Below are 576,716 nucleotides of genomic sequence, written 5' to 3'. Positions count from 1 at the left end.
ACTCCTCCAGGAGATGACGTGTGCAAGTGGGAGTCTTATGAATGGCTGGTGGGCGTCTGCATACACAAAGTGATCGCTTGGCAAGACATAGTGGGCGTGCTAATGCCTTGCCGTGTGATAGCCTGCCTTGCTGGGTGTGTGCCAGATTTGCATACGCTGGGAGCGAGCAATCGCATCTAGCGAGCGTGTCTGAATCAGGCCCTAAGTTGGGAGGTTAGGCACTAAGAACAGAGGGTTAGGGTTAGGCATTAAGATGGGAGGTTAGGGTTAGGCACTAAGAATGTAGAGTTCGGGTTAGGCACTATTGAGGGGGAGGTTAGGGTTAGGCACTAAGGGGGGAGGTTAGGCCTTAAAAATGGAGGGTTAGGGTTAGGCATTAAGATGGGAGGTTAGGGTTAGGCACTAAGTTGGGAGGTTAGGCACTAAGTACATAATTCAGATCCGCTCGCTAGCGCTTTGCTGGGTGAGCGAGCCGATGATTTGCATGCACACGCTTTGTTCTGCACATGCGCGAACTAGTCTGTGCAATCGCAGCCCGCTCACCCAGAAAAGACAGCCTAGTGTAATGAGTGACAGGAGAGGCCATTTGTGGGTGGTAACAGGGGCAGGCCACTAATAACGGGGGTGTGGAGGTGCAAATGCAGGCGTGCATCGGTGTTTCAACGCAGTTTTTAAGGCATGCATAATTAATAGGCAGCGTCATAGTACACGTCACATGCCTGTTTTTTACACTGTAGTCTCCGCAGTGCTTGGGGTAGCGTATGGCAACCACAAGTGCTGCGTTTGCTACCGATGGTGCTCGATGTACCAATGTTTTTAATACACTTCCTGGAGATGATGTGCGCTAGTGGGTGTCTCTACATACACTAATGGGTGTCTGCATACACAGAGCGATCGCTCGCACAGCCAAACTGGGTGTGCTTATGCCTTGGCGACCGATCGCTTCCCATGGCGTCACATGGCATCACATCTAGCGAGCAGGTCTGAATCAGGTCCTAAGAACGGAGGGTTAGGCATTAAGATGGGAGGTTAGGGTTTGGCGCTAAAAACGTAGGGTTAGGCACTAGTGAGGGGAGGTTAGGGTTAGGCATTAGTGAGGGGAAGGTTAGCGTTAGGCACCGGGGAGGGAGGGGTAGGAGTAAGGGTTAGACTTACCTTAGTTACTGAAGGGTATCGGGATTCTGACTCTTGGAATGCTGCTGTCGGTATTCTGACCAGCGGCATCCCGGCAATCGTGATCTCATACCCAACCCCTATTTAGCAATAATCGCTATATTGGCTTAAATATATTCTACCAACATTGTCGTGATTATTTGCAGTTTTACCTAACTTCTCCCCATTATGCAGCAAAAAACTTGTCAGGGACAGCAGTTTTGTTAACAATCTGTCCCTGCAAAGTCCCCGCTTGACCCCTATTTCTTGTATAGTGCACGCGCACACCTGATGGCTCTTCAGTAGAGTCGCATTAACGCATGCGGCACTGAGGAGACCACAAGAGCCAGTACATTAATAGAAACAGCCCATATACCACTCTCCTGCCCTCATGTGCCTAACATCTCTATCATATTAAAGTCTTTATGTATATAATTAATGTGTGTGCATGTATGTGATGTGTGTGTATATATGTGTGCTGGTATGAGATATTGGGGCAGATGTATGAAGCTCTGGGAAGTGATAAAGTGCAGAGTGATAAACGACCAACCAATCAGCTCGCAATTGTCATGTTACAGGCTGTGTTTGAAAACTTACAGTTGGGAGCTGATTGGTTGGTCGTTTATCTCTCTCTACTTTATCACTTCCCACAGCTTCATACATCTGCCCCAGTATTTCATACCAGCACTACACTTCGGCACCCGGTGCTGGGACTGTCACTGTCCCAGCACCTGTCAACAAGTGGCTGTCAGTATAACTTGGCTCCAGCCGTGAACAACTTCAAGGCTTGCGAACAAGGCGGCCAATCAGTGGTGACTGGCAGCATATATAATATGGCAAGGGCCACTAGCCAATCAGGGACAGCCGCATGGCCATCCCTAGTTGGCTGCCGGTCCGCGAGCTGTCATTGCAGCCAAGCAGTGAAGGGAAGGGAACAGCGCCGGTCAGCGGAGCGTGGCATGGTGTGTGCTAGGAGGTGTGTTGTGAGGTGGGAGGTGTGCTGTAAGGGGAGTAGGTATGGGTATGGAAATATTACTGGGGCTCAGGATTTGGGCCTGTCTAAGTAAAGACTGATATACACACGCCTTGACGTGTGTTTTTATGCACAAAGCTACTCAAGGTGTGGATATAACTATCAGAGCGCGGCCGCACACTGAAGAGTGATATACAGTATCCATCCTATAAAATGGCCCTCTGTTGTGAAACAGATAGAGAATAGGAATAAAAAATTGATCAGAATAGGCTGTTCAATTTGAATTATTTTTAATGAATAAGCATGCAACTGGACAAAAGTGTAAGTGAATAAAATTGTTGAAATTTTTCTGTTAGACGTGTATTTCTGTAAGTGAGGCAGAGATGTCTATTTCTGTATAGCGACCATGTTTCTCCATTACTGAGGAATCAGAGGTTTTTTTTTTAGGAACATCATGAGCAGATTACGATTGCATTCCATAATTTGTTACTTATAAGTTATAAATTGCTATTGTTTGCATGATGTGATGCATGTTGTGTTTACATGTGTGTCTTTTTCTTGGTTACTGAGCTTTGGCCCTCATTCAGAGCCACTCGCTATTTGCGGTCGTTCGTTCTAAAACAAGGGGTGGCTATTCAAATGAACCGTTCGCTGTTTGCGGTCTGTTCACGCCTCTAGGTCTGAACGAGCGAACAAAACTTGCGTTTGTTTTATGGAAAAATACGCCCCCTGGCCGCTCGCATCCTACGTCATGTCCGCTATTTATTAGATTAATCGAGTACATCGAACAGGGTATGAGCTGCTCGCTATTCTTGTGGTTGGTTTTTGCTACCACAATTTTGCGAGCAGTTCTGGCTTTAAATTAACCCAGTGACGTGGTCAATGACGCTGCTGTTTTAAATATGCACACCCATAAAACGCCCGTTTTGACCTTTAAGCACGCCTGCGATCGGATCTCCACTCCCCGTTTTCAAGCACCTTCCCCTGTTTCCACCCACATACGCCTCATTCTGTCACTCAAAATAGCAGGCATTCGCTATTTTGCGAGCACACGATTTTCGGCCGCACTGAGTGGTTCGCGCATGCGTATTTCGATCCGTATGCATGCGCAGTTGGGCAAACATCGCTCGGAGCGAACGAGCAGCCACTTGCGTCCGGCTCTGAATCAGGGCCTTTGTCTTAATAAGTATACAAATAAAATTTTGCATGTCACTCTACTGCACCACTCTGTCAATCTGTGCTGCAGTTTAAAAAAAAAAAAAAATTCAAAGATGAATGGGAAAGTAGTGAATAGCATTTTGATACTTTTTTGGGGAAAAATAAGTAGTCCCATCAAATTTGGGGTACACGAAAATGGGTACTAGCATATGTTAAACTTACTAATGTGAAGTTTTAAAAATCATGCAAAATCCACCTGCGGCAACCACCTGCAAACTAAAAAACAACTGTGGCATACTTGGGGACCCCCTTGAGTCTATTTCGCTGGTTTAGAAGTTTGTCCCCAACTTTGTTTTTTCGCCCCCAAAACGAAAGTACTTTTTTGGGGTGTCCTAAGGTACTTTTTAAAAAATTTGACACAGACTACCTTTAGGGGCCTGTCCAAGGGGTGCAGGGTAGTTTTTGGAAGTTTGCACCCCAATTCTGCTCTTTTTCTCGCCACCTATTCATAGGTGATACTTTTTCACAAGGTCTGATGCATTGACTTTTTGCTCCGGTGAAAAGTCAGACAAATTGAATATGGGGATAACTCAAATCGGTGAAAATGACGACATTGGAAAAAGTTTCGCCGAGAATGGCTTTTCGCTCCAAATTGAATATGGCCCATAGACTTAGAAGTTGGATGAGTCAGGAATGGTCAGGGGATGAGTCTATGCCGGGAGCCAGATGATGACGGTAAGGTGGGCCTGTGTGTTTTAAATGCCAGGGCCTATTTTTAGTCCCAGTCCGGCCCTGAGAGTGAGTATTAGGCCGGTTGTAGTAAGGTAATGCACTGTGGGCCTGATTCAGAGCTGGACACTCTGACCAGAGCGCTCGCTCTGAATCAGGGCCCTCCTCCCTGAAAATGGAGCGGCCTCATGGACGCTCGCATAGCTGTGGCTTACCACCCACAGCTACAAGGGAGAGTCCATGATGATGGTCGCGATGGTCAAGACCATCGCAACCATCGGGCTTGCGACGAGACCCTGCGGTAGGGTCTCGGTGACCGCAAGCCCTGGAGTGATTTTGGCTCTATCAGAGCCAAAATCACTCCCACTGACATTACTACTGATGTCAGTGGGGCCGTCCTCAGACGGTAGGCGTTTCCATGGGAACGCCTCCGTCTGGCAGCCACGCCCCCGGCACGCCCACCAAAGGGGGCGTGCTGTCACTCACCATCGACAGCACGCACTCTTTGGTGCGAGACCCATAACGACGGCTTGCCCATCGTTATTAGGGTTTCGCGCATGCGCATGACGGAGCTCCCTCGACACGCTTGCGAGCATCCTGCGCTCGCGAGCGGGTCTGAATCAGCCCCAGTGTTATACAGCCTACACATTATGATGGATAATGAGTATTAGGGCAGTTTTTGTAATGTAATGCACTGTGTTATACCACCTATACACTATGATGCAGAGTGAGTATTAGGCAGGTTGGTGTAAGATAATGCACTGTGTTATACAGCCTATACACTATGATGCAGAGACAGTATTAGGCAAGTTGTGTAAGATAATTCCCTGTGTTATACAGCCTATACATTATGATGCAGAGTGAGTATTAGGCCGGTTGGTGTAAGGTACTGTACTGTGTTATACAGCTTATACACTATGATGTAGAGTGAGAATTAGGCCAGTTGGTGTAAGGTAAGGCACTGTGTTACACATCCTATACACTATGATGCAGAGTGAGTATTAGGTCGGTTAGTATAAGATACTGCACTGTGTTATACAACCTATACACTATGATGCCGAGTGAGTATTGAGGCGGTTGGTGTAAGGTAATGTAGTATGATATACAGGATATACACTATGATACCAAGTGAGTATTAGGGTGGTTGGTGTAGGATAATGCACTGTGTTATACAGCCTATATACTATGATGTAGAGTGAGCACTAGGCCGGTTGGTGTAAGATAATGCACAGTGTCATACAGCCTATACACTATGATGCAGAGTGAGTACTAGGCTGGTTGGTATAAGGTAATGCACTGTGTTATACAGCCTACAAACTATGATGCAGAGTGAGTATTAGGCAGGTTGGTGTAAGATAATGCACTGTGTTATACAGCCTATACACTATAATGCAGAGTGAGTATTAGGGCTAAGGATTCTGGGACTCACTGTGTTATACAGCCTATACACTATGATGCAGAGTGAGTACTAGGCTGGTTGGCAAAAGGTAATGCACTGTGTTATACAGCCTACAAACTATGATGCAGAGTGAGTATTAGGCAGGTTGGTGTAAGATAATGCAATATGTTATACAGCCTATACACTATAATGCAGACTGAGTATTAGGGCGGTTGGTGTAAGGTAATGTACTGTGTTATACAGCCTATACACTATGATGGATAGTGAGTATTAGGGCAGTTTTTGTAAGGTAATGCACTGTGTTATATCACCTATACACTATGATGCAGAGTGAGTATTAGGCCGGTTGGTGTAAGATAATTCCCTGTGTTATACAGCCTATACACTATGATGCAGAGTGAGTATTAGGCCGGTTGGTGTAAGGTACTGTACTGTGTTATACAGCTTATACACTATGATGTAGAGTGAGTATTAGGCCAGTTGGTGTAAGGTAATGCACTGTGTTACACATCCTATACACTATGATGCAGAGTGAGCATTAGGGCGGTTGGTGTAAGGTAATGCACTGTGTTATGCAGCCTATACACTATGATGCAGAGTGAGTATTAGGTCAGTTGGTATAAGATAATGCACTCTGTTATACAGCCTACAAACTACAATGCAGAGTGAGTACTAGGCCGGTTGGTGTAAGGTAATGCAGTGTGATATACAGCCTATACACTATGATGCCGAGTGAGTATTAGGGTGGTTGGTGTAGGATAATGCACTGTGCTTAACAGCCTATACACTATGATGAAGAGTTAGTACTAGGCCGGTTGGTGTAAGATAATGCACTATATCATACAGCCTATACACTAAGATGCAGAGTGAGTACTAGGCAGGTTGGTGTAAGATAATGGAATATGTTATACAGCCTATACACTATAATGCAGAGTGAGTATTAGGGCGGTTGGTGTAAGGTAATGTACTGTGTTATACAGCCTATACACTATGATGGATAGTGAGTATTAGGGCAGTTTTTATAAGGTAATGCACTGTGTTATACCACCTATACACAATGATGCAGAGTGAGTATAAGGCCGGTTGGTGTAAGGTAATGCACTGTGTTATACAGCCTATACACTATGATGCAGAGTGAGTAGTAGGCCGGTTGGTATAAGGTAATGCACTGTGTTATACAGCCTATATACTAAGATGCAGAGTGAGTAATAGGCCGGTTGGTATAAGGTAATGCACTGTGTTACACAGCCTACAAACTATGATGCAGAGTGAGTATTAGGCCAGTTGGTGTAAGATAATGCACTGTGTTATACAGCCTGTACACTATGATGCAGAGTGAGTTGTAGGCCGGTTGCTGTGAGGTAATGCACTGTGTTATACAGCCTATAAACTATGATGCCGTGTGAGTATTAGGCTGGTTAGTGTAAGGTAATGCACTGTGTTATATAGCCTATACACTATAATGCAGAGTGAGTATTAGGCCGGATGGTGTAAGATAATGCCCTGTGTTATACAGCCTCTACACTACAATGCAAAGTGAGTTTTAGGTCGGTTGGTGTGATTTAATGCACTGTGTTATACAACCTATACACTATGATGGAGAGTGAGTATTAGGGCGGTTGGTGTAATGTAATGCAGTGTGTTATACCGCCTATACACTATCATGCAAAGAAAGTACTAGACCGGTTTGTGTAAGGTAATGCACTGTGTTATACAGGCTATACGCTATGATGGATAGTGAGTATTAGGGCAGTTTTTGTAAGGTAATGCACTGTGTTATAACGCCTATACACTATGATGCAGAGTGAGTATTAGGCCGGTTGGTGTAAGATAATACACTGTGCTATACAGCCTATACACTATGATGCAGAGTGAGTAATAGGGAGGTTGGTGTATGATAACGCAGTGTTTTATACAGCCTGTACGCTATGTTGCAGAGTGAGTACTAGGCCGGTTGGTTTAAGGTAATGCACTGTGTTATACAGCCTATACACGTTGATGGAGATTGAGTATTTGGCCGGTTGTAGTAAGGTAATGCACTGTGTTATACAGAATATACACTATAAGGCAGAGTGAATAATAGGGAGGTTGGTGTATGATAACGCAGTGTGTTATACAGCCTGTACACTATGTTGCAGAGTGAGTAGTATGCCGGTTGGTGTAAGGTAATGCACTGTGTTATACAGCCTATACACTATGATGCAGATTGAGTATTTGGCCGGTTGGTATAAGGTAATGCACTGTGTTATACAGCCTATACACTATGATGCAGACAGAATATTAGTCCAGTTGTGTAAGATAATTGCCTGTGTTATACAGCCTATACACTATGATGCAGAGTGAGTATTAGGCCGGTTGGTGTAAGGTAATGTACTGTGTTATACAGCTTATACACAATGATGTAGAGTGAGTATTAGGCCAGTTGGTGTAAGGTAATGCACTGTGTTACACATCCTATACACTATGATGCAGAGTGAGTATTAGGGCGGTTGGTGTAAGGTAATGCACTGTGTTATGCAGCCTATACACTATGATGCAGTGTGAGTATTAGGCCGGTTGGTGTAAGGTAATGCACTGTGTTTTAAAACCTATACACTATGATGCAGAGAGAATATTAGTCCAGTTGTGTAAGATAATTCCCTGTGTTATACAGCCTATACACTATGATGCAGAGTGAGTATTAGGCCAGTTGGTGTAAGGTAATGCACTGTGTTATGCAGCCTATACACTATGATGCAGAGTGAGTATTAGGCCGGTTGGTGTAAGGTAATGCACTGTGTTATGCAGCCTATACACTATGATGCAGAGTGAGTATTAGGCCGGTTGGTGTAAGGTAATGCACTGTGTTTTAAAACCTATACACTATGATGCAGAGTGAGTATTAGGCCGGTTGGTGTAAGATAATGCACTGTGTTACACAGCCTATACACTATGATGCAGAGTGAGTATTAGGCCGGTTGGTGTGAGGTAATGCACTGTGTTATATAGCCTGTGCAGTATGATGCAGAGTGAGTACTAGGCCGGTTGGGGTGAGGTAATGCATTGTGTTATACAGCCTATACACTATGGCCCTGATTCAGAGCCGCTCGTAAGCGGCCGCTCGTTCGTTCAGACCGATGTTCGCACATCTGCGCATGCGTACGGATTTTAATACGCATGCGCGAACCAGTCAGTGTGGCCGAAAATCGTTTGTTCGCTATATAGCGAATGCCTGCTATTTAGAGTGACAGAAGGAGGCGTATGTGGGTGGTATCAGGGGACGGTGCTTGAAAACGGGGGTGTGGAATTCGAACGCAGGCGTGCTTAAAGGTCAAAACGGGCGTTTTAAGGGAGTGCATAATTAATACAGCAGCTTCATTGGCCACGTCACTTGGTTTTTTTTTACTCAGAACTGCTCGCAAAATAGCGTTTGAAAAAACCAGCCACAAGAATAACGAGCAGTTCATACGCTGTTCGATGTACTCGATTAATCTAATAAATAGCGGACATGACATATGGTGCGAGCGGCAAGGGGGCATATTTTTCAAAATTACAACCGCAAGGTTTGCTCTCTCGTTCAGACTTAGAGGCGTGAACAGACCGCAATTAGCGAACGGTTCATTTGAATAGCCACCCCTTGTTTTAGAACGAACGACCGCAAATAGCGAGCGGCTCTGAATGAGGGCCTATGATGCCTAGTGAGTATTATGGCGGTTGGTGTAAGGTAATGCTGTGTGTTATACAGCTTATACACTATGATGCAAAGTAAGTACTAGACCGTTTGGTGTAGGGTAATGCACTGTGTTATACAACCTATACACTATGATGCATCGTGAGTATTAGGCCGGTTGGTGTAAAGTAATGCACTGTGGGGCCTATTCATCAACACTAAAATAACGTTTTTAAGGACATTTTCCTTAAATAACGTTATTTTGGTATTCATGAACAGACTTAACACAGCTAAGTTCCCCTGCGTTAATTTCCACACTCCCCATACATTAGTATGGGGATGTGGAAATTATGGTATTCATCAAATTCCGAAAATTATAAATCTTCGGAATTTGATGCAGTTACTATTCGCCACTGTGAGGTGGCGAATAGCAGAATCCACTTACCTGTATCAGCATGTGCAGGTCCCCCGACGAGTCCCTCCGGCGCTCTGCTCCGTCCTCAGGCTCCGGAGGCTGGTCTGTCATGTGTGCTCCCCAGCAGAGCACAAGAAAGTTTAGAAAAAGAAAAAAAAAAATTTTTTTTTTTCTAATCTGTCATGTGGTCTGCTGGGAAACCACATGACAGACCAGCAGGACAGAGCCGGAGGCTGCTGCGCAGACAGGTAAGTCGGGGGGGGGGGAGGTGAGCGGAGGGGGGTGGGGGGGGGATCGGCGAGGGTACGAAACTTAATGCATCTGTAGGCAGTGCTGCGCATGCGCTGGTTTTACAGATGTAACAGCGCATGCGCTGCACTGTTTCTAGATGCGATAAGGTAGTGTAGGCAGGGAAAAGTATCTATTTCCCGAAAAGCTGTCATCGCAAAAATGACAGCTTTTCGGAATAGATACTTATGGAGAGGTGGAATGATGAATTCCACCTATAATTAGCTAGAACTCCATGAGAGTTCTAAAGCTAATTATCTCCAGAGAATTTTAATGTTTAATGAATAGGCCCCTGTGTTATACATCCTATACACTATGACACAGAGTGAATTTTAGTGTGGTTGGTGTAAGGTAATGCACTGTGTTATACAGCATATACATTGTGATGCAGAGAGAGTACTAGGCCCATTGGTGTGATGTAATGCACTGTGTTACACAGCCTATACACTATGATGCAGAGTGAGTATTAGGCCGGTTGGTGTAAGGTAATGCACTGTGTCATACAGCCTATACACTATGATGCAGTGTGAATATTAGAGCGGTTAGTGTAAGATAATGCACTGTGTTATACAGCCTATACACTGTGATGCAGAGTGAGTATTAGGGGAGTTGATGTAAGGTAATTCAGTGTGTTATACAGCCTATACACTATGATGCAGAGTGATTAATAGGCCGGTTGGTGTAAGGTAATGCAGTGTGTTATACAGCCTATACACTATGATGAAGAGTGAGTACTAGGCCCATTGGTGTAAGGTAATGCACTGTGTTGTACAGCCTATACACTTTGATACAGAGTTAGTATTAGGCCAGTTGTTGCAAGGTAATGCACTGTGTTATACAGCCTATACACTATGATGCAGAATGAGTACTAGGCCCGTTGGTGTAAGGTAATGCACTGTGTTATACAGCCTATACACTATGATGCAGAGTGAGTGTTAGGCCGGTTGTTGTAAGGTAATGCACTGTTTTATACAGCCTATACACTATGATACAGAGTGAGTACTTGGCCTGTTGGTGTAAGGTAATGCACTGTGTCAATATCTTCTTGCGTGTAATGTACAACTCTCATTCTTGCATTATTATATCATCCTCTTTTCTCATTATCATTTATGTTGTTTTTATGTTATAAACAATTGTTGATGACTGAATATTTTATTGGATTACATTGTGAATTACATAATTCTGAAAGAAATTGTTACAGGATATTGCACATACCTTATTGTTTCATAATAATTTTGCCTGTCGGAAAAAGTTTCATTTAGTTGTATAGTGTCTCTATAAAAATTGTCAATAAACTCAGAATAAGAGAAAATAATCTTTATTATATTAGAAACCAAAGAGTAAAATAAGCAATTGTCTATTGCAGGACCAGCTGTGGTCAGTTAGACTCAGAAACAGTAGAGAACTGTATTCTCATAAAGTACTTCGTATAGTACAATAATAATAACTTTACAAACCTAGAACTACATTTGCTATGTCACATAATACTGTCTGAATTAATATAAAATGTGGGCTATATCTATTGTTTTATTATATTTAAGTCATTTCCTTCCTTGTGTGTGGCTGTAATATTTTTACATCTTGTACTTCTTAAATCAAATCACTGTGCTGTTCATGTTTTGTATAGAGATTCTTTATTTGTTTTCGTTTATAAGTCCTTGGCATACTATCTCTATCGAAATTTGACAGAGAACATCAATATGGCTGCCTAGGTAACATATGAGCCTGGGAAGGTTCTGTCTGGGCAGCGCAAACTCTCTCTTGCTAATATATAAGTATTTTCCGGTGTACTACAATGCTTACTGGTCTTATTGTCATTCATTAATAAATCTCCACATTAATCTCCAATGCTTTACAATGAGGGAGAAATAACAAACTGTGGGCCTGATTCAGAATGGATTGCGATCGCAGCCGCATAAACACACGCAATGAAACTGCGAAAATATGCTAATGCCTGCCGTAGCTCAGCCAGCATAGAGACGCCCACTGCTGCTTTCTCACATATGTAACACCTCGCAGTCCTGCGTATACACCAGTAACATCAAAGCACATCGGCCCCTCACACATAATTACAGCAGCTCTGACCAGCCGCAGAAATTGCAAGTCTCGTCACATGCAGTGAGTACTCAAACTGCGCATTTATGCACGCCTATGCAACGGAGTTCAGATGGACAGACATGTCTGCGTTTCTGCAACCCCGTCACTACCCCCAAACGCTCACGGTCTGTCACTCCCTCAGCGATGGATTCCTGTCTGTGTGCGTAATTGCATACGCATGCACAGTACTGAACAATTGGCCGTTCTGAGTGCGGTTGCAATTGCATATGCTGCTAAATCAGACCCTGTAAACATAAATATGAGTAAAGGTAGGATGATCTACAGTGTAAAGTTTATCATATTAGAAAAAAAGTTGTACTCAGTGGGTTAAAAAACAGGGCCCATTTTATAGTTAAAGTGTAGAGATAACATTAAAAAAATATATATATCTATATATATATATATTAGAGGTGAGCGTGTCCGGTTCCCCAGGGATCCGAGTTCGGCACGGGTTTTCCAGCCTAACTCGGATCCCAAAACTAGGCAAGACGTCATCATCCCGCTGTCGGATTTTTGCGGGTCTTGTATTGAATAAAGATTCTGGTGATCAGCGCGATTTTCACTCTGGCTGCGGAGAGTGTACAGACCAGATGTGCTCTGTGCTGCTCTGTCTGTGCACGTGTTCTCTGTTTCTCTTAATGTTGTTCAAGGGTGCAGTGTTGTCGGGCTGGGGCTGTAGTACATAAAGGGAGGCTGCAGTGCATAAAGGGGTGCTGCTGTATCACTGTTGTCTTTTCAATCAAGGGGCTGGGGTTGCAGTACCATCGAGGGGCTGGGGTTGCAGTACCATCGAGGGGCTGGGGCAGTGTTGTACATAAAGGGGCTGGGGCTGCAGTACATAAAGGGGGGCTGCAGTACATAAATGGCTGCTGCTGTGTTGTCCTGTCCATCAAGGGGCTGGGGCTGCAGTACCATCAAGGGGCTGGGGCTGCAGTATATAATGGGGTGGTGCTGTGTTGTCCATAAATGGGCTGGGGCTACAGTACATAAAGGGGGGCTGCAGTACATAAAGGGGTGCTGCTGTGTTGCCCTGTCCATCAAGGGGCTAGGGCTGCAGTGCATAAAGGGGTGCTGTGTCATCTAGGTGTGCTCTGTCAATCCAGGGGTGCTCTTCCCCAGTATAAAAAAATAAAAGGTAAATAAAATTATCATTCCACAAAAAAGAATAAAATATATATTTATTTATGTTTTTTTTGTGTGTGTTAGCTATGCTATTATTGTTTGATGACACTGCCGGCCAGACTGCAGTGTAAGTTTGTTGATATGGAGGACGATCAAATGAGAGGAGAGCAGGAACCACATACTAGTGCTGCAGCTGCTGCCATCAGTTATGATGATGATACAAGGCCGTCAACATCATCTACAAAGGTCGATGGGTTTAAGTCAGGGAATCTAAAATCAAAGAAGCAATCTTTTCCAGTGTTAAAGAAAAAAACATCAAAGGGAAAGTTAGCTGCAGAAAGACATAAAATTGGCAATATTCTTTTTACCATACAAAGTAGCAAGGAAAGGCCTTGGCCTTTATTTATGACTGGTGATTCTGCCTATTATGACAATGTAAGCCCTTCTACCTTTAGACAGTTCAAAAATATGAGAATAGTTAAGGTACAGGAACCAACTGTGTGCTCAGAAATGCCTGAGGAGAGTCTAAGTGTGTTGGCGGGTGCCATGTGTGCCTGACTTTTCCAAAACTGTACTCAAAGAGGAGTCTCCTTCAACAACTTGTGTGTCCTCTGCAAATGTGTGGATGACCAGCACAAGTCGACATGCTGACATAGAAATCGAGGATGCTTCTGTGGAAGTGCACCAGGATGTGGAGGATATTTGTGTAGCTGGCGCTAATAAGGATGTTAATGATGAGGATGTTGATAATGAGAATGTTGTTGATGAGGATGTTGTTTGCGTAAACCAGGCACCAGTGGAAACAGTTGTTGCCCACGATAAGGGAAAGCCCATTGTCATCCCTGGGCACAAGACAAAAAAAAATCCACTGCTTATGTGTGGAATAATTTCTACCCAAATCCTGACAATTGTCAATTTTCAAGCCATCTGTACCCATTGTAAAGCCAGCGTAAGTAGAGGTAGTGACCTTAACAATCTAGGAACATCCTCCCTGATACGTCATCTACAATGCATCCATCAAAAGTGTTTGCAAAATTCAGAAACTTTGGTGAAAAAAGTTACAGATATTTGTGTAGCTGATGCTAATAAGAATGTTGATGATGTTGTTGATAAGGATGTTCTTGATGAGAATGTTGTTTGTGTAAATTAGGCACCAGTAGAAACAGTTGTTGCCCATGATAAGGGAAAGCCCATTGTAATACCTGGGCATCAGACAAAAACATCCACTTCTTATGTGTGGAATCATTTTTACCCAAATCCGGACGACAATTGTCACACCATCTATATCCATTGCAAAAGCCAGAGTAAGTAGAAGTAGGGACCTTAACCATCTAGGAACCTCCTCCCTCTTATGTCATGTACAGTGAATCCATCAAAAGTGTTTTCAAAATTAAGAAACTTTGGTGAAAAAAGTAATAAGCAGTCCAGTGTCAGCTAGATCCCTTCTCTCTGCTAGATGCAAGCACCTGCCATATTCACCACCAACACCTTCATCAACAATATCCTCAATCATGATCGGAAGTAGTCCTGCATGCCATTTGTTAAGGCTAAATCAGTCCTCCTCTATCCTGGATTCCTCAGAAGAATCCTTGAGCGCTATGCCTGCTGCTGCTGCTTCTGGGAGTGGATCTTGATCCCAGAAGGGGACCTGAAAGACTACTAGTAGTAGTTAATAAAAACAATTGACTGTTAAATAATCCTTTGCAAGGGGGAACAAGTATGACAGCAGTCACCCAGTTGCACAGCAGATCACTGATGCCATAACATCCACATAACCATATGTCCGTGGTTAAGTGGACATTGGGTACAACCGCATTTTTTAGGACACTGAGGACACTTTTTGTGACATCTCTGTACATTCTCGGTATCGCCTGCCTAGTGAAGTGGAATCTAGACAGGATTTGGTACCGGGGACACACTACCTCCATTAATTGTCTAAATCCCACTGCACTGATTTGCAACAGGATGACTGCTTTCATACTTCATCCTCCTCGCTAAGGACTGTTGGAGGATCAATTGTTTAGTAGAAGAAGTAGTGGTGTTCCAACTTCCTCTCTGGGATGATGAACGACTCCCAGCCAGCAACAGCAGCAGTGGCAGCAGTAGGTGTAACAATCCAGGTTTCTCCGGAGGAATCCCGGATAGGAGAGGAGTCAGTCATGCCAGTGACATCGCCTGCAGGACTACTTCCAATCCTGACTGAGTAGGAAATTGACGAGGAAGGAGTTGACGGTGTGGTTTGCAGGCGCTTGGATACAACAGGACAAAGGGATTTAGGTGTCCCTGGACTGCTTATGGTCTTAGCCACAGTTTCTGAACTTGGCAGTAACTTTATATGAACGCGCTGCAGGTGACGTATAAGGGAGGATGTTCCTAGGTGGTTAACATCCTTACCCCTACTTATTACACCTTTACATACTCAACATATGGCAAGACAGTAGTTGTCCGGATTTGGACTGAAATTTTCAGACCAAAGAGGTGGAATGTTTGGTCTTCTGCCCAGGCATGACCGTGATTGGCTTTTTCATCTGACGGACAACAACTGTCTCCCCTGGTGCCTGATTTAAACAAACCACATCACCATCAGAATCATCCTCGTCAACTTCTTTCTCAGCGCCAGCTACACCAATATCCTCATCCTGTTGTACTGGACTGTGGGTGCTCCTTCCAGCACTTACAGAGGGTGTGCAAATGGTGGAAGGAGCCACTTCTTCCTGTCCAGTGTTGGGAAGGTCAGGCAGCGCAACTGCCGCCATACTTGGACTCTCCTTGGGGATTTGTGATATCTTCTTAGAACGCACAGTTCTTTGCTGTGCTTTTGCCAGCTTAACTCATTTCATTTTTCTAGTGGTAGCTTCCCATCATCATGGGAAGCTGAATCACTAGTCATGAACATAGGGAAGGACCTTAGCCATTCCTCGCCATTCCATGTCGTAAATGGCATATTGGCAAGTTTACGTTTCTCCTCAGACGATTTAAATGTATTTAAGGTCATTTTATTGAACTTTGGCTTTTTGGATTTTACATCCCCTCTACTATGACATTGGGCATCAGCCTTGGCAGACGAGGTTGATGGCATTTCATCATCATGACTAGTGGCAGCAGCTTCAGCACTAGGAGGAAGTGGTTCTTGATCATCCCCTATTTTATCCTCCATTATTTTTATAGAGGGAATAACCCCTGTAAAAGGTTTTTTTTCTTGAAGGGCAGCGTACCCCTACACCACACATGACAGCACCTGCAAAAATTTAAGAAGGGCAGTGACCTACACCACAACACACAGGACAGCACCTGTAAAAAAAAATTTTTTTTGGAAGGGCAGCGTACCCCTGCACCACACAAGACAGCACCTGTAAAAATTTAAGAAGGGCAGCGGCCTACACCACAAAACACAGGACAGCCCCTGTAAAAATTATTTGTATTTTTGGGCAGCAGCCACTTGATAGGAGCACAGCACCCCTGCGCACCTACCTACGCCGATGACAGGTGTGGCTGGCTAACATGGCAAGCACAGAGAAAATATATATATTTTTTTAACACTGGTAGTGGTAGGTGAAGAGAGCACCCCCAAAGGACGAGCACCCCCTGAACACAGCAGTTAGTGTTAGTGTACTACTAAGTTTATTATTTTTATTTATTTATTATCACAACAACAGTACAGTAGCCAACAGCTCCCAGCTCCCTCCCTCTGCCAGCTCCTATGGACAGGACAACAGCCAGACCCTATATGGACAACAGTAGCCAGCCAGCCCCTATGTATGGACAACAGTAGCCAGCCTCTTCACAGTAGCCAGCCAGCCCAGTATGTAATATATCACAAGTTCAGAACACTAGCAAACAGCTCCCAGCTCCCTCCCTCTGCACACACGCTCCACAGCCAGAATGAAAAATGGCGGCGATTGCGGGACCTTTATAGATTTCAAAACCCACGAGAATCCGACAGAGGGATGATGACATTTTTCTTTGATTTCAGTTCCGAGCCAGGTGGGAAAACCACAGCCTGACTCAGTTCCTGGCTCGGATTGGGGGGGCTTGGAAATCTGAACCTGCTCATCCCTAATATATATATATATATATATATAAATAAACAGTCTCTGGTGTCCACACTCACTTAAAAAAAAAAAAGTAGGTAAGTATGGGCTAAATAGAGTGTCCGAAATCAATTAAGTAATTTTTCCAATTTCAACTGGGAATTTGCTGGTTTTCTTTTTTAAAAGTAACCAATTTTCTGTACTTAACACTGCATAAATCTATGATTTCATTGATTTTCCAGTGTTTGGGAGCCTTGCAAAATGAGTGACTATCTTCTGGGGTTATTTTGGAACTTTTTGGCTGGCAACATACTTTGTTTGTTTTTCTTAGAACACATGCACTTGTGTTGGGGCACACAAGTGTTTGTCTGTTTCTAAATTGTTTGGCTTCCACAGTGAAGAATGGTTTGTAAATGAGGCGTTATAAGGACCATTTCTCTAAAACTTTTTAAAAGAGTTAGGGAGAAATGCAAGCTGCCCCTAGAGTCAGTGTGTGAAAATGAACAAAACGTATATTCCACTGATTAGCCAAAAGTGTATTATTTTGGAGTGACTTATTAGTACACATTCCAGTATAGAAATTCCTGTTCTCTGTTAGCCTGTAGTTGGGAAATGGCTCTTCTTATTGCAAAGTTGGACCCACTAGCTACCACAAAAGTCCAGTGTTCCAGCACAAAGTTATAGATTATGTTACAGATGAATACTTACTTTCATATTGTATTCTTGTTGCTATTGGATTCTTGCTGGACTATATGGTACTATATTGTGATAATTTCATGTTTTTATAATCTTTTTGTGTAGTTGCCAATGTTTTGAAAACAGTTGCAAAGGACTTTTTTTTCTGGGCATCTATATTTAAACATCTCTCTCCCTGGTCTCCTAAAGGTTATAGCTCATTGAGGGATATATTTTTCAAAGTATTTCAACAGAAAATATATTTTCTAATTAAAGGTTGCCACTGGCAGTGGCAATCATCCAGTATCAACAGTGGTATTGATGGGGCTCCCCATTTAATCAGTTTGTAGTTCCACTGGAAACAAGATTCTCCTAATACAGCATGCAGGAGCCTAACAAATTCTGAGCATATATTCTCTTCCTCAGAGACAATCATTGCCTATGAGTAAAAGCAAATATGCACGAAACGCGTTAGCAGCTGCATGCTGTATTAGAAAACCCTGCTTCCAGTGGAACTACAAACTGTGAGTCACACAGGGGAATTCCATGGCCCCTGTTTGCTCCAGAATGCTATTTGTACCCCTCCAATCTGGGATTGGTTGATCAATTGCTTTAGATTTATACCTAAGATAATTTTATCTTATGTGTGCTTTATATAAGAGCTGATTTATCACAATTATTTGTTTTTAGAGCAAATCTTCTTTAAATTGTTATAGCTTACAATGTTTTACCTTAAGTTTTTGCACTATCTGTGTATATTTCTTTATCTTTCTTTTTATATATCATCGAACGTGTGTTATATCCAGCTGGATACAAGTACAGCATCATTTCTGTTTTCACTTGTGTGTTCACAAACTAGAGCCCAAAGGGCTTCACTTTGCTATTTTGTTAAACAATGGAAAATAATATATGTGTAAGAAACTCCTGTGTACCTGGACCTGTATCAGCTATTCTTAAAGTGCACTCATTTAATATTTTTGGATTCATTTCACTATATGTGATGCTTGTTACCAGTGGCGGCTCCAGAGGTGGGGCTGCAGCACAGTCCAAAATCCAAATAGGGGAACCACACCAACTGCCATTTCAAACGCTTGCAAACATAGATAGCTGGGACTTACTGGCAGTTGCTGTGGCTCCCCTATTTGAATTTTGGACTGTGCTGTAGCCAGGCCTCTGGAGCCACCACTTTTTGTTACTTATTCCAGAAGTCCACAGCAATCCACATTTTTTCTCTTTCGGGCTCGCATTTGCTCTCTAGTGTCAGTGGTGCCAATATGGATATATAAATCTGGGATTTAGACAAATTTTAATTAGTGTTAAAAATTATTTGGCTGAATTCTGATCCAAATTTACTTTATAGTAAAGTACTACCAACCTAAATGGTAAAACTAGATTTCTATTTTTGGGATTAGGAAGTGATAACTCCCTGTCCTCTAAAGCTGCTCATAACAATTTTGGGGCCCCTAACAAATTTTGATCCTGGGCCCGCTTCCATTGGAAAAGAGTGAAACATTTTATATCTCAACTTCTTCTTTAATTATTAAAATCACAGCAATAATTTTGTTGCAGTGGATAAAGAAAGTAAATGCTACAAAAACATAACGTCTTAAACTGTGGCGCTTTACTAACAGGTGGGTGGTAAGCTACTGTACTGCAGGTCCGAAAATTAGCTATAGACTGTAGATGGTTCCACAATTTTACTGTACTCCAAAAAAAAAAAACTTATAGGTACAATATTAAATAGCAGAACTGTGTATCGGTGGCTGGGTGATTCAGCTATCTTCACACTTGAATGATAGCACTGCATGGCACACTGGTAGTCATACAGTTTATACCTCACATTACCGGCACTATGACAACACAGTCGTGATGCATGGGGGTTTCTGCAGCAGAATGATAGAATGTGAATAGTGTATTTGAATTCTTCTGAGCCTCAGAAGATGGCAGTAATTGCCAAAAGGTCCTGTTATGGGCATTCTGGCTTAATGCAGTCCCTGACGTGTCTCTCTATGTTCGTCCCAGGTCCTGTGCAAGGAATCAGAAAAAAGCCTTACTATTAATTTGGCTATCAATCGAAATCTTCTTGTTGCTGAAAAATCCTTCAGATTTGGCCTAAGCATTCATCACTTCTAGATTTTTTTTTAACACAAATTTGGATTTGAATAGATATTTTGTTATACTGTACTGCTCACAGAAAAACACTATGTAGCAAACATAAGACATAAAACATAAGACATACAATGGTTTTACATCAATTTAGCTGTTGTGAATGCCCAGCAGTACTGCCTCCCCAGAATATAGCTCTAACTTCCTACCACTTTAAAATCACCTTATTCATTACCTTAAATTAGTTTCTGTTACTGTTGTGAAATACTGCTCAATATACAGATATGCCCAGCTACATCTTTGTCGCTTGCGCTACAAATCATGCCACGCATGGTGCGAGTAGTGCATCCACGGTTATGTGTGCCGCGTTCACATCCGCGAACCCATAGGATTGCATGGTGTGATCACAGTGCATGCCATAGCACAAAGTAGCGTTTGCAGCAGCAGGTAATTGCATGGTGTGATGCGTGTGTACGATTGTAGCGTGATCAGCAATTATGTAACTGGACACATCTGTACCTTACTCAATTTCTTCAATTATTCATGAGACATAGTATATATCAGGGCTGCTTTTAGTACAAATGTCACTTTTTATGTGTCCTAAGCTTTCTTATAATTGGACAACTGTGTCAATGAACGCCCTTCCCTGAGGAAGTGCAATAGTAAGAAACAATATGCATCATATAGGATGAAACCCAATGCCTGCCGCTCAGAGAATGTGCAAAAATACTTTGGCAGAGTGGAAGTGGTCATACAGCCTTCAGCAAATAAGGAGTGCCTCTCTGCGCTGGAAGAAATGCCAGTGGAAATGCACCCTCTCTACCTTTGTATTAAAGTCTCATGCCCTGAACAATAAGGCATCTAGCCCGTACTCTCACCTTGCACAGACACTCCCAAATGTCTGTTCTTCTACAAATCCAAATCTTGCTCTGATGGACTATTTAACCAGTGTGCTTTGACAGAAATCCTGATGCACGTCTGGAATTCAGGACCCACTGCACCACCAAAGAGAATTGTGACCTAACCTCAGCCATTCCTAGCTTTGGAAATGAGTCCCTGTGTGCTTCTCAAAGGCGTATTACAATCATTTGTGTTCCTTTTTCATTATCAGTTAATAACAGTAATACTCTCATATTTCAGATGTCTTGTACTGATGTATTTCATTCAGGCTCAAGAAACAAAACTAAATGATGAAAACCAGTAGGAGATCATGATTTCCTGATGATACTGAGTGGATAGAAGAGCGGCAGTAATCAGTTCCATGGGGCAAATGACATTAGGTCTGCACTATCTTCCATTTGTTTTCTTTTTATGCTTTTGTGACACACAGTACCTCTATGACTCCAGGCAGTAGTTTGTAGATGGTAGCCAAAATCTCATTATTAGTCTAATTGGATAACTAATCTCTTTGCTGTCATTATATTTAATCTAATATTCATGCTAAACTCTCTGCAACTGCTCTATCAAGCACCACTCATAAGGTTAATAGTAACATCAGCCAAGTCCAGGCTTTTTTATATAAATGTCAGAGCCACAGTATAGCATATAACCATTACTTATATATTTACATCATTTGTATTTAGCAAAGCACAAGATGATCATAGTGTTTGTGAATTTATTTGCAATCACAATAAGTTCAAGAAAATAAATTCTAGATACATTAAGCTCTTTTCATTTTTAGGAATGGTTGAAGAATCAAAATTTGCAGTTTCTCAAAGTCTGTATTTTAGTCTGTATTCTGTATCTGTATATCTGATTTCTCTTTATCCATCTACCAGACATCTGTCTTCAGTGGTGACACTAGGGGGGGGGGTTTGGGCCGCACTGGGTGACATCATCTGTGGGGGAGACACCAAATTAGCAGAGCAGCTCTGCTATTGTGGTGTAACCCACTCAGATGGTGTAACCTGGCAGCGCTGCAGCAGCAGTGATGGAAAACGCACGTATGTGCACGTCATCAACACCGTCCTGTGTCCAGAGAGGCTGGGAGCGTGACACACGGTCACATCCCACAAATGGCACACATCAGTTGGCATGGCCTCATAGACACAAGGCCACGCCCCCTTTCACACATGCGCACACCTTCAGCTGACTCAGTACCGCATCAGGTGTCACTACCCGTAGTGACACCACTGTCTGTCCATTATTTCAACCTCTTTTCACCTGGGTAGCCTATTTGTGTTGTAACATATTTGTACCTCCAACTTTTGCAAAAGCAATAATTATGTAATGAATCTAATTGTTATTACATGTTTTGACGTCACTATATATATTTTTTGACGCAAGAACAGAATAAATGTTATTTTGCCTTCATCCACTAGGGGACACTGGAGGCATCAAGACAGTGGGGTATAGACGGTGCTAAGTGGGAGTTGGCACTTTACATTTTTTGAAGTGTGACTAGCTCCTCCCCCTCTATAACCCCCTATAAGCCCAGTCTTAGTTTGTGCCCGAGGGGAGCTGGTTATGTTTCACACTCCTCCTCAGGGTTTAGTATTTCAGTAAGAGCGCTGCTGCGCTGAAGAAAGAAGATTCATTGAGGACAGACAGGCAGTAGCTGCACTGCCTGTCTGCATCGTGGGAGCTGCTGGGGGGACCGACTCACAAGTGCACGCACTTTGCCTGGGGTCCTGACTGCAGAGACCTCAGCCTCCACATAGGGGGTTCCGCTTGCCGCTGCTTGCAGCGTGCATAGCAGTCCCCCAGCAGTAATTACCGCCGGCGGCAGTGGGCAGCTCCGTGAGTAATACCTAGCTCCCCGACTAGCAGGGTAGCCAGATTAACATTACAATAGGTGGTATTTAATGCAGCAGCTACCACGATTAGCAGGGCAGCCAAGTGAATAAGTGCACTTATGTTCAAAATTAAGTGCCATAGCAGAGGGGGCGGAGCATAGCTCTGGAGCCCTGCTCCTTCCTCCCAGCAGCCCCAGCGCTTCTATGAAGTGTGCTGGCGGCCATTACAGGGAGGAACAGTGGGCCTGATTCAGAGCCGCTCGTAAGTGGCCCTCGTTCGCTCCGAGCGATGTTCGCACATCTGCGCATGCGTATGGGTTTTAGTACGCATGCGCGAACCAGTCAGTGCGGTCGAAAATCGTGTGCTCGCAAAATAGCAAATGCCTGCTAATTTGAGTGACAGGATGAGGCGTTTGTGGGTGGTAACAGGGGAAGGTGCTTGAAAACGGGGAGTGGAGATCCGAACGCAGGCGTGCCAAACGGTCAAAACGGGCGTTTTAAGGGTGTGCATAATTAATAAAGCAGCGTCATCGACCACGTCACTTGGTTGTTTCTTAGCCTGAACTGTTCGCATGATTGCGGTAGGAAAATCCAACCACAAGCACTGCGAGCAGTTCAGACGCCTTTCGATGTACTCAATTAATCTAATAAATAGCGGAGATGACGTATGATGCAAGCGGCCAGGGGGCGTTTTTTACAAAAAAAACGTCCACATGTTTCGTTCGCTCGTTCAGACATAGATGCGTCAACAGACCGCAAAGAGCGAATGGTCAATTTAAATAGCCAGCCCCTTTTTCTGGACGAGCGAGCGCAAATAGCGTCCGGCTCTGAATCAGACCCAGTGTCTGCTGCATATACAAAATCATTGCTGCATGAAATTAGTAGCCTAACCTGGACTGTAAGTAAACAGTGGGGTCAGGAGAGCATTTAAGGCAGGTTAGTAACTACTTAATTATCAGTGGTTATTCCTTCTATGCCTAGCATTTTCTGGCACTGCTAGGAGCGCTATTAGGGCAAGTGTGGCATCTATGTATCCCAATTTCTTCTTTTGACCTTTTTCACTGCACTTTTATGTTGTTTGTATAGGATCTTTATGTAGCATGACTGGCAGATATAAAGCATCTCAAAAGTTATTTACCTGCAAAAAGTGTGCAGATACGTTTACACAGGGGCAGTCATCTAACTCCTGATTGTGTGACAATTGCAATACTGAGCAACAATCTGCAGGGATGTCAGTACCACCGCCTTGGATGGCACAAGTTACATCCCTTATGTAATCTCTCTCTGCTGAGCTGGAGGCTTCTTGGAAAGAAAGAGAGGCTTCAGATCAGTGGCTCTAAAGGAGCCAGCATGGGCGAGGTCCTTAGCAAAATCCATGGAGGGGATTTCAAAAGCCATGACTCTTTCCCGTACCACAATGGGATCCTCTCCTCAGGTCTCAAAAAAGAAACTGTTACTCTCAGTCCTCCAATCGGACGACTCGTAGGAGGAGGATATGCCAGTTTTAGAAGGTGAATATGCTCCAGATTCGCCTAAAGAACTCCAGGAGGCGTCTGAGCTGGTGTCCGAGGAGATAGAGGCTTTAATTTCTGCAATCCGCCAGGTATTGCAGATACAGGAGGAGGACACAGGTCCTGCTTGACATGCTATTGCTTTTCCGGTCTCAGAAGAGCTGAATTCTCTTCTGATGTCTGCTTGTGAACATCTGGATAAAAAATGTCAGATGTCCAGGTGGTTATTATCCTTTTATCCTTTTCTGGCAGATAGCAGAAAATCTTGAGAGACTCCCCCTACATCCATCGGTATCGTGGCTGTCTAAAAAGACTACGCTACCAGTTTCTGTGGCCACATCTTTGAAAGACACATCTGACTGGAGATTGGAAAACACTCTCAAGTCCATTTACACAGCTGCAGGGGTGACACTTTGTCCTGCATTTGTAAACTGCTGGACTAACAAAGCTATTGAGCTTTGGGCAAAACAACTGGCTGATGGAATAAGAGATCATTTGCTGGTGGGAGAACTTATTCCACTAGCAGAGCATATAGGTAAAGCTGCAACTTACCTGGGAGAGGCATCCAAAAATGTTTGCAATATCGCATCCAAGACTTCAGCTCTGGCGATTTCGGCACATAGGGCGCTGTGGCTTAAACAATGGCAGATGGATGCATAATCCAAGAAAGCTGTGGTAGCACTTCCTTTCATGGGGTGTATTATTTGGAGCGGAACTAGATGAGTAGATTTCTCAAGCTACAGGAGGTAAATCCAATTATCTTCCTTCGATGGCTCCTCCCCCTAAAAGATCTTACTCTAGATCCTCGTTTCGGTACTTTCGTGCACCGGGACTTTCACGTGGTCAGTTCAGAGGAGGACCATCAACTTCCCGTCATTCCAGAGGTCGGGGCAGAGCAGCAACAACCTCTACTCAACAGGAGGTTAAGTCCACTACCAAACCTAGTGCATGATGGGCTTCCCTCTCACCTGGGGGACCCCAGAGTGGAAGCGCATCTTTGGGACTTCAGAGAAGTATAGACGGAATCTTGTACGGACGCCTGGGTCCGAGATCTCATCACTCGGTTTTTTACCACAGGTTTGCCAGTTTCCAATGACAGGAGTGTTGTTTTACAGCAAGCTATAGACAAGCTTCTGTCCACCAGAGTGGTGGTCCATGTTCCCGGACATCAGAATTTACAAGGTTTTTACTCTAGACTCCTTGAGGTTCCGAAGCCAAATGGTTCGGTCAGACCTATTCTTAACTTGAAGGATCTCAATCCCTACCTAAGGATTTTCAAGTTCAAGATGGAGTCCCTTTTGTCGGTGATTGTGGGCCTAGAGGAAGGTGAATTTATGGTATCTCTAGATATCAAGGATGCCTACCTTCACATCTCTATCTGGCCGCCTCACCAGGCGTTTCTCAGATTCGCAGTTCGGAACTCACATTTCCAGTTTCAGGCCTTACCCTTTGGCTTATCATCAGCCCCCAGGGTATTTACAAAGGTCTGTGATGATGAGTATCCTTCAGAAACAAGGGATCACTATTATTCCTTACCTGGACGATCTTCTGCTGAACGCCCATTCCAGGGACCAATTACTGCAGAACATCACAGTGACTCACAGCCTTCTCATTCATCATGGGTGGATCCTGAATTTTCCCAAGTCTCATCTGCAACCTATGCAGAGTCTACAGTTTCAGGAGATGGTGAGGATGGTCCTTTGACATCGTTTGGTATTGGTGCATGTTTGCATTTCACTCCAGGACGTTTCAGCTAGACCTCCTCTCTCAGTGGACAGGATTTCATCTTTTCCTTCACCAACGAGTAAGGTTAAGTCCCAGAACTCAGATATCCCTTCTCTGGTGGTTGAACTCAGTACACCTACTGAAAGAGATTTGAAGTGTGGGATTGGACTCTTCTCACCGCAGATGCGAGTCTGAGAGGATGGGAGGCTGTGATTCAGGAACATCACTTCCAAGGCCGCTGGACAGCACAGAAAGCAAGTCTGTCGATAAACATTGGAATTGCGGGCTGTGTTCTACGCGATTCAGACAGCAGATCACTTGTTGCGGGGCCAAGCAGTCAGGGTCCAGTCGGACAATGCCACAACAATGGCATACATAAACAGACAAGGCAGCACAAGAAGTCGATCGGCTATAAAAGAAGTAAGCCGGATACTATACTGGGTGAAAAGGTTTGTGATGGCAATCTCAGCAATCTTCATTCCATGCATAGAAAATTGGGAGGCAGACTACCTCAGCTGGCAGGATGTGCATCCAGGGGAATGGGCACTACATCCACAGGTTTTTCAACAGCTGGTCCATCGGTGGGGTCTTCTACAGGTAAACCTCATGGCATCCAGACAAAATCATCAACTGCCTTTCTACTGCTCTCAGATGAGGGACCCGGAGGCAGTGGCAGTGGACGCACTGTCAACTCCATGGCAATCCCAATTCATCTATCTGTTCCCTCCATTTCTTATTCTCCCTCGGATTCTACAATGCATCAAAAGGGAGAAGGCCAAGGTTTTATTGGTAGCTCCGGGTTGGCCTCGCAGAGCTTGGTATTCCAACCTTCAACTTCGGCAGATCGACGATCCGTGGCCCATTCATCTAAGAGTAGATCTCTTACTACAAGGTCCATTAGTCTGTTACGTTAGGCAGTTTAAAGGGCCATCATGAGACATAAAGGGATCCCATCCAGAGTAATCCCTACTATGCTTAGAGCTCGGAAGGAAGTTACTTCTAAACATTACCATCGTATTTGGAAGACTTATGTTTCATGGTGTGAACTTAGAGGGGCTCCTCCTACAGAATTCAACCTAGCCAGACTTCTGCTTTTTCTACAAGCAGATTTCTCAGCCGGTCTGCGGTAGAGTTCTGTGAAAGTTCAATTTTCAGCTCTGACGGTTTTCTTTCAGCAGAAGCTGGCCTTGATACCGGAGGTACAGACTATTCTACAAGGTGTGATTTGGTTACAACCTCCCTTTGTTCCTCCTATGGCTCCATGGGATTTGGATCTTGTACTTTCCCTTTTACAGTCTCCTCTGTTCGAACCTTTGGAGTTGGTGGACTAGAAGCTCTATCCTGTCGTCCTCTATACTTGGTATTACACGAGGATATACGAGGATAGAGCGGAACTCCTTACAAGAATGGACTTTCTTCCAAAGGTGGTTTTCGGCTTTCCACATCAACCAACCTATTGTGGTTCCGATTCTTCCACAGGATTCACCTTCTTCAAGATCCTTGGATATTGTCAGGGCTCTTTGTATTTATGTGGAGAGGACTGCAGCCATATGTAAAACAGACACTCTATTTGTTTTGTATGAAGCTGCTTGTCCTGGTTGGCGAGCTTCCAAACAGTCGCTGGCCCGCTGGATTCATCTGAGCATCAGGCTGGCATATATGGCCTCATGTAAGGAGCCTCCGCCTTCTATTATAGTGCATTCCACTTGCTCTGTGGGTTTCTCATGGGCGGCTGCTCGCATGGTTTCCGTGGAGTCACTTTGCTGAGCGGCTACTTGGTTTGGCTGGCATACCTTGGTTTTTAGAGATTTTACACGTTTGTGGCCTCTGCTGCACAGTTTGGCCAGCCTGTTTTGCAGGGTTCTCAGCACTCTCCTGCCTGTGTTGGGAGCTCTGGGACATCCCCACTGTCTTGAAGCCTCCAGTGTCCCCTAGTGGATGAAGGAGAAAACATGATTTTGGTATTTACCGATGAATCCCTTTCTCCGATTCCATAGGGGACACTGGATGCCCTCCCTGCATTGTTCCTGCCAGGGTTGTGGTCATGTTATGTTATGACTGTTAGAGAACTGTTTGATGTCTCTGGTTGTGTTACTGTTATTTCAACCTTTTCCTATGATCTGTGCACTTGCTTCTCCTCCTCCTCTTCCGTTTGTCTTCTTTCAGCTCCGCTCGGGCAAAGTTTCCTAAGACTGGGCTTGTAGGGGGGTGTAGAGGGGGATAAGCTAGTCACACTTCAAAAAAAATAAAAAATTTAAGTGCCAGCTCCCACTTAGCAATATCTATACCCCACTGTCTTGAAGCCTCCAGTGTCCCCTATGGAATCAGAGCAAGGGATTTATCGGTAAGTACCAAAATCCTGTTATTTATATTTTTCACATATTACAATTTAAGAAAAAGTTAAAAGTGGCAATAAAACTATAGTCCATGGGCTAAATGTACCAAGCAGTGGGTTAATTTTCTGACAGTTTTTTGGCGGTTTTGCAACTTGCTAATTTATTTACAGTACTAAGGCCAAAACCACCACAAAACTGCAGAGACACTACACTTAGGAATAAATTAGAATATCACTTCACCATGTTTTAGGCCATTCAAAGAATATAATAGCCCCTGATTTATTAAGCAGGGGTTTTAAAAAACATTTTAATACCGCCGGTAAACCTACAGGAAAGGCGAATCCCCCCGCCCCTCAACACTGGGTGGCCAGTAGTCACTTTAGGTCTAAAGTTGCAGTTCCACTGACACAGCTGTGCATCTGCAGATGGAGAATCTGGGTAGGTGCTATCATCGATGGTGCGGCCGATGGTGTGTCTTAATATGCACAGCGACAGATTAGCACCGCAGCTGGTGGATGTCTCAGTAGGAAGACCATCGACCATGGCATAAGCATAAAGACGGAGTTGCGGCTGCGGCAAAGACATAGTTGTAGACAAAAGACGCAACTGCATCAACCTCTGAAACAGGCCCATAGTGTTTCATGAGGCAGCTTCAACTAAAGACAAGCTGAATATTGCAACACCACAAAAACTTGTGATGTTAGCTGGAAGTGTGTTAGAGATTGAGACCACAGACACAAGTCGTCAACCACAGAGCAGGAGCTCTATAAGGAGCAACAAAGGAAAACTGCCTAAAAGATACAGCGAAGAATCTGCTGTATCTGCTGTGAACCTCAAACTATACAAGAAGCAAAGTTAAGCAGCAACTGGGAAACATGGAAATCAGTTATAAATAACATGCTTACAGCTTCAAACAACAAGATAAGTTGACCATTGTGGACAGGCTGAGTAACCGCAAGTCAAAAACAAGGTCTTCTGCAAGAAGCTAAACACCTATGAGAGTCTTGGTTGCTACAAATCACAACTTGTTGCAAAGGGTTACACCCAAAAATCAAGTGTTGACTACGGGGAAATCTTCTCACCTCTTGCAAAGTACAGCATATTACGTATGGTCATAGCTATAACTACTGTGTTTAATTTGCTGCTGTACCTACTGAAGTTTGAATCAGCCTTCTTGAGTGGTGATCTAATAGAAGAAATTTATAGAGAGCCACCTGAACACTACAATGTTTATACGTTCCCAGAGGAAACTCATTGTATGGACTAAAACAAAGTGGCCACTGCTGGTACAACAAACTAGACAGTGTATTACTAGAAAATTACTTTGTTCATTTTAAAACTGCTCACTTTTTATACTACAAGTTATATACTGTATAGCCACATACTCTATCTCTAGTTCTCCTATTCTGACTCAAGCAGTGCATAGAGTCCCCATTTCTGTCTTAGGAAGTGCACCTTTCGATGGGCCCAGGCTACCAGCGTGCTGTGGCAGTCCATTTTTATGGCTGATAGCTTGACATTCTACCCCTATTTTCATATTGGCTCACAACGGACTTGAACCAAGATCTGTAATTATATAGGACTTTTCACAAGATTTGGAAATAGGAAATAGGCAGGCACTACTAAAGGGTGTATATCTAAGATTGTACCATTCTCTTTATTATGTTATTGCTGATACTATTAATGTTGTAGTTTTTATATACCAACATTTTGAGCAAGTTAAAAAGTTCTTATAGCTGGGTACACACTTACCGATCTGTGTAACCAGCAATGCGACGCCCGTCAGGTTGACATATTGGGCTGCCGGTACACATTACCGATTCTTGCCCGACCACCCAATATGTGAGGCACCGGCTCCATTTACCTGCCTGGTGTCGGCAGCTGGGTTGTTCAATCAGCCCTACATGCAGCCCGATGGAACAACCCCGTTGGAAGACCTGTAGGAGTAAGAATGGTCATCCATAGTGGGTACACATTTGCCGATGTGGACAATATGTCGACCCAATCCGTCAGTTTGGGCACATTTCGTCTAAGCTTAAGTCTGTTATTATTGTATACTTATCTGGAGAAGTTGGGCAGTCTTTCTTAAATAATGCATTTAAACATATTATGATTGAACAATACAAAAAATGAAGATATTTTGTATAAATATTGTAATTTATTTTATTATTACCATTATTAATATACAGCATTTTCTTTTTGATCTTTCTCTGTCTTTACTGCACAATTCTCCTATGTCTAAATCTCTGCTCAGATCTGCACATGTCAGTATTACAGTATTTCTGTCTTTATATATTATGCCCCTGTAAAGTTTATAAGTCACCAAGGAGTTTTCCTCCCGAAACCTTTATATGTGGCAGCTAGCTGTAGTGTGTATCTGCTGCATGTGGGAAGCAGATAAATCATCAATGTTGGAGTCAGCTGTGTCTGGCACATACTGTAGGTAAAGCCAAGCAATATTGTGGTGTTGTCTTTACAGATGACACATTTCATAAACAAGCTCTATGGGCCTGATACAGCAAGGAACGCAGTTGCTTATACGCACGTAATGGGCCGAATTTTTGAGTTCTGCGCATGCGTAACCATCGCAGTGTGCGTGCACAAACTAGCCACTGCAATCGGGACTGCGATCGCAGTGGCTACACAGACCCATGGCAGAGTGATTGACAGGAACTGCCGTTTGTGCGTGGTGACGGGGGTGGTCGGGTGAACGCAGGCATGCCAGTGCCAGTTGGGTCGGTGTTGCATGGGCGTGCATAAATTAGCTGCTGTGATACCATATGCAGCCTGAGGCCTCATCGCTTCCGTTGAAGTAAGCAATTCCTGAGTGAGGTCTGACCTGTATTAACTGTGCGTATGGGTCCGATGTTACTCGATGTTACCGATTGTTTCACTATGTTGGCCAAGTATACGGATGTGAGTAAGGGGAAGTGGGCGTCCTTATGTCAGGCTGCGATCGCAATGTGAATGCAAACATTTACATATCCTCACTGATATTAGCAACTGCGATGCGTGCGTATAAGCAAAATAGCGATTATTGCTGAATCAGGCCCTATGTTTTTTGTTGGGGTCACATTCTTGCAAACAGTCTTACGGTATTTTAGTTATTACATACAAAACAATGGTGTGGATTGGGGTATTACTATTGCAAACCCTTGTGCGATGCAATTCCTAATATGTACGCTAGTACTGATTGTTTTATGACTTTTAGATATTAAATATTGGATTATATTTCATTTTATTTTATTTCTTACTTGAGAGTTCTGTGCTTGCAATTTTGTATGTATACGTCTTGATGAGGATTGAGGGCCTGATTCAGACCCGCTCGCAAGCGCTATGCGCTCGCGAGCGGGTCGATGGTGGCCCAGGGCGCAAACCGTCACTCCGGGTCTCGTACCAAAGGGGGCGTGCTGTCGATGTTGAGTGACAGCACGCCCCCTTTGGTGGGCGGGCCAGGGGCGTGGCTGCCCAGACGGAGGCGTTCCCATGGGAACGCCTACCGTCTGGGGCCGGCCCCACTGACATCACAAGTGACGTCAGTGGGAGTGCTTTCGGCTCTGTTAGAGCCGAAAGCACTCTGGGGCTTGCGGCAACGAGACCCTACCACAAGGGTCTGGTCTTGACTATCGCGACCATCTTCCTGGCCGCTCGCTATAGCTGTGATTGGTCACCCACAGCTATGCGAGCGGCCAGGAGGCCGCTCTAAAAAAACAGAAGGCCGGCCCTGATTCAGAGTGAGCGCTCTGTCAGGTCCTGACTCTCCTCTTTTATACAGCTGCTCATGTAATTTTCTATCAGCACCTCAGGGCAGGTCCCATTATTTGTAATTGTATCAATTACTTCCTTTTCCTTATTTTAGTTATTTATAATAATAATTGTTTTGCAAACCCAAAAATCCAAAAAAAATTCCAATATTATAATGTTGATCAAAGTGAGCATATTACAGGATGGACAGCACATAATAGGAAAATAGAGGGCCTGATTCAGAGCCGCTCGTAAGCGGCCGCTCGTTCGCTCCGAGCGATGTTCGCACATCTGCGCATGCGTATGGGTTGACTCGTAATGCCCATGCGCCAACCAGTCATTGCGGTCGGAAATTGTGCGCTCGCAGAATAGCGAGTGCCTGCTAATTTGAGTGACAGGATGAGGCGTTTGTGGGTGGTAACAGGGGAAGGTGCTTGAAAACGGGGAGTGGAGATCCGAACACAGGCGTGCCAAACGGTCAAAACGGGCATTTTAAGGGTGTGCATAATTAACAAAGCAGCGTCATCGACCACGTCATTTGGTTGTTTCTTAGCCTGAACTGTTCACATGATTGCGGTAGGATAAACCTACCACAAGCACTGCGAGCAGTTCAGATGCCTTTCGATGTACTCGATTAATCAAATAAATAGCGGAGATGACGTAGGATGCGAGCGGCCAGGGGGCGTCTTTACAAAATAGCAAGCGCATGTTTCGTTCGCTCACTCAGGCATAGAGGCGTCAACAGACCACAAAGAGCGAGCGCTCAATTTAAATAGCCAGCCCCTTTTCTGAACGAGCAAGCGCAAATAGCGTCCGGCTCTGAATCAGGCCCAGAGTGTGCAATTTGCTAAATTATGAGTTTAGCTCCTATTGCTAATAATGAGTGATTGAGAGCAGTGCTAGATTAACAATGAGACTACAGCATCGGACCGCCACATACAAATAGGCGCATCAGCATGACAGCGTGATGATGACCAGCCACTCAGCTCGCCACAAAGTCGTCCATAAATCATAGTATTTCTATTTTTATCACAAAATGATGCTATCTTTCACTTTTGTGTGTTTAGGGAAATATTTGGGCTGAAGGTGTATGAGGTATACACACCCACAATGCACTGCTCACAGCTGTCTTACTTCTCACAATGGGCCCTTTTTTAGAGCCAGGTCCATGTGGCCCATAATTTCGACATGTAATGAGGGTGAGGCTGGATGCAAGAAATGTTTGAATGATTCCACCATTACCCAAACTGCTCTTTGTGGAGGCATAATTACAGCATAACTATGGGGGAAGAAAAAAAAAAAAAAAAAGCTTGGTGCAACAGTACTAACCTCTTAAAATATGTAGTACTTGTGGCGAATTATATCTCAGTCCATTGACTGTAATAGCCAGCAATATAATTTGCATATTAGCATGCTATTAACTAGGTTTCCACTGGCTAATTTGTCATCTGTCCCTTATGGCTAGAACACAGGAGCCTATTCATCAACTGTCATTTTTCAAACAGATGACAGTTAGGAGCTGATTGGCTTGAGCACCATTATCATATGCAACGAGTTTTATCACTTGTTGCGTATGATAAAACTCATTGGGGCAGATGTATGAAGCTCTGGAAAGTGATAAAGTGCAGAGTGATAAACGACCAACCACTCAGCGCCCAACTGTCATGTTACAGGCTGTTTTTGGAAAATGACAGTTGGGAGTTGATTGGTTGGTCGTTTATCACTCTCCACATCCCAGAGCTTCATACATCTGCCCCATTGATAAATAGGCCCCACAGGCTGTTAAGTGCAGCTGTTTTAGCAAGATTATTTTAATTACACTTTTCAAACTTTAATAATTCGTTCAACTTATTTTTTCTCAGCAGACTTCAAGGTCTTTGGGTCATTGTGATAATCACTTCTTCATGGAGTCACAAACCTTAATGGATAAGTTATCAGAACCGATCTAGACAAGTGCTTCACCTATAGCAACCACCATTCTCATGGAACGCTATATGTTCACCAGTAATTAGTTGCCTCCAGGACTTAACCAGCTGCCTGATGTGGTCACATCAGATGTGACCAAACCAAGCTGAGTTTCCCTGACACGGTTGTATATGATGTGACTGTGTCAGAAATGCATGCCGGTAACTGCTTGAAGGTGATTTTTCGGCAACTGCTGGCTCAGCACATATGGCCGGCCCCTTTGTTGCCACAGCAAACCGCCCTATCCCCAAGTCTCTCCTCCTGGCCGTGCTACAGAAGGCTGATCCTAAAAGCATTGCTCATCCCCGGCTGCAGGAAGACAGTAATCCTGCAGTCCGAGCTCAGAAGGCTCTGGTACGCTGCAGCTTTCCTTCTTTCCCCCGGCCACAGTCACTGCTGGGAACGGCTGTAAGCAGCAATGCTGATAAGATCACCTACAAGTCTGGGCGGGCTCATTGCTCTGCAGCTCTGCCTCCCCCTGCTCCTCCCTCTTGCTATCTCCCCCTTTCCCAGCCAGCAGTGATGGGTGATTCTCAGGTACGCCCACTCCCTGCTGCTGGCTGCTCTTCTTGCAGGACTGCAAAGTCCTGCAAGAAGTGTATTGTAAGTAGGGATGTGCAGGCTCGGATAGGTTCGAGTTTGCACGCCGAGTTCGGATTTTTCCCTCCAAAAAAACGGAACTCAGAAAGAGGCTAAACGTCATCTTGCATGGACAAACATCATCATTCCTGGACTTTTGTCCAGGAATGATGATGTTTGCCCATGCAAGATGACGTTTAGCCTCTTTCTGAGTTCCGTTTTTTTGGAGGGAAAAATCCGAACTCGGCGTGCAAACTCGAACCTATCTGAGCCTGCACATCCCTAATTGTAAGTAAAATGATCTTTCATATATAGTTTAATAAAAATAAATAATTGATGGTGTCTATGTGTGAGTGTACTCTCAAGTCGATTTATCAGTTTAAAATGCTTCGGTGTCTTCCAGTGGCAGATAGTCAAATACACAATAGCAGACAAATGGCGGAACTCTGAGACTTGTAGCTGGGGTTTAAATACATATCAATCTCTTTAATCCGTCGTTTCGGGAATAACCTGTCTTCAGGGACAGAGAATAAGCATAAAAATTAACACCTAATTGCACTTACCTACAAGCGCCACTGTCATCTTTGGAGTTGCGCGCCAGAAACTATCGCAAGCTCTCTGACGTCATCCTGCAGCGCCTGCTAGGAACTTGAAAGGCAGTTGTCTGACTAATTGTCTGGATGTCTAGGTAACAAGTACAGGTAGAAGATGCTGAACAGGATATCTCCAAAGAAAGATTGCAATAAATACATGGATAATAACATTAAAAGCATACCAACATACAGTTACACAGTGAATGTACATAAAAACACATCAATATACATAATCAAATTTCAACCATAATATATCCTATACAGTATAATTCAATGGTATAAAAATGACACCATTACTAGATTATATTTATGATTAGACAGTCAAATAGCATTGTACTACAAATAACTTCAAACAGTTGTCCCAGGGTTTCATTAAGTCCCCTAGGGACCAGTGTGTCTAACCCAAAAATCAACCTGATATCTAGAGTTAATAATTTTTTTGCACAATTTCCTCCCTCTAATACTCACAGGTACAAGGTCTACCTATAATCCTATAACACATAGATGCTACCACTAGTGGCTCCAGGCACGGGCAAGCCGGTCAGTTGCCCGGAGTGCCATGGGATCCGGAGGGTGCAGGAAAAGCCCTCTCTCCCACCCGATGCTATTTTGATGATATACGCACAAGGGGAGGGAGTGGAGGAGGGAAGGGGCGGCAACACAGGATGGCGCTGGGCGCAACAAAGCCTTGCGCCGGCCCGGGATGCTACTCCCGTTGGCGTAACTACCATAGGTTCAAGGGGTGCAGCTGCTATGGAACCCAGAGCTTATGTGTTATATAAATTTTTCACCATTGGGTGGTACATAGAGACCCTTACAAACTTTTGCAATGGGGCCTTCAAATGCCTAGTTACGTGCCTGGCTACTCTGTGTTGAGCTTGTGTAAAATGTCATGCCACAGGCTGATTAATTTTGCCTGTTTGTATTGCAAGCCTTATGGGCGACATGTGTAAGGCCATAATTTGTTTAAATTGCCACTCTATCTTGCCCACATAGTGTAAACCACATGGGCAAGACAGGAGGTAGATAACACACCAATACTACAGTTAAAAAGACAATGGAGAGAATTTCTATTTCTTCCCTGTATATGAGTTTAAAAAAGTATCTCTGGTTATTGAATACCTACAGTTAAGGCATCCCCGACACCTAAAGCATCTTGGTTTGTGTTAAAAAAAATCGACAGTTTTCTTTTCCTTCATATTAGTGATGTCCATGTACAGTATATGATCTTTTATATTTTTTCTTCTAGTGTAGGTGGGCATCAACTTAGTACTGAGTAATGTGGGCATCTGTGTCACTATTTACAATAGGCCAAAGACCTTTAGCGGCCGAGTTGGGTAATTTACTGCTAGTGGTATGGTATATTGATTTACTGTACCCTATTTCTAATCTAATTCTTTTGATGTGTCTTGAATTTGTTCTACCATATCAGTATACTTTATTTTATATAAGCACATTTCCACTAGTGATTAACTTTTAGAAGCTACTGAGTACCCTGTGAAGGTGCGATGAGTGACCGCTGCAGAAGAGCCAGCTGAGACTGAGAGCAGGAGACAATGAACCTGATTCTGAGTAGGGAATAAAGCCAGAAAGAGTGAGTAACTGTGCGCCTTGGTAACACCATGCTGCAGTGCAGGTGGGACAGATGTAATATGTGCAGAGAGATTGGATTTGGATGGGGTGTGTCCAAACTGAAATCTAAATTGCAGTGCAAAAATAAAGCTACCCAGCATTTGTGAGCTACATGCAACTGCAGCCATGATTTACCCTGTATGCAAAAAAAATTATGTATTTGCATTGCTACATGGTTTGTCCCGGACACAGTTACTTGCTCTTTCTTGCTTTATTCCCAACTCAGATTCAGGCCCAGTGAGTAAGTGCTGGGTGTGGCAGTTGAGATCCATGGAGGCTGTGAGTGAGTAAAAGGGCTGTAAAAGGAAGACATCCCTACTGAGCTGCAGTGCTACTGAGAATTGTTTAGGAGCTATTGAGAATTGTTTGAAAGCCAATGAGAACTGTTACATAGTTATTGTGAGAGTGTATGAGAGATTCTGAGAATTATTGACAGATACTGACAATTGCTGGGAGATACTGAGATTTGCTATATTTCCAGTACTGTGTAGTCCTAACTTGTGCAAGAGACTGAACTGTTTGAGTAAACAGTGTGATACAGTATTCTTATGTTTGAGCTACTAGAGAAACAGTGCCTGAGTTTACCAGGTCAGTGATCACCCACCAAAAGAGTACTCCAATGACAGAACTTTGTGTGCACTTTAGAGTTAATACTGAATAGTTTTGAGGTTTTTGCTAATTCTCCTATTACTGTATATCCATGTTAATTGTGTGTTACTTTAAAGTATAGCATATTGAGACAACTGCATTTTCACTAGTTATTGTCAAAGAGGTGCTGTAGCAGCAAAGATAAATACACCAGTTTAACTATTGGAAAGAGTTACTGCCCATTGTATAATCACTACAATACAGTATTAGCCTACTGTATTGCTAACTACTGTGTTGAAATTGCTAAATCCCTTTTGTGCTGTAATCTCCTGTCATTTGTATGGTAATACTTATTTTCATGTAGTTACCGGCCCTGGACCTATATGCTCCTACCCCCCCTTCCCTTTAATAAATTATTATTCTATTTACTAAGGCTGTCACAGTATGTCACATTACTACCTGTATGGGGCTTGCCTCTCTGCTACAGCCTGAGGTAGATGGAGCTCGTGGAGTCATTGCCAAAGGAGAAGGTAGATCACTGGAGCTGCAATCTCAGCTGTAAGGTACCATCTACACCTAACTTATCTGTGCCCACTACAACACCAGGGGTACCACATACTAGGCTAGTACACAACACCCATGGTGTATTTATCAGTGTTGTTATGCTAGGGTCAGTTATTGTTCTAGGGCTCTTTTGATTAATGTTAAGTTGTTAAGCTGGAGTGGATGGCACATTACAGGAGGCTAGTATGTTAAACATAGATAGTGGGTGGGGGGGCTGTGTGTGCTTTTGTAGAGGCCTGTTAAAGGATAATAGAGTGACCTGGGTAGGTAAAGTCAATGTTTTGTTCATTTGCCTAGGCTGGTTTGTCCATTGCATGTTGGTGCTAGGGCAGACTTTTGGTGTTACCTCTTTACCTCCCCTATGGGCAAAGTCTTTCTGACATGAATGCTACAGTAGGACAGACTGAGAGCATTCCCAGAAACTTATTGGGTTGCATGGTAGTCACCAGTGGTGAGCTGGGCTGGGGGGCAGGGTGTCATGTGCCCCCCGTGCCGCAACGTTCGGTCAGCGCTACACAAGTGACAAACACACAGCCGCCGGCTCCAGCAGCTGTGTGTTTGTTTTGATCAGCAGCCAATGAGAGTCTGTCAGACTCTCATTAGCTGCTGCTGTGCCCACTGCAGGAGCCACTCCATCTTCTGGCTCCTGCAGTGGGCAATGGGAGAGGCGTCATGATATCATGACGTCTCTCCCATACTGCAGAGTGGCCCGGCCCGGGAAGGACAGGCGGAAGAGTGGATGGCAACGGCGGATGGCGATTCAGGTAAGTATTTTTTTTTGTTACGTGTGTCTACTGGGGGAGGGGCGGGCACTATAAGGGGGGGGACTACTACTACTGGGGGCACTGCAAGGGGGGGACTACTACTACTGGGGGCAATACAAGGGGGGGACTACTACTACTGGGGGCAATACAAGGGGGGACTACTATTACTGAGGGCACTACAAGGGGGGGACTACTACTACTGGGGGCACTACAAGGGGGGAACCACTACTGGAGGCACTGCAAGGGGGGGACTACTGCAACTGTAGCAATACAAGGGGGGGACTACTACTACTGGGAGCACTTCAAGGGGGGGACTACTACTACTGGGGGCACTACAAGGGGGAACCACTACTGGGGGCACTACAAGAGAGAGGGACTACTACTGGGGGCACTACAAGGGGGGAACCACTACTAGAGGCACTGCAAGGGGGGGACTACTGCAACTGGAGCAATACAAGGGGGGGACTACTACTACTGGGAGCACTTCAAGGGGGGACTACTACTACTGGGGGCACTACAAGGGGGAACCACTACTGGGGGCACTACAAGAGGGAGGGACTACTACTGGGGGCACTACAAGAGGGAGACCACTACTGGGGGCACTACAAGAGGGAGACCACCACTGGGGGCACTACTGGGGGGGGCACTACAAGGGGGGACCACTACTGGCGGCACTGCAAGGTGGAGACCACTATTGAGGATTGTTACTGGGGGCACTACAAGGGGGGGACTACTACTACAAGGGGGGACTACTACTGGGGCACTACAAGGGGAGGACTACTACTACTAGGGGCACTACAAATGGGGACTACTACTACTAGGGGCACTACAAGGGGAGGGGACAACTACTAAGGGCACTGCATAGGGGGGAGGGGACTACTACTAGGGGCACTACATAGGGGGGAGGGGACTACCACTGGGGGCACTGCATCGAGGGACCACTGCTGGGGGCTCTATAAAAAGGGCAATACTGGGGGTACTGCATAGGGGGAGACTACAACTGGGGCCACTATTTAAGGGGCACTGCATAAGGATTACCACTATTGGGGGCACTGCATGGGGAGTGGACTGCTACTGGGGGCACTGCATAGGGGGTACCACTACTGGGGGCACTATATAAGGGGCTTACTACTGGGGGCACAAGGGGCACTGCACAGGGGGGACCACTACTGGGGGCACTGTATAAGGGGCACAGCATAGGGGGGATCACTATGGGGGGCACTACTGGAGGCCTGCATAAGGGGTCCTCTCCTGGGGCACAGGGGGGCACTGCATATGGGCACCACGACGGGGCTGCCTCTAATCTTTATTTTTACTTTAAATTAATCCCATATGGACCCGCCTCCTCCCTGGAACACTTGAGTGGGGGGTTGGGGGGGCGCCGTAGCACGCACGTTCTTCGGGCACCCTGGCTACACACTACTCCTCTGCTCCTCTGCCAGGGCCGTCTGCATGCATTTTTCCCCCAGGGTAAAAGTTGCCAGCCAGCCCCTGGTAGGCACTACTGCCACGGTTTCACCTTAATGTGCGATTACACACAGGTAAAAATTGGGTGTCTGAGGCCATTGTGCCAGTGATGACCTTAATTGGTCCTGCAACTGAGGTACCCTCTTCATTGTTGTCTTATGTGTTGTCTATCTCACATATTATAGTTTCCCTGCAGAGAAATCAGGACACACCAGTCTCATTCCAGAGAGAAGTCGTCCAGCCTGCATTCCAAGAGGAACATCTCAGCTGCCTGAAGGAGAGAATGTGTCCAGCCCAGGAAAGCGCCAGATTGCACTGTGTATAATTATGATGTCTTGTGGAATGTGCAAACTTTGGTTGCTTTAATCATGCCGAAACGTAAACTGAATAAATAGGTCCATTTGACTTATATAGATATAGCCCAAATCTAAATATTACGCTAATTTTTAAATCTCCAGGATACATGTTTGTACAGCCTACCATTAACCTATTACAGGGCTATTAAGACATTAGCAATCAGCTGGATCCTGCTGCAATCACATCATATATTTAATAAATTACAACTCATCTCTGAAAACTATGCCTCATGAACTCTATACTTACAGCTTGATTATTTATTTTCCAGTTAGTGCAGTACACCCTGCTGCTTCATGATAGATCTATTATGAGTGCTCTACTATTCCTCACCATTACCTGAAAACGACATTACTTAGTAGTCAGTGTACTCTGCTAGACAATTTTTATAGCCAAAACATTCCTTCTGTTCTGCCATAAAAATCGTTATATATAATATTTCTGTCACCCTCTTCTCAACTTATAGATTTCCAGTAATAAATCTATCTCCCTCTATACTATAATCTATGCATGTATTTGTCAGTGTCACCTAACCCCATATGTATGGCACAGTGATATGGTAATGTATCTTTCCCCTGCAGTTCCTCAATATTCTATTGCTAGTAACAATGCTTAGCATATACATTCACATCAGCAATACACCCCGGCTTGGCCTGGTAGAACTGATTACTGTGTGCAGGAATATCTAGCACCTATACTGTAGTCAGGAACTTTAACATACAAAATAATAAATGACTCCATCTGTTACAAGAAATTAACTATTGTGCACAACATCAAATTACAGATTATCACTATGGCAACAATTTTAGAACACAGTTCAATTAGTCAGATTTTATCTTTTCTTTCTAATATCTAATTATCACATCATTGTGACCTTTGTTCATTGAGTGTTTGGCCAGTATTGGTTGATTAAAATGTACCCATTTGTAATGGCTGCTGTATAAGTGACTACCCTTTCACAAGGCAGCATGACAATGTAAGGCTTGGGTACTAATATATCCCTTTTGTATGATTTAGTGACAAGCAGATATCAATGTACGCCGTCCATTGCCAAAGTGCAACAAAGGGTTAATCTGAAACGCAAGATTATTTTCAGTCACATCTTTTTGCCACAGCGCTATATTTTCATCAAGTTATTTTTCATTTCTAGGGTACAGAACCTGCTCAGATCAGCAGTTTCTTTAGTAACTGGATTACTGCTGTCTCTCCCATGAGAGAACACACTGCTTGTTCTGTATTGACCAGGGAATATTACTGCAGGCTCATTTCACAAACATTGTTTTCTGCTAATACCATTTAAAACGAGATTCATCAATATGTTTAAAAATATATATGTCTTTTTTTTATATATACACAGACAAAACAGAGTTTTTAGCACACTTAGAATTATATTGTCCTTGAGGGGAATTGAGTTTTAAGGATGCATTTTCTGTGAAAACTCACAATGGAAGTTACATTTAATGGAAATCCAAACATGGAACCCTAAAATGGAAATTACTGTATTACTAATTTATCAATCATTTGGCCAATAGCTTTCTCTTTTATCAATAATTTATTATAAAGCTCATGGAAATGCAGATAAAACCATGAGTTTCATGCTGCTCTATTTCTGCCTTGCCCCTCTATCAATCCGTTAACTCCTGTCTATTATCAGTTGATCGTTCCGATTTGTATGTAATGTGTACAGTAGGCATGATGGATTTGCAGAAATGCAGAGAAATCAGGACAGAAACGATTGGCTCCTGTTAAACTGATCTATGTCGGCCATGATGTAAAGATATGGTGTAGTGTGGGGGTATTCCTGATAATCTGACTCTAATTCCTCCAATATTTTTTGTTTATGTCATCAATTTGTTGGCGTACATATGCAAAATCACCGTGAAAATCATCAGGCTTTCACACAAAAATTGCTTAGTGTGTAGCACTAATATCGGGAGCTTTCACTGGTAGTTTATCGTATCGCTAGGGAAATCGCTCTAGTGTGTAGCTTTAAAATGTGTCAGTCAGTAATGAATACACCTGTGCTCCAGCAAGGAGATATAGAGAACATACACTTTTTATGGTTAACTGAGGACGAGAATTGGGAAACATTGCATTAACTATTTCCCTATATACTACAGAATCCAATTTAAACTCCTAATCTTCACCTATAAAGCTCTTGCCCTCTCCTACCCTATCTATAACTCCAACTTCATCTCCCTTTCACCCTCACCCACCATTCAGTAATCGTTGCCTCTACTCCCCACTGATTACCATTCTCTCCCTTAGCCTTAAGTCCCTCAAACTTCCCTTTAAATCTCACTCAAGTTTTAAAGGGAATTTTGAATTCTGCCTAAACCCCACACCATCTGCATAACCACTTTGTTGCCTCTTGTACCCCACCTCTCCACTTTAGAATGTACGGTCTCAGGAGCAGAGCCCTCCTTTTTTGTTTCCTCTGTCCCATATTATCCCCCTGGATTCCCACCCTACGTGGTTTTCTACCTTCTATAAGCTCCATTGAAAAAATGCAATGCAGCTTATACATGTTTTAATTACATTATAGCATACCATTAAGAATGCATTGCAAACCCCAGTGTCCATGTACTGTTGTGGGGGCCAATGTGTTTAATTTGTTTTTACTATGGGGGTCAATATGTGATTTCGGCAGGACAGTCCCCATGCCCCTTGCTGCAAGGTCACGCCCCCTTTTTGCACACCACTGCGCTTTTTTTGCACTCATGTCTGTGTCACGATCAAATGGAAATACTCATTAGAGCACAAAAGATTTTTAGCTTTAAAGGTAGGTCACCGACTCCAAAAGTCTGCCCACCGCTGTTTTAAAGTCTCTATATTTTCAAATGCACTGTCTCCCAAAATGCGCTAATTGATAAAGTTCTGGATATTATATTATAAAACAAAATATAAAGGAGAATTACAGCAATGTCTATAATTATAGTGCCAATATTTGTAAAGGCTATAAATTATAGAAGGTATTATATAATGGCCAATGCCAATGTGTAGATACACTCGTATAATCCAGCAATTGGGTACAAAAGAAAAGAAACATTCTCACCATAAATTAGTAGTCAGTTTCCATGATGGTGTCTGTATCTCTATAAAGTGGAGCAGAGGTTCTCAAACTCAGTCCTCAGGACCCCAAACAGTGCATGTTTTCCAGGTCTCCTCACAGAATCACAAGTGACATAATTAGCTCCACCTGTGGATCTTTTAAAATGTGTAAGTGAGTAATGAACACACCTGTTCTTCTGCTAGGTGACCTGGAAAATGTGAACTGTGTTTGGTCCTGAGGACTGAGTTTGAGAACCACTGAAGTAGAGTATATGTTTCCCAAATTTTCAAATAGACTGCATACAGTATGTTACTCAAATATCCACTGGTTAATGTAATGCCACTACTGCAGTGGTGTCCAGAATAGAGGACATACTTTATTGACAGGTGCTCACTATGGTCCATAGCTGTGTGATATGTACAGTAGTAGTCAGCAATTAAGTATCAAAGTGTATCACTGTCTTTATAATGCCTGTATGATGCTACCCTTCTTATTACTTCTAGTTATCCTCGTAATTGTCTTTATAATTCTACTTGTGTTGTGTTATTCTTTAGTATTCCAGCAGAGGAAGTTGTGTCTGCAAAGATTCAAGTTTGTCCAATTAGAGGCCAGAGTGGTGAGTCAGTTGGAGCTCACCTCTGTGCTTTAAATTTGGCACCCGTGTTGAACCAATCCCAGCTAGTTGCAAACAGGCAATGGGAATTCCTACCAGTCAAGAAATAAACTTTCCTCATGAAGTACACACCTGACAAAAATGTAAAGGCTGGGAAGTTTTAGTGGAATCCCTTGAACTTTGAAATCATCATGACCCATAATTTGCCATTATCCAGGAAGGACAAGTGGTGACGCAGATGTGGAAGACTGCAATCTGAATTTCCTTCATTTCAATGGAGTCTTTCATGAAAGATAGTATAAAGGAGGCAGAAACAGTGATTCTTCAACAAGATTCCAAAAAAGCCTTAGACCATGACTTTACAGGTGTTCCTGTGGAAGAAACAGAAGGCTTTCTCCAGTCACAGAGATGATTTAGGACATATGAAGACATTCAGTAAGGACATTTAAAATTAGATACATAAAGGGATATACCACTCATCCAGTACATTTATCTCCAGATTCCCACAAAGTTATATCAGGAAGTGAAGACCATGCTGTGCCAGATGCCGGCTAATCATGTGTTGCAAGAGAGTAATAGTCCTAGGTGGCTTTAGCTACTGGTGGTTGAACAGCGGTACCCTGCAAAATGTTTATCCATTAGCTAACAGTCGCTCACTAATCTTGGGCCAAGTTGACATTCTTCACTCTGGATCTATCCAGTGGAAATTGGCAAGTGGCCATTGCAAAGAAGCATCACAAGAAGATCTCCTGTCTAAACCCCATAGGTCTGATCAATTTTTGATGCATTCTCATTTGTCTGACAAATGCCCCAAACACCTTCAACACTTGATGAAGAGATGTTTGGGTGATCTGATCCTTGAGACCCTCTTAATTATTTGCATAAATGTTGGCATATTTTGTCTGGAGATGTGGTGAGACCAACCCAGACAATATAGTCCAGTAATGGAAATTGTCCATCAATGTGACCGATCACGGGAAGGCCTTCAGAATCAGAGAGGAATTCTGACAATTACATTTCCTTCAAACTGGAACTGCTCACTGTCTTCTGAGCAGTGACTGAGAAGTTCTCCGGCCAAGCGTTTTTCCAGATGCCCCAAACAATCTGAAAGGGGATTCATCAGAGAAAATAACTTTACCCCAGTTCTCATCAGTTTCTCCCTGATTTTTTTCCTGGAGTGAATTGGCTTCTTTGCTGCCCTTCTTGACACCAGGCCATCCTCCAAAATTCTTCGCCTCACTGTGTGTGAAGATGCATTCACACCTGCCTGCTGCCATTGCTGAACAAGCTCTGCACTGGTGGTGCCTCGATCCCGAAGCTGAATCAACTTTAGGAGATGGTCCTGGCACTTGCTCGATGTTCTTGGGTGACCTGAAGGCTTCTTCACAACTATTGAACCTCTCTCCTTGAAGTTCTTGATGATGTGATAAATGGTTGATTTAAGTGCAATCTTACTAGCAGCAATATCCTTGCCGGTGAAGCCCTTTTTGTGCGAAGCAATGATGTCTGCATGTGTTTCCTTGCAGGTAACTACGGTTAACAGAGGAAGAACAATTATTTCATGCCCCACCTTCCTTTTAAAGCTTCCAGTCTGTTATTGTAACTCAATCAGCATCACCGAGTAATCTCCAGCCTTGTCCTCATCAACACTCTCACCTATGTTAACGAGAGAATCGCTGACATGATGTCAGCTGGTCCTTTTGTGGCAGGGCTGAAGTGCAGGGGAATGTTGTTTTGGGGATTAAGTTCATTGTCATGACAAAGAGGGACTTTGCAATTAATTGCAATTCATCTGATCACTCTTCATGATATTCTGGAGTATATGCAAATTTCCATCATAAAAACTGAAGCAGCAGACTTTGTAAAAACCAATACTTGTGTCATTCTCAAAACTTTTGGCCATGGATGTATACTTCAATAAACCTCTCACCTGGTTAAGTATTTGCCTGTTTGGCGCATCTGGACTTGCAATTGTAACACACCTACAAGAAGCAGGTCACTTGTCATATAATGCAATATTTGTCAACATTCAATTTATTTTAAATTTAAAACAAGTTAAATAAATAAAACAAAGGCAAACAGAAAAATCACACTTGCTGAAAATGTAATAGTTATAGAAGTTAGTGATTGGATAAAGCCCTGCTCAGCTAGTGAATCTGGTATGTAGCATACACTGAAAGTTACAGATTCTCTGGGCTTTATTCATAGTCCATAATCAAGGGAAAGGGAAAAAGGGAAAGAAATATATCTGCACTCTATCAATAAATTGATTTGAAACCCCTATATAATATTGATTCAGTGTTACATATGTTCGTGGGGGTGCAGCCCTGATCAACTAAGTTTAAGCTAATACTTGGGAAAGAGAAAAAGAGTTGATGGTAATGGGCGCACAAATAAAGTAGTTAAGAATTTAAAATGTAACTTTTATTGGTTACTGCATAAAATAATTGTCCCCAATTTAAGAGGAATAGACAGTGAAATATAAGGTTAAAAGATTGATATCAAACAAAACATACATATATAATAAAATGGCAGATCCACTAACGTGTTGTTGTGTAAAATATAATTGTATTTAAATTGTTATCAAGATAGGAATATTGATGGTAATATTTAATTCCTACTCCTTTGGATACTATGATGTCTGAGCAATCAGATACCCTCTCCCTGTTGGTGGGGTATCAATAATCAGATTGACATATGTTGATTATAATATCTCACAGATAATGTTCTTATTATTACAATATAAAAAGATTATAGCTTTAATGATGTTAATCCTACCCAATATATGAGTTCTCCAAATCTATTGATATGTTGCTGCTTACACCTCTCAACTGGAAATATCACATCACTACACAAATGTGATTGGCTTAGATCCTACGCCAAATTGCCAATGTGTCTTTACACTTGGTTAATGTTAAATGAGTATAAATAATCTCATTGGTAAGGAACTAGTCACATCCATAGTTATGCAAATAATTCTATCTTATATATTAAGGATATCTTAAATTAATAAATTATCCTTAGATCAAAATATTAGATTAGTGGTTCTATATTACTGATTATTAATCAATCCACGATGGTGCAAGTAATTCACTGCTGCTGATTGAGTTTATAAGTGGATAGGAAGCATTCTCAACGCTACTGTGTGCATAAGTCACTGTTGTTGGTTGTGCTATAATTAAATGGAAAGCACTCTCAGCACTATTTGTCATACATTAGTTCAGTGTATTGTCAGTACCACAGTATCGATTGGTAGATTCTCATAACTGGGGAGACAGTGATAATCTGTCTTGCAACATTCTAACTTATTCAGCATATATCAACTTATTAGAATGTCACATAGCTTTTGCTGCATGTGTCATAGATGTTGGGCTGTGAAGAATTCAATTGAGTGTCCAGGGCATGCAACAAATTTCCCTGTAATAATATTAGCTTAATATTTCTAATAGATACAGTTAATTAAATACTGTTTGATAATACTATGTATTATCATAGCTCAGCCTTGAGAAAGCTGCTCACAGTGAAACGCGCGCGTCGGCGTCACTGGCAGCTCCATGTTATGTGTTTGTTGTGTTTAGCTAAAACTATGATTATCTGAATTCTGATATCAGATGCTATGAAACGGTCTGCACAATGTCAATGACTGTTGAAATATGTCTCCGGTGCCAAACGGGATTCAACTAATGTCAGAGATTGATTCTGACGAGTTACATAGTATTATCAAACAGTATTTAATTAACTGTATCTATTAGAAATATTAAGCTAATATTATTACAGGGAAATTTGTTGCATGCCCTGGACACTCAATTGAATTCTTCACAGCCCAACATCTATGACACATGCAGCAAAAGCTATGTGACATTCTAATAAGTTGATATATGCTGAATAAGTTAGAATGTTGCAAGACAGATTATCACTGTCTCCCCAGTTATGAGAATCTACCAATCGATACTGTGGTACTGACAATACACTGAACTAATGTATGACAAATAGTGCTGAGAGTGCTTTCCATTTAATTATAGCACAACCAACAACAGTGACTTATGTACACAGTAGCGTTGAGAATGCTTCCTATCCACTTATAAACTCAATCAGCAGCAGTGAATTACTTGCACCATCGTGGATTGATTAATAATCAGTAATATAGAACCACTAATCTAATATTTTGATCTAAGGATAATTTAATAATTTAAGATATCCTTAATATATAAGATAGAATTATTTGCATAACTATGGATGTGACTAGTTCCTTACCAATGAGATTATTTATACTCATTTAACATTAACCAAATGTAAAGACACATTGGCAATTTGGCGTAGGATCTAAGCCAATCACATTTGTGTAGTGGTGTGATATTTCCAGTTGAGAGGTGTAAGCAGCAACATATCAATAGATTTGGAGAACTCATATATTGGGTAGGATTAACATCATTAAAGCTATAATCTTTTTATATTGTAATAATAAGAACATTATCTGTGAGATATTATAATCAACATATGTCAATCTGATTATTGATACCCCACCAACAGGGAGAGGGTATCTGATTGCTCAGACATCATAGTATTCAAAAGGAGTAGGAATTAAATATTACCATCAATATTCCTATCTTGATAACAATTTAAATACAATTATATTTTACACAACAACACATTAGTGGATCTGCCATTTTATTATATATGTATGTTTTGTTTGATATCAATCTTTTAACCTTATATTTCACTGTATATTCCTCTTAAATTGGGGACAATTATTTTAGGTAGTAACCAATAAAAGTAAAATTTTAATTTCTTAACTACTTTATGTGTGCGCCCATTACCATCAACTCTTTTTCTCTTTCCCAAGTATTAGCTTTATTCATAGTCACATGATAAGTTGCAGTGATATAGATGATAAGTTGCAGTGATATAGATGATAAGTTGCAGTGATATAGATGATAAGTTGCAATGATATAGATTTTTCACACTGTGCTCACATCTCAGTCGCCTGCAGCATACACAACAAGTCTTTGCTCACCTGCGACCCTATTCAGAGAGCTGCACAAAACTTGGCCAGAGCTGTCCTGATGACCAAATAGACAGCAACAGGGCATTTGCACATACAGTATGAGGTTAAGGAGGGTGTGTAAGCCGAGTTGGGGCATAATTCTTTGTTGTGCATAAGCAAAGATCTGTTTATTTCAGTTGGAGCTCTTGCACCTAGCATAGGTTGGTGTAAGCCTGCGCTGGTTATGATGGGCGCTCTTGGTGGCAGGTGTTTGGGTTTGGAGCGTTTGTTTGCTACTTCCAACACAGAATAGCTGTGGATGTCTATTGCAAATTAAAACATGTGATGCAATCACATTATGTATGACTGAGAAGCAGGCCCTCTGTGTTTTAAATTGAGTAGTCAGAGGAGTGATCAGTGCCCACCTTATAGACCTCAAAAAGATAACATTTCCAGCCATATATTATATTAGTGAACTTAAAGGTGCATATAAATATTCCAGAATAAACAGGTGTATTTAACATCTTTCTACCTCTAAATGAGATTACTGTGCAACTTACATTGTGGTCTTGAATGAATGGTTGTTGTAGCCTTGTGATATTTAATTCCTAATTGTAGGTTGTAGGTTACCCTTTAACGTTTTGATGTTGTACCCAATGTGCAGAGTTCTGGTGGCTCCCCAATGTGTTGTAATCATACCCCATAGTAGATTGCATGGTCACCGTGCCCTACTAAATGGAGATGTGTTTAAGGCAATATAGTGCAGTCTCCTCCATCTCCTTCATACAGAAGGGATAAGTTATTTGCACTTGTGTATACCGGCATTCATATCAGCAGCTCATGTCAAGTGTGTGGCTTGTAGTCCCGATCCAACCATGGTATTTTGTTTCATTCAGTTCCTCAGGATGGTACCAAGAAGTACCAGGTAAAAGCTATGCCACTTATTACATTTCTGTTCAGGGTGGGTACATTTATGACCTTTCAATGTACATATTTCTATGCCTGCCTACTACTCATTCAACTCCAAAAGGGGACAGTATTAGTTGTAACATAAAAGATGTACTATTTATTGTTCTATTTATTGTTGATGTGGTTAAATGTTTTCAATATCATATGATGCATTCGTTGAGTTTTCTATTAATCAGAGATCATTAAATCAAGATCCAAAGATTTGTTTAAAACTAGCTGGATACCCGGCAATGCCCAGTCTGAAGAATGGACCTTAAAGTACTTGTGCAGCCTTCATTTTTTACATTGTCCTCATCTAAAACCCCATTCCATTGATCCACTGACATCTGCTTGTGCTTCCTCGAAGGTCTCCTCTTGTCTTGCCTCTCTTTTACTTCTAGAAGCTAAGGAGGTGTGACCCAGACTGGGCAATTTTTTGGTGGCATGGCTATTTTGATATTTTAGTCTTTGGTTAGTCTTTGTGCTTTAACAGTAAATGGTCTTGAAAAGGATCACACTTTTGAAGGCTGAGATGTGAGAAGAACTAAACTAAGTTTGAATGCGGTATACCAAAGAGGGAAAGCTTTGACAAGGAACACAGAAAACAATCACACCTGGATAAAAATGCAATTTAGGAGTATTTGACAGTGACAGTGCAGACAGGCATATTCTCTGACTGTTTGGAATAGGATTTATCAGAGCAAAGTGAATTACAGAACAGAAATCAGTATAGCTTCCCAAATCTCTGCGGTTTCAGAAATCACTGCAGAACAGAAATCATTGCCGAGCAGAAATCTCTGCAGACCAACATTGGAGACCATGGCACATGAAAATGTGCTCGGAGGAAATTAGTAACTGTCAGTGCAGGTGCAGTGTGACAGTTCATCCTCCGAAACTCACTGCTCTTCTGTTGGAGCTCTGCCTGGTCCCCACTGGTACATATCAGTCTGGGCCTCAGACCAGTGCAGTTTTAGGCACTGGAGACACCACACCCTACTTGGTGGGCACCATGTAGACCTCCATGGCCCTGACAAACTTCAAACATAGCCAAAAACCTAATCTTGATCAAACTACAACACCATTCCATATTTGGTGGAGCTAGGTACAAAACTCTGGCCATGCATAAAGGACAAACTTACAGACACACACACACACTTTCTCGCTTATTATGTAGACTAGCGACCCACCCCGTATGCGCACGGGAGCAATTTTGAACTCATGGCGATAGTCTTTTTTAACAGAGGCCTTATAAGAGTTCCTTGTAGATGACACGAAAAGATTTAGTTTTGACTTGACACGCAAAAGGGCCACATAAAGTTGTCCATGAAAAAAACAGTCTCCACTTAGGTCAATGTCAGCCACGTGTCTGTCCCTGTGCTTTATTTATTGTCACGCCAAAGCAGACTCATTCCAGGAACTGGACTTGTTTAAAACTAATTTTTGGGGAAACCAGATAATACAGTATGTATCAATCTCTACATGGTATAAAATAAAGTCCATTGTTGTGATATAGGTTTAACGGTTTAGGCAGCATAATCCAAGAAAGTTCTCACACTGCCATTTTTTCATTGACTTGCTTCACTAAAATCATCATTGCTCGGCTCCCTTTTGTCATACATTGATGTTTCATACACCTAAACCTTCCTTGACAAATGCTCTATAGAATAGTGAAAACTGCATCAAAATCTGTCCAGTGGTTCCTGAGATTAGCCTCACCAAATAGACACACGAATACCAGGCACTTTACTTTATAGGGTTGGGTATGGGTTGGCGGCACTCAGGATCCCAGCGGTCAGGATTCTGACGCAGAAATCCCGACTAGGTGAGAATGACAACACCTGGGGGTAAGTATCCTAACACTAACCCTACCCCTGAACCTAACCCTCCTTCCCCACAGCCTAAACCTAACCCTAACCCTATAGTGCCTAACCCCTATCCCTCCCCCTAACCCTAATGCCTACCATCGGGATGTCAGTGGTTGGGATGCTGGCACCGGGATTCTGACTTGTGTCGGGATTCTGGCGCCGGCATTCTGATCACTGGCATCCCGGTCGCCGGGATGCCAACAACATCCCTATTTTATCTACGTATAGATGTGGTGGTGACAGGTCTATCAAGTCAGTTTTCAGTATGCAGGGGATACTGAAACGAATGAAAGTGAATGAAAATACAGTAATTTGCTGGCTCTTGCCATTTTTAGCATACCCCCAGCTTTTCTTAACAAGAACCCTGTCGTATTCGGTTATCTGCATCTCAGGATTGCAAAATAGTAGAAAATGAATTTAAGAAATGCTTATTTTTTTAAACAGAGCATTTTGATGGTTAATAGTTTTAAATATTTTTTTTTCATATTATTTAAAAAATATATTTAAAATCTTGTGGATGTGTGAGCTGGCTATCCGGCACATGCATTCACGTTCTACAAAGACTATACCACATGATGATTGGTGCCCACAGTATTTAAAAACAACTGTCCTTCTGAACTACAAATTCAGCTACTACCATTCCACTGTCTTATGCCCCCAACTAGCCATACGCAGCCAATATATTTAATCACCAGTTCAGCACATACTTTGTAAGCTGGTCACCAACAACTGGACTGGCTACATTAATTGGCAGAACTGGTACTATATATTACAGTATAACACCTTTTTACTTACAGTAAGCAGTGCCTGAGCCTGAGCCTGCAGTTAAGGAACTTTGTTTACATGTAACAAAATGTGACTTACGCCTAGGGGTAATATTTACTAAAGTGCGGGTTTTTAGAAGTGGGGATATTGCCCACAGCAACTAATCAGATTCTAGCTATTATCTTCTAGAAGGTGCTAGATACATGTCAAGTAGAATCTGATTGGCTGCTATGGGCAACATCTCCACTTCTAAAAACCCGCACTTTAGGAAAATATACCCCCTATAGTACATTGGGGTGCAAAGGACATGTGACTCATCTAGGACTCCCCTCTCCTCTAAAATCTGGGCCCTTCTATGCAAATCACAGGTAGCAAGGTGGATGAGCAAAAGATTCTAAAGCTGCGTGTTTCCAGTGCGTGTTCATTTGGGTACTAATATAAGAATTTTAAAGGAGAGTTTTCAAGAGGTGACATTTTTTCATTTACCCTGATCATCATCAACCCTAGTTATACCTCTACTAGTCTTAGATACAGTAACATGTTGTATTCTTTTACCAGGCCATGTCTATGTGTTACTCTAAAGGGTAATGTAAGAAACTGCAACCTCTTTCTATTGTCAGTTGTTACAACAAGACCCATCTGGGCATGCGTGACATGTAGGAGTGAAAGGCTTATTCAAAAGAAAAGAACACCTGCATTCTTTAAAAATGACTAAAATTCCCCCAAAATGTATCACACTCCCTAATAACACCGAGAAGGGGGGGGCGGTACTACTTACCCGTGCCAGCAACCACCTCCAATGCTCTGCCCATTACTAGTGGCCATGCCTGTATAGCAGCTCAGCAGCAGTGGCACATTGGGCAGCGAGAGAGCCTGATATACACCAGTGAAGGAATGTGCTAAATGCTTAAAGTAGGAACAGGCAAAACAACATCTCATAGGCAAGCATTTGTCTATGAAATATTCACCTTGCAAAAGAAAAACTAAATGAAAAGAAGGGCAACAGGTGGGAAACTAATTCCAATAAATCTTACTGTAGCTTCTCCAAAGGATCTAAACCGATCCAAAGTGCCAGCAAACTACTGATATGTCACACTCAACAATTCTGCAGTAATTGCATCATTGACATTCATCAATAGCCATGCATGATGCACTTTACTGATTTGATTCCAGCTTGCATCTTCTTTCCTTTGGTATGTGTACGTAGGCAGTACTTACAAAAGTTTTTCGATGCTTTACACTTGGTTTTCTTTTTGACCACTGCTCAGTAGGTGTTTCATTCTTTAGTGCACAGGTTCTCAAACTCGGTCCTCAGGACCCCAAACAGTGCATGTTTTCCATGTCTCCTCACAGAATCACAAGTGAAATAATTAGTTCCACCTGTGGATCTTTGAAAATGTGTCAGTGAGTAATGAATGCACCTGTGCACCTGCTGGGTGACCTGGAAAACGTGACCTGTGTGGGGTCCCGAGGACGGAGTTTGAGAAGCACTGCTTTAGTACAGCTGTGGAAAAATGGTTTTTCAGGTAAACTGCTGTGTGCACACCGCTTCCGCAAAAAACTGCTTGTCTAGGTCTGCATCCTTCAGCATAAATCTTGCTTTCTAATCTAGTATACAATTTGCTTGCTTATTTACAACATTTGTTCAGAAGTATAGGCAATGGTCAATTGATTCTCAACTCAATATTTCTTCAATAACAATAATTCCACCTCTCTGTTTAGATATTCTCCACCATTGTCAGATGAGATGAGTTTTGAGTCTGTGACCGGTTTGTTTCTTTACAAGTCTCTTGTAGTCTGCAATCTTCTTCAGATTTCTCTCTAGTGCAGTACACGTGTGTCATTCTTGTGAAGTCATCTATGAATGTCATGAAGTATCATTATTCACTTATTAAATTTACTTCCATTGGACCACACATCTGTATGTACTAACTAAGTGGTGCTTCCGTTTTGTTTGCTAACTTGGGAAATGGCTGATGGCTTACAGTAGCTCTCACATATGGGTTTCTCTTTGTCAGTCACTGACATTCCTGTGACCATCCCGTTCAATAGCTTTTGAACACTGTTGTATACAAGGTGACCAACTCTTCTGTGCCAGAGTTCCAGTGACTGTGACTCAGTGGTCATCATTGCATAACAGTGCTGTGCATCAAGGACATACAATTGCTAACATGGGTACCTGTAGCTATCATGGTCCCTTTTCTATTCTGCACAATGCACTTTTCTTTAGAAAAATAAACTATGTGGCCTCTTTGTTCTAAAACACTGACATTTTTAAGATTTGTTCCCATCTCTGGTACATAAAGCACATCTTGGATTTGTGTGGTTTTTGTTCTAGTCCCAAACAAGTGGGCTTTAATTGTTCCAACTTTTGTAGCTGAATGCAATTGTTTCCCAATTCCCTTGATTGTGATAGGGTCATATTTGATTAATGTGGTGAACTACTCCTCATTGCAGCAGAAATACCTTGTTATGCCTGAATTAATATATCAACAATATTTTATTCAACTATCTGTGACACTCAGGGCAGATTCATCTCTGCCATTGGATTTCTTACTCTGCATAGCTTTTACATTCTTTTGCTTGCACTCAAAAGCTTTGTAGACCTTTTTTTGACATATGTAGCACATGGACTTCAATGTCCTGAGTTTTTCACTCTTTGGAATAGATGTGCTAAACCTTGAAGAGAGATACAGGGTAGAGAGATAAAGTACCAACCAATCAGTTTGTCAGTTTTCAAACATAGCCTGTAAAATGAAAGTTAGGAGCTGATTGGTTGGTACTTTATATATTGCCACTTTATCTCTATCCAAGGCTTAGTACATCTACCTGTTTGTGTGTAATGAAGTACTCTTAGCATTTGACTCACAGGGTATACGTTCTTAGAACTGTAGTAAGTTCTCTGACTGTGTCTGTGGTTAATTTGGCTGTGTTTACTTCCAACAAAACAAATAAATATCAAATTCAGGCATCAAGTTTTCTAGCATCGCAGTAACAATCTCTTCATTGTCTACTTGCACTCCTACAGACAATAGTTGCTGAGAAATGGACATCAGTTTGTCAATATAGTCACTCATACTGCTGCATTCACATAACATGGTATTTTATAATACACGTCTAAGATTGATTCTTCTCATGAGGCCTCCATCTTGATATGATGCCTGCAGTGCTGTCTACATGTCCTTTGCTGACATCTTCCCATGTATGATAGAGTACACATGTTTTAAATATACAAAAAGAAATAGAGTACTCAGTTTTTGAGGGCACGCTTGGGTAAGATTGATGAATAAAGTAAAATATAATTATTATTTACATCAGGTTAAAAATCTACATTCTCCTGATAAATGTTCTCAAAGGAACTAAAGAAAAAAAATATATAATATGTATTGACAAATGTGTATACATAAATAATTTCACAAAAATGAAACATTGGCAAAATATAAAACAAAAAGTTAACAAGTAATAGTGAACTGTACACTCATTAAAATTTGGTCACACCACAGGATAATATTATTGCAATATTTGGACTTAATTGTCACAAAGTAATAGAGCCAATGTTCAGATGTTTGCCAAGTGGTTATGGAGAATGATCAGAACAGTACTGGTGTTAATGAATCTTGAAATGGAAAGAGGTATCCAGAGAACAATAGAAGAATGAAAGGGATTGTATTAACATCTACTATTACCTGTTCATCTGTTCATCTCAAGGCCATTGAACAGGGGATAAAAGAGTCATATAGCAATCCCTAAGACAAAGGTAGTGAAGGTAGCAGATTATACAAATAGACTTCTGATTTCCGCTGTTTGCCAGGTGCAGTGGACAGTGGATGAGAGAGTCGCCTGTGTATTTTTACTATCTTGTGGAAAGTAATAGGGATAGATAGAGGGGTATTCAATTAGGTGCGAATTGCAAGTACGCTTCGACAAATTATTGTACTCGCCATGTTCGCCTCCTAAAAATGCGAATTTTATTTTTTTAATTCGCCTAATTCAATTTCCCATAAATTCACCTATGTCGAATGCGAAATCAATGTTTGGCGAGGGCGGGAATTGTATCATTTCTCTCCACAGGGAGAATTTGGCGCTCTCTTCACCAGTATTTAAGCGAATTCGAGGTGCGTCAGTCTCTGCAGTAGGAGATGGCAACTCAGCAGCAATCCAGCTCTCCGTCATCAGATGAAGATGAGGATTACCATCCTCCTCCTCCTGACCAAGAGAAGAGGAAGAAGCAGCGGTTTCTAGGTACAGGTGAGTGGATTGTTCCATATTTTAATTGCTGGTGTAATGGGCAGGAAACAGGCTCATGGGAAATGCCACATATGGTCAGATGGTTGATCCTAGTGCTTTATTAGCAGTGTTCTCCCCAGAAAATTTTGCCAGCCGTGCGGTATCAAGAAGTAGCCAGGTGGGGCCTTCACAAAATGTTTTAAACCCTGACCTTAGAAGTGCCCATTATGCAGTGTCCCCTGTAGTTATCCCCATATGCAGTGCCCCCTGTATTTCTGTCCTTTATACAGTGCCCCCAGTAGTTTTCCCTCTTTTGCATTGCCTCATGTAGTTTTGTTTTCCCCTTATGCAGTCCCCCCAGACTGGCTCTATTATGCAGTGTCCCCAGACTGGCCCCATTATGCAGTGTCCCCAGACTGGCCCCTTATGCAGTGTCCCCAGACTGGCCTGATTATGCAGTGTCCCTAGACTGGCCCCATTATGCAGTGCCTAAAGGCTGGCCCCTTATGCAGTGCCTTATGCAGTGCCTCCAGACCTAAACGGGGGCACTATTGTGGGGGCTACTCCAGGAGGCAATGCATAGGAGGGACTCCTACTGTTGGCACTGCATAGTGGGGACCTCTACTGGGGACTACTACTTGGGACAATGCATAGGCAGACTACAACTGTGGGCACTGCATATGGGGGAACTATATAAACAGCGCAGCTTTAAGAATGCTAAAGGATTTTGAAAGGAAGTTTCCTCACGCAATATTGAAGCGTCTAGAATGATTTATAAGTTTGTGTGGGCATTTTTTACGGTTCAAATGCCTTTTGCACGAGGTAGAGGTGGCTTTGGGGCTGGGTAAATATATATTATTCCCCTTGTATGTTAACAAAAACCGAAATTTACATGATTGATTTTGTCTATGGAATTTTTTTAATAAATAAATTTACAAAAATACTTTTGCTTTGTGTTTTTAAAATGTGTATTAAAAATATGAAATTTTTTGTTTGAATATATATATATATATTTTTTTTATATGGATATATATTAATATGCCCATGATTGTCATCAATATAAGTGAACAAGGTGTCATCAAATTAAGTAGTGTCAGACTAATCTAAAAAAATTAAAATATTTTCTAGCAACCATTTTCAATCCTGGTGTTTACAGACACACACATACAGCAGCCAGAGTAGAAGCTTTGTTGAGGAATAGATGATATATATATATATATATATATTAGGGGTGAGCGGGTTCGGATTTCTGAAATCCGAACCCCCCCGAGCCCCCCCGATCCGAGTCCGATCCGAGTCAGGCTCGACTTTTCCCGCCTGACTCGGATCTGACATCGAGGCAAAACGTCATCATCCCGCCTTCCGAGTCTCGCGGGTTTTGGATCCTATATAAGGTACCCGCGTCGGCGCCATTTTCTCACTCGGCTGTGGACAGTGAAGAGGGAGGGTGGGAGTTAGTGCTGTGTAGTGTAGTGTAGTGTAGTGCTGCTGTTGTCCACTACTTCAAAGTCCATAGGGGCTGGCTGTGTTGTGCTGTGCTGCTGTTGTTAATAGGGGCTGTGTCCACTACTTCAAAGTCCATAGGGGCTGGCTGGACTGTGTTGTGCAGTCAGTTCCAAAGTCCTGTGCAGTGTCCCAGTCCTAAAGGGGTGCTGTAGTGTTGTCCAGGGGGTGCTCTGTCCATCAGGGGTGCTCCCCCCAAGTGCTAAAAAAATAATATATTTTCTGTGTTTGTGAATTGTGTGCGCAGTAGCCGCACGTGCATCAACAAAGTAGTGCCAAGCGTGCGCCTGTGTCATAAGTAAAGGGCCGGCTGGCTTGACCGTTAAGGGTGCTGTAACCCCCGAAAGTACACTCCAGTCCAAACCAAAAAAAAAATTATTTTCTGTGTTTGTGAATTGTGTGCGCAGTAGCCGCACGTGCATCAACAAAGTAGTGCCAAGCGTGCGCCTGTGTCATAAGTAAAGGGCCGGCTGGCTTGACCGTTAAGGGTGCTGTAACCCCCGAAAGTACACTCCAGTCCAAACCTAAAAAAAAATTATTTTCTGTGTTTGTGAATTGTGTGCGCAGTAGCCGCACGTGCATCAACAAAGTAGTGCCAAGCGTGCGCCTGTGTCATAAGTAAAGGGCCGGCTGGCTTGACCGTTAAAGGGTGCTGTAACCCCCGAAAGTACACTCCAGTCCAAACCAAAAAAAAATTATTTTCTGTGTTTGTTAATTGTGTGCGCAGTAGCCGCACGTGCATCAACAAAGTAGTGCCAAGCGTGCGCCTGTGTCATAAGTAAAGGGCCGGCTGGCTTGACCGTTAAGGGTGCTGTAACCCCCGAAAGTACACTCCAGTCCAAACCTAAAAAAAAATTATTTTCTGTGTTTGTGAATTGTGTGCGCAGTAGCCGCACGTGCATCAACAAAGTAGTGCCAAGAGTGCCCCTGTGTCATAAGTAAAGGGCCGGCTGGCTTGACCGTTAAAGGGTGCTGTAACCCCCGAAAGTACACTCCAGTCCAAACCAAAAAAAAATTATTTTCTGTGTTTGTGAATTGTGTGCGCAGTAGCCGCACGTGCATCAACAAAGTAGTGCCAAGAGTGCGCCTGTGTCATAAGTAAAGGGCCGGCTGGCTTGACCGTTAAAGGGTGCTGTAACCCACAAAGTACACTCCAGTCCGAACCAAAAAAAAATTTATTTTCTGTGTTTAGCCGCACGTATATATCAAATCGATATAACATAAATGGAGGACCAAACTTTCTCCGATAAAAATAAAATAGAGAAAGATCAAGAACCACTTCCTCCTAGTGCTGAAGCTGCTGCCACTAGTCATGACATAGACGATAACATGCCATCAACGTCGTCTGCCAAGGCCGATGCCCAATGTCATAGTAGAGGGCACATACAATCCCAAATGGCAAAGTTCAGGAAAATGACCTTGAAAAAGACATTTAAATCAGCTGAAGAGAAACGTAAACTTGCCAATATGCCATTTACGACACGGAGTGGCAAGGAACGGCTAAGGTCGATCCCTAGTATGTTCATGACTAGTGGTTCAGCTTCACATGACGATGGAAGCACTCCTCCCACTAAAAAAATCAAAAGAGTTAAGCTGGCAAAAGCACAGCGAAGAACTGTGCTTTCTAAGAAGATATCACAAATCCCCAAAGAGAGTCCAAGTGTGGTGGTGGTTGCGATGCCTGACCTTCCCAGCACTGGACGGGAAGAGGTGGCTCTTTCCACCATTTGCACGCCCCCTGCAAGTGCTGAAAGGAGCACCCACAGTCCACTTGCTGATATGCAAATTGAAGATGTCACTGTTGAAGTACAACAGGATGAGGATACTGGTGTAGCTGGCGCTGAGGAGGAAGTTGGCGAGGAGGATTCTGATGGTGATGTGGTTTGTTTAAATCAGGCTCCGGGGGAGACAGTTGTTGTCCGTGGGATGAAAAAGCCCATCACGGTCATGCCTGGGCAGAAGACCAAACATTCCACCTCTTTGGTCTGGCAATATTTCTATCCAAATCCGGACAACAACTGTCTTGCCATATGTACCATATGTAAAGGTGAAATAAGTAGGGGTAGGGACGTCAACCACCTAGGAACATCCTCCCTTATACGGCACCTGCAGCGCGTTCATAAAAAGTTACTGTCAAGTTCAGAAACTTTGGCTCAGACCGTAAGCAGTCCAGGGACACCTAAATCCCGTTGTCCTGTTGTATCCAAGCGCCTGCAAACCACACCATCAACTCCCTCCTCGTCAATTTCCTCCTTAGTCAGGATCGGAAGTAGTCCTGCAGGCCATATCACTGGCATGACTGACTCTCCTATCCGGGATTCCTCCGGAGGATCCTGCATTGCTACGCCTACTGCTGCCGCTGCTGCTGTTGCTGCTGCTACTGGGAGTCGTTCATCATCCCAGAGAGGAAGTAGGAACACCACTACTTTTACTAAACAATTGACCCTCCAACAGTCCTTAGCGAGGAGGATGAAGTACGACAGCAGTCATCCTGAAGCAAAACGTATAACTGAGGCCTTGACTGCTATGTTGGTGTTAGACGTGCGTCCGGTATCCGCCATTAGTGCAGTGGGATTTAGACAATTGATGGAGGTAGTGTGTCCCCGGTTCCAAATCCCGTCTAGATTCCACTTCACTAGGCAGGCGATACCGAGACTGTACAGAAACGTCAGAAAAAGTGTCCTCAGTGTCCTGAAAAATGCCGTTGTACACAATGTCCACTTAACCACGGACATGTGGACAAGTGGAACAGGGCAGACTAAGGACTATATGACTGTGACAGCCCACTGGGTAGATGTATCACCTTACGCAGCAACAGCAGCAGCGTCACCAGTAGCAGCATCTCAGAAACGCCAGCTCGTTACAAGGCAGGCTACGCTGTGTATCACCGGTTTCAGTAAGAGGCACACCGCCGACAACCTCTTAGAGAAACTGAGGGAAATCATCGCCCAGTGGCTTACCCCACTTAGACTCTCCTGGGGATTTGTGATATCTGACAACGCCACCAATATTGTGCGGGCATTACATCTGGGCAAATTCCAGCACGTCCCATGTTTTGCTCACACAATAAACTTGGTGGTGCAGAATTTTCTGAAAAGCGACAGGGGCGTGCAGGAGACGCTTTGGGTGGCCCGAAAAATTTCTGGCCACTTTCGCCATTCAGCGACTGCGTGCCGAAGACTGGAGTGCCAGCAAACACTCTTGAACCTGCCCCGCCATCACCTGAAGCAAGAGGTTGTGACGCGGTGGAACTCAACCCTCTATATGCTTCAGAGGATGGAGGAGCAGCAAAAGGCCATACAAGCCTATACATCCACCTATGACATAGGCAAAGGAGGGGGTATGCACCTGACTCAAGCGCAGTGGAGAATGATTTCCGTGTTGTGCAAGGTTCTTCAGCCCTTCGAACTTGCCACACGTGAAGTCAGTTCAGACACTGCCAGCTTGAGTCAGGTCATTCCCCTCATCAGGCTTTTGCAGAAGCAGCTGGAGAAAGTGAAGGAGGAGCTAAGACGGAGCGATTCCGCTCGGCATGTGGGACTTGTGGATGAAGCCCTTCATTCGCTTTGCCAGGATTCCAGGGTGGTCAATCTGTTGAAATCAGACCACTACATTTTGGCCACCGTGCTCGATCCTAGGTTTAAAGCCTATGTGGTGTCTCTCTTTCCGGCCGACACAAGCCTGCAGAGGTGCAAAGACCTGCTGGTGAACACACTGTCAGCTGAAGCGGAACGTGACACGTCAACGGCTCCTTCTTCATTTTCTCCCGCAACTGGGGCTGCCAGGAAAAAACTTAGGTATCCTAAGCAACCCGCTGGCGGTGATGCAGGGCAGGCAGGACCAAGTTTGGACATCTGGTCCGGACTGAAGGACCTGGCAACAATTTCTGACATGTCTACTGTCACTGCATATGATACTGTCACCATTGACAGAATGGTGGAGGATTACATCGGTGACAGCATCCAAGTAGGCATGTCAGACAGTCCATACCTGTACTGGCAGGAAAAAGAGGCAATTTGGAGGCCCCTGTACAAACTGGCTCTATTTTACCTGAGTTGCCCCCCCTCCAGTGTGTACTCCGAAAGAGTGTTTAGTGCAGCCGGGAACCTTGTCAGCGAAAGGCGTAGGAGGTTGCTTCCACAGAATGTGGAGAAGATGATGTTCATCAAAATGAATTATCAGCTCTTCCAGGGAGACCAGCCTCCAGAAGGTACAGAGGGACCTGTGGTGGTGGATTCAAGTGGGGACGAGTTAATACTTTGTGAGGATGAGGATGTACACACTGAAGAGGGTGAGGAATCGGTGGATGAGGAGGATGAGGATGACATCTTGCCTCCGTAGAGCCAGTTTGTGCAGGGACACATTAATTGCCAGCTTGTTTTGTGGGGGCCCAAACGAACCAATCATTTCAGCCACAGTTGTGTGGCAGACCCTGGCGCTGAAATGATTGATTTGTTAAAGTGTGCATGTCCTGTTTATACAACATAAGGGTGGGTGGGAGGGCCCAAGGACAATTCCATCTTGCACCTCTTTTTTTCTTTGCATTATGTACAGTTTGGGGCCTAGTTTTTCTAACTGCCATCCTGCCTGCCACTGCAGTGTCACTCCTAGATGGGTCACGTGTTTGTGCCGCCCACTCGTGTCGCTTAGCATAGTCATCCAGCTACCTCGGTGCAACCTTTTGGACATAAAAACACTATTGTGAGGTGTGAGGTGTTCAGAATAGACTGGAAATGAGTGGAAATTAAGGTTATTGAGGTTAATAATAGCATAGGAGCAGAAAAACCTACAAATTCTGTGATTTTAGCTGTTTTTATGCTTTTTTTCAAAAAAATACAGATCCAAAACACAAAACCCAGAACCCAAAACACGGAAGGGTGGTTTTGGCAAAACCAATCCAGATCCAAAACACGAAGAAAGATCCAGATCCAAAACCAAAACACAAAACACGAAAAGTGGCCGGTGCACACCCCTAATATATATATATATATATATATATATGTGTGTGTGTATTTTACACTTAATATATATATTATATATATGTAATATATGTTGGATATATATATATATACATATGCAGCTGCCAGGCTGGTGTGACATCAAGTGGCCTGTCAAGGGGCTGGTGGTGGAGCCGTCAGTGGTGGCTGATGGCTTCGGTCTCCACAAAGGATTGGGGCAGTTTCCCCCATCGGCCATTTTAGTTAAATTCAGACACACTACTGTGCTATGTACAATATAACCCTCTTTTTCAAGCCTCCAGCATTGCCACAAAGACAGATCTGTCTTTGTGGCTATGCCGGAAGCTTGAAAAAGAGGGTTACACCTCGAAACGTCGCCCTGTGGCATCATTGAATATATCTCTTTCTAAGATTCTGTGAGTGCTGTCCAGTTATTTTTTTGGAATATATAAACATATATATATATATATATATATATATATATTAGGGGTGTGCACCGGCCACTTTTCGTGTTTTGTGTTTTGGTTTTGGATCTGGATCTTTCTTCGTGTTTTGGATCTGGATTGGTTTTGCCAAAACCACCCTTCCGTGTTTTGGGTTCTGGGTTTTGTGTTTTGGATCTGTATTTTTTTTTTAAAAAGCATAAAAACAGCTAAAATCACAGAATTTGTTGGTTTCTCTGCTCCTATGCTATTATTAACCTCAATAACCTTAATTTCCACTCATTTCCAGTCTATTCTGAACACCTCACACCTCACAATAGTGTTTTCATGTCCAAAAGGTTGCACCGAGGTAGCTGGATGACTATGCTAAGCGACACGAGTGGGCGGCACAAACACGTGACCCATCTAGGAGTGACACTGCAGTGGCAGACAGGATGGCAGTTAGAAAAACTAGGCCCCAAACTGTACATAATGCAAAGAAAAAAAAGAGGTGCAAGATGGAATTGTCCTTGGGCCCTCCCACCCACCCTTATGTTGTATAAACAGGACATGCACACTTTAACAAATCAATCATTTCAGCGCCAGGGTCTGCCACACAACTGTGGCTGAAATGATTGGTTCGTTTGGGCCCCCACAAAACAAGCTGGCAATTAATGTGTCCCTGCACAAACTGGCTCTACGGAGGCAAGATGTCATCCTCATCCTCCTCATCCACCGATTCCTCACCCTCTTCAGTGTGTACATCCTCATCCTCACAAAGTATTAACTCGTCCCCACTTGAATCCACCACCACAGGTCCCTCTGTACCTTCTGGAGGCTGGTCTCCCTGGAAGAGCTGATAATTCATTTTGATGAACATCATCTTCTCCACATTCTGTGGAAGCAACCTCCTACGCCTTTCGCTGACAAGGTTCCCGGCTGCACTAAACACTCTTTCGGAGTACACACTGGAGGGGGGGCAACTCAGGTAAAATAGAGCCAGCTTGTACAGGGGCCTCCAAATTGCCTCTTTTTCCTGCCAGTACAGGTATGGACTGTCTGACATGCCTACTTGGATGCTGTCACCGATGTAATCCTCCACCATTCTGTCAATGGTGACAGTATCATATGCAGTGACAGTAGACATGTCAGAAATTGTTGCCAGGTCCTTCAGTCCGGACCAGATGTCCAAACTTGGTCCTGCCTGCCCTGCATCACCGCCAGTGGGTTGCTTAGGATACCTAAGTTTTTTCCTGGCAGCCCCAGTTGCGGGAGAAAATGAAGAAGGAGCCGTTGACGTGTCACGTTCCGCTTCAGCTGACAGTGTGTTCACCAGCAGGTCTTTGCACCTCTGCAGGCTTGTGTCGGCCGGAAAGAGAGACACCACATAGGCTTTAAACCTAGGATCAAGCACGGTGGCCAAAATGTAGTGGTCTGATTTCAACAGATTGACCACCCTGGAATCCTGGCAAAGCGAATGAAGGGCTTCATCCACAAGTCCCACATGCCGAGCGGAATCGCTCCGTCTTAGCTCCTCCTTCACTTTCTCCAGCTGCTTCTGCAAAAGCCTGATGAGGGGAATGACCTGACTCAAGCTGGCTGTGTCTGAACTGACTTCACGTGTGGCAAGTTCGAAGGGCTGGAGAACCTTGCACAACACGGAAATCATTCTCCACTGCGCTTGAGTCAGGTGCATACCCCCTCCTTTGCCTATGTCATAGGTGGATGTATAGGCTTGTATGGCCTTTTGCTGCTCCTCCATCCTCTGAAGCATATAGAGGGTTGAGTTCCACCGCGTCACAACCTCTTGCTTCAGGTGATGGCGGGGCAGGTTCAAGAGTGTTTGCTGGCGCTCCAGTCTTCGGCACGCAGTCGCTGAATGGCGAAAGTGGCCAGAAATTTTTCGGGCCACCCAAAGCGTCTCCTGCACGCCCCTGTCGCTTTTCAGAAAATTCTGCACCACCAAGTTTATTGTGTGAGCAAAACATGGGACGTGCTGGAATTTGCCCAGATGTAATGCCCGCACAATATTGGTGGCGTTGTCAGATATCACAAATCCCCAGGAGAGTCTAAGTGGGGTAAGCCACTGGGCGATGATTTCCCTCAGTTTCTCTAAGAGGTTGTCGGCGGTGTGCCTCTTACTGAAACCGGTGATACACAGCGTAGCCTGCCTTGTAACGAGCTGGCGTTTCTGAGATGCTGCTACTGGTGACGCTGCTGCTGTTGCTGCGTAAGGTGATACATCTACCCAGTGGGCTGTCACAGTCATATAGTCCTTAGTCTGCCCTGTTCCACTTGTCCACATGTCCGTGGTTAAGTGGACATTGTGTACAACGGCATTTTTCAGGACACTGAGGACACTTTTTCTGACGTTTCTGTACAGTCTCGGTATCGCCTGCCTAGTGAAGTGGAATCTAGACGGGATTTGGAACCGGGGACACACTACCTCCATCAATTGTCTAAATCCCACTGCACTAATGGCGGATACCGGACGCACGTCTAACACCAACATAGCAGTCAAGGCCTCAGTTATACGTTTTGCTTCAGGATGACTGCTGTCGTACTTCATCCTCCTCGCTAAGGACTGTTGGAGGGTCAATTGTTTAGTAAAAGTAGTGGTGTTCATACTTCCTCTCTGGGATGATGAACGACTCCCAGCAGCAGCAACAGCAGCAGCGGCAGCAGTAGGCGTAGCAATGCAGGATCCTCCAGAGGAATCCCGGATAGGAGAGTCAGTCATGCCAGTGACATGGCCTGCAGGACTACTTCCGATCCTGACTAAGGAGGAAATTGACGAGGAGGGAGTTGACGGTGTGGTTTGCAGGTGTTTGGATACAACAGGACAACGGGATTTAGGTGTCCCTGGACTGCTTACGGTCTTAGCCAAAGTTTCTGAACTTGACAGTAACTTTTTATGAACGCGCTGCAGGTGCCGTATAAGGGAGGATGTTCCTAGGTGGTTGACGTCCCTACCCCTACTTATTTCACCTTTACATATGGTACATATGGCAAGACAGTTGTTGTCCGGATTTGGATAGAAATATTGCCAGACCAAAGAGGTGGAATGTTTGGTCTTCTGCCCAGGCATGACCGTGATGGGCTTTTTCATCCCACGGACAACAACTGTCTCCCCCGAAGCCTGATTTAAACAAACCACATCACCATCAGAATCCTCCTGGCCAACTTCCTCCTCAGCGCCAGCTACACCAGTATCCTCATCCTGTTGTACTTCAACAGTGACATCTTCAATTTGCATATCAGCAAGTGGACTGTGGGTGCTCCTTTCAGCACTTGCAGGGGGCGTGCAAATGGTGGAAAGAGCCACCTCTTCCCGTCCAGTGCTGGGAAGGTCAGGCATCGCAACCACCACCACACTTGGACTCTCCTTGGGGATTTGTGATATCTTCTTAGAAAGCACAGTTCTTCGCTGTGCTTTTGCCAGCTTAACTCTTTTGATTTTTTTAGTGGGAGGAGGGCTTCCATCGTCATGTGAAGCTGAACCACTAGTCATGAACATACTAGGGATCGACCTTAGCCGTTCCTTGCCACTCCGTGTCGTAAATGGCATATTGGCAAGTTTACGTTTCTCTTCAGCTGATTTAAATGTCTTTTTCAAGGTCATTTTCCTGAACTTTGCCATTTGGGATTGTATGTGCCCTCTACTATGACATTGGGCATCGGCCTTGGCAGACGACGTTGATGGCATGTTATCGTCTATGTCATGACTAGTGGCAGCAGCTTCAGCACTAGGAGGAAGTGGTTCTTGATCTTTCTCTATTTTATTTTTATCGGAGAAAGTTTGGTCCTCCATTTATGTTATATCGATTTGATATATACGTGCGGCTAAACACAGAAAATAATTTTTTTTTTGGTTTGGACTGGAGTGTACTTTGGGGGTTACAGCACCCTTTAACGGTCAAGCCAGCCGGCCCTTTACTTATGACACAGGCGCACGCTTGGCACTACTTTGTTGATGCACGTGCGGCTACTGCGCACACAATTCACAAACACAGAAAATAATTTTTTTTTGGTTTGGACTGGAGTGTACTTTCGGGGGTTACAGCACCCTTTAACGGTCAAGCCAGCCGGCCCTTTACTTATGACACAGGCGCACGCTTGGCACTACTTTGTTGATGCACGTGCGGCTACTGCGCACACAATTCACAAACACAGAAAATAATTTTTTTTTTGGTTTGGACTGGAGTGTACTCTCGGGGGTTACAGCACCCTTAACGGTCAAGCCAGCCGGCCCTTTACTTATGACACAGGCGCACGCTTGGCACTACTTTGTTGATGCACGTGCGGCTACTGCGCACACAATTCACAAACACAGAAAATAATTTTTTTTTGGTTTGGACTGGAGTGTACTTTCGGGGGTTACAGCACCCTTTAACGGTCAAGCCAGCCGGCCCTTTACTTATGACACAGGCGCACGCTTGGCACTACTTTGTTGATGCACGTGCGGCTACTGCGCACACAATTCACAAACACAGAAAATAATTTTTTTTTTGGTTTGGACTGGAGTGTACTTTCGGGGGTTACAGCACCCTTAACGGTCAAGCCAGCCGGCCCTTTACTTATGACACAGGCGCACGCTTGGCACTACTTTGTTGATGCACGTGCGGCTACTGCGCACACAATTCACAAACACAGAAAATAATTTTTTTTTGGTTTGGACTGGAGTGTACTTTCGGGGGTTACAGCACCCTTTAACGGTCAAGCCAGCCGGCCCTTTACTTATGACACAGGCGCACGCTTGGCACTACTTTGTTGATGCACGTGCGGCTACTGCGCACACAATTCACAAACACAGAAAATAATTTTTTTTTTGGTTTGGACTGGAGTGTACTTTGGGGGTTACAGCACCCTTTAACGGTCAAGCCAGCCGGCCCTTTACTTATGACACAGGCGCACGCTTGGCACTACTTTGTTGATGCACGTGCGGCTACTGCGCACACAATTCACAAACACAGAAAATAATTTTTTTTTTGGTTTGGACTGGAGTGTACTTTCGGGGGTTACAGCTCCCTTAACGGTCAAGCCAGCCGGCCCTTTACTTATGACACAGGTGCACGCTTGGCACTACTTTGTTGATGCACGTGCGGCTACTGCGCACACAATTCACAAACACAGAAAATTATTTTTTTTTTGGTTTGGACTGGAGTGTACTTTCGGGGGTTACAGCACCCTTAACGGTCAAGCCAGCCGGCCCTTTACTTATGACACAGGCGCACGCTTGGCACTACTTTGTTGATGCACGTGCGGCTACTGCGCACACAATTCACAAACACAGAAAATATTTTTTTTTTTGGTTTGGACTGGAGTGTACTTTCGGGGGTTACAGCACCCTTAACGGTCAAGCCAGCCGGCCCTTTACTTATGACACAGGCGCACGCTTGGCACTACTTTGTTGATGCACGTGCGGCTACTGCGCACACAATTCACAAACACAGAAAATAATTTTTTTTTGGTTTGGACTGGAGTGTACTTTCGGGGGTTACAGCACCCTTTAACGGTCAAGCCAGCCGGCCCTTTACTTATGACACAGGCGCACGCTTGGCACTACTTTGTTGATGCACGTGCGGCTACTGTGCACACAATTCACAAACACAGAAAATATATTATTTTTTTAGCACTTGAGGGGAGCACCCCTGATGGACAGAGCACCCCCTGGACAACACTACAGCACCCCTTTAGGACTGGGACACTGCACAGGACTTTGGAGTGGACACAGCCCCTATGGAGAACTGACTGCACAACACAGTCCAGCCAGCCCCTATGGACTTTGAAGTAGTGGACACAGCCCCTATTAACAACAGCAGCACAGCACAACACAGCCAGCCCCTATGGACTTTGAAGTAGTGGACAACAGCAGCACTACACTACACTACACTACACTACACTACACAGCCCTAACTCCCACCCTCCCTCTTCACTGTCCACAGCCGAGTGAGAAAATGGAGCCGACGCGGGTACCTTATATAGGATCCAAAACCCGCGAGACTCGGAAGGCGGGATGATGACGTTTTGCCTCGATTTCAGATCCGAGTCAGGCGGGAAAAGTCGAGCCTGACTCGGATCGGACTCGGATCGGGGGGGCTCGGGGGGGTTCGGATTTCAGAAATCCGAACCCGCTCACCCCTAATATATATATATATATATATATATATATAGACGTGTTTAGAAAATATGGCACTTACCAGCTGTGTCTCCTGGGTTCAGGGTTCACCCACGAAGATACGTGTTTAGAAAAGATGGCATTCACCAGTAGAATTGCAGCTTATTTTATTCCATTAGACAGACAGTATGCTAACATACAGGCGGCGACATTTGGGTTCCCAAACTGACCTTTTTCAAGCAGTCAAGCCTTAAGTTTCAGAGTGATAACCAGATACAGTTCCCCGTGGGAACTTCATTCATTTTTTTTTTATTTTATCTTTTTTTAAAGGTTCCAGACAAAAGAAAACCAAAATACAAGAAGACAAAGATGATGATGGCAATTGTTCGGATGGAGAAGATGGGTCTCTTCCTAGGAATATCCAGTTCAGTTTTAAAGAGAGTGATTTACTGGTTACGATGGTACTAGAATCATACCACAGTCTCTTTGGTAAAAGAGCACAAAGTACCCCAGGAAGACGTAAAACTGCAATATGGCAAAATATAGCAGACCAAATTAGTTCTATCACTGTGCAACCACGCACGATAAAGCATTGTTAAAAGCGATTTCATGACTGCAAATGTAGTGCAAAGAAAAAAATGGCAAAATTTCAAATCACCAACGTGGAACTGGTGGTGGGCCACCATTAAATTTAATCTTTAATGTTTGGGAAGAGAAATTAAGGAAACATCTTTCTCCAGTCCTGGTTGAGGGAGTACTTGGAAGTATTGATACGACAAACCAATCCTCCATTCCATTGTTAGGTATTGAAGCTTGTGTATATATATTTATATCAGTTTATTTTTTGAAGATATGTATGTAAATGTACTTTTATTTTTTTTTGTGGGGCAGTTGTCCAAACATTGCGTAAACAAACACAGATCCAGATGCAAGATGATTCACAACGAGCCACCACATCTACAGGGATTGTTTCTGGAGGTCCTAAAAGAGTCATAGCAGGTATGTTTATGGGACAGTATAATTAAAATGTGTTTTGGCCATGAACAGATTTAAATTTTTATTTTAATTTGTAAAAAGGTAAAAAAACTAATTTTCAATCCTCCCAAAAAGAAACAACTCCAGCTGGAAAAACTTAATCTGACAAAGGATTGTAAAGGGTTTTAAACGATAATCCTGTAGTGACACTAACAAATTAATCTTTGCCCCAAACGGCTATTTCATCTTTACCCACGCCTGAAGTCATACAATCTGGAAAAAATATAAATTCCTCCACTGAATCAAATAATTCAAAAAGACAACGTATGTATAAAATTGTAATGGGTTTGCTTTTGTAAGGTATACTTTATTTTGAACCAAATCAATTAATCTTCATAGGTCAGGAATTGCAAATTGAAGTTGACTCCCCGGAAAATCTTTTTGAGCGTTTTCCAATATCGTCACCATGTAAGTGTATTCATTTTTTTTGTTAAAATATATATTTGCTACAATTTCAAGATTTTTCATAATAAAATTTAAACATTATAGATCTGGAGAATATTGATTCTGAGATATTCGAGGCCAATCCTAGAGCACCAGAAAGTATGTTTATTTAAGTTTTTTTTTTTTTCAATTTTATTTCCTTTAAATGTTGTTAATGTTAAAACTTTTTAATTTCAACAGTTTAAAAAAATATGATTATGCAAAGGGATGAACAAAGACCTATAACTCCAGTTATTCCTGATGTTGGAGATGTTGGAGATATTTCACCTGGTATGTGAAGGTTGAATGTTGAAAAATGCACTATGCTAATAAATGCGTTTTACAATAAAAAAATGTATTTATATTTCTATAAAGATTCGGAAATTGAAGTGGGATCCTTGACTTTTTCACCAGCTTCTGTTACTCCAGGTAGTTAGTTATTTATGTATGTTAGGTAAATTTGGAAAATGTAGAGAATTTTTCATTTAATATAGTTTACTTTTTCTAGGATCTATTCTTGCTTTTAAAATTCTGGCAAAAGCTTTTAGAAATCTAATGGTAAGGTCTACCACTGCAGATAGACCACAAGCATCGGGTGAAAAAACACAGGTTGAGACTCCATTTGATGCAATCACAGATTTTGCCAAGTCTATGAATGATCAACAAGAAGATCATCGTCTCTGAGTTGAGGGTGATTTACAAGTTATAACTGAAGCATTAATCCAGGTTAAAGATGCTTTGAAAAGCATTAGTTGAGTACATTATGAAGAAATCCATGCTTCACGTACACAAATAGATCAGCATCATAGAGAATCCCTCCAAGTAGCAAGTGCAATGAATAGTGAACTTTCAAAAATGTCAAAGACCTTTGAGAAAATTTCAGAACAACAAGAGGTTCTGTCTTCTGCTTTATTAGTTACGTCATCTGGAATAAAATTCTTAATGGAGGAGCAGATTGTCCGTCGAAACACACCAATAAGTAGTTATGTTCCTGATTTTTCAAGCTCATTATTGAGAACACCAGTCATGAGGCAGGATTATTTTTCGCAAACTCAATCTGAATTATTTCTATCCAACAGATTTAACCATGTTGTTGGTCCACCGAATATTCTAAACCCAGTTCAAAGCCTAACCAATCTTCCAACTCAAATTCAAACAGGTTCATTGTTGAAAACTCCTGCGCTGGATGACTCAACTTCCATAACACGGAGACGTCTTCTCCCAGAAAATGAATCGATTGTTGAATCCGAAGTAATCCCTGCTACGTTGCCTTTTGCCTAATTTGGATTTAAGGTATATATTTAAAAATTAGTTTATTTGCGTTATTTATACAGTTAAAAATCCATGTTTAAAAAAGAAATTACTGTTTTCATGTATATTTATTTAAGTAACAGTTTATCTTAATTATTGGACAAATGAGACATAGAAAATATGGAAATGCAGTAGGGTAGCCAACAGAGGGAATCCCAAACACCGCCTTCCCGACTGTCTAATCCCGGCAAGGCAGTGTTCTCCTTGGGTTGTCTTCTGCAGATGCCTTGTCTGGCAGAAACAGCCTACCACCTGCCACTTTCCCCCGCCGACCACCGCTGTAGAAGCTTGGGCTCTGAAGTGACCAGAGGCTAAAGAAGCCTCTGATCGTTTCAGAGGCAAGCATTCCCAGTGACGCACTGCCCGGGGGACATCACCCGTGACATCAGGAGCCTGCCCCGCACGCTTGCTGGACCTAGTTAGATCCAGTCAGAGCAAGGCAGTGGCAGTGGGAGCGCAAGTGTCGATCAAGTAAAGGTAAGTGTTGGGCTGGGGGAACTGTCTAAGGAGCACTATTAAAGCCTGGGGGCACTGCATAAGGGGCCAGCCTGGGGGCACTACATAGGGACACTAATTCAGCCAGGGGGCACAGCATAATGGAGATGTTTGACATGAGAGCCAAGTGGGGGATCAGCCCGAGACCTGTGAGGCTGGATTTGTTCTTGGCGCACGCATAATTGGTAAGGACCCCACTCCGCAACTTTCGTTCAGATGATTGGCAACCATGTATATATGATATTTTCTTAACATTTAATATGCAAGTTAATTATAATCATTTACTACTTTAACAGTGAAATAATCTTAATAGGAGTTAAATTAGGGTTAATGAGGTTGGCAAAATGATTTGTTTTAAACTTAAAAATGTTTCCATTGTCTTATAGGTTTCAAATGTTCCAGTTAAAAAGAAGATGGCAAAGTTGTTTTTTGGAATGCAAAAAAAAATCAACGTAAAAAGTTTGACATGTTTAAAAATAAAAAATTTAACTAAAAAACAATTATTATATAAATGGGCAAGAAATTATTGTTAAAAAAAACATTTCCGGTATAAAAGATTTCTGTTAAAAACCGATTGTTGAAAAAAATTAATAATAATGTTCTTACATTGGTTTTATTTTAAATCATTTCAAATTTGATTACTTACAATATACTCAGGAGGGGAGGGAAAGGTTTGTTGATACTTACATGGTTTTTTGGGGATGGCTAGCACATCATCGCCCCGCTGCTCAGCTGTCCATTGGAGATCCAGGAGGATGGGGCTGATCTGCATCCTGGGTGTCCAAAAAAGGTCCGGTCCACTTCCCTAAGAGGGAAAGAAGAAGAAAGGTGATTAGCATGTGCAGGTTTTCAAGCTGTCAGCTCTGCTCCAGGGAAAAGTTTAGAATCAGGAGGGGAGGGAAAGACACAGGTTACATGACACCAGCAATGAGGTTTGTTGATACTTACATGGTTTTCTGGGGATGGCTAGCACATCGCCCTGCTGCTCAGCTGTCCATTGGAGATCCAGAAGGTTGAGGGATTTGATTATGCAGGAAAAACGACTAATGTTTACACTGAAAAATAAAAACTAGACAACTAATACTATAAAAAACAAACATATAAACAATGAAAAACTGATCCAACTTGACCAAAACACTTGTAACACATGTAACACTTATCTAAAACGGTGTTTAAACTTCAGGAATACTTAAACTGGTCCAGTAGAGGCCAAAACTTCAATGATTGGTGATTCAAGGTTGATGTTCTACTGAAAGGAAAATAAAAAAAACATGAAAAACAAATCTGGGAAATGGGTTTAACATCGATTAATAATTGTTCTAAAAACTTACATTGAAAAAATTATGCTATCAGATCACGGCGAGTGCTTTGCCCAAGGCCAGCATCATCAACCACTGCAGGAGACAGGTCAGAATCGAGACTGATCAATAGATCAATCTCGGCCTCCAAACGGTTTGCAATACAAATATTCTGTAAAATTGTACAAGCAATAATTATATTGCAAACCTTTGTTGGTCGAATACAGCAACACACCCCTGACCTGTCAAGACAACAAAAGCGGGTTTTAAGCAGACCAAAGGAGCGTTCTATCACTCCTCTAGTCCTAATGTGAGCTACCTGAAACCTGTGTTCTGCAGGGGTGTCAGGATTAGCCAGTGGAGTTAGCAGCCAGGGAAAACTTCCATATCCTTGATCGCCTAAAATAAAAAATATATATATTTTAAACTTTGAAAAGAACATTAAAAAATATTAATAGTTAAATAAATTATTTACTTATCAATCAGCCATCCATGAGGCATCTGTTGTTGTTGAAACATCTCAAAGAGGCTAGATTGCTGCAAAATAAAGGAATCATTGGAAGCCCCTGGCATGCCAGTAAACACCTGCATGAAACACATTTTTGAATCACAAATCATTTGTACATTTAGAGAATGGAAAGATTTTCGATTCCAAAAAATCTCTTGCATTTGGCGGGGGGCCATGAGAGCAATATGGGTGCAATCTATTGCACCCAAAACATTGGGGATTCGTCCCACAGCAAAAAAACCCGCCTTCACAGCATTCCATTCATGTTCTGTCTGAGGAAAATGTACAAACTCAGAAACATGTTTCCGCATTGCCAGAAGGACCTGTGACAAACAGCGAGAAAAAGTGGCTTGTGAAAAGCCAGCAATTATTGCCAGGGTCGGTTGGAATGTTCCCGACGCCAAAAAATGGAGTGTGGCTAGCAGTTTTGCCAAGCCTGGAACTGCTCTGTTCGTAGGAACACGCGGTTCAAGATCCTTCTCCAGCAGATCATACAGCTTGTAAATGGCAGCAGAGGAGAGGCGATAGCATTTTATCTCCTCATCCTCATGAATCCCATCCAACAACCGTCTTTGTCTATATAGACGTGGCCTTGGGATTCTCGCAACACCCGAGGAAGATGGAGTACTTTCAGGTGCACCTGCAGAAATACCCACATTCACAGCTGATTCATCAGGAGTGGCTGCAATACTCATCTGCACCCTAAACTGCAGCCTACTCGCTTGAACACATGCTGCAAACATGCATTCCCACACTTGATCCGGAAAGCGCTCCATTTTAAAAAACGGAAATTTCTATATGATAATAATCAATCAAATTATAAGGATACTATTATCTGTGTCAGGTGTCTTCTTCCTTCTTCTCCAGATTCAGGTGCGTAGTTCCTTGACAGGTAATAATATTCTCTCTCCTGCTCCTCCACCTGCTGCTGCTGATGCTGCTGCTGGAAAGAGTGATTAAAAAATACCTGGTCTATTTCTAACTTTGGAATGAACCAACTGTAATGGACTGAACCATTATTGTAACAAGCCAATAGATCATTTTAAAAATATATAATCAACACCATTTAAAACAAATAATGCTTGGGAAAGCATATTTGCTGTAACACACTTATTTTACCTGAAAAATATGTAATTTTAAACCATTTGAATTAAAACTCTCACCCCCAAGAGGTTCGTACAGTTTTTTGATATGCGCATATTTGTAATTGAATAGCAATGTTCAACTTTCACAATTCAAAAGTGGATAGATTAGTATTTTCACAACATTCACGAGTTAAATTGAATTTGGCGAAACGTTATTCGCTGGCGAAAATTTAGACAAAATCACATTCGACAGTCATTCGCACCTAATTGAATACCCCTCATAGTGTCTATATGGAGATAGTCCTCACCTTCTGCTTTTCATCATTTGCAGATGTATTGAATGATGAATGAGAGAGGCATGGGCATATGGGGCATTAGATACATGAGAGTTGGGAATATAGATATGAAGTAGGACTGCAATATAGATAAAAAATGTGAATAAAGACATCAAAATACCATCATTATATAGGTGACAGATTGTATTTTACTTCATGAAATAATGTAGTTAGTTGTATCTTCATGAAATTATCTGATTTGTTGACAATTCTCATACACAGGATGCTGAATAAAGTTTGGTTTAAGTGTCTATATTGGTGTCATATTGTGTTATTTATTTTTTATTTTATATTTATAAACTTAACTTATACAAGTACATTAGGTCACTAATGAAATCTATAATATTTTTATTTTAATTCTCCATAGTTCATACTATCATACTAGAAAACCAATAGTAGTAGGGGTAATATGTAACTCTCAGATGTCACCTGTAGTATATATGGTATTACATTTCAATTCTCCAGGGTACTTGTAGTCAGATAGGATGGTCCGTAGTGGTCATGTATCCAATTCTATCTTCTGCATATTACATAAAGTAATGCCTTTTCAATGGAAGCTATCAGTGATGCTTTTTTAGGTAATGGGTATTTACCAAAAATATGGTTAGATACATAAATAAATATGGAAAATCTGTATACAAAATATAATATATAAGTAACATGCTACTAAATTATAGTATTCCTAAAGGTAAATTAGATTAATTACCAAGTAGTATATAAATAATATCAGCTAAGGATAGCAAATAATATCACAAGTAGAATTTAAAAGAGTACGTAACACCTGAGTCTAGGCTATGTTTGGTCCTGTGGTGTCCCGGGCTCCCATTGTGTGCACAGTGGAAGAGCCCACGTGTCCCGATACGTGTTTCACCAGTTGACTAGGTCTACTTGTATTTGCTTTGCTAAGCTGATATTATCTATATCATACCTGGTATGATAGGACAGAGCATACAAGCTGTAATGCTCGATAAACCATGGTGCAATTGTGTTGTACTAGGGTCAAACTAATCAAGATATATGGCGGGTTCTTTTTAGAGGCTCAAAATGACATTTAGTATTTTTGGTTTAGAAACCTCCATCAATCCGTGTGATACTTATCAGTGTGCAACCCCCTGCTAATGTATGAACAAAACCAAAATCCAAATATGTGTTTAGAACCAAATCAAAACCAAAACACGGTGGTCCTCGCACTACTTTTTCTAAATGTATACTAATTTAAAACATAACCAGCTTATAGCCGTAAGAGCTCAAAATAATACCAGTGGACAGGCTAATTCTTATTTATCACAATACAGTACTTCAAGCAGAGGAAAATGTTTAATATGGTAAAACACAAGGTACTGTTAATGCTAATACCCCATTCAGCGAATAAAAAGGTGCTTTTCTTGCATAACTCATCTTTACATAGTTTAAATAAAGTCCCTGGTAGATGTCTGTCTGTCTGTTCGGGCTAATCTTGAGAACCACTGGATAATTTTATGCAGTTTTCACTATTCTATACTGTGGAGGAAGGTTTTGGTGTAAGAAACATTAATGTATGACAAAAGGGAGCCGAGCAGTGATGACTTTAGTGATGCAAAAACGGCTCTCTGGGCGCTTTCTTGGCTTATGTTGCCTAAGCTGTTAAAGATATGTCACAACAATGGACTTTATTTTATACACTGTAGAGAATGATACGTATTATCCGGTTTCTCCAGAAAATTTTATGTAAGCGCTGTTTACTGAGACAAAATGTAGGTTTTCCTTTTTGATACAGTTCCTATTTCATTTATGTGAAAAAAAGATTCTTTAATTTCAAACAAATCCAATTCCCGGTAAGAGTCTGCTTTGGCATGATAATAAATAAAGCACAGGGACAGACACTTAATTATTATCATTTATTTATATGGCGCCACAAGTGTTCCGCAGCGCCTTACAAAGTACATAAACAAATTGTAGACAAGCGACTTACAGAACAATACAATACAGGACCAGGACATGGATAATATATATTGCTACATTAGTGATCATAACACCCAGATAAGCAACAGAGCATAAGCAGCCAAGTGTTAGGTGCCCTAGTGGTGAGTAAGAAGTAGATGAAACTAAAGTAGGGAGAAGCACAAGAGGGTAGAGGGCCCTGCTCGTAAGAGCTTACATAACTTAATGTGGCTGGAGTTGACCTAAGTGGAGACTGTTTTTCTCATAGACAACTTTTCGTGGCGCTTTTGCGTGTCACGTCAAAACGAAATCTTTTCGTGTTGACGCTAGGAGGATAAACGACTAATGTCATCTACACGGAAATCTTATAAGACCTCGGTTAAAAAGACTATCAACATAAATTCAAAATTGCTCCCGTGCGAAGCCAGGATGGCTCTCTAGTTCATATATTTCTTTTAAAAGTTGTTACTGTTTTAGAATAGAGTAAATTGAGTATATTGTAGCTGTTGCAGCATTGAATACAAGTTGCACGTAATTGTCCTTGCGCTGCGGACACGGAACTAACTGCACATTTTTCCCCCGTAAGCAGAGTTGTGCGCATCACTAAGGACGGACCCCCCATTTCATACACTTAGCTTCATAGCTGTCATAGTTATCAGAGCACACTTGCATCAGCCTTTACAGTACTATATGCAAAAGATGCACCTGGAAACATGTATTTACAATTATGGCCAACTCTGCATAGACCACAGATGTGCCCACATGCCCTCTTTTATCTTTGCCTATGTGAGAATGCCCCGTTACAGCCCAGTTAGAAGTCACAAGTGTAGATGTGACTGAAAATGCACACTGGAACTTGCGCAGTGCAAAACCACACAAGATACACTAGGAAAACATGCGTATTAGTCACATTCTTAATGAAATATATAGCAATTGTACAGTGTATATGATTCATTTTTAAACATGAATAGTAATAACTATATTAGTTGGCAATACACTATGGGTGTGGAAGGAAAGAATGATTGATCTTCCCGGATGGCACAGTGACTCTTGATTTGGGTCTGGGCACGTAGATTAAATAAACCAGCTATATAGCAACACCCCTTGCTGGAGATCACCCATTGATCACTGTCTCTGTGGTTATCTGTTTTCTTTTCCTGTTTCTATGTGACTTTTCTGAATCATTTAAGTAAGTGATAATAGCATGTGTCTTGTGAATAAAAGCATTGGCATTTAATACAGCAAATCCACAGAAATCACATAATGATCACTAAAAATGGGAGTGAGATCAATATGCACAGGAAGACCAGGGGCTGTGTACACCGTGAACTACAATGCGAATGAGGTAGTTGATAAATAATTGAATTACATCCCCCTGCAACCTTATTAGACAAAATTATGTTAAGAGTTGAAGAAGTGGGTTTTAGAGAGGGATGGATGCAAATGTACACCCACCTCCCTTTTCTGTCACCCCCTCCTTAAATAAGCCTTGTTAAGCACAGACTCAGACTGGGACCTGTTACTCGCAGAAGTCAGCAGGACAGGACAGAGACCCTACTAGAACAGAATGGGGTGGAGGTTTTCTGCATTTTTAAAGCAGATAAAGAAGCATCCCGGAGTAAGTCCAACTATTTGTATCATCTTCTTCACAGACTGTCTAGTACTTTTCCTATGTACTGTATGACAACTTTTAAATTAGTAACTATTGTCATATTTAATGTAACATACTGCAAAAGTTTAAGTACTTCCAGATAAGAAATAAGATATAAAATAGTCAAGGTTTATTGATTTAAAGTATCTTAGTTTAATTGAAGCTGTTTCTTCCAGACCAGCTAAATGCATTGTATAATGGTATACTGTAAGGTTTCCGAATGTCTGAGTGGAGCATTTTGTAATTCTAATTATTTCAAAGGATTTAATTGCAGCCTCAAATTGCTGTTCTTTATGTCAGCATTTCTGAATGGAGTATCTCAGGTTAACCTTTATTTTACCCAGACAGAGAAATCACACCTCCTAATAATTGTGTAACTCATAATGTATTTAATTACAAGACACATTGAAAGATTAAATCATTGCAGCTAATAATCACGGTTTCATCACTTGTGCAGAAAGGGATATCATATGTTTGATAGGAGTGACTGTGTAGAAGACACATTCATATTACAGTATATTGCATTGAAGAGTAATAATAATAGATGTTGTTTTGATGGATATGTTATGCTGTAATTATTACCACGTGATCCTCGCCTTTCAGTCTTTACAGTGCTACCCTCCAGCTGTTGCTAAACCTCTCTCACAATTCAGTTTGTATCGTATTCTCACTGATTGTTGTGCCACCATTGCGGAGCAGTTAGACTGACAGTCAGCTGAGTTTACAGCACACTGAAAGAATTTACATATTAAAGGTCGTCAGAATACTGTGATGTCACTAAACAATTCTTCTGGTCAAGAGATGCTACCTGCCTGCTTTTCTGTGGTCTAATGACTGGCATTATCATCAAATACTTACAACACAGGTTGTTCCAAGCTTGCAATTGCAGTACCACACTTAACTCTCGGAATGCTGTGCTACCAAGAAAACATTAAATAAAAACAGAAACTGGTATTAATTATTCTCTGTATGGGGCTGATTCTGAATTGGGAGCAAAGCATACAAAAGCAAGTACCTTTGCAACTTGGCAAACCATGTTGCACTGCAGGTAGTGCGAAGAGCTTTACATTTGGGAAATCCGGTCATTTGGACAACATTAAAAAGGTTGACATTCTGAAGGACAACACATGGTCATGAGGTCGACCACCAATGTGTAGACATGTATTTAGGTCGACATACAGTAGTTAAATGGTCAAGACATTGAAAAAGACAACATTTAGCATGTCGACGCAAAAATGTCGACATTCTGTCTGGCGACTTTCAGAACCTTTCGACCATCTGAATGTCAACCTATAGACTGTCAACCAGTCATACCACATCCAGATTTGGGAGGGGTGTGTCGCAACTGAAATCACAATTGGAGTATAAAAATAAAGCTGCCCAGTATTTGTGGGTTACTGTACATGCCAAAGCAGCCAGTATTTACCCTGAATGTAAAACAAAATAGATGTATTAGCACCCCTTGCACTGCAGCATGGTTAGACCAGGTGCACAGTTACAGTACATGCTCATTTTTTTCTTCACTCCTAACTCAGAATCAGGCGCTATAGTCTATTTTCTTATGTTAACCCTGTGCATGTTCTTATTGGGCTGGTGCAACTGTCACGGCATCCTAAGCAAAAAAAATGTCCTACCACCTCTCGAATACTGAACCCTCACAAGAGATATATATATATATCTTAATTTGAATAACTAACAATGGAGGAAGATAATTCTAATTTTGCATAAGGATGATATATTTTAAAAAAGAATGTTTCGCATACTGTACATATAAACAATGATAAGGTGAATGCAAGACAGTGTCATGAAAACCTCCACCACTTAACACTTTTTAAAACTATTGATATTGTATTAACAAATATTTTAGTAAAACACACATTTTTCTTTTGTAAGACACACACCTGAAGAAGTCATTCTAGAACGAAACGTGTTGGGTGTATATGAAGGACGGACTGCGATTGGGACTTACTGCTGTCAGGAGTTCATACTCTAAGGGTGAGACAGCAAATTGATATCATCTTATCCCTTAAGGTCCGTATCTACTACAAGACGGAGAAACAATAGCACGATTATGACATTGTAATTGTGCTGTCGTTTCTCCGTCTGTAATGTTCCTACACTGAACGTCAGTCATTCAGTGTAGGGACATCCATCATCCCCTTACATGCTGAACCTGACATGATCGTCAGGTAGACCAGCATACACGGGCGATGATAGATGTCAGAAACTGCCAGCGGGCACGCGCATAGCTGGTTGTTTCCGACTTAAATGTGCCCAATACATGCGCGATTTGCAAGCAATTGCACGATAATGATGTCATTATCGTGCAATCACCTGTTAAAATCGCTATGTGGATATGCAGCTTTAGTGACCTAAAACAGCATGAACTGTATGTCAAGAAAGATTATTTTATGCAGATAGACATCAGTAGATTGGTAGCTGGTCCTGGGGAGAGGAGCAGCCAACTTGCAGAGAGGGAAGGGGGTGGGCACTGATGTTGTAGCTCAGAGCCGTAAGTAGGGCTCTGAGCGCCCTGTGCTGACCTTGCCCCCTTTGCGTGTGACGTCATGACATTGATCAGAAGGGGGCGGCGCTGCCAGCACCTGAAGCTGCAGCAGTGCCCGGAGCATCTTCATGATGCTCTGGACAGCTGTAATTATGGCAGAGTGCCTGCCTGTAGCGTCCAATGGAAGCTACAGGCAGCACTACCGAAGTGATGCTGGCTTCAGGGTGCCATTCCAAGCATCCTGCAGCCAGTCCCTTTGAGAGACATCCATATTTTTATGCCATCTGTCAGCAGCCTCAGTGCTGCTCTCTCAGGTGCCAGCGCCATTTGGCAGCTGCCTAATGCTGCCTAATGGTACCACCAGCCCTGCATGTTGTGAGGATGCATCACAATTAGGAAGGATAGTACTATTAGTTCAGAGGCTTATGAAATGCAATCTGTACAGCAGGGAATGGGTATGTAATGTCGCCTGTCGGGATGCCTCCTGTCAGAATACCGACAGCAGCATCCCGATGGTTGGCATCCCAACAGGGGCCGGGTAAGTATATTTACCCTCCCCCTTTCCTCCCTAACCCTAACCCTCCCTACCCCGCACCCTAACCCCCCTGTTCGTGCCTAATCCTAACCCTCCCACCTTAGTGCCTAATTCTAACCCCCTCCTCCAAAACCTAACCCTAACCCGACTACGCTCCTTAAACCTAACCATCCCACCCCCACGGCTAACGCTAAGGGCGCCCTGGACTTACCTCGTTCAGTCTGGTGTCTTTCGGCATTCCAGCATCAGGATTAAGATAGACATCAATATTTCAATGCCCATCTTAAGTCCCTTGTCAGGATTTCAGTGTAGGTATTGAGACCGGTGGCATCGCGGCCGCCAGTCTCATAACTACATCCCTACAGCAGCCTTCAGACAATTAAGCAGGAAATATTCAGTAACAGTAAAGACATCTTGAAATATTTATAAATAAAATTGTCTTTGAAGCAACAATATTATAATGTGAAACCATTTTTTAAGTATTTAAATGTTTAACTGTTAATTGATAATCTCAGTGTCTATTGAAACATGTAGTGAATCAAATTTCCATATATTCTCTTCTATAAAATATTCATTCTGGTTTTTGTTTTTTTGTTTCTATATTTAATACTTTTTGCTATACTCTTCATATTCTATTATCTGTATACATCAATGCTGGTGTGAAAAATCTTTGTTTATTTTTATGTACATGAAAAGCCAACGTTTATCTGTGCAGTCGTGCTTGGGAATGCTTATGCTCAACACCACAGGGGGAAAAAGGTCTTTAATTTGGAGGATATCCAAAAAAAAAGTACACTTCCCAGGACCTCTCTCCCCCTGGATGCATCCCTGAGTAGATAATTATGTTTGGGTTTCCCACCAATCTCATCAACAAGTCCCTCTGCGCAATAACAACCTCTTGTGTTTCTTTATATTTTAATTGTTACAATCTCAGGATCTTAGAAACGTAAACGATAAATAAAAGTGTGCAAGGATTCTATTCAACTGTGGTCTTAGGCTTTTTACTTCGTTATATAATAGTCACAACATTGGATGAGTTGATATCTGATGAAACTACACCACTACTTTGAAATATTTTCCAATCATGGAATATTGTACATTAACCCAAGTAGTTATTAGTTAAAATGCTTTTAAGAATGTAGGCAGAAATATGTATTCAGGAGACAGGCACTAACAAAACCAGGATCTACAGTAATCCCAGAGTACATTGTGGTGGTGGTGGCTGGCTATGGCTTTATTAAATGTCCTTCAAATAACTATAAATGTGTTTGATACAGAATCACATAAAAATGTAACTTTAATAATTTTACCAAATGTCAGCCCAAGAGCATACCAGTAGGCAGAGCCGTAACGAGACCTTTTGGTGCCCTGTGCCAGAGAGAGCATTCCCCACTCCCCCATTGTTTAAATAAGGACATAAGATAGTGCACCTGAATAAGGGCCATGGCTTCATGGGAAAGGGCCAGGGAAGAGATAGAGGAGGCCAGGTGATGTTGGGCATAAAAGAAGAGGAAGCTACAAGTGAGAATGATAATAAACAGGAAAATTGACAGGCCCAAACAGCACCCCCTGCCCTGCGGTGCCCTGTGCTATGGCACTGGTCGCACTACCCTAGTTACGGCCCTGCCAGTAGGCATATAAAAGAAAAAGTTACAGCAATTAAGTTTTCAGGTATTGTGGAAATGTTCACCAAGATACCTAGTAGAGTGCAAAATACAAAAAAAGCAAGAACAGGGAGGAGAAACAGCTGCTCTATTACTCTACACTGGCTGCTCTGTAACTAGCCTCACTGCTCTGTAACTAGCCTCGCTGCTCTGTAACTAGCCTGGCTGCTCTGTAACTAGCCTCGCTGCTCTGTAACTAGCCTCGCTGCTCTGTAACTAGCCTCACTGCTCTGTAACTAGCCTCACTGCTCTGTAACTAGCCTGGCTGCTCTGTAACTAGCCTCACTGCTCTGTAACTAGCCTCACTGCTCTGTAACTAGCCTGGCTGCTCTGTAACTAGCCTGGCTGCTCTGTAACTAGCCTGGCTGCTCTGTAACTAGCCTCACTGCTCTGTAACTAGCCTGGCTGCTCTGTAACTAGCCTCACTGCTCTGTAACTAGCCTCCGCTGCTGCATCTCACAGTTACTTCTATTAGTTAGATTTTGATCCGCTTTGATCCTGATACAGACATACTGTATATGGGCAGATTACTCATTTGGATCCCACAAGTGCCTGCCGGTGTGCATGTGTAGTGTCTGCTTTGTTTACTTTTTGCAATTTTTTTGTATAATACACAGGGTGTATTATGTATTTTTTTTATACTAACTTAAAACCAAATATCTACAAGTTAGTGTGCAAATGTGTCTACAAATACAGGCTGAGTCTCCCATATCCAAATAGTCTGAAATACAGAATATTCCGAAATATGGAAGTTTTTTTAGCATGACTGAGATAGTGACACCTTTGCTTTTTGACAGTTCAATGTACACAAACTTTATTTAAGGCACAAAATTACTACAATGATTATATAAATTTACCTTCAGGCTGTGTGTATAAGGTGTATATGAAACATAAATGAATTCAATGTATGTATACAAACTTTGTTTGAGCCACAAAATTATTGAAAATATAATGTATAAAATTACCTGCAGGCTGTGTGTATAAGATGTATATGATACATAAATGTATTCTGTGTTTAGATTTGGGTCTTATTCCCAAGATATTTCATTATAGTATGCAAACATTCCAAAATACGGAATATTCCGATATCCAAAATTCCCATGGTCCCAAGCATTTTGGATATGGGAGACTCAACTAGTAACAAGCAAGGCACTTTCCTTGGTAAGACTCTCTTCATTTGAAATGGACAACAAAGGATCTGACATTTCATCAGCACATAAAATGTATGTTTGCTAAGTAGACATATTGGGAGGTATTCAATTGTTATAGCGCGAACGATCTCCTGTCTAAAGTGACTGGTGATTGCGGGGCGCTATTCAATTGTTGCAGATTTTTACGCTGATCGCACCCATAGTGGTCGAGTTTAGCTGCGTAAAACGGCTACCCCGACCAAAGTGCTGGGCGCGATCACATTAAGGAGAAGATTTAATAAAGCGTGGAGAGAGTTAAAGTTGGAGATAAATAGCACCAACCAATCAGCTCCTAACTGTCACTTTACAAGTTTACAGGCTGTGTTTGAAAATGACAGTTATTAGCTGATTGGATGGTGCTATTTATCTCCAATTTTGTCTCTCTCCAAGCTTTATTAAATCTCCCCCCAAACAGGTAACTTTTCACCCATTTCAGTTCGCACCCTCTGAGCAACAATTTAATAGCTCCTCTCGGGTGCTATGGGGGGTGAAACAATTGAATACCACCCATAAAGTCTCCTTATATTAAAACCATGGATGCATCTGACCTGACATCTGCTGAACACAAAATCCATTGTATGATTCCTTTTTGGTGCCAATTAAGAGAAAGCTATATGAACCTGTATCTTCATGGGCAGCATGTATGGTGTAATGCAAGGGCAGAACTATGGGAGACAATGGAGGCGTCTGCCGCCGGGCTCCAGCACTGAAGGGGCACCTCCTCCATTGCTCTCAATATATTCACCCAACTTAGGGCTGTAACGATGTATCTGGAGTGTACCGTTACGGCCGCCCAATACATGGCACCCCTTCCCAGCACCTGAGAAGCCATTATACACTAGTGGAGAGCTCCGTGTCAGACCATCAGCTGCCACCTCCATCTATCTATAGCCTATATCTATACTCATTGGTGTTGCTGCTCCTAACTCAGCAGCTTCTTTTGTCAGTGTGACACGTCAGACACCCCCCCAAACACAACTCTCTGTCTCACTCCTCCATGGCATGCAAGTGAATCTATAAGGGGTGCAGTGTGTGCGGGGCACACAGGCCCCCAGGTCCAGGGGGGCCCCGCACCGCACACCCTGCACCCTATTATTTTAAACTTACCTGTCCGTGGTCCCGCGGTGGGTGTCAGCGCTGCTCAGAATACTGGAAAATGACCACCGCAGCCATTTTCCGGCGTTCTGCGTATGCGCAGTAGACTCCGGGCATACTCTAGTGCCCCAGTCTACTAATGCTTGTGTGGGTTTCCTGCCACATTAAAAAAATATACTGGTAGTGTGTTCATGTGGCAGCGAATATAGGGGCTAATTCAGCATTTATTGCGAAACTGTGAGTGTGTGTCTCCTACGTGATCGCATGCAGCCTCCTCTAAGGGGCGGATCCGGGGACGGGGAAGGCCGGAAATGTGTCAGCCCTATTTTCTAGGAGAGGCAAGGCCAGGGGATGCTCAAGGCCCAGAGCCATACATCTTGGTCGCAGTGCTGGGCTCGCAAATGCAGCAGGGAGTTTCAGGCACCTCCTGCTGCATTTGCATTGTAGCAAAACCGGAATTGCAAAGCTGCTTGCAGCTTTGCAATACTGTCCTAAGCTGAATCACCCCCATAGATTGTAAACTCCACTGGGGCAGGGAATGTGAATAGACAATGCAGTGAATGCAGACTATGGGCCTGATTCAGAGCCGAACGCTCTGACCAGAGCGCTCGCTCTGAATCAGTGCCCTCCTCCATGAAAATGGAGCGGCCTCATGGCCGCTCGCATAGCTGTGGGTGACCACCCACAACATATGCGAGCGTCCATGATGATGGTCGCGATGGTCTTGACCATCGCGACCATCGGGCTTGCGACGGAGACCCTGCGGTAGGGTCTAGCTGCCGCAAGCCCTGGAGTGATTTTGGCTCTATCAGAGCCAAAATCACTCTCACTGACATCACTAGTGATGTCAGTGGGGCCGGCTTCAGACGGTAGGCATTCCCATGGGAACGCCTCCGTCTGGCAGGCATGCCCCTGCACGCCCACCAAAGGGGGCGTGCTGTCAATCAACATCGACAGCACGCCCCCTTTGGTGCGAGACCCGGAGCGATCGTGAGCCCGTCGCTCGCCGGGTCTCGCGCATGCGCACGATGGAGCTCCCTCCGTCGTGCGCATGCGCAGTGGGGGAACATCGACTTGCTTGCGAGCGTCCTGCGCTCGCGAGCGGGTCTGAATGACCCCCTACGTGTGTGCTATATAAATAACTGGTACTAAAATAAATAAATCTACTTATATTGTTCATTTTGAGCAAAAACTGTCTGAATTATTGGTAAATAAGCAGAGTGAGTAGAATAGATCACCCATCCATTCTAAATGACCCATTCTTAATCAAACATTCCCTATGTTTACAAATTATACTGTAATCTCCAGTTGACTGTTTGCACCACAAATCTCGGCAATGGAAGACTCAGGGCCTGATTCAGACCCAGTCGCAAGCGCTGAGCGTTCGCAACCTGGTCGATGGTGGCCCAGAGCGCATGCGCACGACGGAGCCGGCTCCGTCGTGCACATGCGCGAGACCCAGATAGCGATGGGCAACCCGTCGCTCTGGGTCTCGCACCAAAGGGGGCGTGCTGTCAATGTTGAGTGACAGCACGCCCCCTTTGGTGGGCGGGCCGGGGGGTCGGCTCATTCCCTGTTTGAGCCGAAAGCTCTCTGGGGCTTGCAGCAACGAGACCCTACCACAAGGGTCTCGTCACAAGCCTGATGGTCACGATGGTCTTGACCATTGCGACCATCTTCCTGGCCGCTCGCTATAGCTGTGGGTGGTCACCCACAGCTATGCGAGTGGCCAGGAGGCCGTTCTAAAAAAAAAAAAAGACCGGCCCTGATTCAGAGCGAGCGCTCTGTCACAGCTTCCGGCTCTGAATCAGGGCCTCAGTCCATCCATAGTGTTACAGTAGAGTTCTGTGGAAGCCTGTCCACATTAAGGCGTCCATAACTTTATTGCAATTAAAACACAATATACAATAGCTTACACTAACTTATACTAAAAATAAAGACACAGACACGGACTACTTTGGTTAAATGGTCATAACTCACTTTTATTAAAGGTATGACCCTGAATTTTATGTTAATTATTGAATTTAATTTATTGGGAGGCAAAGAAGGATGCTACAAATAATCAGCTCCAGCCATATGATCTTAGGGAGCGACTGATACGCCCCTCCTGTGGCCATTATGACCAATATTAGGGAGCGACTGAAACGCCCCCCCCCTGTGGTCATTGTAGCTAAGCTGCGAAGACTCACAACCCCTATACTATTGCATAGTACGAGCATGTCCGCAGAGACAGACGCCCAAAGTCCTCCCGCAGAAGTAGACCATACTACGACCATTCAAAGGATATGTGCTCCACAACGATAATCTTACACTTTACGTGGCCGCTGGATTGTAGCACCTTCTCACCGAACACGACAATATCAAGTGTTAGTAAAACATATACAACAAAATGCACAGTAAAGAGATAGGGAAGGGAGGGACAAACACCGTCCAGAAAAGGAAGTTGCTGGGCATGCACCATCCTTATAAAGCCCACCAAGTCACTCCCACGAGCTCCCACATGGTCAGCAACCAACCAACCATGATAACTCCCCCAAACTACGCTACCTAGCAACTGCTTACCAAATTCCAACCAATTACAAAAAACTAAGGACTCTTATATAGATTTAAACTTAATCAGTTCTCATCTCTTCTTAAATCAGAATCGCTTCCATATCCTACTTTTGGTCTGAGAGAGATGTTCTACAGTCCTACTATAGAGCAGGGTACAGCTTGTAGTGCTCTTGTTTTCCCTGCAGCACAGATGAGGTACAGTAGCTCCCAGAGATAAGTTACGGTCTAGGCGTTCCTAGATTTACTGTTTGCTATATGCTGGTTGTCCTAATGTGGACAACCCCTATGAAAAAAAGTGGAAAAAAAAAAGCGATTTTTCTTTCCTCCCGCTATACCCTTTTAGATACCAAAAGCAGTCAAACTTGTATGTATCACTTTATTCATTAGCATTATGAGGAAAACAAATGAGCAGTCAAAATGGGACTGAGACACATGGGATATATACATTTATGCCATGTTGCGAAGTAGGTGCAAACATATAGTCTTCAATAAGATTACTTAGCTGGCAACTGTACCTGTCCTTAATCGCTCACTACCCTCCCCATGTTATGTTATTATTTCTAGGGTGCGTATGTGAGTGCTATTCTGTGTGCAATTGGTCCATTTTAAATGAGGCAATCAACAGCAGTACATAGCCTGGCAAGGGACTCTATCTTACTTAAGGTCAAGTGTTTGTGTATAGCATCCGATTGAGGGCAAAGCTTTCTTTCCCCTGGGACAAACACAGGCAAAGTAGACCGAGAGACAGAAACAAAAGCCATTATTCTGAGAAATGGAGAAACAAAACTCTTATTAGCAAGCTAAGGAGGCTGAGATTTGACTCATAGAGTGCTGGACAGGCTGTAGATGTGCCCAGATGTTGTATACTGCTGCTCAGATTAGTATACGATTTTGTGTCTGCTTTCATGTGACATGCAATTAATCTTAGGAAAAGCTCTGTTTGTAAAAAAAAAAAAAAATTTACAGGTTATTTTATTTTTACATTTGTAGTGTAAATATAATAATAGTCTTATAGCTGAACATTGTATAAATATGTATGTTTGTCTTTGCTGTAGATGTTTTAAATACTTTATTGCAGATCAATTATTTGAAATTATTTGATATAACTCTAAATATTAGCATATTGTGCCTGTATTCTTAGAATGATTTACCTGAGTCTGACTAGCATATAGTAGAAGCAGTCATTTGGTTTTAATTAGACCTGACAAAGACAATATGGTACAGACAACTATTCTGTGGGCTGATCCAGTATACAGCCTATCAATTTGCTAAGAGCCAAGGCTCTTACTAGTGCACTGTCTGACTAAAGTTCCTGAGGTCTTAGAACAGGTGCACAGGCACATTAGTAAAGGGGATGGGGCCAAGCCCTGCACACCTTGCACCCAGAATAGATTTACCAGGTAGCTGGTAGGACTATCTTTTCAGCGATGTGGCTATGGAAAGATGGCTCCAGCACAGCAGAAAGCAAATATTCTGGTGCTGTTCCAGAGTCTTTGCTATCTTCATGTGCTATTTCTTGAAATATATTGCCAGAAAGAGGGAGTTGCCAGCAGTCAGGTGTGTTGGTAAGGGGGTTTTGGGTGCTGCACATGGGCCCTCTTAGACTATGATGTCTCTGGTCTAACCATAGCAGGATCATTCATTATGCAACCTAGGCTTCAGCTTAGGATCCAGTGAGCACAGAGGGGTCCAGATTACCCTAAACAATTTTAAGTTTTCTTCTTTTTGACAAATGGAGGGAGTAAGGTGGCCCAAACCAGTATGTTGCCTAGAGCCCCAATGGGCCTTAATCTGCCTGTGCTCCTAACTCACATTTCTAAATATTACATCCACAAACTAAACTAATGACCCCACTGTGTGTTTGTGACAGGTCCACTTTGAAAATAAATATCAGTAGAACAATTGTAGTATTTAGTATTGAACATTTCTGTAAGTACAGACACAGAAGATTATGCTGGACCTTCTAAATAAACACCTTCAGGGCTCGTACCTTTTCTGTGTAAAATATGCACTTTTCTTTTGTGCATGCACACCAAAAATATTTTGCATATACCTGGCTCTCCTTCTACCTTGATAATTGAGTGGGTGAGGGGTGTACAAGATTAGAGTGCAGCAAAGGCATGTTCATGTAATTGCTAAATAGCTAGCAGTAGACACAGCCACAGATAGGTCTGTCAGCAAATGTATCTATATTACTGGTGCTTTACCCCTGGTGCAATACAAAGATGCTGTTGATAATGAAGATTTTTATCAGTATGGACCATTGCAGTATAAAAAAGGAAAATAAATTATGCCCTGCCCTTAAAGGAAATTCAAGCACCATAGCTTGGGCTGGTTGTTTCACAGCTACGATCCCTCACAAAAGTTGTAACCAGCAGATGCTGTGACTGGCTGGGCTGGTCATACTATAACAGGCCAAATAGCACAGTGGGGCTCCAGGGTGAACTTCCTTAGGGAATCAGGCCCCAAAAGAACTGCAAGCTTCAGCATGACCTGTAATGACACTTAAAAATAATATTGTAAAATAAAACACATACAAGGTGAAAAACATCCTTTATTTGTCCTTTATTTATCTAAAGATTGCCCAAATCCCTCATTCCATTATTCATCTAATTACAGTAGACAGGAAACCTCTTCTTTGTTCCAGCAAGTGAAGGAGAGACTACTATGGAGGGCATTACAGACACCTGACAGTAACTAACAATGAAGCTTCACTCTGACTAGTTAGTTGTGACTATTCCCCTCAGTATCAAAGAGTCCATTGATACTTTGTATGTCCACTCCACTCTATCACAATTGATGTTCTATCACAGTTAATGTTCATTCTATGCTGTTATTGGCACTGTTTTTGGGAGTGACATCATTAGGGGGATGTGGGGGGTGCCGGCTGCATCAGGTAACACAAACCAAGTTGGTGACACCAAAATAGCAAAGCATCTCTGCTATTTTGGTGTCGCCCTCTCAGATGGTGTCACTGAGAAAGCCTGCAGCAATGATGGATGACACACACATGCATGCACCATCCGCACTGCGCTGGGAGAGCTTCGGGGTAGCTGGGAAAACCTCCAGTTTTCATGAGACTGGGGTGTAATGGCTCACGTCAGCAAGGCCATGCTCCCTTTTATGCACACGTGCAAGGATTATCTAGGAGCCGCATTGGGTGTCACCACCCAAAGTGATACCACTGGTTTGGGATAAGACAAAAAGCAGAATTTACTGACTGGAAACTGAGGCTGATTCAGCGTTGTATGCAATAAGTTTTGAAAATATCCGCATTTATTTCCATAAAGGGAATGCCACATCTGTGGCTGACTTGTGTGCAACTGTAAAGGGGGAAATTTACTAAGCATTGGAGAGAGATAAAGTAGAGAGAGATAAAGTACCAACCAATCAGCTCCTAACTTTAATTTTTCAAACACAGCCTGTAACATAGCAGTTAAGAGCTGGTTGACAGTGGCGTAACTAGTGTATTTGGAGCCCAGCGCAAGATGAAAAATAGAGCCTCCCCCAACTATGTGCGCGCAGAAAAAATTGGCGTGGAAACATGCTACAAGAGGCATGGCTACTGAAAAATGAGGTCAACTTGATACACTACCAATTCTCGTTACTCTGGGAACTTTCCATTCCACATGCACTTTAATGACCCCAGCAGTAGTGCCCTTTATGCAATGTTCCTAGTAGTAGTGCTCCTTATGCAATGCCCCCTGTTATAGTGCACATTATGCAGTGCCCCTAGTAGTGCCTCTTAACCAGTGCCCATTTAAAAGTGCCCCCAGTAGTTCCCCTTATACAGTGCCCCTTATTCAGTCCCCCCAGTAGAAGTGCCCCGTACACATAAGACACACTAGACACACATAATTATACTTACTTGAATCCTCTCTCTTTCGCCCGTTGCCATCTGCTCCTACGGTCCCGCTCGGCACTATGGGAGAGATGTCATGACATCTCTCCCTTCACCCACTGCGGGAGCCGGAAAGCGGAGCTCATGAGTGAGCTCTAGGCTGGCTAGGCCTTGGGTGCGGCAGCCAATAGGAGCCTGTCTGACTTTTATTGGCTGCAGTGCTAAAACAAACACACCACCGCCGCCAGCTGTGTGTCTGTCTTAGTGTGCAGTGCCGTTGACTGCACTGCCCTGGACGGTGGCCAGCAGCACTCCCTGTGCCGCCTGGTCCTACAGCGCCATGGGCACATGCCCCGCTAGACTCTCCCCAGATACGCCACTGCTAGTAGGTTGGTACTTTATCTCTCTCCACTTTATTGCTCTCCAAGGTTTCATACAGCTCTACCTGTATCGGCACTAACATAAATGCTCAGCAACATTAAACACACATAAAAAAAGGGCACACGGGTTCAATGTACATACTGTATGTGGAAAAAATTAGATGGAAAAAAGAAATTGAAAAATAAAATTGAGCATATATTTATTGTTATACCTTCCTACCATGCAAAAGGTACAGTAGGGTGGAGGGAGTTTGAGGGAAGTTTAGTGGAAACTATGACTAATGAGCCCAGATTAGTCATTTACACTGATATAGACCCAATTGTAAAGCACAACGGAATATGCTGGCACTATATAAGCAACTGTTAATGAAATAAATAAATTTACATCCACTCTTCCACAATGTCCCAGAGACTCACAAATATTGAGGAGGGAGACTCCCAGGCTCCTACAGAGCGTGCCAGCACCTAGATATCATACACTTCCCCAGTGAAGTGGGTGGTTTGTGGGCTTAATAACACAATTCACTTTAAATTGTGTAATCTTATTACTGGTATTGGAACTGTACAGAAGACACAGGAAACTGTGATCATGGCATTACACCCCCCATACCAACCACCTGGATGCCTACTTACCTAATTCTCCCTGTGTACAATGCCCCTAAACTTTTTTATCTTTTTTTAAAGAGGCATGGCCATGCCTACTGCCAATAGGCTACATCCTCCAAAACGAACCATGGCCCGGCATGCCTTCGCTACAGCCCTGCCCAAATTTGGCAAGTATGCTGTAGACCAGAAACAGCTAGAGGCTCAGCTTCAATCCAGAAAATCCAGTAAAGTGTTGTAACACTTATAGGTACTTTTTATCCCCTTTAGTATCATTAAATACTGAATAAACAGGAATTAGACTCCTAATTAGAGATCCAAGCAAACTACAGCACAGACAATGCCGTACAACATACATAAGGATATAGGCAAAGCATGTGTGCAGTGTTCTCAAATACAATCTGAATCTCTAGAGAAGGCCTTCAAGCTTTTATTTGTATGTAGTGCAATTGGCATGACTGTACAAGAGAGGACATTTGCCTCTACAAGCAAACTTTGAGTATTGATCTGATGCCAAAGTCTGGTTTGATGTCTGTGTCATCACCAAAATGGTACAAAATCTGTCAGAACTTTGCTAATTCCTAGTTATGTTTAGTGAGGATCAGACTACCTAATGCCAGTCCTCCAACATCCAGTTCATGTTTTGAGGATTTCCTTAATCATGAATATGTGAATTCATTTATTATGACTAGTCCTTAATTATATCTAATTTTGCCACAGAGAAAAACCTTCAAAACATGACCCGTTTGAGGTATATTGGAACACAGTTATAAAAATCATATCTGGAATCTGGATACTGATAGACAACCTAGAAAAGTCTTACTGCATGCTTTTTTTTAAATGTATATATGTAGGAAATGGAATATTATTTGTTTTGTGTTTATCTATGAAGATGAGTTAGAGCAGCTGCCGCTCCCCTCTCTCCTTGGAGATTGCTCATCTTTTGGGGTCTCTGTGTTGTTTTTGCTTTCTTTCTGTACTACATCGTATATATCTTTCGTTAGGTATTGGATTCCAATATATCTATCTGAGTTGTTTGTTATAGAGCTTTAATATACTATTGTTTGACTGTATATTAGACTTCTGTTCATCAAAAGTAGCTGACAGTATTGCTTTTTAATCTTTCTAGTTTGTTTTTATAATATATCTGCTAAATTATAATTTTGTCTCATATCGTGGATATATCTTTGTATGGATTTTAAGGTTGCAGTGTTGTAGATCATACTTAAGCCTCCAGCAAGAGACAAATTGAAATATGCGAGAGAGAGAGAGACCATCCTGTTAATGAGCAATCTGGAAATTGAAGAGTTGGTATCTTAAAGGATAGACCATATTGTAGTACAAGGGGTTCCCTATTCACTGCCCCCAATGGCTCTGAAATAGCTCAATCCTCTCAGTCTCCAAGGCACCCTAACGGTCCAGGTTTTAAGGATATCCGTGGTTGAACACAGATAGTTAAATGAAAACACTGAGGTACTAATTAAGTCACCTGTGCCTAAGAATGGTTAGCCTAAAAATCCAAGTAATTATCATTCAAAAGTTAGGGCATTTATGTTAATATTATTATGAATAATTCTTGTGTTTGAGATTCGGATTCCAATTGAGTTGTTAACGGGGCAGACTATAGGCCACAGCCTATGGGAATGTACAGGACAGGAGTAACTTAGCCTTGAACTTCCTGATTTATGATTGCATCCATTTCTTGCCAGCTCTACTCTTTTAGCCTATAAATATTGTTTGTTTTTTTTATTATTGCTTGATAACTTTGACAATAAACCAATTTGATCTTTAACTTCTGTTATGTTGGTGTGTGTTGAGTAGACATTTTCCACAAGGTCCCGTCTTAAAATTTGAAACCCATCTTGGCTGTTTGAGCGGATCCATCCCCTACACACATTGATTGGAGGCAACCAATTTGTAGACTAAGCCAATGTTCATGCTCCTGTTTCTGTGAATGTCACTAGTATATAGCTGAATGTGTTCAGCTCCTAAAATTGCTGTCCACCATGGCTGATTGAGCAGACCTATCCACTACAGACAGTGGAAGCAACCAATTTGTGAGTATATGTTCAACTTAAAAAATGGCAATCCAATCTGTGTATGATTAGCAAGTCAACATTAAGGGCCAGATTCAGTGCACTGCTGAACACAGATTCACGATTATTGGGAATCTGCATGTGCGCAGGACCCATTCTGCGAGTGTGCAGATGGGTCCTGCTAACACACATGCAAGCCCTTGAATGCCTCTGCCTGATTGACAGGGGCAGCCGGCATGTCCGCCCCTTTTTCCAGGAGTAACAAGCCCAGAGACTGTGTGGACGTACGCAGTCTGCTGGGCTCGCAAGCCGGCCAGCCTAAATAAGCTGAGGCTTACTCAGCTGGCCGCCCACCCTGCGCCATCCTTCATTGGCCACCGAAGGTCGCGATGGTGATCCTAGTCTGTGACTGCAGTCGCAGTGCTGGGATCGCAAATGCAGTAGGGGGTGTCATACACCTCCTGCTGCATTTGCATTATTGCAAGGATCGCAATTGCAAAGATGCCTGCGTGCAGCTTTGCAATTGCGATCCTTGTTGAATCAGGCCCTAAGGCCATACTATTAAGTTTTGTACAACCTGAAGTTCTAATTTTACATTTATCTACATTCTTTTCAGTTGATGCCGCTAATCGGATTCACAGGGCTCGGAATTACCAATGTGACTATTTACCTGATAAAGTCTTTGTTCTTCAACCCAGAACTAAGGTAAGAAAAAACTCATACCACAAAGAGAAACAACAAATGCTAAAGCATATTCGTATAACTGATTCTAATATTCCACTCCACTGCAACTGCCCCCCAGGTCACCAATGATATCCTCATCATCTAATCCAAGTGTCAGTTCTATCTACTCATAATATAATGTACCTATATGCTTAATTTGACCAACATAAGGTCCCCCCAATTCTCCAATATCCAGCACCGGGCTGAACCAGCTGGGAGGCTTATGTTATAGCAGGGAGACCTATAGCGTAGGTTCCCCCTACCATAGTGTAAGCAAGCCCCAAACTAGTCAGCCCAGGACTGAAATTCCTCAAGAAGTCAGGACCGGCCCCCCCACATCACCACTAATCATCTATTGAAACCTCTCACTACGTGGCATTATTCTTCCCCCTATGCAACTAGATTTGGTGACTCCATATCCCCCTCAAAATCCAGTTTAAACATGACGCTCAGATATAAAGCCCTAAACCACTGCACTCCCTCCACATCTCTAACCTCTTCTCTGTCCACACTCCACCCCACCCACTTTGATCTTCCTTTAACCAATACTTCACCTCCATCCTAGTCATTACTTCTCCTGCTTGCTTCCATAATTTTAACCATTGTACCTCCCTCCTCTGGAACTCATTCCCTGTCATTGTGAGACAGTTTGCCTAGCTTTAAACGAGCCCTGAAGATACAGCGCAGATGGTGTAATGGTTAGCATTAGTGCCTCACAGCATGGAGGTCGTGGATTTGATTCCTACTACGGCCCTAACTGTGTGAAGTTTGTATATTCTCCCTGTTGGTGCTCAGGTTGCCTCCAACACTCCAAAAATATACTGGAAGGTTAATTAGCCCCCAACAAAAATTGACCATGTGACACCCCTAAAGTGATAACTATGCAGTTCATATATGTACACTATATAGAGTTAATTCCTCATGTATAAATAGACAAAAAGTTAATATATTTACACTGTATCATTGTACTCTGTCACGTTGCAAATAGTAAATGGGACGCTAATATGTGTATTTATTGTGCACCCTGTTTGGACTGTGAAAACTGCCCACTTATGAGTGCCCACCCCCCCTCACAGAGGGCAAATTGGAGTAGCCTGCTCTTTAGGTTATGCAGGCAGGTGGGCACGCGGCCAGGAGCGGGACATTGGAGCTGCAACAGAGGGGACACTCAATCCCTCTGGATCATTATAGGTGGCCAGTGCTTAGAGCAGCACGTGCGGTCAGCGGGAAAGTGACCAGCTCGCGACCGCTGATATAAAAGGAGCTTCCGCAGGTGCTGCTGGGAGAAGCCATCTGAGGACAGGAGAACCGGACTCACCGTGCATCGCGGTGAGGGTCCAGCGTTGCCAGTGGTGGGAGCCCTCACTGCGATTGCTGCCCGGAAGCTGTCGGAGCTTTGTTGGAGGAAGCAGCATCAGCGGGGCCGCCTCCGGACCATCCCCTTCTGTGGGAGTAACAGCCGGAGTCTTTCGGAGGCTGAGGCGGAATTTCCCTCAGGATTGGACAGGCAAGCTGATGACAAAAAGGGGGAAGTGAGTACTCCAATCCACCCTAATTACAAACCCTGTCAGCATTGTTACACTGTGACACTTGCCATAGTTAGTTCCGTGCAGCTGGAGGGAGAAAGTTTAGCTAACACTGAGCAGCCGGATCATTAGGGACTGTATAGTAAATACACGCAGAAGTGCAGCAAGAACTCCCACAGACAGCACTGTATCCTTCAGGAAAAGTGCAGCACATAAACCGAATTACTCAGCCGACAGCAATAGGAACTGCATACGTCAGTGAACAGTCATTCTCTCAGGCAGAATGCAGGAAATATAGCCAGGATATCTTGCAAATAAACTGCAACAACTCCCTTAATTGAGTTTTGTCCAATCTACTACAGCAGATACAGTTTTGTGACAGCTACTACTAAGCAGATATTGCTGCATACAGTTCTATACTCCGACAGTATCCAGTATTATCCAATAAAGGGAATCTAGGTGACTACCCAAAGTACTTTATTATCTGCCGCAGGAGCGTTACCCTGTTTAGGAAACATCAGTGCAGGACTTTGTCTAACGATAAGAGAATTTCTTCTTCCTCTACAACCTTAATTCTTCAACCCGGGCAACGTTAAGGCCAATATTGACTACTAAATACAGTAGGGGTATACGTGCATGCCATAAGTGGGGTAAATTATATGGTATACCGTTGGTTTGGTGCATCAAAAAACTGGGGAATATAGTTTATCCATTCATGCTAGTTACATTTGGATGTGAAGTGATATATTCTGGCTGTTAACCCATTTGTGTCCCCAGCTCAGACGGAAAATCCAGAGTTCCAGTCTAATAAATTGCATGGATCCAAGTGTTCATTTATTCTGTTAAAAAAGTGTCCATTTTATTGCAATGTAGTTGTTTGCTGTAAATGTCTCTGTGAAAGATTGCCTTTTAGGGTATAAAAGAAATTGTAATTAAATAAACCTAGTGAGTGTTTTTCTCTTGCCTGAAACTACTGAGTGTCATCTGAAGGGGTTCAGGACTATTCAGAGCCGGGAAACTGGTAAGAAGTTGTTACGCTTCACCCCACTCCTAAAAGACTCTCGTATTGACTTTAGGGTGGGTGTTACAACCATAGTGTGTTTGTGTGTGAGCAAGTGGTAGGGAATATAGGCCCTCATTCAGAGCTGTACGCTCTGAGCAGAGCGCACGTTCTGCATGAGGGCCGGGCTCCTTTTTCATGGAGCGTCCTCCTGGACGCTCGTATAGCTGTGGGTCACCACCCACAGGCTATACGAGCGTGCATTTTGATGGCCGCGATGGTCGTGACCATCGCGACCATCGAAATTGCGAGCCGGAGCCTGCGGTTGAGGTTTTCAACCGCAAGCTCCGGAGTGATTTTGGCTCTATCAGAGCCAAAATCACTCCCACTGACATCACTAGTGATGTCAGTGGGCCGGCTTCTGACGGGAGGCGTTCCCTTGGGAACGCCCCCGTCAGGGAGGCACGCCCCCGGCACGCCCACCAAAGGGGGCGTGCTGTCAATCAACATTGACAGCACGCCCCCTTTGATCGGACACAACGAGCGAAGGAAAGTCCTTCGCTCGTCGTGTCTGGCGCATGCGCACGACGGAGCTCCCTCCGTCGTGCGCATGCTCAGTGCAGACCATCGACCCACTTGCGAGCGTACAGCCGCTCGCGAGTGGGTCTGAATCAGGCCCATAGATTGTAAGCTCCACTGGATCAGGGAATGATGCGAATGGACAAATATTCTCTGTAAAGTGCTGGTAATAAATAAGACACACCATTTTATTAAAACTTACTTAACCCTCCTCATAACTTACCAATCCAGTTCACTCTCCAACTGTTTCACCCCTGCTGCCTTGTATTTAAGTTATCAATGGGCAGGGCTATCCATCTTGTTCTCCACCTAGCACTGTTTCCCTTTCAGAAACTCTGACACTGTTTGCTCGTTCGGTACAGGACCATCAAGAGCAGTACTTAAAAACCACCTTTCCCTCTGACTCACCCTTAGATGCTCCTTCTAGCAACAGCCTACCTTGCCCCTATTATTTGTACTACCAGTTTGTGTTATAGTAAAGTTTTGTACTTATGGCATGGTTAGCTGTTGTATATTGTACTTATGCTCTTATAATGTGTTATTTTGCAATGTTTTTAGGTCTACCTCCTTGTACGCCTCTGTGGACATTTTGTGTGGCCTTATAAGTAAAGGAGAATAATAACAATAATAATACTGCGTGACAGTTAACACGCGACTACAAGGCAATCACAAAAGTACTTGTTCCAAGAGGGACTCTTGTCTATTACTATGATACAAACATTTGGCTAATAGTTGGCAGCTGCTTGGCAATATGCAGTCTCCCCGTAGTTTCAATTCCTTGACTGGGATTTCTGATAGTTTGTATCACGGTCACAATGACTCCATCTGCTGTGAGAGCTGGTGTGTAATACTGATTGAGCTTGATTCTATCAGTTACAAAGAACTGGCATGAAAAAGAACTTCTCAGGCAATCTTAACGCAATCAGTGTTTCAAATCTCACAGGATCAGTCCATTAAAGCTCCATATCTGTTCTATTACTGGAAAGAAAAATAATAATTTCATTTCACTTATATATTTTGTTCCTGCTCTTTTTTTCAGTTGGGTAAAGAAGGACGAACCAGAGCCATGGTATAAATGAAGTCCAGACCTCCAGAGGAAAGGTGAAGACCTAAAGATGTTTTAATAATGAAAACAGGTAGAATGGATTGAAAGCTAAATTACTATACTTGTACATACTGTAGTGTTAGATTAGTCAGCAGATCAGTTGGAGATGCAGTCTGCACAGCCCTGTCTTAAAAACATGTAATTCCCTCACCTCATTCCCTTATTTATCCTGCTGAAATCATCCTACTACAATGTGGTAATAACTAAGCAGACCTGTTCCTGTCATCCCTTCCTTGATTCCTCTAAAATGACCGTTTTCGATTTAGCCAAAATCTCCTGTTTTAAACTATGGATAAATAAAACTGATATTGTGCTCAGTGACATACTGTATAACAATTCCTCTGTGAACAGCAGAGCATTATAGTGGAGGAAACTGGGGTGCCTGCCAGGGGCCCCCATATAACATAGGCCCTCACACATTAATGGCAACCCTTGCACGTGTGACCCGATGGCTGTGCATTCCCAGTTCAAACACCTACTTCACCACTGCAATAAGGAAGCACTGACAGAGCTTAAATAATAGGAGAGTCATCGCCAGGACAGCCTGCAAGTGCCATTTTTAAAACAAAAAACTATTTATTGGTTTATTGATTTGGACATTGGACATTGTATTCTTCTCAATCTTGTCCAAACAAAAAAAAGGAAATGAGTAAAACTAGGGGGGAAACACACAATTAACAAAGTTATATAGCATTGAGCAAACAATATCGACTAGAGATCAAAAGACATGCTAAACATTTGTTCCATCACAAGGCAAGATGTCTTCTGATTTGATGAGTTTTTTCTACAATAAGATGTCATTGAATGAAGTTGGAAGGGGTTGGGTACGGGATCCCAGCGGTCGGTATACCGGTGGTCAGAATACATCCCCTCCAAACATGCGTATACTGTGGAGATGGCTCTCAAGTTCAGTCTAGCTCTGCAACAGTAGCATATACTGTAGGCTACAGTATCGCCGGAGAGCTTAAGATTTTTAGGGGCCTGGGACACTAAAAATAGGGGAGCTATAGAATTTCAATCTCTCTCTTTCTCCCCACCACCCGGCCGTGAATGTCTTGCCATATGGCCATTTCCAATGAGTCCATCGTAGTAGTGGGAGGGGAAGGGATCACTGTATGTGTGCCTCCTGGCTCTCAATGTACATGACGCAGACGGGATAGCTACTCCCGATGATTGATTGATAGATATTGTATAAAAAAATATATTAAAAAAATGTAATTATATTTTAAAAACCTTTACAGATTAAAAGAATAAAACATTTTTTTCCCCAAAATGATTTGTTTTTCAGGTATTGCGGTGGTACAAATATTACTGTGATAACAATGGTAAAGGTTTATGACTGGTGATAGTAGTGTTATTTGCAGTCCTGCAACAAGGCAAACATTAAGAACAGACCCATCGCACGGCATCAGAGGCACACTACATCAGAGGGGAAGTGTGAGCTAGCAATCACAAACGGTGGGCAGTATATAATACAGAGCTCTTTATTCAGTATTAGATTTGCCAAAACAGTAGCACAGACTGAGGATCTATTTAGCCAGTGGACAGCGCATCAACAATAAGCTTGGGACCCCATTATAGGTTATGATTTATGTGCTTCTATTCCACAATGAAATCTACTGTAAGTGCCTCAGATCCAACCAGCTGCTCTTGACACCTGTGGAGAGAACCAGTTACTATAGCCCCATTTCACTCACTTTTCAGGTAATTGTCCAGAATCACTTACAACATTATTTGCTCCCTCCTATGTACTCTAGAATGGCTAGCACACACATAGTATGCAGCGCTTTGCAGAGAATATGTCAGTCATTCACATCAGTCCCTGCCCCAGTGGAGCTTACAAGCTACATATACATTATCACAGGGACACACATACACACTAGGGTTCTTTTTTTTTTTTTTTTTTGGCAGAAGCCAATTAACTGACCTGTTATATTCTTGGAATGTGGTAGGAACCCTGAGCACCTGAACTAAACACATGTCCTCAATGCTGTGAGGCCATGGAAGCCTACCACTACGCCAACCGTGCAACCCCAGATCAGTTTCACCTATACATTAGTAGCCTGGAAAAAGTTTGCACTTAAGTGATCTAACTATGATATAAGCCTCACTAACTCCCTTTACCCAGACTGCAGGAGACAGGAAATAAGCCGCCTAAGTCCAAACAGCCCATCATAATTTTGAAATATCTGTTTTACCGCTTCAACCTTTTTACTGGAACTCCTAACACCGGACCTGCTATTGTCCTTCTTATCCTCTCGTCACCAGACTCCAGTATAGGTTGAGATTTTGTTTGGGCCAGTGGCTGATAATCGCTCTGCATATGTTTCTCTGATGACTAGTCCTTAATGTCCTGGAAATAATCCAATTTTGACAGTTTCTGAACTTCCTCATGGGCAAAAATACAAAGGATGTGAGGCAAGTGAGGGAGCCCTCATTGTGTACAGATATGAAACACATTCTTAATAATGATTAATCCCAGGATAGGTTACCCCCATCCCACCGTGAAACAACTGTAAGCCAGAACCTCCATCACATTAAGGGTCTGATTCTACATAGGACACATTTGGAATTGTGGATGGATCACATGGATATCTGCAATCTGCGTGTGCACTGTAGAAAGAAATTGCAAACCGCGCATACACCGTACTATGCATACGCACACAGACAGAGATCACAAGTGCAGACAGATTAGTTCACCAGACTGAACCACTCTGACTTATGGGAATGTCATGGGAGTCTTGTGGGCGTGAATCAATATCTCTGCGTGATTCCTAATCGTGCGTACGGGGGAGGGAAGTCTCTCTGATTGATCTCTTTTACCTAGAATGGGGTTGGTGCAAGTGCAGATCGTAAAGATGACAGTTGCATGTACCGGCGTAATATCAATGGGCACCACGGGTTTCTACTTGCACACGCACGATCCCCTGCTCACTCACATTAGAATAAGGTAGTAAAACAGCCACTTTGTGTGCGACTCAGAATCATCCCGTGAGCATGCTGGCGCCCTATCTTCCATAAAACCAAAGGGTCTAATTAACTCTGAATAAAGGTCTCACGCTTTACATTCCCTCCATTCTGACCTGGCCTTTATCCAGGAGGCTCCACCTCTTTTCCAATAAACTAGGCATTTCTTCTATAGTGTTTGTCCAGATGGGAAAACTGAAAGTTGCTGTTCTCCATCCTGGATGCCTTTTCTACATAATTCACTCAGGGAAGGGGGTTGCAGCATCTGTATGAGGTGGCCAGCATTATAAACAGGACACGCTTCCCTTTTTCCCTGAAGTGAAGGTGTTGTAGTCTTGGGAGGTTATCTTAAAAGGAGAAATTAACTTGTGGTGGATGCCTCCAGGCACACCCAATGTGATTATCATAAGATTTCCAGGTGGCTTACTATACTTTCTTTTCCCATCCTCATTTGGTTGTCTAATTATTATCTAATTATTATTCATAGGCATTTATATCTTATGGCAAAAGTGAGTATAGGATAGGTGAGTTGGTCAGACCATGACCCAGTCTACCAACCATAAGCCTAAAACTGTAGATATTGAACAAATGAATGCTACAAGACCCCTATTGTAATTCCCAACTGGAGGGTGCTTTTAGATAGTTTATTGATCACAAGATACCTTATAAGTGATTAATCGGGAAGCTTATGAGAGGTAAACTTATTCAATCAATTGAGGACTTTCCTTAAGCAACAAAATGTATTGAATTTTAAACCTGCCACTAATCCTCCGTGGCCAAAAAGATACTAGTGAATTAACACATTTGAGAGCAGACATTAATAAGCTTTCAAATGATAGGATGAAGCTGTTCTCAAGAAACTGGTAACTAGACCTTGCCAGCATTTTTTTTTCATAGTCACCATGAATCAATTTTCAAATATTGTCCCGTTAAATGTTTGAAATAGTCTCTAGGTCCAGTTCAGGAAATTACCAAGTAATACTGACTATACAGAATGTACATTCAAGGGGGTAAATTTACTAACAATCATGTTTGGTCGAGTTTTGCCATTTTTAAACTCAATTTGACTCGCTGAAACTCAGATGATTTAGGCTTCTGAAACACTCAGATTTACCAAGAAGTATGTTTTCGGATGGTTTATCTAATCGAGATTTCTCACTCGAGTTTTCAGTGTCTGACTTCAGCCAAACTCTCCTGAACAAGCAGCCTGCACATATCAGTGAGATATGTGAAGGCTGCATGTGTGTAAAAAATAAGGGTTAATAAAAAAAAAAGGGTTAAATTAAGAAAAAAAAAAAAAGATGTGGGGCCCCCTCCCCAAAAAAGCAATGAAATCAGTCCTTCTGCTGAGTCCTGGTTCTTAAAAACACAGGGGTAAAAACGAGTATTTTAGAAACCACAACTGGGCTCTGAGTTGTATACTTTCCAGTAAAAGTACTTTCGAGTTCGGCCAATGGTGTATTTAATCGTGTTTGCAATCTCAATTGTTCAGTGTACATACAGAAATCTCTCCCAAACTCACCAGAGTTTGTCTTTAGTAAATTTGCGAGTTGAAAAACATGCCTAAACACACCGAAGATTGCAATCGCAACCAAACACGAGTCTTTACCCCAAGGACTGTGATACAGTCTACGTGGTGTCAGGGACAGAAAATTCACCTGCACAGCCTTTGGCTCTACAAAGGAAAGGGAAGGAATAGATCTAGCTGGAATTATTTTGTTTTCTCTTGATGACACTGTTTGAAGTTTAAATGCAAAAGCACAATTGTTTATTGATCTCTGAAAAAAACTGTGTTTCTCCTCATACTCTCTGTATTGTCACTTAGGGCACTCTCAGGTTGTCCTGTCTTACTATTACTGACTATTGTGCTAACTGCACCATTGGCCAGGTGAGGAACGCAGGGTCATAACAGAGAGAAACGAAGTGTCATTACAAGTAACAGAGAGGAAGACAGTGTCATAACAGGTAACAGAGAGGAACGCAGGGCCCTCACAGGTGACAGAGAGGAACGCAGGGCCCTCACAGGTGACAGAGAGGAACGCAGGGCCATAACAGGTGACAGAGAGGAACGCAGTGTCATAACAGGTGACAGAGGGACGCAGGGCCCTCACGGGTGACAGAGAGGAACGCAGGGCCCTCACGGGTGACAGAGAGGAACGCAGGGCCCTCACGGGTGACAGAGAGGAACGCAGGGCCCTCACGGGTGACAGAGAGGAACGCAGGGCCCTCACGGGTGACAGAGAGGAACGCAGGGCCCTCACGGGTGACAGAGAGGAACGCAGGGCCCTCACGGGTGACAGAGAGGAACGCAGGGCCCTCACGGGTGACAGAGAGGAACGCAGGGCCCTCACGGGTGACAGAGAGGAACGCAGGGCCCTCACGGGTGACAGAGAGGAACGCAGAGCCCTCACAGGTGACAGAGAGGAACGCAGGGCCCTCACAGGTGACAGAGAGGAACGCAGAGCCCTCACAGGTGACAGAGAGGAACGCAGGGCCCTCACAGGTGACAGAGAGGAACGCAGGGCCCTCACAGGTGACAGAGAGGAACGCAGAGCCCTCACAGGTGACAGAGAGGAACGCAGGGCCCTCACAGGTGACAGAGAGGAACGCAGGGCCCTCACAGGTGACAGAGAGGAACGCAGGGCCCTCACAGGTGACAGAGAGGAACGCAGGGCCCTCACAGGTGACAGAGAGGAACGCAGGGCCCTCACAGGTGACAGAGAGGAACGCAGGGCCCTCACAGGTGACAGAGAGGAACGCAGGGCCCTCACAGGTGACAGAGAGGAACGCAGGGTCATTACAGGTGACAGAGAGGAACGCAGGGCCCTCACAGGTGACAGAGAGGAACGCAGGGCCCTCACAGGTGACAGGGGAACGCAGGGCCATAACAGGTAACAGAGAGGAACACAGGGTCATTACAGGTGACAGAGAGGAACGCAGGGCCATAACAGGTGACAGGGGAACGCAGGGCCATAACAGGTGACAGAGGAACGCAGGCTCATAGCAGGTGACAAAGGAACGCAGGCACATAACAGGTAACAGAGAGGAACACAGGCACATAACAGGTAACAGAGAGGAACACAGGCACATAACAGGTATCAGAGAGGAACACAGGCACATAACAGGTAACAGAGAGGACACAGGCACATAACAGGTAACAGAGAGGAACACAGGCACATAACAGGTAACAGAGAGGAACACAGGCACATAACAGGTATCAGAGAGGAACACAGGGCCATAACAGGTGACAGAGGAATGCAGGGCCATAACAGGTGACAGAGGAACGCAGGGTCATAACAGGTGACAGAGGAACGCAGGGTCATAATAGGTGAAGCATCAGGATTAGAGAAAATAGAATGAATGCTGTGATAACTCATTGAGAATACTCATCCCTTACGCATAAGGTTATAACAGCTGTGTAAAGTCATGAAATCTACTGACATAAATATCAAAGCAGAGAATGGGTTCAGTAGGCTTCTCACGTCTTATCTTTTTATTCATCAATACACAAGAGTAAGGTTAATTTACGGTGTGTAATGTGTATAATCCTTTCGACAAATACAAATTAATTGCTACACGCCTGTCACTAAACAGGTCTTGACACCTGTGTAATACCCAATCCATTACATATGACATCTCTGCCTATTGTAATCTATATAATTCCAGGTTACCATTTCATACACTGTATAGTTGTCATGTGAAACACACTGCAAATCTACATAGATTATAATGGGCAGGGAATGTCAGAGATTAAACATTGCACTTTTGTTAGTTATAAAGTCACCCTTAGGAACACTGGGGAAGAGAGAAGCTCTGCATCAGAGCAAAGCCAGAATGGACTGCTGGCAGTGCACCATCTCTCCTCTCAGTAGCACTAACTCAGAATAGAAATGAGTCCTTCTGAAAAATAAAATATTCTTCATGGGAAAAAGGGAATACAATTATGAATTCTGAAACCATTGTGGTGGTATATTTAACTAATATGTTCTGGAATGACCTGGATGACTAAATAAATGGTTCTGGGCAGGGCCGAATTTCTATTAACCCATGGCCGGGCCCCTAGGCTTTCAGGTATTTTGGGCCTCCTCCGGCACTTAGGCCCTGATTCAGAGCCGGACGTTCTGACCAGAGCGCTCGCTCTGAATCAGGGCCCACCTCCATAAATATGGAGCGTCCTCCTGGACGCTCGTATAGCTGTGAGTCACCACCCACAGCCTATACGAGCGTGCAGGATGATGGTCGCGATGGTCTTGACCATCGCCACTGCGTGCAGAAGCCTGCGGTTGAGATTCTCAACCGCAAGGGCCTGCGGTTGAGATTCTATCAGAGCCAAAATCACTCCCACTGACATCACTAGTGATGTCAGTGGGCCGGCTTCTGACGGTAGGCGTTCCCTTGGGAACGCCCCTGTCAGGGAGGCACGCCCCCGGCACGCCCACGAAAGGGGGCGTGCTGTCAATCAACATCGACAGCACGCCCCCTTTGATCAGACACAACGAGCGAAGGAAAGTCCTTCGCTCGTCGCGTCTCGCGCATGCGCACGACGGAGCTCCCTCCGTCGTGCGCATGCGCAGTGCACATCATCAACCCACTTGCGAGCGGACAGCCGCTCGCGAGTGGGTCTGAATGAGGCCCTTAATCTTTCAACCCACTAAAGACAGCCTGGCCCTGGTACAGTAAGTACTAGACCGCAGTATGCAGCCCTATATCCATTTTGAGGGTCTCCTGAAGAATTCTATTCACAATTGTTTTTATATTTTTATTGCGCAAGTAGAACTTTTCAGGACAGCACATTTTGGGGGTATAATTGTTCAATACTGTAATATTGTTAAGTGAATAACATTTTTAGAATTTATAAATAATTGTTTTACTATAAGATTTTTTTTCACTGCAAGGAAGCAGTTAAGTATCTTATATTAATATAGGTTATGTAAGAGAATCAATTAATTGTACTTTATGTGGGGTTGTTAATACGAAAAAAGAAAAGAAAATATGAGGTAAAACAAAATTCTTACATATTTGTTCTGTTAGGACATGGAATGGGATGTGTAAGATGACCCTTGCTGGATGGGGGGTCTCTTCCTGTATGGTGTGCACACCATATATCTTCCTCACCCTGAAGGCAGTTCTCAGGTTTTTGGATGACCTTGTGTGTGTCACAGCAGCATCCTGCACTATACAATTACCAGTAGGCTGCAGGGTCTGTCCTGGTGTGTGCGCTCTGGATCTTCAAACCAGTTGGCTCCACCACTATACTGGGGTACCCTTGTTCTGCACTCGATGGTAGATCTCTAGTAGGCGGCTGGAGTCCCCCACAAGTCCTGTGGAATCTCCTGGCCCTGTGTGTGCTGAGGTCTGGAGGAGAGAGGACTTCCCCTAGGTGGCAGCTGTGACAACAGGTATGACAGCAGTAGTCTTGTGTCCTCTCATAAAGGTGTAACAACCATGACGCTAGTGCACTATTGGTCCACTGTCTCCCTTCCTATATTGTCTCAAAACAAACCTCAGCTGGCTATGAGTGTGCCTTGCACCTTCTCCCTGTGGTGCCCCTAGGTCTGTAGAGCCCCTAGGCTTCATCCTAGTCAGTCTTATGAATAATACAGCCCTGGTTCTGGGCCGGATTCAGAGGTGCATGCAAATTCCATTGCAGCTGCGATCCCGTACACAGCTGATGTGCGAATATGCAAATGTTGTAGCCCATAGGCAAACAGAGGGGGTTCCGGTTGCCCGGGAAACCAATCTCCCCAGTCCACACCATGACCACAATAGAAATAGTAACATAATAGATTACTACTAATGTTGCATGTTCTTCTAAGTATCACAAATTAAATAATTAGCACCACCTATGGGTGTTTTAACATGTGTCAGCCAGTAATAGATACACATGTGCATCAATTAGGAGATCTGGAAAACAAGCACTGTTAGGGATGTAACCCTATAGACCATCAATAGGGTTAATTATTGATACCATATAATAATACACTATCCAGTGCATAATGAGACCAATATGTACATATATGTCCAGGGTAGTGCTAGGTTCTTCTGCTGCTCCCGTACTTGCTCCCATACTCTGGAATGGTGCCCACATCTGAAACAAAAACATTCAGCTCCGCTACTGCTGCATCTAATGGCTTAGTGTGATCTCTGAACTTTTGAGTGTCATAATTCCAGCATATACAGGACCAAACACTTTGCATGATGCATATTAAAGCTGGATAAGTTGATTATGCCCTCTTCATGGACTGGCCACACTCGTATCACCATGCATTTGGAAACTCCCCTTTAGAAATCCTGCATTTGCTACTGTAGCTTCTGGGATTTGTATTGAGACGTCCATTAGCGACGTCTCAAATACACCACTTGCATACAAAGATGCACCATTGGTCACACCAACAAATTTCCCAGCAACCTTATGGTCATTCAGAATGTCCGTCAGAAGTGAGCCTTACCCACCGCACATGCATTTGTAGTTGCAAACACAGACACACCCTTAAAACAATGCAACATGAATGTCCCCCCTCCCCATTACCTCCCACAAAAATTCCCTGACACTCACACTGATTCCAAGTCCTCACTGCGACCACTATCTGTAATGTAACTTGTATCATGCGCAGGGGCCCTGAAAAGGGGGGGGGGACATGTACAAATTACCCGGGTCTGGGCTTGGAGGGGCCCGGCGCCGCTCCCCCCCCTTTTACATCACAGCAGCCCAGCAGATGCTGCTGTGTGCTGGGCTGCTCTGGTAGACTGATCGCGGCCACAGCAGTCTCCTAAGGCTGTGGCGGGGAGGGATGAAGCTGATCGCCCCCCCCCCACTGGCTATGCACCGGGCTGAGGGGGCTCACTGCGCCCCCCCCTCGCAGACGCGCAGCACCGCTTCGCTGCAAACGGTTTTTATTTTTTTTACCTAAGGGGGCGTGGCCATGCCTCCCGCGATTAGGCCAAGCCCTCTTTTTTACCGGGGCCCACCGCGGCTCTTGACGGGCCTGATCATGCGCAGTAAAAAAAAATTGCTTAGATCCGCAAACAGTGGCTGTGTGTGCACCTCTGCATCCGGCCTCTGTATTTAATTCTGTAACTATGAGGAGTTTTCTGCAAAAAGTTCCACCTGCTGTACATATATCATGGGAACGTTATATACATTGTAACCCTTTATTCCTTCTTTTATTCAGATCCTAAACCATAACTCCTGCAGAAAACGATGAACCACTGCTGTCACTGCAAAGGAGGATAGGATTTCCATCTCCCAGGCCAATCACCTACATACTACATGAAATCACTTCTCTCTATCTGTGCTGGGGGAATTATAATGTCGTTGTGTACGGTCCAGCAGTAGAACCTCTAATTATTAGTCACTTGTTATATATAGAGCAGCGCTCTCTCTACGCAGTCACACACAGCCTTCAGCAGCTGAAGGGACGTCATTAGGCATGTTATTTTTAGGATATTACATGTTGAACAGCATCATTTTGAATTAGACAATTGTACTTTTCATTTTATTTTACACTGTATTGATTTCTAGGAGATTGTTTTGCACTAGAATATGCAGCTCTGTTTCAGGAAAATATGTCAAGGACCAGTACAGCCCTGAAGGGGCTCTTGCCAAGATTACTAACACAATGGGCCTGATTCTAGGAGACACACATCTGTGGCTACTTTTCCATCTGGTTGTGGCAGCATGCTTGCTATCTTATGCGAATGAGTATCCACCCATCTTTGAGAGTATCTGACCATCTCCACGCGAATGGACAGCCTGCCCACTGCTTTACCATCATTATTATAATGGGAACTCACACCCGCCCCATGTTCTGTGCAAAAGAATCACCAAAAACCATCTGTGTCCGCACAGAGTCTGGCTACACGACCACAATACTCCCACATGATGGATTATCACGACCATCGTGGCTTGCGACGAGACCCTAAGGTTGGGTCTCGGCAACCGCAAGCCCCAGGGAGCTTCCTGCTCTGATCGAGCAGGAAGCTCCCCACTGACATCACTGCTGTCAGTGCGGCCGCCCACAAAACGGGGCGAGCGGTCGATCAACATTGACAGCCGCCATTTTTGTAGTGCGCTCCGGAGCGAGAGAATTTCTCTCTCGCTCCGGGGCTTGCGCACGCGCAGTACGGCCGCTGCGCGTGCCCAGGGTCTTAACATCGTCACACTGTGTGTGTATGTATGATGGTGCTGCACATAGCAGTCTGAGTGCTTTCTACAACGTATGCACAGTTGCAAAGTGTACGTGTGCCTTCTCGCTAGTTTAGCTGTGGCAAGTAACAGTACGCTATACAAAAGATTGCTCACCTGTGCCAACATCCAATTAAATTATTAAATGCTATGATGGCACTAGGTGCAGCTAATATCAATATCAGACATTCACGGATATTATCACCAGGGTTGTTTGTTATTACACTTAAAAATACAGATTCACAAAAATAAAGGCTACAAATTTGGTATATTAATGACCAAAGAGGGATGTTGACTGGGGAATAGATTAAGCATTGAGCACAGTAGGATTAGTCTGAGATGGTAAAACCCCTGCACATTGCGTACGTAAAAGATGTATTTCTCGTCAGCAAAGCAAAATAAAGGTGAGCCGATATGATAGCCACATATGGTTGGCCCTTTCAGTTGGCTGAACCTAGAGAATGTTCTGTGTAAATGAAGTGTAGGAAGTTGATAGAGTGGGAGTTATAGTTCTGAGCATCATCAACCTATAGGGTCCCCCCTCTATACATGAAGTGTCAGGGCTTCTACTGTGCCTGCATGCTACATCTTGATACCAAGTCTTGATGTAGTCACATTTGTATTGATAAGCCGTTTAGACACCAAGTGATTCGCTTGCATTGTGAACAAATGTTTAACATTGGGGTGATCTGTCCTTCTGTGCCACCGATGATGGCAGTTGTCATTCCCCTCCCCTTTACACTCCATTCATTGACGATACTCTTTCTATTGCTTGCCACTACTCCTCTCCCATAATCAACACTGTGGTGCCAATCCACTAAAGGAGAGCAGATTACACATCTCCCTGTGCATCACACAGTAAAGTGCAATGAAATCTGCTATAACTATATAAATTGTATTATTAATAATCATAATTACAAAAATAACAATAATAATAATAATAATCTATAAGTTAATGCAAAGCCTGGCTGGTGATCAGAGTGTCGGATGAGGAGATTAAGCCAGTAGGAGATGAGGAAGTGTGGTGAGAATCTTGTCTCCGTCGCCCCTAAGATGACGTAGCCGGAGACTAGGTCCTGCCTAGGGTTGTCCATTGAAGGAGTAACAATTGATAGTCAAACCATTAATGGCTTGCTTGTGCGTATACCAATTGCAACTATCTGTCCCCTGCCACTGATAGCAATCCATCGAGCATCACCTCGAACCATCACTGCTTGCCAAACATCAGCCATCGATGTACAACTCCAGTTATCACCTTACCAGGGCTGAAACTAAGATTTTTGTCACCCAGGGCAAAGCCATCATTTGGCGCCCCCCCCCCCCCCCAAAACAAAATACAACGAAAAGGGTGTGTGGTTTTGTGACACAGTAATGCCCCTTTTAACACCTTATGCTAGACATTACCCTTATAACACATTATGCCACAGTAATACCCCTTACAGCACATTATGCCACACAGTAATGCCCCTTATAACACATCATGCCAGAGTAATGTCCCCTACAACACATCATGCCAGAGTAATGTCCCCTACAACACATCATGCCAGAGTAATGTCCCCTACAACACATTATGCCACAGTAATGCCCCATATACATGATGCCACAGTAATGCCCCTTACACATTATGCCACAGTAAGGCCCCCTTTACATTATGCCACAGTAATGCTCCTTACACATTATGTCACAGTAAGGCCTTTTTTACATTAAGCCACAGTAAGGCCCCATCTCCCTTCTCTTACCTGCCAAGGCTGTGCGTGGGTGAGCTCGGGGTGGCACGGGATGGGGCTGCCACATGCTGGGGAACTGTCAGTACTGCCATCATTGTAATGTGATGCCATTCGTGAACCAATTGGAGCTCACAGACCGGCAGCCTCTGCTGATTGGCTGCCGAGCCCACAAGCACTGATTGGCTTGCGTCCGGCACCGCATTAGACTGATAGTGTCTCTGTGCAGCAACCTAGCCTCCCGGCAGTCTCTCCCCAGCACCTCCTCAAGTCCGGCACCCTGGTCACATGCCCCCTTAGCGCCCCCCCTAGTTGCGGCCCTGACCTTACTTGTCCTCATAGAGAAAGGCTTTGATTAAACAGTATATATGTATATACAATAACCTTTCTTTATAATTCTCTGAGTTACTAAACTAGGAATTTGTGATTAAATCAGAGTGGGCCTGATTGTGATTCGCACACAATGCTAATGTAGTTGAGGGATTTTTGGCAACTGCGAAAATTTCTAAATACCACTATGGTGCATGAGTTACACAGAGTTTACACACAGAGGCGCTGTTGCTATCGGATTAGATGTTATCAGAAATGTGGTGGAAAAGTGATAGACGTTCCTGGGCGGTGACTGGGAGGTGGTTAGCAGTGCAAACAAAAAATGGTCCATTTAGTGGGCGTGTTATGGGGGTTTCGGGGGCGTGTCAATGCAAGCGGCTACGTTCCCAGACACACAGCTGCAGGTATAGGAGGCCATGGTCAGACAGAGAAAACTGCAGCTGTCATAGGGCTAGTGCATGTTTCAGTGGTGTGAATGATGGTGGGCTAAGGATGCACTGATCAATATTACAGCATGTACCAATGCTAAAAGTGGGCGTCACAGTCATTGCACATTAGGCAGAACTGATGTACACAAGGGAAGGAGTTTGTAGCGGCATTTGCATTATGTCGCAGATGGGCGACCACCAATAAACGTTGCTGCGTGTGCTTTTGCGCATGACTCTAGAATCTACTTCACTATCTCAAAGTTGTTTCAATGAGGGCTGTTGAACAAAGCTGCCAATGCTTGGACATGACTTTCCAATCAGTACAAGAAATACGTAGGGGTTGAGCTCACAAGGGGATCACAATCCTAACCAATTTTGTTGAAAAATACAGTTGGAAAATAGATACAAGTTGTAGCCATGCACAAAACGGTCTACTAATTTAAAACATGACTATTACTGAGCCATTCAATCATATATGACACTACTACTAGACACCATATAAGATTAATATGGGCTGCATAAGGTAAAAGGTAATTTACAATGAGAATTTTGTCATTTAGTTTAGTTGCACAAACATTGCAAATTGATTATACGGACTTGAAGATATTTGTGTATAGCTATAAATCCTACAACTTTTCAACTGAGTGCCTTTGTGTGAGTAGGGGATATCTCGTTAGGAGACGCTGCATTAATTTGTGGAAATAAGGAAACTATCCATTCCCTGATTGATAACACAGTGGATCACTCTCCTACTTTCTTTGTTGTGTTGAAATATTTCCTATAATTAGGATGTACTGTATCCTTTGGAATTTTGATGTAAAGTGTGGGGCTAAAAAACTCTGTTTCCACTGTAGTATCTGCCATGTTAGTATGAAACGGGTAAACAATGGACTTGGGGCCTGATTCAGCACGTACAGTATGTGCAATGCTGATCGCAGATTTCCGATTATCGGGAATCTGCGCGTGTGCAGGACTCATTCTGCGAGTGGAGGCATACTCAGCTGGCTGGTGGCCAGACGCTGTCCACCATCGCGACCATCGATGGTCGCAATGCTGATCCCAGCCTGCGACTTCCGTCACAGTGCTGGGGCCGCAAATACAGCAGGGGGGGTCATACACCTTCTGTTGCATTTGCATTATAGCAAGAACAGAATCGCATAGCTGCCTGCGTGCTCGCTATCCAGGCTGAATCACCCCCTTGATTCACTAACTCTGAACACTCCAAATACTACAACATATCTGTTTTTTGTTTTACAATTACATTGGACTCTGGAGGTTTAATCCAAATAGGTGTGAATTGCGGGGTGCTGTTTTCTCTGAGAATACACATAGCGACCTAATTTTGCAATCCAATTAGCACTGAACCAGTCAGAGTAAACTCGCGTTTTTCCATTCGCACCTACCTGAGGGTGAGAGATGGAAGGGAAAATCTTTATTTTAAGCTTAAAATGTCAGGACACTGTGCTGAACCCCTTGGACCCCCCCCCCCCAATGACTAATTAGGCAATAGCAAGATTCCAATTAGCATATTTAGTCCAATAATTACATGTCATTTTTTCCCTACTTTTTTCACATTTTTCGTTTAATTCATTTGAGATTAAATGAAAACAAGTGTTCTTTTTATAATTTGTTTTGCATTTAAAAAAAAACAAAACACACAAATCAGCCATTTGATACCATTTAAAAACCTTCAATACTTTCCTAATGCCCAGAAACAGCCTTCTATATGGTCCTTCTAACAAAATTAGACATTTTGGGGGGTCCCGGATGGTCTCCCCACTTTTTCATGTACTTCTTTCACATCGCATTTGGCAGTCAATTCGCAATTGGATTGGAGAATTCTCAGGTGTGTGCATTCGTACGAAGTCTGCGAGTTTCATGAAAAACTCACTACTCGCAATTCGCACCTAATTGAATTGACCTCTAGGTTTGTGTATGACACAAACTGCTTCATTCAATGGCTTATCAGCTGATAAAGGCTTTGGATTATTCCTGTTTCTGTACAGCTATATGAGAGTGTCCATACTGTTACTTTTATATTTTGTTTATTATGGTATGGTGTAGTGGCACTGTTTATATAGCATGCAATCACTGGACCACTGAAGGAAGTGTTCTTTTTTTAATTGATTATATGACAAGACTGTGTTAAAAACAATTGTATTTTGATTGATCATCGTGGTCCATTAATGTAAAATATAAAGACTGCTATTCCTATGGGACATATCTGTTATTCTACTATTTTAACTGCATTTGTTACTACTAATAGTTTATCAAAACTAAATATACAATGTGAAAAGTGCTGGCAGCCAAGATCTTAAAAGACAAAATAATAAAATGTATTTTAAAATATCACACTTTTCTTTTTCTTTGGTGTTAACAAACTGGATCCTTAGGAATTATTTAATTTAATCAGGATCTTTGATGTAATGGAAATTATTCATATATCTGTTATGCTGCATACATATGGTACAACCTGCACAACCAAAGATATCACCGATGGATTTCCCTCCAACTTTCTTTAGTGCAGGGAAAATGATTTTGGGTGTATACACTGATAGATATCTATGATATATATTTCAGTGAAGTCATGTCTTTACAGGCAAATCTTGACAAAATCGTCCAAGTTGGCCTGCATGTACGGTCGACCATAGATATCGTTCATGCGGGAACGCGCACCGTTGGTCATTGGTCGATCGTTCACTGCACAAAAACGATTTATTGTTGAGCGATATCGTTATCTTTCATATCGTCCAAGAAAATTGTCCCGTGTGTATGCAGCGTTAGTGTGAGAGGTCACTTTTTCCTGTTCTCCATGACTAAACAGCATTTCTAGTGTGATGCTGAGTGTCCCTAACTGTATAATATACACTGCTGTGCTGGATGCAAACAAATGTAGAATCTCACAAATGTAAATCTCACAATAATTCCACAGATTTAACAAGAGTGAATTTGGGCCAAAGTCACAAGTATGGCACTGTGCTGCAGGTGGCATTTGTGAAGCAAAAAGAAAAAAAAAATCCCTAAAACAACTTAAATGGTTTCCCCTTAATTGATTGGACTATAGTCTTAAAATATGTTGAGGATTATGATGGGCTTGAGGATGTGCAAGCAAACTTGATAATGCTAAGTAGTGGATGATGAGGATAGCAATCAACCCTCAATGGTTTGCCACCCACAGCTGTTATGCCATGCAGTCCAGCACCCCCTTCACTGATTTCCCTACTGCCCATAATAGGGATGCCCATCGACCGTTGAAACCATCAATGGTTTCCAGTCGATGATTTCAAACCATCAATGCAAAGCACCGTAGGCACCATGGATTGTGACCCCTTCGATGGACATCCCTGGTGATGATGACAGTGCTAACGACTCGGATTCACTATCCAACTCTGTAGGTGTAAACCCCAGCTCTTTTACACTGCCCAAACTATAGCACAGAGACAACAAAACAGAATAATATGTCCTGAAGTGTGGGCTCCACAGTGTGGGCGGTCACAGCATTAGCTACAGGGAAGAGTACCTCTTCACAGCAGCAGTTAAAGAGAATACAGCAGTATCTAAAGGATCTACCCTGTCACAGAGCTGTAACTAGACATTTTGGTGCCCTGTGCCAGAAATAGCATTGGTGCCCCCCCCCCCCCTCCAGTTTAATTAAAGGCGTGCACCAAAAATAGGGGCGTGGCCTCTCAGGAAAAAAAGTGTGGCCACACAATAGTACCAATTCACATTATGCCACACGGTATAGCCCCTTATAGACCACACAGTATAATCCCTAATTGCACATTATGCCATACATTATGCCACACATTATAGTCCCTTATTGCACATTATGCCACCCAGTATAGTCCCTTATTACACATTATGTCACACAGTATAGTCCCTTATTACACATTATGTCACACAGTATAGTCCCTTTTTGCACATTTTGCCACACATTATAGTACCTTATTGCACATTATGCCACCCAGTATAGTCCCTTATTGCACATTATGTCACACAGTATAGTCCCTTTTTGCACAATTTGCCACACAGCATAGTACCTTATTGCACATTATGCCACACAGTATAGTCCCTTATTGCACATTATGCTACACACTATAGTCCCTAATTGCACATTTTGCCACACAGAATAGTCCCTTATTGCACATATTGCCACACATTATAGTCCCTTATTGCGCATTTTGTCACACAGTATAATCACTTATTGCACATTATGTCACACAGTATAGTCCCTTATTGCACATATTGCCACACATTATAGTCCCTTATTGCACATTATGCCACACAGTATAGTCCATCATTGCACATTATGTCACACAGAATAGTCCCTTATTGCGCATTTTGCCACACAGTATAATCCATCATTGCACATTATGCCACACAGAATAGTCCCTTATTGCACATTTTGCCACACAGTATAATCCATCATTGCACATTATGCCACACAGTATAGCCACTTATTGCACATGTCACACAGTATAGTCCCTTATTGCACATTTTCCACACAGTATAGTCCTTTATTGCACATTATGCCACACAGAATAGTCCCTAATTGCACATTTTGCCACACAGAATAGTCCCTTATAGACCACACAGTACAGTGCTTCACACTAGCTGCATCACTCTCCAGTCCTCATCTTCTGTCTTCTGTTGCTGGTCAAGAATGGATATCCTTAAAACCTAGACTGTTAGGGTGCCTTGAGGACAGAGTGGTCGATTCAGACCCGGACGCTAAGCTGCGATCTCTCGCTGTCAAAATCTGCGATCGCACTGTCTAGTGTAAGGACGCCCTCTATGTTTTAGAGAGCGACGGCAGAGTGAGCGCACGCCGGTATAAAGACGCCCACTTTTCTTTCTTAACACACGTCATTTCCAGGAAGTGTATGATTAATCGGAACAATCGAGAGCCATCGGAGCTGCGCGCAGTGCTTGAGGTAGACTCTACTCCACCGCACGCACTGATCACTGCAGGCTGGAATACAACCAAGTGACGTGTACAATGACGCTTCAATGCTAATTATGCACCCCCATAAAACTCTGTTTTGATGCCCCGACACGCCTGCGTTCGCACCACCACTCCCCCGTTCACAAGCACCTTCCCTGTTACCACTCACAAACAGCACAGTCACTCAAAGTAGCGCTCAGTCTTTGTGTTAAGAGCGCATGATTCTCGATCACGACTGGTTCGCACGCGCTGCGATGCATGCGCAGACGGACGACAATCACCCATAGCTTTCTTCCGCGGCTTAGCGTCCAGGTCTGAATCGGCCCCAGAGTTTGGGAACCTCTGCTGTAATTTATTACAGAGATTAGTAGTCAACTCGGAGATTTGTGACCTGTATAAAGTCCTTAGCCTGCAGCTATGTGCCTTATATGGTTACCTAAATTCTCAATTATCTAGAATATCCTTGTTAACATTACAATCTTCATTATCCAATACGTTAATGCCAGTATTTCTTGTAGTCGTGGAGAGGTTACTTTTTTAACATTCTGTTGGAACCCAAGTGGAAAATAGCATAACTAATCCTCTAGAAACTATACAAAAACATTTCCATGGTATAAAATTCTGTAACTCATTTAACCCAGCATTGTCTTGTTGAAGGAATAAAAGAGGTTACCTGTGCCTCTGGAAATGGTTCAAGATAAAATAAAACCTATTATGCACAAGAAAAATAAATAAAATAGCACTAGATTGAATTCTGTGAAGAGCCAGACCTGATCAGTTATCCACAGACTACTGGCTAGGCTGTAATTTCTTATGTAACAAATCTCATAAGAAAGGCAGAGATGTAAGCTTGAAGAAAGATAAAGTGGAGAGAGATAAAGTACCAACCTCATAACTGTTATTTTTCAAGCCTGTACAATGGCAGTCAGGATCTGGTTGGTTGGTTTATCTTTGTATACTTTCTCTCCAAGCTTTGATACATCTCTGCCAAAGTATGACTTTAGTCACCTAGGTAGTGGTGTAATGAAGCGCTCTTGTTGGTAATACTCCCAGAAATAGAGTTCCCTTAAGATTCTGATGTTCGGGAATTAAGAGGTGAAAGTAAATTTAGTTTTGGACAGGTTCAGTGTCAGACTGGGGAATGAAGGGCCCACCAGTGGAATGCAGTAGTAAGGGTCATGCTTAAGGGGTGTGGCCAGCCACCACAGACCTTTTGTGAGCGTGACGAAACGCGTTAAGGGCTCCACTACCTAATTACCCCACATGTCGGAAAACCAGATTGTCTTTTTTTCCTGACTCCCCAAGTTCTTTGCAGCCGACAGCGGGAGAACCGCTCAGCACAGATTCTGAGGAAACTCAGACGGAGTGGTTATTCACCTGTGCTTACCTCTCAGGCCCTTCTTCTTGCTATAGCAAGTGCCAGGCTGCTCGCTGCTATTACCAGGACTCCGGGATCATACGGAGGAACTACCAACCGCTACTTGTCATTTACGGGGCTTAGATCTCCCCACTGCTATAGACCAACGATTAAATACCTCCTAATCTAAGTACGGAATTATATATCTATAACATTGTCTTGGATGGTGTCATGATACTTCATTAACAATTGGTTCAGGGGTGTTTGAACACTGGAATAAGGGATATCCTTGTTTTAACAGATTGCTGCATTTTTTGGAACTTTGTTTTTGATTCCTCTATGGTGGATTATCTATTTAAAGACTCATACTGGACATTTCCTTCCCTTTTTCTTAAAGCCCAATGGAATAGACTATTCCTGATCTAAATGTACATTACCTTTATGTCTTTTCATAATTAGATACTTTTTAGATACAGTGTTTATCTTAGATAGTGTGGTATTGTAACAGTGTATATTCTTTTTAGAACTGTTATTTATATGCGAGACACCCTTGTATTATGTTCAATTCCACTGCGCAGGTCCTTTATTTTTTTTCACTGTTCATATGTTCTTGTTAGAATATTCACAGTTGTTTCTCATGGATCTGCAGCAAATGGAATTTTGACTTTATTTATTGGGCTATATTATTTTATATAGGTTTGAAAGTGCCTTGTTTATTGGTATTGTGTTTTTTCCAGCCACCACAGATGCTTGGCTAACCAATAGGCAAACTTTGTTGTGGTTTTTATAGAAAGGAACCAAGCACCCATGATCAGTGGTACTACTCCACCAGGTAACTGACCATCTAATAGAGAAAGTGTATATAATTTGAGGTCTGGAACTTGACACCTAGAGAAGAAAGGTGGCCCCCAGGTAGTGGGGTTCCACTGGGGATTTCCCCTGTACTCCTGTGAGCCAGTCACCCTGGACAGGTTCCTGGTTTCTAGTGGGTTTATTTACTAAGTGTCGAGTTTGAAAACCTGGCGCTTCTGATCATGTTTATCCCTGAAATTTAAAAAGAAAACACTTTTTCTAGCTGTGTATTGCTAGTAAAATCATTGCCCTTTTAAATTTTGGGTACAGACACGATTGGAAGTGCCAGATTTTAGAACCCAATGCTTAGTAAATAAACCCCCAAGTATGAAATTCTCTGGGGTGAATCTGTATAATTGGATCTTAGATGTGTAGAAAATGTATTTCACTAAAATGTGTGTGTGTATTGCTAGTTGTTAAAATAAATTGCGTTATCTGTAAAGAGAAACTAAGAATTATGGGAAGTGGAAATATGGATCTGTATACATTGTCTATGATCGCACCCTTATCAACTAAATACACACTAATCTATAACATTGGTATATTCGTGTTTATTTTTTTTTTTTTTATAGTAAGGTGCAATAAAGTAATTCTTCCCGTTTGTATGCAGTAGAATACCATTGTTTTTGTCTTCATCCCACAATAACGCTCCCTATCTCTGCAGTAAGGCTTATTTTTAACCTAGCAGAGTTATCATGTCATTAAGTTGTGGTCAAGCCTGGTCAAACTGAGACAGGGACACAAGCCAAAACTTGCTATTAGCTGGTACAGAAAAACATACAACTTTCTAAACTAGAAAACTAACAAATCAAATCAAATATTTGAGGTTATAGCGCCTTTAATTAAATATCCAGATGCTAAGATGCTTTAACGTTTTTGTCCATTCCTATAGCAACATATAATCTGTGAGGGAGAAAACACTACATATTTCTATCTGTATTTCTAACAGGTAGCTCTGAGCAAGCTGTGTTGGGAGCATGGTCTGTTGGCATTATTAATAGATACGAGGAAAGTGGCTTTGTACTGTCCTTTAATCCAGCACTTCTCAAACTGTATGTAGCCACACGTTAGTGTGTCACGGGTTAGTGTGTCACGTGGAATGCGAGCGCCCAGTGGGCAACTTTTGGTTAGCAGAACTTGCGCTGCGGGATGAACCCACAGCGCAAGTTCTGCTTACCAATAACAGTGGGGTGACAAAAAAAAAAGGGCAGGATGCGCTCCGGCCAATTAGAGCAAGAAAAGGAGAATCTGCTTTTCTGCTTTCCCCCTGCCCCACTGGATACTGTGTGGGCTTGTAAAAACAAAGTCCCATCCACCACCATCAGAGAGGAGCAGGTAGCAGGCTGGCAGCCACAGCATCATAATGTTGGTCACAGAGAGGAGCCTAAGGCAGTCAGCCGCAGACTAGGATTAGAGATTTATACCCCTCTTATACTGATGCGATAACCCGGGTTATTGCTGGGTCTACCCGAGTCGCAGCTCAGTGTAAAAGGGTCCTTGAAAAATAATCCAAGTCAAGTGACCCGGCAATCCAACCCAGGTAGCTACTAGGGTTGAACTGAGGACGGACCTGTGTAATGGTGCAATGTAAACTGCGCAACTCGGGTTATCCGACTTGGGTCATGCCTAAAATTAGCTGATTGGTGGTTGTGGAGCAGTCCCCTCCCACTTTTTATGACCTCACATGTTTACCAGGGCAGACCCAGGTTCAGTGTGAATGGGGCTGACCTGAGAGTAACCCAGATCGATGGTGCTGTGAAAACGGTGCCTGACCTGGGTTGGAACCATGTCTGAAAGCTCAGGTCGGACCTGGATTTTGGTGGAAAAGAGGTATACGAGGAAACAAAAAAGGAAAGGAGACCTAAGGTAAGTAAACTACAATGCTTAAAGAGAACAAGGATGGGGGGGGGGGGGGGGGAGGAGTGTTTGGTATGTATAGAACCGCCGGAAGTATGCGATTTGGGTATAAGGTTAATTTACATTTATATTTAAAATGTTGCATCACGTACAGTATGTGGATGTCACTCTTCAGTGTGTAATACTTGGGGTAAGACAATGGTTCTCAAACTTTTTCCATCAGCTCAGTAACTGCCTCTTAGTGATACTGCTATCCATCAGTGGCGTAACTAGGAAGGGGGGGGGGGGGGGGGGGAGGTCAGCCAGGGCTCGTTCCCTCGGCACGGGGGGCACCATTTCAGTGCAGCCCGCAGTGAGGGCCTTATTCAGCTGTGGGAATAGAGTAAGGTAGAGCAAGCAACTTTCCCCCTTAGTAATACCATATTGCACAGCAGTTGGGCAGATTTAAAATATGCAGAGAGCTTTATTTTTGGGATGGGTGTGTTCAAAAGGAAATGTACATTGCAGTGTAAAAATAAAGGTGTCCAGCATTTGTGGTCTACATGCAAAAGCAACCAGTATTTACCCTGCATGCCACAAAAAAATTTATGTATTTGCACCCCTTGCATTGCAACATGGTTTGTCCAGGTTCATGGTTATTTGCTATATCTTACTCTATTCCCAAAGGTGAATCAGGCCCTGAGTGCAGTCCGCACTACACCGTAAAACAAACCCACCGGTGCCGGCTAGTACACTTGTACTACGCGGCGGCTGTGTGTTTTAGCAGCCAATGAGAGTCAGACAGACTCTCAGTGGCTTCGGCACCTATTACCAGAGCTCACTCATGAGCTCTGCCTTCCGCAGTGGGTAAAGAGATGTCATGACGTCTCAACCATAGTGCCAAGTGGGAAGATGGAGGAGAAAACAGCGGCGTGCGCAGAATCGGGGATTCAGGTAAGTATTGTGGTTTGTTTTCTGTGTCTCTTTGTGATATATGTAAGGGGCACTATATAGAGGGGACCACTGCTGGGGCACTGTATAAGGGGCACTACATAGAGGGGACCACTGCTGGGGCACTGTATAAGGGGCACTACATAGAAGAGACCACTACTGGGGCACTGTATAGGACAACTACTACTGGGGGCACTGTATAAGGGGCACTACTACAGTGGGCATTGCAAGAGGGGGAACTACTACTGAGGGCATTAAGGTGCATATGGAATGGAAAGAAATGTTCCCAGAGTGGCGAGAAACGGTGGTGTGGCATGTGGCCACGCCCACTTTTTCTGATGCGGGCACATATGGGGGGGGGGGGCTCCATTTTTCCTCAAGTGCTGGGCTCCAAATACCCTAGTTACGCCACTGCTCTCCATGCAGTGTTCCCAGATGTACTCAAAACCACGATACACAGCAAAATCTTTGACAATTGTTTCAGCTCTGTTCAAAGACTATAAATTGCAAATGTAGTGACAGTGCAAATAATCATTCTGTGACAAGAAACATCATCATTATATCATTACTGCCAAAACTTTGCACCTCAACAAAGGCATTGTCCGAGAATTTCATTGCAGTGCTGCGTGTAAAGTGCAAAATACATTTAATCACGGTCGTAACTAGGATAGTGCGACCTGTGCCATAGCACAGGGCATTGCAGGACAGGTCGCGCTGTTTGGGCCTGTCAGTTTTCCTGTTTATAATCACTCTCACTTGTAGCTTCCTCTTCTTTTATCACCAGTCCCAGGAGTACACCCATCTCTTCCCTAGCCCTTCCCCTTTTTCAGGAGCACTATCTTATGTCCCTATTTAAAAAATGGGGGGGTGCCAATCAGTGGCGTAAGTTCATCCCAGACGCCCGCCCCCCCCACTAGTCACAGCCGCTGACACTGTAATGTAGCAGTTTGCATGCTGACAAGCTATAGATAGACGAAGTCAGCAGCTGATGGTCTGACATGGAGCTCTCCACTAGTGTATGGTGGCTTCTCAGGTGCCGGGAAGGGGTGCCATGTATTGGGCGGCCATGACGGTACACTCCGGGTACATAGTTACAGCCCTCAGTGGGGTGAATATGTTGTTGACAATGGAGGAGGTGCCCCTTCAGTGCTGGAGCCCGGCGGCAGGCGCCTCCATTGTCTCCCATAGTTCTGCCCCTGGTGCCAATGCATCTCTGGCACCAGAAAGTCTAGTTACGGCTCTGCATTTAATAATCCCCCACTGTAAATACTACTGGTAGGTACCAAGTGACAGGGGATGCATTTAAGTGATGTTATTGCACCGGGCGTTCTGTCGTCACAAAAAGAGCAGGGATACACTACAGAAAATAGGACTCCCCTATCTTCCGTATGCTGACACCTTCATACTTACTTGGTGACACTATTGTTTCAAAGACGGGACTACCCTCTTTCAAACTATGTGCCTGATTCAGAGATGGGCTGTATTGCACAGCCACAATGAAGCGGAAGTCCAACACTATACAACTCAAATGCAGCAAGAGGTGTCTGTAGGAAATAGACACTTCCTTGCTGCATCTGCGATCCGAGTGCAACGTCCGTAGATGCTGGCTTGAACCACCATTGCTCCTTTGGCCAGGCTGCATAAGCAGAGACTTACTCAGCCTGGCCGATACCTGGCAGCCTGCTAAAGCTAGGAAATCTGCATCCACCAATGCAGACCCTGGCATTGTCCCTCACGGAAAACAGGTACAATGCCCTATATTCCGGGAACACCGTCCAGCCACGCCCACCAAACACCACAGCATGTCAATCATGGTGCGACTTGAAGGATCTGCAACAGAGATCGCTGGACCTGTTCTGTACATGTGCAGACCCCAAAATATCGGAGATGTACACAAACCATGGGGTCTTCGACATTTTGGGTCTTCGTATACCGTAAGGCTAGTTTCACACATGGTTTTGTCGAGACAGAAAAGTTTTTTTTTACTATCGATCAGTCCCTTTCACAAGCAACAGTTTTGTGCCATGCGTCATGTTATTGCCATGTGTTTGAATCTCTTTTCAATCTGTCAAACTGAAGACCGTGGACGGCAGCCGTCCTAGTCAGTGGTTATCACGGCTGTAACACAGCGACCGTGCAGTGTTCGTGCAGTGTGAAAGCCCTAATGTATTTGTCACTTCCACTGAAATTAAACAATGGAAAAATTGTCTTTTTTTGCTGGCCGGACAAATCCGTTGTGTGAGAAACTAGCCTAAACAGTATATTCTGCCCAGTGGAAGCCTCTCTGACAATGGAAAATAGAATCTAACAGATATTGTGGATTTTTCGAAACTCTTCACTTTCTAATATAAATATTAACTATTTATTGGCATTGCAAAGTTTATATAAGGTTACAGGAGTTGTTTTAACCTAAATAAATATTATGGAAGTGATTTATATGGTTGTACATTAGAGTTTACTGCCTTCTTTTCCCATTTATTTGTTCTACCAGTGAGAGCATTGTATGTGCTGATGCAATTTAATCTGGTAGGTAAGTACCACCGGATCGTAAGGTTGTACGGTTCTGAGGAAAAAGGGACAAACCAAGAGATTTGGATTACTTTACTAGAGGCATAGTAGTTGGTACTAGATGCGCTGGACTGAGCGTATCAGAAACAGTAACATTGCTGGGGTATTCACATACTATAGTGCCACGCTATATCTGCAAATATCTATCAACCCAATAACATCCAGCCAACGTTGAACCTATGGGCTAACAACAGACCATTCATGAAAGAGCCTGAGCAGTGTGTAATGCATTGGGATCCATGATATAATATTGACAACAGCATTTCTGTACTTTCTATACCTTGTTGTCAATGCAGATTGAGGGTAAATTCACCCAATATCTAATAAAGTGCCCCACTGTATAGTTTTAGGCTAACACATTCAAAGCTGAGCACTAGAATTCCATGACTACTAGAAGTTGAGGCACACCATGAAGATCAGTGGCAGAAAGGAGACCAGTCTATAGTATGCATCTCGGTAATACAAAGACAATGATCCATGTAATTGGTGTGTCATTCAAGTGTTCCGCACATATGTTGCCTTTTGTATGTTCATACAGAGTAGTATTTGAATTTTCACTCTTTTAAAAAAAAAGTCTAGAACCATCACTGATACAAAGACATGATGTGGCCCTCCATCACTTAACATTCTCTATTATATAGATGACTGAAGATGATCAATTTGGTGAGTTATCTATGATTCAAGACTATAAAAAGGGGACAGGAGGATAATTATTCTTAAAGGGTATCTATTGGTGTCTCCCAAATATGATTGTATATTCATTAACAGTAACATGTTGTAATTGAACTCAAGCAAAAATTAGTATTGCATTTCCAATGGGGATATACAAAGCAATTTGCATTCCCAGTGTACATCAGCATCTAGCAATACGAAAAAGTGAGCAAGGTTAGCCAATTGTGTACCACATACAGCAGAGCCATATAAATGTGCAAGCATAAGTGACTCACAGCCTGAGACAGGCCCAGCAAGCCCAAGGCAACAAATGGCAGCACTAGATCAGCAGCAATGTATTCATTGTACATTATCTGCCACGAAGCAGAAGACATTCAATTCCAGATCATAGCATATTAGGAGCACAAATAGGATGCCCCTGGAGAGATCAAAACAATTTGTGACTGATCACAATAACATACTGCTTTTATTTCATTAAAAGCAAAGTAAATATGAAGCTCTAGAACCAGGCTATGTACTCTTGTCATGTACAACTGGTTATTAATTGGGTTTTATATAGGGTGGTTGATCAACAAATGTTCTGATATAAAATATGTGAATACAATCTGTACTAACAGATATACTGATTATTAAAACCAGTCTTGTCTGATATGGAGAGGGTTAAAGGAAGACTGTAAAATGTCTCTGGAATTTCAGGGACCTTCTAGACTTCTGAGCAGCTGTCCATGTCTGGAGCACAAAGCTCAGGCCAGGAGGAGAGCTAAATACACTCGCAGCACAGTAGAGGCTTGTGACACTGAGCAGATGGTGAAGATCCTTGAAACGTGCCTCCTTGCATGCTACTGCTGACGAGGGAGCGTGCTCTTCTCTGGCTGTTCGGCAGCAATAGAGCCAAAAGTTCTTGGATCGTGCTACATAAACATAGTGTTGTGTGTAAAGATAACATCCAAACTCTTCTAAGCAGCACAAGCTCTCATCTACATTACATGCTTACCTCAGCACCACCTACTGTGGTGAGAGCAGGGAATTGAAAATAGAGGTTAAGCCCATTAGGTATGCCTTCACATTATAATTTGGTATGCCGATGATGTTAATGCTACTTTTACGTTGCTCCTAACTGTTGCCTAACAGGTCCTCTAAAGGAGCTACCATCACTGGCAGAGGCACCCAACACCTGAGGCATTGCCATGTCCTGCTGGCAGTGCCAGTAAGTCCCTATTATGATAGTAGAGTAGCAGAACATGGGACTCGATGATTATAGCTCGTTACAATGGGCTGTTTGGTTGTTGCTTTGTGCAGTGAACCTCCTGGTGTTTATTTTGGGTTTGTGCAAATTGACAAACTGCAGCTTTACCTCCCAGCAGTTTGCCTAAATTCTGAAACCACGAAAGTATCGGGTAAACTCCGGTAATAAATAAGGGTGAGTGTGGATGGATCAGCTGAGTGGCAGAAGAGCTTCACATTACATGGATTCACTTCACTGTCGCATAGCGTAGATCTCACCATCTTGGCAAAATTGACAACTCATTAGTGCAATTACTAAAATATAAATGCTCTGTAATGGATTGGAATAGGTTACCTATGATATGTCAACATCATCATGTAGACAATGATAAACTGTTGACATGCTAGAATGTCTACATATCGTGCCTAGTGGCCCAGCGGTGACATACCTGTTCCTCACGGCTCCAGTGGCATCTTCCGAGTCCAGGTGGTCATGTGATTGTGACTTCTGGGTCAGACATTCTGACAATATCGACATTTCTCCAGTTGACATTTTAACAATTTCAACATCATAACTGTCAACATTGTGGTGTTAATATTATGAATGTCGACATTGTCTTTGCAGACATTTTGACTACATCCCGATTGAAATAGTTTGTACATTATATGGCTTTAATAAGCCACAAGACCTGTGTAATATACTGTATACTACTTGTCAAATGTTTTAAAACACCCCTATTTTTCCAGTTAAAGCCATTCTAGTCCAGCAAATAACCTGAAATGGTAAAGTAAGCTTAGATTAGCAACAACTGAAAAATAATGTAGTTTTGAGTTATAAAAAAAAGTAAAGTGTTAAAATCTAACATAGGTAGATTTTAGATTTTCATTATTAATTCAACATATTTATATGTAGGATACTGGTGTAAGATATTGTTATGATTATGTATATGTAATATATTCAGTTTTTAGATTTATAAAATTATTTTCTATATAAAAGGAAAGCATCTAGTTATCATTTCTGCCATATCAAGTAATTTTTTAATTAATCTAATAAGTATTATAGTAATCACTTTAGCGCTACATCCATCTAGTTCACTTTCTGGATCCCGAGAAGAGCAAGGGCTCATCCTACACCAAGATGATGACCCAAAACATGCCACTAGAGTAAGTCAAAACAATCTTTGAGGAAATAAACAAAAAAGTTGAGATATGGTATGAACTTACCAGTTATCTCTTTTTCTACAAGGTTCATAGGGTCCACAGGAAATCTTGGAGAATAGGTGATGACGAAGACATCCGGGGCACCATACAGTTAAATTTTTTATCCCAGGATGCAACGGGGTCTCCCTCTATACCCTGCCCGCAGGCTGGAGGCTCCTCAGTTACATAGCAAGCCAAAGGCTGGAGGAAGATAAAAGAGAAGAAAGTCTGGAACACACTAGAATCACATTCTCACACCAAAAGGAGACTGAAAACCAGTGACCAGAGTGAAGCCCATCTGAAGCACTGGTGTGTCAGGGCGGGCGCCCTGTGGACCCTATGGACCTCGTAGTGAGGGATAACAAGGGTAAGTTCTTACCATCTCTCTACTCTTCTACGTTAAGGTCCATAGAAACCTTGGGGATTCCCAAAGCAGTACCCTCAAGGGCAGGGATGCTCCTGTGCAAAAAGGAGAATCCGCCGCCCGAAAGAAGTATCCTGAGTGGCAACGGTATCAAAGGCATAGTACCTCAAAAAGGTCTGGATAGAAGACCATGTGGCCACCTTAAAAAGCTGTACAGCCGAGGCACCACAGCTAGCTGCCCATGAAGGGCCTACAGACAGAGTAGAATGAGCAGTAACAGAGGGCGGGACTGGAAGGCCCTCATGAATGTAAGCCTCATAGATAGTCATGCGAAGCCATCTAGCCAAAGTTTGTTTATTGGCTGGCCATCCTCTCTTGTGGAAACCATAAAGAACAAACAAGGAGTCAGATTTCCGAAAAGAACTGGTATGATCCACATAAATCCTGAGGGCATGTGCCACATCCAATGAGGCCGCCCCTGCCGAGAGGTCTGAGGAATTAAAGGCCAGCACAATCATTTCTTCATTAATGTGGAAAGTAAAGACCACCTTAGGAAGGATCCCAGGGTGAGTTCGAAGCACTGCCCTGTCCCTATGAAAAACTAGAAATGTTGAACGACAAGAGAGCCCCTAAATCAGAAAATGTCAGTAAGCAATTTGAGATACACTGAGCCCAGTGGGTTCAAATGGAGGGCTCTGGAGAGCCTTAAGGACAATCCCAGTAACTGCATTGCTGAGTGGACTGACACTCGGTGATTGTGAAGGCATCTGCGTACACGCGTCTGCAAAGTGGAGATCTTTTCTGCTGCCAGAAAAATCCTTTGCTGCTGTGAATCCAACTGGGCTCCCAGATGGAGCATCCTTTGAGATGGAATCGGTGAGGACTTTTTCCAATTTATCAACCACCCGTGTACCTGGAGCACAAATATCGTTAGCTACAGGTGGTGGTGAAGTACCTCTGAGGACCCTGCTAGTAGCAAGAGGTCATCCAGGTATGGTAACAGGCGGATCCCCTTCAGACGCAGATGGGCTGCCATTACCACCATGACCTTTGTAAACACCTGAGGTGCAGTTGCATGGCAAAACGTTTGGCTTCAGGACTATAAAAAGACTAGAATACTACCCTGTTCTTCTTTGCGACAATGGGACCGTTACAGTGAACCCTGCCTGCAGCATGGTTTGTACCGCCTCTTGAATAGCCACAGACTTGTCCCAGTTTTTCGGAAGTCCTGTGCAAAAGAATTGATGGGGAGGGCGTACCCCAGAGAGACCACTTCCTTCACCCAGGAATCCATGGTAGTTTGACACCAATACTGGGCGAACTGAAGAAGCTTGCCTCCCACCCTGGGGTCCAGGTCAAGTGGAGGGCTTGTCATCAGGCTTGGCAGCCGGACGTCTGGTACTCCAGGGCTGCTTCTTAGGCCTGGTAGATTTCTTGGCGGTGGATGGCTTGGGAAAGGACTGAGTTCTAGCCTTACCTGGGGCCCGATAGGTCCAAAAGGACAGGGTCCGAGCCCCTGAAGAAGCTGTAGCAGAAGGCAGACAAGCAGACTTTGCTGCTGCTAAGGTATTCACAATCTTGTCAAAATTAGGGCCAAACAAGACTTTACAGTCATAAGGCAAACATTCCAACCCCTGCTTGGATTCCTCATCAGCTCTCCAAGAATGGAGCCACAGAGAGTGGATGGCTGCAATGGCCGCCGAAGACACCCTGGCATTTAGTAGGCCAATATCCAAAGCTGCCTCATTTATATAGGTAGCTGAATCTCTGAGATTTCCCACCAGATTCAGCTGTTCCCAGGTAGCATTAGAGGCTAAGGATGTTTCATGGCTATTAGCCCAACATTACATGGCCCGAGCCACCCAGCAAATGGCCATAGCTGGTCTGCATGCACCCCCCGAAAGGGAATAAACAGATTTATGGCACACCTTTACCTTCCGATCTGTAACATCCTTCAGGGATGACATAGAAGGCATAGGAAGCGTTGTGCTTCTTACCAAGCGCATGACATGAGAAACCACCACCGGTGGAGTCTAACATTTGGAAAAATAATTCTTAGCAAAAGGGTAAGCAGAGACTAGATGCTTCTGTGGTTGATACAGCTTTCCAGGTGTTTTCCAAGCTACCTCCAAGTGATTCACCAATTGGTCAGACAATGGGAATGTGGCCTCAGTCACCTTTTCTTCCATGAAATATGCATGCCTAGATTTAGGTGCAGGAGGCTCATCCTCAATGATCAGAGCTGCTTTTACAGCTTGTATTAGCCCTGGAATATATATTTTAGACTTGACCCCCGCCTCCAGAGAAGGTAGCTCAGAGTCAGACTCATCCAGAAGCAGTCCATCATCAGATGACACATCACCATCATCCCATACAGTAGATTGCAACGATAGCAAGACCCTTTTAGCTGGTCTGCTGACGTATCTCAGTTGCACCCTGCAATATAGCAGGAACTGTATTAACCCACTGAGGGGGCAACACCTGTGAAGGTGTAGGAGGTTGCAGCAGGTTTTGCGCTGGCAAAAGGTGCTGTTGTTAAAAACTGAACTGTGGACACATAGGAGGGCCTGATAAACGCCCTGCAATGGTTGTTAGTGCTTTTGCAAAGCACTCCCATGGCGGCTCCTGCTGAACGGCACAAGCCTCAGAAGGACCTGGGGCAGTGTAACACCGGAAACATAACTCCTCAGAGGCTATGTCCCCTGCCCCCAACACTGCTGTACATTTTTTACAGGGCAGTTTAATAGGGGTTAACTTAGTCATATCACTCTCACTGCCAGACATAGTAAAGAGGATCACTTAATAGACACGGAGACTCAGCAGCGACTTGTGCCACACCCACGCTTATGGCCCAGAATAGCAGAATATAGTAGGTACAGGGATGGCAACAAAAGAATTATAGTTTTTAGCAAAGAAAACAGACAGTGCTAGCATACAGTTGCAACAAATGCAGAAAACTAGAATACCTGCACTTAATGGTACTTCCTTAAGTCAACTACAGAGATTTAGCATCTAGTAGGACAAAAGTGCTATATAAACTGACCACCGACCAGAGGAGAGGTATGTAGGGGGACCCGTACTCCGCACTGCCTGTGGAGATCAGCGACACAGCCAGGAGAATGACCGAAGAACTCATGGGTAGGCGGAGCCAGAAACAGGAAGCTGTCACAGACCAAGCCAGGCCACAGTGGAAAGGAGTGTTTAGCAGCGGGGAGGAGCCAGCTGTTAGACAGGGAAGGTTGCCTCCCCAGGCCAGCGTTTAACCCCTGGGATGCTGGAGTGTTCCGCAGGACTCCAGTCCCAAGTGGCTTAGTGTGGACGCAGGACTCGGTGTCTGACCACACTTGCTGTCATCCCCAGGGTGTCCCCCTGCGGTACGCGACGCTTACCTGCACCCCGTAGCATCCAGCCGCAGTCTAGGAATCCTCCAGGGTCCCTGCTAGCCAAGACCCCTGAGGCACGGATCAGTACCGGCATCTCAGCACCAGTGGGGTGATGATGCGGCCGTGCGAAGTTACACTGGACTGTTCACGCTGACCACACTTAGCCCTGAAAATTTAAAGTTTTGTCTGTTAGTAACAGCCCCACTGCAATACAATGACCAGACTCCGGCCGGGCACCAAACGAAACTGAGGAGTCTCCGGACCAGGGGCAGGGTGTAGAGGGAGGCCCCGTTGCATCCTGAGAGAAAGAAAATGTAACTGCATGTTGCCCGGATGTCTTCATCATCACCTATACACCAAGGCTTCCTGTGGACCATCTATGGACCCTGAAGTAGAAACTGATAGACTTCCATTCATGGAATGGCCAACACAGACTCCAGACATGAATCTCCATAGCTTAGTTCATAGACCCCTTAAACCCCATCATGCTGGTTTAAAAGGAACTGGACAGAAGGGTGAAAGCAAAGCAAACCTACAGGAACACCACATTTGTGGGAACTTCTGCAACAGTGTAGGGAAGAACTTCCAGAGCAATATTTTATTTCCATTATAGAAAGAATGCCACAAGTGTGTTCAGTGGTTATATCAGCAAAGGGAGGTTTCTTTGAGGAATAAAAAAAAAAAAAAAAAAATTTAGATTAAGGGGGAATTCAATTAGCCATGGTAAATTACCGCAAGCTAATTGATCCCCCAGGGCCATTCAATTAGGCCTGAAAGAGGATTTATTTTCATATCTGATCAGACACAAAAAGAAATCCCAGTTAAAGAGCGTGTTAACGGGTGCCACAGCCCTGTTAATGCATAGGTACATAAACTTATCATGGATTCTATGTGTTAACACCCACTAACACAAATTTAACAGGCGTTAAAAAGGGGCTTGTGTGCAAAAGGGGCTGGAATTGAATAGCCCCAGGTGTTAAAGACCAAGGCTACCACCCTTTTTTTTTTTTAACCCTATATAAAAATAATGGGCCCCAACTTTTGATAAAAATAAATCGTAGTCTCATTTTGTTTATCTCCAATGGTTTATTTGTTCTATACTTTCATCTCAGTTTACATTGAGATATTAAACTGTGTAAATGTCAATGAACACTGGAAAAATTAAGGTGTTTTAAAACCTTTGGATCAGTAGTTTGCAGTAATCCAAAGTATGTGAGCACATTTAGCCATCAGATAAAGATGCAGAAAGCGTGGTCTCTGAGGTATTGTCCTACAGGCTTCTCATGGGACCCGTGGAACCATAATAGCTGGACTTAGCCTACATCTTCAGATGAGCATCCAAATCTCACTACCAGATTCTTGAAACCCAGCATACACATACAAGGGACACAAAGCTGAACTCTGGTCCGCTATCACCACATGCGGCCTTTTCTTCCACCGATGACTACTAGCTCCTCTTAAACCCACCATCCTGTTAATTTGGCATCAATCCATGGACATAAACCAGGGGTGAACAATAAGCAGCCCTCCAACTGTTGTTGAACTACATATCCCAGCATGCATTGCAAGTTTTAGCACAGTTAAATAGCAAAACTGTTACAGGGCATGCTGGGATGTGTAGGTCTAGAACAGCTGGGGGACCGCTTATTGTCCACCCCTGACAAACTCTTTGCCTCACCATCATTTCTTTAACGGACCATATTACTAAATCTTGATCCACATCACCATCAGCTGATACTTCAGTTACCTTTTCTATGTTATTCATCTAAATTTTAAACCAGGTTTATATTCTCCCTGCATGTTGCATCTCCCACCCATTGTAACTTATGCAGCGTGCCCAGGATATCTTCTTCACTTGGTACTTTGTGGACAGGATAAAAAAAAAAAATCTGTGATTCAAATGACAATGGGCAACCTTAATTTCATGTTATATTTTGAATCTTGTAGAATGCATTTTAGGTTTTCTAATTACCCACTGTAACCCATTGTTGTGCGCCCAAGATGGCTGCTACCTCTGTAAATGTCTTCTTTCCTGCAAATGTAGATGAGCTTTGAGTCCTTTGATAAAATCACTATTTAAAATAAAATAATTAGGGACAGCATGTGAGAACTGGATACCTGTATGGCATCCCACCCACAGCAGATTATAGCTACTAATACCACACATGCCTTTGCTGCTTTCTCAAGATGATGAATCAGTCAATGCTTGGAGGCACGGCTACTGTATGATGGGAAGCTGTCAGAGGGCCATGGTAGAGATAGTACACTACAGTCCAGGCACATTTAGCGGCACCACTGGCATACAGACTTAAGTGACAGCTCACTTATTTACTGCAGACGCTCTGGCATCGTGAGTGCCTACTCACATGTCAGCAAATTGTTGCTCAGTAGAATCTTAACCAAACAACTTCCACCTTGTCTTAAGCATTTAGCAGGGAAAGTGGATTTAAACCACCCAGGCATCTTTAGATATGATTAAACTGTGTTACTGTAGTTAATACAAACAGTAGATTTTTTTTTCTCTTTTTCATGTAGTAGCGTTGCCTGTGTTGCACTAGTTTTAGTAGTTTGTGATTTACAAAAATAAAAATAAATAGCGTAAAGCAGATGCTGCCAAACGCGGTGCTCACGGAACCCCAGCAGTTCAGATTTCAGTGAAATCCATGGTTGAGCACAGATGGGGAAATCAAATTGACTGAGGTACTAATTAAGTCACCTGTGGTCAAGCATGGATATCCTTAAAACCTGGCCTGTAAAGCTGGCCACACATCTTAAGATGATCTGTCCAACCAGCCAACTAGTTGATTGACTGGAATGAAAATCTGGGGAGGTATGAAAGCAAATGACAATCAGCAATTTGCTTCCAAACGCCGAAAAAAGGACAAAAACGGTTTGTTAAATGTTTAATCTATACAAGTTGTTCAAACTTGTCCGACAATCATTTTAATCTGTTTTCTAGCATTTAGGCGCAAATTGCTGATCATTTACTCCCATACGTTACCAGATTTTCATTCCAACCAATCAACTAGTTGGATGGTTGGACAGAAAATCTTTAGATGTGTGGCAAGCTTAAGGGTGCCTTCAGGTTTAAAAATACACCCCATGATTCAGAGGCTTGGAGAAACAACTTTAACAACAATAACTTAAAGTAACCAAGTTAATCAGTTTCTTTATATTTGAGAAATTCAGGCCCATCCCTCATTGATGTGCGAGGGCATTTGTTTATAGACAGATGTCAAGGTCCCACCCCAGCATCTCATTGGAGTCTAGACTGTAATTTTGAAATTCCAAAGCATTGAAATTTTTCTTTTGTAGTTACAGATTTGTTGGGGTGCTCAGGTTCATTGTTAAAGGACATAAAATCACTACAGCTGGATAGAGTAGTATTATTATAAAGATAATTTTCTTTTAGATCATACTCACAGGTTCTCAAACTCGGTCCTCAGGACCCCAAACAGTGCATGCTTCCAGGTATCCTCACAGAATCACAAGTTAAATAATTGGATCAGTCCTTTCAGTGAAATAGGGCAGTTTGGGGCAAGTATTGGGCAGTGACAGTGCGATCGCACATAACCACCCTGACTTGTGGGAGTGTCATGAGCGTATAACTAAAGCTCCATGTGATTCTAAGTGCAGAGAAGGGAAGCATGTTTCTGACAGATCTCTTTAGGTGCATACACACGGGACGATGTGCGCCCTGAACGAACATCGTCCCGTGTCTCCCCGGCAGGGGTGTGCTCAGTGTCGTTAACACTGAGCGCACACACTGAACGAAATCAAGAATGATTTCGTTCAGTGCCGGGCTCCCTCCCTCATCCCCGAACATGTCCAACCTTACAATATCATCATCAGGTTGGACATGAGGTTTCGGGCGATGAATGAAAACTGCAAACGGTAGCGCGCATTTGAAGTTTTCGTTCATCGTTTTGGGACAAATAGTGAACGATTTTTGGAACGATTTGCAGTTAACTTCAAATCGTTAAAAAAAATCGTCCCACGTGTACGCACCATTACACTTAAGCATGGGGCTGGTGCAGATCGTAATGACCACGGTTACAGCAGCCAGCATCAAATCTATGGGTGGCACAGGAATGGCGTTGCACAACCCCCCCAGCATTTGATGAATGTATACTTGCATTAGCATCTGGTAGTAAACGAGGATTCCACATATGCCCACTTCTACAGCCACTTTGCATGCAACTCAGAAGTATCCAGTGCAGAGTTTTCTCTAACTTGTATTAAATAACGCAGCGGATGAGACATCTTTAATTAATAGCCACTTGCAGCAGTTACTGAGAACTTTGTTATCAGTACAGCAATGCTACATCATACAGTACAGCATTATTCCACTGTTCACAAAAGTTCTATAACTGATAATTAATATTGACTTAACATTAAGAATTTTTTTTAGGTTTAGAAACCCTGTCAGTGTCTCAACTTCCCTATGGATTTAGGGCGCCTTAGATTAAAAGTAAACCCAGGAAGAAGGTGCATATAGCTGTGCAGTATTGGTGTGCTACACACAAACAGGCAGATTCCCCTACATGCCAAAATTGCATTGTAACATGGTCCTTCCAGGATCTAATTTACACCCTTTAACTGGAATACTCCCAAACCATAAACTGCCCTTAATGTACTTTATAGGCGCTTTAAGAGAAACAAGCCACCAAAGGCTTCCTTTTATTAAGATGGAGGGCAATAGCCTGTACCCCTCTACTCACACCCTGACAGCCAGATCCCACACATCTATTTCCATGAACAAGCTCCTTATTCCAAGTATTCTTGCATCTGACTGTATCCTGTGATGTCACCAGTCTGTAAAGAGCAAGTACTTCATACAAGAACACACCAGTCAGAATGATCACTGCCTCCACTAGAGTCTAGTCTGCGACTACAGTAGTTTATTATTTTATTCACATGCTACACAACAATATGCAACATAAGGCAAGGAGATTATTCATTCATTTCCTGCATTTCTATTATAGTTTTAAGAGGTAAAATATATCTTAAGGGGTCCATACATTAGCAATAAATTGGGGCAATTCTGTGTTTTGCAGATTGTGGGAAAAAAAAAAATATATCAATGTATGGAGTTCACGAATCCGACCAAAAAGTCATAATCGGTAAATCAGGTTATCCAACACGTTGGATTTAGCCAACCAATGGTAGATTGCAAGTGTATGGTACCAATCAGCAGTTTTGCAGAATGATGTTCTTGGTGAAAATGATCTGCAAATCACACTTGTACATATCAGCAATGTATGGACGCATATTGGTGGATTGGAGATTCATTATAATCGGGGGAGGCAGAATTGGTGAATCACTTGTGATTGCTGATGTATAGGCCCCATTACTTGATACAAAAAGATCTATAAATTAGCGACATTAGTATTAACGATGTTCGGGTTAGGTTGAGCTTTAGAATGCATTTTAAAAGAAAAATGCAAAAAGCTCCAGCTAATATCTGAACTATATCAGGAAGACTTCACACTTAGAATTAACTAAGAGACTCAGCATGTTATTAAGAAATTATACTCTCAGACACAACATGACAGGAAGAAAAACAAAGCCTTGGACTAAATTAAGAAAAATAAAGCATAAGCTAACAGTTTGTTTTCCAAAGCAGGAAGGTACCACAAGTAAACCGTACAATATGGTGTGACACAATAGGCTGGGACAGACAATATTCTGCTGTCCTCCTTCAGCAAAAGGGGTTAATAAACACAGAATTGTGTATGTCCCCCCAAGCGGTGAGCAGATGGGAATATTACGCCAATACCCAGTCTCATTTCATTACATTTACTCCGTTTGTTTGTTAATCGATTCTAATTTGACCGCCGGGATCGTTTAAAAAGCAAAAATGCGAGGAGTCTAGTTCCCAAGCTGTTGCCTGCTCCTTCCACGGACGAAACACAGCCACTGCCTTGGGGCAAATACAATTTCATCTAACAAATTGAATTTGCTTTGTGATAATAGTTCTCTGGCTGTGATGAGAAGTTATGGCTGTGAGCCGTGTGTATATGTGAAAGAGAAAGAGATACGTCACCACCAGCTATGACACCAACGAGATCCACCACCTACAAAAGCAGCCATAAAGGCTGCCATAAATAGGAGGTACTATATGAAGCACAACGTGGCAAAATCGCAGCACAAATCTTTTGTGGTGGCAAAGCACATGGGTGTGTACAGACCAATGGGTATCGCCACCAAGTTTTGGCTAGAGGCTCTGATGCACAGAGTATGAGAGCGCAGTGGAAAGACAACATACAGAATATTGCATAGATTATTGAATTGAGACAGGTGCAGAGAGTGCAAAGATGACTTCATTTCACACAAGCGCTGAGCTGGTAAAGATTGTGTCTCTCTGAATAGGACACATGCGGTACTATGCTGCTGAGGCATTCCCCATGAGCACAGAGCAGGCGTGCATCTTCAACGTGCTGGAGGAATATCACCCTGAATAAGCAGCAATGCATGCACAGTGTGCTTTGTAAATGAGGTGGACAAGGTTTTAAGAATATTGATTCTTAATTTGCTGAAGATTTGTACAGACTGCCAGTGCAATTGGAAACCTGTAAGTTTTGTATAATACTGTATATGTAAAACATACAGTATTTAGGAGGTAAGTAAACTTTGCATACAGATGTGTCCTCATACACTATAGCCGCAGTCGCACCAAACCACCATTTTCGGCGCTCCAGGTTACGTGCAACTAGGCTTGCCCCGAACATATTTTTCACTCGAATACGCATCTTACTCACAATCTGATGTGACAAAACCACTTTACAAGACTGCAGATTCATTTGATATGTGACACTTATGAGTGTGAATCTGTAATAGCAGTGCTACAAATACAGCAGCTGCAGCTTTTTTCCCCACCAAGTTCTGTTGTGCGTTATCTGCAACTCTGTAACCATTTCAAACTAATTCCTGTGAGGTTAAAGTCACAGTCAGGCGTCTCTGGTACAGACTGAATGGTGTTTTGCTGCGTCTATGGTCGCTACACTACACCATGGCTCATTCACGGGAGGTGTCTCGCGCTGCATGGAGTATTGAGGAGGCTAGGTATATGAGAACACATCTGTAGGATCTAGCATGAAGCATATTTACCCAACTTCCTTAATAAACATTAACATTTTTACATCATCTTCAAAGTTGATTACATAACTACAGGTAATGGATCCTCCAGCTGGAGAGCTGCTACCCAAAAAATAATAAAATGTAACATTTTCTACAGTTTGGAGATTATGTAAAACACAGACATGATCATCAAGTGTCGTCAACAACAGGTCATGGTGAGGAGCAATGCTAATACACAAGGTAATGAGGGAGGGTCATGGTGAGGAGCAATGCTAATACACAAGGTAATGAGGGAGGGTCATGGTGAGGAGCAATGCTACTACACAAGGTAATGAGGAAGGGTAATGCTGGGAGCAATGCTACTACACAAGGTAAGGCAGGAGGGTGATGCTGGGAGCAATGTGTGGAGCACTGCTAATACACAAGGATATGAGGGAGGGTAATGCTTTGAGCACTGCTAATACACAAGGATATGAGGGAGGGTAATGCTGGGAGCAATGTGTGGGAGCACTGCTAATACACAAGGATATGAGGGAGGGTAATGCTGGGAGCAATGTGTGGGAGCACTGCTACTACACAAGGTAATGAGGGAGGGTAATGCTGGGAGCAATGTGTGGAGCACTGCTACTACACAAGGTAATGAGGAAGGGTAATGCTGGGAGCAATGTGTGGAGCACTGCTAATACACAAGGTAATGAGGGAGGGTGATGCTGGGAGCACTGCTACTACACAAAGGTAATGAGGAAGGGTAATGCTGGGAGCAATGTGTGGAGCACTGCTAATACACAAGGTAATGAGGGAGGGTGATGCTGGGAGCACTGCTACTACACAAAGGTAATGAGGAAGGGTAATGCTGGAAGCAATATGTGGAGCACTGCTAATACACAAGGTAATGAGGAAGGGTAATGCTGGGAGCAATATGTGGAGCACTGCTAATACACAAGGTAATGAGGAAGGGTAATGCTGGGAGCAATGTGTGGAGCACTACTAATACACAAGGTAATGAGGGAGGGTAATGCTGGGAGCACTGCTAATACACAAGGATATGAGGGAGGGTAATGCTGGGAGCAATGTGTGGAGCACTACTAATACACAAGGTAATGAGGAAGGGTAATGCTGGGAGCAATGTGTGGAGCACTACTAATACACAAGGTAATGAGGGAGGGTAATGCTGGGAGCACTGCTAATACACAAGGATATGAGGGAGGGTAATGCTGGGAGCAATGTGTGGGAGCACTGCTAATACACAAGGTAATGAGGGAGGGTAATGCTGGGAGCACTGCTACTACACAAGGTAATGAGGAAGGGTAATGCTGGAAGCAATATGTGGAGCACTGCTAATACACAAGGTAATGAGGAAGGGTAATGCTGGAAGCAATATGTGGAGCACTGCTAATACACAAGGTAATGAGGAAGGGTAATGCTGGGAGCAATATGTGGAGCACTGCTAATACACAAGGTAATGAGGGAGGGTGATGCTGGGAGCACTGCTACTACACAAGGTAATGAGGAAGGGTAATGCTGGAAGCAATATGTGGAGCACTGCTAATACACAAGGTAATGAGGAAGGGTAATGCTGGGAGCAATATGTGGAGCACTGCTAATACACAAGGTAATGAGGAAGGGTAATGCTGGGAGCAATGTGTGGAGCACTACTAATACACAAGGTAATGAGGGAGGGTAATGCTGGGAGCACTGCTACTACACAAGGTAATGAGGAAGGGTAATGCTGGAAGCAATATGTGGAGCACTGCTAATACACAAGGTAATGAGGAAGGGTAATGCTGGAAGCAATATGTGGAGCACTGCTAATACACAAGGTAATGAGGAAGGGTAATGCTGGGAGCAATGTGTGGAGCACTACTAATACACAAGGTAATGAGGGAGGGTAATGCTGGGAGCACTGCTAATACACAAGGATATGAGGGAGGGTAATGCTGGGAGCAATGTGTGGGAGCACTGCTAATACACAAGGTAATGAGGGAGGGTAATGCTGGGAGCACTGCTACTACACAAGGTAATGAGGAAGGGTAATGCTGGAAGCAATATGTGGAGCACTGCTAATACACAAGGTAATGAGGAAGGGTAATGCTGGAAGCAATATGTGGAGCACTGCTAATACACAAGGTAATGAGGAAGGGTAATGCTGGGAGCAATATGTGGAGCACTGCTAATACACAAGGTAATGAGGAAGGGTAATGCTGGGAGCAATGTGTGGAGCACTACTAATACACAAGGTAATGAGGGAGGGTAATGCTGGGAGCACTGCTAATACACAAGGATATGAGGGAGGGTAATGCTGGGAGCAATGTGTGGGAGCACTGCTAATACACAAGGTAATGAGGGAGGGTAATGCTGGGAGCACTGCTAATACACAAGGTAATGAGGGAGGGTAATGCTGGGAGCAATGTGTGGAGCACTGCTAATACACAAGGTAATGAGGGAGGGTGATGCTGGGAGCACTGCTACTACACAAGGTAATGAGGGAGGGTAATGCTGGGAGCACTGCTAATACACAAGGTAATGAGGAAGGTAATGTGTGGAGCACTGCTAATACACAAAGTAATGAGGAGGGTAAAGCTGGTAGCAATGTGAGGAGCACTGCTAATACACAAGGTAATGAGGGAGGGTGATGCTGGGAGCAATGTGTGGAGCACTGCTAATACACAAGGTAATGAGGAAGGGTAATGCTGGAAGCAATGTGTGGAGCACTGCTAATACACAAGGTAATGAGGAAGGGTAATGCTGGGAGCAATGTGTGGAGCACTGCTAATACACAAGGTAATGAGGAAGGGTAATGCTGGAAGCAATATGTGGAGCACTGCTAATACACAAGGTAATGAGGAAGGGTAATGCTGGGAGCAATATGTGGAGCACTGCTAATACACAAAGTAATGAGGAGGGTAAAGCTGGTAGCAATGTGAGGAGCACTGCTAATACACAAGGTAATGAGGGAGGGTGATGCTGGGAGCACTGCTAATACACAAGGATATGAGGGAGGGTGATGCTGGGAGCAATGTGTGGAGCACTGCTAATACACAAGGTAATGAGGGAGGGTGATGCTGGGAGCAATGTGTGGAGCACTGCTAATACACAAGGTAATGAGGAAGGGTAATGCTGGAAGCAATGTGTGGAGCACTGCTAATACACAAGGTAATGAGGAAGGGTAATGCTGGGAGCAATGTGTGGAGCACTGCTAATACAAAAGATAGTAGGGAAGGGTAATGAGTCATTTCATGTCAAGTGTAGCGTGGACCCCACCTGTCCATCTCCAATTTTGACAGTTGTACCCAATCCAACATTTAGAGCCATAGATTTGCTACTATTGCTTATTGTGCCCTAAAATTTTCCAGAAAGTTAGTCTGACACACATACCAACCTTCATGTAAAATGTTATCAAATTGGTCAGGTGGGGACGATTTTCAAAATCTACTATGAGGTTAAAGAAAACCTTGATCAGCACAAACCTGAAACAGTATATCTAACAAATACAACAGTGTGTGTGTTCAATAAAGTAAAATGTCCTTGAATAGTGAATATGAAAATATAAAAAATAATCCAAAATGACCCCTCACACCAAGAAAAAAAGGGGGAGGTAGTAAATGTTCTGGTTGTTACCATGTTATAATTCAACAGCAAAATGGAAAGAGGGAATCCGGCAACACAATGGATGTTATTGCTTTTATTGACAGTCACTAGACAGAGTCTGCATGTCACTGAATGAAACATTCACTCTTGTTGCCATCTGTACTGTCTGTATATTCCTTATCCTGGCTCTCATATGGCAAAGTGAGAGTCTGACATGGTGGAAGTGGGCTGCACCATGGAGAATAGAGGAGAGGAAAGACGTAAGTAGAACGAGAAACTTTTTGTAAGCAGAGAGAAAGGACAGGAGATGACAGTGAGCAATATGGGAGCAGCCTTCTTTGCGGGGGCAGTCAGATGCCTAGCGTTCCTCAAACCCTGGCATAGGGAATACACGGGCAAATTTCTCTACACGCTGACGGAGATCTGCAACCCGCTGCACTGTCTCCTGGTCTTCAAGAAGAAAATTCTTGAAGTCTTGGAGCTTGGCTGAAAAAAAAAAAAAAAACATCCAACATTTATTTAATTACAAAAAGGTCATAACTAGAGAATTACACATTGTATTTCCTAAATGACATGTATTTTCAGAGCTAGAGAATAATTACAAGTGCAACCACAATATTAGGTTGGCCTTAAAAAAAATTGAAAATTAAGTATTAAAACCATAATCTTCCGATCTCCCATGAAACTTGATTCTGACTCTGCGTCAAGTGAGTGTCTTTTCCCACAGAAAAGTTTGTTATTTTATGTGATGAGGAAGCAGCTTCCAGTGAACTGGGGAAACACTGAGAACAGAGGCTGGACAGAGTTGTTTTGTTTGTAAGTAATGATCCTTCATTTTCTTTATTATTAAAAAGTACATTCTCACACAAGAACCCCAGAACATATACTAATAAGGATGAGAGCAAACAAGCTTACTTATCTTTATCATAATTTGCTTTAAAAATATGCTGAAGAGAGATTTTGTTAAGAAACTAGCAAGCATGGCCAGTAAGAAAAACAGGGATCTTCAGGTGTAGAGGCCTCGGCCAGCAGAGAATATTTCCGATTAATCGGAACCACGGAGAAGACAGTATGGGGTAAAAGTACTAAGCCTTAGAGGGATATAAAGTGGAAAGAGATAAAGTACCAACCAATTAGGTCCCATCATTTTTCAAACACAGCCTGTAACATGACCATAAGGGGCTGATTGGTTGGTACTTTCTCTCCAAGGCTTAGTACATAGACCCCTTGGAGAGAAAGTGGGGGAGAGAAAGTGGATGAAGATAAAGTACCAGCCAATCAGCTGTCATTTTTCAAACAGTCTGTATAGTGACAGGAGCCGATTGGTTGGTACTTTATCTCCATCCACATTATCTCACTCCAAAGCTTAATACATAGACCCCCAAGGCTTAGTACATCTACAGTGCATCCGGAAAGTATTCACAGCACTTCACTTTTTCCACATTTTGATGTTACACAGCCTTATTTCAAAATGGAATAAATTTATTTTTGTCCTCAAAATTCTACACAAAATACCCCATAATGACGTTGTGTAAAAAGTTTTGAGATTTTTGAAAATGTAATAAAAAATAAAAAATAAAAAAAAATCGCACATACATAAGTATTCACAGCCTTTGCTCAATACTTTGTTGATGCTCCTTTGGCAGCAATTAAAGCCTCAAATCTCTTTGAATATGATGCCACAAGCTTGGCAAACCTATCTTTGGCCAGTTTCGCCCATTCCTCTTTGCAGCACCTCTCAAGCTCCATCAGGTTGGATGGGAAGTGTCGATACACAGTTTTCAGATCTCTCCAGAAATGTTCAGTCGGATTCAAGTCTGGGCCACTCAAGGACATTCACAGAGTTGTCCTGAAGACACTCCTTTGATAGCTTGGATGTGTTCTTAGGGTCGTTGTCCTGCTGAAAGATGAACCGTCACCCCAGTCTGAGGTCAAGAGCGCTCTGGAGCAGGTTTTCATTCAGGATGTGTCTGTACATTGCTGCATCCAGCTTTCCCTCTAGTCTGACAAGTCTCCCAGTTCCTGCCGCTGAAAAACATTCCCACAGCATGATGCTACCACCACCATCTTCACTGTAGGGATGGTATTGGCATGGTGATGAGCGGTGCCTGGTTTCCTCCAAACATAACGACTGGCATTCACGCCAAAAAAAAAAAAAAAAAGAGTTCAATCTTTGTCTCATCAGACCAAAGAATTTTGATTCTCATGGTCTGAGTCCTTCAGGCGGGCTGCCATGTGCTTTTTACCAAGGAGAGGCTTCCGTCTGGCCACTTTACCATACAGGCCTGATTGGTGGATTGCTGCAGAGATGGTTGTCCTTCTGGAAGGTTCTCCTCTCCACAGAGAAATGCTGTAGTTCTGACAGAGTGACCATCGGTCTCGTGGTCATCTCCCTGACTAGGGCCCTTTTCCCCCGATCGCTCAGTTTAGACGGCCGGCCAACTTAGGAAGAGTCCTGGTCGTTCCAAACTTCTTCCATTTACGTGTGATGGAGGCCACTGTGCTCATTAGGACCTTCAAAGCAGCAGATATTTTTCTGTACCCTTCCCCAGATTTGTGCCTCGAGGCAATCCTGTCTCAGAGGTCTACAGACAATTCCTTGGACTTCATGCTTGGTTTGTGCTCTGTCATGCACTGTCAAGTGTGGGACCTTATACAGACAGGTGTATGCCTTTCAAAATCATGTCCAAACAACTGAATTTACCACAGGTAGACTCCAATTAAGCTGTAGGAACATCTCAAGGATGATCAGTGGAAACAGGATGCACCTGAGCTAAATTTTGAGCTTCATGGCACATTTGATTTCTTAGTTTTTTTATTTTTAATTCAATTTCCAAATATCTCAAAAACATTTTTACATGTCGTCATTATGGGTATTGTGTGTAGAATTTTGAGGACAAAAATGAATTTATTCCATTTTGGAATAAGGCTGTAACATAACAAAATGTGAAAAAAGTGAAGCGCTGTGAATACTTTATGGATGCACCCATAGCTGAGAAAGCGGAATGAACAAATTGACATACCAAGATCTAGTAATTGTGCAGCAATTTAGAATCCGCAAACATAGCCCTACCAAGCACTTCTGTCCTTTCTATTTTGCCAACTCCTTTCATGGAATTCTATTTTACCTTATTGTGGCGACAAAGGGAATACCCACCTACAGAATAATTTATATTAGCTTTTACATGCCCTCCTGAAACATTGAATTAACAGTTTTTTTTCTGATGTGTGCGCTACTTATGGGTGTATTTCCATCACATAGTAGAGAGATATTTTGGGGAGAAGATGACTATATAAAGGTGGATCTCTGCATATGAACAGCTTGGCAGAGCCAATAGTTTCATCTAGATGACCTTGACACTCCTGCAGTACACTGCCTATGTCCGAACACCTTACTGCATCCAGTTAAGCCTCTTCAGCTGCAAGTGGACTGAGCTGCGTAAAACACCAAAATCGCCTGAATATGGTACAGAGCATGCGTAGTGCTAAACATTGCAAGATGTCACCAAAATGTGTTCAACTCTATAGGTAGCCGATGAAATTGTACCAGACTATCCAGTGATGTAAATCTGGCAGATTTGTATCATTGCTTTTAATCCAGTTCTCTGAAGGCATTGCAGGACACCGAACCTTAAGGTATACAGGCTCCTTTAGTAACTGACACTTCAAAATATTCAAAGAAAGAAGTGGCTCATCCCCTTTCTGAATCCTCATCCTCACAGGACAGAGTCACATAGAAACAAGACAAATATCACCTTCCACACAACAGAAATTAACCTGGTTAAACTTTTAAAAGGAGTCTACAGTGTCATTTGGGTGGGCGCTCAGTTTAGCATCAGCAGTCACCAGAAGCACTAGGACCTCTCCGAAGACGTGCAGTAACATGGTTACCGGAGGAAGATACAGCCAACAAAAATTTCATGGAACTATCATGGCATCTACAATGAAAACCTGTTGGTCCCTGGTCCATGAACAAAAACTTTACACTTTTCCCATCCTTCATCCTCCTTGAAGAGGTTTGGATTGAGAGAACACGCCCCTGAATGCCGGATGTTTCTGACTAGATACGCTGCTTCCCAATTTTCTACCCATCGTATAAGTACTGCCAATATGGCTGAGACAATCGTCTCTGCTCAACGCATATTCCTGCTGGTTCCCCCTTATGGCAAGAGAACATTGTGCCTCCCACCAGATAGCTTAAGTACGCCCTCATTTTCAGACTGAATCCTTATGGTCTTTCCCTCAAACAGAAGGTGCCCCAGGACCAGGCCATTTTTTGACTGGTTTAGCTCTAGAACAATGATCAGAAGCTTGACTTCCATTGGTGAGCAGAGTCTATAAAATCGGCTGCCACCAGCACCGTAGGCTGGTGTCCTTTCACAACTGTCCAAATCCACGTGATATGCGCCCGATGATGCAGGTGGAGCATGGGGCCCACTTCCACTACCTGTGTCGGTAGACAGTCCATGGGGGTAGTGCTTGGGCGATTGTGACACTACAAATCTCTCCTCAACCCAGTCCTAGTCTCAGCATGTTTAGGCTCAACGATCAAAGCCACATCCGCAGGTGTACACGAAGATGCTAAAAATTAAGACTATTTAACAAACTGTCAACAGCACAAAAAGCCAGTTTATTTATGGAAACCAACTCCCCCCCCCCCCCCCCCCCCCAATAAAAAAACAAAACAGTAAGGTCTAAAAGGAGTCCCTCCACACGACGAAAAATACGCTGCAGGTTTTCTAATCGGATAAATAATACTTTAAGAACCTAAAAGATGCTCAATCAACTAGTTTCATAAGATGCAAAATAAATACAGCAAAAGCACCTCCATTTCCTTATCTGCAGGTTGGGGTGGTATGTATCTGAGACTTGGTGAGCAGTGATCTATAGGGGTGTGTGCGTAATAAAATTGTGTGTGTGTGTGTGTGTGTGTGTGTGTGTGTGTGTGTCACAGATCTTGAATCTGCACTCACATGTCTTGCTCTTCACATCAAGTCCGATCTGGATGCCTTCATCAATAAAATCAACCACTTTTTCAAAGTCAGCCTCTCTGAAGTTCCGGGATGTAAGAGCAGGGGCACCTTCAAAAAAGAAGAAATAAATACTGACATGAGTAGAGAAGCAATGTTTTACAGTTATGCGAACTCTGTTGTACACAGCATTTGCTAAATTTGTACATATACAGCAATGACCTTTTTACTTTTATGTGGTTATTGCTCTAATTTGTGTTCAAACTGGTGAGTGACTATCTAATCTCTTTAGTCTATTAAGAATGAATACATGAGAATAAAATCAAAGTAGCTGGAGAGGTGCGGCCTGCCTTCCTCACTCATACCGGGCTCTGAAGGATACGGCTGGGACATTACACTAATTCGCTGCAGGACTATTTTTCTCATTGTGTATTGATTTAACAAGGCCCTTGTGGGTGCTTCCTGCATCTACATAACCTAATGCTAGATCAATTCTTCTACTGACCTGACCTTCACTAATATTTTCAAGGTAACTTTACAAGATTTGTTTTTTTTTTCCTTCATTTTATAAATATAGTACTTTTGGAGGAATCAATGTCCTAGTATTACAGATCATCATTGATACTGCAATGATTAATTTGATACGCAACAGTTGTACATCTGCTTGTGATCAAGTCTGTACAGTGGCCGCGGCTTTTTTCCACACCACACAGGCTGCATCTGTATATGTCAATGGGTACACAATTCTGTGAATTTGCAGCTCCACCATTTTGTGAGTGACAGCAATCTCACTCTGTGAGTGCTGAATCTGCAGTTAACCACATGGTGTCATGGCATACCATATCTGTATTACGTAAGGAACACGTCCATTAAGGCGTTAGCCTTAATGATCGTAATTTCATTGCTTTTTTAAGTTTGAGTGGCATCAAGTGTAAGAAGCCGTAATGGGACATGTGAAACCGTAAGGTTTTTTGTCTATGGATCACTATATATATATATATATATATATATATATATCACTATATATTTGTATAAACAGGACATGCACACTTTAGCAAACCAATCATTTCAGCGCCAGGGTCTGCCATACGACTATGGCTGAAATGATTGGTTCGTTTGGGCCCCCACAAAACAAGCTGGCAATTAATCTGTCCCTGCACAAACTGGCTCTACGGAGGCAAGATGCCGTCCTCATCCTCACCCTCTTCAGTGTTGTGTACATCCTCATCCTCACAGAGTATTAATGCGTCCCCGCTGGAATCCACCACCACAGGTCCCTCTGTACGTTCTGGAGGCTGGTCTCCCTGGAAGAGTTGATAATTCATTTTTATGAACATCATCTTCTCCACATTTTGTGGAAGCAACCTCCTACGCCTTTCGCTGACAAAGTTCCCGGCTGCACTAAACACTCTTTCGGAGTACACACAGGTAAAATAGAGCCAGTTTGTACAGGGGCCTCCAAATTGCCTCTTTTTCTAGCCAGTACAGGTACGGACTGTCTGACATGCCTACTTGGATGCTGTGACCGATGTAATCCTTTAACAGACAGACGCACACTTGTCGCTGCTGTTTTGAGGATGCAGGTGCGGCTACAGCCCATTCAATTCACAAAGACAGAAAAAAAAAAAAAGAATTTTTAATTTTTTGTGGAGCGCACTTTGAGGGTTACACCACCCTTTAACGGACAAGCCATCCGGCCCTTTACTTATGACACAGGCGCAAGCTTGGCGCTGCTCCTTTGTTGATGCACGTGCAGCCACAGTGCACACAATTCACAAACAGAAAATAATTCCTCCACCATTCTGTCAGTGGTGACAATATCATATGCAGTGACAGTAGACATGTCAGAAATTGACATTGTTAGCACGTCCTTCAGTCCGGACCAGATGTCCAAACCGGACCTTGACTTATGACACAGACGCACGCTTGGCGCTGCTGCTGTGTTGATGCACGTGCGGCTACTGCGCATACATTTCGCACACAAACAGAAAAAAAAAAAAGAATTGTTTATTTCTTCGGGGTCCATGGGGTCCACAGCCATTACGTTGGGGTATAAATCCCGGTCACCAAACAGTTTACACAAACGAGCTCTCTGCTCCCAGAATGCACCGGGGTTCCTCCTCATATACCCCACCCCCTGCCTCAGGTAGCCAGTTCTTCCCGTTTGGTGTGTTCACCACATAGACAGTGGGACTGCTGAAACAGTCCTGCAGACGAGTAACAAAAAAAAAAATTTAAAAAAATAATGAGTTTTACTTTCTATCTCAGCGGGTGGTCTGAGCTGTCCTGGAAGCAGCCTCGCGCCTGATTAGAGGCGCACCGGCCATGCGCTGCAACTACCTCCTCTGGCGCCGCACCGCTAGCCTCGGCAGGTCCTTGGCAGGGGATTCGGCAGGGGCTTTCTGGCCCTGGACCGCAACCGGATCAAGGGGATGGCAGGTAAGCAGGTGGTCGCGGCGGCCGCTGACGCCGGGACCACGTGGCGGTCCGGCCTCCGGCGGTGAGACTGGCTGGAGGCGCGCTGCAGTCAGGAGGCATACAGCTTGTTCTCCTAGCCTAGACCGCTGGGATTTGATGTTCCTGACCAGCCGGGGCTTGTGGTGGCGGCCAGGTCAGTTTACCGGGCAGGTCCAAGCAGCATAGGGGAGGTACGCTTCCCCGGCAGCCCCTCCCCCAATCCACACGCTAGTTCAGTCCTCTGGCACAGCTGATTGTGGATTGCTCTTCCCAGCCTCCATATAGGGCAGCCAGAGTGTATGTCAGTTGCTCTCTGAACGCTGCTCCTACAAGACAGGACGTTGGGCAGTCTCCCTGTATACCTTGCCTACTGCAGGTCTATGCTTTTACAGGGCTCTATCCTACCTAAGCTCAGGCTGATTGTGGTAGTGAGAGCTTATATGCATATGACTCGCAGAGTGTTTATGCATGACATGTGATTGTTGTTTTGTGGATACTGTTTCTTAAGTAAAAAGAACTGCGACTCCTGTAAATTATCACTGTCTTTTCCCTTAAACCCTTTCCTACGGGTGTGTGGGTAATTAGGGTGAAACAAAATCACGTGTGAGACATAATAATGACAAGTTCTGAGTACAGAGTCTGAAGGACAGGCGGCTAAGGTCCCTGTGCTGGGGGGTTTTCCCCACAGGATTTCATACAATCTGAATTATGTGGTTACTGTGTTAAGTAGACAAACCTCCCAGCTTCTGGATAGGAAGTCCCTTGGGTTTCCTTTTCCCAGATTATGGACCAACATACCTTGCTTAGGGCAGGTTGAACAGGCTCAAATATCCTATTAAGCTGCTGTGCTTTTTGATTAAGAGCCTATGGCAAACGTACTGCTTAAATGCATTAAGTTTTGCTGAGTTATGCTGTCTTTGTTCCTGAAAAGACTATGGCCCTCATTCAGAGCCGTACGCTCTGAGCAGAGCCGCACGCTCTGAATGAGGGCCGGGCTCCATGAAAATGGAGCGTCCTCCTGGACGCTCGTATAGCTGTGGGTCACCACCCACAGGCTATACGAGCGTGCATTGTGATGGCCGCGATGGTCGTGACCATCGCGACCATCGAAATTGCGAGCCGGAGCCTGCGGTTGAGGTTTTCAACCGCAAGCTCCGGAGTGATTTTGGCTCTATCAGAGCCAAAATCACTCCCACTGACATCACTAGTGATGTCAGTGGGCCGGCTTTTGACGGGAGGCGTTCCCGTGGGAACGCCCCCGTCAGGGAGGCACGCCCCTGGCACGCCTACCAAAGGGGGCGTGCTGTCAATCAACATTGACAGCACGCCCCCTTTGATCGGACACAACGAGCGAAGGACTTTCCTTCGCTCGTCACGTCTGGCGCATGCGCACGACGGAGCTCCCTCCGTCGTGCGCATGCTCAGTCCAGAACATCGACCCACTTGCGAGCGGACAGCCGCTCGCGAGTGGGTCTGAATCAGGCCCTATGTGTGAAGATGAACACATCACATTGGCCCCAGCTGTAGGCTATATGGGCTATATTGTAATTCACATATACTGGTAGGGCTGGGTTGCCCATCCCCCCCTCTCTCCTAATTAGGAAGACTCAGCTGAGTTCAGTAATGATTTGGGGGGTGGGTAGTTGGCTATCCCTGAGTATGCCGTTCCCAGGAAAGTGCATAACTTTGGAATCCTACCAACTTTTGTTGCTTGGATTCAGTATCGATTGATACAAATCTACAGGTAGATTTTGCAAAACTGGTCAGTTAGGCATGAATGTGCTACTGTTCAAAATTTTTTTTTCCTGAAACCCCTAAACTGTGGTTAGGGGTTAGAGAGTGCTTCACACGTATGTTTTCTGTAAACAGACACTTGTAGTAGGTTACTTGCAAGTGTTCTCAGGAGATTTGGTTCATCTTCCTGGGTGCCTCTCTGTGGATGGCCAGGCTATACAAAGCTTGAGGTCCTACTTAATCTTGTCGGCTGTTTGTAGTTGACTAAAAATTTTGTTGTATATGTATGTATATATGTCTCCACTCCGGTGATCAGGTCATACAGAGCTCTAGGTCCTACCTGGTGTTTGGTAGTTGGCCAGAGAGCTTAGTGTGTATGAACAGTGAATATGCGTGCGAGCATGCATGCATGCATGCTTATGTATGTATGGTTATGTATCATGTGCATTACATGTGACTTATGGAATTTGCTGTATTATGCTGCCTTGTCAGCATAAGTCTATCACTGCTGTTTCTCCTCATGTAACCCGCTACAAAGATACGTGGGTACATTGGATGTAAAATGATGGTCACATTAATACTAGACATTGGATAAACCTTGTATGTCCAATGAAAAGGTAAGACAGATGGCTGGGGCCCCTGAGTTGGTGGCATGTGTGACCTGTAGCAGCAGCCCCTATGGTTATGCCCTCTATTTCCATCATGAATTGACATTTCACCTACAGCCATACCACACTGGACATGCCCAATCTCATCTGACTTTGGAAGCTATGCCGTGTTGGTCCTGGTTAGTACTTTGATGGGAGACCACCTGGGAATACCAGGTGCTGTAGGCAGTGGTTGAGGCAGGCATCATTTTTAGTAGCCGTTCAACAATTACTATAGGCTGCTAGGTCTTTGCAGCCAAAGACCAGATGGCGTCGGCCCCTTACGCGGGCCAGGCCACAGAGAGGGGCGATGGGGGTGACCTCACTGGACTTAATATAAATAAGTTGTGGTGGTCACCACAGTAGTCAAATCTACCAGATCATAGCGCAGGTTGTGGACAGGTTGGCGACTCCTGTATTAAACCTGATATTAAGGTATCTTCAGCAGCTGCAACCTACCATGTTTAGTCTTCCTGGGCATCTGTCCTGGAGGGACATGTGTGCTGACTCGGATCAAAAGGTGACTTCGTCCTTAGCAGCCTTCCAGCAGTTATGGCAAGCAGTTAGGCTAGTACAGCCAAAAGAATCAGAAGGCGGTCGGTCTCGCGCTCCGTCCAGCCCTCAGATTCTGGTACATCTTCTGGTGTTTAGGCACGGGTCTCCTCCCAGGAGTCAATCTCAAGAGAAGAAGACAGTCTTCCAACAGTACGTCTCCTCCCTGATCAGAGGGGTCAAAGCTATGCTTGTGGAGCCGGTATAAGGAGAGGATCCAGTGTTCTAATGCCAGAAAGTTGTGAAAGCCTCCCAAATCTGACTACAGCCAGACCATACTGGACATGCCCAAGACTGTTTGATCTTGATGGCTAGGCAGCATTGAGCCCAGTTAGTACTTGGATGGGAGACCACCTGAGATACCAGGAGTTGTAGGGAACGTAGTACGGAGTTTCTCCGGGCAGAAAAATCCATATTACCAGAAAGGTTGAGGACTTATATCCCTTTCCAGTACCATTGGCATTCGCCTTTAAATGTTCCACTGATAGGAGATTGGAAGCCGGTTTTCAGGGCAGTCTCTCTCCGTCAGGAGCTGTTATTTGCCCGGCCAGGGTACGTCCGGGGTTCCAAATAAAAGCACAGACGATCTGTCTCTCGCCAGAAGAGCGACTATCCGTTAAAGACGTTTGTCGCAACAAGGGTCGCCCGTTCTGGACCTGGATGATACCAGCCTCCGCGGGTGGGGAGCAGTGACAGGTCGACACTCGTTTCAAGGAAAAATGAGGGACAACGAAAGCAGTCTCTCCGTAAAACGCCCTGGAACTAAGGGCAGTATTCAGGAGCGCTTTTCAAGCTCAGGAAATACTAAAGGGGCAGGCCGGTCTAGGTGCAATCTATCAACACCACCGAAGTAGACTGCCTCATCCATCAGGGGGCAGAATGTCATTATCCACAGAGATCGGTTGTGTTCATACCAGGAGTCCTTAATTTGGAAGTGGACTTCCTAGGCCAGCAGGATATACGCGCCAGAGAGTGTGGGCTCTTCATCCACAGGTATTTCAGAGCCTTGTGGATGGATGGGTCTTCCATGGGTAGACCTCATGGCCTTGAGTCACAAGCACAGGGTCCCCAGGTACGGGTACAGTGTTTGTGGATGCTCTGGCAGTAGAGTAGAACTTCAAACTAGCGTATTTGCTTCACCCGCTATCCCTCCCTCTAAGGGTTAACGGGAATATGCAACAGTAATACTGATGGCCCCTGCTTGACCCAGACGCTGCTGGTTCGCCAACCTGCAGAGTCACTCCATAGACACTCTGTGGCCTCTTCTGCTAAGGTCGGACCTGTTAATACAGGATCCCTTCCTGTATCTAGACCTGACTCGTCCATCTTGGATGGCATGGTTCTTCAGACCTCCGCCTTGAAGAAAGGATGTTCTGTAGTTCAGAGGATAAGAAACTTACTTCTGGCTGCAGTTATTAAAACTTTGTATGTTCTCCGGGGTGAACTGAGAAAATGTGGCCCTAGGGGGTTAGATTTCTCGAGTATGTTCTTCTCGTCAGACTGGAGAGTCTCTGATCTAGCAGCACTTTCTTCCTGCTTTCCCATTTTACTAAGTCATCAGGAGAGAGCGGTACTTCATACTAGGGCGGAATACCTTCCAAGAGTGATATTCTGGTTCTATATGAATATAGAGATTGTGGTCCCAGCTTTCAGACTACAAGCCTCTCGGTAGGTGAGGCTTTCCTTGGATGTTGGTCGTGCGCTACAGAATTATGTGGATCGCGCCAACAGCATGAGGAAGTAGGTTCCTTTTTGTACTGTATGACAGTCATAAGGCTGGCCAACCGATAAGCGGACGCTGGTCAGATAGATTAATATGACGATTCCTCAGGTCAGACTAGTCTGGTGGTGCCAGACTCAGTAAAAGGTACATCCACACGGTCAGTGGGGCCTTCGTGGGCGGCCTGCTGGGGTGCCTCTGCTGAATAGTTCTGCAGGGCAGCCACATGGTCTTCCGTCCACACCTTTGTCAATTGTTATGCCTTTGACACTTTTGCCTCTCAGGATGCCTCCTTCGGGCGTAGGGTTCTCCTCTTCCGAGAGTCAGAAGAGTCCCCGCCCGTAGGTTTAGTGCTTTGGTATATCCCCAACGTGATGGCTGTGGACCCCATGGACCCCGAAGAAGAAAATAAGAGTTAAGGTATAATATACCTTTGTTAATTTTCTTCGAGGTCCATGGGGTCCACAGGACACCAACCCAGACGCACCTGTAGTTCTGGGGGAGGTTTCCGTAGTTTCTCCACTTGAGAGTCTGGACTCATGAGTTTTGGGGTTTCTTCTTGCTTACTCTTTGTTTGTCTCCATCTGCTTAAGCTTGGTAACGAACTGGCTACCTGAGGCAGGGGGTGGGGTATATGAGGAGGAACCCCGATGCATCCTGGGAGCAGAGAGCTCGTTTGTGTTAACTGTTTGGTGACCGGGATTCATACCCCAACTTAATGGCTGTGGACCCCATGGACCTCGAAGAAAAAGAGTTAACAAAAGGTATGTTATACCATAACTCTTATTTTTTTGTGGAGCACACTTTGGGGGTTACACCACCCTTTAACAGACTTATGGGACACAGGCGCAAGCTTGGCGATGCTCCTTTGTTGATGCACATGCAGCCACAGTGCACACAATTCATAAACACAGAAAATAATTTTTTATTTTGTTTGGAGTGCACTTTAGGGGTTACAGCACCCTTTAACGGTCAAGCCAGCCGGCCCTTTACTTATGACACAGGCGCACGCTTGACGCTACTTTGTTGATGCACGTGCGGCTACTGTGCACACAATTCACAAACAGAAAAAAAAAATATTTTTTTTTGGAGTGCACTTTGGGGGAGCACCCCTGATACACAGATCACCCCCTGGACAACACTACAGCACCCCTCTTGGACTACAGCCTTTATGGGACACTACACAGCACAGTCCAGCCAGCCCCTATAGACTTTGGAGTGGATACAGCCCCTATGACTGCAACTGACTGCACAACACAGCCCAGCCAGCCCCTATAACAGCAGCACAACACAGCCTAGCCAGCCCCTGTGGCAACAGCAGCACAACACAGCCCAGTCAGCCCCTATGGACTGAGTGGTCACAGCCCCTATGGACAACAGCAGAACACCACAGCCCAGCCAGCCCTAGCTCCCACCCTCCCTCTTCACTGTCCACAGCAGGAGTGAGAAATGGCGCCAACGTGGGGACCTTTTATAGAATCCAAAACCCGCGAGATCCGGAAGGCGGGATGATGACGTTTTGCCTCGATTTCAGATCAGAGTCAGGCGGGAACCCGCTCAGCCCTTATATTCAAATTCATTCAAGTACCCTGCAACTATGAGTAAATATATGCCAAGCCATACTATATTTAAGAGTTTTACAATTACAATAGTGTGGGCTGGATGCACTATTGCGGTCAAACCTCCGAAAACGTAATTTTGGCCGCTCACCGTATTGGATGCAGATGGGCAAAGCCATCTTTGGCCTATGGGTTTCTATTCGCGACTCCCGTATGGGAGGGATCCAATGGGATGCCTCCTAGGACCCCCTGCGGCACGTGCCTCAGTCAACGCATGCGCAGAAAGACTTCTGGGTCTTAGACCCGGTACTCCTATCGCAAATGACAGCTCTAACCGTGAGAGCTGTCCTTTGTGATTTTATTCACCACACCGGTATGCATGCAGTGAGGGGCAGGATGCATTGTATGCAAATTGCAATGCTCGATGCATTCCGCGATGTATGTTTTATTATTTGTTCATACATTTGATTACATATTGTAGTTCTATTTGAGGAAGCCCTAGGGAAACACTTAATACAGATTGATAGGGATATAATGAGCGGCATGTCTAAGCCACCGATCGGCAGCTTTGACCAATCATTTTAAAACTGAGAGAAATAGAATGCTAAAGCAAGTTTGTTCAGCATTTATTTTTGTTACCGTTTTGAAACTATCGGTAAAATGATGTGCTGCTTTGACAAACCGCTAGTCATTAAATATACCATCTAGTGTCTAGATAAATTCACTGAATTAGATTAGTGAAGACACAAATTACACAAATTCCGCTATGCAAGAGACTCCACTCACTTTAGGAACTCTATAGGCAAAAAAATACAGTGATTTTCTTGTTGGGGTACACAGAGAATAAGAAAAGGTAGACAGCCAGCAAAGGGTCACTTAATATAACTATCGCAAAGCAATACATTACTAAACATTCTCAGATATTTCTGCAATGTATGTCAAGGCCAGCTGGACCAAGTACGTTTGGGAGATACTCCCTCTAGGAGCCACCGACACCCAAGTGTAACCTACCAGGCCCCCACTACCGTTAAATGTTTATCTGTTCATTAACTAGAGCAAGGTGTCTCAATTATGGAATAAAATTAAACTTATACCACAATCACTGTAGACTGTCAAATATTACACAACCATAAACACAAACCCACACAAAGTACACTGCAACACATTCTCATATACAATAAACACACCACCCGCAACCAGCACACAAGACTTAAACAAAACTGTACCCATCATTCTGACACACCCATACAAAACTCTTCAATACCCTGCAATCACTAACACTCACGCAAACACAAGACAACTGGCTGCAGCGCTTTAATCAAACCCCCACATATCCAACCTACCCAAGGAGGATGGACACCTGGATTAGAGCTACTCCCTAACCCAGTGCAAATATCCCAGAGCGCTGGGCCCACACCCCTCTAACCATAAGAAATAAAAGTACAATATGTAAAGCAAAATGTTCTTTTAGTGGGTATTTACTGCTTTACTTTAGGAGTTGCTAAATAAGCCTCTACTGACCAGTTTTATACTCAGGGAAACCAAATGTTCAGACTTGGAACATTGCTATATAATATTTAAATCTTAAATTTTATAAAAGTGCTATATTAATTTTTTTAAAACCTCTAATAAAAAGTAGCTAATTAGATCTAAAAATAAAAATTTTTTTGTTTTTTTTTGTTTTAAATGTCACCTCTCTTGTATATTTTGCTTACTGGAGACATTAAGATTTTTAATAAAATTAATGTAACTAGTGTAACTTTAAAGAATATATAATAATGTCCCAAATCTGAAAATGTGGCTGCCTTGAGTATAAAACTGGTCAGAAGAGACTTATTTAATTTTTCAAGTCTTATTAAAACAAGAATAATTGGATTTTTCTTTATCTTATTGTGTTGTACATTATTCTGAGGTGCACCTCCCTTGTGTATCAATTATGGTACAGGTTGAGTCTCCCATATCCAAAATGCTTGGGACCAGGGGTATTTTGGATATTGGAATATTCTGTATTTTGGAATATTTGCATAACATTATGAAATATCTTGGGAAAGAGACCCAAATCTAAACACAAAATGCATTTGATTCATATACACCTTCTACACAGCCTGAAGGTAATTTTACACAATATTTTTTTATAATTTTGGGCCTTAAATAAAGTTCATCTACAGTGACCCATCAAAAAGCAAAAAGGTGTCACTATCTCAGTCATGCTAAAAAACAAAATCTGTATTTCAAAATATTTGGATATGGAAGACTATCTATAATATCAATAAGGGAATGGATACTACTATGCAATAACCCTGTGCGGGTGTGCAACTTACCCATTTTCTTGTCCACGTAATAAAAGTAGTTGGACAGTAACACTTTAAAGAAGGGATACATCCAAATATTTTTTTAATTTATAAAATAACCTGCAATTAACTAACATTTAAAAATGCCAACCAGTGGGAAAAAAAACAAGCATACAAGTTGCATATTACTAGTGAGCATAATATTTTCGCTTTTTTCAGTGTCAAAATAATGTTGCTTATTAAAGTTAATACTTTGTGCTGCAAAGAATTGGAATTGTTTAAATGTTTTCCCAAATACAACACCACCTTTAAAAAATTAACAATGCTCAACAATATCAACCGGGGACTGCTGATGTGGTGGACTCCTCATTTAGTCTATTAGTTCATTTTTATCATTGGCTACACAAAAATAGTCACAAAATACCTACAGGATATATGGTCTTCCAGTTTTAAAAAGGAAACCTTTAGTGCCAGGCTTATGTTATTACTGGTTAATTTTTCGGCAGAAATGTAGAACCAGCTTACAGTGCCTGCTAAACTCAGCTGTCACTTTTTCCTATAGAGAGTACCTACATCAATTTTTACAAGAGCGAGTTGTGTTACATTTATCTTGTGGCTCTTTGGAATTCACCAAGGACACAAAGATCGACAAATCACATACCCAGCCGCAGGCCTCCAGGAGTGAGAGCACTCTTATCTCCAGGACATGTGTTCTTGTTGGCAGTTATAGACACCAGTTCTAGCACCCGCTCTGCTCGTGCTCCATCCATATTCTTGGGTCTCAAATCCACTAAAACAAGGTGATTATCAGTTCCTCCTAAAGAAAAGAAAAAAAAAAAAAAGTGGCAGCCAAGACTGCTTCATGAAAAAAATGTGAACACTGGAAACAGTGTTGTCTAAACATATTCATTATATAAAACAAAAAGCTTTTTAATGTAGGTGCTGAAAGTTTTTTTTGTTATTGTACAAAACAAAGTTGAGCAAAACATTTCAGCAATCAAAAAAAAAAAAACTTCATAAAAGATTTACAAATCAGTCAAAACTCAATTATATTGGTCTCATATTCCAAATTGTCGATTTAGGACCCAACATTTCTCAAGATATTGGAAGAAAAAAAAACAAAAAAAAAAACTAGGGGATGTGCGCCGGACCATTTTTGCCGGATTTGGATCTAATTCGTCGTCCGGCTTTGGATTTGGATTTGCCAAACTGCGGTGACTGGCTTTGGATTTGGATTTTTTTTACAAAAATTGACAAAAAAAGCTAAAATCACATAAATTGGTCTTTTTTTTCTTCCTAGAGTATTATTAACCTCAATAACATTAATTTCCAGTCAATTTAGACCACATCACAGCTTATAATATTGTTTTCAACATTATTGGCCAAAGGTTGCAGTGAGCTGACTGGTTACTAAGCGACAAAGCAGCGGCACAACGACACAGACACCACAGTATAAAGCACATCTATGACACATTGCCACACAGCAGTGGCAGAAATGAAAAGTAGTGCACCCACCCAGTGGGGTACGGCCAGCAGAATCACAGTACTTGTTTACATAGTGGGCTACGGCCCAAGGAGTCACAGTGCACAATCTTATTCACATTACACCGCACATAGGGCCTGATTCACATTACACCATAAAGTAGTGTCTCTTATTTATGGTAGGACACACAGTAGTGCCCCTTTTACACAATGCCCACAGTAGTGCCCCTTTTACACAATGCCCACAGTAGCGGTGTCCCTTACACAATGCCCCCAGCAGTGGTGCCCCCTATGCAGTCCCCTTAGTAGTAGGGTCCCCTATGCAGTGCCCCCATTAGCAGCCCCCCTCAGTAGTATGGCCCCCCTCAGTAGTAGGCTGCCCCAGTAGCAGGCCCCCCTCAGTAGCAGAGCCCCCCCCAGTAGCAGAGCCCCCCCCCCCAGCAGCAGAGCCCCCCCCCCAGCAGCAGAGCCCCCCCCCCAGCAGCAGAGCCCCCCCCCCGTGTAGCAGAGCCCCCCCCCCGTGTAGCAGAGCCCCCCCCCCGTGTAGCAGAGCCCCCCCCCGTGTAGCAGAGCCCCCCCCCCCGTGTAGCAGAGCCCCCCCCCGTGTAGCAGAGCTCCCCCCCCCGTGTAGCAGAGCCCCCCCCCCCGTGTAGCAGAGCCCCCGGCCCTTGCACAACTTTCACAAGTTAAAAAAAAAAAAAAAACCCCACACTTACCCGACTCCTCGCTCCCGCGCCGTCCGCTCTGCTGAGCCTGTCACACACTCACTCATGTGTGAGCTCCAGCCGGCTCCCTCCGTGCAGCAGCCAATGAGAGTCTGTGTGACTCTCATTGGCTGCTGTGACAAACACACAGCTGCCGCTGGTGGCTGTGTGTTTGTGTCTGTGTAGGGCAGAGCGCTATCACAGCGCTCTGCCCTACACAATAGGAGCCCTGATGTCGGATTCTCTAGTGAGAATCCGACATCAGGCGACCGCCGTTCGGCCCCGAACGGGGATCCGAGTCAGGTGGTGAACACCCGAACAGGGTTCGGGTGGACTCGGATCCCCAATGTTCGGAGCGGTTCGGATTCCACAGAATCCGAACCGCTCATCTCTTAAAAAAAAGAAAAATCCCCACCTCATAAATAACAGGTAAAGTTGAGTTGTTACAGTTCAAGAGGCTTAGCTTAAAAACCATTTAACATGAGGCAATTAGCACATTGTTAAAATTTTAGACAAGGCACTTTTAGAATATTAGATCTACAAAGATGTTCTACAAGTACATTTAGCGCTTTAGTAATTTAGGAGTCTCTTTATTAAATGCACATAACCGCCAGCCTTTTTCCTGCAGAAAATCGAAACATTTAGCAACTTTTAAAAAGCGGATAAATCGCGCACAGCGGCATTGATCTTTCTTCGCATTTGGGCTCAGTCCTCATAACGCACAATGAGGGGCATTTACGCCTTAACATAAAACACTATCTATGCATAGCATTATGCCAATGTATAAGCCGACTGAGATGAGAAACAGCAGTGAAGTGTGATCTAACTGCTTTCTATCTGCACACCCTTCCCTCAGTCTGCAGTCCAACTGGTTAGTGGGAACACCTTAGTGTATCTGAAATAAAAAGAGGACTGCGGGTTCCAAGGAACTGACGAGCCAGTAATAGAGAGGCAAGTGTTAGAGGTACTCCCTTAGATTGGGCCGTAGAAATAAGGGCATGGATCATATCGCAGGGTTTTTCACAAGAGCTGTCAGGGCGGGTGATATTGGGGGAATATCGGCGATCTTGGGGAGTGAAAAATGCAGATAATTGTTGGAAGAAAACCATGTATTATAATAAATTAGACCCAACAATACAATTTAGCATATAATCCCACTAGTGCATGGTGAAACTTATCTACACGATCACAATACCTGATACTAGTGTGTAACCCTTCTTGAGTAGGGAGGCTGCCATAGACTTGGCGTTTTTAAGGACCTGCACGGCATATTCACGGAACATTGAAGTACTGGCCTGCGGATTCAGAAATTTGTTTTTTTAGTGCATCGATTATTTTTATTTAACTTTGTTTTTTAGTAAATTTTAGGCATGTAACCACCAGATCAAAGCAATTTAATAAAGAATATATCCATCACAGTTTCAGACTAGACAAGAAAGATAACAGTGAAAATTGGGACAGCAGCAAGGATGTACCAGTGCAAATAATATAGGTGGGAGTAGGGTAGGCTGTAGTAACAAGGCAGGATTTAAGCAAGCATTTGACGATTTGAAGGCTGGGGCAGTACGATTAGATAAAGAATTGCACAGGTAGGTAGGAACATAGGAGAAATTTTGTAGGAGGGAACTAGAGGTGATGAAGAAAGAAGAAATGTTGTTGAGAACGAGTTATTTGATTTTTGTAGAGTGGTGTGGTGGATGTAAAGTGGTGAGATTCTTTGTGCATGATAGTTTTGTACAGATGTGTCCTCATACACCATGTTGTGTGAGATGCCTGGCGTGAGTGAGCCGCCAGGTCCTGTGCGACTGCTTGGGACGAGCGTCTTTTTTTATGTATTTTTCAGCCGAAAAAGGAGAGTTATGGTAAAACCCTTGTTAACGCTCTTTCCCCGAAGTCCATAGGGGAGACAAAAGGGGTGTAGGTGGGACTTGGAGGACCGGACACCAACAGAAAAACTTTTCAATCCCAGGATGCTCTTGTCCTTCCCCCTATACCCCGCCCACAGCCTGAGGGAAACTCAGTTTTGTTAACAAGCTCAAGGCAGGAGCAGGATAGGAGAGAAGGAAGACTGGTACACTGAAGAATCACACTCGCACACAGAGAAGGAAACAAGTGACCAAAAGAAGAAACCCGCCCTAAAGCCAGGTGCGTCAGGGCGGGTGCCCTGTGAACTTCGAAGTCAGACTTAAGGAGAGTTATGGTAAAAACTAACCCTTGTTTTCTTCTTCAGGGTCCATAGGGCTCCACAGGCTATGGGGATATCCCAAAGCAGTTCAAGGATGGGGACGCTACTGAGCCGAGAGGAGAACCCGATGCCCAGAGGAAGCATCCTGAGGAGGTAAATGTATCAAAGGCATAGAACCTAAGAAAGGTGTGGACAGAAGACCATGTGGTCCGCTTTGCATAGCTGTTCAGCAGAGGCGCCATGCCGGGTTGCCCACGAGGGACACACAGAGCGAGTAAAATGAGCGGATACTGTAGACAGCACAGGAAGGCCCATCTGAGAATAAGCCTGTGAGATAGTAATTCAAAGCCATCAGGTTAGAGTCTGTTAGCTGGCCATCCCTTCTTATGAAATCCATATAAGATGAAGAGGGAGTCTGATTTCCTGATGACACTAGTAGGGTCCACGTAGATCTTCAGAGCAAGGACCACATCCAAAGAAGCCTCACCAGCCGAGAGGTCTTGTGATTGAAAGGCAGGGACCACAATTTCCTCATTAAAGTGGAAACGAGAAACCACCTTGGGAAGGAAGTTTGGGCTCATTCTAAGAACAGCCCTGTCCTGATGAAAGATTAAAAAGGGGGAGTGACATGAAAGCGCTCCTAAATCCAAAACCCTACGGGCAGATGCTATAGCCAGAAGAAACAGTCTTCGCAGTGAGCCATTTGACATCCACTGATTCCAGGGATTCGAATGGAGGTTCCTGAAATGCGTGGAGAACCACTGACTAATCCCACGGAGCCACAGGAGGGATCAAGGTGAGGTTGTATACGGAGAACACCTTGTAGGAAGGAACATCAGGTAGAGGAGCAATTCTGCGCTGGAACCAGATGGACAGAGCGGAGACGTCCATTTTCAGAGATGCCAGGTGTAGTCAACGATCCAATCCAACCTGAAGAAAGGCAAGTATTCTAGAAACCTTAAAAACTTGAGGGTCATAGTATCTAGGAGCACACCACTGGAAATATGTATGCCACAGTCGGTGATCAATTCTGTCCGAGGCCGGTTTACAGAGGGAGGAGCAGCAAGAGCGCAGTGGAATGGAACCTTGAGCTGGGGGAGGGGCTGCAGGGAGAGCACCTTCTCCCCTATGCTGACATTAACCACGGGGTCCCCTGGCCTTAAATCATGCCCTGCGCCAGTGTTTGCATTGCCCTCGTGGTATAGTGGCGTCCACACGAACAGGTGTCCACATCAGAGATTCCGGTCCGTCTCCCAAGACCAGAGGCAAGACTGTGCATTAGACGCTGGGCCCGCAAGCGGGGATCCGCCTTACCTGTCCCCTCGAGTCCCGGCTGCAGTCTGGGGTCCGGGAAGCCTTGCTAGCTAGGTCCCCCTCAGAGCCCCGCCGGGAGTATATAGCCGAGGGTTGGTGTCACTGCGCTGCGGAGGGTTGATGGAGCAGCAGTGCAGATGTCCAAAGAACTGTCTTGTGCTGCTGCTCAGCAGTAAAATTATAAAAATAAGTTTAATAGCATCCCCTCTGTGAAAACGGTGAACCAGCTCCTACCGTATACCAACGAAACAGAGTTGCCCTCAGGCTGAGGGTGGGGTATAGGTGGAAGGACAGGAGCATCCTGGGATTGAAAAGCTTTGCTGTTAGTGTCCAGTCCTCCAAGTCCCACCTACACCCCATTGTCTCCCCTGTGGAGCCCTATGGACCCTTAAGAAGAAATTAGTCTTAGCCGCAATGCGATGTGACTAAGATGCAAAACAAGAGACTGCACTGATTTCATATGGAACACTCGTATATCTGTGTTCGACAGACTAAACGAAGCACAACAGAACTTGGCATGGAAAAAAGCAGTGGCCGCTGCTACAAAGCACTTCATATACAGATTCAGACTCAGTCGCACACAGATCTACAAGTGTCGCATATCAAATCAATCAGCAGTCTTCTGATGCGTCCTTGTCGCATTGCATAAACATGAATCCCTGCATCCATGCTTTGTGTCCACAGTTACTGGTGTAATTGTGTGGGAATGTTTTCTTGGCATACACTAAGCCCCTTAATAGAAACTGAGAATCAGTTAAATGTCAAAACCTGTCTGAGTATTGTTGCTGAAAATGTGAATCCCTTTATGGCCACAGGCAACCCAAACTTAATGGCTACATCCAGCAAGTTAACACGCCATGTTACAAAGTATGCATCATCTAAAGCTGCTCCCACTAAAATGTCAAGGAGTGCAGCGTACTAAAATGGCTAGAGTCACTAGACCTCAATCTAATACATGAAACAAAAGATTTGCTGTATGACAGTGTAGCCGACTAATCTGCAGCTACCGTGTGATGTCATTTTGTCAACATGGACCAGAATCTCTACGGTATGCTTGCAGCACCTTGTTGAATCCATGCAACACAGAATTAAAGCTGTTCTGTGGGCAAAGGGGGTTCCCACAAAGTACTAACAAGGCACTAAAAAGGCATACCTAATAAACTGACCACTGAGTATATAAATAAGCATACACACCTAATATATATTGTATAGATTTTTATAAATCTTAAATGTGGTCAAAACTGTGTGTACATCCAACATTACATCCATATATGCTTGTTGAGCATAATAACCTAAAACCACAGGCATGAATATGCCTTTGGTGTCTCTGCTTTGCTGCTAGAACAGCCTCCACTCTTCTGGGAAAGCTTTCCACTACATTTTAGAACATGGCTATGGGGATTTGCATCCACCCAGCCATAAGGCGTTAAAGAGATCAGCCACTTATGCTCGTAGTCCATGTTTCAAAAGGTGTTAAGATAGGGAAAAGGTCAGGGTTCTGTACATGTACATGTGATTTATTATGCACTCGGAGATCCTGTTTCAGGAGCTTGTGTGTGGCCTACTGCCTCGCAGTGGAGCGGTTGTTACTCCTAGATATTGCTGTTTCACAATACCATCGCTTATAGTTACTCAGGGAAGCTCTAGCAGAACAGAAATTTGATGAACTGACTTGATGGAAATGTTGCATTCTAGGACCGTACAAGCTCTTCAATACGACTCATTCTACAGGGGATGTAGTTTATATCCCTGCGTGCAGGATGCCGGTGCTCAGAATGCCGGTATCGGAATCCCAACACCAGTCAGAATCCCGATGCCGGCATCCCGATAGCAAGTAGTGGGATTAGGTAGGAACAGGAAATAGAAACTTTATACCTCGGGAGTAAAGTCAAGAAATACTATAAATATCCATTTCACTAACTGAAGATATTAATTGTCTTAACAAAATGGCTTAAGATAAGTCACTTGATTTTATGGCAACTGGGGTTGTCTACTAAAGGATTCTACTTAATTTGCAGTATGTAGTCTTCCAGAATCAGGGTTTATAAAAATACGAACCTTTTCGAGTTGGTGGCTAATAATAAAAGCAGGTCCCTATTAAGAAAACTAGTGCAACAAAGGGTTTCCTGCTGCTATAGCACTCTCACTATTTCAAAGCATGGAATCTTAGAAGGACTGTCACTACAGGTTGGCCAGTTTGCACAGGCAACCCCTTCGTGGGTTACATCAATAAAGACAGCATCATTTTCTCAATTTGTATCTTTACAATGAAAAAAAAAAAAAAACCTAAAATGATTTTAAAAAGTACTGTAAAGTTTTGGAAGAGTTGTATGAGAGAAAGAGAATAGTGAATGTTGGTGAAAAGCAGGAGAGTGGGGCAATCATGCTGAACATAAAGTCTAACAGATCTACAACATTCAGACTTGCAGGGATTACCTGTTTTAATGCAACTGCCACAGCTGCAATTGCATGATTGTGAGGTCCTCCCTGGATGGAGGGGAAAACGGAAAAATTGATTTTATCTTCAAGGTTGTAAGGGATTTCTCTTCCAGTTTTCTTATCCACAGATCTTGTGCCTTTTCGGTAAAATATAAGTCCTGACCTGTTTAGGGGCACAAAAAAAATTAAAATTAAGACCAAAATCTAAAATTGAAGTTCAAAATATATCACCTGTATATAAAAAATACTAGTCATCAGAAGAAACAACTTAAAATAAAAAAATATATATGCCGTTCTATACTCCTCCTACATCTGGGAAAGAAGGTCGCTTATTAGCAACGTGCTGCATGTAAATGACAATTTGCCTTTCTAGTCAGGTCACATACAATGTGGTTCTCAGTCTCTGCAGTATGCTGGGCAGGAACAAGTATAAAAGCATGTGGTTCTACTCTGCTGCCAGCCCAGGCCATCTACCATGCACGCCAATATGCTATGGACAGTAGTGAAGCTATGAATTGCACTACATTACCTAGTGCCAAGCCCTCTATAGAAGCTGGTCATGCATTTTCTGAAAGCTTTAGAAAACAGCGGATATTGTACATAACATTAAATGCCTTTCTCCAAGGCTGTAGTGGGAGAGAGGATGTAGGGGTAGGTTTCACACCTAGGACACAGAACACCGGAAGAGAAACTACGACTCCACAGACCCCTCTGCTCCTCCTAAACATATACAGTAAGAAGCTCACTAAGATTACATTAAAAAGGAGCAGAGTAGAAAGGGCACCATACATTCCCGGATGGGTGGGTTGGTCTGTCACCACCAGGCTCCTTCACTGGAACCATTTCCGCTTCTTTGGAAATATGTATATGCTGCATACACTAGTTATTCTGAATGAATCCTTTCTGACTGCTTACAATGCAGCAGGACTTCTGGGGGATGGATTAAAATACACACTTTATTCTGTTGGTTACAGGTACAGTAGTAATGTTTACTCGCTCATGCAACGCTTAGAGAGTTGTTCCTCTAAAGACAAGTAGGACATACAGCTTTACACAAGCTCCAAACCCTTCTTTTATTCATTTTCTTTGCAAGAGGGTCAGCTTGGCCATTTTATTTTCATTAATCCTTTACTTATGTGACAGACTGTTACCTTGAAGCAATGTTTCTGGATTATCAGAATACATCTGGCACTACCACGTTCATGTTCCCATCCTTGGAGAGCAGGGGGGTGTAAGGCCTAATACTGGTCCCTACCTTGTTGTCATCCTTAACTACATCCAGTCTCCCAGTCACATCACTTCCAGTCTAAAAAGGGCCAGAATAGGCTGTCCAATTCCTCCAGAATCCAGTCAGAAATACTCCTGATCATATACAAAGCGGATTACAACATGACCCATTCATACATTTCACCCCTCATTTCAAGATTTAGCTCCTTCACATACTCTAAGCTCTACCCACTAACTTGCACCTCCCCACCCAACCCCTCTCACTCCAGTCTACAAGACTTCTCCTGTGCAGCTACCAACTTATGGAAATCTGTACCATGTCTGATCAGACTCTACACCAAGTATTTAACTTATTTTGCTAAAGACTACCCTGCTCCCAGTTACACTACCAGCACTAGTACAACACTAATAACTTGTGCTAGACTTGCTCCTTTTGTTTCAGCTGTGCCCTTTTCTCAATAAACTGTAAATTCTTATGAGCACAGTACTCCCCTTACCAAGTTTTCACATCTGTATTTATTTTGCCTATCTTGTAAGACTCGATCGCATTTACGTAATGTTCTTCCCAGTGTAAGGTGCTGGAGTAGTCAGTTCTGGTTTATGAGAATGACCACCTAGGGTTAAATCTATTCCACCATGTGTGTGCCCCTATTGCCAATCAAGAAAGCTCAAGTGCAGTGTAAAGTTAATTAACTGTAAAATAATGCAGGCTCTTATCTATGCCTTATGCATTACTGTCAATTAGAGGTTTGGTGAAGGCAGAAGTCCTTGTGATACTGACATGTGATCATTCAGAGCCAATGTCCTGAAAGCTGTCAGCTTGCTGATGTCACAGGATCGCTCTCTCTAAAGTATGCTCAGTAGGCAAAGTGAATATCAAAGCTATATATGTAGCTGTAACACACAATCACTGTGACAAGTTTAGTTTGTTATGTATTGATGCATGTAGGCATCAGGGCCACTTCATTGGAAGCTATACAATGTGCAGTACGTACAGAGCCTGTAAATAGATCAGCGACAGAACTGTGCACTAAGCAGTAGGTCTTTTTTGCTGTGACATACAGAAAAAAAAAAAAGTTTTTAAGAGTAGTGGTTTTCATCTTGCAGCTCTAAGGAGCAGGGAAAGGGTGAATGAAGCCCAGCGTGAGGACTGAGGAGCCCTGCTGCGCAGTTTCACAGTTTCTTACTTCACGCTCCACTCCAGGGTGTGAAACCGACGGAAGCAAGAGAGGCGCAAAAAAAAAACTCCAGAGATCAGGAAAAAACCGTGGAGGCGAGGGCAGAAGCATAGGTGTGCTGAGACCCATTTACTAATTGTCTTGATTGCAAGGTGAAGAGGAATTGCTGGCAGAGTTCTCACCACTCTGTGAGGATAACAATAGAAACTACAGAGCAGCAGTCACAGCTAAAAGCAATATACTGCTACGTTTTATTATTAGACCCTACTGTACAGCCAGAATAAACCAGCAGATAGAGAAAATATGTTCTTACAGTTTATGTTTGCAAAAAAATATCTGGCCAGATTACAGGGAATTGTTTAAGGCACCAATTGGGCTTGTGTACTATGTGTATACTGAATATTAGTAAAGATTTTAGTTTACTATTAAATATGTAAGGTCCAAAAAATGAGTTTGCTACAAGTAACACCTCCAGCAGCATAACTATTTGCTCTGTGTCCCATGACCTAGTTATTCAGTACAAATTAATCTAGGACATAGTTATTATTTTGGCAAGATGTTAAGCTTGATCTATAGCTATCCAGGAATGTTTGAGACGTTAAGGGTTTTTCTGAAGTGTTTTCCCATAATTAGGAAGGCCAGGCCTTAAATACTCTACATACCGTAGCTGTCATTTGGTTAACAACTCGGTTTAAACCTCCAAACTTGGAGTATTCCAAATCAACCAAAACTGAATTAAAAAAAAAAAAAGAAGGAAGAAGAAAGGACATATGCAACAATGCTCAATCAAACACAATGCAACACTCTTCCCTCTATCCACCTCTTGGCACTGCACCTCACAGGCAAATCAGGAACCAGTTAAAGTAGGCCAATCATTTTGGTACAGGATTTGGCTAAAATTATTTTGAGCGCATTTGGTATTGAGCCAAATGTAAATGCCCACTCCTGATTCTTCTACTTACACACCGTTTATTTTGGATAAACTCTGGTGCTATGTTGGAATAGAACTAGTAGAAATGAGCAAAATTCTGTAATAACTGACGGCTTCCTCTGCTCAGCTAAACAATTAAATGTAAAACAAATCATTAAAAAGATAATTGCAATCAAAACCAAAATACCCCATGTCCAAGCAGGCAGAGCCAATTCCAACAGCCAGCGAGTTGGGACGAGTGGCAAGATTTCTGCAATTTAGCTGAAAGGTTCAAAGTGGCATTTTTTTTTTTTTTCTTAAGACAAAACCAGGTTGTTCAGGGAATAAAGAAAACATTTGACTTTAAATCCAGCAGCTAAATTGACAAAATCTTGCTACAGCAGGGGTCTATTTACTAAGTAGTGTGATGCTGGGTATACACACCGACAGATATATCGGCCAATATATCAACTGCCCGTCAGCCAGTGTTTACCCGCGATATGTTGGTGAACGTCGTCATTCACAGACATATCGCATTGGCTGTGCTGCACAGCCGATGGACAGATATGTCTGCAGACATACATGTCCATCGGCAGGTGTGTACGGGCGGTCTGCAGACCGCCCGTACACACACAGCGGCAGCCGTGGGGAGGGGGTCGGGACACTCCACAGACATGACTCCTGGCCGCCGGGACCCACCACAGCCAGACAAAGATAATGGCCATTCAGTGTGTATGAACGACCATCATCTGCAGATATATCTGTATAGTGTGTACCCACCTTTAGGAGACAAAGTGAAAGGCGATAAGGCGCCAGCCAATCAGATCCCAACTGTAATTTTTCAAACACAGCCTGTGACATGGCAGTTAGGAGCTGATTGGCTGGTGCCTTATCTCATTTCACTTTGTCTCCTAACACTGCTTAGTAAATAGACCCCTCAGGCTATTACCAAAAGTTTTTCAGACAGGATATAGATGAGCACCAAACAAACTTTTGGGAGACTATGCCAAAAAAAAAAAGTTTAAAGGGGGGTATCCACTAGACGATAAAGTTGAACGATTGAACGAGAATGATAAAATCGTTCGATAATCGTTTGAACATAGTTTGCAAATCGTGCAGTAATTGTTTCTAACGGTGTACGATGCGCGCTCCCGCTGGTCGTTTGATCGTCTCCTCCATCGCCTGAACATGCAGGTCAATTTCACTTGATTGCTTACACATCGTTTACACATCGTTCACGCTGAACGATCAAACGATGAACCACTGTCTGCCCACTATAGCTGAAAGCTCTCAATCACAGATTAAAACAACATAGTTTATGGTTAGATCTTTTGCAAATCTTTTGCAAATTGTTCAGAGTGGAAGATCATATTTCAAGGGAAACTTCAAGGGAAAATCGTTAAGAGGTTGGACAGGGATAAAATCGTCTAGTGGATGCCCCCCATAAGCTTGGGTGAAATTTCATTTAAAAAAAACAAAATCTACAACGGAGAAGTGGTGATTCCACCATCATTTGCAGTTAATACAAAGTCAATTTCTTGGCAGTTAAATACATTTTTGTGTTTGTACTTCATTAGTGGACTTAACCATTATTCTACTTTAAAAGAAGGCACAGGAAAAACTATTGCATGCCAAGAGGTCAACTGCAGACCACAAGTGTTTATGTCTCTGAGAAAAATATTCAATTAAAAATATCTATTTAAAAAGTAGAAGAGATCTCAGGTGATTCAACAACAGGAGGAGGCATAACAACATTAAAATCTATTATCAGTACACAACAGTCACAAAAGAAACAGCTAACTCCTGGTTATTCTAAGAACCTGAAAACCAAACACTACAAATGGCTACAAAAGTAGTGAAACTAATTTTAAGCAAGAACCAAAAGAAATCACCATCCATCGACTAGTGCTGTCTGTTTCCCCAAATCATGCCACAAGAGAAAAAGCTAAAATATATTTGGAATAAAGACAAAATGTTAACTTGCACAACTATAAACGCATAACATTCACGTCGCACTGCAGAACATAAACGTTGTATCTGTATGTAGTGCTGGTTCTAAGAGCATGAAAAATGCCCATGTCTTCAATGGAATGAAATAAAAACCCTGATATATTCAAGAGACAAGCATACTGCAGCAGTATTGTGATTTTACACGTAAAAACACATTATAGATACTTGACACCACAACGCATTTACCTGGCTCCTCGTAGAGTCTTGTGAGTTGTGGTGGTGACTACATCAGAATGATCAAAAGGAGATGGGATAACACCCGCTGCTACTAGGCCACTGATATGAGCCATATCTGCCAGGAGGTAGGCCTTCACCTCATCACACACCTGCAGGAGAGGAAGGCCACATCAAACATTCAGTCTAAATGCTTATCTGAGCTCACTTTGGTGACTGCCAAAATAAGGTCAATGTACAGAGTAAAATGATGCCTCTTTTTAACACAGAGCTGAATTGACAAAGCTAAAAGACAAACATGTGGCTCCAATCATACATTAATTAAATAAAAAAAAAAGAAAGACAATCAAATCAAAATAAGAAAGAATGGTTGGCATTAAATCTAATTTAAAAAAAAGGGAAGATCTTATGGAAAATAATTGAGTATGGGCAAATCGACGGTTTCTCAAACCCATGAAAATTTGTGCAAAGAGAATGTATTCCTTAAGACAGGATATAACTAAAGTAATGGAAGCGATTGTGAAGTGCAGGAAAAGCAGATGTGTCCTGTTATCTGTCCTCATTCTAAAGGGGCCTGTCCACTAGGCGACCTGAAAGACTGAACGTCTAGCGTTCAGACCTTCAGGTCGCCGAGTTGCAGTGCCCGCACTGAACGGCGTTCACTGAACGTCATTCAGTGCAGGTGCCTGACCTATTACTGAACATGCGGCAGCTGACGAGCGGTCAGGTTGACGGGCATGTTCAGGACCCAGCATGCGCGCGCATCGCTGGTCCTTGCCAGCTATCCATTACTCAACTTTGTGAACAAAACCAGGAGGTTTTGGTCACATTGTTCACAAAGTCGTGTAATGGATAGGCCCCTTCATAAAAGGACCCCCACTCCCCTTCTGCGTAGACACTCTCACGCACTTGGGCCTCCTATCAATTTACAATACATAGCGCTCCTGATGGGTGGCTGATTTACTGCTATAGCTTTGTACACTACCTCACTGTCAACATGGGGTATTGGATCATCTCCACCAAATCTAAATGCAACAGCACATAGGGAAGTTAGTGGAACGCTCATAGACCTGTAATATAAAAAGTCTGCACTATATCAGGGAGTTCAGTCTGCTTTAGTTAAAATAGTGCCAGGCTGGTAGAGAAAAACAAAAAAAATTTAAAGAAAAACACACCCCCACCATATATCACAGAGCTTTCCCACTCTGGGTGTTTGAGAAATTGAAAATGTAAAATCTTATGGGTATTCTATTTACTGTTTACTCTTGGTATAATGAGGTGCGTTTTGGACCCTCCTAGTATAGCGTATACTAGGATCACTGTAAAGCTATCACTTTAGTGGTCTAACACTAGTAAGGACCCACTGCCAACAGCTTAGGTGAGCCAAGAAGAGCTTCAACAATTTGAACTCAGGATTGGAAGCTTCTGCATTTGGGGGTATGGTTTCTGGGTTTTTTGTGCCTACCTTCGTATTGAGGTACTTCTAGTGGAAACCAGCCATAGTTGTCCAGTAACTTGGCTAGCGAAAGATTTTAGTTAATAGCGATAATGGAAAGATTGTTAAACTTAGCGCTTACCAGTGGAATTCTAAGTTAAAGCTGCAGACTGAGGTCCCACTCTCTGAGATATTAGCATTGAGATAAGGATGTTAGTGACCCACTGATGTGCTGGTAAATAACATCATAACGGGTGTTGGATACAAAAAATTGTTTGAGGAGTCAGAGTGCTCACAAATATCATTGCACCCAGTCTTTAACACAGTACATGATCTTGTTGTACATGCAGAACAGGGTGTTCTAAACAAATGCTCTGTGGAATAAATGGCTAATAATGCCCTCTAGTACAGATTGTAAATCACATGTGTAATGGTTATATGCAAACAGACATTAAAAAGCAGAATACAACTGTATAATAGCCTGTGATAGCCCATATGATGAGAAGAGTCCAGGGGTTATTGATCGATGGCACGGACGTCCACAGATACATATACTGTGTTAAACACTGGATGCAACAATAATTGTGAACACTGAATCAAATAATATTTTTTGTATCCAACACCCATTATTGTGACATACCTTATATACCAGTGCACATTGTGGGTCGCTAAGAATTCTGCATACATTATAGTGCAGACTAACATCCTTCTCTATAAAAATATCAAATCCTTATAGTTCATGCAAGTAGATATAAAAACAAATTACATGATCTTACATGGTGCAAAGAGCACCATATTATAAAATATATTATTATTATATATATATATATATATATATATATATATATATATATATATATATATACACACACACACACACACACACACACACACACATATACACACACACATACACACCCCATCTGTAGTTTGACATTAACATTGCACCAGGACAGAGAATACTAGAAAAGACATTTTTGTTTTGTTTTTTATACTGAAAGGAGGACACATAAAAATAAAGGCTTGATACAGAAAGCCAAGAAACATGCACTGCACTCCATACTTTATTAACGTAGTATCACTTGATTCTGTGATGTCACAGTACATATAGTATGGTGAGAAGAGTGTCATTTTATACATTGAGGAAACCTAAACCAGCAATTTCATATGTAGCCTATTGCAAAAGCTTCCTGGCCTATCCTTCAATGTATTGTCATTTAAAAGTTCATGAGCCTGAAATGGACTAGAGCAATCTTCAAATCCTTCCTCCTGCAGAACGCTAACAGCTCGTTATATTATCTTAATGGATAAAGTTCACCGTAAGCCTCCTAAGTGTGTGCTTTCTTTACTATACTGTGCTCACAATCCTAAGCCTCCCTCAACCCAGGCACCTCATTTCCAAATGTACCACTAATTGCTGTGAAGAGCAGTGACTGGCATTTCATGCCCGCTGGGGGCTGCACACCTTAGAAGTGATCATGACATTTCCATGCTGTGGCGGCAAAGTTAGTAATTTCCCAATAAAATATATTCAATCGACAGCACATATCTCACGTTCCTTCAGAACATAAAGCTTAGAACCTTGCTGTACATTTCTGAACGTTGCTAAGTGTTCATCGTGTAAGAGCACCTTGTTCTTTAGCACAAACAAATGTTCTCATTTACTATTTCAGAGTTCAGATCAATTCCACTTCCATATATCAGCTGTAAATTTAGTCCTTATTCAGCCTTTACAGAGATTTTAGTCTGGCAACTCTCAGGTTGCGACATAGCTGGTTTTCCTAGTAAAACTCCAGAGAATTTTGTGCTCAGACTGGCAATATTTTGCTTAAAATAGCTAAACATCCTTATTCCAGTCTATGATTTATACCCCAAGGGTCTACAGACAATGAAAAACTAACCTAGCGAAGATGCTGCACCGTCTGTTGTCTCATTCAGAGCAGAATTTCTGCATAGACAGGGCAGCAGTACACCAGCATGAGTCCGGTCCCTCAGGTACTCACGGCCGATAAACACTCTATATTAGCTGGGGTATTCTATCAGCACCGTGCCCATTTTACTGTTGTACTCAAATGTTCCACACAAGTTGAAATAAAAAGAATAAATAAGAGTTGTGAAAAATAATCAAAACCAGAGAACAGGAATAACATGTTTCAGTCTCACAGCGGAATAGCTACTGCATTCACATTTTAAAAAGAGGTAAAGGCTTAAAATAAAAGCCTACAAAAAGTAGACATTTTAACTGTGGATCTCCTCTATACTGATTTATAGTAATAAATATTTAACACAAAATGTTTAGCTGCAGGTTAGTTACATGATCCATACCATATGCGCACAATCTCCCCTCCATACTAAAGACTAATCAGGGCAGGCAGCCAATGTCCACAAATAACTTCAAAGAAAAAAGATTTAATGGAAGTATAAAAATCCCATTCTGTTTCATCCTATGATGGACATTAGACTTTGGGGAACAGCAACTTCAACCAGGAATGGCATTCCTGGCCCTAAATCATTAAAATTGTAAAATTATTTAAACGGACAGTAGGCCATGTGGCTGGCCGACTCGTTTGCTCGGTCGAAGGGTTGTTTTGTGCCACCGATGAAAATCTCACTGATCTTGTAGAATGCACCATGACATTGTACAAGGACAGATCTCCTCAATAAAAGCTTTTTCAAATGACTGAAGTGGTCACGATTGTCTGTCTTGAGTCAGGAAAACCTCTATTCTGGGCAACAGAAACAACAGAAAGATCATCTTTTTGCCTAAATGCATGTGTATTATGCCCTATGAGTATCCAGTGAGTGTAGGGATACTATCTTCCTCCGTAGATTGATTGATTCCTACACAGAGCCAGAATCCTAATGTTCCGATTTAAAATTAGTTTTAGTAACCACTTTAGGCCGAAAGGATGTTGTAAAAAAAAAAAAAAGTTATACTCATGAAAGCGAAGATAAGATCTGCAACACACACCCTCCGGACTATGGAAATAGCTTGGAGAAACATGGTTCTTTCTCCAAGTAAGGATTCCTAAACATCCTGAGAATGTCTATGTATCATGGCCATCTTGGAGAGTACGGTGCCACCAGTAGTACTCAAACTGTTTCTAGTTCTTTTGAAATGCGTGGTAGAATCACCAGTGAATGAAACCGATAAAGCAGATGAACGTCCCAAGGACCCATCATAGCATTTACTAGAGGCACCACAGATCCGTGAAACTTCAGCAGAATCTCTTCACCTTGTAATTGCCTGGCAGGGAATACATACGAATTACTGTCCGGCGGTTCAAATCCCGCCAGCAGCAGGCCGACATGGCTGAAAATCCCGATCGTCCCCAGGTAAGGATGAACTAACCTAACCCTCCTTAGGGGTGCCTAACCCTAACCTTCCCTCTAATTGCCTAAACCTAACCCCCCATTCCCCGCCGCCTAAACCTAAGTCCCCTGGGGGACTGCCTAACCCTAAGTCCCCCCAGGGAGCCCTAACCCTAAGACTCCCTCCCAGTGTCAAAACGCCTGTCCGCAGCGGCGCCCGGCATCACTTCGATCGGGATGCCGGGCGCCGCGGCGTCGGTAAATTGACAGGAGTCTAGAATTAGACGTCTGTCCTTTAACCCTGGCGGGATAAAGCAGTCGGGAAGCCGGCTATCGGGCTTACGTGCACCGGCTTCCTGATTGCATACCGCCTGGCAGACCCCATGTTTCCTAAATCCGCTGAAAATTTTACAGGACGCTTCAGATAAGTGTTTGCTTCCCAGTTGTCAACCCTTCGTATAAACACAGGTGGAACATTGAGCTATGCCCAGCAAATGATCTTGCTGGTCTTCTTTACACAAATCTGCTTAGTGTGCCATCATAATGATTGATGTATGCCACTATTGGCATTGCCCGACCAATCCTTTATGTACAAGCTTCAACAGAAGCTGTCCCTGAAAAACAGACAAGGGCTTAGTTTTAGGATTTTTTACTTCCGCCAGGACCATAGAACCTGTAACCAGCAATGAAGGGCACTACCGGTTATTTTGTGGATTTTTCTGTTTAAGAGATACACTTGATTCCTTTTTTCAAATTTTTATACGGATTTGAATAATACATTTAAAAAAAAAAAAAAAAAAATCTTAAAATACCAAGGCCACATATACCAAATGCTTTTAACAGTAATAAAAACTGATACCAAACACAGAACACAATAAGCATTTTTAAAGTTTCCTGCATGTAAAAAAAATTGCCTTTACATGCATTAAATAAAAAATGCTTCTGTAATGTGTACCAAAAGGCAAATGCCAATGCATATATGGCAGTACTACAACAGTTTATATGCATTTAAAACAAATTAACAACACATTTAAAGAGAACAGTGGGTACAAAACAAATTGAACTATTGATAGCAAACAATGCATCATTAAACAAAAATAAAACATACCCCTTCATAGAGATATACAATACACTCATCTATTTTTGTATTCTGCACAGAGAAACATTTTGGCTCAGTGTTGACCTGAGTGATAGATATCAGTGTTTGTTTTAGGTTTCAGGATATTAATAATTTCCACTACAAAAAAACTTTAATAAAATGTTAGTAGGATGGAGATATTGGAAAGGTCACACAATGCATAAAACACATACTGAGGTAGAGTCTGAGACATATGTGGGGTGAGGGTGATAAAAACAATGAGACGAGAGCTGGCGGGTTCATACAATGGTGCACATTTACAGCATAAAAATAGAATATAACACAAGGTAATATATGCAGTATAATATTAGTTAGGTCAACACCGACACGGGGAAAAAGGGACATTGTAAGATGCCAAAAATGAAAAATAGATGAGACTTTCAACCTACCTTCCTCATCTTGGAATAATCAATCAATCGTGCATAAGCACTGGTCCCGGCAATGATGAGTTTGGGACGGAAGAGACGGGCAGTCACTTCCAGCTGGTCGTAGTCTATTAACCCAGTTGCTGGCTTTAAAACAAAAAAAGGGAACAAAGAAGAAGAGGTACAGTTCACATTCTTGCTCAATATGCAGGTTTCATATACTGTACATTATAAGCTTATAACAGAACCCTAGTAGCATTTCAGAATTATAATGCATCAAAATAGCTTATTGGCAAAGTTGTCCTAAAAAAAAACAAAAAAAAAACAACACAACAGTTCTCAGACCTGCAGCCGGGATGCTAATACTGACTAACCAGTCATTATAAACCTTGTACTAGTCATGACAGTAAATACAAATAAGATCAACATTGGGCAAGACAGGAATGGCAATGGTAAAACCTTGCTGCATTATTACGTTACAAGCTAGAAGTGTGCTGGCACCCAGCGGCCCGTCTCCAGCAGCTCAACAGGGCTAATTAGCACAAGGACAGGTGCACGGTGTCAGCTACAAGCAAAATATATGGGTTTGTATTTTCGGAGACACAAATCAAGCAGCGAGACATGACTAAACATCATGGCTGGAATGCTGTAAGGCGCACATAATATCAGAAACCATTTGTGAATGACATCATGTAACTAAATTGATTTAATGGGCTTACACCTGACACTATTCTTCCCACAGGAATACAGACCTACATTTTATAATGGTTACAAAAAAAACAAACAGACAGGACAAAGTATATTCCAGGCAAGTATGCACTGAGCGCAGAATACGTGCTATATGTTTTTATGTGCTACAGGCAGTTAGGGACTCAGTTTTTAATACTGAGTGGCTCCTGTAGGAAGTGCTGTGCGCGCAGCAGCCGCCAATCACCGTCGGGAGCGTCTCCTCAACCAATCGCCGCCTGAGATCTCCTTCCCTACCTGCCCACCAGCGCGCCCTCCATGCTTTGCATCAGGCATCCTCCGTGGCTGCAGCAGCAGCATTGACAGTGGTGCCAGGCCCTTTCAGCAGCCTGCACTACAACGCCAACTCTTTCAGGCAGCTCTCTGCACGTATGAGGCCGGGAAGGTGGACATTGCCCGGGACAGGAGTAAGCTGGAGGTCTACACCTGGCTGGTGAGGGGTCAAGCTGGGACTGCATCTCCAGCTAAAGTCAGACAACAGTAACCCAGCCGGGTGCTCCCAGCAGGAGGAAGGAGGAAACTCTTGCCCCAACTGCTATCTACCCATAGCCCCTTCCTACCCCCAGTACTGCCCCAGCTGACCCCCTCGCTAACCCCAGCACTGCTCCCAGTATTGCCTGCCCCTAACCCCCTCATTGCTCCCCAGTACTGCCACAACTGCTGTCTGTACTTACCAGCAGCACTGCCTGCAGTTATCCCCCTCTACCCCAATTGCTACTTGTGACTTTCTACAGTGCAGTATGTGTAAGGCATGTGGGCTGGTCTAATGGCGCATAGGGAGCTCAAGGTATACATTTTCATGGGACACAAAGTGAGGGGTACGACTCCAATTTTTTAAACTGAGGGTTCCCTAGTAATTTTTTTTTTTTTTACTCAGTGCGATCACTGAGTATGGAACAAATGGTTAGGGTAGAAAGGTTGGAAAGTAAGACTAGTTATCAAAAACAGGTATATGTAGAAACGTAATTAAAAAAATGCACGGCTTCCACTGTTGCAGTCAAAGCACACATGAAATACAAGCAGACGCACACACACACACACGCACGCCAGTTAGAGCAATAGATGTGTTGTCGTGATACAAGACCGGCATGGATGTGATCAGCATGTAGTACAGAGAACAATATGAGGACTGTAGTGTGAGGGAGGACCAGATTCAATACAATGACAACACATGCAACAATAACATGCGTAGAACCAGACAGATCATTTCTATACAGGAGAACAGGTGGATCTATACTGCAGTCTCAGGTCACAACAAATATTACATATTTTAGTAATATGCCAACTTGTATACAGTAGACCAGGGTTAAAATGTACTGTATCTTTATCACAAAGGAAAATTAGTAGCAGAGGAAATGTTTAACTCCTAACGTCCCATTTCTATACTGGTATCATGGCGAGAGGAATTCCAGTACAATAATTGACACTCAAAATGTGTCACTTATGGTTTTAGTAGACTAAACAAACAAAACACCTGCTATGGTACATCTGGTTCCTAACCGCTTGATGACTGCGAGTTTTGTCCCTTAATGATCAGACCAAATGTAACCATTTAATATGTAATTTAAATGGAAATAAACATTTATTATTCTATTCAAAAAAGTGTTTTTTTCTCTTAAACTTTTCTTTTGGTAGCGTTAACTTTGAGAAAGCATAAATATACAATTTCCCATGTTGGTAGTTCTATTTATGTTAATAAAGCCCTTGAAATTTACGCACATATTAAAAAAAAGAGACAAATACTCCCGAACACAGCCATGCAGAATATATATGTTTTATTCACGTTCATGTCAAAAACCAAATGTACACAATTTTGTCTTAACAGTCCCCCACTCCTCCCAAATGGTATGCTGCGTGAAAATGGGTAGATATTTGTGGGATGTTTGGTGGTGAGACATTTACATTCTACGGCATAATCCCATAACCAATACATGCGTGTCATGCAGGACGGGTTAATGCAGTCTGGACTCCCACAAAAAAATAATGGAAGGATTTTTTTTTTTATTTTTTTGAAATGGTTACAAATTCTACAATTACAAAGAAGCACAGAGTAACAAGTTGTCAGTGAGTTAGCAATGTTTGCCTAGGATTGTAACAGTTTAAGAAATTAACCACTATAAATAAAATCAAATAAAGTGTTTACTGTGCTATTCTTTTAGTTGGCTATCAATAAAGAGATAGAGAAGGTTGGTAAGTAGTAAAGACAAGCTGGGTACACACTTTTTCGATTGCAGTCTGATCGGATAAAACTGTCCCGATGAGCTGTGCAGTCTGTCCCCAGTGTGACCCCGTCAGCCGTGTACACACTGTGCACGGGCTTCTATGGGATCGAACCGATAAATATTAAACAGTACAGAAGATGCGACCTCCTGAAGCCGACCGTTTATCGGCTAACGCTCCTGCATCGGGACAGCATACGCATCTATACAATCCAACGGCCGTTCTCTCGATATTGGATGAAAGGCCCGATGATTGTGTAGGTGTGTAGCCAGCTTAATAGTGGTGTATGAGAAGAGGGGGAAGTGGGAGAGAATGAGCCTGGGGGTGTTTAACAACTTAGATAAATATAATTGATCTTATTTATGTAGAACCTTGGATTGGAAGGTTATAAGAAATCTGCCATAGGTGACGCATTCTGTAAATGGTACAGCAACATCACATTTTCCTATGCACTTCTACTAAATGCAAAGAAAAATCTGCGTTCTTGGCAGTCGCAAATTTCTGTAGAAATATTAGGAGCGTCAGCACCTCATGGCCATCGCCACTAATTGAAACGCCCTCTAAAGCTGCAAACACGCACATGATTTTTTTGAACGATTATCGTTAAATGATATAGTTTTAAAAAATTGTTCACTTTCTGAGTCAAACGATGAACGATTATCGTTCATGCGCGTTCACATTTGTAGTTTAGTCAGACTTGTCAACTCAACGATTTTCATTAAATTAATATGCAAAAATTGTTTGTAGTTCAAAAAAATCGTTCATTACACTTTAAAAAATCTGACAGAAAATAGTTCATAAAATCGTTGGTAACAAAATCGTTGTGTGTGTATGCAGCTTCAGAGTTAGAATTGTAACACTGGAGATCCAGTAAGACACAGTAAGCGGACAGAACATCCAGATGTGTATGGGGATAGATGCAAATTTAGAATAAAATAACTAAAGCACACATTGGGGACCAAATACTACTTTGAGAAGATCTTTTATGAACTTTCCTTGATTGTTGGTACAAATAGTGCATTTAACTGTTTAAGTGACTATTTTGTTCTGTGGTCATCAATGGAAAAGCCTATGTCAGCCTCCCAAACAAAGGTCATGATGAGATCACCCAAAATAGGTGGAAAAAAAGCATCAAGTTCGCTGCCTCTAACACAAGTATTGGCTTGCTAACTGCTCAACTAGGATTCCCACAGTTCCAGCTTTGCTTCATCAAACAATATATTGTCTCACATCTGTCGGCTAGGAGAGACATACTGGGTGCACACTATGCGATATGTCGTTCAATCAGCCGCCGAATGATATATTGTATAGTGCATCTATCAGTGTGTACAGAAGATATGTCTGCGAACAATGTTGTTTAGTTCTATCACATCAGCCCTGCAGCACAGCCAATGCAGATCTATCTGTACCTATGGCTGTGTACGAGCGACCCGCTGACTGCCTGTACACACAGACATCTCAATTGGGCGGGTAAATTTAAATGCCAGCCCTCGTTGTGATGCCAGGCCAGACATATCGAGCTGCAGATTGGTAAGTGTGTATTGGTTTACTAATTAGCCGGACAAGTCCGCCAGGTGTGTACCCAGCATAAGACCCCAGGGTACTTCTCAGCACATGTCCTGTCCTACTGATTATGGGGACTTAGGACCATGTAAGGCATTTGTCCCATGACATGCATGCCATTCTTAAAAAAGAAAAAAAAAAAAAAAAACACACACACACACACACACACACCACCCCCCCCCCCCCCCCCATATGGGTGAATTCACTCATTAACCCATCTTTGTACGATGGTGAAACAGGTTAAGTACCACATTTGTGTTAGATATGAACTTTTAACCATCACTTTCAATGTTATGCTTAATATACAATGAGTATTTATGTTCAAATGTAAACATTCACAGTGACTGCAGACTGCTCACAATAACAGGTGTCCTAATACACCTAGGGGTAAATTTCCTAAACTGAGTTTTTAGAAGAGGGTTTTTAAAAGATGTTGCCCATAGCAACCAATTAGATCTACTTAACATTTAACTAGCACCTTCTAGAATAATAGAATAATGGCTAGAATCTGATTGGTTGCTATGGGCAATATCTCTTCTAAAACTCACTTCTAAAAACTCGCACTTTACAAAAATTACCTCCTACCCTCAATACATCATGTGGCACGAGGCTTCTGGTACGAGAGGGATGTGCTGAGCGGTGAAGCGTCTGTTTTGCTCAAATATGAGTCTTCGTCGCAACGCAATGTGACAAAACCGCTTCACAAGACTGCACGGATTAATTTTATATGCGACACTTGTAGATCTGTGTGCGACAGAGTCTCTGCTATGAACCTTAGACTGTTTGCTTATGTTCCAAAATAAGGAGTCAGATCTATTAAATTTCCTTCTTTTCAGGTGTATAAATATTGATTTCCTTTTTAATCATGTACATTTATTGAGTTCGTTTTTACAGTCTACATTGTATGTAGTTCCTCTGATTTTTATTGCAAATTAGGCAGTTTCACACAACAGTACATATGTATTTTCTTTTATAAACGGTTTCTCATCACAATGTCAATTAATACCAGAAATGTGAAATTTCATACAAGCCACTTAAAAGTATAAGACACATTTTTATCTCATCTTCGTTCAAAAAGATAAAACCACAACTCTTAAAAATTGTGCTGGCATGAAGACAAAGATAGTAAACAGCAAGGATATCAGTCATCCTTCAACCCATAACCCTGTGTGCAAGCCCACCTGCAAGCATGTATGGAGTATTTATGTAAGATCTGGTTTAGTGTGGACCATGACTCCTAATAACTTTAGCACATATAAGAGGTAAGGCATACACTTAGTAAGGGTGGGTTCCTTTTTCAAGTGTTTGTATTTGGAGACATTCAGCTGTATACAATGCAGATTTGAAAGCAATAATGGATTTTACAGAGAACATGTCAGAACAAACAAAAGGTTTTGTAAATGCAGCAAGGACCTTAGTGGTTGATTTCTGGGTGGGGAGGGGGCGGCGATAGCGTCAGTTTCCCAAAGCGGATATGTGTCGTCACCATTGGGGAGGGGGTTATGAGGCCAGGATATCAGTCGGCTGGTGCAGATTTCCTGGCCTCTATTATGCGCTTGTGACGGCCAGCTTGCATGACCCCGTGGGTCACTTAGCCGGCCGATGGGATCACAGATTATCTGATGTTGCATTCTAGAACGCAACACGGATCGGTGATGCATGCAGGAGGCATGATGACTCCTCCTCCTGGATTACAATATTAGTGCTATCGCAAATGCTTCCTCTGCTGAATTAGGCCTTAGACAGCTTGTAGCCGTACCGGAAATAAAAAGATCAGTGTGTATAGATTGCACGTTCCACATAGAGAAAAATCATCTAAATATCAGTCCTGTTGAACTGCCAGATGGTGTGTAAGAAAATCTTGTATGCATATAATAGTCATGTTATTTATGACTAGCTGGGATACCGGGCTTTACCCGGGTTGAAGACTAGACTCTTAAGTATACCTGCAGCCTTTATTTTTTTTACATTGTCCTCGCCTATAACCTGGATAACTATGCAAATTAGAAATTCATGACAGTGCAGGCAGGTGTAATCTCATACCGTTTGGATTGGGGTACAGAAGGAGCAGACTGACTTACAGAACTCCGTATAGCTTCCAAAATCGCTTAGTTGCCCATCAGACCCGCTTACCCATGCCCCATAAAAATCCCTTCAGTAAGTGCCAATGAGATCGACCCCATATCATCAGAACCAACCCCCCCCCCCAACTGGCACCCACCACAGACTTGCCAACTAAAGTGCCATTCAGGCCTACTCCATAGCCTGGAGTGTTTCCTGCAGTAGGCCCGGCATCATAACTGCCACAAAGAACAGCAGCTTTAAGTTCACCTTATACACACACACCTTAGACAGAACTTACTGAGGAGAAGCGACTGTGGCAGCTAAAAACTTAACTTGTCTTCCTACACTCAACATTACCTATATTGCCTCTGCCATGCCCAAATATACAGTCTCGTGAGTCAATAATTGCATAAGAAACATCAGGATATTTTATAGTGACATCCATATTTTCCTCTCTTTGTACTTACATTTAGCTTGTAAGGCATGGATTCAAAGTAAATGGAGGTAGCGGATATTCGTTTCACATCAGACATGTACCCATGAGTCAGGCTTTGAAATAAATAAGACATTGTGAGATTAAACAAAATGTTGTACTAGGATTTAATTTACTTCCGAAACATCTGCCTGAAAAAAATAAGAAATCGCCACCAAATATACTGGACAAATAGCAAGAGAAATATCAACGCCTCCGAGGTGCCTTTAATAAGATATTACAGGATTTAACTGAAAACCCCACACACCAACAATATTTACTGAATACATATTCGACCAAAAAAAAAAAAAAACAAAAAAAAAAAACAACCACAACAAAATATGCGAGAACCACTGGCCAAGATCTGACATAGGGCCTGATTCAGTAAGGATCGCAACTGCGAATAGGCACGCAATCGGTCGATTGTGCATTTCTGCGCATGCATCGCAGAGCGCAAATAATTCACTGCGACCAGGACTGTGACCACTCAGAGCCATCGCAGAGTGATTGACAGGGAGTACAGTTTGGGGGTGGTGACGGGGGTGAGGTCAGCGAAAAGCAGGAGTGCCAGTGCGTTTGAATGCAGTTACAGGGGCATGCACAAATTAGCCATTGCGATGCCATATGCAGCTTGGGCTTTCACAGCATGAGTTGAGGTTAGCAATTCCTGAGTAAGGTCAGAGCTCCATACCGATGGTTTCGCAGCCTTGCCAAGTATTACGGATGTGTGTAAGCTAAGGTGGGCGTCCTTAGGTTGTGCTGCAACTGCATAGCAATCGCAAAAGATTAGCATATCTTCACAGTGAGCCTGCATGAATAATCTCTATTGCAGTGGTTCTCAAACTCAGTCCTCATGACCCCACACAGGTCACGTTTTTCAGGTCACCCAGCAGGTGCACAGGTGTATTCATTACTCACTGACAGATTACAAAAGGTCCACAGGTGGAGCTAATTATTTCACTTGTGTTTCTGTGAGGAGACCAGGAAAACATGCACTGTTTGGGGTCCTGAGGACAGAGGGCCTGATTCAGAGCCGGACGCTATTTGCACTCGCTTGTTCAGAAAAAGGGGCCGGATATTTAAATCTTTGCGGTCTGTTGACGCCTCTATGTCTGAACGAGCGAACGAAACATGCGCTCGTTATTTTGTAAAAAACTCCCCCTGGCCGCTCGCATCATACGTCATCTCCGCTATTTATTAGATTAATCGAGTACATTGAAAGGCGTCTGAACTGCTCGCAGTGCTTGTGGTTGGATTTTCCTACCACAATCATGCGAGCAGTTCAGGCTAAAAGAGAACCAAGTGACGTGGTCGATGACGCCGCTTTGTTAATTATGCACACCCTTAAAACGCCTGCGTTCGGATCTCCACTCCCCATTTTCAAGCACCTTCCCCTGTTACCACCCACAAACGCCTCATTCTGTCACTCAAATTAGCAGGCATTCGCTATTTTGCGAGCACACAATTTCCGACCGCAATGACTGGTTCGCGCATGTGTATTACAACCCATACGCATGTGCAGTTGTGCGAACATCGCTCGGAGCGAACGAGCGGCCGCTTACGAGCGGCTCTGAATCAGGCCCAGAGTTTGAAAACCTGTGCGCTATTGAATTCGCAGTTGATAGTTACTGAATCAGGCCCATAGTAACATAAGAGAAAACTGTCGGGTGGAAAAACAGGATTCCACCCAGGATCTAATCTTAGTGTGCGGAATGAATGGAAACCGTAGTGATAGGATTCAACCACAAGTGATTTGGAGAAATAGCCGAGTCACATAACAGAGTCTGCTTCTACTTCAGTGATGAGATCTTTTGAACATTACAAAGTTAAGCCGCATACACACTAGACGATGTGTGTATGCAGCGACCTAGTCAGCTGCGGGCCCGGCATCGGCAAGTGCATACACACTTCCCGATGCCAACCAGCGACGAACGACGCCTTTTGGAGCGGGGCCAAGCTGCATTCAGCAGCATGGCATCGCTCATGATATCCCCAGATTGGGCTGCATGTACAGCTGACTTGGGATATCCTATACGACCATTGGGAGCGCACATCGTTGGTCAGTCGAACCATACACACTAGACGATATGAAAACTATATCGTTGAACGATATAGTTATCGTTCCGTTTTATCGTCTAGTTTGTATGCCCCTTAAGTTTCCAATGCTGCATCAGACTCCCTCAGATACAGCAGCATGCAAACAGCAGACAATGCAGAGGATCAGCGCACACACACTTCTGTCTAATCACTGAACAGATAATATACTGAGCTAGTGCGTACTTACTGTCCTCCATCCGGGAGATCAAGCCCCATAAGTCGATCGTGAGGCTGCAGCAGAGCTGTATACGCTGCAAAGTTTGCTGGAGAACCAGAATAGGGCTGCACATTTACACCCCATTTTTGTGGGTCCAGTCTGAATGCATCCAAAGCTCTCTGCTGACACAGCAACTCTATTTTATCCACCACTTCAGCCCCTCCATAATACCTAAGGAACAGAAAGAATCAGAATTAGAAACACTACCTTGTTGTTTATTAGTTGTGCTACATATTTCTTACTAGACATACATTAGAATGATAAGAGCAGTTGCACAATGGTTAGCATTGCTACCTCAAAGCACTATTAAGTGTGGAGTTTGTATACAGTGTGTAAGGTTCTGTGTTAGGGAATTTAGACTGTAAGCTCCAATGGTGCAGTGACTGATGTGAACGGCAAATATTCTATGCAGAGAGTAGTCTAAAAAAGTGGCACTATATGAATAATATATAAAAACAAATATCCTGACTCACTGACTCATTAACGCCCAGCCCAAGCCCCTGGACCTAGAAACATTAAATTATGGAAGTATATTCCTTCCATGACGTAAGCGAACCCACTAAATTCGACTCCTAAAGGGCTAAAATGTTTCCTCTCGACAGAGGTGATTGGGTGAAAAAGCAACATGGCCCAGGTGCAGCGGGAGTGTAGGCTCATTGGAGGCGATTCAATTCAAGGAGGGTGCGAGAAGAATCATTAGACGGACCAAACAGTGCGCTGAATTGAAAAGCGCCAGAAGCTCCCTCTTGGCGCTATTCTATTCCCGCTGAATTGAATCGCACCCATTGTCTGAGACGAGTGGTGGCTCCAAAGGTGGGGCTGCAGCACAGCCCAATATACAAATAGGGGAACCACACCAACTGCCAGTGATGTTTGCCAGCAGTTGGGGTGGCAGTTGGTGTGGCTCCCCTATTTGAATATTGGACTGTGCTGCAGCCCCACCTCTGGAATCGCCACTCTTAACGACTTTGACTAGGTGTTTTCTTTTCAGAAAATTCACTTGATTTGTATATTAAAAACTTCCCTTTATTTGGATTGTAATACGATACTTCACTTAATTTGCGATTTAGAATTTTGAACATGGCAATATAGTGTTTGAGTTTGTGAATAATGGGGAGATGGTGCCTCACACCATTGTCCCCATCACAGGAGACGGAGCCTGCCTGTTTCGGTCCCTCTCCCATCTCATGTATGGCACTCCGTTAATGGCTACCCAGGTGAAACCGGGCACATCAGATAGTTAACTATAAACTACTTGAGAAAAAAAATAAAACATGGTGACACCACAAGGCACACTTATGAATACTTGTGCACTGGTGAACTAGATGAAAAGGTGCGGTTACTGAAAGTAGCCAGACATTTCCATTCAGACTCTAAATTTACTAGAAAATACCTCGTGTTAGGTGTCCTGTGTTCTTATACATGCTCTACATCACGTCATAAGTACCAGAATGGTTTGCACGTCCCTGGTTTCATAAGTGAAAATAATAATCCCACACAGATGGGTCCACATACATCTAGCCTCCTTACGCGTTAAACAGCCCTTCTAGTCTCGCCATGCCGTGGCGTGACTCGGTAGCGCTGAGCGTCTTTTTGTGAGGCTTTTTACCTTCAAATGCGTCTTATTCGCACAATGATGCGACTAGATAGCACAAGCAGCTTCTGCCGATTAAAATGATATGCAGCATGCTTATGTTGTGTGTGTGACTGCGGGTGTATCTGCATGCTAAACACTACGTTATAGTGTTACAGCCAGTGACATGCAGATACACCCGCACTCGCTCAGAGGCCATAGGCATGCTGCATAACATTTTAAATTAGCAGAAACTGTTAGTGCTATCTAGTCGCATCGTTGTGCGAAGAGGATTCTTAAAAGGTAAAAAGACGCACAAAAAGACGCTCGGCGCTACAGAGTCAGAGCTCCCGCGTTGTGTGGCGCGACTTGTAGCGCACAGAGGATAGATGTATGTGGCCACATCTGTAGCTGCAGTACAATATACAGTGAGAAAGTAAAAAGGATCTCCCAAGTATGATGGAAAACCAGGGAGCTGCACACCCTACAAGTTTTAGCTATATGATATTTACATTTTAATTCTTTCTTTGATCATGTAAAGAAAGAAGAAACCGAGCTGCATGCAAAATTTACTTAGTAGTGACTAAGGGGGGAACTCAATTAGAGGGCGCATATCGTCCGATAATTTCACTCAACGCCTATATGCAACGCCTATATACGGGTGTTAACTTATCGTGCAATCAAATTCCAAAATGAGGTGATGAATGGTTTCACCCGATAAACCTTGCCGATTTTACACTCATTAAGTTTAGGTGAAAATGGGGAAATCTGCCTGTACTCCAAAAAAGAAACAAATAATGAGCAACAGTATAGAAGTCTATTAGTGGCCATAAAAGTATTTGGGGTTCTTAAATTGTGTCAAATGGCTGTTATAAGCATTTTCTCAAACAGTGAAAAAATTATTAAAACAAAGTTTTTCTGTATAATAATGCTTTACTTAAATTAAGGGTGCATAAAAATGCCTGTAAAAACACTTCACAAATAACAATAATTGCCTAATTAGTCATTAAGGAGGGTGACCCTTGGCTCTGAACCAAGTCCCCACATTTTTACTTTAAAATAGGATTTTCCCCAACTTTTCTTCACCTGCTCAGGAGGTGGTGAAATAACATTTGCGTTAAATCCTATGGACAATTATCGGGTATTAACTTGACATCGCCCATTTCAGTTGCAGGTGTTCACTTTTCGTGAAAAGTGAAGACATTTCACATGAAAACGGTTTATCTCCTCTAATTGAATTTCCCCTTTAATGGTGTCTGTGGGAGACATTCCAAATGTATTTTTTAAAAGGAGTTTAACACTAATAAATTATGATTGTCACCAAATTACCTATTTTTGAAAATAGAGGGCATCGATGGGGATATTTCCGAATAACCAGATTGTTCGCATTATTAAGTCTGGTCCTGCCACCCGCCGGATATAGTCAAAGATATTTCAGTGCTGCTCGGGACTTTACAGTGCATAGAGTTCAGTATCACCTGGTTTACTGTGTCGGATATAACCTACTACAAACATCCAAGACAGTACAGACGGTGTACAGCAGAGGTTCCAGCTAAAGACAACAAAGGGAAGCTGCAACCTCTGTTACTATTGGGAAGGCAGGAGATTAAGTATAATTCATATTTCATGTGTAAAAACAGTAAAATAATGGTAACTGTGGAGCACGGATTCTCACCTCTTCCCAGGGTAACCCTCAGAATATTTATTGTTAAGACAGGAACCAAGGGCTTCCAGAGCTGCTCGACTACAGAAATTCTATGGGGAACAAACGCTTTCATCAGTTTGCAGCAACGAAACAAATGAAAAACAGCTTTTGTACAAAAATAAAAGTGCAGTTCTGTGGCAGTGTGTCATAATGAAGCACCTGGTGCAGTGAGGCAGGGGTAAGTACAGAAATCTAACAGATCGGTGGTTAATTGATGACGCCATCTGCTCCAAGGGACTGTGCACCATCTGTAGGTAGTTTTAAATCTCATGGCGGGAAAAACCGTAAAAAAAAAACAAGTTTAATGGCTGTAATGCAAGCACGAGTGTGTTCAAAAATTAAATTATATTGAGCTAACACATTACGCAACCCAGTTCACAAAAATATCAGAAGGTTCAGAAACTAGGTCTGTGTTTTCAGTCTCTCGCACCTTCTATATGTTGCAGTCTCCTACTACATAACCACCATCAACTTGGTTCAGTTACTGGTACACACCCTTCCTTACAGGTTTGGTATTGACTGCCCCAGCTGACTGTTGCCACAGTCCTTATCGCAGAATTGAATAATGCATTAGCAGGTAGAAAATATAGGGTTGAAAAGGTTGTGGTCTATCTTTAAATTGATATTCTATGAAAACAGTGCATCTAAAAACAGATGGTCACCAAAGGCAGCCAAGTTAGAACCAGTCCAACAATAGGGTAATAATATTATTTTGGGCTGACCATCATCTTTAAAGACATTAAATGATGGGCTCCCAAAATACCTACCTCAGAGGCAATCATCTCCAGACCACGACATTGCCTGTCCTTCTCCTGCTGTACAAGATTCCACATTTCAGGGTCATTTTCTGACAGACTTTCCTGTCCATTCCACTGGTTCCCAGCCTGGGATGCTGGCTGAGTGTGCTGGGCCCGAACATGGCAGCATCTCCGTAGAGGCTAGGATAGATAATCAGTTATTTGTAAGCCTAGTACTGACCAACTGTTATGTGACTGCACTTGCATCCTAATGTCATATCAGCCTAGTCATAAGCTACCAACATAGACATGTTTTATTGAGGGTACTTTAAGCACATGCTCCAGTAAATAGTAAATAAGGAGTGTGAATTAGTGCCCTTATAAGGCACTCGTCACAAGAGCACAAGCTCGCATAAGACAATACATATACCTAAATCATATATACGCAGTAATCATAATGAGGTGTAACAGAAACTACTTACATTATTTACTATAAAAAGCGCCCACATTATGCAGTGCTTTGCAGAGACCACTAATTCATTTGCATCAGTTACTGCCCCAGTAAGTTAATTTTCATCAGAATTAATGTCAATTAACCTACCAGCATGCTCTTGGAATGTAGAAGAAAAAAAAAAAAAAACATTTTGGAGAACATGCAAACTCTACACAGACAGCCTGTGTCAGCAATTGAACTCATGACCCAAATGCTGTGTGGTAGCAATGCTAACCAATACGCCACCATGATACTCATATTTGACATGAAAAATGTAAGGGCTGTACAACACCAATAAGCAGACATCTTCACGCCATAGGATTACTGCATTTTGCAATTAGCCACACAAGTCTGATGTTAGAGCCTCTGATCAATGAAATCCCTGGATATGAATCAGTAGATTTCTCCGATAGTGCCTTCACATGTAAATGACTACTAATCCTGCATCTCCACAACTTGTACGCAGATGGAAAGTTACATAACAAAAGATTGCTCCCTTTTATGATGCCAAATCCACAAATAGTGACATTACATTTATAAGAACTAATATAGTACTAATTCCTAAAATATTTTATCTGGAAAAGCTTCTAATTTATTTAAATCTGAACAACCAAAACATTGTGTCACAGATAAAGTGAAGCTGTAGAGAAATGGTTAGAGGATCTCTACATGAGGATACAAATGTCAGCAAGTTGAGTCCTGCAATCACTACAGCCTCCTTTTCTGAGCCCAAGGAGCTTCTGAAATGATGAAATCCTCATCCTTAAGTTGCATCAGCTGCAAAAACAGCTCCCAGACCTCACCAGAGAACTCCAAAGGATACCGCTTAGTTTTGTCTTATAAAGTGTACACTATATTTAGCCCATACTGTACAATTCCCATACTTCATGCATATTGGGCAATCAGAAAAATTAGGCACCAGAAAAATACTGATAAGAAAATTGGATCAAACTTTAAATGGACTTTGCACCAAAGCATTTGATTTTTAAAGGGTAATGGTGCATACACACGATCAGATTTTTCCTTCAGATATGAACGATAACGATTTAAAAATCGTTCAGTCGTTCATATCTGAAGGAAAATCGTTCATATCTGACATGCCTGAACGATGGACGATCAACGATGCGCGTTCCCGTTTGTCAGATAACGATATCTGACATCTGATGGGTTTGCAGTCAGACTTGGACGATTCCATTCATTTTAATGCAGTCAAAAATCGTTCAAATCGTTCAAAACTTTGGTAAAATCGTTCAAATCGTTCAGATCGTTTAATCGTTCATCTGACAAGTCTGACAAATCTGACCGTGTGTACGCTCCATTACAATACTCAAAATAGAAATTGTAGTTTTAGTAATAAAGTTGCAATTTTGATCATGTTCAGTGAATGTTTAAAAATAGTTAAAGCAGAATAAAAACAAAAGATACTTTAGAGACTACTCGGATGATTCAGGGATGCGCTACAAAAAAAAAAAAGTGCCATGGGTGAAGTTTTAGGCGCACATTCATTTATTTTTGGGTTCTAGACCCAATAATTATAATTTCTTATTGCGGCAAACAGAAATGGATCGCCCAACGTATTAAAAAACACATGCAGGGACAGCCTCATCCCTATAATGTGTTACAAGTGAAGTGATGGCCCTGTGATGTGTTAGAAGTGTAGTGAGCATTAATGTGGATTACTTCACTTCTCCTTTAGGAGCCTGGCACAGTCCTGCACATGCGCAGTCCAATGCGGAACCCTCTCACGGTACCTCTTGTGGAGTGTAGTCTAGTTCAGCAATTACGCAGTTCCCATAGAAAACTATGGGGGCTGCTTTTGTAATTAAAACCGGGGGGGACAGCAGCAGATCTCATATTTGCTATGGTCCCCCGTGTAAACATTTTGGTGGTATTTAATATTTGTGGGTGACTGGTATTTTTGAGGGATATTCAGCTAATATTCCTTGATAAATAGGCCGCTTAATATTTACTTACAATTATGTTTTTTAGATTTATGTCAGACTGTACAAATTCTAAAAGCAACTAGCTGGTCTCCAGGAAGCCCATTTCATCAAACCCAAAGTACACCAAGACTTTCTGTGTAAGCCCTAGTGTTCTAAACACAGCATGATCATAACTGCATGGGGAAAAGTGTAAACTGTAGGATTACACTAGTATTCTGAGGCGTTTTATTATGTAAATATATAGCGATTTTCATTTAAGGAATTCTGGGAACTATTTTTCTGAATTTCATTTCATATAGAGGAGACTTTAGAAAGTTCTACTGCCATAGGACGTTGTCACACTGTTCCTGTGGCTTTGTACTTGCTGAAAAAGTAAGAAGAAAAACACACGCAAGTGCACATTTGCCTCTAAAAAACCATATAAATACCATCCATATGATTACGCAATATACGTGAGCAATGTCTGCGGTTGATACAAGCTGGGAGAATTTGCATGTGTTTGCACGCTGACCGCAATTGTTAAACTTTTTAAATTATAATAAATCCTCAAGAGTCTGTTCACTCATTTATTAACAAATTGTATTCTAAGGGGATTTTCTTCTGGTAATCCAAGGGGAACAAGTATTGTAATCAAAAGGAATTATAAACCACAGAAAATGTTCTTAATAGGAAACCCAAGAAGAGGCATGTTGTAATACAATAAATTTGAATACATTTAAAAAAAAACCCTCACAAATACTAGCGCTAACAGTTCCACTCAGATCACCACCATATAATGACAAAATAATTATCTGGGACTCCCATTAGCTGAAACATTGCCAAATCCAGTTCGCAGGGCAACCTAAAGTTGGCCGCACATCTAACCAAAATGGTCGCTCAGACAAGTTAAACCTGTTTAATTTAACCAGCTTGTTTAAACAACTGTTTTCCAGCATTTTGGAGCAAACGGTTGTCTGACATTTGAGCCCATACTATACATGATTTTTCATAATCTGTGGGGCCATCTTAACAGTGAAAGTAATCCCACATGTTCTTGCTGGACCACAGGTGTATTCACTAATGGCGGATGCATTTTAAAAGTTCCACAGGTCGCAAAAATTATTTCACTTGTGACTTTGAAGAAACCAGGAAAACATGCACTGTTAGGGTGCACTTAGGGCTGGCTTTGGGAAATACTGCCAAAGCCACTCACAGGTAGTTTCCCACAATCAACAAAATGTGACTGGCTGGAGGTAAATCTGCATACACACACAACGATGTTCATTCAGATTTTCCCTTGAAAAAGTGAACGAAAATAGTTTATAAAAATCGTTTGTTACTAAATTAATGAACGATTTGTGAACGATTTTCATGAACGATTAACAATTTTTTAACCATGCATACAGTGAATGGACATAGTTCATTCTGTACAACATGAAAGATTTTCTGAACGAAAATAGTTTGTTGGACAGTCAGAATGGACGATGAACTACAAACTACAAATGTGAACGCGCATGAACGATTATCGTTCATTGTTCATCTTAAAAGGATGAACGATTTTAGAAACGATGTAACGATAACGACATCGTTGTGTGTGTACGCACCTTAAGTGAGGTGTTGGAGACAGCTGCTTTGACCACATATCAAAATATTGACTATTGACGTGGGAAAACAAATTAATAAAAGGCACATTCAACTTGATGTAGTTGTACACTTCATGTAGAACGCCCATAGAAATAAATGGGTCATTGTAAATAGACAGAGCAAAAATGCACCCTGTGTTGGCCCCACCCCGAGCATGCAACGCGTCTTGCAAAGGCAGGGTGGCCGGCAACACCGGCAAGTACAGCGCTGACCAGGCATCCAGAGTCTGGTCAGCTGTACAAATTGCAGTGTTCACGTCTGGAGTGTCCACAGGACGCTCCAGCAGGCACTGCACAGGGAATCCTGGCTGCAGGGTGCCGTTCCAGGCGCCTTGCTAGCCAGAAGCAAGTGCCGAGGGTTGGCGATTGAGTCACCCACAAAGCCCTTGCGCTCTGTGCGGCGGCAGTTGTTCAACACTGGCCCATTCATGTAATGAGTTTTACATTCAGGGGGAAATGTCTCTAACCTTTGAGAGATAGAATGGATTAGTTGTCCATAGCAAACAATCAGCTTCTATGAGTAATTTTATAGACAGGTACCAAACATTTTATAGACTATGGGGGTGATTTATCAAAGCTTGGAGAGAGATAAAGTACCAACCAACCAGCTCCAGTAATTTTTCAAACACAGCCTGTAAAAGGACAGTTATGAGCTGATTGGAGAGAGAAAGTACCAACCAATCAGCTCATAACTGTCCTTTTACAGGCTGTGTTTGAAAAATGACAGGAGCTGGTTGGTTGGTACTTTATCTCTCTCCAAGCTTTGTTAACTCTTACCCAGTAAATATCCCTAGAAGCAGATTGGTTGTTATAGGTGACTTCACTTTGTCTCGGAGGTTTGATACATCTCCCCTTTATAGTGCACGGCAATTGAAATGAATGATAAAATACTGAACAACATTAGCTAAACGGCTTGTGTTAACTGTAGTGGGTATGCAGGGCCGGCCCAAGCCCAAATTTTTAGGTAAGCAAATATTTTTTGGGGCGCCCCAGGGGTACTACTACGTGCGACCGAAAAATATAAAGGAGTGTGGTCTCGTGGGAAAAGCCGTACACATACCTAAAACATGTTCACATACGTACATAAATATGCAACTACACTCTGTATCTACACAAATGCCTTGCATTGTTCTCCCCCACTCTGTCATATACTGTCCTCTCCCCTTCCATGTATTGTATTGTTCTCCCCCATGTCTCAAATGGTCTTCTCCCACACCATACCTTGTATTGTACCCCCCAAGCCTTTTATTGTTCTCTCTCCCTCTGGTTTATATTATCCTCTACCCCTCCATGCCTTGTATTGTGTCCCCCATGCCATGTATTCTTCTTGCGCACTCCCCCCTCTGTCTTATACTGTCCTTCCCCATGTCTCATTGTCCTCTGTCCCCTTCATACCTTGTATGGTCTTTCCTTCCTTATGTGTTTTCCTCTCTCCCTCACTCCTATAGGCGAAACTAGACATTTGGTAATGGGTGATCCCAGTTCCAACCCATTACCAATTCTTATGTTACCTTGGAAGTTTGGCACAGTGTTTTGTGATCATTTTTTAGGCAGCAAAGATTTGTAATGTTATTCCAATTAGTATGCATGCCAGACTGAGGGTAGGGCAGGGTGCTGAGATGCGAGCAGAGTTATTATGAGAGCGCTCCCAGAAAGGGGGCATGACCGACCAGGAGGGGTCAGTCCTCGTGACACGTCCCCAATTCGTCACTGTTGAGATGCAGAGTCCAATGCTTGAAAATGTATCAAGTTACAGATATATAGTAGAGAAAACTGCTGTAAATTCACACACCCCACCACCAACACAAAACCGGAATCCATACTAAGGGCCGTATTCTGTTAGGTGTGAAAATCTGTTTTCGGCGAAAAAGTATCGCGTGTGACGTTATTCTGTCAGGCGGAAACTTTTCACCATATTAAATTCCAAAGACTTTTCACATATGTGGAAAGTCAATACAATGTAATAGACAAAAACGTTTCGCCTCTGAATAGCAGGCGAAAAAAGTGCAGAATTGCAGTTTTGGGGTGCCAACGTCAGGAAACCACTCAGCACCCTTGGGACAGCCACCCAAAGGTAAACTGTCAAAAAATGTTTAACACAAAATGACTTTGAAAATGGGGGTGAAAAAGACCAAAGTGGGGGTACAAGTATATCAATCGGGAAACCGGCTGACTTAAGCCCGACAGCCGGCTTCCCGATGGCTTTATCCCGGCGAGGGTTAAATGACAGGCATCTAATTCTAGACGCCTGTAATTTTTCCGACCCCGGGAGAGCGGCGCCCGGCATCCCGAATCGAGGGGATGCCGCGTGGGTTAGTTTAGGGTACCCGGGTGGGACTTCGGGTTAGGCACTTAGAGGGGTGGTGGGGGAAAAGGGTTAGGTAGAGGGGGGGGAGGTTAGGGTTAGGCACAGAGGGGGAGGTTAGGTTAGTTTGTACTTAACTAGGGACGATCGGGATTTCCAGCACTGCCGGCCTGCCGCTGCCGGGATCTCTGCATCGCTATCGGACTGACGCTGCCTGGAATCGAACTGCCGGCCATGCGTCAGTAAGGGCCAGGTGTTTTTGGGTTTGCAACTGTGCGTTTTTAACCACTTTTAAAAAAACTTTACTTTACCAACTTTTAGATATGCTAGCACCCATTTTCATGAATCCCAAATTTGCTTGGACAAGTTTTTTTTTTTTTGAGAAAATAACAGCTTATTGCCATTCATCACTTATGCAAATACGCTAATAGCGACCAATTAAGAAAACTTAGGAAACCTAATTTAGCTTAATTAGGGCTACTAGTACTCATCTACAGTAATCTCCTATGTTAGTGCATCTTTTGGGAGGGTCCAGCCTGATTTCCCCATTTCTGACAGTACTTTTCGCCTGTTCTGAATTCGCAGAGTGCCATTTTCACGTCCTTTAAAATTGAATACAACAAAAAGCAGGGGCATGCCCGATACTTTTTTGCAGGCAACACTGGCGATGTCGGGGGAAAGTCCGGCATGCAAAAAATTATCACGGGTGTGAAAAGAATTGTGGCCCTAATGGGGGTATTCATTAAACCTTGGAGAGAAAATTGCGATTACCAACAAATCAGCTCTTAAGTGTAATACTTTAAACACAGCCTGTGACATGGCAGTTAGGAGCTCATTGGTTGGGACTTTATCTCTATCCAAGGTTTAGTAAATAAGCCCCTTTATCTCTAACAATTTTCTCTCTCTCTCCAAGCTTTAATGAATACCCACCCAAATACGAGTATATAGGGGAAGCCACATTCTACATATATAAGAAAAGCAGGATCCAAATTAAAATGAAAAAAAAAAAAAAATACATCCTGCTAAAATACTTTGCGTTGAATAGAATCGTGCCCAATGTAACCAAAGAAAATTGTCATTGCACAATAGGTTGTCATGAGCGCCTTTCAATAAATTGCCCAAGGTCACAATTAACAGCCACATTGCTTCTTACTTAAGGTGGGTACACACTATAGCGATATATCTGCAGATGATGGTCATTCATATACACTGAATGATCATCATCTGCATGCTGCAGCGGGTCCGGCCGGCCTGGGGGCGGGTAGGGAGCGTGTCCCGCCCCCTTCACCGCGGCTACCGCTGTGTAACAGAGGAGGTGGACCTTATTGGAGTGAAGAGGGCATATTAGATAGTCAGGTGAAGGTGCAAGGCAAGACGAAAATAGGGTTGAGTATACAGTGGAAAAGTAAATTTGGGGGCAAATTTTAGAAGATTTGGGGGTTTAAGGGTTCAGGGAGACAGAAAGGTGGAGAGGAAATATAGACACACAAATACAAAGGGGGTGCAAATAGAACCAGATGGGAAGACAGAAGGGCATATACAATATTATAGACAGAGTGGAGACAGAAAGGGTCAGACAAATACATAAACAGAAGGGGGAACAGAAATATGAGACTCCATCTAAAGTATGTTGAGTGGCTAAATTCAAACATGGTGCAATGGGCACCTTTTTCTTTTTCACTTACAATACATGCCTAGCAGTGATGTTTCTTTCAATTAGACTACAGCTCTGCCTACAGTAGGGCAAAGAGGAAAGCTGCCCAGATCAAATCGACACATGGGTAGGGGCAGAGGTACACATGGGTAGGGGCAGGACACACGGATAGAGCACAAAAGGAAAAGGCATGCATGGCTAGGGGCAGTGGCACACAGGGGCAGTGGCACACATGGCTGGGCTTAGAGCAGATGTGGATGTTTAGTCACTTACTTCTTGGCTGATGGTCACACCTCCTCCTGTACTGCGTGGTCCCCAACAGTGTAAAATGCAGGGCAGGCAGCAGCTGGAACTTGGAAGGAAGTCACATTCACTTCCGTGCATCTGATATGCAGTCCAGCCAATGGGAGAGAGTAGAGGAGGAGTCACTGGCCGGACAGCAGGGGAAATAGTGGTGAGGGCAGCCAACTGTGATTAAAGTCCGAGCGCTGCGCTGCTATCATAATATGGCCGGATGCTGCCTCATTATGGCATAAGGTAGCACGCGGCCAGCATATAGCAGCGGCTGTGGTTGGCACAATGAGCTGAATTGGGTCTGGTCCAGGGGAGGCATTTGGCACCCCGCCCCAACTCTACTACTCCTAAACAAATTCGGGCCGCGGCTCCCGTCCCAGACCCCACCGCACTCCTGCCCAAGCGCGAAATGCCTGCAACCTTACGTCACCCTATACAAGCCATCGGACGGCCGCCCATTAGAACCGCGATGATGCTGTGTCACAGTGACACATTCTGCCCGTGGTTAGCGGCCTCTCTGCTGCTGGCTATTGTTTAAGTAAACTAATAAATCATCATGGTCGCGGCCGCGGCGCCCTACGCAGCCGCGTACCATGCATAATCATAGAGCTGGCCCTATGGGTATGTACACAATGTCTTCTATAGATATCAATAGGCTGGTTATGTGTACAGCCATTGTCAAAAGTTTGTCATGAAGAATGATCAGATGAATTGCAAAGCCCCTCTTTGCCATAACAATGAACTTAATCCCAAAAACAACATTTCCACTGCATTTCAGCCCTGCCCCAAAAGAACCAGCTGGCATGTCAGTGGTTCTCTCGTTAACACAGGTGAGAGTGTTGATGAGGGCAAGGCTCGAGATCACTGTCAAGCTGATTGAGTTAAGGTGCATACACACGGTCAGATTTTTCTTCAGATCTGAACGATAACTATTTTAAAAAAATCGATCATATCTGAAAAATCAGATGCGCGTTCCAGTTTGTCAGATAACGATATCTGATGTGTTTGTAGTCAGATTTGGTCGATTTCATTCATTTTAATACAGGCTGAAATCGTCCATCTGACTGTGTTTGTACCATTAGAATAACAGACTGGAAGCTTTAAAAAGGAGGGTGGAGCTTGAAATCATTGTTCTTTCTCTGTTAACCATGGTTACCTGCAATGAAAACACATGCAGTTCTGATTGCTTTGCACAAAAAATGGCTTCACAGGCAATGATATTGCTGCTAGTAAGATTGCACCTAAATCAACCATTTACCAGATCATCAAGAGCTTCAAGGAGAGAGGTTCAATAGTTGTGAAGACGGCTTCAGGGCACCCAAGAACGTCCAGCAAGCGCCAGGACCATCTCCTAAAGTTGATTCAGCTGCGTGATCGGGGCAAAACCAGTGCAGAGCTTGCTCAGGAATGGCAGCAGGCAGGTGTGAGTGCATCTTCACTCACAGTGAGGTGAAGACTTTTGGAGGATGGCCTGGTGTCAAGAAGGGCAGCAAAGAAGCCACTTCTCTCCAGGAAAAACATCAGGGAGAAACTGATATTCTGCAAAAGGTATTGGACTGCTGAGGACTGGGGTAAAGTTATTTTCTCTGATGAATCAGCTTTCAGAGTGTTTGTGGCATCTGGAAAAACGCTTGTCCGGAGAAAGAAAGGTGAGCGCTACCATCAGTCCTGTGTCATTCCAACAGTACAGCATCCTGAGACCATTCATGTGTGGGGTTGCATCTCAGCCAAGGGAGTGGGCTCACTCACAATTTTGCCTAATAACACAGCCATGAATAAAGAATGGTACCAAAACATCCAAGAGCAACTTCTCCCAACCATCCATGAACAGTTTATTGACAAACCATGCCTTTCCCAGCATGATGGAGCACCTTGCCATAAGACAAAAGTAATAACAAAGTGGCTCGAGGAACAAAACATCCATGGCCAGGAAACTCCCCAGACCTTAATCCCATTGAGAACATGTGGTCAATCCTCACGAGGAGGGTGGACAAACAAAAACCCACAAATTCTAACAAACTCCAAGCATTGATTAGGCAAGAATGGGTGGTCAGTCAGTATGTGGCCTAGAAGTTGATTGACAGCATGCCAGGGCGAATTGCAGAGGTCTTGAAAAAGAAGGGTCAACACGGCTAATATTGACTCTTTGCATAAACTTAATGTAATTGTCAATAAAAGCCTTTGACACAAAATTATTGTAATTTTACTTCAGTATACCATAGTAACATCTGACAAAAAGGCCTAAAAACACTGAAGCAGCAAACTTTGTGAAAAACAATACTTGTGTCATTCTCAAAACTTTTGCCCATGGCTGTAGTAATATGCAAATACAGAATAAATAAAATGCACCACTAACGGGTAAGGACAGAGACTGCACTGACTGGCTACATGACAATTCTAGTCCAATTAACTTTACTGTATTTTGTTTCCTGCCCAACCAGTATTAATCACTCATACTGTACCTCAGTGAAACATATTTAAAGCATAATTCCACTTAAACAATACAGATCTACGAAAGTAAAAGGTGGATCAATCAGTACCCAACAGCAAGCCATTTTTGTAAGAAAAAAAGTGAAGGTCTAGCACTTTAAAGTAACAATAGTATGCTATATTGCAGAGAATGATGAACAGCAGTGACTTGCCTTTACTTTACAATCAGAACAGCTGAAGTTGCTCTAAGCACATTGCCATTTTTGTGTGAAAGTGTGGACCTTATCACTAGTAATATTACCAGACACTGCTTTAAAAATTACTTACAAAATATATTTCAGTTGTCACAAAAATGCTAGTTTATAAGTGTGGTTTTTTTTTTTATCATTTCACTAAAACATAAAAATAGTAAAGCCCTAGTCACAGAAGTTTAATTCTACAGTAAACCCAACTTCCATGGTTACAGCAGCAGCCGAGCTCTCCTAAAAGCTCACTATTCTTCTCATGTTTTTACTGTCTGCTAGAAACAACCATAGACCGTGCCAGGCAGTTTGAATGCCACTTCTGCCCCCTGAAGCTCCACAGCACTGACTGAAAGTCCCAGCCGATTAACTGCAACAGTTGTTATACTGTCAATCAGCAGTACAATGCTGCAGGGGAGCAGTGTTCAAATTGCCCTTTCTATCTACAATCATTACTGGAAATCAGCAACACAAAAAGAGCAGCCAGCCATTATCAGGACATAATGTCTGCCTGCTGTAACTATGGAAGAATTGAGCTATTGTTATTGAAACATACACCAATCAGCCATAACATTAAAAACACTAATAAGTGAAGTAAACAACATGATTATCTTGTTACAATGGCACCTGTCATGGAGTGGGCTCTATTATGCAGCAAGTGAACAGTCAGTTCTTGAAGTTGATGTGTTGGAAACAGGAAAACTTAGCAAGCGTAAGGATCTGAGCGACTTTGACAAGGGCCAAATTGTGAATGTTAGACGACTGGGTCAGAGCATCTCCAAATGTGGAGATCTTTTGGTGTGTTCCTGGTATGAAGTGGATAGTACCTACCAAGAGTAGGCCAAGGAAGGAAAACTGGTGAACCAGCGACAGGGTCCTGGGCGCCCAAGGTTCATTGATGCGCGTGGGGAATGAAGGCTAGGCCGATCCCATAGAAGAGCTACTGTAGCACAAATTGCTGAAAAAGGTAATGATGGCTATGATAGAAAGGTGCCAAAACACATGTGCACCGCAGATTGTTGGATATTGGGCTGCATAGCCGCAAAGCGGTCAGTGTGTCCATGGTGACCCCTGTCCACCGCCTAAAGAGTCTACAATGGTCACGAGAACGTCAGAACTGGACCATGGAGCAATGTGGCCTAGTCTGATCAATCACGTTTTCTTTTACATAATGTGGACAGCTGGGTCGTGTGCATTGTTTACCTGGGGAAGAGATGGCACCAGAATGTACTATGGGAAGAATGCAAGCCAGCAGAGGCAGTGTGATGCTATGGGCAATGTACTGCTGGGATATCTTGGGTCCTGGCATTCATGTGGATGTGACTGACACTGACCATCTAAACAATGTTGCAGACCAAGTACAGGTTGAGTCTCCGATATCCAAAATGCTTGGAACCGGGGGTATTTTGGATAACGGAATATTCCGTATTTTGGCATATTTGCATATCATAATGAAATATCTTGGGAATGGGACCCAAATATACACACAGAATGCATTTATGTGTTATATACACCTTATACACACAGCCTGCAGGTCATTTTATACAATATTTTCAATAATTTTGTGGCTCAAGCAAAATTTGTGTACAGAAATGAAATTCATTTATGTTTCAAATACACCTTATACACAAAGCCTGAAGATTATTTTATACAATAATTTCAATAATTTGTGCCATAGACAAAGTTTGTGTACATTAAACCATCAAAAATCAAAGGTTTCATTATCTCAGTCATGCCAAAATAATTCCGTATTTCGGAATATTTGGATATGGGAGACTCAACCTGTATACCATTTCAGGGTATTCCCTAATAACAGTGGTCTCTTTCAGCAGGATAATGCACCCTTGCCACACTGCAAAAATTGTTCAGGAATAGTTTGAGGAACATGACAAAGAGTTCAGAATTTGGTTTCCAAATTCCCAAGATCTCAATCATGATCAAGCATCTGTGGGATGTACTGGAAAAACAAGCCAAAGCCGTGAAGGCCCCCACCTCTTACAACTTACAGGATCTGCTAACGTCTTGGTGGCACATACCACAGGGCACCTTCAGAGGTCTTGTGGCGTTCATTCCTCGACGGGTCAGAGGTGTTTTGACGACACAATGAGGTCCTACACAATATTAGGCAGGTAGTTTTAATGCTATGGCTGATCGGTGTGATTTTTCTTTAACATTTTTGTCTACTCCCACACATTGAGAAAAGGGGTGGGAATTAGTCATTGAGGGCGGGACTGTGATAGCAAGCCAAATTAGTTGCCATGCATCTATCTTTGGAGAGAAGTGTTCGTGGAGCTCACAGTCTTGATCATTATATTGCGAAATTGCCACTAACCACTATTCTGCTCACTGCTCTAGTTCTACTCCAGACCAAGCCACAGCTTCTAGCCCAGGTAAGTATATATATTTTTAATGGATCTCCACACATTGGGCGGGATGCAGCAACGCGAGAAACAAGGTCAAACCCCTGAAAATGCGGGTTTGACCTTATTTCTCATATGACCAAGCCACAGTGGGTACCGCCATCTTCCGCATGCGCAGAATGACACCAGAGGGACTTTTGGGTCATAGACCCGGAAGTCCCTCATTCTCAAAGGACAGTTGTTACTGATAGAGCGGTCCTTTTACAATTTTGTTCAGGCGTAACCAGAGTCAGACCTAGCGGAAATGTATCAAACCTTCGAGAGAAATATAGTGGAGAAGTTGCCCATAGCAACCTATTAGCTTCTAACTTATTTTATAGGCCAGGGGTAGGCAAACCTGTGGCCCTCAAACTCCTGTGGAACTCCACATCCAAGCTTGCTTTGTCACAGACGTTCTGCTAGGACATACTAAAACAGAGGCAGGACATGCTAGGATGTGCAGGTCCAGAGCAGTTGCAGTGCAGAAACATGTGTTATGGGATTATGATGGTGTTGCTACATGGGATGGCAACAGTCCTGGTGCTGGTACATCTTACTTTGAAGCATTGCCCACACTTCTGTCTCAATAGGGACCCTTTAACAAAGCTGCTAGTGTCCACGCTAGGCTATTTTAGCAGGGCGCCGCGCATGATTTTTAAAGGGCAAAATGCACCCTGCCCTTTTAGCGGCTCCCTGCTAAAATAGCCTGGCCACTGCCGTTCTGCCGCCGTGTGAATAGTTGTGCCCTTTTAGCGGCTCCCTGCTAAAATAGCCTGGCCACTGCCGTTCTGCCGCCGTGTGAATAGTTTTGGTGCGCATGCGCACGGTATGTATTCAAATTAAGGGATAGCTTGGGGGAAGCCCAGCACCTCTGTAGGTGCTGGGCACACCCCATTAGTGACGTAACGGGCTGGGCATGGCCCCAATATTGACATTGGTGGGGCCACGCCCACTTCAACCGCACACGCTACTGCACCCTGCCCACCCGAAGTTCACTTGCAGGAACACTAGCTGCAATGACTTTTCCATTATTAAACAGAGTATTTTATATGTTTAAGCAATTAAAGTTTGTGGCCCTTTGAGTGTGACTTCCCAATGTGGCCCTCGGTCTAGAATGGTTGTGCACCTTTGCTTTAGATCACACTTTGTAGAAGTCAATGAACATATGTGAATTTTATTATATACTTTTTTTTTTTTTTCATGTGTCTCATAAGAACCGCTATAATTTTAGGGGTGCATGGTTTGCACATGGCAGTTCATACACTAGGCCAAAGTATGTGGACACCCTTCTCTTCCAGTGGTGCCAAATCCTATTGCTACAGCATACAATGAAATTTTAGAGCAGGGGTAGGCAACCTTGGAACTAGATACACAAGGTGGTGCTCAAGGATGTTTAGAGTGGCAACTACATGGTTAGTCCCTCTCCTACTACAGTATGTGTGCTGCCCCCTCCTACTCCTCTTTCCCTCACAAAAAAAAAAAAAAAAACACAACTTTCTTGGACTGCTAGGCCTTCTCCGAAACAAATAACCCCAGTGTGGCCTGCATACCCAGCAAAGCCTGTACCTCTGGTGAGTGATCCCTACCAGAGTCAGTCCTGCTCACAGTCTCTTTACTGTACAAAATCTTAGGGTAAGATTTATCAAAGCTTGGAGAGAAATAAAGTGGAGAGAGAAAGTACCAACCAATCAGCTTCTGTCATTTTTCCAGGCTGTTTTTGAGGAATGACAGTTCGGAACAGATTAGTTGGCGTTTTATCTCTCTCCAAGCTTTGATTAATCTCCACCCTTGTCTTCAACTCCAGACTAGAACTAGAAAACTAGCATCAAATAGGAAGGACAGGGAAGCCACTAACATTTTTTAGTACCCATATATTACGGTAATTTTGTAAATGTTGGAATGGTGGTGGCATACCAAAAAGTTTTCGGGCTTGTAATGTTGAACATCTGGCGCCAAAAGAGATAATCATTGTCTAGTCAGGTTCTAGATAATTTTGTTCCTCCAACTTTGTAGCAGTGGTATGGGGAAGGTACATTGCCGTTTCAGCAAGACAATGCAGCTGTGCACACAGATAGGGCCATCAAAAAATAATGTGCCAAGTATGGTAGGGAAAAACATAACTGGCCTGCAGAGAGCCCTGACCTCAATCCCATCAACCGTCAGAACGCCAACTGTGAGCTAAAACTTGCATGACATCAATGCCTGATCTCACAAGGGGGAGATATATCAGCCCTTCTACAGAGAAAGAGTAGAGAAGTTGCCCACAGCAACAAATCAGCTTCATTTACATAGCTCAGTGATGGGCAATAGGCAGCCCTCCTAGCCCTCACTTGTGGCCCCCAGCCCCATCCTGCTTTATTGTCAAATTTGTTTACTATAGTTTTTAAAGTCTGCTTTAAAAGGCCTGTTGATATGTTATTTCACAAAGGTGTCTTTCATTGATTAAATGTAACTGGCTACCAAGACTAAAGAGAATGTGCAGCCCTTTTGAGTGTTAGAGGGCTGTCCTATGGAGCCCCCGAGGAGGATCAGGTTGCATAGTGATCTAGCACCCTCTATGAAATGTCAGAACCACCTGTGTTTTGCACAGGAGCCCGCCACTGGAACTGCAAAACAAGTATAATACTGTGCATGGGACCTCTAATCACTTGGAACCAGTCACTATGGACACCAGCGATGCAGTGCCAGGGGTTGTAATTAGTAGATCACTTGGTCCAGTCATAAGATTGTGTTTATCATTGCCATAATGGCTGTAATGTGTCCATCCCTGCAGTAGAAAGTAATGGCTGACAGGACTTTGTCACATTCTAGCTCCCTGGGTAATAAAATGCAGCTATGACTTCCGAAAAACGTGTTTTCCTGGATTTATCGTTATGCCAGAGAAAAAGCATATCTGTTCTGCCAACTACAACTAATTTAAGTGTAGAGTCAAAACAATACATAGCAACAAACATATGAAAAGTGCACAATCTACCAAATGTGTGCTATGGCTTGCAGTAAGCATGTTACATGCAGTAGCATTGATGGTTATTTATTGACAGAATGGTTCTGTAAACCAGGCACATTTTTGCAATCAGCATATACTTTCACTTGATCCTTAACAGAGTTGAAGTCCAAAGAATAATGGTAAATCCCGTGTTTACTACTTTAGTTCAATGTCTACTCTGCTATTCCCCCCTCCCAAACAGATGCTATGTACTTACAATCAAGGTCCACTGCTCCCAGATAATAAGAAAAAACACTCAATCCAGTTACACTGGGGCTAGCCAGCTGTGGCTGCTATAAAATGACTTTTAGGCAGGAGATGTGCAGATACATATACACAGCTGTAAGGTACAGAACCAACAAAATTGGGCTATAAAATCAACAGAGCATGGCATGTCTCCTAAGAGATCATAATAAAGCTATTTCCAGCCACTTACCAGAACACACAACACTATACCAATGCTGTTGTGCATACCACTTGTGTATTATGAATATTATTAACCCTACGCCCAAGTGTAGAATGCATGAAGATTTATGATAGGAAATCATAACTAAAACGGCCTTAATTACATTGACTAATGATGGAAGTCTTAAAGATCAAACATATAACCCTTATTAATTCACTGAAAAGGGTATTGAGTTTACCACTTATAGGTTATATTGTACAGTCTTTTCTGAGTAATAAGGGGAAACTGTACCCACTGTAAAATCGAGACTGTTTTTTTTCCAGTATACAATTAAACAAATATGCTTGCAGACATGGGTTTTCATCTTTACTTGCACATAAAATAAGAATACATTCTCTGAAACAGATATTTTGTAAAAATGGTCAGTGCTTAATGAAGGCTGTAGGTAGTGCTTAAAGCAATGGTCTCCAACCAGTAGCTTGCGGTCTTAATTTTGGTAGGTCACCTAGCTGCAGTACTGCCGAGCAAACTAGGAGAAAGTGACTTATGTATGCTCCCCCGTGGTGTCGACGCCATGGGTGGAGCCACAGTGAAGCATGTCCGGTGATTGCAGCAGCTGTGCTTCCACTCACGGCATCTACACTATGGCAAAGCGAGCGACTCCCGCCCAGCCCTGCCTATACAGTATCTTTTGCTCTTCTACTGCACAGACCTCCTTGGAGCAGGTAATTAACAGTGAAATGTGCCTGTGCTTAAATTTTAATTACAAAAAGTACAACAGTATCACTATAATAATTAAATGTATTGTTGTTTTTCTAGGAAACATTTTTTTTTAAATTTTCCTTAAATGACCTTCAATTGTTCGGTTATTAGCCAGATTTTTTTCTCTACAATTTTAGTAGCGCTTTAGTAGCTCACGCCTCAACTAAGGTTGGCGACCACTGGCTTACAGTATTACATCTGCTCAGCTGGACATGGGGAATTTCTGATAGAGGAACTATATGAATTCCTATGTAAAACTCACTCTTAAATGACATGTAATTTCACAGTGAACCCTGGATGTACCAAAGAAACGTTGGACACTTTAGGATTTACAATGAACAAAGCTGAAGACTAAAGCTGGGTACACACTGTACGCTGTGTACCCAGCGATGCGATCAAGGATCCGACGGCCGATATATCGGACGGACCCCACAAACGGACCGATCCGATGCCCAACCGCCCGATATGCCAGCCCTCCCCCGCATAGACCAGCATGGGATCATTCGTAGATACTCCAGATCTCTTGAGCATGCAGAAAGATCTGGAGAAGCGATGGATGACCCTACAGAAGCGCGCAGCGGACGATGTCATGCCCACACACGGAACTATATAGCTGCGATATTGTTCCAATCCGTCGTATCATCAGTTATATAGCTCCATGTGTGGGGGCCATAAGCGTGTTTGTTATATACGGATCAATTAATCTTTGCAACCAATTTGCACTTAATGTGGTTCAACGCACCTTGGCCGCTTCTAAAGATGCTATGTGTAGCAGCCTTATTATCATTATTTATATGGTGCCACAAGTGTTCCACAGCGCCTTACAAAGTACACAAACAAGAAAAACAGTGACTTACAGTAAAATACAATGCAGGACAAGGACATGGTTTATACAAATTGCTGCATAAGCGATCAAACCAGTCAGGTGCCAGGCACCTGCAATGTGATGGATTCGTGAGCGGTGCGGCCGACTGTCTCTGCCTTCCCAAGTACATCCTCCTGCATCAGTACAGTCTGATGCTGAGAATGAAAAGTTAGGACGTCGTAACATCTCATACACAGGCTAGGATGGGAACAGCAACCTGCAAGAGGAGCAAACATGCTCTTCCCAGGCCAGCCTGAGCCGAGCCCCAGCAGCAATCAGACAACAAGAAAAGAAGGAGGAGAGGAAGAACAGGTAAGTGAAAAAAAAGAAGAGGACACGAGATCACTGAACGCATACACACATACCGTATAAGGGAAAAGGTGGAGGTGGTCTTGTTGGGGAAAAAAAAAAAGAAAAAAATCATAAAATACATATATATTGTAAGGAGTGTGGGGAAAGGCAGAAATGCAATAAATATGTAAGTGATGTAGTGGGGCCTGGAATACAAAATCCTAAAATATATAAAGGGTGGGGGGGGGGGGGGGGGGGGAGTTCCAGAGGAAGGGAGCAGTACTGGCAGTATCTTGGAGGCTGGAGTGGGAGGAAGTAATCAGTTGGCAGGGGAGACGGCATGCATTTGTTAAGCGAAGTGGGCGGGTGAAAGTGTGAAGGAAGATGAGGTCAGAGATGTAAGTGGGAGAAGACTGGTTGGGGCCTTTGTAAGCAAGTGTGAGAACCTTGAATTGTGTTCTGAAGGGGAATGGGAGCCAGTGTAGGGCTTGTAGGAGAGGGGAGGCAAAGTTAGGGACAGATGTACTAAGCTCTGAAAAGTGATAAATTGGAGAGTGATACACCACCAGCCAATCAGCTGCTGTCATTTTTCAAACACAGCCTGTAACATGACAGTTGGGAGCTGAGTGGCTGGCAGTTTATACCGCTCCACTTTATCACTTTTCAGCGCTTAATACATCTGCCCCTTACTTAGACTGTTTGGAGAGGAAGATGAGATGAGAAGCAGCATTGAGGACAGACTGGAGTGGAGCGAGGCAGGAGACAGGGAGGAAGTTGCAGTAGTCCAATCGGGAAATGAAGCTTTATAGAAACAAAGGTCATTTCTGCTTTTAGACAGGCTTATTTTTGCTTATTTGCAAATACATACTATTCTTAATATTGATCGTACATATTTTAATTTATTTATTTCTAGGGGGCAAAAACACAGTATTTGGATTGAAATTGATATAAGGTACTAAAAATGGGCTTAAGCGATAGTCTTAAATATTAAAATACGGCCATATATTATGTAAAGATGTTTGGCTATTGGCATTATTTACACCTATAAACACGCAAGGTGGTTAGCATTGCTGCTAAAGCCTTGATTTAGACTCCCGACCAGGGCATTAATGCACGAAAATTGTATGACCTGCTCATTCTCCAGTTTCCGCCTGCAGTCCAAAGACATACCAGCAGGTGAACTGGCTTCCTATGTAATTGGCCTTGCTGTGCGTTTGTGATAATGGAGTTTACATTACCAGCTCCTCTGATGCAGAAGCTTATCTGTAATCAGAAAAAAAGCCCTGCATAACACAGCAATGAATAAAAGGACATTCATGAAAGTAATAAACATACCCTGTAATAATGGGCCTCATATGGGAGGGGACATAAATAGGGGGTGCATGTATTATGCCATTTTAAACAGCTAATGCTGCAATTAATAATCAGACATGTGAATATAAAGTCAATTCACTACATTTCAGGGGCCATGTTTTACATGACTAAAATACTAACTCAACAATGTTCAATTAAAAAACTGCTGACACAGACATGCTTCATGTTTTAATAAAATGCATTGATGTGTATTGCTTTACATAACAGAGAAACTAGATAGACATATACCATTATAGAATACAAGGGCTCGTCAAGAAAGCAGACACTTCCCCAAGTGACAGTATGCATTTCACTGATGCTCTTGTACAAAAACTATATATGAGTTTTCCAAGAATCTGAAAATTCAGAGCATTAGGTGCAGATTAAAAATTAATGTTGCAAAGTTCTGCACGGATTGCAATGAAGGCAGGGACATCGGTGTAGTATGGAGGGTGAGATGCCTGCAGCAGGTGAACACATCTACAGATTCACATCTCAGAGCCCTGGCTACTTTCTGGCGGACAGTATACATGACAGCTGTGCTGTCCACAAGTCCCAGCAACTAGCTACTAACCCACTCTGCTACAAGCCGCCTGTGTCACTGCTGGAACGGCTGCGAGTGCACAGACACCGGGCCGACACTTACCTGGGCCAAGCGCCGTAAAGAGAAAGGCAGCATGTCCTGTGGCTGCAGCAGAGCACCTAGGATAGGGCCTCCCGCACGGTACTAGCTGTGATCGGATACAGGGAGACACGTGAAAGAGGCGTCTGCGCACTCGGGGCTGCCACGCTGCTGCCGCTGAGTCCTGGCAGCCGAGCACGCCGCGCATGCGCCTTATGCAGTGTTGTAGTGTGCGGGGCAGGAAGTTGCTGGCAGGTTGCTGTGCACTGTCTCTGCAAGGCTGTGTTACTACTCAATTACTGTCCCCAATATAACCCACACATACGCTTTCTTATTACTGTAATGAGGAAATAAGGTTTTGTTCGTCTCAGACATCGTGTATCCGTGCTGTGAGGGATGGGTACAATATATGCCCCATTTCACAGAGCTAGAGATTCCCTCATGCTGCTGATAATGGCAGAATTGAGTTTTGGACAATGGAATATGGACGGGATGTACTAAAGGGAAAATGTGGCCAAAATTGAATTGAGTCAATGGAATATGGACGGAATGTACTAAAGGGAAAATGTGGCCAAAAATCTGAAAAAATTTTTTGCCCGCATTCCCATATGCATCAAATTCTGGAATGCGTTACTTTCTGAAGCTTGGACCTGGCGGGCAACGCCATCTATAGATGCTGCCAATAGAAGCCTGTGGTCTTCTCTTCAAATTAGTCCCAGAGAGGAATCCAATCGAATCCCTCCCAGCATCCCCCTGCGGCACGCACGTCATACGACGCATGCACAGACGTACTTCTGGGGCATAGAGTCCCCTGGGGGAGATGTATGAAGCTCAGAAGCGGTATCAGCACATGTTATGTGCGCTGATGCTGCTTCTCCCCGATTTATGATCGGGGTTTGGGCGGTAAATGCCCCTGGCATTATCGGTGCTGCTATCTACAAGATAGGAGCGCCGTTAGCCTGGGCCATGTATGAACGGTCAGATCGCCTGACCATTCGGCCCGCTGTCGCAATCGACAGCTACAGCCTGGTGCTGCCCTATCCCCACAGCAGGGACAGCACTGTCCCTGCTGCGGCGGCTCCAGGCTGCACACGGGGATCTCGCGATACTTGCAAGATTCCGTGCATGCTCAGTGGAGCCGGCCGGGACTGACACACAGTGCATCAGCACTAGGCTGATGCGCTGTGATCTCTAGTGGGTAGCGCCGGTGGGGGGGAGTTAATGCTCCCGCCGATGAGATGTTCATACATCACATCGGTAGTGCTTCCACGTTAAGTGCCGCTGTAATACATCTACCCCTGTATGTGCGAAGGACACCTCTTTTAAGAATAGCTGTCCTTTGCCATTTTAGTTGTAAATTTTGGTACATATCAGCTTTATTAAAGCAGGTATGTACCCGATAAATGGCGGAATGTACCACATCCAAAATGCAATGTGTAGTAATCTCGCGCTAAGGCCCATATTCAATTAGCCGCGAAAAGTTGGAATCCGCGAAAATGTATCGCCGACTGCGACTTTTCGCCAGGCGGAAACTTATCTCTGTATTGAACACTTTCGCGTACACTAAAACGCAATGCAATGTAATAGGCAAAAAAGATTCGCCTCTGAATAGCTGAAGAAAAAAAGTGCAAAATCGCTATTTTGGGGTGCAAAGGTGGGGAAACCACTCAGCACTCTTTAGACAGACCCCAAAAGGATAACTGCGTTTAAAAAAAAGTTAAAAAAATTGAGGAACACCCCAAAAAAGCACTTTGAAAATGGGGGGCGAAAAAGTGCAAAGGGGGGGGTACAAACTTAAAAACTAGCGAAATAGACTTTTGGGGGGTTTGCAAGTATGGGTGAAGTGTTTTTTTTATTGCAGGTGTTTGCTGAAGGTGCGTTTTTAACGTTTATTATAACTTCCTCAGAAGACTGTGGGCCTGATTCCGAGCCACTCGTAAGCGGCCGCTCGTTCGTTCCGAGCGATGTTTGCCCAACTGCGCATGCGTACGGATCGTAATACGCATGTGCGAACCAGTCAGTGCGGCCGAAAATCGTTTTCGCTAAATAGCGAATGCCTGCTATTTTGAGTGACATGAGGAGGCGTATGTGGGTGGTAACATGGGAAGGTGCTTGAAAACGGGGAGTGGAGATCCGAACGCCGGCGTGCTTAAAGGTCAAAACGGGCGTTTTATGGGTGTGCATAATTAATACAGCAGTGTCATTGACCACGTCACTGGGTTATTTTCTAGTCAGAATTGCTCGCAAGATTGCGGTAGGAAAAACCAACCCCAAGAATAGCGAGTAGTTCATACGCTGGTCGATGTACTCAATTAATCTAATAAATAGCGGACATGACGTAGGATGCGAGCGGCCAGGGGGCGTAGTTTTCCAAAAAACGACCGCAAGTTTTGTTCACTCGTTCAGACCTAGAGGCGTGAACAGACCGCAAAGAGCGAACGGTTCATTTGAATAGCCAACCCTTTTTACTGAACGAACGACCGCAAATAGTGTCCGGCTCTGAATGAGGTCCAGTGTTTGGTCTGAGAAAGCCGCTGATTTTAGTGTGACAACAATAAACTAAAGGTATATCCAGCCACTACACCATCAGCCTACTTGGAGAAAAAGGCTAGAGGATATATATATTTTCTAAAGATTCATGGTAAAGCTGTGGACCAATAACCTATTGAGTCTCCTTTCCGGACTGCAGTGTGGGGATCTTGGCAGCGGATAAAGTGGAGAGTGGTGAATTAGAGTCACATAAATCCCCATTCAGAAACTACACTGAGGAGGATTTGGACAGTGAAGTAAAGAAGGGGTAATCTTACATCACAAGGACGGTCCATGAACAGTGTTCAAATGAGCATGCTTGAATATATAATGGACTGATAGCCTCTAACATACCTAAATTGGACTTATCTACTAACCTTGTTAAGTTGGACTGAGACCACTAACCTATAGAGAAGAGGCAATAACTGAGAATATTGCCACTAACAATAACTGAGAATACTAACATTAACAATAATTAGTAAGAGACTGTGGCTGGATCGCTTATTGATGGATATATAATGATCTAATAGAGATGTTAGCTATATATTTGTAACCGTTTTTATATATATATATATATGTGTTTTTATTACTAAAGTGATGCATATTTTTATGTAAATTGTCTATTTATGGGAAATACCAAGTCATATCAATAAATAAAAAAAATTCTGGTATCACAAAATTAAAAATGTGGTGAAATTTACTATTATTATTTGAGCAACGCTTCTTCATACAATTTTTTTTATCCCAGAAATGAATAGGATTGGTACTTGCAAGATCACATGATCAAACCAAGATGGCTGCGCCCATGGACAGGAGAAGCCCTCATGGATACAGCGGAGCAGCACTATAGTAGGTGAGTGAGAACCACTGGGTAGTGGGACTGGACGCTAGACTCTGTGGCAGTGTTAAACTGTTCCACGTGGCAGATGCCGCTCACAGCTGCGGAGAAAGCGGTCATGCAGGAGAGTGCTCCGGAATCTGGATAGGTGGAGCGGCGCTGACCGGGACCTTTGTTGCGGCCTGACGGTCCGGGTCCTGACACAAGGTTAATCATCATGTTTATAGTTCTTTCAGTAGCATTGTCATATGCCGGTGGCAGCATTTCAAGAAGCTTTCCAAGGTGGTCCATATAGTGCTTGTTGACATTATGACTGTTGACAAGCAAACCACATACCCCTATGTGGGGTAAAATAGTCATACAGGGGTAACCTGCACATGCAGGTGTGATAACACTGGAAATGCAGCGGTTGAAGATGTACACAACTAATTAAAAGAAGAAACACCAGGGGTGGGAGTGTAATTGCCTGCACATATGTAAAAGTTGCCACCGTATGTGTTGTATGACATGTTGGCAATTTATGTTTTTCTGCCTGAAACTTTCCCTTTATTAAATGTTTTTTTCTTTAGCAATGTAGTAGTAAACTATGGCCCTGATTCAGAGCCGGACGCTCTGACCAGAGCGCTCGCTCTGAATCAGGGCCCACCTCCATAAATATGGAGCGTCCTCCTGGACGCTCGTATAGCTGTGGGTTACCACCCACAGCCTATACGAGCGTGCAGGATGATGGTCGCGATGGTCTTGACCATCGCGACCATCGCCACCGCGAGCAGAAGCCTGCGGTTGAGTTTCTCAACCGCAAGGCCAGGAGTGATTTTGGCTCTATCAGAGCCAAAATCACTCCCACTGACATCACTAGTGATGTCAGTGGGGCCGGCTTCTGACGGTAGACGTTCCCTTGGGAACGCCTCCGTCTGGCAGGCACGCCAACCAAAGGGGGCGTGCTGTCAATCAACATCGACAGCACGCCCCCTTTGATCAGACACTGCGAGCGAAGGAAAGTCCTTCGCTCGTCGCGTCTCGCGCATGCGCATGACGGAGCTCCCTCCGTCGTGCGCATGCGCAGTGCAGACCATCGACCCACTTGCGAGCGGACAGCCGCTCGCGAGTGGGTCTGAATCAGGCCCTATGTTTTGTTATATTTTAGATGCCCTGAATGAAAGCCTCTATACCCTTGACCATCAGCTTTAGCAGTTGACATTAAAGCGGTATTGTCATGATGACTGGTGGTGGTAGCAGCTGCAGCGCTAGTGCTTAGTTACTACTCTTGCTGTTCTATTGACTGATTGTCGCATTCTATATTGACACATTAATTTTTTATCACAAAAATTTAAAAAAAAAAAAAATTGTACCCACTGACTGAAACACTGTGCAGGTAGTATAAGCAGTGGCCCTTGACCTACTAACCATTAATGACTGATATATCACGGCCTGAATTTATCACAAAAAAATAAATATTTTTTGTTTTACCAAACAAAAGTTGCCCACGACTGCAACGCACTATGCAGTGGCACTTGACCTGCTGACTGTTACATATCACAGACACAGTACCATGACCTGATTTATCACAAAAATATATTTTTTTAACCAAAAAGAAAATGTGCCCACCGCGTGGTGGTCCTTCACCTACTGATTGTTACTGACTGTTATATATCACATTATCACAGTATCACGGCCTGAATTTATCACAAAAATATATATTTTTTTTACAAAAACAAATGTGCCTACCGACTCTGAAACACTGCGCGGTGGCCCTTGATCTACTGACCACTACTGACTGTTATATCAGACACAGTATCACGGCCTGAAGTTACTGTACTTTAAGTTTTTACTTTTTAGCACCAAATTGTTTTTTTTAAGCCACACACAACAATATTAATTATATTAAATTATGTTCCTGTCCTGCACTATGAAAACAAACAAACAAACAAACAAACAAATAATGATTTGCTGGCTGCCTATTGAACAAACTAGCTTGGCCAGATTTACATAGGGGACTGTCCCTGTAGGTGACACTGCCCATCAAAAACAGTGTAATTACACCTGTCCTACTCCTGACTTTCACTGTCACTAACTGTCACTAGCTAACTAATCTACCCTCCTTCCCCTCCTATGGCCCTGTGACAAATGACGCAGAATCACCGTGGGAGGGACTTATATCAGATTTAAAATGTGTGAGATCTGACGCCGGTAAGATGATATCGTGCCTCGTTTTCTGATCCGAAAGTTATGCTGAGATCTGCAGGTAATTATCTATCTATCTATAGGGTTGGGGGAAAGGTGCTTTGGGCCCGTGTTCACTTGAATAGGTTAGACTACATGGCAGTCTGTGCACAGGGCACACAATGCCTGATTCAGCAAGGAACGCAGTTGCAAATCCGAATACAATCCTGCGATTGTTTCGTCCTGTATGCATTGTAGAGCGTGTGCGCGAACCGGCCGCTGCAATCGGGACTGCGTTCACAGTGACTACGCAGACCCAAGTGCCTTTGGTGGAAGGTGACGGGGGGTGGTCTGCGAAACGCGGGTGTCCTGGTGCGTTCGGATGCCGTTGCAGGATCATGCATAAATTAGCCACTGCGATGCCAGATGAGAACTCATAGCATGCGTGGAAGTTAGCAATTTCTGAGAAAGGTCAGAGCTTGTGCAAGTGTGCTTGAGGTTGCGATGGTACTCGATTGTACCGATGGTTTTGCAGTCTTGCTAAACATTACGGATGTGTGCTAAGTTAAGTGGGCGTCCTTGTGTAGTGTTATGACAGGATAGCGATCGCAATGAATTAGCATACTATCGGTTGGTGTGAGTGGTGGGTGAAGGCGCTGTTAACTGCGCTAGTGCATACATGCATCTATGTGAACAATTATCCAGACACTCAGATATTTTAAAAATATGATATTTAATTACAACAATGGTAATAAATATAAATAAGAAATATACAGCAATGAAAAACTTTCACAAGGTAATAAATTAGTATAAGAAAATGACATACGAGTATATCTTGTGGATGCAGAGTAATATGGCACTGCTCATATGTTAGGTACCTTGACAAAAATATTGTTGCAACAATGAAAAATGAGGGAACAATGGCAAGATGGAATATTTTGATGAGTATTGTACTTTACTATTTGAGAAAAAAAGATATAAAAATATCAGTGAGTAGCTAGGGCTTCATTCAGAGGCGGCCGTACGGTCTACGACCGCACGGCCGCCTCGTTGTTTGTCCACTGCGCATGCGCACGAGGGGCCAGCTCCTTCGTGCGCATGCGTGAGACCCGCTACGACCGACAGCGCCGGTCGTAGCGGGTCTCTTTCCAAAAGGGGCGAGTTGTCGATGTTGATTGACAGCTCCCCCCGTTTGGAAGGCGGGCCAGGGGGTGGCAGCCCAAACGGAGGCGTTCCCATGGGAAGTTTCTGAGCAACCGCTTGCATCCTCCGACCGCCTCTGAATGAGGGCCCTAGTCTCTAGTCCCATTCACCAAATAATTTCATTGTAGCTCTATATGATCCAGAAGTTTTGAGACTATATTACTTTGATACAATATAATAACCTAATTGGCAACAGTGTCTCAGTACTGCACTCTGTGTATAGCAATCAGTTTATAACTGTGATGCCCACACCATTATCTGCTAGTATAGGGCCTGGTTCATTAGCGATCGATTGTTGTGTTCTGCGCATATGTATGCATTGCAGTGCGTGTGCGCGAAGACTCCACTGTGACTGTTACTATGATCACAGTGACTACGCAGACTTATCGCAGAGTGATTGACATGAAGTGACCATTGGGGGTGGTGACGGGGGGGTGGTTGGTGAAACGCAGGCATGCTAGTGCGTTTGAACGCAAATTACAGGGGCGTGCATAAATTACCCACTGCAATCCCATATGCAGCTTGGGTTTTCAATGCGTGAGATGAGGTCAACAATTCCTGCGTAAGGTCAGACCTGTGCAAGTGTGCGTGATGCTCCGATTGTGCTTGATGTTACTAATTGTTTCGCAGACTTGCTAAGTATTACGGATATGTGTAAGGTAAAGGGGGTGTCCTTATGTTAGGATGCGACCGCATTGCGATTGCAAACACTAGCATATTTTTGCAGTGAGACTGCGTCGGGATCGCAACTGCGATCGCAAAAGTGATCCTTACTGAATCAGGCACATAATCCAGACTCAACAAGTCTTTTGTAATTAGTGGTTCAGGCAATGATATGGTGGCATCCAAATATTTGTATAGTGTTGCTGGTCATGTGGGTCACTCCCCAACATGGCTTCTATACAAACCAATACAACTAGAATACCTCAAATAAAAAATGTTGGTAGAAGTGATTTCATTGTGGGCAAAGCCACGGGCACCAACTATATATGAGTATATGCCCCCATCAGCCATGACAACATTTTTTAATTGTGTAGGTCCTAGGTCCAATTGCCGCAAAAACAGCTCTGACCTGTCGAGGCATGAATTCCATAAGACCTCTGAAGATGTCCTGAGGTATCTGGCACTAAGGTTTTAGCAGCAGATTCTTTAAGTCCTGTAAGTTGCGAGGTGGGGCCTCCATGGGTCGGACTTGTTTTTCCAGAACATTCCACAGATGCTCAATCATTGAGATCTGGGAAATTTGAAGGGCCTTGAACTTTTTGTCATGTTTTTCAAACCATTCCTGAACACTTTTTGCATGTGGCTGGGCACATTATCCTGCTGAAAGAGGCCACTGCCATCAGGGAATAAGGCTTGTACTTGGTCTGCAACAATGTTTAGGTAGGTGATACATGTCAAAGTAACATCCACATGAATGCCAGGTGTCCAAGAAAGGAGACAATATGGTGGAACAATAGATAGTTCCTAAAGCATATAGAAGAATGGTGTTAGACCTGGTTCATGGTCCTATAACTACAGGTCACCTAGGCTTCTGACATAATTTTACAGCAGTTTCCCTGTATAGAGGTCCATGAAGATGTGTCTGAATACTGTGCATCCTCCCAGGCCACATTATAGAAGTCCGCTTATCCCACTGCCTGTTTTTGAGGTCGCGTTTGAGAGATTAGCTATGGATCTGATTGGATCTCTATTAAAGTCTGCTCATGGTCACCAGTATATTTTAGTTGTAGTGGACTACTCTACCAGATACCCGGAAGTAATACATCAACTAATACAATTGCTAGGGAACTAGTACATGTCTTTAGCAGAGTGGGAATACCTAAGGAAATCCTGACAGATCAGGGTACCCCATTTATGTCAAGAATCATGAAAGAGTTGTGCTGCTTGTTTATGGTTACTCATCTAAGGACCTCCTTGTATCACCCTTAGACTGATGAGTTAGTGGAGAGGTTTGACAAAACTATAAAGAATATGCTAAAGAAATGGTATATAAAAATGGGAAAGAATGGGACTATTTATTACCATATTTATTACTGGCCATTAGAGAAGTTACACAATTCTCCACAGGGTTCTTGCCTTTTGATTTGGTGTAAGGGAGACACCCAAAGGGATTGTTGGATATTGCAAAAGAGACATGGGAGGGGCAACCCAGTGCTTATAAGATGGATATTGAGCATGTTTCTCAGATGCAGGAAAGAATAGCTGCAGTGGTGCCTATAGTGAGACAGCACTTGGAACAGGCCTAACAGGTATAACAAAGGGTATACAATTGTAATACCCAATTATGCATCTTTACTCCTGGGACAGACAGTTCAAAAGGAAAGTCAGCTTTTTCTGCACCAATACATGATTTTGACATTTGGGGTACATGGAGCATCTAACTCCTTTCAGGGGATGATGGATACAATTCTTAGGCATCATAGACATGATGCCGCTGCTTATTGGCAGTCTCACTTTTTGGACTCTATCAACATGATGGAGGATTTACAGTCAACCCCAAAAAAAGTGTTGTTTAGGGATGGAAGATGTGAAGTATCTTGGATGAATGAAAATGTATTAGACATTGAAACATTGACTGCAGTGACGCTGATTGGAAGTACTTTTCTGTATGGAATGATTATAAGTAAATGTTAATAAGTAAATAATACCACATGTGATTATAAGTAAATGTTAATAAGTAAATAATACCACATGTGATTATAAGTAAATGTTAATAAGTAAATAATAATAAATGGGTACATGCACATAGAGGTCATGACAATGTACTGTATCAATCCTGTCCAACAAAGGCTATAAACTAGTACACTTCAAATGTCGAGTACTAGAAAGAGACATTTGTTTGATCACAAAAACATTATTAGTATAAAAATAAACAGTGAAAACTTACGTATAAGATGAAAGGAACACTCACGTCTCACCACTACTGTCTTCAGCTTAGTCACTTTATTATGGCATTTTAGATAAGTACTTGGCTGCTATTTTTATGCTATTCATGTCTTCTATGGCAAAATAAATACTTCTGCTATTACTTGACATATAAAGTGTGTTGGTCTATCTAGACTTTTGTTGGATTGGAATGCAACATATGTATATATGTGTGTATCCATATATAATGGGTGTAAGTAAATCTATGTGTCATTAAAGGGCATTTTTAAAATAAAAAAACACCTGTCACTTGCACCTGCAATGTATAAAACACCTCTCCCATCCATACAGCACCCCATATACCTGTCCCACCACTTTAAACCCATTTTCCAACACTTTTAAATTTTTCACCCCAAAAATTACATGTTATTATTGGCCAAATTAAGCTAATTAAAAAATATTTTTGCCTAATTAGTCATTAAGGAGGATGTCCCAGTGGTTTTGCACCAGGTGCCGAAATTTTTGGCCAAAAATAGGAGTTTTTCACAACTTATCATCTGTTCAGAGGTGGTGAAAAGAAATTTGCATTAATTCCTATACCACTTTCACATATGAGAAAACCACGGCTAATAGGATAGCACGATAACCATTATTGGAGAAAAGTTTTCTCCGGTGAAGAGAAAAGGGTTTCCCTGGCTGTGGCATTACCAATACCGCTAGAACAAGTCCGGTGCTGGTTATGGAATTACAGGGGACCCCTACTCGTTTTGTCCCCTTGTATTTCCACAACCAGGACCAGATCAGAAAAGCCCTGTGCTGGTACCAAAAATACAGGGGCCCCCTACACATTTTGGCTCCTGTGTTTTTAGAACCAGGACATGCTTTAAATAGCCCAGTGCTGTTTTTTAAAATACAGGGCCTCCGTAGAAATTTTTTCCCCTGTATTTTAAAAATCAGCACAGGCTGTACAGAGCCCGGGGCTGGTTATACTTCTGGGGAGAGGGTGCACAATTTTTTTGTCAAGCATTTTCATATGTACACACAGAAACATGCACGTATCTCATGGATATGGATATGTTTCTGTGTTACTCTGACCTGCTCAGGATAAACTCGCTATCCCGAAGCTGGTCTATTGTTTTTGCGAGTTCTCAGGCAGTAATATGTGCAAGTGAAGCACTCTATTACATTGCCCGAGTTCTGTCTAGAGCAGGCATGTCAAACATGCGTCGCGCGGGCCACATGTGGCTCGAATAAACAATTTATGCGGCCCAAGAGTGTGGACTCACCTATATATTATATACAGCCCAAATCCCTGCCACGATTGGAGCTCAGCTCCGATCGGGCAGTGTTTACTTTACAAACTGGTAACGCTGGTTTCTGAATTGATGAGAAGCCTCTGATCGCTTCAGAGGTCAGCGTTCCCAGTGATGCAGCGCGTGGGTGACGTCATGATGTCACCCACGTCGCCTGTCATGAGCGGAGCCTGCGCCTGCCTCTCAGGATCTGATTAGATCCAGTCAGCGGCAGCGTCTACGTGGGATGGCATGGAGTGGAGTGGTGCCTAGCTGCCGTCGTGAAGAAAGGTAAGTACTGCACAGACAGGTGAGTGGGGCCTGTTCTATACTGGGAGGGTGCATTACTGGGAGCACAACATAAGGGGCTCTGCATAAGGGACATTACTGGGGGCTCTGCATAACGGGCATTACTGGGGGCACTACTAAGGTCATTACTGGGGGCTCTGCATAAAGGGGCATTACTGGGGGCTCTGCATAAGGGGCATTACTGGGGCACTGCATAAGATGAATTACTGGGGCACTGCAAAATGGGCACTACTAAAGCACTGCATAATGGGCACAAATTCAGGGGGCATTGCAAAAGGGGCTCTAATACGGGGTGGAATTGCATAAGGGGCACTACTACAGGGGGCACTGCATTGTTTTTTATTAATAATAAACCTTTCAAAATTGCATATAAGACTTTTTTTTGTTGCTGCCCACACACTCTTACACCTTAATTATTCGGCCTGGTTGATATTTTGAGTTTGACAAGCCTGCACTAGAATCTACTCTAAAGCCTGATCTAGAGAATGGGAAAACATCTGGATGCGAGATGCTTTTTTGCAAGTTATAGTAAAGCCCGAAAAATGCAAGTTTTACTATAGTCGCACCCTATTACATTTGTGAGTGAGTAAAAAATGCGAGCTTAGCGCTAAACTCGCATTTTTTACAAATTCGCAACCTATTACTTTTAGCCCCATGTTTGTGTATATAATAAAGGGCAATGTATAGCAAAGTGCTTTATCTGGTATAAATAAATACAATGTAAATAAATACAATATCAACTGCAATAAATTTAAGATAAAAGTATATAAAAGTACTTTATTTCTACATATAATAAAAAACACAGTATTACTGGTTTAACCCCTGCTGTGTGTCCACCAGACATATAAATAATGTGAAAAAAGTGCAGTGTGCAGTGCAATCTCATATGAGATCAGCCTCTATAACATAATGATAGCTCATATACTTTCTCTATACCTATATATAGCAGCATCAGCATAAATTAAATATAATAAAAAAAGTAATATGCTAATCTGACAATCAATACACTTTCTATACAAATATATATTAAAAGGTTCAATTCATAGCAGCATCAGCATACAATAAATAGGATAAAAAAGTCCAATGCTTAGCTGAGTAAAGTGCAAAAATAGTTCATGGGGCAAGAAGAACAGCTCCCAACACGTTTCATCCGTCTAGGACTTTATATATATATATAAAACAAAAAGTGGAAAAAGAGCGCCTCCTAGTGCAATCTCATATAGACCGTAGGACCCTTCACCAATCTTAATCACCTATGTGGTGGAGGGGTAACTTATGTAGTGGAATAATCCACAATTTGATCAGCATATAAGAATCTCTGGCCATTCAGCATTTTGCCTTCCTCATCAAAGCAAGGAAACCCAATCAAGTACTATATTTATATATATATCAAAATGTGCAGTAAGAGCCTCATATTTATTCCACACGTTTAATTGCTAAATTTACTAAGCATCAGTTTTCAGTTTTGATGGCTGTTTGAAACTGCTGCACATCACTGGTGGTTTTGTCCTCCAAATCGCCAGATACATTATTCATCGGTTTGGATTGTCATTCTCAAACTGCACATGATGGCCAGCAATTACAAATGGTCAAAGCAATGTTGGTTTGATGAAGATCCCTGGAAAAAACATTACAGTAAATCTTCCACATCTATCTGGCCAATCAGAAGGTGAGTGACCAGTGAACTGCATTAATAGATTAACAGACAGGAGAGGGGAGAACACTGCAGTGCTCGGCCAAACACAGGGTAAGGGAGGAACCTGGGCTGAGGTGACCCAGCATGTGTTGGCACACTTATAATGAACCCTGGCAACAGAAATCTTGGGTCCCATTACCCTGGTGTCTCTGGGGTACCTTCCCCACCACACACCACCCTCGACCCCCCACACACAGACCACCTCCATCTTTCCAATATACATGTTGTGCTATTATCAAACCCAAGCAAAGTTCTCTCTTTTTAAAATACACTTGTCACAAAAACACATTTGAGATTCAGATATTAAAAAGTCCACAAGATGAATATAGGCAGCAAAAGTCTTAACAAATGCAACTTCTGCTAATATATATTAGCAGGATTACAAATCCACCTCAATTTCTTTATTCCTCTTCACTCAATATGATGTTGCAATCTATTCCCTATTACCTCATTAATGAGGATATGGGAGCATATGGGAGAAAGTTAAAGAGCCCAGTCATGTAATAAAAAACTTTAATAATCCCAAAACAGGACACTATACAAAAAATAGCTGTAAAACCAATATAATAAAATACAGAAGCAGTGAGTTTTGTGCCTGGCAGTGTGGAGATCAGTGGTAGCACTGCGAGGCACTCTGCTATGAAGCCCGGGTAGTCAGAGAAGATATCCTGCCTGCAGCCGTCCAGTTCTCTCCCTCGCCGGAACGTAGATCTCACTCCTTCAACAGTCCTGCCAGGGCCGGCTCAAGGTGCAGCAGTGCCCTGTGCCAGTATCGGTCAGCAACCTGTACCCCCTGCGCGTCTCGAAGCCCAAAAAGGGGGTGGGGCTTCATGTAAAGGGACGTGTCCACGATTAAATAGCTCCGGAGCATAGCGTCACCCCCAGCAGTCGTCATTATGAGGGCATGCCAAGTGCTCTTCAAGATGCTGGCCAACCCCCAGGATCTCCCTAGACAAGTGAATAGATGCAGTGCGGCATCTATTCTGCCTCTTCTTGTCCGAGCAGCAATTTGTGCTACCCCCAACTTCCCTCCCACCGCGGACACAGCGGCCCATGGGTGGGACAGCGGGACAGTCCCAGAAAAACTAGACTAGGTAAGGGACATTGCCCGAAAAACTGAAATGTTCCACTGAAATCAGGACGGATGGGAGAACACCCTAGGAGCCGGCCCTGGGCCCTGCTGTATATCTACTTTTAATTGCTCTGTTAAGGGTATTGGAAGTTGCAATTTATTACCATCTTGATATTTGTATTTTCTTTGGAACTGAGTAATGCAGAATATACTGTATGGGGTATATTTACAGTACTGAAGCTTCTAAAACAGACAAGTGGTGATGTTGTCCATAGCAACCAATCAGATTCTAGTTATCATTTCTCTATTGCATTATAGAAAATGATACAGAGAATCTGATTGGTTGCTATGGGCAACATTACCACTTGTCTGTTTTAGAAGCTTTAGTAAATACACCCCTATGAGTCTTTATATATTTTTGAAAACAGTTCATTATGAACAGCTGATAACTTCCATCTGGACAAATTGACCTTATCCATTGCTTACGCAGCAGTGTATGACAGTAGTGCCATAATATGGAAATATCGCTGTACACTGTATAAATAGTACTGTTTATTTGCACTTATACTTTCCTTTCATAGTTGAGATACAGTATTGTCAAAGCATGTTTAATCCATTGCATTTGATGCCAAGTTATGAAAACAAACATGAAAATTTTATATGGCTGTTCAAAGGTGGCTCTGCTTTGTCACAATGATATATTTTTTTGTTCTATTTTTAATTTCACACATTTTATTTTCCCGGATGATTCTTGCTTTTGTTGTTGGAATAAAATGAAATACACATTTCCATAAAAGTAACAGAATCATATAAAAGAATGTGTGAATGAAATCATTCTTATACAATTAATCTTTTACATTAAATACATATAAGCAGTGTTATTATATTGTCATCTATTAAGCACAGTAACTAGTTGCAATTTAGAGGGTGATGATGTAGATAATTATATAAGAAACCCTTTTTTTGAAGAAGAGATGTGACGGGTAATTAAAGATAGCAGAATACGGAAAGCATATAGACCCTCATTCAGAGGCGCTCGCAAGAAGCGAGCGCTCTTTCTGAATGAGGGCGGCCGTTTCTATTTTTAAGTGCGGCCTCCTGGTCGCTAGCTAAGCTGTGGGTTACCACCCACAGCTTTAACGACCGACCAGGTTGATGGTCGCAATGGTCAAGACCATTGCGACCATCGGGGCTTGTGACAAGACCCTAAGGTTGGGTCTCGGCAGCCGCAAGCCCCAGGGAGCTTCCTGCTCTGATCGAGCGGGAAGCTCCCCACTGACATAACTGCTGATGTCAGTGCGGCCGCCCACAAAACGGTAGGCATTCCTTAAGCAACGCCTCCGTTTGTGAAACCACCCCCCCCACCCCGCCTACAAAACGGGCCGAGCTGTCGATCAACATCGACAGCCGGCCCTTTTGTAGTGAGCTCCGGAGTGAGGTACACACATCGTGTAATGTGTACCCGGGAATTACGTGTGTTCCCATAGCCAAATAGGTGAGTAAATGCTGGTCATCTATAGTCCACACAGTAATGACCGGACATATTCTGTATGGGTTTCACCAAGTAGATTGTTTTGGTAGGACCACTCACTTTAGAAACTACAACAACACCTTTGTACCAAATACACCCTACATGTTAAAGCCCACTCATTGTGTAAGATATAAAATACTTTTATATTATGTATTAAAAGAGGGTAATAATAACCCTTACATTTAAGTAACATTCATAACCATTCAATTATTATTATTATTATTATTATTATTATCATCCTTTATTTATATGGCGCCAGTGCATTATAAAGTAAAAAAACAGAAACAGTATTAACAAAAAACAGGAACAAAAGTGACATACAATACAGAACATTGCAGAGCATGGATATTGGGCCTGATTCAGGGTTGTACACTATTGCTGCCGCAGCTGCAATTTTTTTGGCTAGGATGTGCGAAAATATGCTAATTAAACATCCACCAGAACTTCTGTTAAGGTACCCACCGGGGCTATCGCAGCTGTACACAACTGCATACAAATACGCAGTATCAGACGTAGAACCGGCAAACATCGACTCCTTGAGTGAGTCTATGGTCACTCAGAATGGCCGACGTAACTGAGACGCTGGTGCCATGTTTCTTGCGTACGGGTTCGCAGATGCAGGATTTGATACGCTCCTGAAACGTTCGAGACACCAGCATTTTTGTCCAATACTCCTTGTTGCCTCACCTAAATGCTCCCTGCCTGTTAATCACATGAATACAAACTCACAGCGTGCCATTATGGTAATGTAGCCTGACACATACGCTGTGCGACTCAGACGCATGCCCAGTGGAAAAAAATTGCTTAATTTGCGAAAACATTGGCATTGCGTTCAACTGAGGATTAGTCCTATTGTTTATAAGCATTGCTGAATCAGCAGTCATTAAACTCAAATAGGCAGCAGGGTGGTAGAACTCAGAGGTTGGGTGCTGTTGTATACAGTGGGGAGGATAAGGTGGTAGAAGCAAGGGAAGGAAAAGCATATGAGGGAAGAGAAACCTGCTCATTACAGTCTAAATCAATAATTCAGTCAGATGTACCCAGCTTTGACATCTCATCCAGAATCTGAGCGTGAGCTCACAGTGAACACAGTGATCTCCTGGAGAGTCCTATCAGATCTGAAACCATTGTACTGAATAAATACAATGTTTATAGCAATGGGGGGTCTATTTACTAAGCAGTGTTAGGAGACAGAGTGAAAAGTGATAAGAAAGTGATAAGGTGCCATCCAATAGCTCCCAACCAGGGGCGTATCTATAATGGGTGCAGGGTGTGTGGGGAACATGGGCCCCTGGGTCCAGGGAGTCCCCACACCGCACACCCTGCACCCATAATATTACTTACCTCTCCGGAGTCCCACATCGGCGAGGGGGTCCGGCGCTGTAAAATGGCGGCAGCGGCCATTTTCCCGTCATTTGCGCATGGGAAGTACAGGGAAAATGGCCACCGTGGCCATTTTCCCGGTGACCTGTGCATTCATTATAGACTCTGGGCACACTCTAGTGCCCAGAGTCTATAACTCCGGCTCTGGCTGCACACAGCTCAGTGCGCTGCCGGCCGCCGGGCGGAGAGGAGGGGGCCCATGTCAGAGACTGCACACGGGCCCCCTCCTCTCTAGAAACGCCCCTGCCCCCAACTGTCATTTTTCAAACACAGCCTGTGAGATGACAGTTGGGAGCTGATTGGCTGGCACCTTATCACTTTTCACTCTGTCTCCTAACACTGCTTAGTAAATAGATCCCTTAATCTCTAGAGTTCTGTTGGCAATTGTTCCTGTATCACTCCATTTCCTGAGGGTGTCCATGAGAAGGGTGCTGTTGTAGCACCGGGACGGCTGTCGTCTGAAAGGATCATGCCAATTCTAAGTACTGTTTTACAATTTTTGTATACTTTTGGATATTTCAATAAATGTGTATGCATTTTTCCTAAGTGCCTTGTGCTAATTACACACTGCTGTGACTGGTAATACAATTCACAGAACAGAGGAACCTTGCAGAGGCCTGGTGGTTTACCATATACTGTATTTGCAAATGTATGCAACTGAGATCTCTGCATTACTGTTATCAGGCAAAATGTAAGTATCTTTATGCTGGCATATTTGCGTTGTGCTGGGGGATTCTTTTTGCTGTTTTTCTAGTCTAGACTAACCCCTCCCTTACATGCTCCTGTGTTGGGCTTATAAATTGATTTCAGCAACTTCCATTTTAACTTCCATTCGGTGTATTATTGTCCTGTGAGCATGGATGGGATCAGTAGTTGCAGGCCTGGCGACAGGGACCCCGAGGACCGGACGGGCACAAAACGGGGCCGCAGATGGCGGACGCTGTTCCAGCCGGTGGGTCCCATAGTGGCCGCTCATCCCTATCTCCAAGTCCCTTGCAGCCTGGCCCGGGCAGTGCTGGGCTCTTCCAGGTGGCTCAGCTGCGGCCTGAGCCTGACCATTCAGCAACGCGGCGGCACGATGTCATAGGTCACGTCGCCGCACGTCAGGCAAGCTGCGGTGTGGAGGGGATGGTAGAGGAATAGCAGCTTCGGAAGGGGAAGATGATTGGACCTGGATAAGGAAGAAGGTGAAGAGGGCATAGGAAGCTGATAGGGGCTGGGGGCAGAGGAAGGTGATGGGGGCTGGAGGTAGAGGACATAGACTGGGGCAGAGGAAGGTGATGGGGCAGAAGGTGAAATGGACTGGGGGCAGAGGAAGGTGATGGGGGCTGGAGGTAGAAGATGACATGGGCTGGAGCAGAGGAAGGTGATGGAGGCTGAGGATATAGGAAGATGAAGGGGCAGAGGAAGGTGATGGGGGCTGGAAGCAGAAGGTGACATGGACTGGGGCAGAGGAAGGTGATGGGGGCTGGAGGTAGAAGATGACATGGGCTGGAGCAGAGGAAGGTGATGGAGGCTGAGGATATAGGAAGATGAAGGGGCAGAGGAAGGTGATGGGGGCTGGAAGCAGAAGGTGACATGGACTGGGGCAGAGGAAGGTGATGGGGAAGAGGAAGGTGATGGGGCGGAAGATGACATGGGCTGGGGACAGAGGAAGGTGAAGGGGGCTGGGGGCAGAAGGTGACATGGGCTGGGGCAGAGGAAGGAGATGGGGGCTGGGGATAGAAGAAGATGAAGGGGCAGGGGAAGGTGATGGAGGCTGGGGCAGAAAGTGACATGGGCTGGGGGCATAGGAAGGTGAAGGGCTGGGGCAAAAGGTGACATGGTCTGGGGGTAGAGGAAGGTGATGGGTGCTGGGGGCAGAGAAAGGTGATGGGGGCTTCTGGGCTGAGGATGGTAATGAGAGGCTGAATTTGAAGAAGGTGATGAGGGACTGAGAATGGCTGGCTGCAGACACCATCCCTCCTACCCTGGAGTCATCCACAGCATTGTCATCAAGAAGACCTTGCAAGAGACTGTAGACAAGAACTACAGCCTGTATCAACTGTGACAGAGAGACAGTGCGGTAAGTGATAAGAGTATTTTTACTTTATTTAAAGGCTGACATATCTATCAGTTAACATTTTCATGCTTCACATATCACACATGCAGGGGATGGATGTGCGGGATCGGGGGTGGTGGTGAGAAGGTAGGGCCCCTAGAGACATCACTGTACTGGGCCCCGATATTTCTGTTGCCAGCTCTGGTAGTTGGAGGGTATGCTGATAGTGCCATATTGGAGGATCTTAGGGTGTCTCCAGGTAATTTAGCTCTCAATTTAAAAATACATAAATATATGACCCAAAATAGGTGCTATTATCATGTAGCATTAGGACCACCAGAATAGAGACTCCTTGACTAGACCTGGTGGCTTACCATATATTTGCAGATTTGTATGCAACTGAGATCACTGCATTGCTGTTATTGGGTAGAAAGTAGTCTCTTTATGCTGGTTTATTTGCAGTGTACAGGGAGAATACTTTTGCTGTTCTCTCTCTCTCTCTCTCTCTCTCTCTCTCTCTCTCTCTCTCTCTCTCTTTTTACAAACTGATTTGTTGTTGCTCTGATTAAACACCAATGAATAGATGGTTGGCTTGTTGGGACAAAAGAAAAGGCAGTCACCATTTTCAAAATATACAACTATCCAAAGGTGGTTGGTCTGCACACTCTAATTTCCAAATACATTTACAGGAGCTACATTGTTGTGACTGAAAATACAATACACAATCCAAGATGCAGGTGCACACTTTTGACTATAAGGGCCCGGATTGCAGTAATTAACCGATAAGCCTGCGGGCTGAACTTAACTCGGATTTCTGTACGAGCCTGTGGGAGGCTTTAGAGTAGACTCTAGTGCAGGCATGTCAAACTCAAAATACCAACCCGGCCGAATATGCAAGGTCTAAAGCTGGCCACACACTAGACCAACTTACATCCAACCAGCCAACTAGTTGATTGGTTGGAATGAAAACCTGGTAACGTATGGGAGTAACTGATGATCAGCAATTTGCTCCTAAATGCCAGAAAACAGATGAAAATGGTCGTTAGACAAGTTCGTTGTTTGAACAAATAGTTTAGATCAAACATTTAACAGTTTTGGTCCATTTTCCAGCGTTTGGGAGCAATTTGCTGATTTGTATTCCTTACCAGATTTTCATTCCAACCAATCAACTAGTTGGCTGGTTGGACAGATAATCTTTAGATGTGTGGCCAGCTTTAGAGTGTGTGGGCCGCAAGAAAAAAAAAGTCTTCTATGCAATTTTGAAAGGTTATTATTAATAAAAAACAATGCAGTGCCCCCTGTAGTAGTGCCCCTTATGCAATGCCCCCCTGAATTAAAGCCCCTTATGCAATGCCCCTGACGTTGTGCCCATTATGCAATGCACCCTGTATTAGAGCCCCTTATGCAGTGCTCCCAGTAGTGCCCCTTATGCAGTGTCCCCAGTAATTCCCCTAGTAGTGCCCCTTATGTGGTGCCCCTAGTAATGTCCAGTATGCAGTGCCCCCAGTAATGCCCCTAATAGTGCCCCTTATGCAGTGCCCCCAGTAATGCCCCTAGTAGTGCCCCAGTAATGCCCCTTATGCAGTGCCCCCAGTAGTGCCCCTTATGCAGTACCCCCAGTAATGCCCCTAGCTGTACCCGTTATGTTATGCCCCTAGTAGTGCCCCTTATGTTGTGCCCCCAGTAATGCCTCTAGTAGTGCCTCCAGTAGTGCCCCTTATGCAGTGCCCCCAGTAATGCCCCTAGTAGTGCCCCTTATGCTGTGCCCCCTCCCAGTGTAGAACAGGCCCCACTCCCCTGTGCAGTACTTACCTTTCTTCTTGACGGCCGCTGGGCACCACTCCAGTCCATGCCATCCCACGTAGACGCTGCCGCTGACTGGATCTTATCAGATCCAGAGCGGCAGGCACAGGCTCCACTCATCACGGGCTACGTGGGTGATGTCATGACGTCACCCGTGCGCTGCATCACTGGGAACGCTGACCTCTGAAGCGATCAGAGGCTTCTGATCAATTCAGAAACCAGCATTGCCAGTTTGTAAAGTAAACACTGCCCGCTCGGAGCTGAGCTCCAATCGTGGCAGGGGTGTGGGCCGTATATAATATATATGTGAGCCCACACTCTCGGGCCGCATAAATTGTTTATTCGGGCCACATGCGGCCGCAGGACGCATGTTTGACATGTCTGCTCTAGATAGAACTCGGGCAATGTAATAGAGTGCTTCACTCACACATATTACTGCCTGAGAACTCGCAAAAACAATAGACCAGCTTTGGGATAGCGAGTTTATCCTGAGCAGGTCAGAGTAACACAGAAACATATCCATATCTATGAGATACGTGCATGTTTCTGTGTGTACATATGAAAATACTTATAAAAAAAAACTTGTGCACCCTCTCCCCAGAAACATAACCAGCCCCGGGCTCTGTACAGCCTGTGCTGGTTTTTAAAACCTGTACAGTACTATATCTCTTCATGCTGGCCGCTGGCCACCGCTGACTGGATCTAACTAGACCCAGAAGGCGCAGGCTTTTCTCATCGCGGGTGATGTCATGAAGTCACCCGCGCACTGCATCACTGGAAACGCTGGCCACTGAAGTGATCAGAGGCTTCTTTAGTCTCTGATCACTTCTGAGACCACCGTTCTTAGTTTTAAATACAGTAAACACTGCCCGTTTGGAGCTGAGCGGGACTCCGGAGAGGTGTATTTAATAAATGGGTGCAGGGTGTGCGTTGTGGGCCCCCCCTGGACCCAGGGGCCTGTGTGCACAGCACACCCTGCACTCATTGTAAGTATACCCCCACTAAGTCATAAAAGGAATGATTCAACAATCGTAGTGGATAAAACTGTTGAAATCTCAGGAGATGTGAGATAACGCATTGGTTCTCAAACTCGGGGGGTCATTCAGACCCGCTCGCGAGTGCAGGACGCTCGCAAGTGGGTCGATTTTGCCCCAGTGCGCATGCGCGAGACCCGGATAGCAACGGGCTCTCCGTCGCTCCGGGTCTCGCACCACAGGGGGCGTGCTGTCGATGTTGATTGACAGCATGCCCCCCTTTGGTGGGCGTGCCGGGGGCGTGGCTGCCAGACGGAGGCGTCTGAAGCCGGCCCCACTGACATCACTAGTGATGTCAGTGGGAGTGATTTTGGCTCTGATAGAGCTCCAGGGCTTTCCGGCAGCGAGACCCTACCGCAGGGTCTCCGTCGCAAGCCCGATGGTCGTGATGGTCTTGACCATCGCGACCATCATCATGGACGCTCACATAAGCTGTGGGTGGTCACCCACAGCTATGCGAGCGTCCAGGAGGACGCTCCCTTTTCATGGAGGAGGGCCCTGATTCAGAGCGAGCGCTCTGGTCAGAGCGTTCGGCTCTGAATCAGGCCCTCGGTCCTCAGGACCCCACACAGTTCACGTTTCCCAGGTCACCCAGCCGGTGCACAGGTGTATTCATTACTCACTGACACATTTTAAAAGATTCACAGGTGGAGCTACAGTAATTATTTCACTTGTGATTCTGTGAGGAGACCTGGAAAACATGCATTGTTTGGGTTCCTGAGGACCGAGTTTGAGAACCTGTAAGATAACATTTATGTTTTTTACACCCATGACTTGTTGATTTTAAATGGATATGTTTTGTTATTTAAAATATTTAGAAATTTTAATTTATGTAAATGAGAGATAGTTAGGTTTGATATAGTTATTTAGTACTATTGGCATGAATATAATACTTTTTTTTGTTAACTGGGTACTACAGTGCAAGTAGGATTGAGAGATATGTTTCTCAAATAGAATCAATTAAAAGATCCCACCAAATTATGGTAAGTAAATGGATCGTGTCATACCAGCATCTTACTTTGCCAACCTGTTAGGGGGGAGGTTACAGATTGGTTTGGCTTTGTTTAAACAGCAACTAGTGACTACTCCTATTAGTGCTATTAGTGCTGCTTGCCACCAGACACTCATCAACTGTGGAAAATTCCCGGTCATGTTGCATGGCATAGCAGAACAGCAGTGATGGGAGATACCAGTTAAATGCCATGTATGCTGCTTGGACAAAGGGAAAGATATTTCAAGTCAGGAGTGAATTGCCTAAATCGGCAGTTCTGTGGTATGTTGTAAGTCCTTATTAAGTCTAATACAGTAACTCAACCCATTCCTCATAACTGGGAGGCATTATGTTCTTTATAAAGCATGATAACCCAATCTGATATTGATCTATCAGTTGGAAGGAGTGACCATGTCCTGAAGCCCTGTAAAACCTCTGCAAAGCCAAATGTGTCTCACTACTGTAGGCCTGAGTTACCAGGCTGATTTATCTGTACCGCTGACAATATAAGGCACCAGACAGTAACTTGGCTGTCTTCTCTATGACTTGACAATACCTGCTACAGAGGGCCGTAACTAGGGGTGTGTGAGACTCCGAACCCTAAGCGCGGCACCATCACTGCCCCAAGGCACCTGCATTTGGATTGCAGGGTGCCTGGATGATCCAGACACGCGCCCTGTAGCCAGGCCCACCAAGAACAGCGGCGGGCCCGGGTAATAGGGGGCATGGCCTAATCACGGGAGGCGTGGCCACGTCCCCTTCTCGAAAAAAAAAAGAAGCTTTGCAGCGACGCAAAGTGGCGCTGCGCGCTGCGGAGGGGGGGGCGCTCTAAGCCCCCTCAGCCCTACTCAAAGCCAGGGGGGTGCGATCAGTGTTCAGCTGCCACGATCAGTGCTCAGCAGCCACGAGCAGTCTCCCACTGCAGCTCAGCACAAGCCATGTGCTGGGCTGCTGGGGGGAGGCACCAGACCCGGGCCCCCGCCAGGCCCCTCAGGAAGCCCCGGTCCGGGTAAACTGTACCCGCTCCCCCCCCTCTCGGCGTCCTTGCCTGTAGCCTGTAGAGTGGCCTGAAGCTGCCTAAAGATGATTTAACCAGTACTCTGCTTCTTGGTAACATAGAGCTGCCTGGAACGTCCTAAAGATGCTCCAGCCTGTACTCTGCTTCCTGGTGCTGCAGACCTCTGGTACCACAGACTGTGGCATCACCATATTATTATTAATAATAATAATAATAATGTTCATTATTTAGCACTTTTCTCCTAATAGGACTCAAATAGGGGTATTCAATATGGGTGCGAACATAGTTTTTTGCGTATGACGTCATTATCGCAGGTTTTACTTTTACACCATATTCAATTTCAAAGACTTATCGCAGTTTTGAAAAGTCTTTGATAAAAAACAGGGATAACTTTTCACCATTGAATAGGTGTCGAAAAAAAGTGCATAATTGGGGTTTAGGGGTGCAGGCTTTAAAAAAAATAGCCTGCACCCCTGGGAATGACATTTAAAAAAGAACTGTGTCAAAAAAAGTTTGAAAAAAAATTAGGGACACCCCAAAAAATTAATTTAAAAATTGGGGTGAAAAAAAAAAATGGGAAAAAATTGTTTAACAATAGGGAAATAGGTTCAGGGCTATTGTGCATGTATGCGGCAGGTGTTTTCTAGAATAGAATTATAGCGGCAGGTGCACAAATGCAGAGTTTTTAAAAACTTACTTTAGGGACATCAAAATATGCTAGTAGCCATTTTCATGTACCCCAAATTTGATGGGACCACTTAAAAAAACAAAAAAAATAACCTAAGTGCTATTCTGCATCACTTATTCAATGTCGGGAAAAAAACACCTGCTGTGGCTATTTAAATCCCAGACTTTCAATTAAAGGCTAAAACGGGGTACCCATAGTGTTCCCCCATGTTTTTACAACTTTAGGGGGGTCTTACAATTATTTTAAGGAAAAATTCGTAACTTTACGCAAATCCAACTTCGGAGTTTCCCGTTTTCGTTAATTTTATATTGAATACGGGGAAAAGCGGGAGCGCGCACCAGACTTTAACGCAGAAAAAAACTCCGATATGAAACGTTAACTTCGACAGTGAAGTTAACGTTTCATATTGAATACCCCTCAAAGTGCTTTACATTTGCATTTAAAACACACAATATAATTAATCTTAACAGCAAAGAGAGACATTAGTGAAGGGATATTAGTGAAATTCTTGAGTAAACAGGTGAGTCTTGAGGCTGTTTTTGAAGGGTTCTAAAATGGAGGCCTCTAGAACTGTGTGGGGAAGCAAGTTCCATAGTGTCAGAGCCGCAAAGGAGATAGTATAGAACTCTGTCGAACAAATGCTGAAGAGAGATCCAGAAGGATTTAGGAGTCTATTTACTAACATGGCACTTTCGCAGAGAAAATGCCCCTCCTGCTTCACCTGCTACCGCTGCGAAGCAGGAGGCGGCTACCGCAATAGTTACTATTGCAGCTCCTGCCGAAGAGGGTGATGTGTAAAGTCATCCTCTCTGTGGTGAGAGCTAAGGCACACAGCCCATTCCTGAAGGGCTACCTGGCATGTGTGAAGAGAGATAAGAAGCCCCGATCAGCTTAGAGCCGACTGCACTGCACGGTGGAGTCACACAGTGACCACCTGATCAGCTTCAACAGAGGTTTTTAGGTTTTTTTAAACAGCAGAAAACTTTATTTACAATGAACAAAATTAACAACAGCATAGAACCGACCACGGCTCTGCAGTCTGCACTGCAGAGAGGGCAGATAACGGCAGCCCTCAGAGGCGAAGCTGATGGACATATCGTCGCCATAGCAGCCTATGGCAGTGCGATATGCATGTCAGAACTTAGTGCAGGCAGAGAAAAAGAAGTGAAAATCGTTTAGTACATGTTGAGAAGCGATATGTACATGGGTTTTCACTGTCTTTTTCGTTTTTTACCCTTTTCTCCTGTTAGTAAATAGACCCCTAAGATTGAACAGTCACCTCATATGTAGCAAGGCTGTTTCTGTGCTATGAATCCTGACTGGAATGGATCATCAATATCATGGGCTGACAGGGGGGTGTCCAGTGAGTTGCGACCACTTTCTCGATATCCTTTCCTAGATAATGAAGGTTTGATATCGATCTGTAGATGGACATGCAGTCGGGATCTAAATTAGTTTTTTAAAGGAGAGGTCTAACAATTGCTTCCTATAGTGGTGCAGGAAAAATACTTGTCTGCAAAGAGCATTGAAATATTTTTGCAAATACAGGGCCAATTATGTTCATACACCCTGGGTCCAGATCACAGGTGGTGTGATGCAACATTCGGATAATTTCGGCGATGTCTTTTCCATCCATTGGGTCAAAGCTGGTCCATGAAGACAGGTGGCTTACATTGGCAGGCTTGTAAACTTTGCACACCTTTGATGGTTCTGTGGGGATTGCAGCCCGTATTGAGGATACTTTATCTGCAAATACGTTGGCAAACTAGTTGCATCTTGACTTAGAGAGGGTTTCATCAGGCTGCAGGCATGCTGGTTTGCAAAGCATCTCCACTGTTTAGAAAAGCTGAGCTGGCCTATGTTTGCTGCTGTGGTCTCTTTTGACAGGAACGCTGTTTTTTTATGAGTGACTGTGGATTGATATTCTTCAATATGCTTAATTAGCTTTAACTTAGCCTCTGCCAGGTTAGTCTTCCTCCATTGTCTTTCAAGTTTATGACCGAGGGGCGTATTGGGCCGCCGGGACACCGGGCTGGTTCCCGCTGGGTCGGTTCCTACAGTGGCCGGCGGCCACCCAACACTTACCCACCCCTGCTGCCGCGATCGGAGCACAACTCCGATCGGGCAGCTCTACACAGCTACTGGTAGAAAAAAAAAGGCTGATGGGAGAGCCGCTGCGCAGCCGCAACAGGTCCTCCCACAAGCCATTGTGCAACCTGTCAGTCACCACTGATGGCTCCGCCTCCATCCGGCTCCTCTGCACCCGGACGTGACTCCACGCGTCCAGGACAGCAGCACAGTGCCGTGGCCAAGAGAAGCAGTGCTGTAGTGTGCAACCAACAAGAGCAGCTGCAGGTAAGTTGCGTGTGGCGGCGGCTGGGGGGGTTAAGGATCAGACAAACCAGGGGAGGGGGGAATGAATGTGGCTGACACACGGGCCCGGCTGAGACAAACAGGTGCTGGGCAGGAATGAGGCTGGCACATATTGGGGCGAGAGCACACAGGAGCTGGTACACAGGTCTGGGGCACACAGGTGCTGGGGGAATGAGACTAACACACATTTGGGATCAGTCCCACCCTGGGGCTGGGGAATGGGTTTGAGACACACACTGGGGCTGGGGGACATGGCGCTGACACACACTGGGGCTGGGGGACATGGCGCTGACACACACTGGGGCTGTGGGGAATAAGGCTGACACACACTGGGGCCAAGACACACACTGGGGTTGGGGGACACGGGGGCTGACACACACTGGGGCTGTGGGGAATAAGGCTGACACACACTGGGGCCGAGACACACACTGGGGTTGGGGGACACAGGGGCTGACACACACTGGGGCTGTGGGAAATAAGGCTGACACACACTGGGGCTGAGACACACACTGGGGCTGGTGAATGGCTGTGAGACACACACTGGGGCTAGGGGGGAATGAGGTTGACACACTGGGGCTGGGGGGAATGAGGCTGACACACACTGGGGCCGAGACACACTCTGGGGTTGGGAGGACACGGGGGCTGACACACACTGGGGCTGTGGGAAATAAGGCTGACACACACTGGGGCTGAGACACACACTGGGGCTGATGAATGGCTGTGAGACACACACTGGGGCTGGGGGGGAATGAGGTTGACACACTGGGGCTGGGGGGAATGAGGCTGACACACACTGGGGCTGAGGGGAATGAGGCAGAAACATACTTGGGCTTGGGGGAATGAGGCAGATACACACTGGGGCTGGGGAATGGGGCTGAGACACACACTGGGGCTGAGGAATGGGGCTGAGACACACACTGGGGCTGGAGGGAATGAAGCGGACAGACACTGGGGCTGAGACACACACTGGGGCTAGGGAGAATGAGGCGGACACACACTGGGGCTGAGACACACACTGGGTCTGGGGGAATGGGTCTGAGGCTGAGACACAATGGGACTGGGGGAATGAGGCTGAGAGTTACAGGTGGTCTTGGGTATGGAGATATACAGGGGGTCCTGGAAAGAGACATGGAGGCCCAGAGATGGAGATTCACAGGGAGCCTGGAGAACCACAAATGGCCTGGAGAACCACAGGGGGACCGGAGGATAGAGAGATGTAATGGGGTCTGGAGTAACATGGGGACCTGGAAAGACACAGAAATTGTTTGATCAGGGAAATTCACATTTTGCCCTGCACAAAACCTGCTGTTATTCTAAATTATCAGGTTATGATGATGATGACATTGGTTATATTTCTACATAAACAGGCATCTTCCAGACAGTGTGATCTACATGAATACTAAATACCGGCTGAAGACGCTGCCCAGTGAGGCTCAAATTCTTCAGATGCTCCCCGTTGCAGAGAACCCGCCATATAGGTAAGAAACAAGACTTCCAAACTCATGGGCCTGTACTTAGTGCAGAGGGATGGACGGTGTATCATTCACCAAGATTTCTGTTGCCGACCCTTCTCCCCTCAGTGGCTTACAAAAGCCCCTTCAGTCCCCAAGAGTAGGGAGTATCCTCCTCCACAGAACTTACCCCCACAACAGACCCACCCCATAAGGGCTGCTTCCAGAAATTTCCCAGGCTGGTTTTCCATTCCAATCCGCCCCTGCTATGACCCGTTTCTTGAGCTCAATAACACTCTTGTTAAACCAAGGAGCTTGACGGTGTGGCACGCGTGATCGTATACGCACAGGGATGATAATATCACAGTATTATTATGGTAATGAACTAGAGAACAAGATCCTTCACAGGCACCCAAAACTGCAGAGAGGTCCAGATTTGCTGCAATACCCTGGGGAGTCATACCTCTCCTTGGACGATACCTGACCAACTTCACTGGCAAAGTTTAATTTTGAGGTGTTGCGACTGAGAACCAAATTGAGTGGTGGTCTAACCACATGACTGGGTTTATTGTTAGGTCAGAGACTTCTAATCCAATCTGGAAGACAAGATCAAGGTGTGACCACATGTATAGCAGAAGGAATAATTTGTATGATTCCCATAGCATTCATTGTGCACAGAAGGTCTTGGCTAAGATGTGAGAGCTCATCTTCAGCCCATGCATTGAATTCCCCAAGGATGAGCCATCTTTGATGCTGCAGAACTAATCCAGCAACAGTATCTGCAGTTTCTTGTAGAAATATATTTCCATCTCCAGGGGGGCAGTAAATGGGAAGTACTCTGAACCCTAATCCTGTAGAACTCCGGGCTGCGATGCACTCAAATGAGCGAGTAGTTTCCATTGGAAGGAACCTAAGTTTAAGTGCTATTTTAAAGCAGATGGCCACTCTCCCTCCCCTGGAGTTCAATCTTGGGTTGTGGCTGACAAAGTAATTTATGGGGATTGCGGTTTCCAAGATAGGGTGCTGCATTTTCTTTTAGCCACATCTCTGTAATGCAGGCTAGATCTGAAGATTCAATAAGGTCAGCAATTGTAGCAATCTTGGTTCTTATAGATCTGGCATTACAAAGGACATACCTGATTGGGCATACCAAAGGGCCTGTTGTTTTTTTATGTTTAGTGCAGGGGCAGGTGTAATTTTTTTTCTTACGCTACAAGGGGTTTTCAGAAAAAAAAGACACTTACTTTCCCAGGGGTCTCCAGTGGTCTCTGTGGCTCCCAGTGCCCTCTCCGAAAACTTGTCACTGCGGGGGGGGCTGCTGAGAGGGTCTGGTGAGAGGAGCAAGGGCTGCTGGGAGATGTAGTTTTCCCAGCATCTATTACAAGGAGGGGCGAACACACACAGGGGGGGTCACAGACACCTGGGGTCACTCACACACACACACACACACACACACATACACACTCATGCACACACACACACTCACTCATACACACTGACATACTCACCCTGCTGCAGGAGACGTGGTTCGCGCTGAATGCAGAAGACGCTGCTTCAGAAGGTGAGTAATTAAGAACTAATTAAGCTAATTGGAAACTTTCAATTGCTTAATTAGTCCTCAGGGGGGTTCCGTCTGGGTCCCAGAGCAAGTCCCGCTGATTTTTCCTAAAATTAACGATTTTAGGAAAAATCAGACTTGCTCTGGAGGTGTGCAAAAAAAGATGCGCACCGTCCCATTTTCAGGCACCTTACTGAATAGCAAAACAATGCGGTTGCGGGAAAATGCCATGGGGTCTTTCAAATGTCCCGCCCGCAACTGCATATATGCCCCCTTGACATGTTAAAAAAACTCACCGGCAGCTGTGGCAAGCGAGCTGACTGTAAACCTCCCCTCCGTAGTTTTAAAGATGAGACAAATAGAAGTGCTACCCTGCAGACTGCCCAGTGCTTGGAAGAACAAAACTGTAAATGCTCGCTCTGTGACTGCCATTCCCAGAGACATAAAAAAAACTACAGGCCCTCTGGTATGCCCAATCAGGTCTGTCCTTTGTAATGCCAGATCTGGAAGAAACACTTTTTATTATTGGATACCGCGGGTATCGGCAACACGCATACCCACGGTAATCCAAAATTGGGCGTGAGGGGCATAAGGTTTTTTTTACATCGCTAAACCTCGTGCCCAATTGGTTATGCTCCAAGGGATGGAAGAATGGAAGCTTGTGCGGGTATAATAGGAACTGCAGCACATGGTGGACAGAGTGGAAGAATTAAGCTGGAGCTCATTGATGACAAATACATTGGGTATTCATTGAGAGGGAAAGTACAAACTGCATTTGATGATGATAGAAGGAGATTAAAGTTTTATTTTATTTTCAATTCTATTTGTGATCCAGAAATTATAATGGGTTCATGAACAAAGTCTAAATTATCTTGGTTATTGCTATATTTAATTGCTTCTTTCTTATTCAAAGGGTATAATTTGAACATGTAGTAATTAACTAAACTAACTTTTCCTTTCTCTTGCTGATTTAGAGTCACACAAATTATTCCAGAACAAAGCAAGCTTGTGGAAAGGTGTTAGAATCTATTCCTATTGTGTAGGTGTGAAACTCCCAGTGTGTGATCCCTTTGAAGTGGACTTTCCTTGCAAAGACTAAAGATAACATGAATCCTGTGTTTTAAAATGAACATTTCCAGAAAGTCAGAGGCTGGGGTTACTGTATATTATATTTATATGTATATTATTATTAATGCAAAAAATCAGAGTTACTTGCTGTTCAGAGAAAAGAGGTGACTGAAGTCTACGGTAGAGGTTGGATGGACACTCGATGCATACTTTACAGCCCCCCCTCACGTGGTGAAGTAGGCATGACCTAACAAAGGGGGCATGGTCTATCAGGAACTCTCGATTGCATAACACCGGGGGTGTGCCTAGCATCCCCAGAGATGCTGGGCTTCCCCTGGAGGCCAGTTCCTGTGCTGTCGGCTCCTCCTCTGTGACAGGAGGCGGGTGCTGAAGGAGAATGTGACACTGCAGCACCCGGCTACTGTCACTGAGGAGGAGCCGGCATTTTGGTGTCACCCCCTTCCAAAGTCACACTCAGGTGCTGCCCACACCCCCTTCACCTACCATTGTGACGCCAGTGGGATGGAGTCAAACATAGTTTATTTTCCACAGTACCTTTTTCTTGGATATCCAGTGCTGAGGTAAAACCAATCTGAAGGAGTCATAGTGGAAGAGACAGAGGGTTTCAATTCAATCCAATGTGAATCTCAATGCAGGAATGCAATCTGTTGATAATGGAGAGATGTCTGTGTAGGGAAGTAAAGGTAAAGTCTTTGGATATTTATGATGGTTCTAAATTCAGTTGTGTTGAATTTAAGCTGTTTTATGGAGATGTTTAAGAGCATGAAAAAGGTGTGGCAGCCATCTTGTCACACTGTGTGTACTGGTGGTACTAGAAACGCACCAAGGTAGTAATAGATACGAGTAGGGTAGGTAGGCAAGTATGGCAAGTATGAATGGTAAGCTAGTGAGCTAGACACTCTTACCATTATCTGTCTATTAATGCCCAGTTTTGTTTTATTAGTGTTTGTTACCAGCGGCTACTCCTACCTTTTTAGAGGAAGCGGGCTGCCACCACTGAGAAGATTTACCCTGAGCGGAACTCACCGCCGGCGTTGTAGCTACTGGCTGGGTCCCGGCGTCTGCAAAATCAATGTGGCAGGCACTTGGACAGGTGCATGCGCACTAGCGGCAGGGAGCCACACATGCGTATTTTCTCCGGCTTCCAACAGACTGCATCGTCTGAAGCCCTTAGGAGCCGGGTAGGGCTGGCTGCAAGACAGAGTAGCGGCTTCCTCCTGGAAGTCGCTCTCTGCAATAGCAGCCCAGACTGGCAGTCCCACGGGGAGGAGACACCTCCCCTGAAACTACCTGTTGTGTATCTGACTGGCAGATGGCGCTTCCAATAGAAAGCAACTGCCAGTCACAGTGACACGGACTGCATTGACTACACTGAAGTGGCGGATTTTACTGGGGGGCTGCAGCCTCGCAGCCTCTAGGCAAAATCCGCCACTGTTTGTTACCAGTTGTAAAGTGGAATTTCCTGGCACTATATAAGTTGTTGGTAAGAATGTTTGCTATTAACTGTGCTCCACCAAGTTTTGCTAAATATACTGCTTTAACTATCAGGCTTCCTTCTGTATTTTTTATCCATGTATTTGTATAATTAGACTAACATGTATTTATATTCATTGCCCTGGGTTATATCTAGTAGAGATGAGCAGGTTCGGTTCCCTCAGATCCATGTCGACTCAGGTTTTCCTGCCTGTCTCATATCTGAAAACGAGGCAAAACGTCATCATCCCGCTGTCGAATTCTCATGGGGTTTGGTTTCTATAAAGGTTCCACAATCACCGCCATTTTTCATTCTGGTTGTGGAGAGTGAAGAGGAAGGGAGCTGGGAGCTGTGCTGTGCTGCTGTGCATAGGTGCTGGCTAAAGTTGTGTCGCTTAATATCCATAGGGGCTGGCTGTTGTCCATATAGGGGCTGGCTGGCTGTTGTTGTGACTGAGGTTGTCCTGTCCATCCATAGGTGCTGGCTGTCTGTTGTCCATATATAGGGGCTGACTGTTGTCCTGTCCATAGGGACTGGCTGGCTGTAGTCCATGGGGGCTGGCCGGCTGTTGTCCATAGGGGCTGGCTGTTCTGCTGTGTTGTCCAGAGGGTGCTCTGTCCATACAGGGGGCTAATTCACCCCAGTGTAAAAAAATAAATAAAACATTTCTGTGTGCATGTTAGCTACATCTGTCATCAACGTAGGTGCGCAGGGTTGCTGTGCTGCTGTCTGTCAAGGGGCTGCTGCCTCTTTCAGGGGTGCTCTTCACCCCCAGTGTGAAAAAAACAAAAAACTATTCTTTTCTATGTTTGGTTGTTTGCGTTAGCCCCAACTGAGCTGCACTATAATTGCTTGGTGACACTGCTGTAAGACCGCAGTTAGTATGGAGGACAGTCACATGACAGGAGAGCAGGATCCACATACCAGTAGCTGCCAGCAGCAGTCATGATGACCATCCAAGGCCATCAACGTCATCTTTGAAGTTCGATGTACCAGGACTTAAGTCAGGCCATGTAAAAAAATCGACTATTACCCTGCTAAAGAAAAAAAATCTAAAGCTAAGTCAGCTCTAGAGAAACAATAAATTGGCAATATGCCATTCACTACACGAAGTGGCAAAGAAAGGATAGGATTTACTATTTATGACTGGTGGTTCTAGTGAAGATTTAAGTCCCTCTGCTTGTAGGAGAGGTACAAAAAAAATGTAAATTGTTAAGACGAGTAAGACACCGGAACCAACTGTGTGCTCAGAAAAATGACAAATCCCAGAGGAGATGTGTCCGCGGTTGCCATGTGTGAGCCTGACCTTTCTAATACTTGAAGAGGATCCTTCTTCCACCATTTGTGTGTCCTCTGCAAATGTGGGGATAAGCAGCACAAGTCAACATGCTGACGTAGAAGTTGAGGATGCTTCTATGCACAAGAAGGATGAGGAGGATATTTATGTATTTGGCGATAACAACAAGGATGATGAGGATGTTGGTAATGATGAGGATGTTGATGGCGAGGATATTTGTGTAAAAACTGTAAATCAGGCAACAGTTGTTGCCCATGGTGGGAAAAATCCCATTGTTGCAATGCCTGGGCAAAGGACCAAAAAATCCACTTCCATTGTGTGGAATTATTTCCACCCAAATCCAGACAACATTTGCCAAGCCATTTGTAACCACTGCCAAGTAACTGAGTAAAGGTAAGGCCCTTAACCATCTTGGATCCTCCTCCCTGTTACATCACTTGCAGTGCATTCATCAAGTTGGAAAGGTTATTTTAAATTCTAAAACTTTGGGGACAAAAAAACAAACAACAGTCAGTCCAGTGTCACCTAGCTGCTCCCTTCTATCTGGATCCAAGAACCTGCAATCTCCACCACCAATACCTGCATCATCATCAACATCCTCATTCGTGATCGGAAGTAGTCCTGCATCCAATTTCATAAGCATGACTGACTCCTCTCCTATCCGTGATTCCTCAAGGATCCTTGAGTGCTATACCTGTTGCTGCTGCTGAGGGTGGATCTTCATCCCAGAAAGGGACCAAGAAGAATACTTCTAGTAGTAATTTTAAAAAACAATTGACTATTAAACAGTCCTTTGATAAAGGAAGTAAGTATAACAGCTGTCACCCAGTTTCACAGTGGATCACTGGCACCATGATGGCTGTGCTAGTATTAGATGGTGAAATAATAAAACATGAGGATGATAGTATGGAGGAAGTGCAAAAGAAGTATGAGGGGCATATTTTTGTCCTATCTGACTCTAATGAGGATGATGAGTGTGTGGTTTGCATAAAACAGCCACCAGTAGCAGCAGTTCTTTCTCATGAAAAAAATGAAGCCAGAAAATCCACGTCTTGGGTGTGGAATTATTTTAATCTAAATTCTGACAACAGTTGTGAAGGCATCTGTTCCATTTGTAAAGTCAAAGTTAGCAGAGGAAGCGACGTTAACCCTCTAGGCACCTCCTCCCTGTTATGTAATTTGCAGTGAGTTCATGCAATTTGATAATTTGTAAATTAATAACAAGCAGTTCAGTATCAGCTACCAGCAGTTTGGACCAACACATGCAATCTCCACCACTAATTGAAGGTAGTCCTTCCAAAAAATGTTTTGTGGGGGCCCAAACAAACCAAGGAGTTCAGCCACGAAAGTGTCAGTCCTAGTCGCTAAAGTGCTTGGTTTGTTAAACTGTGCATGTCCTTTTTAATATCCCACATAAGAGTGGGTTGGAGGGACAATTCCATCTTGCACCTCTTTTCTTTACATTTTGCACAATTTGGGGCATTGCCGACTGACATTATTATAGTTTATTAAACTGCCATCCTGTCTGACACTGCTGTGTGGCAATGTTTCATAGATGTCCTATATTTTTTTACAAAATGTCGTGCGTTTGTGCCAGCCAGCTTGCTGCAGCCTTTGACCTATATTGGTGAAAAATAGTGAAATCAATATTGTGAGCTGTGAGGTGGTTAAAAATGCATTGAAATGCCTGAAAATTATTGTTATTAAGGTTAATAATACTGTAGGAACAAAAATAGGCCCAAATTATGTGATTTTAGCTGTTTATATAAATTTTTGGAAAAAATACAGATCAAAAATAAAACGAAAACCTAAAAACAAAACACCAAGGAAAAAAATCCCAAACCAGATCCAGATCAAAAACAAAAACATGGGGGTCGGCTCACATCTCTAATATCTAGAGATGTGTGCCTACCCCGTGTTTTGGTTTTCGATCTGTATCTCCCCATGTTCTGGATCTGGTTTTGGATCTTTTTCCTTGGTGTTTTGTTTTTAGGTTTTGGTTTTAAATCTATACTTTAGTGCAATCGCAATGCCAACTCACACACGCGTACTGTGGTGCATACGCATGCGGTACGCAACATTGGCCGATTTGCGTATGCTGTTGCAGCTGCGAGGCCCTGAGTGGATAACTATTTATAATGGCAATGTGCTATATCTGAAAATAGAAGTAAGAATACGGCGCTCAACCTATGAATGTTTGGTTGTAACTTATATGATGATTCTACCTGCTTGTATTACTTAAATGGTAAGTGTGTACTTATTTAACAATACAGAATTGACCATCAAATGGTCATTTGTTTATTGCTAAATAAATACACACTTACCATTTAAGAAATACAAGCAGGTAGAATCATCATATAAGTTACAACCAAACTTTCATAGGTTGAGCGCCATATTTTTACTTCTTTCCATTATAATTACTTATGATTTGTACAATCTGCAAGAGCTCATTTTAGATCAGTCTATTTAATGATACAGAATTACTTTCTTCTGTCACCATTTGAAAGTAGGCTTTGAATCTTTCTGTTTACTAATTTCACCCTAAATACATTAAACTATTTGTTCTCTTGCCTCTGCATATAGATCGCTTCAGTTCCACCGAGGTAGCCTTGAAACACAGTGACTTAATGCATCTGTAAATAAAACATTTTAAATTGGCTAGGCACTCTTCATGTCCTCATCCGTGTGACCATCTTTGACCCACTCAACGTCACAAATATCCAGAAAGCTACATTTCTACATTCCTATGCTCATGAGTTATTAAACATTATTTATTAAAGTAAGAATGCTTATATTAAACATGAACCAGCCAAATAGGTGGCCAAATATAGTACAGTAAGTGTGCGAAGAAAGTGGGGAGGGCTACTGCGCCCTTTTCATCAATGCATTGTTTGTGTGACTGTTCTTCAAAGGGGTTGATTGAATTTGCAGAATCAATTTGTCAATATTCTGCCGGTTTTAAGTCTGTAGATGGATAGGATAAGTCTCAGACATCAGATCAAAAGCCATTTGTTTTATGTGGTCAAGAGGGATGAAAAAACATTGCTTAAATGAGTGTTGTAGAACAGCTATATAAAACTAGCAGACGGCACGTGGAAGCCTGTCTCAGCAGCTTTGACTCAGACTTACCTAATCCCTTATAAATATGTTAACATAATAATTACATGGGCAGAAATTGTCTCCTTAATTTTTATACATTTTTTTTTGTTTTTGCATTATGTGAATTAGTGTTGTCTGGACTGGGGATTACATTTATTTACTCCTATAAAGTCTATAAAGGAGAAGTTCATTTCTGTTTGTTTCTCTTTTAGAATGATTCCTGTGCCCAATTAGCAGAAACACAGGGATCCCATTGCCAAGTGGTGGTAGTCCTGCAGTCTCCATGTAAAATCCGCCACTTCATTTAAGTGACACTTTAGGTGTCCGTCCTGTAACTCCACCTCCACCTGCCAACACACAGAGACCTACAGGGCCTTCAGATGTAGGCTGGGGGTTGTTAGATAGCCCCATCTCTCACCACATTCAGGGACTGTCAGCACTGGCCAGCAATAGCCGCTATACAGCTTAACTCCGCAGCTTACTAAGAATCTAGTCTTCAGTTTCTTGCCATTTCTTTTGGTTACTAAATGTTGCTGGATGGCTCTTTGCTGCTTATAGCAAGGCTGTTACAGTATATGCTTTATACATTACCCCTATGATAACTTCCAAAAAAAGAGTGATGAGTGATATTTGTAATTGCAGCTAGTTTGTAGGAGTACACCAATATATGTTCCCCGATTCAGAAGTGGACATTAATGCAGCCGGGACTGCAACTTTATATGCAGCATGACTATGACTTTATGCTAATGTCGCAGCCAATGGAATTGGTAGAGACACCCGCCGGCTGTGTCGCTAATCCATTCTTTGCATAAAAAGTTGCACCATCGGTTGCACAGTGGTCACACTATCGCCCTAAGGAAGCGCAGAATGTCCATCTGAACATGGTCGCTGGAATCAGTGCAACTGCGACATGCTCGCATCTGGCCACCCCCTGTTACCAGCAGGGAATGCATAAAATCCCACCTCTATTTGTCCAAATTCGCTCTGTGTACCCCGGTGGTTACCAACGGGACCCATGCACAGGGGATGCAATCGGGAAACCAGCTGATGTGATCCCGACAGCCGGCTTCCCGACTGCTTTATCACGGCGTGGGTTAAATGACAGGCATCTAAATCTAGACGCCTGTCATTTTCCCAACGCCGGGAGACAGGCGCCCGGCATCCCGATCGAAGGGATGCCGGGCGCCGCAAGCAGACAGCCGCGGGGGGGAAGGTTAGGTTTAGGGCACCGGGGGGGGACTTAGGGTTAGACCCCCCTGGGAGGGTAAGGGTAGGCTAGGGGGAGGGAGGGTTAGGGTTAGGCACTCCCGGGGGGGACTTAGGGTTAGGCACCTCCCCGGGGGACTTAGGTTTAGGCAGCGGGGAAGGGAGGGATTAGGGTTAGGCACTTGGGGGGGAGGTTAGGGTTAGACACCCCTAAGGAGGGTTAGGGGGTTAGGTTAGGTTAGTTATTACTTACCTGAGGATGATCGGGATTTCCATCGCTGTCTGGCTGCCGCTGCCGGGGACTGTTCATCTGTCAGGCTGCCGCTGCCGGGAATTTCATACCAATTCCCATGCACAGTGCGGCTCTGACACATGCACAGACTGACAGCATTGTTTGCTTGTGTCCAACATCGACACTGTGTCCTCCTCTGAATCAGGACCCCAGTCTAAAATGTAATTAAAAATGTCGATCCTACTTCCAAGGCCCCCACAATTCACAAGAACCCAGCGTCTTTGAACCATTTGTTTGTAGCACTGTACATGTAGATGTCGGTGGTAGCTGTCTACATTGCAATGTCACAGGTCATTTCTACCAGTTAGCTCCATATCTCAGCATGTGTGTCCTCAGAATGACTACAGCAACACCAGATAACAAGCTATTAGTATTCAGCAGTATTATTATGGAGCATGTAGGTAACATCAGTTAGTAGATGACCACTATTAACCTGTGTCTGCATTCATCTTTTCTCTGCACTAACTGTCCAATGAAGCTTCTTGGTAACATGGCCATCTGCCGATCAACCGGGTCCTTTCCAGTTTAGACTGTGATATTGCCACTCTGCTTTTAGGCAAAATGGCAGGATTGCTGTGGGTGCGACCAGTATAAGGGGTTACCTAACATTGTCTAGTTGTTTAATAAAGTTAACGTACATTACTACATTCAACGTATCTAATCTTAGTAAATTAATATTTTTCAAATACATCATCATATTATTAAACAACCCTCTTTCACTAGTGACTACTATGCCAAGAAAAAAGTACTCCATCCTCTACCTACAGAGTGTCTTGTCACACCCTGCCAGTGCTCCACATTTTACAGAAGCTTTTGTATTTTTTTAATGTATTACTTATTCTAGGTTAAAAGAAAGAAAAAAAAAACAATTGTGTTTTCTATTGTAATTGGCTAGTCATGTTAGAAATACTGGGACTGGCGGTAAGTTGCATGCAAGTCTGGGTGCCGCCGCATCTTGCAATTTTTAGCAAATCGCAGCAGGCATAGGTAAATTAGAGCATCTGTGAACAATTCTGAGTCATATGCATCTCAGGAGTTGATATATCAAAGCTTGGAAAGAGATAACGTGAAGAGAGCTAAAGTACCAACCAATCAGCTCTTAAATGTCATTTTTCATTCACAGCCTATAAAATGACAGTTAGAAGCTGATTGGTTGGTACTTTCTTTTCCACTTTATCTCTCTCCAAGGTGTGATACATCTTCCCTCAGTCATTTGTCCTCGACGACTGAATGGGCATTACTAAGTGGAACTGGTCGGCAACAAGGTGTTTGCATTTTAGTGAAGCATTAAATGGGTGATATCGTGGGTATGTAGCCAGAGTTGCACAGTGCACGCCATGTTCAGATGCATCTTGTGCACCAAGCATGGTGTAAGTGCCGTTACTAGTGATAACAGCTGCTCTAGGGCCAGAGGGCTGTGGGGGGTGCTGCAACATACTGTTGAAAAATGTGCCTCAGAATATGGGCAGATATTCGCATAGGACTTCCGATCGCTGGTGATGATTGTAATTGCGGCCGCGTTATGTGCCACTCGTAATCAGGTCCGTTGTGTTACGTGAACTGAATGTAACAGAAAACATGCACATGTACATTTAATAATAAAGCATGTCTGTACTTTTATATGTACTATAGTACTCATATATTTTCGCCTTAATTTGAAATTCTCTGTGAATAGTTTAGACTATTGAATGTATGCATAATTATATAAGTGGTACAGTTCCCCATGTAAATGCAGTATAAATTGAATCTGCAATATTAAAATATGAGCAGCTGATAACAATGTTTATGAACTAAAGATATGCAAACTCCAAGGTCAGTATGATTTATTATATTTATTATATTTGGTTTCTCATATAAAAATAGGACTGGGTGTATAACACAATCTGTACAAGGAGGAACAGATAGACTGTACGTCTTTATTGTTAATACTGATTTACCGACTCTCCAACAATAACCAAACCTGTTATCGGATTGTTTGCATGACAACAAAGCCTAACACTCCTTAAACTTTGGTGTTGATCATTATACTGAGCATGAAAAATAAAGACAGTCACATCTGAGAGAGAAAAGGGTCTAAGAGTAGTACATGGTCCGGTTTGTGCTTACAATTATACACCTCTGTTACAATTACATAATAATAGAAAAACATATCGTTTTGATAAATGATCTTTTAAGAACAGTGTATCCAGGCTGGCCATTTTAAATGACAATTACTCTTAAACCACATGCCAACATTTCTTAGAAAAGCAGAGAGAAAAATGACTTTCTCTGGTGAGATTCTGGTTTCAGGACATAGGTACATAAACCACGCTTCTTTCCATTTCCATGGTTTTGGAAGGAATACTTTCTAGATACTGTAAATCACTTTCTAGAATGCCACTGCCAATTTAAGCAAATGCTTAAAGGAAATGTTTCAACAATAATAGTTTTTGTTTTTCTTTTTAAGAATATACAGTAGTATGTTGACATAATTGTGATAATTAATTGATTAGTAAATAAATGTTTCTTATAGGTGGTTCCAGATAGCTTTTCATTTCAAATAGCATGCCACCCAAGTATTCTGACTTGGCATGGGATAGGGGCTATCCTGCTGTCCTGAGTTGCCCCCAAAAGGTCCAGGCTATCCCAAGATGTCCTGTATTTACTGCATTGTTAAGTAAAGGGGCTGAACGGTGGCAGGGCATACCAGAGGTGTTGGCACACTAGGGCATGGCAGGGTCAATCTGGAAGAGTGAAAAAGATAAATAGCGAGGTCCAGGATACGCGGCCATCTATTCTGATTTTTACATCAGTGGTGTTGGAAGGTATGAGGGTTTTTTTGTGTTGTCATTTTTGAAAATAAAAGTGTATCAATTTAAAAGTAGCAATCCAATTTTTTTTTATTTGTCTGGCACAGATCATAAAATTAAAACTATTGTCTATATGATTGCTGTGGGTTACATCTCTTTTTCCGAACACCAATTTCATAAATGTCCCTAATTAAATTTTGTGACGTAATAAAAATCTTGATCTAATATGCATGAAAACTGGAGCGCTCCTTTGGGAAAAATATTAGTCAAACATTATTTTGATTATATGAAATGTTCTCACTTTGTAACTATCTCTCCTTCACTTCTATTCATGCAATTGGAAGTCAAAGAAATGCAAAACTTTATTGAGTTTAAAAAATGTGGGTGTCAGCGAGAATAATTCAGAATAGTAATAAATACATATGCAGTATATAAGCGATATATGGTTGTAAAAACAAGGTGTGCTTAGCCAGAGATACCGTAAAGTGTTTTTTTTATTTTTATTTATTTATATAAATGTAACTCCCCTATCATAATTGTCGGCCAGAAACTATTGTCAAAGATCAAGCATTAATCTGTGGGCATCTGGTATCTGTAATCTTGTTCCATATAATGATTCATTGTCCTGCTGTGTACTCTAAACATATGAAAATAAAAATGAAATAAATGAATTAGACTTGTTATTTCATTTGACCACTGCAGAAAGTTTATTTTAGACATTCAGAGGTTTATCGTTGTGTGCTTTGTTGTGCTGTCTTTGCTAAGGTATATTCTTTTGTCACACATGTCATATTACGTTCTCATTTTTTGCAACTTTAAGAACATTTCAATAGGGCCACTTTGCCTTTAAAAGAAAGCAAAATTATTGGCAACAGGTTCTTGTATTACTGAGGTGGTCATCAGAAAGGAGAGCACTTGTATAGTCAAAATCTTTAGTTGATGACATAAGGTGACCTTGATACTCCGGTTTGTTATTTAGCAGGTCAGACAGTTCTAAGATAATCAGGGACAGCTTCATGCATTTCTTGTTATGTCACTATCATTTTGTACTTTAAAGAATTATTTTTATATTATATGTGTAGTGGAACTTCGTTCACCAGTTACTGTGTTATAGAGGAACCTAACACAGACCCTCACCCCATGAATTATTTGGTCTCCCTCCCACATAGACCGGCTTGCTGATCTCCCTGTCAGTGGAATCATCAACCAAAATATGGGTTGTCATTCTGAAAATTATAATCCGGACACACCTTCTGCACCAGCTTGTAGTCAATGCTGTAGAAGGATATGAAGATGCAAATAACCTTGAAGGGTTTAGCACAAAGCCATGCAGCATGACTCTGGGTGTGCTCCATGTAACAATTTTTGGCTGGGTCATAGAGGCAGGGTTTGTTCTTCAAGGCTTTATTGGTGTTCTCATATTCCACCCTACAGTTGAAAGTCTTAGTTTCTCTGGTATCCAAGGTAGACTGCTGAAGGAGCTCAAACTCTACTACTTTTGTAGGTGGGACAATACTGACAGACACATTGCCAAGGCTAGATGAATTGTGCCGAAAGTAGACACTGAACGTCCCATTTATGTGGTCAACAATCTTACCAGTCACCAGCAGGCTGAACTTGACAGTTTTTATGTTAAAGTAGAAATCCCCCCATCCAAAGATCTTCTTGGTTCTCCCAGTTTTTAAGGAGGGCTTGCGTTTAGCTCTTTGACCCATTCCTCCAGTGAGCAGTGTCTGATTCTTGCTCCATTCCCATGGGGTGAGAGGAGATTGCATTGGAGTTTTTGCTGCCTTAAAGGGATCAGTGGAGAAGACTCTTGATGGATGGAGAGAGTGAGGCTTATTTGTACCATATGGTCCATTCTTCACCATCCCTGTTGCTCCCAAGTCCAGGTATCCTAACGTTTTTGTCATGTGGCCTTCTAAACAGAGCACCTACAAATAGAAATTTCACATGTTAATCACACTTGCCTTTTATTTTAAATTTTTATTTTTACATATATACAGATCCTACAGATGCTACCTGTAAATAACTCTTGTCATGCCATTACATGTTAATATACTCTGCAGCTGGGAGGGCTAAAAAAAAATAGCAAGTGGGGTATATTGATCATTACTGCAAGTAATATAATTATGCTTCAGTTGCAAAAAACAATCAAGGATGGCATCATGGCCGCTTAATTTATATATTTAACAATATACAATAACACTGTAATAATCTTTATTTTTTTTAAGGTTTATCATTTGAATCTGAAAGAACAAACACTACTCATTAATTTATTTAAAAGAAAATGGATGCTTTATATTAGAGATGTGCGGTTTGGTTCCCCAGATATCCGAATCCACCCGAATTTCATGAATCCGGATAGATCTGAGTTGTGGTTCTAATCTCCTGAGGAGATCCGGATAAATCCAAGTCGCGGTTCCGATCTTCCTGCACCTCGGAATTCAGATTTTAAATCCGAATTTCGGGTTTTGGATTGCAAAGATGACATGATTTTAGCTGTTTTTAAAAACTTTTTGTCAATTTGAAACAAAAAAAAACCCAGATCCAAAAATAAAACACTTGAGGATCAGCACACATCTCTACTTTATATCAGGGGTAAGCAACCGTGGCACTAGTGCCAGAAAGTAGCACTAAAGGATGTTTTCAGTGGTACCTGCATGGTCAGTGCTGGTCCTACAAGATGTGGTGCGCTTCCCCTGCTACTCCACCTCCTTCCCAAAGAGACCTCTTTGTATGCTAGACTCTCTCCACACTGGCAGGCCAAGCATGGCCTGCATCCTTGAGAAGTCTGGGCCTCAGGTGAGTTAAATTTGCCACAGTTAGTCCTGCTCAAAGTTTAATAAGAGTACAAAATTCTGCAACATGACTTTGTCTCCAGATCACAATAATCAACCTAATTGGAGCAAACTAGCTTCAAAAAAGGATAAATGGGGAAGCTACTAACATTTTTAGTACACATCGATTACTTTTGTAAATGTTTGTATGTGTTGTAATGGTGGTGGCACTCTAGAAACTTTTTTGGATTGTAATGTTGAATGCCTGGCATGGAAAGAGAGAAAAATGTTGCCTTATATAATTACTGTGATGGTTACAGGCTAGATGGTTCTAGTCAATCATCTGTGCAGTTTGGAGACTCTTTTGTGCACCAAAACACAGGGCACTGACTGAAAGGCTTCTACCTCAGTTAATTTCCAGATCACACTACATGTAGGAACTCTGTAGATCATAAAATGGATGATTTGTTATGTGATAGCATTTAATACAATCCATTCACTTTCTTAGCACAGCGATGTACCTTCCAGTGAACATCAGACCCTACACTACAACTAGAGAGAAAAATAGTAAACCACCAATACCTACACAGGGCACAAATATACTACCTATCTTAAAATATAAATTAAAATCTGGATTGTATATACTCCATGTGCATATAGTATATTTACTAACCTTTAGCCTACCCTAGTGTAATATCCATGAGCTGTTTTTCTTGGCTTCTCCAGTTCTAGCAATAGCTCTGGCCAAAAAACTGTTGGAGGGGTGACATATGCACTGGAGGACTAAGAGATTGTGTCTTCTGTTTGGTCCTCCTGTTCACATCTCCACACTACACCCTCCACACTACACCACCACTAATGGCTTCAGATAGGGGAGGTAAGTCAAGTATATGTTGTACAGTAGGAGGTAGATTAGCTTTAAAGATAAGTAGTAAAGTCCTTGTGAAATGTTGACATACAAGATATAGTTCACGATGAAAACCTATGCAATGTTTAGAATATTGGAATAAATACATAATTTATGTGCATTATTTTTACTATGAATTTGAATATATAATGCACATAAAAGGCATAATTTGTTAACCAGCCTTAAATATTTGGCCTGGAAGACACAATTAAAATGACACAATGGCACATAGAGAAAGATATATTATGGGTGGTATGTTCCAGAGGCAGAAGCATGAGCAAGAACAAAATTAAGTGATAACTCCCAAAGGAAAGATTTATATTTATATTGGCTTCCTTGGGAAAATTGCTAGTAGCATCCATATTAAATGAGACCAGCAAATATCTTATTCCTGAGACTGAATTATTTCACAGTGAGTATGTGATTAGGATTTTTAATGCACAATATTTAAATATAGATTATATCCCTATGGGGTGGCCTAATATTACAGAAAAACCATAACCATGATATAAATGTATAGTTAATTACTTTTTTAAATATGTATGGCTTCTCCCACTACCAATCTTTGTTATGTGAATGGATGAAATTGTCTGATATTAGCAGTATCAACAAATTAGGTCTGCATGGAGCATCCATTTTGCATGATCACAGACCTAGGATACACTACAACTTGGAGAACAGAAAGTGTAGGGACCAAATCAGAAACTTAATGTGAGCATCGAACCAATATACAGTTTGTGCTAAACTTGCATATTTACCTATATTTAGCAGAATCAGTATATTTTGATTAATATTTGTCATGTAATGAACATACATAATACATACATATGAAAAACATTGGTAGTTTTATACTTGTATATCTATGCATATCTCAAAGTTTGAGCAGTGTACTGTGTGAGATATTGTGCATATTCTGGTTAAGTTTCTTAGTTATGTGCAGTAGATTTGGTTACAAACTGATAGTGGGGAATGAAGGGAGTCAATGATACATGTTGGTAACAGGCTTGAGGGGTATGTTTTAAATGATTGAGTGTAAGGTGATGAGAGGATATTCAAGATGAAGTTGCAGATATAGAGTAGTGTCTGAGTTCTTGAAATTATAGTCTTTTCAGATTGTGAACATTGTTGTTGTAGTGCTTTACTCTAACCAGAGGCGCTACTGTTTTTGTTTTTTTTAACTTCAGATATTCCACCGATGTAGCAGTTAATCATTCTAGCTCACTCCTCAATTTATAAGTTACAAGTATTGCTTGGTATTTAAGACTCTTATCTTCCCTGCAGTCAGGGCCAGATCATTGTTAAACATATGCTGTTATACAGTTGTATTTGTGGTGATATGATCCTGTTCCTATGTAACTAGTGTGCATTCCTGAGTTCCTGTGCCTCTGTTACCAGTGCAGTTCTTAACATCCTGCCACCAGTGTGTAATTCTAAATTCCTTACATCCTGCCACGATTTAAGACTCTTACTTTCCGTGCATTCAGGGCCAGATCATTGTAAACATATGCTGTTTTACATTTATATTTGTGCTGATATGTTCATATTCCTATATCCTTGCAAATAGTATGCATTCCTGATTTCCTGTGCCTCTGCTACCAGTGCAGTTCCTTGCATCCTGCCACCAGTGTGTAATCCTGAATTCCTGACATGCTGTTACCAGTGTGCAATCCTAAATTCCTAATACCCTGCTATCAGTGTGTAATCCTGAGTTCCTACCATCAGTGTGTAATCCTGAATGATGCTGGGCATACCCCGGGTAGATTAAATGCCCTTTAGACTGACAGACATTTTATGTGACAGCCTGTAACCTAAGCAGATATTGTGGCCATACACTGTGAGATATTTCACAAGATATCTGGTTTACTACCCTTGGGAGGAGACATTTCCCTGTTCCTCCCCTGTGAAGGAACAGGGCAAATGTCCATCTGTCGACTGTGTCAGTGCATACATTGCCCAATGCAGCCGACTTGCAACTCCATGAATATTGCCTAAGACAGACATGCTGGATAATGCAGCTTGTATGTACAATTGATATATTGCAATTGTTCTTACAAGTACACAATACAATTATCTGGGCGGTCCACCGAGATCAGCTGGATCGCCCAGATAAATGTATAATGTATTCCCAGCATTGCTAACACCCTGACACCAGTGTGTAAACCATATTTCCTGCCACCATTCAACCAGAGAGCATTCGTGAGTCCCTAAAATCTTACCTATAGTGTGCTATTCTGATTTCTTGCCTCATGTGCAATTCTGATATCCTGCCACCAGGGTACAATTCTTACTTCATGACATCCTGCCACAAGAGTCCAGTCCTGGTTCCTGACCCACCAGTTTGTAGTCCTGAGCCTCTGCTAGGATTACACACTGGGAAGATATATATAACCCTGGGAAGATGTAAAAAAGTAACCTTGTGCAATCTTGAGATTCTGACAACCTAACACCTATGTGCATCCTGAGTTCTTGACAATCTACCACCAAGTTCATAATTAAATACATTCTGACACCTTTTCACCAAAGTGCAATCCTGAGTTCCTGCCACCCTGCCACCAGAGTGCAATACTGAGCTCCTGCCACCAGTGTATAACTCAGAGTTCCTGACTCCCTGCCACCAGCATGCAATTCTGAGTTCCTGATACCTTGTCACCAGTGTATAATCTTGAGTTCCTGACACCAGTCTAAAATCCCGAATTCCAGTTCTTGCCTCTCTGCCACCAGTTTTTAATCCTGAGAATCTAAAACATCAGTGTACAATCTTAAACTCCGGGCCAATTAGTGTGCAGTCCTGAGCTCCTGACATCCTGGAACAAGTGTGTAATCTTGTGATCCTGCCACTGTGTGTATTTGTGAGATTCTGCCACCATACTAATAGTGAGTGATACAATTCTGAGTTCTGCACATCCTGCCACTAGTGTGCAATATTGAGTTCTTGACTTCATTTTACTGATGTGCATTAATCAGTTCCTGGCACCCCACTACTACTGTACAATCTTAAGAAGCCTCTTTCATTATTAATTATTGTATATTTTTAAGCCAATTAAATAATTCTACACCTTCAGCTACAGTATATCTGACTCTTTTTGTGACTGACTATTAGATTTAGAACTGATAGTCCAATAGGTTGTTTGGGGAAAGGAAGTTTGTGAGGTAAGTGTAGGCTGGTAATAGGATGAAGTATAGGCAGGTGACTGGGTGAGAGAGGGAAAGAAGTATTAATTAAATCTGACTGAAAAAAAAGAAGTTCAAGAAAGTGACCATCACAATGAGTAGAACAGTTGGTTCACTGGGAAAGGCTAATGAAGAATGTCAAAGAGAGTAGTTTGGTAGCAAAATGAAAATGCAGATACCCAATTATGATACTGAAATCCCCCAGATGATAGCGAGAATACCAGACAATAAGAATAAATTCTTCAATTACAGAAATGTTCAAGGAATTGGGATGATCCAGTGGGATGATAAATCCCAGTAACAAGCAGAGAGATAGAGTACAATATCTGAATAGTATGAACTTAAAAAATAGGAACATGAGTGATGGAAAAGTTGGTAGAACTGTGAATTTATTTTGAATGTTACTGGAGAAAGGTAATATGTTTGAGATTTGCTGGATTGCTTTAGTAGTAAGGGGAATTCTCTGTTTGGCAGAGTAACACTGGGTAAAGATTAAAAATGACATAGTGTGACCTGTATTAATTAATTCTGCACTGATGGAAGTGTACTCACCATCTAATGTGGGAGATGGTTTCTCTGATGGGATATTAATCAGTTTTGAAATGGCATTATTTATACCCCTTTTTCACAGCCTCAATAACCCGGTTTTTGCTGGGTCTACCCAGGACTTGACTTGATGGAAAAGAATCCATGAATAAAACTTGGTTCGAGTGACCCAGAAATCTGACCCTGGTCGCTACCAGGGTTGAACCTGGGTCATGCCTCAAACCAGCCAATTGGCTGGCTTCAGTAGTAGGTATACTCCAGAGTCTTGACTATAAAAATAATAAGAAACATTTAAAGAAAATATTATAAATATCCTTCTTTTTATTATTGTAATCATTTTTATAGTCAAAACTCTGGAGTAAAAAGTGTATGGCAGGTGAGGCACTGCCTCCCCTGTCTACCTTTTCCGCACTTCACTGATCAAAACTCACCAAATTTCCAGCACTATATACTGCTGGACCTTTGTATAATGCCCACATGAATCCTCGGGTTCATATATGTATCTGTAAATCTGGCTCTAATACTAGCTTGTGCCTCCCCAGTCATTTATGTCACCGCACGCTCCAAGCATCCGCTATAACTCTGGGGTCATGGTGGACCCGAGTCTGGTGTGTGCGGCTGGACCCAGGAAATAACCCAGGTCCAGCCACCGGTGTGTGAAAGGGGTAAAACCTGGCTCCAACCCATGCTCAGTGTCCCGGGTTGGAGCTGGGTTTTTGGTGGAAAAAGGGTACCATTGTCGTCCAGTCCAGCATTAATCGGTATAACAATTGATTTGATTGAAAAAACATTAAAAATTAGGGTGTCTCAGTCTCAGGGGCATGTTCAATTAAGTGCGAAAAGTCCCGTACTTTTCGCATACCGGACTTTTCGCCGACATCGCTGGTTTTCCATGCGAAAAAGTATTGGGATCGTCCCCGCTTATCCCTGTATTCAATTAGAAAACAGCGAAAACAGTACCTGACAAAATTGTAAAATGCGAAAAGTACTGTCAGATTTGGGAAAATCAGCCTGACACCCCCCACTGACATTTGGGTTCACTATAGTTACCCCTGAATAGGCCTGCTGTAGGTATTTGGGGTACTTTAATGATCTCAATAGGTGCTATTTAGTGTCATTGCATAAGTGGTGAAGAATAGCATTTAGCATTTTTTTGTGAAAATAAGTAGTCCCAGCAAATTTGGGGTACATGAAAATCGGTGCTAGCATATTTTAAAGTTGCTAAAGTGAACTTTTAAAAAACATAAAAAATCCCGCTGGAGTCAGTTCCGAAGATTTTTAAGTTTGTCCCCCAACTTTGGACTTTTTCGCCTCCAAAATGAAAGTACTATTTTGGGGTGATGTAAAGTATTTTTTAAACTTTTTTTGATGCAGTTTACCTTTGGGGGACTGTCCCAAGGGTGCAGGGTTTTTTCCCAAGTTTGCACCTCAAAACCCCAATTCAGCACTTTTTTTTTACACCTATTCATAGGCCAAACTTTTACGCTGGTTCCATTACATTAATTTTCCGCACCTTCGAAAAGTCTACGGAATTGAATACGGAGGAAACTTTACGCATATCGAAATGACGTCACTCGCAAAACTTTATCGCCGAAAACAGCTTTTCGTACCTAATTGAACACGGCCCTCAGTGTGCAACCAATTAAGCGTATTTAGCTCAAGAGTTAAATCTTTTCCAGTACAGAATCAGATTGGTGCATGGGTCAGTTGTCCACTTTATCAGAATATGTTGTGTTTTGCAACAGGATTAATTGACAGAGTACCTGTTGTTATGCAAAGTAAAACAGCACAGTCAAGTATAACATAGTCTTGTCTTGTTTCCAATCTCTGTGGTCCAGTGGTGAAGTTGGGTTTCTATAGTGTTATTAATTTAAATGAACTGTATGGAGACTGTGGTAGGACTGTATTTGGTCATATATCACTGACCGCTATAATTCTAAGAAATATGAGATAGAGAAGGTGGTTTTAAGATTGTTGAATAAAGGGGAGTGGATTAGCGTGATGAGGGGACGGGGAAGGATATTGTAAAGCTAGGCATGATGTCATAAAAGGATAATAAGAAAGATAGTTTGGGAAACAGGTGAATTTGATAGGGTTTGAGTGGTAATAGGCTGAAATTTGCAAATAACAGGGCAGTGAGACGGTGAATGCAATAGTGGCTATGGCTGGGGGATGTCAATTTTAGCAAAACCCCAGGGAAGGGCAGTGTTGGAGGGGATGTCAAAAACAATATAAGGCTGAAAATTGAAAATTACACAAATAAAATATATAAAGTGGTGAGGGGTGTTCAGGAAGATAGAACCAATTTAATAAAAAATAAATAAATAAAGGGGGTTGGATGTCAGTGGAACAGAATCAATAAAAATATATATATAAGGGCTGTATAGGAGATAAAATTTCCTCTCCACTCGCTCTTCACACTCCGCTGACAGGTCATAGGCTCATTGCTAGAACTCCAGCATTGTGTTAATTCTATACTCTGCATATAGTTTATGGGGTCTGAGTGCTGTCACAGATTACTCTGCTAATAGGTTATAGGCCCAGTACCTATGTGCTAAAAATTACCATCATTCCAAATACCCATGTACTAATAAATACCATCATCCCCAGACATTGATTAAACATTTCTCTAACCACTAGGCTAACACAGGTGGGATCTGTATCAAGGAAGTCACCGTGCATGAATCCAACTGCCAAAAGTCCAGATACCCTTGGTGTGGAACACGCTGATACCAATATCTACTAGTGCACTTTGTGGGTTACACCACCCTTTAAGAAATGAGGCAGCCGGCCCTTTACTTATGGGACACAGGCGCACGCTTGGCGCTGCTCCTTTGTTGATGCACGTGCAGCTACATCCCACACAATTCACAAACACAGAAAATATTTTTTTATTTTGTTTGGAGTGCCCTTTGGGGGTTACAGCACCCTTTAGTGGTCAATCCAGCCGGCCCTTTATTTATGGGACACAGGCGCACGCTTGGCACTACTTTGTTGATGCACGTGCGGCTACTGCGCACACAATTCACAAACACAAAAAAATATTTTTTTTTATTTTGTTTGGAGTGCCCTTTGGGGGTTACAGCACCCTTTAGCGGTCAATCCAGCCGGCCCTTTATTTATGGGACACAGGCGCACGCTTGGCACTACTTTGTTGATGCACGTGCGGCTACTGTGCACACAATTCACAAACACACAAAAATATATATTTTTATTTTGTTTGGAGTGCCCTTTGGGGGTTACAGCACCCTTTAGTGGTCAATCCAGCCGGCCCTTTATTTATGGTACACAGGCGCACGCTTGGCACTACTTTGTTGATGCACGTGCGGCTACTGCGCACACAATTCACAAACACAAAAAAATATATTTTTTTATTTTGTTTGGAGTGCCCTTTGGGGGTTACAGCACCCTTTAGCAATCAATCCAGCCGGCCCTTTATTTATGGGACACAGGCGCACGCTTGGCACTACTTTGTTGATGCACGTGCGGCTACTGCGCACACAATTCACAAACACAAAAAAATATATTTTTTTAATTTGTTTGGAGTGCCCTTTGGGGGTTACAGCACCCTTTAGCGGTCAATCCAGCCAGCCCTTTATTTATGGGACACAGGCGCACGCTTGGCACTACTTTGTTGATGCACGTGCGGCTACTGCGCACACAATTCACAAACACAAAAAAATATATTTTTTTATTTTGTTTGGAGTGCCCTTTGGGGGTTACAGCACCCTTTAGCGGTCAATCCAGCCGGCCCTTTATTTATGGGACACAGGCGCACGCTTGGCACTACTTTGTTGATGCACGTGCGGCTACTGCGCACACAATTCACAGACACAAAAAAATATATTTTTTTATTTTGTTTGGAGTGCCCTTTGGGGGTTACAGCACCCTTTAGCGGTCAATCCAGCCGGCCCTTTATTTATGGGACACAGGCGCACGCTTGCCACTACTTTGTTGACGCACGTGCGGTTACTGCGCACACAATTCACAAACACAAAAAAATTTATTTTTTTATTTTGTTTGGAGTGCCCTTTGGGGGTTACAGCACCCTTTAATGGACAAGCCAGCCGGCCTTTTACTTATGGGACACAGGCGCATGCTTGGTGCTGCTCCTTTGTTGATGCACGTGCAGCCACAGTGCACACAATTCACAAACACAGAAAAAAAAATATTTTTTTTGCACTTGGGGGGGAGCACCCCTGACGGACAGAGCACCCCCTGGACAACACTACAGCACCCCAAAACCCGCGAGATCCAGAAGGCGGGATGATGACGTTTTGCCTCGATTTCAGATCCGAGTCAGGCGGGAAAAGTCGAACCTGACTTGGATCGGCCTCGGATCGGGGGGGCTCGAGGGGGTTCGGATTTCCTAAGTTCGCATCCAGAGCATTGGAGATAGTGCATACTGATGTGTGTGTGGTGTGGGCCGATGGAGATTAAATCCAGGAGTGGCAGGCATGACTTTATGACATTGATCAATGATGCTACAAGGATGACACATGTTTATTGAAAGAAAAGCTAAGTAACAAGTAAGATCCCAGTGTACAAAAGTCTTGTTGAAAACAGAACGGGCCAGAAGTTGAAAGTTCTAATATCTGACAATGGTTGAGAATACGAGAATAGAGAGTGAAGTAGGTACTGGGGACCTCATTCAGAGTCGGTTGAAGCGGCCGCACGGTCGTACGTCACCGATGTTCGCTATACTGCGCATGCGTAAAGTTCGCAATGCGCGTGCGCAAACTAGCCGCTACAATCAGAAATTTCTCTCTCCTTGAACACAGCCAGGTCGGTACTTTGAGTGACAGATTGAGGCGTTTGTGGGTGGTAACAGGGGAAGGTGCCTGAAAATGGGGAAGTGGAGATCCGAACGCAGGCGTGCCTAATTATGCAAACTGTGTTTTATGGGAGTGCATACGGTTTATGCAAGTGCATAATTAACAAAGTAGCGTCATGGCACATGTGACATGGGAGGTTTTTACACTGACATGATCGTAGAGCTTAAGAGAGGGTGTGGTCAACCTTAAGCTCTACGACCAGTTCCGATGGTTCCCGATGGTCTCGATTAATCCTTATATGCCCGGAGATGACGTGCAATGCGTACGAGAAGGGGGCGTATTTTTTTTAATTCCGGCCGCTTCCTCCCCTTGGTCGGCCAGCTACCGATCCGAACTTAGGGACGCAACTTGCGAGGGAATCATTTGCATATCCCGCCCCTTTTCCCGTACGACCGTGCGGCCGCTTCGACCGACTCTGAATGAGGTCCTGTATCTTAAGGAAAATAGCATACAGCATCAGCTAACTGTATGACATATACACTAGAACAAAATGGCATAAGTGAAAGAGCAAATAAACCAATAGTAAAGAGAACTTGAGCTATGCTGAATGATCCGAATCAATTTTGGGCTGAAGCAGCAATAGCAGTTGTTTATCTCAAGAACCAATCTCCTACAATGGCAGTTGGTGAAATTACACCATAGGAAGCAAGGACTGGTAAAAAGCCAAATATCAGTAATCTATGGGCTCTATTTATTAACATTATTTTTACTAAAATAAAGTGAAAAACTGTGTTTTCACACCCTTTTCACATTATTTTAGTATCACCTACAGTTACTATAGGGCAATTGGAGTAGAATTCGTAAAATTCGTAAAATTCTACTCCAACCCCTAAGTATCACTTATTTTTAGTAATCAGATCGCATTTCCCATAATTGTAATGGGAAATGTGATCCGACCAGAGTTACTTAAAATAAATTGTAAAAAAATATCGGGGAAAGCCCTGTGATAATAACGCCACCTGGAGGTCTCCCCCGGTTACCGGACTCCTGCTCTGCTCTAACGTGGAGTCGGTCCCAGTAATCAGCTGTGTGGTCTAAACAGACCGCAAGCTGATTACTGTAAAAAAAAGAAAAAAAAATTGTCAAAAAATGTTTTTACTTACCTGTCTCCAGGGACCTCCGGTGATGTCTCCCCTCTGGTCAACTGGTCTCCCATAGTGCACTGCGGCCCGGTCATCAGGTGATCGGGTCCCAGTGCAGTATGGGATATCACCTGACCGGATGGAGGACATCACCGGAGGCCCGGAACATGCAGGTAAGTGCTATTAAGGGAGGGGGGGTCGCGAGGGGGGGAGGGGGGTCGTGGAGGTCCATGATTGCGGGGGCGGGGCTTAGTGCTGGGGGCAGGGCTTAGCACCGGGGGGTAGTAGCGGCGGCCGGCGCCTGCGCGGGCACTTTGTCACAGTATTTTTTGCGAAAATACCGTGACTACTGTACGGAGGGGATTCGCAGGGACAGAGCTTTATCGCAAGTTCTGTCCCTGCAAGGGATTTGTAGTACATCCCTGTGATATTGCCTCAGTCGATAATATCACACTACAATCTGCATTCAATATGTGGATTGTAGTAAATAGAGCCCTAAGTGTGTTTTGAAGAAGAACTTAGGCCCACATACCTAATGGGAGTAGTCACAAACTTGATTTTAAGTCCATGCAGTGTATCATGCTAGAATGCTGCAATCAGAGCAAAGGTTACCATCTATGGGAGCCTAACAACAGGAAGCTCACACTATCACGGGACGTTGTGTTTAGTGAGACTACTTCAGTTAATGTTAACAGGAGTAATGTACAGCCACAGGAAGCTGTGTCACTGAATATGCCTGCAGGTGAAAGCGTGTCAGAAAGTGAAATAACAAATGTAAACAACCATTCTGGGACAGGAGTTCAATTGACAGCACCAACAACTGCGTTGCATATTTAACAACACATATACCTTGGCCATGTATATTGTATCCTGGCATAGCAATCTTTCAAGAGGACTACTGTACCCAGCACATTCGCTCGCACTTCAAACTCTGCTGACAGGTCATAGGCCCAGTGCCCAGATCTTCTTTGTGTTAATTCTGTAGTCCGCCAATAGGTTATGGGGCCAGACTGTTGTCACAGATTACTCTGCTAGTAGTATTTTCTCTGCAAGCAACATTAACATGACTCCTAAATGTTTTAATTATGATTTAACATGTTCAGTCATTCTTAGCTGAGGCAGTCTTCAGTGTGCAAAACTGTTGCTTTAAAATAATAGAGGCCTATGAGTATAACAGGTATGTAAGAAGTAATTCATGTGGAAGAATTGTTGCCCCATAACAGGGGTGCAACACAAATGTGTAGGGTCTTAATCAAAAGGAACATGTGCCATTACCAATCAATACTCTTTCACCAAAGCTACCCCTTCTAACAATTATTCCACAACATCAACAAAAGGAAGCACCATAAATTCTCTTATAACAATACTAATGAAAATATTATTCTCATATCAACATAAATGTTGAAAAATTAAATGTGGTCTGGTAACTAATATTAAGGGGTCTATTTGTCAAAGGCAAAAAGCACTAAATCCTACCAAAACAGGACAGTGCCACAGGAGTTAGGGCATCTGCCTATTTATCAAGCCCAACACGTGGCTTGGGCCATTGTGGGTATCGTAGGAAGTAGCCATTGCAAATTTAACACAAATTAAGACAACGGCGGTATCTACACTGATGTTTGTTCTCCTATGCTTTCGACATGCCAGGAGAAAATTTTAAATTATTAAAATAAAGGCTTTTTTCTTATTATTTACTATTAAAATATTTTTTTCTAAAAAATAATACCATTTTTTTTAAATGAAATCAGCAAATCGGGTGAGGAGACCAGGCTTCCAGATGCAGAGCACATGTATAAGCCGAGGCACACATGGACAGAAAGGGCCCCCGTCTGGATGGTGGTGTGGTAAGCCTGTGTTCAATACTTTTTTTTAGGTAAATCGGCTCAAAGAATAGTTCCTAGTTCCGTAATGAGCAGTGATAGGAAATAGGTCTTTTCAGATTTATTTCATAAATAGGCCACTTAGTCACAAAGCAGTAAAATAACCAAATAAACAGATTTAAAAGGTTTAAAGAACATGTTTGTTAAATATGTACTGTGGGATGAATATTTATTTTAAATCATGGTCCACCTATCAGTAATATAGTCAGTGGCAGTAAGCCCGCTCAGAACAGACAATGGAAAATAATGTTTTTATTACCTTCAAGTTATTATTTTTTTGAAAGTGAATAATCTTAGTAGCAATACATAAAAACCATAAAAACCATAAGCATAGCAAAAATAATAAAGGCAGTATGGGTTGCTTCATACACAAAACACCCAATACATGAAGAAATCAATAATCTAACTGGGACCTCTAACACATTGGCACCTAAGGGCCTGATTCAGAGATGGTTGGTAATGCACGCTTGCATCAACTCTTGCAATAACGGTTGCGGGAATATGCAAATGCTAATATCAGCCTTCGCTCTGTGCGGGATTGTGCAATGGAGCATGAGAGCGGTGAGACTCTCACTTTCAGGTTCTGTGTTCTGTGCATTTGCGATGAAGATCGTAAACACATTGACATCGATGCAACATCGACATTTGTGGTAGCCTAGGGTCTAGCTACTCTCTTCAGATCCAACTAAACAAAGCCTCTGAAGGTTTGGATTTGCGATTGGGAACTCAGCAGCATTCCCAGACACGCCCGTCATTCCATGACCCGCCCATGAAACGGATTCTTTTTTTTGCAATCACTTTAGATCACTTCCCAGTCTCCACCCTGATACTGTACGTCCAGAGATCACAAACTCCTTAAGTACCTGTGATTTTGTATGCACGGATTGTTTGCGCATGCACAAAAGCAAACTGTCGCTCAACTGCGGGAACATCGAAACTGCGTCCATCTCTGGATCAGGCTCTAAGAGAATTAGCAATTGCTTTACCCATGTCCTGGCCCAGAGATCTAATTATCAGCCACCTCTGTTAAACCATGCAAGGAACAGGGAACACTAAATAATCAAGGCAGCCAACCCTTAATCCTCACTGTCAGCCCGATTCAGACGTGGATGCAGTTGTGACTGCGTGTTTATGGTAATGTTGCGATCCATTTTGTACACACTGAAATGCCCACTTGCAGCGGCGCTAATACATCTTTATACGCACCATCGGTGTACCATCGAACCCTGTACCAGCCCTATACAGGAGCAATTTCTCTGTCTGAACAAGGCGTCCTGTGTGAGCGCTACTGCGTTTGCCTAACCATCCCCCTGTTATCTTCCAGGAATGCTCACTGAAATCCACAGCTCATGCATCCAAATTCGTTCCAAATTTCCAGGTGGTAGCCATCGGGGCACATGCGCTGTACGACTCAGGCGCATGCGCGGACTTAAAACACCAGCATTCACACTGCGTCCACCTCTGAATCAGGTCCTCTTTTGTGTAATACACTGAGCTGTCGGGTGGCACATGCATGTCACCAGGGCCGTAAGTAGGGGTATGTGAACAGTGCAGGGCCCTCAGTGCGGCACCATCCCTGCCCCATGGCACCTGCATGTGGCTTGCAGGATGCCTGGAACGGCACCTTGTAACCAGTATTGCTACTGTAGAGCAGACGGGGTACTGTAGAGTCCAAGGGGTGTTTCAGGCAATTAACCTGCAGCCTGTGGAGCTGCCCGGAGTGTCATTAGGATGCTCTGGGCAGTGCTCTACTGCCCAGAGACAGCAACCCCACCCCCTACGCATGATGTCATGAGTTTACAGGGCGAGACTGGTGCAGGGCACCCTTGTTATGGCGCTGAGTGACACTATTTGTTAATGGTGATGCTACATGCATACCCCATGTGTTGTAGCATGACTACACCCATTCTTGTGTATGCACCCGTGTCAGACATATTAGTGTCAACCAAAAGTTGCAAGGTATGTTTAAAGGAAGAGATGATGAAGGACTTGCAAAACTTGTTAGGTACTAAACCTTCCCTTTTGTGTGTCAAACCACACTTTCTCCAATAAGACAAGCCACACTTTCTCCAATAAGACAAGCCACACTTTCTCCAGTAAGACAAGCCACACTTTCTCCAATACGACAAGCCACACTTTCTCCAATACAACAAGCCACACTTTCTCCAATAAGACAAGCCACACTTTCTCCAGTAAGACAAGCCACACTTTCTCCAATAAGACAAGCCACACTTTCTGCAATACGACAAGCCACACTTTCTCCAATAAGACAAGCCACACTTTCTCCAATAAGACAAGCCACACTTTCTCCAATAAGACAAGCCACACTTTCTCCAATAAGACAAGCCACACTTTCTCCAGTAAGACAAGCCACACTTTCTCCAATACGACAAGCCACACTTTCTCCAATAAGACAAGCCACACTTTCTGCAATACGACAAGCCACACTCTCTCCAATAAGACAAGCCACACTTTCTCCAATAAGACAAGCCACACTTTCTCCAATAAGACAAGCCGCACTTTCTCCAATAAGACAAGCCGCACTTTCTCCAGTAAGACAAGCCACACTTTATCCAATACGACAAGCCACACTTTCTCCAATAAGACAAGCCACACTTTCTGCAATACGACAAGCCACACTTTCTCCAATAAGACAAGCCACACTTTCTGCAGTTAGACAAGCCACACTCTCTCCAATAAGACAAGCCACACTCTCTCCAATAAGACAAGCCACACTCTCTCCAATAAGACAAGCCACACTTTCTCCAATAAGACAAGCCACACTTTCTGCAGTTAGACAAGCCACACTCTCTCCAATAAGACAAGCCACACTCTCTCCAATAAGACAAGCCACACTCTCTCCAATAAGACAAGCCACACTCTCTCCAATAAGACAAGCCACACTTTCTCCAATAAGACAAGCCACACTTTCTCCAATGAGACAAGCCACACTTTCTCCAATAAGACAAGCCACACTTTCTCCAATAAGACAAGCCATACTTTCTCCAATAAGATTGCTAATGGATAATGCACAGTGCTCCACACACAAATATGTCCTCCTCATACACTGTGGCTTCAGTCGTGCCAAACAGCCCCTCTCGGCTCCAGGTTCCGGCCGACTCTGCCATGCCAAGCATTTTTTTGCACAAACTGTGCGAAATATACATAAATAAAACAACCGGAAGTGACAAAACTTTTTTACTAGACTACACTGATCAATTTTATGTGTGACATTTGTACATCTGTGTGTGACTGAGGGCATGATTGATAGACGGATGCAATTTGCACCACTGCTGTGTTTTTGTACACAGCGGCTGTGTGAAAATATGTTAATGTCGCAGCCGCCGGGACTTGTATTGAGATGCCCACCTGTGGTGTCTCAGATCCGCCACTTGCTTACAAAGACACAACCATTGGTCAATCATTAAACTTCTGAGTAACCCTATGAATACTCAGAATGGCCGTTGGAACTGAAATGCCGGAGCCTTCACAACTGTGTATGGGATAGCAGTCGCAAACTGAGACGCCCCAAAAACAGTCACAGCACATTTACATTTGAGTCGCCACCTCTCTGTTACCTCCCACAACTGGTTCCTATCTGTCAATCACTTTGAAAATAAATACTGCGACCGCCATTGCAAGACCATCGCAGCCCCTGCGCAGTGCGACTTAATACATATGCGTAGTATAAAAAACATTGCCCAATAGCATAATCATTATTACTGCGTCTATCTCTGAAATAGACCCTGAGTCTGAATCGGTATACAAAGTGCTACGATAAATTTGGCTGCGGCTTTTTCTCACGCCAAGTTCCGTTCATCTGTGACTTTCTACGTGTTTAAAACGAATTCCTGTGCGTTAAAGTCACAGCTGAGCATCCCTAGTTTGAATGATGGTTTGCTGCGTCTGCAATGTGCCTAAGATGCATCTCACTGGCTCAGTTACATTGGCATCTCGCTCTGTATGGCGTATGAAGGTTAGGTGTCAGGGGCGTAACTAGGTATTTGATGGCCCCAGAGAAAAAGTTTGTAAGGGCCCCTATGTACCACCCAATGGTGAAAAAGGTACATAACACATGTAACTTTGACATGGAAAGTTGGGCCCCTTCAGCTCTGGGCCCTATAGCAGCTGCACCCCTTGCACCTATGGTAGTTTAGCCCATGTTAGGTGTATGAGGACACATTTGTATGTAAAGGCCAGCCCTGCATATATAGTTAGAGAAATATATTTCAAAAAGGTTTAGCTATTTAGGTATTCCACTTGCCTTGCAATGCACAATATTGTACACTCTGCAGAAAATATAATGACTATCTTGCAATCTTGTATAATGCAAACCTCAATATAAAGAAGTGCAGAAGACTTTATTTGTGAAGTTCTCTTACAAAGCCTAGGTATGACGCTAAGTGGAACCACACCTTTAAATATCAAATTAGTTTCTTTTTCCCCAGCTTGTGCCTCTGATCATCTTCCTCTCACACACTGCTAGCGCTGCGAAAACGAAATGACAAGGAAAGGAAATAGACGACAAAAGGGAAAAGGTTACAAGCTTGCCTGTCTAATCTGCCTGGGAGACAGCGAGATGTAACGAGGGGACCTGAACGGTGGGTCAGCCGCTCATGAATTTCATGATTCCTGCACACGGCTCATTATGAGGGATTGATCTGAAACCTCTTAAACAGTCTCCAGAGAACATTAATGGGACTTAGTTTAGGCTTTTATTATTAACCTGCTATCTGCCATTGTCTAGCAAATATATATATATATATATATATATATATATATATATATATTAATATTGCAAAACAATCTATATGTGCAAACATTATTATTATAAAGCTGATGTATTATCATGGATATCCTAACACAAATTATACTCTGAATTCCTGCAAACCTCCATCGAAAGAATATCCTCATCATTTTATTTGTTTAATAAAGCTAAACATAAAGAAATATATTAGCCAAATTACTGTTAAATGACTTGTAATTTCTTATGCAAAGATTCATATTAAATTTATTAATGCACATAATTATAATCATCTTTGAATTCTTAGCAAATTCATTGTTGTACAATTGCAGGAGAATGAATGGTATCTTGCATAACTTTAGACACCATTCAATTTAATTTTGCCAATTGTTTCAGAACAAATCATGTTGATTAACTGCTCTTCGCCCTCATTCTATTATTATAAAACTAGTGGAAGAAAAAGGACAATCGTGCCACATCTAATGACTATTTAATGTTATTTTAACCCTTATAGCGGCTGTCCTCCTTTAGATAACTTGAATTTATATTGACTGTATAAACTTTAAAATATAATACAAATGGTTTATTGATTTCTGGCTTCTTCTGTGCATCTCACTGAAGTATTTATATTACCAGGAAGATGACACAGCTCTACGGTGCTTCAATGAACCATGAGAGTGATGGTACATTGGTACTGTTCGTATCACCTTTTTACGCTCAAGAGCACCTGGAAGGTGCAAACTGAGAAGTACAATATAAAGCTCTGTATCAAGTGTTTTACCAGAGAAAAGTCACTGTTCTGGCTTCCACAGAGAAAGGATTGCCCCTCTGTGTGTGTGTATATATATATATATATATATATATATATATATATTTATATTAATAATACACTACAGTATGTATACACCAAAAAACTCTGTATTTGAAAATTTAAATAATGTACAGCTTGTATAAAATAGATGAAAATACAAAATATTCTTGAGCATTTTAAACTATTATATAAAACTGTAGTAAGGATATATTATACAGCTCCCGGAACTAATTTGGAAAGTCAATATTGAGTTAGTGCATTACATACAAGAGTTCTCATCTGGTGAGATTGATTAAATTAGGACCATACTAGACAGAAGCATCTTGTAAGTGGTGGAATATTTCTGATTTTATTATTTTCTTTAATGCAGGTTTTAATTAGATATTTTATTTTTGCTGCCCGGCAGAGCTCTATTTCTTGGTGATTTGTCCTCTCCATATTTTGTACCATTTATCTATACATGATATAAAATAAAGTCCCTGGCAAGCGTTTGTCTGTTTGTCCGGACCAATCTCGAGAACCACTGGATGGATTTTAATGCAGTTTTCACTATTCTATAGAGCATTTGTTGAGGAAAGTTTAGTGTATGAAACATTAATGTAAGTAATGTAATGTATGACAAAAAGGGAGCTGAGCAGTGACAATTTTAGTGAAGTAAGTCAATCCGAGCGCTTACTTGACTTACGCTGCCTAAAGCGTAAACCACTTAACGGGCTAATATTTTTTCAAAAAAGGTCCCCAAAATTGTTGAAATTATTTTATTAGCAAATTATATTAATAAAGCTATTTAAACCTGATTCAATATAATGTTTTTAACAAAAATGTTAAATCACGTTAAAATAGCTATTAATTACATGTGTTGATAAAAAAATGACCATTTTGGGAACATTACTTTTATAGTATAAAAATCCTGATATTATGTGTGTGTGTATGTATATATATATATATATATATATATACAGTATAACAAAAGACATCTCATATGGTGGTGCATGATAGCATCACACCGATAAGTAAAAGAAGGAGGCGTCACCAACAGCGACGAAGGTCAAAATGTGTTTAAATTAGGGGTGTGCACGGCCACTTTTCGTGTTTTGTGTTTTGGTTTTGGATCTGGATCTTTCTTCGTGTTTTGGATCTGGATTGGTTTTGCCAAAACCACCCTTCCGTGTTTTGGGTTCTGGGTTTTGTGTTTTGGATCTGTATTTTTTTTTAAAAAAGCATAAAAACAGCTAAAATCACAGAATTTGTGTGTTTTACTGCTCCTATGCTATTATTAACCTCAATAACCTTAATTTCTACTCATTTCCAGTCTATTCTGAACACCTCACACCTCACAATAGTGTTTTTATATCCAAAAGGTTGCACCGAGGTAGCTGGATGACTATGCTAAGAGATACGAGTGGGCGGCACAAACACGTGGTCCATCTAGGAGTGACACTGCAGTGGCAGACAGGATGGCATTTTGAAAAACTAGGCCCCAAACAGTACATAATTCAAAGAAAAAAAAGAGGTGCAAGATGGAATTGTCCTTGGGCCCTCCCACCCACCCTTATGTTGTATAACCAGGACATGCACACTTTAACAAACCAAACATTTCAGCGCCAGGGTCTGCCACACGACTGTGGCTGAAATGATTGGTTCGTTTGGGCCCCCACAAAACAAGCTGGCAATTAATCTGTCCCTGCACAAACTGGCTCTACGGAGGCAAGATGTCGTCCTCATCCTCCTCATCCACCGATTCCTCACCCTCTTCAGTGTTGTGTACATCCTCATCCTCACAGAGTATTAATTCGTCCGCGCTGGAATCCACAACCACAGGTCCCTCTGTACGTTCTGGAGGCTGGTCTCCCTGGAAGAGTTGATAATTCATTTTATGAACATCATCTTCTCCACATTTTGTGGAAGCAACCTCCTACGCCTTTCGCTGACAAGGTTCCCGGCTGCACTAAACACTCTTTCGGAGTACACACTGGAAGGGGGGCAACTCAGGTAAAATAGAGCCAGTTTGTACAGGGACCTCCAAATTGCTTCTTTTTGCTGCCAGTACAGGTACGGACTGTCTGACATGCCTACTTGGATGCTGTCACCGATGTAATCCTTTAACAGACAGACGCACGCTTGTCGCTGCTGCTTTAAGGATGCAGGTGCGGCCACAGCCCACACATTTCACAAAGACAGAAAAAAAAAGAAGATTTTTTTTATTGTTTGTGGAGCGCACTTTGAGGGTTACACCACCCTTTAACAGACAGACGCACGCTTGTCGCTGCTGCTTTGAGGATGCAGGTGGAATCTAGACGGGATTTGGAACCGGGGACACACTACCTTCATCAATTGTCTAAATCCCACTGCACTAATGGCGGATACCGGACGCACGTCTAACACCAACATAGCAGTCAACGCCTCAGTTATACGTTTTGCTTCAGGATGACTGCTGTCGTACTTCATCCTCATCGCTAGGGACTGTTGGAGGGTCAATTGTTTAGTAAAAGTAGTGGTGTTCCTACTTCCTCTCTGGGATGATGAACAACTCCCAGCAGCAGCAACAGCACTAGGAGGAAGTGGTTCTTGATCTTTCCCTATTTTATTTTTATCGGAGAAAGTTTGGTCCTCCATTTATGTTATATTGATATATACGTGCGGCTAAGGCGCACACAAACACAGAAAATATTTTTTTATTTTTGCTGGAGAGTAGTGCACTTTGTGGGTTACACCACCCTTTAAGAAACGAGCCAGCCGGCTCTTTACTTATGGGACACAGGCGCACGCTTGGCGCTGCAACTTTGTTGATGCACGTGCAGCCACAGTGCACAAAATTCATAAACACAGAAAATATTTTTTTATTTTGTTTGGAGTGTTCTTTGGGGGTTAGAGCACCCTTTAACGGTCAAGCCAGCTGGCCCTTTACTTATGACACAGGCGCACGCTTGGCACTACTTTGTTGATGCACGTGCGACTACTGCGTACACAATTCACAAACACAGAAAATATTTTTTTATTTGGTTTGGAGTGTACTTTGGGGGTTACAGCACCCTTTAATGGTCAAGCCAGCCGGCCCTTTACTTATGACACAGGCGCACGCTTGGCACTACTTTGTTGATGCACGTGCGGCTACTGCGCACACAATTCACAAACACAGAAAATATTTTTTTATTTGGTTTGGAGTGTACTTTGGGGGTTACAGCACCCTTTAACGGTCAAGCCAGCTGGCCCTTTACTTATGACACAGGCGCACGCTTGGCACTACTTTGTTGATGCACGTGCGGCTACTGCGCACACAATTCACAAACACAGAAAATATTTTTTTATTTGGTTTGGAGTGTACTTTGGGGGTTACAGCACCCTTTAACGGTCAAGCCAGCCGGCCCTTTACTTATGACACAGGCACACGCTTGGCACTACTTTGTTGATGCACGTGCGGCTACTGCGCACACAATTCACAAACACAGAAAATATTTTTTTATTTGGTTTGGAGTGTACTTTGGGGGTTACAGCACCCTTTAACGGTCAAGCCAGCCGCCCTTTACTTATGACACAGGCGCACGCTTGGCACTACTTTGTTGATGCACGTGCGGCTACTGCGCACACAATTCACAAACACAGAAAATATTTTTTTATTTGGTTTGGAGTGTACTTTGGGGGTTACAGCACCCTTTAATGGTCAAGCCAGCCGGCCCTTTACTTATGACACAGGCGCACGCTTGGCACTACTTTGTTGATGCACGTGCGGCTACTGCGCACACAATTCACAAACACAGAAATTTTTTTTTATTTGGTTTGGAGTGTACTTTGGGGGTTACAGCACCCTATAACGATCAAGCCAGCCGGCCCTTTACTTATGACACAGGCGCACGCTTGGCACTACTTTGTTGATGCACGTGCGGCTACTGCGCACACAATTCACAAACACAGAAAATATTTTTTTATTTGGTTTGGAGTGTACTTTGGGGGTTACAGCACCCTTTAACGGTCAAGCCAGCCGGCCCTTTACTTATGACACAGGCGCACGCTTGGCACTACTTTGTTTATGCACGTGCGGCTACTGCGCACACAATTCACAAATACAGAAAAAATATATATTTTTTTAGCACTTGGGGGGAGCACCCCTGTCGGACAGAGCACCCCCTGAACAACACTACAGCACCCCTTTAGTACTGGGACACTGCACAGGACTTTGGAGTGGACACAGCCCCTATGGACAACTGACTGCACAACACAGTCCAGCCAGCCCCTATGGACTTTGAAGTAGTGGACACAGCCCCTATGGACAACAGCAGCACAGCACAACACAGCCAGCCCCTATGGACTTTGAAGTAGTGGACACAGCCCCTATGGATAACAGCAGCGCAGCGCAGCACAGCACAGCACAGCACAGCACAACACTACTCTGCAGTACACTACACTACACAGCCCAGCCAGCCCTAGCTCCCACCCTCCCTCTTCACTCTCCACAGTGAGAAAATGGCGCCAACGCGGGTACCTTATATAGGATCCAAAACCCGCGAGACCCGGAAGGCGGGATGATGACGTTTTGCCTCGATTTCAGATCCGAGTCAGGCGGGAAAAGTCGAGCCTGACTCGGATCGGCCTCGGATCGGGGGGGCTCGGGGGGGTTCGGATTTCAGAAATCCGAACCCGCTCACCCCTAGTTTAAATATACAAAAACATGGGTACAGATAGAAGTCGATGTTTCAAGGCTCAAAGTCTTTTCATCAGGACTAAGCCTTGAAATGTCCTGATATTATGTGTGTGTATATATATAATATATACAAAAAGTACGGCACTCAGATGATTCAATATGCAAAATGGATTTTACTCCTGTGGTCAACGTTTCAATGAGTCAACATTTTCGTTGATTCATTGAAACGTTGACCACAGGAGTAAAATCCATTTTGCATATTGAATCCTCTGAGTGCCGTAGTTTTTGTATTTTTATTGTTGCGGGTCTGGACTGGACTTGTATGTGCTGGCAACGGGGCGAAGTTACAACTATACCAGTGAGTGCCGGATTTTGTTGGAGTATATATATATATATATATATATATATATATATATCAATTTGTACCGGCACTCCACGAATAAAGTTGATACTCGCCCAGGTGCCTTCCAAGGTGCTGGGACCTTAAGTGCAGGAAACAGGTAAAAGTCTTTCTTTGACAGTCCCGTGAGTGCCGCCATTTACCTGTTTCCTATATATATATATATATATATATATAACAAAAAGCCTTCTCCTGTGGTGGTGCATGATAGCATCACACTGATAAGGAAAAGAGGCGGCACTCACAGCGATAAAGGTCAAAACGTGTTTAAGTATACAAAAACATGGGTACAGATAGAAGTCGACGTTCAAGGCTCTAAAGCCTTTTCATCAGGATTGAGCCTTAAAACGTTGACTTCTGTCTGTACCCATGTTTTTGTATATTTAACCACGTTTTGACCTTTATCGCTATGAGTGCCGCCTCCTTCTTTTCCTTATCGGTGTGATGCTATCATGCATCACCATAGGAGAAGTCTTTTGTTCTAATTATTCTTAGGAAGGCACCTCCCATTTTTTTCTAGACCCAGAGTGCCGAATCTCTTTGGACATTATATATATATAGTATTATGTACACACAATGCACTGCCTGATCACTGTGTCCAGCAGTGAACAGACGCGGAGCTGAAGCCAGAAGGAGGGGGTTGGGGTGCTGCTGGCTGCCCAGGCCAGTGACACAGCTGCAGCCATGGCTACTGCTTATAATGAGCTCAGCAGCCATGCCGGAAGGGGGTCACGCAGGCTGCCCGATCACTGCTGGCTACAGTGATCAGGCCACGGTTGCTGCTGTGGCTACAAGGAGCTGCAGCTGCTTCTTCTATTGAAGACACGGGAAGTGGGCCTGCTGGGTGCCCGATCACTGTGCCCAGCAATGATCAGGACAAACTGAAGGGGCAGCCACACGTGCAGGGGGACCAGCCACTCCCACTGATATAGGTGGTTGTTGGAAGATAATCTTCTTGCAGCCGCCTAGTGGACATTTCCGACTGGTCGCATCAGGTTCGACTATGTCAAGGAAAGCCGAGTCTGGTGTTGTGGCATCTGATGGACCACGTCAGGCAAGTGGTTAAAGATATATCATAAAAATGAACTTTATTTTATACCATGTAGAGAATGATTTATATTATCCGGTTTCTCCAGTAAAATGTAAGCCCTGTTAACTGATAAAAAATAACTTTTAATAACTTTTTTTCCCTCTTATGACCGTTCCTAGTTCATTTACGTGAACGATAATTCTTTAATTTCAGAGGAGTCCGATTCCCAGTAAGAGTCTGCTTTGGCATGACAATAACTAAAGCACAGGTACAGACACTTAGCATGGCTGGAGTTGACACTTTCCTAGTTTTGTCGGTTAAAACCAAAATTGCCTGAAATATGATTCCTCTGTGAAGCTGATGAAGGCCATGTGCACCACATTCTTATGGTACCATTAGTTGTACGAGCAACCTATGTAAGAGCCAATGCTGCATACACAGCATTCAGGGTGTGTGTAGCAATAGGTACCAATGGGAAGCTGTTATTCCGGCACTCTCCCCCACCAATAATCCAGATGTGGAGAGGCTGCAGATGGGCCTGAAGCCCTGTGCACCCTTAATAATTGGCAACCCGCACCTCTAGCTGAGGCTGAACCTGGAAACTTTATACCCCCCTCTCTATGCCCCTGACCAACATACTGTAGACCAGGGCCGGATTTAGGTCTGTGGGGGCCCCTGGGCAACAAACATGTGGGGGCCCAAATAAATGTGACAAACTGGGGGTATGCGCAATGGGAACCTTATGCAGAGCCCCCAGTAGTGTCAGTGCCCCCTATGCAATACTCCCATTAGTAGTGCCCCCTGTAGTAATGCCCTCTGTATAAATGCCCAGTAGTAATACCCCTGTAGTTGTGCCCCAAATAGTAATGCCCCCCAGTAGTAATTGGGCGTATGCCCAATAGTAATGCCCTAGTAGTAATGCCCCCTATATAAATCCCCCAGTAGTAATACCCATGTAGTTGTGCCCCCAATAGTAATGCCCCCAGTAGTCATTTCCCCTTTAGTAGAGCCCTCTGTAGAAATGCCCCCCAGTAGTAATGCCCCTCTTTTAGTGCCCCAATACTAATGCCCCCTGATTAATGCCCCCAGTAGTAATGCCTCTCCCTCCGAGTAATGCCTCCCCCCCGAGTAATGCCCCCAGTAGTAATTCCCCCCCAGTAATGCCCCCAGTAGTAATGCCCCCCCAGTAGTAATGCCCCCAGTAGTAATGCCTCCCCCCTCCACGAGTAATGCCCCAGTAGTAATGCTCCCCCCTGAGCAATGCCCCCAGTAGTAATGCCCCCCGCCAGTAATGCCCCCAGTAGTAATGCCTCCCCCCTCCCCGAGTAATGCCCCAGGTGTAATGCTCCCCCCCGAGTAATGTCCCCTGTAGTAATGCTCCCCGCCAGTAATGCCCCCAGTAGTAATGCCTCGCCCCTCCCCGAGTAATGCCCCAGGTATAATGCTCCCCCCCGAGTAATGTCCCCTGTAGTAATGCTCCCCGCCAGTAATGCCCCCAGTAGGCCGCTTGCACTAAAAAAAAAAAAAGCTCATACTTACCTTAAGCTAAGCCCCGCGTCTGCTGCAGTCCGCTCAGCTGCTCCTCTGCACTATGGCAGAGACTACCATAGTGCACTGCGTGAGACGGAAGTTGGAGCTCACGTGAGCTCAAGCCTCCGACTCCGGCTGCGGGGAGGGAGCCAGGCGCTGTAAACAGCAGGCGCCTGGTAAATGGAGCCTCCCTGCGGCGCCGGGGTTAGGTTGGCCGGAGGAGGCGGAACTGGTTCCGTCTCCTCCGGTCCACTTTAACCCTGATGGGTGTGGGGGCCCTTAACATCTGGGGGCCGAGGGACGATCGCCCCTGTCGCCCCCCCGGTAATCCGGCCCTGCTGTAGACACTTCACACGTGCCAGTTCTCATGCCAGCACATGGCGTTTCCTGAAATCTGCTCTGCATGACGGACGGATGGATTGTGGACGCCAGCAGTTCAAAAGAAATGTGGTGATCAATCATCAACGCCCTACAAATCAGTAGCACTGTGTGTGCCTCACAGTGTAGCCACAGACTCAATCTGTCTGTGTAGACACACTGTCCACAGCATGCACTGTATGCAGGTTGTAGGTAGCCAGGAGCAGTGAGCCAGGGCTGTGTAAGTGTTATTAATTTAATGCGGCCGCAGCATTCGAGTGAGGAGTCTGATTGACTGGAGCCAGCCAGCACCCAGCGCTTCATTGCCTGCCTCTCACTAGACAGTGTGACCAGCAGCGTCGCCCACCACACCACACTGTGAGACTATTTGTTACATACACCTGTGTCTTGCTAGAGAGAGAGAGATCTGCCAGGGGCCTTGCTGTGTTGTTTGATATTGTCTGTATTAGATGGTGGTCACTGTGATGTCCTCTTTATTAGATGGCAGGTACTGTGATGTCTTCTGTATTTTATGGCAGGTACTGTGATGTATTCTGTATTTTATGGCAGTTGCTAGTGATCTCTGTTTTATTTGATGGTCAATAATGCTCTCTGAATTAAATGATGATCACGTATACTCTCTGAGTTATATGGCAGCCACTGATGCTCTCTCATTATTATATGGCAGTCACTGCAATACTTTTTGTATATTATGGCAGTCACTGTGATGCTCTGTGGTGGGTGAGGTAGTATAGTACAAACAGCAATACTTACTTTTGAGGGTTGAGACAGTGGAACCTGCATTTAAAAGTGAAGACACCCAAGCACCACAGAATAAATGCAGCAGGCACCTTAATGTACATTTCAGTCTTTAAAATGTTGATGGCTGTATCCATGCAAGCTAAGGGTGACTACTATAAACTATGGAGGGTGACACCTAGCTTCACCCTTGCCAGTATAAGCACACCCCTGCCAGTATATAAATACATATTGTTTGCATGTAATATAAATACATTAAATGAAAACAGGATTAAAATACTAAATTCCCTAAATAATAAACAACCATAATACAGTACATCTAATTTTACTGGCTGGACAGTATTTTACTTGGCATGTAAAAAAAGGATTTGGTGCCAATGGGGGAGATATAAAACTTATATAGGAAGATGGTGCTTTTTGCAAGAGTACCTCATGTTGTAGCCTGTGCATGCTGGCGAAACCCTTTCTTATTTCTCCAGGGGCTGAAATGATGAATAGGTACAGAAGCTCCTGTATACAGATTTTATGGTGTTTACTGAAATGACTGTTATATGTGCTTGTGTGCACTGTTTTTATGGGCAGCTTGTGTACATGTTGCTACACAGAGGAACTGTAAACTAGAAGCAGAAACCATAAACCAAAAGAACACCTTGGGGCATGATCTGGATTTCTCATTTGGAGTGGCACTATGCCAATTGTTGTTCTTCAGTGTGGTGTCTATGGCATTAAACTACATTATGGGGCCTGTTTATCATTGGTGGCAGTTGGGTCCCGAAAGTTATCATTCCTTATTGTCGCATATTTGCGCAATAAGAAATTGATTTTCAAAGCTATTTATCAATCTGCTCTTGCCGGGACAGTGGGTCTGATAAGAGCGTGTCCCAGGGAAGAATAAATATTAAAATTATAGTTTACGCTATAAATTTACAGCTTGATTGGGACACGGCCGTGCCTACTGTGCATGTGTGGTCATCAGGCGGCACAAGTGCAAGCATATGATATTGGAGAGGGAAACAAATGCAGCATTGTAGCGAATAAGCTACAATGACTAGCACCACCTCAAGGTGGCGTAAAGAAGGGGAAAGGGGTTGTCAAGCTCCTAAAAGCTACACTAAGCTTTTGGAAACATGATAAATTGGAGAAAACTGCAGCCCCATTAAAAAATAAAATAGGGACTGCGGTATCCTATGTTACTTAGATGAATGCAGGAGATATATTTGCAGAGGTATTTAAATCATGCTTAAGCTGTTGTTTCTGCATGTTGTAAGGGGCCTTAAAGGCTGATAAATACAGTAGGTCCTTGTGTGGAATCGGTATGTTTGACCGCCGGACCTAAGTATGGTGGTTGAAATCCCGACGCCGGAAGATCGGCATGACAAGATCCGACAGGTACGTATTTTTGACTATACCTAACCCTCTCCCCCCCTAACCCTGCTTTAGGGGTGCCTAACCCTAACCTACCTTACTAGTGCCTAACTCTAACCTCCCCCTGTAAGTGACTAAATCTAACCTCCCCTCCCCGCTCCCTAAACCTAACCCTCCCGGGGGTGGTGCCTGACCCTAACCTTCATCCACGGATGCCTAACCCTAACCCCCCTTCCCTAGCCTGACCCTAACCCTCCCAGGGGTGGTGCCTGACCCTAACCTTCCCCCAGGGATGCCTAACCCTAACCCCCTCTTCCCCTAGCCTGACCCTAACCCTCCTGAGGGGGTGCCTAACCTTCAGTCCCACCCGGGAGACGTAACCTAACCCTCCCCCCCGCGGCTGTCCGCTCCCGCCGGCCCGGCTTACCTTCGTTCGATATGCCGGGTGTCGGGATCCCGTCGTAGGGATAATGATAGGCGTCGGGATTTCGACGCCTATCCTTAGTCCCCTTCCCGGGATTTGACAGTCGGGAAGCCTTTAGACCGCCGGCGTCTTAACTACATCCCCCTGGGTGTGTAGTACAAGTAGAAGTTGCACTGTGATTAATGAAGTAAAGTTAGTTCTTGACAGTGAGAACCTAGAAGTGAGAAAGAAATAAAGATAAATAACATTCATACCTACTGTACATTGTCAGGCATGCTGGCACTCCAACAGCTCAGGTTTTAGAGAAATCCATTGTTGAGCCCAGGTGGTTAAATCAAATTGACTAAGGTACTGATTACTGTAAGTCACCTGTGGTCAAGCATGGATATCCTTAAAACCGGGACTGTTAAGGTGAGTTTGGGAACATCTGATCTATTCAGTTCTTTGTAGAAAGCAGCCATTGCTTAGGAGGATGGTACCTTTCTGACTTTCTGTATAATAGTGTGAAGCCGTAGCTTTTTTAATGAGCAACTTTTGAAGATAACAATATTTCTCTGTACAGAGTCAGACTGAAGATTGGTCATACATAAATGAAAGGGACACACAAATAACAGCAATTATATTTTTTTTGACGAGGTAAAGAGTTGTCACCGCTTCCTCCTATTTAACAAGATGGCTACTGCAGTCCCTCTGCAGTCCTTTTCTTTTTTCTGCAGTCTCCGCAGCCTGCTCTGGGTACTGCATAGGGGCTCAAATTAACAAATGACAGAAAGATACCCTATACCCATCAGTGGGGATTTGTAATTTCCCTTCCAGAAGAAATTGCAATGGGCATTTGCAGCTGAAGGTTGAACCTCGTCTGCAGCGTTAGGGAGAAAACTTCCGTATAACAAAAGTGTTTCAAGATTAATAAGTTGCACTTAAAATGCGTTCAATATAGCTACAATATGTGATAAATAGACCCTATAGTCTGCTTTGCATTATCACTTTATGGCCTGTAACAAATTATCCCATTACAATGCGAGATGATACTCCAATTGTCTGTAATGAAGGCTGGAGCATTTGCTCAATCCTCCAATACTACTAATAGAACTGCAATAGGCTGGGCATTAAGGTTAAGCAATGTATTATACATGCATGTTTTATATATAAATGTTTACAATTGTTGTTCTATCCCTGTTAAAATCCTCTTTATTTAAATATTTCCTTTTGCAAAATTATTTTTTTCTTCAAGATAATCAGTAAAAAAAAATCTTAAATATAGATATCAGACATAGATACCAGTCTTTTGTTTTCTATCACACACTCAACAGCTTGATTCTCTGAAAAGTACAACAGGGGATGTTGATGGATAACTGTTGTTGAGCCGTTTGGCAGACTCCCCTGTCCATTTATTTTCTGTCTACTTTTTGGATTTTGAATGCGCTGGTGCTACTGCTGCACTTGGCACTGAGGCAAACACTCAGATACTTCATCAATCAAAGATTTAGCCAGTCCTAGTTCCAACAGGAGGCTGATGTGCATATGTGGATGTTTGAAAAATCCATGACTATGGGGCACATTAATTTCCTGTTATGAGTAGCCACAAGTAATGTCAGACCTTAGCACAAATTCCAACACCATGTCTCAGTATACAGTAATTCATACTTGATACGTTGATGAGTTAAAACTTATTAAACTATGATTAAAATGGACAATCAATGAAGCATTAAGTAGAACACGTAAATAGTAGCTCCTCTAAGATCAAGTATTCTGTTATATTTTGCAAACACAGATGCCATTTTACATAATATACAAACAAGTATGACATATAAGGGTTCTGTTCTAGTTTAGTGTAAAAACTACACAGAACATTAAATATATGCCAGTGGTTACCAAACTATGTGCCATGGCACCCTGGGGTGCCTTGGGACACTTGCAGGGGTGCCTCAGGTTGGTGGTCCAGCACCAAATCAAATTATTCTTCGTCAAAGTAATGTAAATATGTGTACAAACAGAAGAGCAAACCTGTCCACCACATAACTGAACCTTAGGATGACACTAAGCACAATTTACTTCACTTTACTACATTTGTTTCTGAATTTCTCAAAAACGTGAAAACAATGCTTATACTCTAGGGCGCCGTGATTCAAAAAAGTTTGGGAACCACTGATATATGTTTTGAATGTATGAGCCAATTACCACCTTGTAGATGTGTGGAGGAGAGGGAGGGTACCATTTGTGGATCCAAATACCCTTATCTATCTTTGCCATAAAATGTTGGTTATGAAATAGAGGTCTGAGTTCCTGATTCACTATCGTACGCAACTGCGTATGCAATAGCGATTATGCACGCAGTTCAACTGCAATAGTATGCTAATTCATTGCAATCGCCCACTTTACTTACCACACATCCGTAATGTTTAGCAAGACTGCGAAACCATCGGTACAATCGAGTACCATCGCAGCCTCACACACACTTGCACAAGTCCTGACCTTACTCAGAAATTGCTAACAACCATGCACGCTATCAGGCCTCAGACTGCGTAGGCCATCGCAGTGGATAATTTATGCATGCCCCTGCAACGGCGTTCAAACGCACTGGCACGCCAGCATTTGCCCAACTACCCCCCGTCACCACCCACAAACTGCACTTCCTGTCAATCACTCTGCAATGGGTCTATGTAGTCACTGCGATCGCAATCCTGATTGCAATAGCTAGTTCACGCACTGCGATGCATACTCAAGCGCAGAAACCAGCAATTAACCAATTGCGTGTGTATTAGCAACAGTGTTCCTTGCTGAATCAGGCCCTGAGACATACTGTATATAGTGTCTGCTTATTCCCTAATAGCATTTATTACATTTCATATGGCCCTTCCTATGGAGAAATGGAGTGCAGGCTTTTAATCATACACACACTGAGGGACATTTATGAAAATGAGTGCAGGAGAAAAGTGGTGTTGTTCATAACAGCCAATGAGGGGTTTGCTTTCATTCTCTAAATGTTACTAAACAAAAATAGTGGTGTCACATGATCACTTTGAATGCTAACAATTGTTCACCCCCTGAAGAGTGTGTATTCTCCACTTCAATATGTCAGTGTACTAAGCACTATGGACACATAACACTTTTGTAGCTGAAATTTACATTCAAAACGCTTGTTTGACACCAAGGTTAGAATGTAATTAGTTGTAATGATCAGCAAGACTTTCTTCCAATGGATCACGTTTTATGAATGTTCCTAATACTTCTGGGAGGACTACTCACACATATATCCTGCATCCCCAGCACTTAATATATTCTACTACTTACTGCAATTGTCACTCTGCCCAAAACTAAAAGACATTAACCCTTTGGCTACCAGAGAAAAAATGTTTTTCCCTCTTCTTAAATTCTGGAACACCGAGCCCCCAATTCTTATGTTTTTCCGCTCTCCCCCCTTTAACTTTTGTTCTACCATCTACCACCTCCTAATCCCAGCAGAACCACACACTTCTCATTTAGCTGATTGACTTTGTTAAAAAGGAATAAAATCATTTGAGTTTGATAGTGCTCACCTTCTGATGTGGAGATTTTATATATGCATCTGTCAATTCCCCACAGCTCAGTCCCTGGCATCAGCACAGCACAAACTTCAAACTTTTCTTCCCTTTGTGCTTATAGAGCTTCCCCAACATACAGAGACTCAGCTACAAGTAGTGTCCTTGATTATGCCTTGGCCTTGCCTGTATTTTAACTTTCACAACGCCTCCTCTTCTACCATTCCAGAGCCTTAGTTTTCATTTTTCAAATAAAATGTGATCCTTGGCCAGGCATTAAAATGTATGAGGAAGGCTGCACAATCTTTTACTAGCGGAGGAGGAGGGGGTACCAGATGAGCACGCGTCAGCTTGCTGGTAAAGCCTAATTGTATTCCAATGCTGAGGAGCAGCAGATGAGAGACGAGACGAAAGCTTCCTGCAGAAGTAAGGAACAGAGAGATCGCTGTGTTCCGACAGGTTGGCCCTCATATTGTTTACAGCTTTACCCATTCATTACTGGAATCTTCTGCCAATAAATGTTCCCGATACATTATTCTCTAAGAGTTCTAGTAAGATGACTCATTCATATTAGAGAACTGCTTTAACACACAATACTTTGAAACAAATTACCAGCTGTACCTGGCCCTTATACCACATTCTAATACCACCAACAGCACAGGCAGCTGTATTTCTATATTTGGGAATGTATTACCAATACACCTATGTGACATGTAATACAATAGTACATATTGGCTCCATATTATTGTGTTTTCTGCCACTGCTGGTCCCCAGGTGTCAATCACAGTGTGGGGTTTCAGTGTTGAGCTATTGACCATCTGCATAACTGGAGAATTCCTGTGATGTCACACTGTGATGTCAGCAGGTCTTTTGATTGGAATGAATATTCCTCTCAGAACCTGTGACACTCATGACCAAGCTTATGGAGCATACACACGGTCAGATTTGTCAGATCTGTCAGATGAATGATTGAACGATTTTACCAAAGATTTGAACGATTGAACGATTTTTGACTGCATTAAAATGAATGGAATCGTCCAAGTCTGACTGCAAACACATCAGATGTCAGATATCATTATTTGACCATCGGGAACGCGCATCGTTCAAATCGTTCATCTGACAGATCTGACAGATATGTCAGTTATGTCAGATTTCCTTCAGATATGAACAATTGAACGATTTTTTCAATCGTTATCGTTCAGATCTGAAGAAAAATCTGACCGTGTGTATGCACCATTAGGATAACAATTCCATGTAACAAGGGGATATTCAGTAGCTACCTGGTCTCCTTTTCCTTACCTGACATTTCTCCTTCTATTTCCCATGTTCCTGTGTAGAGCCATAACTAGACTTTTTGGTGCCCTGGGCCAGAAAGAGCATTGCCGTCTCCCCCCCATTTTTCAAGGAACCTGATTTGTCCTGTATGATGTTGAAGGGTTACTAATCCCATTATACCACTGTTTTCCAGGTGTCACTGCCAAATACAGTGTGAATCCAATGGCTGCAGTGATGATATCCAATAATTCTGCAGTATAACTCACCAGCTCTAAATGTAGGAGAGCGCTGTTGAAGCTTTTTCTGTCAGAACAGCTGTGTACAAGCCTGGAGCCGGCAGTGTAGGTCACCGCCTGAAGTATAGAAAAAGCGCTACTCGTAGTGTATATGCGGCAAATATCAGCAGCGGGTAGATCCGTGTATGTACCCTGCGTCAGCAGCTGAACCCACCGGCAAGGCTGGGTAGGGATACTGCTGCTGTGTTCAGGGCTGCCATCAGAATTGTGGGGCAGATAAGTGGGGAGGTGGCCAGAGAAGAGATAGGGGTGGCCAGGAGATGTCAAAAGAAGAAGAGGAATCTACAAGTGAGAATGGTTATAAACAAAAATTGACAGGCACAACCAGCACCCCCTGCCCTGTGGTGCCCTGTGCCACGTCGCATGTCACACCACCCTAGTTACGGCCCTGTTCCTGTTGTTTTTATAGCTAAGCACATTTTGATCACTCTAACTTAAATCATTTACTACTGCTCCCCATGGCCCATAACAGTAAATGAAACATTAACGTTTATAAAGCCAAGTATAGGGATGGTAAAACCATATGATATTCTCACCATGTTTGTGATTTTCCCAGCTGTCTGTTTACTGTATCAGCTGATGTGCCTTCAATGCACAGAGATACCGTGGTGACCAAACTATAAACTCTGATGATTACAAAAAGGGGAATGGTGATTTCAGAATTAAACAATCCCCAGTATGTTGTAATAGGGTAATACAGCAGATATTGATGATCTCTGCTTTGGTTGCTCATAGGTTTCTATGGGGACTGCTATTTAGCTGAATGTAATAAACAGGGAAAAGCTTTGCTCTTTGGAGCATGGGCTCTGAAAGAGCCCTCGCTCTGAATCAGGGCTTTTTTTTTTTTTTTGGGAGCGGCCTCCTGGCTACTCGCATAGCTGTGGGTGACCACCCACGACTATGGCGAGCGGCCAGGATGATGGTCACGATGGTCAAGACCATCGCGACCATCTGGCTTGCGACGAGACCCTTGTGGTCTCGTCACGCCATGCCTCCAAAACGGTGCGAGCTGTCAATCAAAATCAACAGCCGCCCCCTTTTGGTGCGAGACCCGGAGTGACGGAGCGCCCGTCGCTTGCCGGGTCTCGCTCATGTGCACGTCGGAGCCGTGTGCTTGCGAGCGTGTCTGAATCAGGCCCTCTGTGTATGGGAATAAATGTGTATATTTGACTGTATGCAGATTTGCACTAATCTCAGCGGCTGGGTCACCCTCACCCAAACGTTTGGTTTCATAGCCGTCATCACTATAAATGCCCACTGGCACCAGCCCTATTCCTGGTGCAAATGATCCAATTAAAAACAGGCATATTTACACATACGCACAGCTCTGCGCAGCCTGCAACACCAACAACACGTTCCTCCTGAACTTAGAATACATGAGAACACGCTATTACGGTCCAGTCACTACTGGAGATGCAGCTGAGATCCTTACCACTCCGCATCGCCCATAGCTGTGTACGCTCGGTTCCGGAATAGGTGCAGTGTGTAAACATGTAATTGTTCTCCACTGTCAACTCTGCATCAACTCCTATATCATTACAGCACTCCATCAAATTGCAAAACTGATTAGTCAGATAAAACACATTAATAACAAGATTTTGTCTATAAATAGATACATCATACATGGAGCTTTCATATAAATCCTTTTTTTTTTTTTTTACTTTAGTTCCAATTAACACTTATGATCACATTTCATGACCGGTAGAGTAAAGTGTCCTTATTAAGGGGCACCCTCTGTTGTACTCACATATTATTGTCTTCTCTCATGAGATTGTAACGTGGCCATCGGCAACTGTGTTGCTGTCATGCAGCTTTTTTACACTACTAATTGGCAGCATGTAGAGGTGAATGGGGATTCTGCAGAAGTTATTTTTGTTAAATCAAACACCGAAATATTGTAAATGCCTGAATAAATTTGCTGGTTTAGGATAAAAATATGTTTTTTTGTGGGCATTTATAGACTGCCACATAAGTAACATAAATATATGGCATAAATACCAGATTTTGCACATGGTATATGCAGAACAAACCATTGAGCAATAGATTCACTGCTGAAATTTTAAAAAATCACATGATGACGGCAGAACATTGCAGAAAGGAGGGAAATATTGGTGATCACAGCTGTTCCTATCACCCTCATAGTTTGGATGCTACTTGTGAGATAATATTGATGGTCTCTTAGTTGCTCCCCTTTTGTTGTATTCAGATCATAATACTTAAGGTATATACACACACAATGATTTTTTTAACAATTATCGATAACGTTGAAAAAATCGTTCACTCTCTGAGTTAAAACGATGAACGATTATCGTTCATGCGCGTTCACGTTTGTAGTTAAGTCAGACTGACCAACCCAACGAATTTCAGTAAGGGAATATGCAATAATCGTTCGTAGTTCAAAAAAATTGTTCATTACATTTAGTAAATGAACCATTTTAGTAAACGATTTTCGTTCATTTTTCCCTTGAAAAAAACTAAATTGGCAGGGGTGAAGATCCCAACTGCTTCCAAAGGTATGTAACCCTAATCTCCCCCCCCCTAACCCTTAGGGGTGCCTAACCCTAACCTCCCCCCCAGTGCCTAACCTTATTCCCCCCTCTCAGTGCCTAACCCTAAACCCCCCTTCCCCTAGCCTAAACCTAACCCTTCCGGGGGGGCTGCCTAACCTAAACCCCCCGCGCGGCTGTCCACGCCCGGCATGCGGCTTACCTTCACTCGGGATGCCGGGCATCGTGCTCCCGGCATTGGTAAATGACAGGCGTTGTGTGTGTATGCACCTTTAGAGATTGTCTGGTTTCGTGTGTCAGGGAGCAGAGCTGGAGCAGCCCAATTGATTCCAACACATACGTTAATATAGTTTAGAGTTATGGTTACTTAGTTTATCAGTGTTGAGCTCTGAGGTCCATAAACCATTAATAAGGACATGTGGTATTACCATAGTACATGATGTTGCCAGGGCAGGATTAAGGGGGGGGGCGGCAGGGGCGGTCGTCCCTGGGCCCCCACACTCAGAGGGGCCCTCACACAGGGTCGATGTGACCCTGCCAAAAACAGGTGCCAGCAGCACTTGTTCCCGGGAGGAGGCTCTGCAGCCGTGGCTACATTATTCAACTACAAGCAGCAGCATCAGTTTTACACTAGAGCATGACCCCTGACACATTTATTCCCCCCTTATACTGCCCGCATTTGGGGCGGAGCCATATTGGGGAAATAAGTGTGTCGGGGGTCATGCCTGAGTTGAGGAGATGCCGGGTCCTATTATTGCATCAATAGTAAGAATTAATGTGTTTAGTGTGTGTATATCTGAATGTACGTGTGTAAGTGTTAGTGTGTATACTGTGTATGTATGTGTCAATGTGTGTATATGTGTTAGTGGGTATACTGTTTATGCGTATGTGTGAGTGTTTGCATCTGTCTTCATGTGGCCTGGGGGGGGGGGCTCGGCTCTGTGTAGCTTGGAGGGGGCCCCCTCAATTTAGTTGCCCTGGGGCCCCCACAAGCCTCAATCCGGCCCTGGATGTTGCCCTCTTATACTCCCTTTATTCCTTGCCACTCACTAATGATCCCCCTTTTCTGACATTTGTTAGCAAGTACAAGCTACAACTGTGGGAGGTGGGGACATAATATTTTTCAGGCACCCCACAAGTTGTCCATTACGAGATAAGAGCAGCTTCATGAAGTCCTGACATTGCAAAGCAATAGTTTACCCATACCTGTTATGCCCAGCTGGTGAAAAGATAACAGCCATGCAGACTTGCCTTCTATATATATATATATACTATATGTAAGCATTGTGCTAATATGTGACCCTCTCAGTGGCTCCATGCGGTCACTGGGTCTCTCTTGTTCATCACTGATTTACGTTTTTGTAGAGGGGCTGTCACCTAAAAATTTATATTTCTTAATTGTGTCTAGCACAATGGAATGCAAATGTTTACTATAGTTTTATGTTATTTCTATGTAGGCTACAAGCTAGCTCAGTTACTTTGCCGTTCACCTCTTTGCTGGCTCGGTTATATTTTCAGTCCTTTGTAGTGCTGGCCACACCTCCAGTGATATCATATATGCCTTCACTGACATCACACACATCCCTTGTCACTAGGGATATGCACTAGGGTGATTTGAAAAGTGGGCCAAGAAGGAAACATTTTCTGCATCGACTGTGAGGGTCAAAAAAAATTTGTGGGACCACTCGAGAAGATGATTGCTCTTTAGTTTTTCAAACTCTGATAATATCTTAGTCGCAGGGCCGAAACTAGGATTTTTGTCACCCGGGGCAAGACAGTAATTTGGCGCCCCCCTGGTAATTCCTCCATAGTAAAGTCCCCTTCAGCAATGCAACTATAGTAATGCCCCTGTAGTAGTGCCCATATAGTAATGCCCCCGTAGTGCTCATATGGTAATGCCCCTGTAGTGCCCTTATAGTAAAAGCCCCTGTAGTGCCCTTATAGTAATGCCCCTGTAGTGCCACTTTTTACACACACACACACACACACAAAAATTTAAAAAATAAAATACTTACCTTAAACCCTGCTCCTGTGTCCGCCGCCGTCCGGTACACCCGGCTGCTCCTCGGAACTATGGGAGTGACGTCATGACGTAAGTGCCGTATCATCTAAAATGCAGTAGTAGGCTGCAGTAGTTGCCCTCTGTCTGCAGCTCTCAGCTTCTTGCGAACAAATACATGCAACAACCCAGGACTCACCGCTATGGAAAGTAGGCCCTCTCTTATATTTAGGAGTGTAGAGCAACGCTCAATATTTCTTATAGTATGTCTGAACACGTTCGTCTATGGTTTGCAGGGTGACAGTAGGTAATGATGCTTTAGACCAGCGGTGGCCAACATGCGGCTCTTCCGTTCTTCTTATGCGGCTCTCCTGACTGACACTGACTGCCTCCACTGATAGACGCGCAGCTGTTCATAGGAGGCTCGTCCTTTGTTGCAGCATTCTGCTGCGCTGCGAAGGCATGTATGGCCGATGTTATGACATCGCGGTGCAAACTGGAGACAGAGCTCAACTTGTGACTGAACCTGCAGCCACAAAGAGATTTTTTTTTTCAATGTAGTTTTTGTGGATGTGTATTTTTTAGTGTATTATATGTGGATGTGGCTTGTTCCAGTGTATTGAAATATTGTATTCAGTGTAGATCTGCCTTTCAATGTTTTCAATATTGCTCTGGCTTTTTCTTTCCCTTTAACAGTTACCTCCACGGTGATTGTGTGCATACGCTTTTATAAGCTCCTACAAATGTCATAACAGGGGCGTAGCCTGGCTGGCCACACCAATTTTCCGCACGCACACCTTTGGCACGCGCATGATCTTGGCTCTTTGACATACCTACAGATATTTGTGGGCTCTTTGCCTCAGACTGGTTGGCCACCCCTGCTTTAGACCATACAGCTATAATTCTGTTAGCAACAGCCCTAGCGACCTCTGCAGTTGACGGGTTACGACGTATATCTAACAGAATGTCATGTCGAATTACATGGAATTGAAGATCTACTTTCTCGTAAGTCAGAAGAACAGTACCATCAAACTCCTGAGGGGTCCCAAAAGTAAAGTTAGGAGGTGAGGGGGTTGTTTTCTTTCTAGTGGAATCGGCTGGAGCCTTATCCGAATCCATCCTAATAATGGAAATTGTTCTATGGTGTTCCGATAGTTGACTCTTTATTAATTCCTCAGAGCTGCACTGGCGCTGGTTCCTTCCTGGCTGCTGTGCATTTGCATCAGAGGCATCTTGTGCTCATTGGAGGCTGTCTCTGGGAATCAGTCAGCCTCAGAGGGTATACGTTTAAGATGCCGGCGGTCACTATGCCGACCGCCAGCATCTAGACTACAGAATAACTAACCTACGCCGGGAGACCGACGCCCGGCATCCCGATCGAAGGGCCATGCGGCCAGCGGTATTTCGTACCGAATCCCCTCAGTGATACCTCCCTTCTCTAGGATGCTGCTAGGCAACCAGACACATTGCTAGCTCTGCTCGGCTCACTGATACAGTGATACCCTCTCCCCTGCAATGCTGCAGCTTCTACTAGCCCAGCCACAGCATGATGAGCAGGGAAGCAGCAGGCAATTGGCAAGTCTTCCATCCCACTGAGTCACTCAGAGACTGCTGCTGGAGACAGGCTGGACAACAACACAGTATGCCACAGTATACCTCTATCAGCACTGGCAGAGCGCTTTGCGGTGGTGTTCTGCGGGCATTCCTATAGGGCGTAAACACAACATTTTTTGGCATCAGTTGGCCGACTAAGATATTATCTGATTTGGAATAACTAAACGCCAATCATCTTCTCGAGTGGTCCCACAAATTTTTCACGACCCTAGCAATGGATGCGGAAACTTTTTTATTTCAACTCACCCTAATATGTACCTAGCTATAATATTGAGAAGGATTACCACCACTCAACAAAGCTGTCAGGAGAGCTGTGGTAGGATTACCAAACAGTGGGCCTTATTCAGAGATCGACATATTAGAATTGCTGCTGCGTCTTTGAATGCAGCAGGGATTCTAACATATGGTAATGCAGCAGGAGGCGTCTGTAGGAAAAAGATGCCTCCTGCCAGCATCTACGATCCGAGTGCTGTGTCCGAAGACACATCATCAGATCACCAAGGCCACAGTAATCGCCCGTCTGAGTAACCTTAAGCTTATTCAGAGTGAGCAATGGAACTGCTCAGCCGAGGTCAGGAAGTCTGCCTTGGTGGACACAGACTCTGGCCCCGGCATTCTTAGAAAAATTGAGGCCACACACCCCTATTTCTGGTCAATCAGGCTGCGGCTGTGGTGAACTGCAAGAGATCTTGAAGTAAAAGATTGGCACATGTGCAGTACAGATCCTGCGCATGCACCGATTTTATAACAGCGCCGATGTAAACAAACCATCGGGTATGCGTACATCTCTAAGAATTACAAAATAATACAATGAAATATAATAATAAACAGACCAAGACAATTTTAAAAAGCAGTGGATGAATTTAATTGCAAATCATTATAGAGACCTCCAGAAGACTAGTTTGCCCTATATGGATTATGAGGGATTAAAAACAATTGCACTTTTACTAACTGGTGAGATCTGCGAGCTTTACATCTATTAATCTTTTAATATAAAAAGACAATGTGGCGCTCACTTCAGATGTTGTTATCTTGTCTATAGTCCATAATACTACGTACAAGATTCAGGGGTCTATTTACTAAGCAGTGTTAGGAGAGAGAGTGAAAAGTGATAAGGTGCCAGCCAATCAGCTCCCAACTATCATCTCACAGGCTGTGTTTGAAAAATGACAGTGGGGAGCTGATTGGCTGGCACCTTATCACTTTCTTATCACTTTTCACTCTGTCTCCTAACATTGCTTAGTAAATAGACCCCTCCGAATTAATACAGTCCCCCTGTATCTTCAATCTTTGTTCTGTAGTGTAATGGTAACGTTCAGCAATGCATGAAACAATAATGGGCGAGATGCAGGAAGGGGAGAAGTGCGGTCAAACACCCAAAATACGGAATTTCTCATATGCACCAAGCCACGGAGGGTGGGTAACGCCATATTCCTGATGGCGTTACCCATAGAAATCTATAGGCTTCTCTCCGCAGAGTGCTGATAGAGGGATCCAATCGTATCCACGCTGCGAGTGCATCCTTCTGCGCGGAAGGACACTGGAGGGGCTTCTGGGTCATAGATCAGGAAGTCCCTCCTTTGCAAAGGGCCGCTAGCGGTCCTTTGCGGTGATCGTCATGCCTTACCAACGCTGGCATGCATGCGAAGAGCGGCGGAATGCATGTGCGATGCGCCGTGCATCCCGCCCAGAGGCAGATCCTTTGCTTGCAAAGTCACAAGTTCACAATACTATGGGCTGATCTTTTAGACTGTAAGCTCTTATGAGCAGCGCCCCCTACTCTCTTGAGCTTCTCCCTACTTTAGTTTCATCTACTTCTTACTCACCACTCGGGCACCTAACACTTGGCTGCTTATGCTCTGTTGCTTATCTGGGTGTTATGGTCGCTAATGTAGCAATATGTATTATCCATGTCCTGGTCCTGTGTTGTATTGTTCTGTAAGTCGCTTGTCTACAACTTGTTTATGTACTTTGTAAGGTGCTGTGGAACATTTGTGGAGCCATATAAATAAATGATAATAATAATAATAATAATAATAATAATAATAATAATCCCCACCAAAAGTCTCATTCTATACTGCGCAGAATGGGTCCACTTTAAGTCCTCTCTCATCTGGATAGCAGTGCTCACACCAATTACACAGTACCACATGAAAAATGGGATAGGAAGAGTATCAGGATCTTGAGACACTAGTATGCACAGAAATAGGGGATGTTGTCATTTACTCACCTGTCTCTAATTTTCTGTGCTGGTCTCTTCCTCCGTTTCCAGCTGTGACGTAAGTGGGAGTAAGTGGCCCAATATGTGTAATTAGTGGGAAAAAAACACACTATGTGTCCTTTTATCGTATTTAAATATATAGACATCCCATATGTAAAAATGATACGTAAAATGAGTGTCAGCGCATACCCAACGTGTTTCATCCCATCAACAGGACTTTTTCTGAAAAATGAAATGAGATGAAAAGCGCATTCATTCTGCATCTTGTACGCAATATTTTGGACTATAATAAGGGAACTCACGGACAACATAATATCTGACGTGAGCGCCTCATTGTCTTTTTATGTATAGTGTTACTTTGAAGGTGGGACTCCTCTTCTATACAATCAGCCCCTTTGGATTTTCTGCAATGTACCTGAGCGCTGATCATAGTTCTGTATATTAATCTCTTAATATTTACATTGGAAAATTACAAAGGCAAAATAAAAAATATAGGGTTAGAATCCATTTAAAATGATCTGTCTGTGTCTAGTACACAAATATAGCAACTGTAAGTGTATTATCATCCAATTAAATACTACAAAGACTCCATCTCCCCAACCTTATCCGCATCCTAATTAAGACATATGGAGATTCTAGGGAAAAGGATGATCTTTAAAAAAAAACAACATCTTTTTACCCTAAAACTTCTGAGGATTTTCAGTATCAATCGATTCTGTAAAACACTGGAAGCAACATATTTTAGTTTTATCATGATTCTCCTTTAAAGACATGTAACTTCAAAAACTGAGTTTGAAAGGGAAAATTTCTTTGCTTGTTTATATTTAACATTTGAAATCATTGTTGGGGCTACTGATCCTGAGCCTTAGCCTCAGACAAATATGTTCTGAGTCTTCTGACAATGTCATGGGACGCAGGGTCTGTTTGTTAAACAGTGGTAATGCTGTCTGGTTTGATGTATGAGCAACTCGCTGGATACTTCTACTCACAGATTCCGCCAATAAATCACACGTAATGTGTTCGCCACGCATCTCTTTTCCACTCTTTCCTTTCTCATTTTATTTGTCCTTTATTTATTTTGCATCTCACACCCTTTGTTATGCCATGGCCAGCTCTGTTTGTCTACAACTTTGTCAACCATTTCTAATTCACTTTTCTTCTTGTTATTTTATTTGTATAACAGTTTTATTTATTATACAAATATTTGTATCCTTTTATTTCGTAAACTTCTTTCTCTTTTATTCTTTGGTGTTTCAAGTCGTTTGTATTTTTCCATACCTTTGTACAGTATCTTACTTCCTATGTGTTTAGTTTCTCAGTTGCTTGTCACTTTATTCTACAGTACAGTACATAGCTTTTCATTTCCCAAACTTTTCCCCAAATCTGCTTTTTATTTCCATATACAGACGTTGGTCTGAATATTTTTATCATTATTTTTCTTTCTTTTTTAACATGTTTTAGTTTTTATTACTTGAAGGTATTTCACACTCCAACAAATCGTTCATATCAAACTTAAGATTAATATTGTGTTACCTTATTAAATGTACTGGTCATGAAGGCTACCTTTATTTCAAGTAGCACAAATTTACATTTTGCAGTTTTGTTGAGTTTAGTATACTTATTTAGGCATATTAATACGCTCCCCCTATAAATTGCACCTAAATTTAGCTAAAAGGCTTCTTATAAGTAAAGGCAAAAGTCTGATTACTGATTGCTATTACTATGGATTCCAACTAACTAAGGAACTCCTTTAAATATCCAGCTATACACCCCTTGATGTTTTGTATAGTGTCCTGCATAACAACATTTTGTTTTGTACCTTCATTTGTATGGAAGTAATGCTTTCTGCATGGAACATCCTGCTCTGCCTAGGTCAGGGGTTCCCAACCACATTCCTCAAGGCACACAAACAATCCATGTTTTAAGGATAGCCATACTTGAGCACGTGTCCTAATTAGTACCTCAGTTATTTTGATTTAACCATCTGTGCTCAAACATGGATATCATTGAAACCTGGACTGTTAGTGTGCCTTGAGGAACGAGGTTGGGAAACACTGGTCTAGGTCCTACTCATGAAAAAAAGAATACAGCTCCTGCTACGATTAACACCATATTAGCTCACTAGGGGGCACACTCATCACTTTACGTAAGTGAAAACAGTCATTTCCACTTACACCAATTAATTTTTAAAGGTATTGGAAGACATCACTAATATCTCCTGCTTACCCTTTACCTTTGATCTGGGATGCCGACTCCATACTGCAATGTAAGAACCTTCATTTATCAAACGCTGAAAACTGAGTTCTGCTCTTTCCTATGAGAATGAAATCCGGGTTGTAAAGAGAGATTCGTTAGGCGGGGGCCATTGGCACTGCGCTCTCTCCAGCAGAGTGCATGCATAGTTACTCTGACGTCTTAAGATGCATGCACGTAACGATTTTGTAACCAACGATTTTCTGTCAGATTATCTGTCAGATTTTCCCTTGAAAAAGAGAACGGTTTTTGAAGTGTAATGAACGATTTTTACAACGATGAACGAAAAATGTTCTTTCCTTTAATGAAAATCGTTATGTTGGACAGTCTGAAATGGATGATGAAGTACAAACTACAAACGGGAGTGTGCTTGAACGATTAGATGGGATAAAAGGGATAAACGGGAGCGTGCTTGAACGATTAGATGGGATAAACAGGAGCGTGCTTGAACGATTAGATGGGATAAAAGGGATAAAGAACCCAAGGCCGTAACTAGGGGTGTGTAACTGACAATGGCTCTGTGGGCGTCACCATCACCGCCCCACAGCCCTTGCTACTGGCTAGCAGGGTGCCTGGAATGGCACCCTGCCGCCAGGATACTTGTGCAGTGCCATCCAGAGTGTCCTGTGGATGGGCACACTGCAATCTGTGTAGCTGACCTCAGGACACCAGGTAAGCGTCAGGTAAGTGCGGTACCAGTGCTGCCAGCCCCATCTTGTCATGACGCCGCACACTCAGGGGGCAGGGTGGGTACAGGGCGCATTTATGCCCTGTTACAGTGCTGGTATAAACTATTAAGGACACAAGATATAAACAGCAGGGAAACTGTAACAAACCTATGTACCACGAAGTGTGTGGACTCTTTTATCCCTGTTATTGGTTCCGTTTTCTCATTGTAGTACACATTGGGACTATGAGTTGTGCACTATGCTGATGTTCTCACAACTGACTGATTATCAGCTGGCTGTGCGTACAACACAGCGCAATGTGATTGAATTGCGAATACGCTATCCCAGAGGACTTGTTAGTAAGTGATTGACAGGCAGAGGCCGTTTTGTGCGAGGTAAAGGGGAGTGGGAAGAAAAACACAGACGTGACATTTTTCATGGCGTGTAACAGTCACCGACTGTGATCCTGTGTACAGGAAACATGGCTCTGGCATCTCTGTTACGGCGAGTGACTATAGATGCACTCAGGAAGTCATTGCTTGCATACTCTGCGCCCAATGCTACGTATTGGTGTGTGCAGTTGCGGAGTGCTGTGATGGCTCAGATGGGCGTCTCAGTCCCGGACGCTGTGGCATTGGCATATATTTGCACCTCCACAGCTGCGAAAATCGCATACAACTCTGAATTAGGCCCATAGTCTCTATGACAGGAGTTAGAAGCATTGACCTTTAAGATTTAGCTATTTACACAGTATTTCATGTGCTTTAACTATTATGCTGTACAAATCATTAACCACACAGTGTAACACATGAAAGCATGACACGTTCTGTATTTATGGTATTACAGCACAATATATGCTTCAGTGCAGCGATGACTGAAGTTTAACATCCTAAAACTCCAGCAGACTTAACCACTCAGCATTTAAATCCAGTTTTCCAGTTTTGTTGTTACGCTTACAGAGACTAAGGGGGAGATGTATTAACGGCAAAATGCGTTAAAACCCCCGAAAATGCCGTTTTCGGGGGTTTTACCGCATTCCCCGTATGTATTAAGCAGCAGAATGCGCTGCATTCTGCTGCTTCGCGTCGCTAGGTAACGCCACCTTCAGGAGGCGTTACCCAATAGAAGCCTATGGGCTTCTTAGAGCGACGCTCGGGGCCGGGAGGGATCCGATCGGATCCCTCCCATGAGCCCCCGCGGCCCGCGTCCTTCTGCGCATGCGCAGAAGGACTTCTGGGTGTTCAACCCGGAAGTCCCTCTGCCCGGCCGCATCGCAAAGGACAGCTCTCATCGAGAGGGCTGTCCTTTGCGAAATCCTTGGTACATACCGCGGTAATGAACCGCGGTATGTACTCGAAGTCGGGGGGGATGTACCGCAACGGCGATGTCGCCGTTAATACATCTCCCCCTAATCTCTGTCAATTTAGTGTTAAATATTTGAATTTCCTAGAGGTTAATCAAGTCAGTTTTTAGAGGAACAAAAATAAACATATTCTCTATTAAATGCATGTCTAAAAATGACCCGGTCTAGTCAAAAGCTCATGTGCTGCAGATCTATTTTACTGTGATACCTGTCATATTTATCCTGCCCTATGTTAAACCATCTGCTCCCTAGTTTTACAAGACTCTGCATGGGTCTCTAGCTGTACACTGGTGAAGCTTGCCAGAACTTTTCACCCTTCTGCTGTTCCTACTGCCTATGATTGCCAGCAGGAGAGTCTAGGACCAGCTGTCCGTCTAAATGCTTTTTACAATCACTGACCGCTACATTCTGGGCAATGGGGCTAGCTTCAGGCAGTTTGAGCAGGTAATGAGAAAACAGTGTTTCAAAATTCAGTCTACCAGACACGCAATGCTCTTGTTGAGTATTTCAGACTTGGGGGGAGATGTATCAAGCCTCGAAGAGAGATTAAATGGAGATAGATAAAAAGTACCAACCAATCAGCTCCTAACTGTCATCTTTCAAACACAGCATGTAAAATAGCAGGTAGAAACTGATTGGTTGGTACTTTATCTCTTTCCACTTTATCTCTCTACAAAGTTTCATACATCTCCCCCTTAGGGGTCATTTTACTAAAGGTCGATTTTAATCGATTTTGATCTATTTAAAATCAATGAAAATCGATGTTGTGTTTCTGGGGCTATATCACACATTCACTAATACTTAAAAAATAAATAAAAAAAATTGTCTGTTAGTAAATGTGTGATTTTGCCCCAGGAACACAACATCGATGTTGAACGATTTTAATCGATTTTAAATCGATCAAAATCGACCTTTAGTAAATATACTCCCCCAGTGTGTATTGCGGAGTGTAACTTTTGCACAGAGGTGTAGTTTTTATATTGTATATGCCGTTTCCCTTTACTAGTAAATAAATACATAAATTGGGGAAAACAATTATTAACAGATTAATAGTGAAAATAAATTTAAAAATATGTAAATAGAACTTAAAAAGTATTGACCAGTGAAAAAATTATTTATTCAAAAGATAAAACATTGTTGCGATTGTTTAATAGACTAGGCTATAGCTGGGGAGAGCTTACTGTCAGGGTGGGTTCCTGCTAGGAAAAGAACTTCTATCACTGGCATTGACCCTTGATGAATAGTGCGATGTCTGAGATAGGGCTTTTAGCCCTCTAATAAGTAAACCCCTCACTGACTTATGCTTAAAGCACTAAGGGCCTGATTCAGAGATGGACGCTAATGCAATTTTCACGCAGATCGAGGGATTGTTTGCCATTGTGCATTGTGTGCTGTGATCGCATTGCGATTACACACGCACAGAGGAATCCATCGCTAAGTGAGTGACTGACTGCCAGCGTTTGGGGGTGGTAATGGGGAGTGGTCACAAAAATGCAGACGTACCTGTCCGTTTAAACGCCGTTACATGGGTGTGCATATGCACATATGCAGCTCTGCCGCTGATGTGCTTTGATGTTCCCGATGTTTACGTAGGTACAGGTATGCGTCGTCTTACACAGGTAAGAAGGCAGCACTGGGCGTCTTTACGCTCAGGTGATCTTTGCTAACATTAGCATCATTTTCGCAGCTGCGTTGAGTACAAAAGCACAGATGCGATCACATTAGTGTCCGTCTCTGAATCAGGCCCTAAGTGAACTGCAAATAGCACTGGTTTTAGGTGCCTTATGCTAAAATTTGCACACGTGCACCTACTGCAGATTTCTACCAAAGTACATAGGCTTAGGAAGAAACAAGATTGTGATTGCAGTTGTGCAGAGGTTTACACTAACCAATGGGAAAGTTGGATGGAGTAACAGCAATTCTTGCAAAGTATGGAATAATAGCATTGGTGCAACCAGTCTGGCGGAACAGAGCAAAAATTAAATTTCAGTGAACAAAATGAAGGAAAGTAGAAATAGAGCTGGCGAGGGCAGATTTGTAGGTGCATTACTTAGCAGAGAATGGGTCACAGCATAGTTTGTATCTCATCCTATTTTATTGGGCAGTTTACACCTTGCACCAGATCCCCTCATCTTATGATTACTTTCAGAAACAAAAGAATAATGGGGGAATTCAATTAGACTCGTTAATTTAACGGGTATGAATAAGGGTGATAGCCTAAGGCTTTATCGCCTGGGGCTATTCAATTAGTCCCTTTTTCACCAGAGACCATTTTTAACGCCTGTCATTTCAACGCGTTAAGGGGCATTAACACATGTTAAAGGACCTATTCTTTAATGGGCTTTTTTCACCCGTTAACAGACTGTTTATCTGGGATTTCTTTTTGGGTCTGATCAGACCCCCAAAAAATCCCTTTTAAATGCAGCTTGTGGGCTGCTTTCGGAGCTAATTTAACAGCCCCCCAGGGATCAATTAGCACACGGTAAAGTACTGTGGCTAATTGAATTCCCCCCTAAAGCGAGCTGTATTTAAGGAGAAACATAGAAACGTTTAATTTAATGAAAGGATGGTTCTAAAGTGCATGTAGTCAGACTTTTACACTTTTGCACAGTACACCTTTTCCTATATTTCTGCATGTACAAAAACATGTGTACAAGTGTGCACCTCAGGTTTGCGGTGCAGAAAGTAGGCAGACACTTTGACATTTACTTGGTGGAACTTCTAAGTGCACAAGTGCAAAACCAAGACTGTGCACCATGTGTGCTTAATAAATTATATCCACAGTGCTAAAACTACAAAGGTCCTAGTGTTTTATTATCCAACAAAGATTGTGCATCGATGTGAGGATAGAAAGATTGTGCATCGATGTGAGGATAGAAAGATTGTGCATCGATGTGAGGATAGAAAGATTGTGCATCGATGTGAGGATAGAAGCATTTGGAACGGCTGTCGCTAGTCGGCCAACAAACAACCTATGTTTTGGGGGTAGTTAGTAGCATAAGTTACCCAAAGCAGGTTTTGTAAGTGGCACAATGCAAAACCACAAAATCAGTATGTCTAATATGTGATACTTGTATATAAATAACATACTAGAGCAGTGCTTCGTGCAAAAAGTAATCATTTGTTTAATGTAAAAGGGATCAAATGGTTCTCATACATAAATGTGGTCACATTCTTTGCCTATCCCAGATTATCATTAAGACACAACTGGATACATTTATGAAAACTGTACTACAGGTAACTGTGTAGTAAAAGACGTGTTCCCAATAAAGATCATTCAGATTTTAACTCTCATTTTTCTAGTACAGTTTAGAAAATAATAATAAACATCTGATTGGTTGCTATGGGAGACGCCTCTATTTCTATATACTTCACTGCTGTGGAAACATTGACATAAATATTCCACAATTGCAGTAATCTCTAATGTGCATTTGGAAAAGCATTTTGGCAGAATGCTAAAACAGAAATCGTTAACACTGTAATAATACTATTTCAGCTCCCTTACATCACCAAATGCTGTAGTATGAAAATGTTAGCCGTGTTACTGTGCGATGCCAAGCTCTCGGGTATACTGGCTGGCAGAGGTAAGAGAACTCTCACCACTTAACCAGCCAGTCACGGTTCCCTCTGTCCATGCTTTAGCTACAAATTGCAGGTTCCAAATAAAAAAAAAGTATATAAATCAGTAAAAAAAGAAACGAAAGAAAAATTATATATACTCTATAAAGGAAAAAGTTCTTTATTTTAGTAATAAAGCATTTTTTTTCCTCCACCGCTGCCCGCCATTGTTATGACATAGTGATCAGAGGACAGTGGCAGTATTTGAACAGTAGGGGGTATATTTACTAAAAATCAATTTTAATCGATTTAAAATCACATTTACTAATATTTAAAAAAAAATAAAAATTGTTTGTTAGTAAATGTGTGATTTAGCACCAGAAACACAACATCAATGTTAATCAATTTTGATCGATTTTAAATCGATTAAAATCGACCTTTAGTAAATACCCCGAGGTGTACTTGTAAAATAGGTAATAACCATCTTCCCAGTGGCATCCCTCCCTCCGCTGACACACAGTGCGAGGAGAGCTGGAGTGCGACAAAAAGCGCTGTGGCCTCACTGGCAGGGGGCATGGCCTCATGGGAAGGGTGGTGGCCTCGTGGCCAAGTGCCCGTTCTTATCACTCGGGGGTGGGGGTGGTGGGGGGTGCCGGAGGTGCAGACTGTCCTGTGTGCAGTGCCGGCTCCCTGCACTTAATGCTACAGTGCAGCACCCTGGCTCCTGTCTCTGAGGGGGAGTCTTAGTGTCACCTCTTGGTGGCCCGCACTCCCCTTGAGACGCCACTACAGCTTCCCTATGCTTTGCATGCCAGAGATACTCAGTGATAGCCACCATCAGCCTTTGATAAGGCTGATGGTGCTTTTAAGAACATCATAAATAGACTCCCAAGTAAGGAACTTATTGTACATGGAGGTAGCAGACATGTTGTTAGATGGTTGCTACGTAAATGTAAACAAAAAAGAAAGTATATATGTGACATATATTTTGGTCAGTTGATAAAAGTCTTTCATATGCCAGCTGCATCTGGTGCTGCTAACACCAGGGCTCCATGTGTACTCTAGGCACAGGCACTGTGCCCTACACTCTACATGCCAATAACCAATAACTACCTCAGAAGGCAGCAGAGGAAGATCTTCTGCTCCTGTTATATGTAGTGCACTGCTGTGACCAGGGCCAGATTAACAATGGGGCGGATGGAGCTACAGCTCCAGGCCTCCACATAAAAATAGGCCCATTGTCATGACAACATGATGTTGATTGGCCATCTGCTCTCCGTACGGTCAGCCATAAATCATAAGTAGTAACATTGTATTTCTATTTACCTCACAAAATGAAGGATTTCTTTTCCTTTTACATATTTAGGGAGACATTGGAGCAGAGAGTATAGGGAGTACACACCCACATGGCACTGGCCACACCCACACAGCACTGGTCACGCCTCCTCTGCTTCTCATAATAGGCCCTTTGGTCATTTTCAGCTCCAGGCCCATGTGGCCATCAATCCGGCCCTGGCTGTGACAAAGTTGCAGTTGGCAGGTAAAAAACTGTTGGTTGCATCTATCCCATGTCAGCGGTTTATCTAATTGTAGGTCTGCCCCTGGCAAATATCTATGTACACCCAGGATCTAAATTCTGGAAAACATTGAAGTGTTCCTGTCATTAACATAGAGGTACCCATTATGTAAACTCCGAACAACAAAAAGTCAATTATATAAAATCACTACATAAACTGGTGCTTTAGGTATTATAATACTTGAAATTGATATATAATGTACAGTAATGACTGACTATAGTAATACATTCTGTACGGGAAAATATTACTTAATAGATAGTTTACTTGTAGAAAGTGAAAGGAAGTGTAGCAACAAAAGAGAACAAACAACAGATCACTGCTCTAGATAACCTAAAATGTATCTGATGTCTGCACCGTTAGGTGAAACACTGAGGCTCAGATGTGCTGAATAAAATATAAATTGAAATATAAGTTGTACTTAACATATAATATACAATACATACAACACAAGGACAATAAGAAAAAACTTAAAAAGTAGCAATAGAAATAATTATAATAGCATTCTTGCTCATAAAATCAATCATAAACTGTATCACTAGTTAAGGAAAATCTCTAGTTACAGTTAATAATAATATGAGGAGTTAATATGCCAATTGCTATTATTATAATTGAAGAGCTTAGTGGATGAAGGTATTTTCAGGGCTGCCGAGAGAGGGTGGAGCGTGTACTAGTAACCCGGGCTCAGGCTTGTTGCAGGGGCCCGGGACCAGCGACCCCCCCCCGTCTTACCTGTCAGCAGCCGCAATCTCCTCTATGCTGCTGTGCAAGGGTGTGTGGGGGGGGGGAGCGATCACACTGATGGCCCCCCACCTGGATTTGCCCTTGGCTCACAGTGCCCCCCTGTTCTAATGGGGCATGGCCACAACTCCTGTGATCAGCAAACGCCATGAAAAGTACCTGGGCCCGGCCAAGGTTTCTATGGCCCTGGGTGATCTGTTACATTTACAAGACACTGAGCTATTTACAGTTCAAGATAAATTTGACATGTGACATGATTTGGACATTGCACGTCTATCCACAAAATATATCAGTAAATGGGCTGCCAACATTTAAAATGACATTGTTACTATGATCCCTAAGCCATAGCACCTTCATCCATTAAAAGAAGTCAATGTTCAGAAAACTGTTACATAATACCTTCATCCACTCACCTCTTCAATTATTTATATTGCTACATTTTACGTTTTCAAGTTTTTTCTTACTTTCCTTGTGTTGTATGTATTGTATATTCAATATTAGTAAAATTATATTTATTAAGCACATCTGAGCCTCAGTGTTTCACCTAACAGGAACAGACTTCAAATTAATTTTAGTTTACCTAGCACAGTGGATTTAAGTTTGTTCTCTTTAGTCATATGTAAGCCAACCAATATTCAGGAAAATGCAGCACAGCTAGGAAATAAAATGGCCGCCTCCGCTCTGTGTAGGTGACAGATGCACATTAAAGATTTCACCATATGAAAGGCGTGAGGAGCAGTGCATCTTTATTTGTTCTTGCTGCATCTGCACTATAGTATGCTTCAGAGTTAACAGAGCAAGCTATAAATTTGGTTCGGAAACCTAGCCCTATGACATTGTGCAAGGAATACTTCTGTAAGAATAAGCAGCAGCCTCGGGACTTGGAAATATGTGTGGGTATTTATGATCTCATAAACTCCAATGTGTTTTCTTCTCTTCTTTAAGGATTATAGAAATAAAAATAACAACAACAGCTACCTAGAACATGATATGCTAACCAACTGCAAGCAGAGCCGAGGGGCCTCATGGGTTTAGTTATGCAGAGATATATGTACAGATGGAAGTTGTCTCCATAGGCTTAATAGAAATAGGAAAAGATGTTCTAGCATTCTACTCTGCGGTGGAGAAATCCAATCAAACATTTTATATCAGTAGCTATTCATAGCTTAGAAGCAGGACACCTATAATGTACTAGGTAGTTGTACTTCAGACTTATCGAAATTATTTTTTTTAGCACTGGCAGAACAGACCCCATCAATGTACTTTACACAGAACAGTATCTGTATATTAGCATTGTAAATTCTAGAGCTACAAAATGTGCTTAAAATCAACTTATAGTCACAACTTAATTAAGTAGCCTTCTAATTCTGTTATTTCAAACCCAGTTTGAACTTTTTTTCTATGCTCTGTGACATAGGGTTCTATTTATTAAGACCCCCTCCGAAAAGTATATTTTCTATTGCTGCCAAAATCTTTTACAGCTATGTCTCAAAAATTATCACCAGGGTAGCCGAGCGATGGCCAGCACCCAGCAAGACTGGCCGGCAGCAGGAAAAGTAGTCTTAAGCTGGGTACACACTTACCAATGTTTACCCAGCAATGCGACACCCGACGGCCCAACATATTGGACGGCCAACACACATTACACGATCCGGTGCCCGACCACCCTATTTGCCGGGCACCGGCTCCATTAAACTGCCTGCCGTTGGCAGCTGGGTCATTCTGTTGGTCCTACATGCAGGCTGACGGAACGATCCAGATGGACGACCTGGGGGAGCAACATATCGTCTAATGTGTACCCACCTTTACCACTGGCCTGGTCAATAATTGTATATCAGCTCATATGTGAGCCGTATTACCTGGACACTCGCATCCGCACTGGGACTGGAAGCTCAAATCAAACTTCCAGTTCGAGATACATTTAAAAATAAATTCAATTAAAAAAAAAAATGAAATGACATAAAAACAGAGAAAATGCTTTATTTAAAACATAATAATTTCCCTGTGGGCATACCTCTGAACCCAATCAGTACTTAGCTTTGAATGGCACAGCATTGCAGAATGCCCCAGTGAAAGCTATCGCTTAGAAATATTCTTTTAGAATGTCAGGGGGAATGTTTATCAAATGGGGTGAGATACTGACATTACAAGTATTACTAACCAACATTATTTTGGACAAATAAGTATTGGATATTATATGCTGCTGATAAAATAATATATGGATGTGCATATTTGAGGAACATATACAGTAAAGCCCCCAAAACTATTATTCCATTGCATATGGATCATTTAATATATACTTACTAGAAGTTGTGTCTCCGGCTTTTCCTGAGGGTTTTATTTTTTTATTTTCTTCTGTCTGTCCCATATCACCCACAAGAGAGACCACCCACCTCAGTGAACTTCTCAGGGGTGAACGTAATATGTTGGGTGGCCTCCCGCTTGTCATTTGTTGGATCACCACTGAACGTAAGATCCTGATCCACCTATTCCAGTGCGGTCACATCCATAAGTGTGTTTCTTCCAGCCAGGGTGACATGGAGTTTCCAAAAAACAAATAATTTCCTTCTTTGGATGAAGTTTTACTAAGTGTTAAGTGCTAATTGTTCTTTTACATTGTTCTGAGTTTTTATTGAGAATTTATATTAAATATACAGAATGTGCCATTAAGATTTGTGTGTGGCCTGCCTATTTTATTGTAGATACATTTTTCCATGTGGATGAAGGTTCTTCGTTATGGTTCACCTGAGCTGATGAGCATTGGGAGAATCAGCAAAGCTTAATTCAAATATCTACCAAAGAATGTAGTATTGATCTGCCCTTTACCATCACTGTATCTCACAGTCTCAAACTATAACCACTTCTTGTTTTGTTTTTCATATATATATATATATATATATATATATAGAGAGAGAGAGAGAGAGAGATTTCAAAATATTTTCATGAATATATTCTCATGAATCTACTAGACAATGCAGTCGAAATCACACCATGCAACCACCTAATGGCCTACATATAGGAGGAGACTCAGCTGATCCAGATTAAGAGGTTGGGGAGAAGAGGAGATAGAACCAGACCATTAAGTTACAGCTGCGGAGCTGTAAGCAGGCTGGAGAGGGAAGTAGGGGCAGGGCTCGGCAGCCACCGTGGGAGATTAGAGGGGTGAAGCTGCTGCAGCCTCAGACTCATGTCAACATAATGAATGTCGGCATTGTGTATGTCAAGAAAATATACCACATCCATGGGGTGGTTGGCAAGTGAGAAAAAGGACATTGGCTGTGCCACTCTTGTTGTAACAGATGACAGTGGGTACTGAGAATCTGTTGGCCTTCCTCCAGTATTGCAATTACTGCAGTAACCAATGCATACACATCATAAGCAGAACCAACATGCCTACCCACAGAAGCAGTCATTTTTAAACAAGGCTTCCAGAGAAATCAAGAGAAAAAATAGCTATAAATGAAATTTTGGTTACTGGAGCAAACAATTAGTGACTGATCATGTGTCATTAGCCCCTGCAGAACTTCCTATAATTACCTGTCATTATACCTGTGTGGAGGTTTTGCTTTATCTTTGACCCCAACTTATGCGTTAGTTGATGGTATGTGTAAACTATATTGGAAAAAACAGAATAAATCATTCATTAATCTTGGATTACTTGTAGTTGGCAGTATTACAGCAAAGGACCAGCAACACTGCCTAAGGGGCAGCCCCAGTGACAACGCTTTGTGCATTTACAGGCTATTATGCAAAGATTGCAGAAGTAGCAAACAGAATGAGGCCAGAGAGGCAATTGTGCAAGCCCTAGGCTATGGATGGCCCTCAATGAAAGAATTAAAAATAATCTTTCAAAAACTTGTTGTGTCCGAAGCAGCACAGACAGAAGTGATATATGAATGGAGGCAGATAAAACCAGATTTCCTTACAGCAAGATAACTACCTGTAAGCAATATAATTACAAACAGTGGTGGTTCCAGGGGTGGGGCTACAGCGCAGTCCAAAATTCAAATAGGGGAGCCACACCAATTGCCAGTGAGTCCCAGCCATCTACAGGGCTGCCAAGAGAAATCATGGGCCCCGGTACAGCAACTTCCCGGGGCCCCCCCTGGAGGGGGTGTGGCCACAGCATGTCGGGGGCATGGTTGCACCTCTTTGGGGGCATGTCTAGCATGAGAGATACACCCACCCACAGGAGCATGACATAGGTCTCAGCAGCTGGGCCGAAAGTATTCACTATCAAGGCCGGAACACACTAGACGATGTCTAGTGTGTACCGACCTAATTAGCGGCGGGACCTAGTGAGATGCCGGCATTCACAAGTGCGTACATACTTGCCGATGCCAGCAGTGTCAGCGGGGACCATGCTGCATTCGGAGCGCGCATTGCCAGCAACATAGTAGGTACACAGTGGCCGATGTGCCTGATATGTCGCTCCGATCTGCTGGATTGGGCGACATATCACTTAATGTGTACCCGTCGTTACTGTGGGTACACATCTGCACAATATCGGCACAAACCGGGCATATCGTGCAGTGCGTATACCCAATTTGCGCACTCCCTTGGTTACATGCAAAATATTCAGGTTGCCCTGCTGCACAATCAATCAGATGATATCATGTACGACGATGCCATGCTACCAATATAAATATATATAAATATATGTTACACATATATTTAAATAGATATACCTATCTATATATTATATATGATTTTTATATATATTTATCTATATAATATATACTATACATATATAGGAGATATATATATATATATATATATACACATATATTCATATATAGGAACATAGATATTATATGTGTGTGTGTATATATATTATATATATATATATATACATATATATACATACATATATATATTTTTTTGTAAACAATAAAAACTAAAACATAGTATAATATATACACTAATGGTTTCAAGTACATTATATTTTTACATTAATTATGCAGAAATAACAAAATTTACAGCTTTCAGCAGCAGCACCACAGTGTCAGAAACATCCTAGTTACTCATATAGACTCACAGTTACAGAACACAGTAGTCAGTGGCTCTTCCATGAGTCATATAGAGAGTTCTTACTGACTCACTGTACTTGCCAATGGTCACCCAGCCTGGCTTTCTGAAGTCCTTCCCAGTTCTCGTCCACCGCCCGGGGCCTGGTGAAGAGAGTCTCGCGAGATGATGTCATCATCTCGCAAGACTATTGGCTCCGCTGTGGATTGGTGCGGCACTCGGCAGCTGCAACACGCAGGATACAAACTGTATGGTCACCTCAGTGCGGTGACCACGACTCCCCCCCCCCTTCCGCCGCGGAGGTGTAGTAAACATTAATGTGATTAAAAAAAGGTGTAAAAAATAAAAAGTAGAAAATGCTAAAAAGGCTAGTGGTGTGCTGCGTCCCGGGCCCCCTGTCAAGCCCGGGCACGGGGAATCAGTACCCGCTCCCCCCCCCCCTCTCGGCGCCCCTGGCCATCTATGTTTGGCAGCATTTGAAATGGCAGTTGGTGCGGTTCCTCTACTCGAATTTTGGACTGCACTGCAGCCCCACCACTGGAGCTAACACTGATTACAAATCTAAATAAAATACAGCTTGTTGCACTATATATTTAAATTAGTTATGTGCACGGACCCCAGAGGCGGGCTGGGCCAGGGGGCAAGGTGCCATGTGCTCCCCGGGCCGCAGCTCCATGTGGGCCATGGGCAGTCTGTGTCTCTGTGACACAGCTGCACCGTGCATGTAGCGCTGACCGGACGGAGTTCGGTTAGTGCTACACAGTGACTGACAAACACACAGCTGCCGGCGCCGGTAGATGTGTGTTTGTTTTAAATAGCAGCCAATGAGAGTCTGTCAGACTCTCACTGACTGCTGCTGCGCCCACTGCAGGAGCCGCTCCATCTTCCGGCTCCTGCAGTGGGTAATGGGAGAGACGTCATTCAGGTAAGTGTTTATTTTTATTTTTTTATTACGTGTGTCTACTGGGGGGGGGAGACCACTACAAGAGGGAAGACCACTACTGGGGTCACTGTATAAGGGGCACTGCAGAAGGGGGATCACTACTGGTGGCACTACTGGAGGCATGCATAAGGGGGTCCTCTCCTGGGGCACGGGGGGCACTGCATATGGGCACCACTAAAGGGGGCTGCCCCTAATCTTTATTTTTACTTTACATTAACCCATATGGACCTGCCTCCTCCTTGGAACACTTGAGGGGGGGGCACCGTAGCACGCACGTGCTCTGGGCACCCTGGCTACACACTACTCCTCTGCCACTGCCGCCTGCATGCATTTGCCCCCCAGGCTAAAAGTTGCCAGCCAGCCCCTGATGGACCCCTATGTTTTGGTTACAATTCATTGTTGTGTTTTGGTTTTGGCTTAACCAAAACCACCCTCAAGTGTTTTGTTTTTATATCTGGATTTAAAAAAAATATATAACAGCTAAAATCATATTTGTGCCTATTTTTGTTCATACAGTATTATTAACGTCAATAGCATTAATTTCCAATAATTTCCAGTCAATTTTGACCATCTCACAACTCACAATATTGTTTTCACCCATATTGGCAAAGGCTGCAGCGAGCTGACTGGCTAAACTAAGCAGTGGCACAAACACATGGAAGTTTAAAAAAGAATATAGCACATCTAGGAAATAAAGTGGCACTACAATGGCAGGCAGGATTGCAGTATAATATAAAGTATACAATGCTACAGAATGTTTTCATTAATCAAGAACTAGATCAGAGGTCTGAGGCCAGCACAGGTAAATAGGTAGAGTATTTAGTGGAAACCAGATAAAGCATTGATTGCTTAAATAGTATTATTATAATTATAAATAAAACACATCATCGAAATTGAAAACAATGTTAAGAAACAATCATTCAAATTAGATGGCATTGTACACAATCTTGGCAAAGCCCATAATGAAAGGTGGTGCATGATGGAATTTTACTTTGGACCTCCCACCCACCCTTAGGTTGTATATTACAAAGGACATGCACAGTTTAGCGAACCAAGCAGTTCAGCGTCATGGACTGCAATTTTTGTGGCTAAAGTGCTTGGTTTGTTTGAGCCGCCACAAAACAAGCTATCAATGAGCTTAATGTAGCTAACAGTGTTGTCATTAATCATGTCTACAGTTGGAAGATGTCATTATCATCCTCACTTTCATCAGTGTAGGTAATACAGTATCATCATCACACAATATTAACTTATCCCCACTGGAATCCATTGTTACAGAAGTCTCTGTACTTTGTTGTAATTGGTGGCAAAGGCAAATTGTAGTTAATTTTTAGCAAGTAGCCTTCTATGCCGATCGATTAACAGGTTCCTGACTGTGCTAAACACTCATTCCGATTATACACTGGAGGTGGGCAGCTTAAGTACACCAAAGATAGGGCCTGATTCAGAGCTGAATGCTCTGACCAGAGCGCTCGCTCTGAATCAGGGCCCTCCTACCTTTTTTTGGAGCATCCTCATGGACGCTCGCATAGCTGTGGGTTACCACCCACAGCTATAGTGAGCGTCCATGATGATGGTCGCGATGGTCAAAGACCATCGCGACCATCGGGCTTGCGACGAGACACTGCGGTAGGGTCTTGCTGCCGCAAGCCCAGGAGTGATTTTGGCTCTATCAGAGCCAAAGTCACTCCCACTGACATCATTACTGATGTCACTGGGGCCGGACTCAGATGGTAGGCGTTCCCATGGGAACGCCTCTGTCTGGCCGGCACGCCCACCAAAGGGGGCGTGCTGTCAGTCACCATCGACAGCACACCCCCTTTGGTGCGAGACCCTGAACGACGTATTTCTCATCGCTCGCCAGGTCTCGCGCATGTGCACAACGGAGCTCCCTCCGTCGTGCGCATGCGCAGTGGGGCAACATCGACCCGCTAGCGAGCGTCCTTTGCTCACGAGTGGGTCTGAATGACCCCCATAGTTTGTACAAGGGGCTCCAAATTGCCTTTTTTTTACTCCCAGTAATCAAAAGGACTGTGTGACATGCAAATGTTTAGATTGTCATTAAAATAATTCTCTACCATTTTATTGATGTTTAGTGTATCAGATTGAATCATTATAGAGGTGTGAATAATTTTGGGCAATATGTTTAAGCCTGACCAGATGTCAAAATGGTATTTTACTTTGGTGCGCTGAGTTAACTTGTCATCGTCACCCACAGTGGGTCTCTTTGAAAAGGACAGTTTTTTCCTGACAGCAGCATTTGCCAGGAGAAACTGAAGCAAGAGACATTGTCATGTCATGTGCCATCTGAACTTACAACTTGCTGGCAAGGAGTTTTTTGCATCTCTTAAGATCTCTGTCAGTTGGAAAGAAAAACATTACATACGACCTGGGATCAAGCATGGCTGGCAAAATTATAGTGATCCAATTGCAAGATCTTGACAACCCTTTGGTCCTGGCAGAGCCGCCACTAGCCAATTTGGTGCCCTAGGAAAGATTTTAGCTGGTGCTCCCTAGCAGATAATCCCACCTCCAATCTTAAGGCCCCTACACACTAGATGATTTTGTTAATGATTTAGTAGATTCCGACGCATCAGAACGAAGAAGAAAAAAGAAGGCACTCACCAAAAAATGTAAAGAATTTTCTTTTACATTTGCCTATGCATTTATTAACATAACTTATTACCAGTGGCATATTTCGTTCAGTATGGCAGTGATACTAACTAATATATATCACTGGTCTGGCAAGGTCCAGTGATGATTTCCCTCTTCAGCTGTCTCTTCTCTTCTGTTGCTGGCAGCCTATTGCTGCCAGCGACGGGCTTCTGTGTCATGCGTATGTCATTTTAACTCCTGTGTGAAATGGCGCCCAATCACAAGGGAGGGACTTTTATATGCAATCCTAAAAATGCGAGATCCAACGTTGAAAAGATGAAGAAATCCAAATCACGCAAGATCTGGCACCAGGAAGGTCACATTTTACCTTGTTTTGGGATCTGAAGACGATGGGAAGACCTGAGCCAGGGCTCAGGTGGATTCGTAACCCCTAAATTCAGGGAATCCGAACCCGCACATCTCTAATTTAAATACTAATATGCATATAGAATTATGCATATAAAGAATACCTAAAAAAAAATAATGCAAGGCATAGATGGAACCAACCGTGGGCAGCTGGGTTTGCCAGGAGTACACTGTGTCAGATAAAATTTAAAGTCAAACTGAATTTTGATTAAAAAAAAAAAACCTTTAAAGTCCTACATATAAGCAGGGTCAATTTGCATGTCTTGAGACTTTAACCATTGCCAACAAGAGTTTGCCCAGGCCCTGGCAGAAGGGGGCATGGCTAAATGACTGGGAGTGTAGCTGCACCTTCTTGGGAGCATGGATATGCCTCCCTGGCAGGCCCAGGCACCAGATACTACCTGGTCCACTTTTTATTATCCCCCTCCCAACCACTCTGCCTTCAGGCAGACATCTCTAAGCCAAGCATCATTTTTATACAAAGCACAAAATGCTATTTCTTAACACAATTCATTTGCGTGTCAATTACCTTTACCATACCCATCAACTGTCTTTAGGCAATATAGTCCAGAATTTTGTCCCAACTGCAGGAACTGGGTTATCCTGAGGAGAGCGCAGACATTTTTGCAGGCCTTTTCAATTAGGAAATACAGCACCACGCTGATCAGCCTAGGGCTGGTTGACACAGTGGCAAGAGACTCCCACACTGATGGTTTCCCGGCAGGCATAACTTGGGGGCGGAAACCAGTGGCAAAAGCAGGTATTGAAGGGGGTTTCCAATAACAAAAATCTAACCACAATAAATATTCCCTATATGTGTATTTAATGGACAGTCCGGCATAACACAAACAATGACACAGACCCAAACCAACACAGACACGCACACACACACATACTAACGCAGACACTGACAAAGGCTACACCCACAGCTACACACTGACACAGACACACACACATTGACTGAGACCTCTTCCTATTAAAAACATGAGTGCAGGCAAATTGAATGCAGATAAATAAGTACACTATCATTTATTAAAGATCCATCACCTCGCCCGCATCCAGCACCCCCCACATGTAATAAACACAACTGCGGCTCTGGGAGAGAGCGCCGGGAATAAAATCTGTGAGTCACTGGCGGCAGCTCAGCCTCTCACAAGAATGCCCCCATGGGAACTGCCTGGAAGGGGCCGTGAGCTGCTGCTGCAGCTCCACCTACATTCAGTCTGCCCAGCCAGTGTAAGAGCAGCAGCAGACACAGTTACCTGAGCTCCAGTTGCTCCGTATTTTCACACAAAAATAAATAAATATATAGTTCAGCTCAGTGGTAGAAGTGGGAATTTAGAAGTGGTGGTATGGAATATTGACTAGAATGGCTGGGCATCTAGGCAACACTTAGTACACTAAAAGCTTTAGGGATTTTGATAATGTGAAATCAGTTTTATATAGGATAAACTAAACCATATTATATTATAGAAAGTTATCCTACCTGTGTGCATACCTTCCCTGTGTCCATCTACCTATTCCCCATATCTGTTTTATTTCCTTTTTTTTTAAACTCTCACGTGTCACCTCTGCTCCTTACTTCTTCCATCCCTTACTTAGTTACCTCTTGCACCTCTCATATACTGTCTCTCCCTCTTTAACTCTGCACTTTTCACTTCTTCCATCTCTCATTCCTGTACCTCTCCCTCCCTCCTTCTCCATCATCCCTACACCTCTCCTTCCCTCTCTCACTCTTTGCCCCTCTTACTCCCACCTTCCATCTCTGTACCTCTCACTCCCTCCTTTCCTCTTATCACCCTATGTTTTTATTTTATTTACAAAAAAAGAAAACACCAGTCATCATCATGATGACAATGATACATGACATAGGGACCATCATCAGGAGACGGGCAGGTGACAGATCATGTATGTGGAAGTGGATAAGTCCCTGCAGGAGCCACCACCACCAGCCCAGACGCTGCACCCATCACACAGTGGCCAGGTAGCACCACAGCCTCTTCTCTTCAGGAATCTGCTCTAACTACAAAAGTCACAACACTCAGACGGCAGCAGATATGTATATAGATTGCGCCTGCAGCTAACTCACCTTCCTTAGGATATTATAGACGGCTGGGGGCGGCTCCCTACGTCTGGCTGGAGTCCTGTATAAGTGACTCTTGGTGCTCGGGGAGAGCTGAGGAAGATCCCCTCCCCAGCACTGAGCATAGTCACGGCGGTCACTGACCTCCTGGAGATGCAGCGCATCCAGCAGTCACATTATCTGACAGCCGGGGCTCCAGGAGCGGGTTCCCGCACACAGCACCTGGCTGCCCTTACAGCAGTATTATGGTGGCAGCAGGCAGGCACCACGCCCCCTAGGACAACTGGGCCCAGGTAATCGGGCTCTGGCACCCAGTAATGCATCAGGACCAGGGCCGGTGCAAGGTTTCCTAGAGCCCTAGGCAGAACTTCAGCCCATTGCACCCTCCCCCCACCAAAATGTGTGTTGTGCAGCAGTAAGTGTAGACAGTGCTATAGACAGCATATTATATAGTATATATACTGTCCACAGCGTCATTACACTTACTTTCAGCCCGGGCGGCATCCATTCCCTGCTCCTCCTCTCTAAGAGGAAGAGAGGAGGAGCAATAGGGGAAGTATAGAGAGCTAGGGGGTGGACGGCATTACATCAGCGCTGATGCTGACACTGTAGGAAGGCAGTCTGAAACCACTAGATGCTGCGGGGGCTGGCAAATGAGGAGACAGTATACAGTGCTGCTGCTGCACACAGTCTCAGTCAGGCCGCCGCTCGAATGTTACACAGGTGCCATCACTATCTGTACACAGTCACTAACACAACAGGGCACCGTGCGACGCCCTCCTGTGGCCGGTGCCCCTAGGCAGCTGCCTACAGTAGCCTAATGGTGGCGCCGGCCCTGATCAGGACTCCATGATGCAGTTTCAGCAGGACAGCATAATCGGCCTGCATACTACCTGCTTTACAATTGATGCACACCCCCTTCCTCTCTATCCACCAATAAGAAGCAAGGGGAATTATCAGTATGATGTGCAGCTGGTGGTCAGTGCAGCAGCAGGAATGAAAGCACTGAGCGGAGCTGCAAAGTCAGAATCACAGCTGAGCAGGGAAAGCAGACTAGAAATTCAGTGAGGGAATAAAGTGGCAGTATGTCATACCGCTGTATACCGCCCCACTTCGAGCACTGGTTCAGTGGCGATGGAGTGACAGGTGTGCGCGTATGGAAGCCGTCTGCTTCTCCAGCGCTCCATGTGAGGACACTGCAGGGGTATTTAAAACAGTGGATGAGTGACATTGGGGAAGATATATGAAATGTTTTAAAGAGGATAGTGAGGTTGTACAAGCAACCACTCAGCTTCTAGTGATCATCTTATAGAATGCACTTAATAAATTATAGCTTGGAGCTAATTGGTTGCTATGGGCAACTTCTCCTTTGATACATCTCTCCTTATTATGCCATATATAAAAAACAATATGCATATACCTAAATAAAACTTCATGTCACCTTCTGATAACAAGTCCACTTATATATTTCAGGAGTCTAGTCATTGCATTCTTGCCTATATTCTAATTTGTATACAGCCTATGTTAATGGAGTTTGGGTACGGAATCATAATCTTTATGAACATAGCAGGTTATATACACCATAGCAAGACATCACATTCACTGCTACTGTACATAAGCTACCTCTGCAAACAATGGACATTATTTCTGCATCTGCATTTCCAGATAGCTATATCTGTAAGAGGAAAACTAACCTGGTACAGTAGTGGACAGCCATGACATTTACTGGCTGACAGACTCTGCCTTATAATAACTGACACTGGCAGAAAGAGTGAAATAAAGGAATATTGCTGTCCAATCATCCCATTCTTGGCATTTGGCCATGGCATAACGTTTTGCAGAAAGGCTAATACATTTCTCTCTTAGATCATTAACCTTTTTTTTTCTTCCAAAGCAGCCGTGCATTGTAAGCATCTGCAAAAAGCAAAGATTTCACTTATTTTGGAAGCGAAGCTGTCTGCAATTTAGCATCCTCTGGAGCGAGAACTAATAGACCTATTTATTGTTATATCCCACATCATAACGATAAGCGCGATATGAAATCATCACTAAACACAGCAAAATAAAAGTATTTATAACCTGCATTTGTCCAAAATATTTCTTTGATGCAGCTGAACCACTTTAAAATTTGGGGCAATGAAATTATGAGCCGATTCCCAAGTATTCACTAGCATTAGGGCTCTGCAACCTTTCTATACCCCTCCATTTTCTTGACCTTTATATTTAAAGCTTATCACCTTTTGTGCTTATCTAGAGCCCTGTTTATTAAGGTAAATTACCCCAAAACTCATGCAGAGATATCTCCAGCTATAGGTAAACTAACGCAGGATACCACATTCCCCATTACCATACTTGCCAACTCCCTTGTCAAGGAGACCCCCTGAAATAGTAGCAATCTCCCTGACTCCCTGAAGAGTCTAGCAATCTCCCTGATTGCACCTTACCCACCTTATTTGTAGCTGTTATATACTTGAAAAAAATAAAACAAATATATTGATTCCTATGGCATTTTTATATAAAGTTTATCCTGGCCACTTATGTGGAACCCCTGTAACATATAATACTTGAGCAAGGTCTGAAAAGTATCAGTGTGTTTTCATCAACAAATACATCTCACTAACTGCTTTGGGGTTCATTTACATTTGGATGGAGGTCCATTTTATGGCACACCTCTCACATGTAGTAGTACATGTCCACTATCACAATCTCCCTGAAATGCTTTTTCAAAAGTAGGCAAGTATGCCCCATTACACTCTGGGGTGACTGCGGTCTGCAGTAATTTACCAAGCTCTGTTTTTCAGAGCTTGGCCCCATTCCATTGCCATCTATATAGAAGGACCCTTAGATTTAGGTGTATGAACATAAGCTCAGCGTTATGGAGCAATAAGGAATGGTGGTTTTGGGGGGGATTGCGCAAAATAAAATCATAAATAAACTCCCTAATGTAATACATTATTATACCTTTTTGCCATTATTAGCATTAATTATTATTATACCTTTGCACATATACTACACATGTTTTATATTGTGTTGTATACTAAAGCAGGTCTGAGCATTTACTATCATGAAAAAATATATTATCAAATTTTGGAAGATACCATGTTTTGTATCACTAAGGGTCTAAGATTAATTAAAACACTCAAATAACTAAAGCAATCTGAAAAGGTAATGCTTATTGTTTTACAGTCAGAATGTTTTCAGTATTGTATGGTGGTCACTAGGATGCTCTTTGTATTGTATGGTGGTCAGTAGAATTTACTCTGTATTGTATGGTAGTCACTGGGATGCTCCTTCTATATGTATTTTTATTTTATACAAGTCCCTAAAATACCTGCTGTTGTTTTGACTCCATCTATCATTGCATGTTGTATTCCCACTTATGTGGCTAGAGATAACTGTGTGCTAGCGCCACCTAGTCTTGTCGTAGCACTCTAACAATGCACGTGAGGCCACTTTAAGTATTTCTTCCAGGGCCACTTTAAGTTACCTAAATTGCATCTTTCCACAATTAAATCAACAGATGCAATTATAAACAAGATCAGTAAGTATGGGAAAAAATGTATAATTTAATGTGGACTAATTTAAATATTTATTTTATTTTGAAGCACAGACTGACAGTCTAGATTGACACTCCACTGCTTCCACACCCATCATAGTAGGTTAAATGTTTATTGCAAATTTGTCCTGTATAAAACCTTTCACATTAAAGATAAAATGGTAACAGTGATTATTACAATTTTAAGTTTCAAATATTGGTTTTGCAAAAATAAAATGGACATTTGTTCATATCCCCTCTAATTAACTGGGAATTATAAATCAGTTCTACTAACTTTTAAATTATGTGCACATTCTTATATTTTTGGAATTGATCAAATAAGTTCCCCAATTTTTTTTTTTTATAAAGCCAAGGCGACAAACACCATAACACAGTTTTTCATTAATTGAGTCCTGCATGTGGCTTGGCTTATAATTTTATATCTAGACTCAAGATGCTGACAAGCTCCAGGGCTACATAAAGGTGCTATTCTTCCTTATTGTGATGATTTCACTAATATTAGAATATGGCAATACTTTGAAGTGCATGCTCCAAAATCTCAGTGTAGAGCTCAGTTTGTACATTGGGATTGGGTCTTTGGATCTTTCTCAAAAGGGTAGGTGCCCCGTTCGTCCCCATCCTCCGTAGCTATACAGCCCCTTAAGAATCTTTGGATGACTTTTGTCTTGATCCCTGGAGCCTAATGGCCCATTAGGAGTCTCCAAAGAGTCTTGTCAGACTTGCCTGCACCCAAAAATGGAGGGAACCTTTGATGTCTTGGGGAGAGGGTCACACATAAGGAAGTTTATAAAAACCCCTCAAAAATAAAAAGCTAAACACAGATTTAAAAAAAAATGTAAAAAGGAAAGATGTTGGTGCAAGTGTAAAATAAGTTACATTTAAGCCATTAAGGCCCCAGTCTATTCAAACAGGTGTATACAAATCGTCCATGACCCAGCCAAGAGATTAAGGCACAGGTAAAAAAATTTGCTAACTGGAAAAAAATTAACTGTCTAGTGCAAAAAAGCTATACTGCACATTGCACTGCCTAAAAGATGAAACACCCCTCTATCCCTGACCCCTGAACCATAAGGTCTCTGGGAAACCCCCCTTCACCACAAAGGTAAGAGGGTTCCACTTCCTTAGGATTCACTGAGGCTTTAACCAGTGATTGTGGAAACCCAGGGAGGTGGGAACCTATTGCTCACTCTGAACCCTTAGATCTTGGGGACTAGAGCCTATCAGGGTAACTAAACCCGCCATCCGTGGGAAATGAACACACAAACAAATACAAGTTTATGTAAAAGACAGTGGAGAAAATAAATGAAATAAATTGGTGTTATATGATATATGGCCCCAGCCTTTCATCTGGATATATAAACTATAATCCTTTACTTTTTCACAATGCTCCACTACTCCCCTGTTACTGAGTCCATTATGGTAGAGCAATACCCTTCTAGGACAGACACTACTGTACATGTTAGGGGAGATGTGACAAACCTGTTACTAGGACTTATGAAGAAGTTGACATATCAACCAATTAGCTTTTAGCTATAATCTTATAGAATTTACTTGCTGAATCAAAGCTATAAACTGATTGGTTGCTTTTTAGAACTTTTGATACATTTCTCCCCTAATCTTAGCCAAAAGGCATAGAAACAATATGGAAATTGACATATTAAGTGCACTTTTATTCCTTGGTGTGGTGACTTTACTAATATTAGAATTTGGCAATACTATACAGTCAGCGTTAGCAGGAAAATAGCACCCTTCAGAAGAAATGATTAAGCTTCATTTATTATGATAGGTGTTAGTGTCCAATTAATCACATTGTAAAATTGGTGCCGTCATTCTAATTATGCTCAGCACTGTCCGTCATCCGAGGAGACGTTTCCTGTGAATCTTTCAACACTATAGGTTGATGCAGTCACTTTTAGCCTTCAATGAGTTAAATGTCAGGCTCCCTTGTTTGCACAACTACAGCTCCTCAAAAATAGATGGAAAAATGAGAATGTGGTAGAGAGAACAAGAGACTGACAGAGTAATACTATGCAAAAGAGTCAGTAGGATTCACCCGTGTAAATGTCAAGCTGAAAAGGAACATATAAATGTGAGGGGGAAAAGATTGTGTGAAGAAATGCAGAGGGGAGGGAAAGATGAAAATAATCAATGAGACGGGCTTGTATCATACACAACTCAGCTCAGAAAATGAAGCTTCATCAGCAGTAGTGGGAAAGGGAATGTTCATGTTTTGTGCAAAACCTGTTCCAAATTGCTGATAAGATGTTTGGCAATGTTTACAGCTCTATTAACGTTTCTGCTGGAAAGAGAGCTGGATTACAAGTGGGGCATCTGAGACGCCAGGCCTGGGACCCCACACCACAGGGGCCCTCACAAACTGAAACATATCTTGACCCCGCCACCAAGAAATTTTTCAGAGAGGAGGGGATTTTACTGTGTGGATCACTAGCTGCAAACTCTCTGTTGTCACCTTTACTGGGCTCCACACATAGCACAGGCTTTCTAGTGGTCCACACTGTTGCACTTCTAGTGCAGGAAAAGCATTGGCACGTGGAAACCCTGGATAAAATGTGGTACAATATTTATCCAATCCAGGATGGAAAATAAGCACATATTAAAGTTTGCTTCTGACCTATCTGTTTGTGAATTCATTTTAGCTGAGCTGTATCAGTTTAATATGAAAATATAATAGTCTAAGCTCTCACACCTCTCTCCTTCCTACTCATTACCCTAGACTTTGTTGGCTGCCAGATTTACTGCTAGCTTTTTACACTGCTTCCCTGTTATCACACTAGAAAGGAGGTATTATTCAGTTACCTGTAATAATGACATCCTTTATGTAACTGTCCTTTTCTAGGGGCATACCCACTAAACAGCGTCTTTTCAAAGCCACCGTTTGTGAGCGGTCTTGCCTGCAGAATTTAAACAGCAATAATATCAAATGGAAAAAACAAGTTTGTTTTGTATTCAATATTATTATCATTTTACATTTGGCTTTGAAGAGCCAAAGTTTAGTAACTAACCCCCTAATGTTTTAGAAAAAAACTTTTTGCTAAGCTTCCTGTAAAGGAGATTTCCGAAAGTGCAAAAACATAAAGTAAATGGTCTTGTGATGTCACACAATTATTTTTGCAGAATTTCTATTGATTTAATGGTAAAGAACATGGATTTGAAGACAGATAATGGGGGTGATTCAGAGACAAGCGCCCAATGTTTTACCTCTGCGTATACGTCTGAGACGCACGCCCCCCAATGTTTACTGCCAGGAGATGCAGATTGAAAGTGTATGGAGAGCCATGCAATATCCATGGGCATTTCTGAGTGGTAACAGGAAGGGGGTGGCTAAGAGTGGTGCGTGCGTCAGTGTCAGTGATTGCTTCTAAACACGCAGTTGCACTGACACCGGTGGCCATGGTCACTCAGATATTCTGCGCCTCTCATAGGCGGTGGAATGTCTGATAGTCTGGCCGATAGGTTGCCGTATAATGCGTCTTTGTACACACATCAGCAGATTTGTGCAGTGGGCATCTCAATAGGACAGCCATCAGCCGCTGCATTAGCATACAGACTACTACTACTGCTACTGCAACTGTGTCTACCACTGAATCACACAGAGGGGGAGATGTACTAAGCCTAGAGAACCAGTATCTAACTGCCAGTTTACAGGCTGTGTTTGAAAAATGCTGATTGGTTGGTACTTTATCTCTCTCCACTTTATCTCTCTCTCCAATGCTTAGTATATCTCTCCCCCAATATCTGTTGAAGTAAACTACAAGTACAATATGTATCATTTGATGGAAGGAGTTGGTGGATCGGCACACTTGTCTCTGAGGGCACGGTGCATATCTGGGATGTAGTCGCTATGCCGGCTATCGGGATGCTGACACTCAGAATGTCGGCGTCGGAAACCTGACACCTGTAGGAATCCTGACACCAGCATCCTGATGGTAAGTAGTGGGGTTAGGGGGAGGGTTTAGGATAGTGGTTAGGTTTAGTCACTAGGGGGAGAGTTAGGATTAGCACTAGGGAGGGAGGGTTAGATTTAGACTGTGAAGGGAAGGTTAGGTTTAGGCACTAGGGGTGGAGGGTTGGTTTAGGCAGCGGGGAGGGAGAGTTAGGGTTAGCGGTTAGGTTTAGTCACTAGGGGGAGAGTTAGGATTAGCACTAGGGAGGGAGGGTTAGATTTAGACTGATGGGAAGGTTAGGTTTAGGCACTAGGGGTGGAGGGTTGGTTTAGGCAGCGGGGAGGGAGAGTTAGGGTTAGCGGTTAGGTTTAGTCACTAGGGGGAGGGTTAGGGTTAGCGGTTATGTTTAGTCACTAGGGGAGGGTTAGCACTAGGGAGGGAGGGTTAGATTTAGACTGTGAGGGGAAGGTTAGGTTTAGGCACTAGGGGTGGAGGGTTGGTTTAGGCAGCGGGGAGGGAGAGTTATGGTTAGCGGGTAGGTTTAGTCACTAGGGGGAGGGTAGGGTTAGCACTAGGGAGGGAGGGTTAGGTTTAGACTGTGAGGGCGAGGTTAGGTTTAGGCACTAGGGTTGGTTTAGGCAGTGGGGAGGGAGGGTTAGGATACTGACAGACAGGTGTTGGTATGCTAACTCTGTTGGGATGCCGGCATCGGGATTCTTTACAAATTATGACGTCATTATGACATAACAACATCAATTGAATATTTATAACAATAGAATAATTATATCAACAAAGGAAACACATGCTGTGACATTAGAATACAAAAATAGAAATAAAGTATGTACAAAGTGTGCCCAATTTCCATAAGTTCAGAATAAATATCAATTAGTTATTCAAAACCAATTTGGAGGGAGAAACAGTGTTTAAGTATATTGCAACATAGGGGCTGATTCGGAGGTGGATACAAAAGGCACAGCCGCTGTGAAAGTCGAATGTCGCTGCAGGCGTCTTAAGTAAAGAGACGACCACTGCTGGCATCTGTGATCTGCTGCGTCCAAAGATACAGCATCAGATCAACTACGGGACCATCGGGCATCTGAGCAACCCTCAGGTTACTCAGGATGTCTGGTGAAATCATGCTGCCGGTGAAGCTGCATCCAAGGACGCAACCACTGGCTTCCGCATGACCAGAAAATGGGGATGACACGCCCCCATTTACTGGAACACTGCCTGCAGCCACCCCAAAGCATCATGTCAATCATGCTGCAGTTTTGGGGGCACTGCAAGCGACATCACAGGACCAGATCTGCACATGCGCAGTGTAGCTCCTGCGCAGATCTGCAAACATCGGCAGATGGCGTGAAAATCAATTTAGCGTCCACCTGTAAATGAGCCCCATAGTTGCATCGAACATAAAGAAAAAACAGCAGCTGAAACAATGTATGAATGTATCATTGTAAAGTCATAACTAGCAGACATACCTGAGCCCAGATGGGAACTGCACTGTCTGCGATGTAAAGAATCACAGCAAGATGCAGAGAATGCAACATTTTATGGATGTTTGATACAACAACTGTGTTGCAAAATATTTAAACACTGTTTACATTGCCAGCTTGAGGCTGTTGTATCTGTCTTGAGATCTGTTCACATTTCCACTTGGGTGCAACTCAGAATCAGGCCCTATGTGCGCGTCTAATTTAATTAAATCCAAAAGGCAATTAGAGCACGTTTAGGCGGCATTACTTGTTTTGCAACAAAGCATTTTCTGTCCTATAACATTTTCTGTGTCAGACATCCTCATAGAGGTTCATGGGAGCATCCGTTAATTACATTGAGGCCTTGTAGTACAATAAAGAGACCCTACACTCTCAATGTCACCATAATCGCATGGGTTAAGACATAAATAACCACATAAATAACCAGTTGAAAAAATGGGTCTGATGTTGATGTGGTAATAGGAACATTTGCACATAATGAAATGCGCTACGCACTCCCATGTTATGCATGTAGGGTCTGATTCAGAGGTGGAAGTTATTGCAATTCGCATGCAGACTGAGCGATTGTTTGCCATTGCGCATGCATATGCATCACAGTGCGCGAAGGTAGCTGTGCGATCCCGCAGCATTCGCCGTGCAAGGCCACAGACCACGGAGGCCCGTTGCATATTGATTGAAAGGCAGTGACCATTAGGGGGCGTTGACGGAAACACAAGCGTGTCTGGATGTTTGAACGCCATTACGTGGGCGTGCATAAATTAGCCACTGCAAGTGCATACGCAGCCCTGAGTGGCAGAAGAGCTCCCTAGGCTGCTACAGGTCAGACCTGCTGCAAGGGTAATATGTGTTTCAGGGGCTAAATCACACATTTACTAGCAGATGTTTTTTTGTATCGATTTTTAAGTGTTAGGGCCGGATTCAGAGGTGGACGGCATTGCAGAGCCTCACACAAGCGGCTGTGCAATTCCATCCAACTCAAATGCAAATACAGCAGGAGGTGTCTGTAGGAAGCAGTCATCTCCTGGCTGCATCTGCGTGTTCCCAGCACTGACTCAGGTCGCAGCCTGGAATCACCATCGGTTGTGATTGCTGTCCCTCTGGCCAGGCTGTGGTAGCTGAAGCTTACTGAAGCTTGACCAGGTCCTGGCAGCTTGCGAGGCCGGGAAATCTGCATCCATGGATGCAGATCCTGGCCTCAGCACTCCTAGAAAATAGGGGCAACACACCCTGTTTCCGGGAACATAGGCCGACCCCGCACTGCCCCCCAAAATGTTTCTGCCTGTCAATCAGGCAGAGGCCTGAGTGAACCCCATGTGCTATCGCAGGACCAATTCTTCACATGCGCAGAGCGGGTCCTGCGCATCAGAGATGTGCGCTAACTATCGGGTTAGTGTATATCTGTGAATCAGGCCCTTAGTAAATGTGTAATTTAGCCCCTGAAACACAGCATCAGTGTTGATCAATTTGGATCGATTTTTAATTTATTGAATTTGACCTTTAGTAAATTTGCCCCTAGGAATGGCAGTGACTATTCTTTTTAACCATAGGAAGTGACAGGCATTTATGTATTGTGTAGTAATAATGGGCCTTATACAGATTTATATGCAAACCCAATGGTTCATGTACTAATCTGATGGTTCTGGATCTTTGCAGGCACAGGACCCATCCCGCTTGTGAGGAATGGGTCCTGTGTGATCGCTTGTAGTCCCCCCTTAACCGCAGCATGATTAATCCCATTATGTATAGGCATGCCCAGGGTCTGTGTCATTGGACACAGACTTCCCAGACCTGGCAGAGGGGTTCCGCTGGCCAGGCTGGATAAGCTACAGCCTATGGAGACTGGCCAAGGGCAGTGATGGTCGCGATGGTGAAGTAGCTTCTACAGATGCTGCACTCAGAATGTAGATGCGACAGGAGGTGTCTATTTTCAACAGATGCCCCTGCTGCATTTGCATATTAATTGTATGGTATTGCACATATTGCACTGCTTCCCTGCGGCTTTGCAATATTGTCCACATCGGAATCAGGCCCAATGTGCTTTGTTTCTGAGTGTCTGATAAAGTAACCATAAATTGAGGACATTTTTCATTTTAGTTCGCTTTTAAAAAGCATTTTCATATTTCTGACACCTAAGCACTAACTTCCATTGTGCTTGGCAATGATCTAGTTTTCTCACAGAAATGGAGATTATTAAGGTATAATGTTATTCTGTTAATATAAAATTATTCTGAATTTTTACAATCAAAATAAACAATTTCCCTTTAACTGAACTAGCTTCTTTGCACTTTGCATTGTATGAGGTTGCCCAATAATCAGTTGGCAGATAGATCTTTTTCAGGCATGCTGGTTGCTTTGGAGCATGAAAATTTATACAAATAGAAGTTTTCACAGTCCTCCCGGCTCCCATTCCATTCTGCACTGTAGTATATGCATCAAAGGAAACATTCATGTGTCAAAACATCTTCACCATGTATCATGGTAACGGACACTATTTATGCGCTAAAGTGAGATTCACCGTATTTATTCTTTTTCTGATTTCTGATTAACTTATGGTTAATTCATTGAATATAAATCTACCAAAGCACGGTTTCTAGACATACGGAGTTAGCTCCTGAACGAACCAGATGTTGGCATCAGCCAAAAAATTAGGCATAGTTCAAATTTCAACAGATTTTGGCATATTCAAATGTCTTGAAACAGCATGTGAGCTGAAGTGCAGGACTCACACTAATAAAGGACTCTTTGGTAAGTGAGGTGCAAACATTTGGAATTAAAAATGTTAGTTTTGAACAAATTATGTAACAATACTTTTTGAAGGATATATGTAACTAACCACTTATATGTAAGTACGTATGTATGTCTGTATGTATTATATGAAAATAGTCATCTTCTGGGCATGTATAAATATCAGTCTCACATACATGCAGGATGCTAAGTGGAGATCCACTGGGGAGGAGAGGGCATGAGGGCAGAGGTGTGTGCACTCAGGAGGAAGCCTTTCCTCATATGCACCCTGCCACCTGCAAATCACATAACCCCACCTACTGTAGCCACCACTTATGGGGAGAGACTTATCTCCTGAGTGCACACACTCTCACTTCCCCCCCTCCCCACTGTTCTGTGGGAGACAAACGTCCCTTTATGTGGCGATTGGTGTTCCCTGTGCGTCCACCAGTGCCCCGCTGCATGCCACTAAGACTATTTTTTTAGGGTTATTTTAAGAGAGGACATGGTCACACCTCTCCGGATTAGCCACGTCCCTCTCTGTGGCCCTGCCCACCAGAATAAAATGGTGGATATATATTTAACCCTTATCTATTGTTTGCTCCATTATATTTATAATATCTGCACCCCAGTTCCCTTATATGTGTTCTCTTTATCTCTTGTCCATTCCAATTACTCATATTGTATCCCTGGCCTCTTACCCTTTGGCTGAAACTATCTCTGCCCTCTACATGTCTCTTGTCTGCCACTAATTGGCCAGCTTGAAGCAGCAGTGACCTGAGACTTTACAGATTCAAATCTCCTATGAAGAGGCAACCAGAGCCACAATGTTCTAAATGGTTCTCCTTTGGAATGGAGATCATGCGGATTGGTTAGTGATACACTATGGACACATGTCTTACTACCATAGTTATGGCTCCAAGAATCTTCTAATCCCTCTCTGGTGTGCTTGTGCCCTTTCTCTCCCTCTTCATATACATTTTACTATGCCTGGCCTGATGGTCACACATGTGTTTGGATGTCCTTGTCCGAACCAAATACTTTGGTGATAGCCAAACCTATCACTATACAGTTTTCTGTTGTCACCTGACAGCATCTTATTAGATATGGTTTTCTAGCTGAACCTTTGTTTACAGTTATAAGGCACAGTTGGCAAAATTAGATAAAAAGGTTCTTAAATTTATTGAAAACATTTGTTTTTAGAATCAAGCCCCACAGCTAAGGATGGCCATCATTGAGTATCGCGAGTGGTGGCCGTCACTGGGGCTCTCCTGCTAAATTATCCCAATACAAAGGGGAAGCTAGTTATTGCATATTTACCAAGGACTGGGGCAAGAAGGGCCCACAACAGGAATGCGGTGGTAGGGGCCCATGCTTACAGGGTGTGGTCAGCCACCATAGGGGGTCTGGCCAGCCACCACAGATGCTTGGGAAACCATTAGGTGAATCCTGTTGTAGTTTCTATAGAAGTGCACCAAGCATCCATGTTTTTCAGTGGTAGTGTTCAACCAGGTAACTGTCCCTCTAATAGAGTAACAATATATAATTCGAGAGCACAGTCTGTAACCTGACCCCTAGAGGAAGGTGGGCTCTCAACCAGTGGGGCTCACTGGGGAGTTCCCCTGTACCCCTGTGGGCCAGTCCAAACCTGCAGAGAAGGTACATTTACTGTGACACCAGTTGTCTTCTTATGCTATCACCATCATAGGATACAAATAACAGTGGCAATACACAACAAAAGGCATAAAGGATTATTTATTTTTACAATTATATTTTTCTATAGTTTAACAGTTTTATTTTTTCCTCTATTTTTAATTTTTTTGTATTAACTGAAACTGGAAGCCCATGCCCATGCAGAGCTGTACAATCTTTCTTTTAAAGCCATAATAATAAATAGGCCTATAAACGTTCACCACTTAGTGGACGTAAATTTGCAATCATTAGGAAAGCATAGATGGGCCATGATGTTGCTCAGTAGGGTCCCTTATTCATGTATAGCTTGGCAGTAAAAGGAGTAGCAATTGTGCATGTATAGAAGCTCTGTGCTGTGTGAGTCATCATGGAAATGACTCCTGCAGACTATGGGAGGAATGTATCAAGCCTACTACAGAGTGGAGAAATTGACAAGCTATCATTTATCAAGTACATTTAATAAATTGATAGGTTGCTATTAGAGATGAGCGGGTCCGGTTCTCATACAACCGGACCCACCCGAACGTCCAGATCCGAGGTGAGAACCGAGCTAGGCTCAGGTTTTCCTGCATGACTCGGATATCAAAACGAGGCAAAACGTCATCCTCCTGCTGTCGGATTCTCGCGAGTTTTGGATTCTATAATGAACCCGGTGATCAGCGCCATTTTCACTCCGGGTGTGGAAGGTGAACTGTTGCTGTCGCTGTCTGTGTCAGTGTGTTGAGTCCTGTTGGGGTCTGGGGCTGAAGGCTGCTGTTGTGTTGTCTATAAAGGGGTTGGGGCTGCAGTATATAAAGGGGGGCTTCCGTGGGTGCTGCAGCTTCTGTGTCACTTGTTCTGTCAATCAAGGGGCTGCTGCTGTGTTATTATACATAAGGGCTGCTGTTGTTGTCCTTTCCATCAAGGGGCTAGGGCTGCAGTCCATAAAGGGGTGCTGTGTTGTCCATGGGGGGGTGCTCTTCCCAGTGTTTAAAAAAAAAGTACTTTTTTTTTGTGCGTTAGCAACTTAGCTGCACTATTATTGTTTGGTGACACTGCCGGCCAGACCGCAGTTTATCATCCACGTATTTGTGACTCTGCAGGTGGTCTGTCCGCACTCGGAGGGAGTGTTTTGTTGTCCATAAAGAAGGGGTGCTGTCTGTGTTGTTCATCACGGGGCTGCTGCCTCATTCAGGGGTGCTCTTCCCCAGTGTGGAAAAAATAAAAGTTTAATTAAATTAATAATTTCACAGTAATGGGACCACCCTGGGACCCAGAGGCCCGTGTGCAGCGCACACCCTGCACCCATTAAAGATACGCCACTGTCCCATTATGTAACTACGATGTCACCACTTTTTGCTAATGTGTGGAAATAATAGACTGTAATACAAAATTAGGAAAAGGTATGGGAAATAAATAACAAAGCAAAATGTAAAAAGTTGGTAAAAGAAAAAGAAAAAAAAATAAGCAGACATGACTGCAAAGCAAAGCTCCTGATTAATTTCCATCTCTTTCTGTTCTTTCTTCTAACCTCTGTAGCCTCCAGAGAGGTGCTAATTAACTTTCCACAGTACCTGCCCTGTTCAGCTCCCCACTGCAGCCAGTAACAGGGACCTGATGTGCCTGTGGAATGAAGCTTTCTCTATTTGACCTGGAACATTTTTAGCAGAGACAGTCCAACTACAGACTCTACTGATTCATCATTATTTCTGCTGACATTGGGCCTGATTCACTACCGTACACAACTGCAAATACGCACGCAAATAGCCGATTGTCTCACACTGCTTATGCATACGCATCGCAGTGCGCGGCAAAGTCACTGCAATGGGGACTGCAGTGACTACGGGGATCGCAGTGACTATGCAGACCCATTGCAGAGTGATTGACAGGAAGTGCCGTTTGTGGGTGGTGAGGGGGAGTGGTCGGGGAAATGCAGGCATGCCAGTGCATTCACACGCTATTGCAGGAGCGTGCATAAATTATCCACTGTGATCCCATACGCAGTGTGAGGTCTCATAGCGTGCGTGGTTGTTAGCAAATTCTGAGTAAGGTCAGAGCTTGTGCAAGTGTGTGTGAGGCTGCGATTGTACTCGATTGTACCAATGGTTTCGCTATTCTGCTAAGTATTACATATATGTGCATTGTAAGTGCAGGGCCGTAGCTAGGGAAGTGCGGCCGGTGCCATCGCACAGGGCACCACAGGGCAGGGGGCGCTGTTTGAGCCTGTTAAATTTCTGTTTATTATCATTCTCACTTGTAGCTTCCTCTTATTTTAACCCCATCATCTCCTGGCCTCCCCTACAGTATCTCTTCCCTGGCCCTTCTCTATGAGGCGATTCCCCTTTTTTGGGTGCATTATGTCCCTTTGAAAAATGAGGGGGGCGCCAATGCTCTTTCTGGCACAGGGCACCAAAAAGTCTAGTTACAGCTCTGGTAAAGTGGGCGACCTTATGTAGTGCTGAGTTTGCATTGCGATCACAATGGATTAGCATACTATCGCAGTTGAACTGCGTGCATACGCAATATTGTGTTCCGTAGTGAATCAGGCCCATTGCTGTCACTCTAATTCTTTTAAACAAGTTATTTGTGAAGGAAAACATAGTAATTAAGCTAAATTTTATGTTAAAATATTTTCCCAACAAGGCGGCTATAGCGTTTTACCTCACAAATTGTTATTCTACTGCTGCTCTCCTCTGTCAGTCCCTACATTGGTTGCCTGTTTATTACCGAAACTAAGGATGTGCGCCGACCCCCGTGTTTTGGCTTTGAATCTGTATCTTCTCGTGTTTTGGATCTGGATTTGGTTTTGCCAAAACCGCCCCTTGCGTGTTTTGGTTTTGGATCCTTTTTTTTTTTTCAAAATTGATAAAAACTGCTAAAATCACATAATTTTTTTTCGTGCCTACAGTATTATTAACCTCAATAACATTAATTTCCACTCATTTCCAGTTAATTTTGAACACCTTACAGCTCACAATATTGTTTTCATCCGGTTCAAGCCCAAAATTTGCACCAAGCTAACTGGCTGACTAAGCTAAGCGGCAGCAGTGGGTGGCACAAACATGTGGCAGTTCAACTTCCAACATGGCACATAAGGAAACATATGTTTTCATTAATCAAGAGGCCTGAGGGAGTTGGAGTATGTATGTAGTTAAAGGCAGGGACAGGAAGGGTTGATTGGAATCAAAAAATGAAATAAAATTTACTACCAAAGCAAATTTATGAGAGAGGAGGGGAGAGCATGGGTGAACAATATGTCCCATGTTTTGCCCACAAAATCAACTTAGTGGTTCAGAATATTTTTTTTAAATGAAAGGCGCATGCAGGAGATGCTGTGTGTGGCCATAAACATTTCTGGACATTTTTGGCATTCAGCAACCACATGTCAAAGATTGCAGCAGCAGTGGCAGTTCAACTTCCAACATGGCACATCAGGAAACAAATGTTTTTATTATTCAAGAGGCCTGGGGGAGTTGGAATACATATGTAGTTGAATCCAGGGAAATGAAGATTTGATTAGTAGTAAATTTCATTTCATTTATTGATTCCGAAGCAAATTTATGAGGGAGGAGGGGAGGGGAGAAGGGATGGCATTTACAAAAAAATATTTAAATCATTCACATCAGTCCTTGCCCCAGTAGAGTACTTGAGCTCTATGCCTGCTTCTGCTGCTAGGAGTGGATTTCATCCAGAAGGCAAGTTGACTACTAGAAGTACTTTTAAAAATAATTTACTTTTAAACAATCCTTTGCAAGGGAGAGCAAGTATGACAGCAGTCAACCAGTTGCATAGCAGATCACTGACACCATAAAATCTATGCTGGTATTAAATGTGCGTCCAATATCCACCAATAATGCCATGGGTTTTAGACAGTTAATTGAGGTGCTGTGTCCCTACTACCAAATCCCATCAAGATTTCACTTCACTAGAAAAGCAATTCCCAACCTGTACAGGGACATTAAAAAACTTAATTAGCATCCTCCAAAATGCCATTGTACTCACTGACAACTTAACCGCAGATATATGGACAAGCTGAACAGAGTAAACACAAGATTTAAGATATAAGGTTTAAGTCATACGTTGTGTCTTTCTTTCCAATGGACACAGATCTGAAGAGATGCAAAAAGCTGTTGGTAAGCAAATTGTCAGCTCAAGTTGCACATATTGCAGCAATGGCTTCTCCTTCAGTTTCTGCAGCAAGTGCATCTGCCGAGAAAAAACTAAACTTTCCCAAAAGACCCACTGGTGATGCAGAAGAGTCAACACAAAAGACAAACTTTTTGGATGGATGCGCTGCAGATGATGTAAAAGGGATGAGATTCAGAGATGGTTAAGGTTCCTATCTCTACTTACTCTGGCTTTACAAAGGGTACAGATGACTTGACAATTGTTGTCTGGATTTTTAGTAGAAATAATTCCACACATAAGAGGATTTTTTTGTCTTGTGCCAAGGCATGACAATGGGCTTTTCCTTATCATGGGCAATAACTGTTTCTTCCACTGGTGCCTGATTTACACAAGCAACATCCTCATCAACAACATATTAGCGACAGCTACACAAATATCCTGCTCATCCTGATGCACTTCCACAGAAGCATCCTCGATTTCTATGTCAGCATGTTCACTTCTGCTTACATCATCATAAGAGGCAGAACTACCAGTCATAAATAAAGGCCAAGGCCTTATCCTTTCCTTGCCACTTCATGTGGTGAAAGGCATATTGCCAATTTTATGTCTTTCTGCAGCTAACTTTCCCTTTGATGTTTTTTTCTTTACCACTGTAAAAGATTGGTTCTTGATTTTAGATGCCCTGACTTAAGCCCTGTATGCCCTTATGCATTGGCTTTAGTAGATGATGTAGATGGACTAGTATCGTCATGACTGGTGGCACTGGCAGCAGCTCCAGCACTAGTGTGTGGTTCCTCCTTTCCTCTCAACTGATCACTGATCATTCTCCATATCAACAAACATGAATGAAATGGGGTACAGCACACACATCAATTTGTACCACTTTTAAATATTACATGATTTTTTATGAATAAGAAAAGAATAACACACTGCGCTACCACTTACAGTGTCACAAGATTATTTATGAATAAGAATAACACACTGCGCTGCCACTTACAGTGTCACAAGATTACCTATGAATAAGAATAACACACTGCACTACCACTTACAGTGTCACAAGATTATTTATGAATAAGAATGACTCACTGCACTACCATTTACAGTGTCACAAATTTTTTTTATGAATACGAAAAGAATAACACACTGCGCTGCCACTTACATTGTCACAAGATTATTTATGAATAAGAATAACACACTGCGCTACCACTTACAGTGTCATAAGATTTTTTTTTAATAAAAAAATAATAACACACTGCGCTACCACTTACAGTTTCACAACATTATTCATAAATAAGAATAACACACTGTGCTACCACTTAGTGTCACAAGATTATTTATGAATAATAATAACTAACTGCGCTACCACTTACAGTGTCACAAGATTATTAATGAATAAGAATAACACACTGCGTTTCCACACAGTGGACCTCATTCAGAGTCAGTCGTTGCGGCCGCATGGTCGTACGCCACCAATGTTCGCTAAACTGCGCATGCATAAAGTTCGCAATGCGCGTGCGCAAACTAGCTGCTACGATCAGAAATTTCTCTCTCCTTGAACACAGCCAGGTCGGTAGTTTGAGTGACAGAATGAGGCGTTTGTGGGTGGTAACAGGGCAAGGTGCTTGAAAACGGGGGTGTGGAGATCCGAACGCAGGTGTGCCTAATTATGTGAATGGCGTTTTATGGGAGTGCATAATTAACAAAGTAGTGTCATGGCACACGTGACATGGGTGGTTTGTACACTGACCTGATAGTAGTGCTTAAGAGACGGTATGGTCAACCTCAAGCTCTACGACCAGTTCCGATGGTTACCGATGGTCTCAATTAATCCTTATATGGCCCGAGATGACGTGTAATGCGTACGAGAAGGGGGCATATTTTTTGTCTTACGGCCGCATCCTCCCCTTGGTCGGCCAGCTAACGATCTGATCTTAAGGACGCAACTTGCGAGTCCATCATTTGCATATCCGGCCCCTCTTCCCTTACGACCGCGCGGCCGCAAAGACCGACTCTGAATGAGGTCCAGTGTCACAAGATTATTTATGAAGAATAACACACTGCGCTACCTCTTACAGTATCACAAGATTTTTTATTAATAAAAGAATAACACACTGCGCTAACACTTAGGGGCATATTCAATTAGCTGCGGGGTTTACCCCACGGCTAATTGACGTGCTTGATGGGATTCAATTAGCAGGGATTCCACGCGCGGGTGTCCCTGAGACCCCGCGCGCGAGTCCCCGCTGATTGATTTTACCTCGCACCTCATGTAGGTGTGAGGTAAAATCAGCGTGAGGCCGCCCTATTCGGCCTCGCGCGAGCAATATTAACACATTGATTCCACAGTTCTCGCGGATTCAGTGTGTTCTCGCGTGGAAGTCCTGTTTTTTGGACGCGGGGCAATAGCTATTCTATTGAATAGCTTTACCCCGTGCCGCAGGACTTTCACCCATCAATTACTTGCGGGAGAGGTCCCGCGGGTAATTGAATATGCCCCTTAGTGTCACAAGATTTTTTATGAATAAGAAAATAATAACACACTGCGCTACCACTTACAGTGTGATAAGATTTTTTTATGAATCAGAAAAGAATAACACACTGCGCTACCACTTACAGGGTGGTTAACGAATACACTGCATTTTCACTAACAGTGTCACAATATTTTTTACAAATACAGTGCATTTTCCACGTACAGTGTCTCAATTTTTTAATGAATACACTGTGTTTCCAGTAATAGTGTCACAATTTTTTTGACTAATACACAGCGTTTTCCACTTACAGTGTCACAATATTTTTTATGACTACACTGCATTTTCCACTTACAGTGTCACAATATATTTAACGAATACACTGCATTTTCACTAACAGTGTCACAATATTTTTTACAAATACACTGCGTTTTCCACTTAGTGTCACAATATTTTTATCGAATACACTGCGTTTTCCTCTTACAGTGTCACAATATTTATTATACACTGTGCTACCACTTACAGTGTCACAAACAATACATGTATGAATATTACACTGCGGTCTGACAGCAGCACAACAGTAAAAAAAAATAATAATAATATAGTACAATGGGGTACAGCACAAAAAAATCTATATTATCTTTTTATTAATTATATTATTAGCTTTAATTTTTTTATAAACTCGGCACCCTTGGATGGACTGAGCACCCCTGGTTGGACACAGCAGCCCCTGCCCTGGATGGACACAGCAGCCCCTGGATGAACACAGGAGCCCCTGCCCTGGATGGACACAGCAGCCCATGGATGGACACAGCAGCCCCTGCCCTAGATGGACACAGAAACCCGTGGATGAACACAGCAGCCCCTGAATGGACACAGCAGCCACTGCCCCTGGATGGACACAGCAACCGCTGGATGGACACAGCAGCTCCTGCATGGACACAGCAGCCACTGCCCCTGGATGTACACAGCAGCCCCTGCCCTGGATGGACACAGCAACCCCTGGATGGACACAGCAACCCCTGGATGGATACAGCAGCCCTGCCCTGGATATATACAGCAGTCCTTGGATGGAAACACAACATCCGTTCACTACACTCTCCACAGCCGGAGTGACATGGTGCCGGTGACCTTTATAGTATCCAAAACCTGCGAGAATTCGACAGCGGGAGGATGACGGTTTGCCTCATTTTGGGATCCGAGTAAGGTGGGAACTCCCGAGCTGTGCTCGGATCTCAGCTTGTAACGTGAAGTTTGGGTGGGTCCGGTTCTCTGAGAACCGGACCCGCCCATCTCTAACCGAAACCTGCATAAAATACTTCTGATAACATACAGGCCTTCAACAAAATGACACCAACATACAATCCTTCCCTTGTCACAAAATGTCTTCCCTACTCCTCCTCTCTCCTTCACACTAATTACCTGCTGCGATTCCATATTACAAGACTTTTTTTTCAGGCTGCACCTACGTGACAGTATGGAATGTCTGCCCTTGCACAACAATTTCTATTCAAAGTAGAGATGTGAGCTCTGCCATTTTTGATGGTTTTGGTTCTAATTCATCGTCCGGTTTTGCTTTTGCCAAAATGCTGTAACTGGTTTTGTTTTTTTTCCAAAAATGTATAAAAACAGCTAAAATCACATATTTTTTTGTTGTTCCTAGAGTATTATTAACCTCAATAACATTAATTTCCAGTAATTTCCACTCAATTTTGACTACCTCACAGCTCACAATATTGTTCACCAGGACCTAATTCAGCAGTACTCGCTAGTGCACTGCTGAACGCAAATTCCCGTTGTTTGGGAAACTTCGCAGGCGCCAGACCCATTCTGCGCATGTGCAGAACGGGTCTGCAAGCCCACACGTAACCTGGCAGCAGCCTGTCAGTGATGCTGCCATTTGGGGGTGGTGATGCCCTCCGTTTCTCGGAATGGAAGCGTGTCACGTCATTGCAGGTGAGAGAAGAAGCTAGGATCTCCGTTGGCTTATAGTGATTTCCTGGCCTCTTCCTCTAAACTGCGGCAGCCGGCTGCGGGACCCCATGGGTCACTGCAGCCGGCCGATGGTATGCAAATTATCCGATCCTGCGTTGGATGAAGCAGCTCGGATAAGTAATGCAAAGGAGGCGTGATGCCTCCTGCTGTACTTCCATATCTGCAAGGACCGCAACTGCAAAGCTGCACGCAGGCAGAATCAGGCCCACAGTGCGGGATACAGTGTGGGTTGGATACAGTGCGGATTGGATATAGTGTGGGTCGGATACAGTGCGGGTCAGATACAGCGTGGGTCACATACAGTCCTAGCTACATACAGTACGGAATACAGTGTGGGTTGGATACAGTGCAGGATACAGTGTGGGTTGGATACAGTGCGGGATACAGTGTGGGTTGGATACAGTGTGGAGTGGATATAGTGTGGGTTGGATACAGTACAGGTCAGATACAGCGTGGGTCGCATACAGTCCTAGCTGCATACAGTACAGGATACAGTGTGGGTTGGATACAGTCCTGGCTGTATACAGTGCGGGATACAGTATGGGCTGAATACAGTGCGGTTCGGATACAGCGTGGGTCTGAAACAACGTGGGTCGGATACAGCATGGGTCGGTTACAGTGTGGGTTGGATACAGCACAGGTCTGATACAGTGCGGTCCAGATACAGTGTGGCTTGGATACAGCATGGGTTGGATAAAGTGTGCGGTGGATACAGTGTGGGTTGGATACAGTGTAGGTCAAATACAGTTTGAGTCGGATACAATGAGGGTTACAGTGCAGGACAATACAGTGCAGTTGGATACAGTGTAGGTTGGATACACCAATGGTGCACCTACTGTGACAGAGGGAGTCGGTATTGTCCTCAGTGTGGGGGTGGCGACAGTCTCGGCCATGTAGGGGTGGCGGCGGTGTCCTCAGTGCAGGAGTGCTGGCGGTGTCAGCAGTTCGGGTTGGCAGCGGTATCGGCAGTGCAGGAGTGTCGGCAGTGTTTTCAGTGCGTGGATACCAGCAGTGCAGGAGTGCCGGCGGTGTCCTCAGTGTGGGGTTGCTGGTAGTGTGGGCAGTGCTGGAGTGCAGTAGTGTCAGCACTGTGGGGGATGTTGGCGGTGTCGGTACTGCAAGTGGCGGTGTCTTTGGTGCGGTGGGGGCCACCATCTTGCATCCATTTGTCCCACTGAAATCTATGAAGAAGCGCTGGTTGGCTGAGAGCCGTGACAGACGGCTCTCTCAGCCAATCAGCAGTCAGCCCAGTGATTTCAATGGCACTTTTGAAATTGGTGCCCAAGCCAAAACTGTGAGATCCGACAGCGGGATCTGGAGGTTTTGGCTTGGGTAGGGATCCGAGGCAGACAGGGAGATCCAAGCTGTAGCTTTGATCGCCTCAAATCCCGGAATTTCGGGTGTGTTCGGGTTCCAAGGAATCTGAACCACTCATCTTTAATTTAAAGTATTATTTGTTATTTTTATTATTGACTGTCATTTGCCATACTTGCTTCTAGCGTTCAAGCCTGAAGCATTCACTTAAAACTTAGCTCTTTAAGGTTATCAAATTCCTGAACTTCTGCACATAATCTCCCTAAGCTATTTCACCCAATTACCTCCCTTCTACACAGTTCATACAAAATGTACATCTGTACTCTTTCTATAATACAACATCTCTATGATTCCTCGCCAACGTTGCTTTTTGACTGGATGATATAGCCTAGCAATTGTAAAGCACTATGGGATATGATAGCGCTATATGAATAAATGTTAATAAATAATAAATGTTATCTGCAAAATGTACGTAAAGTTCCAGCATGGGTTTATATCATTAACTCAATTAAAGGGCATTTCCGCCTCCAGTGCCACAATACATCTCACAGCATTGGAGGTCTGAAGATAAAAATAAAAAGCACAAAAATAAGAAAAAACATTATTCAATGTATTTAATAAAAGATACACAAGGGCTAATAAAATAAATTATAGTCATTTAAACATGGGAAATCCATTTAAGTCTTTTGAAGAGTATTTACAGTATAATGAAGAGATTTGATCAGGAATACACCCCAACCATCCCGATAGTGTTACAATCTGTGGTAGATTCTGATGTATTTTTGTAAAACATCATAAAATTGTGTTTTTATGTGAAAAACGCTGACCAGGTGTGTGATCACCCCCATTAAAATGCAGTTAAGCTAGTTACACACTATACAATCATTGGTCCGATTTGTCAATAATCAGGTGAGCGGCATGATTTATTGAATAGTGTGTATGAACAATCATTTTAGCGTTTCGCCAATAAAACGATAAAAATTCCATCCACAAACGCATTCTTACGATTATCCGATCGATCGGCCAAGAACAAAAATCTCAGCTTTAATTTCCTGAAATCGAGCAATGTGTGTGCATTCTCGATAATCTGCTGATGTTTCCTATGTTCTCCTATCACTATGTCATCCTCCTTGTGCATATGCAAAATGAGTGTGGCATGGTGGAAAATCGGTAGCTTAAAAAAAATTGCATAATGTGTAGCACAGATATTGGGGGTATCAATTTGCTGAAAAATCGCCTAGTTTCTCGTCCCGATCAAAAAAATCTGACAGTGTAGCTAGCTTTACCCCTTAGCCATTCCCCTGTCCCAAATTACTAGCAATGTTGGGATGCATGATATACAGGCAAAACTATAGCTGGTGCAAAGGATGCAACAGCTAATGGCCTCTGGAGGTATAAGGGGCACAGCCATGACCATTTTTCTGCTAGATTGGCACTTTTTGATCCTGGGAGAAAGCAATCAGCCCCTGCATGTGCCTGAAAGTGCAAATCCCTGGCCTATATGGGAATGCAAATACATTGATGGCCCCCTTCAAGACTTTGCTATGGAATTTGCCAATTAGATGTTTCGCCCCTGTGTTTGCTCCTATGAAGAGTGAAGACCATTTGTATCAAAGATTGTATTCTGTGCACATTGCCTTGTAAAATAGCCTTTTATCGGATCAAGAATAGTTTACACTCTATGGTCTGGATCTGCTTAAATCACTGAACTATTTGAATCAATTGGATTTGGTTCGCCGTAACGAGACTTTTTGGTGCCCTGTGCCAGAGAGAGCATTGGCGCCCCCCCCCCATTTTGTAAACAGGGACATAATTTAGTGCACCTAAAAAAGGGCCATGGCCTCATGGGGAAGGGCCAGGGAAGAGATAGGAGGCCAGAAGATGCTGGGGATAAAAGAAGAGGAAGCTGCAAATGAGAATGCTAATAAACAGGGAAACTGACAGGCCCAAACAGAGCGCCCTGCCCTGCGGTGCCCTGTTCCATGGTACTGGTCGCACCACCCTAGGTACGACCTTGTTTGGTGGAACCTGGTTTCTTTGTAAGTCAATCTGCAATAACAGTTGAAGAAAATCAAAAAGTTAAATCACAATTAAACAGAGCAAACCACGGAGAAAGTAATTACACGGCCCCTCCCCCCTTGAAATACAGGGCATGCTTGGAAAACATTATAGATCCCTGCACTGGAATCAATACAAATATAAAGTATCCATTTTTCAGAGCTGCTCTGCATTAAATAAGGTGGTGTGGTTAGTTTAATCTTGAATCTCTAGACAATGCCTGTGAAGGATAGAATGCATTTAATTTAGAAGATGTTAATGAAATTCCAAAAATCTGCATCTATTTTTGTTTCATCTGACCATGATGTTCCAACGAGACTTTCTCATACATGCTTGGATTTCTCAATGTGCTGTACCTGCCGTTATTCACAAGAGAAAAACACCGGCATTCAAAAGTAGGGAAATGACTATTGTATAAAGAACGTGTCATGGAATAATAGAACCTTTTCCAACAAATCCCTGAGAACATTCGAGCCGTTATACACTGGAACACAAATACAGGGGGTAAAACAAGCAGCTCACTGTTCTCTATATTCTCAGTTCAGTAAACAGTAAAATACAGAAAAATGCAAATGTTAATCTGTATAGATAAATGCCAATAGGTGGTGGGTTTAAACAGATTTAAAGGTCTGTGAAAACTAGTATATAAGTTGTCATATATAAAAACTAATAACATTCATAAATAAATAAACATGTCTATATCTATCTACCGATCTACCATAGTTTGACGTATTGGACATTATTTGTACATTAGCTATTTAGACATAGACAAGCTATTGTCCTCTGTGATCAGTACAATGTGCTTAAATTGAAATGCTGCAGGGAGTCTGGCCTATTTGTGACCACTCCCCCTCAGGAAAAAAAACAAATTTTGCGTGCCGAGGAGGGGCGCACTGTGAGCCCCCCAGGCCAGTGCATATCCAAGGGAGGTGCTATCAGTGAGATCGCTCCCCCCCACAGACAGGATACTGCCGCTACTCAGCAGCGGTGAACAATCTCCCACTGTGGCCCAGCACACTGCAGCCCAGCACACAGCAGCGTGTGAGGGTGAAGCGCTACTGGCTCCTCCCCTCTCGGCGCCCCTGAACATAGCACAGCCCTCCCTGACATGCTGTTGTATTGGGTTCATATATGTGTGTGTAAATCTGGCTCTGATACTAGCCTGTGCCTCCCCATCCTTTCACCTCTGCATGTCACTGATATACACACAAATGTTGTCAGACTTATGAACTAGAACTAATTAAAAAAAAACTTACTGTACACAGCTCCAAAGGGTTCCGGACTATAGATAGACAGTAATTAGTTAGACATTGTCTAGATAGACACCAGATGTTAGACAGTTAATAGTTAGACAAGATAAAAGTTCGACACAGATAAAAGTCAGACAAACTAAAGTTAGACATGTAGATTAGGGTTAGGTTTAGTGTTAGGGTTAGGCACCTACTGAAGGGTTAGGGTTAGGCACTTACCCCCATGGTTAGGGTTAGGTCGAACTTTTGACCATGTAGACCTTTTGTACCTGTCAAACTTTTTACATTTCTAACTTAGTGTGTCTGACTTTTGTCTGTGTCGAACTTTTATCCTTGTCTAACTATTAACTGTCTAACATCTGGTGTCTATAAAGACATTGTCTAATTACTGTCTATCTCTTATACCACACCCGCTCCAAATACCACAAAGTGTTCACATAGGTAATATAATAGGACACCAGGTGAATACTATAATAAATGTAAAAGTTAAACATACTTTTTAAAAATGTTTATTCACATCGGTCTATTTATCAGCTGCTTAAAGGGGCAATTTGAAATGAAGAAAGATGGAAAAAATGACAGAATTTTGTCTCAAAGAGGGTCTGTACGTCCAAAAAATGGGGCAGTTGGGAGGTATAGACTTCCAATGAAGCTTCCAGCAATAAGTTACAATGCAATGTTACAATACCCAGAAAATTATTTTTAAAGAAGACTCTAATAGTATCCCTAAGCGTTACAGCCGTCAGGATTCACAAATGACTCACCCTCCACCCACCGCTTGCCTGAAATGAAAATGTTTGCAAACCACCTGCAAATGGCCTTAATATATAAACTTTATTGTCATGCATTACACTACGGGCTACAAACATCTCATAATGTAGACAGTTACCAGAATTGCTCTTCACGGCCTCCAGAGTTTTTAGACTATTACAGTGTTGGCTAAAAGTGCTCTGTGAATATCAGGAGTGCACAGAAGAAAATAGTATTAAAAAAACAGACACAAGGTGCGTGTATACATTATGTGCCCCCTGCTGTAATTTAAAAGGATATTAGTACATAACATACCTCCTGCAGTTGATTGTTATAGAGAATTAAGTAAATTCAGAGTACCATAATCATATTAAAGGTTGCCGGTAAAGTTTTATCCCTTACCATGTTTTAATTAGGAAAATGGTAAAAAAAAATACAGTAAGGAAGCTAAAAGTTGACATGCAAATATATACAAGAGACAGACACACACTCACTACTACAAACACACACTTCTACAGACATACTCTGCAACATAAACATAATACCACATTTTATGTAGACAGGAGTTATAGGCCCTCATTCAGAGCCACTCGCTAGCGGCAGTACGCTCGTTCCGAGCGATGTTCGCACATCTGCGCATGCGTACGGTTTTTAGTACGCATGCGCGAACCAGTCAGTGCGGCCGAAAATCGTTGGTACGCAATATAGCGAGGGCCTGCTATTTTGAGTGACAGAATGAGGCATATGTGGGTGGTAACAGGGGAAGGTGCTTGAAAACGGGGAGTGGAGATCCGAACGCAGGCGTGCTTAAAGGTCAAAACGGGCGTTTTAAGGGAGTGCATAATTAATACAGCAGCGTCATTGACCACGTCACTTGTTTTTTTTTAACTCAGAACTGCTCGCAAAATAGCGGTTGAAAACACCAACCACAAGAATAGCGAGCAGTTCATACGCTGTACGATGTACTCGATTAATCTAATAAATAGCGGACATGACGTATGGTGCGTGCGGCCAGGGGGCGTTTTTATCAAAAAAACGAGCGTATGTTTTGCTCGCTCGTTCAGACTTAGAGGTGGGAACAGACTGCAATTTGCGAACGGATCATTTGAATATTTACACTTCGTGTCCCTGTGCACCAGTATTGTGCCTATTGCTATGTATTATCATATTGCATTATATGTATTTTGGAAATATTGTGCATTTACAGTTTTTTAATGTTGTCAGATGGATCCTTTTTCGTGCCAGATTCCTGATCAGATACACTAAAGGAAATATCATCAATTGTGGTGACACCCACGCACACAGCCAGCTGGGGTCACCCAAAGTAGTTGTGACAACCGCTCACCAAAAATGTGCAGGACTTGCTCCATTAGTGATCAGCCTGGCCATATGGCGCTAGAAGCGCCGATTGGTTCCGACTCCTAAGCAAACATGTTGTTTCCTGGATAAGTGTACAATGGGCAGGGGCTTATCTACCCATTGGCCAGGATGGCACTCGTCAGGGGTGCCGACCAAAGGGGGGGGCGCCGTCCGGCAGTGCCACCAGTAGCTAAGGGGTGGACAAGTCCCCCGGCCCCACAAGAGTAGGGCAGACCGCAGTGAAAGCGGTCTGCCCTACACTGTTTACAAACACACAGACGCCAGATGCAGCTGTGTGTTTGTAATAGCAGCCAGCTAATGAGAGTCAGACAGACTCTCATTTGCTGCTGCGTCGTCCGCGGAGGGAGCCGGCTGGAGCTCACGAATGAGCTCCGTGTGCCGGCTCCCCCCGCAGCATGTGATGGGAGAGTCGTCATACGTCATGACGTCTCTCCCATGCAGGAGAAGAGCGGCCGGGACTCAGCGGCGGTCGCGTCAGGAGCGGGGATCAGGTAATTTAGGTGGGTGGCCACTACTGGGGGCACTGTATAAGGGTGGCCAATGCTGGGGGCTATTTAGGGGGATGGCCACTACTGGGGGCACTATATAGGGGGGACTACTACTGGGGGCACTGTATAGGGGGGGACTACTACTGGGGTCTACTACTGGGGGGAACAATATGGGGGGACTACTACTGGGGGCACTGTATAGGGGGGCTACTACTGGGGGCACTGTATTGGGGGGCTACTACTGGTGGCAATGCAGCATAGAGGGATTACTACTGGGGGATTACTATTGGGGGCACTGCATGCAGGGGTGGGGGGCGCCAGTCCATTACATTGCTAGGGGCGCTTGGATCACTGGATACACCCCTGACAATGGGTTAACACAGGGTATGGCCTCGAGAAATGGGTTCCCCTTTGTTCTCCACTAAGTTCAGCTAGACTTTCTGGAGCTACTCACTGAAGGATACCTGCTGCATCCTTGGGACATCTGTATGCCCTCTGGTGGAATGCCAGCACCTGTATATAGCATTTTAAAGTCATCAGCAGTATAAGTGTAAACATGGTGGTAAAGCAGCATGATAACACTTATACTGGCGACACTGTTAAATACAGCATTTTTACTGTGTCAGTATACTGGTGCTAATCTCCTGCATGTTGACATTATGAATGTCTATATGCAGACTGCATAAACCCCTCTGATACGCAGGTGCAAAACCCAGTGCTGAATCCTTATGTAAAACCTGACCTGTTGAAGCCATACAGTAGTGACAATAGCAGAAGTACATTGGATCCAGTCCCTGTCTGGATGGGAGAGGTGTGAATGCTGTGGCTCAGGACTGGGACATTACGCCAATGTATAATAAGTTCTCTGGGCCTCATTCAGCAAGGAATGCAGTTGCTTATATGCACGCAATCGGCCGATTAATTTGCACTGCTCATGCGTATGCATCGCAGTGCGCAAGCCAGAGGCTGCGTTCGGGACAAAGGATACGCAGACCCAAGGCAGAGTGATTGACAGGAAGTGCCGTTTGTGGGTGGTGACGGGGGGTGGTCGGGCGAACGCAGGCGTGGTGCTGCAGTTCAACGGCGTTGCAGGGACGTGCATAAATTAGCCACTGCGATACCAGACGTAGCCTGAGGCCTCATAGCGTGTGCTAAAGTAAGCAATTCCTGAGTGAGGTCTGATCTTCCTTAACTGTGTGTATGGGTCCAATGTTACTCGATGATACAGACTGTTTCACTATGTTGCCCTAGTATATGGATATGAGAAAGGGTAAGTGGGCATCCTTATGTCAGGCTGCGATCGCAATGCGAATGCAAACATTTACATATCCCCGCTGATATTAGCAACTGAGTTGCGTGCGTATAAGCAGAATTGTGATCCGTAGTAAATTAGGCCCTCTGTGCAGTGAACCCACAGGCATTTGTTACTTTTAATTAGAGATGTGCACCGACCCCTGTGTTTTGGTTTTGGATCTGTATCTCCTTCGTGTTTTGGATCTGGATTTGGTTTTGCCAAAACCGCCCTTGCGTGTTTTGGTTTTAGATCTGAATTTTTCTTCAAAAATGTATAAATACTTCTAAAATCAAATAATATTGGTCTGTTTTTTGTTCCTACAGTATTATTAACCTCTATACAATTAATTTCCATTAGTTTCCAGTCAATTTTGACCACCTCACAGCTCACAATATTGTTTTCATCCAGTTTAGGGCAAAAAGTTGCACCAAGCTAGCTAGCTCTAAGTGGCAGCAGTGGGCAGCACAAACACGTGGCAGTTCAACTTCCAACATGGCACATCAGGAAACATATGTTTTCATTAATAAAGAGGCCTGAGGGAGATGGAGTATGTATGTACTGTAGTTGAAGGCAGGGAAAGGAAGGGTTGATTCATAGTAAATTTAATTTCATTATTTGATTCCGAAGCAAATTTATGAGGCAGGAGGGGAGAGGAGAGCATGGATGAACTATATGTCCCATGTTTTGCATACAAAATTCAAATTGGTGGTTTAGAATATTTTTTTTTTAAATGAAAGGGGCATGCAGGAGATGTTGTCTGTGGCCATAAACATTTTTGGACATTTTCGGCATTCAGCAACCGCATGTCGAAAATTTCAGCGGCTCTTTCAGTTCACCTTCCAACATGGCACATAAGGAAACTAATGTTTTTATTAATCAAGAGGCCCAAGGGATTTAGAGTATGTATGTACTTGAAGGCAGGGAAAGGAAGGGTTGATCCATATTAAATTTAATTTAAGTTTTGGATTCTGAAGCAAATGAGGGAGGAGGGGAGGCATTTACAAAATATATTTTAATCATTCACATCAGTCCTTGTCCCAGTTGAGCTCTTTGGTGGTTCCGCATTTAAAAAAAAAAAAAAATGAAAGGGGCATGCAGGAGATGCTGTCTGTGGCCATTAAAATTTCTGGAAATGTTTGGCATTCAGCAACCGCATGTCGAAGACTTGGCAGTTCAATTACCAATATGGCACATTTAGGAAAGAGAATGGCACTGCAATGGCAGACAGGATGGCAGTTTAATAAACTATAACAATAATGTTTGTCATCTACACAAAAAAAACAGTCAGCAATGCCCCAAACAGTGCATAATGCAAAGAAAAGAGGTGCAAGATGCAATTGTCCTTGGTCCCTCCCACCGACGGGAGTAATGCCGGTGTTGCACCTGCCCATTTCAATTCTTGAATGGGTGGATGAACGGAAGCTCTGAACAGGAAGGGGGCAAAGAGATTTAAAGTATGGTACTAAATATCTCTTATCTTTTTGCTTCTGGGATTATGTATGGGAAGGCTGGGAGGGGAGAAGGGAGAAGATCTCCAGATACCATTACAAAATAGCTTCTCCATTTGGTGGTTTAGTTGCATCTGACCAAACATGGCTGATATGATCAAGGAAAGGCAAGCCCACCAGGTTGGTATCTACAAATTAAGGTTAAAAAATGGTATAAGAGTATTTTGCCTAGTACCTACAGTATTTGTGATTTTAGTTGAAATAGATACAATATGAAACAAACAAAAAAATGTACGCGTCAGAGCAGCGGCACAAATGCACAGTGTATATTAGGATACACTGGGGTACTACCTGCAGAGTCACAGTGCTTATATGGATAACCTGGGGTACGGAAACATACAGTGGGGTACATCCTGCAGTGTCACAGTGCTTATACGGATACACTGGGGTATGGCCTACAGCGTCACAGTGTTTATACGGATATGCTGGGGTGCGGCCTGCAGAGACACAGTGCTTATCCGGATACACTGGGGGGTACAGTCTGTAGCGTCACAGTGCTTATCCGGATACACTGGGGGGTACAGACTGTACCCCCCAGTGTATCCGGATAAGCACTGTGTCTCTGTAGGCCGCACCCCAGCATATCCGTACTGTACCCCAGTGTATATAGCACTGTGTCTCTGCAGGCCGCACCCCAGCATATCCGTACTGTACCCCAGTGTATATAGATACACTGGAGTACAGTAACATACATTGGGGTATGGCCTGCAGCATCACAGTGCTTATACGGATACACTGGGGTATGGAAGTATAAACTGGGGTATGGCCTGCAGTGTCACAGTGCTTATACGGATACACTGGGGTATGGAAGTATACACTGGGGAACGGCCTGCAGCATCATAGTGCTTATACAGATACACTGGGATAAAGACTGGGGTATGGCCTGCAGCATCACAGTGCTTATACGGATACACTGGAGTACAGCCTGCAGCGCCACAGTGCTTACACGGATACACTGGGGTATGGCCTGCAGCGTAACAGTGCTTATATACTGTACATTGCATTTCCCAGAAGAAAACCCCACAAAGGGTTGAAACGCGTTGGCGCTATACCTATTCACACTAACCAAGAGGAGATCTGGAGACCACCACGGACATCTCACACCTTGGTGACACCAGACGGCCGCAAACACGTGACTGACCCGGAAGCGACAGGAGGATATACGCGAGAAGACTACAAGATGGTAAGGGGTGAGAGCGGAGCACTGTAGAGACGGGAGGAGGTAAGTCTCAATTTGGAGGGGGGTAATGGCGCCTAGTTCCTCGAGCCACAACCGTTTTATCCCCGCCATAGACATCAGCGGTCCTTCCAGTGCGGAGTGCTGGTTTCTGTCGGTTCATTCCAGGTGTTCACCGGCGCACTGCCACACCTAGGACACTGTGTCAAAGAGAACCAGCCCCAGTAACTCCAGTACCGTACTCCTACCCCGAGAATAATATCCTGGGCAACAACATCTGTGCACACCATTACTTAACTAACAATCATCAAATTGCGGGACGCCACATTATCACTACACTGAGCTATCCAGGACATAACCCCCCCACTCCAAGACTTTCTATTGTGGTCTCCATACCCCCTCAACTTTACACCAACCTTTCGGGTCTATTCCTTATAAGACCTAAATTCTGCACCAAGTTATTTCAGTCTCCTATTTTTTCTTCAATTACTTTTTATTTTTCTTTAACATTGTGGAGGATCTAACTTCCCTCCTCCCCCCAGACCTTATTCAGGTGTTCACCACCATCGTTACTGTTTTAGCTATCTTTGCTACTAAAGCTGGCCATACACACTACAATTATGGGGGCGATCCGCCCGATATCTGTGGATCGCCCTGATAATTGTAGCATGTGTGCGGGTGACCGAGTATTAAATATTGCTCAGTCGGGCATGCCGGATTGTCCAGCATACCCATCCGATGCGATATTTATGGGGTAAACTGTCGGCCGCATCGGGCAGTGTATGCCCAGCCGCGGCCGACAGACAAATATTTCCTGTGTTCCTTCCCATGGAAGGAACAGGGAAATGTCTCCTCCCCCGGGGGCGGAGCGCAGATGTCAGGCTAATACACTGTGAGAAATCTCACAGTGTATACCGCGGACATCTGCGGCTGACAGGGGTTTTTGAGTGCATCTATACTATCATTATTTAATTTATTATCAGAAGGTCTGACACCCTTCTTCATAGACTCAAAAATATATAAATATAGAGGCGCTGATTAAATCAGAACAATTTATTAAAAAAGAAAAAAAACATATAAAAAATGTTACATTAAATGACCATGGGCCGGCCGGCAGTTTAAAAACTATTACAAGTAGTTCTTTCCTGAGTGATATACATATAATTAACAATCTTGAAACTTTTATAAAAAAGTATTGAAATATTACCTAAATGGTTGTCCATTGTCTTCTGAGGAAGCCGCCGACAAACAAGGAGGCGGGGAAATGCGTTAAGACATTGCCGATCTTCACCACTAACCTGTGCTAGCTGAGGAGTTCCCGGCTAGGTCTGGACCCGTGCTTCACGCTTCGAATATAGCTGTTATCTGGGGAACGCTGCCAGCAGCTGGGAGGAATAAGCCGCGTTTTCTACACGGACACACAGAGACGGAGTCACTGGATATTTAAACGTCTTTTCACCCCAGGAGTTGGGAAATGAGATACAAGTGAAACAGTGAGACGGCCCGGAGAGTGGTGAGAGTAGCAAACTTGCTACATTATTTTAAAACTAACTATGATCGAATTGTTGCTACATACTACTACAAATTGAATCAATATTGCTGGTTGAAAAAGACTGCTTTGGATACCATACGGCCCTATCAAACTAAGTGATGTTTAAACAATACAGCATGCAGACATACACATGATATATAGGACCTCATTCAAAGTCGGTTGTTGCGGCCGCACGGTCGTACGCCACCGATGTTTGCTAAACTGCGCATGCATAAAATTCGCAATGCGCGTGCGCAAACTAGCTATTGTGATCAGAAATTGGTCTCTCCTTCAACTTGGCCAGGTTGTTAGTTTGAGTGACAGGATGAGGCGTTTGTGGGTGGTAACAGGGGAAGGTGCTTGTGAACGGGGGAGTGGAGATCCGAACGCAGGCGTGCCTGACTATGCAAACGGCATTTTATGGGAGTGTATAATTAACTAAGTAGTGTCATGGCACATGTGACATGGGAGGTTTTTACACTGACTTGACCGTAGTGCTTAAGAGAGGGTATGGTCAGTGGCGTAACTATGGAGGGTGCAGGGGGTGCGGTTGCTATGGGGCCCGGCTGCTTAGGGGGCCCGCCGGCCCAGCAAAGAACCCCCTGCACCCAGGGCCATATTAACAATGGGGTGAGTGGACAGCATGCTGGTCCCTGCTGCAGTGTTGCCTAAGGGGAGGGAACCTGGGGAGTAAGTACCCCCGGGCCCCCCTCTCTAAGAGTTCCCCCCCACCACAGATCGGATCTCTATTACTGATCCGTTCTGCAGTGTAGCGCACCACACTGACAGCAGTCAGTCAGTGACAGCCGTCAGCACCACGCAGAGCAGTGCGGGGTTGAACTGCTGAGCGACGGCTCAGCTGTCCAATAGGATGGGAAGCTGCAACCTGTGGCTCCCACTTGCTGGCCAGGCTGCAGGGAAGGAGGAGGCGGGAAGAAGGCAGGGCGCAGCCGCAGCCCGCCCCGGACCCACTATGAGGTTGACTTCTTCTGGGAGAGAGAGGAATGTGTAAGTGCATCCACATAGTGCTCTCTTCTTGTTCTGTGTCACAACCTGTCCATGTGTGTGTGTGTGTGTGTGTATATATATATAATGTGTGTGCACATATACATTTGTTCATGTATATGTGTTTATATATATATTATATACACATGTACTGTATGTGCATATATACTGTGTGTATATATATATATATATATGTGTGTGTGTGTGTGTATAGCGTCCTTTCGTTATTGCATGGGGTTCCTGAGTGCCATCTGATTTTGCACTATATACTGTGTGTGTATATATATATATATATATATATATATATATAAACTTGCTATATGGACTGGCACTCACCCCAAATGGTCAATGGCTACGGCCTTCGGATATAGATAATGTAGAGTAGTCAATATATTGACTATTCTATATATATATATATATATATATAGGTAATTTAACACCTTAGGACCCTCTGGTTGAGACCTGAGTTGGGGGCCCCTTAAAAATTTTGCTATGGGGCCCTCAAAGTTCTAGTTACGCCCCTGGGTATGGTCAACCTTAAGGTCTACGACCAGTTCCCGATTAATCCTTATATGCCCGGAGATGATGTGTAATGCGAACAAAAAGGGGGCATATTTTTAGTCTTACGGCCGCATCCTCCCCTCCCTCGTCCAGCTAACGATCCCATTTTAACGACGCAACTTGCGAGCGCTTCATTTGCATATCCGGCCCATTTTACCTTACGACCGTGCGGCCGCAATGACCCACTCTGAATGAGGTCCATAGTGCCTACCAAGATAGGACACCAACATTAGAAAAACCACGCCCACATGTTTTGGCCACACCCATTTTTCACTTATGGGCTTGTAAAGAGTTCTGAGAAAATGGCAGTGCCCCAATGCATAAACTGCCAGCGATGATCAGATAATAGTGGCAACAGCCACAGACATTAGTAAAATGTGTTTTTGGCACACTCTGATGTCAGAAAACACTGTTTGTACAGATATTATTTACATAAAAGTCAATGGATAATGTTCATATATAAATATACTGTATATGATTTATTTACAAATCTTTTAAATAAATAATTGACATCCAGTATAAGGGTGCATTTTCCTCTTTAGGTCAGATAGTACAGATCTATACGAGTTTTTATACGTAATACAGATGTACAAAATGAGACACAATCTGCTAAGAGGAAAGAGGGAATGCTAGTGAGGTAGGAGATAAGCATTGAAGCATATAAACCAGCTGAGCTGTTTTGTATTTTTAGATAGACCCTGTGAGATGTGATTAAGTATTGCACATTTTTTTCATTAAGGTAAGATAGGAGGGTTGTTCAATAAATAAGGTAACAATACCTCTCATTGCTTACATTTATTCAACTAGTACATATACTTATAATCAATAGTATGGCCTTGGTACAGATTATTTTTCCACATAGTCCCCATACTTGTCTAAGCATGAGTTCCAATGGTACACCAAGGCATCTATCCCGGCATAGAAGAAATCAGTGTCAAGTTCCTGAAGCCAGGACATGGCGACTTGCTGAACTTCACCGTCGTTTGCAAATCACCTTCCACCCAGGTGCTTGGAAATCACTCAGTGCCAGGTCATAGCTTTAGGGAGGATGATCCAGTACCTCCCAATGGTAGCGCCATAACAACTCACACGTGCAGTTGCTTGAGTGTGGCCTGGTGTTATCGTGCAGCAATGTGACACCTGTTTGCAGCAACACAGGTGGCTTTCGACTAATTGCCCTCCGCAACCAGCTCAATGTGTCACAATAGAAAACAGCATTCAAAGTAACTCCCTTGGTAGGGAAATCAAGAAGAAGCACACTCTTGTGGTCCCAAAACATGGTCGTCATGACCTTCTTTGCTGAAGGAGTTATTTTTAATTTTTTTGAAGGTGGGGACGATGTGTGTTTCCATGTCATGGATGCTTGCTTCATCTCCAGTGACACATGATGCACCACAGTACTCACTGAGATGTTCAGTTCATCAGCAATATCACTAACTTGAATGCTTCTGTCATCCTGATACCTTCAATACAGCATAATTTGTCATTTGTGCTGGACTTGATTGACTGGCCGGATCACTGCTCATCTTGAATGTCTGTCCAGTCATTATCAATGGCAGTGCACCAAACCCAAACCTGTGTCCGTGACGTTATCACCATATACCTCGTACACCTATACAAGTTGGTGATACATTTTAGCTGCTGATGTGCCCTTTAGATGCAGAAATCTGATCACACTGCGCACCTCAATGTTTGACCATGTGTCCGCCAGCCCCGCCATCTTAAAGCTGATGTTGGGACAGTAGGACTGATATGAGGCGCAGTTTACTGGTTGTGAGAGGAAGCAGTGATCTATCCAAGGCGGTGCATGGTTTCCTGACACCCGAGGAAAAATGTCATCTGACTGCCCCCCCCACACTATACAGTCGCAGCCAGTGTGCAGCCACATATATGCACACACAGCCACATATATGCACACAGCCACATATGTGCACATACCCCATTGTTCCAAACACTGAGTCTGAGCACGGTGTGTGCTCTCCTGTGCTACCACAGCCTGCACTCTGTCTACACCCCGGCAGTCTCCTCCATCAGTCCCCTCTTCCAGTCTCACTACTAGTTGCTCCCAGAGCTGGATTAAGGCTTTGGGAAGCCCGGGGCACTTAAGACTAGGAAACCCTAAAGAGACACCTTTTGGGACACGGGGATCATTTTCTCATGACTTATACACACATAGATAAATACAGTCACAGCCACACACTTATACACACACATGTATAAATACAGTTACAGTTATACAAACACATACATACACACAATATAGTGCCACCCTCCCCTCTCTCTCACCTTGCAGGGTACATTAGTACATTATTAGCCTACTCAGTAGCTCCTCCTTCCCCTACTCTCTTCCATGCTGCTGGGTCCAGTGGGTTGGCCTGGCAGTGATGTGTAGCCCCGCCCTTTGCCCCGACTCCATCTCCCTTGGCTTCTACAGCTCAAGAAGTGCAGTGACAGTCCTGCTGCCCTGCAGCTCAAATCAATGGCCAGGCCAGGGTGGCCTGGCCATTGATTTGAGGGGGCCCAGGGTGAGGGGGCCCAGGGTGTCGTGCCCCCTGCGACCCCCATTAATCCAGATCTGGTTGCTCCCCACTGCAGCTGGCCTTGGACCTCACCTATAGTGGAGGGGAAGGAAGGGGTTGGTTGATTCGGTATACAGGACTCGGGAGCTGGGCATCAGGGTCTGGGGTGACAGGGGGACGTGTCCCTTGACCTGTAAGGGGCGGCGATGGATGCTGCGGTGCTGCACAGGCAGCTGTGTTATACTGACACAGTCTGCCCAAGGGACCTTTATTTGCACGCCGCCTGCGACGTACAAGGATATTGTTTTACAGGCAGCTCAGTGGCACCCTCCTGTGGCCAGCGCTCTAGGCATATATAGATGCAGACACTCCACTGCAACCAGATTTGGGATGGGATATAATAAGCATCTGCCACTATTTGCAAGCATTATGGCATTTTTTAATGCTGATATGCATAAATACTTACTTGCCAGGACAGTTCTTCCAATATAGAGCTGTCCTGGCGAAGAAGTGACTTTCAGGTATATAAACCGTGAGTTCTATTGCGCATGCACAATTTGCAGTGGACCGTAGAGGCATGATCCTTCTTTGGGGAGTTTTTATGGTATGAAGCCCATAGGCAGGGGTGTAACTAGTAGTGTGCAAGCAGTGCCGCTGCACAGAGTGCAGGGCTCTGTAGGCGGTACAATCTCTGCCACCCGCGGTCCCTGCATCTGGTGCCTGGAATGGCTCCCTGTAACCTGTGTCATTGCTGCCGAGCCACAGTATTCCTTCAGATGCTCTAGACATGTACCCTGCAGCCTTTACAGCACCCCGGATAATCCAGAGGATCCTGAAGATGCTCCTGTTCTACCTGTTGCTGTGGCTCCACCCCTTCACATGATGTCATGTGACTGGGGGCGTGGCTGGCAAAGGGCAACGTAAAGCTCCGTTACAGCTCTGCCCATAGGTTTCTATAGGCAATTTATAGATGGCGTTGCCTCTCTGGCACCAGCATCGGAAAGTTACAATTTCCGGAGCTTGATGCATACAGGTACATCACAGCCCTACACAAACCTATGGGGATTGCTGTGCCATGGGTCCACAGTAGATATTGTACCTTTTTGGATATGTATTGCAGTAAACCTCCAAAAGCGGCAGTTTGGGGAATTTTCACCGTGTTTAGGATTTGATACATCCTGCCTTTGATCCCTTTTAACATGTAAAAGCAAATCAGTCTCCTACTTTCTGTGGAGACGGTCATTATGTTGGTCGTATCGATATTCATGAATGCAGATTAATAACTTTAATTTCTGTTTCAAACCAAAAATGGCTGCAATTACACCTGCACAGATGTTTCAGAGGCTTAAGGCTTTCTACAGTACAGTCTGGCAATTATATATAATTATTTAGGTCTCATTCCTGTAAACATGTTACTTTACACACTTACATTTTTAGGGTGCTTCAGACTTTTCAGGATAAGATCAAACTTTCTTTGGTTTTTCTATTTATTAAACTGCTTTTCCTGTGTTACAGTAACTCTTTGTGATATTATAAAAAAAAAAAAGACACATAAGGCTAAATTTGCTAAGGATTAATATAATGCAGTTTGGATGGTGGAAATTCCAGCCACTGGCATTGAGTGGCTGTTTAAATACCCCAAGCCACCATCAGTTTTCATCCAACTGGTTTTTAAAAATCTGTATTTATCAGTGGGGTTATTTACATAGTAGCTGTCTCAAACCACATGATTGTGACCTAATGCTGCTATCGGTTTCCCCCTTAGGGTCGTCAAGAAAAATATTGGGCCCTGGTACTTTGGGGGGTGTGCGCCATGTAGTGAATATGTAGCACAATTTTGCATCATCTGCAGTAGCAGACACATTTTGGGTCCTTGTAAAGTGCATCATACACAAATATAGGACAATTGGCTACAATGTCAGCAATCTCACCATCTCTCAGCCACCTCTTTTTTCTGACAGGATTTTTAGGCGGTGTAAGAAACCAGTTTCATAATTCTCTCATTTTCTATTGTTTACATGAAGAGGCAGCAATGCGTAATGTGACATTGTGTATAATGCTGCATTTCAAGAGGTTTTCTAGGACTACGCAAGAATACAAGGAAAATCAATGGTTTTACATAACCGCTCTTTAGTAAATGTATCCCTAAAACTCCTAACCAGCTTACAGTAGGCAGTAAGAAGGATGTCTGAACAGCTTATCAACTTAGGTCATGTGTGAGATTCAGGGGTGGAGTGGATGGCAAACAGTGGGAGAGGGAGGGGCCCAACTGTATAATTGTAGGGTAATACTAATAATCACAAACATTACTTCAATAATCCTGAACTCCTTTATGTGTGGAGACAAGAGAACTTGCTGCCTAATGCCAGATATGGGAAATGTGATATCGCAGAGTGACAAGGGGCTGCAGCGAGATGATAGTATACAGTATATAGGAAGAAGTGCTACCATAATGCAGTTATAGCCTTTATTATCTTCATACAGCCCTCAGTTTCCCTTTACTCCCGTTTACAGCCCCTCCTCTCTTGGTTATGCATGCAGCAGGGAGATAAAACAGAATTATAAAGCACTGGCAGCACTAGCAGCAAAGGAGCCATTATCGATCTTAAAAGTATATCTTTTCTCTCCTCTCCTTTTCAAGCAGATCCCATCAAGTTGAATGGTTTGAAGTACAGTAAGTGATGGAAGGAGAGAAGAAACGTTGAAAAGAGTGAAAGAGGACCAGAAGGGCACACATATATATAACAGGAGAAGGAAAGAAAAGGGCGCTGTAAAGAGATACAAGAGAGATACAAAACGGGAAAGTGTGTGGGTTGTGCTTTTACTGTAATCTGTTTGTAATCTGAGTGCAGTGACAGGATAATGATCACCAATCACACCTCTTCTGGGGTATTCTTACTTCATGTAGCTACAAGAATGATGGCATAATTAGGCCGCAAATTGCAAAAAGAGCGTAGGAAAGTACTTATGTATCAATTGGAAAATATGTGATTTAGTGAGGTCAACTAAAACTGTCAGTGGTGGAGAGAGAACTAGATCTATATGACCTGGGAATAGTGTTTAGGTACCTGCACGACATAGCAATCTGTTATATCCAGTACAATGTGATTAGAATCATTATTTGATAATAAATGGAACCGAATTGTTGACATGTACAAATTGGCAATTCATGTACGCAGTAAATCACAAATCACTGATTCTTTCACGCTGAAAGGTGAATAATGACACGTGTAAACTACTGGTGCTTTATAAATAGTGGATGATAATAACGTAGAGGGAGATATACTAATATGTTGGCCAGTATGGCATGATCTGCTTAACTGTCAGTGAATATATATACAGTCAGGTCCATAAATATTGGGACATTGACAGAATTTTCATATTTTGTCCTCTATTCACCACCACAATGGCTTTGAAATGAAACAAACAAGATGTAATTTAACTGCAGACTTTCAGATTTAATTTGAGGGTAATTACATCCAAATCAGGTGAACGGTGCAGGAATTACAACGGTTTCTATATGTGCTTCCCACTTTTTAAGGGACCAAAAGTAATGGGACAAACTAAACAATCCTAAATCTAACTTTCACTTTTTAATACTTTGTTGCAAATCCTTTGCAGGCAATTACAGCCTGAAGTCTGGAACGCATAGACTACACCAGACGCTGGGTTTCATCCCTGGTGATGCTCTGCCAGGCCTCTACTGCAAATGTCTTCAGTTCCTGCTTGCTCTTGGGGCATTTTCCCTTCAGTTTTGGCTTCATCAAGTGAAATGCATGCTCAATCGGATTCAGGTCAGGGAATTGACTTGGCCATTGCATAACATTCCACTTTTTAGCCTTAAAAAACTCTTTGGTTGCTTTTGCAGTATGCTTCGGGTCATTGTCCATCTGCACTGTGAAGCGCTTTCCAATGAGTTCTGAAGCATTTGACTGAATATGAGCATATAATATTGCCCGAAACACTTCAGAATTCATTCTGCTGCTTTTGTCAGCAGTCACATCATCAATAAATACAAGGGAACCAGTTCCATTGGCAGCCATACATGCCCACGCCATGACATTACCACCACCATGCTTCACTGATGAGATGGTATGTTTTGGATCATGAGCAGTTCCTTTCCTTCTCTTCTCTTCCCATCACTCTGGTACAAGTTGATCTTTGTCTCATCTGTCAATAGGATGTTGTTCCAGAACTGTAATGGCTTTTTTAGATGTTGTTTAGCAAACTCTAATCTGGTCTTCCTGTTTTTGTGGCTCACCAATGGTTTACATCTTGTGGTGAACCCTCTATATTCACTCTTGTGAAGTCTTCTCTTGATTGTTGACTTTGACACATTTACATCTACCTCCTGGAGAGTGTTCTTGATTTGGCCAACTGTTGTGAAGGGGTTTTTCTTCACCAGGGAAATAATTATTTTGTCATCCACCACAGTTGTTTTCCGTGGTCTTCCGGGTCTTTTGGTGTTGCTGAGCTCTCCGGTGCGTTCTTTCTTTTTAAGAATGTTCCAAACAGTTGATTTGGCCACACCTAATGTTTTTGCTATCTCTCTGATGGGTTTGTTTTGATTTTTCAGCCTAATGATGGCTTGCTTCACTGATAGTGACAGCTCTTTGAATCTCATATTGAGAGTTGACAGCAACTGATTCCAAATGCAAATGTCACACCTAGAATCAACTCCAGACCTTTTACCTGCTTAATTGATAATGAAATAATGAGGGAATAGCCCACACCTGTCCATGAAATAGCTTTTGAGTTGATAGTCCCATTACTTTTGGCCCCTTAAAAAGTGGGAGGCACATATTGAAACTGTTGTAATTCCTACACCGTTCACCCGATTTGGATGTAATTACCCTCAAATTAAATCTGAAAGTCTGCAGTTAAAGCACATCTTGTTTGTTTCATTTCAAAACCATTGTGGTGGTGAATAGAGGCCAAAATCTGAAAATTCTGTCAATGTCCCAATATTTATGGACCTGACTGTATATATATATGTATTGTAGTACTATGTGAATTATAATAGTGTGGTTGTAATGTGGCATATGCCATCAAATTATTTTTTGCTAAAAGCAGTTTTGTTTACAAACACACCTGCCGACTCTCCTGCAAAGGATGCCGGAGGTGGCGGACAGAAAGTCGGCAAGCCTATTTATAAGTAGTGTTTTTAATCTATAATACAAATTAATGCTGCTATATATTAATTCTCTTCACTTATTAGTTTTTAAGGGTTTGGTAGGGGATCCCAGTGGTGAGAATACTGACAGCAGCATCCAGACAGTCAAAATCCCAAGTAGGTACTGTATGTGTCTATATTTTTAGATTGATTGGTCAGTGCTGTAGCTATTCCTTAGAGATTCTGGTCCACGAGGAAATTATAGCTTCCCTCAGCTGCCGTAGATTTGTCGGCTGCACTTTCATGCTGCAAGTCTCCTGCACAGTCTAAGGGTGCTTTATTGGATTGAGATCTGGTGACTGTGGAAGCCATTGGAGTACACTGAACTCATTTCATGCTTGTAGAACCAGTTTAAGATAATGGGCCACATGTAATAGGGTGAGAGTTTAGAAAATGTGAGAGTTTACCAGTAAGCTCTCACACTTTTTAAACTCGACCAATGTAATAGTCCAAGAACATGCAAACTTGCATGTTTTTCAGACTCAGAAAACTTTCACGATTTAAACTCTCATCCAGATGTTTCCCATTTTTAAGATAAATGCGACCAATATGAGCGTTTACTGCTAAACTCTCACCTTTTCTAAACTCTCACCCTATTACATTTGGCCCAAAGTATGCTTTGTTACATGATGTGTTGTGACAGGGGGTGTGGCCTAATCACAGGAGGCGTGGCCACACCCACTTAGAAAAATAAATAAAATAAAATCATTTTTGCAGCGGCGCTGAGCGCTGGGGAGGCGGCACAGCTAATGGGGGGCGCGATCAGCATGATCTCTCCCCCCATAGGCATAGTAGATTGCACCGGTAGATTGCTCCGGGAGCAGTCTCCCAGTGCAGACCAGCACACAGTAGCGTGTGCTGGGCTGCTGAGATGTAACAGGGAGGCGGGAGCGGTGCCAGGCCCCTCAGCAAGCCCGGGCCCGGGTACTTAGTACCTGCTCCCCCGGGGCCGAAGCAAGGTTTCAGGGCGCCCTAGGCAAAGGTTCACAATGCCGCCCCTGTTTTCCCCCAAACTCTCCGCCCAGCTCACAGTGCCCTGATAATATTCACATGACCCGAATTAAAGGGATAATACCCCCTGCAGTGCCTCCAGTAGTAATGCCCTTGTAGTTCCCCCAGTAGTAATGCTCCCTGCAGTGCCCCAGTAGTAATGCTCCCTGCAGTGCCCCCAGTAGTAATGCTCCCTGCCGTGCCCCCAGTAATAATGCCAGTGGCATAACTATAAATTTTGCTCCCCCATTCCAAAAAAGTTTCAGGCGCCCCCCCACCCAAAGATCAAACACACCCAAAGACTACATTTAAGGTGTGTGGTTACATGATACAGCAACGTGCCTTACACATTATGACACACTAAGTAATGCCACTTATAACACAGTGTGCCACACCGGAATGCCTCTTACAACACATTATGCCACACTGGAGTGCCCCTTACAACACATTATGCCACACAGCAATGCCCCTTACACATCCCAAACAATAATGCCACATATAACACATAATGACATACAGTAAAGCGCTTATAGCAAATTTATGCCATGCTGTAATGCCCCTATTTCACATTATGCCACACTGTAATGCCACATACAACACATTATGCCACACAGTAATGCCCCTTACACATTATGCCACACAGTAATGCCCCTTACACATTATGCCACACAGTAATGCCCCTAATAGCACATTGTGCACACAGTAATGCCAAATACACATTATGCCAAACAGTAATGCCCATTACATCCCACCCTGACAGATCTACTTCACCAACCCTCCTTTCTGCTCCTGCCAGTCCGTCACCTCAGCTCAAGACAGGTTGCACAGTTTTTTTGTCCGTGTAGAACCAGATTATTGGGATCATAGTTTATAACCTGTAAACTGTGTGTATCAAATTAGTGCCCCTTATACAGTGCCCCTTGTAGTTGTGCCCCAAAATGCAATGCCCCCTATACTAGTGCCCCTTATGCAATGCCCCCTGTAGTAGTGCCCCTTATGCATTTCCCCCTATAGTAGTGCCCCTTTTGCAATGCCCCCTGTAGTAGTGCCCATTATGCAATGTCCCCTGTAGTAGTGCCCATTATGCAATGTCCCCTGTAGTAGTGCCCCTTATGCAATGTCCCCTGTAGTAGTGCCCATTATGCAGTATCCCCTGTAGTAGTGCCCATTATGCAGGGCCCCCTGTAGTAGTGCCCATTAAAGTAGTGCCCCCTGTAGTAGTGCCCATTATGCAGGGGCCCCTGTAGTGCCCCTTCTAGTAGTTAGCCCCCTGTAGTGCCCCTTCTAGTAGTTAGCCCCCTGTAGTTAGCCGCCTGTAGTTAGCCCCCTGTAGTTAGCCCCCTGTAGTTAGCCACCTGTAGTTAGCCACCTGTAGTTTCTCCCCCCCTCCGCGCGCACACAAACAAACACACACACACAAAAGAAAAAAACACAAACACTCACCTTTATCCCCGCTCCAGTGCTGCTGCCGTCCATACCCCGGCGTCCGCTCCTCGGCACTATGGGAGTGACGTCATTACATCACTCCCATAGTGCTCTGTGGGACCCGGAAGACGGAGCTCACTCCTGAGCTCCGTCCCCGGCGTCCGCTCCTCGGCACTATGGGAGTGACGTCATTACGTCACTCCCATAGTGCCCTGCGGGACCCGGAAGACGGAGGGAGCTCCGTCCTCCGGTTGCCGCCGGGAGTTTGAATAGGAGCCGGGTGCCCGGCAGATGGAGGGTGCAGGGGGGTGCGACCGCACCTCCTGCACCCTGCGTAGTTACTACTACTGCCCCCGTCGCCCCCAAGCTACCCAGCGCCTCCAAGCCACCGCGGGGGCTGCGGGGGCAGTAGTTACGCCACTGAATAATGCCTTTGTAGTGCCCCCAGTAGTAATGCTCCCTGCAGTGCCCCCAGTAGTAATGCCCTTGTAGTACCTAGTAGTAATGCTCCCTGCAGTGCCCCAGTAGTAATGCCCCTTGTAGTACCCCCAGTTGTAGTGCTCCCAATAGTGCCCCCCATATGATGCCCCCAGTAGTAAGGCCCCTGTAGTTCCCCCAATAGTATGGCCCCTGTAGTGCCCCTATATGATGCCCCCAGTAGTAAGGTCTCTGTAGAGCCCCCTGTAGTAAGCGCCCCACCCCCGTGCACACACATACATGAAAAAAAAAATAGTACTTACCTTAAACCCTGCTCCAGTGCCTGCTGCCGTCCGTCCCTGGCGCTCGCTCCTCGGAACTATGGGAGTGACATCATGACATCACTCCCATAGTGCACTGAGGGACCCGGAAGCTGGAGCTCAGGAGTGAGCTGTGGGCCTGATTCAGACCCGGTCGCAAGTGCTGAGCGCTCGCAACCGGGTCGATGGTGGCCCACAGCGAATGCGCACGATGGAGCCGGCTCCGTCATGCGTATGCGCAAGACCCGGCTAGCGACGGGCACTCCGTTGCACCGGGTCTCGCACCAAAGGGGGCGAGCTGTCGATGTTGAGTAATGTCGATGTTGAATGACAGCTCACCCCCTTTGGTGGGCGGGCCGGGGGGTGGCTGCCCAAACAAGTGATGTCAGTGGAGAGCTTATGGCTCTGTTTTAGCCGAAAGCTCTCTGGGGCTTGCGATGGGTGAAACCCTACCACAAGGGTCTCGTCACAAGCCCGATGGTCAAGACCATCTCGACCATCATCCTGCCCGCTCGCAACAGCTATGCTAAGCCCGGCCCTGATTCAGAGCGAGCGCTCTGTCAGAGCGAGCGGCTCTGAATCAGGCCCTCTGTCCTCCGGCTGGCGCTGGTGCCGGGGGGGGGGGGGGAGAGAAGCTGGATGCACGCTGATAACAGAATCTCAGCGGGCGCCCAGCAAATGGAGGGTGCACCCTCCGTAGGCGGACTCAGAAGCGCCCTCCAGTGGCCGGAGCCCCTAGGTAGCTGCCTAAGCTTGCCTAGTGGAAGTGCCGGCCCTGCGCTACCCCCCGGTAGTCATTAGAAGATGGATAGAATGGGGTTATAAAGGGATGTGCACAGTCAGCATCAATACTCAGGTATGCTGTTGCTTTTGAACGATGCTCATTTGGTATTAGGGAGCATAAGGTGTACTAAGAAGATTTCCTCCACAGTCCACACATTACACCACCACATACCTGAACTTTTGGCACAAAGCAGAATGGATCAATGGATTTGTGTTGTTTATGCCAAATTCAGACCCTAACAACTGTATAACACAGCAGACATTGGGATTTGTCAGACCACAGGCAACATTGTTACAATTTTAAGCTGTAGTCCATACATTCAAAGTTTAACATGCTCAGAGATTCAAAGATGTTCTTCTGCATAACGCTGTGTAATGCAGGGTTATTTGAGTTACTGTCACATTCCGGTCAGTGTGAACCAGTCTGGTTATCCTCCTGTGATCACTCTCTATAACAAGGTGCTCTTGTCCACAAAAGCGCCGCTTGCTGTATTTATTTGCTTTGCACGCCATTCTCTGTAATCTCCAGAGGCTTGTGTGTGATAATCCCAGGAGATAAACAGTTTCTGAAATACTGAAACCCCTCCATCAGGCACTAATAATCATTCTATGGTCAAAGTTATTAGCAGATTAATATGCTGGTGCACTCCGAGTCCATAAACTATTAGCAGTGCAATGGCAGAGTGATCAATTATAGTACCTGTGTGCTGATGTTAATATGAAGTGCAAAGTGGATTGTGCTGGGTGCAGTACCATACTTGCCTACTCTCCCGGAAGTCGTGGGAGGCTCCAGATTTTTCGGGTAACCCCGCACCCTCGGAATAGTGGGCAGATCTCCCGCATCCCGCCCACTTCCTAGTGAAGTGTGCAGGATGGGGAGATTCTCCGTCAAATTTGCGGGTCTGTAGGGAGGGGGCAGGGCTGAATGTTGGCAATAGACTGGCCCCGCCCCCCGAAGCAGAGAGAAGATGGTCCTCTCCGGCTGCTCCTGGAATGGAGTGAAAGAAAGTCGGTAAGTATGTGCAGTAGTTCTCCAGATAAGTTGGTGCAACAGGGTATAATGTATCTGGCCAGAATGTGATTGGTTTTGATTAGGTGTAAAATGCAGTAGTTGGTACTGCTGGCGGTTAGTCCACAGGTGCTATGTTCAATCAGTCTTTAGATTTATAATATCAGGTGGAACAACAGGTAGCATGACACAGGGAATATCATAGGTGTAACAGCGGTAGGTATAAGGTATAGATTGTGGCAGTCTGGAGCTCAGGGTATCGCTGGGCCTGATTCAGAGATGGACGCAGTAGCTTTGCTGTTGTATCTTTGTACGCAGCGGCTGTGCCAACATATACAAAAGCTGCAAAAGAGGCGTCTAAAGTAAAAAAACGTCCAGTGCCAGCTTCTCTGATCCCTGTGATGCTGCCCCGTCGCATGCACAGATCTAAAAACATAGGAGATGTGCATAAACATCAGGTTTGTCTTTGAATTTGACCCATAGTGCGCCAGATGTGTTTGCACTACTGGTACCGGCGGCTGGTAGCACTGGTGGTTAACTGCACATGGTATAGTGTCATTGCGGGTAGTACAGCGGCACTGTTAGACTTCAAAGTGGTGAGAGTCTCCTGAATCCTGGATATGCAGAACACCAGGGTGTAAAGACACGCGGGGACGCCGCACATGCGCAGTAGTGTATGTCAGAGGTCGGTCCTCTCTTGTTGAGCTCCGGCATGTCCTAGTGACCACTGGCTCTGTCCTGCCTGTAAGATGCTGGAGGGAGGCTGCACAGGAGCTTCAAACAAAAGTCACTGTCATCACTTTTTTCCTCATTTTATTGTTATGATCTGAATAACGACTGAACCTCTTGACCTCGCATTGAATTGCTGCTGCATTATTGGCTGATTATATATTTGCATTACTGAGCAGGTGTACCAATAAAGTGATCACTGAGTGTAAATGATTAAATTAAAGTATTTTATCAACCAATGAACAAAACGATTTTTTAACTGTTTACATGCCAAATAGTAAAATTTACGAATGTGTCATTCTGCTTCCACAATCCACACACACAAACATTATGGGACATACCGTATGTATCAATTATAGGGATTTAGGCCCTATAATTGTAATTTCTTATCATTGTTATTCGCAGCATACGTTTTGCCCGAATGTACTAATATATACATGGAGGGACAGGGGCTCTAAAAGGATCCTGCCCCTGCTATATGTAAGAAGTGAAATGATCGCTATTGCGTTTATTTCACTCCTCTTTCAGGACCCTGAAGTGCTACAGCGTAAGCACGGTTTGCTGATCACGCATTTGCGGTGGCCATGCCCTGGGAGGATTCATTCCAGTAATATGTGTAACGTGTAGCTCACAGGTCCTCTGGTTATGGCGTTAGCTGCTGGAGCCAAGCTCCTGAATGCTTGGTAAATCTGACAGCCTAGCAGCCTCATAGAACCTATGGGGATCTGCTTCAGCTGTTGGAAATGGAAGGACACCGGCATATTGGAGATAACTACTGTATACTTTCTGCGATACATGCGGGTAGCCACCCGCACCCCTGGAGGAGTAATCACTTGTCCCGCATTCTGTCCACGTCCTAGTGAAGTGGGCAGAATAGGGAGAATCTTACAGAGAATCCACGATCTTTGAGGAGGGGCTGGGGCCTAATGACACAATTCTATGATAATCCCACCATTTGGGGTCTAATTCCGCCCCCTCCCCCATCAACGCTCACCTTCATCTCCTCTCTGGGCCTTTACCGGAGAGGAAATATCTAAAGTTTGCAAGTATATCTAAAGTTTGCAAGTATCTGCTGTGGTTCCTCCGTGGTACATTTGGAGGATCCTTAATATTTAGGGGTACCCCCCTGAAAATGGCTGTTTTCGGGGTATATCTGGCAAATTTTGTTTAAAAATATGCCCTCTAAAATTGCATGTTCTCAGTCATGCTTAGAAACCATGATTATAAATGTTGATTAATTATGAGGAAATAGGATCACACTGAGCAATTAAATAAACTGGTAGCATTGCAAAAAATAAAAAATAAATGTTTCAGGACCTTTTTTTCAATAATATATGTAATCGGCACTCCTGGAAGTAAGGGACTTTCGTCTCCCCCCAGCCCCCGTGTCACTCCAGGCTTCCCAGTGCCAATCCAGCCCCTCCAGTGGCACTCCAGGCCCCCCTGTGTCACTCCAGCCCCCACCCCCGGGTTACTCTAGGCTCCCCCTGTGTCACACCAGGCTCCTAAGTGTCACTCCAGGCCCACCCAACACTATAGTTGTTTAATACCGACAAATATGACAAATAGTGACATTTCAAGAGACAATACTTTATAGCTTGGGGCTTGAAATTAGGGACATTTGGAAAATATGTCAACCACACTATATGCAAAGGCAAAGCACCTTGTATACTCCTCTCTATCCCATTTGTGTTGTGTGTCAGCAGCAGCCATGGGGAAGACACTCACAAGCGACAGATATTTTTGAGTACTCTCCAGGCCACCTCTCAGTCACCACCCAGGAATGCCCATGGTTTTCTCTCACCATTTCTGACACCATCATTCCCATACGCAGCAGCGTATTTGTGCGTACACTCAGGGTAACACATGTGTCCTAGGGGTTTTCAGAATATTTTGTGCATGCGCAATAGCAAATAATTGCTCAACTACACAAATATGTACATTGCGCCCAGTTAGCGGGCACCTCTGAAACAGGCCCATAGTCTGCTCTCGTGGGATGCCTCTGCAATCTATAAGGGCACTTAGGTGTGCAGGGAGGCAGCAAAATCTCCAGAAGCACACAGCACAAAAGTGTACATTTAACATCTTTAACATCAAAGCCAAATGTTTTAGCATTTTAGAAGCACAACAGTATATGCAAGTCTACACACATTAATTACATGAAAAAGAACCTTGTATATTTACAGCAAATGTAAATGTTCTTCTTTGGCCATTTAAAGATTATGGGAGGTACATTATGTCTTCAGTTATCTTAAAATTAGCAATAAAGGGCTAAGGAGAATCTCCGTCTCAGGTTTATCATAAAGTGTCTTTAGTACTAAGCTGGAGCAGAACCAGTGTGACAGATTTGCACTTCATAACCTCAATTAATATAAGGATCAAAGTGTTAATTAAAATTTAAAACTCCCATTCATTATGTTTTAATCAGTGAGAAGGTTATACAAAGAATATATTGCTTTAAAACAGAGCAGATATTTATGCTGGGCCGCCTTGCTAATGACATTTCCAGCACCTTCTGAGTGCCTTGGTTCTTTATGTTGCACACAATGCGTAAACTAACCATGTGCAAAACATGACAAATGTGAAAAAAAATTATATATATATTATATAATAATATTATATATATATATATATATATAATATACACATTATATATATACATATATATAGTATATATATATATATATATATCCAAAATTATATGAAGCTGTAATATATCTCATCATTTGCTAAATAGGTCTTTTGACCTTGATGATGGAGCAATAAAAGGCTCCGAAACATTGGTAATATACCCCTAAGTTGAGACGTTTTTTCTTACCCGAGTGCCGCCGATTTGGATTGTATATTGGGACCGGCTGGAGTTGGTCCAATATAGACAGCGGGGGTGCGGCACTCGTGGCATAAAATAAAACATGAAGGCAAGCTGAAATTAATCAATGTTTCAGTTATTTAAAACTGTCGTCAGGAAAAATACAGAAACAAAACCATACATACCTTTATACAGCTACACCACGTGAAGACAAGACTCCGGAAACCGGGACTGCACACCCGCCCGGCGTCCAGTAACGATGACGTCACCGCGCTAGTCGCGCTTACTGATGTCCACAGATTGTGCATCATCACCATGACTACAAAAGAATAACAACAAGAGCACTAATGAATGAAATCCGGCACATAACACACAATTTAAGCATACAGTAATGAATAATAAATTACTGAGAGAACCACCAATTAAAGTACATCAAATAAAACAGGTATAGGAAATATTTTCATTAACCCTTTTGGAAAAAGCACATCGAGCCGGGTAATCCAGCGAGCCTCGCATTGTAGCATTTTTTTGGCTCGGTCACCTCCTCTGGGTTGGGGGGGAACCGAGTCAATCATTCTGTATCACAAACTTGAAAGAGGATGATTAAATTCAAAACAGTAGCGAGCTACTGGCTGTTCGCTTGTCCCTGTTGCGAGAGCACCGTGGATAGCTGACCTGTGAGCAGTCATTCGCTCCTTAAACTTCCTCTCAGTTTTTCCAATGTAACTTAATCCACATGGGCAGATTATTTGATAAACAACATAACATGAATTACAGGTAAATTGAGATCTAATAGTAAACATTTTGCCACTATGAAAGGTGTCTCCCGGAATAAGGAATTGGCACGTAACGCACAAACATTTAATACAGCCCAATTTTTTGGGTAAAAAATAGGGGCCTTGTTGGGATTGACGTAATCGATAAATATCGGTTTTTACTAAAATGTCTTGAAGATTATGGACTCTTGAATAGCAAGGCATCAATTAAGTTTTCGAAAGATGCAAATTAGCATCTGTTTCAATGAGGGGCCAGTGACGTTTAGAAATTTTATTAATGACTGGCGAGGCAACATTATGGCCCTCATTCAGAGGCGCTCGCAAGAAGCGAGCGCTCGTTCTGAATGAGGGTGGCCGCTTCTATTTTTAAGTGCGGCCTCCTGGTCGCTAGCTAAGCTCTGGGTTTCGACCCTCAGCTTAGCAACCGACCAGGGTGGGACCATCAGGGCTTGCGACGAGACCCTAAGGTTGGGTCTCGGCAACCGCAAGCCCCAGGGAGCTTCCTGCCCTGATCGAGTAGGAAACTCCCCACTGACATCACTGCTGATGTCAGTGCGGCCGCCCACAAAACGGTAGGCGTTCCTTATGGAATGCCTCCGTTTGTGAAACCACCCCCCCACCCCGCCTACAAAACGGGCCGAGCTGTCGATCAACATCGACAGCCGGCCATTTTGTAGTGAGCTCCGGAGCGCGTGCGCAGGACGAAAACATCAACCCGGTTGCGAGCGCTCAGTGCTTGCAACCGGGTCTGAATGAGGTCCTATATCTGTTGACCCAAGGGAAATTGAAAATGATTTATTTTTTAGTGACCCATTGATTTCTTCTCAAATTATTCTTTATACTCATTATATAGACAACTTATTAGTCTTTTGGAAGGGACATGAGTTGTCATTGCGTAACATTATTGAGTCACATAATCATAGTGACAGCCCCATTAAGTTTACTTTTATAATGGATAGCAAGGAAGTGAATTTCCTTGATGTGAATATTTTCATTAAGAACGGGGGGATTGTAACCACTATGTACTCTAAGCCTACGGATAGGAACCTGCTGTTACAAGCACAAAGCTGCCACCCCAAAAGTTTAATTAGAGGTCTCCCTTTCTCCCAAATGGTTACGGTTAGAATAATTAATAGTGATGTGAATTTTGCAATGCAGGAAATGGATGAATTGATTGATCGCTTTTTAAGCAGAGGCTACAGCCGTAAACTGCTTAATGATATGAAACAGAAAGTTCTTGCAATGGAAAGGAATGACCTCCTTTCTAAAAAGAACGTCAGTAGGTCTACTGAACCCAAGTTCCCTTTGGTCAACAGATATAATGTTGCCTCGCCAGTCATTAATAAAATTTCTAAACGATACTGGCCCCTAATTTGCATCTTTCGAAAACTTAATTGATGCCTTGCTATTCAAGAGGCCATAATCTTCGAGACATTTTAGTAAAAAAAACGATATTTCTCGATTGCAACAATCCCAACAAGGTCCCTATTTTTTACCAAAAAAATTGGGCTGTATTAAATGTTTGTGCGTTACGTGCCAATTCCTTATTCCGGGAGACACCTTTCATCATCCACATAGTGGCAAAATGTTTACTATTAGATCTCAATTTACCTGTACTTCATGTTATGTTGTTTATCAAATAATCTGTTACATTGGAAAAACTGAGAGGAAGTTTAAGGAGCGAATGACTGCTCACAGGTCGGCTATCTGCGGTGCTCTCGCAACAGGGACAAGCGAACAGCCAGTAGCTCGCTACTGTTTTGAATTTAATCATCCTCTTTCAAGTTTGCGATACAGAATGATTGACTCGGTTCCCCCCCAACCCAGAGGAGGTGACCGAGCCAAAAAAATGCTACAATGCGAGGCTCGCTGGATTACCCGGCTCGATGTGCTTTTTCCAAAAGGGTTAAATGAAAATATTTCCTATACCTGTTTTATTTGATGTACTTTAATTGGTGGTTCTCTCAGTAATTTATTATTCATTACTGTATGCTGAAATTGTGTGTTATGTGCCGGATTTCATTCATTAGTGCTCTTGCTGTTATTCTTTTGTAGTCATGGTGATGATGCACAATCTGTGGACATCAGTACGCGCGACTAACGCGGTGACGTCATCGTTGCTGGACGCCGGGCGGGTGTGCAGTCCCGGTTTCCAGAGTCTTGTCTTCACGTGGTGTAGCTGTATACATGTATGTGTGGTTTTGTTTCTGTATTTTTCCTGACGACAGTTTTAAATAAAACGTTGAAACGTTGATTAACATCAGCCTGCCTTTGTGTTTTATTTTATGCCATGAGTGCCGCATCCCTGCTGTATATATATATATATATATATATATATATATAACCAAAATTATAGGAAGCTGTAATGTATCTCATCATTTGCTAAATATTTCTTTTTCAGGGTAACGCTTTTTTCAGGTAATGTTAAAAAAGATTATTAAAAGTCTGTTATATCAATGCAACTGTACATGTATAACTGTATTTAAAATTATTTCAGATCACATTCCACTTGTGACACAACACTACTAATCTTTATCTGAAACTTGGGCAAGTCAGTGACCACAGGACAGCCCAAGGATTTTTCTGGCCCTGCTGCTAATTGTTTTGTTTGTGTCTCTTGCCCTTGAGCCCTGATAAAGATAAATATGTAGCAGTATAGATAGCGACCAGTACTTTGTCAGAGGACAGTAGATACAGTAACCCATGCATTACAGGTATCTAGATTTCTTTGAACAAAGGTCAAAGTAAAATGATGCTTTTGTGAAATAAATCATTACCAGAAGGTAAATATTTCATGGTGGTCATCCACCTATTATTCCTTCACAGTCCGACATCCAAAATTCATATCCCAATTTTGCATTTTGATTTAGTTTCTTTAAGAATAACTGTATTTTGTATTATTTCTTACACTAACCAAGCAAAGTTATTTTTTGGAACCGATATGGCTTTCATTTGGCATCACAGTTTAGTATATAGCTTTGTTATTTATTGGTGAAATAAAAATAAGAATTTTTTTTTTCTTGATTCTTCTAAAGCTGAGTACACACTAAACGATGGGTGTACTCAGCGATATAGTCAGCGGCAGGACCCGCTGACGATATTGTCAGTTTTTGGCAGCATGGCATTGCTAACGATATCCCCAGATTGTACTGCACGTACAGACGACTGGGGATATCGTTAACGACCCGCGGTGAGCATGCATCGTTAATGATCTAGTGCGTACACACTAGACGATTAAACAATATTGTTGTAACGATATGTGTCGTTATCGGCAATATCGTTTCAAAAAATCACCTACTGTGTACGCACCTTTAGCTAATTTAACCCACAAAATATACATGCTTTACTAGAGGTTTAGAATGCGGTTTAGGCTCTTACAAATGTATATATAAAATGTGTTTGCTTTTCGGTTTTAGTTTCCCCATTTATTTAGTCTTTTACACATGTTCTGATACCAAGGGCACTGTCAAATAGATAACCTGGGTATTTCTGGACCCAGTGCTAGCGGAAGCAGCTTTAGGAAGCTGCCTAGGCCATGAGCACCTGGGAGACACCGCTGAGGCTGCCCTGCACAATAATAAAGGATGTCTCTGAAAGAAGTTCCTGCCCCCTCCCCACACATCCCATTCCCTCATACCCACTCGTTCTCGTGGAACAAAATCTGCCTCCAAGACAAGACAAGGAGCTGTATTCTAATGCAGCAAGGCAAATTCCATTCCACATGTTTTGGATTCTGATCTAAATAAAATAGAAAGAACAAACAATCATATAGTTATTGGATCTCTACCAGTGACAGCATACAAATACATGCTTTATGCTATTTATGAAGAACTATCACTGAATATAGCAGGCACTAGCAGCAGATGGTAATAGACTAGTGAGCTGTTATGTAGGAAAAAATGCTTTATTAATAAAGTAAAGCATTTGTTTCCTTTTTCTTTTTTTAAGGCTTCCAGTGCATCAAGACTGTGTGACCCAACAATTACATATGCACAGAATGGATCCCGACTGGCTAGTGATGTGGTAAGCCTCTTCTTACTGCTATCTCCCAGTATCACCAGGGAGTTCAGCAACAGTGGAGTCAGGACAGCACTATCAGAGGTGTATCTGGACTGCACCCTCACCAGTGAGCCAGTCAGGAGCACATTATTTTTATAGTACAAAAGTCCCGTGTTGTGGTTAGTGGGTATTTGGAGGATGATCATCTGAAGTTTTTCCTAGGCACTGAAAAAACTTACACTAGCACTGACTAGACCCAGAACTGCAGAAAACACCTCCTGTTTTCCAACTACGACATAGGTGCCATTATGATGCATGGGAACATCGATGTTTATGAGAACGCATTCCACAGAAGGATGAAATGGCTAGTCTTATGTAAGCTAGGTGCTCCTGGCTAACTTAAGTCTTGAGCTGCAGCAATAGACTACGCAGGTTCTGAGGCTGAGAGACCCAAAGTCTGGGTTTGAGGCCAAGGGACACAGGGTCTAGGGAATGAAGATGAGAGATGCATGGTATGGGAAATGAAGATGACAGACGCATGGTATGGGGAATGCAGATGAGATACGCATAGTATGGGGAATGAAGATGAGAGATGCATGGTATGGGGAATGAAGATGAGAGATGCATGGTATGGGGAATGAAGATGAGAGATGCATGGTATGGGGAATGAAGATGAGAGACGCATGGTATGGGAAATGAAGATGAGAGATGCATGGTATGGGGAATGAAGATGAGAGACGCATGGTATGGGGAATGAAGATGAGAGATGCATGGTATGGGGAATGAAGATTAGAGATGCATGGTATGGGGAATGAAGATGAGAGATGCATGGTATGGGGAATGAAGATGACAGACGCATGGTATGGGAAATGAAGATGACAGACGCATGGTATGGGGAATGAAGATGACAGACGCATGGTATGGGAAATGAAGATGACAGACGCATGGTATGGGTAATGAAGATGACAGACGCATGGTATGGGAAATGAAGATGAGAGATGCATGGTATGGGGAATGAAGATGAGAGATGCATGGTATGGGGAATGAAGATGAGAGATGCATGGTATGGGGAATGAAGATGAGAGATGCATGGTATGGGGAATGAAGATGAGAGACGCATGGTATGGGGAATGAATATGAGAGACGCATGGTATGGGGAATGAAGATGATAGACGCATGGTATGGGGAATGAAGATGAGAGACGCATGGTATGGGGAATGAAGATGAGAGACGCATGGTATGGGGAATGAAGATGAGAGATGCATGGTATGGGGAATGAAGATGAGAGACGCATGGTATGGGAAATGAAGATGACAGACGCATGGTATGGGGAATGAAGATGACAGACGCATGGTATGGGAAATGAAGATGAGAGATGCATGGTATGGGAAATGAAGATGAGAGATGCATGGTATGGGGAATGAAGATGAGAGATGCATGGTATGGGGAATGAAGATGACAGATGCATGGTATGGGAAATGAAGATGACAGACGCATTGTATGGGGAATGAAGATGACAGACGCATGGTATGGGAAATGAAGATGAGAGACGCATGGTATGGGGAATGAAGATGAGAGACGCATGGTATGGGGAATGAAGATGAGAGATGCATGGTATGGGGAATGAAGATGAGAGATGCATGGTATGGGGAATGAAGATGAGAGACGCATGGTATGGGGAATGAAGATGAGAGACGCATGGTATGGGGAATGAAGATGAGAGACGCATGGTATGGGGAATGAAGATGAGAGACGCATGGTATGGGGAATGAAGATGAGAGACGCATGGTATGGGGAATGAAGATGAGAGACGCATGGTATGGGGAATGAAGATGAGAGATGCATGGTATGGGGAATGAAGATGAGAGATGTATGGTATGGGGAATGAAGATGAGAGATGCATGGTATGGGGAATGAAGATGAGAGATGTATGGTATGGGGAATGAAGATGAGAGATGTATGGTACGGGGAATGAAGATGACAGACGCATGGTATGGGGAAAGAAGATGACAGACGCATGGTATGGGGAATGAAGATGAGAGATGAATGGTATGGGGAATGAAGATGAGAGAAGCATGGTATGGGAAATGAAGATGACAGACGCATGGTATGGGAAATAAAGATGACAGACGCATGGTATGGGGAATGAAGATGAGAGACGCATGGTATGGGGAATGAAGATGACAGACGCATGGTATGGGAAATGAAGCTGAGAGACATAGTGGAGAGGATGAGGCTGTGAGACATAGTGGAGGGGATAAAGCTGAGAGACACAGGGTGGGGAGAATCTAGCTTAAAGACTCAGGGTGGGGGATCTAGCTGGGAGACACCTGGTAGGGGGATATACCTGAGAGACACGGGTGGGGAATGAAGCTGAGGGACACAGAGGAGATGAATGGATGGCTGAGATGGAGAGACATAGAGGGAAGAGGCTGGAGACACATGGATGATGCTGGAGAGACGAGGGTTGAGACTGGTGCAACATAGGCGAGGATGAGGCTAGAGAGACATGAGGGGATAAGGTTGAAATACACAGTTGGGGATGAGGCTGGAGAGACAGCAGAGGATGAGCCAATGGCCGACCTACATGTACCTACTGGGAAGGGATAGGGGGCCCCAAAAACATGAGTTGCTGGGCCCCAAGATTTCGGTTGCTGGACCTGTGGGTGTATGCTGCAAACATGTAGTGGTGCAGAATGCTGGAACAGTTTTTTGCAGGTTTAGACTGGGGTCTCTTACGTGGAGCATGTCATTCTACAAACAGTACTAAAATGGCTTCAGTCACATGCGCAGGAGCACATCAGTTTGGAAGACAGACCTCCCTGCAGACTCTGGGTCCTAGTGCTCAGCATGTATGCACAGTGAGGAGGCTATGGGAAAGAGTGCCTAGAGTGACTGTGTGATTTACTAGATATCCTCATAGGTGTGGGAAAAAAGAAACCTTTCACTGGTAACAGGGGAAGTGTTAACTACTACACAGTCTAGCACACTGGGAGTGGTTTCCTCTCTGAGCCTCACCATTACCTGCTAGTAGCCAGTAGTGACTAACAAGAGTTAGAGCTGAGGCTTTTGGCAGCTTGAAACAAGGCCTAGGTAGGAAATTAGACTTCTTAGTAATTTGTAAAATAAATTACTTGTACATGTTTAATTAACTGTACATTGAGAAATTGGGCAAATATTTAGACAGTATAATATATTTATTTTTGAATATACAATATTTATACATTTAATCATAGAATATGCGCTATACTCTAACACAAAATTAGTTTCATTGTTATTTTCCTACAGTTTAGGCTAAAAAGGTTTTTATTTTTCTCTCGTCTTACTGTGCCCTCTATTTCTCTCCCCTGAGCTCTGTTCGTGATGCTCTGGTTGCTGTATATAATTCAGACAGACAGGATCCTGAGCTTTTGCCACTGACCTTAATCAGTTTACTCAACTCCCAAATTGTTGTGTCTACAGCAATGATCATTGAAAGAATGTGTCCACCCAGGCTGAGCGCCTCTATGAGACAGAAACAACGGTTGCCTATTGATTGCAAATATCACTTAACGTATTACTTGTTATGGCTAGTGTCACCATAGCATAATGACAATGCTAGATTATAACAAAGCTTGGCTATAGCTACTTCCTGCAGTCATGCTTTTACAAAACCACTAAAAAAACACAAATCATCAAACAGCTGGATCCTATGGAATTTTATTCCAAAACTTCTATTTACGTGAACATGGACTTTAACCTTTTTCTCCAATGTAATAGTTATGCCCAGGAGTGTAACAAGAAATGTGGGAGCCCCATATCAAGTTTGAAGGGTCACCAAGATATAATCTGCTGCATACTTACCTTCTCTCCTGGAACCTGCAGGAGGCTTCTGATTTTTCAAGTAGCCACCTGCACCCCCGTAATAGCAGGCACTTCTCCCGCATCCCGCCCATTTCCTAGTAAAGTGGTCAGGATAGGGAGAATCTTATTGGCAATCTGCAGTCTGTGAGGAGGGGTCGGGGCCTAATGACACGATTCTATGATAATTGCAACAGTTGGCTCCACCCCTATTCATAGCATTTTGATGCGATGGGGTGGGGCCTGATGACACAGATGTCCGCCCCCTTCACCATCCACCTGCATCTCCTCCCAGGAGTATAACAAGAAATGTGGGGGCCCCATATCCAGTTTGAAGAGTACCAAAGGTTTCTAGGGAGGAGCAACCTCCCATTTCCTCCCTTACTCTGATTTTCTTTCTTTGCCCTGTCACTCCACTTAGCCCTGCATTTCCTGCTCAGCAGAGCCATAACTAGACTTTTTGGTGCCCTGTGCCAGAAAGAGCATTGGCGCTCCCCTCATTTTTCAAAGGGACATGATGCACCCAAAAAAGAGGAATGGCCTCATGGGGAAGGGCCAGGGAAGAGATAGGGGAGGCCAGGAGATGCTGGGGATGAAATAAGAGGAAGCTACAAGTGAGAATGATAATAAACAGAAATTTGACAGGCCCAAACAGCACCCCTGATCTGTGGTGCCCTGTGTGATGGCACCAGCAGCACTACCCTAGCTATGGCCCTGCTGCTCAGTGAGGAAAGAAAAATCAAATCAGCAGAATTTACTTTTGAAGCCTTAAGGTGCCTACACACTTGGAGATATTTTAATCGATCTTGCCGATTCCGACGCATCGGAACGACAGATCCGGTAAAATATGCCCAAATTGTGAGTCCCCACTCACGATCACGATGTGATGCGCGTCCCTACTGGACACACATCGCATCGTCAGATCTACCGTGTTATAGGGCAGATCTGACCATCTGGAACACGATGCACTGAACAAAGTGAGGATGCACGACAGATCTTTTGTCACATTGGAACAAATCATGTGTAGGACTGCCGGGGAGCTGCCAGGGAGAGTCACAAGGGAAATCGCTCACGATGTCGGATTATGAGCGAATTGGTAAGTGTGTAGGCACCTTTAGCGAGCACACTATTCTGGGTATTCAAATGCCTTTCCAGCTTTGGCGGTCACACAGCAAGGAGCACAGTAAGTTACCTACTGACTGCACAGACTGAACTATTTTTCTTTTCTCAGTACTCAAAGGAAATGGCAGAGGGCAGCAGTGCCCAGAGTAGCATGAATGGCAGCCCTTTCAGCCATCGGGTCCAGTAGCATTTGATACCCTTGATGCTTGGTAGTTACCCCTATAGCTATATCTGCTCCTATAGTGAAAGCTACTTTGACGAATTGGCTATGTCGGTTAGTTTTTATGCTTACACTATCCAAAATTTACCAAACTAATCTAACTTTATCCAAAATAATATCAGATTTCTCTCTTTTTTACTCTTTTTCTCTCTAAGGAATAGATGTACTAAGCCTTGGAGAGAGATAAAGCGAGGAGAGATTTAGGGGTCTATGTACTAAGCCTTGGATGGAGATAAAGTATCAACCAATTAACTTCTGTCATTTTTTCAAACACAGTCTGTGACATGGTAGTTAGGAGCTGATTGGCTGGTACTTTATCTCTGTTCACTTTTTCTCCATCCAAGGCTTAGTACATAGACCCCAAAGTCCCAACCAATTACAGTAGCTCCTGTAATTTTTCAAACACACCCTGTAACGTGACAGTTAGGAGCTGATTGGTTGGTACTTTATCTCTTTCCAAGGCTTAGTACATTTCTGAAAGTGCAAAAGCGCAGTACAAATGCTGCTATATTATGTGTATGAACAAATGCCGCCGGTTTGAATCTCGATGGTGGAAGCCCGACACGGGACTTAAGTTAGGCATCGAAATACCAACGACTATCTTAATCCCGATGCCGGAATACAGACAGAGGCCAGCCCGAATTAGGTAAATCGGGGGCGCCTTAGCTGTTAGCCGTGCGGGAGGGGTTAGGTTTAGGCATTAGACACTAAGGGGGGTTAGGTTTTGGCACGCAGAAGGGAGATTTAGGTGTAGGCACTAACAGGGAGGGTTAGGGTTAGGCTGCAGGGTGGGGAGGGTTAGGGTTAGGCTACAAGAAGGGGGGGCTAGGGTTAGGGGGAGAGGGTAAGTATACTTACCCGACCCCTGTCGGGATACTGACCATCGGTATTTTGACAGGAGGCATCCCAACTGCTGGTATTACATACCCATTCCCTGCAAGAGTGCAAAATGTTGCCCTTACAATCTGAAGCAATTGGCAATGGGCAAAACCTTGGTGAATGTAGATTAGGTCCATGCTGCATCTATTTTGGCACCTACATGCAATAACAAGATTTCATTTTGCAGGAAGACATTATTTAAATGAGATAAAGGGGTGGAGCAAGAGCATTTAGTGGCAGCGGAGCTCCCTAATTTGCAGAGGGGTGAACAATCCTTTCCTGGGTGCCTAGTAAGTACATAAAAATAATTAGCAAAAATTATTATTATGAATCTGTAAACCTTATCTTTTATTTCATCTATGTAAATATTGGATTTGAAAATCTAAAATCTATAAAACCATATATAGAGAATTTGTAGTTTTACACGTCCATGTTTTAGAAACTATGAAAAGCTCTTTTAGCTGGGTTTGTGGCATGTTACAAGGTTAAGACCTTGGTGACTTTGGCTATTTTAGTGGATATATTATAACTTGAATCTCATCATGTGAAATTGTCTCACTAACAAGCAGAAATGCTTCTGCACATGCATAAGGTTCATTCATAGCTGATCTGTGTGTGCTAAAGAGCGCAAATTATTATTTTTACATCTTTTAGCTTCATATCTGCTTATGCTCCTTTCATGGTATTCTGCTGTATATATCATTGCCAAGCAACATAAGATTTTTGTGAAAGGGTAATTGATTGCTTTGTATGAGGAATGGATCATATTCATAAGCAATAAGGTATCAGTTTATGCCGCAAATTAGCAATTTGCAAAAAAATGCAACTGCAGACAAGTTATCTAAATGAACTGCAAGGGGAGGAAAACTTCAAGGGTTACATCTTGGCATCATTCAAATGAGGATATTGTAATAAAGTGTTGCAACAAATCAAAGCAAACTTACTGACTTTCTCGCTACCCCGTCCAGGAATGGGCAGCCAGATCAGTATATTGTTGGGTGTGCAGGGGGTGTGGCGTGGCATAGGGGGGCTGTTTGGGGAGCGTCGAGGGGCATGGTGTGGTATAGGGGGCAGTATGGGGTGTGTGATTGTGTGATCAAGTCATTGTAGCCACACACCCTGCTATACAATGCAGAGATTACCGCTATTGTAAAGCGGAAACATGGCTACGGTGACACAATTATTGCGAAACGCATCATTAGCTGCTCAGACTGCCCACTTTACTTGGAAAGCCTCTGGGAGACTTGAATGCTCTTCCGTGCGGCCAGGAGCAGCACCTTAGGCTGTTCTGCGAGAGTAGGCAAGTATGAATCAAAGTTGGTTGCACTCTGGGTGATGGACGTATAGAGCAATATGTAACAAAGCCACTGAAACTTTCACAGACTGCAAGAAGAGGTGTTGCTCATAGCAACCAATCAGAAGCTAACTACCATTTATCTATTACATTTTATTAAATGATAGCTCGAATGTGATTAGTTGCTTTGGGCTAAGCCATGAGTTTGATGAAACTCCCCTTTGATACCCTCACCAGCAGCTGCTATATGAGCGTGAACCACATTTTATTTCTAGGTTCAAATATAGATCGGCATTATGTCATCATTAATACATCCAAAATCAATCCCACAATGTGAGAAATATACGGTTTCTAACAAAAACATTATTTTCCTTAGCCTAATTCCAAACCTAAAGGTGCGTATCCCAATACACGACAGTGGAACGACTGTATGATTACAACATTGTAATCGTGCAGTCGTTCATCATCCTGTGCAGTGCGTAATGTGCCCACACTGAATGATATGTCATTCAGGGCAGGCACCCTCCCTCATTCCTGAACATGCACAACCTGTCGATATTGGCAGGTGATGACAAATGCCGACAATGATCAGCGGGAGCGCGCATTGCTGGTCGTTGCCGGCATAATTACTGCGAGATTAATGAACAATTGAACGATGTCGTAATCGTTCAATTGCTAATTTTTCTCATGTAGTAAATACGCGCCTTAAGGAGAAATTGTAAAAAAAAAATATTTGGAAATTACATGCATTCAGAACACACTTGGGGGCGGCATTAATATTGTTTCTCTCACCTTAACACATTTACAAACATTAAAGTTTAGTTCTAGGTACCTGTGCTTTTATTATAAATGCTGAATATCTATTACTACATGATATTGATAATGAAATTCAGTTTTTTTTCCCTAACTGTATTTTTTCAAACTAATTCAGTCGTTTCTATTTTCTCAGTTTGTTTTGCAAATTGAGGTGAAATTTTTCTATGAGGTAACTAACAGAATCTTAAACCTCTCACACCTGTTTATGTCCGCGTAGTAATTTTTACCTCAGGTTTGATATCAGAGTTTAAACCTCTACAAAGAATAAAAAAGAATAATTCAAACTAGAGTTAAGTAATAGCTGACCCCCATCCCCCCTACTCCCTAACCACCCTCACGTGCTGATTTTGTTTCCAAAACCATTGTTGTGTTCACCAAAAATTTATATTTGTTTCAGAATGATAAAAAATCCTAAAATAGTGGTATTTTTTATTAGTAGTATTATTCTTTTCTACATTGATATTTATATCATTTACATTAATTAGCTTTCATTTACAGTCTGTTTTATAATAACCATTTCAAAATTAGCAAAATTTTTAGCTGAAGCAAAGTGGATAGCTGACAATGTTACCTATACCTATTCATTTGTGTAAATGTTGGAGGAAAAATTAGCTTGTTCTCTCCATTAATACATTGACCTACATAGTATTACTTTTCTATCTTGCCTATAGACAAGCGGGGAACAAACTTTTCTTGTCCAACCCCCCTGCCCCCGGTAACATCTTCCCTCCTGCCCACTACCGCTGGCCGCCATATAGCAGTGCAGTAGAGCACCGGTATATGGCACATCAGTCAGGGAGAGGAGGAAATATAGTAGACTCATTAAAAAGAAAGGAAACCAAATGGATCTATTCCTTAAAAACTTTGCAACCTCTAGGAATAAATGTAGATATAGAACTAAATGTATTCTTGTAGAACACCTTTTACAAAATCTCTTTTTTATATATAAATTCTATGTGGGATTATTCTCTACTTTTACATTTCTGTTATTTTTATTCTTATTTATCTTTCTCTTAACATATATATTTTTTATATTTTATTTTTTCTTCCACTAAACCAAATTGTTTAAAATTGGCCCATGAGTTTACCACTCTTTTCAGCCATTTTTTATGACCACTTCCAGTGTTTTAAAAAAATTTCAATAAAGTTTTCCTTATATAAGGGAAGATCTCCTAAGATACAAACTATCCTTGACAAAGTACCTAGGCAGGTACAAAACGCGTTGGACCCATAACAAGAGTGGAGGAAGAAAGGGAGCCACCAGCGGACCAAGCCATCACGATCCCCACAGACCCTCTGACGTCACTTTTGGCCGCCACGTTCAGCCGCCGCCACTCCACTAACTTATTGTGGATTTCCCGTGCATAATAGACACAGTGAGGACGCACTGCCAGCACTGGGAACCGAAGACTCAGGTAGGGACAGTTAGGTTTCTAGCTCTGGACATAATACCATTGTACGTTGACCCAGACCTGCCTTACATGTACTTTAAAAGAGCTTAAACATTATCTATGGTTTTAGTGGCACATACGTTTTTTTCTGTTTATTCTGTTTTCATTTTAATTATTTCATTTTATTTTATTAGTTTTTTTTCTTATCTTATTACTGTTTTATTTTTATTTTTGCATATCGACTTTTCATTTTTAATCCCTAATATTAGTGCTCATTTCTTCTTCTTTAAACATCAGTCAGGGAGAGCAGAGACTGCTGCATCTCTGTGACAGCAGCCTCCCTCCCCAGCCCAGCACAGCAGCGATGGGCAGGAAGGAAGTCCTACTGGGCTAGCAGCATTGTTAAAAGGGACCCTATTAAGACAAAATTGTATGCAATGCCATAAAGCAGTATATACCACCAATGGAGGTGTGGCTTATTTATTTATTAGCACAATCTTCTTTCCTCCTGTAGCACTAGCAACACCATCACAACCCTATAGCAGCATATACACCTGCACTGCCACTGTACTAACTCAATTTGGCTCCCACTACTGGAGGGTCAGTAGCGGTGCCATCAAACAGATCATTTTGATCAACTGTGCTCCACTCCCACTAGTGCAGGACAGGCACAGCAGGGAGTAGGAGTCAGACCTGGACCATGTGTAAACCATACCTGCATGAGGAGGAGTTGGGTTCACGCATGTATCCCAGCAGCCAATAGAGGGATCCGCACAGTGGCGTAGAAAGGAGCAGGGAATGGAGTACGGACAGCATCTGAGGATGGCATTTGAAATCTCCTGTGTTACCAATTTAATGAATGAGGCAACTACTTAAATTAATATTTTAACCTACTTTTAAGGATAAAAAATAAGCCCTTAAGCAACTTATGTTAGCAACATAGAAATATAGAATTTGACGTCAGATAAGAACCACTTGGGCCATCTAGTCTGCCCTTGTTTTTACCTTTTGGTAACCTCAACCCTATTTGATCCTTAGTCCTTTGTAAGGATAGTAGGTGGACATTGGGACTGTTTATTTAACTGCTAAGTTAGACATATCGAATACATTATATAAGATACAACTTGTAAATACAGTGTATAGGATAAGTAAATGTCACGCAAAAAAGCTGCAGAAAACCCAACACTTACAATATCAAAATGAAGATATTCTGTACTGTGCAGAGCAGAGGACCCGTGCAGCTGTCTCTGTCTCCCACTGCCCTCAGACCCTTATAGGAATCATCACAATTGCATTGAACTAGTATGATTAATCCATTCGCCCTGCACAAGGAGCATCATACAAAACATTTAGGTAATGCCCTGATTCACCGATCATGAGAATCACATGTGTCTGTAAGTCTTGTTTAAATGTAGAGACCAGCCATATGGGGAAGACCATGACATGAGTTACTAGCTCTCGTATGTTTTACAGTATGTAGAAACAGCATTCACTGTTTCAACAGAGTACGCTATAGTATCAAATGGTTTTTCATATATTGCTAAACCTGAGTGCAGAACACCAATTTATTATTTGCCAGGACTCCCCTCTCACCCCAGCCGCAGACATCTGCTTTCCGTGTCTTCTGTATAGTGTACCGCTCTGGTGTTGTGGGCAGTGGGAGCCATTAGCAGGTAAGTGGACATGCCAGCGGCAGGCATCCTAGGTCCCACTTCACCTGATGGACTAGGTACTCACCACTGGTGTAACTACTGTAGGTGCAGAGGTGCAGCTGCTATGGGGTCCGGGTCACCTCCGGGGTCCGGCCGCCCCCATGCACCTATGCTGCTAGGCAAGCCGTGGTTGTGTCCTCCTTCAGAACTGTGTGCTGCGCAGGGCAGGCACAGCTCCGCCTCCTTCTCTACTCACTGACTGATACTGGGAGGAGGCGTGGCCATTATCCGGAGATGTCCCAGTAGGCTCAGCACGTCCACGCCTTCTCCCTGCATCAGTCAGTGAGGACTGAGGCGAGATGGAGCTGACTGGGGTGTATATTTACTAAAGTGAGAGTTTTTAGAAGTGGAGATATTGCCCACAGCAACCAATCAGATGCCAGCTATTATCTTCTGGAAGGTGCTAGTTAAATGTTAAGTAGAATCTGATTATTTGCTGTGGGCAACATCTCCACTTCTAAAAACTCTCACTTTAGTAAATATACCCCTGGAAGAGGAGATGAGCCTGCCCTGCGCAGCACACACTGGAGGAAGACAACCACGGAGCAGAGGTAAGTCAAGGAGGGGGAGGGGTGGAGCTGCGATGGGGGGGACCTAGGGGGGCCCATGAAAATTTTGTTATGGGGCCCCTCTAGGTCTAGTTACGCCCCTGGTACTCACCATAGCTAATCATTATATAGATATGTGATCACAACCTTATTGTACCCTAGATTTCATCCATTAGTTAGGTTATGCATAATATATTCCATGGGAGTCTCTGCAAAGTCCAACACATTGCGCAGAGAAGCGCTGCATAGCGTGATACGTTACGAGCAGAACATGATAGGGTGTAAAGTTGTATACTTGACGTCAAAGAAGAAAAAAAATTATCTCTGATTAATTGCCTGATTGCAAAAGACCTCCACTGAGGACCTTCCTTTAATACAACACCCTACCAAAGCCTGTAAATGAACTCAGCAAAAGAGGCACAGAATGAAATGTCAGAGTGAATTAACAAGGCTATAAATAGACAGAGATACATTCTACCGTGGTATGACAGATCCATCTTACAAATACAAAATAATCGCCCTTATTAGGTATGTAATTAGAAAGCTTTGTTTTCCAGAGCTTGGACCCGATAGGCAATGCCATCAATAGATGGCGTTGCCTAACAGAAGCCTTTGGGCTTCTTATTGCAGACTTCCCGAGAGGAATCCAATAGGATACCCCCCAGGGTCCACCGCGACTCGTGTATGTGCTGGCCAACGGCCGCTCATGTTCAGGGCTCCCAGGTCATAAACCTAGAAGTTTCCACATGGCATAAGACGAATCTTGTCAGGAGAGCTGTCCTTCGCTTAAATGTACATACATACGGTGTTAGTAATTGCCGCTATGCATGCGATCAGTGGCGGGATGCAACGTATTCAGAATGTGATTCTTGATGCATCCCGTCCTAAATGTGTTTTTTTTTACAGCAATTTTATAGCTTTTGTAAAAGAACTATCATATTCATGTCAATGATCTGCTTATTCCTTGATGTTATAGTTGTCAGTATTGTAATCATACAGAAAGTCTTATTTGGTAAAGAAGTGGTTAAGTTCTCCCTCTCAGTACCAGGTTCCCCTTTGTGAGAATGTTCCAGGGTAAAATAGAAAATCTGCCATTCCATAGGTACATCAGGTCCTCATTAAGAGCTGCAGAGGAAAGCCCAGCGGGGCAGGTCTGGGGAAAGTTAATTAGCACTTCTAAGAAGTGTTCCCTATCCCTCCCTTTCTCACTTCCTACATTACTGTAGCTCTCTCCACCAACCACCATTCTTTTTTCTTTCCAATTTTTCCAATATATCACAATTATTACAGTATTCTATACATTATTCTAGTATTACAGACATAATTCTATGTTAAGAATGTAAACAAGTTATTTTTGATTGCAAGAAGAAACTCAACAATGCTCACAGGTTTTTTATACAAAACAAGCAAATAACTACTAATCTGATTAGGGAGCTCAAAGCTCTGATTAGGGAGCTTAAAGCCTCTACTGAGAAGCCAACAACTGACACCTCCTGTGTCCTGTCTCACTGTACAGCCCCTGTCCCTTCTTTACTGTGCAACTGCAGCGCAGATTATAAAATCTGTGTAACTCAAAAAAACAGCCTAAAAATGTAGCCGTGTAAAGGAGCAGGCTGGATGTAGGGAGGGGGCAGCCTCTCGTCATGAGTATGTCATTGCTGGTGGTCTATAATTAAAGAATGACTCTCAGCACATGACTACACTAAGGGACATATTCAAATGGGGGCGAGAAAAGCAAAAATCCTGCACCTGCAAGGTTTTTTCTGCAGGCGTGAGTAAGTAGTGTGTGTTAGTGTTTGTATGTGTGTGTGAGTGAGCCCCGGTGTGTGTGTGTCCTCCCTGTAACAGGTGCTGGGAGAATTACATCTCCCAGCAGCCTTTGCTCCTCCCACCAGCCCCGCCCCAGTGATAAGATGGAGGGGAGGCCACCGGGAGCCGCGGAGACCCCAGGGCAGGTAAGTGTATTATTTTTTTTTTCAGAGCTGATAACCCAGCAACCACTGTTTTCAACTTGATTACCATGGATATCGGGAACGCGCATACCCGCGGTATTCCACAATTGTGCGTAAGGTTTTTTACCTTGCTAAACCTTACACCCAATTGGATATGCCCCTAAACATCCAATACATGAGCATAGCGCAGCTAGGTAAAGACTTGAACAATGCGACGGACATTCCAATTTCATCAAAGAACACATGATATCTTGTGTACACACTATGCACTAAGTGCACTTTTTTGCTGTTACACTGGTGGTATGTAATAATAAAGCACATTTCTCTATCGCTGAGCTGGTGAGTGTCCTCTAATTTTTTATTTTTTATATACATATATATATATATATATATATATATAATTATATATACGCACATATATATATATATATATATATATATACACACACACACATAGTACTGCTTGTGACTATTTTTTGTTCCTCGAGTGCCGCACCTACATGTTTACTATATAAACAGTATATATATATATTATATATATATAATGTTTATATATAATGATAAATTTAGAAAGGGTGCCTGCTTTTTCTCTATACCTCCATCCATCTTCTCTCGTCTACTATTTCATCGTCTCTCTGAGCTTGTTCCTTTATCTTATTTCTCCAATCTCTGCCAGCTTGCACTCCTATCTCTTTCCTTTGACTATTACATGCTTGCAGCTACTAGATTAGAGGTATATCTATAATGGGTGCAGGGTGCAGAGCCGTAACTACACTTTTTGGTGCCCTGTGCCGGAAAGAGCATTGGCGCCCCCTTCATTTTTCAAAGGGACATAATGCAACCCAAAAAGGGCCATGGCTTCATGGGGAAGAGCCAGGGAAGAGCTAGGAGAGGCCAGGAGATACTGGGGATGAAATAACAGGAAGCTACAAGCAAGAATGATAATAAACAGAAATTTGACAGGCCCAAACAGCGCCCCCTGACCTGTGGTGCCCTGTGTGATGGCACCAGCCGCACTACCCTAGCTACAGCCCTGTCAGGGTGTGCAGGGCACGCGGGCCCTTCAGCGAAGGGGGGGCACTGCACCGCATTCTTGCACCCAGTACAGTGTCTAACCAAGATACTGGTGATGTCTATGGAAATACGGTGCCAGCAGAGGTAATAGCAAATGCTTTGGCATCAGTGTGCAGGCGCTATCGTTTTGTACAGGAGCCAAATTGTAAGTGGGTAGCCTGCGGAAATAAAATGCACACGGCCCCACTCATTTGTAAAAATGCCCCTGCATTCGGCAATGTCACAATGTTAATGCATAGTGTCAATAATGAGTTACACTTTTGCATTGTATTGCTATACTGCAGTGAAGATTCTGGCACCATTTGCAGGTTTATTAAATTAATAGACTTCTATATAGTTACTATTACTAATAGCTGCTACTGTTTGCCAACCAAATTATCCCTTGTTGTCTCCTTGAGCCTATTTACTCTTAAGGTGCCTATCCATTAGGCGACCTGAAAGTCTGAACGTCTAGCGTTCAGACCTTCAGATCGCCGAGGGGCGGTGCCCGAATCGAACGACGTTCACTGAACGTCATTCAGTGCAGGAGCCCGATCTCCTATCTCTAAACATGCCGAACCTGACAAGCGTTGTCAGGTTGACGGGCATGTTCAGTAGATAGTTGGGGACGGCAAGGACCCAATGCGTGCCGGCTATCCATTACCTCCTGGTTTTGGTCGGATTGTTCACAAAGTCGGATAATGGATAGGCCTTTTACTGTGTGAGATAATATATTAATATTAGCCATATATTGTTCACCACCGACTTCTATAAATAAGTACAGGAAAGAGTGTGAAGTCCGTATTACAGAGAATTCTGAAGACTAGCATAATCCTTCTCGTTAGTCATTGTATCTCTGATTTAATCTGTCTTTTTCTCCTTATCTCTACATTACCAATAACCTACTCAACCCTTCATCAACAATATGTTGGTAACACATTCCTATGGTGTCCCACTGAGGACAGCATCACTCCTTTCCTTTGAAATATTAGTTGTGATGACTTAATCATTCTTAGGCATCATGTGGAGTTATTTTCTCTCATTTAATTGATGTTCAACCTTCTCACGGCTGGAGACACAGACCCCCTATACCTGATTATGGATGGAATTAGAAAGTTCATCACCGCCCCCTGCCTCTAACAGCATAAACCAGCTATGAGCTTACAATGCCTCAAGTCCTCATACTAGGAAACACTCATCTCTTTGTTTGTCTGAACATGCAGTGATGGCAGTATTCAGAATTATAAGATCATAACACTGGTGTTTTGATATGTGATCCTATCAATATACCCTGGTGTGTTGTTTTTCAGCGGAGAACACAAGTGTATAAAGTAGTTTGACACAGTCAGCCACAGAGAGCTGTGGGAAAGGTTATTTAAAGCACATGATATAATAGGATGAATCAATTTATTTGATGCTATTTTTCTAAATGACATGCATTTGAAATAAAGCACCAGGCCTGAGCTCGTATAAACCTCTGCAACTCAGAGATTTGCATTCGGAATATGAAAGTTGACAAAGAAATGTGTTTCATCTCATGCAGATGCCAACATATAGAGAAGTAAATCACTTGCCCAATATGAAGCAATATTGCAGCACCCTTGATTAACTGCACCCTTGTGCTTTATAAACTGGGAAGCTCACAACACTCATGGCATCAATGCATCCAGCATAGACTTTGTCGATGGCCCTATATTATTTTTTTTATTATTTATTAATTCATTGAAACATTTTCTTCTCTTCAGTTTTGTATTGTTTTTCAAACACATTTCATAGAAATCCAATCTAAAAAGTAAAAGTGAAGAGATGTATGTCGGTGCACTTTTGATTACGGTCTTGCATGTTAGTAGTAGTATTTTAGATTGTATTCAGTAAAATAAAGCAGCTAATGTAGGGACTGCAGGCCTGATTCAGAGTTGGGAATACAGTAAAAAAGAGCAAGTAACTGTGTATCTTGGTAAAACCATGTTGCACGGCAGGTGGGGCAGATGTGAAATGTGTGGAAAAATTTAAGGCCCCCATACACAGAGCGATATAGCGGCCAATCCGACAGAATGGAACGATATCACAGCTATATTGTTCTGTGTATGGGCATGATATCGTCTACTGTGCGCTCCCGTGGGGTCGTCCGTCGCTCCTCCAGATCTTTCTGCATGCACAAGAGATCTGGAGAAGCGATGAACAATCCAATGCAGGTCTATGGGGGTGGGGGGGGGCATGGAATATCGGTCCATGTGTGGGGACCGGCCGATATGTTGGGTGTTGGATCGTGGACCGCATCACTGGGTACACATTGTACTGTGTGTACCCAGCTTTAAATTTGGGGGGGTGTCCAGCGGCGCCGAGAGGAGGGGGAGAGCAGGTACTATTTACCTGGGCCTGGGCTTCCTGAGGGGCCCGGCGGAGGTTCAGGTCCGGCTCCCCCCCCCCCTCAATTCTCTCTCCCTCCAGAGTAGTCACCTATACCTGTCGGGGGGGGTGATCACACTGATCGCGCCCCCCCTGGTTTTACGCCGAGCTGAGGGGCTCGCAACGCCCCCTCCCCAGTTTGTAAAAGTGTGTTGTTGGGGGGGGTTTCTGCTCAAGGGGGCGTGGCCCCCCGCTATTATGTCATGTCCCCTCTTGACCTGGGCCCGGCAGGGCTCTCTATGGTCCCTGGGGGTGTCCAAACTGAAATTTAACTTGCAGTTTAAAAATAAAGCTGTCCAGCAATTGTGGGCTAATTGCAAAAGCAGCCAATATTTAGCCTGCATGCAAAAAATATAAATGTATTTGCACCCCTTACATTGAAAAATGTAACACTATTCCCAAGTCTGAATCAGACTCTGAGAGCAGAGCAGCAGTAGAATGAGGAAAAGCAGCCAATGTTTTCAATATTTACGTACTATAGTCAAGGTTGATGCAAAGTTATTTAAATGCCATAGGCAAGCAACACAGTGCCACTCCTGCGCCCTCTAGCCAACCCCTCACATACAAACTTGACATCCTAAAATATTGGTAGATTTATTTTTAGATTTATTACAACATAAATGATAAAAAATAACACTAAAACAATAATAGCAATAACATTAACAACTTTGTGACCATTACACAATACCGAGAGCATTTTCGTGACTGCCATACAATACTGAGAGTATTTTTGTGATCGACATACAATGGATACTGAGAGAATTTTTGTGACCTCCATACAAAAGATACTGAGAGCATTTTTACAACTGCCATACAATACTGAGAACATTTTTGTAACTGCCATACAATTGATACTGAGGACATTTTTGTGACTGGCATACAATGCCAAGAGCATTTTTGTGACTGCTATACAATAAACACTGTAAACATTTTTGTGACCGCCATAGAATAGATAGTGAGAGCATTTTTGTGACCGACATTCATAGGCACTGAGGGCATTTTTCCAACTGCCGTAAAGTACCCAAAGCATTTTTGGCACCGCCATACAATAGATACTGCAAACATTTTTGTGGCTGCTATGCAATTTCTAGAGTGTTATTCTGACCGCCATGCAATGCCAAGTGCATTTTTGAGACTGCCAATAAATACATGAAACCATGCCTCTTATATATATTACATTAACCCCTTCATCCTCATAATAAAACCGACATAGCTTACCCCTTATAGTTTTTAATTTCCTGAACAGTGACAATCACACAGGGGTAGTGAAGGCAGTGGCTGGTGAGATCTGCGGCAATCACCAATATCATGTATTTGAAGGATGTCATTTATGTTGTAGGCAGACCTAGTGGTGCCCCCCAGGAGCCGGCGGCCTAGGCAACTGCCTACTGTTAGTGCTGACCCTGACTGTAGTAGAAGGGAAAGTATGGTTAGGAAGAAGACCAGTAAGGAGGAAATTGCAGTAGTCAATGTGGGAATTAGTGCATGAATTAAAGTATTTGGAGAGCCTTGTGTAAATTATGTGTATACTGTATACCAGAATCGTTTTTTGGATGTATGTATAGATGTCCTTATACACCTATCCTTTTTGTTTCATATGGTGCAAGACACCTGGCGCAACTTACATGCTCCCCCATGGGTAATGATTCCTGGACTTGTATATATTTTACTAGCATCACCATATTACGCAGAGCTATATGTATAGAGAATATTTGTTCTTTGCATCAGTGACTGTACCACTGAAGTTCACAGTCTAATTCATTAGCACACACACTCATATACACACACACTCATTGGTCCATTTTAGTAAACGCCAATTCACCTGTAAGCATGTTTCTGGAGTGTGAAAGGAAACAATCATGACATCAGAAGGGGCATCGGAGAGTAAGCCCTTACCACCTCCTACTCTTCAGACATCTCTGATCTCCTCTCAAGACATTCACTATCTTCAATCTCCCTCTTACTGTTGGAAGTGCCCCTGTTGTTATGGCTGGTTTTCTTTGGGGGTGGAAGCACCCCCATTCTTGCAATTGTAATTCTGCTAGGGAATAGAGAATTGGGCTAGTTGGCACCGTGACAAATGGACCCCATGCTTCTTCCTGTTATAATATCATCTGGTCAGCACAGCATAGATGGTCAAAAAAAAGTTTAAAAAAAAATAGGGACACCCCAAAAAATGATTTTAATTTTGCGGTAAAAAAAATAAAATGGGGAACAGTGTTTAAAAATAGCAAAATAGGTTCAGGGGTATTCTGCGGCAGGTGTTTTCTAAAATAGGCTATTAGCGGCAGGTGCAGTTTGGCAGAATTTTTAAAAAATTAGTTTAGGGACTTAAAAATATGCTAGTACCCATTTTCATGTACCCCAAATTTGATGGGAACACTTTTAAAAACGAAAAAAAAAACCCAAGTGCTCTTCTGCAACACCTCTTCAATGGAAAAAAACACCTGCCGCGGCTATTTAAAAATGCAGAACACATTCTGCAGGGCTAAACGGGGGTACCCACAGTGATCCCTCATGTCTGGACATCATTAGGGGAGTCCCAGGATGAATTCCCAAAAATTCCCCTATTTTTCCCGATACTTAACTTTCCGCAGGCTCCTGTTTGTCGCCGGCTCCAAATTGAATACCGGGATAAAGCGGGCACGCACCCGATACTTTATCCCCAGAAAAGCTCAGATGTGGAGCGAAAAGTCCAGTATGGACTTTTCACTCCCTAACTGAATACGGGCCATAGAAGCACAATTCACTTCATTTAATTTTTTTTCTGAATTTCTCATTAAGAAAGTTTTGGCTCAGGGGTGCCATGGAAAAAAAATCTGATACTCCAGGGAGCCGTGAGTCAAAAAAGTTTTGGAACCACTGCCCTAATGTAATGGCGCAGCTGTGCAACATTGCATTTTTTAAAATGGTATGTTACATTCAATAGTACTAAACCAAAATCTAAATTCCTAATTCCTACCTTACATGCCCTTTATAATTACACAGGAGCAAAATCCATGCCTCACATCTCCTGTTACTAAAATGTCTACAGCTATGTTATCTTTAAATTATTCATTCACTCCATCTCCGCTAACCTCTCTCCCAGCATTACTGTGTTACAAAATATATAAAATCTTATACATCTGCAAATAATACTGTTACTTGTCTATCTCCTTGTATTGGAAATAAATTACTATTTGCTTATTATGGGAGTTTATTCCTTGATTGGACTGTAACAAAAATGCTTTTTGTATTATGTTAAAATGTAACATTTAACCCAACAAACGTTCACTGACTCACTGGTTGAGGTGGAGCAAATGCTCTGATTCACTGCTGATGAGGAACATCTAGTATAGAGGGACAGTGTTAGTGTATGAGGCTAAGCAAACTCCTGCAGTGATCTGTACTGCCATCTAACATTAGCCACAAATTCAGAAGCTCATTAGAGCTTATTAAGAAGCAAAGCACCTGATGGGGCTCATTAACTTATGGTAACCAAACTCCTGCAGGTGCCTGTATGATAGTGCAGTCATGCCTCAATGCTCATTAACGCACAGTGCATGTTCATCAGTAATAGAAGTGTTTCCTAGGGGTGAACAGTTGTTAATGCAATTAAGAACCTCACCCCGGAATATACATGTATTCTTCCTGAGGACTCCATAATGAGCACAGCAGACACTTTTTCAGTGACCAGTCCTCTACTGATCACAGTGAGAGGGGAAGGAAGGCATTGTCGGAAATCTGTGATCAATATTTGAACAAAGACACATCAGACAGTGATTTTCTGGCTCTATGCATCTGTGGCCATGATTAGTAATCTTTATGCTTGTTAATGTAGAAGGATCTCCTAAGACAACCCTGGTCACCCAGAGAGGTGATGGACCGATATTACTTGCTAGAAAGCAACAAAGCTCTGGATGTTAACTTAGGGCCTGATTCAGCCTTGCATATATGTGCAATGCTGAATGCAGATTCCTCAATTATCGCGAATCTGCGCATGGGCAGTACCCATTCTACGAATGTGCAGAACGGGTCCTGCATGATAGCATGCAGACCCTTCTATGTCTCTGCCTAACTGACAGGCAGAGGCATATAAGAGGCGGTGTGGAAGCGGGGACTGCATCTCCTGCACCCAAAAGAGTCTGGCAACCTCCCTCCAGGCCAAGCAGAGGAGCAATGGGCGAAAGCCATCATTAATGTGATTCATAACATCATGCTCCTCCTACTGCGAATAGCTACTTCACTCTTTGCCTTTGGGGTGTGATGATGTGGTTTGCATTATTGCACTATGGTGGTAAAGTGGGGTGTTACATCCCTCCTGCAGACCCCCTGTATTGTTTAACTAAGAAAAATATGTTAGTTAAAATTAATTGTCAATTAAATTAAATTTTAAAAAAGTAAATAAAAGGAACATAAAACATATTTAGGACTTAATTGTAATGATTTTGTCCAGGAGTGAGCAAAATGCAGAATGCTACCAATCTCTGCCCTTCCTGCCCCAAACATCCATTCATTGTCTGCGTACCAGAGGCAGGTGCGAGTGGCACACATTCACCGATAGCATAGGAGCCGACTATTAAAAATGATTTGGTTCCTCGTGCTACACCTCCCATCCTCCCTCTCCCAGTATGACTGGAAAATGTCATGCATACAGTAGACAGTAGCACAAATATTGGTGTTATCCAGGCTACAGAAGCACCCACAGGGCTGACTATTATGATAGTAGTTATGAAGTGAACAGGTCAAACTTCTACCCACAATCAGGATGGTGGGCACTGTCCTGCCTAACCTGGGGCAGTTAGGGGCTATGTTCTAAAGTGATGGACAATGACTCTGATGTGACACTTTGCTGTACCCATACCCATAATAATTAATGTTTCCAGGTAATGTTATTAGTTTTATGTGAAGCAATCCCCAAAATCAGAGTCCTTACAGTCCAATGGCATCATTTGCAGCTCATCAAGAAGCTGAGTCATTTGTATAAACAAATATTGGACAAGAGTATTAGATCAAGAGATATAAAGTGAACAGTAATAACACAATCATCTTTTTTTATGACTAATCTTGTTACATCTAATAGAGCAAGCACATTATACAAAGAAAACTGACCAACATATAAATGATGCCCATCAATTATCCAGAAGCACTGACATGTGCCAAGGTGGTATGAGAACACATAATTATAAACTAAATTATTTATAGGAAATCTGCAATGTACAAATTAATAATATTATAATAGGCTCACATGAAATTGAAGGACATTGTGTAGGAGATGCCACAGAATATCACAGAGTCATAAATTGTAAAGCTCCGTAACACAGTAAAAGCTATTTTGTACTCTACCTGTACCAGTATAGTGTAGAACTGAGGGCCTGATTCAACAAGGGACGCAAGGGAGAGGACGCATGCAGTTGGATGATGTTTTCGCACTGTGCATGTGTATGCATCTCACTGCACTTACACGAACTAGCCAGTGCGATCAGGTAAGGGTACGCAGACTATACGCAGTGTGTACGCAGACCCTTCCGATATTGACAGGAAGTGTCATTTGTGGGTGGTGACGCAGGCATGCTTGTGCGTTGGGACGCAGTTATAGGGGCATGCATAATTAAAGCAGTGAGGTGGCATACGCAGCCAGACGACTCGATGCACGCAGGAGTGGCCAAAATCCTATGCCAGGTCAGGTCATCCTCTGTTGTGCATCTGGGTCTGATGGTTCTCGATATTATCGATGTTTGCGCCATCTTGCGTGCAGATTGAGCATTGAGTATTGGGAGATGGGTGGCACTATGTATTGCTGGGCATCTGCATCCTCTGCTGCGGTTGCCTTGCGTATGCATTGATTAGCATATACACGCCGCGGCCGGGTGCTGAATCAGGCCCTGAGTTAGCTGCTTGTCTGTTTCTTATGAAGGGTTTTGCTGCAGATTGATTGATAGATTTTTCAAAGACTATTATTCAATTGCATGCATATTATTTCTGATTTAAATGGGATTCTATACATATCTAGTCAACACCCAGCGCATATACAGTATACCATGCTCCTATAATTATAAGTTATATGCTGTCATTTAAGACAAATGTTTGTAATACTAACTGTGATAGTAGAATTCCCAGATTTAATGGCAAAAATAATGTATGCTATCCCCATCCATATCAGGGAGTTGTCATAAGGTATATAATTTGAATAGACAGCACAGCTGACATAGTGGTTAGCATTGCTCCCTCACTTGCCTGATGTTATGACTTAAATTCCTGACCAAGGCACTATTGTGTGCAGGTTTCCTACAGGTGCTCCGCTTCCCTCCCACACTGCAAAAACATACTGGTAGGTTAATTGGCATTGGCCAAAAAAAATAATCCTGTTGTGTATGTGTGTCCATGTAATAGGCAATATAGATTGTAAGCTTCAATGAGTTAGGGACTGATGTGAATGACTGAACTATTCTCTGTAAAGAGCTGCATAATATGTGTGCACTCAATGCTGTAACAAGGTTGAGTAGCGCCCTCTGCCGGCTACGCCCCCTAGGTGCATGACGTCCTCAGTATGATCCGGGGACTTGTATATGCTGCAGTCTGCATGTCTGGAGCAACCAAAGGGCACACCAGTCAGGACTGCAGCAGTGATTCTGGCTGCAGGATGCTGTTCCAGGAACCCTGCTAGTAAGATACAGGAGCTTTGGGGCAGTGATGGTGCCGCCCACTGAGCTCTGAACTCTTTGTGACGGAACCGCTAGCACACCCCTAATTAAGGCCCTGTGCGCACTATATAAAGAGCTGTTAATAGATAAATAGACATTTGAAAGAAAAGGTTTTGGCTATTCTCATATACTGTATGTCGTGCAGTCAGCTGCACTTTTGTCTGAGTGACGATACAAACTGATGGTAAAAGATAATGTGTAATATGTGTTTTTCTTACTTTTCTGTAACTTTCACATTACTGTATGTCTGCTATACTTCGCCCCTCATTTAGACTAGAGGTCGTAATGTCACGACTCACAACTAATCTTTATTTAATAAAGTGTTTTTGAGAATGTTGAGCAATGTGCAGCAAATCATACACATTTTCATAATGACAAGCAGCACACTCTGCTGGAAATGAGACATAGCCAAAGTCTTCCATACAGTCATAAAACCAGACATCGCAGCTACTAGCAAGGTCTTATAGCAGCACATAAGTATGTTCCCATTTTGGAGTTAATAAAAATGCTTTTTCCTTTCTGGTAAAAATATAAATGATTTATAAATAATAGTTTATCAAATATCTCTAGTGAGCAGTACTGTAGTGTAGCCAAACAATAAAGACATACTAAATACCAGCCACTATCATTGTCTCCTTATAATATTCCTGTACAAAATGTAATTTTCATTTCCAATTTTCTGACAAAGAGTCGCAGGAGATCATTTGCGTTATTGCATGGGGCCAAAAATGATGTAGCGCTGTCCTTGTGCCACCACCTGATGCTTCATCTATCAAAATCAGCAATGTATCTAATTAATTATCTATTATTCTCTACTGCCTCCGCAAAGATCTAACTGTTTGCTCCTCATACATACAGTATTCTTTCATTAACCATTCACTTATGGAACAAATGGAGTTGCATGTTTTCTTCTGTCTGAAGATTTGTGCGATACATTCCGCGGATGTCAGGGTAGGAAAACATTGCTTATTTTTGCTTGAGTCCCATAGAGGTATTTTACCTACTGGAATACCTGGAAATACCCGAAGCGCACATCCGTCAGTGCCTCCAGCTAATTCATTTTAAATAGAGAGTTAACACCTACTGCATATCCACTTTAAAAGTGGACATTATAATTTTGTATTTATTTATATAAACTTTGGCCAATTTAGATGTATCCAACAAAGTTTCAGTCTGGTAGAAGATTATGATGTTTGATCAAGGTTTTGAAGAAGAGATATAAAGAGCCAACAAGTGTCCTTTCCATCTAGTTAAAGTAGCATATCAAACAAGAAATCTGGATTTACAAAATATTCTGTTGTAATAGATGAGTAATAAATTCAGATAATCAGTCAGTAGGGAATGTCTGATCATTATTGGTAAACCAACAACGAAAGTATTGGATCCAAGAACTGTGGATTATGACCTATAGGCAAGCAGTTAGCAAGCTACACTGCCAGTTTATAGATTATCCCCAACAGGAAAATGATGCTTTCAGATGAGGACAGATGCCCTCAACCACTACTGACCTCTATAGGTTGGAGGCTGGCATAGCAGGCAAGATCTGGAATTCAAGGTCCTACTATCACTACAATTGGGAATAATATGTCCAGTGGTGGGAGGTGAGCCTGAACTATCCGCTAGGAACAAAGTGGAATCAATTTATGTGTCTGTGACAACTGCATCCTGTTTTACAGTAATTGCTTTCTTTTTTTCAACATGCATGATAATTTCAAGGTGTTGGTCACTAGAAAAATGGGAGTTATAATTTGGTTATTACATAAAGTAAGACTAACGACCCCATTTATGAATGAGACATAACCACTTTGAAAGGGGTTATATCATCCTTTCAATATTTAACAAACAGCTGTAATTTAAGATTATGCCATTGCAAGAGCTATATGGTCCCCATTGCCATTAATGGAGACCTGGCAGCAGCCTTTTCAGCTTTAGCAAAGCCTTCCAGTCAATGCCGGGTCCCATCCAAGTGAAATTTTCAGGCGTATGTGCAATCCAATGGGCTGCCAGCAACAGAGAAGGAGACATCGCTGAGGAGGAGGATTGTCGTTGGAGCTCGCTGGAGAGGTGAGTATTCTGAACATCAGTGACATATTCGTTAGCATCACTGCGATACTAAATGAAATATGCCGCTGGTGATAAAGTACATTCTTAAATGGGGCCCTAAATGCTCCAACACACCACTCAACGCTAACACCTCTCTCATTACTTTTATCCTGCAGGTAATCTGCACTGCTTCTTTGTGGTGAGGATGCTATGGTTTCTAGCATTACAATTTTAACCTCTTCTGAAAATGTTGCCTAGGAAGACATGTTCATCACCATAGAAAAATGAAAGCTGTGGAATGTTTATAGAATGTTACTCTAACAATAGCTGCGCATATTACCATCTATTATGATATACAATCTTCGCAAAGTGCCTCCTGCACCCGACTGTTCTGGGGGCACTTCATGGCCATTGCGCTTAACTAAATTTCCCCTCTAAAACCAATTTTGTTAATGTCTGCCCTGTGAGAAGGAAGTTCACAGGTAATGCACTGAAAACACTGCTGCCTGTTTGAATAATGGAAAAGAAGATGCTGCAATGACCAATGGGAGACTTTCATGAGTTAGGATCAGGGCCGTAACTAGGGGTCTGCGAGCCGTGGCACAGGGGGCGGCACTGTCATCCTTAGCACACTCTGGATAATGTTGTACCTACAGGAGCTGGCGGCCAGCTACAGGAGCCAGCTAGGCGTGACATTATGATGTCTTGTGTTTAGAGGGCGGGGCGGCACAGAGCAGCATAAAGCACTGTTACGGCACTAGTTAGGATATATAATATATTATTTATTATTTAAAAAAATTTTTTATATTGTTTAATAAAATGTGAATGTTAAACTGTCCTCTCTGCAGGGAGAGTATCATTCGGACTGTAACAAGTATTGCAGTACACTGTACCCCTTTTCTTTGTCTATTCCCGTTAAAAACAATAATTAGATTCTGCAGTTCTGTAAATGAAACTGTAAATGTAATTTTCATCCGGCAAGAAAGAGGTTATCGTTTCAGACACAAAAACACAAGATCTTGCATGTAGCTTTAATCACAGAAAACAAACAACCCTTCTTCCAAATAAATACCTCTTCTCTCAGAATTAATAAATATGTAAATGTGCTCTGATTTTATTAACAACTTGGCAGCTTCTGGCTAATAAATATTTCAGCTTTTCTATATCAGCTTATTCTCTGCTCTGTGTGGAAGAGTCATCCGCTGTTAAAGTTTACGTGTTGTTGTGCAAAAATGCTTTAATTTCTAGAAAAGTTAAGTAATTGTTGAATCCGTTGAGTGTATCTGATTGTTGCTGATCATCTGTAGCTAACGAGGGGTCTAATTAAAGGTAGTGACAAGAGGGTTTAACAGAGGTGGGCTCTAGTCCGTTGGGAGCTTCTTTCTGACAGTGAGAACACAGCACAGTAACACAGGAAACAATAGTGACAAAATATATCAGAAAAGCGTGTGGCATAGTACAGTACCGTAATTGTGTAGGGCCGGCCACAGGGATATGTGGAGCTACACAAGGTGGTTAAAAAAAACTTGTATTTGACCTATTAAGGGGAATCAGGGCACAATACGGAGCAGCATAGAAAATAATTGTGTACACAAACCTCCCAACATTTTGGAATGTGGAATGCCCTCCCACGCAAAATAAGACTTTCCACTAGTTTCCAAACATTCAAGCGTTCTCTGAAAACTCTTCAGACAAGCTTATCAGATTCCAGGACCGCCCACATAACCTTTTATAACTTACCTATCTAACTTCTTTAGCAAAACTTATAGTTTTAAACCTAGTAAAACCTTCTTATAGTAAACACCTATCACATCTTCTCTTTCTTCAATTTAACATCCTCCTACCCATAGGCAACTTTCCAGTATGATTGGATTATACAGCCCACTAAGAACATCTGCAATCGGGCTGGACCAATTTGCAATATGTAGCACCTATCCTTGTGTATCAACTAGGGATGTGCGCCGGACCATTTTTGCCGGATTTGGATTTGGTTCTAATTCGTCGTCCGGCTTTGGATTTGGATTTGCAAAACTGCGGTGACTGGCTTTGGATTTGGATTTTTTTACAAAAATTGACAAAAAGCTAAACTCACATAAATTGGTCTTTTTTTTCTTCCTAGAGTATTATTAACCTCAATAACATTAATTTCCACTCAATTTAGAACACCTCACAGCTTATAATATTGTTTTCAACATTATTGGCCAAAGGTTGCAGTGAGCTGACTGGTTACTAAGCGACAAAGCAGCGGCACAATGACACAGACACCACAGTATAAAGCACATCTATGACACATTGCCACACAGCAGTGGCAGAAATGAAAAGTAGTGCACCCACCCAGTGGGGTACGGCCAGCAGAGTCACAGTACTTGTTTACAAAGTGGGCTACAGCCCTAGGAGTCACAGTGCACAATCTTATTCACATAACACTGCACATAGTGCCCCTGATTCACATTACACCATAAAGTAGTGTCTCTTATTTATGTTACGACACACAGTAGTGCCCCTTTTACACAATGCCCACAGTAGTGCCCCTTTTACACAATGCCCACAGTAGTGACCCTTTTACACAATGCCCACAATAGTGACCCTTATACACATGCCCACAGTAGTAATGCCCCTTATACAATGCCCACAGCAATAGTGTCCCTTACACAATGCCCCCAGCAGTGGTGTCCCTTGCACAATGCCCCCAGCAGTGGTGTCCCTTACACAATGCCCCCAGTAGTGGTGCCCCCTATGCAGTACCCTTAGTAGTAGGACCCCCTATGCAGTGCCCCCAGTAGTAGTATGCCCCCATTAGAAGGGCCCCAATAGTATGCCCCCCCAGTAGTATGCCCCCCATTAGCAGGCCCCCCCAGTAGTATGCCCCCCATTAGCAGGCCCCCCCTTAGCAGGCCCCCCCAGTAGTATGCCCCCCCAGTAGCAGGCCCCCTGTAGAATGCCCCTCCATTAGGAGGCCCCTCATTAGCAGGCCCCCATACACATAAAATAAAAATTTACCTGTATCCCCGCTCCAGCTGCAGTCCGCTCTGCTGCCACGCGACGAGGAGGGAGCCGGAAGATGGAGCTCATGAGTGAGCTCCAGCCGGCTCCCTCCGTGCAGCAGCCAATGAGAGTCTGTGTGGCTGTGTGTTTGTTCTGTGTAGGGTAGACCGCTATCACAGCGAAAAAATTAAAAAAACCAAAGACGCTGATGCCTACAGGAATATCAGGGGCTTGCTGTATTGCACAGTACACCCTACTGACAGCCAGCCCTGCAAATATGGGGAATCTGGATACACCCCAAACAAAGTAGCAACAAAAAAATGGTATGTAGGGCGCTAGTCAATGGATGTTAAAACATGTAATATTTAATACACATATTCAGAAGATACATGGAATATACAATAAATCTAAAATCAAAACATTTGACCTTACTACTATTATTGTCTAGGTCTTATGTTTTGATTTTAGATTTATTGTATATTCCATGTATCTTCTGAATATGTGTATTAAATATTACATGTTTTAACATCCATTGACTAGCGCCCTACATACCATTTTTTTTTTGTCGCTATCACAGCGGTCTGCCCTACACTCGAGGAGCCCTGATGTCGATCCAAGTCAGAAGGGGAACACCCGAACAGGGTTCGGGTGGACTCGGATCCCCTATGTTCGGAGCGGTTCAGATTCCACAGAATCCGAACCGCTCATCTCTAGTATCAACACCTATTTCCCTATAGATTGTAAGCTTGTGAGCAGAGCCCTCTTACCGTTATGTATGTATTTTACATATGTCTTTTATGTATGTATGTCTATTGCAACCCAGTAAAATGTTAATGTTGATTCAAATTGTAAAGTGCAACGGTATTTGCTGCGCTAGATAAGAAACTGTTAATAAATAAATACATTTTAAAATCATTCCTAGGGATACAGTAGAATACCAGACTACACTGCTATGCTGATTTAGACAGGGCAGTGCTTATTCCAGGGAACTGTCCAGGGGCGTATCTATAATGAGTGCAGGGTGTGCGGAGAACACGGACCCCCGGGTCCAGGGGGGCCCCGCACCGCACACCCTGCATCCATAATATTACTTACCTCTCCGGAGTCCCACGTCGGCGAGGGGGTCCGGCGCTGTAAAACGACTGGAAAATGGCCGCGGCGGCCATCTTCCCGTCGTTTGCGAAAGGGCAGTACAGGAAAATGGCCGCCGTGGCCATTTTCCCGGTGACCTGTGCATACACTATAGACTCTGGGCACACTCTAGTGACCAGAGTCTATAACTCCGGCGCTGGCTGCACACAGCTCAGTGCGCTGCCGGCCGCCGGGCGGAGAGGAGGAGGCCCGTGTCGGAGACTGCACATGGGCCCCCTCCTCTCTAGAAACGCCCCTGGAACTGTCCCACTATGCTGAAAGCCAAATGTTGCCCCGATTTTCTAGGAATGTTGGGTGGTGTGTCCTGATCACTGCCATACTGCAGAGCTGACAGCAGTGGGAAGGTGTCTCCAGAAGAGGGAGATTGTACTTCAGAAGGGCTAGACATGACAGTGGGGCATGGCACTTTCAGCATGATGCAGCCAGGTTCCCTGATTTGCCATGACAACTTCCTTCCAGGACGAACTACAGTACAAAGTGCAAATTAAGGCCCTCATTCAGAGCCGTACGCTCTGAGCAGAGCGCACGCTCTGAATGAGGGCCGGGCTCCATTTTCATGGAGCGTCCTCCTGGACGCTCGTATAGCTGTAGGTCACCACCCACAGGCTATACGAGCGTGCTTTGTGATGGCCGCGATGGTCGAGACCATCGCGACCATCGAAATTGCGAGCCGGAGCCTGCGGTTGAGGTTTTCAACCGCAAGCTCCGGAGTGATTTTGGCTCTATCAGAGCCAAAATCACTCCCACTGACATCACTAGTGATGTCAGTGGGCCGGCTTCTGACGGGAGGCGTTCCCGTGGGAACGCCCCCGTCAGGGAGGCACGCCCCCGGCACGCCCACCAAAGGGGGCGTGCTGTCAATCAACATTGACAGCACGCCCCCTTTGATCGGACACAACGAGCGAAGGACTTTCCTTCGCTCGTCGCGTCTGGCGCATGCGCACGACGGAGCTCCCTCCGTCGTGCGCATGCTCAGTCCATAACATCGACCCACTTGCGAGCGGACAGCCGCTCGCGAGTGGGTCTGAATCAGGCCCTAAGTGTGTTACTAATATCATTACATACTATGTTATACATATATGAGAAGAACTTCATTTTTGCCCTACTTAAATTTATTGGGGTTGATTCTGGGTTGGGAGCAAAGCAAAAAAAAGCAAATAACTTTGCACTTTTGCAAAACCATGCTGCACTGCAGGTGGGGCTGATGTTAAATGTGCAGAGAGATTTATATTTGAGTTTCCAAACTAAATTCTGAATTGCACTGAAAAAATAAAGCTGTCCAGAATGCTTGGGCAATACGCAAATGCAGCCACTATGTACCCTGCATGCAAAACATTACTGTATTTGCTCCCCTGGCATTGCAACATGGTTTGTCTAGGTGCAGAGAGTATCCGGTCGACTTGTTGGCATTCAGAAGGTCGACAGTCAGTATGTTGACACCACAATGGTGACAATTTCTGAATGTTGATAGTCAGAATGTTGACATGGTCAATAGGTTGAAAACCAATATGTTGACATGCACGAAATGTCGACTTCCAACATGCCAGTATCAAAATGTCGACATTTGTTTTTTTCATGGTTATTAGGATTAGAGTTAGGTTTATGGTTAGGATTAGGGTTAGCAGTAGGATTAGGGTTAGTGTTAGTATTAGGTTTAGGGTAGGATTAGGGGTTAATGTTAGGCTAAAATAAGCAAAAAAAAAGTCGATGTGTTGGTGTTGACATGTTAAATGTCATAATTTTGAATGTGTCAACATTTTTAACCATGTCGACTAAAATGCATGTCAACATAGTTGTTGTCGACCCTTTAAAAATGTAGAGATTCAGACAGTCAACATATTGAATGTCGAGAAATTGTTCCACACCCATGCAAAGTTACCTGTTTCTTTGCTTTGCTCCCAGCTCAGAAGTAGCCCGAGTATATAAATACATATATATATATATATATATATATTTATATTTGATCTGCCTCCATATTATTGTTTCATTTGGATGTGCTTTGATCTTTTACACTTTATAGCAGTATTGGTAATTGAGACATATATCCATTCTATTTTCATTATATTATTTAAGCTTTATATTTGTTTATTATTACATTTGTAAGTCTTATTGCTGTTTAATAAATTGTGCTTTATTGAATCTTGTTCTCTGTGTATTTTTGAGAGCCTCTAAAAATATTCACTATAACAAATTCAATGCCCACAACCAGCACTGTGTGTCCAGATTGTATGAGTGCAGCTAGGACTCCTCGTTCTTACTGTTTACTTGGAAGAAGAAACATTTGTCAGTGCCTGTATAGCAATGGCATTTGATCAATGGCGTATTAACAGTAAAAAGTTTCCATTTAACAAATGATCTTGTTCTTCATTAAACATATAATACAACATGAATGGGGAAGCACCCTAAGCAAGGTCACACAATAGTAGGAGAAAAGGACAGTGTTCTCCAAACAACTTGTGTTTAGACATTAACACCTGCATAGACCAAGACAGAGAAACTATGGTGGAACAGACAGTGGGGGATATGTATGAAGGGGTGATATGGAGGAGGAGTGGTAACAGCGCACGTTATGTGTGCTTATACCGCTTCTTCCCATGTATTATTATGGGGTCCGGTAATAAATGACAGGGGCGCTATGCACCACTATCATTATCGGCGCAGCTATCTACAAGATAACAGTGCTGATGTGCTGGGCAATGTATGAACGGTCAGTGGCACTGACTGTTCCGAAAGCTACAGCTATCGATATCGACAGCTGCAGCTGTCGTTGTCCTATCACCACAGGGACGACACTATCCCTGCTGTGGGGGCTGCCGTCACCAAAGGCATCACGCGGGAGCTCGCGATGCTTACGTGATCCTGCACATGCACAGTGGAGCCGACCGGGAGGTGAGACACAGTACATCAGCACTAGGCTGATGCGCTGTGTACTTAGGCAGGGATCGCCGGTTTTCACTCCCCCCACTCCGGCAGATGAGATATCTATACATCTCATCGGTAGTGCTTTCTGGTCACCTCAGTAAAGAAGAGAAGCAGGGAGAGTTATAGCAGCACGGTACGTGCCGCTATAATACATTTACCCCTGTGTTTGATAGTACAGTACAACATACTATATTACTATATACTATATTCAAAGAAAACAATTTATAATCAGGGAATCAGAATTTTTTTGTAGGAATATCCCTTTTATTAAGAACAAAGGATGTACTGAAACTTTCATTAAAAGTTTGAATAGAAGTTTATCCACAACTTTTACCATTTAAACCAAGTTATGATTTACACCTTTTTTTACCTTAAAAGACATCCCATATAACTTAAAAACCATGGGATGTACTATATAGAGCCATGGTTTCTGTCGAAGCTGGATAATTGGCCGAGACAAGATCAGTTTAAAATAAGATCGAAACGACGCCATCTTGCGAATGGCCGCAAGACACCATTTTGGAAATGAGATCGGCAAGACGCCATTTTGCGAATGGCCGCTCAGCACCATTTTAGCTAAACTCACACTTAAGTACATATGGCGATGCTATTATTAGCATTAGGCGATCGCATATTTTACCATACCACATACACACACTAATACACACAGTTGCGCTGTTAACATGTCGCATATCAGCGAATGCATAAGGCCCAGTATGAAAAACGCTGTTCATTAGCTTAGTGCGCGCGCATCTGCCCGAAGTTAACTAGCGTCTTTCCCATATCCCTAATACTTACATAATGCACACTCACACAAAAGGTTCCATAGCTTTAAAGTATAAGATCCAAGTTTTAGTCATTTATTACAAATGCTGTGAAATAAAGACTATTTTGGGATCTAAGGTTTAATACGTGATAAGTAAGTCGTGTTTAGTATTATACTGATCTGCACTTTCTCAACAGCTTCCCGGTATTATCGGTGTGAAGATCGCAACATGCATTCACAACTTATGGACCGTAGAGACTTAAAGCACCAAAATGTACATTGTAAAACAAACAGCCAAGATTTGCATGAGGCGGGAAAACGGAGGCAACAAGCTGTTAGAGGCTGTTCTGTGTCCATTTGAATCAACCTGTTAAATGCCCTGTAAGAGATGCACTCGCACTGGGAACCACTGGGATCAGCAACAAACCTCTCTATTGTGTTGTCTGTTTCTGTGAGGGTATAAATGTGTGTGTTGTGACCCCAGTCTGGAGTCTTCTTGCTGATTGCTGATTGACGGAGGTTTCTTGCTGATGCCGGTATCTGGTCCAGAGCGCGTGCGTATGTATAACTGTACTTGGGTCTGTATAATTCTTTGCGCTAAATTGTACTTAGATCACAGCCTGTAACTGACTGTACTTTGCTTGAATAATACTTTGTGCTTTGGAAACACATGTTCAAGGTCTAAAGTCTTTATTTTACTGTATGACTGCATACGCAAATAGCGTCAATTTTAGAGGTTTATAGGCAATTTTTAGAAGGTATAGGTAGGAGCGTATAGAGGTTCAAATCCAGTATCCTTATTTCCCATACAGTTCCTATAAGAGGCATATTTGCTGTTGTATTCTTGGCTTCGAAAGGGTTGCTGGAAGAAAGGTCTTGCACTCATTGAGACAATTGAAACCACACTACTGCACTATTTGTCTTGAGTGAAAAAAGAGGCACTTAAGCACAAAGTATATTACATCATTGAAGTCCATTATTCTATCATTTTTAAATTAAAGAGAGGTCTTTACAAAGCAACAATTTTTTGTCACAAATAAGTTTGTAAACATAACCAGAGCTACTGTAGTATTAATTTAAATGTAAAATTAGATATTAAAATAAAGATACTAATATGTTCCTATTATAAAAAGTTGTAAAATATATATATATTTTTTTAACAATGGCTATTTGTATGTGAGTAATATGAAGCTTTTTCTAAAACAAGCCTGAAGAAGCCGACAGGCACAGTGAAATGCGTAGCACATTTTAGTTACACTTTTTGCTGTGATTTTGATTTTATGCTTTATTTTTGGCATGTTATGCCATTTATTTTTTTACAATCTAATACGGTGATCTTATTTCCATTTTATTGTTTAATATTTATTTTAGAACTGTTTAGATGCAGTCTATTGTCTGAAAAAGCGAGAAAGGCGTGTATTGTAATATTTGTACACTTATCTCCATGACAATGTGCTAACTATTTAAAAAAAAGCCAGGTATAATTGCTTGACTCTAATTATAAAGTGTTCACTACATGTGAGTAAGGTATTTATCCTATTGAGTATCACAGTGTCATTATACAATTCTCATAAATGATCACATTCATAGGAACCAGAGGTATTATTTCAAATGGAATTAAAGTGTCATAGACACTATCTAAAATGGACTTTTAGATACATGTTACATGTGTTCCTATCAGCTCTGGAGAGTATTTTTCCTTTTACAGAATTATATACATTTGAACACATCACCAGCATGATCCATGACTGTCCTAACCAGCTGTGAATATTTGGAGTGTTTGATCTGCACAATCTGAGCCCAGTTCTTCCCCTAGCATATAAAGCTCTGACTTTTCTCACCCTGTTCTATGTGCAGCCACAAATTGAATGTCTCCCCCCTCACCTTCCGTTACTTTACCCTCTCTGTACTAACATCCCTATGTTCTCCCAGGGCCGTAGCTATGGTAGTGAGGCCGGTGCCATTGCACAGGGCACCATAGGTCTGGGGGCGCTATTTGGGCCTGTCAAATTTCTGTTTATTATCATTCTTGCTTGTAGCTTCCTCTTATTTCATCCCCAGCATCTCCTGGCCTCTCCTATCTCTTCCCTGGCCCTTCCCCATGAAGCCATGGCCCTTTTTTGGGTGAATTATGTCCCTTTGAAAAATGAGGGGGTGCCAATGCTCTTTCTGGCACAGGGCACCAAAAAGTCTAGTTACGGCTCTGCTTTCTCCTACCCCAGTGTTTCCCAAACTCGATCATCACAGTCCAGATACTGAGACCCATGCATGAGCACATGTGGCATCATTTTTAGCTCACCTATGCTGAAACAGGGATATCCCTAATATCTGGACTGTGAGCGGGATATGAGGACAAATTTGAGAAACACTGTCCTACTCTCTATTTCTCCTTGTGGACTCACCTCTCTTTTCCATCCTATACATGGCAGACACCATCTTTGTTTTCTCAAGTCTGAAGGATCTTACTTATAATATTCATTTGTGAAACAACATGCCAATATAGTTACTAGTTCATGTTCTGTCTGCTCTATAGTACACTGTTCCTGCACCTTCACCTATCCCCTCTTTTGCTTCCTTAGATTCTCCTGTATCCTCTGTATTCATTTTCATAATTTATTCACTTTATTCACATGAAAACTTTAGAAAACTTTCTTTAAATGTTTAAATCTTCGATGACCCCTAATCTGTAACACTCCACCCATCCTCTCTAGTCACAGTCTGATTTCCTGCAAACTAATACCAACTGATTCTGCTCAGACTCAGCATAAAACGGGACATTGTAACTTGCAAAGAAGTTTGTAAAGCATCATGTTTAAAGTATTAGAGCCGAGATGGTCACAATGCTTTATATAGCAGTGCTAGCAGGTTGGCATAACAGGTTCATACGACTGTCCCCCTTGTGATTGTCGAAATTCTTACTGTCGATAAATAAATTAAATCCCTGTTGACAAGCTAACTACATCCCTTGTAGACAAATGGGTGTCTGCCAGGTTACCTTGGTAGGAGACTCTTAGTGCTGTTGGTAAAATCACACGCTTATGGACATGTGTTGTGTACATGCAGTTCTGCTTTTACAAAGCTGCCGTCTGCATTAAAGTTTGATAGGTACCGGGCCCTTTAAAAATGAAAATATTTATTCATAGCCACATTGGTAGCAAAACTTTAAATTATGTTCTGAAAATCCAAAAAGAATTTAAAAGTTTCATATAATCTTGTATTGTGTACAATATTAAACTACAGAACAATAGCATCAATCTTAAATTCCATTATATATATTAATGACTAAATTTGAGATAGTAGCAAAAGTAATACAGTCAGTGGCGTATGAGATTCTTCTGTACACCATAATAAGATACCAAGGCATTAAGGTGAGAGCGACAGCTGGATTCAGATGTCACAAGGATAAGAGATAAAAGTGACAGATCAGATGTGTTTGTCTCATGAGTAAACAGAAGAAATAAAGATACTCAAACTCATCATCCTAACAGCGGAGATGATCATTCATAAATGTACGAAACTCTATAAGCACTGACTTACAGACATCATTTACATACAAAACATCAAAGAAGACATTTATTAATCAACCACACAGGGAGACATCAGTGAAAGCATGAAAAAACATCATAGCACTAGTTGTGTCTATGGCTCAGGTAGGGTGCGCCATGGAGAATTGATATACGGTATGTGGTACTGTGAGTAATATATAATATTAACAGGGCTGTGCCTCTAATAAGGCAAAATGAAGTAGCTGCCTCAATATTCAGTATTTGACGCCAGCAAAATATAGAGAATTATTTACAATAATGAAAATGATCTTGCTGCAAAAGTTTTATATAGTGCTAAATCTAATAATAATGAAAGTGAGACTGTTTGAGGCGATACAATACAAAACAAAACAAAGTTAATTTAAGAATGAGAGTCAATTTACATTTTTATTTTTTGCACAGAAGGTTGCAAAGTTGAATAACACACAAGTGGCATATATGTGACCACCCGATCCTACCTTATGTTCCTAATCAGGGCCAGATTATACACAAGGCAGAATAGGTGGGTCCTAGGGGCTCACCTTACACCCACTACAGGCATTCCAAACAAAACATTTTTTTAAAAATTGAGTGCTTTGTGCCTGTGTGTGTGTGTGTGTGTGGGATAGGGGTCGGGTGGGATTGTAGGGTTGTCATCGATCCAGGTTTGCTTCACACAGTCTGAGACCAGGATATCTGTCCGGAGTCCTAGGAATCCCAGACAGCCACATCACATTCATGTGAGCGTGAGTCATTCTCTGGTCCCACCACCTCCTCTGAGTAGTGCTGAGCACCACAGACTTTTCCTTCCAGTCACAGGGGCAGATGTATGAAGCCTGGAAAGTGATAAAGTGAAGAGTGATAAACGACCAGCCACTCAGCTTCTAACTGTCATGTTACAGGCTGTGTTTGAAAAATGCCAGTTGGGAGCTGATTGGGTTGGTCGTTTATCACTCTCCACTTTATCACTTCCCAGAGCTTCATACATCTGCCCCTGTGCAGTCTGCTACTTCCTGGCCGCTGCAGTCAAAGAATTTCTCAGTGCCCACAGCCACTACAGTTCTACTAGATTTGATGATACATTATGGTAAGCCAAGCCAATGGCATAAGGTGGCTCTGAATCATGTACAGGAGTATGTGGAGGAGTGGTGTTGGCATATGAAGGGGCTCTAGCATATAAAGAGGCACGTGGGTAATAGCATATAAGGGACATGAGGGGGCTCTGGTATATAAAGGGGCATATGGAAGAGCAGCGATGGCATATAAGAAGCATGATGGGCTCCGTGGTATAAAGGGCCATGTGGGAGATGGCATAGAAGAGGAATAAGGAGGTTCTTGCATAAAAAATGTACAATGTGGAAGAGAAAATATGGCATAAGAGGAGGCTCTGGCATATAGTGGGGAATGTGGAGGAGGGTACCATTGTGTATACTATCATGATGGGCTTGAGAGACATTTAAGCACAGTGGCTGCACAGGTGCACCACCCCATGGAAGGCACAGTCCAGCCATCGGGACCAATGACTGGCACTTCCCACGAGCCAAACTTATTAAACATGATTGGTGATGTGGCAGAGGTCACACAGCAGCACAGAGCACACTGAGTAGTGAACTGAAGCTGAGGACGAGGGAAGGGAGGTACAACTAGTACAGGCAGTTGGCAGTTGCCTGAATTAACTTCTGTTCCTCCTCTATGTTCTCCTCATGGAAAAATGTTTTAAGCAGTTACACAGCATCATGTGCACCTGCAACCTGCATAAGACCTCTGCCCCTGTCAACAGATCGGTCAGCTCAGCATGAAACAGCTCACGGCTGACCGGCGCCGGCCAAGTTCTCGGGGGGGCGGATCGCGTCCGAGAGCCTTCGCCCTCCCCTCTGGCCCTTAAGCCCGGGGACGGGGAGTACCCCCGCGGCGACCGCCGTTTTCCTATCTGTCTTCATATCAGGTATCACTCTTCGGAGGGGGCAATGTGTGCTTTTTATTTCCCCCTGTGGTGGCCAAAGTGAGTTTTTTGTTACTGTGGGTGGCAATGTGTGTTTGTTATTCTGGATAATAAAACTATTAAGAATGAATAAAGTTGGGGAGAAGGGCACTCCAAAAATTCTTGCAGAGGGTGCAAGTAGCCTGGGGCCGACCCAGTATACTATGGAAGCACTTATGTACTATGGGGGTACTATATACTGCGGCGTACTACGGAGGCACTGTGTACTGTATGGTAGATATATACTTTGAGAGTACAGTGTATAATGCTGGGTGCTATGGGTGCATTAGATAATGCCCATGGGTGGAGCTAAACTGACCACTTGGGTGAAGCAGGACACACCCCCTTTGCTTTTACAGTCTCCCTTGAGTGGCAGCTCCAAGCACTAACAGGTCTCTTCCTCCACCTTCTCAGCACTGTCCCCTACCATACACCACCCCGCTCTCCTATCTCTCTATGCAATAATATGTCATGCTGGTACTCACTCTCCACACTGTTTGTCTAACTCACTATAATAAGTATGAAAAGCATATAAAATGAACCTCTCCTAAATACCTAGAAATTCTGGGTCCCCCGGCCCTTCAGTTACATGTGCCATAACGCTAATTCTGAATTCCACCTTTCAGCCATGGTACAGTATGTTTATGCTTGGGACAGCTTTAAACACTGTAACTTTAACTGCAATAAACAATTTGGTTCTTTAAGTTCAATACCACAGTTACTGTTGATTCCTTATTTCTGTACTACAAGAGTATTAAAAAGTGAAAGGCTTAGTATGTAGAGCAGTGGCTGTTGAACTTTCGGGATGTATAATATCTATTAGAAAAGATAACATATCCTGTACAATTTAGATTGTAAGATTATTTAAAATTACCACAATATCAATGATCTTTGTAAAAGCATTTGGCCTGCAGCATTTTGTATTTATGAACTCTGCAGCAGCTTCTAATAGACTTGTAGTTTAGTAATATTTGCCACGTTTTATTCTCTTAATAATTTAGGGACCTATTTATCAAGTATCTATCTTACAATAGTTCAAAGCTGAAGATATTGCAAATATTTCCTGCTTTAACCAAACTGCCGCTCAGTACCACTCTCACCATAATTTTCTTATGGCAAACTGTAGTAATTTACCAAGCTCTGAAAAGATTAGCTTCTCAGAGATCCCTTCTTGGCAGCCTACAGTGTACTCATGCATGTTCTAATGGCTATGCATGCACAGCAGGAAAGCCAAGTAGCACACATAATTACAAACCCTTGTATTGTCCTTTGCAGCAATACATAAGTTAAAATAGACATTACAATACTTTAACAGCATACTGTACGATTTATCTGTCTATCTACACACATACACACAGGGGTGTAACTAGACCTAAGGGAGCCCCATAGCAAAATTTTTACAGACCCCTAGGTCCCCAGCCTCCCCCTCCACACCCTCCCTACTCCCCGCTCCTCGACTTACCTGCTCCGTGGTCACTCAGAATCAGTCAATGAGGAGAGCCAGGGGCGGAGCCGACTGGGAAGACTGACCACGGAGGTGGAGGATGCGACCACGGAAGGGGAGGATGCGACCATGGAGGCGGGCCACGACCACAGAGCAGGTAAGTCAAGAAGAGGGGAGTGAGGAGGGTGCAGGCGGGAGTGCAAGGGGGGGTGCAGGGAGAGGGCCGGGCCCCATAGCAGCCGCACGGTAGTTACGCAGCTGCACACACACACCCATAAGCCATAACATTAAAATCAACTGTAATATTATGTAGATCACCCTTGTGCCGGCAAAACAGCTTTGACCGGTCGAGGCATGGACTCCACAAGACCTCTGAAGGTGTCCTGTGGTATCTGGAATGAAGACATTAGCAGCAAATTCTTTAAGTCCTGAAATTGCGAGGTGAGGCCTCCATGGCTCGGACTTGTTTATCCAGCACATCCCACAGATGCTCAATCTGATTGAGTTCTGGGCAACTTAGGGGCCAAGTCAACACCTTGAACTTAATTTTTGCAGTGTGACAAGGTGCATTATCCTGCTAAAAGAGGCCACTGCCATCGGGGAATACCATTGCCATGAAGAGGAGTCTGCAACAATGTTTAGGTAGGTGGTACAGTAACATCCACATTATTGCCAGGACCCAAAGTTAAACAGCAGCACATTCCCCAGAGTATCACACTACCTCCACCGGCTTGCCTTTTCCCCATGAATCATGGTGCCATCTCCTTCCCCAGTAAAAGACACAGACACACCCAGCCATCCACATTATGTAAAGAAAAATGTGATTCATCAGACCAGGGGCTCTATTTACTACAATCCGCATCTGTAATGCAGATTGTAGTGTGACATTACCGACTGAATTTGCATTGTGAATTCAGGCAATATCACAGGGATTTACTACAAATCCCTTGCAGGGACAGAGGTTGCGATAAAGCTCTGTCCCTGCGAATCCCCTCCGCAGCCTTATCATGGTATTTTCACAAAAAATAATGTGACAAGTGGCGACGCATGCGCCAACCGACCATCGCTAAACCCTGCCCCCATCGCTAAGCCCTGCCCCCACGATCGCGGACCCCCCGCGACCACCTCTGCCTTAATTACACCTATCTGCAGTGTTCGGTGCTCCGGTGATGTCTTCCGTGGCTCCGGACAGCTGACATCCCATACTGCACTGGGACCTGGTCAGGTGACGACCAAGCACCAGTGCAGGCTGGGAGACCAGCTGAAGCTGACCGGAGGGAGGACATCACGGGAGACCCAATGTCCGGTCCCTGGACTCGGGTAAGATTTTATTTTTTTACAATTTTTTTTTTTTTTTTTAGCAGTGATCAGTGTGTGGTCTATTTAGACCACACAGCTGATCACTGGGGCAGGGTCCAGGCTCTGCTCTGCCCGTTACAGCAGAGCAGGAGTCCGGTAACCGGGGGAGACCCTGGATAACGCCACCTCCAGGTGGCGTTACTATCACAGGGCTTTCCCCGGTATTTTTTCACAATTTATTTTTAGTAATTGGGAAATGTGATCTGTTTACTAAAAATAAGTGCTAATTAGGGGTTGGAGTAGAATTTTACGAATACTACTCCAATTGCCCTTTAGTAACTGTAGGTGATACTAAAATAATGTGAAAAGGGTGTGAAAACACCCTTTTTCACTTTATTTTAGTAAAAATAATGTTAATAAATAGAGCCCCAAGCCACCTTTCTTCTATTGCTCCAAAGCCCAGTTCTGAAGCCCACACGCCCATTGTAGGCACCTTCGTTTGTGGACAAGGGTTAGCATGGGCACTCTGTCAGGTCTGTGGCTATGCAGCCATATATACGCAGTAAGCTGCAATGCATCATGTGTTCTGACAACTTTCTATCAAACTCAATAAAGGGGGTTTATCTTGGTGTGAATCATACAGCTAAACTCCTTTTCGGTGCACTCTTAAAGAAATATTATTAAAAATATAACATTTATTAAGTCTTCATAGAAAGGGTGTTATCATGTTCATATTGGTTTCTTCTTCACTCCCGCCCCCCCCCCCCCATTCCTGGTTCTCGTTAGGCCATCCTGTCTTAGAAACTATTTATGTTGTTATTGTTATATGGTAGTGGGCGGGTCCCATTCTTCAGGATTTATAATAAGTCATTCTTATTTCAGGTTATGTTACAGGATGTTAAACAGTTTGGGGTCTATGCTGGGTTGGTTTTAGGTTTTAGACCTCTGTTGGTTGAGTCATTTTATAGTTTTGGTTTGCCCCAAGTTTTAGTTATTAATTTTGAGGTAAGTGCAAATCCATTGATTTGATTTGGCAGGTGAAGGATGATTTAGCGTTTCTTTTCAAAAGGTTTGTAAGCTTGAAGGTGGTGTGGTCTGACATTATTCCTCATCGGTATTGGCACATGCAGTTGAAACAGGGAGTGTTGGATGAGGCTCATTCCAAGGTCAACGCAACAGTAGGAAAGGGGGAGTGGTGGTATCTCACCCTTATATCCGTATTGACCTAATACATTTATATAGGCCGGATGGCGTCATCTGTCAGCTGAAGGGATGGATTTGTTTGTAGATAACTTGTTTAGTTGGGAAATAAGAGGTCTTTTGGTGACGAGGCTTCAGTCCTTTGGGGGCTTCTTGCTTTGGCGGTAAAGCACGACTGCCAGCGGCCATACATGACGTAAAGATGTTTGGGAAAACTATCCCCATTTTATGCAGCTGTGGTTTGATATTACCCATGTGGGGAATCCCGGGCATAACCCGTGTGGGGGCCCGATACTGAGCCAAGGGAGAGGGTGGGCTCTTCTCAACACAAGTGCACTAGGGGTGCCCTCTAATTGATAAAGTAATTACAGGCTAGAGCTGATTGCTGCTTCGTGCTTTTCGAGGGCAACCATGTTATCAATAAAAACTGTAAGCTCTTTTAGCATAAACCTCATATTTTATATGGCATTATGATTGTCTAGGACAAGTAAAATGATAAAATGCTTGGACATTTATAAGTTAAATTGGCATTCTCTCCCAGAAATGACTGGGACACTCCAGAAGTTCAGTAAGATCTTAGAGACTCCCAGATACGCCCCTTCCATAGCCGGACAGTCCTGGTGCTCAATGATGCAACTTGTGCCACTTGTGGTAGATTGCCTCATGGTGCCCCCCCTCGCACAATGCAGTCTCATGCAGAGTCCTGATATTTGTAAACAGCATGCTTCCTTTTCTATGCTCTCTACTTGAGCAGATGCAGCACAAAATACAATAGACAATTAAGATGTGTTAGTAACTGTGATTACTAGTTAATTACCATTTATGAACATTACATACAGTGACTTACTAGTGTTGTACAAATTTACATAACTCATTTTCATGATTTTAATTAGATAATTTGCAGAATGCACAGATTACATAGATTAATAGTTATAGAATTCTGTCTGGTGGGTTTATTTTAAATTAATTTACAGTAAGAGTCAATATATTTAGTAACAATACTGTAGTTAACAAGAATTCTCATTGAGGGAAAGTAGGATCTTGCAGTGAATTAAACAGGAAGTTTCTGTGATCTTGTTAAGGTCAGAATCTTGTAGTAGGACATCTTCCACCCAAACAGCCTCCCACCAACTCTTTATTCAGTACATCACTTTATTATATCATCTGCTGATATATAACCCTCAGAAGCTGCGGCCAGAGAGAGTCACTTTTATGGCGCTCTGTATGGAAATGTAATTTCCAGGGAGCACAGACGTGTTTATGAAATCTTATCAGCAGGATCATGAACAGCTCACACGCCCAGTCTCAAATTCTTATTACAGGTTCCTGACTCACAAAGACTGTGACCCCAACTCGAGGATATATAAGATGCTGAGGAGATGTGACCTAAAAGAGATACAACTAGTTCCAAATTATCTATCAGCATCCCTCTATTAATGGAACATTTTCATCATTTTGCTAATAACATTTAAAACACTGTAAACACAGCAAGTGATGCTCACAAAATGGAAGCATTCAGTCCTTGCGTTGCAATGATAGTTGGGGTTTCCCCTTTTATGAACACACATTTGTTGTATATAGTTGTATAATATTGACTATTTTATATTATTTTTAAAATTAATCTATAAAATTACCCTACTACATCATGTACTGGCTCCCCTGGTGTACAGAGTCCTTACATTCATACCTTCACTGGTTTTACAATAAAGAACAGATTATGGGTGGGATGTACTAACACTAAAATGCAGTCAATCCTGCAACAGCTGCTGTTTTCTGAGTTTTTTGTCCCATTTCCCATATGTATCAAGCTCCAGAAAGTGAAACTTCCCAGAGCTTGCACCCGATAGGCCACGCCATTTAAAGATGGCACTGCCTAATAAAAGCCTATGTGATTATTTTCAGATATTTCCCAGAGAGGGATCCAATAGGATCTCTCCCAGGGTCCCCCACATCATAAAGCTGGAAGTCCTCACACTGCAAAGGACAGCTCTGATTGGAATGTATTTTAGGCATCAGTGATGTCACTAGTTCTATAGCCAACTGATAGGTTGTTTACTCATAAAGTTTGGTTCAGCTTACAAATATCTGCCTCCACTGTATCCCCATTTACTCTATTATTATTTTTTATTTTCTTAAACATGAAGCACAATGCAAATATCTAAGAGCAAGCCACTTGGTTAGATAATGTGGTTGCTTATTGCCTTCTACAATTGCGTTTGTCAAGTATGTGCTAAATACACTGAAAAAATGACATTACAGTTCTAATGCATGTAATTATTTTATTTTCACAAGCAGGCAGCCCTCCCGCATGCCGCACACTTCCCCAATGAAGAGTGTGGCGCGGTGCTTGAATCTCTCTTTCTTGAATATGAAGCACAAAGTTCGATAAAATCTGCACCCGCTGCATTGTAGCACTTCTTATAAGGATCCGGACTAAGTCACACACAGATAAATAAATGCAACATATCAAATTAATCAGTGCAGTCTCCTAAAGCTGTTTGTTGTATCCGTTTGTGACTAAGACGCATTTTCCAGCAAAGAAGATGCTCAGCACAAGCCGTGTCAGGTGGGACCTGGAAGAGCTGGAGAGAGGACAACTCTGTAGTATTACTGCAGTGTTACATTGTGCTGTCCAATGCCTCATTCAAGTACATAATTCAACAAAGGGCTCCATATTGAGCTACCCCCATACCAGGGGTGTTTCTATAATGGGTGAAGGGTATTTGGGGTGCAAGGGTGCCCACACCGCACATCCTGCACCCATATTTTTAATACTTACCACTCCACCTCCGGTATCAAACGTCGGCGCCGGTAGCAGCGCTGTCAAAATCGCCTGGAAAATGGCCCCTGTGGCCATTTTCCCGGCATTTTGCACATTCGCAGTAGGGAAAACACTGGGAGAATGCCCGCGGTGCCATTTTCCCAGTGACCTGTGCATGTGCTGTAGACTCTGGGCACACTCTAGTGCCCAGAGTCTACCAGTGCGGCTCTGCGCTCAGCACGCTGCCAGATGCAGGAGAGAGAGAGGAGGGGCCTTGAACAGAAACAGCACACGGGCCCCCTCCTCTTTTGAAATACCCCTGTCCCATACATAAGTGTTATCAAATAATTGCAGTAAACTTGGATTGACTTCACAGATACAAAATGATTTCAAATATAAGATTTACACTGGATGGTAAGTCTACACCGTCATCATAGTATCTGGACTTGCACCAGCCCCAAGCTAGGTGCAAAAGTTTTGTCCGTCTACACGCTCTGATCGTGGAAGTTGAATTACCCCCCCATGACGCTTCCACGAAATGGGGCTGTTCCTTGTGAATGCATGGTCGCCATCCAGTTAGTGCCAAGAAAAGCCCATATTGTGGCAAGGGTGTTCCATCAACAAACAGATCAATCTGTACTGGGTATCGATCTCCATCAGTTAGTGTAAGTCTTATCTGTACACATGCAGTCGCCGATCTCTTTTGCGCTTGGGTATTATGCTGAAATTCGCAAGATCCATACGAACCTGAAGATACATTCAACTGAGAATCAGGCCCAATGTGTGCAAGCGTTGTAGTTTGGAAGATGGCACATCGCTTGCTATCAATAATTGATCTTTGTCTGGTAATATAATGACCATGTGACTCTCTTCATGTTTCATGTAGCACCTGACAGTAGGGGGGCATCAGGGCTGCCTATAGTTCAAGTAACAAATATTTACATTTCCTTGTCTTAAATGTTAGTCCAACGTTTTAGGACTTTTTTGTTATACACACTAGAGGAAAAGATATGTATTCCATCTTAGGAGGTTTTGTGTATTCAGTCCTAGGCATAAGCTCGGCTCCCACATACCCAGCATTCTGTTTTATATCTACTCTACAAATGCATTGTACAATGCCCACTACTGTTCAGTCACATAGAAATAGGCTCATAGATAATAATAAATCATTATTAGGTGTGTATGCCCTGTCTCATTTTAAAATATTTTTTTTACAGGTGCAATGCAGGTCCCAGCAGGCTCCGCCTGCCATGTCATGTTGGCACTTGTGGTTATCCAAGTGCCAGTGTGCCCTGGCAGCAATTTAACATGGCTAGCTGGGACCTGTAGTGCCTCAGTAAAGAACAATATTAAAATTCTACTTATTTATTAACCCCATACCCACCACAGTGGGGTTATTAGCACGGGGATGGTTCTTCCTAGGTGTGGGCCAACACTTTTGTAGGTTTGACTTGCCTATGGATTCCAGTCCCATGATGACCAGCCTAGTGCCACCAGTGACCAGCCCTCTCTGGTAAATATTGGATATTAAGGTAGACCACACTCTTTTTGTCCCATGATTTGGTGCTGGTTATGAATTTGGGGGGAAATCATATAGAGAAGGATGTAAGGATTCACATGGGACAGTCTGTGCTGCTGCTCTATCTGTCTGGATTTCCTATGTAGAACCACATCTCTGTACAGGTCTGTTTGAATTAACTGGTCCTGACCTTGACAATTATTCCTGATTCTGCTGTTTTCCCTATGACTACTGAACCCAGCTTTGAATCCGGCAATGAACATTCTGCCTGTGTTTGGACTCATCTATCTCCCTGGGCAGTGACTAGACCCACTTTGATAACTCCACTGCAGTCCAGCTAGTCTTCTTCCTGTTGACACTGTATCTGTCATACATTAAAAATAATCTGCCACCAAATCTGTTGCATCAGCTTTGTTATACAATCCTGCAGTAGACCATTATCACATGGAAATTACTGTTTTTAATTTTATACTGTAGCTCTGGTTGAGATCTGCAGCATTTCTATTCCCGATGCTCTATGTTAATGTCAATGAACCTGCATTCAGAGCAGGCAAGTGACTGCCTCTCCTATACTCCTATGAGATCCTGGGACTCTTCCGTGCATAATGGGACTTGGCATTGCTGACTGAGGCAAGTAACAAATAAGCATGCACACGATTCTAATGTGATTACTGGATGCATAATGAATATTCTTGCACATTGTACTATTGCCTTTAAGGTGACACTTCTCTGTATTGGGGAAACATGTAGGAACTTAACAGTCCTCTGCGGTAGAGGATAAATGAACTGTTTAGGGGGTTGTTGGAATAAAATGAGCGACATATCTGATGGGATGTAGTTAAATTATTCTAATCTGTCAGTTGCTCTTTAGTGTTTTCTGCCAGATGGAGCATTTTCTTGTTTTTCTACCCCTAAAAAAATACAAAAAGTTCCCTAACTAATGTCCTTACAGTCTTGTGTGGCTCCCACAGATATATTGTGTAAGAACGGTTTGTGGCTTGCACACAGGGGCGTAGCGAGGGTGGTTCTAGTGGAGCATGAGCTCCGGGCGCCAAAATGGACAGAGGGCGCCATTCAGTTTTCCGGAATTCATGGAGCGCTGCACAGTATGGACACTTGTTAGTATTATCTTCATTTGTTTGCTCTATATCCTAAATAAGTTATGGATCTGAGATCCGTTTCTACATTTCATGCTCCTCAAGCTGCCCAGATCGTCTCCCCTCCAGCCCTCCCTCCTCTGTGATCATCTTCTGTCACCTCCCCTTTCCTGTCAGATTGATTACATTCACTTCTCACCTCTTTAATTCCCTCCTCTCTCTACCCTGTGATCAGCTCTTTGTCCCTCCCCTCTCCTTTCTTATTGGCTTCTGTCACCACCCCTCTCCTCTCCTTTCTTATTGGCTTCTGTCACCACCCCTCTCCTCTCCTTTTCTTATTGGCTTCTGTCACCACCCCTCTCCTCTCCTTTTCTTATTGGCTTCTGTCACCACCACCCTCCTCTCCTTTCTTATTGGCTTCTGTCACCACCCCTCTCCTCTCCTTTTCTTATTGGCTTCTGTCACCACCCCTCTCCTCTCCTTTTCTTATTGGCTTCTGTCACCACCCCCCTCCTCTCCTTTTCTTATTGGCTTCTGTCACCACCCCTCTCCTCTCCTTTCTTATTGGCTTCTGTCACCACCTCTCTCCTCTCCTTTTCTTATTGGCTTCTGTCACCACCCCTCTCCTCTCCTTTCTTATTGGCTTCTGTCACCACCTCTCTCCTCTCCTTTCTTATTGGCTTCTGTCACCACCCCTCTCCTCTCCTTTCTTATTGGCTTCTGTCACCACCTCTCTCCTCTCCTTTTCTTATTGGCTTCTGTCACCACCCCTCTCCTCTCCTTTCTTATTGGCTTCTGTCACCACCCCTCTCCTCTCCTTTTCTTATTGGCTTCTGTCACCACCCCTCTCCTCTCCTTTCTTATTGGCTTCTGTCACCACCCCTCTCCTCTCCTTTTCTTATTGGCAGGTATGAGTTTAAAAAAAATTGCTTTGCTATATAAAGTAATGAGGTGTTGCCAGGAATGACCACTAAGTGTTATTTGAAAGGTCTTTTAACGAATACTGTATTAGGAGACCTGACATAATGGTGGTAGACAGAACATGATTATTTTGTAATCACATTAATATAGGTGCAATGTATATTTGCAAAGTAGGAGCATAGCTGAGAAGTGAGCTTCCCATAGGTGTTCCCACTCCAGTGACAGCTGCTTGGGGCAGTAATCACAGTAATAAGCTGTGTACCCTGTGGAATCTCACTCTAGCACATGTACTCTGTCAATTTAAGTTAAATGATCAGGATATATAATACAGTCTGCTCTATTAACTGATAACAATGATTCAAATGAGATAAAAGTCAGATGCACTTTCTCCGGGCGCCATGGTTCCATCCTACTCCTCTGCTTGTACATCCCTGATTATCCCCCTCCTAGTAATAGGCAATTGAAGAACTAACACTACATTCATGCCTGTATGAACTGCACTAATTACTGGTCAGATTATTTTAGAAAAAGACGATCATCAGCAGGCAATCATCTACTTCTTTCTTGAAGGTACTTGTGATAATGGAGAACAACTATGCCTTAAATTATATTGTCAAAGAACCATTCATTTTCCTGATGTACATATTAACTCTACTTTTAACTCATGGAATACCTTATACAGTCTCTTTTGCTCTAATATGGATCATATTAACTGTTTGGGATTAAAGCTCTGGACTCTATTGTGAAGAACGTATCCTGAGGCTAAACCACCGGAAAATGGTTCTTTTAAATTTTCAAAGGGTTAAATCGATTAACCTAATTACCAGTGCTTACCGCTAACCACATAGACCTTTATGAGATGATGGAATTACTGTAATTTATCAAGTTGCAAAAAGCAAAGTCCACACTGAAAGATAAAGCTAAGATGGTGTTACCTATACTAGGCAAAGAAGACCAGCAAAGCTGGAGGGGTTTTTCTGAATGTCCTCTAGGTTAAATAACTACGCGCATGCACGGATGGCAGCTGTATACTGTATGTGCATTTCACCTGGCACCTGCACAGTGCACAATTGAGTTCCACCTAGCAGATACAGCCGGCTTCCCGATTGCATACCGCAGATACAGCCGATGGCACTTAAATAACTGCAGCATACAAATATATATGGCAGCGGGAAGAAGAAATATAAAATTAAAGGTCCTCTATCTGCTATTTTATTTCACTGTTGCTGCTCACTTACAAGCAGATACAGGATTACATGTTTATAGTATAAGCTGGACATATATTTTAGGTTAAATGGAAACATATGGACGATGCTGTTATGTCTTTTTGTAGAATCACAGGGGTGATAATATACAAGGCTAGTTTCATCCCGAATGTGCAAACCCTGAGATGCCCACTTTCGCTGGCCGTGCATTCTGTAACACTGCCAGTGGCTCCTGACATGCCACTGTTGGCACACCATCACATGCACCAAATCCACTTGCGCCTGCCATAGTCTGAACATAGTGTATGTCAAACAGCTATGAATCTGGGAGTGTAGCTGCTTTCACTGACACGCTCGCAACACTCCCATCACATGCTCAGGAGACATTTTTTTTTAGTTCACTTCAGGTCACAACCCAGGAACACCTATCGGTCCAGTACGCAGAACAGCGCCTTTGTGCGTACACGCTTGGATTGGTGTGAGGTCCTATTGCACTGTTCTCTCTCTGTAATTGTCAATATCATTCTCCTGTAACCATGTAGACCAAGGATGCATTTTCTGTGAGACCATGCAAGATTGGTAACACAACACCAGTTACAACAATTATCCAAATGTCTATAGCGACAGGTTTTGTACATAATTATTTGCCATCATTTGATTTCTTTATCCTTTTAATATATGTATGAATTATAAAAATATAATGGCGTGTGCCGAGGCTCTGTGTTTCTTCCTAACGCTAATAGCTTTTCTACCACTGATACAATAGATTATTCAAGTGTCATTTTATTGAGCCAGCTGCTGCATTTAACCGACACTGAAAGTGAAACCCATTATACATCACAACTGATCCAGAGTCACAGTCTCACCCATTCTTATAATTGTTTAGGAGAAACTGGCAATGCAAAAAGTTGCAGACATATACAGTATAATGTGACACGATTGTATTTAATCTACTAAAGCCAAATGTGGTTCCAAGGGGTTAATTCAATTAGATTTGTATGGGGAAGGTAGTAGTGCTGTGCTCGTGTGTTGTGAAGCAGCTCAAATCAATATATTATTAAGTGGTTCAAATGTTATTGAGCGCTATAGGGAGGTAGATAGGTGAAGGGTTAAAAAGAAGGTAACGGGATATTCCTTTACCTTCTTTTTAAGCCTTTACCTATCTACCTCCCTATAGCGCTCAATAACATTTGAACCACTAAATTCAATTAGATGCCAGTTTGCAAAAGCAAACTGGAATCACGAAACTCGCATACATCGTGGAAATGCGAGATTCAATTAGAAATGGTGATTTGCAGGACTCACGGTGAGGTCACATGACTTGTCTACAATAAATGACCAGGCAGAGTTGCACGAAAAAGTGGGAAAATCATCCTTGACCCCGAGATAGCAGGACAAGATAGAATCACAGAAGGCTATTAGATACAATAAGGAAAGTACTGGAAGTTCTCAAATTATTATTTTCACCTACTCAGGGGGCTGCACACAAAAAAACAGACGGTGTAATGGTTAGCATTACTGCCTCACAGCTCTGAGGTCATGGGTTCGATTCCCACCACGGCCCTACCTGTGCGGAGTTTGTATATTCTCCCTGTACTTGCGTGGGTTTCCTCCGGGTGCTCCGGTTTCCTCCCACACTACAAAAATATACTGGTAGGTTAATTGGCTCCAAACATAAAATTAACCCTAGTGTGTGTATGTATGTGCGCATGTGATAGGGAATATAGAGTGTAAGTTCCACTGGGGCAGGGACAGATGTGAATGGCCAAATATTCTCTGTAAAGCGCTGCGGAATATGTGTGCGCTATATAAATAACTGGTAATAATAATAAATAATAAAAAATGGGAATTCGCTGTGAAAATGTAATGCAAGTTTGGAGCAGAATTACAAATGCAATTTGCTGTGTGAATCATCGTGAAAACGGCTTTCAGGACCCAACTCACTCCTAAGTGAATTAGCCCCCAAGACTGGCTGTAATGTGTCTTTGTACATGCATGGGCACAACATCTGAATCTTTGCAGAATTGCACACAACTGAGTTGTACAATAATTGTACAGCATAAAACATGTTCTCTTGCTCCCCTTACTTTGTGCAATATAAAACTACAGGTCAAACAAACAACAAAATGACAGTACTATGGTAATTACAACTCATTATGGAAGGTGAGAAGAACGTTAATGGTAAGGGAAACAGAATTGTGGCCATTGCACATGATTCCATGATGACTTACCCACATCTCCAATGTTTTAGATCTGCGATCATGCTTAGAAGCCGCACTGCACATGTGCAGATCCGGGCTGTGATGACGCTCACAACGCCTCAGCATGACTATGACAGGCATCGTCCTAGAAAATGGGGCGTCTGACCCGTTTTCTGGGTGTACTAAGGCCAGTGGCTTTGTCCTTGGACGCAGTGTCACTGGTTTTAGCAGTGTGAATTTCCTGGCAAACCTGAGTAACCTGAGGGTTACTGAGATGACTAATGTTCTTGCAGATGATCCGATGCTGCATCTTCAGATGCAGTAGCGAATCAGAGAAGCCGCCAGGAGGCGTTTATTTATACAAGATGCCTCCTGTGGCATTAGCATATTATCATATAGCCACTGTGTGCAAAGACACAGTGGCTGGGTGATCTGCGTCCATCTCTGAATAAGGCCCATATTTAGTTACATTTGTCGAAAATGTGCTGACTAATGTACTGTAAGAATAAAGCCAATCACAGTGCACAGAAAAAAAGCAGCCAATCAGCAAGCAGCAACAAATGTGATGGATCTATAACCTTATATAACAAGCTGACAGCACCTCTGACACTATTTCTTCCTGGAGTGTGATGTAAAAGATTGTTCTGTAAATATCTGTGAATGCTGCTACTTGTGGTTTTGAATTGTAACGTGAACTGTGACTTATCAGTGACCTCTGACTATTCTAATCTTCACTACTGTTTTGTGTTTACTTGTACATTCCCTCTATAGCACCATATATCATTAGGAAGCTGCTGAAAGGAGACAGCCAAATAAAACACAGATACACTGTTATCAGTTGTACAGCTATTTGTTACATCACTCACTGAGTAAGCTGCAATGCTTACACAAGCACTTCAGATAAATACATTCTGGACACTTACTTGCACTAAACATTAGAACCTACTTTAGAATATATGAAGCTGCTTATTACTATTCTATTTTACCTATTCAATACTAATATCAGGGGCGCATCTATAATGGGTGCAGGTTGTGCGGTGCACACATGCCCCTGGGTCCAAAGTGGGCCCACACTGCACACCCTGCTCCCTTACATTTTTATGCTTACCTCTCCGAAGTCCAACGTTGCCTGGAGTAGCGCTACACAAAACACCTGGAATATGGCGGCCACGGACATTTTCCCAGTGGTTCGCACATGCATACTAGGGAAATCGTCGGGAAAATGGCTGCCATGCCATTTTCCCGGTGTGCTGCGTACTGTAGGCCCCGGGGCACAAACTTTTGCCCGGAGTCTACTGCTGCTGTCAGTTCGCTGGTGCCCGCCGGGGAGAGAGGAGGGGGCCCCAGACGGGGAGTGAACACGGGCCTCCTCCTCTCTTGATATGCCCCTGACTAATATGTAAAATAATTTCTTCCTGACATCTAGCTGCACTGTACATGAGTATTTAGAATTGAGAGGTTCATTCAGTATCACTTAATTTCTACAAAAGCAGGTGAAAATGTACATTTTCACCTGCTTTTGTAGAAGTTATGTTTTGGGGCCATTCATGAAAAAGGTAATGCAGGAGATATCACAGATATATCCTGATTACCCTTCTCTCCCGATGTGGCCCGCTGTCTCCATACAGCAGGGATGGGGAACCTCCTCCCCAGGGGCCTTATAAGGCCCTCGGAATCATTTGGTCTGGCCCTCTGAGCTTTTTTCTGCTAGCCTCATCTAGCTAGCAGGGTGCCTATAATGGCACACTGCAGCCAGAATCTATGCAGCAGTGCCACCTGGAGCATCCTTAGGATGCTTCAGGCAGTTACACCGCTGCCCTTACAGCTCCCTGTAGCATCCTCATGATGCTCCGGGCATTTCTGTAATCACCGGCGATTGTGGCCCCACCCCCGTCACTTCAAACGGAGGGGACGTGGCCTGCACCAGGCCCGCGAATAATGTTATTTATATCAAAATGGCCCTCGGCAGAAAAAAGGTTCCCCACCACTGCCATACAGGTATGGAGACAGAAATTCATCAAGCTCCAAGTTTAAATGCAGGGCGTTTGCAGTTCTACCAGTATGGTGCTAAGAGCACTTGGTGATGCCTAATAAACAAAATATAGTATTAATACTCATTACTGAAAGTGATACACAATAATTTTAACAGACATACTGTAACATTTTTTATATTTTGCCATTTAATAAATATTTTTCCACCTTTCTGTTAAAAATAAGAATAAAAAGTTTTGATATTTTAATTTCAAGTAATTTGAACATACGCCAGCCTCTCTTTCTTCTTGCTTGTAGGACTGAATTTGAAAGTTCAATGCTGAGTCTCTCTAGTCGATATGATTCTTTATTACAGTGGAGAGCCCCAGTAAAAGATAATACTTTGTCTTTTTCTTGTTTAAATACTTGTACACCTCCTACTTACTATAGTCAGCCACAAAGGGTCTGACCCTGAGTAGGATGCACACTGGCTGTAGTTGTGGGCAGCCGCGGAAGCCTGATTTATGACATTATGCTAATGCTAGATTTTGTTGAACTAATGTGGGGATTGTGCGTCTGCTAGCATTAATCTGTGCTACCCACTGATCTTACGCCAGTCATGGCAACTGTCATCATTAGTATCTGCCCTTGCCCCAGCCCCAAGACTCAGAACTGCACGGATCTCTAGATAGACGCCCATGACATTCCCGTTCCGCTATTATTTTTTAAACAATCCTCTACATACAAATGCACAGACCAAAAAAATCCAACATTTTTACTTGTAAGAGCCCTTCCTAGCTTTCATTCCTCAGGAGCTTAAGCACATATTTGGATTTGTGGCGAAGATTAATATTAGCTGGGTGTCAAAGCTTCATACAGCAAGGTTGCTACATTTGCTGAGGTACATCAGCTTGCACAGGCAGAAGGGAGGAGATGGATGGAGTTGGGTAGACTGTAGTTGTCCTAGCAAAGTATGGATCTGGGCATCCATACTTTGCTAGGACAACTACAGTTGTCCTAGCAAAGTATGGATGCGGGCATGCATCTTGTTTTGTCCACAAATTGTGCCTCACTTTGATTTTGTGAGATTACTCCATATTGGGGAGATACAGTGCACATCTTGATACTTGGCACGTACCAGTGTTGATGGTGCATGAGATGGTGTGCTGATGGTGGATTCTCCAGAACCAACGGTGGTGTTACAGTGTGCACGGGTACTAATAGTGGGGGTCTCGGGGCTTGCACATTATGGCACACGCTAGTACAGAAGGGGGAGGCTGAAACCAAAGGCGATTTAAGAGAAGAGGGGGCCCGTGTGCAGGCTCTGATCAGGCCCCCTCCTCTCCAGTGCCACAGTAGACTATGGTATCGTGCCAGAGTCTACTGCGCATGTGCATGTCTCTGGGAACATGGCGCCCACGCCATGTTCCCAGGACATCTCTAGTGCGCTTGTGGGAATTACCGGGGAAATGGCCGCGGTGGCCATCTTCCCGGGGATTTCTGCAGCGCTGCAGCCATTGCCGGGCTGCCGGAAATGTAAGTATATGAAATTGGGGGCAGGGTGTGCGGTGCGCGGGCCCCCCTGGACCCAGGGGCCCGTGTGCACTGCAGACCTTGCATCCATTTTAGAAAAGCCCCTGGCTAAAACTAACATTTGCATATTATCGCTCCCACGACCCTGGCAAAATACATGGCCATGACTATGTGCTTCTCTGAATGAGGCTCCCAGTGTCACCACATTGATCACATAATGAATAAAGGAGAAATGACCAGGCCTCATACAGACTACTCACCTGCACCATGGCCAATGACAGGTTGACCCACTAGACTAGATTCTTTCTGAAATTTACTTTCCCGGGTGTCACTGTAAGACACATGCATACTTGCCTACTTTGAAAACTAGTTTCAGCGAGATTCTAGTTGGTAGTAGAATGTGCCATGCGCCATTGAGGGGGCGTGTCATGCTCCACCCAAAGGGTGTGTCTAGCTTCACAACCCGGGTAGCGGCTCAGTGGAAAAGGCTCCTAGGAAGAAATCCTGGGTCGATTGACCCGGCATTTCTTCCCGGGTCTCATGCAGGGTTTTACGTGGATAAAACCCTGGTCAGGCTCAGTGGAAATGGGTAACCGGGCCTTCGGACCCGGGACCCATTTACAGCACGGTGATTGGCTGTTATTTGGAAGGTGACTGAGACAGCTGTCACTGGGGAGAGAGAGATTCCAGCCTCCCCTTATGGTCTGGACCGTTCCGGTTTTTACCCCATCCCTATTTCATGCAGGGAGGCTGTAACCTTTCCCTGCCCATTTCCCCGGGTGACAGCTGTGACATCGCAACCTCCCAAAAGGACACCCCCCTCTCCAGGAAGGACCCCCTACCCTGGTCGCCGGTCTGCTCTGGTCTGGCGTTCAGGGGAGAGCTGGAGTTTCTGGCGCTTGTTGATGTCATCTCCAAGCACCGGTACTGCACCCAGATGCAGTGTGAACGGCGCCAACCCAGGATATTCGTAGGTTGACGCCGCAGTGGAAATGGGTAAATCCCGGGTCTGAACCGGCTTGGAACCGTGTTCCAAATCCCGGGTCAGACCCTGCATTTTGGTGGAAAAGGGGTATAAAAAAACATTCTCACCGCTAGCCACAGCTCACACACACTAGCAACAGCGATGAGTTCAATAAGATAATTAAAAAAATAATGGTGGAGAAAGAGAATAAGTGCACAAAAAGTGCATGCAGTAGATAGGTGAATAACTTAAATAGGTATCCCCAAACCTATAAACATATAGAAAATAACAATAAAGTAGTAATCACATGACCTGCGCTTAACTCCCAATTACCCTGGGTATGATCCTCAGGTAGTATCGTGTCACTAGGTGGCAATCTGTATAATTCTCTGTGGGAATGTGTCCTTCAGAGGTCAGAGCATAACCTAGAAGAAATAAAATATATGTGCATATGGTGAAGCACGTTTTAATCAACATAGACACAAGACATGACAATAAAAAACATGACAAGTAGAAAAAAGCGATAAAATTCCTCCTCTTAATGAGGTAATCTGAATGGAATATGTAATATCCGGAAAACTAAGTGAGCAGCGCCCAGCGAAGAGCCCGGGACTTCCACTGAGACCTTACACGCTTCTGTCCATAGGACTATCCGGTAATTGAAAATTCTGCCCGTGTGGGATACCATTGAGAGGAATATTTGCTGCATATTCCATTCAGATTACCTCATTAAGAAGAGGAATTGTATCGCTGTTTTCTACTTGTCATGTTTTTTATTGTCATGTCTTGTGTCTATGTTGATTAAAACGTGCTTCACCATATGCACATATATTTTATTTCTTCTAGGTTACGCTCTGACCTCTGAGGGACACATTCCCACAGAGAATTATACAGATTGCCACCTAGTGACACGATACTACCTGAGGATCATACCCAGGGTAATTGGGAGTCAAGCGCAGGTCATGTGATTACTATTTTATTGTTATTTACACTAGCAACAGCAACAGATGCTGAGATAAGAAGACACTGATCACTGGGGTCAGGCAAGCTGTGTTCCATCCTGCTGGTGGTCCAACAAGTATTTGCTGGGAGTCAACAGCAGAAGCTGATGAGAATGACAAGCAGTCATAGTGACTACAGCAAATCACTCTCTTTGCCCAGAAATTCATTGTTGGTCCTCTGGCTGCAGTGAAGAATCCGAAGAATCTGGGGGATTTGATTTACAATGTAGGGGAGCAGGAGATCAAAGCTTGAAACAGGACATTTCTGCTATTTAAGATAAAGGAATTGGTAGTTCAAAATGTTTTTTGGATGGTACTATCCTTCAGGTATATGTTAAATGCTGCCTGGCTTTGCTATGGTAACAGCATTAATATGACACAGATAAATGAACTGCTTCCTAATTGTGTGAATTAGCAGTGGTTGTAATAGTAGCAGCCTACTTGTTTCTATTATTACTTTCTATGAAATGATTCTGCAGTCAGTATAAATTTGTTTCACACAAGAAAACTGGTGAAAAAAAAAATCATTATTATTATTGTTATTACATATGTACATATGTACGGCGTTGCGAACCACTTGTGGCGCCTTATAAATAAAATAAAATGTGATAATAATAAATAATATTATCATTATATATTCCATTTCTTAATTAGTCCAAGATTTAATCCGATTATTATTTTGTACTTTGTTATTAAGTCACTCAATTTTATGCACCGCCAATGTCTTTTATGTTTTATTTACTACTTCCTACATTCTACTACTTGCCTTTTGTATTTATTTACATTTTAACACTGTTACTTACATTTGATTTGCTTCATTAGGTTTGATTTAGAAAAAAAACAAACATCTTATTGAAGAAAAGTTTGGTGCATATGCTTCATTTTTAGTAGCTCAGCCACTAAAAGTGATGTATGATCCATAAAATGTACATGAAGTTCAGGAAATGATGTATATCAATTTTATTTTGCTAGTGCCCATTTGAGCCCTGTTTGTGAAGCGTGTGCATATTTTTTTGGTGTCTATTCTATACCTAGCTTTGATGCAAATTCAGCATTTGTAGGAGCGGTGTCCCTAAAATAACTTCACCCATTCAGACATGTGTAATATTTTTTCTATATATCCTTGGATTAGCATTACACAGGGCTGTGTTTGCAGGAAACTCTAAAATTACTGATAGATACCTGGAGTCATGTTCATTTTATAGGTATGGTTGTATTTAGAGTTGACAAAGCCCTGGGCATTGTGGGCCTGATTCGCAAGTGGCAGATTTTTTTTTACTACTGCGCATGTTTATAAGTCACACTGCGCATGTGCTGGATTGGTCCTGCAACAGAGGTCACAGTGAGGATTTAGTTACAAAATGATTGACAGGCAAGGACCTTTTGTGGGCGGCAAAAGGTGAAGGGGGGTGGCGACTCAGATGCAGGAGTTTTGCGACCAGTTCTGACGACAATTCTGAGTACTCATAGGGTTACTCGGAACAGTGCCGGCTCCAGGGGTTAGAATACCCTGTGCCGGCTCTTCAGAAGGCGCCCTTACATCGCATGTGGCGAATCAGGTTGTGTCCGGAAATGGGGGCGTGGCCTAATTACCATAGTCCGCACCCCCTACGTGGTGTTATTTGGAGGAGTGCCCGCATGGCACGCCTCCAAATAACGTCAGGCTGGGGGGAGCCTCACTAGCTGGGCTTCCCCCAGCCCTCTCCCATCACTGAATGGATGCCGTGCGCATGCACGCAGCATCCATTCAGACTCCGGGGTCTGGCACCGCCGCACAGCTGCTCCGATGGGGGTCCCCAATCTCCCAATTTGACCACCCGCGGGCCACTCCGGCCCACAGGTGGAACAAAGGGACAGTGTTGTCCCCCTGAAATCGGGATGTGGGGAGGAGTGTGCCCTCTATGGGTGGCACCCCTGTGCAACCGCACTGCTCGAACACCCCTAGAGTCAGCCCTGACTCAGAAGTTCGATGATTGACCAATGTGCTACCGATGGCTGCGTTTTGCACACAATAGGCGGATCTGAGATGCCACATGTGGGCGCCTCAATACAAGTCCCGGCGGCTGGGACATTTCATATTATTGTACAGCCGCTGCGTACCAGATCACATCAGAGGCGGCATCTCGTCCATGTCTGCATCAAGCCCTGTGAGTGAATGTAACCTACATTATTAAGCATATATACCATATATACCATATTTTCATTCCCTTTACCAATGGCTAGAAAATAGTGCCAATGACAATATAAAGGTTATTCTGTGCAGCAGAAATTGCTTATATAACGGTGCTTATATGGCACAGTGTCCGTATTACAGTAGTAAATTGGATCCTGATCTTTTTCAAAATCTTCAATAGATCAGTCCTTAGGCAGTGCCACTCATGCATCAGTCTTCAGAAAGGCCTGAGGAACAGAACCTCCAGAAAATAGAAACCAAAAAATATGAGATATGGTAAGAACTTACCCTTGTTATCTCTATTTCTACGAAGTCCATAGGGTTCCACAGGATACCTTGGGGTATAGGTGTGACGTCAGTCGCAGGGCACCAAAGAGTTAAGCTTTCAGCCTCCCAGGATGCACTAGGTCCCCCTCCTATACCCCGCCCCCAGGCCAAGGCACCTCAGTTAGTTACCAAGCCATAGGCCGGAGGAGGAGAAGGAAGAGAGAGAACAAAGATCTGGACACATACAAGAATCACATTCTCACCAGAGGGAGACGGAAAACCGGTGACCAGAGCAAAGCCCATCTGCAGCACAGGTGCGACAGGGCGGGAGTCCTGTGGAACCCTATGGACTTCGTAGAAATAGAGATAACAAGGGTAAGTTCTTACCATATCTCATATTTTCTACTTCAGGGTCCATAGGGTATCCACAGGATACCTTGGGGATGTCCCAAAGCAGTATCCTTTAAGGGTGGGGACGCTCCTGTGCAGAAAGGAGAATCCGCCGCCCGAAGGAAGCATCCTGAGAGGCGAAGGTGTCAAACCTGTAATACCTCACGAAGGTATGGACAGAAGACCACGTAGCAGCCTTGCAGATCTGAACTGCCGAGGCACCACGTCAAGCTGCCCACGAAGGACCCACAGACCTAGTGGAATGAGCCTTCAGAGAAGGAGGGACCGGTAGGCCTTCATGAAGATAAGCTTCAGAAATAGCCATACGGATCCAGGCTGCCAAAGTTTGCTTTGAAGCAGGCCAACCCTTTTTACAGAAGCCATAGAGGACAACAAAGCGTCCGACTTCCTAAACAAAGAAGTGCGGTCCACATAAGTCCTTAAGGCCCGCACAACATCCAAAGAGGCCTCACCCACGGAAAGACCCGGTGAGTTAAAGGCCGGAACAACTATTTCCTCGTTAACCTGAAACTGGGAAACAACTTTGGGGAGAAACTCGGGCCGAGTGCGGAGCACTGCCCTGTTCCCATGAAAAAAACAAGAAAGGGGGTCTACAAGAAAGAGCCCCTAACTCAGAAACACGTCTGGCTGAAGCAACGGCCAGAAGGAAAACAGTCTTAGCTGTTAGCCATTTAATATCCACTGAGCCCAGTGGTTAAAACGGCGGTCCTTGGAGAGTCCTCAGGACCACAGCCAAATCCCAAGGCGCCACAGGTGGAACAAAGGGCGGCTGAATACGGAGAACACCTTGCATAAAGGTGCGCACATCCGGGATTGTAGCAATCCTACGGTGAAACCAGACAGATAGGGCCGAAACCTGTACCTTCAAAGAAGCAAGGCGAAGCCCATGATCTAGTCCCGCTTGCAGGAAGGCGAGAATCCGAGACAGACGAAACTCCCGCGGTGCATAACCTCTCGGTCGACACCACTGGAAGAACGTATGCCACACGCGATGGTATATCCTCGCGGAAGACGGTTTCCGAGCTCGTAACATGGTACACAGCATAGAGCTGGCAAACCCCCAGGACCTCAGCATGGCCGTCTCAACAGCCACGCCGCCAAAGACAGCCGAGTCAGGTCCGGGTGAAGACAAGGACCCTGAGACAGAAGGTCCGGTCGTAGCGGCAACCGCAGAGGACTGTCCACGGACAGACCCTGAAGGTCTGAGAACCAGTGCCGTCTGGGCCACGCGGGAGCTATCAACAGGAGCGTCCCTCCTTCCTGTTTGAATTTCCGGATTACCCGTGGAAGAAGGGAGACCGGAGGGAACAGGTATGCGAACCTGAACGTCCACCGGACGGACAGAGCATCCACCAGAGACGCCCCTTCGTCTCTTGTGCGAGACCCGTACACCGGCAACTTGTTGTTGTGCCGGGACGCCATGAGGTCGATTTCTGGAAGACCCCACCTGTCCACCAGTAGTTGAAAAACGTCCGGGTGCAGGGACCATTCCCCTGGATGAACGTCCTGGCGACTTAGAAAGTCCGCCTCCCAATTTAGCACTCCCGGGATGAAGACCGCTGATATGGCCGGAAGATTGCGCTCCGCCCAAACCAGGATCCGAGAGACCTCTACGAGAGCCGCCCGACTGCGAGTTCCTCCTTGCCTGTTTATGTAGGCCACGGTGGTAGCATTGTCCGACTGGACCTGCACCGGGTGACCCTGGAGAAACCGCTGTGCCTGCAGGAGAGCATTGAAGACCGCACGGAGTTCCAAGATATTTATTGGAAGCTCCGCTTCTGTCGGTGTCCACCTGCCCTGGAACAAGTGTGGACCCGAAACTGCTCCCCAGCCCCGAAGACTGGCGTCCGTTGTCAACAGGACCCAATTTGGAACCCAGAACGGACGTCCCTTGTTGAGGTGGGTCATCTTTAACCACCACGCAAGGGACAGGCGAACCTCCGGGGTGAGCACAATCGTCTGGAACTTCAGAGACTGAGGCAGCCCGTTCCACTTGGACAGGATCAGGTGCTGCAGAGGTCTAGAGTGAAACTGGGCGTATTCCACCATGTCGAACACCGACACCATGGAGCCCAGTAACCTCATCGCCGAGTGTAAGGACACCCGGCGGCTGTGCAGACAACTGCGCACCCTTGACTGTAAAGCAGAGATCTTGTCCTCCGTCACGAAGATCCTTTGCTGTCCCGAGTCCAATAAGGCTCCAAGATGCAGAATCCTCCGAGACGGGATTAGAGTGGACTTCTGCCAGTTAATTAGCCAGCCGTGCCGTTGCAGCAGTGCAATGGTCAGGTCCAAGTGGTGTAACAGGAGCTCTGGAGATCCTGCCACCAATAACAGGTCGTCCAAGTACGGCAACATGCGGACTCCTTGCAGCCGCAGAGAAGCCGCCATGACCGCCATAGCGTCCTGTATGTCCAATGACACCATGTAGTCCCCAGGTTCCAGCGCCAGAATGATGGACCGTAGGGTCTCCATCCGAAACTTCGGGACCCGCAAAGACTTGTTGAGTGCTTTGAGGTTGAGAATCGGACGATATGACCCATTGGGTTTCTGTACCAAAAATAGATTTGAATAGAAACCCTGGCCCCTCTGGGAGAATGGAACAGGCACTATAACTCCAGCCTGGAGCATAGTGTGCAATACCTTCCGCAGCTCCGTAGCCTTGTTCCGGTCTGATGGTAGACCCGTGGTGAAGAATCGAGCCGGGGGTCTGTGCCGGAAGGAGAGGGCGTACCCGTGAGAGACCACCTCCAGAACCCAAGTGTCTGTCGTAGTGAACGACCAACACTGGGAGAACTGCAGCAGGCGGCCTCCCACCCTGGGATCCCCCAAGGGGAGACCCGGACCGTCAGGCCGCAGGCTTGTCATCTGGCTTGGGGGCCGGACGTCTGGTACTCCATGCCTGTTTCCGGGGCTTGCCCGATTTCTTAGGGCCAGCCTGTCGAGGAAACGACTGTGGTTTGGGCCTGCCCTGGGCCCTAGATGACCGAAAGGACGATGGTCCAGAACCAGAAGGAGCAGCGGCCGACGGGAGACAAGCAGATTTGGCTGCCGCCAGCGTGGCCACAATCTTATCCAGATCCGGACCGAAGAGAACTTCTCCGGTAAACGGCAACGCTTCCAGACCTTTCTTGGATCTGCGTCCGCCTTCCAGGATCGCAGCCACAAGGTGCGACGAGCAGCTACCGCTGCTGAAGAAAATTCTAGACACCAGAGTACTAATGTCTAGAGCCGCCTCGTTGATGTAGGTGGCCGAATCACGGAGATTGCCAATCAACTCCGCTTGTTCGGCCGGACAGTCGGATTCAAAAGAAGCCTCTAATGAATCCGCCCAGCGCTCCATCGCTCTGGCAACCCAGCAAATGGCCATAGCCGGCCGTGCTGCCCCCCCTGCAAGGGAATAAGCGGACTTCAGGCAGATTTCTACCTTGCGGTCCGTAGCATCCTTAAGGGAGGACATGGATGGCATCGGCAATCTGGCACTACGGACAAGACGGGTCACGTGAGAATCCACCTGTGGAGGGGATTCACACTTAGCAAAATAATTATCCGCGAACGGATAAGCCACCGCCAGGCGTCTCTGCGGCTGGTATCTTTTGCCAGGTTGTTTCCACGCCTCCTCTAAATGGTCCACCAACTGACCCGAAAGAGGAAAGACTGTGGCATCGCCCTTCACATCTTTGAAAAAGGCATACTTAGATTTAGCCGCTGGGGGAACTTCGTCCTCAATCACCAAGGCTGTGCGGACCGCCCGAATAAGTCCAGGAATATATACTTTGGACTTAGCATCAGCGTCCTTAGTATGGAAAGGTTCCTGATCGTAAGGATCCAGAATCTCCCCATCATCAGACGTCCCTTCGTCATCCTCATAAGGAGCGGACAGAGACGCCACCGGCCTTTTATGAGGCCGCATCACAGACTCCCCTTGCAATACATCCGACAAGTGCTGTAAAGAACTCGTCAGGGAGTTAACCCACGCTGGCTCCTGAGAACTCGGGAGCGGGGAAATAGGGAGACTGTGGGGTACCACCAATTGTCGTGGGAACCCCTGCATGGGTGACGACACCACAGACTGCTGGGACAAACCCATCGGAGTAAACGCGGGCTGCGGAGCTAACTGGCCCACTAAAGCTGTTAACGCCTGAGCGAAACAAGCCCAGGGCGGCTCCTGTACCGGTGCTGTAACCGTAATAGGCCGCGCCATGGACAACACTGCCGGCAAAGGCCCTCCGCGCTACCCTCCCCCTCCGCTAACGGTACTTTGCACGTGGTACACTGTAGCCGGAGGGGAAAATCACTTTCAGACATGATGGCACCACGTATGTGACCTCTCTCACCAATTAAGTATTAAATAGGCGAGAGACCACCCTGCAGCACCGCACCGCAAGGGCTTTAGCAGAAAGAACAGGGACAGTAATAAAGCTGACAGTTTAGTGAAGAATAGTTACAGGCAGCGCTAGCACAGTCACATACAATGCAGAGAAATAACAATTCCTGCACTAACAGCGCTGATCACTCAACTACACAGACACAGGGCCTGGTAGGACACAGCGCTGCATACACAGACCTGAGCCACAGCGGAGGAGAGGTATGCGGGGGGACCCAGACCACGATGCTTCCTTCCAGACTTCCAGCAGCGTTCACCATGCGTTGCAGAGAAGATGGCCGCCGAGGAGCAGAGAGAAGCTGGCCTGGGGGAGGAGCGCTGACACAGGACCAGTCAGCACAGTGCAGAGAGGGCTGTGTGCAGCGGGGGAGGCGCCGGCTGTGAGACAAGGAAGGCGCGCTCCCCTGGCATGCATTTAACCCCTGGGATGCTGCAGCGCTACCGCTCTGCTGCGGTCCGCTGTCCCAGGGGGTAGTGGAAGCGCAGGTTGGTCGCCTGGCTCCACGCTGCAGCCAGTCCCCAGGGAGCCCCCTGCCTGGGGACTTAGGACCATGTGATCAGCGGGGACCCACCGCGGGACCCCGCTGCTTACCTCTGTCCCCCTTGAATCCGGCCATGGTCCGGAGCATCTGGGGTCACCGCTAGCTGTGACCCCAGACGCCCACCAGCATCCCCGGATCAGTACCGGCGTTCTGGTACCGGCGGGGTGTAGGGAAGACAGCATGGACGTCAGGACTGACTGTCCATGCTGTTCATCCAGTTGTGCAGCCACAGCTGCATGAAGAATAAGCTTCAGGGGCTCTTCTAGCCCCCACTCCAACAGGTGCACCCGACTCCGGCCGGGCACCAAACTAAACTGAGGTGCCTTGGCCTGGGGGCGGGGTATAGGAGGGGGACCTAGTGCATCCTGGGAGGCTGAAAGCTTAACTCTTTGGTGCCCTGCGACTGACGTCACACCTATACCCCAAGGTATCCTGTGGATACCCTATGGACCCTGAAGTAGAAATTAGTGTAGCACGGTCACAGAATAAATGCAGAGCAGGGCTAATAATGTCATGTCTGTATCAGAAAAAGAGTTTGATGGTAAATCATGAAAGGAGTTTTTACCTAATTTGAAATACACCAGGATATAACATCAGGGAGCAGCGGCGATGTCGGACGCGGTTGAGCAATTTTTTTCTACTTTGCATGTGTCTAACTCGCACTGTGCATACGTCCAGAGTCCGTGCGCACAGAGTCACAGTTGTATTGGTGTTCCTGGGCATGACTGGGAGGTGGCTATGTGGGGGCACGGAGATGGATCGTCTTATTTAACACTTATGAGAGTGTCGCAGGCGTGTCACTGAAGTGCTTGCAAACTCAGATATTCATCGCTCACATTGGTGACAATACTCTGATGGACAATTTACATCTAGCAGAGGGCTGGTGTAAGTTTTGATGGTGGGACTGATGAATGCGTCTGCAGACACCAAGTGGTAATTGAGCATCTAAAGATGCTGAAAGTGGGCGTCTCAGCCTTTGCACATTCAGATGCTCGGCTGTACACCAGGGAAGGGCTGGTAACGGTGTTCAAAAGAACAAAACAAGGAAGCCACTGTATCTAACTCAGAATCAGGCCCATAATCCCAAACAGCTGATTGTGCCCGGCAGGAGCAACAATTGAATAGTTCCTGTTGGGAGCGTAAAGGGTCCAAACAATTGAATACCTCCCAATATTGGGTGCAGGGTTATGGGGTAAGAGCACAGTATTGGTAGCAGGGTTAGGGGATAAGGGTACATTATTGGGTTAAGTGTTGCGGGATAAGGACAAAGTATTGAGTGCAGGGTTTGAGGGATAAGGACACAATATTAGGTGCAGGGCTATGGGGTCATCAGTGATGTTTTTACTATAAAAGGATAAGAAAAAATTGAAGAAAATATTATAAATATCCTCTTTGTATTATTCTAATCATTTTTATGGTCAAAACTCTGGAGTATAAAGTGTATGGCAGGTGAGGCACTGCCTCCCCTGTCTACCTTTTCTGCACATCCCTGATCAAAACACAGCAAATTCCCAGCACTATATACTGCTGCACCTTTGTATAATGCCCACATGAACCCTTGGGTTCATATATGTATGGGTAAATCTGGCTCTGATACTTGCCAGTGCCTCCCCAGCCATTTATCTCACCACATGTCACTGGTAAGCATATAGTAGTGGGTAAAGGATTAGGGGGTAAGTGTACAGTATGGAGTGTAGTGTTGGGGACACTGTGTTACTGCACAGCTGAGGGAGGAGAATGTTAAATGTGTTACTACTGGTGAAGGAAGGAAATGTGTTACAATACGGACGAGGGAGGGGAATATGTTACTCCAGAGGTGAGGGAGGGGAATAAGTTACTACAGGTGTGAGGGAGGGTAATGTGTTACTACCAGTGATGTGCGGTCAGGTGAGGCAGGTTAGCAGAACCTTTCCTGTCATACTTAGATATACTCCAGTTTTGTAGTTTTGACTATAGAAATACAAAAAAATTAAAGAAAATACTATAAATACTAGTATGCCCGTGGTGAACATTTCGCCAAGTTGTACCCAGAATATACGTACAAAAAATACTTTGCTAGCTAATCACTAGATCATATGTTAATAGCACGGAATCGGGTAATAAAAGATGTGTTTAAAGCATAAATTCACATTTAATGTCTCAGTTTATTGAGTGAGAATAAAATTAAAAACGTATAATATCATTGACAACGTTTCCCAAGTACCTAATGAAAATGTACTAAAATTATTATCTTACAGTTTATTGAGCAAGTATATTAAATAAGAAACATATAATATTATTGCAACAGTTCTTTAAGTATATAATTTTTGGTCTAATATTCCCTTTTATAGTGGAAAACATGACACTTGTTTATTTATACTATACATGCTTTATTACATAGGTACACATATACTCATAAACATACAGTCATATACATATGAAAACATCCACATAGAGACCCCAATGTACATATCTGCACATATTTTCATACAGTATATGCAGAAATATAGGTACATACACTCAAACATAGAAATAGAAATACACACACATACACTTATATACAGAAACACATTTCCAGAAGTACGCAGCAGCATCTATTGGAGGTCACCTGTCTGCGAGTTTATGTATACTGTTTTTGATACTGCCTGCCCTGACCGCAACAGCACCATTGTGCATTTCCTCACTGTAACGCATGCGCTGATTTCAGAATTTTTTGCAATGCGCAGTTGCAAAATATCACTCAGCTATACCAACTTCGGCATTACATGTGGATTGCGTGTGACTCCGAGTCAGGCCCATTGTGTCAGATAAGCAGTTATTCGTTATTTTTAGTATATAGAATACCTTTACTTTTTTATATGCACTATTTCTGTTAAAGCGCTTTATACTATTTTTGCCACCCGTTGTCTTTTCTAACCATTGTAGATTCCATTCACTGAACAGGTGTATTCCACTGGTGGCAGCCATCTTGTATTTATCACTGATTTATTTATAGAATGTTTACACTTTTAGCACAAGAGAACCACTAAGGGGTCTATTCAAAATTAAGATCTTCACCTATTTTTGTAGGAATTAAGTGCCAGGGTAATTCATCATTAATGTAACGCAAAAGATATCACTAATATCTCCTAGTTACAATTAGAGATGTGCGCCGACCCCCGTGTTTTGGTTTTGGATCTGGATCTCCCCTGGTTTTGGATCTGGATTGGTTTTGCCAAAACCTCAAGTCCGTGTTTTGTTTTCGTGTTTTGGTTTTGAATCTGGATTTTTTCTTAAAAAATAAAAATAAACAGCTAAAATCACATAAAATGGGCCTTTTTTTGTTCCTACAGTATTAATAACCTCAATAACATCTATTTCCACTCGTTTCCAGTCAATTTTGACAACCTCACAACTCACAATATTGATTTGTTCATCTTGTTTAGGCCCAAAATTTGCACCAAGATAGCTGGCTGACTAAGCTAAGCTGCAGCAGTGAGCGGCACAAACACATGGCAGTTCAACTTCAAGCATGGCACATCAGGAAACACTTATTCAAGAGAGGCCTGAGGGAGTTAGAGTATGTATGAGTATGTTAGAGTAGAGTATGTATGTAGTTGAAGGTAGGGACAGGAAGGGCTGATTGGTAGTAAATTGAATTTTGTTTTTTGATTCAAAAGAAAATTTATGAGGGAGAAGGGGAGGGGAGGAGGCATTTACAAAAAAATGTGACACAGTACATTTACATCCACAGAAGAATCCTTGAGCATGGCTGCTGCTGCTGGGAGTTGATTTTCTCATCTCAGAAGGGGACCAGGAAGAGTGCTTTCCAAAAAAATAAACAATTGACTTAAATAATGCTTTGCAAATCTTCTATAAAGGCATTTCCCAACCTGTACAGGGACATAAAAAAACATAGTTAGTTGGTGGCCTCAAAGTGCCACATAACCAGCACAGATATGTGGAGAAGTATAAGATCTATAATTTAAGGGCAGGGGTAGCCAACCCTGGTCCTCGAGAGCTACCAACAGTGCATGTTTTCCAGGTCTCCTCACAGAATCAAAACTATAATAATTAACTCCACCTGTGGATCTTTCTAAATGTTTTGGTGAGTAATGAATACACCTGTGCACCAGCTAGGTCATCTGGAAAACGTGAGCTCTCGAGGGCCGAGGTTGGCTACCCCTGATTTTCATCCCAGAAGGGGACCATTGAAGAGTGCTTCCAAAAAACAATTGACTTAAATAATCCTTTGCAAACCTTCTGTTTTGTAATGGAATTTCCCAACCTGTACAGGGACATAAAAAAAAACAGAGTTAGTTGGTGGCCTTCAAATTGCCATTGTTCCCACTGTCCACTTCTTAGATATGTGAATATGTTAAAGACTGTAGAAGGCCAAAATATGGGTGGACCACACGTGGCTGATTGCTCAACCATTTTGGGTTGCCATCTCCTGAAGGGTGTTTACCAACAGACAGAGACTACCTACCCATAAGCTCAGGCATAGACACTTCCTGAGCAACAGAGCTCTGTTCTCTGGAGGGAAGCCAAATAGGTGGGAGCACCTGTTTATAGATTAAAAAAAATGTCATCGAGGACATCCAGCTCCTCTTTCTGTACCCTGCTCACCCTTTTTGGACAGGAAGTCCAGGATGGATGGTTTGGAAGAAAAAGGCCTAGCCTAGACAGGGATGGTCATTATCAAGACCTGGTCCCCCCAGTGGGTGTAGTATGGGAGGTAATGGTTGGCATGCAGGCAGTGGAATAACAAAGGCCTTCATGTTGTCTGTGCTTACTATTCCGTATTTCAGTTTGCGATTCAGGTAGGAATAAAGTCGGCTACAGAACACAGTGACAGAATCACTGGATGTCTTAGTGCATTCAGGCCAAATACGATCCATGAATTCCCAGACAGATTCCGGACAGATGAATCCTTTGCTTGTAATAATCTTTGGTAATTCCTGGCAAAGGTTGGTGTTATAGCCAGACACTTTGAAGGCTGTAACTTTGAACTGCTTTATAGAAAACATGTGAATGAAACCTTTCCACGCTGCAGAACATGATGGTGAAATCCCTTGAAGTTCAGCAGCTAGAGCATCTTTTTTCATGTTCTCTGAGGCCTCTCCTGACTTTTGTTTATGTTCTTGAATAGAACAGTTTTAGAATTTAGGATGTCTACTCCATGTAGGTTTGTAAATAAATATAGGCTTTAGTTTTTTAGAGCATATAACTTTATAAGCTGTTAGGATAACATTTCTGCTATGTTTACGATTAAAAAACAACAACTTTTTGTAACCCAATAACTTAAAAAAGTAAGTTTTCATTGCAATATTCATGCAGCCCCTTGACAGACAGCAGCACAGCACTCCTGCACACCTATACCGATGACAGTGACAGCCAGGTGTGGCTGACACGCACACAATAAAAATTGTTTATTTATTATTTTGGGCAGCACCCCCTCGACAGACAGGAGCACAGCACCCCTGCACACCTTTGCCGATGACAGTGACAGCCAGGTGTGGCTGACACGCACACAAAAAAATTTGACAAAAAAAGACAATATATTTTTATTTTCTTTCAGCTCCAGAACTTGGGCCCAGAGCACAGATTAATCATGACTGGAGTCGGACAGCAGCACTACTTGCGTTGCTGGCTGGATCTTGTGCGGTACTGCGGGTAAGCCTAACACGCACGCACACACACAGAAGAATCTAAAAGACAATTTGATTGTTTTTTTTTTTTTTTTAGCATGACTGGAGTCGGGCAGCAGCACTACTTGCGTTGCTGGCTGGATCTTGTGCGGTACTGCGGTTAAGCCTAACACGCACTCACACACACACAGAAAAATATAAAAGACACTTTGATTGTTTTTATTTTTTATTAGCACGACTGGAGTCGGGCAGCAGCACTAGGTTGCAACTTGCGTTGCTGGCGGGATCTTGTGCGGTTCTGCAGTTAAGCCTAACACGCACGCACACACACACACACATAAAAATATATATATATTATTTTAGTCCAGAACTTGGGCCCAGATGGACACAGCACCAGCCAAGATGTATCTGCACCAGCCCAGATGGACACAGCAGACAGCAAACTACCAGCCCAGAATGGATCAGCAGCAACAGCCCAGGACACAGCAGATAGCACAGACAGCCCAGATGGATCAGCAACAGCCCAGATGGACTCAGCAGACAGCACAGTGACAGCACCAGCCCAGAATGGATCAGCACCAGCCCAGTACACAACAGACAGCAGCAGCACCTCTCCCAGCCCTACACTACCGACCAGGGGCTGGCTGGCAACTTTCAGCCTGGGGGGCAAACCAGAGCAAGTGGCCCTGCTTTTCTACCGGCGAGTGCAATTTTAAAAACGGGCATGACAGTAATGTTGGGGGTGTGTTTTTTTAACCTATATGGTACACATCATAATTACCTTTATTTACTTCAATGACATTGAATATATTACACTATAAGGTGCTTGTTTTTCACCTTCTGACAAAATAATAAATAAATATATATATACATTGCTTGAAGTGTGCGAGTATGAAATGGTATATCATGCCGTCACTTTACTTCGGCACCCGTCCGGCACTAGGACTGTCCCAGTGCCGGTCAACAAGTGGCTGCTCTCTGCTTGTTTAAATTTATCTCCGACAACGAATCAATCATGGCTCGCGGAGCAGCAGCCAATCAGGGGAGGCCGGGGCTGGGACTATCACTGTCTCAGCACCGGTCACCAAGCAGCTGCATGTTTAAATTTGGCACCGGCCGCGAGCCAATCACGGTTAATGGACCGGCATCCAATCAGGAGCGGCCACGTCGCCGCCCAATTGGCTGACAGTCTGCGGGCTGTCATTTGCTCACAGCCGGCGCTGAATTTAAAATGCCAGTACCACCAAGAAGAAAGATTGGGAAGGGCCCAGGGCAGGAAGTGCAGCGACCGCGTTCACCAGAGCAGAGCAGGGTGAGGTGGGCAGTGTGCTGTGGTGTGAAGTATGCTATGAGCTATGGTGTATGGTGTGCTGTGACTGTGAGGGAATGGGGGCCTGATTCAGAGCCGCTCGTAAGTAGCCGCTCGTTCGCTCCGAGCGATGTTCGCACATCTGCGCATGCGTATGGGGTGTAATGCGCATGCACCAACCAGTCAGTGCAGTCGGAAATTGTGTGCAAGCAAAATAGGGAATGCCTGCTAATTTCAGTGGGTGGTAACAGGGGAAGGTGCTTGAAAACGGGGAGTGGAGATCCGAACGCAGGCGTGCCAAACGGTCAAAACGGGCGTTTAATGGGTGTGCATAATTAACAAAGCAGCGTCATCGACCACGTCACTTGGTTGTCTTTTAGCCTGAACTGCTCGCATGATTGCGGTAGGAAAATGCTACCACAAGAATAGCGAGCAGTTCATACGCCTTTTGATGTACTCGATTAATCTAATAAATAGCGGAGATGACGTATGATGCGAACGGCCAAGGGGCGTCTTTACAAAATAGCGAGCGCATGTTTCGGACGCTCGCTCAGACATAGAGGCGTCAACAGACCGCAAAGAGCGAGCGCTCAATTTAAATAGCCAGCCCCTTTTTCTGAACGAGCGAGTGCAAATAGTGACCGGCTCTGAATCAGGCCCTGTGTGCGGTGTTTAAGAGGACATGGGGGTATGGAAATATCAGGAGGCTCAGGATTTGGGCCTGCCTAAGTAAAGCCCCCCTGATATCTCCATACCCCCACTTCAAAATGTCTACTTCAACCACGCGCAGATTCTAAATATATATATATATATATATATATTAGGGGTGAGCGGGTTCGGATTTCTGAAATCCGAACCCCCCCGAACCCCCCCGATCCGAGTCTGATCCGAGTCAGGCTCGACTTTTCCCGCCTGACTCGGATCTGAAATCGAGGCAAAACGTCATCATCCCGCCTTCCGAGTCTCGCGGGTTTTGGATCCTATATAAGGTACCCGCGTCGGCGCCATTTTCTCACTCGGCTGTGGACAGTGAAGAGGGAGGGTGGGAGTTAGGGCTGTGTAGTGTAGTGTAGTGTAGTGCTGCTGTTGTCCACTACTTCAAAGTCCATAGGGGCTGGCTGTGTTGTGCTGTGCTGCTGTTGTTAATAGGGGCTGTGTCCACTACTTCAAAGTCCATAGGGGCTGGCTGGACTGTGTTGTGCAGTCAGTTCTCCATAGGGGCTGTGTCCACTCCAAAGTCCTGTGCAGTGTCCCAGTCCTAAAGGAGTGCTGTAGTGTTGTCCAGGGGGTGCTCTGTCCATCAGGGGTGCTCCCCCCAAGTGCTAAAAAAATAATATATTTTCTGTGTTTGTGAATTGTGTGCGCAGTAGCCGCACGTGCATCAACAAAGTAGTGCCAAGCGTGCGCCTGTGTCATAAGTAAAGGGCCGGCTGGCTTGACCGTTAAAGGGTGCTGTAACCCCCGAAAGTACACTCCAGTCCAAACCAAAAAAAAATTATTTTCTGTGTTTGTGAATTGTGTGCGCAGTAGCCGCACGTGCATCAACAAAGTAGTGCCAAGCGTGCGCCTGTGTCATAAGTAAAGGGCCGGCTGGCTTGACCGTTAAGGGTGCTGTAACCCCCGAAAGTACACTCCAGTCCAAACCAAAAAAAAAATTATTTTCTGTGTTTGTGAATTGTGTGCGCAGTAGCCGCACGTGCATCAACAAAGTAGTGCCAAGCGTGCGCCTGTGTCATAAGTAAAGGGCCGGCTGGCTTGACCGTTAAAGGGTGCTGTAACCCCCAAAGTACACTCCAGTCCAAACCAAAAAAAAAATTATTTTCTGTGTTTGTGAATTGTGTGCGCAGTAGCCGCACGTGCATCAACAAAGTAGTGCCAAGAGTGCGCCTGTGTCATAAGTAAAGGGCCGGCTGGCTTGACCGTTAAGGGTGCTGTAACCCCCGAAAGTACACTCCAGTCCAAACCAAAAAAAAAATTATTTTCTGTGTTTGTGAATTGTGTGCGCAGTAGCCGCACGTGCATCAACAAAGTAGTGCCAAGCGTGCGCCTGTGTCATAAGTAAAGGGCCGGCTGGCTTGACCGTTAAAGGGTGCTGTAACCCCCAAAGTACACTCCAGTCCAAACCAAAAAAAAAATTATTTTCTGTGTTTGTGAATTGTGTGCGCAGTAGCCGCACGTGCATCAACAAAGTAGTGCCAAGCGTGCGCCTGTGTCATAAGTAAAGGGCCGGCTGGCTTGACCGTTAAAGGGTGCTGTAACCCCCGAAAGTACACTCCAGTCCAAACCAAAAAAAAAATTATTTTCTGTGTTTGTGAATTGTGTGCGCAGTAGCCGCACGTGCATCAACAAAGTAGTGCCAAGAGTGCGCCTGTGTCATAAGTAAAGGGCCGGCTGGCTTGACCGTTAAAGGGTGCTGTAACCCCCAAAGTACACTCCAGTCCAAACCAAAAAAAAAATTATTTTCTGTGTTTGTGAATTGTGTGCGCAGTAGCCGCACGTGCATCAACAAAGTAGTGCCAAGCGTGCGCCTGTGTCATAAGTAAAGGGCCGGCTGGCTTGACCGTTAAAGGGTGCTGTAACCCCCGAAAGTACACTCCAGTCCAAACCAAAAAAAAAATTATTTTCTGTGTTTGTGAATTGTGTGCGCAGTAGCCGCACGTGCATCAACAAAGTAGTGCCAAGAGTGCGCCTGTGTCATAAGTAAAGGGCCGGCTGGCTTGACCGTTAAAGGGTGCTGTAACCCCCAAAGTACACTCCAGTCCAAACCAAAAAAAAAATTATTTTCTGTGTTTGTGAATTGTGTGCGCAGTAGCCGCACGTGCATCAACAAAGTAGTGCCAAGCGTGCGCCTGTGTCATAAGTAAAGGGCCGGCTGGCTTGACCGTTAAAGGGTGCTGTAACCCCTGAAAGTACACTCCAGTCCAAACCAAAAAAAAAATTATTTTCTGTGTTTAGCCGCACGTATATATCAAATCGATATAACATAAATGGAGGACCAAACTTTCTCCGATAAAAATAAAATAGAGAAAGATCAAGAACCACTTCCTCCTAGTGCTGAAGCTGCTGCCACTAGTCATGACATAGACGATAACATGCCATCAACGTCGTCTGCCAAGGCCGATGCCCAATGTCATAGTAGAGGGCACATACAATCCCAAATGGCAAAGTTCAGGAAAATGACCTTGAAAAAGACATTTAAATCAGCTGAAGAGAAACGTAAACTTGCCAATATGCCATTTACGACACGGAGTGGCAAGGAACGGTTAAGGTCGATCCCTAGTATGTTCATGACTAGTGGTTCAGCTTCACATGACGATGGAAGCCCTCCTCCCACTAAAAAAATCAAAAGAGTTAAGCTGGCAAAAGCACAGCGAAGAACTGTGCTTTCTAAGAAGATATCACAAATCCCCAAGGAGAGTCCAAGTGTGGTGGTGGTTGCGATGCCTGACCTTCCCAGCACTGGACGGGAAGAGGTGGCTCTTTCCACCATTTGCACGCCCCCTGCAAGTGCTGAAAGGAGCACCCACAGTCCACTTGCTGATATGCAAATTGAAGATGTCACTGTTGAAGTACAACAGGATGAGGATACTGGTGTAGCTGGCGCTGAGGAGGAAGTTGGCGAGGAGGATTCTGATGGTGATGTGGTTTGTTTAAATCAGGCTCCGGGGGAGACAGTTGTTGTCCGTGGGATGAAAAAGCCCATCACGGTCATGCCTGGGCAGAAGACCAAACATTCCACCTCTTTGGTCTGGCAATATTTCTATCCAAATCCGGGCAACAACTGTCTTGCCATATGTACCATATGTAAAGGTGAAATAAGTAGGGGTAGGGACGTCAACCACCTAGGAACATCCTCCCTTATACGGCACCTGCAGCGCGTTCATAAAAAGTTACTGTCAAGTTCAGAAACTTTGGCTAAGACCGTAAGCAGTCCAGGGACACCTAAATCCCGTTGTCCTGTTGTATCCAAGCGCCTGCAAACCACACCGTCAACTCCCTCCTCGTCAATTTCCTCCTTAGTCAGGATCGGAAGTAGTCCTGCAGGCCATGTCACTGGCATGACTGACTCTCCTATCCGGGATTCCTCTGGAGGATCCTGCATTGCTACGCCTACTGCTGCCACTGCTGCTGTTGCTGCTGCTGGGAGTCGTTCATCATCCCAGAGAGGAAGTAGGAACACCACTACTTTTACTAAACAATTGACCCTCCAACAGTCCTTAGCGAGGAGGATGAAGTACGACAGCAGTCATCCTGAAGCAAAACGTATAACTGAGGCCTTGACTGCTATGTTGGTGTTAGACGTGCGTCCGGTATCCGCCATTAGTGCAGTGGGATTTAGACAATTGATGGAGGTAGTGTGTCCCCGGTTCCAAATCCCGTCTAGATTCCACTTCACTAGGCAGGCGATACCGAGACTGTACAGAAACGTCAGAAAAAGTGTCCTCAGTGTCCTGAAAAATGCCGTTGTACACAATGTCCACTTAACCACGGACATGTGGACAAGTGGAACAGGGCAGACTAAGGACTATATGACTGTGACAGCCCACTGGGTAGATGTATCACCTTACGCAGCAACAGCAGCAGCGTCACCAGTAGCAGCATCTCAGAAACGCCAGCTCGTTACAAGGCAGGCTACGCTGTGTATCACCGGTTTCAGTAAGAGACACACCGCCGACAACCTCTTAGAGAAACTGAGGGAAATCATCGCCCAGTGGCTTACCCCACTTAGACTCTCCTGGGGATTTGTGATATCTGACAACGCCACCAATATTGTGCGGGCATTACATCTGGGCAAATTCCAGCACGTCCCATGTTTTGCTCACACAATAAACTTGGTGGTGCAGAATTTTCTGAAAAGCGACAGGGGCGTGCAGGAGACGCTTTGGGTGGCCCGAAAAATTTCTGGCCACTTTCGCCATTCAGCGACTGCGTGCCGAAGACTGGAGCGCCAGCAAACACTCTTGAACCTACCCCGCCATCACCTGAAGCAAGAGGTTGTGACGCGGTGGAACTCAACCCTCTATATGCTTCAGAGGATGGAGGAGCAGCAAAAGGCCATACAAGCCTATACATCCACCTATGACATAGGCAAAGGAGGGGGTATGCACCTGACTCAAGCGCAGTGGAGAATGATTTCCGTGTTGTGCAAGGTTCTCCAGCTCTTCGAACTTGCCACACGTGAAGTCAGTTCAGACACAGCCAGCTTGAGTCAGGTCATTCCCCTCATCAGGCTTTTGCAGAAGCAGCTGGAGAAAGTGAAGGAGGAGCTAAGACGGAGCGATTCCGCTCGGCATGTGGGACTTGTGGATGAAGCCCTTCATTCGCTTTGCCAGGATTCCAGGGTGGTCAATCTGTTGAAATCAGACCACTACATTTTGGCCACCGTGCTTGATCCTAGGTTTAAAGCCTATGTGGTGTCTCTCTTTCCGGCCGACACAAGCCTGCAGAGGTGCAAAGACCTGCTGGTGAACACACTGTCAGCTGAAGCGGAACGTGACACGTCAACGGCTCCTTCTTCATTTTCTCCCGCAACTGGGGCTGCCAGGAAAAAACTTAGGTATCCTAAGCAACCCGCTGGCGGTGATGCAGGGCAGGCAGGACCAAGTTTGGACATCTGGTCCGGACTGAAGGACCTGGCAACAATTTCTGACATGTCTACTGTCACTGCATATGATACTGTCACCATTGACAGAATGGTGGAGGATTACATCGGTGACAGCATCCAAGTAGGCATGTCAGACAGTCCATACCTGTACTGGCAGGAAAAAGAGGCAATTTGGAGGCCCCTGTACAAGCTGGCTCTATTTTACCTGAGTTGCCCCCCCTCCAGTGTGTACTCCGAAAGAGTGTTTAGTGCAGCCGGGAACCTTGTCAGCGAAAGGCGTAGGAGGTTGCTTCCACAGAATGTGGAGAAGATGATGTTCATCAAAATGAATTATCAGCTCTTCCAGGGAGACCAGCCTCCAGAAGGTACAGAGGGACCTGTGGTGGTGGATTCAAGTGGGGACGAGTTAATACTTTGTGAGGATGAGGATGTACACACTGAAGAGGGTGAGGAATCGGTGGATGAGGAGGATGAGGATGACATCTTGCCTCCGTAGAGCCAGTTTGTGCAGGGACACATTAATTGCCAGCTTGTTTTGTGGGGGCCCAAACGAACCAATCATTTCAGCCACAGTTGTGTGGCAGACCCTGGCGCTGAAATGATTGATTTGTTAAAGTGTGCATGTCCTGTTTATACAACATAAGGGTGGGTGGGAGGGCCCAAGGACAATTCCATCTTGCACTTCTTTTTTTTCTTTGCATTATGTACAGTTTGGGGCCTAGTTTTTCTAACTGCCATCCTGTCTGCCACTGCAGTGTCACTCCTAGATGGGTCACGTGTTTGTGCCGCCCACTCGTGTCGCTTAGCATAGTCATCCAGCTACCTCGGTGCAACCTTTTGGACATGAAAACACTATTGTGAGGTGTGAGGTGTTCAGAATAGACTGGAAATGAGTGGAAATTAAGGTTATTGAGGTTAATAATAGCATAGGAGCAGAGAAACCAACAAATTCTGTGATTTTAGCTGTTTTTATGCTTTTTTTAAAAAAAATACAGATCCAAAACACAAAACCCAGAACCCAAAACACGGAAGGGTGGTTTTGGCAAAACCAATCCAGATCCAAAACACGAAGAAAGATCCAGATCCAAAACCAAAACACAAAACACGAAAAGTGGCCGGTGCACACCCCTAATATATATACACACACACAATCGCACACACTCACTCAACACACACAGTTACACTTAGCACACACACACACAGTCACACTTAGGGGGTCATTCACTCGGCAGTCCACTCGCAAGTGGGTCGATGGTCCCCACTGCGCATGCGCACGACGGAGGGAGCTCCGTTGTGCGCATGCGTGAGACCCGACGAGCGAAGGACTTTCCTTCGCTCGGAGTGTCTCATCAAAGGGGGCGTGCTGTCGATGGTGACTGACAGCACGCCCCCTTTGGTGGGCGTGCCTGCCAGACGGAGGCGTTCCCAACGCCTACCGTCTGAAGCCGGCCCCACTGATATCACTAGTGATGTCAGTTGGAGTGATTTTGGCTCTGATCTGACTGCCGCTCGCGAGTGGGTCTGAATGACCCCCTTAGTCAGCACACACAAACATACAGTCACACTTAGGACCTCATTCAGAGCCGCTCGCAAATGCGAGTGCTCGCTTTGAATGAAGGCAGCCACATTTTTTTTTCGACGGCCTCCTGGCCGCTCGCTAAACTGTGGGTTACCACGCACAGCTTTAGCGAGTAACCAGGAGATGGTCGCGATGGTCGAGACACCCCCCCGGCCTGCCTACCAAACGGGGCGAGCTGTCGATCACCATCGACAGCTCCCCCGTTTGTAGCGAGCCCCGGAGCGAGAGAATTTCTCTCTCGCTCCGGGGCTTGCGCACGTGCAGTGCAGCCGCTGCACGTGCACAGGGCACAACATCAATCCGCTTGCAAGCGCTCAAGCGCTTGCAAGTGGGTCTGAATGAGACCCTTACTCAGCAAACATACAGTCACACTTAGTCAACACACACATACACACACAGTCACACTTAGCACACACACAGTCACACTTAGTCAGCACACACACACAGTCACACTTAGTCAGCACACACACACACACAGTCACACTTAGTCAGCATACTAACACAGTCACACTTAGTCAGCACACACACAGACACACACACACAGTCACACTTAGTCAGCACACATACACAGTCACACTTAGTCAGCACACACACATACAGTCACACTTAGTCAGCACACACACATACAATAACACTTAGTCAGCACACACACACAGTCACACTTAGTCAGCACACATACAATCACACTTAGTCAGCACACACACATACAATCACACTTAGCACACACACACAGTCACACTTAGTCAGCACACACATATTTTAAATAACAAAACAACACAAAGTTTATGCCACTGTGACACCCTTCACTTACCTGGTATGGGTGTAGAAGATAGGAAGCAGGCACTCCTCATCTCTGCCCTCTCTCCTCCATGGGTGTGATAATAAACAGCTCCTCTGTAGGCTCTTCCCACTCCCCCGATAGGCCACGCCCCCTTTATCACTCTCCAGCCTCTTGGAATTGTGGGTAGGGAAACCTGGCTCCCCATTGGTCGACAGCGGCCATCTTTTTGTAGCCTGATATGGGGGCAGCCATTTTGTGTTAGCCCGTTACTTGAATCGTCTCTCTCTCTCTGGGCAGCAGCACGTGAGTCGTAGCATCGCATCGTCTGCCTGCCGGCCCTGACACACTAGAATTGTACCGGCCTGGGGGGCAGATGGCACCCTGCCCCCCGGCCCAGCCCGCCACTGCTACCGACCCTCCCTGTTCAGTCTCCACAGCCAGAATTAAATGGCGTCCATCACGTGGTCCCTTATATACTACATTGATCATAGAGATGAAAGCTCGCGAACCGCGAGATTTCAGACTCTATAGTTTTGCCTCAGTTTGAGATCCGAGTCAGGTTGGAAAAATCGAGCCTGCATGGATCCGACTCGCATCTGCTAAATTCGGGTGGATTCGTATCTCAGAGATCCGAACCCGCTCATCTCTAGTTACAATTGTCCCCCCAATAACACAGGTCTGTGATGAAAAAGCTTTTTTAACAAATTTATGTGATACTAATAGATTTTTGGCTTCTCAACACGAAAATGACTCCCAATTTTGCATATCACATCACGTTTTTCTGAAAAACGTGTATTTATGAATGTAATTTTTTTCATATTCTTTAAAGTAATAAATGTATTCTGCCTACATTTATTATAAAACATTGTCTTAAATTAATTCAGTCGGTAGCATAGAACGTTGCAATTCAGTTCTCGTTATAAAACTTCCCCCCGCCCAGTGCCAGATTAAGGTCCACATGGGCCTGGGGCTGAAATTTACAAAGGGCCTAAACCCCCATACTGTCTAAAGAAACACTGCACACACACAACAACTACAACTACAACTACAAGGTGAGCTGGCGAAGGTGGAACCAAATACAACAGATGCAACACACTTTTGCCCTGTGCTGGCTCATTTTAACCCCTCCCTACCACCACATACACACAGTACACACTACACGCACACACAGTACATATACAGTTCACACCACTCATACAGTACAAGTAATTTAAAAATGTTTAGGCAATGTCAAGGATCCAAACTACAAAGAAATTGTCAGGGAAATGCTTAATAGTTACCGAAACCTTGGCTACAATAAGAGTTTAAAGGTACATTTTTTAAATTCCCATATCGAGCATTTCCTGAATAATCTCGGAGACTACAGTAAAGAACAGGGTGAACGGTTCCACCCAGACATTAAAGATGTAGAAAGAAGATACCAGGGTTGTTGGGACGTCAGCATGATGGCTGACTACTGTTGGATGATACACAGAGACGATACAGAAAAAGCTTAAAGCGAAAAGCGACAAAACGAAGTTTGAAGACAAATAAAAACAAGATAACGATTTTTTTCAATAATTATGGTTTTGTTTCTATTATTGTTTGATTTTATTGTTATTTCATTATGTAATTAAGACAAAAACACAGTGATATCATCTACACCACAGGTTCTCAAACCCGTTCATCAGGACCCAAAACAGTGCATGTTTTCCAGGTCTCCTTACTTAATCACAAGTGAAATAATTAGCTCCACCAGTGGAACTTTTAAAATGTCTCAGTGAGTAATGAATACACCTGTGCAGCTGCTCGATGACCTGGAAAACATGAACTGTGTGGGGTCCTGAGGACCAAGTTTGAGAACCTCTGATCTATGTACACATCTTCGTATTTCACAATAAATATGTCAATTAATTAAACTTCTTGTTTTTTCTTAAAAATTTATGTAACCCCCTTATAGGTAAATGTGATGTGGTAATTTTTTTTTAATATACTATTTCTTGATGTACACAGGAGTATAATTAAGAATATAAAAGTATTATTTTAAAAGCTTTCAATACCATAAATTTCACAGACCTGTGTAATTCATGTGTCATGTGGAAATTATGAAATTCATCAAGTTCCGAAGAAGTATTATTTTGGGAACTTGACAGAGATACTGAACGCCACCCTGAGATGGAGTGCAACATCCTATACAGCAAAGGAGTTTACCTGAATCTGCTCCCTCCAGACTTCCCGAGCTCTCCTCCTGTGAGCTGGGGCCAGGAGAGGGCACAACAGCGGCAGTGGGGGACCTGCATGGGGCTGCAGGTCTGATCGGGGAGAGGGCGCACATTCTCCGGCAGTGGCACTGACACTGGCGGGCTCGAGGGATGGGGAGGTTTTCAGGTATGCGGTCAGATAGGCAGGGAGGCAAAGTCTCTGGCAGCAGCTTTAAGGAGGATGGGGGGGGAATGGCTTGGGCTGGAGTCTGGACACAGAATGGACTCCAGACACCAACATGCGCAGCTTGAGGACACGCAGTGAAAACTGAAGACAGACTGACAAAGCAGGAGATAAGTCTCTCACATCCAAAACACTGACTTCGTAGCAACAGTAGTTTTTCGGAAGTGATAGTCTAGGGCAGAAGACATGATGAATGCCTCTCAAACTTTATTTGAACTTGCAGCAGTTTCAATTGATAATGATGTTTTGATGAATAGGCCTCTAAGTGCTGTAAGCCTGTTGTTTGTATCTCTTTGAGGGGTCTATTCATTATGTTAATTAACGTGGTCCGAACAGACCACGATAAATAACATGCTGACACACCGCAAGCGCCGTAGCATTTCGTCATTGTTCTGGGGCGGAGACAGCTAATCCAAAAATCATCTGTCTCTGCAAGCAGTGAGACAAGTGCGCATGCGTGACCTACAGGTCATGAATACACACAAGAGCCCCGAAATCCGGCGGAAGGAGCCGGACAGGGGCAGAGGGATCCGAAAGGATCCCTTTTCGTGGCAGGGAACTCCTTCTCCTAGGGAAGGAGCTGGTAGCTTAGGCTGAATAGACCTCTCAACTACTATCTACTCCAATCTATGCTCCCCCCCTTTATAATAAAACTGCACTTTTTATAGGTCGTCTTGTGTCCATTACACACTTTAAAATACCTCAAACACAAGATAACAAACGCACTATAATATTGAAATTCCCATTTCAGGTTTAACGGTGGTATATAGTACCCCAGATTTTGTCTAAACAATTGAAATCACAAAGAAGCTTAATATTTTAGTGTTAATTACAGGTCTTTTTACAAATAATGTATGTGTCAATAGCAAAGATTTTTTTCGTGACAATAGAAAATCAGTTATTAGTGAAATGTTCTCAGTTGCCTGGCGATAGTGACTGGCAACAGTAATGCTTCACCTGCCACTGCATCAAAGGGAGAAATGCGGTCAAACCCCAAAATATGCGGGTTTGACCTCATTTCTCATATGCACCAAGCCCTGGAGTGCGATACATTCTGGGGCTTTGTTGCGGTGAGTAATGCCATCTTCCTGATGGCATTACCCTATAGAAGCCTCTGGGCTTCTCTCGGGAGAGTGCTGTTAGAGGGATCCAATTTGATCCCTCCCAGCACCCCTTGCAGCGCATGCATCTTTCTGCGCATGCGCAGGAGGATGCCAGAGGGGCTTCTGGGTCATAGAGCAGGAAGTCCCTCCATTGCAAAGGGCCGCTCTTACCAAGAGAGTGGTCCTTTGCAGGGTTTGTCATGCATACCGGTGTTGCTAACACCAGCATGCATGCGAAGAGCAACAGGATGCATCACATCCCGAATGCGATGCTTCATGCATCCCACCCATTTACCCTGCTGTATCCAGTATTCCAGACTTCCAAACCCTGCTACCCTACAGAGAGTCAATGGCTGGTGAGCTCTCTGCATCCCTGCTCCATTCCAGGCTCCACTCCATCAAGACTGTGTATTACAACAGTGAGTATGGCTGTGCAAACTATATCCAACAATAAACCACAGAGCCTGGTTAAGTTGATGTAGGGAGGGAAAGAGATTGTGTTGATGGACGGAGGGAAAGAGATGGTATTGATGGGAGAAGAGTGTTGATGGAAGAAGAAAGATGGTGTTGATAGAAGAAGGGAGATAGTGTTAATGTAATAAGGAATATGGTGCTGGTAGAGGAAGAGTAAAGAATGGTGTTGTTGGAGGGAGGGAAAGATATGATGATGGAAGGAGGGAGATTGGTGTTGATGGTGGAAGCAAGGATATGAGTGTTATTGGAAAGAGGAAGATGGTGTTGGATAATGGAGATGAGAGTTGATGGAAGAAGGAAGATGGGTGTTGACGGAAGGAGGCAGATGGTGTTAGTGGAAGAAGAGACATGGTGTTAATGTAAGAAATGAGATTATGTTGGTGGAGGAAGTGAGATGGTGCTGATAAAAGGAAAAAAAAAAGTGTTGGTGCGGGAAAGAGAGATAGGTACCATGATAGGGCAAAAGACAGGGCAGAATTCTAAAGGTAGAGGAACAATATAGAAGGTATGTGAGTGTCAGCTCTAATATCAACCTGTTAACCTCTGTCTAATTTATTTATGCACTACAACTAAGTGAAGTGCTGGAGGAGTAAATATTAATGATTCTGTTTTGAGATATGTTTTAGAAGCCATTCTTTGAATATCGGTGTTTGTACTGCACTTCTGTCATCTACACTACTGAACCGGTTACAAAACCCTGAGGAAGGGAAAGAGAGGACTTACAGTCAGGTGCATAAATATTGGGACATTGACAGAATTCTCATATTTTGGCCTCTATTCACCACCACAATGGCTTTGAAATGAAACAAACAAGATCTGCTTTAACTGCAGACTTTCAAGATTTAATTTGAGGGTAATTACATCCAAATCAGGTGAACGGTGTAGGAATTACAACGGTTTCTATATGTGCCTCCCACTTTTTAAGGGGCCAAAAGTAATGGGACAAACTAAACAATCTGAAGTTATGCCAAACTAGGATGCACTGAGCTGGATTAAAAACCTTAGGAATATATATGCTCAGCAATGTACTATAATTAGTGGACACAGGACCAGTGGCAGCAAAGGAGTCGGTGAGCAAAAAAAAAACATTGCCTCGCAGGAAGGGGGCGTATACTCGCGGGAAGGCAGTGTCTCCTTCAATGTGGGGGCATGGCCATCCCCCGCACCCCCCTGGTGAAGCCTCTGCACAGGAAGGACTTTATTATATGATGAATAGTTGGGTTTTCCTGCATCATTACTTTTTGCACAAACTAACTGCATACTAATTACTTATTTGTTTTCCAAGTCATGTATCATGCAAGATATTCTATGGCTGTGTGACAATTAGTTCCCATGCATGCTGCAAACCTGCATAGTAATAGATACAGACATGTAGCCAGGGTCAGTTTCTTCAGAACACACTGCTTAATGTAATTTAGGTATCCCCTGGTCCCACCATTTCATCTCACGGCAGAGGTCATTACTCTCATGATGAGAGTCTCATCGGAGAGGTGGAACTGACACGTCACTGTCTCCTCTCCAAATGCTCAACATCATGTTATGCACAGCCTTGTATGGAGTATCTGAGCATATGCAGTGCAGCCATGCTTCAGATAGATTTCTTCTGTTCAGTTTTAAATACTTTGGGGTCTATTTACTAAGCCTTGGATAGAGATAAAGTGAACGGAGATAAAGTATATAAATATCCGGAAGTAGCCTGAAATATTAAACATGGATGGAAACTTGTTGCCCTTGTTATACTGTCACGTCAATGTGTAAGATTACACAAAATAAACTGCGACTCCTAGAAATGGTCTGAATTTTATTTATGGAAGATTCTCACAGTATTTCTTGTCTTGTCATGTACAGTATGCTGGATGCAGTTCCCACTATAAGTTTTTACCGTACTCCATCCAAACTCTTTAGCAGAATACTATTTTCTTTTTAACCCACTGTGTATGGATCTATTGTTACCAAGGGGATGCGGTCAAAATGGCAACGGCCTGGAAGCCATGTGATGCTGGAATCTAGACAGACGGCTTCCCGTACGAAGGTAAACCGGGCACTGTTAGCGCTTAGCTGCGGGGGAGCAGGGTTAGGTTTAGGCACCACTGGGAAGACTTAGGGTTAGGCACCAACCCGGGAGGGTTAGGTTTAGGGTGCGAAGAGGGGGGGGGTTAGGTTTAGGCACCGCCGGGGGAGGTTAGAGTTAGGCACCACTGGGGGGAGGTTAGGGTTAGGCACCACTAAGGGAGGGTTAGGGGGGGAGAGGGGAGGGTTAGGGTACTTACCAGCCGCAGTCGGGATCTTCAGTGTTCGGGCTTGCGGCTTCGTATTTAGTCAGACGACTTCCCGGCCGTCTGCATTCCATACTCAACCCGTCACCAAGCACCACACCTTATCTAAGCCATGAAAATACTTTTGTTTTGCATATGTTTAGTTTTAAATCTGGTTTTGCCTTTTAAATGATTACCACTTTAAAACATCGGGCACACTCGCCAGAAACTCGCCGATGCTTGAAAGTCGCAGGCTATTATATTTCCCCATAGATGGGACACGCATAAGGGCACAGAATAAAAGGAATGACTAGGGCAGTGCATAGATGAATATAAATATCAGTATCATTGGGATGAAAGTGACAGTGCATAAGCTAATTTTCTATCTATAAAAGGACTATGCAGAGTTGATCTCAAGTCAGCCGCAACTGCACTCATATTGCATACACACAACTAAATGTGTATATGGGCCTTTATGCTTAGTTTCAGGCATCTTTGCGATTGCACTACCTCTATGGTCACTTGATTTCAATCTCATCATCATTATCAGACTGATAGGTGGACTACTACATGTGTATGAAAACAGACATATTTTTGTGTGCACACAACTCTCAGAGTCTGCAGCTGAAACAACACACTCTTGACCCACCCTCATTACACTTAGCCTACGTGCAAATGCCCCCTTACCAACCCAGTTATGCCATTTTAGCAGCAAGTAGCGAAGCAACTGAGTTGCGTACTTCTCAGCATTGCTCATAGAAGTGTGTACTCATCTCCAGAGCATGTACAGTACAGACAAATGCAAAAATGATTTGCATTCATCACGGCATTAGCCCAAAAGTGTTATGTTTGGTGTTTTCAGATCCTAGTCAGGACCCGTGGGTGAGACCCATGTGGTAAATGCCTGGTGCCTTCACAGAGGTTAGTGACACCTGGAAGGCTCCCAGTCTGTCCCTGGAACCAAGTGAGTGAAACTCAACCCCTTACCCTGAATATAGGTATAAGGGTCCAGAACCAGCGTTTAAGAACTCAGGGAACAGAGCAGTGAGTAATACAGTTAATTAGTAGTCTGCCTCGACTCTTCTCACAGATGCTGCAAATCTATTAACAGAGCTTGGTCACTGGAGCCTAAACTCTCAAAGAGGAATCTAGATCCAGTACCCAGTCCTCAGCAACCAGAGTGAATGCTTAAGCAGAGACTCAGCAAGAACCCCAACACTCCGAAGAGAGTACCCTCAGGGCAACAGCGACCAACGATAGAGGTACTGATGGTATGGTGAGTAGAGAGTTAAAAAGTAGGTCAGAAGCTGAGTATATACAATGTAATTGCAGAGCAGAAAGGTAATCTGAAGTACAGTGAAAGTCCATTTGAATCAGCAGGAGAGTTAGTTGCTAGTAGTCAGGATCACTGAAGGCTGAAGACCTGGCACTTACAGCACTAGAAAAAATACCAGTGCAAAGTGCCCGCGCATTCGCGCCGACCGGCCGCCGCTGCTACTCTATCGGAGCTAAGCCCCACCCCCCGCAATCACGGACCCCCCTCGACCCCCCCCTCCCTTAATTACACTTACCTGCATGATCCGGGCCTCCAGTGATGTCCTCCATGCCTCTGGTCAGGTGATATCCCATACTGCACTGGGACCCAATCACCTGATGATCGGGCCGCAGTGCAGCATGGCAGACCAGCTGACTGGAGGGAGTACATCACCCGGAGCCCTGATCACCGGTCCCTGGAGTCAGGTAAGTGAATATGTTTTTTGTACAATTTTTTTTTTTTGGCAGTGAATCAGCTTGCAGTCTGTTTAGACACACAGCTGATTACTGGGGCCGACTCCCGGCTCTGCTCTCCCCATTAGAGCAGAGTAGGAGTCCGGTAACAGGGGGAGACCCTCCAGGTGGCGTTATTATCACAGGGCTTTCCCCGGTATTTTTTTCACAATTTATTTTTTAGTAACTACCAGACAGATCACATTTCCCATTCCAATTATGGGAAATGCGATCTGATTACTAAAAATAAGTGATACTTAGGGGTTGGAGTAGAATTTAACGAATTCTACTCCAATTGCTCTGTAATAACTATAGGTGATACTAAAATAATGTGAAAAGGGTGTGAAAACATCCTTTTTCACTTTATTTTAGTCAAAATAATGTTAATAAATAGAGCCCTAAGGGCCTGATTCAGAACCGGACGCTATTAGCACTCGCTCGTTCAGAAAAAGGGGGTGGCTATTCAAATGAACCGTTCGCTCCTTGCAGTCTGTTGCCGCCTCCATGTCTGAACGAGCGAACAAAACATGCGGACGTTTATTTGTAAAAGACACCCCCTGGCCGCTCGCATCATACGTCATGTCCGCTATTTATTAGATTAATCGAGTACATCGAACAGCGTATGAACTGCTCGCTATTCTTGTGGTTGGTTTTTCCTACCACTATATTGCAAGCAGTTCTGACTATAAAACAACCAAGTGACGTGGTCAATGATGCTGCTGTATTAATTATGCACACCTATAAAATGCCCGCTTTGACCTTTAAGCACGCCTGCGTTCTGATCTCCACTCCCCGTTTTCAAGCACCTTCCCCTGTTACCACCCACATACGCCTCATTCTGTCACTCAAAATAGCAGGCATTCGCTATATAGCGAACAAACGATTTTCGGCCGCACTGACTGGTTCGCGCATGCGTATTAAAAACCGTATGCATGCGCAGATGGGCGAACATCGCTCGGAACGAGCGTACTGCCGCTTACGAGCGGCTCTGAATCAGGCCCTAAGTCCCAGTTTGTGAGAAAAAGATGGAAACAGCTATAGTGATGACTTTTTCAGTTGTTAACAAAGTAATTATATGGATATTTTCTGAATTGTATCTATATATTAGATGCTTTTAATTGTGATTCCTGACAATGTCAGCCTTAAATTATATCATTTAACCAAAATAAAGAAATGTAAGGTCCCTATGTTATGTGTGGGTAGACCAGGTGGTGTGGAACTTTATAAAACAGCACATACAGTAAATGACCTCTTATGAACCACCATGGAGTACTCCTACCTCTGTAGCTTATACAATTGTCAGTTCACTACTGACCAACAACATAACAACTCCCGGTATCCCTATGTGGTGCAACATTCCAATCCTGTAGGTACATCTTTTTTTGAGATTAATAATATTTACAGACTTACACGGATATATACAATCAGTGGCATCACTCACCTTGATGACACCCGGTGCGGACTCCGGAGAGGATAGTATTGCACGTGGCTTTGTGGCGTGGCCTAGCAGGTGGGGGTGTGGACCCAAACCCCCATTTTAGTCACTCTGGGGGTCCTGGAGATGCAGACTGCCCCCGGGGACCAGTCTGTGTGCAGTGCCGGCTCCCTCACTGTGTCAGGAGCCAAGTGTGGCACGTAATGCTACAGTGGAACACCCAGCTCCTGTTACTGAGGAGTCGGCACTTTGGTGTCACCCTCCTTGTGACGCCTCTGCATACAATGTCAGCTAGCTCTAACAATGGTTTTATTGTTTGCTTCTTCCATGACCTTATTCTCACCAGCTATGTGTCGGGAAATCCTAGTTATAAAATATACCTAGCAAGTTCTCGGCAGCAGTTACAAATTCTCTAAATAGGATTCTTAACCCTTGAAACTGCAGAATTATGTCTGGAGATCTAGTGACTGGAGCCACTGATACCTAGATAGTGGATTTTCTTTATTTTATTTCTTTTACACAATTACAAGTCAATTTATAAAAGTATGTACATGTACCTATGGAATGCTGCAGAGTGTGCACTATCTCAGTAATTATGAAATAGCTATGTGCATGCCCAGAAAATGGACACACGCATATGCACTTATACTGGCTTACATCATTTTGGCACTTACGCATGACTGCACCCAGGGCCATTGTGTGGGGGGGGGCCAGGCCCCGGTACTGGGGAGGGGCAGGCATGGTCACACCCCTCTACAGAAAAAAATGCTCTGTGCAGCGCTGTGGAGCTCTGAAAATAGGGGCACCAAATCCAAGGAAGGGGAGGGGACGATCAGTGGCAGCAGGCACATCATGCAGGGGGAGAGAGGATAATAGCAGCAGCCCCTCTATCTAGTCCAGCACACTCAACCCTGTGTCACTGGACATTATCAGAGGTCCAGCAATGCAGCTACCGCTCATCTCCCTGACACACACCTCCAACAGTCCACCCTCTTCCTCTGGGGACCCCTCAGTGCTGCACTCACTGACTTATGCTGCTCCGGGTGTCTCCTGCTCAATCCTCCTCCCAGTACCTCAGCTCTGTCACAGACACACAGCGCTGCCGCTTAGAGGTGCGAGAAGCTGGATGCTGCTGTAGCTGCCTAGGCTCTGCTCTGGAGTTAAGTAGGGATGGCCATCGACCATCATTCATAATCATCAATGGTTTATGGCTGATTTCCAATGCTTTTGCTATCGATCGGGGAGAACCAGATGGTTTCCTTCCATCGATGTCTAGTCTGCCTCTAGTCTGAATGGCATAACCTGGGTCGCGATGACCAGGGTCAAACCTATGGGCTTCTATTGGGAAAGTGCTGATAGTGGGATCTTTCCCAGCACCCCCCTCAACATGCTCAGAAGGACGCCAGAGGGGCTTCTGGGCCATAGACCCGGAAGTCCCTCCATCACAAAGGGCCGCCCGCTCTTACCGAGAGAGCGGTCTTTTGCGGTGTTCGTCATCCATACCAGCGTTACCAGCGCCGGCATGAATGCGAAGAGCGGCAAGATGCATCACATCCCGAATGCGAAGCGTCATGCATCCCGCACATACACTTTTCTAAGTTCATAATTTACAGCAGCTAAGTCGCTTTAGCATTGATTGCAATAAAAATGTATCTTCTTACCTAATGAATAGTGCATGCTTTTATAGTATGCTAAAATGTATCCTATAAAGTCTGCAACATTCATCCTGCCCTGTCCAATAGTGTTTTATCTATTTGTGATTTCTCCTCTAACATACTCATGGCAAAACATTTAGCCCAGATAGCCAGCAAGACTGATCGTGTTTGGCTTCAGATCTGGAAATCAGTATATTTATATATAATATTTATTTAGTTCCATAAATCTGATCATTCATAACATTACCATAAATTTTTATGAACAATTTGTCTATTCTTGAATTAATTACTAAACTTTGAAGCTTCACATCCCAATTCGTTTGATCCAGAAAGAATATCTGCTCACTTTTTTCTCAACTCTTGTGGTTTCATGACAATATTGCACTCTAGTGGTCTACTAAGGGGTGGCCATAATACAGTATATGAACTGAGCTTACTGCAGTCAACATATAGCATCCCTCTTTGTACACTTGCAGTTCAAGCATTTTTTGCATTCTAAAAACATTCATATTAATATGATTGTTCAGTAAAATTCTTTCATTAATATATTTACTGTTGCTGTTCTGCTTATTGGGGACACACAGTGACAAGAACATCAAACACCTATACACATTTGTAAACAGCTTCTGCAATGGAAAGTGTTATAGTAGTGCTTGCACAAGTTGTCTTAGGGGTATTTCAATGTTTGAAAGAGCAATTCTCCAAATTATGACACTTTTTAAAAAATGTTTCCTTAAAGCAATATTTAAAAACAGAAATGAGAAAAGACTGTGATCAAGGAACGAAGACAAACATCAGGCTGGATTTCAGTGTGTAAACATAGGCTCCTATGTGTCCCTGGAGGTCCCTACACAGTATAGCTATAGGCTCCTATGTGTCCCTGGAGGCCCCTATACAGTATACTGTAGCTATAGGCTCCTATGTGTCCCTGGAGGCCCCTATACAGTATACTGTAGCTATAGGCTCCTATGTGTCCCTGGAGGCCCCTATACAGTATAGCTATAGGCTCCTATGTGTCCCTGGAGGCCCCTATGCAGTATAGCTATAGGCTCCTATGTGTCCCTGGAGGCCCCTATGCAGTACAACTATAGGCTCCTATGTGTCCCTGGAGGCCCCTATGCAGTATAGCTATAGGCTCCTATGTGTCCCTGGAGGCCCCTATACAGTATAGCTATAGGCTCCTATGTGTTCCTGGAGGCCCCTATGCAGTATAGCTATAGGCTCCCATGTGTCCGTGGAGGCCCCTATGCAGTATAGCTATAGGCTCCTATGTGTCCCTGGAGGCCCCTATATAGTACAGCTATAGGCTCCTATGTGTCCCTGGAGGCCCTATACAGTATAGCTATAGGCTCCTATGTGTCCCTGGAGGCCCCTATATAGTATAGCTACCTGACAGTACGTATGTTCTCAAAATTCAGGCTCCCAATTCACCCCCATTAACCTGATTAGAGCCAACTGGCCTGATCCAGAGGTGCACGCTAATACAGCCAATGTAGCTGCAGCTAATAGGATTCGTACAGAGACGCCCACCAGCTGCAGCGCTAATCTGCCAGTGTGCGTATTAAGACGCACCATCGGGCGCATCAGTCACAATGTAGGTTGCATCATTGCGTATTGCATATGGTAGCGCAGATTATCTGTCTGAACGTGACCACTTGGGTCAGTACAACTGCGGCAAACTGCTGACCGTGACATGCCAACGTCTGGCTAGCCACCCTCCTGCTACCACACAGAAACGCCCACTGACATTGCCTCTCTGTGTCCACATTTGTTTTGCAGCTTTCAGTAGTAATCATCATGAGCAAGACACCTGCAAAGACTGAAAACATCGGCCTCTTGCATGCGCACCGCTGAATTAGGCCCAATATGCCCTTAGGACTGTTTTAGCTTATTTGGGACCTAAAAGGAAGTATGAGTTGGATTTTATAGCCTGGATGAACATTCAGGTCATATAGTACTTCATCATAAAATGATGGGAGCCTTACAGATGCATATGTTTGGACTCGGAGATTGAAGTTTTAGGTGTATGCAGATCACTAAGCACTGATCTAATGAATGACTCATAGTAGGACAACTGCGCTAACTAGTGACAGTGTAGAAATCTTCAGTAGTAAGATCATTATATCTCCATATTTATCATCAGGTCATTCATAGCATCTCTATGACTGTATCATGCTCTATGTGTCTCTGCTGTATATAAATAGCTAGTCCAGCTTATAATACAGACAAAGTTACTTTATTAAACAGTGTAATTTTTCTGAAACATGAAATTCAATAGTTTGCTACTCACGTCCATCACAATATTTTGCTGACAACTGTACTGTAGCTTCATTTCATGTTTTTATTTGGGATGAATGTTTTAAACATTTGAATAAAACTTCCCAGGCTGCTTTGCTCCTGAACAAGTGTATATGTATGTTATGTCCTATGTACTACACAAAGGACAAGATAAAGAACATCACCCTCACCAGCACCATCTCACCATAGACATGGCCACAAATACAATTACTTACACTAAACTTCAAAATACTCAGCATGTACACTACAGAAGCTGAGAATTGCACCCGGCTTATATAACACGGGAAGTGGCACTGTGCAGCTCACTACTGAAATAGACATTTTGAGAGGATTAACTACTGGCAGGGGCGTATATGTGCAGGTACTAAATACCCAGGACCTGGCTTGTTTAAAAAGGTCCAGCATGGGTCTGTGCCAGCTATGCAGAGGGACGAGTGCCCCCTTTCTAGAAGTGCAATGCCACTGCGAGTGTAATAGTTTTTATTTGTTTTCTTTTATCAGGCGGGCTCGGCTACGTACCCATGATTTGGCCATGCCTTCCCTGTCCCCTGGGCCCAACATTGCTCTCTACACCCCTGAAAACTGGAATTAGTGTCAAAAGCTATTATGGGTGCACAAGATTTGAGACTTACTTTATAGGGGTATATTTATTAATGCATAACAGCATAGCAATACAGAATATGATTAGATAACAATTTATCAATGTTTATCCCGCTGAAGAGGTCCTGAGGAAGCCCATCTCTGATTTCTCCTTTCTGCATTAGCACAACGCTGATGCCAAATGCTAGTCCCGTGTTGGTCTATACTGCACAGGGAGAGGTGCTTCAGCTGCAGCCTGTCTGGATGAGGAAGGGAAGACTCTTTGCTGAAAAAATCCAGCAGTCTGTTAAATTGCTATAACTCCATCCTGAGATGTTATGTTTTGAACACTAGTGACAAAAAGTTGACCTTTTCACTGGTAAATAAATTAGCACAGTTCCCCGTCCCCATAGAGATCTAGTAGTAAGATGTGTTAAATGTGTTAGCACACATTTGGCACTTGAAGAGAGGGAAATTTATCAAAGCTTGGAGAGAAATAAAGTATCAACCAATCAGCTACTGTAATTTTTAAAACAAAGCCTGTAAAATGACAGTTAGAAGCTAATTGGTTGGTATTTTAGCTCTCTCTACTTTACCTCTCTCCAAGCTTTGGTAAGTCTCCCCCGTAGGGCTTAATTTACTATGCAGTGCTTCTGAATGCTGACACATCTTTAGTGGTTTTGGCCGCTGGATTTAAAGGGGCAATTATATTCAATACAAAAAACATCTGGCATTGTATTGAATATAATTGCCCCTTTAAATCAAGGGGGAAAAACCTCTGACTATGTGGCAGTTTTGAAAATAACCATATAGTGAATTTAGCAAATGGATTCAGAGACCATAAACATTTGAAATGTTAGTAGATTAAAATAAGTGCACTGTAATAGACTCTGCTGTCTGTGCTTTATCCCAGGGAATGAGTCAGGCTGTTGTCGCTGGCGTATACAGCAGAATTATACAAGGACTCATTTGATTTCACTCAATACACAAAGTCTCAGTGGATACTGGATAATATCATTACTTACCTACTGTCTAATTATAACCTCACACACATTATGTATCTGCGCTTAAAGGTTTTACTGAAAGATTTAATGGCAACAATAATAATTTTGCAAATAGCAGTACAACAAAAGGTTGCTTGTTAGAATAGGGTCTCCAATGACCCACAAACGGGCACTAGATAGTTTTGCACTTGGCTGTCACAGCTTGTGAGCACAGCAGTCTTTTTCCACTAATCACTAATCACCCACTAGAGTCCGTGGATTATTTCGTTTAAAGCAGAAAGGGGTTAAGGAAATCCTGCAGCTTTTGATGAGATCAGGAAACCTGCTTACAGCCAGCGTGTGCGGATGTTAACACATTTGATTCACATGGTCATTTTAAGAACCCAATTGCATCTAAAGTCAGCTTGTTAAGATCGGCTTTGTGACTTCTCATCCTCCTGCCCTCCAGAGTAAGCATCAGATGGGCAGGAACAGCTTTAACTTGGATTACAAATAGCCTTAAAGCACTACAGGGAGATCCCATACCCAAGCTGTTTAGCAGTTTAACAGGCCAGAATCTGAACACTACAAAGGGATTTCCGTATGAATCTGTAAATAATATAAAGGTGCACCTCACATTACACCTATTTTGACACATAGGGTCTCATTCCTCATTGTACGCTATGCTGATATTTACGCAGTCGGGCAATGTTTTTATTACAGCGCAGGCATGCCGGTGCCTCTGTGATGTCGCTCGCAGAGAGGATTTGGAGGCGGAGTGATTGACAGCTATGGACCGTTTGTGGATGGCAACAGAGGGGTGACTTCGTCTTTGTATGTAGTTTCACTGGTGCTGGCAGCATCTTAGTTCCATGGTCCATTCTGAGCAGCCATAGGGTTACTCATAAAGCCGATGATCGCTGATCTGCGATCAATCCTGCAACTTTTTGCGCAGATGTGCGGATTTGAAAAGCCACAGGTGGTCGTCTCAGTACATCTCTCGGCAGCTGCCACATTTGCATATTTGCTTAAAGTCGCAACGAAATTAGCGTACAGATCTGAATCAGGTCTATAATTCATACACGATGTAGTATTTCAATGAAGTATCATATGCTGTATATAAGACAGCATGTCTATGTCTAGACAGTGTTATAATAAATACTCATTTGTATTTCCTATGTAAGATACATTTAAATACAGATGCAAATACAAAATCCAACTGCCAGTTAAGTAGAAACACCCGTTGTGTTCCCCATCAAGAAATCCAATAGGAATTTGCTCTCCTGCTGTGAAACTGATTACAAATATCAAATAAATAATGCTAATAGATCGCAGCACTAATAATAGTAATTGTATCAGAGGGAAGGAACAAGGCGCATACAGTCAATCAGAAGCGGCTGCTGAATGCGTGTTTTGTACCAGGAGTCGAGCCCCCGCAAGTGTTATGCATCCCGACAGGAGCATTGTTGTAGTCTGCATGAGACGCATCTGTGTGAGTACGATTACAATGCTTGCACGGCACTTCAACCTTCTCTTCACCTATGTTTAAGGGGATAGGTGTGTAAGAATTGTTTGTGCACATGGGAAAACCAAAAAATGCATCATAGACGTTACATTTGAAATAAAGATAGAGACCGCTTATGTTCATGAGTTATTTAATACATGAGTAAAGGTCAAATGAGAAGCACTCTGGCAGGAATCGGACATATACTATAGATGGGCAAGCAGGCAAAACTTAAATAAACTCTTCATGACTTCATACCAACTGATATCAAACCACATGTGTTACTGGCATTTTTACACTATTTGGGAGAATGACATTTGTGTTGTGGTGCGACACACAGTTTTCTGGATGCTGTCTGTTCCATGGTTTGTGTTCAACAAGAGTCAAATTCATTGATGTCAATATTGCCGCCTCTCAAAAAAAAGTCCAAAGGTGCTAAATTAGTTGCACAGATCTTCAAGGCACATGGCTTCATGTAGAGTTGGGCGGAACTTATATCTAAATAGTTTGCAGAGCTGGCTGTGTCGCAAGATGGGTGAAGCTCTGCAAGGGGAGTATGGTTTAGTACTGTATATGAACTTGGTTTACTCCAGGAGATAATAGTAATATATGCACCTGGTTTACTCCAGGAGAGAACAGTTGTATATGCACCTAGTTTACTCCAGGAGAGAACAGTAGTATATGCACCTGGTTTACTCCAGGAGAGAACAGTAGTTTATGCACCTGGTTTACTCCAGGAGAGAACAGTAGTATATGCAACTGGTTTACTCCAGGAGAGAACAGTAGTATATGCAACTGGTTTACTCCAGGAGAGAACAGTAGTATATGCACCTGGTTTACTCCATGAGAGAACAGTAGTACATGCACCTGGTTTACTCGAGGAGAGAACAGTAGTATATGCAACTGGTTTACTCCAGGAGAGAACAGTAGTATATGCACCTGGTTTACACCAGAAGAGAACAGTACTATGAGCCTCATTCAGAGATGGGTGCAATGTCGATGTTGAACACAGTGGATCTTTTTATGCAACTGCGCAACGATGTTAACAGTGTATGCAGCAGCGATGCTAACAGTGTACAACTCTGAATCAGGCCTGTAGTGTGCAGAGGTAGCATAGTGATGTTTCACAATAAAGTGTAGCTTAAAGAGGGGTCAGTAATGTAGTGTAGGCATAGAGTGGTGAGTAATGTAGTGTAGGGCATAGAGTGGTCAGTAATGTAGGGCAGGGTATAGAGTGGTCAGTAATGTAGTGTAGTGCATAGAGTGGTGAGTAATGTAGTGTAGGGCATAGAGTGGTTAGTAATGTATTGTAGGGCATAGAGTGGTGAGTAATGTAGTGAAGGGCATAGAGTGGTCAGTAATGTATTGTAGGGCATAGAGTGGTCAGTAATGTATTGTAGGGCATAGAGTGGTGAGTAATGTAGTTTAGGGCATAGAGTGGTGAGTAATGTAGTGTAGGTCATAGAGTGGTGAGTAATTAAGTGTAGGTCATAGAGTGGTGAGTAATGTATTGTAGGGCATAGAGTGGTGAGTAATGTAGTGCAGGGCATAGAGTGGTTAGTAATGAAGTGTAGGTCATAGAGTGGTGAGTAATGTAGTGTAGGGCATAGAGTGGTGAGTAATGTAGTGTAGGGCATAGAGTGGTCAATAACGTAGTGTAGGGCAGAGAGTGGTCAGTAATGTAGTGTAGGTCATAGAGTGGTGAGTAATGTATTGTAGAGCATAGAGTGGTGAGTAATGTAGTGTAGGGCATAGAGTGGTGAGTAATGTAGTGTAGGGCATAGAGTGGTGAGTAATGTAGTGTAGGGCACATAGTGGTCATTAATGTAGTGTAGTGCATAGAGTGGTCAGTAATGCAGTGTAGGGCATAGAGTGGTCAGTAATGTATTGTAGAGCATATAGTGGTCATTAATGTATTGTAGAGCATAGAGTGGTTAGTAATGTAGTGTAGGGCAAAGAGTGGTGAGTAATGTAGTGTAGAGCATAGAGTGGTTAGTAATGTAGTGCAGGACATAGAGTGGTCAGTAATGTAGTGCAGGGCATAGAGTGGTCAGTAATGTAGTGTAGGGCATAGAGTGGTCAGTAATGTAGTGTAGAGCATAGAGAGAACAGTAATGTAGTGTAGGGCCTAGAGGGGTTAGTAATGTAGTGTAAGGCCTAGAGTGGTCAATAATGTAGTGTAGGGCCTAGAGTGGTGAGTAATGTAGTGTAGAGCATAGAGTGGTCAGTAATGTAGTGTAGAGCATAGAGTGGTCAGTAATGTAGTATAGGGCATAGAGGGGTCAGTAATGTAGTATAGGGCATAGAGGGGTCAGTAATGTAGTGTAGGGCATAGAGTGGTGAGTAATGTAGTGTAGGGCATTGAGTGGTCAGTAATGTAGTGTAGGGCATAAAGTGGTCAATAATGTAGTGTAGGGCATAGAGGGGTCAGTTATGTAGTGTAGGGCATATAGTGGTCAGTAATGTAGCGTAGGGCATAAAGTGGTCAATAATGTAGTGTAGGGCATAGAGGGGTCAATAATGTAGTGTAGGGCATAGAGTGGTGAGTAATGTAGTGTAGGGTATAGAAGGGTCAGTAATGTAGGGCAGGGTATAGAGGGGTCAGTAATATAGTGTAGGGCATAGAGTGGTGAGTAATGTAGTGTAGGGCATTGAGTGGTCAGTAATGTAGTGTAGGGCATAAAGTGGTCAATAATGTAGTGTAGGGCATAGAGGGGTCAGTTATGTAGTGTAGGGCATATAGTGGTCAGTAATGTAGGGTAGGGCATAGAGTGGTCAGTAATGTAGTGTAGAGCATATAGTGGTTAGTAATGTAGTGTAGAGCATAGAGTGGTCAGTAATGCAGTGTAGGGCATAGAGGGGTCAGTAATGTAGTGTAGGGCATAGAGTGGTCAATAATGTAGTGTAGGGCATAGAGTGGTGAGTAATGTAGTGTAGGGCATAGAGTGGTCAATAATGTAGTGTAGGGCATAGAGTGGTCAGTAATGTAGTGTAGGGCATAGAGTGGTCAGTAATGTAGTGTAGAGCATAGAGTGGTGAGTAATGTAGTGTAGGTCATAGAGTGGTGAGTAATGTAGTGTAGGGCATAGAGTGGTGAGTAATGTAGTGTAGGTCATAGAGTGATCAATAATGTAGTGTAGGGCATAGAGTGGTCAGTAATGTAGTGTAGGGCATAGAGTGGTCAGTAATGTAGTGTAGAGCATAGAGTGGTGAGTAATGTAATATAGGTCATAGAGTGGTGAGTAATGTAGTGTAGGGCATAGAGTGGTGAGTAATGTAGTGTAGGTCATAGAGTGGTGAGTAATGTAGTGTAGGGCATAGAGTGGTGAGTAATGTAGTGTAGGGCATAGAGTGGTCAATAATGTAGTGTAGGGCATAGAGTGGTCAGTAATGTAGTGTAGGGCATAAAGTGGTCAATAATGTAGGGTAGGGCATAGAGTGGTCAATAATGTAGTGTAGGGCATAGAGTGGTGAGTAATGTATTGTAGGGCATAGACTGGTCAATAGTGTAGTGTAGGGCATAGAGGGGTCAGTAATGTAGTGTAGGGCATAGAGTGGTGAGTAATGTAGTGTAGTGCATAGAGTGGTCAGTAATGTAGTGTAGGGCATAAAGTGGTCAATAATGTAGTGTAGGGCCTAGAGTGGTGAGTAATGTATTGTAGGGCTTAGAGTGGTCAGTAATGTAGCGTAGGGCATAGAGTGGTCAGTAATGTAGTGTAGGGCATATAGTGGTCAATAATGTAGGGTAGGTTACAGAGAGTTCAGTTATATAGGGTATAGAGGGGTCTGCGATGTAATCTATAGTATAAAGTGGGCAGTAAAAATACTAATCCCAAGTACTTAGGTCCTGATTCATTATGGGTCACAACTGCAAAAGTGTACGCAGGTCGGCTGTGTGAGTTAGCAATACGATCACACCGCAATCAACTACGCAGATACAAAGCCTTCGCAGACCGAGGGACAGGATGTCAGTGTTTGGGGGTGGTGACTGGGGGGTGGTCAGAGAAACGCAGGCGTGCCTGTCCGTTTGAATGTCGTTGCATGGGTGTGCACGAATTAGCCACTGTGACGGCATACGCAGCTTGTGTACTCACTGCGTGCGACAAGGTTAGCAAATTCTGAATAAGGTCAGACCTGTTGTAATTGTGCGTGAGGGTCTGATGTTAATCGATGTTCCTGATATATATACGTAGGATTGCAAGGTATTACAGATGTGCGATAGCGGTAGTGGGTGTCTGTATGCTCTCTGTGCAATGGCTTTGAGATTGCATTCATTAGTATATTTTCTCAGAAGACCTGCGTCCGTTATCGCAACCACAATCGCAACATGGTTTACTCCAGGAGATGTGAATGCACAGTGTTAGAAGTACATGCCAAATTACACAATTCATACACAATCTAGTCCATTTAACTCTGGACAGTGTTATTAATAAATAATACAATAAAGTCACATTTACCATGTAAAAGGCATTTAAAGCCAAACACACATATAATATAAAATTAAAGTCCAAAAGAGGCCAGGCAATCTCCGTCTCCTCTCCCCCCCCCCCCCCCCAAGGCGCTGACACGCCTCTGTTTCTTTAAAACAGAGGCTATCGCTGCCCCCTTCCTGTCCCCAGATGTCTGCTGCCACTCTGCGTCTGATCATGAAGGACCCATTCTGCACATGTGCACAATGGGTCCTGCACACGCACAGATTCCCAACTATTGAGAATCTGCGTTCAACAACGCATGAGGCCCATTGTTTGGAAATATCATTGTAGTATTGCAAATAGATTGCAGTAGCCTTACTAATAGTAATTGTGATAATGGAGTTATTTTGACTCCTTCATCCAACCAGAAGTGGGCGCCTATTGTCATCATCATGTTTGTATTTTGCACTAGGGGCCGGTCACCAGCAAGTGACCCCTCTCCTGCATGGGCTGCATTACGTGAACATACCCTACTGTACATTGCATATGCTTACATGACCCCTCCAACCTTAATCCAGCCTCTCTAAGTGGTGTGATAGAAGCACTGGAGAAGTCTGGGATGGCATGTATGTGTGTCCCAGATTCCTATTATATGTGTTTTAAAAACCCCAGAAAAAGTCTGTTATGCCAAACAGACCAGAAGTGTCGGCTTTTGGTAAAAGCCGGATAATGGGTCCTAGGGGTGTGGATGTGAGAAGAGAAGGGAGGGCTCCATCCACAGGCCATTCCAGGTGTTGGGCCTTTCAGTCTGAGAGCAAACTGATTAGTAGTTGTACCTGGTAGTGGCTCAGATAAGCTGTGTTAGGCTTTGATTCAGTGTCTCACATGCCCTGGGAAGAACAGACACTGAGGTTTGTTCAGAGACACTGTGATATTTTGAAAGTGCTGTGTTTGTGTTTGTGGTAAGGCAGTAGGCCCTGCCTCTTGTAGAGAGGGAATAACCTGTCTAGTTAGTGCCCAGACGGGCTAGGATTTATTTTTATGTTTTGTTTATTTTGTGATTTATATTGCACAATAAAAACTGGTTCTGACCAGCTTGCACGAAAACCCTGGACTGGTGTGCTGTTTCCTGGCTGCTGTGTGTAAGGAGGTGTCCATCTACCCCAGGAGGTGTCCATCTACCCGGAGTCTACTGCGCATGTGTAGAACGCCGGTAAATTGTCCGTGGTGGCCATTTTCTGGCGTTCTGTGCATGCACAGTAAACTCTGGGCACTAGAGTGTGCCCAGAGTCTACTACACATGCACAGAACACTGTAAAAATGGCCGCCACGGCCATTTTCCAGTATTCTGAGCAGCGCTGACACCCGCCGCGGGACTACGGACTGGTAGGTTTGAAATAATATGGGTGCAGGGTGTGCGGTGCGGGGCACACACTGCACCCATTAGAGATACGCCACTGAGAGGTAAGTATACTAATTATATAAGTGGAGGGTGTGCGGTGTAGGGGTCCATATGCACCGCACACCCTGAACCCATTACAGATACGCCAATGTTATTATTATTATTCTAATACAGAAGTGTTCAGCATATTTATACTTACTGAATCACAGATGTTATAGCACAATATTCTATACAATATAGCTGTTTTGATATTACACAGTTTAAATCACATCAGTATGATAGGAAGCACTATGGTGCTCTGTGCCATTAGGGGACCCTACACCTTCCACTGTTTCTTAGATTGTAGCTTCTTACTTGCCTTCATTCTCAACCTCTCATTAGGAAAGTGCCCCCCCTCACATGCAGACCTACCCTCACCCAAATGATTAGATCACTCCCTCAGACAAGATCAGCACACCTCTTCTGACATACTTTGTGCTGCTGAAAACATTCCGAATACCTGATTGGGTAATAACCTGGGGACACCTCAAACATGCTGGGATGAATATTAACTACACGTTACAGTAACCCTTCACGAATGTACAATTTAAAAAAAAAATCTACTTTCAATGATGTAATCAGGGAATGTTTTGGCTTTTTAATCAGTGAGGATAAGACATATATGAATGTACTTCTCTAAATGCAGGCATATAAAAGCTGGATATTCCAAGTGAGTTATCTTTTCTTGTGATGCTTAGTTTCAGTTTAAATTGATTACACATTAGGCAGAATGTATTTGAACAGCCAAGTGAACTAAAATACATTCATCTAAAGTAGTTAAATCTTCTTACAGCATTTAATGTAGGGCAAATGACAAGGGCTGCAAGGTCATAAAAATAAACAGGAATCAATGGTGGGAGTCAAACAACAAGAATACATGAATAGCATTGCCTGCTGTTAGAGCGATATATATTTTAACTCTGTGAGTGCCTAAGTACAAACTCAATGACGTTAGGAATAGGTAAAAGTGTGCACTCAGACAGTTAACAAGTCTACACTACATAATAATATTTTTATTCTCCAGAGTCTATTAAGCATACTTACCAACTTGTTCTGCTACTGTCCTAAACATCCTAGAGGGGGGTCCAAGGTGCCGGTGTGGGGAGTGTGTCAATGCGTTTCACTTCATGACACTTCCCTGCTGCAAATTGCCATGGTTTTCATCATTGAGCAGTGGGGATTTGGGATATAATGATGCTATTCATCACAAATTGCATCACCACGTACCACTTATGCTCACTTCACTTGGAAGCCGGAGGTACTGAGGGCCTGATTCAGACCCGCTCGTGGGCGCTGAGCGCTCGCAAGCGGGTCGATGTTGGCCAAGTGCGCATGCACACGACGGAGGCGGCTCCGTCATGCACATGCGCGAGACCCGAATAACGACGGCCAAGCTGTCGTTATGGGTCTCGCACCAAAGGGGGCGTGCTGTCGATGGTGATTGACAGCACGCCCCCTTTGGTGGGCGTGCTGGGGGCGTGGCTGCCCAGACGGAGGCGTTCCCATGGGAAGGCCTACCGTCTGGGGCCAGCCCCGCTGACATCACTAGTTATGTCAGTGGGAGTGCTTTTGGCTCTGATAGAGCCAAAGCACTCCAGGACTTGCGGCAGATGAGACCCTACCACAAGGGTCTCGTCGCAAGCCGATGGTATCGCGACCATCATTTTGGCCGCTCGCTATAGCTGTGGGTGGTCACCCACAGCTATGCGAGCGGCCAGGAGGCCGCTCTTAAAATCAGAGGGACGGCCCTGATTCAGAGCGAGAGCTCTGTCAGAGCGTCCGGCTCTGAATCAGGGCCTGAGTCGTTGGGCTACTCTTCCAGGAACATGGGGAACTGCCTGACATCTGGAAATCTCCTGAACATTCCAGGAGGGTAGGCAAATATTCTATGCTCATACTTTATGCACTTATATTGCACTGATGGTGCATTCTGTCAATGCTGTGGTCACACAAATATGCAAATAGAAATAATTAGGGGTCTATTTACTAAGCAGTGTTAGGAGACAGAGTGGAAAGTGATAAGGTGCCAGCCAATCAGCTCCAAACTGTCATTTTTCAAACACAGCCTGTGAGATGGCAGTTAGGAGCTGATTGGCTGACATGCCTACTTGGATGCTGTCACCGATGTAATCCTTTAACAGACAGACGGATGCTTGTCTCTGCTGCTTTGAGGATGCAGGTGCGGCTACAGCCCACACAATTCACAAAGACAGAAAAAAAAGAAGAATTTTTTATTGTTTGTGGAGCGCACTTTGAGGGGTACACCACCCTTTAACAGACAGACGCACGCTTGTCGCTGCTGCTTTGAGGACAGTATCATATGCAGTGACAGTAGACTTGTCAGAAATTGGTGGCACGTCCTTCAGTCCGGACCAGATGTCCAAACCGGCCCTTGACTTATGACACAGGCGCACGCTTGGCGCTGCTACTGTGTTGATGCACGTACGGCTACATCGCACACAAGTCACAAACAGGAAAAAAAAAATTTTTATTTTTTGGAGCACTTTGGGGGTTACATCACCCTTTAATAGACTTATGGGACACAGGCGCATGCTTGTCGCTGCTCCTTTGTTGATGCACGTGCAGCTACAGTGCACACAATTCACAAAGACAGAAAAAAAAGAATTTTTTATTATTTGTGGAGCGCACTTTGAGGGTTACACCACCCTTTAACAGACAGATGCACGCTTGTCGCTGCTGCTTTGAGGATGCAGGTGCGGCTACAGCCCACACAATTCACAAAGACAGAAAAAAAAAAAGAATTTTTTTATTGTTTGTGGAGCGCACTTTGAGGGTTACACCACCCTTTAACAGACAGATGCACGCTTGTCGCTGCTGCTTTGAGGATGCAGGTGCGGCTACAGCCCACACAATTCACAAAGACAGAAAAAAAAGAAGAATTTTTTTATTGTTTGTGGAGCGCACTTTGAGGGTTACACCACCCTTTAACAGACAGACGCACGCTTGTCGCTGCTGCTTTGAGGATGCAGGTGCGGCTACAGCCCACACATTTCACAAAGACAGAAAAAAAAAGAAGAATTTTTTTATTGTTTGTGGAGCGCACTTTGAGGGTTACACCACCCTTTAACAGACAGACGCACGCTTGTCGCTGCTGCTTTGAGGATGCAGGTGGAATCTAGACGGGATTTGGAACCGGGGACACACTACCTCCATCAATTGTCAAAATCCCACTGCACTAATGGCGGATACCGGACGCACGTCTAACACCAACATAGCAGTCAAGGCCTCAGTTATACGTTTTGCTTCAGGATGACTGCTGTCGTACTTCATCCCCCTCGCTAGGGACTGTTGGAGGGTCAATTGTTTAGTAAAAGTAGTGGTGTTCCTACTACCTCTCTGGGATGATGAACAACTCCCAGCAGCAGCAATAGTACTAGGAGGAAGTGGTTCTTGATCTTTCCCTATTTTATTTTTATCGGAGAAAGTTTGGTCCTCCATTTATGTTATATTGATATATACGTGCGGCTAAGGCGCACACAAACGCAGAAAATATTTTTTTATTTTTGCTGGAGAGTAGTGCACTTTGTGGGTTACACCACCCATTAAGAAATGAGCCAGCCGGCCCTTTACTTATGGGACACAGGCGCACGCTTGGCGCTGCTCCTTTGTTGATGCACGTGCAGCCACAGTGCACACAATTCACAAACAGAAATTTTTTTTTAATTTTGATTGGAGTGCCCTTTGGGGGTTACAGCACCCTTTATTGGTCAATCCAGCCGGCCCTTTATTTATGGGACACAGGCGCACGCTTGGCACTACTTTGTTGATGCACGTGCAGCCACAGTGCACACAATTCACAAACACAGAAAAAAAAAAATTATTTGGTTTGGAGTGCCCTTTGGGGGTTACAGCACCCTTTATCAGACAATCCAGCCGGCCCTTTATTTATGGGACACAGGCGCACGCTTGGCACTACTTTGTTGATGCACGTGCGGCTACTGCGCACACAATTCACAAACACAAAAAAATATATTTTTTATTTTGTTTGGAGTGCCCTTTGGGGGTTACAGCACCCTTTAGCGGTCAATCCAGCCGGCCCTTTATTTATGGGACACAGGCGCACGCTTGGCACTACTTTGTTGATGCACATGTGGCTACTGCGCACACAATTCACAAACACAGAAAATATTTTTTTATTTTGTTTGGAGTGTACTTTGGGGGTTACAGCACCCTTTAACGGTCAAGCCAGCCGGCCCTTTACTTATGACACAGCCGCACGCTTGGCACTACTTTGTTGATGCACGTGCGGCTACTGTGCACACAATTCACAAACACAGAAAATATTTTTTTATTTTGTTTGGAATGTACTTTGGGGGTTACAGCACCCTTTAACGGACAAGCCAGCTGGCCCTTTACTTATGACACAGGCGCACGCTTGGCACTACTTTGTTGATGCACATGTGGCTACTGCGCACACAATTCACAAACACAGAAAATATTTTTTTATTTTGTTTGGAGTGTACTTTGGGGGTTACAGCACCCTTTAATGGTCAAGCCAGCCGGCCCTTACTTATGACACAGCCGCACGCTTGGCACTACTTTGTTGATGCACGTGAGGCTACGGCGCACACAATTCACAAACACAGAAAATATTTTTTTATTTTGTTTGGAGTGCCCTTTGGGGGTTACAGCACCCTTTAGCGGTCAATCCAGCTGGCCCTTTATTTATGGGACACAGGCGCACGCTTGGCACTACTTTGTTGATGCACATGTGGCTACTGCGCACACAATTCACAAACACAGAAAATATTTTTTTATTTTGTTTGGAGTGTACTTTGGGGGTTACAGCACCCTTTAACGGTCAAGCCAGCCGGCCCTTTACTTATGACACAGCCGCACGCTTGGCACTACTTTGTTGATGCACGTGCGGCTACTGCGCACACAATTCACAAACACAGAAAATATTTTTTTATTTTGTTTGGAGTGTACTTTGGGGGTTACAGCACCCTTTAACGGACAAGCCAGCCGGCCCTTTACTTATGACACAGGCGCACGCTTGGCACTACTTTGTTGATGCACATGTGGCTACTGCGCACACAATTCACAAACACAGAAAATATTTTTTTATTTTGTTTGGAGTGTACTTTGGGGGTTACAGCACCCTTTAACGGTCAAGCCAGCCGGCCCTTTACTTATGACACAGCCGCACGCTTGGCACTACTTTGTTGATGCACGTGAGGCTACGGCGCACACAATTCACAAACACAGAAAATATTTTTTTATTTTGTTTGGAGTGTACTTTGGGGGTTACAGCACCCTTTAACGGTCAAGCCAGCTGGCCCTTTACTTATGACACAGCCGCACGCTTGGCACTACTTTGTTGATGCACGTGCGGCTACTGCGCACACAATTCACAAACACAGAAAATATTTTATTTTTTTTTGCACTTGGGGGGAGCACCCCTGATGGACAGAGCACCCCCTGGACAACACTACAGCACCCCTTTAGGACTGGGACTCTGCACAGGACGTTGGAGTGGACACAGCCCCTATGGACAATTGACTGCACAACACAGTCCAGCCAGCCCCTATGGACTTTGGAGGAGTGGACACAGCCCCTATGGACAACAGCAGCACAGCACAACACAGCCAGCCCCTATGGACTTTGGAGGAGTGGACACAGCCCCTATGGACAACAGCAGCACAGCACAACACAGCCAGCCCCTATGGACTTTGGAGGAGTGGACACAGCCCCTATGGACAACAGCAGCACAGCACAACACAGCCAGCCCCTATGGACTTTGGAGGAGTGGACACAGCCCTTATGGACAACAGCAGCACAGCGCAGCACAGCACAGCACAACACTACACTGAACTACACTACACAGCCCAGCCAGCCCTAACTCCCACCCTCTCTCTTCACTGTCCACAGCCGAGTGAGAAAATGGCACCGACGCGGGTACCTTATATAGGATCCAAAACCCGCGAGACCCGGAAGGTGGGATGATGACGTTTTGCCTCGATTTCAGATCCGAGTCAGGCGGGAAAAGTTGAGCCTGACTCGGATCGGCCTCGGATCGGGGGGGCTCGGGGGGGTTCGGATTTCAGAAATCCGAACCCGCTCACCCCTACTTTATAGACATAAAAATATACTAGCTCCCATTTGAATGTACCCCCAATTTAACTACAGCAATAATTTTTTCCAAAAAAAATAGCTTTATATCATTTTTACACGTTTATGCAAATATGCATATAACAGCCATTTGAGTCAATTTAAGAACCCAAAATACTTTTATTAGGGCTATTAATACACTTCTATATTGATTTCTAGTGTCAGTTAGGCTTTTTACAGGCTGATTTCACAAACGAGTGCTAAACTTTACGGTAGTTTCCCCGTGCGCAGTTATCGCACATTTGCGTTTTCGTGTGTTATGCAACTGGATAGGGCGAAAAGCGCGAGCGGGCATTGAGAAAGTACGCAAAAAAATCTCATCAAAACTGGCAAATGAGGCGCTAACTTCGCCATGTGAATGCTTTTTGCCAAACGCGACTTTTCGTACATAATTGAATATGGCCCTTAGAGTGCTGAAGCCATTTTCCAGTTAGCACTCGTCACATTCTAAAATCAATATCACTGATTTGTTTATTCGGTACACACATAAATATGATACAAAGGGCCTGATTCAGACCCGCTCGCGAGCGCACAGCACTCGCAAGCAGGTCGATGGTCGGCCAGTGCGCACGCGCGGCGTGCCCAATGCGCATGCACGAGCCCCGGAGCGAGTGAGAACTTCACTTGCTCTGGGGCTCACTACAAAACGGGGCGGCTGTCGATGTTGATCGACAGCTCGGTCCGTTTTGTAGGCGGGGAGGGGGTGGCTGGACAAACGGATGCATTCCCTAAGGATCGCCTGCCGTTTGTGGGCAGCCCTACTGACATCATTCGTGATGTCAGTAGTGAACTTCCTGCTCTATTAGAGCAGGAAGTTCACTCGGGCTTGTGAGAACCGAGACCCTACCACAAGGGACTCGTCGCAAGCCTGATGGTCGTGATAATCGCGAACATCGCCAGGCTGCTCGCAAAGCTGTGGGTGGTCACCCACAGCTATGCGAGCGGCCTGGAGACGGATTTTTTTTTTTTTTTTAAATCCGCCCTGATTCAGAGTGAGCACTCGCAAATAGCGAGCACCTCTGAATCAGGCCCAAAGTCTTCTGAAAAAAAAGAATTTTTACAGAAAAAAGCATTAGTCTTTTTATTCATTTTACCATGTTAAATTATTTTTTTAAACCCAAAAGTGTTTTTTATTGAAATTTTAAGAAAGGGAACCAAAAGCGAATGTTTTTTTTTTCTTCTTATAAACACCGCAATTAAATAGTTTGTGGTTCTTTTTTTCGGCAATAATCCACCTTTCCAAAATAGCTAAAAGTAGGATTCAATGTGCTATATTTACGAAGCGGTGGCTTTTGTAGACATCTGCTTGTTGGCCAGTTGGAGCTGAAAATTTAAAGAGGCACTAACCAGGGGCGGAGGGGGTAAAAATTACCCGAGCCCGGGCTTGCTGCAGGGGCCTGGCACTGCTCCCCCTCCCTCTTAAGTCACAGCAGCCCAGCACATGCTGCTGTGTCCTGGGCTGCACTGGAAGACTACTCGTGGCTGCTAAAGCAGCAGCCGGAATAGTCTCCTAAGGGGGGGAGCGTTCACGCTTATCACGCCCCCATTGGCTGTGCACCGGGCTGAGGAGCACACAGTGCCCCCCTCCCCAGTGCACAGCACTGCTTTGCGGCGCAGAAAAAAAATATTATAATTTTTTCTAAGCAGGCGTGGCCACACCTCCCACAATTAGGTCACACCCCCTGTTACATGGGCCCGGCATGGACCTTGTCGGCCCTGGTGAGGAAAGGGACCTTGTGCAGCCTCTGTGTGGGCCTCTCCTCTCTGGCAGCTTGGTGCCAGAATCTACTGCGGGAAAATGGTGCCTGCACCTTATTCTCGGGGACAGCTCTAGTGCACAGATCGCCGGCAGACACAGAGACTGTGCAGAGGTAAGTATAACTATATACAGTACAGTGTGGGAGCAACGTTCGCGGTGTTGTCCCTACTGAACCAAGGGGTCTGTGTGCACCACATACCCTGCACCCATTCTAGATACGCATTGGCAATAACCTTCAGTGTACAACCAGCTTGCTTTGCAAATATAGGTGTAGGTTTCTGAACAAAAAAATCTGCACTTGAAATGAAAATGCATTTTTTCACATTTTCGCTGTCTCTATTTAAATGCGAACGCAGATCGGAACTGCATGGAGATGTATTGGGCAACTCCACTGACACCAGCAGCCAAATTTGAAAAATTCTGAGCAACCAGAGGATTACTCAGAAATCTGATGGCGAGGCCGATGTCCGTCCAATGATGCACCATGGCGGATTGGAGCTGCATGCTTTGAACATCTCAATAGACAGCCTGCAGCAACGGCTGCAGCATTAGCAAAATTTAGCAGTAGCAAATTCTCAGCTACTCGTACTACTGCTTTGTGTCCACCTCTGAGTCACCCCCAGTCTTTCATTCTGAGTTAATGTCAGATTCAGCTGCACAAAAGCATCTCTGCAACTCCGTCCTTGCAATTATGGTAATGCAGCATGAAGCGTCATGCCTCCTGCATGCATTAATGTGCCAAGCTGTGTAAATGGACACAGCATTGGAACATCTGCGTGATCCTGGGCCGGCTGACCATGGGGTCGTCGCCACCCCCCCCCACCACCACCACCAAACAGCAGCAGACTATCAATCACTGACAGTCTGCTACCACTCTGTGTACAATCATGCAGACCTGTTCTGCGCTGCTGAATGAGGGCCACAGTGCAGTGATATCACCTAAGCACCCCAGTGTCCCTGGACCCCAATGTGGTGGATAACGATAGCATGTTTACTGCTATGCCAATGTTTGGATAGATTGTGACAGATTTGGGATGCTTAGTACCAGATTTGGGATGCTTAGATGGCACACTGCGCATGTCTGAAATGATGGAAAACTATTTTTGCAGAACCCTTGTGTCATCTATTCCACAACTTTTCCTGATTGTAAAATACAAAATAATCATGTTCATTTTAATACATTTTAGTGATATGGAAGAATAATGATTATACAACAGCTAAGTGATGATTATTTGCATAATCCCTGAAAAGTAAAGTAATAAAGATCTTTGTGAGCTTTGTTCTTTGGTACAGTAAAAAGGAAATGTTGCAGAACAAAATCCCTATACTGGTGGTGTTTCATACATTAACCCCATGTGTTCTGCTCTAGAAATCAAAAGGAAACAGGCATAGGACCACTGTTCCTTCTAAAGGGCCCCATACAGGGTGCGAGACGACAGGGGATCCGTCGTCCGACATATTGAGAGGTCCGCACACACGGTGCGATCAGGTGGCCGACCGCCCGATATGCCGGCTCCCCCCTCTCTCACCCGTACAGCAATCCATGGGATCACACATCGCATCCCCTGATTTTATGGTTCTGCAGAAAGATCAGGGGGTGCGATATATGACCCCACGGGAGCGTGCTCGCCCGACATCAGGGCCATACACGGTGCGATATAGGAGGCAAATTTCACCAATCAGTAGGATCGCCTGCTTTATCGCCTTATGTTAATCCAACTTCTTCCAGAATTTGAACAGTTGCTACATAACAAAGATTTTGTAAACTAAACAATACATTATCTGGGATAATTCTGACTCTGGTATCAGAAATATCTCCATATCTCTACTGCTCGGGGGAGGTGCCAAGCATTATGGGAAGACATAACCTTCAGTGCTGCAAGCAGAATGTCGGAATCAGGGCCACATTGGCGACACTGCTGTGTGACCAGTGTCACCACACAGAGCTCAGGGCTCTGTGGACAGTACCATGTCTGCCCCATGGCCCTTGCTTTTGGCTAGCAGGGTTCCTGAAACGACACCCTGAAGCCAGTATCACTGTGGCAGTATCGCTGTAGATTCCTTTGTACAGCTGCTTGAAGATGCACTTCCGGGTCCCAGCGCCCCCCACCCTATGCGCGACGTCATGACGTCATGCGGAAAGGTGGTACCGCTGGCATAGGACGCTGTTAAGCCTGGTTTTTGACCTGGTCGGAATACTGTACAGATTTGCTTGTCTCACCAAGTTTACCACCCATGTAATACCTCATTCGCCTAGTGTGGCTAGTGGTGGATATGTTGGATACTAGGGTTCTATGGTCTGCCGTCTAGAAATTAAATAATTAAATGGTTAATCTATTGAGAACTTGATCCCGATCGGAAGCATTGAGAATCTGGTGCTCAGGGTAACCCTCCACAAAGGTTATTTGAACGCAATGAGATGATCAGGTTGGAAAGCGACACAAGCAGACTGCACTTAGTCACGTATACCCCTGGATCATTCCTCATTGCTGTACAGACTAGCAGTAGCGACACTCTAAAACACTTGAAAACTGAACAGCAGAGGAGCGAGACAGTGAGTAAGATGTAACAAAATGCTGATCTGAACTCGCCTTGCTAATATTCCCATAGTGCACAATTTAGAAGGGCCAGGGAACAGGACAGAAATGTAATCATCAAAAACATCAAAGGAATGAGTTCTTACATCGGAAGCATGCAAATATCCCCGGCTTGTACTGTACTGTAGAAAAAAGTTGCTATTTTATAAAAATTCAATATTAAGATTATAAAGTCTGATTCTGAGTAGGGAGCAAAGCAAAAAAAAAACAGGTAACTGACACACCATGTTGCAATGCAAGGGGTGCAAATAAATTTTTATTTGCATGCAAGGTAAATACTGGCTGCTTTTACATGTAGCACACAAATGCTTGACAGCTTTAATTTTACACTGCAATTTAGTTATGAGCTGGGATACGCCCTCCCAAATCTTAATCTCTCTAACATTTAGGGGTATATTTACTAAAGTATGGGTTCTTAAAAGTGTAGATCTTGCCCATAGCACCCAATTAGATTCTAGCTATTATCTTTTAGAAGGTGCTAGATAAATGTTAAGTAGAATCTGATTGGTTGCGCACCTTATGCTGGGCATACACTATACAATTATCTGGCAGATATATGTCTGGTTGGAATGAAAACCTGGTAATGTATGGGAGCAAATGACAGTCGATCATGTGGTTTTAAACACTGGAAAAATAAAGCTGGGTACACACGTAAAGATTTTCTGTCCAACCATCCAACTAGTTAATTGGTTGGAATGAAAATCTGTTAATATATGAAAGCAAATGACTATCAGCAATTTGCTCCCAAATGCCGGAAAATGGACAAAAACTGTTGTTTGAACAAATTGTTTAGATCAAACATTTAACAAACTTGTCTGACGACCATTTTCATCTATTCTCTGGCATTTAGGAGCAAATTGCTGATCATCAGTTACTCCCATATGTTACCAGATTTTCATTCCAACCAATCAACTAGTTGGATGGTTGGGCAGAAAATCTTTATGTGTGTACCTAGGCTTACAAAAAACAATGGTTCAAATTGGTTAAATTTTTATGTTTTAAGTTTAACCAATTTTTCTGAATGACCATTTTTGTCTGTTTTCCAATGTTTGTGAGCAAATGGTTGATTGTCATTTGTTCCCATACATTACCAGACTTTCATTACAACCAGACAGATTGGACAGATATCTGACAGATAATTGTATAGTGTATGCCCAGCATAAGTAAATATACCCCCATATAATCTGCCCCACCTTCAGTGCAGCATGGCTTGTCCAGGTGCACAGTAATACCCCTTTTCCACCAAAATTCCGGGTCTGACCCGGAGTTGGAACAGAGATATTCCCAGATATTCCCAAGTCGGTGCCGCTCACACCGGAGTCAGGTCTGCATAGAGCCGGCTTTTCTGGCCGTGAAAGTGGACGCTTGGAGATGACGTCATCTCCAAGCACCACTGAAGCCGGACCAATCGGCCGGCTAGCAGCGCACTCCAGGTCATCGTGACCCGGAGTGCGCTGTTCTCACAGCAGGGTTTCACGGGCTACGCCCGTGTTAAACCCTATTTACCTGGGTTGGATTGCCGGGTCACTCGACCTTGCAATCCAACCCTCTCCCCTTTTATACCAGGGAGCTGCCCGAGTTAACCCTGCAATAACCCGGGTTCTAGCTCCGGTGTAAAAGGGGTATTACTTGCATTTTATGCCTTCCTACTAAATCACAATTTGCAAGTCAAAAATGTAAGTTAATTGCTAGCATGTGCAATGTTCAAAACTTTAAAAAAATTAACATATTCTACTGTCACAGAAGGCACATTACCAAGCCTACGTTCCTATTGAGCTAAGAATGATGAAATGTCTGAAATCAATGACAAGATAACATTATGTTAAAACATGCTTGATACTACATGCATATTCTGTAATGGGTATATTGATCCAGATTCACTACAACTTCAATCTGGCATTAATCATGCACTATTAGATAGCAGAGGTACTGAGAGGAAAGTGAATCATTTGAATCAAGCTGCGGTGGATTATGGTACAAGCAGATGAGGCTCCATTCACCTATGGACAATCACATCTGTCCTGATTTGGATAATAAGGGGAGGGGGGAGTGACCATGCGCACCAATAGCTGCAGAGCCGGATTTGGACCTCATGGGACCCTAAGCAAGATATCGGTTTTGGGCCCCACTGCCTCAACTGCATGCAATTTTACGCACGCACACTGCCCAGGGTTGCCGACTTTCTGGCTGCCCCTTCCAGACGGGGGCAGCCAGATCGGCAAATCAAGGGGCGTGTGACCAGCATTTGTGGGCAGAGCGGGAGGCATGGCCACGCAATCGCGTAATTTTGGGCCCGCCCCCACTACACATTGCAGAGATTACTGACATTGTGAAGCAGGGGGCGGGGCCACAATGACGCGATTCGGTGAGAGGGGGATTCTCAGAGGATTCCTTTGCTGCTGGGGATTCTCTTATTACTGCGAGGCGGGGGGGCCGGAGGGGTCGATGGCTGCAGGGAGGCTTGCCTGCCTTGATGGGAAGCTGGGAGCAGCACCCAATTTTCGGGAGACTCCCGGCCGAATCGGGAGGGTAGGCAAGTATGACACTGCCCCCATAGCCACACACACACACACTGCCCCCCATAGCCTCACACACTGCCCTCATAGCCACATACACACACACTGCCCCCATAGCCTCACACACACTGCACTCATAGCCGCACACACACACTGCACCCACAGCCACACACACACACAATCACTGCCCTCATAGCCACACACACACACTGCCCCCGCAGCCACACACACTGCCCCCACAGCCACACACACTGCCCCCATAGCCACTCACACACTGCCCTCATAGCCTCACACACAGACACTGCCCCCATAGCCTCACACACTGCCCTCATAGCCTCACACACACACTGCCCCCATAACCTCACACACACACACTGCCCCATAGCCACACTCACTGTCCCCATAGCCTCACACACTGCCCCCACAGCCACACACACACACACACACACACTGCCCCCACAGCCAATCACACTGCCCCATAGCCTCACACACACTGCCCCCATAGCCACATACACACACTGCCCTCATAGCCGCACACACACACCACCCCCATAGCCTCACACACACTGCCCTCATAGCCACACACACAGACACTGCCCCCATAGCCTCACACACTGCCCTCATAGCCTCACACACACACACTGCCCCCATAGCCTCACACACACATACTGCCCCCATAGCCACACTCACTGCCCTCATAGCTGCACACACACACTGCCCCCACAGCCACACACACTGCCCCCACAGCCACACACACTGCCCCCATACCCACACACACACTGCCCTCATAGCCACATACACACACACAATGCCCCCATAGCCTCACACACAGACACTGCCCCCATAGCCTCACACACTGCCCTCATAGCCTCACACACACACACTGCCCCCATAGCCTCACACACAGACTGCCCCCATAGCCACACTCACTGTCCCCATAGCCTCACACACACTGCCCCCACAGCCACACACACACACACTGCCCCCACAGCCAATCACACCGCCCCATAGCCTCACACACTGCCCCTATAGCCTCACACACACACTGCCCTCATAGCCTCACACACACTGCCCCCACAGCCACACACACACACTGCCCCCACAGCCAATCACACCGCCCCATAGCCTCACACACACTGCCCCCATAGCCTCACACACACTGCCCTCATAGCCACACACACAGACACTGCCCTCATAGCCACATACACACACACTGCCCCCATAGCCCCACACACACACTGCCCTCATAGCTGCACACACACACTGCCCCCATAGCCACACACACACACACTGCCCCCACAGCAACACACTGCCCCTGTTGCCTCACACACACTGGCCTCATAGCCACACACACAGACCCTGCCCTCATAGCCACATTCACACACACACTGCCCCCATAGCCTCACACACACACACACTGCCCCCATAGCCACACACCCTGCCCCCATAGCCTCACACACACTGCCCTCATAGCCACATACACACACACTGCCCCCATAGCCTCACACACACACTGAGCTCATAGCCACACACACACTGCCCCCATAGCCACACACACACACTGCCCCCATAGCCACACACACACACACTGCCCTCATAGCCACATACACACTGCCCTCATAGCCACACACACACACACACTGCCCCCATAGCCACACACACAGACTGCCCTCATAGCCACACACACACACACACTGCCCTCATAGCCACACACACACTGCCCTCATAGCCACACACACACACTGCCCTCATAGCCACATACACACTGCCCCCACAGCCACATGTGCACGGCCCCCATAGTTTCACACACACTGCCCCTATACAGTAGTTGCGCACACACACACACTGCCTTACTGGCCCAGTCACCCCTTTCTGACACGGACACCCCTTACTGACAGATACCACTTTCTGACACAGACACACTTACTGACACACATTACTGACACAAACACTTACTGACACAGGCACCACTTACTAATAGACACACTTATCTACACAGACACCTCTTACTGACAGACACCACTTACTCACACAAATACTGCTTACTGACACAGACACCACTTACTGACACAAACACACTTACCTACACGAAGACCCCTTACTGACACAGACACTCCTTACTGACAGATTCCACTTACTGACAAAGACACACTTATAATGACACACACACTTATTGACACACATACCACATACTGAAAGATACTCTTTACGAACACAACTTACACAACAGCCGATCACATCATCTTGGGCCCGCTCCCTCTTCACAATGTCGCCGGGGACCAGTAGGCTTGTCTGTCTTTCCGGGGGGCCGGGAGCGGCACCCGATTTTCGGGAGGCTCCCCGCCGAATCGGGAGGGTAGGCAAGTATGCTGTGTTAAGAGTGGCACCCGGCAGTTGTCCAATCAATGTGCTGACAGTCTGCCTGCCGGGGCTGAAACTACATAACAAGTCAGTCAAGCCTGCATTATAAAGCCCTGTCGGCGGGCCCCCAGGGACCAACCGGACTCTAAGCAGCCGCTTGTGCTGCCTAGTGGTAAATCCGCTACTGAATAGCTATGTGCACAGAACATACAGTGCATACTTGCCTACCCTCCCGCTTTGGTTGGTAGCCTCCTGAAAATCGGGTGCCAATCCCGACCTCCCGGGAAGGCAGGCAATCCTCCCAGCTGCCGCCCATCCCTCCTATCCCACCCGCAATCACCTCTGCAACCCCCGCAGCGGGGGAGCGGTGACGCGATTCACATCATTTTGGCCCCGCCCCCTGCTTCACAATGCCTATTTTATCGGGATTGTGTAGCGGGGGCAGGACCAAACTGACGCAATCACGTGACCCCGCCACGCCCACAAGTGATGTCACCCACCCGGCAACTCTCCCTTGTCCCGGCCACGCCTCCCCCCCCACGTCCTGCTGATCCGGCTGCTCCCTCCCAGAATTAGCAGCCAGAAAGTCAGCAGGTATGATACAGTGACATTGGTGTGAGAGGTGGGTGAAGGCGCTGCTGCCACCAGTCTGTATAGTGCTGCTGGTCACAGGGGTCACTCCAGCAACATTCCCCCTATGCAAAACAATGCAACTATAACCCCTCAAATCAGAGAAATAAATGTTGGCAGAAGCGATTGCAGGCAACAGCTAGTACTGTATATTTTTACTTGCAATCCTTTTAAATTGATCAGGCAATTGACCTGTTTATCATGGTAAAGGGAATTGAGATACAGGGGTTACTAGACTAGAAATCATTCAAACTGGCAGTGATAATCAATGATTGGATGCCTACTCATTATATATAGGAACATCTCAGTATTTTGTTGTGGTGCTTTTTAGCAGTCTGAAGCCACATACCTGCAAAAAGTGGGCATCACACAGCTGATTGTATATTGTTGGGTTTTAAAAACTTAATTGTTACCCAACCTCAAACTATCCCCATATAGCAATTTCATGAAGACTCCATGCCAAGAAAACCCTCAGTAGTACTCAAACATTACAACGCTTTTTGTCCTTTGTGGGACTGCCCTCTGGGAAATCCTTGAGGGGTGGTCACACGGGAATCTGCAGCAGAGAATGCCACCTTGAATTGTGTGATTGTGAAACCTGCTACTCTTATCCAAATGTCACAATTTGCCCTGCCCACTTGACTACAAAAGGGGTTCATGTCTACTTCCGTGGTATGACAGGAGAGCTTCCTGACAGTCTCTCTAGGAGAGTAGGCAAGTATGGTTGGGAGGGGTGTAAATCCAAAGAGTGCTCTATCACTTTATTTCATTTATTATACACCTATACACGACAATCATTACACTGTTATTCATGGGATTTTAACCACTCGGTGGCACTGCTTCATAATTGCTGCAATATATTATTCCATTTTACCATTTATCAATATATCAATATCAGGATGCTTGACCATAAAAAAGGGGCCATATGTGTCATAACATGTTTTGGAAAACTAAAATGAAACTACTGAAATTTTATTTAAATAAACTGGGAATAATTTCCGATCCAACACACACACATATATATATATATATATATATATATATATATATATATATATGTATATATATACACCCAAATTTGCCTTAAAGTAGGAATCTGAAAACATCTGAACCAGACCATTTGGATTTCACACACAGTATTCGGTACACAATACTGTTCCGTAACCACAACATTAAAATACTTTGTACATTTGATGGGTGGTAAGCTTCTCTTTTCCTTTCCCTTGTTACTGGATAGAAAAGCATTCAAGTTCTTTTTGTCAAAGGAAGCACACAGCTTCTACCGGCAGCCCAGCAGTGAGATATACCCAGTCAGCCTTTGTTTGAATTAGACAGGGCTGCCTACTTCAGATAACAGTCAGCTGTATAATGAATCGCAGATATCTGTCATTGTGTTTTCTCCTTATTATATTTCCAATTCTTCATCATTTGCAAACAATAATGCTGAGTGTGCAGTTACTGGCTCCATTGCATCTGGTTGCCTGCTATGAATGAGTGACAATAAACCAGAGCCTACCTTATTGAAGAAACAACCTATTTCCAACAAGGTGACGCACGTGCTGTAATGTACTGTATATGGCACACTGAGGGATAAACATAACTATGTGCCTGCAATATGGGGAATGTGCTTATTACATAGCACTGACCTCTGCTCCTTCAATGTGTTCTCCAGGTAACACATCTGTTATCATGGAACACAGTCACGTAGGGATTCAGTTTAATGTTGTAATATGTGATGAAAACAATTCTTATATGCATCAAGCTGTACAATCAACATATTCCATGGAAACAAACAATGGTGGCTATATACAAAATACAGGACTAAAAGACACAACAATACTGAAAGGTTTGGGCACGGAATCCCGACGGTCAGGATGCCGACGAACAGAATACCGACAGCGACATCCTGACAATCAGAATCCCAACAGATGTTTGTAAATTTGTAAGTACTATAACCCTTAGCCTAACCCACAGCCTAACCCACCCCTCCCACAGCCTAACCCTAAGGGCTGTTTTACACACGATGGTTTTAACAAACCAGTAAAAAAACGTCCAAAACCGGTCGTTTTCTTCCGGAAATCAGTGCCTGTCACATTCAAAGGCTTCAAGCCGTCTTTCATACTGTGGTTTGCTTTAGTAAAGTAGTAGGCGTGCGCAGCAGATGGAGTTGTGGGCAGGTACTCGCTTAAAAAAAAACGGGCTGTATGAATGGCTACATTGCAGACTGTGAGTCATTGCCTTGAAGGGATGTCACGGGCATGGCATGGCAGCTGTCCTTCTCAGTGGATATTCCTGGCTGTAACATGGTGGCTGTGCCTTGCCCGTACCATCTGAAAGGACCCATCTATTTTCATACTTGATTAGATTTTACACCCGGAATGTGATGCACTCAGCGGCTTGGTTGCCGCAGAGTGCCTATGCCTATGGGTTTCTATAGGGAGAGTGCTGTGAGAAGGATCCAATTGGATCTCTCCCAGCTCCCCCCGCGGTGCGTGCATCCTTCTGCGCATGCGCAGGCTTCTGAGTAATAGGCCCAGAAGTCCCTCCATCGCAAAGGGTCGTTCTTACCGAGAGAGCGGTCCTTTGCAGTGTTCATCATGCATACCAGCGACGCTAACACCAGCATGCATACGAAGGGTGGCGGGATGCATCGCAACCCGAATGTAATGCATCATGCATCCTGTCCCAGAGCTGAAAATGTGAAATGAATCTTTATTTATCAATGTTTAAATCCAGATAAATAATTGATAGACCCCTTTGGCACATTTACAGTTATCGTAAGACAGTTTATGTCATTAAATTGTTACCCTTTATTCTGTATAAATGTCCTTTCATTATATCTTGCTGTCTTCAGACAGTTCCATAAGCTTGGTACTTAAGCTGTCATAAAATAAATATTTACTCAGAATTGCCCCAGATTTCCAACATAAAGGGACCTATTCATCGTTGTAGGCTGGAGTTGTGGTGGTTGATACCTAATTACTGGAACAATTTAGCATTATTCCGGTGTATGGACAGCTGCCCCGAAAAGCATGCGGTCAGTCCTTGCGATCAGTTGCACCAGTACCAAAGTAGAAATGTTACTTAGCACTGCCTGAGGTAACACATGCGCATGGCCACAGGGCACTCACTGCAGAGGCGGTGGGATTCTTTTGGATCACTCTGCCCAACCCTGGACCTCCTTCCCATAGGAAGGAGCGGAATCAATGCCATCTGAGGATGACGTTAGTTCACACAGGCAAACTACTTAACTTTCAGGAATAAGAGTTTGCAGAATACTAATATGCTGATAATGAATGGGCCCGTTACTTAAAACATGTGGAAGCTAGCGTTTTCGCACGTGTAACAACCACTTTAATTATAATACCTGTTACCCAGTCACATTGTCGACAGTAAAAATGTCATGCTAAGCATGTCAACATGCTGCAAATTGACATAACTGTAGACATAAAATACCACACCCAATGTGCTTATGTACATGAAGGCCCACAGATGCCTGCCACTTTTACTAGCCATTAACGTAACCATCAGGGCATCCAAAATGTAATCCAAATTTCAATGGAAGTTTCCAGCATATTGTTCTACAGGAAAACATGGAAAAATTATTTTAGTTTATTATAAATAAAATGAAACATTTTTAAAAAAATTTACGAAATGTATTATTACTCTCTATAATGGTGTATTGTCAATCTAAAATCTATTTACAGCAAACATATATTTTATATTATATTCAACTGGACTCTGTTTACAGCATACATATTTAATATATATATATATATATATATATATATTTACAGCATACATATATTTTATAATATATATATATCCACACAGCATACATATATTTTATGTTATATTCAACTGGACTCTTTTACTGGATGTACTGGTGGTAGGCCTGAACATTCCTCTCGACTGTTGCATCCTGAGGATAACTGCTACTTAAACCAGTCACAGAGTGCACAATAGTGCAGATTATCCAGCAGAACACAGGACGGGCAAAGCGAGGGCATGATTATCAATGGGGCTCCAAACACTGCAAGATGTATAAAGGCGATCTTCATTTAACATCAATGAATTGGCTGAACAATTGCCAGGAGGATCGGACAAGTTAGATTACCAAATGATCCAGATTATTTTTGAGCCATTTACAGGTTGTGAAGGTTTATCGATCAGTGTATGCCTATAGCCAGGGCCGTAGCTAGGGTAGTGTGGCCGGTGGCATCGCACAGGGCACCACAGGTCAGGGGGCACTGTTTGGGCCTGTCAAATTTCTGTTTATTATCATTCTTGCTTGTAGCTTCCTCTTATTTCATCCCCAGCATCTCCTGGCCTCCCCTATCTCTTCCCTAGCCCTTCCCCATGAGGCCATTCCCCTTGTTTGGGTGCATTATGTCCCTTTGAAAAATGAGTGGGGCGCCAATGCTCTTTCTGGCACAGGGCACCAAAAAGTCTTGCTACGGCTCTGCATATAGCCAGCTCTAGACTACTGCAACACTGTTACCAAATCGCCAATAATACAGTTGCCTTCTTTTTTAGAGCACAATGAAAAGAGAAATACATTTGATACTTTTGGGTCCACCAGATGTACAGCAAATAAGCTTTGTTAATCGTCCTGGCAAAAGAGTATAACTCTTATCCCCGCCACACATACAGTGCTATCCCCAGCTACCTTACCATGTGAACAAGATGAGTTTGATTCTTGAGAAAAATTCCTACAAAATCAATAGCATCAATTCCAAGCATGCACATAACACCCTATGCACATTAATAAAATAATTATTATTTACCTGCGGTACAGTGAGCTGCTACCACTACACTAGCTGGACTCAGATAAGACATGTATGGTTATAAAGACCATCGATCTGTATAGTAAATGAGTCCCCTGTGTTTATTGAAGAGTAGGAAGTGCCAAAAACAGAACAGGCTTCCAGCATTGTGGCCAGATTGGAAGAGCACATTTCTCAGCATCAAACATAAAACCTGCCCTGCTTGTGGAAATCATAGATGGACAATTATTTATAAGTATCAGACTAAAAACCTACGGATGCAGAATCCTTCTATTAATCACAACAAGGTCAGGCGCATCCTTGTCACTGCACAATACCACATAAAGGCAACTATTATTTGCATCTGAAATTGTGTCAAAATGAGGAATAAGCAAAGCCATACTATGGCTTCAGGTAACTATATTTCCACAAATTGAATTGCATTAGAACCAGTACTAGCGGCATTTATGTAATAACAGCGAGGAGCTTCCTAAATATATGATATTACAAAACCACAAAAAATATTTTTTCTTTAGTTCGTACAATGTTTATCTATTGATTAAATCCGGCACATGCTGCATTAATCCCAACAGATGTGTTGTGTGCCCATGTGACAGGTCTTATAGCAAAAAAAACCCTCTGAACAAATAAAGACGATTTTCTACATCTGATCTCTGAACAAATAAAGACGATTTCTACATCTGACACTTTTATTAGACAGCTTTGAGCAATGCACTATGCAAAGCAGGTGCATAGTTTCTGTGTTGTATTAAGGACTTATGTGGGGGAGGAAACAATAGATTTTCATTTGTAATTGCGATATAAGCACTGTGCAGACACACGTAAAGGCAGGTGAGTTGCTTGTTGGATCTCACTGATGCAGTATGCTCTTAACTGACCTGTTGTAGATTAGACTGAGCTGATTGTACTCGTTGTGTCCTGCATATTGTTAATACAGTATATATATTATGTGGGAAATGTTCTGACTTTCTTTGACATATACTGTATACTGGGGTCTATGTACTAAGTTTACTAAGTATCTACTAAGTACTACGGAGATAAAGTACCAACCAAGCAGCTCCTCACTGTGATTTTTTTAAACACAGCCTGTAAAATTACAGTTAGAAGCTGATTGGTTGGTACTTTATCTCTCTCCAAGGCTTAGTACATAGACCCCGCTGTGAGAGAACTCTAAAGTTTGAACCTCAATATATTTTATGATAAAATCACGCTAGAACGCAATGCATGTCTGTATCTTTGTTCTTTAAAAGCGTATTAAACAGTGCAAAATAAAAATCTGATATGGAATAAAGAAAACAGCTATTTAATGCCTTTAATATTTGACTATAGTGACAATCATTGTAAACTTTCACACATCAGGGCCCCTTCATCTGCCGGAGGATGGGTGGTGTCATATAGGAGCTTTAAATTCTAATGTTTTTCAGCCACAAAAGTGCATTGTTCATTAGCGTCAGGCACTTACATGGTGACAGGCTAACAGGGGGAACCCTCCTCCTATGTCCCACTGATAAATATAGAGATATCCAATTATTGTTCTTTCCCATGCAGTGGAGGAACCACAGCCAGAGCTGTGTGTGATATGGGACTCAGCAGTAAGGGCTACAGAGGCAGTCACTCTACACATCTGAGCGTACGCAGAGGCGCTGCACACATTGACGCACCATTTGGCCTTCACTGCACATGCACCTTTCCTTTCCTTTCCTCTATAATACTATGTTGAATGTTGTACATATCACATAATTTAGGTCTAAATGTATTGTGTGGCTATTTTATAGTCACATTTTAGTGATAGAATGTAAATCATGTATGTTTGTTTAGGTATGAGACTGTAAATGCTGCAAGTTAACTAATCGCGCCAGTGAGAACCACGTCTAAACAAAGTGCATTTTTTATGTGTTCCGCATTTTGCAGCCAGCATTTGATACACTTCCTTCCTTCCTTCCTCCCTCTTATCTCACAGCAGCCCAGCACACGCTGCTGTATTGCTGGGCTGCACTGGGAGACTGCTCGCAGCTGCTGAGCAGCAGCTGGCCATTGGCGTCACATTGGGGGCGGAGCCGGGGACGGGGCCGGCCATTGACATCACATTGTTGGCGGAGCCGGGGCGGGGCTGCGTCATCATGGACCCGCCAACTCTTCACAATGCCTTTATTTTCAGCATTGTGAAGCAGGGGGCGGGACCAAGATGACGTGATTCAGTGCAAATCGCATCGCCGCCCTCCCCGCTGCGGGGGTTTCTATTTTTTTCTGGGGAGGGTCGGGAGGGTCGCAGGCTTCCGGGAGGCTTGCCTGCCTTTCCGGGGGGCGGGAGCAGCACCCGAATATCGGGAGGCTCCCGGCCAAATCGGGAGGGTAGTCAAGCCTGGGTTTAGGCACTAGGGGAGTTAGGTTTAGGCATTCTAACCCTCTCGGGATGCCGGCGTAATAATTTTGACTGCCGGGATCCTGAGCACCAGCATCCCGTACCCAACCCATATATTTGTATGGATGCCAGGGAACAAAACCAGCACCGCAGTTTGCAATTTGCTGGTTTTTAAAAAATGCTACTAGATTTACAGTTTTTCCTTTGACAAATGACTTGAAAACCTCCCAAAATAACACAGGGCTATTTTTCTGTAAAAATAGGTTCAGGAACTGTGGGTGGAGCTGTAGAGAATCAAGTATATATATATACATATATATATATATATATATATATATATATATATATATGTGTGTGACAAGAATCACATAGACCGGAGTAAAATCCAACAGCAGTTTATTTTCTCACCACAGACAGATATACAGGTCAAGCTTGTTTGGACACTATGTTGTGATACATCCTGAGGAAAAAGTCTATATGATGTTGAAACGTCGATGATATCGTTATCACTATTGTAATGATTTGAATACAGCACTTTTTTACTGCTTTAAACAGGAGTGCTGCTCTGTTCTTTATTTGAAGGACTTTTGGGACTTGTTACTTTTATTTGAGAAGGCACCCTATCTTTGCACAATTTATCCTGTGCCAGGCTAACCAGGGATCTATATTTATATATATATATATATATATATATATATATACACACATATATACACACACATGTATATACAGGCTCTGCCACTGACAATCACATAAATATATATAAAAGTCCTCTCTTGGTACTTCCCCCATTGCCACTGCTCACTAGCCCAGGAGATGTTTTCTTCAGAGCTGCCAGTCAGGGTGCCATGGTCCTGTACCCACTCCTGAAACACATCAGCACCGTCAGCCGCCTTTCCGGCAAGGCAGGAACCATTGCTCCCTCTCCGAATCCATCCCCTGTGTCACAGGTGGCAGCTGAGCGGTAGATAGGTTCCTATCTACCACTCAGCTGCCACCTGGGACACAGGGGGTGTGTACTCCATGGTCCTTTGTGGGGTCTATTTACTAAGCCTTGGGTGGAGATAAAGTTGACGGAGATAAGGCACCAGCCATCCAGCTCCTAACTGTCATTTTTCAAACAGCCTGTGACATGGCAGTTAGGAGCTGATTGGCTGGTAGCTTGTCTCCGTTAACTTTGTCTCCATCCAAGACTTAGTAAATAGACGCCTCACTCTGCTGGCAGCTGCTCTTATCTCCCTCTGTCCCTGCCCTTTTTTCCCTGACAGGAACCAAACCACTACCAGCTAGATCACTCTATCCCTTCTTCTAGTACAGTGGTGTCCTTACCTAACATCGCAACTAGTGCGGGTTGGGAGGACAAGGAATCCCGGAAAATCAGGGGGCCTGGCATCGTGGGTGGGAGTGGCCTCGCGGGTGGGGGCATGGCCCGCGGGCCGAACTGCCGGTTTTTGTTACACCGGGGGTGCTGGAGGTGCAGGCTGTCCCCGGGGATCAGCCTGTTTGAGTGCCGGCTCCCTCACTGTGCTAGGAGCCGAGTGCTGCATGTAATGCATCACCCGGCTCCTATCACTGAGGGGGAGCCAGCACTTTGGTGTCACCCCTCAGCTGGTGACACCCGGTGCAGCCCGCAACCCCCGCATCCCCCTTGTGAAGCCAGTGTCCTAGTATGTGTGTATCCCATACAATGAGGCACATCCCCACCAAAAAAGAAGTACCATATAAACATCCATGAAAACAGTATACACAAAATTGATATACCTGTATACATAAATTATAGAAGGGCCATGTACATGAATACAATTAAATACATATACAGTCAGGTGCATAAATATTGGGACATTGACAGAATTTTCATATTTTGGCCTCTGTTCACCACCACAATGGCTTTGAAATGAAACAAACAAGATGTGCTTTAACTGCAGACTGTCAGATTTAATTTGAGGGTAATTACATCCAAATCAGGTGAACGGTGTAGGAATTACAACAGTTTCTATATGTGCCTCCCACTTTTTAAGGGGCCAAAAGTAATGGGACAAACTAAACGATCCTAAATCTAACTTTCACTTTTTAATACTTTGTTGCAAATTCTTTGCAGGCAATTACAGCCTGAAGTCTGGAACGCATAGACATCACCAGACGCTGGGTTTCATCCCTGGTGATGCTCTGCCAGGCCTCTACTGCAAATATCTTCAGTTCCTGCTTGTTCTTGGGGCATTTTCCCTTCAGTTTTGTCTTCATCAAGTGAAATGCATGCTCAATCGGATTTAGGTCAGGGGATTGACTTGACCATTGCATAACATTCCACTTTTTAGCCTTAAAAAATTCTTTGGTTGCTTTTGCAGTATGCTTCAGGTCATTGTTCATCTGCACTGTGAAGCGCCGTCCAATGAGTTCTGAAGCATTTGACTGAATATGAGCATATAATATTGCCCAAAACACTTCAGAATTCATTCTGCTGCTTTTGTCAGCAGTCACATCATCAATAAATACAAGGGAACAGATCCATTGGCAGCCATACATGCCCACGCCATGACACTACCACCACCATGCTTCACTGATGAGGTGTTATGTTTTAGATCATGAGCAGTTCCTTTCCTTCTCCATACTCTTCTCTTCCCATCACTCTGGTACAAGTTGATCTTTGTCTCATCTGTCCATAGGATGTTGTTCCAGAACTGTAATGGCTTTTTTAGATGTTGTTTGGCAAACTCTAATCTGGTCTTCCTGTTTTTGTGGCTCACCAATGGTTTACATCTCGTGGTGAACCCTCTATATTCTCTCTTGTGAAGTCTTCTCTTGATTGTTGACTTTGACACATATATACCTACCTCCTGGAGAGTGTTCTTGATTTCTTGATTTGGCCAACTGTTGTGAAGGGGTTTTTCTTCACTAGGGAAATAATTCTTCTGTCACCCACCTGTTGTTTTCCGTGGTCTTCCGGGTCTTTTGGTGTTGCTGAGCTCTCCGATGCGTTCTTTCTTTTTAAGAATGTGCCAAACAGTTGATTTGGCCACACCTAATGTGTTTGATATCTCTCTGATGGGTTTGTTTTGATTTTTCAGCCTAATGATGGCTTGCTTCACTGATAGTGACAGTTCTTTGGATCTCATATTGAGAGTCGACAGCAACTGATTCCAAATGCAAATATCACACCTAGAATCAACTCCAGACCTTTTACCTGCTTAATTGATAATGAAATAACGAGGGAATAGTCCACACCTGTCCATGAAATAGCTTTTGAGTTGATAGTCCCAATACTTTTGGCCTCTTAAAAAGTGGGAGGCACATATAGAAACCGTTCTAATTCCTACACCATTCACCTGATTTGGATGTAATTACCCTCAAATTAAATCTGAAAGTCTGCAGTTAAAGCACATCTTGTTTGTTTCATTTCAAAGCCATTGTGGTGGTGTATAGAGGACAAAATATGAAAATTCTGTCAATGTCCCAATATTTATGCACCTGACTGTACTTTTTCTCACAAACTGTACATGTATATTTTATATACATTTAAATTGTACATTTATAAATAATACAATCATTTATGACGACAGTACTTATTTTAACCCTTAACCAGGGTTACAATAGTATGCCAATTCATTGTGATTACTATGCCGCCCAAGCACTACATAAGGACGCCCCCATACCCTTCCACACATCCGTAATGTTTAGCAAAACTGTGAAAACATGGGTACAATCGAGTACCATCGTAGACTTACGCACATTTGCAAGCTCTGACCTTATTCTGAAATTGCTAACTTCAGTGCACGCTATGAGGCCTCATGCTGCATCCAGCATCGCAGTGGATAATTTATCCGTGCCCATCCAACGGCGTTCAAAAGCACTGGCACACCTGCGTTTCACCAACCTCCTCCCGTCACCACCCACAAATGGCACTTCCTGTCAATCTATCTGCGATGGGTCTGCATAGTCACTGCGATCGCAGTCGCGCAGTCAGATAAGAAATAATCAGCTCTATTACTTGTGAGCGCATTTTATGGTTTTTCTTTTCACAGTGTGCACTATATAAATTTTCATTCTCTGAATACCAGCACCACAAGAAACATTTCTTCTACTTATTAATCTAGAGGGTTGACTGTAATTCCCCTCCAATTCTTATATTATGGGCAGCACAGATGGTGCAATGGTTAGCATTACTGCCTCACAGCCAGTGGCATAACTAGGGGGGATCAAGTGGGGCACATGCCCTGGGCGCTGTCGAACTCGGCGACGGGAGGGAGTCCCCATCCGCCATCAGGGTCAGTGTGGTCCGCAGCACTACACTGTAAAGCAAACACACTGGCGCCGGGTAGTACATTCTCTGACAGTGAGTGTACTACCTGGCTGCGGTGTGTTTATTTTAGCAGCCAATAAGAATCAGACAGATTCTTATTGGCTGCTGCACCCCAGACCAGTGCCAGGCAGGAGTTCACTCACGAGCCCCACCTTCCGGCTCGCAAAGTGGGTGAAGGGAGAGACATCATGACATCTCTCCCATAGTGCCGAGTGGGAGGAGCAGACGGAAGCAGACACAGGAGCCGGGATTTGGGTAAGTATAGTTATGTGTTCTGTGTGTTTTTATATATAAGGGGCACTACTACTGGGGGCACTGTATAAGGGATACTACTACTGGGGGGCACTGTATAAGGGACACTACTACTGGGGGCATGGTATAAGGGGCACTACTACTTGGGGTACTGCATAAGAGGCACTGCATAAGGGGCACTACTAGAGTACTGCATAAGGGGCGTTACTGGGGGCACTGTATAAGGGGCGCTACTGGGGGCACTGCATAAGGGGCACTACTGGGGGCACTGCATAAGGGGCACTACTGGGGGCACTGCATAAGGGGCACTACTACTGGGGGCACAGCATAAGGAGCCTTACAATATTAGGTGCACTGCATAAGATGTACTGCTCTTGGGGGCACTACTACAGGGGGCACTGCATAAGGGACACTGCTACTGGGGACATTGTATAAGGCACACACTACAGTGAGCATTGTATAAGGTGCACTACTACTAGGAGCATTGCATAAGGGGCACTACTAATGGGGACATTGTATAAGGCACACACTACAGTGAGCATTGTATAAGGTGCACTACTACTAGGAGCATTGCATAAGGGGCACTACTAATGGGGACATTGTATAAGGCACACACTACAGTGAGCACTGTATAAGGTGCACTACTACTAGGAGCATTGCATAAGTGGCACTACTAATGGGGACATTGTATAAGGCACACACTACAGTGAGCACTGTATAAAGTGCACTACTACTAGGAGCATTGCATAAGGGGCAATACTAATGGGGACATTGTATAAGGCACACACTACAGTGAGCATTGTATAAAGTGCACTACTACTAGGAGCACTGCATAAGGGGCAATACTAATGGGGACATTGCAAAAGGAGCACTACTACTGGGGGCATTCAGGTGCATATGGAATGGAAAGTAATGATGATGATGATGAGAAATGGTGGCGTGTCATGTTGACATGCCACCATTTAGTCAGTGGCCACGCCCTTCGTGGCATATGGCCACTCCCACTTTTTGGCGTGCACACACAGTTGGGGGGTGCCATTTTTCATCTTGCCCTGGGCGCCAAAGACCCTAGTCATGCCACTGCTCACAGCACTGAGGTCGTGAGTTCGATTCCCACTATGGCTCTAACTGTGAGGAGTTTGTATATTCTCCCTGTGCTTGCGTGGGTTTCCTCCAGGTGCTCCGTTATCCTCCCACACTCCAAAAAATTATACTTTTAGGTTAATTGGCTCCCAAGAAAATTAACCCTAGTGTGTATGTGTGTGTACATGTGGTAGGGAATATAGAGTGTAAGCTCCACTGGAGCAGGGACTGATGTGAATGGCAAAATATTCTCTGTAAAGCGCTGAGGAATATGTGTGTGCAATATAAATAATTGGTAATAAATAAAATAAATATACAATGTACTTGTCATATATAATGCACTATAGGTGCTCCACTGTTTTTATAATATATAACACAACCCTCCTACAGACAGCTGCTACCATTCACATGATAATTTGCAGGTGTGTTTTGCCAAGCACCACCAATTATTCTACCTATTACTTCTAGTATCTGTCAATGCGCCATGTGTATAACGAACTCTACCCATTTCTATGATAAAAGAATTCCATAACGCAATGTATTACAGAATCATTGGTGATTAAATATGTCTGAATAACAGAGCACCTTATATAAATAAACACCATGTTTATTTACATGCACTGTATCTTATGGTAAATCAGAAACACACATTAGTCCCCACAACTTTGAGAAAATTATTGCAGTTGTGCATTTTTTTGTACATAAGTTACAATAAAGTAGAAAAAAATATGTATCTTCCAATACAGAAGTGCTAATTAAAGACACAGTGCATATTTATGATTTTCTACCCAATTTAACCAGTTTCTACACTCTCTGAATGTAGAAAGTAACACACCAAGATGATGAGTATTTACTGTCTATTTGATGAAGCGTCTGGATATTAATAACATCAAAGATTGACTGTGGGGGAATATTCCCAAGACCCTTATAGTACAACAATAATCACACAGGCAATACATATCATCGTAATATAATGCCTACTCTCTAGGCAGCACAATATAGTGGTACGTAACACAACAGCTGAGTCCTTATTACATTACTGCCGCAATAAGATTATGGTGTGTACAGAACAGGAGATAGATACCCTCAGCATACTAAACTGTAGAGTCAAGACACAGAGAACTGCGTGAACATGCTGATTCCCCAGTTCTTAGACATTCCACAACTTCATACAGCTTTCTGCTCAGCATAACAATTGTATTAACGATCATATTCACATTACAGATTTTACCACTAAGATTGGTCTTTTACTCAACTCATAAAGTACATTGTCATGATAGAAGCAGCATAAGGTATATTGCATAAATTCAACTAATAAACATTAAGAACATAACAGCTAAAGATTAAAGTGGCCTATTCAAAGGGGAGACACCTATTTTATGGACTCTGACACAATGTTAATGAGAGTATATGCCACCAATTCAGTAGCTCAGGTCTCAGTGATGTGTCTAGTAAATTGTTAAGCTGCATTATTATTATTTACAATGGTACAGCCCACAAAATAGATGCTTCCACTGTGCACTCGTAATGGCTAAATTCAAATTACATCCAAATATTTTTTAATTGCACTGTATGGGCATTTCTGTGATCTTACCTGTGTGTTTCAACTGTTATACAGAGATTTTTAGTGTACAGTATACACTATGGATAAAATATTTTCTCTCTCTCTGTGTCTCTCTCTTTCTCTCTCTATATATATATATATATATTGTATATATATATATATATATATATATATATATACACACACATATATATATATATACACATACTGTATTCATTCATAATTTTATATGCACTTTAGCAGTCAGTATACAGTGTTCCCTCTTTATGGAGCCTATACATCATTACATAATTATCACTTGTGATAATTAAGTTTTCACAGAACCGTTCGGAGGCATTCACCATGCACTCATTCATCATGCCTCCATTCATCATTTCATCATGCCTCAATTCATCATTTCATCATGCCTCCATTCATCATTCATTATGCCACCATTCATCATTTCATCATGCCTCCATTCATCATTTCATCATGCCTCCATTCATCATTCATCATGCCTCCATTCATCATTCATCATGCCTCCGCCTCCATTCATCATTTCATCATGCCTGCATTCATAATTTCATCATGCCTCCATTCATCATTTCATCATGCCTCCATTCATCATTCATTATGCCTCCATTCATCATTTCATCATGCCTCCATTCATCATTTCATCATGCCTCCATTCATCATTCATTATGCCTCCATTCATCATTCATTATGCCTCCATTCATCATTTCATCATGCCTCCATTCATCATTTCATCATGCCTCCATTCATCATTCATCATGCCTCCATTCATCATTCATCATGCCCCCATTCATCATTTCATCATGCCTCCATTCATCATTTCATCATGCCCCCATTCATCATTTCATCATGCCTCCATTCATCATTTCATCATGCCTCCATTCATCATTTCATCATGCCTCCATTCATCATTTCATCATGCCTCCATTCATCATTTCATCATGCCTCCATTCATCATTCATCATGCCTCCATTCATCATTTCATCATGCCACCATTCATCATTTCATCATGCCTCCATTCATCATTTCATCATGCCTCCATTCATCATTTCATCATGCCTCCATTCATCATTTCATCATGCCTCCATTCATCATTTCATCATGCCTCCATTCATCATTTCATCATGCCTCCATTCATCATTCATTATGCCTCCATTCATCATTTCATCATGCCTCCTTGCCTAAAGTATCACTTTAGAAAAACTGCTTTTTTTACAAGTCACTTTTTCGGCCTTGTGATACTTTTCTCCTTTTAGCAATGCTGTCTCCGCTTCCAGCCCGCAACCCCTGCCCCATGTTTTCCCTCTCCCAGCCCCTAGACTACCCTGTGTCTCCCCTCTCTCAGTCGCAGCCACTGCCCTGTGTCACGGATTGTCTTCCCTCTCCCAGACACCCCCCAGCCCGCCGCCGCCTCTCCCAGCCCATCCGCGGCCACTCTTCCTCTGCCGGCCACCACTGCCATTCACCACTCTTCTCCTTCCCCGCCGGTGTGTGTCCAACGGCTGTTGTATTTAACCCCCCGTGTCTGTCCCCCTGCTGCAACCCTGCCCCCGCCGGGCGCCACTGCAGCTCACCACTCTCCACCTTCTCTGCTGTTTCACTGTGTCCCACTGCTGCTGTATGTAACCACAGCTGCCACAGTATACTGTATAGTAAAAAATTCTCCCAGAGCCCCTGTCAGAGAAGCTGCAGCACAAGAGGACCTGCTGCTTGGGGAAACCAGAGCCGCCGGAGGTAAGGAAGGAGATCTGAAAAGATCCCTCTGCTGCAGCGGCAGCCTAGTAAAACTTCACAGGTTGTCATGTAAACAGCAACCTGTGAAGATTATCCGGAGCTGAACGCCATCTCAGGGTGGCATTCAGTAACACCATCAAGTTCCGAAAAAATAGTTTTTTCGGAACTTGATGAATGCCCTGACACTTATTTTTTACTAAAGTATGGGAAAGTTTTAATTTTCACATGCTTTTGTGAAAAATAAGTGATGATGAATAGGCCCCTATAGCACTAGCTATAAAGACAAAACAAAACTGGTGTTATAGAATAGTGAAGGTGGTGTAATAAAGTGAATGAGTTCTAATGGGATACTTGTTAAAACAGAAATGTCACAGGAAATATTTTAAATATCTTTTAAGCATCTTATACTGTACATACCTGCCTACTATTGAAAAAGCATTTCAGGGAAATTATGATGCAGCACTGCTGCATCTGAGAGATGTGCCATGAAATTGATTAACATCCAAATGTAAATGAGCCCCAAAGCAGTTAGTAAGATCTACTTGTTGATGAAAACACACTGATACAAATCAGAAAATGCATGTAGCCATAGGGATCATTGTGCCTTATACCCAATGCAGGGAAATGATACTAATGATCTCACTTGAATGTATATTTCTGTTTTTTTATATAAATAACAGCTTTATAATGGGGGTAAGGTGCAATCAGGGAGATTGCTAGACTCTTCAGGGAGTCAGAGATTTGCTAATATTTCAGGGAGTCTCCTTTACAATGAGGGAGAGTTGGCAAGTATGATCTTATAGTCATTTTGTTTAGCTATCCTCCTACAAACCATCATCTATTTTAAAAATCTCTCTAGAGGGTGAACAATAATTACTGCCAGACACAGACACACTAAAGCTGGGTACACACTGGGTTGACTTGACGGCCGACTGAGCAGCGGATTCAGGTAAGTATACACACTTACAGATCAGCCGCTCTACATGTCGTCCTGACGTCACAGCTAGGTTGGCCATTTGAATTTGCCCCCCCAGCTGTGATGTCCGTCCCTGCAGCAAGTGCACAGGTGGTCGGCTGAACGCCCATACATACAGTCAGATGTGCCAATATATCTGCAGATATATTGGCCATCAGCTGTGCTGCACAGTCAACGCGATATACCTGTGAATGGCGTTGTCCACAGACATATCAGGGGTACACACCTGTCGACGAGCTTGCAATATATTGGCCGTTCAATTGATCAGCCGATATATCAACCAGTGTGTACCCAGCATTAGTCTGTGCAGGCACTTCTGTCTGCCATCAGCATGTCAAATGATGGCAGAAAGAGGAGGAGGATGTCACGGTGTAGACACAGCTCAAACGGTGTTCCAAAGCCTCTCTGTTCACTACATCATATGTCATATGACTGTGGTTGGTAAGGTAGTGCAGCATCATAAATTAGTAGCAGCCTGGAGAACAAAAATACAAGGGAAAAGGGATAGTCTCCGCAGTTATTTATAGTCAATAATATATAAATAAAATAAACCAGCTATTTCATGGGATTGCTGCTTTTTGTAGTAAATTCCAAGTGACAAGTAAGGGTGTTATTATGAAGGTTGTTGGGATAATATAAAGAGAGAGCACTACACATTAAGTGCAAAAGACAGAGATTTCTATTTGCACAAAGGCAAATAATTAACGGTCTAGCCCATTTATAGCTAACTGCCCACATCCCAGATTTTGGAGGTGCCTCCAGAAATGTACTCTACCCTTGTTAGTGCAGGATAGCAGATGTAACTAGAAATCTGTGTCATGGATATAGTGAAAAAAATCACTTTAAAGTCCATACTACTGCTATAATTGTGGTTTAAATAATTCAGGAAGAGATGTAGTCATTAGGTCGACAATTACAACAATGACATTTATAATGTTGACACCACAATGCCGACAGGTATAATGTCAACATTGGGGTCAGGCTGCAGGAGGGTTAGGTGTACGCACCAGGGGGAGGTTAGGGTTAGACTACGGGAAGCGGGGTTAGGATTAGGCACTAGGGGGAAGGTTAGGGTTAGGCTATGGGAAGGGGGGTTAGGTATAGGCACTAGGGGGAAGGATAGGGATAAGGCAGGTATACTCACAGAAACGCAGTTTCATCAGATGACTCCACCGGGACACAGAAGACTCCGCTGGAGCCGCTACAACCATCAGGAGCAGGTAAGTCACAGCTGGGCCACCTGGGAGGATTTATGGACATTCTAACATGCCCACAATTCATCAGTGTCTACACGATGAATGTCGTCCTGGTTAATGTTGGCATTATGACCATGTTGACAGTATGAATGTCGACATATCATATTACACCCTTCAGGAAACTGAGCAGACATTTTATAGTCTTTTTTAATTGTCACGTATGTGTGTGTTTGACTATTTTAATGAAAGTGATTAAAATGTGCCTAGATGGTGCAAAAGATCACCATGGGAATCTATGGAAAGTATAGGGTGGCCACTTAGACACCAGCAAAAAAGCATTCTACAGTATGAGAAGAAAAATGCTGTGCAGACCCTCAACATGGGGAACACCTCCCTAAATATACTTTCCCTGTCTGGTTCACTAAAAGATCTTGTTTAGCAAAACTAAGTCAAGTATTGGCATTTGGATGCATATGTTATGTACGGTGTATAGGTGTTTTCTGTGCGCTGCCCACAATCAGAAACCAACACCATACCAATCTATCCTCTTCCTCCCAACAAGAGATGCTACATTTCACATCCCCCCTACACGCCACCTTTGTGGAAGAAAATCGATGACTTACCCATAAATATTGGTGATTTGTGCACTGCACTTTATTAGCTAGTAGCCTTGCATCTAAAGTTTCGAAGCTCTAGAGTAGGTCATGTTTCTATAAATTATCTTAATGTGTTCTGGAATCACACTTAATACATCGATAAACATTTTTGACAATTACTGTGTTATGGAACGGGAGTAAATTGATGTACAAAACTATAAGCTACAAATCTATATCCCCCCCAGACATGTCCATACATGCTTTGTTTTGCACACTCCATTCACAAAGCCCTAAGAAATCTATTTGGCTTAGTTATACATGTTTTTTTGGGCTTAGTAATAGTTTTGCTGTTTGGTTTAGTCATAGATTTTGTATGTGCCGCACTACAGGAATCTCCCCTCTGCATGTCTAATATCATTTATTATTTCCGCATACCTGTTCAGCTCTCTGTGCTCTCCTGTACAGCTTTATGTGCACAACTCTTCTCCAAGTAACATGCACTTTGCCTATAATGCAAAACCTTAAACGTTGTATTCAGGGGTTTAAATAGAGAACAATAACAATGTAAATTATATACAAACAGCCTGTTTGTGGGTAGTTTACAGGAAATGACTATTTTGGTATTTCAACTTTTCTTTAGTAAAGGAAACACTACACTACATATTTCTTTGAGAGTTTTTGTGTCTTTAGTATGCTGGAAATTCTGTATTAAAAAATGAAAAACATTTTTTTAATAGGAATACTGCAGGACGCAAAATTCTGTTTTCCTAGAAAACAAAAATGCAACTTTCCCGACACATTATAATTAGAACAAATAATTCTCCTAAAACTGCAATTATTTTGATCTATTTGATCCACTTGATCTCCTCTTCTGAAAATAATTTCCTACAGAAATTCATTTCGTAGCTGTCCTTCCTTACACCGCATGAATTATCCCACAACATATATGAATAACATAAGAATTATAATAGAGGACGAGGTGTACGTATAATCTGAGTAGTGTACTGTACATACACACATCGTACATTGATCCAGTATAATACTGTACAATGCTAATACAGAACAACAAGACCTACAATTACTCATCATTAGCAGTATCAACATGACTGAATTTTAGATGACAAAGTGTGTAATCTACTGTCATAGGTAACTGGAATTTTATCATATGTTACCTGCAGATCTTCTGCATTTTAAATGTATATAACACAAACAACAGTGATAATCTAAAATAGGATATTTTATTGTAATGTTTTTATAAAAAAAACAAACAAAAGCAATTTACTCACAGAAGGTTATACATAATTAAGTATATGCTCCCCTGAGCTGACAATCTAAGAAAGAATGAAAATATTGTCCCATAGATAGAATGTATTAAATATTGTATAAATTATCTGTTTTTAGAAAATAAACACATCAGATACCTAGTAGAAACTAGATTGATGTTTTTTCTGTGTCTATTACAATGGAAGCCATGTAGAAGAAGAGAATAGTGTACGAGCAGTGTATGAAAAATCCTATTAATTTATAATTTATGTTCGCTGTGAATATAAATTATTTTCATGATGGTTGCACTGACACTGTGCACAAGCTAAGAAATGAGCACTGATTTCATGTTATGTGGGCATTGCTCATCGCACAAATGCAACAGTGCCCGCCAACAATCTGACCATCTGCATGGTGACCATTAAACACACTTATTTTCTATTGACTGGATTAAATAAACTAAACAGAGCAATCAGCTACATACAGAGAATTGTTCCATAGTTTATAGTTGTACAGTGATACCTTTTAGTATTATAGAATAGGGAGGGACCACTGCATTACTGTAAAAAGATTCTAGATGTCAGTGTAAAAAGATTGTCATAGACTGCTTCTGTCCCAAAAACATCTGATGCTGTATAATAAGCCCCACCACATGTACTCAGGTGATGCTGGGTCATATACTTTATAATGTTTACTATCTGTTTATGCTTTTTTTTTTACCACTAAATTATACCATTTCATTAATTCTTGAAGTATATTTTATGAACCAGCATGCTTTTCTATGGCAACTGAAACTGAAAAGCCACACTACACATACTAGATTTAATTGGACAGATTGAGCCTTGGGTTACAAAGGCACCTTTTGCGCAATATATAGTTACCAGCCAATACTGCCCTGTGGGCCTCAAATATACTGTGTGATCTACCCTATTTTCATGTTAATACCTAATTTATTAGCATGCATGCCCAGTGTCTGGTGGTACCCTGTTCCTGCAAACAATTCATGCATTATTCCCAATACTTTTGCAATCACTGTACAGAGTTTAAAATATACCACAGAAATCATTTTGTTTAATTTGCTCCTGGGCCATAGATCACTGCCACTATGGAAGACAGAGACCCAACAATGGATGGTACTCTGTGTCCAGAACCTCTCTCATCTGCAATGGAAGAACCCCCATTAGAAGACAGAAAATAAGGGTTAGTGTGGAGAGGCTAGGTGGGCATGACACCCTGGCAGTCCTGCTTGCTGACAAACCTACTGTAATTACAGAAGCTAATATGCCAACTTTAATCATTGTGCATTACAGTATATAATATACAAGTAATATCATTTCAAGCACTTTCTGTAGTTTAGGAGACTGAATAGTCAGTGACTGGCTGCTTATTGGACTCCTGATACATGAAGCAGACAAATAATTCTCATCTCTGTGCCAATAAACCTGAGCTCATTTACCCTGAGCTCACTGTGTTTAGTCTCATAGAGAAACAGCAACCCACACACTGAGGAGTCCTAGACAGGAGCCCGCATCCCCCACCTACTTCTCTCCTGCTCTCACTTCTCTTCTCTAATAACTTTCTCACTGTAACATTGTGACAAACAAGGTGCTACAAGCCTCTCCCTATAGTCCTGATACATCCTGTACCTATAGTCCTGATACATCCTGTCCTTATAGTCCTGATGAAAGCCTGACACTATAGTCCTGATGCAAGCCTGACACTATAGTCCTGATGCAAGCCTGACACTATAGTTTGGATACAAGCCAGTCCCTATAGTCCAGATACATCCTGTCCACTCCCCATAGTCCTAATACAAGGCTGCCCTTATAGTCCTGAAACAAACCTGTCCTTAAAGTCCTGATACAAGTCTGTCCTCATAGTCCTGATACAAGTCTGTCCTCATAGTTCTGATACAAGTCTGTCCTTATAGTCCTAATACAAGTCTGTCCTGGTCCTGATACAAGTCTGTCCTTATAGTCCTGATACAAGACTGTCCTTATAGTCCTGATAAAAGTCTGTCCTTATAGTCCTAATACAAGTCTGTCCTAGTCCTGATACAAGTCTGTCCTTAAAGTCCTGATACAAGTATAACCTTATAGTCCTGATACAAGTCTGTCCTAGTCCTGATACAAGTCTGTCCTTATAGTCCTGATACAAGTCTGTCCTTAAAGTCCTGATACAAGTATAACCTTATAGTCCTGATACAAGCCTGTCCTTAAAGTCCTGATACAAGTCTGTCCTTATAGTCCTGACATAAATCTGTCCCTATAGTTCTGATGTTGCAGCATCTCCCATTGCTACAAGTGCTTGTGCTACCCTCTGGTCCCCCTTACCTTGTGCAGAATCCACTGACAGAATATGGCAAATGCCCAGAACAGGAGATCCATCTTTTTAGGAAACTGCACTCCACTTAGGGGATAAAAGCAGACGGGATGTTCCTAGCTGAGGGGACAGAGACCTGTCCGGAGAGCTACAGCAGGGATAGAACCTTCCCCCATTGAATCTGCCACTGTCTGTGTATGGTGAAGGTGAGAAGAGGACAGAGAAGGGATGGGGTGCTGGAGTTTTTGGAAAAGGGGAAGGGCTGGGAGGGAGAGAGATAACAGGGGAAGTGTGAGATTACAGGTCCTCCACTTGCTCTGAGGATGGGAGAGTGAGATATGTTACAGGAGAAAGTCCAAGGAACGAGTTTCAAGGTCCATTTCCACCCCCAACCCCTACAGTGGTGGGAAGGAGAGACCCCCCTCCTCCCCTCCTTTCATCATTCTGTATTCCTCCAATCCTCCACTGGCTGGCACAGGCTTGTCCTAGCCCCTCCATCCCTCCCATTTATTACTGTCTGAGTGGTCCTGAGGCTCCCAGGACTGTGTCTCCTCTGCACTTGTCCCTACCCCGAGCCTGCCATGCTGGGTAGAGCAGAGGTGCTGGGCTGCGAGCTGATAGCGGGGCTGGGAGATGATCATTCAGCAGCAGAACATCTGATAGCAGCAGCAGTCAGCATTTTATGTGCTTATCATGTGTACTGCACCCACCGAGCACCGATACATTACAGCTGAACGCTGGGGTGCACACCTGGCTCTCATCTGTCATCATTATATGAAGATCCACAGCACTCAACAACATGTACGCAATATGCTATAAAAGATAGATAGATAGATAGATAGATAGATAGATAGATAGATAGATAGATAGATAGATAGCGCAGAAACAGGCTAGTGCATTACTTTAGCTACATGTATTTACATGACACACCACACACACACACACACACACACACACACACACACACATACATACAGTACTTTAATAAGTGACAGGGATAGGGTGCTGCATTACTCATATGTTAGCTACATGTGTTTAAGTGATATACTTTATTATAGATAGATAGATAGATAGATAGATAGATAGATAGATAGATAGATAGATAGATAGATAGATAGATAGATAGATAGATAGATAGATAGATAGATAGACATAAAGTACTTTGATAAGTGGCAAGGATAGGGTGCTGCATTACTTTAGCTACAGGTTGTGCTTTTTTGAATGAAGTTGCTGTATGATCCCTTATTGCCTGTTGCATACTGAAAGCTCTCCCTTCCTGGCAGGAGAAATAATAATATCACGTTAGTAGTATAATAGCATAGGAATAAGTTTTGCTCCAGGCATCTATGTTATCGATCTCCAAACAAATGTGTTCTTTCCTGATAGAAGTGGCGGATGTGGTCTGTTATGTGTCACAGGATGAATGCTGGATAATCTGTATGAGAAGATCCCCAGCTGCCTGGATGGGAAGTACACAGATCCCCCCAGCACTCATCTCTTACTGTCCCTACAGGGGATTCATGCACAACACTATCCGTATTATGACATGTCCCTGAGAGGAAGAAAATGTTGATATTAGTTGAAATGCAATCTCTTACTTTTTTCAATACCCTTAATGACAATTGTCTACTGACAAATATACCATTTATTTTTATTTTGTGGCGACATTTTTATAGAACTATGAGGTACTGAGATCACTCTGCCTGGAGGAAATGAAGGAAAGGGCTGTAGAATTAGGAGAGGTGGACTAATATTTTGGAAGTGATGCCCCCATCCCCGTTTAGGGCTATGAGGATAAATTAATGTGACTTGCCAGCTTTTCTCTGCACAGACCAATTAAATGGCACTGCACCTCCTGCATAATAATCCTGCCATTGCACAATGCTGAGATTATTACCCTGAAAGGAGGCTCTCTGTGCTCAGTACATTTACAGTCTCCTGATGAATACACATTTGAAGTAATTATGAAGGCAAATGAGTCAATTTCACCTCCCATGAAAGAGTCAGTGTGATTACAGAACCAGAATCAAGAGTGAGAGACAAGGGATAATATTGTATCTATTGTATCCTTGTTATCACTCTGATCCAATTGTCATTGATTTAAAAGCTATTTTCTGCTCCAGACCATGATGTTAATGGCAACAAAATGAAAATATTACAGACTTTTAACACTTCAAAATCTACACTGTCACCTTGTACTAGCAACCTGATATTAGCTTTGTTTTAAACCCTACAATAAATGAATAAGATAGTTATCCTTGTACTTATTATTAGAAAGGGTGCAATAAATTGCACTAATATCTTTGAATACATTTGCCTTAAAGTTCCCACATCCACAATTAAGGATATTGATTATTCATGGTGCAGGGGTTAAATGTAAAATGTTTCTGTTAGCTTTAGAATTGCCTCATATCTGTGAGCTTTATCTGTTAACCATTCATAGTTTATTAATTATTTATAATGTGTCATGAGTTGGTGTCTTTAAGATACTAAACAGCATCTAGCCCCAGGCACACAGATTAGGGTTCAGCCTTAGGGCCTGATTCAGAGTCGCTCGCAAAAAGTGAGCGCTCGCTCTGAATCAGGGCAACCGCTTTTTTTTTTTTTAAACCAGCCTCCTGACCACTCTCATAGCTGTGGGTGACCACCCACAGCTTTTGCGAGCAGCCAAGTGATGGTCGCGACCATCGGGCTTGCGACGAGACCCTTGTGGTAAGGTCTCGTTCCCGCAAGCCCCAGTGAGCTTCTGGCTCTAATAGAGCCAGAAGCTCAGCACTGACATCACTCATGATGTCAGTGGGGCCGCCCCCAAATGGCAGGCGTTCCTTCGGGTTTGGCCAGCCACCCCCCCGACCACTTACCAAACGGGGCGAGCTGTCAATCAACATCGACAGCCACCCCTTTTGGATGCGAGCGCCAGAGCAAGTAATTTCTCGCTCGCTCCGGGGCTCGCGTGTGCACTGCCCGACCATCAACCCACTTGCGAGCACATAGCACTTGCGAGCGGTTCTGAATCAGGCCCTCTGTTCACTGACACTTGGACAGGTAGATACACTTAGACTAGTCTGCCTAAGTGGTTGGACAGTACTATAAGACTGTCATTTGAAACTTGTATTTATTACAACTTGAACTTATATTCAGAGTGATTGAGTCATTGTGTCTTCTCTTACAATTCATTTTAATAATCTAAAGCTGAACAAAAAAAAAATGAAATACATTACTATTAAATTCCCAGGTTAAAGGTTAATATCTTTAGAACAAACCAAACTGCAGTAATTGTGTTAGGCCAGGCAGTAATCATGCAATAGATTTAAGGATGAAGAGTAATTTATTCTAAATAATTTATCACTGATGTCAATATCAGGTACAAGAGAAATTGTACAGCAATGAGATATTATAGTGAGACAGAGATGTACGGCACAGAAATTAAACCATTACTACATTAACATTATCACAGCATGCAGTATGGTTTCGTGAGTATTCTGTGGCCATAAAAAAAATATAGACTATAGTGTTGTATTCTTAGAATGAGCCTGATATTATGCACAGCGCCATAGCTGGACGGCAGTGCACCCTGTGCAGCACTGCCGCCCCTCTCGTTCACTCTCCGCCCCCCTCCTCCCCCCTGAGTGCTTACCTTTCCTTCTGAGGGGAGGAGGGAGAGCGGGATCCCACGCCGACTTTCACTGTGTGGCGCGCTCCACTGCCAGAGGTCTCTTCCTGCAGACCTCCGGCGCAGAGAAGTGTGTGGCCGGGGGGCCGCTGGAGGATTCCGCCCTGTGTAGAGGCACCGGCCGCACCACCCTCCCTACGGCCCTGATTATGGAAGGCTGTGTGCAGGGCTGGCTGGCAACTTTCAGCCTCGAGGACAAACACAATGAAGGGTCCCCTGCCTTTCTGCCAGCCGACTGCAACAGAACAATATACAATACAGAGATCCTTCTAGTGACCAATATACAACACATGGAGCATCTAAAATCAATATACAATACAGGCACCCTTTAAGTGACTCATATACAAAACATGGAGCTCCTATTCACAATATACAATATAGGGACTCTTCTTGTGACTGATATCAAAATACAGGCATCATTCTTGCAGCTTCCGGTGACTGTTACAATCTCTGGACCTGATTCAGAGCTGCTCGTAATCGGCCGCTCGTTCGCTATGAGCGGTGTTCGCACAACTGCGCATGCGTATGGGTCGTAATGCGCATGCGCAAACCAGCCATTGCGGTCGGAAATCGTGCGCTCACAAAACAGCTAGGGGCTGCTAATTTGATTGACAGAATGTACCGTTTGTGGGCGGTAACAGGGGAAGGTGCTTGAAAACGGGGGAGTGGAGATCCGAACGCAGGTGTGCCTAACGGTAAAAAGGGCGTTTAATGGGAGTGCATAAATAGTAAAGGAGCGTCATCGACCACGTAACTGGGTTGTCTTTTAGCCTGAACTGCTCGCAGTGATTGCGGTAGGGAAAACCTACCACAAGCTCTGCAAGCAGTTCAGATGCCTATCGATGTACCCGATTAATCATATAAATACCGGAGATGACGTGTGATGCGAACAGCAAAGGGGCGTCTTTACAAAATAACGAGTGTATTTTTCGTTCGCTCGCTCAGACATAGAGGCGTCAACAAACCGCAATGAGCGAGCGCTCAATTTAAATAGCCGGCCCCTTTTTTGGAACGACCGTCCGCAAATAGCGTCTCTGAATCAGACCCTCTATTCATACAGTTTGGATGGTAATATTCTCATCAGACTTAGAGCCGTATTCAATTTGAGCGGACCAGCGATACTTTTTCACCTCCCTGGACTTTTCACCTACTTCGTCTGTTTTGCAGGCGGAAAAGTATCGCACGCGTGCCCGCATATCGCCGTATTCAATTTGAAAGAACGCGAAAACGGGTCCCGGCAAAACTAAACAAGCAGAAAGTACTCTCAGATTTGGGGAAATCACCCTAATACTCCCCAAAAGATGCTCTGATATGGGGGTTAGCTATGGTACCCCCCGATTTGGCTTACTGAAGGTATTTGGTGTTTTTAAACGGGCTCAATAGCTGCTAAATAGCGTTTCTGTATAAGTGGTGCAGAATAGTATTCAGGAGTCTTTGTTGCAGAAAATAACTTATCCCAGCAAATTTGGGGTACTTGAAAATGGGGGCCAGCATATTTTAAAGTTGCTAAAGTGAAATTTAAAAAATCGTGAAAAATCCACCTGCCGCAAGCCTCTACAATGAAAAAAACACCTGGGGCATACTTGGGGACCTCCCCAGAGTCAAGTTCGCTAGTTTTTAACTTTGTCCCCCAACATTTTTTTTTACCCCCAAAATTCAAAGTGATTTTTTGGGGTGTTGTTAAGTCTTTTTTTTTTTTTAAATGTACACAGTTTACCTTTGGGGGACTGTCTGAAGGCTGCACGGGGTTCCCGCAATGTTGCACTCCAAAACCCCAATTCTGCACTTTTTTCCGCCTGCTATTCATAGGCGAAACTTTTCCGCCTATTACATTGCATTGACTTTCCGCCTAGGTGAAAAAACTTCCAAATTGAATACAGAGTAAAATCAAAACAGGCGAAAATGAAATCATCTGCAAAAAGTTTTCGCCAAAAACACACGAAAACGGCTTTTCGCTCCAAATTGAATATAGGCCTTAGTGGTATTAATTTACCTTGAATGGCACTAGTCCAAGAGAATTACAATCTTAAAATGTATGATTAATAATGTAGATTCTAAAGTTCCACACTATACAATTCAAAATAATAATAATAATAATAATAATAATAATATTGGCGATTTTGCATTAAAAAGTGCATTTACTTACACATTAAAAACAAACAATCTACTACATATAAACAAATAATTTGAGAGCAAAATAATAATAGAAAAGAAATAGTAAATATAGGCCCTCATTCAGAGCCGTACGCTCTGAGCAGAGCGCACGCTCTGAATGAGGGCTGGCCTCCATGAAAATGGAGCGTCCTTCTGGACGGTCGAGACCATCGCGACCATCGAAATTGCGAGCCGGAGCCTGCGGTTGAGGTTTTCAACCGCAAGCTCCGGAGTGATTTTGGCTCTATCAGAGCCAAAATCACTCCCACTGACATCACTAGTGATGTCAGTGGGCCGGCTTCTGACGGGAGGCGTTCCCGTGGGAACGCCCCCGTCAGGGAGGCACGCCTACCAAAGGGGGCGTGCTGTCAATCAACATTGACAGCACGCCCCCTTTGATCGGACACAACGAGCGAAGGACTTTCCTTCGCACGTCGCGTCTGGCGCATGCGCACGACGGAGCTCCCTCCGTCGTGCGCATGCTTAGTCCAGAACATCGACCCACTTGCGAGCGGACAGCCGCTTGCGAGTGGGTCTGAATCAGGCCCATAGTTTCCTATGAACTCTAATCAGTGGGTATGTATTGGTGGCGCTTCTGAATCGGGGTGCAGCTGATAACCCTAAGCGGAGAACACCAACCACTAAGATATACACACATGAATAAAACAAGAATGGGTTATCTGTGCTCCACTTGTTGGGACAATCCTTGAAACTCAGCAGTGGAGTGATATGCACAAAACCTCAGCAATGGAGTAATACACAACAAATATGATAGCAATGGAATAATATGCTCGAAAATAATTTCACTCAAATATTGAGCAGATAAAACTACTCACAATCCTAGTTCCAGATTATTGGTTGTCAATCGTCCTATGGATATTCTGTCTTTCTTATATCCCTTCAAATGGATACTTCATTCACCTTCACTGTGTTACCTCAAACAAATGGAAAATTGCTCCATCTCGTGTAAAATCGATAACATTTAATGAGGTATTCACATAAAACATGCAAAGTGAAGTAGTATAATAGTGAAAAAAAATAACATGAATAATAAGACACCACCAAATATGGAATTCCTGTGCACCAGATTGGTCTTTGTCAAGGACCAGGAATGAATCCTCACCGACATTCGAACAGCGTTCTTGCACGATTCACCTCATCATCGCATCTGCTCTTCTGTGAGATTTCTGGGTACCCACCTGGCACACATGCGATGCATTTTCAGTTCCATTGCTGAACCCGTTCAAATGAGATGCCAAGTGAAGCCGAAAGTTTGCGTAAAGTTATCCTTCTGTCATTTTGCAACATCTCTGTAGCTTTGGCAATGTTGACATCTGAAACGGCGGTGGATGGTCTCCCAGAACGCGTTTCTTCAGTCACGCCCATATTACCCTCTTTAAAGTGCTTCCACCATCGGCTAATTGTTTCTCCACCGTATGCTTGCTGTAACATTTCATGAGTTTAATTTCCGCTTTTTCCAAGTTTAACACAAAATTCAGTCACACATCTCTGACGTAATCTCTCAGACACATTTTCCTCATCCGCCATGATGAAACATACGAAGATCTTCCACTCTCTGTGACCAAACAAAGAAGAGTACGGCAGTCCAACCGCAGAGGCAGTCTCATTACTTTTCAATCAGCCCTCGTATATATTTATTCTGATGTACAATCCAATGCATTGAAAAAGCACTATACAGTTTTTCGATAAAGTAAATCAGATCTCAGATTTATGGCGTGACCATTTGTTCATCCTCAGTCCCTTCCTCACAGTCCCTCAGCACACTTCAACACTTTTGGCCCCGCCCCTGCTACACACTGTCGATATTACAGGCAGTGTGCAGCAGGGTGCGGGGCCAAAGTAACGCCATTCCATGTGAATCGCGTCTCTGCCCCCTCCCCCGCTGCGGGGGTTTTAACTGTAATTGCAGGGGGATAGGAGGGGTCGACGGCAGCCGGGAGGCTTTCCTGCCTTCCCAGGAAGTCAGGAGCTGCACCCGATCAAATCGGGAGGGTAGGCAAGTATGAGAATACACTATTTGTTAGTTTATACTTTCTGAAATATTGTATAATGGGATCTGGTTGAAATATTGTAGTTTATGGAATGTGTATATTTCAGGTTGAAATCAGCTAGTAATTGTAGTTCCATAAGAGTTGTGGATTACTAGCCATATTATGATAATACTGTGACATTATATACTATCATAGTGGGATTGTATAGTACAAATAGGTTTTTTATAAGTAATAATCGTGTGGAATGGAGTCTGCAGTCAAGATGGCTGCCACCATGAGGTCAGTAAACAATAGGATCCGGGCGGCCTTACAATCCCCCTTACATTTCTCTGCATATCTGTACACACACACACACACCCTTAAGTATTATTTTAGGTACGATGAGCTCCACATATCACTTAGGTATAGTATCTGCATATTGCAAGAATAATTCTTATCCCCTATAAACACGTATAATCAAAGCACAACATACATAACTCTCACCATGATTTCTTAGCAACCATCTTGAATTCTCTCTCATTCTCTCTCCCCTATTTCTCTCTCATCGCTGAATGTATTTTCACTAGCATTGTGAAGATTAAATACTGTGATTATATACATTTTTGCTTTACTACATCTTGTGTGCAATGTTATTGTTCTAATGATCCAAATGATTTAAAAGGTATATAAATTCTGGTTAACACTTTGCGAGTTCATATATATATATTACTTATAACCTGATGTTAGTTATTTAATGAATAACAGAACATTTGCTTCAGAAATTTGAGGTTTAAACTGGCAATTGCCGGCGGGTAAAAACAAAACAAAACAAGCAGGAAAGGAGGGAAAAATAACGCACCCCTTATCAGGGTGTCATGTCATTACATGACACCCTATTAGCGACTGTCAAGAGTTCAGCTGGGCCCTGATACCAGAGGTATAGCATGGCCATGCCCCTTCTGTGGCCCTACATAGAAGATGTGCCAAGAGGGTAGTGGCTATGCCATCTTAGGGACATGCTTACACTTCCCTTGTACTCCTGGGCCCCTGGGAGACATGGGGCTGGATACTTTGTATTCACTCCTCTCTTTGCACCCCTTGCCCTCATTGGCCAGCTAATTCTGCTGTTAAAGTGTCTGCTAGCAGACGGCGGTAAATGGTGCACTCCGTCAAGGTTAGTAAAATCCCATTAATAAAACGTTGATATTTAACAAAAGATCACTTATGACCCTAACTGCTGGTTAGCACTACACATGTGGTACCAGAGCAATCCACATACATTTGGCATATTACATTACGTTTATGTTTTTTATATTAATCATTAATTTCTATGTATCTGTCTAAAATGTATAAACCCAATCCTCTTGTATGTTAGTTTTACTTCAATATCACAGATGATTTTATTTATAGCATTGTGGAAAAGACAATTATAATTGTTTATTTCAAAATAATTGTTTTGAAACATTGTGTTATGACTTAACAACTAAAATGTTAAATATGGTGGTATTTATTTTCTGCAAAACAAACGATTAACAAAGGTGACCTCAATTTATTTTCAAAGAAGTTAGTAAGGAATTGACAATCCTAATTTTACCTGGCCTTAATCCGTTATTCCATTTTTCGTCACTGTGCCTAGTGGTGCCAACATGGCTGAGCTCCAAATGCAATGACTCAGTAACTGGCAGTAAGCAATAGATCACAGCATTCTAAACGTCAAATCTCTTGCCATTCTTTAAGTAATGTAGCCCTCTGTATGTCCTTTAGGACTGATAACAATGTGTTTTTTTGATGCACAAAGTGGAAACTACTTTATTACTTTCACTGTCATTTATATCATTAGTTACACATTTCAAGTTATATGTTGCAACTGTTGAATAGTTTAGAAGATATGCATGTACTTATATTATGCACATATATTTATCTGTATGTCATGTCCTATGAGCTGTATGTAGCTGCTGTTTACCTGTTATGATAGGGATCGGTCCACCCCCGGTCCGTAATCCCCCCTCCAGATTTCTGATGATAACAAATCTCTTAGAAAGCCATATAAGCTCAGGTCCTGAATCCTATATATGTATATCCCTGAAGAAATAAGTGAATGCAATTTGTGGCATGAGAATGAAACGCGTTGTGTGTTATTACCTCTGCTTTTATGCTGGCATTGTTGGAGGTTCATTCCTGCATGATGACCAGAGAACTTTTATTCCTGCATGATGACCAGAGAACTTTTTTTTATCATATCAGATAAGTGCTATTTGCAATTTATTATAATACATGCAAATTCTTTGGAATTATTAAATGAAAGGTTGCCTTTAAAAGCCTATGTGCAGCCTCCGCGCTTTGAGTTCAAGAAGTTGGAGAATTCTAAATTGGTTTATGAGAATTATCAGACTGATTTAACTTCAAATACTCTATAAGATAACTTACTGTATAAGATAAGTTACTATATAAGATCAGTTGTTTGAGGGGAGCATCCAAAGAGTCACCGTCATTCTGCTGTTACCAATACTCTAAATGGGTCTACATTTATTCTACTTTCCTTCAATCATACATTGAATAGGAATATGGAAAGCGATAAGGAGGAATGGAGGCTGCATTTTCTTTTAGTCATCTGACAAGCAAGAATTTATATTGTAAGCACAATACCAAGGGGGCTGTATTTTTTATTGCATGATCATATCATATTTTCTTCTCATATTTGCTTTGGACTCTCCAATCATCTGTGTATCTCTTTATATAAAGGAAAATAAATGTGCATGTCATTTATACATGATTCTTTGCAGTGTATAGTGGACCAAGTAGTAATCTGTCTTATTTTACAGTATTATGCTATGATGTATTTCTTCCTCTTTCAAAGAGAGAAAAGAAAAACAAACAAGAAACTGTTCCTGCTCCATCTATTTAAGACTAATCATTGAGTGATGGACAATTAGTGTACTCTGAATATTGATCCAATATTTATATTTATTTATAGCGATCAGCGCTGGCTTCGCACAGGAGCAATTTAGAATTTATGGCAATAGTCTTTTTTAAACCAAGGTAATATAAGATTGCCTTGTAGAGCACATTAGTCCTTGTTCCTCTTGATGTCAACACGAAAAGATATAGGGGTCTATTTACTAACACTCCACATACATGGAGTTACAGTAATTCCACTTCTGCATCGCCTGCTAGCGCTGCGAAGCAGGATGTGGCTACCGCAGTTGTTACTAAAGATAGACCTGCCGATGACAGTGAACGCTAAGTCCCTCCCTCAGCGGTAACAGCTGGGACTCCTTTCCCCTGATAGCCTGTATGTGACTCTCCATCTACCGGCCGGATGCTGCAGCAGTGACTTTTTTTTTTAAAACTATCAACAAACTGTAAAATAACAACAAGCACTTTCTGCTTCTGCGATGAGAAGAAGCAGATACCGGCAGCTACAGGAGGAGATATCAGCACTGGAGAAGACACCCGACGTTAAATGACATCTCCTCTTAGTAACACCTGGGACATTTAGCGCTGCTATAGGTGTCTATGGCAGCGCTAAGTGACTCAGGTGAAGTCACTGTAGCCTGCGATATTGTAGCCTGCACTTAGCACTGGCAGGCTAAAGGCAGAGAAAATTCCTTTAGTACATATTGAGAAGCGGTATGTACAGGGATTTTCTCTGCCTTTACCCCCATTCTCCCCTTAGTACATAGACCCCTTAGTTCTGACGTGACACGCAAAAGGGCCACGTAAAGTTGTCCTTGAGGATGACACTTAGGTCACATCCAGCCACATCATGTGTCTGTCCCTGTGAATTATTTATTGTCATGCCAAAGCAGTCTCTTACCGGGGAATTGAACTCGTTTGAAATTAAAGAATCGTTTTTCACGTGAAATAGGAATGCTCGGCTTCCTTTTGTCATACATTAATGTTTCATACACCTAAACCTTCCTCGAAAAATGCTCTATAGAATAGTGAAATAGAATAGTGAAAACTGCATAACATTTCATTCCAGTGGTTCTCGAGATAAGCCCGAACAAACAGACGGACGCCTACCAGGGACTTTATTTTAGAATATATATATATACACATACATACACATACATGTATATACACTACCGTTCAAAAGTTTGGGGTCACTTAGAAATTTCCTTATTTTTGAAAGAAAAGCACTGTTTTTGTCAATAAAGATAACATTAAATTAATCAGAAATACACTCTATACATGGTTAATGTGGTAAATGACTATACTAGCTGCAAACATCTGGTTTTTAAAGGAATATCTACATAGGTGTATGGAGGCCCATTTCCAGCAACCATCACTCCAGTTTTCTAATGGTACATTGTGTTTGCTAAGCACGTTAGAAGACTAATGGATGATTAGAAAACCCTTGAAAAGCCTTGTGCAATTATGTTAGCACAGCTGAAAATGGGCTTGCTCCTTAGAGAAGCTATAAAACTGGCCTTCTTTTGAGCTAGTTGATTATCTGGAGCATCACATTTGTGGGTTCGATTATACTCTCCAAATGGCCAGAAAAAGAGAAAATTCATGTGAAAGTCGACAGTCTATTCTTGTTCCAAGAAATGAAGGCTATTCCATGTGAGAAATTGCCAAGAAACTGAACATTTCCTACAACGGTGTGTACTACTCCTTTCAGAGAACAGCACAAACAGGCTCTAACCAGACTAGAAAGAGAAGTGTGAGGCCCCCAGTGCACAACTGTGCAAGAAGACAAGTACATTAGAGTCTCTAGTTTGAGAAATAGATGCCTCACAAGTCCTCAACTGGCAGCTTCCTTAAATGGTACCCGCAAAACGCCAGTGTCAACGTCTACAGTGAAGAGCCGACTCCGGGATGCTGGCCTTCTTGGCAGAGTGGCAAAGAAACAGCCATATAAGAGACTGGCCAATAAAAGGAAAAGATTAATATGGGCAAAAGAACATAGACATTGGACAGAGGAAGATTGGAAAAAAGTGTTATGGACAGACGAATCGAAGTTTGAGGTGTCTGGATCACACAGAAGAACATTTGTGAGATGCAGAACAAGTGAAAGGATACTGGAAGAGTGCCTGATGCCATCTGTCAAGCATGGTGAAGGTAATGTGATGGTCTGGGGCTGCTTTGGTGCTGGTAAAGTGGGAGATTTGTACAAGGTAAAAGAGATTTTGAATAAGGAAGGCTATCACTCCATTTTGCAATGCCATGCGATACCCTGTGGACAGCACTTGATTGGAGTCAATTTCCTCCTCCAACAGGACAATGACCTAAAGCACACCTCCAAATTATGCAATAACTATTTAGTGAAGAAGCAGGCAGCCTGGTATTCTGTCTGTAATGGAGTGGCCAGCGCAGTCACCAGATCTCAACCCATTGAGCTGTTGTGGGAGCAGCTTGACTGTATGGTATGCAAGAAGTGCCCATCAAGCCAATCCAACTTGTGGGAGGTGCTTCAGGAAGCGTGGGATGAAATTACTTCAGATACCTCAACAAATTAACAGCTAGAATAGCAAAGGTCTGCAATGCTGTAATTGCTGCAAATGGAGCATTCTTTGACGAAAGCAAAGTTTGAAGGACAACACTATTATTTCAAATAAAAATCATTATTTCTAACCTTGCCAATGTCTTGACTATATGTTCTATTCATTTTGCAACTCATTTGATAAATACAAGTCAGTTTTCATGTAAAACACAAAATTGTCTGGGTGACCCCAAACTTTGAACGGAAGTGTGTGTATATATATATATATATATATATATATATATATACATATATATATAATATATATATATACATATATATATGTATATATATATATATATATATATATATATGTATATACACACACACATATATATATATATATATATATATATATATATTATTTTTATTGTTTTGTTTGTTTTTTGTTTTATATGGTATTTTGTTTGGTAATATTTGGAATCATTATTAGCAACCTGTTAAATCACACTAGGTAGTTTCCCTACTTTTTACATACAGTATATGAGCAGGAGTTTGTTATCACAAGAGGTAAGTGGCCATTTAGTGGCAGAGCTTCTTCCAACTCCTTTAAAATTGTTGTAGGCCTGTTGGTAACCTACCTAATGAGTGTTCTACTTGCCTTTTCATCAACTCTTTAAGGGATGTTGTAATCATGTTCCAATTGTGTCACATTTCTCCACTTATTGATAATAGTCAATTCGGCATTCCATGGTACAGAACATACTGTATAATACTATTGAAATTCTTTTGTACCACTCTCCTGATTATTACCTTTCATTTCACCAATGAGATCCACTAGATGTTGTTAAAGTTCCTTTGCAGACCATGGCTATTCTGGCTATCCTGGTAGGATGCAATATAACAAAGACAAAGAAATCCTATATGAACAGCAGATTGTTATTTGGTTTTTATTCACAATCACTTTCATTGCTGCAATTGTATGCTAATTAGTAATTATCTTTGGAAATAATTTTGCATGTGATTGGCTTACTCTGAACACAGCTACAACCCCACTATGAAAGGAAGGTATTGCGTAATTTGTATTTCACTTATTTCCTAAAAATGTAATGAAAAAAGTCATATTTTTTCAGTGAATTATTTGTTAAGCTGACTAGTGAACTGCTGGGACACCAGTGTTTACGGATTGCATTCACACACCATTCAGCTGTAATAACAGGCTGCTGACTCATCTGTGAGGCTGCTAAAGTGGAAACAAACTGTTACAATCTTTCAAACGGATACGTATCTATGAACCAAGTGATACATAGTATCAAATGCTGTTTGACCTATAACATTCTAAGGATCATATGAACACTTCTCACTTATATATTTTTGTTTTCTTATATATATATATATATATATATATTTATATATATATATATATATATATATTTGAAGTTCTCTGTGCTTTGTTCACTTACATTATAAGTAAGTTGCAATAGACTCGACTAGTTACCATTTTAATATTATAAATGTTGTATGTATAAATGTTATAGGTTTTGTGTTTATGTTTTATAATTAAATATTTATTTGTGACATTCAAACAAGCCTTTTTGTATACATAATAGAGAGCACTATTTCAATATATTTTTATTGAATACTACTGTACATCTAGCGCAGTAATCCTTTTTTCATTCTTGGTCTGAAGGCCTACTCTGGTATGCGACCATTTGTTTGTGCTTTTTATGTGTAATAAATCTGTTAGAATTACACTATGGGATATTCCTTTTTATAATTTTCTCTGAAGAACTCATGACCAGGAATAGGACCTATGGTTCTGGGTGAATACCATATTTGTGAGAAGATTATGGGGAGACAGACAACTAAGTTTTTGATGCAAGTAGGAGTATTACAATTTTCCTATACTTACTGACATCCTTCCAATGCTTTATTCTCCTTCTCTTTGAGGAACAAGCGAAAGATGATCTTCAAAGAAGGAGGACTTTTACTTCTCTTTGGGACTGATCATACATGAAATCCAGATACATAGGGTTTTTATGTTGTCCTAGGAAACCTAGAGAAAGTTGTGCTTGGTATATTGCTGTGTTGTGTGTTTAAGAATATATGTGGTGGGGATCACATTTTTACCAAGCAGTACTTTCACTGTTGTGTAGCGCAGGATTTATTTTCATTTTCTAAAAGTACACTTGGGATTGAGAAGCAAACACTACCAAATGCTGAAGATAGTTGTGCTGTTAAAATTGAACTGTATTCCTTGTGTTTTAATATTTGTGAAGCTATTCTTCTCTGGAATCAAGAAAGATCAGCATTAGATGTTAAGTCTTTGCCTAAAAGGCTTGATTTTATAGTGAGTGTGGCCAATCCATTAAGAGGGCATAATTAGCACATAACCAGCTTTAATATGCATCATACAAAAGGGGAGGCAGTCAGGAAGCTGACGGTTGCAATGCTGACCACCGGCTTCCCGACTGTCTAATCCTGGCAAGGTACAAATGACAGGCATCGAAATCCCAAAATCCCGACAGCACAAGTTCCAAATAGGGCAAGTCCATCATTCTAGTAGTTTTGATTGGAAGACTGTTAATAGGGCAGAACAGTTGCTTCATTCAAATCAGAAGGAGAATGTTTAATTTCACTACGCAAAAGGTTGGTTTCTCCTTCAGATGATGACACAAAATAAGATAGAATATAATATTTTTTTTAAAAAAGCCTGTTCATCATAACTTACAATCTTAGAGGTATATTTACTGAAGGATGATTTTAATCAATTTTGTTTGATTTTAAATCACTCTAGTCTTAATCATTCTAAATCACACAAATACTAACACTTAGAAAACCATATAAAAATTATCTGTTAGTTAATGTGCGATTTAGCCCCTGAAATACATCGATTTAGATCGATTTAAAATCGATCAAAATTGAAAACATTTACCTCTACCTTAGAGTCATATTTATCAACACTATTTTGTTGCAAATCATCTGAAAAACAGCCTCTTTTGAGGATACCCACAATAATTAAGTATCCCCCCTAAACGTAAGAAGGACAGATGTTGGAGATATATGATGTGCTCCCTCTATGGGGCTGCTAAAATATGAAATGTACCAAGCTTGTGCCCAATAGCTAACACCATACTTAAATGATGTTAGCCATAATGCCAAATTTTCAAGAGAGGCATGCTACTATCAGAGCCCCTGTTCCTATATGTGCTTTATATATATATATATATATATATATATATATATATTGCACCGATACATCATTTCTTATTTCCACGATATGCAGCGATAAGAAATTATGATGATCAGGGCTAAAATGCAGATTTTATTAAACGTGCCCCTAAAAAAAAGAAAGAAGTCTTTAAAGGAACGAGGACCACTATGTCCTTAAAAGAATGAACGGGTACATGTTAGAGACAAACACAATGTCCTTATGATGGAACATTCATTCTCCCCATTTCTTGGAAGAGTTATGTTCTTATGGTATAAATTACTTTCACGGCAAGCAGTAGATAGCAGGTGAATGCTATAACACAAATGGCTCCCATAGGCTGCTTCATGCTTTCTGGAGCTACATCCTGTTCTTGCAGGGCTAATATTCCCGTGGTTTAAATTACTTCCCTAAAAAGTCAGAGGCCAGGCAGTGAGAAGATGTTCTTATGAGGAATCTGTCCCGAGAAGATTTATCTGAAACGTAGCATTTCCTACAAATGAGTAACAAATGCAAAATTACAGCTGCAGTCTGGCAAACCTGCAAGGGAAGGATTCAATAAGTATTTATCATTGAAACAAGGTCAACGCTTACTGTTAGGCTTGTGAAAGGGTAACTTGGGCTTTCCTGTTTGAATTACTGATTTTCATTTAACCCCCACTGCTGGACTTGTTTGCACAATAACATAGACATAGAAAGTAAATGATTGCCCAAGCCTAGTCACAGATCTGAGAGGAGACAGAGGCTCCAAATCAAATTTAGAAAAACAAAGATTAATTCTTCATCCTAGTTTGAGGGAGACAGAAATGGATATGGCTGTTGTTTAAATCCAGCAGCGTGGTCCAAGATTCAAATAGGAGAGTCACCCCAACTGTCACCCCAACTGCTCCTAATCACCACTGGCAGTTGGTGTGGTTCCTCTATTTGAATTTGGGACCGTGCTGCAGCCCCACCTCTGGAACCACCACTGGCTAAATCATTTGCAATGATTATTAGAGAGGTCTAGAGTGGGGCGAATACAGAGCACAGTGGTTGGTCTGGGGGGCTGGGCTGCTAAGAAGGAACAGCCATGCCCCCATGAGGGCAGGGCTATGCTCCCTTCAGTGGTTGGCAAGTCATATAAAGGAGGTCTCCAGTATTCCCAACAGGATGTGTCTATGCCCCCTTGGGGCACCTGCAGCTCTAACAATTATTATAGGTCAGCAACAACAAAATTCCAGTTGGAGTGTGTGTGAGATGGGACATTTAGGGGTATATTTACCAAAGTGAGGGTGTACAAAAGTGGAGATGCTATACAAAATACTGGTTGCTCATATCAGCTTAATGGGTTTGCACAGGTGCTTGTAAAGGGAAGGGTTTGCTCTGAAGTTCAGAAAAAAAAAGTAAAAAGTTTCCCTCCAGCACACTGCAAAAAAAACAGCACTAAGGCATGAATACTACATGATAATAGATATCAAGTGGTCTTTGTTGCAACCAATCAGATTCAACTTATCATTTATCTTGTATCGGTTGCTATGTGCAACATTTCCACCTTTGTAAACTCACACTTTAGTAAATATACACTTACTGTATAAAAATTGGTTCCAGATACCTGCAAAAAAAAAAAAGTTTCTGTAACCCCTAGCAACCAAAATTTTTTGCTAAACTGTACTTAAAAAATGACAGTCACAAGCAACTTGTTCCATATGGCTTACATTATTTCCCATCATAGATATTCTGACTCATAGAAACTCCTTTAAGAAATCTGTCCATTTGATGCATGTTTTGTAAATAGATGACACATTCCAGTAGCAGTGCCGTGAGAGACTGACTAGCAGCACAGTATTCAATATTTTGCAGACAAGCAGAAACTTTGTTACCTCTAAGCAGGGCTTCTTTTTTATAGAAAAAAAAAAAAGGTATCGGTACTCAGAAAAAATGTGTAGGTACTCACCTAAAGTTACAAGCTGATACAAAGTTTTTAGTTGCTTCCATATTATGGATATAAGTCTTCAGAAGCTTATTTTATTAATTTCTAAAATTATTACACATATCTTTTTTCTGCTGTTCCAGGAACTAGAGGTATATTTACTAAAATGAGAGTTTTTACAAGTGGAGATGTTGCCCATAGCTACCAATCAGATTCTACTTAACATTTAACTAGCACTTTCTAAAAGATAATAGCTAGAATCTGATTGGTTGCTATGGGCAACATCTCCACCTCTAAAAACTCTCACTTTAGTAAATTTACCCCTAGGAATAAGAAATAAAAAAGACAGTAAAAAAATGTACCAATTCTATGTACCCCTGAGAACCACCAGAAATAAGCACTGCATTTAAGTATCTGAATATTAGAGGGATTTTTGTTTTGAGCTTATATAAATTACTGTAAATTTACAAACAGGTTTGAAAATAAAATGTGATAGCTGCAGCCTCTGTTGTCTTCTCTGATACAGGCCCAGAACCCTGGCAATACAACAAGCATGAGTTGACTGATGAAACATACTAGAATATATATATATATATATATATATATATATATATATTATATTTATTAGGGGGAAAAATATACCTTTTTTTGCTTCAGATATTTAAAGATACGCAGGGCCATAAGTCTTCTGTGATTCAGTTTGCACTGCTAGCCATCCAGTGTAAACCTGGAACTATCAGTCATCATTATCTTACCTCCTGCTTTGTTCAAGTCATAGAACAGAGCTTCTGGCCTTCACACAAGGAAGAGGTTTGCAGTAACTAAAGTGTATCTACAGAAGAAAAAAGAAATATGTATCATCGCAAAGTGTAAACTATCTTGGTTTACCCGAGCTATTGTAAAATCCTCTCCCCATTCAAGTAACTGACTTGAGTTCTGTTCATCAAATTATACCAGCAGACACTAATGTATTTAAAGTTTGCCTGTAATTAGGCAGAAAAAGGGTTATTTACAGTGGCGTAACTACTGCCCCCGCAGCCCTTGCGGTGGCTTGGAGGCGCTGGGTAGCTTGGGGGTGACGGGGGCAGTAGTTACGCCACTCAGTGGCGGAACTCCCATGACTACGGAGGGTGCAGCCACACCCTCCATCTGCCGGGCGCCCACTGAGTGTGTTACCAGCGGGCGCCCGGCTCCTATTCAAACCCCCGGCGGCAGAGGGAGAATGGAGCTCCCTCCGAATTCCGGGTCCCGCAGGGCACCATGGGAGTGATGTCAGGACGTCACTCCCATAGTGCCAATGAGCGGATGCCAGGGACGGAGCTAATGAGTGAGCTCCATCTTCCGGGTCCCTCAGAGCACTATGGGAGTGACATCATGACGTCACTCCCATAGTGCCAAGGAGCGGATGCCGGGGTATGGACGGCAGCAGCACTGGAGCGGGGATAAAGGTAAGTTTTTTTTGTTTTGTTTTTTTTGTGTATGTATGTGTGCACGCGGGGAGTGGTGGGGGTGAGAGCAACTACAGGGGGCTCACTACTGGGGGCAACTACAGGGGGCTCACTACAGGGGGCTCACTATTGGGATCAACTAGGTGCAACTACAGGGGGCTCACTACTGGGGACAACTACGGGGGCTCACTACAGGGGGCAACTACAGGGGCTCACTACAGGGGGCAACTACAGAGGGCTCACTACTGAGGGCAACCACAGGGGGCTCACTACTGGGGGCAACCACAGGGGGATCACTACTGGGGCAACCACAGGGGGCTCACTACTGGGGGCAACTACAGGGGGCTCACTACTGGGGGCAACTACTGGGGGCAACTACAAGGGGCAACTACAGGGGGCTCACTACAGAGGGCAACTACAGGGGGCAACTACTGGGTACAACTACAGGGGGCACTACTAATGGGCACAACTGCAGGGGGCACTACTAGAAGGGGCACTACTTGAAGGGGCACTACTACAAGGGGCACTACTACAAGGGGCACTACTTTAATGGGCACAATTACAGGGGGCCCTGCATAATGGGCACTACTACAGGGGGCATTGCATAAGGGGCACTATTACAGGGGACATTGCATAAGGGACATTAATATAGGTGGCATTGCATATGGGGCACAACTACATGGGGCACTACTTTAATGGGCAGAACTACAGGAGGCCCTGGATAATGGGCACTACTACAGGGGACATTGCATAAAGGGCACTATTACAAGGGGCATTGCATAAGGGGCACAACTACAGGGGACACTACTTTAATGGGCAGAACTACAGGGGGCCCTGCATAATGGGAACTACTACAGGGGACATTGCATAAGGGGCACTATTACAGGGGGCATTGTATAAGGGGCACCGCATTTTGGGGCACAACTTCAGGGGGCACTGTATAAGGGGCACTAACTTGATACACACAGTTTACAGGTTATAAACTATGTTCCCAATAATCTGGTTCTACACGGACATAAAAACTGTGCAACCTGTCTTGAGCTGAGGTGACAGACTAGCAGGAGCAGAGAGGAGGGTTGGTGAAGTAGATCTGTCAGGGTGGGATGTAATGGGCATTACTGTTTGGCATAATGTGTATTTGGCATTACTGTGTGCACAATGTGCTATTAGGGGCATTACTGTGTAGCATAATGTGTAAGGGGCATTACTGTGTGGCATAATGTGTTGTATGTGGCATTACTGTGTGGCAAATGTGTTGTATGTGGCATTACAGTGTGGCATAATGTGAAATAGGAGCATTACAGCATGGAATAAATTTGTTATAAGGGCTTTACTGTATGTCATTATGTGTTATACGTGGCATTATTGTGTGGCATGTGTAAGGGGCATTGCTGTGTGGCATAATGTGTTGTAAGGGGCATTCCGGTGTGGCGTAATGTGTAGTAAGGGGTATTCCGGTGAGGCACACTGTGTTATAAGTGGCATTACTTAGTGTGTCATAATGTGTAAGGCATGTTGCTGTATCATGTAACCACACACCTTAAACGTCGTCTTTGGGTGTGTTTGATCTTTGGGCGGGGAGGGGGGGCACCTGAAACTTTTTTGGCATGGGGGAGCAAAATTTATAGTTACGCCACTGGTTATTTACTTTGATCTACAGGTAAATGTACCCATGTGTCCAGTCAGCTCAGCCCCCCCTGTCCCCTCCTCTTCCTGATTCATTCCAATCCCTCCCCGTTATACTTGCCCCCAATTCCCGATCCTCTTTTCTGGGTGGTCTGTCCCATTAGTGTAGTGGAAGTCGTTGGAGAGGCTGCTTATCTGTGGCATGTGCCCCGGCTCCCACTGCGCATGACAGACCTTAGCCAATTATTATATAGATTGAAAAGTTTTAGGATTTATTAGTGTTCACTTTCAATATGCTAAGCGGCTTACCTGGGCAGCATTAATAACTGTCCTCTGCCCCCTGTTAAGCCAGCTCTACCGATCAGTGAGAAGCACTGGAAGGGCTGACCTGGTGCATTATCATCATATTGGCACTGATGACATATTGACAAGGTGTGTAATGTAATGTCGACAGTGCTTTTTTGAGGTATCTCTAACCCTAATGCTAACCCTAAAGAAATGCAAATGTCAACATTTTCACTATGTTTATATGTCATATGCTTACATTTTGTCAATGTCGACATGTTAGATTATGTCGTTTTAAGCAAATTGACAATATTACTGTTAACATTATGAACAATGACATAATGACATTATAAACAATGACAAATTATTTTTATAATAGAGTCTGGAAATTCTTCTAAATAAACTATTGACGGCGCTTCTGCTCTAAAGTTTGTTCCTCATGTTTATAATTTCCTTTAAAAATAAATAAAATAAAATCAGGCTTGAGAGAGCAATCTGTCATCGGAGTCAGCACAATGCAGTCTATTCTGAGATACAGCATCACTGCAGCAAAATCTGAGTTTCTGAATCTGCTACGCTACCCATTTATCCTTGTGCAAGGCATGACTGGAGCTTTAGTATCTATGTTTCAGATTTATTAAGGTTTTTCTTTACTCTGTTACTTTATGTGGAGTCCACGGACCAGTGGGGAGTGAACGTTGTCCAACCTGGGGACAGAAAAAGTTAATTGTTCCATGGAATAGCAGCATCTTCACTGTATGACTGTAATAACCAGTGCTATTTTTCAGCAGGAACTCAGGCCCTGATTCAGAGCCGGACACTCTGACAGAGCGCTCGCTCTGAATCAGGGCCGGTCTTTTTTTTTTTTTTAGAACGGCCTCCTGGCCACTCGCATAGCTGTGGGTGACCACCCACAGCTATAGCGAGCAGCCAGGAAGATGGGCGCGATGGTCAAGATCATCGCGATCATCATGCTTGCGATGAGACCCTTGTGGTAGGACAAGTCCTGGTTGCCAAAATATAGGGGACAAATGACATAGGGGTCCCCCGTATTTAGCGCAACCCCTACATCATTTAACCCCCGTATTTTGGCAACCAGGACAGGTTCTGAAAAGCCTGGTGCTGGTTGTGCTTAATACAGGGGACCCCTACATCATTTGTCCCCTGTATTTAGCACAACCAAAGCCCGGTGCTGGTTGTTTTCTGGGGGGCGGGGCCACACCATTTTTTTTTTATTAAAAACAGAAGCAGGTATCATGGATCTACCAGATCTGAGCCTGCATTCTGTGTGCTGTTACCTCCCCCGGGTCTTCCGCCTGCCCCACCACCGTCTGCAATGCTGCCCGCACCGCCACCGCTAAAGGCTGCTACTGTCCCTGGGTTCTGGCCGCAGCTAATGCCTACTACCCCCCCGTGCTTTTCTGCCAACTCCCGCTGCAGCTAACGCCAGCTTCTTTCCCCCGAGCCCACCACCGCTAAAGCCCGCAAACGACGGCCATCTTTGTGCACCCAAGTGAAGCCACAGTTATTACACCTGCTGGAGGCTCCTTCTGCGGCTGTGCAACAAGTTGAACAGTCCTATCTCTACAATGGCGCATTCTTGAGGTAATAGTTCAAAAACTAAGTTTCTAATTTACCTGGACCCCAAAAGCACGTACCCTGCCACAATAGCTACCTAAGAAAACAAACCCCAAATCTAAATTCCACCCCTACCCTTAGTTTTGCCTTCCCAAAAAACCCCTATAGACTACAGCAGAAAAGTGGTCCTAATTTAGAATGTCAGATCTATACCTCTAATAGCTTTTGAGGTATAGCCCCTTAAACACCAAGCCCCCCCATGGAGAAATCCATTTTTTTAGATGCAGCCTTAATATAAGGCTGCATTTAATTTAGAATGTCAGAAAAAAGTGACAGTTGGAGCTTTAGATTACTCCCAAATCCTCTTTTTTATGTTTTTGCCGTGAAATTTGGCATGCAGCACCCAGTGACAGTTCTACCCTGCCATGATAAATTTCAGATCTATACCTCTAATAGCTTTTGAGGTGTAGCTCCTTAAACACCATGCCCCCCACAATGGAGAAATCTGTTTTTTTAGATGCAGCCTTAATATAAGGGCACGACCGTGCCCTTATAATATATGAATATATATATATATATATATATATATGTGTAGAGAAAAATTATGTGGCACTCACAGGACTTGTAGTAATGGTTGAGGGCCTATCCATTTAATGACATGAAAGTCTGAACATCCAGCGTTCATACTTTCACGTCGCTGAGGTGCGGGCACCACACTGAAAGACGTTCACTGAACGTCTTCAGTGCAGGAGCCCAACCTCCCTATCTGTTAACATGCCAAACCTGATGACCGTCGTCAGGTTGACGGGCATGTTCGATATATAGTTGGGGTCGGCAAGGACCCAGCATGCACGCGCATCGCTGGTCCTTGCCGGCTGTCCACTTGCAGACTTTCTGCACGTTCCGACCAAAACCTCCTGGTTTTGGTCACATCGTGCAGAAAGTCGGCAAATGGATAGGCCCCTTAACAGCGGTGTATTAACACCTAACTGCAAACGGTATCTTCATACTTCAGACTATATGAAGATACTGTTTGGGGTTAGGTATTAATTAATACACCGCTGTTTTACCATTACTACAAGTCCTGTGAGTACCACGGAATTTTTGTCTACTTGTAGTTGACCTGGTTTGGTGGCACCCAAGCAAGATGGAATATATATATATATATATATATATACACACACATACATACATACATACACACACACACACACACACACTACCGTTCAAAAGTTTGGGGTCACCCAGACAATTTTCTGTTTTACATGAAAACTGACTTGTATTTATCAAATGAGTTGCAAAATGAATAGAACACATAGTCAAGACATTGGCAAGGTTAGAAATAATGATTTTTATTTGAAATAATAATTTTGTCCTTCAAACTTTGCTTTCGTCAAAGAATGCTCCTATTGCAGCAATTACAGCATTGCACACCTTTGGCATTCTAGCTGTTAATTTTGTAATCTAAATAAATTCCACCCCACGCTTCCTGAAGCACCCCCCACAAATTGGATTGGCTTGATGGGCACTTCTTGCGTACCATACGGTCAAGCTGCTCCCACAGCAGCTCAATGAGGTTGAGATCTGGTGACTGCGATGGCCATTTCATTACAGACAGAATACCAGCTGCCTGCTTCTTCCCTAAATAGTTCTTGCATAATTCGGAGGTGTGCTTTGGGTCATTGTCCTGTTGGAGGAGGAAATTGACTCCAATCAAGCGCTGTCCACAGGGTATGGCATGGCATTGCAAAATGGAGTGAATAGCCTTCCTTATTCAAAATCTCTTTTACCTTGTACAAATCTCCCACTTTACCAGCATCAAAGCAGCCCCAGACCATCAAATTACCTCTACCATGCTTGACAGATGGCGTCAGGCACTCTTCCAGCATCTTTTCACTTGTTCTGCGTCTCACAAATGTTCTTCTGTGTGATCTAAACACCTGAAACTTCAATTTGTCTGTCCATAACACTGTTTTCCAATCTGTTCAATGTCTGTGTTCTTTTGCCCATATTAATCTTTTCCTATTATTGGCCAGTCTCAGATATGGCTTTTTCTTGGCCACTCTAACTAGAAGGCCAGCATCCTGGAGTCGCCTCTTCAGTGTAGACTTTGACACTGGCGTATTGCGGGTACCATTTAATGAAGCTGCCAGTTGAGGACTTGTGAGGCATCTATTTCTCACATTAGAGACTCTAATGTACTTGTCTTCTTGCACAGTTGTGCACCGGGGCCTCCCACTTCTCTTTCTACTCTGGTTAGAGCCTGTTTGTGCTGTTCTCTGAAGGGAGTAGTACACACGGTTGTAGGAAATGTTCAGTTTCTTGGCAATTCCTTACATGGAATAGCCTTCATTTCTAAGAACAAGAATAGACTGTCGAGTTTCACATGATAGTTCTCTTTTTCTGGCCATTTGGAGAGTATAAACAAACCCATAAAGGTGATGCTCCAGATACTCAACTAACTCAAAGGAAGGTCAGTTTTATAGCTTCTCTAACGAACAAACCCATTTTCAGCTGTGTTAACATAATTGCACAAGAGTTCTCATGGGTTTTCTAATCATCCATTAGTCTTCTAACGCGCTTAGCAAACACAATGTATCATTAGAAAACTGGAGTGATGGTTGCTGGAAATGGGCCTCTATACACTTATGTAGACATTCCTTTAAAAACAAGACGTTTGCAGCTATTATAGTCATTTACTACATTAACAATATATGGAGTGTATTTCTGATTAATTTAATGTTATCTTCATTGAAAAAAAACAGCGCTTTTCTTTTTTTCTTTCAAAAATAAGGACATTGCTAAGTGACCCCAAACTTTTGAACGGTGGTATATATATATATATATATATATATATATATATATTACATTTAATTGTTTTTCTAAAGCTCCACTCCCAGTAGCTCCACTCAGTTTCTGAACCTATTTTTCCAGCCCTGATGATAACTATGATTATAGGTTGTTATGGACAGGAATAAAGAATTGGTAATGAACAGTCATATACTTATTTCCTCTCTTAAAGCTTGTTTTGAGACAGTGAATATTATAATTTACTATTATAATATATTGTCACAGAGTTCTACAAAGAATGTTTAATCTTTCAAATGTATCATTGCCCAGAGGAGTTTACGATCTAAATTTTATACTACATGAACACACACTAAGGCTTATTTTGCCAGGGTCCAATTAACCACCACTTTTCTGGACTGTAGGAAGAAACCTTAGTGCCTGGAACACACTAACGCAAGCACTTGACATGATGATCATACAGACTATGCACAGATAGTGTTAAACCTATTGCTCCAATATATATATATATATATATATATATATATATATATATATAGCAAGATAAAGTGTTGGCACTGTATCATCAATAAACAGTAAAGCTTCGGTATATAGAGTGACAAAAGCACTGGGGAAGTTGTTGATGGGAGGTGTATATGTCGCAGGTTCTTAACTTCTGTGTGGTAATTATCAAGGTAATGAGCATCCTTAATAGCCATTTAAATAATGAGGTTACATACCAAAGGCACAGCAGATGATTGAGTGCCGTGGATTAAAGCTAATTGTATATATACATTTTTTGTGGTCACACTTTCCATGGCCCCCCAATTTCCCATATGTAAAGCTACCTACACAATATACAATTATTGGCCCGATTTGCGAATAATCAGTTGATCGCCTCATTTATTGTATAGTGTGTAAGAACGATCGTTTCAGCGTTTCTCTGATGAAATGGATAGAAAACACTAGCGAATGCATTCCTTCGATTATCCGATCTGTCGGTCAAGAACGAAAATCTCGGCCTCAATTTCCTAATATCGAGCAGTGTGTGCATTCTCAATAATCTGTCCATATTTCTTATGTTCTCCTGTCACTATGTCATCTTCCTTGTGGGCAGACATATACAAAATGAGTGTGGTGTGGTGGAAAATCGGTAGCTTCTAAGAAAAATAATGCATAGTTTGTAGCACAGATATTGGGGCTTTTAAATCAGTAGCGGCTCCAGGTGTAGCTGCATGCAGTTCAAAATGAAAATGGGAGCCACACTAACTATCACCCCAACTGCTGGCAAACATCACTGGCAGTTGGTGTGACTCCCCTATTTGAATATTGGACTGCGCTGCAGCTCCACCTCTTCAGTCACGATCAAAATAATCTGACAGTGTGTCGCTATTTTAGGTCAAATTTTGTCAGTTTTCTCCCAAGGTGCTCATTAACTAATATGCTTGGGTGCGGTTCTGACTCTTTAAGCCGCTACCTAAACCCATGAAAGAAGCACAATTTGTTTTTAAAATCTACGTGATAGCTGGTGCCAAATGATGTACAGCAAAGCTCATGTTTTTGAATGTTAGTGCATGGACTGGCCAGAATGGGAAGACCGTGACGTGGTTGGTCATCTTGACAAATTATTGCAATAGTTTGGAACTAACATTCCCTGAATTTAAATGAATTACAGTTTGGAATATAAGTAAGTGAGTGCTGAGTTTGTATAATATTTTTATTTAAATAGTGTGGTCACATACCAAAGGCACCACAGATGATTGAGTGCCATGGATTGAAGCCAACTGTTTATATAATGTTTTTGTGGTCACACTTTCTATGGCACCCCAGTTTCCCATATGTAAGTCAAATTATGTCATCTTATTCCCCAGATGCTCATTAACTGATATGCTGGAGTGTGGTTCTGTCTCTTTAAGCCACTACCTAAACCAGTGTTTCCCAACCTCTGTCCTCAAGGCACTAACAGTCCAGTTTTTAGTGATATCCATGCTTGGGCACAGATGGTTAAATGAAAATAACTGAGGTTCTCATTAAGACACATGTGCGCAAGTATGGCTATTGTTAAAACCTGGACTGTTAGTGTGCCTTGAGGAACGTGGTTGGGAACCCCTGACCTAAATCCATGAAAAAAATCATAATTTGCATTTAAAATCTGTGTGATAGATGGAGCAGAGACAGCTCAGGCAGAGCAATGCTCATATATTTGAGTGTTAGTCAGTGGAGTCAAAAGGTGGGTGCGGTCCGCACCCGGGTGTCACCCGGCGAGGGGTGACAGCAAGGTGCAGACTCCCCCTCACTGACAGGAGCCGGGTGCTGCACTGTAGAATTAAGTGCAGCACTCGGCTCCTGTCACTGAGGGAGCCAGCCAGCACTCCACACAGGGACCTCCTACACCCCCCCAAGTAATAGGTATGGGGCCACGTCCCCTTCTCATGTGGCCATGCCCCCTCTTAGGTTGCGCCACGCGCACATCGTCCCTCCCTGCACCGGGTGACACCGCGGGGAGGGACGAAACTGGTGTCAATGTAGGGACTGAGCAGAAGAAGAGACCATGACGTGGTTGGTCAGCTTAAGTTTGTATGATCTATATATGTATATGTACACACACAGTATAGTACTAATGCAACAATATTCAGCAGGGACTGACCACACAGTACAAAGCTACAGTACATTATATTATCTACATTAATGTATATATATTTACATACTTTACGTATTCTTAACCTGAACTGCTCCCGCACCTCTCTTGTATAATATACTGTATCCACTATTCAAACTTCTGTACCACTACTGGTTATATTCTAAGTGCACACAGTATGTCATAAGCTGCATACACACACAACGATTTAGTAAATGAACGATTTTAGTAAACGATTTTCATTATTTTTTCCCTCGAAAAAATGAACGAAAATCGTTTACTAAAATCGTTCATTTACTAAATGTAATGAACGATTGTTTTGAACTACAAACGATTTTTGCATATTCCCTTACTGAAAATCGTTGAGCTGGTCAGTCTGACTGAACTACAAACGTGAACGCACATGAACGATAATCGTTCATTGTTTTAATTCAGAAAGTGAACGATTTTTTCAACGATTGAACGATAAACGATATCGTTAACGATAATCGTTCAAAAAATCATTGTGTGTATGCACCTATACCCATACTGTATACACTCATTTACTTGTAAGATTAAATGAAGTCACTGTACACTATATGAGCATGTGAGTGTGTATATATACATACACTGTATATACATACATATATAGATATATAGATATATATATATATACTGTATATCCCTCTCTCTCTCTCTCTCTATATATATATATATATTATACACAGTATATATATATATATATATATATATATATATATACTAGGGATGTGCAGGCTCGGATAGGTTCGAGTTTGCACGTGGAGTTCGGATTTTTCCCTCCAAAAAAACGGAACTCAGAACGAGGCAAAACGTCATCTTACATGGACGAACATCATCATTCCTGGACTTAAGTCCAGGAATGATGATGTTCGTCCATGTAAGATGACGTTTTGCCTCGTTCTGAGTTCCGTTTTTTTGGAGGGAAAAATCCGAACTCCACGTGCAAACTCGAACCTATCCGAGCCTGCACATCCCTAATATATACACACACAAACACACACATTACATGCACACTACGGTACTACCATTTTAATTAGAATTTTTGTATTTATGGTTCTTTGTGTTGTCTTTGTACGGAGTGTAATACTGTACAACTTCTGTATCTGATGTGCATTGTTTTTACTCAGCACATAATACTGCCAAGGGAGACTCTCTGTAGGTCTGGGCTTGCAAAGGATCATCTATCTTTTTTCCTCCAGTGACACAAAGTAAGAAATTATGCAGAAATTTTCATGTAACATTTTTTTTTGTGCTTGGTTCTGGCTGCCAAGTACATATATTATATTCTACGTTGGTGACAGCTGATAGATTGACAGCAGTGGAGAATGAAACTCCCATTGTATGCAGAATGCAGGCAGAGCGAGAGACAGGGGCAGCACTTCTGGTCTATAATACCAACCTGCTTTAGCTGATTCTTCTATGCAGAGATAATACCGACAGCAGTACAAGGTATGAATAGCACAAACTGACCTCCAAGAATGTTTGTGCACATTACAGCCCTGCAATGTTACTTATACCCCTTTTCCACCTAAATTCCGGGTCTGACCCGGAGTTGGAACAAAGTTCCTATCCGGATCAGACCCGGAATTTTGCCAGCGCCGACTCGGGATATTCCCGAGTCAGCGCCGCTCACACCGCAGTCGGATCTGCATAGACCCGGCTTTTGCGGAGTGAAAGTGGTCGCTTGGAGATGACGTCATCTCCAAGCGCCACTGAAGCCGGACCAATCGGCTGGCTAGCAGCGCACTCCAGGTCATCGTGACCTGGAGTGCGCTGTTCTCATAGCAGGGTTTCACGGGCTATGCCTGTGTTAAACCCTGCTGGTTACCTGGGTTGGATTGCCAGGTCACTCGAACCGGCGATCCAACTCTCTCCCCTTTTACACCAGGGAGCTGCCCGGGTTAACCCTTCAAAAACCCGGGTTTTAGCTCCTGTGTAAAAGGGGTATTACTTATAGAATGGCACATTATTTTAAAACATCCAAAAAAACATTATAGGGATCTATTTAATCATAGTAATTCATAATCTACATTGTTCTTATCTCTTTGCTATAAGGAGATTTGGTTTAGCTCATGAATCAATAATAAGAGTAAAATGTTCCCATTATGTGTGCATTCAAATGTACAATAGAGTTGTATCAGAGTATTTTAAAAAAAATACTAGTCCGAATACTTCAAGAGGAATCTAATAATGGGGAGATATATCAAAGCTTGGAGATTGATAAAGTTGAGAAAGATAAATTGCTAACCAATCAACTTCTGTCATTTTACAGGCTGTATTTGAAAAATTACAGTTAGGAGCTGAATGGTTGGTATTTTATCTCTCTCGACTTTATATCTCTCCAAGCTTTGATAAATCTCCCCCTAAAAGTTAAGTGATTAATTTGTACAGTAGACAGTGACCTATAAGCAGGCATTCATTCTGAGATCATTCTGAGATCCAGGTTATAGGTTTATAGTTCCTCAATTCATGTCCTGAAGTACAACAAATCATGTTCTTAAGATTCTCCTCTGTGTGAAGAGGAGGAATAAATTACAGTTAAATTGGATTATTTCACCTGATAAGGATTACTAATAAAGGCCCTGATTCAGACCCACTCGCAAGTGGGCGTACGCACGTTCGGCGTACGTTAAAAAATATTTAAATTCAAGCACTCGCTCGTATTTTCGTACGCAGCTAAAAATCCGCCCCAAACTCAGGCGACCCCTCCTCTGACTAACGAGCGTGCCAAATAGCGAGCGTACATCCCCGAAATGGCTTGAAGGGAACGCACGCACAAGTACAAACCGGAAGTGGAACTGTCAGATTCCGATTACCTGCTCGTTTTTTCGGCCTACCTCCCTCAATCGTATCATGCCAATCAATGTATCAATTAGCTTAATTGTATTTTTTTTTTCAACACAATGCAATAAACTTTAATCTTGTCCGTGTTTGTATTTGCTCGCAGAATACGTACGGCTGAAACCTTCGCTTTTATTGTTCAAAAGACATGTTAGCCCCAATTAAACAATTGTTCTATTTGTTTGTCTCCCCACAATTTTTCTGTGGTTCATTTCTTTATTTAAATTAGCTTACGCATGTCACTGCATCAAGCCTATCATAACGCTCAAGAGATTTGTGGCCCTGTCGAACACATGACTCATACACTAACCAATAGAATTTGTCCTGTTAATTTCCCAAATACATTAGCCAATCAAATTGTTTTGTGGTGCTTTATTAAAAATATTTTGTCCAAAAAACACCATTGCCATCATGAGATCCGCCGCATTCACCGGGCGCGAACTGCTGGTGCTGACGGAGGTGATGGACAGGAGGATCACCAGTCAGCCTCCACCCATCTCCAATAGGCGCAAGTGTTCCGCATATGCGGAGGTACGTCGACGCCTGCGCTCCTTCGGCTCACGCCGACATATTGACCAGCTCGAGCGCAGGTGGTCGGACCTGCACCGGCGGACGCCCCGCTTGCTGGCATGCTTTCGCATGCAGATTGCGGAAAGTAAGTGTTCTGGACTGTGGTTTTCAAGTTTATCTTGTGGGCCCTAACTGCGTGTGCATGTTTTCATGCCTGTCCTATTGAGTCATTGTAGTCATATCTGCATGTGCATGTTTTCATGTCTGTCCTATTGAGTCATTGTAGTCATATCTGCATGTGCATGTTTTCATGTCTGTCCTATTGAGTCATTGTAGTCATATCTGCATGTGCATGTTTTCATGTCTGTCCTATTGAGTCATTGTAGTCATATCTGCATGTGCATGTTTTCATGTCTGTCCTATTGAGTCATTGTAGTCATATCTGCATGTGCATGTTGTCATGTCTGTCCTATTGAGTCATTGTAGTCATATCTGCATGTGCATGTTTTCATGTCTGTCCTATTGAGTCATTGTAGTCATATCTGCATGTGCATGTTTTCATGTCTGTCCTATTGCGTTTTTTTTTTTTTTTGGGTTTCCTGTTGAAACTAACCACAATATTTTTGTCATTTTTTAGGGGCACAGCAAACACTACGGCGGCATCGCCACACAAGACGCCGGTCCCGGCCCCTCTCTCCAACCCCCAATTCCTCTATTACCCCCGCCTCCCCAGACCCTGTGGCCGAAATTTCCGGCCTACTTCCCCTCCAGCCCAATTCCCCCTCTCCTCCATCCGTCCCTCCTCCAAATACCCCCTCCCAGGATCCTGAAAACACCTTGCCCCTCGGGTTGGGGAATGTAGCCACCTCCGAGGTGGTCCAGGGAGTGGCTTCTGGCTCTGTCGTTTTGGAGAACGGTATGTTTTTAAAGTTTATTTTGGACACCACAAACTGTTTGTATGTAATCATGTGTCGTCCCCATTTTTTTAGACTTTTTGTCGCCTTAGGGTATTTTTGGGGGTTGTCTTTACCTGTTCCTGCTGATGTCACCATACACATATCACACCTGTGTGCGTTTTTTTAGGGCCCTTGTATTTTTGCCCTTAGACATTTTGGGGTGCTGGCTTTTATCCGTGTAATGTTTTTTTGGCCCACAAGCTTGTAAGTTTTGGTTTGCTTGTTTTGTGTTTTTTTACAATGTTGCTTCATTATCGATTTATTAATCCCCAAACTTTTGTCACCCACAGAGGAACAGAGGCGTCGGGAAGAGATCGTTAATTGTGTGGGCCGTATGCGGGAGCAGGTCACCGGGCTGATGCAGGCCCTTGACCATCTGTTGGTCCTCCTTAGGAATTAGTTTTTTTTTTTTTTTTTTTACAAATTGTTTCTTAATAAATCAGTTTTAAATCAAGCTCTGTCTCATGCGTTTGGAGTAAATCCAAGATTCTTTACACTGACATAAGTAGACTCTTCAAGCAAGGTTTGCCACAGAATCTCACTACAGATTGTGTGTTGTATTTTGAATGCAAACAGGCACAAGAAACACCTCCCAGTACCAATGTCATTTTCCTTTTTTGTGGTGGTCAACATGATAGTTTACACCATTTTTCAGGTTCCTATTTGGTGGCCAAACTGCTTTGGACAATCTTACGAAGGCAACTGATTGTACACGATTCCTTGTTGTGTTGGTTAGTACCCCGAAAACATATTACATTTTAGCTCCACTTGCTTCATTACTGGGTTACCCCTTAGGTAAAATTAACGTTTGGGAGTTTGTTTACACTTGCTTCTAAGGTGCTCAAAAAGGAAACAAATTACACTCTCCAAATATTTATTCACAACACAAATCAAAATACAAAGTGGTCACTCACAAACAAAACACACAGTGATAATCAGAAATACACCACATACCAAAAACACTAAACAAACACACAACAAATCAAGAACTGGTTGACGAAGGTCCATGCCCACATGATGTCAAAAATATGGCGTTGCAATATTGGTGTCAGAATATATTCCCGAAGTTTCAACAGAAAGGTTTTTGAAGGGTAGCAGGAAGTAGTCATCGTGGGAGTGCCAAAGATTATGCAAACAAACAGAAGATGGTGCAAGAATTAATATCAAAAAAGATGAACGTTAAAAAACCGTAACACATTGGGTATACACACTGTTGTTTGATCAATAATTACCTAAAATATCGGGCCACCACATCATCGCGTATGGCCCCCCCACATACTGACCTCCGACCAACCTCGGGGGGGCCATCCTCAGGTAAGGCATCCTCTGGCTGCATTGGAACACCACTCCTTATGGCGATGTTGTGAAAGATCCCACACAGGACCACAATTTTCGAAACCATATCCGGCAAATACATGAGCTCGCCACCAGAGCGGTGGAGGCATCTGAATCGGCCTTTTAAAAGGCCGATACAGCGCTCCACCACTTGCCTGGTGGCTGTAAGTGCGGTATTAAACTCACTTTGTGGACCTGGTGTGGGAGCCAAATAAGGAGTGAGCAGCCAGGGCATGCAAGGGTATCCACTGTCTCCTGTGAAAAAGAATAGACAACATCAGGATCACTGTGTATCAAGCTTAACATTGTTATGTACTAAAGGTCTCCACTTACCCAGAAGCCACGCATCACCAGCTTGTAGGTTGGTTAATTTGTGCCATATCCCTGATTGCCGGATGACGAAGGAGTCATGTGCACTTCCTGGTAATTTTGCATTCAGGGACAGGATCTGGAGGGAGGCATCACATACCACCATTACATTCAGGGAGTGATAGTGTTTCCTGTTTTGAAATATGGCCTCCAGCCGTGCTGGAGGCTGAAGTGGTATGTGAGTACCATCCACAACCCCTATGATGTGTGGGAAGCCAGCTATTTGGTAAAAATTGGCCTTGGCCACACTAAGGGCACCCATATCCAAAGGCATTTGAATAAAATGATGGAGGTGCTTGAAAAGTGCCTCCATCACTGCCCTCAGGATCCGGGAAAAGGGGGATTGTGAGATGCCCGCCACTATTCCCACCGTTGTTTGAAATGATCCTGAGGCACAGAAATGTAACACCGCCATAAATTGCGTAAGTGGTGGTATTGCTGTTGGACTGTCAATTTGCCGCTCAAGATCACTCTCTATTAATGAGAGAGTGTCTATGATGATTTTGGGAGGAAGACGGTAGCGTCTTAAAACCTCATCATCGGGCATTCCAAAAAGGGTGACACGTGTTCGAAATATCTGGGGCCTTGCACGCCTACGATGCCTACGCCTGGGACGAGATTGAGGTTGGTCGGCTTCCGGGAGCATGGCCAGAACAATCCGCCCAAGATCAACCTGAAATGGCAAAATTGGAATGTAAGGCTTTGGACCCACCACAAAAGAAAATTAAAAACAACTTAGCTTGATGATACCATCCATTGCTGCTTACATGCCGGGGTATTGTCATGATATGTCCAAACTGAAATTAATCACAAAAATAATTTGACAAATTTCACTCTGTGCATTTTTGTTTCTAAATTTTGTGCTAGACAAAACTTAAAATATGCGAAACACACATTTGGCAAAAGAGCAAAACGACATTGCACACAGAACATCAAAATGGGTTGAAATGTTTGCCAAAAAAGCAAAAGGGCAACCACAAAAAATTTTACAGGATTAATAAGCATTTAAAAATGAGCTAATTAGTTCACAAATACAAGTCACAATAGTAAGTAGTAAAAATGCGCTAATTAGTTCACAAATACAAGTCACAATAGTAAGTAGTAAAAATGCGCTAATTAGTTTGCAAATACAAGTCACAATAGTAAGTAGTAAAAATGCGCTAATTAGTTCGCAAATACAAGTCACAATAGTAAGTTGTAAAAATGCGCTAATTAGTTCGCAAATACAAGTCACAATAGTAAGTAGTAAAAATGCGCTAATTAGTTCGCAAATACAAGCCACTATACAAACTGAGAAAAATGCGCTAATTAGTTCACAAATACAAGAAAAAAAATGGACTTACCAAGAGCAAATATATAAGAGTCCAAATCAAAAGGTCTTTGGGTCCGAAATTAATAAAAAGCTAAAATATATGAAATTATGGATCCAAAAATTAAAAACAATAAGAAACACAATGAGACAACAATTGATCAAAAGTTAGACTTCACAAAACTTACCAAATCAAGAAACGAGGCCAAAAAAATAAAAACCAAAAAAGAGAACGGAAAATAAAAACGCAAATCTAGCAAACAAAATAAATTCCAAACGCCAACTCCTTTATCCGCAAACAAGAAACTCCAGCCAAGGTAACCTCCAACAATCCAAAAACGCCACCTCGACTCGAGACACACCAAGCCATAAATAGTGTTTCGTTTCCCGCACAAATTAAGGAGGGATCATAGGAACGCACAATCAATGATGCGGCCGCAAAATAAGGACGCATGTATAAATACGTCACGAAAACACATTAAAATTCTGGTGTATTTCTTGATTGGACCACAGACATGGCGACAGACCAGGGAAACAATGCCCAAGAGTCAGGCGGTAAGTCTTTCATGCATTTTGTATCAATGATTAATTTGAAACATAAGATTGGGCAAGTTGTGAATTTGTGAAATCTGAATATTTACACAAATAGGTGAGGAGGATGACATGGAAGAGGCTGCTGGGCCAAGTATTCCGGCCAAAGCTGCCAAAAAAAAAAGGCAGCCACATTTCACAAGAAAGGAGATGGAGGTTTTGATACAGAAGTGTGTGGACATCCTGCCACAGGCAGACAGGAATATGAGTCTAAGCCAGAAGGGGAGAATGTGGGAAGAGGTAGCCGTTGCTGTCAATAGGGTGGGTGATTATGTCCGTCTAGCCCGGGATGTCAAACGGCGGTAAGTAAACACTTGCCCCCCCAAAAAACAAACACCATTTTAACCAAAAGGATAATGGCTTCCATTTTTTCCCACAGATGGGGCGACTTCAAATATCGCCTAAAGCAAAAACTCGCGGACAGGGCTAGGCATGCAAGGGGGACAGGTGGGGGTCCCACCCCTGTGTCATTGGAGTTGACGGATTTAGAAGAGCTGGCACAGGGGTGTGTGCAGCCTGTGGAGGTGTTTGGCGTGTCCAACATGGATATGGACATGCCAGACTTTGCGGCTCCTCATGTTGTCCCAGGTAAATCTTTTGATGTCACCAACTCTGAAATGTTATTGTGCCAATATGTAGATTCTAATGTGAGTCTTTTCTCTTTTTTCCTAACAGAGACACAGGCGGATGAGTCTGCTCCAGAGGGGAGCCTTGGCCGCCGAATTTCTCGGCAGGGGAGGAACCAGTACATCCGGCTGAGGACCCTGCAGAAGCCAGTCCAGGGCAATCCCCCTCGCAGGCAGTGTCTCTCCTCACAGAGCTCAATTTCAAATCGGATTTCCATACGGAGATTCTGCAGAGGATGGACGCCAGTCTGGTACGGGTGGCTGAGGCCCTGGAGCAAAATGCTGCGGCCAACGTGACCATTGGTCAGGCCCTGGCGGAAAATACCAGGGCCAACATCCGCATCGCCAATGCCCTGGAGCAGCTCGTTTGCCAGCACATGGTGGAGCCGACCTCCCTTCCTGCCGGAACATCAGGATCCTCCACCTCTGGCACAACATCAGCCAATCCTCCAAATGTGCCTAGCCCTGTGCCTAGTGCAGAGGCCACAACATCTGCCTCTGGACAGGCCAGCCCGATGACATCCCGGACCCGGTCTGGCACCCTCCCTCCCCCATCCAAACGGGTGAAAATACGGTGACAGCAATGGCGACTTTTCCCACAATCCTTCTGTGCTTGGCTCATATTCCTTTCTGGTCAAAACTTCCCTCTCCTTTCTTGTGAAATGTTTTTAATTTTTTGTTGTATGTTTATGTCAACAGTTATGTTGGGCCAATTTGTTGGATTTTGGGACAGATCTTTGCCAAAAAAAGATGTCCCCAAATTTTTTATTAATTTCATTTTTGCTTGACCAATAAATTGACACCAAAAATCTGACATTGGATTGTTAAATTATTGTACAAATGGGTTACATTTAATCCTGGACCAAAAGGCAAAAAATTGACAAAAAAAAAAAAAAAATTAATAAAAAAAAAGGGCTCTTTAAGGAACGTTTAAAAATTCATATAACGAGGCAAATTCAAGAGGCAAAAATAAAATGGTGAGAAAATTAAAACATGATGACATTATTGTTACAATAGGCCCTAACCATCAAATTGAGGGCAAAATAAACCCCCACAAATGTACGCAAATTGATTGTGTCATCCTGACATTAGCAGCTCAGATTTCCACCTGCGTACGGTTTTGTGCTATCCCAAAAAACTGATTTCAAAACACATACCAAGCCGGTTTTCAATCCAACACTAATTGCTTTTCAGCCCTCCCACGATTAATCGCAACAACATCGTGGAGTCCCGGGACGGAGGAGAAGGCCATCGCCAATGTGGTCGAGTAATCCAGACCCTAAGCTGTGCGAGCATTTTGAAGGGAAAGAGGATCATCCAGTGACGTATGAGTCGGTCCGAACACATTTTACGCTCGCATCTGCTAATGTATGTACGCCCCAAAAACGCCTCGCCATGCCTGTGTTTTTCCATCTCCACCCCCGTCAACACTCAAAAACGCCCTGTTCTGTCAATCACATTTGACATGTCACTTCCTGTACGCTATTTGACGAACGAGACCAAAAAAGCTCGCAATCTACCGTACGCACATGCGCAGTGTTACACCGACGCATGCGCGGTTATTCAACATCGGAACGCAACGAGCGTACTGCTGTTTGCGAGTGGCTCTGAATGAGGGCCAAAGTTACCTTTAAGGAACCAGAGCAAAGAAACTCTGATGTTTTTTCTTACATATCATACATATTCAGAATCCTAACATGCAGTATTGCCCAATAAGGGGTAAATTTACTAAAGTGAGAGTTTTTAGAAGTGAGTTTTAAAAGTGATGTTGCCCATAGCAACCAGATTCTACTTAACATTTAACTAGCACCTTCTAGAAGATAATAGCTAGAATCTGATTGGTTGCTATGGGCAACATCACTTTTAAAACCCACTTCTAAAAACTTTCACTTTAGTAAATATACCCCTAAGTCTAGTACCCTACACTGAGGATTTATAAGATGAAAGTGTAATTCAGGACAGGTCACCGGTGTACCTACTAGTTAACCACTTAACTGACTAATTCTTTCTCCAAAAACCGCTCTGAAATTGTCATTTTTTTTTATGATTGAATTAGGTCAGGAACAGCTTTTTAAAACTTATCCAACACGATTTTCTAAAACAAAATTTTTTTTTTTAAGCGCTGTATACCATAATAATGGCAATTTTTATGCCATATAGTACTGTTGGCCATCGATAGAAACATCGATTGTCACCACAGCTGCTGATGTTTCCTTAAATATACACACATATATATACATATATATATACATATATATATATACATATATATATATACATATATACATACACACACATATATATATATATATATATATATACATACACATATATATATATATATATACACATATATATATATACACACATACATATATGCATATATATATATATATATATACATATATACACATATATATATATATATATATATATTATGGCCAGGGCTCTGATTTATTCATGGGGGTGGGGTTATTGTCAATGGGGAAGAGGCTGCTGATAGTGGGGGTGGAGTGAAGGAAGGACAGCGCTGACAGCGCTACCTTCCCTGCCCGGCGGCTGCTGCTAGCCGGAGTTGGAGGGAGAGAAGGACAGCGCTGTTAGCGCTCCCTTCTCTGCCCTGTCAGCAGCCGCCGGGCTGCGGCTAGCTGGCAAGGAGGGAGAGAAGGACAGCGCTGTCTTCTCTACCCTGTCCTCTCGGCAGCTGCCAGGGGGGTGGGTTCGTCGGCGCTGGGCTGGCCGATCACTGGCCCACGGGGAGGGACAAAGTGTGCAGAGGGACCAGGAGGTCCCTCTGTGATTGGCGGCTGCTAGAAAATGATTTTCCAGCAGCCGCCCATAGAGCTTTTCTGACTGGTCGTATCAGATATGACCATGTCAGGGAAAGCCCAGTCTGGTATGGTCGTATCTGATACGACCATGCCAGGCAAGTGGTTAAAGGAGAATATCCAAATCAAATGAAACTGGGGGCCGGATTAAATTAGACGTGAAACAGACTAATTTCCCCAATTCTTTCAGTACTTTCCACCTGTTCCGCATTCGCCGCTTTCCGTTTTTACCGGTTTTGGAATTGAATAGGGCAAAAAGCGGGGACACGCACGCAAGGATTTCGCCTCTGAAACAGGCGAATGAGGCGGAAAGTCGGACTTGCGAAACTTTGCCGACTTTTCGTCTGTAATTGAATCCGGCTCTGAGGGAGAAATGTACTACAGTACAGTAAATGTGTTTTTCTTAAAATTGCATGATTGCTGAATCTGTGTTGATAAAGGTGAGATATATTAAAGACCAATTTGCACAAAAAAAATTGTATCTTATTTTGTAAACAACACGGTTTGAACAAGAGCCAACCCTAGACTTACGCTCTGGTGCTTCCTACTGGCTCCAGGTTCCCAGTGTGATCTTCGGGCCAGCTTCAGTGCTACAGTCACCATGCACTCTCTCCTTTCCATTGGTGTGCTCCCTCTGGGTGAGGAGAGTGGTAATATAGCCATTTAGTAAGTGCGATGATGTGAATAATGATGTTATGTTGCCCCCCAGATTTAAATTGCCTACACTATTTTAGGTATGGAACATTGATAGACAACATTGATGGTACCAAATCCCAATGTTTTTACCCATACTTTCCTACCTTTAATAACCTCTTCCTGAGAGAAGCCCACGTAATAGAAGCCGAAGGGGGCGGGGATTGACGATTTGCTTCATTAAGCCCCGCACCCTCACGGTAAAATTGCCGCGATTGGGTAAAATTTACATAGGGGGCAGGGCCAAATGGTGTGATTCATGCAGAATCACGTCTTAAGCCCCGCCCCTTTCACGGAGACTCACGATCGCCGCAGGTATTCTACTCATTCTGCCCACTTCACTAGGAAGTGGGCAGAATGCGGGAGAAATGCCTACCCTTCCGGGGGTGCGGGGGGGTTACCCGAAAAATCGGGAGCCTCCAGTGAAAACCGGAAGGGTAGGCTTGTATGTTTTCACCATAGGTCACTACACAACAATACCACTAGAGCATTGATCACAAAACATTGACGTTTTTCAATGTGTCATCCATACTGTTCCCAATCGCTTTTTCAGCAACGTTGTTCCCTCATGACCTACTTATCAGCAAGTAACACAAAACATGGAATACAACTGTGTTGCACCACCATATTTAATTCTAAGAAAGTGAATACTCCTCTCATGCCAGAAAGATACAAAATCACAATCAGTTATAATCTATATTGGCTGAAGTTTACATATCGCTTATCAGTGGCGGCTCCAGAGGTGGGGCTGCAGCACAGTCCAAAATTCAAATAGGGGAGCCACACCAACTGCCAGTGAGTCCCATCCATCTATGTTTGGCAGCATTGAAATGACTGTTGGTGTGGCTCCCCTATTTGAATTTTGGACTGTGCTGGAGCCAACACTGCTTATCTTTATCTTTGTTGTCAAAAATCTGTTTCAATTTGAGCATCATTTGAAAGCCCACACATCTAGCTACATGACTGTTAGCACTCTGCCTGACAGAACCATCTTCCTTCGGTCCCTTACATTGAATAGAGCTAGAGTTTGTTTATGTGTCAGCCCACAGCATCTTTGTGGGGAGGAAGATGGAGAGCTTAATGTTGAGTGACAATGTGTACTGATGAATGGCAGCTCTTCAGGACTTCAATACAATCAGCAGAAAAATGATATCAGTTGCTAGCTTAGACTGTCCCTAATCATGAGCTGAGGCCAATTTGGCTGTATACACTAGAAAGAGAGTGTAGGCAGGTAAATGATCAGTGGCATAATCATATAAATGTATAGTCGAAGCCGGATGATTGGCTGAGACCAAATCTTTTAAATTAATATCTGGCGAAGCCATTTTGCGTTGTCAGCACGATACCATTGTGTACGACGCTATACTTTGTTATTAGCGTCGTGAGTCTGTTTTGCTAGTGCATATTGTTGAAAGTCCAAACAAAACCGATACGCACATTAGATAATACATATAAAATATACAAGACGTACAACGCACATTTGCGCTGTACTTCAAAGCCTACAGATAAGCACAAAACACATGGACACACAACGCATACTAGCGAAAGTACACAATATTCTCACACTCACACATGCACGCACTTATAAAAAGGTTCCCTCACATTAAGCTTGATATTAGAGGTTTTATTAGCAAATGCTTATGTTGTGAAATGTAATGTATATGACATTTAAGGTACAGAAACTAGTAGACAAGTCATGTTTGGTACCATTCTAAATCCCTGTTTATTCACAGATCTCCGGTTCTATCGGCAAGGAGATTGCATCATGCGTCCGCAAGTTATGAATTATAGGGAATTAGTGATTAGAATGTATACATCTGTATGTAGTGTCTTTGGCTAGTTTAAACCAGTTCTTCGGTGGGAAAACCACACAAAGAAACTTCTGAGGAACTGGGACATACCCCGACTGACACTGCATGAACTGACCTATGACCTGCATCGTACCAGAATGTCCAGGAGCAAGAACCAATGGAAATCTGTCAACTAGTTTCTTTGTTAGAGCTGAACTCTGTAAGGTATATAACCTGAGTACTGATTATAGTATACAGCCAGTCTCCTTTGATGACCACAGGCTTCGGGATAGATGACTGTATACTGGGACCAGTGCACACACATATGTATCGGCTTTTACCTTGTATTTACTTGCTTTTTGTGCTAATTATTTAGATCAAAGCGCGTTATACTTTTTCCTTGAATAACATAACTTTTTGTGCTTTGGAACCACACCATTGGACTGGAAAGCAATTATTTCTTAAGCGACTAGTAGCGCTAAATAGCGACAATTGGGTATAGCGATTGAGGGGTATCAATAGTATACATTGTGTCAGTATTAGGGATGTTAGGGACCCACCTGATGAGGTCATCGTGATGTGGTAGGTGGGCAAACATCTTTGGCCAAACATATGCTAAAAACCTCTATAGAAAACCATGTTATTTTATAGTTTATTATATATATATTTCATATTTATTATTCTTAGTACTTAGAGTGTGCATCAGCTTCCCCCCTTTTTTTCTGCATCAGAACTACAGATCTCAGCATGGTAGCACCTCTTATTAATTTATGTTGTAATTAGGATGTGCAGCCCCCCCCATTTTTCTTCCTAGGTAAACAATCAGTGCTGACACGCAGAGCTGGATTAAGGGGGCAGCATGATGCCTCAGGCCCCCTTTCTCAAGGGCCCCCATGGCTGGAGCACGCTACAGCACTGAGCAGAGTCATACAAGTTGGGTCAGGCCGGTTGGCAAGTGGGGGCGGGTCTGATGAAGATTAGGGGCGGTGCTGATAGGAGAGGGAGGGCCAGAGGAGTGGGGGTGTTGACGGTATGGTCGAGAGTGAGAAGGAAGGAGTAGGCGGGGTCTGGCCAGTCAACGGATGGTCAGAAGAAAGACATGAAGACATCAAAAGAAAAGCATGGATGGCAAACTCAATATTGAGTTAAAAAACAAAAACATCTATTCATCAGAGGCACTTTGAGGATGCAACTGAAGAGTCATGTTCATACTGATGAAAATAATGGATGCTTTCCATATTTGGAAGTGAACCTTGAGTGCCAACTGATTTTCAGTTAGAGGAATTAAGTTTGTTGAAAAGAATTCCAACAAGAATAATGATGGCTATCATTGATATTATGATGCAAAAGTTTACTACTAAGAGCTTGGAGTTAACATACTGGAAGCACCAATCTCGGGATTCAAATCCCGGTTATTTTTTATGCTAAATCCTGGGATCCCACCAATCCTAATTGAGACAGCCACCGGAACCATTGCAAATCCAAGCAACTGTGTACACAGATCATTCCATAATCTGATATCTGCAAAGCTCTATGGTCACACAAAATTGGCCGCCTGAACCGAGACATTAGAACCCAGTAGCACACACAGGGGTGGTTTCTGAGTACCCAGAACCCCCCCTGACAAACAGACAAGCGTAGTATTATTAAGCCTCGCCCCTCATGGCAAAATGCCACGATTCACGGCTCAATCGGCAGGAGGCGGAGCCAATATGATGCAATTCTATTAGAATCGCTTAATTTGGCTCAGCCCCCTCCCAACTGACCCACGAATTGCAGGATTTTGCAGCTAGGGGGAGGGGCCTAATGACAGTGCCAGGACCCGTCCCCATCTCTGCAACCAGCAGCTGCTACCAGGTAAGTGTATGTGTAATGTATGTGTGTGTGTAATTTGTGTGACATATGTATGTGTGTGCATATCTATATGCATGTGTATATATAATATATATATGCTTATGTGTGTATACTGTATGTGTATATATATATATATATATAAAACTATACTCCTGAGTGTGCTACCCGTTCTCTGCAATATTGTTTGGGATATTCCTCTCCCGGGGAAGGCAACTAGTCAAAAATCTATAAGGTATTGGGGAGTGCCTGTCGTTTTTTGGGTAATTATATATAGAGAGAGAGAGAGAGAGAGAGAGAGAGAGAGAGGGGTCCCCACACATTTGTTGCCCAGGGGCCCCCACAGACCTTAATCAGGCCCTGGAATTAGGACAATCTTGTATCGATCCACAGTGCATACTAAATCTCCATTCCTGGACTGTTGTCATTGCTGGTTCATTTGTGTCACTTATGGTAAACCTGCTTCATTTCTGCTTAATATCACTTTTATACCTAAATTCCAGGTCTGACCCATAGGTTGGAACAGGGTTCGAAGCCGGATCAGACACGGAATTTAGCCAGTGCCGATCCAGGATATTCCCAAGTCGGCGCCGTTCGCACCGGAGCCGAGTCTGCCGGCGCAGAAGTGGACATCATTTCCAAGCGCCATTGAAGCCAGCTGGCATGCGGCGCACTCTAGGTCATCATAACCCGGATCGCGCCATTTACACTGCAGGGTTTCACGGGTCATTCCTTTGTTAAACCCTGCAAGTTACCTGGGTTGGATTGCCGGGTCACTCGACCTGGGAATCCAACCCTGTCCCCTTTTACACCAAGGAGCTATCCTGGTTAACCGTGCAATAACCCGGGTTTTAGCTCTGGTGTGAAAGGGGTATAAGTATCAGCTTATTCCCTCACTATACCCTGTGTGTTAATAAACAGCATTGGTTAATCCAAAATACAATAGTGCTCTTATTATTCCTTACAAGAAACATTAAAGGGTATCCCCTAGCACTCTGAATGATATCAGCAATAAGAATTGAAAAACTACATCGCGGTAGATAATTCAAAGATCTCAGTTACACATTTTAGCAAAAATATGGCTAAGCCTCCAGGCCACGACACAGCTTCTCTGATTACTGGAGGTCCCTAATACTTAGTCAAAGTCTGTGGTGCGGAACCCCAAAAAGCCAGCAAAGGCCAGCCACCACAGGGCAGCACACATGTGAGAGTGTTAGTAAGTGTTAATAATAATAAAAAATCAAAAGCTATGTGTTAAAGGTGATACACAGGTGAAAGGTGTAATTAAAATGCTAAATAAAGTAGTAGTAGAAGTAGAAAAATAATTTGAAAGTGTTAAGAAAGTACTAAATAAAGTGTTATAGTATGCCACCCCAAAGCATTTCAGTCAAACCAACCCAGGGGGCACCACGCCACACACACGCATTCCTAAAACTCATAACATCCATTCTGGGTCATATAATTGCCCAATATAAGGCCACATGAAAATGGCACATACACAAGTACAGTATACTGTATCTAAAATGAGAGCCAGCTCACCTTTGAGATTCATTTATTACTGTTTTCTTCTCAATTGTTAATCACAATGGAATATGCTATCGCTATATAAATAAATGTAAATAAATAATTAAATAAATCAATCATGTTAATCAGCACAACATGAACTGTTTTTCAGAATTGTTTAATGTAATTCAAAATATTGAATGCATTTTTAATATCAAAACAAATGAGGAAAAAACTTTTCTTATGCTTATTTGACAATGGGATAGACTTTACTGTGTTAGTGCCTGTAAAACTTCATAACATATTATGGAGGAAAAACAGGAAGATGATTCTAAAAGAAAAAGCACTATAGCAACAAAGAGAAACCACATAGTGATAATGAATGACAGAGCATCACCTACTGTCCCTACAGTATGTTCAGTTAAGAATACTCAGCCTGCAGCTATTGCTAAACTCCAACTTTTCCAATGACCAACATATTTCTATCTTCTCCTGGTCAGTCATTGCAGCTTGTTTTATCTGAAATTCTGCTTACCTGCCACCTGCAGGTCACATATTGATTCACACTAGGTCATCTGCAGAACTCCTTGCTGAGTCCCAAGGGTAAAATTTACTAAGGTGAGAGTTTTTATAAAATGGAGATGTTGCCTATAGCAACCAATAAGATTCTACTTAACATTTAACTAGCACTTTGTAGAAGATAATAGCTAGAATCTGATTGGTTGCTATGGGCAACATCTGCACTTCTAAAAACTCTCACCTTAGTAAATTTCCCCCCTAGACTGAGCTCTCCAAGCTGCCCACAGATGTGGTCACATCTTTTTAGTGTCGTAGGAAAGAATCCTAGAAGCCAATTAGCAGCTCTTAGCCTGTAACCACCACAGTAGATAGAAGTGAGATAAATAGAAGTTTGATAGATAGATAGATAGATAGATAGATAGATAGATAGATAGATTCATCGATCAATAGGTGTGAAATAAATACATTATAGATAAATAGAATTAGGGATTTTCATTTGCAACATGAAGCAATTTGATGTTGAGATCACATAATTTAAAATATATGACTATTCAAACGAACAAATTGTAAATGCTGAAATGCAAACGTACCATAAAGTCAGAAAGAGAAATTAGCATTTTTGTATCCAACATTGTTTTTTTAAGGTTGAAAATTTCTTTTTCTGAACTTGAGGAAATCTGTTTTCAGTATTTGTGTAATTGTTTTTGTCAGCATTGGAAAAAGAAATAAATTATTTAAATGTTTAGAATATAAACACATATTTTGAAAATGGATAAAACCTGTATGATTAAGTATACTGGTAGAAGCCAGAATGGCGAAAGCATTTTACACTTAGCTATATTAACAAGTGCACTGTGAATAGCAGAACAGTGCTGGGTTTATACTATGGGCTCTGGGTGGTGATCAGATGGGTGTGGATTGAAGCTCTACAGTAAAAAGGTCGACAATGCTTAGCTAGACACCAGAAGTTAGACAGTCAATAGGTCGACAGGGACAAAAGCTCGACAGGGACAGAAGGTCGACAGGTACAAATGGTCGGCAGGATCAAAAGGTCAACACTTTTTTTGTTTTCTAACCCTAATCTTCATCCTAACTTTAACTCTAACCCTCGCTTTGGTGCTTAACCGTCGGGGTAGGTGCCTGATTCTAACCGTCCCATTTAGTGCCTAGCCCTAACCCTCCGGTAAGTGACTAACCCTAACCCTCCCTCCTGGTGCCCAACCCTAACCATCAGGGTAAGTGCCTAACCCTTCAGTAAGTGTCTAAACATAACCCTAACCCTTAAAAAAAAAGCATGTGTTGACCATTTTTGTGTTGACCATTTATTTGTGTCTACATTTTTGCCCTGTTAACCATTTGTACCCATCGACATTCTTACATGTCAACCTTTAGTGTGTCGATCTTTTGTCCCTGTCGACCTATTGACTGTCTAACATCTGGTGTCTATATATTTACTGTAGATCTATAGACTGGATCCAGTGATCAGCTAATGGACTCCTACATCACATATTTTTTGTACCCAAAGGAACAGTTATAATTTTTTTATATTTATTTTCAGCAAAGGTCTTCCTAATAGAATTTGTAGTTAATTTTTTTCATTTTTCCAAACTTTTTGGAAGTAGTCTCCTATTCTGATCACTCACAAGGTTCCCGGCTGTGCTGAAAACTCTTTCTGTGTACACAGGAGGGTGGGCAGCTTAAGTAAAAAAAAAGCTAGTTTGTACAAGGGGCTCCAAATTGCCTTTTTTCCTCCCAGTATTCAAAGGCACTATGTGACTTGCTAAATTGTACATGGTCATTAAAATATTCCTCCAGCAATCTATTGATGCTTACCATATCAGTTTGAGTCACAGTAGAGGTGTCAATAATTGTGGGCAATTCTTTTAAGCCCGAAAAGATGTCATAATTTGTCACTCTGGTGCACTGAGTTGACTCATCATCATCACCAGTGGGTTTCTGGGAAACCCACTGTTTTTTTTCCTGGCAGCAGCATTTGCAGGGGCAACTGAAGCAGGAGATATTGTTGTGTCATGTACCACTTGAGCTGACAACTTGCTTGCAAGGAGCTCTTTGCATCTCTTAAGAACTGTGTCAGTTGGCAAGACATTACATACAACTTAAACCTAGGATCAGCATGGTTGCCAATGTTTGCTGATCCAATTGCAAGATGTTGCAAACTTTTTGGTCCTGGCAAAGCAAAAATAATAATTTGGTCTACATGTCCAACATACATAACATAATTGCTTGGTTTCATCTCCTCCTTTAGCTTCTCCAGCTTTTCCAGTAGGTTAAGGGTATGACCTGACTCAGGCTGGCAGTGTCTGAACTCACTTAATTTGTTAAAATTGGAAATTATTTCAACTTGATTGCATAAAACAGAAAGTATTCTCCACTAAGCTGGACTAAGGTAACATAAACCACCCCTTTCTCCTGATCTCATTCCTTGAAGTTTGTTCGATGGCTTGCTGCTGTCGCTGTAGCATATAAAGAGTGTAACTCCATCTGGTTACTACCTCTTGCTTCAGTTTGTGGCATAAAAAAGCATACTGTTGTTGGTATTGAAATCTTATACAAGCGGTTGCTGAATGCCAAAAATGCCCTGAACATTTTTTGGTCACAGCATATCCTGCATGCACCTTTCAGTTTTCATGAAATTCTGAACCACCAGGTGTATTTAGTAAGCAAAATATGGTATGTGTTCAAAATCACCCAGTTGTAATTATCATACAATGCTATTTCAGTTATCTAAGAGTACAAATACTGAAGAAAGCCTTAGTAGGGTAATCCATTTTGCTATCACACCTCTCAGTTTATTCAACAGATTGTCATTGTTATGCCTCCTATTGAAGCCAGTGATACAGAGATTAGCCTGCCTGTGAATGAGCTGGCATTGTGTGTTAGATACTGCTGCTAAAAGCGATACACCCACAGTCATGTGTTCTTTAATTTGACCAGTAACTTTTGTCCACATAACTGTAGTTACGTGGATAGTCAGTATAATGGCAGCAGCAGACCTAGCACACAAGGATTATTCTGGGGAATCCGGGATAGGGGAGGAGTCAGTTAGCCTTTGCAGATTGGATGCAGGACTACCTTCGATCTCGGTGGAGATTGCATGTGCTGGTATGTATCCACATGGAAAAGGTAGATTTTTTTGATCTTATGCCATGACATGATAATGTGCTTCTTCTTATCATCACTGGCAGGAATGCTTGCTACTGGTGGCTGAATTACTTTGACACAAACAACATCATCCTCCTGAATGTTATCAACTTGTTATTTTCTAACACATTCATCATCAACATCCTTATTAGCATCAGATACAAAAATACCCCCACTGTGTTGCACTTCCACAGTAGCATCCTCAATTTCTGTGTCATGATCATTACTTTTACTACTATTTATCCTCACATTTGCAGAGGGCTCAAAAATGATGGAAGGAGACTTCTCTAGGAGTACAGTTCAGAAATTTGAGACTAACACACAGCACTCATGGACACCCCTAGACTCTCCTCAGAGATTAGTGAAGTTTGTTCTTCAGCCTTAGTGTTCTTTTTGTGCACTGATTTGCCTACTTTAAAAGGTGACACATCTAGGCTCAGAGTAAAAAGGTGTTGCACGTGAGGTTACAGAAGAATGCTCACTTTGTTTGGCCTTCAGCTTTTGCAATAGGCATTCTAGTGCATGAAACAGCAGTAGTAAGACCACCACTCGCAAATAAAGGTAATGGTCTAAGCCTTTCCTTACCTCTGCATGTGGTATATGGCATGTTGGCAATTTTACTATTTTTTTCGGCAGTTACTTTTCCCTTCATAGTTAGAGGTGATGTTTTCGACAAATACTGTTTAGATTTGGGGTGCACTTTCTTAAACCTTCTATTTGACCTACGTTAGTAGATGTTTAAAAAGTACTATGATTGCCAGCCCTAGTACTGGGTTCCTCCTGCTCCTCTATCAACTGATTCCTGACTGATTTTATTTTGTACACCAGAACAGGAGTAAAGCTACTCTAGTTGAACTTAATTGCAACCATACCAAGTGAACATACAATGAGATAGGGAAATTAGGGACTGTTACCTTTACTATGCAGTAATATACACTGCCTCTACGAAACGCACTCTTGAAAAAATAAAATTTTAATTGAATTGAATTGGTACCCCAACAATAGGCATTGGCACTAGTGATGCTCTCAAATGAGGCCTTTGGCTGGTCTTCTGGCACACGGGACACCGTTGGCAGTATCGTTTTACTTCAGCCGTGATTCCTGGCCAAAAGAATTGGAGCAGAATACATACCAGTGTTTACTCTTCTCCGAGGTGACCTCCCCAAAGATGGGTATGAGCGTCTCGCAACACTAGTGGTTTATGTACCTGGGGCACCAACAACTACTCAATTGTCTTCCTTTGCTCCACTTTGACTCTATATAGTAGATCGGCTTTAAGGACAAAATATGGAGTGTCCTCCAGTGGGTAGGCACTTTTTTCATCGCCATTAATTTTTATGACACTAGCCATGACATTCCCAAGGGCAGCACCGTTTTGTTGATCTCAGGCAAAATTTAGCAGGTCTATGTCAGACGGTAGTGTATCCCAATCCGGACTGGGGCTAGTCTCACTTAATATTGGTGAGTCAGATGTTCCTTCTCCAAAAAGGACTGGCTGTGCTTTTCCACTCTTATCCATTTTCCGAGGTTGGGCCTTGGAAACTTTACATTGGCGTTGTCTCTGTGGTTCCTTCACAAGCTCAACAAATCCTGGGAAATCGTGTCCCAATATGATAGGTTAGGAGAGCTTAGGACAAACCGCAGTGACAACCTTATAAGTATGCCCCTTTATGATGAGGCTCGCTCGCACTCAGGAAAAGTTTTCTGTGGATCCATGAATGCAGGGTACTTCAACTAACCCTGGGCAGGACAGCCTCTGAAATCAGGGTTAGTTCACTCCCTGAGTCTATAATAGCTGGGAGTTCCCGGCCATTCAGCAACACAGTTTCCAACATTACGGGGGTCTAGAATTCCAGGGCTACCATCATGCAAAACGCAGGGTATGTAGTGCCCATACTAGCAACCCCACACTCCATAGGTTTCCTTGAGGAGAGGTGACAGGCCAATGGGGTGCAATCTTAATGGGTGCCCATTCCCTGGTTCTTTTCTGGCAACTTTGTCATATTTCCTGTGGTCTCATACTGCTCCAATACTGTACTTAATTCCTCTAAATTCTGAGGATCAGTGTGTATAACCTAGCGCTGCATATTCCGCCCTAGGGTTCTTATACACTGGTCAACCACCACCGTCTCTACAATTTGAGTGGCAGTGCGATCTTTTGGCCGGAGCCAACTCTGCCCCTTTCTGGCAAGTTCTGCAACCTGCTTCCAAATAGGGACCCCTGGTAGCGAGACCTGACCTAGCTAGAATGGCACTTTTGACTAGGTCATATTTCTCTGCATCAGCAGAGGACAAATCAGCAAAGGCTTTCTGAGCCTCACCAGTGAGATAGGGGCAAGTCTATCAGCCCAAGTATCTGCTGGCCACTTTAAATGCTGTGAAACCATCTCAAATATTAACAAATACGCTTCTGGCTCATCTGAAGCAGACATTTTCTTTAGATGCCCAGCACCTGTTGTGCCCATTGACTGACTATTTGTAACATTTCCTCTTCTGTCTTTTGGTGAGAGGCCAATAAATTTACTATAGTGCGAAAAATGTCTTCAATTTTTATAGTGGGAGGTGTATGTACCAGTCCAGTGTAGGTGCTTTTACATAAAAAGCCAGTTTACACAAATAAATATATCTCTTTCTTTCAACAAAGCAACTGTTATTCAAATTTAACACAGAAAAAGAAAACTGCTTTTTTTTTTTATCTTCAGCATTACAGGGGTTAAACAGAACACAGAAAATTTCAGCAATGTAGTATGTGTGCTTTGCTCTGCTCAGTCAACAGGTGAAGTTAATTACACAGCTTGAACACTAGCTGGTGAACACACTAATCAACATTTTGATATATCTTATCACATTAGTAAAAAAAAGAGGAAAGTAACTTTTTTTTTTTTCCAATACACACACAAACAACTTTTCTTTCAGTACACAGCAAGTTACACAATGTTCTTAATATAACTGCGGTTTTTCTGGTTTGCCAACCTTACTCACGTATACCGAACATTTTGCCTGGTCAAATCCTTTGCTACGCCGTAGGCATCTAGCAATTGTGCTGCAAAACAGCAGTGCAGTTCCCCCGTATGTGCCACCAAATATAACATGGGGTGTTGAAATGAGGACTCCAGACAGACAGGTACTTGGTAAAGCAGTGGCTTTTAATGGCAGCAAACACTGCACACCTTAGCATACGTGAACATAGGCATGGATACACAGAGACACATAACAGAAAATAAGCAAATACATAAATTATTCCCTGCACTCCTTGTGCTTAACAGTCAGCAGTTACAATATCTGTGGACCTTCCAGGTCTTGGCACCCTAATGTTAACCACCACCCCCGGCCAATCACCTGGCCAGCTTGTCTGGCATCAAGAGCAAGGAGCATTAAGTGTGTGAGAGTTTTAAATGCTTCATGTACTCCAGTGATTATTCCCGCTGGTTCTGTGTAAATGTGAAAACCTGGAATACCACACCTCCACTGCTAATGCAGAACGCACAGGTTTCACTCCAGCCTTCCCTGGAGCGAGATGATCTCACAGGAATGTGGGCAGTTCAGGTGAGAGACAATCCCTCTTACCAATATATATATATATATATATATATATATATATAAATATGTATAATATATTATCACAATGTGTCCTGAAGAAGGGGATTCGGTTCCCAAAATGTTGACACATTAAACTCCCCTGAAATGGGGTTTACCTATTGATTGCGAAGACTCTGAATGCCCCCTCTCTTCATACATTGTGGTATTGTGACTGAGAAGACATGGGAATGGCAAACAAAAAGTCCAGGTATAGCACTAAAGTGCACTTGATAACTGTAGTGGGGGTTAATGAACAAATGTCCAGATAGTGACAGGCAGGAACAGTCCAGTATAAATATGGTGAGCTAAAACAGAATGCAGGTATGATGAGCTGTAACAAAATGCAGGCTTGATTAGCTGTAACTGAATGCAGGTTTGGTGAGCTGTAACTAATGCAGACAGATGTAGTGAAGTCCAGCTGGGAGTGAAATGAAGCAAGGTGCAGGGAAACAGCAGGTTCAGGTACTCAGGCAGGTAAGACGGTATATGGAGGGTGCAGGGTAAGTCCAGCAGGTTGGAGCAGGCAAGGTTCAGGCTAGTAGCGTAACAGACAGGCAGGCAGATAAGGCACAGGTACTCTCTCTCAGCCGCAGCTGAGAAACACGTTGCACCGGCAAAGGAAGGAAGGCTCTGGACCTTCCTAAATACTCAGTACCGCGCTGTGACTGGCTGGAATGAGCACATGACCTACCAGGATTGGACAGCTGGGATAAAATGGCCGCAGGCAAGATGGCGGCACCCATGCCAACGGAAACACCGCCAGACCTCACCAGACCTAGTGACAATGTGCCCGCACAGGACCACGCGCAGCCAATACCCCTCGCCAAACACCATCACCGCTGCCAGAGACCACCCGCCACAACGACCTCACAGGTAATACCCGGCAGGTACCATGCCGAGAAACCCTGGCCGTGACAAAATAGCCCTGAATGTCATATTTTCCACCGAGGAATTATGATTCATTAAAAAATGTCTAGAAACTAAATGAGTAGACAACTTGTTTTTAATGTATCTAATATGTTCATGTATCCGAAGTTTAAGTGGGCATTTGGTTTTCCCTATTAATGTAGAATTGTTGTCAAAATGCCATGTAAGCTGCAAATATAGAATAGTGAGCTTAAAAGGAGGAGATCTAACGAGGTCAAATAATTTAAGACTATAGGATACAGTGACTGTATTGAGACTAAAAAATGACAGTCAGAGGTAGCAGGACAGGGAAAGCATTTCATTCAGACCGTTTGGTTGCATGGTATTAATAAATGATTCCACCTTGCTTCTCTTTGTAAAAGGGCTTTGTTACGATCTCCGCCTCTGCGCTGTACGGGTTCATGATTTATCATATTATATTTGATGGTTGATAATCCATGCCTGTAGTCACAAAAATATCTGGCTACCGGTTGCTCTGATTTCTTTCCATCAATTGCTGCGCGTCTGGCCGATCGATGCAGTGCCATACATTCTTTGAACTGGCGGGTGGTCTTTTCTATATAGAGTAAGCCACAGGGGCACCTGACGTAGTATATACAATAACGTACTTACTAGAACAGGTAAGGAGGTATCTAATTTGGAATCTTTTCCCAGAATGAGGATGGAAAAACGTATCTCCCAATTCTAATGCATTGCACGTTATGCAGCCTAGGCATTTGTAGTTGCCTGGTTTGCGTGAAAGGAAATGTGATGGATTACTTGTTTAAGGAGAGAAACATCATTATGTATCACTTATGTACAGATGAGGTACATCATTATGTACCATTATGTACCTCATCTGTATGCTGGCATAATAGTGGTATCTTTAAGCGCAGGTAATGAACTATCCCCAGCCACTATGGGCCAAAGCTTTCTTACCTCAATCATTAGATTTTTATTGATTGGAGAATAGTCTTGTATCCACAGCATCTTGTTACTTTGAGTCTTTTTATTGGAGGGTTTTAAACATTCCATTCTGGATAGTGCCAAGACTTTTTCTTTAGCTGTCTTCAAGATTCGTGGGTGGTATCCTCTTGCGAGAAATTTAAGGAGTATAAGCTCTATCCATATTAAGGCATCGTCCGGATCACTGCAGATATGGAATACCCGCAGAAACTAAGAATAGGAGAGACCCCGTTTGAGCGCTATAGGATGATAGCTGTCTGCCTGTAATAGCATGTTTCTGTCCGTGTCTTTGACATAGACAGACATTTGAAATTCATTAGTCTCTGTTATAGTAAATGCTACATCCAAAAAGTGTATGGTCTTATGGCTGCATTGAAATGTAAATTTAATTGGATCATCCTGTCTCTGAAAATTCCTTTTCTGTGCCAGTCCATAAAAAGAAGATGTCATCAATATACCAACCGTATCCTTTGATGTGTTCAGAATATGTTATATCTTCAAAGAATAAGTCCTTTTCTACCTCCACCATAAAAAAATTGGTGAAGATCAGTGCTACACCTGAGCCCATTGCGCATCCTGTGTGCTGTATGTATATGCCATCATCAAAAAGAAAATAGTTTAGCTTCAATGTTAGTTCAAGGAGAGACAATACAAACTCAATGTTCGCTCCTTTATATAGGTCATTGTTGGAGAGAATTCTATGGATCGCAGCCAATCCCCTGTTGTGTGGAATACTTGTGTATAAGCCGACGACATCAACTGCGCATAGACAGACCGTTTCCATCAGTGGTTGTAATGTCTGTAACTTCAAAATAAAGGAAGTAGTGTCCTTGAGGATTGTGGTTTGTCCT

General features: G+C 43.4%; 2 protein-coding genes, 1 long non-coding RNA gene and 1 pseudogene across 7 annotated transcripts; 2 read left to right on the top strand and 2 right to left on the bottom strand.

Moving 5' to 3' along the window:
* The first annotated feature begins 79,755 nt into the window (after positions 1–79,755).
* On the top strand, positions 79,756–111,428 carry LOC148534604 (uncharacterized). Its single transcript, XR_015877196.1, has 4 exons — positions 79,756–79,834; positions 96,887–96,975; positions 101,138–101,199; positions 111,343–111,428. It is a non-coding gene; the product is annotated as an uncharacterized LOC148534604 (long non-coding RNA).
* Positions 111,429–144,936: 33,508 nt separating this feature from the next.
* On the bottom strand, positions 144,937–214,980 carry SHMT2 (serine hydroxymethyltransferase 2). Its single transcript, XM_088465883.1, has 12 exons — positions 214,747–214,980; positions 194,086–194,256; positions 193,289–193,368; positions 190,011–190,211; positions 187,722–187,803; positions 180,685–180,807; positions 174,423–174,562; positions 168,909–169,074; positions 164,169–164,268; positions 161,449–161,604; positions 149,831–149,938; positions 144,937–145,343 (listed from the first exon to the last, which is right to left on the bottom strand). The coding sequence occupies exons 1-12, from the start codon at positions 214,777–214,779 to the stop codon at positions 145,216–145,218; spliced, it is 1,488 nt and encodes a 495-aa protein (XP_088322009.1). The 5' UTR covers positions 214,780–214,980; the 3' UTR covers positions 144,937–145,215.
* Positions 154,736–154,854, top strand: LOC148534603 (5S ribosomal RNA; annotated as a pseudogene).
* A 39,857-nt stretch (positions 214,981–254,837) lies between the features above and the next one.
* Positions 254,838–521,112, bottom strand: LOC148534601 (neurexophilin-1-like). Of its 5 annotated transcripts, none has more exons than XM_088466060.1 (2): positions 520,794–521,112; positions 254,838–257,743 (listed from the first exon to the last, which is right to left on the bottom strand). In XM_088466060.1, the coding sequence occupies exons 1-2, from the start codon at positions 520,845–520,847 to the stop codon at positions 257,012–257,014; spliced, it is 786 nt and encodes a 261-aa protein (XP_088322186.1). In that variant the 5' UTR covers positions 520,848–521,112; the 3' UTR covers positions 254,838–257,011. The 5 variants fall into 5 exon arrangements, with proteins under 5 accessions (XP_088322186.1, XP_088322205.1, XP_088322199.1 ...); XM_088466079.1 differs by lacking the exon at positions 520,794–521,112 and adding an exon at positions 399,461–399,532; XM_088466073.1 differs by lacking the exon at positions 520,794–521,112 and adding an exon at positions 389,220–389,297.
* Between the last annotated feature and the right edge of the window lie 55,604 nt (positions 521,113–576,716).

Source organism: Taudactylus pleione, unplaced genomic scaffold (assembly GCF_031769625.1).
Source record: "Taudactylus pleione unplaced genomic scaffold, aTauple2 ptg000065l, whole genome shotgun sequence".
In the NCBI taxonomy this organism is placed as follows: domain Eukaryota; kingdom Metazoa; phylum Chordata; class Amphibia; order Anura; family Myobatrachidae; genus Taudactylus; species Taudactylus pleione.
The sequence above is the reverse complement of the archived record's forward strand: the minus strand, read 5'-3'. Positions and strand labels throughout refer to the sequence as shown.

What these genes read in the sequence shown, in the direction of transcription:
- SHMT2 (XM_088465883.1), bottom strand. Translation starts at nt 214,779, where the DNA reads ATGCTGCCTTTCTCTTTACGGCGCTTGGCCCAG. An exon ending in GATCTCCCGGATGGAGGACA is followed by an intron (nt 187,804 to 190,010) that starts GTAAGTACGCAC and finishes TTTATTTCAAAG; the next exon opens with CCTGACTCATGGGTACATGT. An exon ending in AAGACTCTACGAGGAGCCAG is followed by an intron (nt 169,075 to 174,422) that starts GTAAATGCGTTG and finishes GCCCCTAAACAG; the next exon opens with GTCAGGACTTATATTTTACC.
- LOC148534601 (XM_088466060.1), bottom strand. Translation starts at nt 520,847, where the DNA reads ATGGATCTCCTGTTCTGGGCATTTGCCATATTCTGTCAGTGGATTCTG. An exon ending in GTCAGTGGATTCTGCACAAG is followed by an intron (nt 257,744 to 520,793) that starts GTAAGGGGGACC and finishes TTCTATTTGTAG; the next exon opens with GTGCTCTGTTTAGAAGGCCA.